This window comes from Pleurodeles waltl, chromosome 10 (genome assembly GCF_031143425.1).
Source record: "Pleurodeles waltl isolate 20211129_DDA chromosome 10, aPleWal1.hap1.20221129, whole genome shotgun sequence".
Taxonomy (NCBI): domain Eukaryota; kingdom Metazoa; phylum Chordata; class Amphibia; order Caudata; family Salamandridae; genus Pleurodeles; species Pleurodeles waltl.
Window position 1 is genome coordinate 602,897,927 of NC_090449.1, and position 576,716 is coordinate 603,474,642.

The window sequence follows — 576,716 nt, forward strand, 5'->3', positions numbered from 1 at the left end:
CGGGACCTCTCTTGGTCCGGTCTTAGCGTGGGCATGTGCCCGGGTGCATGCCGCTGGCTGTAGTAGGCCCTGGTCCCACCTCCTGAAACAGCACAGCAATATGGGCTTGGAAGCCCTGCAGAGCCCATCCACGATTCTAGCCGATGCGCCTCCGTGTGTTTCCCGTGTCATGGGTTGTTTGCAGTCAATTGGTAGGCCATGGCCCCACATCCTTGAGTAGCGAGGCAATATGGGCTTTGAAGCCCTCCAGAGTCCAGTCGCTATCCCAGACGATGTGCATTTGTGCGCGCCCCGCATTGATGTGCATTTGTGTTTCTAACATGTCATGTTATATTGCACTAGATTGTTTATGCTCACATCACTCAGTCCTCTGTCACCTGGTCTGTAGTATCTCCACTATTGCTGATGCTTTCATGTGCCGCTGTGTTACTGTGGACAGCACCTCTATTAGAACAGCTTTCTGGGCTCCAGGGATGTGTTACCACTCTGCATCACTGCATGCACCTGTGATTCTAGGCATGTAAGTGCTATGTGACCTCCCATCTCGATGTTCTCCTACACCTTCACGATATTTACTAATGGTGGGAATGTTACCATACCCTGTACCTCTCACAACCACCCTGTATCCGTGCCAGATACTGTTATATAATACAGGAGAGCTTGCAATCCTTGTATAAAAGCCAGTCTTTAATTTCCTTATTAGCGTTACGTTGTCACATGTCAAGTCACCTGTAATAAAGTGAAGTAGCTGCTCAACAGTAATAAAGTATTACAGTTGAGTTCTGACATTATAATGCCTGCTACTAGAAACCGCAGCTAACATGGAAGTAGGTAGAGGAGCATAATCACAACTGCAGTTTAAATAAGGAAAACAGGAATTGACTTTTCTTTCTTCTGATATGTTTTCTAGGGGAAAAAGCAAAAAGGTGACGTGTAGGAAATTTGGTTATTAGTTGGGCAGTGTGCAGAATGTGAGTCTTGTGCAAGAGGAAGGTCTGCAATTACCCTTTACTGGGAACCAAGCACCTATTGTAATGCTTGACTCTCTCAAGGTAACGAACTAGAGCAATCCAAGGTCTACTCAAGGGAGGTTGTGTGGGCTACTAATCACCATTCGCTGAAACACAATAATAGCACCAAATAAATGATTGCACAGTCAGTACTTTTTATTTAGAAAATTACATTTATCACACACACCCTACTAAGTACTATACATTAATTTACAAATATATGCATAAGGCAGATTGAACATACCTTAGATGACATGATGAAACCACTAAAGGTTATGACCTCCTCAACCTACTGTGGTTGACCTCCTCAACCACAGTATCCCCCATACCAGACAGCATATCACAATGTTGGGATGGGTATCACTTTAAATACTACAGGGCTATCGTCTTTGTTGGGTCAACCTAACAAGTGTCTGTGTCTGAGGTGCCATGGTCAGTTTATTGTCTAAGATGAGGCGTAGTTTTCTGGCTTGTTCTGATGCGATTGGCATGGGTCCTAGTTCCCCTGGCCCCCAGGAGGGGTTCCAGGGTGAGCTCTTGTTTCTGAAGATCAGTACTTCCATTTTGCCTGTGTTGAGCTTCCGGCAGTGCTGTTTTGTCCAGTCTGCCACCCTTCTATTGCATTTTTTGAAGTTGTTTCTGGTGGTGTTGGTATTCTGTGAGGGATACAATGTGTAGTCAGCTTAGGATATGGTGCTTAATCCATGAGATCTGATGATGCCTGTGAGGAGTGCCATGAAGATGTTGAAAAGTAATGGTCTGAGAGATGATCCTTGTGAGACTCCGTAGATGAGTTTCTTAGGTTGTGGGGTGTATTTTAGGAGCGTCTTTATTTCTGTTCTTCCTTAGGAAGATGGCTGTTCACTTTACAGATGGTCACTGTATTCCAGTGTGGTGTAGCCTTGAGTTGAGGGTATAGTGAGAGACGATGTCAAAAGCTGTGGAGAGATTGAGAAGGATAAGAGCTGTAAGTGGTCTGGATATAATTAGTGCCTGCAATGAGGATGGTTTCTGTGTTGTTGTTGCTGCAGAGACCTGATTGCATGCTGTCCAGTAGTGGTGATTTTCTAGGTGTCTAAAGAGATGTTTGTTTATTGCTTCTCCTTGACTTTGGCAGGGAAAGGTAGTAGTGAGATGGGTCAATAATTGTGGAGTTCGCTCAGATCAACCAATGGTGTTGACTTCTGCATGCTTCCAGTCGACCATGAAAGTTGCTCATTTGGTGGATCTGTTGATGCTGGATCTGAGTGTGGAGCTGATTGTGGATTCTCTTAAGTTCTAGATGTGGTGGGTTCCCTGAGTTGATTGATTGTATTACTATGGCAGTGTCCTCATTGGTGAGTGGTTTCAAGTCAGTTAGGTGATTGCCATCACTTGTGATGGTCGGTTGTTGGTCAATGATGTCTTCTGGATTGGGCTGGGGGTTTAAGGTGCTGTAGATCTTAGTTTTTTTGTTGAGGAAGAAGGTGAAGAGGAGCAGAGTTCTTGCTAAGGGGTGATGGTGCAGGTTGCTGCTTGCTTGGTTGTAGATTTTTTTGACAATGTTGAAAAGCTCTTTGCAGTTGTTGGAGCTGGTTTCTATCCTCAGCACCAGGGCTTTGATTCATATTTCTCTGATTTGGTGGTGGTACCGTCGGAGCACCGCAGTGTGTGTTTCTGCTGGTGGTGTCCCCATTTCCTTTCCAGTTGTTTGCAGTAGTGTTTAGGTTCTGTGAGGTCATTGATGTACCAGCTGGTTTGCTTGTTGGTTTTCCTCTGTTTGATGTACTTAAAGGGTGCTAGGGTGTCGGTGCAGCATGATATCAATTTGTTGAAAGTTGCTATGCAGTTTTCTAGATCTTCGGTAGGGACTGGTTGGTTGGTCCCCAGGATGTTGGTCCAGTTTGCTTTGGTTACTTTATTCCATCTTTGTCTGGTGGTTTTGGGTATAGTCGAATGGTGGCTGGTAGTGTGATATGTCAAGGTGAGTGGTGTGGTGTGTCTGAACTTGATCTTGTCCCTGGAGGTGATATGAGGTCCAGGGTGTGTCCAGCATTGTGCGTTGGACCCTGGACGAGTCGGAGCAGTTTGATGTTCAGGATTTCGAGCAGGACTGTGGAGTTGGGGTTGTCAGGGTGGAAGTTTAAGTTGCCAAGGAGAATGAGGTAATTTGAGCTGATGGGGCGAGGGCCACAAAGCCTGTAATGAGGCTACAGTAAGTGGTGTGTGGTGTTGGGGGTTGTATGCAAGGGTTCCTTTAACAGTGGTCTTTTTTGTTTGAAGTGCATGAGTTCCCTGTAGGGTGTAATTTTGTCTGGGGATGAGATGCAGTGAATCGTGTCCTTGTGGATAATGGCAAGGCCTTATCCTGGCTTGTGGAGTCTATCTTGGCGCACTATCTAGTAGCCCTTCAAAATGGCTCTGGCAATGACTGATGAAGATACTGGGTTAAACCAGGTTGGTGAAGAAGAGGATATCTGGGGCGTGTTTCTCGATGAGGTTCCAGATCTTGGTGGTTTACTGAGTGAGTGGGTGTGTTTTGAGCATGCAAGCAAGTTGGGGAGGTGGTGGGGGGGGGGGTGCATGTAGAGACCTGTGTGAGGGTGAAGCGCAGAGGAGTGTTGTCACATGTGAAGTGACAGTGTAAACAGGTGAAAGGTACTATCGTAATGTGAGGCACACGACGGAAGCAGCGGTAGTAGCGGCTAGTGTTGAGAGTGAGAGAGAGTAGCTTATATAATCTATATTAACATGAAATGTTTATGAATCAATGTGTGATAATACTGCATAGAAACTATAATGATAGTAATTTTGCTTAGACGTGCACCTGAATTGTGACCACGGGGAGTGGCCACCAATATATACGTAGACTAAAAATAATGACCAAAATGTTTATATTATGGTTAAATAAGTTTATACTAATGATTGCGTTATTGAATCTGTACTGAAATTCTCACAGGCCTTTAGTTAGCATGAGCCGAAGCTTAGCTGCCTTGGCTCTCATATTAAATGCATTTTTCCATTTTTCAGTATGCTGACTCACAAAGGGACATGACCCTGCATGTTCTTTTTCTTCAAATTAGAAGACAAATGTAACCATGTTAGATCCGTTCACACAGCCTTTGCAGATAAAATGTTAAAAGGAAATTGAAACAGTGTAGATTAATGTAATGTACAAGGTCATTCAAACTGGTGAAGACAATGGAACTGCTGACAAAAGATGTGCAAAGAATTACAGAAGGATTAAATCATTCCGGACGTGCCACCTCTGAAGACGTCAATTATGAAGACCAATCAAAGACTTGTAAAATAATATGGGGTTAAGAGTTAGGTTACCTAATTTATTTTCTGATAGGTTAAAGATAGTATGGTATAACAGATGACCAATAGAATTTTGGGGGAATGTACAATGGAAAAGGGATAAAAACCCATGTCACGGGGAGTCATTTAGGTGGGTTAGGGAATGCTATTGATTTTATCCAGAAACTCTGTCACTCTGTTTGGTGACCTAGTGGTTTACTTAAAACCATTGTTGCCCTTAGATTTGTCCATTTTACACTTTACCTCCTTCTGAGGAAAGTGCCCTTTTGCCCCGGAGCTGAGTTTTGACTGATGGCGGATTGACTGATGTCCTGAAGACGAAGACTGAACCTGTGCGCTGACCTAAACTTTGGAGGGTAATTATGACAATGCAATTGTGATTTGTCTGTTTGCTTTTCTTTTCTAGGTACCAACTGCTTACTTTTGACAGAGACCATAGTTAGATGTTTTCCAAATTGGTGTTCTAAATTGTTTTGCATGAAGCCCAACATGCGAATGCTAATCAGTGGTTAGGACAGGTGTTCACCAAAACTGACGCAAATAGACAAATGACCAAGACTTTGCTTTGTTGAACTGACGCGTTATTGACACGCTGCTAAATTGATCTATGTTCACGCTGTGTTATGTTCTGATGTTTGTGATTCTCGCTTTAATGAAATCTTACCAAAGTTGCCATATCGTGACTATGCTATTATGTTTCTTGGTGTTGAGATTAACGCATCTGCTCATAGACTGTAATTAATAGGGAATAAAATTCATAAAATTCTACTAAACAAGGTGTGGTTATTCATGGCTGCAAGGTCATGGTAGAGTTTTGAATTGATTAATGACTTTGACTAAAGTGAAATGCATTGTCGTGATAAATATTGATGACATTATTGATGTATTGATTGACATATTGATTAACTATCTCGTCCTAAGGTGTCTCTCAACTGGGTCAAAGGATTCATTGGCCTAAAACGAGTCCTGATGTGTAATAAATTATCATAAAGGGACGCGTTAGCAAGAGCGCAGAGGTCATTGTAGCCATAGTGGTGGGTCGGACCAGGGTTCATGGTGCTGGGAGCAGGCCAGGCGCAGGCAGGCTTGCCTTTGGTGCACCAGCGGGTGGCCATCATTAAGTAGCACTGAAGAGGGAGGAGCACAGGGGGCAGGGCTAGGGAAGGGTGGGCAGAAGATGCAGGAAGCAGCAGGCGATGCAGAAGAGTAGGTAAGGAGCAAGGGAGGCGGGAAGTGAAACAATCGCAGGAGCAGAGAGGAAAGGGCCTTGGGGCGCAAGGGGGACAAGGACAGAGACATATGGGTAAAAAGAGGCAGAGAGAAGCAAAGTTGAGTCAAGAGTTCAAAGACGAAGGAAAGTGGCAAAAAGAGTGTAAGGTCCAGTGTGGGAGTGGAGTGTGTAGAAGAGCGAAAAAGAGATAGCCCAAATAAGAGCATAAAATGCAAAAAGAGCACACAAAAAACAAGAGGGAGCGGAAAGAGCACAGAAAGAGCAAAGAGCGTGGAAGTAGCCCATGCTGGCTCAGAGCACGAGAGTGCGCAGAGGAGCAGAGAGAGAGAAAGGGGAATCAGAAGACAGTGTGTGAAAGGAAGGGCCCAAGAAGCGGAGGAGCAGAGGGAAGATGAGAGGAACAGCAAAGCGAGGAGAGGCCTTGAGGCACTAAAGCTGGGTCCGAATAGGGCCTAGACTGGTCATAGGGCCAATCAGAGGTAAGTAAGTGAGTGTGCTGGACCTAGACACCTACTCAATGTGGTTGCACAATGGTCACCATTAAGTAGGTCCTGAGTGGGGAGGGGTGCACACGGGAGGTGGGCGTGGCAAAGCAATAGCGGGAAGAAGATGCAGGAAGTGGCAGACTACACTGGAGATTAGTAAGGAGCAGGAGGGAAAAAAGAGCACAAAGGGAATGTAAGGGCCTGGGAAGGACAGAGACAGACAAAATAATTAAAAAGAGACGAAAACAGGTAACAAGAAGCAAAGTACAGGAGAGAGTTCAAAGACGGAGGAAAGTGGCAAAAATTGTGTGAAGTCAAGTGTGACAGTGGAATGCGAAAAGGAGAGTATAAAGTAGAGCACAAAAAACGGAGAGGACAAAGATAGAGAACAAAAAGGGAAAAGAAAGAGTAAAGAGTGTGAATACAGCTGAAGATGGCACAGAGAATGAGGGAGTGCAGCGGAGAAGAAAGAAAGGGGAGTCAAGTAGAGAGTGTGAAAGTGAAGTGAGAGGACAGAGGGAAAGTGAGAGGAAAAGCAGGTGCAAGGCGGGGGCTCGAGGTGCTAAAGCCGGTCCAAAAGGGCATAGACCGGATGGAGGGCCAGTCCTAGGTAAGTGAAGATGGGAGCTGGGCCTATTAAAATCTTTTTTTCATTACGTTCAGAATTATAAAATAAAATTTGCTTCATTTGTGCGTTAATAATTGCTGACACATATTGAAGTATGTGCACAGTTCATTTACAGATATTTACATATTTTTGTGTGTTGTAGAAAATGACATTCTCTAGTCTTTTTTCACGGTTCCTGTACGCAGAACCACAGAAATTATGTGAATCTGCTTAATTTTCCATATAAATATGAATTTGCAAATAATTCATCATCTGCTGCACACTCTGAAGATTTTAATAAAAAAATGTTTCTAGATCAAACTGACAAAAAGTTACTAAAAACACTACGTCTTGTGTTGCTGCGCATTGGAATGTTCTTCACAAAGGTTGACTGGTCACCTTTCAGTTACTTACATATAGCTGTATTTGGATGCAATTTGGTAGTAATTAAGTGAAAAACATTACCCAGACAGTGCTAAAATGTGTAAAAATGACAGCAATACTCTCACAAAATATGCTGCATTGAGCCACATAATTTTTGTTTTCTTGCAGCATAATTTAGTCAACATAGGTGCACATTTTAGGCCTCCCCTGCCACATAATTCCAGTGGCCCTGTCTGTACCCTAGAGAGATTGTCTCATGGCTCATTTAACATAATCCTCACACTTTTTAGACAGAGCAACAAAGCTAAATAACATTTCCACATTAAAAGAATAAGCAGCAATTTGTCAGAAGATATAGCCTCACATTTAACCTCTGTCTTAGAGCATGTAGTGAATGTAACAAGATAAAAAGGCATTTTTATTGCTCATTCATCTTCTGAACACCGGCATGTTTTTTTCTGAATAAACTATATATATTAAAATGTAAATGCAATTTAGATAATTAAACTGAGTTTAACCTGAGATTTCCATCGGTACTCTGCCAGCTGCCTCTGTCATTTGGGAGGGCCAAGGATTATTATGGGATGGCAGCGCCCTCAAATGCCCCAATGGCTACGCCCCTGTCTGGAGTTTACTCAACCAAACCTTGAATCCCTCTCAGAGCCTTGCCCTCTGATATTTGTGCATTAATGCATAGATAATGTGTGGCAAACCTAAATGTATCACATGTTATCAATATGTACCGTAACTGGATACAATTATCCCATCACTGCCACCAATGTAGGAAATTAGGTCATTAGCTGTGCAGGATGTGAGGACTGCACAAGTGATAGATCCCAAACTTTCCCTTACTGAGAACCAAACACCCAAAGTACTCTTTCACAGTAGCGAAGGGTAGTGAAGCAGAGTAGTCCAAGGCCTACGCAGAGGAGGGGGTGTGGGCAACTAAGCATCATTCCCTGGTACGCAATAAGAGCACTCAAATGATTGAACAGTCAGTACTTTCTTTAAAAAAGGAAAAGTACATTTATTACACACACACACACTACTAAATACTATGCATTAATTTACGAAGCTATGCATAAGGCAGATTGAACACTTAGATGATATAATGGGCTCACATTTAACCTCTAAATGGACATGATCTCCTTAATTACAGTACCCCCGTCTATACCAGACAGCAAATCACAGTATAGAGGGTATGACTTAAAATAACCAGGCATATTGACTTTGTCTGGGGATATTACATTAAAAGACAAATCATCTGCATGTTAAAAACACCATAATTTCATATAATCCATGATAATTATGTCTAAATGCAATAGTCATTGTTAATAAAGAATTTCAACATTAATCATTCACTGTCAACATAAAGGGTTAATAAAACATTGAAATTAAACCTTACATATGTCTGTTTCCCTTGTACACTTTCAGACTACCTAAAATGCAGCCATATAACCAGCCCATAGAGGGTGCTGCACTCCTACCTGAAGAGCAAAAACCTCCAGACTTGCGAGTGCTTGAAATCTGTTAAAAATCCTAGGGTGATCACATGTTCTGTGGCCCCCTACAACCTAGGGCCTCTTTTGAAAAAATAAGGAAAGGAAGCCTGCTGCACTCCTGCACCTCCCACACACATTTTTGGTGGTGGTGGTGGTGCTCATTTCCTCCTTAGGCTACCAAAAGAAGGTAAACCAATCTGCAAATAAACCCCACAGGGCATTAGGGGCCCTCCAGCGAGAGTCGGTGAATGTTATGAGCTTCTCTCCAGCTGCACTAGGTAGAGCCGCTTTTCCTTTTCTTACGTGCACAGCCTTGTGTGCCCCCTTTTATGTGTGGCTATTTTCTTTTTTGAGGGGTGTCTGCTCCTACTCGGACACCCTGCACTCTTCATTGTTGGAGCAGTGCAGGGAGCCCACTCCTGCTTGGCATGACACACATCCGGCTATATCTTTGTTGGCGTAGGAGCCTGAAGTCTTCTTTTCCCTACCCGCTTCATGGTGGCAGATTTCAGCATCCTACTATGGCCATCCCGCTCCCCAGACACAGGGAGAAGGGACAAGGCCACTGCATTTGGGGGGGGAACAACAACACTCTCCCATCCCCTTTGACTGCTGGGGCCTAGAGTTGGGATCTTGGGCACCTTGCTTGCATCAGCTGGCAATGGAGAAGGGTGACCCTAGGTTTAATCCAGCCACAGGTGAAGGGTCTCCCACACAAGCTCTCTCCATTCAAATTAATGAAATAACGAGCTTGTGCAGGTCGCTGATCCCTGCCCCCACACCAGTGGTAATTTTCAAGCAGGCAGTGGAGCTCCATGTGCTCCATCGCTCGCAAAGGGCGTCAAAGGCTGCCAACTGGGTTCTTCCCACCCTGGCCAGATGTGCAGGACGGGGGAAGGGGTAGGGAAGAGGTCAATGGTGGATAGGAAAACTTTTTTAGGGACATTGGGCTGGATGCTGTTGTGAGGTGGATGGCTGTTAGGTGTATGAGGGCTTGCGTTTGTGTACCTTGGGGGGGAAACAGACACAGTCGGAGAGGAAACAGGGGCTGTGTGCATAGCTGTTGTGGAGGTGTTTGCCAGTGAGGTGTGTTCTGCTGGTGTAGTGGTGATGCTGGTAGTGGATGATGATGTAGTACATACAGGTGTGAGTGTAGACGCAACTGGGAGGGAGGTGGAGGAGGAGGGGGACACAGTGGAAATTGTGGATGTTGGTATGTCTGCATCTGCTTGGTGTTTGTCTGAGTGCCTGTGGGATGAAGTGTGGTGCTTGTGTTTGCCTGTGCCACTCTTGTGTGTTGTCTTGGGCACATGCTCGTCTGCCTGTGTGCTTGGGATAGGTTGGGGTTGAGAAGAATGGGATTGGGAAGAGGAAGTTGTAGGTGGGAGGGTGAAAACAAGGACAATGGCTGCCATCAGAGAGGAGGCCAGAGCCTGGATTGATCTCTGTTGGGCCTCCAAGCCAATGTGAATGCCCTCCAGGAATGCATTAGTCTGTTGCATCTGGGCTGCTAGCCCCCGGATGGCATTCACAATGGTTGACTGCCGTACAGAAATGGATCTCAGGAGGTCAATAGCCTCCTCACTCAGGGCAGCAGGGCTCACTGGGGCAGGGCCTGAGGTGCCTGGGGCAAAGGAGTTGCCTACACTCCTGGGTGAACAGCCACGGGCAACTCGATGAGGTGCTGCTGGGAGGGCAGTGCTGGTACCGGGGGAGGTGGCTGTACCTGTAGCTGGGGTGGTCACAGAGGTGTCCACCACCACCAGGGAGCTTCCATTGGAGGAGATATATGTGTCAGAACTGTCCACTCCAGTCTCCGCTGTGGTGCTCCCCTCGCCCTCCGTCCCACTGGTGCCCTCACCGTCAGTGGACTCTGCCTCCTGTGTCCTGTGGGATGCAGCTCCCTCCGTCGCCGGTGCCTCTGCTCCTCCACCAGATGATGCTAATGCACATAAGGACAGAGTGACAAAACAAAAAGGGGAGGGGAAGAGACAAAGGATACACTTGGTCAATGGCTGCACCAACACCACTGTTGGCGTACACAGCACCGTCACACACAGGGAACAGGCCTACGCACTATGCATTGCACTACCAGTGATATTGCTAGCCACCAAGGCATGGGGAGGGGCATGCACTGGCAAATGCAGCACACTGGGACCCACGCATCCCTGACCAGTAGTGGATGCCTACGAGCTAGGTAGCAGGATTATCCCTTCAGAACCCTAGCCACCAGGGGACCTACGCTGCAATGTCAGGCCTGGCCTAGGGGCACCCACTGACAAACATCCACCACCCGGATACCACCCCACCAGGCGTTAGTAGTAATGATGGGCACTGTACTCACCTCCTTGTGGCTGCTGTGATGCCCTCTAGCGCCCATCCAACTCTGGATAGGCCACTGCCAGTATGCAGCCCATCAGGGGGTCAGGGTTTGACGGGCACCCCTTCCTCATTGGGAGGCCATCCCCAGCTGCGCCTCTGCCGTCTTCCGTGCCCAGCGTCTCAGGTCCTCCTACTGTTTCTGATAGTGGGTGCTCTGCCTGCCGTAGACCCCCAGGGTCCGCACGTCCTTGGCGATGGTACGCCATATACCCTTCTTTTGAAGGGTGCTGACCTGCAGAGGAAATACACACAGGAAAATAGTATTAGTCAGACAGTCCTGCCTGTTACACTCATGGCCCACCATACCCCTTCACATCACCATTTGCACACACATGGCCCAGCACACAACCAATACGCCACCCAGAGGACAACCACCAAACCCCCTTACACAAGGCCTTCACACACCACTCAATGCATTCATGCCACATGCATCGTGCCCACAGTGTACTCACCTGTTGGTCTGGAGGCCGATAAAGCAGTCCGTCATGGGGTAAGACCCCATCCACCAGCCTCTCCAACTCCGCCGAAGGGAAGACAGGGGCCCTTTCCCCAGTCACTGGGGCCATGGTAGGTTCCAGACACAGGTCACAGCAGCACATGCAGTGTAGGTCCTCGGCTGTTAAAGATCAGGTAGCAAGTGAGGAATCAGATATAAAATGGTGGTCACGTCCGTGGCGGTGCATACCGTCACCGCAGGCGGAGATCACCATTGGCCACTGTAACCCAAAGGGCCCAATTAGAACCAATGAGGAGTTGCACGGCTGTTCCAGACTGCCTCCCGCAATGGCGCGAAGCATCAGCGGAATTACCTCACATCCACCTGTCCCTCCACACATGACAGGCGGACGCCATTTCAGGGGGGGCATGCACTGGATAATTACTGTGTTACTGTTGAAATTTGGACATACTGGACAATTCACACTGACCCATTACAAGTTAACAGCATGCAATGTTCTGTTGTAGCCCCATTGTTCAGTTTGTGACCGGCTCCTCACTCTTTTGCCCCATAGATTGCTACCGCTGCGGATGAATAGGAGATGGAGACATACCCCCGTGTAGAGACCCCTGGTGGACTTGGCAACAATGGAGGACAGGCACATCATCCTCACCTGTAGACTTGAGAGAGCCACAATCACAGAGCTGTGTGCCCAATTGGAGCATGACCTGATATCTGCTATCCGTCACCCCACTGGGATCCCCCCTCTTGTGCAAGTTCTATCTTTGCTACATTTCCTGGCAACTGGTTCTTTCCAAGTGGCAGTGGGCTTGGCATAAGGCATGTCACAACCAATGTTCTCATAAGTGCTGACCAGAGGGTTGTCTGCCCTGATTAAACACATGTGCAGCTACACTGTATTTGCTGAGGTTGAAGATTTCGCCACAGTGAAGGCTGACTTCTATGCAATGGGATATATCCCCAACATAATTGGGGTGATTGATGGAACACATATTACATTTGTCCCCCGTCAAAATGAACAGGTGGTCAGAGATCGTAAGAGTTTCCACTCTATGAATGTACAGATGGTGTGCTTGGCGGACCAGTACATCTCCCATGTCAGTGCTAAGTATCCTGGGTCGGTGCATGATGCCTTTGTCCTGAGGAATAGCAGCATCCCAAATGTGATGGCCCAACTACAGAGGCACAGGGTGTGGCCAATAGTTGAGCCCTTGTCCCAACCCAGTATATGTTGGTGTATGGGTATGGTGTGGGCCATATGGGATAGTGTGTGGCTAAATGTTGTCCCTCAATATTGCAGGTGAGACTGGTTACCCCAACCTATCTTGGCTGAAGAATGTTATAATGAGGCACATGGGTGAACCAGAAGGATTATAGAAAGGACCTTTGGTCTCCTGAAGGCCAGATTCGGGTGCCTCTACCTAACAGGTGGATCCCTGTGCTACTCACCCAAGAAGGTCAGCCTGATAATAATGGCATGCTGCATGTTGCACAGCCTTTCCCTGAGACGCCATGTGCCTTTACTGCAGGAGGAGGAGGCTGGAGATGACCGTGTGGCAACAGTGGACCCTGTGGACAGTGCGGATGAGAAGGCAGAGAATGAGGATGAGGACAGCAGAACATCAGTCATCAGACAATACGTCCAATGACACACAGGTAAGACAGTGTTACTTCACATTTCAATGAAATTATTTTGAATTTCTGTGGCACTGGCATGCTGTTATTTTCCACTTCTATGCCCACTTACTGTACCCTTTGGCAATTCATTTTACAGATGTTGGTGCCTCACAATTGCTCCTGGTGTGATCACTGCAGCCAGCTATAGGTCATTAACATATGCTCATTTTCTGTACAGTTGAATTGTAATGTTTGTACCTGGTAAAATGAATACATACTTGAAATATTTGACATACTCCATACTTCTTTTTTCCCAAGGGTGTTTATTGAAGTGCTAAAATATTGAGGGACAAGTGCAATGGGATGGGGGTGATGATGGAGGAAAGTCCAGGGTATTCTTCCAGTCTGTAACACAGGTGCATTGTCCAAGGGGACATAGGAAGGGGAGCAATGGCAGTTCAAGGTGGACAGGGTGACAGGTGGGACACAAGGGTGACAATCGTGAGAGTCTGATTTCCTGGCGGGGACTTGGCAAGTGTCTCCGGCTTCTGTCTGGATCGCAGGGAACATTTGCAGGGTATTTCTCCTTCTGCAGGGGGAGGGGTGCTGGTGGCCTGTTGGTCCTGTGGTGGGGCCTCCTGTCCATAAGCGGCAGCGGAGGTGGAAGGCAGTTCAGATGTCTGGCTAGAGACAGGGGCCCGCTGTTGTGTGACTTCCTCCCTCATAATATTGGCCAGGTCTGCCAGCACCCCTGTTATGGAGACCAGGGTGGTGTTCGTGGCCTCCAAGTCCTCCTTGATCCCCTGGTACTGTCCCTCCTGCAGCTGCCTGTTCTCCTGCACATTGTCCAGGATCTGGCCCATCGTGTCCTGGGAATGTTGATATGCTCCCAGGATCTCTGCAAGTGCCTCCTGGAGATTCGGTTCCCTGGGCCTGTCCTCCCCCGGCATACAGCAGGCCTCCCAGTTTCTCTGGGTGGGTGCTTAGGTGGTGTTTTGTGATGGGGGAGGCGCAGTGGTGGTGTGTGTTTGGGCTTGGGTAACCGACTGTCCAGAGGTCCCAGATGGGCCAGGTTGGTCATCCAGATCCAGAAGACCAGAGTTGCTGTCATCGCTTTGGTTGTATGTGCCCTGACAGCTTTCACTTGTGTAAGTTGGTATGTGGTGGGCTAGCTGATTCTCTCCAGTGTTGCATGCTTTAGTGATAGGTGTCCATGCAATGCTGTGAGTGGTATCCATGCATTGGTATGGCATGCAGGGCTTTGCATTGGGATGAGTGAGATGTGATGGTGGGGTGTGTGGGATGTGGTGGAGTGAGGGTGAAGGTGCGGGTATGTGATGGCATTCAGGTAGGGGGGTGATAGTAGTAAAGAGTTGACTTACCAGAGTCCAGTCCTCCTCTTACTCCGGCCAGTCCCTCAGGATGCATGATTGCCAAGATTTGCTCCTCCTATGCTGTTAGTTGTGGGGAAGGAGGTGGGGGTCCACCACCAGTCCTCTGTACAGGCAGCTGGTGTCTTGCTGCAATGGAACGTACCTTCCCCCGTAGGTCGTTCGACCGCTTCCTGATGTCATCCCTCGTTCTTGAGTGCTGTCCCACGGCGTTGACCCTGTCCATGATTCTCCGCCATAGCTGCATCTTCCTAGCTATTGATATCTGCTGCACCTGTGCTCCAAAGAGCTGTGGCTCTATCCTGATGATTTCCTCCACCATGACCCTTCGCTCCTCCTCTGTGAATCTTGGTTGTCATTGTGGTGCCATGGATGTTGTGTGAGATGTGTAGGTCAGGGTGTGTAGGGTAATGTGTTGGGGTGTGTGATGTGGGGTGCGTGGGTGGTGTATAGGTGTAGGTGGTGTGTGGCTCTGGTTCTGTCTGTGGTCTTGATGTCTCTGTGCTGGCAATGGTTTGTAATCGTAGAGGGTTGTGGGTAATGTGGGTGGGTGTTTTATAGTGGTGTGGTGTGTGTATGGGTGTCAGGTGTGTGTTGTTTAAATTGACCAATGTGGTGTTGTTTCGTTTGTGGGTGTCAATTTTGAGAGCAGCGGTATGTACCGCCAATGGTTTACAGCCATTGAATGTACGTCGTGGTGGTTCGTGGGTCATAATGTGATGGACGTTGTTCTGTTGGTGTAACAGTGTGGGTTTTGATACCGCCAGTTTATCACTGACCTTTGGTGTGGCGGATTTGTGTATGTGGCTGCATAGTGACAGATTGGTGTGTGTCATAATATGGTGAACGGATATCCGCCGTGGCAGCGGTAAGTTGGTGGCGGTAAGCGGGATTTACTGCCAATGTCATATTGAGGGCCTTTATGTCTATTTTCTCCTAAGTGATTTAAGAGAGCTATGTTATCTCTCCTGGAAGCTTCTCGAGTATCAGACACAACAAAAAGACCATCAATATGCTGCACTAAGACTGAATGGTAGGGCATTTTAAGGGAATCCAAGTTCTTCTTCAAAATCTGATTAAAGATTGATGGTGTTTCCGTATACCCCTTTGGAGTAAGACGCCATGTTAAAATATGACTGTCAAATTTAAAAGCAAAAAGGAATTGACTTTCCTCATGCAAGAGAATGGAGAAGAAGGCCTGACCAAATCAATGACTGACTGTAAACATCTCTGTTTCACACGGGATATGAAATTAAAACACTGCTGATTCAGTACCACTGGACAACATGGAAACTGCAATCTTGTTCACTTTTCTCAAATCCTGAACCTCTAAGGATGCAGCTAACATGCAATCCTCATCATCAGAAATATCACTGTGGAATGTTTATAAGAAATGCCCATCACTCAAATCAGTTAAGGGAAATTATGATGCTATCTGGTTCATGTTTGCATTTGCCAATTGATTCAGGTTTGCATTTGCCATCTGATTCATGTTTGGCCGAGGACCAATCACCTGCTGCTGTGTCATCAGGGCTTATGGTACCTACGTCTGTTGTACTGAGGGCACTTGTACATTGGGAATTCGGGGTATTTGGACAATCAGAATTTGAATCTGATTATTACCTTGTGCCTGAGCAACTCCAGCATTCTATGCCAAATTATTCACATTATTAAAGGGACATTCCCTCTGCCAATGACCAAAACATCTGCAAGCATGGCAAGGATTCATTTTCATCAATGACTGATAGTCAACAAATTTCCACTCTGATCTACCTGAACACCACATCCTCTACCTCTAGACTGGACAACACTGCTAACCTGCTGTTGCACACCTTGCATTCCACTTGCATTCACCGTTATCGGTGGGCTCTGACTTCCTTTATGTGCAGCCTTCAATTACAACACCATCAACTTTTCCCTCACCTTTTTCTGCGCTAGTGACTAGGAGGAGAGAGAAGGGATGAATGCTTTGGGTATCAGAAAGAGTGGATGGTGGTGAGAAAAAGGGTCACACCTCTGACAGGATGGAATTTCTGCATGATGAGTTTGGTAGCAGGTGGTCTTGGAGAGGAGTTTAGATGGTAGAAATGGCAAGAGAGTCAAGTTGGGATGAGGATGTGACTTTGGGTTAGAGGAGATGATAGGAGGTGGATTTGCAGATGTGAGGTTTTAAGACCGGTTGGCAGGGGTTGTGTGAATGAGAGAAAGAGGGATTGCTGTTAAAGTGGAGGGAATAATGCCTGGGGGTCATTTAGGCGGATGAGATGTGTTTGAAAGGTTGATTGGGACATCAGATGTCAGGAAGACGGGAATGCAGTGAGCAGGAGAGTACAGGACTGTGTTATTTTAAGGATTTTTAGGGTCCCTGGCAAGATATATGTTGGGGCCTCCCCTTTTGCAATGACTTTGAATTTTATTACCCATTTCCTGCTCATTAAAGATTGCAAAATGCCAAACAACATTGAATTATGGGTTAAATTGTTTGAAACAGCTGAAATATGTCTTCGCTAGTATTCTAAAATCCTCAAGATGACACTGTGATAGAGAGACAGAATATGAGGTAGAAGTGGTCAAGGTTAAGCTAGAGACATAGATTAGATATAAAGAATAAAATCACTTTCCTGTATATCCTTTGGAAGTGGATGCCCTGGGCAATTGCCTACTTTGCCCATTCCTTAAAACTTCTCTGGGACCGGATAGAATTGGAGGGGGTGGACTAGCAAGAGGGGGAGGCAGGGAGGTAAAGGAGAAGGTGGGGGGATTAGAATAGGAAGCTTAGACATTGAAAGTTGGGTGCAGGAGAGAGCAAGTTAAGGGGTGCTGTGAGATGGGGCAGGGACTGAGGAAGTTTGGCATGGGGACACATTGGAGGAGGCGGTGTAGAAATGAGTTTATGAATAAAACTAGAAGGATCAGATTTCTCAGGGAAGTGTGAGCACATGCAAAAGTGTTGTGAAAAGTCCCATCTGCTCTGGGCCATTGTGAGGAGAAGGCTGTCTGAGGAGATTGCAGAGTTTGGGGATAGGCAGAGTAGCAATTGATGGAGGACTCCACTTGCTCAATGGGCAGTTTTAAGGGTTAGTAGTTAAAAAAACACAGGAGGTGCCACCCATGGAAGAGACAGTTTTCTAAATCAGCTGAAATTACAGGTTCTACATGGTCTAATGTGGATTGATGGAGGTCCAACAAGGTAAAGATGAAGTGTCTTAAAAAATAATTGCGGACATTACAGAGGCTCGAGTGTCAGTTATGAGTGCCCAAGAAAATACTGCTTTGTGCACATAGCTGTGTGAAATGGCCATGTTTTCAGTGTGCATAGGTGCTGCATTTCATTTGCTTAGGTGTTACACTTAATCACTAGTAGAAGTAGTGATAGATGGATTGAGAGATAGACAGACTGGCATGTAGGCATGCATGCAGAAGGCATCAAAGCTACCAGACACTTATGCAAAGCAGTGGTGGATAGCAGCTGCTAACATTTTTAACAAACAACCGTCATATATGAGTGGAATTAATACATTTGCATTACTAAATACTAATAATTGATTTTTCTTTTTGCAAATTTAGTAACCAACTTTTTGGATTCATTCGGATTATATACCATTTATAATTTGGTTGGGTTTAAAATAGAGAATAAAGAATCATGAGAAATTTACATGGTTAATAAACATGGTTTACAAGGTTAAACAGATCATTCATTTTTTTGTTTTTAATTTTCTGCTGGAACACTATTACACACGTAATTGACACTGGATTTGAGTCACACAATTAGAACGAACCCTCTCCCCCGTTCAACTGGACTTCAAAACTAAATGAAACCCATTCCTATTGAATCGACCTTCTCTTCACTAACACAAACACTTCTAAAGGTAAAGAGAAATGGAAGGTGGGTGAAGTAATAACATTTCCAGGTGGTGCTCCACTGACAGTCTGAGTGCTTCCATTAAAGTACACTATAAGTGATAGCCGGTCTATAGGATAACATGGGACTTGTACCCAGGCAGACCAGGGTTGCTAGCTCCATTATGGTGCTGCCTAGATCAGTGGCAGCTCCTTCACTAAGGCAGAGAAGCATCGCCCCACTGGATTGTAGAAAAAGGAATAATAAAATGATAAAAACGCTATGTTATTATCATTTTAATTTTCCTTGGAGTCAGGGGTGGGGTGGGGCTGGGCTGGAGCAGGGTGGAGGAAGGCTGGAGGAGGGGTATGTGCACCACAAAGTGCACATGTCTGTTTGTTGGGCCGGCCAAACAGACATGAGCACTTTGCATGGTCTCTGCCCGGCTACCCGGAGAATGTGCACAGGCTCCCACTCCAAGTCTGAGCGGCAGAGCAGGCCGCTCAGACCAATCACAACGCTGCTGTCATGCTGGTGACAGCAGCGTCGTGATTGGATGTGGGATCCTGTGTGCAGCCCGGAAGAGGATGAGGGCAGATGAACGCATCTCCCCAAAAAGGTGGGTGGTTTTTTAAAATGTTTTTTTTAACCTCCCCCTTACCCTTTCCCGCCACCCCAGTTCAGTGGCAGCCTCCACCGGCCCAGATATGTCAAGTTTAGTGTCAAACAACGTGCCTTCTTTACCATGACATGAATCTGATGTCAAGGGACAGCTGGCATGTACCCAGGTGATCCCTTAGAAGTTACTCGCCTGTTTGCCTCAACTTCTTTGTGCTCTGGATGGTCAGCCCACTCTTTCCAGTGTCAGCTGCCGCCAAGACAGGGTTCTGACTTCCTGCCAGGTAGTGTGGACACTCCCAGGAGTCAGAGACAAAGGCTGAGGTAGGAAGGAGGTCACACCTCCTGCCCCTCAGTCGGGCTAGTGAATTGGCACTTCAGAGCGGTGAGCTTGAAAGGCTTCACTACCCCTGCTAGCTATTTGTGCTGTCCCCCAGAGGAGGAAACAGCCCTTTCTCTGCCCCAGGCACATTTGCTCATGGACAAACAGGAAATTAGGTATGCAGGGTGCTGAACATCCCCCAGCAGGCTGACCACATCTCTAGGCTGAGCAGCCAAGTCTGTACTCTAAATTTCGATTTCTGCCATCTTAGAAGTGGCAGAATAGACGGTTATTGATAGAAAAAGGTGTCCCACCCCACCGGATGTGGTCACCTTAGGGGTGGATTAGCTGAAGGAGCTAGCTGCCCATTAGCCACTAGCCTCCAAACCCCTTACTCTCCTAAATGCAGGATTTAAGGGACACCCCTGAAACCAGAACCTCAGATTTGAACAACTGACTCCAAGAGGAGCCCTGTGTCACCAGCAAACTGACTTTGCCTGCTGCAACAAAGCAAAAGAGGGATACTCTGTCCCTGAGGCAACAGACTGGGAACTGCATGAATGACCCTTGTCCATGGCTCAAACTTGGCACTCCCGACCAGAGGGACCCTTACGGATGCCAGAAGCACCCTCAGACTCCTCTGGACTAGTGCCACTAGTCCCTTGCAAACTGCAGGTAAAAAAAAAAAACAGGACCTGAAGAATCACCGGTCATCGGGCCCTCCGTGGGATTGTCCAAATTTGGGTGGTCCAGTGTCTTCTGGGAGTTGTAGTCTCATCTGTCCCAAAGTCTCTGGCCGCTATGTCGCTTCTTTGGACCCCGTGAAGGTGCCAAAGCTTTTTGTTATCTTTACTGCTGCCAAGATGTGTTGGTTGCCAGCCCAGTAACTAACCCCCACACTTGACGCTGCAACTGCATAGCACACCGTGCAGCCTGCATCCAACATCAACAATGCAGCCCCTGCTGAGTTTTTGCATCTTCTTTTCTGAAATGTCGTATGAGTGGTAAAATCAGCACCAGTGCAAGTCCTGCTCAACACCACGACAGCCATGACAACTCTGAACCCAGATGCCGCAAGCCAGGTAAAACTGAACTGACTGTCGTGGCCTAGCCCTAGGACCCGCACAACCTTAACCCTGCAAGGGTTCCATGTAACTTGGCTTCTAACTGGTCGTTAGTCACTAGTGTTTTTTCTCCATTGACTTCAACATGATGTTTAAATGGCATTTTTTGCTGTCATTTCATTTTGCTTCTAAAATCTATAACTCGAGTTGTACTGATGAAATTCTGTTCATTTTGGTGTCTAAATTAATATATAAATAAGCTAAATTTTTATAAATTGGAGTTGACTTTCTTTAAAATTGTATCAACTAATTATTGTCTCTGTTCATGCTCTGAAACGTTTAACACATGCTCCTCTAGTAAAGCCTGACTACTTTTAGACACACTACCAGGACTGAGCTAAGGATTTATCAGTGTGAATCCAAGGAACATCTTTGGGATATTGTGAGAGTATTACAAGGTGAGGAATAACCCCTACAAAAGCCTCCACTTTCCTACTTTTGCCTTTTAACATAAGGCCACTGCAATTCAGCAAATGTAAGGGGCAGTTAGCTGGTTTCACGTGAACATGTGTGCACACGTGTGAGGGCTACGCATGGGAGACTTCTGTTGTGCGCAGCCTGGTAACTGTGCACAGGTAACCTGGAGCAGAGTGGGCTCTACATTATTGAATATGGACCTGGGTTAGGCCTCATAATGTTAGTTTACACTCTTTGGGATTGTCAGTGTGACTTACTGTCTTGTCTGCAGTGACACTCAATTATACACCTATGGTTAAGACTGCCTTAAAGTGCAGTTTCACTTGCATTTGGCCTACAGAGATCAGTGATGTATAAAACTGGGGTGGAATCTGTGTTGCAAACCCAAATATGAGAGTTCCAAGATATCATCAATACAGCTTATGGGCCATCCAGACTGTCATTTTTCTCTGGCTCAGCTCAGGATCAGAGCCCAGGCCTTTTGTCACCCTGCTGTACCAAGTTAGCTACATTTCTCTCTCACAGTAGTCACAAAGGCCTCTCCATACAAAGGGAATAATTAACAGTGCTTCACTCAGCTCTTGAGGAAGTAAGCAGTGAGACTGCAGGATCTGCATCCATCAATTAGCTGTTTTACTCTACCACTGAACAAAGGAGTGAGCTCTGACCTCTGAAGCCAACACAGGAGGGGTCTCTCCTGACAATGGCCCTGGCAATGATGTCAGCAACAGGTAGAGCTGAGCCCCCAGAGGTGATGTGACTAGTGACCCCTGGCTGAAGCCATTTTGAATTGTGGTGTGAGAGGGTTTGGAGAAGAGAGGTGATATGTCACCCAAGGATAGACCATAGGCATAGAACTATCCCCTCCCACTTACAATGTCTTTCACAAGGTGGGAAAGCTCTCTCTTGGTTGTCTTTTTCTGCTGGACACTGGACCTGGAAGTGGCAGCCATGGACACTGGATAGAGGAACCCCCAAAAGCCATCTGGACTAAAGACTCCAGTTGCCCCCAGGACCAGTGGGCTTTCTACAGGACCAGGGAAGCCAGCCTTCTTATGCCTCCTGAGGACTAGTTGGGAGAAGAACTGAACTGCGCCATGGAGGAGAGAAGCCCGAGAGTATAAAAAGGCGGCTGCCTGGAGGCAGTGCAACCAGCTCTCCGTAAAGCTTGTCACCTTAGAGGCCAGGAGGCTTGGTGAGAGTGCTCCAGGTGGTGAGGGCTCACCATGGGAACAAAGTGAGCCATAGATGGAGGAAAATGGTCCAACATGGCCCGAGATATGGACAGCTGAAGACTTTGACCTTGACCTCCCCCTTCCCCGCCCACCTTAGCGAGGAGCTCCACTGCTGAGTCTTGGATATAACCTCTGTGGTTGGCCAGAGTCTGGAGGTCAGCGCGTTGACAATCTTCCCTTTTGTTAATCCTAGGAGGGGGCGTGCCTGGGGCCCCCTCCACAGAACTCCAAGGGCCTTGGGATCCCAACTCCCCAGGCCTGTTTAGGAACTCCAGGCCCCTGATGTTGTAATGGATGGGGGAGTGCGGTTGTACTCCAACAAAGACAAATGAGGAAAGTGGGGCCTGGGATCCCAATTCCAGCCCCAGGGAAGAGATGGAGGACAGGGGAGTGCTGGCACATTTGCCACAACTATGGTGGGCCTGCCCAACTTTCCATGCTCATGTCTGGATCGAGCGGGCAGCCACCGCAACAATATGCACCTGCCCGCAGAAGCAGGCAGGGAGAGAGAGAAGCACTGCTGGCTGCTGTGGGCAGCTTTGGAAATGCTGCCCATGCAGGGAGCCAAAGGGTCAGCCAGGGGTGGGCTCCCTGGGCTGCCCAAATGATTGGAGCATGCATGAGTGCCTGGGTGGGATGGGGCATCCCAAACTGAAAAACGCAGACAGCATAAAGAAAACACCAAGCAGCACATCGAAACAAGAGGCTGGAGCCATCTTATATAACATCAACACTCCCGAGGGAGCTCCCCATAATGGTGGGGCTGAAATCGACCAAAGCACCAGTTCTCTGCGTGTGGTGGCCCTAGGATGGTGGTGCTACCATCAAGAAAGGAGAGTAAGGCAGCTACAGGAGCACCACAGCTCCTCCCAAGAAAGCCCCAGACCTGTTTTCAAAGTGTTGTGATCCCAAGTTTAGAGGGTCTTGAAAACAACAACCAACCCAGGATTTCCTTTGGTCCCTCAAGCACTCCTCAGGCTGGAGCAGAAGCTCCACAGCTGTGTGTGCGGTGCTGTGCCCTCCTGCATCTGACTTTATGGCTGCAGGGTCTGTGGCCTAAAAATGGTTAACAGAGGCACAGACGCATGATGTATTGTAAAATACTTTATTTAAAAGTGTTATTCAAAATATTGATGACAAAGCTTTAGTTAAAGAGCGGTTAACCCTTTTGCTGCAAGGCCTCTCTCTGCCAATGTTGAACCCTTTTTTGGCTATTTGGGGTAGTTCGCACTTAGGCCCCCGTAACTTTTTGTCCACATAAGGTACTCATGCCTAATTCATGTCTTTTTTGTTTTAACACATCATGAGGATTCTAAAGTTGCCTAGGGATTGTGGATTCACCTGGAGATGGACCGAGAAAATGGGCAAAACATATAGCCCATACAGTTTTTTGAGAAAAATAGGGGGAAAGTGCTGCAGAAGAAAGTATCTGTTTTTTTCCCTGCAAATGGCATCAACAAAGGGGTTTCAGAGCTAAAATCACCATCTTCCCAGCTTTCAGGAACAGACAAACATGAATCAGAAAACCACATTTTTCAACACAGTTTTGGCATTTTATTGGTGCATAGCCCATTTTTCCTATTTTTGTGCTTTCAGCCTCCTTCCAGTTGGTGGTAGAAATAGGTATGAAACAGCTGGTGGATCCCGGAAAGCTATAGATTTCTGAAAAGTAGACAAATTCTGAATTCAGCACGGGGACATTTGTGTGGATCCTTCAAGGTTTTCCTATAGAAAGTAACAGTTGAAATATAAAAATATTGAAATTGAGTTGAAAAAAATCCCCAGCCATTTGTGTCTATGTTTTAATCTGTACCTTCTTCTAACTATAGCAAATTTTCAAAAGCAATACACTGTTAGGTTTGTCAGACCAATCTGGTTTCTGGGATACATAGGGCTTGTAGGTTCACCAGGAACCCTAGGCACCAAAGGCCAATAACTGACCTTGCATTGATTTTTCATTGTATACTGGGCATACAGAAAGTAATTTGGTAAAAAATAGAGAGTGAAAAATAGATATCAAGGAAACCTATGTATTTCTGAAACGGGCACTGAATATGGAGTTTAGAGGCAGTGGTTATTTGCACATCTCTGAATTTGTGGGTACCCATATCAGCATGTGAATTTGACGGCATTTCTCAAAATTACTTCTTTCTTACCAGTGTCTTACATTTAAAAGGCGCAAATGCAGAGAAAGACAATTGGTAATAACACTTGTTATCTACTATTCTTTGTTTCCCTAAGTCTCCTGATAAAAATGGTACCTTACGTCTTTGGCTCAGCCTAGTGACTGTGATAAGGAAAGGTCCAAACGCAACATGGACATTTCACATTTTTCCACCCAAAACTGACCCTTTTTTTTTGCAATATGCATTGCTGTGGATTTTGGGGCCTAGCTCAGCCCGGCACCTAGAAAAACCTAGCAAACCTGTACATTTTTAAACACTAGACATCTAGGGAAATCCAGGATTAAGTGACTTGTGTGGTTCTCACCAGTGTCTGTTACACAGAATCCATTACAAACCTCAAAATGTGCCTAAAAACACATTTACCTCAAATTTCAGTAATGGAAAGCTCTGGAATTCAAGGGCAGCCACAAACTTCCTTCCACCAAGCATTCCTTTAAGCGTCCCGATAAAAATAGTGCCTCACTTGTGTTGGTAGGCCTACTGCCGAGTACAGGAAGCCGCCCAAAATGCAATGTGGTCATATCACATTTTTCCAACAAAAACTGATTCTTTCTTTGAAGTGTGCCTAGCTGTGGATTTTAGGCCCCGGCTCAGCAGGCACCTAGGGAAACCTAGCAAACCTGTACATTTTTGAAAACTAGATATTCAGGGAAATCCAGGATGGGGTGATTTGGGCATCTCTCATCTGGTTCTGTTACCCAGAATATCTTGCAAATCTCATACTTTGTCTAAAGACACATTTTCCTCATATTTCTGTGATGAAAAGTCCTGGAGTGTGAGGGGAGCCACAAATTTCCTACCACCCAGCATTCCCCCAGGTCTCCCGAAATGCTATGTCACTTGTGTGGGTGGGCCAAGTGCCCAGGACAGGGAAGGGCCCAAACATACTGTGGACACATCATATCACAAAACAACCTGTTTTCGCAAGGGAGTTGCGGGAGTTTTCGCAAGGACTGAGTTTTGGGTCCTGTGCTCGGCGGCCATCTAGGGAATCCTACCAAACCCAAACATTTCTTAAACCTAGACACCGGGGGGGAGGTGTGGCTTGTGCAGATCCACCAATATCTTCTTACCCAGAATCCCCTACAAACCTAATATTTAGCTAAAAAATCACATTCTCCTCACATTTTTGTATGGGATCACTGTGCCGGCACACATTTTTTACCTCCTAGTGTTTCGCTCGGTCTACCAATAAAAGTGATCCCTCACTTGTGTAGGTGGGCCAAGTGCCTGAGACAGGGAAGGGTCAAATATGTGTAGAAATTGAGGGGGAACCAAAGCTGGTCCAAAAGGGCAGTTTTATTCCATATATTTTTAGGCTGACTCTGCTTTTGGCACCCACACAAGTGGGGCAGAGTTTTTATCAGTATAGATGGGGCAATGCTGGATGGTAGGAACTTTGTAGATTCCTGCAGATTCCTGAAAGTGTAGGAAGCTAGTGTGTGGTAGACACCTATGGTGTTATCACCCTATACCTGGTCCAGGTATTCCCTATTAGTGACCTGTAGGCAGTGACTAGGAAGCCAGAGCTCTCTAGAGGTAGCTGTGGATGAGCAGCCAAGACTTATCTAGGAGACATGCAATGCTTATGCTATACCCCTATAGCCACACAGCACTCACACACATGAAAGAACCACACAGTGTTACAAAAATAAAGGTACTTTGTTAGAGTAAGACAAATACTACAATAATGAATAGGCAATCCCCCAACTGGAGGTAAGTAAACACACTATTGTATACACATTAACAATCAGTAAAGAGCGTAGAAAGCAATAAGCATTGGCAATACTTAGTAAAAATAACAAGGGCCATGGGGAGGGCCAAACCATATACTAAAAAAGTGGAATATGAAAGGCAGTCCGCCACCCAAGGAAGTGTAATCAGTAGAAGGGAGCTGGAGGAACTACGAACCCCAAGAGGTGAGTACCAGAGTGACACAGAAAGACCAGGGGAGCAGAGGTAAGTACCCGGTTTTCCCAAAAACCAACAGGAGGACTTTGGAAAATGATTATGCAAGACCCAAACAGGACTGGAACCCAAAGGTGGATCCTGACAGAAAAGGACCTGCAATGCAAGGGGACCAGCTTCACTTTGCGTTGTTGTGTCCGGTGTTGGCAGGAGCCACTACCCACCCTTCTGTGGATGCAGGACCAGGACGACGGTGGACAAATAAAGTCAGAAAAGCAGCACAGGAGACGAAGAGAAGTCCCAGAAGTGACGCAAGTGAAGTCCCATGACAGCAGTCAAGATGTAATCAGTAAGTGGTGCTGGAAAACCACTAACACGCATTGGCAAATGCAAGAGACGGAGAAAAAGGTTTGCAAGGCAGAAGAGGACCAGGAAGGTCCAGGGGACTCGACCCAAGGAGGGGAGTCCGGGGTGACTCTCAGCAGCTGAGAGAGTCATAAGGAGAGGAGGCATCCCCCACAAGCAACCCACTGGCAGCAGGCACAGCAGTCGCAGTGAGGCCCACACAGCACACCTCAAGAAGAGTCCTGGAGAAGCAGACAGGTGACTGTGCTTTGCAGGAAGGAGTGCTGGGGGCTGGGGCTACAAGGAGTCTGAAGATCCCTTGGAGAAGGAGCAAGAAAGCCTTGGTAGCTGCAAGAGTTGCAGTGCACAGGAGTACTGTCCTGCAAGGAAAAACATGGGCTTACCATCTCCCAAGTTGGGCAGCTGGTAGAGCGGACCAAAGGAACTACTCCAGACATCATCTGTGATGCATGATCCACACAGTTTCGGAGGAGAGCAGATCCACGCAGCCAGTCGTCATTGCAGTTGGTGCCTGCAGATGACAGGGAGTGATTCCTTCACTTCAAGGGAGATTCCTTCTTACTTCTTGTGCAGTCTGAAGACTCGCAGTCATCAAAGGATTCACAGCTTGGGAAATGTTGAAGTTGCTTAAAGGAGCCGAAGAAACAATGTTGCAGAGCAAAGTAGTCACTGAAGTTGCAGATTGTCGGTTCCTGGAGGGTACAGTTGCAGTCCCAGTGGCCAGAAGATGAAGTACAGATGCAGAGGAGTCATGCTGGAATCTTGCACATCAATTCTAATGACCAACCTAAGAGGGAGACCTTTAATAGCCCAGGAAGGGGGTTTTGTCACCTGCAAGGTGACCACCTATCTGGAGGGGGCTGTGACGTCACCTGCCTGACGTGGTCACTCAGATGCTCCCAGGGGCTTCTGCACATCTTGGATTCAAGATGGCAGAACCAAGTGGCCACCTGGAGGAGCTCTGAGCACCACCCTTGGCGTGGTGATGGACAGGGGGGTGGTCACTCCCCTTTCCTTTGTCCAGTTTTGTGCCAGAGCAGGGACCGGGGTCCCTGGACTGGTGAAAACTGGTTTATGCAAGGAGGGCACCAAATGTGCCCTTCAAAGAAAACCAGTGGCTTGGGGAGGCTACCCCTCCTAATCCTTGTAACGCCTATTTCCCACAGGAAATTCTTTGTTCTGCCTTCCTCTGCCTGAGCTAGTCAAGCAGTAGGAGGGAAGAAACCTGTCTGAGGGGTGGCAGCAGCGCAGGCTGCCCGGAAAACCCCAGAAGACTGGTAGGAACAATACTGGGGGGGTCCACTAAGGGGACCCCAGAGTGAATGGGATCATACAACCAATACTGGCAACAGTATTGGAGTATGATCCCGACATGTGTGATACCAAACATGCCCAGGTTCGGAGTTACCATTATGTAGTGACCTGTGTCCAGTACACGGTTAAAATGGCTTCCTTGCACTTTCGAAGTCCAGTGCAATGGAGCTGGAGTTTGTAGGGACACCTCTGCTCATTCAGGTGTGCCCTCACACACAGGAACTGGCACCCTGCCCTCTGGGCTAAGAGGGCATACCATAGGGGTGACTTACAGTGACCTGGTGCAGTGACCACCATGTCACTGCATGTAAAAGGGTGCATGCACCTTTCCACGCAGGCTGCAATGGCAGGCCTGCAGACACATTTTGTATGGGCTGCCATGGGCAGCACAATACATGCTGCAGCCCATGGAGAATCCCTGGTGCCCCAATGCCCTGGGTACCTAAGTACCATATACCAGGGACTTATATGGGGGCACCAGTTTGCCAATTGTAGGGTGTGCAAAAGTCCTAAGCAACCAAATTTAGAGGGAGAAAGCACAACCACTGGGGTCATTGGTTAGCAGGATCCCAGTGAAACAGTCAAAACATATCGATAGCAGGAAAAATGTGGGAGTAACCATTTTAAAAAGAGTGACTTTCCTACAGGAAGTTTCTATCACAGAAATGTAGGGAAATGTGTGACTTCAGGCAAAGTTGGAGGTTTGCAGTGCATTGTGGGTAAGAAAATGGTGGAGAGTGCACACCACCATGGACTTCCCCAGTTGTCTACTTTTCATAAGTGACTGGGTCTGGTAGGTTTTTCCAGGATGCAGCCTACCCAAGCCCAAAAAATGCATCCACTCAACTTTGCAAGGGGGACGATTTTGCGAGTTAGCAAATTTCTGCTGGCCCATATGTGAAATCAACACCCAAAAGAGTCAAATCTCCTTTTGCTTGCCATTGGGGTGTAGATACTTTAGTCAGCGGAAGACGGAGCAGCAATACTGTGCCCTGGGGTGGTGGGGGCATTTCTTGGCAGCCCTCACCCCTAAACTATTAAAATAAATGTCCCTGGTGCCTAGCGGGCTTTCGGGGGGGGTGGGGGGGGGGTGAGAGGGGAGGACAGGGAGCTGATTGGGGGCTGTTGCTCCCATCTGCCTCCCAATGGGAGCAGAAAAACTGTGCCCATTTTTTTAGGATGGGGATATTGCCATGCCCATACTAGGCAGCCCCACCCCTACGCTAAAAAAAGAATCCTTGGTACCTAGTGGGCTTTCTGCCCCACCAGGGGGACAGATCAGAGTCTCATTCTTTACTATCCTCAATAAGTGCAGAAAGATTATGGTTATGGAAGTAAGTGATGGAATGAAGTGCTACCATGACATGTGATTCCAGTCTCAAACTGGGACAATATTGGCCTCATGTAACCTGACACTGCCAAATGTGATTATGTGCTGTATTGTATGTGAAGGGGGTGTACTGTGAATTTGAAGGCCATGGCCCTTTTGGGATCAAATGTAATGTTGTCAAAGATGTATGTAAATTACTGTGCAGTACTTAGTAGTGTGTGTGTAATAAATGTAATTTTCCTTTTTCTAAACAAAAAGCACTGACTGGACAATTATTTACTGTGTGTTATTATTGTGTGCCAGCGAATGGATATTACTAGCCTACACCACCTGTCTTGAGTAGGCCTTGGACTGCTCTGCTCCGCTACTCTGAGGGAGTCAAGCGCTACAATTAGGTGGTTGGTTCCCATTGGAGAGTTAATGGGGGCCAATTACTTGTGCAGGCCACACAACTAATGGTCCATTTCCTCACAATGGCCAAGGAATTAATTGCACCTGTATATCCAGGGTTGAATGTGACTGGCAGCCAGTCTCGCATAGGCTTTGGGAAATCACCTATAGTTTAGATCTCTTGCTGGAAGAGTGGTAAACCTGCCCTGAAGCATGTATAAACCTATCAGCCTGCCTGCAGAGAGAAGGCAGGAGCCTTCCTACCTTGGAGGAGAAGAGACTGTCCAGGAAGAAGGGACATGCAGCGCTCCCCTAGTAGCTGTGGGTTGCTCTAAGGGTCTCGGTAGGATTGAGGCATCAGAATAACCCACCAGACTCTCTTTATGGTTCCAGGTGGGAACCTCAACACTGCAACAGTGTGATTGCTGAGGCCTGTTCAGGGCTGTAGTTGCATGTTGTTATCAGCCTGTGTCAGAACACAACACCAAAGGCAAGCACGTCTGAGCCAGACCGTCCCCAGTTGCCTGGACCCCTGCCTATTTCAATAGTGGTGAGAGACACTGGGTTAGATACTCCTGTGAGGCCTTGCTTGCTACGGCCCCAAATGGCTCAAACTTGCCTAACTGTGATAAAGGAAGGGGCATCTGGGATGCAAGTATGGTGAGCGGTAAGTGTGGCTGTTCGAGCAATAAGGCGCTAGATGTGGTATCGAAAAATCTTACGATCAGGAGGAAGGGGGCAGATAAATACCATACTGGGTTCCGAGGGAAGCGAACGTGACGTTAGGGGCTGTGGATGTTACCTATGACCCAAAAATCAGTTCTATATATTTCAACAACAGATCTCTTCTCAGACATTGTATGGAAATTCGGGATACTATTCACAGTTTCAAACCTGACTTAGCTTTTGTTACAGAAGTGTAGCCCTCTATGTCAGAGCCAACACTGATGGTGCTGGTTGGGCATAAGGTGCTAATGAGCAACCGTAACGGTAGATAGGGGGCAGCATTGCAATCATTTTTAGGGATATTTACGAATGTATGGAGGTGAGCAATCCCCATTAGGGAACTGCAAGATTATTATTTTTTTATCCGCTCTGCCTTAATTCTACGATTATCTTAGGTGGAGATTTTGTATATAGACCCCCTAATTATAACTCTCATTTGGCAGCCACCATATATACACTGTTGTCTCCATTGTTGTTTTGTTTAAGGTATGAGCATTGTTTGCTGATTGGTGATTTCAATCTTTAGTTTGAAGATGTAATGGATTTGTTGAGTAGGAATCTAGAGAATGAGATGCAAATAAAGCATCTAAATTAGTGGATAAAGGGTGCAACACATAAGGCAGGACATACTCTTGACTTGTTGTTTTCTAATTTGTGCACTATTATGATACAATCCATGGATCCCAACACCTGGTCAGATCACTTTTTGAATAAATTCTCATTCCCTGTGCTATGTAGACCCCCTGCTAAATATAAATCCACTCCTGTTTTGGGGAGACTATGGAGGAGAAATAATCTAGAGTTTTCACAAAGAATTTCAGCCCTCCTATGATGAGAATGGATCAGTTTCTAGAAACAAATGTCAAAGCATTTGAAAAAGCTATCACAAAGGTGTTAGATGCCTGTATGTCCCAGAAATTATGGAATCCCACTAGAGTATCACCATCTGAGAAGTGTTATTCCAATCAATTAGAAAAATTGAAGGGGGACTGCAAAGTCCTAGAATGCTGTTGGCAGCTCTCCAAAAGCCCAGAGGATTGATTGGCTTTTAGAACCTCACTAAAAGCCTATCACAAACATCTCAGACAAGCAAAAACACAGTATTTTGTGCGGAGACTGGAGGAAAACAGTGGCTCATCGTGAGAGCTATTCAAAATAGTTAAGGAATGGTCCCACCCTGTCCCTTTAAACCAGACAACCATAGCCTCAGTTCAGAAATGTGAGAGACTGGCTATATTTTTTAATGAGATCACCTCGATGTATTTGTTCTTTCAGACTCGACTCCCTATGGAAGATAACTTTCTTAGAGATTCCAGCCCTCACCTTGAGGCTTCAGCACATTGGGGCAGGTTTTCAGATCTTACATCTGAAACAGTGGAGAAAATCATGACAAAGGTGAAATCTGATTCACGCCTGGATCCCTGCCCTCATATGTCACATGGCTTTTCAATTATTTGCTGAAAAATGCAGAATATCCATCCATCTAGAAAGCAAGCCGTGGTTTTGCCATTGTCAACGTAATCCAGACTGAACATGTCTATCCTGTCTAATTACCACCCTATCTTGCTCTTGCCTTATATGGCTAAAGTGCTGAAAAGATTAGTTAATGCTCAACTGTTGCATTTCCTTGAGAGCAATGTTCTGCTAGATGTCACCCAAATAGGATTTAGAGCAGAGGTCTTCAAACTAGGGGACGGCCTCCCTTAGGGGGGCCTCAAATGATCCCAGGTGGGGCACCAGACACTGGCCAAAATAAGCATTATACAGATAACATGCCTTTGTTTTAAGCAGAAGCATATTATTGCATTTTTAAAAAGGTAACAGTACTTAACTGCAATGTTTAAAAAGGTCTAGACATTTAAACATTGCCATCTTTATAAAACAATTGTGAAAAATTCTGAGGGGGGCCCCAAATGTTTTTATTCTTCAACTGGGGGGCGTGGCATCAAAAAGTTTGGAGACCACTGAATTAGAGCCAATAATAGCACTGAATCAGAGCCAATAATAGCACTGAATCTACATTGCTGGAGGTACTGAACAGCATTAGATCAGGGGCTGATCAATGTAATGCATTAACCTTAACCTTATTAGATTTGTCCACAGCTTTTAACACAGTCCCTCACTCTCTATTAATGCTTAGATTACATGAAGTCGGTCTACGCTCTGCCACCTTGCAGTGATTTGGATCTGTCTTGGGTAATAGATCCCACTCCATAAGGCTGTCCCCCTTCAATTCAATTTCCTGCTTGCTCAACTGCGGGGTCCCTCAAGGGTATTCTCTTAGCAATTCCTTGTTTGACACCTATTTCTCTTCCTTGGAAGGCCTTGTTAAGACCTGGGGCTTTGAGATTCTCTTGTATGCTGATGACACCCAGCTTTTCATTTCTATTGACGAGAGACACACAAAGACACAAAGGAACTTGATAGGCTGCGTGTCTGATGTTGATAAATGAAAGCAGACATTGTCTGAAACTCAACACAGACAAAACCGAATTCCTGCTCTTCGGAGGGGCAAACCAAGTGTAGAAGGATGCATGGTGACATTCTATCCTGCGTCCTGCTCCCGAACCAAAAGGAGTAGCTAAGAATTTGGGATTCCTTCCATAGCGTGTACTATATCAGAGTTTAGTTCTATAAAATGGGGAAGGTGACAGAGGTTTACTGTCTGAGGGGATGTGGATGCCAAGGGACATTCTTACATATCCTTGGGATTGCCCAGCACTGAGTGGGCTTTGGGAGGGAGTGGCACACAGGGTTGAGGCTGCAACTGATGTGCAGATAATCATGGGAGCTCCACTGGGCATATTGGGGATTTGGAGTGAACTGAATACAACCTTCTACCAAAGCATATTATTCAATTTTATGACAAGACCGGAGGCTCCTATTATGCGTTTCTTTTCTCGCTTTATTTAATGAGCAGCAGTCAAGAAACTACAAATCCCATAAGGCTTAACATCTGTAACCAATGGGATTAGAAACGTAGTTCAAAACATACCAGAACCAATAATAATAACGCTATGCCATTGTGACATCACTTGACTGCAGACAGCCCTCTTTTCTTGCTGCTGCAGTCAAGATAAGTCGCACTTTCATTTATTCACACTCCGTTTGTGATTTATTTATGTAATGTTGTTCATTTTAAATGATATTATATTTTTCAAAGCATGCTGTGTCGACGGCAAGTTGCCGCATGTGTGTTTTAATTGACGTTTGCTCGTAAACAGCGCTCGCGCTGTTATGAGCTCAACGCTCCTAACTGTCAACGCGCAGATGTTGTTTTCATTGTAGCGCGCGGCGCGCGCGTGCTCCGAATTCCAGGCATTCCTCTGCCTCAGGCTGCAACCGTCTTTTGGATTGCTCCTGAGGAGAGGACGCCGAGTGGAGGACGCTTCGTTCACACACTAGTTCTTTTTCCTGAACAACGTTTTGTTGTTCCAACTCGACTTTTGGGATACCATTAACCCCTAGCACACCCATAGCTCTGGTTTTTCATTTTCCCTTTTTATTTAAAGGGACTCCGTTTTTTCCTGGCAAAGTTTTTCCCCCTTTTAAATTGTAACAAATTTATTTATTTCAATTTTAGATATAATTTGATTGTTCCTTGGCTTACACAGAATTTTTTATGAATTTTAGCCACCATGGAACCTGGCACTTCCACTATGGAGCAGGGTGCTTCCACTGAATTGGAAGATATCAGACATGAACTCTGTAATTTTGTTAGAAGTTCTGTCCATCAGGCAGTATCTTCCTCATTACAAAAATTATCAAAAAATCTGGAGAACAATTTTTCTAATTTAATCTCCAAATCGGCCCAGACTGCGGGGGAATGCAGTATACGTCCACCAGCAAGGCCAGGTGCGGGGACGCAAATGGAAAGTGAGACCTTCTCACACACGACAGAGGACGCGGTTCCTCACAAGGCTCCTGCCAAGGAGTATAAAAATATGGCTCCAAAATCTTCTTTGAAACGGAAATCTAAGGAACGTAATGTTCTTCCTGTTATTTCTCCCGTTATTCAGGATACAGATGAGGACATGCCTGATGTAGATTCAGATTCATATATATCTGACAAGGACGATGATGATTCTTTCTCCATGCCTCCTCCTAAAAAATCAAAAGTAGCGTCTGCTACTCCTTCTCTTTTTGATTCAGAAGGGTTCCCTATGTTTGATCCCTCTCAAATTCATCACCCCAATTCTACTGAGTGGTTTCCGGCTGATCATGTGGGCCGTTATGTGGCACAGAAACTATTTTCACCTCTAGATAAACAAACTAGGTCTAAACTAAAGTCAGAGTGCCCTCGTCCTGTACTTTCCAATAAGGCCACTATCACCCCTACCATTGACCAACAAATGCTGACTTTCTTCACCAAACAGGGTAAGGACCCTCGCAAAGGTGTGGACAAAGCATGGTCCTCTTGCCAGGACAAACTTTTAGACATTACAGGTCCACTTACTAGGATTTTTGATCTCGTCGAATCAGCCAGACTAGAGGGTGCCTTTTTAGACCCGGAAGAATTATCATTATGGGGTCAAGGTTGCTTCTGCCTTCTAGGAAATGCAAATTCCTCTCTCATACACGAGAGGCGCAAAGGCCTACTTATCAAACTAGATCCCAAACTCATTCATTTGGCATCCGTTCAACCCCAACTTCAATCAGATGGACAACTCTTTGGAGATTCCTTCATAAAAGACCTTGGCAAATACGTGGCTACTTTTACCTCATTAGACAAGGCCCAACAGTCAAGGAGGAAGATGTTTCACCAACGTGTTTTTGCCAGGGCCGGTAGAGGCAGGAGTCGCTTTACCGGCCATGGTTCCACTATTCAAGGCTCCAGAGGCTATTACAGTTCCTACCAGCAGGACTTTAGACCTCAATTCTACCCCCAACGGGGCAGAGGATATCGTTCCAGGTCCGCCAGACATTCCAGAACCTCCAACCCAGCAGGTAAGCCTCCAAGTCGGTTCTCTCCCGACAGGGGGTCGTATTTTCCATTTTCTATCAAATTGGCAATCAATAACCGCAGATGTTTGGGTGTTAAACACGGTTCTAGGTTACAAAATAGAACTTTATTCCACTCCGGTCCAAACTTTTTTCCAAGCTCCTCCCCAATTTTCCACAGAAATGGTTCATCTAATATCTCTCGAAGTAAATACACTATTGCAGAAACAGGCGATTGCACCCACTCATCCTCATCCGTCGGGATTCATCAGTCCTATTTTTCTTGTTCAAAAGAAGAACAAAAAGATGCGTCCAGTCATCAATTTAAAACATTTCAACCGGTTCGTAGTATACCGGCATTTCAAAATGGAAACAATTCTCCATCTCAGAGACATACTTCTTCAGAACGACTGGATGGTCAGACTGGATCTACAGGACGCTTATTTAGTGGTTCCTGTTCATCCGGAATGCAGAAAATTTCTTCAATTTCAATGGTCAGATCAAACGTATCACTTTACCTCTCTGCCCTTGGGTCTATCGTCAGCCCCATGGTGCTTTACCAAGCTCATGAAGCCCATAGTAGCCTTTCTAAGAGCTCAGGGGATAAGATTCTTAATTTACCTAGACGATATCCTCATCTTAAGTCAGTCACCTCAAACTCTTCTGGCCCACCTAAAAACAACCTGCACTCTGTTGGAAGACTTGGGTTTTCTTATAAACAGGGAAAAATCTCTCCTAATACCCTCCCAAATCATAGAATTCCTGGGATTTCAGATCAATTCTCTATCAGCTACCCTTCTTTTACCTTTGACAAAAATTAAATCAATAAAATCAGAGATTTTACAAATTCTCCGCAATTCTCTCATTTCCCTCCGAACTCTAGCTCGAATTGTAGGTCTTCTCTCCTCCTCTATCCAGGCAATCTTCCCAGGTCCCTTACACTATCGCTCACTTCAAAGATTGAAGATTCAGCACCTAAGAAAGGGGCTCTCTTATTCCGATCTCGTCCCTTTAGACATAGAGTCACGCACAGAGCTTCAATGGTGGATAGACCATTTGGATGCTTGGAACGGAAAAAGTATCTTTCCATCAGCCCCAGATCTTGTGTTAGAATCCGATGCAAGTCATCTGGGCTGGGGGGCCCGTTGTGGTCCCATCTCGACTGGAGGTACATGGTCATCCGAGGAGTCCAAATTGCACATCAATTGTTTAGAGATGCTTGCAGGCTCCTTTGCAATCAGAAGTCTTGCAAAACGCAAAGTACATTGTGCAATCCTTCTCAGGATGGACAATATCTCCGCAGTCAGATATATAAACCATCTTGGGGGTACAAAGTCCAAACCTTTGGCAGATCTAGCCAAGAGCCTTTGGGAATTTTGCCTCTCACACCATCTTTCGGTACATGCAGAGTATCTTCCAGGAGTTCTCAACACGGTGGCAGATTGGCACTCCCGTCACCTTCGAGACTCCAGCGATTGGAAACTTCACCCTTCAGTGTTCCACCACATACAATCCCTATGGGGTCCGTTCTCCATAGACCTATTTGCATCTCAACACACAACTCCCTCAGTTTTACACTTGGCGACCAGATCCCTTAGCCTTAGCATCAGATGCTTTCTCACAAGACTGGTCTCATTCCCTCAACTACGCCTTTCCCCCTTTTATAATGATCAACATGGTCCTGGCTCATGCCAGACGTCAACATGCCTCTCTCACCCTCATAGTCCCATTTTGGCAATCCCAAATTTGTTTTCCCGCACTTTTGGAACTGTCAATAGATTTTCCCTTGTTAATTCCATCCTTCCATGATCTACTACTAGACCCTCTTCAACATTCTCATCCACTTATTCTGAACAATATCCTAACCCCCCTATCAGACTGGAAAATCTCAGGGGTTCCCAATCTTCCCCTGTCATTTCGGCAGAAGCTTCCCAATATATCTCAAACTCCTGGGCCCTAGGCACCAAAAAAGCCTACAAGTCAGCCTGGTCTCTTTGGGACTGCTGGTGTGTGTGGGAAGACAAATTAATCCCTTTTCAGCAGATGTAATTTTTATCATAATTTTTTTTGCCTCAGAAGCCAGTAAAGGTAAAGCATTTCGCACTATCAATCTCTACAGATCTGCTATTTCTTCTAACCATATTCATGTCCATGGGAAACCGGTAGGTGAACATCCGATGGTATGCCGATTATTAAAGGGAGTAAAATTTTCCAAACCTCTGTTAGCAAAGTACAATCAATTGTGGGATGTTAATATTGTTTTAAAATATTTGATTTCATTACCAGATAATTCGAATTTATCTTTAAAACTTTTATCTGCCAAGTTGACAATGTTATTATGTTTGGTTTCTATTAAACGTTTATCAGATGTAAAGGCTTTGGACGTTTCCACCCGTCAGTTCACCCCTTCGGGGGTGTTATTTTCGGTTGTACGACGTACCAATACCAATTTATCGTCATCTTTTATCCTTATTTTCCGCTCCAACCGAAATTATGTGTGGGACAATGTCTCAAGGTTTACGAACATAGGACCGCAGATTTGAGAACATCCTCTTCCCAACTTCTTATATCCTTCAGGAAACCCTATAACCCGGTTTCTTCTGCTACATTAGCCCGTTGGGTGAGATTGATTATGTCCCTGGCTGGTATCGATGTTTCCAAATTCGGGGCTCACTCCTCCAGAGGGGCTATGGCTTCCAAAGCTTTCTGGGCAGGATCCCGTTTAGAGGATATTCTGAAATCTGCGGATTGGTCCAACGATAATACTTTTAAAGTATTTTATTGCAAACCGATTGATAATGTTTCATTGAATGTAATTAATATGCTTTAAACTCGCATAATAGGAGCCTCCGGTCTTGTCATAAAATGTAGATTTTCCTAGTCTATGACGGAAAGTCTTAATTTTATTAAAGACACGAAGGCGAGTATTATCCCACCTCTTGTATAACTTATTTCTCCCTCCCTTTCCTTAGTTCCGGTTTCGACTACTCAGACAACGTCCTAATCGGATCTCGTCAGACCATCCGACTGTTTCGCTTCCTTCAAACTTTGGATCGTCTTCTCCTGTTTGGCCGGACCATTCCTTCCTCTGCAAGATTTTAGACTTTGTCTCCGATGTGTTTGCTTTCCTTATGGCACTGTTTATTCTGTGTTTATTACTCCCGTTGTTCACTGTTAATTAACTTCATTCGCAAGAAAAGAGGGCTGTCTGCAGTCAAGTGATGTCACAATGGCATAGCGTTATTATTATCGGTTCTGGTATGTTTTGAACTACGTTTCTCGTCCCATTGGTTACAGATGTTAAGCCTTATGGGATTTGTAGTTTCTTGACTGCTGCTCATTAAATAAAGCGAGAAAAGAAACGCATAATACTCGCCTCCGTGTCTTTAATAAAATTAAGACTTTCCGTCATAGACTAGGAAAATCTACATTTAGGGTTTCTTCTCGCAAAAAGAAAAAAAGTGCAGAAAGTGCGATCCTCAGTGCTCCCAGGCATACACAACTGGGAAAGGGAAATGGACATAAACTGCATGCAAGAAAGAAAAACTATGAAGGGAGAGGGTGCCTGAAGAAATTCGAGAAGCTCTGGAAAGCTGAAGAATAAGGTATTTGTGATGCCAGTGAACTCAGCGGGTGGGAAAGGGTGGGGGAAGAAAAAGATGGGAAGTTGGGTAGGCATGTACATGTTTAAATGGTTGGAAAATCAATACAATGCTTTTAAGAAAAAATTGGGACTTCTAATAGATAATTGTCCCTCTCTGCTGGATCAAGTGAATGCACTGTGCCGTAGATGTTTTGGACTCCTAAGCATGCTGCAGAAGCTTTTTTGATGGATCCCGGCAATGTGGCTAAGGAACGTTATTCAGGTGCTAATTATAAGCAGACTAGACTATGGCAATACCCTGTATCTAGAAATGGCTGACTGTCTCTTCAATCCCCTTCCATTCAACCAAAATGAAGCAGCCAGCCTGATTGACAACAGCACTAGAAGAAGTTCGGCTCGGCTTGTCTGAATACGCTTCACTGGCTTCCAGTGAGCAAGACAGCCAAGTTTAACCTATTATGTTAAGTACATAAGGCACGCCACAACACCTCACCAGAAATTATTTCACGATCGAGTGCTTTTTACAAACCAGTTTGAGTGCTTCAATCAGGGGTGCCTCCTTCGCTATGGTGAAGGAGCGTCACCCCCTGGCCAGAAGCCAGGAGATGAAAAATGAAACGGTAGTTGCACTTTCATTTTATTTTTCATCTGGCTCAGCCAGCAATTCAGGGAGGGGAGGGGAGGGAAGGGCTTGACCTCGGGAGCTGGAAGGGGGGAGGAGGGGAGAGTGCACCTAACTGCCCATGTGAGTTTGACCACCTGTCTGAGGCCGTCCAAACACACATGCGCACTTAGGTTTCTCCAGCCCAGCTGTGTTTTAACAGCTGAGCTGGAGAAACTGCACAGGGCATTGTCTAAGTGGCAGTGACTGCCACTCAGACCAATCCTGATGTTGCTTTCATGCAATGTTTGGCATGAAAGCAGTGCCAGGATTGCTGGAGAGCCTGTGCTGGTGTCCCAGTGAATGCTGGGACACCACATGCAGGGAAGAGGAGCGCGAGGCGGCAGGAGACGGAGGTAAGGTGAGTTAAATTTTTTTTATTTTTTATTATTTCTCTTCCCCCCCCCCCCTCAGTCTGTATCCCCTCCCTCCACCCCTCCCCTTGAGATTTGCGGTGGCCGCGTCACATCAGCCTCTGGTGTGTAGCAGACGAATTAAGAAAAAATGTGTGGCACTTTTTAAATCACCTAGCAGCACCCCACTGGAATTCTCTGCCCCTGGAAATTCACCCAGTTGGACATCTCCCCACTTTTCAGAAGCGACTGAAAACCTGGTTCACCCTGTAGTGGTGTTTAGCATATGGAGTTTTTGTATCAATCAATGACACTTATAAAGCGCGCTACATACCCGTAGGGTCTCAAGGCGCTGGGGGGGGGGGTGCCGCTACTGCTCGAATAGCCAGGTCTTCAGCTTCTTCCTGAAGGAGAGGTGGTCTTGGGTCAGGCGCAGGTCGGTCGGGAGGGAGTTCCAGTTCTTGGCGGCCAGGTAGGAGAAGAACCTTCCTCCTGTAGTCGCTCTTCGGATGCGGGGGACGGCGGCGAGGGCGTGGTTGGCTGATCGGAGGTGGCGCGTGGGAGCGTAGAAGTTGACTCGGCTGTTGAGGTAGCTCGGGCCTTGGTCGTGTAGGGCTTTGTGTGCGTGGGTGAGGAGGCGGAAGGTGATTCTCTTGTTGACGGGGAGCCAGTGCAGGTCTCTCAGATGTCCGGAGATGTGGCTGGATCGTGGGATGTCGAGGATGAGTCTGGCTGAGGCGTTCTGGATCCGCTGGAGTCTCTTCTGGAGCTTGGCGGTGGTACCGGCGTAGAGGGCGTTACCGTAGTCCAGTCGGCTGGTGACGAGGGCCTGGGTGACGGTCCTCCTGGTCTCGGTGGGGATCCACCAGAAGATCTTCCGAAGTGTGCGTAGGATGTTGAAGCACGCCGAGGAGACGTTGTTGACCTGCCTGGTCATGGAGAGGGAGGAGTCCAGGATGAAGCCCAGGTTGCGTGCATGGTCTGTCGGTTTGGGTGCGGTGCCCAGGGCGGGAGGCCACCAGGAGTCGTCCCAGGCGGAGGGTGAAGAGCCCAGGATGAGAACCTCCGTCTTGTCCGAGTTCAGTTTCAGGCGGCTGGTCGTCATCCACTCGGCTACCTCTTTCATCCCTTCGTGCAGGTTGGCTCTGGCGGCGGCGGGGTCGTTGGTCAGGGAGAGGATCAGCTGGGTGTCGTCGGCGTAGGAGATTATGCTGAGGTTGTGTTTGCGTACGATGGCCGCGAGGGGGCTCATGTAGACGTTGAAGAGGGTGGGGCTCAGAGATGATCCTTGTGGGACGCCGCAGATGACTTCGGAGGCCTCTGACTTGTACGGTGGTAGGCGGACTCTCTGTGTTCTTCCGTCGAGGAAGGAGATGATCCATTCCAGCGCCTTGTCCTTGATTCCGATGTTGCTGAGGCGCCGTACTAGGGTGCGGTGGCAGACCGTGTCGAATGCCGCGGAGAGGTCTAGGAGGATGAGGGCCGCTGTTTCTCCATTGTCCATCAGGGCTCGGATGTCATCGGTGGCGGCGATGAGGGCGGTCTCGGTGCTGTGGTTGGCTCGGAAGCCGGACTGTGAGGGGTCGAGGGATCCGTTCGTCTCGAGGAAGGCGGCCATCTGCTTGTTGACGGTCTTCTCGATGACTTTGGCTGGAAACGGGAGAAGCGAGATGGGGCGGTGATTCTTGAGGTCGGTGGGGTCCGCTGTTGGTTTCTTGAGTAGAGCGCTGAGTTCGGCGTGTTTCCAGCTCTCGGGGAAGATGGTGGTGTCGAAGGATGTGTTGATGATGTCTCGCAGGTGGGGTGCGATGACAGCGTCGGCCTTGTTGAAGACGTGGTGAGGGCAGGGGTCGGTCGGTGATCCGGAGTGGATGGAGTTCATCGTGCGGATGGTGTCTTCGGTGCTGATCGGGGTCCAGGCGTGGAGGGTGGTGGTGGGGGGTGGTTGTTCGGTCATGGTGTGCGTTGGTTGGTTGTTGAAGCTGTTGTGTATGTCCGCGATCTTGTTGTGGAAGTATGAAGCGAGGGAGTTGCAGAGGTCTTGTGATGGGGTGATTTCGTTGTTTCCCGCGCTGGGGTTGGAGAGCTCATTCACGATGTTGAAGAGTTCCTTGCTGTTGTGTGCGTTGTTGTCCAACCGGTCCTTGAATGCTGTTTTCTTGGCGGCGCGGATCAGCTGGTGGTGTTTCCGGGTGGCAAGTTTGTAGGAGGTCCTGTTGTCCGGTGTTGGTTCCCTTTTCCAGACTTTCTCGAGGGCTCGGAGGTTCTTCTTGGAGCACTTGAGTTCGTCGGTGAACCATGGGGCCTTCTTGCTGCCGGGTCTGCTAGGCGGGGTCCTCAGCGGGGCGAGCTCGTCCGCGCAGTTGCTGATCCACTTCGTGAGGTTGTCGGCGGCCTGGCTGGGGTTCGCTGAGCTGGCAGGAGGGTGCTGGCTCAGGGAGGTGGCGAGCTGGTCTGCTGTGATCTTGTTCCAGCTTCTGTGGGCGGCTTGTTGCTGGTGTTGGTGGGTCGTCGTTCTCTTGAAGGTGAAGTGGACGCAGCTGTGGTCCGTCCATTGAAGCTCTGTGGCGTGGCTGAAGAGGATGTCTGTGCTGGATGAGAAGACGGCGTTGAGTGTGTGTCCGGCGAGGTGGGTGGGGGTGGACACCAGTTGCTTGAGTCCCAGGTTGGCGAGGTTGTCGAGCAGGGTGCTGGTGTTGTGGTCGTTGTTGTTCTCCAGATGGTAGTTGAGGTCTCCCAGGAGGATGTAGTCAGCGGAGGGGAGGGCATGCGGGCTGACGAAGTCGGCGATGTCCTCGCTGAATTGCGTGCGTGGACCAGGGGGTCGGTAGATCAGGGTGCCTCTGAGGGTGGTGTTCGGGTTGGTGTGGATCTGGAAGTGCAGGTGTTCGGCACTGGTCAGGGTGATGTCGGTGCTGGTCGTGATCCGGATGGTGTTTCTGTGGATGATGGCGATGCCTCCTCCCATCTGGTTGGCGTTTCGGTCCCTCCGGACGATCTTGTAGCCCTCTGGGATAGCGATGGCGATGTCGGGAGCTGAAGAGGCGTTCATCCAGGTCTCCGTGAGGAAGGCAACGTCCGGGGCGGTGGCGTCTAGGAGGTTCCAGAGTTCGATGGCGTGTCTGTGGACGGAGCGGGTGTTGAGCAGGATGCACTTGAGGTGGGTGCTGCTGGTGTTCGACTTGGCGGGTGCTGGTGTGCGTCTGGTCTGGGTGCGGGAGAACTTGCAGGCGTGGCAGCTGAAGGGTCCGTGGGTGCGTCGTGGTGTGGCTTGGTGGCAGTCTGGGAGTCGGCCGGTGTTGAGAGCGATGAGGGTGGCGGCGGAGTACGTCAGGCGGGTCGGTCTGGATCTTCTTTGGCCAGGGATCCTGGCGCTGGACGCGATCCGGTCGCGGACGGGCGCAGACGGGCTTACCTTTGGCGCGCCTTCGGCGCACCATCGGCGCGCCCGCTGCGCGTGACCGCTGCGCGTGACCGCTGCGCGTTCGCACGGTCGCCATATAAGGCGAAGTGCGCGGGTGGGCGGGGCAGCTGGGAGGCGGGAGCGGGGAGGGAACAGAAAGGAAAAAGGGGCGTGGTCAGCGGTGGTGGCGGGAAGCGGGGAGCGGGGAGGGAGGTGGGCAGACAGGCAGGAGAACGCAAAGGGCTGAAACTGACTAGAAAAAATACAGGCACAAAAGTCAGACAAACGCTGGTAACACGGGAGGAAAATGAAGAAACTGATTAGAAAAAAATACAGGCACAAAAGTCAGGCACAAGCTGCTAACACGGGAGGAAAATGCAGTTCAAACAAGCACAAATGCTAGACAAAACAAGCAAAACCGACGCCAGCGGCGTCAGCCGGCAGCGAGGCAGGCAGCGAGGCAGGGGCAAGGCGAGGGGGCACACACAGCAGCTGGTGGCCGTGCGGCGCGGGGGTGTCCCACAAGTGGGTCACACTCACCTGCGTTGCACGGTCGCCATATAAGGCCAAGTGCGCGGGTGGGCGGGGCAGCTGGGAGGCGGGAGCGGGGAGGGAACAGAAAGGAAAAAGGGGCGTGGTCAGCGGTGGTGGCGGGAAGCGGGGAGCGGGGAGGGAGGTGGGCAGACAGGCAGGAGAACGCAAAGGGCTGAAACTGACTAGAAAAAATACAGGCACAAAAGTCAGACAAACGCTGGTAACACGGGAGGAAAATGAAGAAACTGATTAGAAAAAAAATACAGGCACAAAAGTCAGGCAAAAGCTGCTAACACGGGAGGAAAATGCAGTTCAAACAAGCACAAATGCTAGACAAAACAAGCAAAACCGACGCCAGCGGCGTCAGCCGGCAGCGAGGCAGGCAGCGAGGCAGGGGCAAGGCGAGGGGGCACACACAGCAGCTGGTGGCCGTGCGGCGCGGGGTGTATCATTCGTTTAGCGCCGGGATAGCCCCTAGGGGCTGATAGGGTGCTTAATAAATATTTGAATAATACTATTCATCACTGTCAACAATGTTCCCACGTTGTGATTGCAGTCTTGCAACCTGAAACAAACTAAAACAAAAAGAAGAATGAATTGGGGTGCAAAGAGGAGCAGTGAGAGGACAAATGTGCACGTTTTCTGAAGGCGCCGTAACCAACAACAAATGACATGAAAAGCGTCTGCACACTAATTATGCATTTCTTGCTTTAATGCAGGTGTTAACTTTGACCGCCACATATCCTTGCTGATAATCTTCCTCAAGAGGGTTTAAATATTAATTTAACACAATATAAAACAGAGCACCTTTGCACCAGCCCTCTTCTGCCCTGGCTCTCGATGGCAGACTTTGGAGAGGTCTTGAAAGCTGCTGATGACTTTGGGCGCTTTCAGATAGGGCTGGTGGTGATTCTGTGCATTCCAAGCCTTCTAAATGCCTTTCACATGTTTGGGCAGGTGTTCATGGGTATCACCGTGCCACACCATTGCAACACAAGCTGGATCCTCGCCATTAACCCAAACTTGACCACTGAACAGCAGCTGAACCTTACTATTCCCAGAAATGCACGTGGATCTTACGAGCAATGCTCCATGTACACTCCCGTCAACTGGGATATTGACTCCATCATCAAGTACGGCCTTAACACCACTGAAAAGTGTCAAAATGGATGGATTTATGATAGAACAGAACAAAAATCAACACTGATCACTGAGGTTTGTGGTGCCTAAGTATATAAAATGTTCTAATGATTTGTAGACTTATTCGAGAGGGGCCAGGATGTTTTTGCTTCAACATAAGGTCATTTAAGAGAGGCTTAAGCCAACTGTGTCTCTCCTGCAGTCCCTTTGAAGTCACCTTCACCTGTGTAACTAAACGAGCACACATTGAGCCTATTTGTGGGAAGTGAAGCGTACACTGAGCGCTTCGCAGCGTTCACTAGCAATTAATCCCTTGTGAGCGCATGACAGGGTGTTAGGACCTGAATAAGGCACATGATTCTCTTGCCCACAAATCTGAAACACATTGACTTCGTGGAAGAGAAACGTGTACCTCTATTTTAAATCTTGTACCAGACACTCAGGAAGAATCTTAAAATGTTTGTAGGTGCATGTGTTAAAGCTTTTTTCTAAATGCACAATTTTGGGTGACAAATTAGTTTTGAATACTGATGATTTTTATGATGAATTTAGTCGTAACAGATGAATTATTACAGTTACACTTAAGGCGATTTTTATTAGACATTTAGAAGTTGTATCATTTAGCTCTCTCTCTCTTCTACCCCTCACAAGATCCTAAAATGTTCGTTGAACAGTCAAGTCAATAGCTTTCACTTGCAACCTTGGTAGAGTGTTAGTTTGAAGTGTGAACCATGAGTAAGGCATTTGCTGCGGTGCATGAAGTGAGGAGGTGATCCCCAATGGTTGGGCAGCGTTTATCCATCGAGGTGAATGCAAGTGTGCGTGAGAGACATCCATCAGTGGAATTGTTTTCTTAGTTTTTGATTTATTTTTACTCTGTCACTGTAGCTTAATTTCCATTTTTATTTCTGGGTGGGTATTTATTTTGGGGGATTAGAGAGACCCCTGAGTCAAACATAACCCTCAAGGTTTGGTTTTGCACTACCTCTGAGGGGGGTGAAGTGTTTTCCTCTGTATCCTGTAACAGAGTTCTACTGTATGGTAGAACCTTTGGCACGCAGGATGTCCGTTTTAGATGTATTACATTTTATACAATTTGATTTCAACCAGCTACACGCCAAATCGCGACCGAGTGCAAAAACTGCTGGCAGAAAGTCATTCCCACCCCAGATTTATTAGCATTTGAAAATCATCTGCAAAGGTGTAGAATGGCAAGCCTTCCACATGCAGCAGATGTGCAAGAGGGACACCGATTAAACAGCAGGGGTTAGCGCATCCAATTTATCTGTTGCATTTCCTCTAAAATGCACATTTCCTTATTTACCTAGGTGTTACAATCCTTACTGGTCTGTGAACAACGTTCTCAGTATGAGGCAGCACAACCATCAGGGCAAGAAGATGTGATGAGCATAAAACTTGGAATGAAAAAGAGAAATATTTGAATGTAAGAATCCGGAACTTGGTGATACTGGCACTAGGGATGTTTTTCTTCCTTCTGCTTATAACTCTGATGCAAAAGGTAAACATAAATTAGGAAATACTGTAAATTGAAGTGTGTGGTATGTGCACGATATGCGCTACACACTAACTTCTCTGTAGTGAAAAAGAATGTGGGGCCAGATGTAGCAAATAAAAAATTTGCGCGTTGCAAAGTGCGAGTCCATGCGACTCGCAATTTGCAACTCGCAAATTGGTATGCAGTATGGTGTCTCAAACACCGACTGCGACTCGCTATGGGGTCGCAATGACCCACTCATCAATATTCATGAGGTGGGTCGCAAATTGCGGCCCCATAGCTAGTATAGGCACTCGCAAACATGGAGGCCTTCTGTCGTCAGCAGACCTCCATGTTCGTGACTGCTTTCAATAAAGCAGTTTTTTTTTTTTAAGTGTAGCCCGTTTTCCTTAAAGGAAAACGAGCTGCACTTTAAAAAAAAAACGAAACCTTTATTTTCGGTTTTTTTTCAGGGCAGGTAGTGGTCCCTTGGACCACTACCTACCCTGAAAAAATAGTTTTGGGTCCATTCACAAAGTGGAAGGGGTCCCATGGGGACCCCTTCCAATTTGCGAGTGGGTTACCATCCACTTGAAGTGGATGGTAACTGCGACACCATTTGCGACCGCGTAGGCGGTCGCAAATGGTATTGCATACCACTCAGAATCGCAAATAGGAAGGGAACACCCCTTCCTATTTGCGATTCTGAAATGCATATTGCGAGTCGGTCCCGACTCGCAATATGCATTTCTGCATAGCAAAGAGGCATTTGCGCCTCGCAAACGGCGATTTTCGCCGTTTGCGAGGCGCAAATCCTTTGCTACATCTGGCCCGTGGTGTGTAGTGTGCATGTGGTGCATAAGAAGGGGCTGATACAAAGTTGGGTATTATTGGTAAATCCTCAAATTTCCAAAGGAAAGACCACCAGTCGAACTTCTTCCACCGTGTGGTTAAAACTTGGAGCAAATTCTGTTAGTAGATTCTTCACAGAATAGGGCTCGTACTCCATGTATCAGGGCATTTTCCATTTCCATCCTTTATAAATGAAGCACTGTTTCAGGTACAATGTAAAAGTGACCCCTTGATTCACTTTATCATCAAACATGTACATCACCACAGTATTGACCTTTTTATGGTTCAAATTGTTTAAATAACGAAATTCCAAACCAAACAAAGTAAATGAAGACATACAGCATCCTTTATAAAGAAATGAACATTTTGCATAAAGCCCAACGTTTCGATCTTTACTTTATGTTACCCTACAGGTTCTATAATTGAAACATTACCAGTTTGTGTTAGCCTAGTAAAATACATAAACCTTCAGAAAAGCAAATTCTCCAAACAATCCATCTGGATGGAGGTGGGATGGGCCATAAGAATAGAAGCAAAACTCCTACAATTAGTATACACTGTATGAAGAAGTCCTACAAAGAAATTAAAACAAGAGCTCAGCGGGGCAGTCAATTCAAGTCATATATCAAACAAGGCAGCAATAATTGCATGATCAACTGGAGTGTTCAGGGCAGTTCTCCACCCCTCCTGCCAACATAAAGTCTCTTTACTGAATTTAGGTATTGTTTTGCAGCACCTGGGTTCGAAAACGTATATTTTTTCTTTGCCATTGACAGGCACCCGTGCAGGAAACCAAAGGACGGCCTCTTAACCTAAGGTCAAGATGTCCCTTTCAGAGGTTGCAAATGGTGCCTTCTAATTAAGGTTAATTGACTCAAATCTTATAAGATGTGGTCCCTGAAACCCCCTAACAGACCTCACATTTGTTATTGCTATTTTTGTAAATCCTCTACCTTGTTGTTTATTTACCAAATCTACCAGCACAGTAAGGCCCATATTTATACTTTTTGACGCTAAACTGCGCTAACGCAGTTTAGCGTCAAAAAATTTAGCGCCGTCTAACGCCATTCTGAAGCGCCATGCGGGCGCCGTATTTATGGAATGGCGTTAGCCGGCGCTAGCAGACCGGCGCTGCCTGGTGTGCGTGGAAAAAAAACACGTAGACCAGGCAGCGCCGGCGTAGGGGGAAAATGGCGTTAGGGCGTCTTAAAATGGGGCAAGTCAGGTTGAGGCAAAAAAATCGCCTCAACCCGATTTGCGCCATTATTTTCGACGCCCAGACGCCATTTAAATGACTCCTGTCTTAGTAAAGACAGGAGTCATGCCCCCTTGCCCAATGGCCATGCCCAGGGGACTTATGGCATGGTCATTGGGCATAGTGGCATGTAGGGGGCCACAAATAAGGCCCCCCTATGCCACCCCAAAAAAATTAAAAAATATAAAAAATTATACTTACCTGAACTTACCTGAATGTCCCTGGGGTGGGTCCCTCCATCCTTGGGTGTCCTCCTGGGGTGGGCAGGGGTCGCAGGGGGGGTCCCTGGGGGCAGGGGAGGGCACCTGTGGGTTCATTTTGAGCCCACAGGCCCCTTAACGCCTACCCTGACCCAGGCGTTAAATAGTGGCGCAAATGCGGGGTTTTTTGACCCGCCACCTCCCAGGCGTGATTTTTGCCCGGGAGTATAAATACGACGCATTTGCGTCGCCGTCATTTTTTTAGACGGGAACGCCTTCCTTGCATCTCATTAACGCAAGGAAGGCGTTCACGCAAAAAAATGACGCTATTTGCCCATACTTTGGCGCTAGACGCGTCTAACGCCAAAGTATAAATATGGCGTTAGTTTTGCGCCGAATTTGCGTCGAAAAAACCGACGCTAATTCGGCGCAAACGGAGTATAAATACGGGCCCAAATGTCGCTTATACCCTTCACTACCTTGATCACTCTGACAATATTTACGAGGAGCTCTCAAAGTAAGTCAGCAATTCTTCATTGGTGGCATGCCTAGAAATCTTTTACATCCTCTAAGTGGTCCTCTCCATCCCGACAGCATGCCGATGGGGAAATGGTGACCTTGGAGCAAAAGAAAACACCTTTGTTTTTCTCGACCTTGTTCTTTGTGTGGTGACAAGGTGAGTGCTGCCTCAATAAGTACATTGTGGTCCTTGACTCTCATCAAGTGGGGGAGCAGAGATCAATAGGACCAACTCACTCTGTCTTACCAGACGTCTTGCACTGCTTGTTCTCTCTCCACGTCCTGGCCACAAGAAGCTAGTTTCACCCATGTCCCTATGCCCCAACCATGGCATATCAGTAGTGTGTCTGGTTGTTCAACTTACCTGGCGGTCAGATTGGTCCCTCGAGAATGAACACTATAGGTGTCGCTAGTTCATCTGCTTTGGCAGGACCAATATTGGCCATTGTTATAGCACATAACACAAATTAAGATGCCTTTTGCTGCTTGAATAAACAGAATTATTATTACACAACTCAAATATAAGACAAAATAGGTGTGCACCTTATTTAAATTGATTTATTTTATTAACATGCTTGCAGAACCGCAAGCTCCATGGCTTTTCCACAATAGACCACAACCATCATCCGAAGTCAATCAGAGAGTTTAATCCAGGGAAAGAAAAATATCAGCGAAGCAGCCTAGTGCTAAGCTTTTTTCTAAAGGCAACTAAGGATTGCCCCTGCAGAGGTACAGCGAAACAGACATCTAGAGGTCCATTGCTTGAACCTTGAAGATGCTGCCTCTGGTTTGGACCTTCTTTAACATTCCCCTTTGCCCTGCACAGTGTGGATTACATATCGGGTAATAAGGGCAGAGCCTCCTGACGTGAGACACTGGTCCTTCACCCAACAAGCTTTAAAAACATGGCCAGTGGAGTTATGCAGCAGGGATGGACCAAATGATGTGGAAAGAAGTACAAATTGTGCATAAATTATGTTGCACATGTTTCCATCAAAACAGCTACAGGTCCAAAACCATATAGTATGTATTATATCCACGTCTTCAAGTCTAGGGGGTACATTAAGATTCACGATACAAGACCTTGAAAAAAGATTCTACGTGTTTTTGATGTTTCTAATCCTGAGTGTCTTGTATTAATGACTGCAGCTTTGAGAAAAGTGCGTGTTGCGTGCACATTAAGTTGTGTTAGTAAAACAATCATGACAAAAAAGGAATTATTCTATCCATCCCACGTGAATGAGAGTTAATTATTATTTGAGCACTGAATGGTATATTCTGCTACATCCACAGCCAACGCCAACAAAGATGTAATATGGTCAAGCCACTGGGTATTGGTGATTAGCCCAGCATTGCTCAAATTAGAGCCTGCCACCTACATGGGATTCAAAGATCTTTAAAGTAGGCGCTTAACATATGAGTGTGCTGTCCCAGTTGAGCATATTACCTCTTTATCTTTTAAACCAGCTTTCAGCCATGCCAATAAGGGCCTAAGTGACACACGAACAGTTGAATTAATATATGTGCCATGACTTAGGACTACATTTATCACTGGGAAATTGAAAAGGCCAGTGTAAAGGAACGTCATTCTTCAATGCGTTCTGGCGATCTAACGACTGCAAAATGCGCATGTTTCCTTAACTGCAACAGACTACTTTTAACTTCTGGTTCAATTGTGTGTACTCTGTTGGGACGCTGCAGTCCACCCACTCATCCGGCAGGCCCCACCCCTGGACCGGGGGTTGTATCTTAGGAGCTAACAACCTTTGGCACATGCCTAAGATACCAAATGAAATATCTGGACAGGTGTATAACAATAAAAGCTTAACATTGTATATGTCGCAGTACTGATAACTTAAAAAGCCACACTGTTTTTATAATACCTTACTGACGTCCAAGTAACATTTGAATTGTTTTTTTAAGATTTTCTGAGGAGTAGCATATAATGCAATTGTTTAGCACATTTGAAGGACCTGCTGCAGCGCCACCAAGTGTACAGGTGGGGGAAAACGCCCAGAAAGTGCAGATGCAAAATCCTTTTCTCTTCTCTCTATATACATGCTAAAGCTTAACTTATATCTTATTTTGTCAGTCCCCACATTCACTCCATATTCCCACATTCCACATCTCCACATTCACAAAATTACATTATACACCTGGAAATGCTTCGAAAGTCATTCCAAGTCTTTAGCTCTTGACCAATTATAAATATTTGTCTATTAATACTTTAAAGGCCGTTTTAGTCTTCCGCCTATTAATTTTGCCCAATTATCTGTACATGTTTCTGCACGTGCTCTCTTGGATAGAGATTCAACATTGCTGTTAGTCATAACAGGGCAATGCTACATCTAGAAATTGTACAAGGATAAACTAATAAGGCATCTATGCCCAGTTGCTTCCAACTAAGCTTTTACCTGCACATACACAGTCAGCTCTAAATGAGGCTTTCGAGGTGGTCATGAAACTTCTTACTTAAGGTTTGCTTGGGCGTTAAAAATTCTATTTTATGAATTGGGTAGTTTTCAGAGGCATACAAGACCCTGCTTGGGAAGGCATACAGGTCTCCTTGAGCTTAAGGCACAAAGTCCATCTTTAATAGTGTCATTGATGTAACAATCCATCAGCATAAGCCAACACGAGGGCTCTTGTAGCTTCCAGATCAAAAGATTGAGAGCTTGTTGACACGATACAGTCCATCTACAGGGAAACGTTTCACTTATTTTGTACTAAGGTGTTTCAGATTTCTTATAATATTCCACATTCTTTCTGGTGCTATTCTGTAAATGGGTGGAATACTTTGGAAAAGCAGGGTTCAAATCTTCTGTAGTACTCACAAAACTAAGAGAATTCAGAACTTCTTTAAAGAAGATGGCCTTTAATAAGTTTTTATGTCTTCCGCATTGGTGGGGTCAACGTCGTTGTCTTTTGCTACGAAAATGTGTCCAATGGTTTTGAGACTGCTTCTTTAAAGCTGGCACTCAGCTCAGAGTAACGTTAGACTTGTGTCTGAGTCATACTAGCACTCTCAACAATCTATGGTTGTGGTATTCCTGAGTCCTACCACACACTATGATGTCACCAAGACGCACCACCATTTCCAAAACATTCCTGTCTCCAACAGACTTTGCACCTATTGGTGGAAAATGTCTGCGCTATAGCGCTTGAGAGAAAAATTAAATAAATACATACATTATATATTGGAAGTCATTTGTAATTAATGTTGTTCTAATAGCGACTCAACTTCACCCAAAATTAATTTACACGTAGGAGGAATTCTTAAGCTGTACACGTGCTAAAATGAAAATAGTTTCATGCAATGTATGCTAGGTGTAAGCATTCTATAAAATTAATTTGAATTAACTACTTAACTCTTAATATCTCTTGATATGACGTTCATTTCTTAATCCTTTCACATGAAACTTTCCTTTCAAACCATTGAACATCCCTCACATGACAGCACTTAGATTAAAAATTGTATTTTCTTACCAGATGGCTTCCCGTGCCATATGGTGATCTCTAGTAATTCTGTTCAGTATTGTCTTTGGTACTTGCAACTTTCTCACAATGAACCAGAACAATCTACTTTAACAAAATACATTTCCTAAATGACTGCTCCTGAAAGTGGTCAACATTCGTATTACCTCTCATAGGCGTTAATTTTAACACATTTCAATACTTAACTATAAAATAACTTTAATTTGTTTTTTTTCCTGTGATTTTTTTTTTTTTTGTAAAGAAAGGGAAAATCATATTACCATACCTAACTACAATGTCTCCCCTCGGGCATGCAGTCCCTTTCTCCCTCTGCGAGCCCCTGTCCCCTCCTGCCTCCTCTCCGAGATCAGCTTGTCACCCCATGCATGCTGGCTTGCCCTCCATGATCAGCTTACTACACTTGACCTCTTCTCACCTGCCCAATCTTCTCTTTGAGAATGTCCCTCCCTCCAGCCCTCCTTGGTCTATTATGCGGGCCCTGCTGATGCCAACATCCCCTTCCTATTTAGCTTGCTGCCCTTCCTTCCATTATGCCTCACTGGTCCATTATGCTTCCTTGGCCTACCCTCCATGTTCAGCATGCTGCTCTGCTCCTGCCTTCCCCTCCCTGGCTCTCTGTTCTCCATCTATGTGCTCCTGCCTCCTCCAGCCTGCTCTGCATGGTCAGCTTGCTGCCCTTCTCCATACTGGCCTCCCCCATGCGGTCAGTTTTTTGCCCCTGCACCTGCCCAAGGTCCTCACCCTTCTACTCTCTATTTTGTATGTGAGTGTCCCTTCCTCCTCCTCCCATTCTTGTGTGGTCTGTTGTGCTGCCATGACAGACCTGCCCTGAATGGTCAGTTTGCTGCCCCTGCCGCCTCACTCCTGGCCTCTTTGTTCAGCATGCTGCCCCTGCCCCCACTCCCTTCCCACCCACCATTCTCCATCTGCCTGCACTGTCCCCCTCCTCCTGTCTGCCCTGGTCCGTTAAGCTGCCCGGTCAATGCTAGCATGACCTCTGTGGTCACCTTGCTCCTCCATCTCCGGTCAGTTGTTATCTATGTGCATGCTCATGCCTCCTCTCTCCTGCCCTTCGTGGTCTGTTGTACTTCCTTGCTCATGCCGGCCTTCCCTCTGTTGTCGACTTCTTGCCCCTGCGTCCCTCCCCCCTGCCATCCATTCTCTGTGTGCATGACTTTAGCCTCACCCTCCTGCCCTTTGTTGTCTGGTGTGCTGCCACTGCGCATTCCAGCCTGTCCTCCATGGCCAGCTTGCTGCCACTGTCCCCTTCCACCTGCCCTCCTCTGTTCATGAGCGTGCCCCTTTACCCTTCCCCCTGTTCTACATGGTGTGTTGTGCTGCCACTGCCCCTGTCACCTACTTGGCTTCATTTTAGCTTTCTAGAGCACTAACTATAATTTCTATGATAATAGTACCACCTTCATTTTGTTCATTTCTAAATTAAATGCTTTAGGGTTTACAGTTTTGAATCCATCAAGATAGCTTTAGGTTTGCCACACTTCTATCATAAATACAGAGTATTAGGACTCTAGTTGTTAATTGGAGCACTTTAGGACGCCTCAGTAGAATACTGGGAAAACCCCCATTGTACCAACTGGGAGAGTAAACTTGAGGCCTGTCCCTGTCACCAGACCTCTTCACAAAGCACTTTACATATCATCTTTTTCTGTAGTTTTTACTCTAAACATAGATCACGTACTAATAAAGTACTTTTGAATAATTTCTTCTTAAGACATTGCATGCAGGTACTTTACTGCTTTCAATATTCAGCTGCAGATAAAATCATAACAACTGTTTATACCTACCTTAGATCTATGACAAAGATTAGGAGGAATAAGGGATTGAGCACGAACAATATTTCTGGGCCTTTGAATAACCAATGACCCTTAATAATATGATGTTGTAGCCCTGTGTCTGTCAACAGGGTGGATCTCCCTCCCCTTGGCCATGTTCAAAGTATCGTACCTGCGTGCAGGGCCTCTTGTCGAGGCGGGTTTTCATTTTGATCCTGCATTGTTTTTTACAATTTTGTTCATGTGTTTTCAGCCTTGAGGTCTGATAAGTGATGGTCCTTTTCAAGTTTTACCTAATTTTCTGTACCTTCTGTACTTTAGTCAACCCCTCTAATTCCACCTCATAGCAAAGGGTTGTGGGCCAGTTTCTTTTTGATATCTTGAGGTGTGAGAGTATGATTTTGGGCCCCAGTGAAGTGATCCACATACTAAGCCTGCTAAGCTGGTTCAAACTTTGATTATGTCCTGCTCGTATTTCTGGTTGAGTTAACATCTACTTAGAGCTGGCATATTGGCGCTCCTCTTGATGAATTTACAGATATTTCGAAGTGACATTCATGTTGGTAGGAGCCCATAGTGGACCCTTAGTGGAAGTTTTTGTTCCCTTTTCTATTTCTCCGCACTGAATTTGAACATATATTCTCTTTATTTTGGACGCCACCAATTTGGGAACGCGAAAGCATCATAGTGCTCTTACATAAACTCTTTTCACCATGTACTGTTTTAGATACATTTGAATATCAACTGCACTTTAATGTATTTTTCTTTTACTGTACTTTTATGGTCTATTAATCGACTAAAGTGTATTCTGATTCACAGGATAATTAACTGACAGGCTGCTGTTGGAAGTACATGTTTCACTTACAATATCAGACTTTATGCTCACATGGCTGAGGAAGATAGTGTAAATTTATAGAAATTGTGCTCTCATTTTAACTTCTGGAGCACTTTTTCATAACTTCTCAAAGAATATCATAATTGAACATAGTTTCCTCTCAGACATGGTTCATCACATCACAACAGATGACCAGCATTTTCCAGTGGGCAGAATTATCTTAGAAGACCTCTCAATTGCTTAAATAGCATGGTACTACCAACAATTGATTTCATTGCGACAATCATCTGTTTTTACTCTTTGTATGTCCCCTACACTGTAATGGACCTGTGCCCCTGCCCTGATAGCCCAACTGTACTGTTGTCTGTATCCCTAATGCTGATATTGGTTGCTATAGGTAAACAAGGATCATGCAGGTGCACTAAGACTTCAGCCTGTCAGATAGATTGTGACCTTGTTGGACTGGGAGGGGTGCCCAAAGAGTTACCCTCATAGTGGTGGAAGGCTATTGCCTTCACCTTTACCAGGAGGTAAGCAGCACAAGCACAGAGGTGGTAGCATTCTGTGTAGTGATCAGTAGGAGTGAATAGGTCCTTTTTTAACCTGTCACTGGGTTGAGGCCTACAGACTCTCACATCTTTCTAATGTTCTGCTGCTGTGTGCTTAACTCACCCTTGGCCTACACCAGTTAGATGTGAAGTGCTGCGCATTGCACTTGTGCTGACTGAACTGGTTGCATGTGCAGGGGTGTAACTTGGTCAGTAGGATTGAGGTGGTGTGACCCTCAGATTTTCCAACAATCAGGCTGGCATATAATGTTAAAATACATTTTATGACAAGCAGAGTGCATGACTGGGGCCTAAGAGGTTAAGTGGAAAGGGGGAAGAATGCAAATTGGTAGGAGTACTGAGTAAGAAAACAAAATTATTGTAAAAGAAAAAGCATTTTTGAGGACTTTCAAAACAGAGAGGCAGAGAATGTGTGTGCGTTTTTGTCTCTGTCAGTGTAAAGATTCCTGGTTTCAAAATGACAGACATCACACCATGCCCGACTGTACCCAACTATTTATCAGAAAATACATTTATTAGGGGGGTGTAGCATCCCAAACACCCCTCCTGTGGCTATACCCCTGTGTTTGTGTGCCTGAGAAGGGTACAGTACATGGTTAGAGAAGTAATGTGCAATGAGTGCATGTTTAGTGTATTACTGGGTGTATGTGTATCTGAAAGAAGTATGTACCTTACATGAGAGATGTAGTATTGTGCAGTGCATGCATAGATAGTGCCTGTACTTGGGTGTATGTGTATACCTGTGAGAAGTACAACACATAAAGGGTGTGGTGTTGTGCAGTGTGTGCAAGGCGAATGTGTGTACTAGCTGTATGTATACCTGCAATTGACACAATACCAGCAAGCTACAGTATTGAACAGTGTGCCTGTAAAAGAACATTACTTGAAGGACCCTGTGTACCATTTTGGGGTACCTAGGCCTGCCTGGTGAAGATATGAGGAGGCAGAAGAATCCCCCCAGACAGATTTGTGTATTGCTGTATTTCTGTGAGCTGGGTGGGACACACTGGGGAAGGAAGAGAGAGACTCCTCCCCGTACACTTCAAAGGAGTGCTCTTTGATTCAGTGAGAGATCACAAGGAAGTATCATGCCGAAGGTCTCAGCACGACCCGCAGCTCTCCATGATCTCCTCCCTCGCTTCCTGCCTGGTGTCCTGCATTATGTAGTAGGACACCCATCACCCTTGCCTGTACCAGGAGGGGTCCAGCAGAGTACTGTGGGGTCCATTCTGAGCCTTGCTTGAGGGGTGGGCTTGAGGCATTCCTCTCCTTGGGGGCCATTTCTTGTCCTCGGTAGTTTCTCCTTCCCAGATTTCCTGATGAAGGGTTTTTATTAACCTAGTCCATCATGGAGGGTCTATCATGCATTGCCTGCCAGCATTTCCCAATCCATCATGGCGGCTTCTCTTCTTCCTTGAAGTCACTTCCTGATTTTGGGTATATAAGAAGTTGAACTGTCTTTCTCTTTGCATTGCAACACTCCTCGCTTCTGCAGGTGTGTCTTTGCTCCTGCTGGTGTTTCCTCACTCATGATGGTATTTTCTCACTCCTGCTGGGGTCTCCTTCCTTCTGCTGGTGACTTTTGCCTGTGTTGCTCCTTTTCCTGGGCTTCCCATTTCTCCTGGTTTGGCTCTCCACTTACCTTCTTCGCAGTCCTTTGCTTTGCAGCAGCCCTTGTCTTCAACCTTCAGTGCCAGCCATTGTTCGATCTCATGGAAGTCTCCTATCAAATCAGAGGTTTTTCCCTTCAGATTTTTTACTCTTGGGCGCTCCTTCTGGAGGGAACTATCTGCTTAGACATTCCTATGTCAGCAGCATTGTGGTTTCCATAAGGGGTCGCCCAAACCTTTGGCAGACAAGGACAGCCAAAACCTAGACCGATGGATTTTCTCATTGCTCCAAGGTTGCAAGAAGAAGCCCGTCTGCCCGAGAACCTGACAGGAAGGGGCCTGGACACTTCTCAGGAAGGAGATGTGGCTGATAAGGGATTCATAAAGAGTTGTGCTTGAAGCTGGGAATTAACCTTTTGATGCACATATCAATGTGGCTGACATCCAGGTGTAAACTCTGCACATTCCCATGTCCTTTGTTCTGGGACTATCAGATCTGCTATGAAACAGAGCATTTCAAGAGGAGAAGGAGAGAAGAAGTGCGCACTTCAAAAGAAGCAAAACCCCAACATACAACTTCAAAGACCCAGACCCTAAATCACATTTGGTATCTGGAAATGGGCTATATGAATGGGAGGTTGCTCTAAAAACTGTCATCTGTCAAGCAGCCAGATGGCCTGTGTGAGGAGGGGAAGCTGTGCAAGTCTTTTGCTTGTGACCAGGGCTCGGGCAAAAGCCTACTAGTCTTCCTGCTGGGTGACAGGATATCATCCAGGGAAACCAGGACCACCTTCTCTGGAGCTTGTAGCACCAGCGACTTCCTGCTTGCCAAGACCAGTGTGCCCTGTGAGGAAGCATAGAGCGTGGGATGCAGTAAGGTCCAGAAGGGAGCCCTGTTGAGAGGACTCCCAGTGTGAGGTTAGAGAAGAAAGCTGCTGCACTGATTGGGAAAATCCCCATGTGCAAATCTAAGTCAGTGACCCCTTTATGCCAGGAAAGGACTACCATGAAAAAAACTGTGAGCTGAGGGCTGTGCGGGGAGAACGGGCTGTGTATTGCACCGTTGCAGTGACCCCGTTAGCCAGGAGGGTCCACCATAGAAGTTATTGCTACCAACGAGGGCTGAAGCCTGTGCAGGGCCTTAGTGGTGACCCCATCTGGCAGGAGGGACTATTGTAGAGGTTATTACTGCCAGTGAAGGCCAAAGCATATATGGGACTTAGCGGGACCCCTTAAGCGAGGAGGCAGCGTTTGGAAGTGTTGCGGCACTCCCCTATACCAGAAGGGGCCTCTGGTATTTACTGTGCTTTGAGGATTGGACTGCTGTCTGAGAATTGTAAACCTGTGTGACCTGTGGGTCAAAGGAAGCATTGAGGAGTGCTCACGACCTGCCCTGTGGATGGCGGCAGACAACGTGGGTGCATTGCCACATTGGTGGGGCACAGCATCGGAAACAACCACCTACCCCGTTAGGGAACGCAGAACTTACAGTGAAATAGGAGCACCCATACACCTCCGATCACTGCTGGAGCTGGCTGTGAATGCTCAAGGAGAGCCTGCACTTGGTGGGTGCTGAACTTGAGCCATGTGGGTGCCCGCGGACAAGGCACCCACTGAGTCACTACACACTTCCTCGCTGATGGAGCAGATAAGACTGGTTAAGGGCCTACTAGGCCCTGGGAGGTCACGCTGCTAAGGGTGCTGTGGCACCAAAGGCAACTTTGACTATTTTCTAACAGTCGGGAGTGGGTTCTTGAGTTAAGACCTATAAGTGGGCATGCCCTTGATGCAGCCACCAGTGAATGGGAAATATCCACAGTCACATTGCGAGTAGCAGGTTGAACAGGGATTTGCCAGTGAAACAATAGAGTCCCAACCTCAAGGGGAATAGTGTAAGGCTTATAAATGTCATAATCTTTCTTTGAATGCATAGAGGTAAAAAGAAAATACTCATTTTTATTATAAAAATATGTATTTGACTGGCTAGTGATGTATTGATACTGCTTTGCTCTCTGTGTAGTGAGGTGCGTTCACAGTTACCACTGAGAGTCAAGGGCAGAAGAGGTACCAGGACCTGGGGCATCAGGTGTAAAAGGCCTCAACCACCACCCTTGGGCCAGTAACCCTTGCATGCCTGTGGCCCTCTGACAGTGGTTCTTACAGCTGCCCCAACATCTAGGATGTTTTGGCCAGCCACATCCTGGCTCACCTTGTGCAGTGCCTAATCTGTAAAAAAAAAAAACCAATAGTGCTGAATTCCAATGTTTTGCTCAGAAACTTGCAGCCGATGGCATTTAAGGGTGGGATGCCAAATATCAAGACTATGGGCCTGATTCTAACTTTGGAGGACGGTGTTAAACCGTCCCAAAAGTGGCGGATATACCACCTACCGTATTACGAGTCCATTATATCCTATGGAACTCATAATACGGTAGGTGGTATATCCGCCACTTTTGGGACGGTTTAACACCGTCCTCCAAAGTTAGAATCAGGCCCTATGTTGTCTTGATTCCACCTCATGCATCTTTAATACACAGACATGCATTCCATGCCTCTTTATTTCACACTTGTAGGTTCTTTTTCATCCCTGCTTTCTCTCCGTGTCACTGTTTTTTACGCCTTTCTTTTACTCTTTCTTAACCCACCCACCCTTGTTTTTCTCTGTCTTGCTCTGGATTAAACTGTGCGAAAAATAAATAAGTGCGCCCCCAGCATCTGCCGATCAAATTAAGCACTACCAGTACATCCCACTGCACCAAGGCCACAAAATGGTCAAAGTAGCAAGGCTAATCTCAGCAAGCATGATCGACAGAGTTCATTTTACACGGAAAACACATCCGGAACCTGGAAGAGCACGCAGAACGCATTCAATAAACAAACACATCTCAGCAATTATTCTGTCGGTCCTGCAAGAGAAGGGCTTGGGAGTCGACAGATAGTATCAAAGGAGGACATAGCAGGTCTGGGAAGAGAAAACGATCAGGAACCTAAAGTACCTTTGGTGGTGCCCCTTTAGCTGCAAAATCACTTGGGGTGCCGATATAGGGGAAAAGCAGGTGCCTAACTGGCCGTTCACCAACCTGTGCTCATCGGGGAGGCCTCGTTTAGTACATTTGAGAAACTGGAAAGACGTGATTTGCACAACTTTACTAATGGAATTTTTTTTAGAAGCTTCCAGACAAAGCGGAAATGTCCTGTTGGTTTAAATAGTGGTAAACGTTAGAGTTTAACCTGTTTCTGAGAGACTTCAATAGCGTCCGATAACGAAAGGGAAGGAGACGGACAGCGAGTTCCACCAGATCACACAATTTAGGGAAACTGGGATTCTGAACCCGTACTCCCTATGCCAGTCTCCGACAGACCACCCCTTTGTAAAGCTAATTGTTCTTTTGAATGCATGCTTCGCCAATTCAAGTTCACTTCACAGTCAGTGTCCTCGGCGTTTCCATGCTGCGCCTGCGGTTTTGGCACATCAGAAACCCCCAAAAAAAGAAAGGATGGGGATTTTAAGGTCCTTTCTTGCTCCAGTACAGATGACGATTACGAAAACCACTTATCTTTGCTAATAATCTTCACTGAACTGGTTTAAACATTAATTAGTCACCACCTAAAAAAGGCCACCTTTGCACCAACCTTCTCAGACCAGAATCACGATGGCAGACTTTGGAAAGATATTGAAAGCTGCTGATGACTTTGGGCGCTTTCAGAAGCAGGTGGTCGGGATCCTTTGCATCCCATATGGTCTCCTTGCCTTTCCCGTCTTTGGGCAGGTGTTCATGGGAATCTCTGTGTCACACCGCTGTAACACAGACTGGATCCTCACCATTAACCCCAACTTGACCACTGAACAGCAGCTGAACATTACTATTCCCAGAAATGATCGCGGATCTTATGAGGAATGCTTCATGTACACTCCCGTCGACTGGGATATTGACTCAATCATCAAGTACGGCCTTAACACCACTCAAAAGTGTCAAAATGGATGGGTGTATGATAGAACGGAACATAAATCAACACTGATCACTGAGGTTTGTAATTTGATTATATACACTGTCTTTATGATTTTTTAATTGATCAAGCACGTGGCTAGATATACAGGTGTCTTCGAGTAAAGGCCAGAGAACAGTTCAAGAGCATCCAAAAAGTGTCTCTCCTGATACATATCTGACCGGTCCTTACATCCCTTTCAGTAACTGGTTAGAAAGAGATAAAATTCATTTCTTTTTAAGCAGAATCGGAGTCCACTCTTTTGGTGACATCCTTAACTGAAGGTGTACAAAACGACCAATGACGTTATGCGCACAGGGGTTTAGGAGTAGAAGAGGACTTTCGCCAATTCCTCTCGGTTTATTTAGCTGACCCACTAAACTCTGGAAGCCGCAGAATTAATTGAGCCTGTACAGCTGCATCTTAAATATTCTGCTTATAGTACGTGAAAAACCGCAGAAAACCTGGGTCTAATCCTATTACAGCCTAGGTGCGCCATTACTTCTTGCCTGTAATAGAGAAAGAAATGCTGCCGCTAATGTACTAATGTATTGAGTTGTGTCGTCACAGTGCCTCTGTGAAGCCAGCAGAAAGTGCGAAAGGCAAATCACTGAGCAGGACTAAACAGCTGGTTAACCACCAAGCATTGATAAAGTCAATACGTCTCACCTTTGCAAGAGCATTTACTTTGCCAATGTGTTTATTCATATTGTACACTAGCGTGGCTGCTGTTCAACATGGTTAAAAGTTAGGGGCGTAGGGGAGAGTGGCGTAGAGTGGAGCATTGTAGAATAGAGTGTTGAAGAGTGGAGAAGAGTGTCATATAGTGGAGTGTTGTAGTGTGAAAAATAGTCGTAGAGCTGAGTTTCATAGAGTTGACATAGTGTGGTGGAGAAGCGGACAGTAGAGTGGAGGGTTTTGGAGTGCTGTGGAAAGGAGGGTTGTGCAGTGTCATAGAGTGGAGTGTCATGGAGTAGAGTGGTGTAGAGTGAAGTGGCATAGAGTGGAGTGATATGGATCGGTGTGGAGTCGAGTGGCACAGAATGGCGTAGAGTGTTGTAGACTGGGGTGGCACAGAGTGGAGTAGCGTGTTGTATAACAGAGTGCAGTAAAGTGGTATTTAGTGGCATAGAAGGTTTTGGGTAGAGTGGAGTGTCATAGAGTGGAGTGTCGTAGAGTGGAGTGTCGTAGAGTGGAAGGTCGTAGGGTAGAGGGTCCTAGAGTGTCGTAGAGTTAGGTAGTGTGTCTCAAAGCATCTTAGAGTGGAGGGATGTACAGTGGTGTGGAGTGGAGGAGCGTGCTGTAGAGTGGAGTGTCATATAGTGGAGTGGAATGGGAAAGAGTGGAGTGGCATGGAGTGTTGTGTAGTGTCATAGAGTGGTGTGGGGCAGATTGGAGTGAATTGGAGTGGTGTAGAGTGGAGTAAATGGTTGTAGAGTGGAGTAAAGTATTGTGGAGTGGAGTAGAGTGGCATAGAGTGTTGTGGAATGAAGTAGAATGGACTGGCATAGAGTGTCATAGAGTGGAGTTTCATTGACTGATGCATCGTAGAGTGGAGTGCCGTAGAGTGGCATAGAGTGGAGAAAGCAGAGTGGTATAGGGTGTAGTAGAGTGGCGTAGAGTGTTGTGGAGTGGCGCAGAGAGGTGTAGAGTGGAATAGGGTAGAGTAGCACAGAGTGGAGTAAGTAGAGTAGTGTAAAGTGGCACAGAGTGGAGCAGAGTCACGTAGCATGGAATAGCGTGGCATAGAGTGTCTTGGAATGTTGCAGAGTGGCTCAAAGTGGCATAGAGTGTAGTAGAGTGCACATGCATAGAGTGTTGTGGAGTGTCATAGTGTCATGTGGAGTGTTGTAGAGGGGCCTAGAGTGTAGTAGAGTGGAGTGGCACAGTGTCAGTGAGTGTTGTAGAGTTGTGTGGAGTGTCTTAGAGTAGCATAGAGTGGAGGGTCGTAGAGTGGAGGGGCATAGATTGTCATAGATCGGAGGGGTGTAAAGTCAAGAGTGGAGGGGTTTAGAGAGGAGTAAAATGTTGTAGAATGGAGTGGTGTAGCATAAGGTGGAATAAAGTGTCATAGAGTGGAGTAGATTAGAGTATAATGGCGCAGAGTGGAGTGGCTTGGAGAGGTGTGGACTGGTGTACAGTAGCCCAGATTGTCATAGAGTGGGGTGTCATGGATTGGAGTATTGTAAAGTGGAGTGCTGTAGAGTGGAGTGCCATGGAGAGGAATAGAATTGTAGAGTGGAGTACAGTGGCCTAGAATTAAGTGGAGTAGTGTAGAGTGGACTCGAGTGTCATAGAGTGAAGGGGCAGAGAGTGGAGTGGCATACAGTGGCGTGGCACAGAGTGGAGCAAAGTGTTGTAGAGAAGAGTAAAGTTCTGTAGAGTGGAATAGAGTACAGTGATATAGTGTGGAGTGTCACAGAATGGAGTAAATTAGCATCAAGTGTAGTACAGTTGGGTACCATAGAGTGGCATGGGGTATTGTAGATTGGAGTATCACAGAATTGCACAAGTGGAGTGTCGTAGAGAGCAGTGAAGTGGTGTAGAGTGTTGTGAAGTAGAGCAGCGTAGAGTGGAGTGATGTAGAATGGCTGAGTGTTGTAGAGTGGAGTAGAGAGCCTTAGTGCATTAGAATGGGGTGTTGTAAACTGGAGTCACATAGAGTAGAGTAGAGTGTTGTAGAGTAGAGTGTCTTGGATTGGAGTAGAGTGGAGTAGAGTAGTGTGTCTCGGAGTGGAGTAGAGTGATGTACAGTGGAGTGGAATAGCATGTCAGAGTGACATAGAGTAGAGTGGTGTAGAAAGGAGGGGCATAGCATGGTGTAGATGAGAGTGAAGTGGCGTAGAGTACAGTACACATGGTGTGGTAGTGCATTGCCATTACAAACAACACTTTTTCAATTAAAATGACCATTACATGTGCACAGACATACAGTTTTACTGATAAAACTATACAGCACAAAAACGATAATATGTGGAAATGGCATGACCTAGTGTATTTATTTGTTTTGATCATATTCAAATATTTGTTTCCAGCACACTTCTGAATTGCAAAAAATGTGCTTAATTTGTGCTGTACTAATTCTCATATATTCTAAAATATTTGCACCATTCACTTACAGACATTTATTTTTTGTCGTGCTATTAAAAAAAGGCTTTAGTAAGTCAAATAAATATGTTGAACGCTCAGTACACTAAGGTGTCATAGTGCTAGCAGAACCTAGAACCTGTGACAGAAACAGGAAAAGCAAATGAAAAAGATGAGAAAACCCTAAACAGAATCAAAACAAATAAAGCCAGCAAATAGAAATCTAGAAAATGTGAATTACAAACCACAAAGCCAATAGTAAGCAGTGGGAGGAATGCTTTTCCAGGGAACCTTTTTGAATGTCCTCAAGGTGTCTTTAACATACCGAACGGCTGCGCTGTCTGGTAGGCTTCTAACTAACTAGTAAAGTGGAGCTAGATTCTCATTTCCCGTTTTTCCTCACATGTTTCACTATATAGACTCAATTTACTTTCATAAGTCAAAAAGAGAAACTTATGGCAATATGTGTTTTTTTACTGCGCTGCAGGTTACTACACAAACTACCCCAAAACGCCCTTTTTTAGTGACTATGACAGGCGTGTCTGCACCAGTTTACATACTGCATGCTGCATACGGTATGTTCACAGTATTAAATTCATATTTATTCTAAACTCTATGCGCTAATAGATATATTTCATAAAAAGCGCCAAAAAAACAAACAAAAAAAGGGATCATGTGCAATCTGGCCAGGGCAGCAGAAGCTCCGCCCTCAGTTCTCTAGGCAGATCCCCATGTTTTCAGCGCATCTGTCAGTGCAGTGGATAAACTGAAGGCAAAGCAGCTTGCCGAGTGGGCTCCATTTGAATTTTTAGCTTTGCTAGACATTTGTTTTTTGCTTTACTGAAACGAACTTGCAAAGCCAGAGTACGGCATTAATACAGAAAAAGGCAATGGCCCCGATGGGACAGGAGTTTTCTCCATTCTTTGGTTTCCTCGCCCTTGACTGACGTGTCATGCTGGGAAATGTACGTAGAAGTGGTTGTCAGCTTATCTGATCCTATGCCACTTTTTGTGGCTCAACGCCACCTTGTAAATACGGCCCCTTCACACACAGCACTTTGCGTGGAAAGGGCGTGCAATGGGTGTTGCTGTGGCATGCCACAACAACACCCATCGCATATTGACGCAGCCTCAGATTTATGAGTTTTTGTAAACCTGAGGCAGTGCCAAAATCTAACGCCACCCCACGGGTGGCATTAGAGTGGCACAACAAAAAGAAATGCTTCCATTTCTCCTTGTTTTTTTCTCTTTCTATGTGTGCTGCATTTTGCAGAGTTGAAGTCTTCCTTGAAGCTCACAGGAACACTATTGGTTAGTCTTTGAGTCTGACAGGATTTTGTGTGTTTGCACTGTCTAAGCTTTGAATCTATGTAGTCTTAAGGTTGTGCGAGTATTCCTTTCATGCTCATATGTCACTAGTTCAGAGTTGGTGTGGTTATCCCGCTGGTGGTGTAGTAGCTTTTAGCTACACGTCATTGGTGTTTAAATTTAAGCTGAACAGGTCTGGCTAAATATTGTTGTCAATATATCAGATGCACATACCTTGATCATGTGAACATGTTATGTGCACGCCTGTGAATCCTCTTTCTTGTGGTGCCTATACAGTGGTCTTGGAACACTTTTCTGAGTGGGGTCGTGCTGCCATCAATGTTGCATCACTGATGTCATAGGGGCTGTGAAAATTCCAAGCGTCATTGAAAGAACAAGTGTAGCAAATGAGCCATGCCAATTCAGCAGTAGAGTAATAACGGATTTTAGCTAATATTTACCATTTGCGCATGACTAAAATACAGTGTTTTGATAGACATTTTTCTGTGTTGAAAACTTTGTTTCCATCATGTGCCCAATTTTTCCTTACATTGCTGCTGATATATTTTCACATATTTGTACCGTTCATTTACAGGTATTTACATGTATTTGTGTGTTAGAAAAAATAATGACATCCTATTGCTTTTTTTTGGCTCTCAGAACCCCAAGCAAGGTTGTCACATAGTTTACTTTACGAAATTCTCTCACTTTCTGATTACGAAAAACAAACATCAATATCCATTTTAAAAGAATAAGCAGCAATTTGGCAGCAGATGTAGCTTGCATTTGACCCTGTCTTTGAACCATTGCAAATATGATAAGCAGCATTGGTGCCTCCATGAGGGCAAAGGAGCGTTATCCTGCCCATGAAAGTGGAGGGAATCATGAAAAATAAAATGGTAATAAAACAATTTTATACCATATTGTTTTTCATTCTGGCAGACAAGTCTGAGAGTGTGGAGCTGGCAGCAGGGAGGAATAGTGGACACAGTGAACTTCAGTTAAAAGTGCGCATGTCACTTTGGCCGGCTGTCATGGAAGGCCAGCCTGACATGCACACTTTAAATACTGCAAACAGAGCTGTCTTAGACAACTGGGCGGAGAGAATACATAGGCCTCCAGAGCCTGAAGGAGCATCAAATCAGGAAGCGACAGCCAATCCTGGCACTGCTCTGATGCTGCATGAGCAGCACTAGGATTGGTAGAGGGGATTCGGACAAGGCTTTTGGAGCTTTTTGCCTGTGCTGGAGAAGCCGCTGAGTGCTGAGGCGGGTAAGTAAATCTTTATTTCTGTATTTTAATTTAAATTACTCACTGACAGGCACTGTGAGAAACTCACTGTGCCTTTAGCCTCAACTCCAGAGCTCTCAATCATGGCTGGTTATAAACACTGTTTAAAATAGACCATAATTGAGAGCTTTGGCGCTGAGCCTAAGGGCACTGCTGAGTTTTTTTTAGCAGTGCCTACCAGTAGGTTACATATTCGCCCCATCAGTTTTTTTTTGCTGCTGGCCGCCACTGATGACAAGACAAAAAGAAATCTTAAAGGCCTCTTTATAACTCATTTACTTTTTGAACTTCAGCATGATTATTTTGGGGGCAATGCAGCACCCACAGCACCCTGTGTCCTAGTGCCTATGGAGCTATACATATTTGTGATTAATCCTTGAGACAGTTTCTCAGCACTTTGGTTATCACCAAGAGTTACACGAATTCAAGTTCTAATTTAACCTTTATTTATATCATGACAATTAATTAAAACCATACATAAAAATATTTTAAAAGCACACAACTATCTATCTGAAACACAGATAAAAGAGTTATCATACAAAGAGTGCAAGCACTAACTGTCAATACAATAAGGTACAGAAAAGACTTTGTGAAACCGCATTAGATAAAAAGTGACCGACTCTATGGAATTTTAACCATGTAACAGTGGTTCGTGGGTATTTGGCAGTAATGACACGTTGAAGACACATTTTTACAACAAGATAACTAAAAAACATTAAAAACAGAAAGATCCTGCCTATTAGAAATTCGATTAATAAAGCACATTGGTTGTTCCCAAGCTTAAGTAAAATACTAGAAACTACATAAAGGTTCTGACATCATTGTGAAGTGCCAGGTGGAATTGTTAGTGTCGCCTAAAATTAAAGATGAATACCTGCTTGTAGTTCATCTCTGAATGTTTCTTGGCGGGTCAGTGGGTTCAGCAGCTCTCGTGCCACTGCCATCCTAAGGAAGAGTCCCAACCCCTTTAAAGGTTCAAGCTTCCATTTATAGGAGGAACTCCTTTAACTTTCTTTCTGGAAAACTCATGAATTTTGCAAACTGCGCAGCCATAGAAAGATGCGTCGCCTGCGTAGGCCTTCAAATTTTTTATGAATACTTAAAGGGGCATGGAAGAAAGCAGAGGGCTTTGCTTTGATCCAATGTTTCTGTGGCAGGAAATGTCCTCAGATGGCAATCACCAAATCAAGAATATATATTCTGTTACTGTTTTGACTGGTAAATTGTTTATGTTCCCAGGCATCTTGAATTTTCTTCCCATACCAAGGTACCAAATTTATGGTTAACCCATTGAGTTGAACATATTTGTGACGTTTGTTTGGAAGCTGTTCCGACCCAATCCTGGTTCGTGGTATCATCAAGGCGTCATCTGCATGGAAAAGACATGAGATTAAGTTGCTGCCCAGCTTCGGTGCATGTGCATTTAAGTTCTCCAAATGTATGGCTCGATCTGTGATATATGTTAACAAGTATTGGTGCCAGAACACAGCCCTGCTTCCAACCAACTGTTGTGTAGATTTTACCTGTGACTCTGCTACCGTCCCGAATTTTTACCTAGAGCTAAGTTATAATGTAAGCATAGGATTCCCCTATGAGCTAGTTTCTGCCATAAAAAGTCTCTGGGCAGAGTCAAAAGCAGCTTTGAAGTCCTCAAAGCAAATGTAGAGCATAGATTTGGCTGAGATTGCTGTGTCCATGAGTATGGCCCGTGTCAGGATATTTGCCGGCTTCCGATCCTCTCTCTGAAACCAGTTTGTTAAGGAGGAACAATCTGCAGCACATGTGCCCATTTCTTTAGGTTTTTCAAGACCAGTCCTGTAAAATATTTTGCTGCATTGTCTAAACTTGGATTAGACAACAATTGTCGGAGTGTGCATGTTTTTCGTCTTTATAACTGGGATGGATTATTGCCCCCTGCCAAGACTCTGGAATTTGTTGAAGGCTGCACCGTGATTGAAAACTGGAGTTAGTGCATCTCCCAAACTTCTGCACTGAATTTGAAAAATGAGTATGGCAAGTCGTTTGATCCCGGGGCACCATCATTGCACATCTTCTTAACGACTCTGTGTGTTTTTTTTTTATAAAGATGGGCTTGCCTCCGTTACATGCTTACAGGGGTACCAGTTGATTTTCCTGCTCATTGTGGTGGTTTGTGGGGGCATTTTTCTACTCCCTCTGATTAAGGCTCAGGAACGCAATCCATTCCTGGTTGCTTACAATACCCCAGGAAAGCTTTGGGTTTCTGACTTTGCTGGCATGGAGCAGATGAGCCTAGAAATTGTAGTTTTCCACTTGTCTTACAACCCAAATCTGTTTGGTAAATATTTTTTTCTTTACATTTTTAATTACACCACAGAAAGTAGGGTCCTTTGATGAGCGTTTCAGAAGTCTGAACTGCCTATTAAGTGCCCTTTTCATTGTTCTTAATTCTTTTGTGAACTAACTATGACGGTTGCACTTAGCAATCAAGGCTTCAGGACTCTTTGATGAGACAAATTAATGTACCAATCTTTCTGTTGCCTCCTCTTACACCTTCATTGGGCAGTCTAAGGTTTCGACTAGGCTATCAAGTAGCCTTTGGTTGCTCTCCATAATGCTATCAGCAAACTGTCCATTCTCCACAGGAGCTCCTGCTGTGTATAGGGTGTTTCATTGCTTATCTGACTTCTAATGCTGTTGGAAATGATCTCTGTCTAGGCGCTGGTCAATTTTGAACACTTTTATATAAACAAATGAGGAAAGGCTGTGTAGCGTGTAATCTATAATAGATTCTGATTTCGTTGAGATATGTGTACCGACTGGCAGCTAATCCTCTTTGGCCCTTCCATTGACACGCAGGCCTCCTGGACTACATAAGCTTAGGGCCCTTTGCCTAGTAAGTCCCTTTGTTTTAGGGTTGGCTTCTTTTTTTCTGGGATGTTCCATTGGTCGTCCTGTAGTTTCGCCAACACATCTTTGTGGGGGGCATGGGATAGGTTCATATTAAAATCTCCAGTTAGCAGTTTTGGATTGCTGATGTATTTTTGAGCTAAGTTTGGGTTAAATTCTTCCAGCTTCAGGGTGAGCTTTCGCTTTTATGCTGGACGAGGGTTAATATAGATATTCACTATAATAGCGGTACCTGGTGTGCCTGTGACCAATTTTAAAATTTTATCCTGATTTGGTTTGCTTTGGTGGCTTCGCCCGATGCAATATAAATTGAGAGGCTGCCTCTTGGCTTTCTTTTTGACTTCACTTTCTGTGCCAGGGCAATACATTCAGTATCGCTGATTAATCGATTAATAGAATCTGAACCAAGCTCCAGGTTTTTTGCAGGATAATGATGTTAACGTCACACCACTAGCTTATTATGTGTGGATTTTTATTAGGTTTCTTAAGCCATTCACATTCCAAGAGCTTTCTTTCAGTCCCATTGTGTATGCTTCCAGGTTTTGTTCGTTTGTGAGTCAATTTCCGTACCTAGTTGCTAATATAGCTGGCAGCCCCAGTCAGGCCTAAAATCTTTTGTTTGCTTTTTGCCCTGTTAGACCACTTCATGTTCCCCATACTTAATTTGTGCTCCCAAAATGGTAAACGCATGGTCACATATTTCCTTGGGATGGATTTCCTCCGAAGGGATTTTTCGAAATTGATTCGTCTCTTTTGGTAACATGTTTGTGATTTCGTTCTGCAAAGAGGTATCCGAGTAGCTGCAGTAGCTATACATCATGCCTATACCTTGCGATCTTGATTTCTAAATATTTCCCTTTCTTGGAGGTTTTGGGTTGCCTGCTAAACCTTGTGCCATTCAGTGTTGGTTGGTTTGTTTGCGTGCCCCTTGGGGGAAGGGACTCCATTGCTTCTAAGTACATGTTTATCAGATGCGCCAATAGCAGGTTACTCCTCAGAAGCTTTCATACATCGTCCCTGGTAAAGTAGTCATGCGGACCTTCAAAGGCGTATTCTGGATAAAGTAACAACGTGTCCTGAGGTCAGTTCAGTTTGTCCTAATAAGTTTAACTGATATCCTGGATTAGACCTATAATCATCAGGATTTTTGTTCCATCGTTCTCAATTGTCTGGTATTTTGATGTAAAGCAAGGTCTATACATCGAGAGATAAACAGATACCAGTAAAACCCTGGGGCAGATTTACATAGAATTAACACAACATAGCAAGGCAAGTTACTGTGCTGCATTGCGTGAATGGAGAGAGCTGAGGAGCTCCATATTTACAAAGATAGGGTGTTCTGATTTCACGCAATTCCAGCTTTACAAACCTTGGTAAGTCTGGAACTGTGTGAAATCCCGGGGCGGATGAACGAGAACACCCATGCCCCACCCACGGAACGCCTACCATTAATAAATGTAACACGGCGCAAGCAGCTGCACTATGTTGCATTTCTTTACAAAGCAGCACAAGGCCACATAAACATAAATCAAGCCTTGTGTGGCTTTGTAAATTCCAAATAAGACTTTGGGTTGCCCTGTGTTGCCTTTTGAGATACAAGGGAGTCGCAAACGCTTAATAATTATGGACCAATGTGCTTGTGGCAACGCGTCCTGCCTTAAATAATTAATTAGTCTGGGACTAGTTTTAGGCCAATTAATCTTTTGACCCTGATTGAAGACACCTTAGGACGAGACAATTAATCAACATAACAATCAACAGATCAATAACATCATCAATACTCACTATAACAAATCGATTCAATTTGGATAATGGCATAAGTAAGAATCAAACCACACCAAGACCTCTCTGTCATGAAAAACCACACAATATTTTGTAAGATTTATGACATTTATTCCCTATTGATTACACTCTACTAGCAAGTTTATTAGTCTCAAAACCAGAAAACACATCAACACTGTTATAAAATGACAACTCGAATAAGACTTCATCAAAGCAAAAATTATAAACATTAGAACAAAGCACGACGTCAACATGGGTTATTCTTAGCAAAGTATCATTAGCGCATTATTCAACAAAGCGTAGATTCAGACATTTGTCTACTTGCGTCAGTTTAGTGAGTTCCTCAACTAACCTCGAATCAGGATTAGCATGTTGGGCTTCATGCAAAACAATTTAACAACACAAATTTAGAAAACAGCTAACTATGGTCTCTATCAAAAGAGCAGTTGGTACCTAGAAAGAAAAGGCAAACAGACAATTACAATTTCATCATCATATAGTTACCCTCCGTAATGGATCAGCATACAGAGTCAGTCTTTGTCCTCAGGACATGAGTTGATTCGCCATCAGCCAGGAAGCACAGCAAGTTCAGCCAGACAGGGCAATAAGGGACACTTCCCTCATAAGGAGGAAAGTATGAATCGGGCAAGGCAGAATAAGGATGGTTTGAAGAGATAAACCGCAAAGTCCTTAAAACAGAGTGACAAAGTGTCTAGGCAATAGCAAAGGCACATAGTAGTTATGGCAAAGGAATGGCATATATTGGCTGATGACTCCTGGTGTCAAAAGATTATTTTAAACTTGTTGTACAGTCCCCTAATTTCCAATTGGGCAAGTTTTGGTGCGCCATTATCTACATCCAATGATTTACTTGTCATCTCATTAAGATTGCCACCTCATAACAGTTCTCAAGTAGTTTATTGGCTTCTGTAATTGACGTCTCCAATGGGTAGAATGTCAGGTACAATTTCATATTCTCGTGGTCCTCTCACAGACCCAGTCAGTAGTTCCATTGTCTATACCAGTTCAGGCGACCTTGTACCTGTTGCACGTTTACACTGTTGCATTCGGCAAGAATGACTCCTTGAGCAAGTCGAGTCCCATGAGAAAGAATTTACTACGGTCACACACATCTTCTAGTCATCTGGAAAAGTACAGCTACATGTCCTTCAGCAAGTCAGCACATTGCACGTTAGAAAAACACATTTAATATGAAACCGGCAGCGAGGCCCCGACTCAGGCTAACTAAGGCCTAGTGATTAATTAGCAAAACCTTAACATATAACTCTTAATACTAATACAAAATCATACATTAGTACAATAATATTTCATTATTAGTCAATTTCAATTATCATCGAATATGTTGGTGGCCACTCCCCGTGGGCACATTTCAAACACACGTTTAGTAAAAGCACATTAATACATTTTCTATGCGGCACCATTATGTATTATTCGTAACCATTTCATGTTAATTCTGATTATAAAACTACACTCCAACACTTGTGAGTGGACTGCTGCATCACGGTCTGTTTGCAGACCTTGGCTTAGCTCTCCTGGACGTGCCACTACAACCCCACAAAGTGCATGAACACAGGCTGCCAGGAAGTGCTGAACTTGAAGGACAGACGATGGCACATGTATACGAACTGTGATCGCCAGCATCTGCACCCTATGCTATAGTTTGGTACTGCACCGGGAGGACGTGCTGGAGATGGACATTCACTACATGCCTATGGGCTGTTCAACACCATTCCCGCACCTCGGCTGCCCAAGAAGGCAGATGATCTTGCTGTGGCTTGCAACAGAACGGCTGTCTCTCCTTCTTGCCCCATGGTCAGGATGAGCAATGGCGCAACACTGTGGGTGTGGTGCAGTAGATCCGCAGGGGATGTTCACCTGACATGGCACCTTACAGAGATCACTGATGCTTTTGCTGCGGTGAGAAGTGGACTCATTCAGTCTCAATACCAGGCAGAACGCTGTGTAGTAAATGGAAGCAGTGAAGAGGTTTTGAGAAGTGTCAAAGACCAAAATGGTTGACCTTGACCTGGAATTAGGTGGATGCCACTTTGGACTGTTTACCTCCTCTTTCACAGTATTTCAATCAGTTGCCAACCTTATTATGGTTCTGGTTACTGCTGCATGAGCTAATTTAGACACAGACTTTCAATGCACAAGTTTAGAAACTGTTTTCTAATATTTTTATTCGATAATCAGGTTAGCAAAATAATGATCCAAAGCAAATCTCACTGTTGTCTTCAGACAAAATAAATACTTAAATCAGAAAAGCCATAAATGAGGATAATCCCTACATTCATTCCATCCCCAAAAATATAGTTAATTCATTTGTGTTACATCGTCTACCAATTCACCTTCTTCAATATATTTCCAAATACCCTGAGCTTTGCGCTTGGCACCCACCCATAGTGCATTTGCTTCCTCTAATGTCTGAACCTGGCGCAGCTGAGCAATCCAGGTCTCATATGGAAGGGCAATTGGGGATGTCTCACTTCGGCTTTAGCCACACGTGAGCCAATAAAAAAGAACTGTTGCTCACGTAGACCCAATTGACAGTTTGCTGGGGGAATCCTGATCAAGGTCCCCCATACATCTGGTTTAATCTCAACCTGAATTCTATTACTCAGAAAACCATAGATTTTCTCCCAACAATTGAACAGTTTGGGAAAAAGGAACCTCATATGGGCCCAATCCCCACAGGACTGGTTACATCTTGGGCATGTCACTGATGCTGCTGAATACATCTGTTGTATACGTTGTGGGGTATAGTGTACATCCCATTTTGAGAAGAATGCCATATACTTGAAATTGGCTCCACAAAGAGCTTTATACAACACGTTGTTGAATCTAATCCAGCCCGCTATATCTAGTTTTCTTTCAATATACAGAGAGATAGAATCAAACGCTGTGTGTGCAACGGTATCATGCGTATGCACATAGAGTTGCCAGTGCCAGTTCCTCAGCACTTTAAGATTCTTAACAAAGTGGGCCTTACTGATAATTTAATTCCACTGGTCCTTGCCTTATATCTAAGAAGATGGATGTTACATAGTCTGTAGGTATGAACACCTAAGCTCTAAAGGGATGCCAACCTGTGCTAAACTTATCTGTTGCCATGTTTTAATTTGTCCTGGAAGAAGGGAATTTTCCAGCTTGTGATACCCGAGCTGGCCCATTTCCTAATGATATTTGGAGATAGATTCAATTTGACTATCCTGGTATATTTCAGGGAGATTTGGGGGTGGGTTAGAAAAAAATTAAAACTCTCTTGTATTTGCGTAAATTTTTCAAGTTTACAAACTCATGAAAAGTTTTACAGAGTTGTGTTTAACTACCCTGGCACGAGTTGGGCAACCAAATCTGTCAGGGAGAAGGTCAAGAGTTGGGAGTGCCAATAAGGAGTATTTGGACCCTTATCTTGTCACCAAAACAGTGTCAAGTCCAGTTCCACACTTTACATCAAGACTGCCATTTATTTCAATGGAGTGGTGCTGGGAATGCAGGATGCTGAAAGATGCTTTGGGTGCTGTGCGGTCAATGGAGGTGTTCTTCCAGTTATTCATTGGTCCACAGGTGAGGTGTGACTAGTTTAGCCACAAGGGTCTGTAGTCCTTGAAGTCCTGTTTGAGCCAGATGAAGGCCAGTTGTGGCTGGGCTACCAATCTCTGTAGGCAGGGGCTCCAGCAGTATGCTTTGGTGAAGGCTGGTGTCCCTCTTGGGTGACCAATTTGGCCTCAGATGACACTCCAGTGTCTAGCAGACTCAGGGGTAACTTTTGGTCATTGAGAATCAGTCTCTTGGGGGGCCCAGGGGCAGTCAGAGGCATTTCACAGACAGTGGCTACTGACGTGCCGGAATGGGTTTCATCAACTTTGATGGCACTAATACTGTTTTTGGAGGGTCAACTGATGGACCTTAGAGTCACTACTTCGCTCTGGGGCTTGGTTGGCTTTCATGAGCCAGGACCACAGGCACGGGCCTTCCTTTGCTAGCCCATTGTGTGGCAGGTGCAGTACAGCAGATGGTGCAGCCTCTCTAGCCAGGTCCAGGAGTCAGCAGGACAGTCATTTGTCAGTCCTTTCTCCAGTTCTGGTGTGATCTGAGGTTCAGGGTGCCAGGGGCGTCATATTTATAACCAGAAAGCGCTCTGAGTGGATGATGTGGTCACTAGCCAATGGGCCACCACAATCCCTCCCACCCTGAGACTACTTCCTGCTATATGTGGCATCTAGCTATCCTAAGGTGTACTGTTCTTCCCACTGCTAAGATGTAGGAGCCCTTTCTTGGATGCTAGGAGCTGGTAGCCCACCCTAGAGGCATGGCTACCTGGGTGCTACATGCCCAACGGAAAACCAGTGTGGCCACTAGTCTCCCCTCTCTGTTCCTGCCACTAGCCTGTTTAAGTGACCAAAGGAGCAACTATTCAAGAGTGTTATCATCATTTGCCCACCAAAGGCAGCTTCGCCTTTTGGGCCACACCCTGAGTGGCATCTTGCAAGTAGGAAACAACATCTCTCCCTGTAGCAGGTTTCTATTGCTTCAGAGCCTGGGAGTCGTTCACATGACTCCCCAGGAGGGCAGAAGGCTGTCTGGTGGCCAGCAAATTTGTGAGGCCACTGAACAAACTAGGCAACAGAGTGGCAATTTTCCAAAAGTCACCTTTCTGTAAAAGTGACATTAAATTCGACTTGGGCATCAAGTCAGGTTTATTTACACAATTAATTTGATACCTTGAAGTACCCATTTTAGTAGTCCTATTAAGAAGGTAGCCAGGCTGAGTCTCAGCCGGTGACTTTGTCCAATGGGACTGCTAATTTTTCCACAGCAAAAACAACAATTTGGAGGTTTTGCTATCAAGACATATTGAAACTATATATACTCCTGTATAATATACGGCTCCATGCCTCAGTGATCCGTAGGCCTTTCTTAGGGGGACATACATATATTTTTAAGGGAAGTGGGAGCTATGCTATGGGTTTAAATGGCAAAGTCTCACTAGCAGCTTAAAACTGCTGTTCAAGGCTGCAGTGGTAGGCTTGGAGATATTTTTTACTTTGTCACAAGTAGAGTGTCACAACCAGTGCCTCAGCTCATTCTGTTTTACGTGCTCTGGGTACCATTGATACCATATAACAGTGACTTTTAAGTAAGTCAGCTAATGCCAATTGGGGGTAGCCAATTAAACATACATTTTAAAAGGGGTTAGAACACTGGCACTGAGGTCTGGTTAGCAGGCCTCAGTGCACTCTCAGAGTGGAAAAGCCAGCAGCATCTGCCAAAACTTTGTGGATTGTCATCTAAAATAAGATATTTCCTACCACACTACATACAGGATCAGATCACATGTATAAAGTGGGATGAAATGTGTTTTCCATCAATCACTGATGATGCTTGCAAAAGTGGTCCTCTGCAGATTATGCTAGCAAACGCTTCCATTGCAATAGCGAAAATTATTGGGATAGGGGCCAACCCTACCTGATTTTCCTCCTCACTCAGCATACAGCAGATATCAGTTTGTCAGTTCTGACACAAGCGGCAGATTCATGACATAAAAGTGTGGCACCTTTTAGAAATTCAATGCCCAATCCCATTCCTTTCATTTTCAAGACACTGTCAGTTAAAGGATTAAAAAGCTTTTTCAGTGTCAACAGCTATAGCTGTACGGGGCTAGAGGCCATTCGAGGTCCCCAAAATTTCAATGAGAAGTCTGGTATTAATGGCTGTATTTCAAGTGGGACTGAACCTGCACTGGTCTAAGTGAATTAATTGAGATATGATTGGTACCAGTTAGCTAGTGCCTTACTAAGAATTTGATAATCCACGGTCAGCATGGACAGGGCCAGTATGATGTCAGGTCCAGGGGATCCCTCCTCTGTTTGTATAGTGCCCCCACTGTCACCTCACATGGGGCAGAATATCATTAAACAGAGAATATAACTCCAGTGAGAGCCCTTCAGATCCTGGGGTTTTCCCAGGAGCCATTTCTTTCACCACCTTCCTAATTTCGGCTGCATTAATCTTCTTACCCAGAGATTCCTTGATCTCAAAGAAGACACTGGGAAGGGTTGTGTTAAGCAAGTAATTGTTAAATTCATGTTCTATGGTGCTCTATCCCCCTTATAGAGCTTCACAAAACACTCCTTGATTGTATCCTCAATCCCGGGCAAGGAGAACAAGATGGTTCCTTGCACCATTTTATTAGACAGAATTGGATCCTCACATGTCTGGCCTAAGTACCCATGCTACTAGTTGTCCAGCTTTGTCACTCTCATTACACATCTTAGTCCTATATGTCCTATAGTCAAAACATCACAATTTCTCATTTAGCTGCCCCCACTTCGAAGAACAATGTATCACCCCTCTCCATCTATTGAAGTGTTCATGGGCCTCAGGTCTAACCCAAACCAGCTCTCCTCTGGCAATCGGTGAGTAGGGTGTGTAAAAGAGCTGTCCTCTCAATCTCTTCAGCCTCAACTTGCCCTCCAAATGAGTTGGAAGCAATTCCCGTGAAAACACGATTTAGGATCCCCTTCCTGTAATTTAAGATTGCACTTTGTATCTTTTACTCAAAATATTTAGGCCTTTAACATTTCAGGTTCCCTTTTGTCCTAAAGGCATGCCCAATCATATGAGTTTAACTATCTTGGGACTTACTCTGTCCTGCTGGATGAAAGAAGATACAAATCAGTCCACAATCTCCTGTCCCACCTACCACCCCCCAGTGACAACCTCTTGTGCACTTGGCATTCTTCTCCAACACAAACTTACCAACTTGAAAATGAAGAACAAATTCAAGTCTATAAGCATGATGATAGAAAAATGGGAGCTGCCCATATTTTTCCGAGGAGACCTGAACCAGCAGAGCCTTTGAGTCCCAGCCCTCCTGCGTACAAGGAAGTCAACAGCTTATATGCCCACTCTAGGTGGGTTCCCCTCTTTCTATCACACCAAGCTAATCTACTCCTACTGGTACAGCCCTTTTAAACTACTAACCCTTTAAAGCAGTTCATCTACAGCCTATGGTGTTGCTGTTGATGCAGCTGGCCCATTTTGTGCAGGTGTCTGAATCTGATTCTGAGTCTTCACCTGAAGCCTCTAAACTCCATTCTTTTCTTGCAGTTCCTCCAATATCTGTTGCAGTAGACATTGTACTTTCACAGTTATGTTGGATTTGGATTTGCATCACAATGGTTCAAAGCCATTCTGATTGGTTCAGTTGGTTTATGCTTCCTACATTGTCTTTTGGGGGGACTGCAACTCTTCTGGTCACCCACTGTGAGTCCCAATCCATTCCCAGGCCTCCTGGGAGCCCATGAAGAAAAAAGGTTTGTTGTCGGAAAAAAAACTCAAATTTTGCATGGAACAGTAAGGCATATTTCAATTATATTTCTGATAGTCTGAGTTTTACCTCCTGAAATGATGCCTGTTGATGTTCAACCACAGACAAGTAGTCCGGGAAATCCATCACTCTGGCATTATTAATTACAATCCCCATATTTTTCTCTGATAAAATGGAGAAATGCTTCCCAGTCCTTAAATTTTAACACCTGGACCACAGCTGGTCTTGGGAAGTACAGGGAGAAGGGGCTGTAACTTGATGGAGTTTCTATAGGGCATAAAAGGGGAGAGGTCTTCCATGCCCAGCCCGCCCTTGTTGAAGCCAGTTATTGAGAGATGACACAACATCCTTCCCCTCTGACTTTTCTGGTAAGCTCACAATGCAAATCATATTTCTCCTGATCCCTCCCTCAGCATTTTCAGCCCTATGTTCCAATTAGGAGTTCCTCAGACAAGTCTTGTAGCTCTTTGTTATGGGGCAAAGGGTTTGGCTGCAAATCATTAAGAGTCGATTTTGTTTTTGATACTTGTTCAGTGATCCTGTGTTGGTTGTCTAGTAGGAGGCTCAAGTCTACTACAATTGGGTCAATGTTTTGTTCTAAGTGTTCTTTAATGGAGTTAATGGCTGGAATGATTAAACACAGTTTGTCCCCTTCATCCAAGTCAGGAGGCTCCTGCCACTGTGTATGCAGGGGTTTCTCTTGTATTTGGTTATCTCCTACTTGCACCAGAACAATTCCAGGCTCCCTTGTCTTGATGTTTTTGCCCCTGGTGCTCAGGGCAGAGTCACTGAAGAACCTTCAATGAAAAACAACAGTAGTTCAAAACCACCTTGGTCCAACAGAAATCAATAAATACCATTTATATTGCCTTGACAGGGCATTGGCCACTAGTCTTCATTATCCATAGTCATATGGTAGGCCTTAAGAGTGGACAATGCCACCTCTCCCTGGGAGCACCCAGCAGACAGGTCACTAATAATCTTCTGAGTCAGTTCAAACCTCTGACACTTTCAAGAGGAGGATACTACCCCCAAAAGACAATGGGGGTTATTCTAAATTTGGAGGAGTGTTAATCCGTCCCAAAAGTGACGTAAAGTGACGGATATACCACCAGCCGTATTACGAGTTCCATAGGATATAATGGACTCGTAATACGGCTGGTGGTAAATCCGTCACTTTTCCGTCACTTTTGGGACGGATTAACACCTCCTCCAAAGTTAGAATAACCCCCAATATGTCAACATTCAGCAAAAGGTGTACAGCAAACACTGCTTCCTTACCAAATCAGTGAAAAAAAACTCTTTGCATAGGTATGTTAAGTTGAATTCTAGTGACTCAGATATCAGTTATTAAAGTATTCAGCAAGCATCAACTTTCCCTATCTCTTTACCAAATTATTCATCTTATTGCATAATGTTTTTGGTGGAATACTGTCATTAGGTGCTGTCATAACTCTGAATCAAGCTAGTAGGATTGATTTTATTGGCATGATAGCAGTAGATCTAATTCCAATTTCAATGCTAAGGCCCTGATTTAGTTTGGCGAATGGTTACTCGATCACAATGTGACAGTGTATCCTGTTCACCTTATCACAAATTCCATAAACTCCAATATTGGAATTGATTTCCAGAGCTCAAATTACTTCTTTTCAAACTTGACCTTGGATCAGATCGAAGTAAAAAGCCCAAGAAGGCCACCACCCTTAGGTACAACACATCTTGGCTAGAAACAATTGAAAAAAGTAAGCTAATTTAAAAGACCGAATCAATAGTCTATCATACTTCTTTTTGAAGGAGTTCAATCCTCTCGATACACTCTTACCTTTAGTTTTTAGGCCACTAAAATGATATTTTCAAGCCAATTGGTTAGCAATAGTGGTTATTGGATATTTGTAGTGCCTACTACTTCAATCCTGTTTTTTCGGACTTTACCGGTGTAATTCATATTTCCAGGACAAATCATACACATTGTTTTGGTCAAACTTATCACCACATTTTTTTTTTTTTTTTTTACCTTGAACAGATCCACACTTTACTTTATACTCAACTGTGTTGTAACAGAACCACAATGCCCGCATAATATAGTGTCAGTGCAATCAATGTTTCAACTTCTGAGAGATGAGTCACTAAATGCAGAGTTTGACTTCCTGATCTATTCAGCACACTTCAAAGATCACAAGGGTTAATATGTGAGCCTTTCTTCTTGAGTCAATGTTATTCTGGGCAAACGTTTTCTAGCGCTGGGATTCTATGCTGTCATCAAAGTAGTTTTGTTAAGCAATTGGGTTGCTTTTAGAAGCGCAGTAGTGGCTAAAAGTATCAGCTGGTTCCATATTCAGTCTCTAGCATTAGAAGCAGATGTACAATCGGCATACATAGAATACTGTGCATGCATCTTTCCTACATGCAGACACTTACAATCATACATCATTACATCATACAATGTTGTAAAAGGCGAGAAGCAAGGATTAACAACACACTTTTCCTGATGATAAAATTAACCACTTGACCCCAACACCTCCTTGTAAAGCTGTTGGTGTTTGCAACTCTCATTTTTCAATCAGTGTTTACAGTGATATGATGCTGTGCCCATGGTCATGTCACACGTAAAAACAAAAAACAAAAAAAGGAGAGGCATCTAGCTGAAAAGCGTTCATATTTTTCAAAAACATTGATCACACAACAAAGCATGCAAATGTCACCTGGGCACATCTTTCAGGAATTGTATGGTCTACTACAGATGACTACTGCCAAGGGCGTGGTTTAAGTTGGTGAAGCAGGTCCCCTGACACTAGGATAGGATAGTGGGAATGGGTCCACTCAGATGCAGCTCGCCCAGATTGCAGAGGGCAGGGTGGCGTACGTGGGGGGCATTGGTGAGGGTAGGGGTGGTTGAATATTAATTAAATTAAACTTAAATACAATTGTAAAAGATTTTCCTCCACTCTGCTCCGCGCCACACCGCTGCTCCTTCTTCCTCACAGGAAGCGCAGGCTCCCAGCCTCCCCTGTGGCCAATCCTGACGCTGCTCAGAGCAGCGTTAGGATTGGCTGGGAGCGCCCAGCCAGGGAGCTCCCAGGCGGACTGGGAGCCTGTGCCTGGTTTTTCCAGCCCGCCAACACAGTGCTGCGCTGGAGAGAGCCCTGTGCGCATGTGTGTTTGGCTGGCCCGAGACGGCCGACCAAACATAAATGCGCACTGAGGGGAGTGCTCTGTGCACTCCCCTCCATGGCTGTCATCCCCAATGCCCAGCCCCTTTTACTACAAAACAATAGTAGACGTCATTTATTATCGTTTTGTAGTAAAAGGTTAGCAGCTGCTGCTGCTGGCAGGGGACGACGCTCCTCCTCCATAGCAGAAGAGCCGCCACTGGGTCTACTGTCCCGCATTGATAGCGTCCTTTAGTGCTATATCAGGTGGGGTGCATCCCATTTTGTGTGTTCATGGGAATATCTGTGCTCCATCTCTGCAACACAAGCCAGATCACTGCCCTTGACTCGACTCTGACCAGTGAACAGCAGCTGAACCTCACTAGGTTGAAGAATGCACATGGATCTTATGAAAATATCTCCCTGTACACACCAGTTCACTGAGCTATTGAATCACAGCGATGTACAGGCGTCACACTGCTTCAAAGCACCAGAATGCACGGTTCTGTGCTGCACCAAAGCACAAATTAACGTTCATCACTGAGGTTTGTGGTGTTTGAGTAGATATATTGCCCTGGTGATTCATAGCCCTGTAACCTTGTGCCTGTTTTTTTCAGTGCAGCTGTTTAAAGGACACAGAAAATCTCAGAAACCACCAAAATGTGTGTCCGGCGAATCATTTGGGACTTCCCCTTATGTCTCTTTCATTAACTGGTTAGAAAAGGTGTATACGAGAGGGAAGTAACAAAGACTCCCTGTACCACCTATGATGCAGGGCCCTACTGCTATCCACTGGACCCGATATCTGAGATGCCAGGGTTTCTTTGAAATGAGCAAGACTCAGTTTAGGAGTTGAGCCTGCAGGAAGAGACGAGATGGGTCTGGCTCACCGGTATGGCCTCTGGGAAGGTGTGAGACTTCTGTGAAATGTGGGTGGGGCTCCCGACTTGCATTGAGTGTGCAGTTCAGGTTTGTGTGCCACTACTAACGCCATGTGCCAGTTCAGGTACTGGCGGCTGGCTCGTATTAACAATGGGGGAGGGATGGGAGATAAAATAAGAATATATTTTTTTTTAAAGGCACTTATCTGACAATGATCTTCTCTCCTCTTGCTGTCTCTCCCAGCTCCGACGTGGTCACAGGACCCAGGAAAAGCCAATCCTGACCTTGGTTTCAGGCTGCTAACCAGCATGAAACAAGTGTCAAGATTGGTGGGAGCGGCCTCTCTCAGTGCTCACCAGAGCGCTGGAGGCCTGTGCTTCCTCTAACTCAGCTGTTTTAAGACAGCTGGGTTAGAGATGTTTAAAGTGCGCATGTCAGGCTAGCCGTCGCAAGAGGGCCGACCAAAGGGACATGCACATTTTAAACAAGTGCACAGTTTCCTGCTGCTACTCGGCAGCAATTGCCACGCCCTGATGACACTCCGTTCAGGACGGGGTACTGAAAAATAAAATGGTAATAAACAAAGTTTATTACTATTTTATTTTTCTCTTCAGGCGGTTTTTTGGCAGGGTGACGCACCTCCGCCCACATGGTGGGGCTGCCCCTGAGTTAAGGGCCTCTTTCTGGCATTGGTAGTGGAGAAGAAACACAAAGCCAGTAGTCCATGTGGTCTCTCAGTGTGCAGCCTGTCTCACACCCAGGGCATGGGGTGCAGTGAACCCAGTCCTTGAGCAGGGTGTGCTTGAGGTCCCCTTGGCTGACTCTTACCCCACAACACATTGCCTCCTGCTAACTATACCTTTCTCAGTTCCTTCAGATGCGGAAACTGGCCAGGCAGGTGCCACTGGAATAAATTAATTCATTCCATAGCTCTAGCTTCTATTGATGTGCATCATACAGTTTGGCACAATAAATGATCTTTGAACTGCGTTTTTCAGCCCCATGAGATGTTAATGTCACAGCTCTCAGAGCTGAACTGCTGGCTCAGACAGACATTTGTTACCCATTTACCCAATTCCATGCATGAGTACCTCATTTAGTCCAGGTATCTTGTTGCAAGCTTGGATTTGTAGTCCTATTTAACCCATTATAAAACTAAGACTATGATTCCCAGATTTCAGAGCAAATTCCTGGCCTGGATAAGCTACTCATGCATGGAATAAGAAACTTGAGAGCTCTGATTTTAAAGATCAAAAAGAAACTGCACTTGCTACTACAATCAGTGTGGTTGTATAACGCTGGTATCCGGACAGATCACATTATTGCTGTACATACACGTATATCTCCTGAGAGGTCCCATGTCACATATGATTCCTTCAGCCATCCCAAGCTTTCTTAGCCACCATCAATTTGAATTCTGGGACATATAGTTTACTTTCTGCCAATATAAGCCTGCAATAAAAGTCACAGTCGGCAATGCGCAATTGGATAAAACGCTACTACTGGCTGAAGCTGTTACACTTCATCTGCTGCCATTTGATTCCGTGCACACCAAACCCTATATGGCTGTCCATGGTGTACCTGCATCTGGAAGAAGCTTTGCAACTCTACTGCTCATGATGTACCGGCTTTGTGAGGAAGGCACAACTAGCTGCGTATTTATGTATTTTGTGGAGCAGAGTTTGCCTCTTCTCTGGCTGTGACAATTTTGTTTGAGTGAGCCTTGCATAGCTGCTCCCCTCCTGTATCTTTTCTGGCAAAGAAGCTTGCACTGCTGCTTGCTACCTGGCCTCTACCTTGTTTGGTACCTTGTTTGGTACCTTGTTTGTGATGAGGTGCCACAAATTCTGCAAATTCTCTCACTGCTCCAAAGTTACATGTTATTTTTTGGTTCAAAACATTTTGTTAGTTTTCTGGGGATACGAAAAGGAAACAGTAAAGGGGAGTATCAAGTACGATATATACGGAGTATTTAAAGTAAGACCTACAATCATGAGTGGCACAGAAATATGATAAAATTTAATTAGTTATGTTTTGAATACATTTTTATTAGATTGGTAAAAAATATTACATGTCATAAGGCTTAAAGTAAGAGGTACAAACGTATTAACAACAAACTGTGTACAGTCATATAACGTTGTTGGTTCTTTTATACACACTGTGACATGATAGAAACGTTCATGTCAATGCTTGCTGAATTTTGGATTATGGAAAATGATCATTAAGGCAATATTGTAGCCTGAGGGATAGAACTACTGCATGGGTAACCTGTACGATTTTTGTGAATTTACTTTTTGAAGTTTTTATAAAGGATAAATTTGGCCCATGACAAATTACATGAGCACCAGATTGCATTACACAGTTCATTTTGAACACAGGAGACTAAGGGCCTGATTTAGATTTTGGCAAACAGGTTACTCTGTCACAAACGTGGCAGTAATTTTGTCCGCCGTATTACAATTTCCATAGGGTATAATGGAATCATAATACTGCATATGGGATATCCGTCACATTTGTGACAGAGCAACACCCCCGTCCGCCAAGATCTAAATCAGGCCCTAAGTGGTTCGCTTAAGTCCACAGCATTGTGGTCATTTTGTCGGAACTGCTCCCTCACTTGAAGCACACAAGAGTCAAGTTGCCAGAGAAGCCTTTGCAGAATAGCTTCACAGCCTCCGGAGGTCAAGGGGTATGTTGACACTGAAGGAGAGAGCGGTAACCAGGCAAGGCAACAGAGGCCAATGCGGGAGAATGCGGTTGTCCACAGTAGGACCACAGCGTCAACACTCACCACAGCAGAGGCCAGAAGCAGCTGCAAAGTGGCAGAGGAGCTAGGAGCAGTTCCAAGGAGGGGTAGTGCCCCACAAGGCAAGCCCGGTTACAGTAGGACTGCCCCAGAAGCTCGAACCTCGGAGGAACCAAAGCCTAGAAGCAGAAGACAGTGGGCAGCAGAGAAGAGCAGAAGGACAGGCACTGGGAAAAAAACTAAAGAGCAGCCTGTAGCAAAGCACACACAGTAATGGGTGCAGGAAAAGCAGAAAGTAGGAGGTGTGTCACCACCGAAGCAAGCAGGCTGATGGGCAGTAGCAGTCGACCAAAAGCTCCCAGAACAAGCACTAGCATACCGAAGGGAAACAGTCAAGCAACCGCAGTGGTGAAAGATGGAGGCAGCAGCAAGGGCCCAACCTGAGTGATGAACCTGGCTCAGGCATTACAACCTGCAGGGTAGAAAACCACAACAAGAGCAGGACAGGAGACCACAACAGGATGTGGCCATCAATAGTAAAGGGGCAGCAGCAAGGGCAACAGGGCCAGGATGCAGTGCAAAGCAACCAAGGAATTGAGGAGATACTGGATATTACCTGGGAGACCAGAGCGAAAATGGGGGGAAGAGGTTCTTGCAGAAGCTTTGTGTTGATGAGAGCAACAAGCCACTAGGGCCCCCAAAAGAAGTGGTCGCAAACAACTTCACTGTCACAAAGGAAACGGAGCAGAAGAACAGGCGGTGCCTAGTAAACAAAAGTCAGAAAGAATTAAGGCAGCCACAGCAGAAGAAAGCAAAGCAGAAAGGATAAGGGGATTAGGCCAAACAGAAAATCCAAGAGCAAGCAAGTGGTGGCCTGACATCTGCAGCCAGAACAGTGACTGCAGAAACCATTTTATCTGTGCACCGCCCAGCTTGCAATGCCAGTACCACCACTGATGAGAGCATTTCCAGGGAAGCCACCCATCGTGGCCAGGAAAAGAGGGCTAGCAAGCTTGATACCAATGTCTGTTAGAGAAAGGATCTTGAGAAAGTAGTTCATTGACATTTTCTCACTTCTGATGGTACAATTGGAAGCTTTTATTTACTCAATAATCACAAAAAGAGGCAGAAAGGAAAGAAAGGAAGTGAGTGAGGACACAAAAAATATTGGGAGTTGGCTGGATGCCTTCCAGGTACAGGCTTGCATAGTAATGGAGAAACTGATGCACTATGCAGCTGATCTATGGTTGTACGGAGACAAGATACAAAAGGCTGAAATAATGTATGGTGGAAATGCATGGTTGCAGTATGACCCAGGATTCAGGGTAAAAATGCGGAAATGGCCTAAACTACAGTGGGATCATGAGGATGTCTCAGGTTACATACACAAGAAATTTGCCTTTTATAACAGGCAAAATCCCCAAGGGGATAAAGTGACCCAGCTACACAAAGGACCCCAGCGCAAAATGTTGGAAATACAAGAAAGACGACTGCCCCTGGGGTATGTCAGACAAGAATGCATGAATGCAACATCTGTGGAGGAGGTCACTCAAGCACAGAATGCAAAAGAGACAAAGCAAGTTTGGGGAAGAAAGAACAGAACATGAAGTGAAGGGAGATACATCATCATGGGGCCAGGCAACAAAGAACAATGACACAAGCGAAATCCCTACAAAGCATTGGATATTCCTCTAGCACAGACACCAGTAGACAATACCATGCTTACACATTACCAAATACTTACCATAGGCAGAAGGCGGCCAGTACTCTCATGCCAGGATTTCGAAGAGGGATTCAGATTCCCCTTAGTGACCCAGAGAGGAACATGGACTGCAGGAGCCTTAAATGTCATTGAACACCCGGAAGTGGTCAAACAAAAATCACGAAGGAACTAAAGCCCATAATTATACTTTTTGACTCAAAACTGCGCAAACGCAGTTTTTACGTCAAAAAGTATAGTGCCGGTTTGTGTCATTCCAGAGCACCAACTGGGTGGCAAATTTATGGAATCCCACAAGCCAGCGCAAAGGGTGGGCTAACATTTGGGAAAATGACGTTAGCTGGGTGGGGGTGGTGGTATGTGGGAAGGGGGTTTTGCACCAAAAAATGACGCTAGGCTGGTTAGAGTCAAAATAATGCCTTTAACCAGCCTATCATCATTTCCTGATGTAAAACCATCCATACCACATGACTCCTGTCTTATAAAAGACAGGAGTCATGCCAACCACCCCAATGGCCATCACAGGGGGCAGTGGTCCCCTGGGCATGGCCATTTCACCCAGTGCCATGTAGGGGGGCCCATTTCAGGACCCCAATGGCACTTTACATTTTTATTTTAAATACTTACCTCTACTTACCTGGAATGGGGTCCCCTCATCCTCTAGTGTCCCTCTGGTGTGGGTGGGAGTGTTCCTGGAGTTTGGGGTGGGAACCTGTGGGCTCTTTCCATGGTGTTTGACCATGGAAATGGGTTCACAGGTCCCCTAACGCCTGCCCTAACCCAGGTGTTCAATAATTGGGCTAAGCAGGCTTAGCTCCATTATTTAGGCCCGCCTCCCCCCCATGCACCTTTTTTGCACAGGAGGATAAATAAGGCGCTATATGCTTTGAGTCATTTTGTGGACAGCAACGCCTATCCTGGCATCTCATTGACGCAAGGTGGTTTCATGCATCCAAAAAATAACTTTAACTCTAATATTTTGATGCTAGATGGGTCTAGCGTCAAAACATAAATATGGAGTTAGGTTTGCGCTGAATTATCATTAAAAAATTATGCTAATTCAAAGCAAAGAAAGTATAAATATGTCCCTGAATATGGGCAGGATAGGTCTCTCCACGAACATCTCCCTCCATCCCTCCTGCTGCTGCCAAACCTCATAGTATCCCCAAAGGGAGCTGTTCCTAAAACGGAACCAGGGTAGTTCAGGCTCATTCATCATGGCTCCAGCAAACAACACTATTCATGAGAGGCACACTTCGAAAGTAACTGTCAATGGGTTTCTTTAAGAGGAAAAAAATAAAGGAATACATCAGTAACAAGGTCTCACATTTGATTGAGTTAGAGCTATTGGTGTTGTAAATGCATAACTGGACTTTTCTTCCCACATAAATTGGTTAACCCTGCCGTGTTATTTGTTCCTCTCTGCCACATAATTCCAGTGGTGCTGCATATAACTAAAACTCTTTCATTTCCCTTCTTCCTCTATCTGCAGCAAAAAATGAAGAAATATTGCCTTTTTTTTTTGTGTTATAATTTTGGGGTCCTCTCCAACGTAGTGTGGGGACCCAGAGACGACCTAGACAGAAAGAGCACGTCCTGCGGTGAGTTATGGGTAAAAATGTTTTGTAAAAGTAATGCTCGCAAAGCATTACAGGGCGAGTTTCCGAGTGCAGCGAATATTCTAGTTTCTTGACAGTAATGCTGAGAACAGCCCAGAGGATGCCATAATAAAAATAGCATTTGGAAGAAACATGGTTATGTAACCATATAGTGAGAGCCTATCAACATAAAAACAGAATGGCAGAAAATAATGCAGTGCAACCATATAGGTAGCCCTTAGTAGGCCTGCTGCAAACAAGGCCCTTAAAACACAAACTACTCCCAGCTGTGAAACAAAAGTTCCAGCCATGAGAGAGCTTTAAAAGAAATTGAATGGAGAGAGAGGTTACTATTTTGCCCCCCCCCCCAACCTAACGTGGGGACCCAGAAATTACCTAGACAGAAAGAGTGTGTTGTGCTGGACTGTTTGGTGGTGATCCCATTGTCATAAGACCACCACAGGCACCACTAAGTTATATGGCTGATCGTGCAATAATCCATGTAACAGGGTCAGTCTCCAAGGCGGTAACAAAGCAGCCTCAAGGTTGGACAAACGTAAAGCCTTTATCTATGAAATCAAGGGAATTTTGAAAGGCAGACCCAAGAACAAATTAAAGTGATGGGCGTGAGATGACCGTGGTGTAAGCCCACAGATGTAGTTGACAACATATCGACAGACAGACAGCGTATGCCCGCTGCCCAGACTCGACCTAAAGAGCAATTGGACTAAGTTAGAGACCCTCGCTCAACCATCACGAAGGTTAACTAAGCAGGCTTTTGCTGTTTTTTTAAACTCAGCACGGAAAGATCGTTTTGCTCTTTCTTTCAACACGTGTAGCCTTGGAGACGCATAAGTCTCTGGTGGCATGTCGAGGGTGAATGCTTTAAATATAAAAAAAATACCTCCACATGTTGCAATAGAGTCCGCACTTGCCCCCGACATGTTGATGGTTCGGCCTTAAGTTCAATTTTCAACAGCACACATAACGGATGTCACATATACCACAATTATGGTCAGGGCATGGTTTGGCACCTTTTAAGAAGTTGAACACCACCAGCTCGACTCTAATACTGCCATTTTGGATTGACTACTGCTCACTGAGGCAAGGCTACACATTGCAAGATCTGAGAATTCAACTACTTAGAAACAATGTAATGCTAGCGAGGCGTTGGGCCAACACATTCTCGGTTCCATCCACGCAGCTGTCCGTTTCTGCAGAGTTCACCCAGAGGCCTGAACAAGGATTGCTAAACCTGAACTCGGAAAAAGAACACGAGTAACTAGCACCAAAGTTCGTGAATTTTAAATAAGCAGGAAGAACCACCATCATGACAATACTACTGAATGTAGTTTGTTTAGACATGCCCGCACTGCAGGCCAGGCTAGAGCGATTGGCAGATGATGGTCTCTGAATGAAGGCCCGCAGAACTCCATAAGTTTAAATGTGCCCCTGGCATGAATCCGCAGAATGGTTACACACCAGATATTGTGGATAGTCACACTTCTCAAGGCTTTTCAATAGTGAGAACTTATACTTTTAGATTGTCCTAGTCGCTTGTCACTGACCCTTGTGAGGGAATCATGCTGACCCTATGCCTTGCAGGTGCAACAACCTAGGCCATTCTTGGTGGCTCAAATACATACTTAAATAATTAAATAAATTAAATAAATACCTTGGCTCATCAATGGCATGCTCTTGAATGTTTTAAATAAAAGGTCTAGGGAGGCCTTTGATGACGAGCGAGGTGACAGTGTCAGTATAGTGGTGCAACAAATAAACTACAAGTAATGGACTGTTTCACCTGTTAATCTGACTGGCTTGCCCTTGCATGCATTACCATACCGCTCCGTTAATATGTATATGCTGACAGAATGCCACCTTGAGCTAAGACAAGTAGATTCCAGTGAAACTGGCCTTAGCCCCTTCTCACATTGTCAACCCTTCAGTCATGGTGTTTATTCTCAACTACCACCTGTCATTTTAACAAAGCGAATTTTCATGTGGCTAGACTTAAGTGCAAGGCCGCAATACAACTTTTCTAACTGACCTCTTGGTCTGATTTTTAACAGTCTCCAGATAGCTATCACTTTAGGCTTCTGATGTGCTGCCATCCCTTAGTCGAGCAGAAAACAAAGGAACCCTTGAGGAAGTTGAACACCTCACTCTATCTGTGCATGCACGAAAGATTTCACCTGTCTGTGTTAATGTCTGCCCGCTTGTGGTAAGGTTGATGCTCCAACCCAGACCAGTGTTGGTCAGAGTCCCTTCGAGCACCTTTGTTGCACCTACCTAAGGGTAGATGTTGCAGTGGAGACTATAACTTCCATCACCCTTTACCATGCTTATGCTGTTGAGAAGGTGCATCTATGACATATCACAGCTATAGCATGGCAATTATATTCACTGGGGAGGCCGGGTGGCACTAGACAACTGACTTACTAATTTATTGTGTCTATGTTTAAACCAAGTGAAGCAATTAAATAAACCCATTATCTGTTCTTCAAAATGCAGATAAGGCTGTTGCTGTCAAAGCCCCTGCAAGTCCCAACCATGCATACAGGCACCGAAATATGTGACTCGTTGTGTACCCCATGGCGTGTGTGGTCATTATACTGTTATAGCTAGCTTATTTTCCAGAATACACTCTAGATCACATTGTCGGAATGGTGCTAAAGAGGTTAATCCCTTATTTTGGTTGTGTTCTGGAGTGCTCTCTTTTTTTTGCTGTCCTCTGGAACCTTTTAGGGGCCTATTTCATTCTGTTGCTTCTGAACCAGGGGCACTGTGACCCTGGCTGTAGTGAATGCCACTTCCACCAGCTTAACCTTGTTATCATGTACTTGGAGACATACACTTTCAATGCAGGCTGTGCGAAGCTAGAGCGGCCACCACATGTGGCCAATCTATGATGTATACCTGTAGAATTCAGCGTTGGTCAATGATCAGTAAGCTGCCCACTATCTTGTGTGACTATGTGATCTCATGTGTAACTAATTTATGTCTCATTATAAGCTGAACCACTTGGCTCCTTCCAGCTGATACTCTAAACAGAAGACGTGGTTCAGTTCTGCATCTGTGACTAGGTCCCATTATCCCAGAGCCGGCCCGCCTTTGTCCAGTCCTTCCTCTATGAGAAGGCGAGCGTCCCTGACTTGTAAGGTAGTAAGTGTTTCTACTGTATTTATTATGGAACAAACCCCCTGGAACTGATAACGCCCCACCCCCGCCTTCCTGACAGTGTCTTTTTCTTCATGTCCCGGACATTTTGGGGGGTAATGAGAAATTTCCTAGCTATTGAGAAGGAAAGTTTCAATTCTATTAAGGACACAGAGGTGAGGGTTATGCATTTCTTTCTTTACTTTAATTAATCAGCAATTTCAAAGTTCAACATAAGGAAAAAAAGCACAATACTACATATCCTGTGGTTCACAACAACAGTATTCATGGTAACCAATGTTCAATCCTGTATCAGTCTGGTTGTACATATATATCCCCCGATCTTTGACTCCTTCCTCGAACTCCCTGTGGTTGGTTACGTTCAAGCGCCATCAGTTTGCTGTGGTATCAGCTCCTATGAAGAACAACGTAATTTGTTAAAACCAGGCTCATTCTTATTTTCTACCCAAGACTACTTGAACTCATAACTTCATGCAACAACCTTCGTAATATAAGATCAGTTTACAGTCTTGATATGATTTATGCGAAAAACTTGTAACAGTCTGTTTAAAATAGGAACAGTATACAATAATGAGTACATCATAGAAGTATATTGAAGCACAATACCACCTCTTAAAACTTGTCCTTACTATGTTCTCCATTTGGGAGGGGGGGACACACCTCAATGTGTCGGGTGGGATAATCCTCGCCTCAGTGTCCTTAATAGAATTAAAACTTTCCTTCTCAATAGCTAGGAAATTTCTCATTCTATGTTAGGACTGGAGATGAGGATTGTGCATGTTCAAAGCTCACTTACCACCAAAGCAACTGCTTTGTGGATTGGTTTAAAGTAAAACCGTTTGAAAGTAGATTTGGATGACCAGTCATCTGCATTCATAAAGTCCTCCAATCTGCCACCCACCTGTATGGCCTTGGAAGCCATGGTTCCTCTTGTGGAGTGTGCCCCAAATAACTGTACATTGATTCCTGCCTCTGCCATAATCCACCTAACCCACCTTGCAATAGAAGGGAAGGATACTGCATTAAACAGCTTTTTGATGGAAATTAACAGTTGTCTCTCCCCTGGTGGTCGGCATTCTGCTGTCATTTCCTCATGAGCCTTAAGGCATCTGACCACACACAGCTTAGACGAACTGTCAAAAGCCAGGTACGTTACTGACCTAGTATTGTATTTGGTTCTCCTAGATACTGTAAAAGTAACTCCTTCCGGTATAAACACTCTAGCAGAAATGTCTGGAGCCCTAACATCAGATACCCTTTTACAGGATATGAGGCATAGCAGCATAGTTAGCTTTGCCGATATCTCCTTTCTTGAGAGGTATTGGTTATATGCCACGAAGACAAAAAATGTAAGACTCTGTTAACATCCCAGATACCAGAGTATCTAGGTTCAGAGGGTCTACACATCCTGATGCCCTTAAGCAGCTTGCAAACCCAAGGATGCTCTCCCACAGGTGTGTGAAAAGGAGGGTGACCTGCCAAAATCGCCAACCTAAAAGAGTTTACTGTGCAGTATGATAAGCCAGACTTAAGCAATTCTGCCAAGAAATTTAAGATATTTGTAACGTTGGCCCCCATGGGATCCAGGTGTTTCTCCACACACCAACAAACCCAACGATTCCAGGTGAACCTAAATTTTTTACTAGTCCCCGGCGCCCATGCCTGTTGGATGAATCTTTCAGCCCTTCCAAAATGCCATGTCTTTTTGGGGCAAGAAATTTGTTTTTGGTGGTGTCTCCTGCATCAGAGTTCCCTAGAACTCTATGTGGAAACCCTCCACCATCTGTAGTACCCAATCGTCAGAGGTGATCAACACCCATCTGTGTGCAAACCTCCTCAACCTCCCCCGTCCCCCCTGGTGTTTGAGGGAAAGAAGAAGTAATGCTTACCGCCTGGGCCTCTGGAAGCATTCGCCCCACCATGGGCAACTCAACTAGGTTGGTTATTCCCTGCCGGCCACTACACCAACTGTTGTTTCTTTTGGCTGAACCTCCACTGGGGCCTTAAAAGTTGGGGCGGCCAGAGGAGTGACTCCTATCTCTTCTGGCCTCACCAAAAACCTTTCCTGGGAAAAAGAAAATTGATTGAGGTCTGCGCCTTGTCAAGCGCTGAGAATGTTGCCACAGATTTCCCCAACTCCTTCACAAAGGGGTCGCCAAACAGGTGTACCTGCGTAACCGCTCCTGCTTCTGAGTTGGAGATCTCTCCAGGTTTCAGGTTGATTTTGATTAGTAGGGGGCGGCACCTCTCGGCAGAGATGGCTCAATTAGCAGTGCCCAGGAGGCACCCTGCCCTCTGGGCCCATCCTGCCACTATGTCCATGAGACGTGGTATGCCCATGTGCTTCGCCTGTTCAGCCAACTGTATGACCTTTGTAAGGGGGTCCAGTACGTCTAAAAGATTATCTTTACATGCCCACCAGGAGCAGCAAATGCCCTTCTTAGGGTCCCTAGTATATTTTCCAAAGAAAGTGCACAAGTTTGGATCAATTTCAGGCTTAGCCACCACTTTGCCCTCTATCGTAGGGCAAGGGCCTCCCGCCATTAGTCAGGCCTGTACCTCCTTGTCCAGAGGTTGGCAAATCTTGCTGGCCACATATTAGGTGACTTTCTGGTCCGGGTGCCACACGGTTGACCTAGAGTAAGAAATACCCTTCGGGTCAAAAATCTCCGAACTGGAAGTGTCTATTTGTTGGGGTCTGGCATGGCCAAAGCCGGGCACCAGGGGCAAACGGAGTTGTGTTCCTCGTCTAAGGATGCATCCTTGTCTGTAACACCCTCTCCCTGAATGGGCAACTCTGCATCAGGGTTTGTTTTAAGAGTGACCTTGTCACCAATCTCCCTGGGCCATTCATCCCCCCAGTAGGGTGCATGCTTTAACATGCGCGCACTTTTATGGAAGGCTTCAGTGAAACGCTCAAAGCCTTCTAGGTGCCCCACATCATGTTTGAATGATTTCTTGAGAGCTGCTGAGATGCTGCCGCTAGGGCCAGCTCGCATATACCCAAACATGCCCGCCCACATCAAGACCTGGGCCGTCAACTTGGCCACACTCTTCTGTAAAGGGGCCAGCACTTTAGCTAGGGCCTGGGAAAAGAGGGCGCCCAGTTCAGCCGGAATATGGCGTTGAGAGGAGCCCTCCTCCATAGACGTAGTGGGGGAATATTCATGGTCCTGTAGGACTGCATAGTCTAGAAGGTGTGAGCACACACAGACGCATGTCACGTACCTAGGCAACTTGATCCGCTTCATTCTAAGCATTACGGACTCAGAGGTGGCGCGAAAGAGTGCCTTCTGGTGGACCCGACAGAGATCAAAAAATGAACCTGTGCTCGGGCCGAAGCCTGCTGCGCTGCCGCTACCTGTGACACAAAGGCACAAAGTAAATTTCCTGATGTAAGCAAGCAATGATATAATGCATACACTATCACCAAAATCCCACGAACTGCACTTTAAAAAAAAAGAAGATAGTGAGGAACTTAACTGACTCTCCAAGCAGTGAAGAAAGAGGAAGGACTCGGAGAGAAGGGGATATATATGGACAATCGGACTGATATAGGATTGAACATTAGTTACCATGGATACTGTTGTTATGAACCATGGGATATGTAGTGCTCTGTTTTTTTTCCTTATGTTGAACTTTGAACTTGCAGATGAATTAAAGTGAAGAAAGAAATGCATAATCCCCTGGTCCTGATTTAGAATTGATGACGTTTATTCCTAATTTTGTTTTGTGATAATGAGCTAGAGCCAGAACCTCTGTGTGGATTTAAACATTCTAATTTAAGAATATTTAGAGCATGCTCTGCAGAAGACCTCGGCATTTTTCGAGCAGTTTAATGTTTGTTCAACACACTCAAGTGACTGGCTGCCTCAGGGCACAGAGGTCAAGATTGTTAACTAAGGCGACGAGCGTCAAACAGAAGGCTGCCTGATAACATGTCTCGGGTTATTTATTGAGTGTTTCATTAACCTTTACTCCCTGACTAAAGGACAAGAAGTGCAGACATGCTTTCCAGTCCCCATGTACATCTGTTGAGCTGGGTCATGAGGTTGTCATGCCGGGTTGTTTTATTTTTGCCCTTCTCTCCTTTCGCAGTGGGGGAAATGAGCCCTTAAAAGTATTGCCTCTGTGGAGTACAGAGTATGGGGAGGAGAAGCACTGCAAAGGAGGGCGTTTTAAAGTGACAAAATCTAATGGGGTGAGTTTTTCTCCTGAATGGGGCCGCAAAATTGGTGTCTTCGGGTCATAGAGAGCCCTAAGAAGAAAGCAACAGAACCACTTAATCACCTAAAGGCCGGTTGGTATCCTGACAACAGGGGGTTGTTTTTTTAATTGCTGCATGTCTCACGGATACAGCTAAAACATTATGAGGGGAAGGGTTGCTAGAGCCCCACTTGTGAACAACGAACACCGGGTATCGATGTATTGCGGAAAATATACATTTCCTGATTACTCTGGCTTGGTACTCGGGATGGGGTGTCAGCTATTAGATTTTAACATGGTGCTTACCACTCGAATCGCCCTTAAATGAACGCTACGTGTGTGTCAATAAGATTAATAAACTTGCAACAGTTTTTCCAAACTAAAAACAATGTAGTCTACTTTTATGATGCATATAGAACCATCAACAATGTGGATTGCAATAATGAACTGAGCTTGGTGAGGAAATGTTAGGCGACAGGCCACATCGCTTGCAGTCTGAGAATAGAGCGGAACGCCTTTAAGAGTTTCCCATCAGATGGAGAAAGCAAAGTATTTCTTCTATGGCCACCACCGGGAAATCCTGACCGGCATGGGAACTGTTACCCCTAGGAACAGTGCATACGTCACACTTGGGTTCCTCCACGAGGTTTGGGCGGGGGCTACTAAAGAGGGCTCACAGCTGGTGCTCACACTCCTTCCTCCTGCACGGCCACAGCACTAACCACCCACCGACCCATCTATAATAGAAAGAAGTTATTATGTACTACTTTTTTTTCAGCATCAAGTGGAGTGAGAGAGCCATTCCAAAGCAAGAAGTACCATAAGCCCCAAGAAGGGAGATAGGGCTCAAACCTGAAGTCCTTGCTCCTTAAGGGCCCTGAGAAGGTGCATAAGCATATAGGAATATCCACAATCCCTGAGTGGTATTTACAGTGAAGGCAGAGATGTTAGCACGTGTAAAACGGTTTAGCGTATCTGAAATCCCCCTGTAAATTCCTGGCAATTGTAACTGAAGTGAATGTGGTTGTAAACCTATATTTACAGTCAATTTTACCTTTGTGAAAAGCTTCCCCTTTGGTTTTCATCTGCTCTGCTGGAACAGTAGTAGGTGTGTGCATGTGTGTAAAAGGAGTATGGTCAGGCAAAGGTCAGATGAATGCTACACTTCAAAATGTAAAGCGGTAGGTGTATACCTGGAGAGTATCCTGGCTGCTGGATCTCAACTGCTGTGATCCATCTGAAGCAATGGCACAACAGCCACCTCTTTGAGCCTTGCCTGATGTGTGTTGTCCACTGGTACACGTCTGTGTTAGGGAGAAATTACTGCTTTACTGCTACTGCTACTCTAATTAGTAAAAATGAAGGGGCATATTTAAGGGCCCCTAGCACCATTCTAATGACACATTAACATCATTTTTTTATGCTAATGTGGCATTAGAAGGCCGAAAACGCCACACCATATGACACTTTGTGACACTTTGCACTATATTATGCCTGCGCCAGGCATAATGTATGCAAAGGGGCATCCCCCCATTAAGGGGGCTGATAAAATGATGCTATGAAATCTAAGAGATTTCTATGCGTCATTTATTTCTGCACTTTTAAAGCCTGCTCAGTGCAGGCGTTAAAAGGAGGCACACCATTGATTACAATGGGCCTTAAAGAGCTTTGCAGGATTGGAGCCAACATTTTTTACGCTAATCCTGCAACGCTCTGGAATAGCGGCAAAAGTTTTGACTCTGGTTCCCTAACTACTGCCATGGTGCGGAGTAGTTTAATACGGCGCACCCATGGTAGCCTTAGGGGGCGCTAAGGGGCGCAAGAAAAGTGGCGCTGCACTGTGTGGAGCACCACTTTTCTTAAATAAGCCCCGAAAGGTCTACATTTTTTACTTTTGCCTATTTTGGCTTTTTGAGGGCTGGTCATTGCCTCACAACTAAAAGCATCTCCTGGAACAGAACAGTAAAGTCTGATTAGAGAAATAAAATAACTCTACTCTATGGTGGACGTTAAAATGGACAAGCTGCCTAGATATTGTGTGTGTGTTTTTTTTTTAAACAGTGCTGAATTACTTTGCTTGGTTGAGCTAGGTTGTGTGATGCAGCCCTGCATGACCCCTTGGCCCTGACTTTCTGTGACCTCCCTCCCTATCTGGTCGTTTGCTAAAAGATCAACCAATGCCTCCGAGAAACCCAGCTATAGTAAGGCCAACCGGTAGGTGGTCCCTTGTTGAGAGGCTTTCACACAGGCGCTGCCTACACCATAATGCCAAAGGCCTAATCATTCCAGAACTTCAGGTTTTCATTACTTTTACCTTATGTAACCAGCATGGGAGGAAACGTTTCTAATTTGTTCATGAACATTGATGAAAATTCAGTGCAATTTTGTGAAATTCACTTGCCGGTATCTGACATGAAAAATGAAACTGATAGCACTGTGGCACACCTGCTTTCGCCAGTCATGCAAAATATGAACAGGGTTTGGTTTGGAAAAAAACATACGCAGGACATTTTCTGCAGGAACGAGTGTCTCGCCGACAAAACGTGCAGGATTGTACATTGGTGAAATTCATAAAATTGCAGGAAGCTTGCATCATCTGAAATTCACGAATAGTGGAAATTTTGTGGGGGTAAAAAAAACGTGGCCGATACAGCGTTTTGGGGATTTCAGCATCCTTTGTCTAAGGCAGGCCAACCTGATGCAGTGAAAAACATTCGCAGTAACTCCAAAGCGAGTGAGTTGAGGACACTGGTAATCATCCTCGGGACTTTGCCATAGAGTGCATATCGCATCTATACACAGTCCTTGTAAGTAATATATGCATTTTCAATTCTGCAAAGTATCTTATTCGCCAAACGTGGGACCAGTTTAAAAGTATTTAAATACGTCAGCTCCTCCGTATTCCCACCGTTTTTCATGAACTGTGCAATGCTGGAGAGGATTTACATTATGTGGGTTTTCCTTTCACAAAAAGGAGCGCTTCTTTACGACTCTGTCTAAAAAGGGCACACGATGGATATTTCTTTGTTTAAAAAAAAGAATGGAGTTTATTAATTTGTGAAGTAGATAAAAAGTCTGAATTAGAAACATTCTGCAAACAAGTACATTACACTGTAGCTAAGAAGAAAGAAATTGATAGGAGTAGGAACATTGCAGTATAAGTTAATCAGTGCCATGTCTAAATATCATATCACATAGAATGAAAAATGCAGTATTACTTAACTGTTCAGAGAATTGTTAAACGGTGTGGTTGTCTGCACTATGCGCTGACTGCGAGCAAGGCATGCTTGTGAAATGCTGGTAGGTAACTTTGCGACCAGATAGCAAAGTCAGTGCTTCATTTACAAATGTCATAATTATTTGTAACTTTCTGGATATGTTTTATAATTTGTCAGGGCTTAATTTGTAATAGAATAAATGCCAGCGCCCCAGTCGTTTCTCAGAAGCCCACAGCTGGACCAATTGAATGTCGGCTTGCAGAGTGCCTAGACTCTGCTCTTGATTCCACCTCGTGCCACTTGATGTCACCGCAAAGAACCTCCCGCCGCTTTGTTTCACTTTTGCAGGTTCCTAGAATCCTACTTTATTCCTCTGTGAAGGTTTCTTCGTCTTTGTCCTTCGTCTTGTTCCCCCTCCTCCTATGGCTGCGAGGCAAAATATTAAAACACTGAAATACAGTACGATTTGTGACATCACGTGGGAGGAAATGAGAAGGACATACAGTGAGTTGTGGTTCTGGTTATCATAACTGGTAAATTTCAATTCTTTATACTTTACATCATGAAAATACCAGTACAGTTGAAGATGTTTAAGCAGATTTCAATGGCTTCTTATGACAAATGTTATTGTCGCTTAAAAACTTGAACGCTTAGAACAATAATTTATCTTTAAAAAAGTTTGGTTCAGTGAAAGCAGTGTGTTTGTTAGTGAGTGGACAAAGCGACTGAGCACTTATGTTAAAGACTCGGGGGCAAATTTATGGGAATTTGGCGTATGGAGGCGCAGAACCTCATCTAGCTGCGCTGCCCTACTCCAAAGTGAAAGGGCAGAAATGCACCGTATTTATACAATACAGTATATTTGTGTCCTTCCCCCCTGTGCTGGTGCTATTTTGACAGCCTTGCACCAATGTAGGCATCTTTGCACCACAGTACAAGTGCCGCCATTGCATGCAGGATTGTTTTTGTACAGGAAGGGGCATCTTCCTTCACAAAAACAATCCTGAGAGGTGTTTTCCTCTTTGCATGTGTGCTGCAGAATGCAGCACACATGTAAGTAAGGAGGAAAAACAAGGAGAACTGTTTGTCCTCGTAACACCTAATGTAAGGAGAATTAAGGTTTTGGTGCTTCCCCAGATTTACGTGATTTTGAAAATCTGGGGCAGCATCAAAATTCATGGGTGTTGCGTGGAACAACCCATCACAACCACCATGGAACGCCTCTCGGGGGCAGAGTAAGGCAATTCAGCAACTAGCGCAGCCTTGCCTTACTCCATATCTAGGAGTGGCTTTGCATGGCCTCACAGATATGAGAATGTAGTCTGCGCCGCCGGAGTGTCAAAAAAAGGGACGCTTCGGGGGGGCAATGGGCTCATAAATATGCCCCTTAGTATCCATTGTAGAGGCCTTTTCGGAAATGTTTGGCAAATTAATTTCCACAAAACCTTTCAATCAGACACACTATATAAATAAGTGTTTTGGATGGTGTGGGGCAACTGGGCTGATTACAAAAGCCACTCACTTTTTGCCCCTATTTTTAGCTGATACAGGTGTTTTCTGACTGTGAGTGTGCCCTAGGCAGTGTTAACCAGCCCCAGGGCCAGTGCTCTGTGTAAAATGGTATATGCAAATTAGGCATAAACATAATTGGCCCTGGTACCCTACCTTTAAGTCCCTAGTATGTGGGAGGGCATGTAGGTTTAAAAACCTCAGTATATTTAGTGCTCCCACAGGTGCATTGCTGTGGTGTCCAGGGTCATTGTAAAGGCAGACCAGCCTTGCTGGCTGCTTTTAAGTTAAAATTAACTCCATATTCAACTTTGGAATTAAAAGTTCTTCCAAAGTCTCAAACTACCTTATTGTTTAATAAAAGTCACACCAATGGACTTCCCTAGGTGTCCCTATGGTTGGGTGTAGTGTAAGAAGGGACCTCATAGAAGATGTATTGTAAGCCCAGTGAGGGAAAACAGCCACATTTGTTTATCCCCATTGTGGTTGGCTCCATAGGCTAACAGTGGGAGAATTTATTTTAAAATAATACAATCCTATTTCCCATAGAGTGAGGTAAATCTAGCAAGTTTGGTACCCCATTAATGTTATGATAAGTCCATCAACTTGCCAGTGTTGAATTTAATATAACTAGCCCAGGGAAAGAGTTTTAAAACTCTTTCCGAAAGTTACCAAATTCAGCCCTGTAGTGCCCTTTCCTGAGTGGTCAGCCTCTGGCAGCCTGAGCCAGGATACCTTAATGAGGTGTGAAGTGTCCTGGGCTGAGACAAATGAAGCATGTGGTGGGTGGAGACCTGCTGCAGCAATGGCATACAGACCACCCGGAGACCCAGAGAAGCTCTATAATGGGCAGCGTAGTACTAAGCTGGGAAGGGAATGATGAATGAGTTTTATTGCTGTCAGCGCAAGAACTTCTTTCATATACAGAAAAAATACAATAGTTACACATAACCAACTTTATTGTACATGCATACTAAAATCGATTAACACTACACAGCTACTGATAAAGAGATCCGGGGAAATAGCTAATATGTTTATGGCACAAACTAAGTTTCCATCTTTACATTCACAGTTATATTTTTTAAAGGTTACTTTTTGTTTAAATATTGCTCAATAGCGTTTTCAATTTTCTGTTTTGTGGGTCACTTGTATGTAAACTTAAGACCTAGTTTGTATCGGAAAGCAGCTGGTGTCGTTGCCCTTGATGTCTAGAAGCAGACGTGTCCATACGAAGGAACAGTCTACCACCACCCACATTCGTCGCCCCCCAGCTGTCTCCAATTGGCTTCCTCATTATAATGAACACTATAGCTACTGATTATCAGTGAACAGAAAGTTATTTTTTCAAAAGTATTTCAAAGAAACTACAAAGCCCGAGACCATGCACAAACATTCAGTATGTGTAATTCACTCAATCCCGTTTTTTCAGTGCATTCTGATCCTCGTAGTCAAAGAGAAAAGGAAACTCCAGGTACCACAAAGTGAAGATTTCATTAAGCAAGAATAATCTCTCTCACACTCAAACTCCTTAATGCAACAGCAGATGTGGGGAGGCACACAAGTAGCAAACACATGCCACCAGTTTTAAAATTTCCCTTGGCAATGGCTATAAATATTAGATAGCTTGACCCGAGCCCCGTAAATATACCATTACAACTGTGTTTGCCCCAGCGGCACTATTAAGTAAAATCTAAACAGTGGTGGTTTCGGCAAAGCATCTGAACCAGAAACAGGATGTTGTGCTTAACACAAATATGACGTTTTGCAGTGACAGGAGCTACAGGGAGATTCACATATTCCTTCACAGTTTGAGGTATAATGGCGGCCAAAGCCCGAGGCTGAAGACAGCTGCTGGCTGGGTGCACAGAGCTGTGTAACAGCCACAGCCTGCCATTAGAAGGCAAGAATGTAGACAAGGTAAACAAGGCAAGGAAGGGGACAGTGTTTGAACAAAGGTCCCTGCAGTCCCTCCTGTGCAGGGTGTCGGAGCTCCTGATGGACCCCCCTCAGTGCAGTTCTCTGGCCCCCCGAGCACCTGCATGAGTCTGGAGGAGGCCTCCATATAATGTGCAGGGGCGCCTCAAGTTTTGTTATGCCACTGGGAGGGGCTGTGACTGAGTCGTGGAGGTGAAATCGAGAAGCAGTCTTTAACAAGTGCTTGTGTTAAGTGGTGAAAATAAACAAAACTAATGCTCATCGGAGCAAGGTGCAGCTCAAAACACAAGCACTTGTATTAAGTGCTGAAACCAAACCAACTGTTGCGTTGTGAGCTAGGCCGCTCCGAAATGCAGTTAATGTAAATGGCGCAGCGATGCATATAAACTCGGACACCAGTTTGTGAGTCACTGGACGCGCGGGAACCTTCCTGGGTCCTTTTTATTTAATCCAGTTACGTCACCGGCATAAACCATTAGCTGACATTACAGCAGGGGAGATTGGCTGACTCGCACAGTTATGCACTTCAGGGCTCTGCATACCACCAGATAAAAAACTGTCAGCCGACAACCTTTGACTTTGAGATGTGGATTCACCTTCACCATGGCCTACAATGCTTCCATCGTCTGAACCAGGTGTTGACATCTCTCCAGCCCTTGTCATCTCATAGTCCGGAACACTCACCACTTTGAAAAACAAAATGTTTCTCGTGACTGTTTCCTGGCCTCTCCGGGCAGTGATCATGGTACCTTTTATTGCACTCACCACCCACGGATCCTTCTCAGAAGGTAGTACAAATTTGCTTCCTCCTCAAATGCTTCTTACAAGAACCAGATCTCCTACGTGGACAACTCGTTTCTTGGCTCTCCTTTTTCTTGACATCTTGTCATTCCTGTCCTTTCTCTCTGACAGCGCCTTTCCCACACGACTATGGAGTTCAGACGGTTCCTGAATCTGAGGAATGGTATCCCGTACCTTTCGGTTTATGCATAAAGAACTGGGGCCCGTATTTATACTTTTTTTGCACCGCATTTGTGTCGTTTTTTGACGCAAAAACGGCGCAAACTTGCAAAATACCATTGTATTTTGTAGGTTTGCGCCGTTTTGCGTCAAAAAGCGGCGCAAATGCGGCGCTAAAAAAAGTATAAATACGGGCCTAGGTGTCTCTCATGTGTTGGCATGAGGAGTAAGTTGTTACTCCCACAAGAAAGCATAAACAGCACAGTCCACATTGTGACCACCAGCCACGGCGATTCGTAGCACTTTGTTGAGAGTCCTCATGAAACGTTCCACCTCTCCATTAGCCTGAGGCCAACGAGGGGTGATGATTTTTTTATGGAAAATTCCTTGAGACCACAGGTATTCAGCAAACTCTTGGCTTGAGAACAGGGGCCCATTGTCAGTGCGAATCTCATACAATAGACCATGGGTGGCCATAATATTTGTGAGGCGTGGAACGATCTGAGATGCTGTAGTGGATTCCACAATCTCAGCCTCCGGATACTTTGAGAAGTCGTATATCACTATAAACATGTGATGTCCATCGGGCAGACTCCCAAAATCAGCACTGGTTCGAAACCACAGGACAGGATGGATAGGCTCGGTCAGAACTGGTGAGGGATGTTCGGCTGGCCCAACCGCTTGACACATCAGACACTGACGTACCGCTTGTTCAATGTGGTCATCAAGTCCTGGAAACCACACCTTACTTCTCAACCTGGACTTTTTCTTAATCATCCCTTGATGGGAGGTGTGGGCCAGTTCCACTACAGACTGTTGCAACGACAATGGAATCACCAGCCGGTGTCCTCTTAGCAGACATCCTTCAGGAGACATAGCCAGCTCCTGTCTGACCTTTTGCAATGATGACAGCATGGTTCAGGCCTCTGTCGTTCTGAGAGTCACATTTTTAAGTATAGAATGCCATTTTCGGGATCCTACAGCCGCCATCACCAACTGCAGACACTCATCACCATCTGTGGCTACCTTAATTTCCTCAAGTGAAAGAGGCAGTGGCCGGGATCTCTCTGCAACCAGTCTTACGTACTCCTCTGCTTCATCTGCATCTGCGACCCCTCGAGGGGTAGCAGACCGGGCATGTCGTGAGAGGTAATCAGCAGGATTCAATGAGCCGGGTCGATATACCACTTGAAAACGATAGTCTTGCAATTGCAAAATCCACTTTTCTATTTGTGGCGGAGGTTTGGAAGAGGATTCATTAAATAAAGGTATCAGGGGTTCGTGATCAGTGTGCACTATAAACGGCTGGCCATAGAGATAGAGATGAAAATGCCTGCAGCCCCAGTACACTGCGATGGCCTCCTTTTCAATTTCGGAATAACGTTGCTCAGTCTCTGCCTCTGCCACAGGAGCCCATTCCCCATTCAGTTGTTTTTGTGCCAACACTGCCCCCAACCCAGTGGGGCTAGCATCCACGGATAGCTCAGACTCCTTCTGAGGATCAAAATAGACCAGAGCAGTGTGTTCAGATAACGCTAACTTGGTTGCTTGAAAGGCAGCATCTTGATCAGGTCCCCACTTGTCAATGTGCAGACGTAGCATGCGGTCCTTCAGGCAGCCTATACCTTCGAATAATGCCCCAAATTCAGTTAAAAGACTCTCTACAGTTTTGAGGTAAACACTGAAGGCAAACAAAATGAGATTCAGCTGCTCCGCCATCCGGCAGCTTAGTAGCCAATCAGATCCAGTCTTTGTGACAAATACTCTGGTGTGCACTTCATTCTCCTCATGAGACAGTGTCGTGGTGAAAACACCTGCTGAAGGCTGTGGCTGCGATGATTCAAATGCATACACCTGAGTCGTTGTAGGTCACAACTTGCGTTGAATAGGAATACTTTTCAATAAAGATTGGGCTAGTATGTTGATGGAGGCCTCAGTGTCAATCAGCGCATCAATCTTTTGTCCTGCCAGAAAAACAGGGCACCTTGGTACCCGCTTCCGAGGGCACCCACTAGGCTGCAAAGTGTGTATCACGTGGACGGTTCCTTCATCTTCCTCATCGTCGTCCAGATCATCATCTTCTCCTGTTACCATAGGTGGTTGCACAAGGTTGATGGCTTTGAACTTCTGTGACTTTGAATGAGCAGTTGACTGGCGTACTTAGGCAAAATGATTCAATTTATTACAACTCAAGCATTTCTTGCCTTGCGCAGGACACACTCCTTGATGAGGGAATGGACTGCCACAGGAAAAACAGGTTTGTGATTACGTAGTAATCTTTGCCCGGGTTTTCTTTCTGTCCACAGCAGCCGCAGTGATGTCATTCACTGGTTCCACTTTGACTTGAGTTTGCAACGCTGCCTCCATATGAGCCACACGTACTTTAGACAGTTCTTTGGATCTTCCCAACGTGAGGATGTTTGCCATGGACATGCCAGGTACCTGCAATATGTTCTCCCTCAATTTCACTGAGGCACATCCCTGTATGAATTGCGCACGGACCTCATCTTGCACATCCAACAACGTACAGGTGCTCGCTAGTTCTTTTCATCTGGCATAAAAAGTGTCAACTGATTCGTTTGGGAGTTGTCTGGCCTGTCGAAACAAGAAACGCTCATAGTCAGGATTCGCCAAAGGTTCGAAATGAGCTGTTAGGGCCTGTTTTAGTGATTGGTAGGTGAAAGGCGGACCCTCTTCTGCCACTGAGCGTCCAAGTTTATGAATGGCTGCACCTCCCAAGTGTAGGAGCATGGGACGGCGCCTCTCATTATCCAATGCCGTTGCCGCAAAATAGGTTTCCAACCTGTCCACCCACTCTTTCCACCGAGCTGCTTGAGTGGAAGGAGGACCTTCAATGACAAAAGGTTCCAACGCTGGGACTGACGACATGACTGCAATACAAACTTGCGATGCTTTACCGCACCTCCACCTATGATGTGCACGTGACCAGATGGCTTAGGCATGCGTGACTCAGGGACAATATCCGCATAGACACACTGTAAGTTCAAATATGGAACACCTTGTTAATCTCTTGTCCACAGTTTTCTTTGTTCCTCACAGTGGAAGCGCCACCTAGCACAGTTCCTCCGAAGCTGGAGACACCACAGGGGAATCACGATCAGCCTGCAGTGAGCAGGGAAGAAGAAATGAAACTGCACGCTTTCCTCAGCCAGGAATGGGAGGGGTGAAGACAGGAAAAGGCATGACCCATGCATGCCATTACAAATGAGGAGAAATATTAGGAGAGCGACCATGAAGCCTGCAAATTAGGAGCTTATTGATGGGCTGAAGCCCCTGAAGTAATAACACTATGGCCCTTGGTGGAGTTGGCGGGCGCATCGCTGCGGGTCTGGCGGTGAAGACCGCCATATTACAAGTCCTGGAAAGGTACCTGCAGAACAAAGCCAAGCCACTGTTCATCCCCCCACAGCAGAAGTGCTGGGGTGCAAGGCAGCAGCCATATCCAGCCTGGCGGACAGGCGGCATCTCATGACCATATTACAAGGTTAAACACCACCAGAATTTCCAGGGCGGAACCACTGCCACCAAAAGCCTGGCGGAAACGAACAATATAAAGAGAACACCCACCTTCAGGAGCACAGCCATGTCCGTAGGCACCGTTGCATGCAAATTGCGACTCCTTTCAATCCTCTACCCGGCCCTGCAACTCCCAGACTAGCAAGAGCGACCAAGACACCAACCGTAAGTACACCAGCCTAGCACACACTGGAGGGAACAACGTTAGTACACACACACACACACACACACACACACACACTACACGGGAAGCCATGCCCACACACACGCAGACACCGGTACTAACACACATACCCACCAATACCCACCACCACCACACATACATGGTAAATGAAAGCCAGGACTAGGTAGGTAAAAATGACACCAACGGTGTAGTGTCGCATGAGAACCATATATTGCAACAACAAATGTACATATAGGCCCAAGGGCCAGTCCAAAATCAATAGTGCCCCGAGCACTCTGGGCACAAGATGACACCCAACTTGACTACTGACAGCAAAGTGCAGACCTCCACAGGGCACGGGGCATCATTTAGGAATGCAGGCACCTCAGGGGGGAGGGTGGTGGGGGTGGGGGCTGGGGGGTGTTCCTTGGGCTTAGAGGGGGGGTCCTTCCACCTGGGCCTGGAAGGGGGCCCCTTACGTGTGCCTTAGATGGGGGGTCACTGGGCTTGCCCTTAGATGGGGGGCTTAGCAAGGGGGAGGTTTGGGCTTGGCCTTGGAAGTGGAGGGAGTGGGCGTGGCCTGGGAAGAGGAGGGAGTGGGCCAGGCCTGGGATGAGGAAGAAGTGGGCTTGGGTTTGGTAGCAGGAGCACTGGATGTGACAGGGGCGGTAGTAGCAGGTGGTGGAGGGCATGGGCATGTGCAGCAGCAGACTGGGATTGCGGATGGCAGGGGCATAGGAAGGGTAGCAGGGTTCTTGGGGGATGCATGTTGGTCAGTAGGTGTGCCTTGGATGGGTGAGGGGAGAGGGATGTGGGATTGGGAACAGGTAGCTGGAGGGGGGAGGGAAGAAGAAGGGACACTGGCTGCCGTCATTGAGGAGGCCAGAGCTTGAAACAATCTCTGTAAGCTAGATAAGGCACCGTGAATGCCTTCTAGGAACACATTGCACTGTTGATGGGATGCCAGTCCCTAGATGAAATTCACAATAGTTGTCTGCCCCACAGAGTTGGACCTCAGAAGGTCAATAGCCTCCTCATTGAGGGCAGCAGGGCTGACAGGGGCAGGGACAGAGGTGCCTGCAGCGAAGGAGATACCCACCCTCTTGGGTGAGCAGGCACAGGCAACTGGTTGGGGAGCTACAGGGAGGGTGGCGCTGATATGGGGGTGGCAGACAAGGATGGTGTTGGGTTGGTCCGGGATGGGTCCACCACCGCCAGGGAGCCACCATCAGAGGAGGATTCCAAAGATGTAGTGGTCAATCCTGTCTCCCGTGTGGCACTTCCCTCGCCCTCTGTCCCACTGGTCCCCTCATCTCCGCTGGTGTCAGCCTCCTGGATCCCATGGGCTGCAGCTTCCCCACTCACTGGTGCCCCTTCTCCTTCGCCACATGATGCTGATGCACACAAAGACAGTGGAGGACAGAGAGAGAGAGAAAGAGAGTCAGGGTGCAATCACTCAATGCCAGCACAACCGTCACTTAGGGTAGAACTTCATCAGTCAAGGCCAGCACAACCATCACACAGGGTAGAACATCAGCATTCGATGCGATGACATTATACATAATGCCCACCTCTGAACATCCTACTACTTGGTGACACCATGGGGGAAACTGCAACAGTGCACATGTCAACCCCTGATGGTCTGACTGAGGCAAATCTCTACATGAGGAGTGTCATACCCGCCACACCTCACCACTCCCTGCCCACACCCATGGCCTTTGAAAGAAGCATGCAAAGGACTGGACACCCAAGAGGATCCTGCATGGCTAGTTGGCAGGCTCCCTTGGCTAATGTCAAGAAGCATTGTCACCACTTTGTGCACATACCTCACCATACATATAGTGCATGTCAGCTGATTGAGGTCATGGATACACCCCTGGCACAGTGGTTGAGAAGGACCAATCACAATGCCCTTACACCCCAGCTCTGAAGATCCAGTTGCCATGTGCTGGGAAGCAGGTCTAGCAAGTACGTGGCCAGACAGTTTTAACTGAAGGAGCCTGGCCCACTACCACTGACTGCTGGTATTACTTACACCTGTGATGTCAATCCTGCCCAGATGGACACCACCCATGGTGAACATCAGTGTACCTAGCATCCATGCCACAGCTATCCAATGGTGCCCACCCAGAGCCACCATGTCAACACATGTCACAAGTGAGAGTGAGTACTCACCCCCATGTGGCTGCTGTGCTGCCCTCAAGCACTCATCCACCTCAGGGTAGGCCACTGCCAATATGTGGGCCATTAGGGGAGTCAGGGTCAGACGGGCATCTCTCCCTCATTGGGAGGACATCCCCAGCTGGGCCTCCGCGGTCTTCCGGGCCCGCCTCTCAGGTCCTCCCACCGCTTTCTGCAGTGGGTGCTCTGCTGGGCATAGACCCCCAGGGTCTGCACTTGCTTGGCGAAGGCACACCAAATCCCCTTCTTTTGATGGGTGCTAACCTGCATGGGTGACATGCTGCACATCCTCAACCGGTACTATGCACAGTTGAGGATAAGGAATGCACCGGTGTACAGGTCCCTAGTAGACCTTGCCACCCTAGAGGAGCGTCACATCATGCAGACCTATCGCCTGAACCATGTGACCATAATGGAACTAATGGAACTAGTGGCCATGTTGTAGCCGAATCTGTTGCCTGCCTTATGCAATCCAATGCCATCCCTCCCACAGTGCAGGTGTTGTCAATCCTCCACTACCTTGCCTCAGGCTCCTTCCAGGTCACAGTGGGCCTCGCGAGTGGAATGTTGCAGCCCATGTTCAGCAACATCCTGAGGGATGTACTGTGTGCCCTGATTAAATATATGTCCAGCTACATCCGATTCCCCTGACGTGCAGATTTGCCCACTGTCAAGGCTGCGTTATATGCTGTGGCACATGTCCCATAAGTGCCACCCAGAAGAAATGAACAGGTGTACAGAAACCGCAAAAATGTTCATTCCGTCAATGTGCAGGTGGTTTGTCTCATGGACCAGTACATCTCCCAGGTGACGGCCAAGTACCCAGGCTCGGCGCATGATTCCTACATCCTGCGGAACAGCATCGTCCCACACATGATGGCACCACTGCAGAGTGACCGGGGCCTGGCTCATCGGTTTGCACCCCTGCATATGTGTGCCCCTCAGCTCACTGCACCTTTGTGTCCCTACCCTATTGCACTCCCGGTCCTGATAAGCCTCTTCTCTCTGTGCACACAGGTGGCTCTGGCTATAATAACCTGCCCTGGCTCCTGACACACGTGAGGTGTACAACCTCAGCTGCAGAGGACCATCACAATGAGGCCCACGGTCATACCAGATGGGTCATTGAGAGATGCTTTGGTCTGCTGAAGAACAGGTTCCGGTGTTTGCATGTCTCTGGGGGTGCCCTGCTCTACAACCCACAGGTGTACCAGATCATTGTGGCCTGCTGCATGCTGCACAATCTGGCCCTGAGGCATCACATACCACTGCTGGATGCAGGGAAGGGTGGCTGTGCCAGTGGCTGATGAAGGGGACATGGGGAGTGATGAAGAGGAGGATGATGAGGGTGCACCAGACTCCAGGGTAGAGCTGATTCAACATTACTTCAGCTGAGACGCAGGTATATTCAAACTGTGTGGTATGTGTCCTCTGCAACTGTTGGTCTTGTCCCTGATGCCACTTGTTGTCTGTGACCGCTGACGGTGATGGTTGCAGATCTGACTCTTGGTCGGTTGGGGGGGGGGTAGTCACATGTGCCCATTACTGGGCTAGTCACAGTTTACAGGTCAGGCCTATTAAGTCAGGCAGGTGTTGTGCTTGTGCACTAGTGTCATCAATGTGTAAGTGGAATGTTCCCTGAGTTGTCACTGCAGGCGCTATGTGTGTGCCACACAGGGTTGTTGCATGTATGCAGCATCCATCCTGGGAGTCAACATTTGGTGAACGTAATATTGTTGTTGGTGGCAGTGGGTATGGGGCAAGTCTGGCGCTGGGCGATGTGAGGGTGGGACCATTGGGTTGGTATGTGTTGTGTATGTATGTTGGTACTGGCCATATGGTTGTGGACCTGCCCGGCACATCTGACCTAGATACCTGTTCCTACAGTGCATTTGCGTGGATTTGGAATCTGTGACTCCTACAGTTATTCATGTCCCTGTCTTGCTCTCCTTTCAGGACAATGTTGTGGTGTTCTGTGCTCTCTGCCTGGGCTGTTGCCTCCATTGACACATATGTCAAGCCACTGCCTGCTCCACAGTCGACCTCCTGCCATTTTTCTCCCCCCGCTGTCACCCTCCCATGAATGTGCTGGGCGATGGGTTGCCACTTGTACGTGTATTGGCAGTTCCATACACACTAATGGCAAATAACCACGTAGATTTGGACTGTGCTCAGCTGTAGTTTATTTGTGATGTGCAAGTGTGAGGGGTAATGATTGAGGTCATGGCGGTGGTGATCATCACAATTTTAAAGCCAGCTGTAGGTAGTCCAGGTCCAGTTTGCTGGCCTTGGGTAGACGGAGATACGGGAGTGAACAGTTGACAGAGTGTCACACACAAGGGAGAATGTTGGGGAGAGGGTCACTTCCTGGCAGTGATCTTGGTCTGGGCATAATGTCCGACTGGATGTCTACTTGGATGAACACGCTTGTGTGGGGGTTCTTCATCTACAGGGGTAGGGATGCTGGTGTCCTGTGAGACCTGTGGCAGGGCCTCCATGCCACTGGCTGCCGCTGACGTAGAGCGCTCTGATGGGATGTGGCCAGTGGTAGGGGCCTACTGGTGGGTGGTGGACTCACGCATGACAGTGGTCAGGTCCTTGAGCACCCCTACAGTGGAGGCCATGGTGGCATTATGGGCCTGCCACTGTTGCATGGCATCCTGATGGTATTGCCCCTGCAGCCGCTGGGTCTCCTGCACGGTGGTGAGGATCTGGGCCACTGTATCCTGGGTGTGCTGGTACACACCCAGGACTTGGCTGAGGCCCTCCTGAGCAGTCAGTTGGTGTGGCTGTCCTGACCCTTGGGTCACGGTTTCCCTCCCACTAACCCGGGTCCTCTGTGCCTGTGCCCCTGGCACAGTGTGCCCACTCCCAGTAGCATCAGGGCCATCATTGTCTGGGGTGGGTGACCTTGATTCTGTCCGCTGTACAATGGGGCAAATTGATGAGACCCTGGGGCACAGGTTTGGGGTTCTGGGTCTGGCTGTGGTGTTGTTGCCACATGGGTAGGAACTTCCGGTGTGTCCAGGGCGGGTGTGCTGTTGGTGGACTGCCCAGTGGCCCCAGATGGCCAAGACAAGTCGTCCTCATCCAGTGGGGCCTTTATCCTGGGGAGGGGTGATTGAGCCTGGAATCCTCTGCAGGGTGTCAGTGGCAGGGGTACCGGTAGATGTTAGTTGTGTGACTGTTGTTGTTGTGTCCCTGTTGTGAACGCATGCAGTGGCTCGACTTGTTTCCCAGTGTTAGCAATAACATCTGCTGCACTGCAGACATTGGTTTGGATTGGATTGTGGGAGCTGTGGTTCTTCACATTGTAGTTGGCATCCGTGCATTCGGGGTGTGTGAGTAGGGATGGTGGGAGTGGGGTGGTGTGGCATGCAGAGATAGGGCATGGGGTGTTTGGGACTGGGTCGGTGGGGTGCAGTGGGTTGGTGAGTGGTGGGGTGGCATGCTGGGCATGGGTGGTTGGTGCTTGGGGGGTATTGCTGACTTACCAGTGTCGAGCCCTGCGCTAATACCTTCTCCTCCCAGGTTGTCAGCTGGAGGGGAGGTGGTGGGGACCCACCGCCGGTCTTGTTACTGGCTATCCTCTGCCTGGAGGCCATGGAATGGGCCTTCCCCTGAGGTCATTCCACCTCTTTCTGATGTCCTCCCTTGTGGTGGGTATGTGCCGACTGCATTGACGCTGTCGACGATCCTCTGCCATAATTCCATCTTTTTGGCTATTGATGTTTGTTGTACCTGGACACCCATGAGCTTTGGCTCGACTCTGATTATCTCATCCACCATGACCTGCAACTCCTTGTCAGTGAACCTTGGGTGCTTTGGGCGTGACATGTTGTAGGGTGGGAATGTGTTGTGTGTGTTGGGTGGATTATGATGCGTGTGGTGATGTGGGGGTGTATGGCTGTGTGTGCTGGTGAGCTGCGGTGTTGCTTTGTGCAATGTGTGCTGTGTGATCTTTGTTTGCTGTGTTTCGTGTGTGCTTGGTCTCAGGTGTGGCTGTGGGTGCTCGTATTTGTCGTAATAGCTTGTTGGGGGAAAGGAGGTTAGATGGTGGTGTGGTCAGGTGTGTGTGGTGTTTGCATAGTTATCAGGTGTGTGATATTTAAACTAGCCAATGTGGTATTAACCACTTTCTGTGGTGCCTTTTTATTCCGCCGCGGTGCGAACTGCCTACGGTGTCCGCAGTGCATGTTTCACTGTGCTGGAGGTTGATTCATAATATGATGGTCAGAATGGTGATGGTGTGGAGGGCCCGGTGATTGATCACTTACTCATTCGCCGTGGGTTGGCCTTGCGGTGTTGGTTTTGTACCAGTATTTTGGAGGTTTGTGTTTTGTAACTCGTAATCCGGCGGTCGCTATTCCGCCACCACTGATGGTAAAGTGGTGCCATTTTGAACGGAGGTCTTGCCCGAATACCACCAAACTTATAATGTGGGCCAACGCCTCTCAATCGAGACTGCGTATGCGCACCATCTGAAGCCAAGACCTAAAAAGTGAGTTTTCTATTTTAACTACTGTCGTACATTTTGTTCTCCCCTGCCGCAAAAAAAAACTCTACGGAATGGAATTATATCAAACTTGACAGAAAACGTTTAGGAGAGTGCTATTACTTAGTGTGGATAAATCCTATTAGAAGTTTGCATATATTTACATTACAAAAATTTGAGCAGGCTTTGTAGGGTAAAATATAGAGATATATCAACTGTTATTTCATTCGCCGGCATGAACATAAGACTGTGAAACTGAGAGCTCTAAGTGACTGGCTGTGACAGGACCATTTTTGTTGAGGGTACCAATGCACTTTAAACATCTTTAAAGGATGTGGACAGCAAAAGGATATACTCAGCCCGAGGCCACCAAGGTAAAATATTTTTTTTAACTTTTTCCTTACAAGGTTTGCAATTCCAGGTTCTCAGGCTTGAGGCCTACTTGAGAGTAAATGAGTCCCAGCTGGTCCCTTAGTTCTGTGGACCTGGTAGCAGGAGCTACAAACCCAAAGGTTTGCCCAGGACCTATTGCACTTTGGTTTTCCTTGACTCTGCCAGTGCAGCCAGAGTGTACCAGAACATTAAAAAAATAAAAATGCACCATACATCTTTATAGGCCAAGCTTTCCATCTTTATGATCGGTTCGCATGCAGCCAACCTTCACTGTCTCTCGCTGGTCAGAGCAGGATTGATTGCTCACACTGTCATGGGTGCAGACCTGGCTAAAGGCCATTCCTTTTAGCAAACTCTGATATACCTAATGTCTATGGCGTCAGTTATGGCTGCTTCAGAGGTTGGCTTTAGGGCCTTGCCAACTACTCCTGTTCAGTGAAGTGTCTTCTCTGGAGAGCAATGCCGATGTGTGGGCGGTGCCTTTTATGTCCTGGTTGGCCCAGGATATTTACCATTTCCCAAAAAAGATTTTGAGCTCTTGCAGGACAAAGTCATTCACAGGAACTGAAGTGGGAGGAGAAACATATGTAGCTACTTAATATATGACTCTAAGTCTTGCTGCCTTGCTGCCCTAACATTCTAGGACCTTGTGTTAATTGTTTCTTTGCATCAAGTTAGGCTTCTCTGGATCATGTGAAACTTTGGTTGTGCTGGCAGATGGGCCCAACTTCCTCTGTGTGGTTAAATGGCATACAGTTAGCTACTGCTATTCTGTGCAAATGTGTGTGCTTTCTATTGTTACTTGATCTGCCTCTACTACCTCATTATCCACTACACCCATTTTCCCTGAAAGAAGGAAAAGGCCAAAAAGGTGTTTCAGAATAAAGAGAAAATATCCTCAACCACATCCATGAGAGAATACTGACTCTCCAAATGAAAAGTGTGAGAAATTCAGCACCTACTTTGAAGATAAGGTGAAAAAGATTGAACTCTTTCCTGTGCTCCCAGAGAATCAAAGAGTTCTGTGGAAAAGTCCGGAAAGCTAAGATACATTGGTCATTGTTTAATGAATTCACACATACTGAAGTAGTCACCAACATTACCAAGAGTATATTCTCACTTCCTGAAACCCATATCCTCTGAATTTTGTAAATAAATTAGTTCTTCTGTTATACCTTAATGTGCAAACCACTTTTCTGTTACAAAAGACAGTCCTGAACATTTCTGAAAAAAACCCTGAGCAGATCATGTAGTTCTGAATAATTCCATCAGGCTTCAGACTTGCTCACACTTGTGAAAGTCCAGGAAAGCTAAATGCAGATTCAGCTCAGGTTTTTCATAATTTGTGTGGGAGCTGAACTCCAATAGTCATCGGAACCCCAATAATTTATCACCCTGATATTTGCCAAATTATTTCAGCTCTCGAAATACTTGACTAATCTTGGGGTTAGACACTGCAATCCTCATCAGGGAAAACTATATTTTAGCAAAGTTAAATGGAATTAAATATTAGACACATAAAGAGCTGAGTTCAACATCAAAAATAGGCAAAAGAGATTTTTATTACAGAGAAGAATTCAAAGACATTACAATAGAGAATAAGTAGATATCGCCTTTACATGGGCAGGGCAGAAGTACAGAGAAATAATGCAGAATCATAAAACGTAGGCATTATTTTAAACAAAAATGTCTAAGAGCCTGATTACGACCTTGGGAGATAGGATATTCTTTCACAAATGTGACAGATATCTGGCCCGCTGTTTTACAAGTTCCATAGGATATAATGGAACTTGTAATACGGCGGACGGGATATCTGTCATGTTTGTGACAGAGTCTCCCATCCGTCAAGGTTGTAATCAGGCCCTAAGTGTGTAGCTCATTAAGAGTACTGACAACTCAATAGAACACCTGAAAATGGCAAAGTATCCTTGTCTATGACAAAATGCACATGGGCCAAAATAATGATGGTATCTCCCACAATACAATAACTCAGAAGGTTTTATAGCAAAACCACACATTCAGTTAATAGATTCAGCAAATTCAGCATTCAGCACAGCATAATCATGGCTAGGGTCAACAATGTAATAATTCAAGCTATGCAATAAATCAAACACTGACCTATTTCCTAAGGTAAGAGAAATCTTCCATTGCTTCCTCAGCAACTGCACTCCGGAGATGTATAACATAAATAAAACATTTCTTGAACAATAGCTAATAGAACTCACCCTTCGTCTGCAGAACTTCCAGTGGCAGTCCTTGAAAATGATCATACCTGGAGTAAAGAATCTCCCTACTTTTAGGAATTCATAAACTACATCTTACTCCTTTAAAAATGGCATCACATGCAGCAGTCACATTTGATCAAGAAAGTTTGACCGTAGTTCTCTCGTTACAATCATATTGGAATATTTCCCTTGTGAGGCACAAAACTGTTCATCTGGTGGTGCCAGTGGCAACCCTGAATATCGACATCATTCTTCTTGAAATCCTATGCTTCTTGAAGACAAAGACATCAAAGCAACCCTTCGTAGGGAGTGCTCTCAGGGTCTGGAGAGCCATTTCACCATCTATCAAGAAAATCTGTTTGTTTAACACCTTCCCAAAAAATAATTGAAAGTTCTTTCGTCCCAGTAACACGTATTTATTTATTGATTTGGAAGTTTTATTTTGTGCCAAGTGTTGTCTTATGGCTACATCAGAGCACTGTGCTGATTGAATTAAAGTCTAGATTTGTGGAGTAGCAGGAGTTCAATCAATCAAGACATGACCTCTATTCAGTAGTTCTCACTCACTCTACCATCAAGTCTTTGGCCTAGTCAAAGGCTTTTCTGAATATTTCAGTTCTGCTCTCAAGGTTGGATGCAGAGCATTTTACAGTCTGGAGCCCAGAACGCTCCTGGGTCTCGTGGCATGTTTTTTCTTCTTGAATGTTTCTTGATGATCCAGTGTGTGGTGTAGTTGGGATATAACATAGGACACGATTCCGCATATACCCTGGGATGTTCTTCTGGTATGTTTATGTGCCATCCAGAGAATCTTAATCTTATGCTATATTCTGTTACCCTGTTTTTCATTGTTGTTTTGCATGTAGCGATCAATTGTATAACCTGAAATTTGATATCTGTTAATATCTAGCCCGTTACTTAAGGTCCGCAGTACATAATAAAATAAAATAAATATATATCGACTGACTTCTTCATCAAACAGTTTTTTAGTGAATATGCATATATATAGTTATGCATGTGTCTCATGGTATTCCTAAACACCGAGAGTTTAAAAAAAACATAAAATATATATAGTTTTCCCATCAGTTTGTAAGCCCTTACTGCTCTGTGAGGGAGAACTAGAGTCGCTGAGGCACTAATACAGTTGACCTCTATTTTTAAAAACAACATTGTGGGATGATCATCATGGCGAGGCAGCGCAGTTTCAGGAATTTGTGTCTGAATGGACGAAGGATACGTTGAACTGGACTAATGCAGGCCCAATTTTTGTCAATTCTTGATGTCACCTTCAAGCCCCAAATATGCATCATATCTTCTTCCTAACAGGCATATAAAGAATATAGAGAGTTATTGGAGAGTAAGAGCTGGTGTCCAAACTTATTAGCCTCAACCATCAAAACTTCCAGCAGGCCAAGCTTCAGCACACGCACTTGGATGACAACCAGACTGTAATAGTAGTGCAAGCTTAAGGAGGAGTTCCTGTTACCACACCCAAGCCTTGATATCTTCACACTAGGATGGATGGCTATTTATTCCTTGCAATTTGGCCAGCACTTATTTAGTTAAGGTAGAGAATGATTCTGACCTCTAGGTTCTAGATGTTCTGCAGCCTCCTATGAGGTGCTTGTTGACCCCAGCACACAAGGTGTTCTTGTAGTCTAGTTTGCTGGTGACACGAGTATGGGTGATGGTGTTCCAGGAGATGACTAGAAGCCATTTGAAAATCTTCCTTTAGCATCTTCAGGCTGTGGAGGCATGAGTCAGTGATGGTATTGTCTTAGGCTGTGCTATTAAGTTTGCAGTCGATGGTGATTCTGAAGTTCTGGGCGGAGATTAGGTCCTAGCTCTGTCACTCACCAGGTAGAGTCACATGGAGAGGAGCTTTCTCCAAAAATCACAACTCCAGTCTTGTTGGTGTTTAGTTTCAGACAATTGGACTTCATCCATCATTCATATATCGTTGTGATATATGTATTCTAGGTAGATTCAGCTAAGGGAAAAGAAGTACTGAGACCGTGTGGGGCTTGCACTTTTAGAGACTCTAGGCCTGATTTAAGAAAAGTGGTGCTGCACCCAGTGCAGCGTCGCTTTTCTTGCACCTCTTAGCACCCCCCTAACGCCACTGTGTGTGCTCCATATCTAAGATATGGTGCACCGTGGCGGTAGTCAGGGAACTAGCGGCAACATTTTTTATGCTAGTCCCAGCTTTGCAGGATTATCATTAAAAATGTTGACGCTAATATGGCAAAGCCCATTGAGGTCCATTGTAAACAATGGTTTGCCTCCTTTTAACGCCTGCTCTGAGCAGGCGTGAAAAGTGTTGAAAAAAATTACACAAAGAAATCTCTTAGCTTGGGCATAAACATGGTGTTTCTGCATTTGATAGGTGCTTGCATGTGGTGTGTTTTGTGTTCCTTAAACACCAGATGGGTTTACAATTTTATATTGATAAAATGACACAATAAAGTATTTAAGACAAGCAAACAGCATGTATTTTCTGAATGTGTGTGTGTGATGCAGCTTTGGCTCCTGAAGGCGGAGGAAACCACAAACTCTGCAGCTTCTTTGCAAGAATCATCAACTCTGTGTCCGCACACTGTAACAGCGAGCCTATCAAACCTAGTCCTATGCAGTGAAATGTAAAAAGTACACAAGAGCTATTGAAGAAATATGAAAAAATAGAATAGATTAAATTTTGTCCTGAAAATTGTATATATTTGGTTTTGATATAGCTGTATAAATATATGCCATGATGTATGCCGCGACTATCCATTTCTCTGAAATATATATATATATATATATATATATATATATATATATATATATGTGTGTGTGTGTGTGTATACATATATACAATAAAATATATCTGTGGAATGAGTTATTTAGTTTGGAAGGAAATTGGGATCATTAGCATTAATGCCACCATGTGTACATCATGCCAGGTTGCATAACCCATGGAAGTTTAACACTCAAGTATAGCAATAAACAACAGAACGCTGACCAGTCAACCTTTACGATGGGCCTTCAATTGCATCCCAACACATGCTGCAGCATTTGTTTGTAACTGTTGATCCGTTTGAGCTAGAAACATTTTTTTTAAATCTGCAGATTATGCAGTAGATGATGAATTATATGACAAATTTGAGAAGTTCATGATTATGTAGAAATCACCAAAGCCACAAAATTACATAATTTCAGTGGCCTTGCCTATGACCTGGGAATGTGCTAGAACAATATATCAGAATATGAAATGCTCATATTTGTCACTCTGCCCTACTGGTGAGAATAAATTCAGCCAAGCACAATATTTTATTTGAGATAACATGGTTATTTACTTTACGAATGCATCTGGAAGAGAACAGACACACACATACTTTAGTAGGCATTGTAACTCCACATTAAGGGCCAGATTTAGAGTTTGCCGGACTGATTACTGCTTCACAAACGTGACCGATATTCAATCCACCGTAGTGCATTATATACAATGGCACTTGTAATGGCACTTGTGATACAGCAGGCAGGATATTGGTCACGTTTGTGATAGAGCAACCCATCTGCTGAACTCTAAATCAGGCCTTAATTCTTAAGTAATGGGCATACATTTAAAAATTCCATCATGGCTGCTCATCCATTGAAGTATGCGCTACTGCTATCTGAATAGTATAATACATGCACCATCCTACAGTATATTCCTGGGCGCTACATACACAGACTAAAACACATAAACCCCTCTCAGTGTAAAATCTGAACCTAACTATAATGTCCCTGAACCTTTGTTTTTTTAGTTAAATATATTTATATATATATATATGTATATATATATATATATATATATATATATATATATATACACACATATATATATACATTTCTCTCTCTCTCTCTATATATATATATATATATATTTATTTATATATATATATATATATATATATATATATATATATATATATATATATATATATATATATATATATATATATGTAATTGAAGAGCAATCCTGTGTTCCTTCCAGCGCTCGGCTGTCGAGGTTGGTGCTCAGTAAATGGGCACAGGACCCATTTTCAATCCACTCCAAAAACAAATCAAAATCTGGCACTCCTTGCAAATCACTGGCCTTCGTTTATTAAAAAAATTCCATTAGACAAAACATAGGGCAACGCGTTTCAACCATCACAGTCTTCTTCCTTGGCCCTTCTTACAAAAAATACAACAAAGAAAATGTGGCCCCTCCGACTTGCTATATATACCCTCATCCATAGACATAGAAGAAGTTTTTTTCCTTTTTTAAATGTTTTTTTTTATATATATATAGATAGGAATACATCAAATTCTGATATTATTTCTAAATGTCCATGTTCATATAACCTTCCCATTTTGGTATAATACTCATATATAATCAACAATGATGCAAATAATTGGATGAGCCACTCTATAAAACAATAAATCATCAAATTAATATTCATGTAGGCCTTTCAAAAAATAATAAAGGAAAACCTAACCTGACATTATTACAATTAGCCCCTGCCTTTTCACCATCAAACTAACCAATATGAACAGACAGTTCCTCGTCCTTATTCAGTCCCCAAGGATAACGACTATTTAGCTGGATAATATATTCAGACTCCAATCTCCTTAATTGTTTTTCTCTATCCCCTCCTCTCGGAGTGGCTAGGACCCTGTCAATGCCAAAAAATTTCATATTCTCAACTTTCCCCTCATGTTTAAGATTGCAATGTCGCGCTACTGGATAAGCAGCATCCTTATTCAATATTGCTCTCCAGTGCTCAAGAATGTGTTTTTTCAGAGGAAAAATTGTGCTGCCGACATATTGCAACCCACATGGGCATTCTATTACATAGATAACGAAATCTGAATTGCAATTAATATATTTCTTAATGTTCGCTCGCCTACCCGTGGGTAACTCATATTGCTTCCGATTTGAACTATATCTACATGCTTTACACTTGGCACATTTGTAGAAACATTGATGTTTATCTAGAAAAGTTTCTTTTTTCCTCTTCCTTGTGTAACTATGTACGAGAATGTCCCTTAGAGAACTACTTCTTTTATAGGTTATCATAGGGGTACGGCTTACTAGCTGCCCAATTATTCTGTCAGCCTTAATAAGATGCCAATATTTTATGAGGATCTTTTTGACTTCTGAAGAATATGCATTGAAAACTGTCACAAATCTCGGGGTATTGATACCTTTCCCTCTCTTTTTGGGAATCAATAATTCCGCTCTTTAAACTTCTTCTGTCTTTCGACATGCCTTCTTCTCTATTCTATGTGGATATCCCCTAGATCTAAATCTCTGTGTCATTATTAATTGTTCCCTCTCAAAACTTTGTGAGGTACTACAATTTCTCTTAGCTCTTAATAATTCCCCATAGGGTATACTCCATTTTACATTCGGTGGGTGGTGACTCGTGGCGTGTAGAATGCTGTTCCCAGATGTACTTTTTCTGAACAGTTTTGTATGTAACGTACCTTCTTCTACACTGACCTCTATATCTAAAAATTCCATCACCTGTTTGTGTATTTTATAAGAAAAATGTAAATTCAGATCCCTGTTTGGTAACGAATTCAAGAAATCATATAACATTGATTCTGGACCTTCCAATATCATAAATATATCATCGATATATTGTGTCCAAAATATGATATGTTGGAACCATTCCATATTTTCATCTGACATCACCAATTGTGTTTCCCACCATCCCATAAATAAACAGGCATAACTGGTAGCAAAGCAACTTCCCATTGCAGTCCCAGTTGTTTGTCTATACCATTGATCCTCATACATGAAAAAATTGTTTTCCAAACAAAATTTTAACATATTCAGAAGTAGTTCCGAGTGTTCCAAAAGTCTGATTGGTTTATCCCTAAAGAAGTGTCTACAAGCCTGAATTCCCTTCTCATGTGGGATACAGGTGTATAGTGATACTACATCTAACGTTACCATAATATAGTTGGTTTGCCAAGGAATGTCCTGTATTTTTGTTAAAAAATCTGTAGAGTCTGTAGCGAACATTAAGAAATATATTAATTGCAATTCAGATTTCGCTATCTATGTAATAGAATGCCCATGTGGGTTGCAATATGTCGGCAGCACAATTTTTCCTCTGAAAAAACGCATTCTTGAGCACTGGAGAGCAATATTGAATAAGGATGCTGCTTATCCAGTAGCGCGACATTGCAATCTTAAACATGAGGGGAAAGTTGAGAAGATTAAATTTTTTGGCATTGACAGGGTCCTAGCCACTCCGAGAGGAGGGGATAGAGAAAAACAATTAAGGAGATTGGAATCTGAATATATTATCCAGCTAAATAGTCGTTATCCTTGGGGACTGAATAAGGACGAGGAACTGTCTGTTCATATTGGTTAGTTTGATAGTGAAAAGGCAGGGGCTAATTGTAATAATGTCAGGTTAGGTTTTCCTTTATTATTTTTTGAAAGGCCTACATGAATATTAATTTGATGATTTATTGTTTTATAGAGTGGCTCATCCAATTATTTGCATCATTGTTGATTATACATGAGTATTATACCAAAATGGGAAGGTTATATGAACATGGACATTTAGAAATAATATCAGAATTTGATGTATTCCTATGTATATATATATATAAAAAATATAAAAAAAAGGAAAAAAACTTCTTCTATGTCTATGGATGAGGGTATATATAGCAAGTCGGAGGGGCCACATTTTCTTTGTTGTATTTTTTGTAAGAAGGGCCAAGGAAGAAGACCGTGATGGTTGAAACGCGTTGCCCTATGTTTTGTCTAATGGAATTTTTTTAATAAACAAAGGCCAGTGATTTGCAAGGAGTGCCAGATTTTGATTTGTTTTTGGAGTGGATATATATATATGTATATATATCTATTACCTAGTGACAGTTGCCACTAGGTAGTTAAAGTTAGGACCTAGTTTTGATAATAATTTTGGATCTGTTTGATGAAACTTAATGAAATTTTCCAAAAATATATGTCCCTCACTTCAGTGTCTGTCTGGAAAGTTTCAGGGTAATTTGTCAAACAGGGTCAGAGAAAAAGGGTGGGTTCCAAAACGCTTTTTCCCCATGTATTTTTCCACAGGGATTTTAAACAGGAATAGTGCCCGAACCACTAGACGTAATTACACCAAATTTGGCAGAAAGGTAGCTCTTGGTCCAGAATGCAACCTTTTTGTTATTTGGTGTAAACCTATTAAGTAGTTTTTAAGAAATAATGAAAAATCTAAATTTGTATATCTAGGGAAGTGAAGACTCAGTGAACTCTCCTGATCTCATGCTGATATCTGATTGGCTGCCAACACTTCAACAAGTTAGTGTTGGCAGCCATGTTGGGATTCGACTTCAGTTGAGTCCCAGAAAAAAAAGATTAAAAAAAGAAAAGGGACTGGGGTAGGGACATCCTCACCCCTTAGCTCTGGTGCTAGGGTCCCAGAGGGACCACCAGAGCAAAAGAGCATTTTTTAAAAACCTTTTGGTGGGAGTTGCGACGGATCTGCACGAGTCTCGCCAAAAATAATTTTTAAAAAAGCACAGGATTACGATCTTGTTTTAAAGAAGCCCTGGGTGGGCCAGGTCCCGGGGCATTGACATTTTAAGTGTGGGAGGGGCCTCCGCAGTTCTGGGGACTGCCACCTCCCCGGGCTAGTATCTTAATGAAATATGGGTGGCCGCCCAGCCCTATCACAACCCTGGGAACCACAACCTCCCCGGGGCTTTTTTCTTAATTAAATGAGGGGGGCTGCCCGCCCCCGGCAGACCCATGGACTACCACCTCTCCGATGCTAGTATTTTGATGAAACGCGGGGGCTGTCAGCCTCCCTCAGCCCCAGGGACCACCACCTCCCCGGGGCTAGTATCTTAATGAAATGCGGGGGTAGGGCACCTCCCCAGGGCACACTTTTTAATGAAATGCATGGGGGTTGTCTGTCCCCCCAGCGGACCCAGGGACCACCACCTTTCCGGGGCTAAATGTAATTAAGATTGGGGGTCTGTTTCAGACCCCAGGGACCACCACAACCCTGGGGCTGTATAAGTTGGAGGGGGGTCACACGGCCCCCTTGTGGAGCTGATATTGGCCCTGGTGACCTACACTCCCCACGGCCAGCTCCTGCTATGTCCCGGAATGCCCACCTGTTTGCTCTGACTCAGTGGTAGCTTTGACAGCTCCTTTCAAGTCAGAGCAAACCCTTTGGTTCCAGCAAGTAAAAGCTGTCAAACAGCTCTCACTTGCTGGAAGTGGAGGTTTCCTCTGTTTCCCTCCATGCATCAGGAAACTATTCCTCTCACTGACAGGGAGCTGCATGTTAAGTAGCTCCCTGTCTGTGACAGCAATGCCTGCTTCCCCAGGAGATGGGGTGTCAGCTGGGACCTTCAAGTTCCCCCGCGGTCCTCAGCGGTGGTGACTGGGTGCCCTGGGGAGCACCCATGTAACATGGCTGGGCTCCGGGAGGTGGGGTCCCTGAGGCCGAGATTGGCCTTCCTCTTCCCACAAAATTAAATGTTTTAGCTGGGCCCAGGGGGATGGGGTCCCCGGGCCAAGATCGGCCCAGGAACGTGCAGCCAACTCCTTCTGCACATGGCAAAACGCCCTCACCATGCACAGTTTTTTCATTAAAAAATGTACTGCAAATATTACATTGATATTATGAATGATGTTATAACAGATGTCATAACTTGTGGGGTAATTAGCAGTGCATGGCGAGGGCGTGAGTTATAGTTACCTTAGGGCACGAGTTATAGTTGCCGGAGGTAACTCCAACTATAACTAGTGAATTTCTATGGTTTGGTACGTTTAAAATGTGAGTCTAATTATAACATCCCTGTAACCTTTGTTTTTTTAAGTAAATTTCTATGATTTTTAAAATTCTATTTCCTAACTATAACGTCTCTGTAACCTTTGTTTTTTCCAATGAATTTCTATGGCTTTTCAACATATTGTAATTTTAATTACTATAAGTTAATTCAACCACTGCCGTGCACGGCCTTTGGCTGTGCGCCGCAGCGTTTGGCCAAAGGGCCTGGCCTCCGGTCAACCACATATAAGCATCTCACCATGCATGTCCTTCATCCTTGCGCAGGGGAGGTTGTCAAAAAGACCTGGCCTGCAGTTAGACCCTAAGGCCAATACCCCATGGGTACCCAAACCCATGCTGTGCACAGCCCTTTCGTCGTGTGCAGTGGGAGTTAGCCGCAACTTCTCTGGGTGTGGGAATAGGTGTGAGAGGGTGTATCGGGGGGTGAGTGTGGCTGTCAGATTGCCTGTCTGTGTGTGAAAGTGCGTATATCAGTGTTTTAGTGGGTGCATCAGTGTGTGCACAGGTCTGTGAGTGGGTGCATGACAGTGTCAGAGGATCTGTGAGTGAGTGCTTGAGTGTCTGAGTGGGTCTGTGATTGGGTACGTGAGTGTCTTAGTGGATCTGTGAGTGGGTGCGCAAGTGTCTAAGTGGGTGTGTGAGTGGGAGAAATTGACTGAAAGAAAGACAGAAAGAAAGTGAGAGAGAAAGAGAGAGTATTTTTAGGCTTTAATATCTCATATACCTAGAATGAGAATTTTTTGTTGAATTTAACAAAAATAAAAAAAAATCTTTTGATAAAAAGTATAATCATTTATGGAAAAACAAATGGGGAAAGCATGTTTTTCCCCAGCCCCTCCGGACGGATCGCTCTGAAACTCCCCAGACAGCAGCTGATGGGACTGACAAATTTGGTGACATTCCGTCCAGCAGGTCAGGCTGTAGTCGTGTATAAATTCCCTATAGGAATTTGCATGGGAAAAACATGTTTTGAGCCCTCCTCTTTTTCTCAGACACCACGTGATGAATCACCCCAAAACGTTATAGACAGCAGCTAAAGTGAGAGGCAGAAATTATTTTTAAAAATGTTTTAAATTATTAGCAAAAATGCTTTCCCTATGGAAACCAGGTCTTAACTATAACTACCTACTTGAGCCCGCCAATAGGTAAAATATATATATGCATGTATTATTATATATATATATGTATATATACCTGCTCTGAGAAAACTAAAGTTTACAGGGACGGTATAGTAAGGTTAACGTTTTACCCACACACAACCATAGAAATTCAGAAGTTATAGGTATGCTTATGTTCAGAAACTATAACTTGTGGCCTAAAGTTAGTTTGCGGCACGAGTCATAATTTCTTCAGATACGTATCACTGCTGAATTTCTATGGTTTTTGATTGGGTAACAACATCAACCTAACTATAACATCCTTTTAAACTTTGGTTTTCTCAGTGAATTTCTATGTTTTTTTAATGTAAAGTAATGTTCAATTACCGTATGTTACTGCGACCACTGCTTCATAAGTGGTAGGGGTTGGCCGCAAGCCCTGCAGCCAAACCCTCTGCATGCACCCAACCCCACAATGCACACAGCATTTGGCTGTGCGAGCCAATGGTTTTGTTTGTGAATGTGTATTTTTTTAAGTCTGCTTTGGACCTATGGATCCATTGTGGATTTACACTTGGGGATTGGGCGCGGGGAGTCACGCTGAGCCCCACAGTGGATCCGCATTTCAACCGAAAGAAAAAATTTAGCAATTTTTTTCCCATGAGGACCCACTTCATGTGTAAGGTCAGTATACCTGTCCCCTGACCCCTTATTTGTCTTCCCCTTTTTCTTGCCTCCCCTGGCCCAAGCGAGAAAGAAAATGGCAGCCACAACTTTCCTGTCAGGTTGCAGCCAGCCAATTAGAGCCTTGGTTTTTCCCAGGATCCGTGGATCCCCTGTGATTGGATCCGTAAAGGATCTGCACCCCTAGATATCTATATTTTTACTTCTTTAATAACTCCCAATCTACTGAACACATTTACACAAAATTACTAAAAGGACTCTTTCTATACCAAGATCTACCTTTTCTGCCAAATTTGGTGTACATGCGTTTAGCGGTTCAGGCTGTAATTGTGTTAAAAAATGCTAAATCCCCAGAGACATTGCATGGGAAAAAGCATTTTGGATCTACTCTCTTTTCCGGCCCTGCTTGATGGATCACCCCTAAACTTTCCCTGCAGAACTAGGCAAAGTAGAGCATTTTTTAAAAACATTTTGTGAAGTAATGTCAAACAGCGCCAAAGTTATTAGCAAAACAAAAAACGCTTTGTCAATGGGAAAAGTTGGTACTACCTATAACTACCTCCTGGTTATCTCCAGTGGGGACAGAAAAATATAGTCAAGTTCTATTTATGTGTTGTTACGTATGTTAAACTTAAACTAACCTACACATATTTACCTTTAGGATATCTAGGTAGAAAATATGTTGGCAGTTGATATTTCTCCTACGATATGTTTAGGACACTGGTTAATCCACCATATGCTAGCAGCAAATACTGATTTCCATGGTAAAATTGTTGAGAAGAAAACGTTGAAAGCTTGTTAGCAAAGTTATTTTCAGTTTTTTATAAAGTGATTACAACATTTAATGGAGTAGGAATGATTACATGAGAGAAGTTGAACATTTACGGACTGATATTACATATATAATAATGAAATGAGAATGTACGCATTATATCGGTATTGCAGACATTGCACATTTTGCTTTAGGATTAAAGAGCAATAATGAAAAGTGATGCCTTTTTGGATGACTTGTGTTTTTTATATGGTTTTCGTATTGTTTTGAAATTTAGAAATGATTAGAATGACGGCTTACCTGTAAATGAAGGCCCATAAATCATGAACTTGACATCATTCCCATAAATTGGTGGGTTTTATATACAGAGGTTTAGCATCAAACATCAGATATATGAAATGACAGGAAGTGAGTTATATTTACAGTTATTTTCTCTTATTTTCTTCAGTTTGACCTGGTCTGTGACAAAAAGGAACTGAATGACATCTCGCAATCTATTTTCATGCTGGGACTTCTTCTTGGTGCCCTGATATGTGGTCCACTAGCTGACAGGTATGGAAAGCAATAATACACTTATAGCGTGCGGCTAACTTAAAAGAGTCATAATGGAGGCTAGAATTTAATTATGATTAGTACCTGAAACTGCGTGTTGGGGACTAGGTAGTCAATCAGATTGCTCAATTTGCAAGTTATAACTGCCCTTGTGAGCCTGCTCGGGGAGAATTCGGCAGATGCTCCTTCATGTGGGATAGAGTAGAGTAAATGTTGCTCCACTATGCAGAGAATTAAAGAAATAGGCATGGTCAGCCTTACACTTGAGACATTGGTGGGATCGTGTAGGGTCCAGCTGGGAGAGAGCAGACGGAGTGGTGTATGCACGGTGTATAAATTTAAAATGCAAAAGTTTGTGCTGGTAATTGTTTGATACTAATCTGACCTGTGTGCAGCAGTAATACCACATTACATCCGTTAGGAAGTGACCGAGGTCTCTCTCCCAAGCGACTCTTGACTTTTCAGGTCCGATTGGTCTAAATTGCAAAGACGTACGGTATAGGAGAGAGATGAAATGAGCATTGTAAGGCACTGTTATCGTAATGGATAGGGGGCAAAATTACCTTGGTTTAGTTAGGTAAGCAAGCAACACAGCCCGTAATGCTCCATGCAGTCTCTGCAGAATGAATTTGTCAAGTGCAGAGGCATGATGTCCCTTGGTCACACCTGTGGCGGAAGGGAGCATTGAGTCTGAGAACAAGCCGCTGACAGGGTGCAGGTGGAAGGCAGCAAGGGTATGTTGCGTCAGTCATTCACATGTAGGTGGTAGCCACAGGTTGTTGGATAAGGGAATGTGAGGTGAGTAGAGAGCATCAAAACCTAGATAATGAAGCAGTTTTATCCACGCCCAGCACGTTGTCAGGAGTGTCAGTATTTCTGAAGGGGTTCTGGGCAGGTCCTTGGGAAGCAGTGCAGTAAGCGGAGTAGATGGGGACTGTGCCCCTTATGGTTTGAGATATTGAATTGTACTGTCTGGATGGTACCAGTAGTAGGCAAAATGAGCCTGAACAATCAGGTAATAAAGATAGAAGTCTGGAACCCCAAAGCCCCCCTGCTCAAACTGTAGTGTCAATCTCGACCAGCGTATCTGTGGATGCCTACCTTCCCAAACCAGTCATGTGAGAATACCTTGTAGCGTGTTAAAAAAGTGTCTGGGCAGAGCAATGAGAATATTCAGAAACAAGTACAGGAGGCGAGGAAGAACCACCAACTTTATAATGGCCGACCTACTAGCGAGGGACAAAGGCAATCCAATGCTCCACTTGTGTAATAAGTCTGTAGACCGCTGGGCCAAGTGCCGAAGAATGACCTCAGAGCTGCACCTATGCAGATGTATGCCAAGATATCTAGTCGATTCATCCCTCCAGATCAAGGGACATGCCATGTGCCAGGGCCTAGTGGCATCTGTGAGGGGGAACAATTCTGACTTGTTCCAATGAGTGGACAAGCTGGAAAAAAAAAAGAAACATATCACATCTTCAATGTGGGGGGTTAGATTATCAATCTGTCCCTGACAAACAGCATAAAGTCATCCGCTTATAAGGAAGCAAGTAGAGGGCCATGGTGATACTGGAGCCCAAACAGTGACCAAAAGAATAGAGGTGCCCGCTAGGGACCCACGTACCACCACATAGCGTCCACCAGAGTCAGCAAATTACACATGACATACAGAAGGTAGGCTCATATGTACTAGACTACACCCACCCTGGAATAGGAACTGTAATTGGCAAAATACTGATTTCCCTACCCTACTGTGTGGCAAAGGTGCATGTAGTTGAGGGTGAAAGATGAGTTTCCTGCAGGAAAGCAATTATAACGCAGTACCTATTTAAATAAGAGATAACCAACTTGTCTTTCCTGGGATTGTTAAGTCCTCTAATGTTCCACGTGGCACAGACCAGACTATGAGCAAGGTCTCCCATGTGTTAGTGTGGCATCTTTATGGGAATGAACCAGTGAGTGCATAGCAGGGGCTGTGGAGTGCTTCATCCCATGTGTACATGACAAAAAAAAAAGAAAGTCTACAAAATAAAAAACAGAACAAATCGCAATCCCCCCCACCCACACCAGAGGAACCAAAACCCTCCAGTGAAAGCACCAACCCCAGGAATAACATAACAAACCAAGGAGAGGTTTACATCTGGAGGCGTTACCAACGCTCCAGTTAGGGACAATTGAACCGCCATACGTAAAAGTAATAAGCTAACAATGTTCAGTGCAGATCCATTGATTAGAACAATGAATAAGGGTGTGGCTAGTCCCGAAAAAAAGTCATTTGTTCAAGTGAGCAGCCTTTGACCTGGCCAATATGCTAAGTGTCACCAACGAAGTCCAGCAGCTAGCACCTTACTCCGGCTAAACATCCCGTGTCTCCATGGGTGAAGATCTCGAGGGGCTCTGCGAGGGGCCGCAGGCAGAAGGGACATTGTCAAGTTTCTGCTGTTGAAGAAAAATTGAGGTCTCAGCCGGGGTGCTGAAAAAATGAGATTTGCCATTCACTTAAATGCGCAAGCGGGTAGCGTAGAGTATCCCACAGAGCAGACCGGCTCATTGCAATAGACCCTTCACCTCAGAATATTTTTGACAAGCTTCCTGGATGAGTGGAGTGAAGTCTGGGTACAGCAAGAGTGACATACCCTGAAACTCTGATGCAGTTGGGAGGCATCAGAGGCTCAGCGGAGCACTGTATCACGATCTTCGTAGTTCAAAACCCTCGCAATAATTGGGTGTGGGGGTGCCCCTGGAAAACGCTGAGGCCCCAGTTAGCGGTGCGCCCATTCACCGCAAATGAGGGAGTAACTGCCAAACAGTTCTACCAGGAGTTGCTCAACAAAAAGACTTGTTGGCCTGTGTTAGTGGACTCTGCGACTCCTGTGATCTGAATATTATTGCGGCATGAGCAGGCCTCTAAGTCTTCATTCTTCACTGCGACGATCTTCAGTAGGCGCTTGATCCTCTTGACGCACCTGGTCAGTGCCGTCGCACCATCCTTGATGTCCGACACCTGCTACTCAGCGACGCCCAGCCTGGATGAGTGGTCATCAGGGAGCTCATGCATGCCATCTGGTATCCTAGCATGTGTCTATAGCCTTGAAGCCCTTTCAACTCCACCATCATTGCTGCAGTTCCCTCCAGCGGGGAGCAGAGTGGGCGACCTCTGATGTGTCCATGTTAACTGAGTGGCCAGTCCCTCAGTGTTTGGGGGTCCTGGTCGAATGAAATGAAATTTAGTATTGTTTGGGGTCACCACGCCCCATGTTAAAGTGTTGAATAAGAAGTGGGGCGAGTAACAGCTGCCGGAATAGCAAGGAATAATGTTCAAATTTATAAGTGGGTAAGGGTAGAATTAAGGCTTATAATCACTGCATGATCAATCCGCATTTGCATCCCCTTGGTCAGTTAATAGCTGCCCAGTAGAGTCAGATCAGCGGGCGCAAGTCACCAGCGGCCTCCAGAGTAGCCACAGGTCAAACACAGCAGGTTAAATAGGGCTGCAGGCACAATGAGCATTATTAATGCAACCAGCTTATGGCTGAATTCACATCATGGCTCAGGCCCTGGGCTGCTAGGATTTAACTCACTGGATCGTACCACGTCCGCTCACCAGTGGGATGCGGTGCCTGGCCTGCAGCTCAGCAGCCCAGGGACTGTCAGAGGGCCACCTCCGGCTGCAGCAACCAGGCCCAGGCTCCAGGAGGTCAGGGCAGGTCCCACGCCCCACCACACACTTGGCCCAAACCAGGCCCAAGGCCCATCCAGGGCAAAGTTCACAGGCCGGGCGGTCAGCACTCCGCACAAGCCCAACGGCGGGCGGCAAACTGTCCACCAACACGCGGCTCAGCAGACCCCTAGAGCAGCAGACTCACACAGCAACGCTGAGGCGAGCCGCAGAGCACACACCAGCCCTGACCCCAGGCTCACCTGCGGCCCCTGTCACTGCGGGGCCTCTGGGGACCGTGTAAGGCTGTGGTGCTCAGCGCTGCGAGTCTACACGCCCCAGCGCTGCCACAACTGGGTTCCGGGCATCCTCCCGCGGATCAGGGACTGCTGTGTGGAGCGGCAGGGCTATGGATGGCAGCGGACTGCACAGGGTGGCTGACAATGCCCTGGGAGCTTCACAGCCATATGGCCATTGTTAGAAATGGGGTCTTTGGTTGACAGTCAGGTTACCCCCTGTTCAAGCAAGGACCCTCACTCTAGTCAGGGTAAAAGAGAATCACCCTCAGTTAACCCCTGCTTACCCCCTTGGTAGCTTGGCAGAGCAGTAGGCTTAACTTCAGAGTGCTAGGTGTAAAGTATTTGTACCAACACACACAGTAACTTAATGAAAACACTACAAAATGACACAACACAGGTTTAGAAAAATAGGAAATATTTATCTAAACAAAACAAGACCAAAACGACAAAAATCCACCATACACAAGTCAAGTTATCAATAAAAAATCAAAAAGAGGGACATATGTGCTTAGGTAAAGCAGCTTCTAAATGATTTTCAATTATAGTTAAGAGTGTACAGTTTTTCACTGGTGTATTTTTGGGAGCTCTCAATATTTACGTTTTGAAAAGGTTTCAGTGCTTCTGCTCAGGTGCCCTCAGTATCCTGGGATGGGCGCCCTTAGTTGCACCACAGGCAGGACCCCCCCAGCTTCCATCGTGAACAGCAGGCAGGTGTAAGGTAACATTCTGCCGGGGCTGCATCACCCGGAGGCGCGGAGGAGGAGGTGTCGAAGGTGCCTTTAAGCCGGCGTTCCCCCTCTTTCAATCCTCTTTGCCCTCTTCCAGGTGCTCAGGTCTTCCCGTCGTGTTCAAGAGTTCTTCTCCCACCCACCCAGCCCTCTGTTGGCGGGGCCCATGGCAACAAAATAGCATGGTATACAGTGAATGTTGACTCTTGAATAGACTGATCCCTCAGCGGGCGTAATTGTGGGGGCACTGGGCTGGAGGAAGAAGGGGCTGGACTATCTTGCCCTACCCACGATGCCTGGTTGGAACTCTGGGGGCTGCGCCTGTGCTCAGGTTCCTCGGCAGGGCCGGAGCGCTATGCGGTGCCCAGGGATGTTTTGGTAGCACCCTTCTGGATTGGAAGGATGTACAAGGTTGGTGAGCCAACGGTGTTCTGACGATGCCTCATATTGCTTTGCTTAGGTGCCCGGGTGGTGGTGCATGTTGGGGCTTGCTGGCACGATGCGCACTGCAGCCTTAGTGGCAAGAGACTATTGATTATCTCATCTTGTTTGTTCACAATGTTTGTCTCCACTACTAATATGTAAACGTCTGCTGCCTGCTGTCTTTGTAAATGCTTGAAGTTTTCCCTTAAGTGAATGTCTATTTTGAATTCTGCTGTTCCTTTGCCTTTGGGGGAATTTGGGTTGATTTATAACTATTATGTGACGTATGATGTTGAAATGTGATTACTCGAATAAAAAGGCTACGCGGGTGATCCACGTGACACCTGTTATGATTCTTTGCAGGGAGGGGCGAGTTCCACATTATGTGCACTCTGATGATTACTGTTTGTTTTAGTCTGAAGTGAAGTTTTTCTGCACCGTGAGATAATTTTCATGCAGAGCAAGCAAATTTTCACTCTAAACTAACCCATCTAAATTGGAAACTGAATGTACATTTTTTCTCTGTGCAGTTTACATTCTTATACGTTTTTGTATGCACAGTGGCAAATGTTTTTAGTATTAGATTCAACATGTTTGCCATTTCTGAGTCCTGTTTGTGCTTAATGATATTGTGCCAGATAAGTACACTAACTGCTTCCCTCTGAATGCTGTGGTACTTGTAAATTAAGCTTCAAGCAGTAGAAGTCTTCGGGTTTGCACTCACAATTTCATCCAGGGCTAACCTACAGCAAGTGTGTCTGAAGCTTTGTGGGACTTTGATCTAAGAAGGAAAAACGTTCTCTGAAAGATAAATACCCCGGGCACAAGTCCTGCGTGGGGGAGGTCTAATTAGCATAACCAATGCGCAGTGGTGCCACATCACATGAAGTGATGTCACCACCCTGTGAGATCCTCCCTTTTAAAGGGAATGTGCTACATTTCTCTTTCTTGCTTGCCATAGCCACCTTCTTTGACAGCCACGTTTAATAAAGACAAAGCCTTCAATCACATCGGTAACGCTCAACAATTTAAAACAACATGGCTGGGACTGAATGATGCATGTCTATTAAAAACGTTTATGAAGGGGTTGGCAAGTATTTGCTGGCTGGAGGGTTATTACTTAGGAGGTAGCTAGGCTGCTCCAGATAACAATGTCCCCATATGGCTTCAACTGCATAAGCAAAACCCTTTAACACCTAAAATGGAAGAATGGGGCAAGTCTAGGAATTTCAAAATGACATTGATCTTTTTTTGCAAGTAAACAGCCATTGTCACCTTGATGTCATCACTGCATTGGCTGAATTCCTCAGCCAAGTGCTTGGTTGCTCGACTGACATCAAACGTAAGGCCAATAGTTCAGTTTTACCCAATTGCGAAACACAGACTTTTCACTTGTGTGAGTTTGTAAGCTTATCATTTAAAACATTCGTAGTGATAGACAACGTATGTAATAGAGCTATTGTTAGACTGTATGAGTCTGATAAACTGAGGGAGTAATATGAGATGCAGAAAAGAAACAGAGGATACATGAAAGAGAGAAGGCAGTGTTTGAGGGAGGTTATGACCTTAGAGAGTCAGAAGGAAGAGGGTGTATGAGACGGATATATTAAGGAAAGTTGGTTTGTAGAGAAAGTAGGATTTGTGATGGAGAAAGTCATTGTACGAGGGTGTGTGAGACAGACTGCAAGTTGATAAGAGAACATGTGGTTATAGGAGCATTGTTGAATGGAATGACAAGTAGTAATAGAAGATGTTGAAAATTCATTTAAAAAAGTTTTGAGATAGGGCTGAAGGTGATAAGAGTGAAAAAGAGTGTGAGGTGTGTGTGTATGCAGTGAAGTGGAGGACGGAAAATCAGGGGTGTCAAAAAATGGAGAAAGATAGGGTGTGTGAGAAACAATTATAAATAAGGGTAAGTGGAGAATGTGCGATAGAGAAAGGGGATGAGGAGGGTAAGAAAGGTGAGAGTGTGATGAGCCCACTCATACTCCTCGACCTCTCAGCAGCTTTCGACACCGTCTCCCACAGTATTCTGCGCACCAGACTCCACAACATAGGAATCTGCGGAAGAGCCCCTCAGGAGTCAACTGCGGAGTCCCCCAAAGATCCTCACTGAGTCCCACACTGTTCAACGTATTCATGGCCCCTCTTGCTGCCATCGTCAGAAGCCACGGTATTAACATTGTGTCATATGCCGATGACACACAACTTATCATTTCTCTCACCGAAGACCCGGACACGTCCAAAAGGAATTTTCACGCAGGAATGGAAGCCGTTGCCACTTGGATGAGAGAAAGCTGCCTCAAGCTCAACTCCGACAAGACGGAGCTCATCACCTTCGGAAACACCACCTCAGCTTGGGATGACTCCTGGTGGCCCACATGCCTCAGCGCCCCCCCTGCACCGACTGAGCACACCCGCAACTTAGGAATCATCCTTGACTCCTCCCTATCCATGAACCGCTAGGTAAACTCTGTTGCCTCATTCTGCTGACACACACTCCTCAAACTTCGGAAGGTATTCAGATGGATCCCAGCATACTGTCTCAGGACAGTCACAAACGCCTTAGTCATGAGTAAGCTTGACTACGGCAACACCCTCTACGCCAGAAACTCAACTAGATACATCTAAAACGTCAACTGATCCGTAATGCCACCGCCAGATCATTCTGGACCTCCCACGCCGAGAACACATCTCCCAACACCTGAGGACCCTCCACTGGCTACCTGTCGAGAAGCGAATCACCTTCAAGCTTCTCACCCACATGTACAAGGCCATACACAACGAAGGACCAGCCTACCTCAACTACTGCGTCTCCTTCCACGCCACCGCCAGATCCCTCTGCTCCTCCCAGATGATCCTGGCCACTGTCCCTCGCATCCACAAAACCACCACCGTAGGACGACCTTTCACCTACACTACAGCAAAGAGCTGGAACAACCTCCCCCTAAACCTCAGACAAAGCCCGTTGCTCACCATCTTCTGGAAGAACCTCAAGATGTGGGTCTTCGGATGAGCCCCGTCGCCCCAGCACCTTGAAACCCTTACGGGTGAGTAGCCGTGCTTTACAAATATTGATTGATTGATTGATTGATAAGTAGGAGGGTGAATCCATACTGGTTTCTCTCTCCAGCCCATTTCACACACTAAGCATGGGATGTCTCTATAAAGTATGGCAAAGTCTCCATCATGTCTAACGTTTACCGGAAAATGTACATTTGTGTGCAATCTCAATCACCAGAATAGTTCAAGCACAGTAATCTTGACTGATGGTGTCACTGTAGACCGGGGCTGACGTACCAGGCAAATCTGCCTGTAAAATTTGATTTGGTTTTGGCATTCCAGATGAGGGGTGTACCTTAGTCAACATACCTCTTTTCTAATCTTCAAAATGAACTGCTACCCCTAAGGTGAGACATCAACAGGCATGACCTGCACCCCAGTGGTGCTGTGAATCCCACCAATCTAAGAGCTAAAGTTGGGTTTGCCACTGGGCCTGGTGTGCTGTTAATCTGAATCACCCCAAAATGTTGACTAGCTTTTATGACCCACTTCTGTCTGCATGACTGCTAATAAAATCCCATGCATAACGGAAAGTGTTAGAGCTCAAGGTGGGAGGCCAAGAGCCTTTAAGTGCAGTACCAGCAACAGGATAAATACGGAGAACAAGGGTCATAGGGAGAGAGGCAATCGGAATGAACAGTTGGGTTAGGAAGAAGAAAATAAGAAATGTGCAGAACTGTGAAAAAGAAGGAGGAGAAATAAGGAAAAACTAAAGGGTGAGAAGAAAAGAAGAAGGGAGGAAGGAAGGTATGGTAGAGGGCAGAAGAAAGGGTGCAAGGAAGGCATGGTTTAGAGAGGAAAGAAGGAAGGGTGGAAGGGTGGAAGAAAGGTATGGGGGAGAGAGAAAAGAAGGAAGGGTGGTTGAAAGGTATGTGGAGAGAGGAAAGATGGAAGGGTGGAAGGAAGGCGGAAAGGATGGAATGGTGGAGAGAGAAACAAAGGAGGGGAATGAATGGATGGCAGAGAGGGGGAAATAAGAAAGAGTCGAAGGAAGGCGTGGTGAAAAGAGAAAATAAGGAAGGGTGGAAGGAAGGCAAGTGAGAAAAGAAGGAAAGAAGGTAAGGTTGAGATAGGAAATTGGAGAGAAAAAAGAGGACGGAAGGAAGGCATGGCTGAGAGAGTTAAAAAGAGAGAGGAATGAAGGTACAGAGGTGAGAGGAAAGAAGGAATGGTGGAAGGAAGGATGGTATTATTGGAGAGCGGAAAGAAGATCGGATGAAAAGCACCAGATGGAATTGGCCGCAGCACTCACGCATTCACTCACTCATCCACATACATGCTCATAAATCACCAGCTTTATGCATCTGTTTGTAATCTTAATAGCACAGATGCCTGAGCTGGACATCTGTGATGAGTGGAAGCTTGGACTACCGCATCTGTTCAAGATCGCTTCTGCAGTGTAGTGAACCATGCACTGTGGATGCTTTCTGTGAGAGAGAAACGAGTTTTGCTGCTGCCATGCAGTACCTTTCCGGTGAGGAAGGGAAAGTTTGTACACATACTACCCTATTTGTTGCTACTCGGTGAGGGAGGGAATCTTGCACTTGCTGCCATGTTGGCTATGCTCTAGAGGTAGGGAATCCTGCACTACTACTATACCAGTGTGCGTTTTCTGTGGGGGAGGGGATCTTGATCTGTTGCTGCTCTGTTTTACCTATTTTACTGAAAAGAAAACATAGGCTTAAAAAATCCAATTGTTTCCTCTCTTTTTTTCTTTGAATGACCCTCTCCTTACCATCCATTCTGTGCATGCTTCCTCTCTCTGATTACAGTCTATTCTAAGTCATATGCATTTTTGCATTAATCTACATTTTTGCATTTCTGCAAATTTCCCACATGTCATCTTAAAGGACATGACATGTCCTTCTTTGATATTCAAACCCTGCAACCCAGCAGTACAATACCTAATCTCCTCCAGCTCATCTACTAATCCACCTCCCATCCTCATGAACTCACACACCTCCCATCTAATTATCACACCTGTTGGACCTGGCCCTTTTTGCAGGGTTATCCTCAAACTTTTGCCTTCTTCCTCCTTTTTTTCTGACCTGTTTTTGTTGGCTTTAGGACTCTGGGCACTTTACCACTGCTAACGGGTGCTAAAGTGCATATGCTGTCTGTCTAAAATGTATTGGTGATCGGTTTCTCCATGATTAGCGTATTTGATATACTAGTAAGTCTGTAGTACAGTGCCCAGTGTGTACTCAGGGCCTACAAATCAAATGCACCTAGTGGGCCTCCAGCACTGATTGTGCTACCCATATGGGTAGCCCTGCAAGCATGTCTCAGGACTGCCAGTGCAGTGCCTGTGTGTGCACTTTTAAATTGCCATTTCGACCTGGCAAATGCATCCACTTGCCAGGCCCAAATCTTCCCTTTTACTACCTGTAAGCCACCCTAAGGCAGCCCCATGGGCAGGGTGCAGTGTATTAAAAAGGTAAGACATGTAGTGGTATGTGTTTTACATGTCCTCATAGTGATATACTGCTAATTTTGTTTTTCACTATTGCAATGCCTTTCTCTCACATACAGTAACAGGGGGATTGCCTTGAAATAACTTCCCATTGGGAGCAGATGGAGGTGTGGAGTTTGGGGTCTCTGAACTTACAATCTAAAAATACATATTTTGGTGAAGTTGTTTTTTGAACTATGAGTTTGAAAATGCCACTTTTAGAGAGTGGACATATACTTGCTTAACCATACTGTGCCTCTGCCTGTCTACTGAATACACGTTGGGGTCAGGATGACAACTGGGCTGCTTGTGCATTCACTCTAGAAAGTCACACACAGGTAGCTGAGGTGTGCCCTGCATATCCTGATGGGGCTTCCTGTGCAAGAGTGGTGGGAGCAGCTGACACTTGCCCCCGATTATGGCTGTGCCTGCCCTCACACAAACCAGTCTCCAACCCCTGGAGTGTGTCTGGGGCCAGGGCAGGTAAAGGCAGGGTCTTATGCAATACAAAAGACCTCTCTTTGAAGTTTGCCTACTTCAAAGACAGAAATGGTAATAAGTACTCTGACACCACATAGTTAGAAGCCTTCTAAACTGAGGAAAGTATGCCAGGAAGAAGAGCTGAATGTTGAAGGAGGGACTGCCACTCTCCCTGTTGCTTTGTTGTGCTGGCCTGCTGCTTGCTGCTTTTGTCCTGGGAGTGAAAGGACTGGACTTGGCTTTCGACATCCTGCTTCCAAAGGCAGTCCAAGGGCTTGGACTGAGCTTGCCTCCTGTTAAGAAGTCTCAGGGAAATCAAAGACTTAATCTGCCAGTGCCTGGGCTCTTCTGCTGAGAGTCCTGACTTTCCAAGTGGTGCCAACTCCATGCCCTGGGACCTTGGAAGTGCAAGCTGGTGATCTGAGGGAGAAAATCCATGCACCACGCCAGATTAATCAATGCAGCGCCTGTCTCATGGCTGAAGAACTGACGCAGTGCCTGCTCTGTGACTGGAGAATCAATGCGGCACCTGTCTTGTGGCTGCAGAATGACACAGTGCCTGTTTTACTATGGTCCCATCAACACAGCGCATCTGGATTTTTTACGCATTGTCACCGGGGCGCCGATTTTTCATCGACCCTGCACCGCAATAAGGAACCGAGGCTGCGTGTTTCGGAAATCGCCTGTCCTAGGAGCAAAGAATCGACGCATCACCTCCCCTGCCAGTAAGGAACCGACGCATTGTCTCACCTGTGAGGAAAGAATTGATGCATCACCTCCACTGTGCAGTAAGGATCTGATGCATCGCTTTGCTTTTCTGGCACCTCAACTCCCTTGTGGCCCACATTGTCTTTGTTTTTGACACATCCCAGGTACTTGGTGCTAAAGACGTACATACATTGAATCCTATACATTAAGACTTGCTTAAACTTTTAAAAAGATATTTTGACTTGTGTATGTTGGATTTTTTGTTGTTTTGGTCTTGATTTACTCGGATAAATATTGGCTATTTTTCTAAACTGATGTGGAGTCTTTTTTTAGTGTTTTCACTATTTCTCTGTGTGTGTAGAAATACTTTACACATTGCTCTGAGATAAGACAGGCTGCTCGTGCCAATATACCACGGGGTGAGCAGGCATTATCTTACCATGACAAGAGTGAGGGTCCCTACTTGGACAAGGTGCAAACCACTGCCAACTAGGGACCCCATTTGTAGCAACACTTAACTCTTACTAAGTTAATACCCCACAAAGGCACTAAAATAAATGCAATTAGTGGTATCATTGAGAGCACAAGACTTATCCCAATAACCAAATATAACCACGGGCATAACCTCTAACCTTGGGTTCTGTAGCAGCATGCTGCCCAGTGTAAAGCACTGTTATGCCTCATTAGGGCGTTAGGGTAGGGATAGTAGGCACTATATAAATGCAATTACAATTACAATATAATTAACTGTTGCTGCTCAATATGTACCTGTTTTGTGGGAGGGGGTGAAGCTTGCACCACTAATTATTAAATTGCACGTCTGTGAAGGAAACAATCCTGTACTCTTGCTATGGTGTTCCTGTTCTGTCTCTGATGGAAGTTTGTACTACTACTATTGCAGCTGACACCTGCTGTGTGAGTTATAGCAGCTTGCACTGCTGCATGTCATGCAGTTTCTATGCTTTGTGTTGATGAAGTTTGTTATAACCTTTCCATTTCAAAGGCAACATCACTGGCGTTGTGAATGCTTGTTTTAATGCATGATAAAAAAAACACTGAACGCTCATAAAATGTGAACAAAGTTTGCTTTTGATTTTGTATCTCAAACGAACCAAAACAGCTTTCAAACTGGAACTGAACAGTTTGCAAAATGTTTTGCCAAGGGGCTGCCTGCCATTTGTGACGCTTTCAATAGACTTTTTAGCTAGCATCATCCTGCATGGCGAAATGATGAGACCATGGCAGCTTTAAAATCCAAAATGCAAGCCCTAGAACGCAACAGATTGATGTGTGAAAAGTTAAGAGAAGCTGATTTAGAGCACTTGGCCTCAGCATGGAAAGCAAAATAAAACTGAACTGATAAATGTGCGCCTTTTTATTTTCCCTCCCATCTACTGTAATTCATACAATTTAGTTGGTAAACCCTTATTTTTTTGCTATAATATTTGAAAGTAGTTATGATAACATTAAGTGACTGCCCCACATGTACCCACTACTCTAAAAGGACAATCTGGCCCTGTCCTACAGAAGACAGATGGTTTTGAAAAGTGTAAATGTTTTTCGGGAAAAAAGGAACAGGGCGGATTTGGCTTTTCAAATGCGGCCCGACCATCTCACTGCTCTGAGCGCACATTAACAGTTGCCTAAAACAGAGGGCGATATTTAGAAAGTCATCTTTCCCCAGACAACGTGAGTGTGGGGGTTTGGGCGGTGGAAATAGCACCACCTTCAAACCCAAACCCTCCTGTGATACCGCTGTGTCTGAAAGGACACGAGAAATTAAAAACGAAAATAAATGTTCGCTGTTTTCCTTTATTAGGCAACTCCACCACCTGCAACCACCTAATGGTGCAGTCATTGTCAGCTGTCGCCTTTTAAATTAACTGGCCAGACCAATTTTTATTAAATCAACATTTTTAATTGGGTCTCGTGCTCACTCCACTACTGAATTCAAGCTATCTGGGCTGATATGGGGTGGTACCCCGAAACCTGTTGCAGGATGCTTGTTTCCAGTCCAGGGAGGACCTGGCTTGGCAGTTCTGGCTGGACTATTCCCCTGGGAAGCAGGGCCAAGACTGTTTCGCCTGTGGGTGGGTCCAAACTGGGTTGGTGGTGGGCAAAAAAAGATGGATTAAACCCAGATGTTTGTGACTGGGAGTGAATGGTTGCATTGCTCAGCATTTCATCCATCATCTGTTCTTTTTGCTTGTATCTTGTAGATAACGGCACATTTCTGCCCTTTCTTGGTGGCGCAGGGAAGCACAGCAAGACACTTACTCTTACTGCGTCGCCATGTACCGTGGACATTGTAAATATGGCCCTTAGTTTGTAAAAGAAACAGGAGCTGCCAATACCCTTCTCAGTACACCACTGCAGCTTGCATCACCCATTGCCCCTGCTAGTGCTGCCAATGCTAGTACCAACAGACCTACTATGACACTTCTATAAGGGTGGCAATTCAGACTATTCCGGGACACCCAAGGTATAACAATGGCCTGAGTGGCAGGTATTTTTAATTTTAATGTACATTGCATTATTAAACACATTGTTTTTGTACTCACCTTAAAATCGGACAAACAGTGCCTCATTGCAATGGACAGCAGTATGTGCTGGTGTTGAGAATTAACAGCCACTACCGGACTCCTCCGCCAACTCAAGCACAAATTACTGGTGGCTGGACATATTAATTATTTCATGCAGCGCAATGCAGCAAGACAACTTGTTGCACAGCATGAAATTAAAAGGCCAGGAATGCGCCATATCTATCTCCTTGTGCTGGTGCACTTGTGGCTGTCTAGCACCCACGCAGGCACCTTTGCGCTATGGTGCAAGGGTGCCTGTGTTGCAGGCAAGATTGTTTTTGTGCAGGAATGGGCACCTTCTCGCACAAAAACAATCCTTGGAGGTGTTTTTTCTTTGTCTAAGTGTGTTGTAAGATGAAGGACACTTAGAAAGAGGAATCAATGTGGAGAAATAAAGATATTTCTCCTCGCTGTGCCTCTGTCGGGTAGGCATACATTTTTGACACATTTCCAGGTTTACCAGTCTTGGTCAACCTGATAATGCACAAAAACACATGGATGGATGTGTGAGAACACCCATGAGCCACCATATAATGCCTTCCGGCACAGAGTAACCAAGGCAGCAACTTGCATTGCCTTGAGTTACTCCAGATTAGTTTTGTGTGGCTTGGTAAATCTGACTTAAGTATTGCGTTGTCCTTGCGTTGTCCCTGCATCACCTTGTGTGAGGCAAGGGCAACACAATTTTATGATAAATCTCAGCCTCAGTATCTCCTCTGCAGAACGTGCAGACTAAAGGCCAAAAGTTTGTGCTGCAAAAGTTAAACAAACTTCTTTAAACCTGGAGGCTGGCCATGCTGCTCAATGAATCCCCCAACACCTAGTAAGCTACACCTTTGCTGTGGCTGCAGATACATTTACACCCTGTTTACCTTTTCATATGTTTTCAGGCAAGATAATGTTCAAAGTTGAGTTGAGAATTTACATGGACAAGCAACATTCCATACATCCACCTTTTAAGTCAGTTTCACTCTCAACTGTGAGGGGCTGTATTTAATCACAAATGGTGCTAAGGATCAACTAGCTATAGATGATCTGATGGATAAATTTGACTTAGATATCCTAATATTACGAGATGTGTTTTTTGGATGAGCTAGGAGATATCTTAAATAATTTGGTCCCCTAAGATTACTCCACTAGGTTTGCTCAGAGGCAAGAAAAATAGGGTGAAGATTTGATTATTATTTATAGAAAGCAAAGGAAATGCCTAAATTTAGCTGGTGGGAGAACCTTCACAGTAAAACTTTAAACCTCTCCAAACTCATCATGTTTTTCCTATTACATTCCAGAAATCCCCATGGAGGGCCTGAAGTACAGGATCTACTGACAACAACATTACTAGAGGGTGATGTTGAGTCATCATGGTTAACTATGTTAGGAGATTCTAAGGTCTATTTTTAAAACTGTTCTCATCTCCACACTTATTTCCTTAAAGTGCTATGGGATTCAGTCAAATTAACTACGAGGTCTTCATGGCCCTTACACATTAATGCTCATTCTTTAGATATCACAGGCCTACTCACAAACTGCATTTTGTAGTACATTTAGTAGTACAACAGGAGCAGTATAAAATGCTATTCACAACCCTGTGTGTCCAGGGTCACACCTCCGCCTATCCAATCTTTTCTGAGTCGAGATCTTGGCCCAAGTACGGAGATCTCCACACATGTACACCAACATTTTACTAGTAAATTTTGGAGGGTACGTGGAGTGGCTGGAAAATGGGGAAACCTTTCTAGTAAATGGGAGGGGTTTAGGGGGAGTAAGGAGAAGATATGGAAGGGCTATGTAGGTTTTTTGGAGAGACATGAACCCACCCTCAAAAGAGTAAGCCTATTGCTATTTACAAACTGCAGTTCTATAGTTACTACAGCCAAAAATGAACGAAACAGTAATAACTATGCTACAGCTCAGGCCTGGAGTAAGTCCAGCACCACATATGGCCAACTACTGGTACTGCAACATCCTCACATAGAAAATAATGAAAGCAGGGTCTCAAAATAAAACCTCCTAGGAAATTATGTTAAAATAAATTAAATTATTTACACTTTTACAAAAACAATGTTTGAAACATGAATACAAATAAATGATTCATATTATTTTAGTATAACAGTTTTAATTACATTTCTGAATTGTTAAATAAATGTAACTTTTAAAAAAAGGTGAATTAAGTTCTGATAACTCTATACATAATGTTTAGTAAATTTTATTACATATTAAATATAACAATTTTACTGAAGGTTGTATTTTTTAAAATAAATCTTTACACAATAATTTGTATTGAATACTTAACATAATGAAATTTATAATTCAAAATCAAGTTATTAGTGTTGTAGCATTTTTTAAATTGTGTTCCACATTTATTATAAATATATAACTTTAAAGTTCATTTACATTCAACATAGAAATATCTTTATTATTTTACTTTAAAGTTCTGTAAACTTGTATAAGCTTCCCAGTGCCTTACCAGAGGGAGTTCTCCACCCCTTTTGTGGAGGTGCCAGCTAATCAATCAATCAATCAAAACAATTTATAGAGTCCGCTACTCACCCGTGAGGGTCTCAAGGCACTTGTGGGTGGGGTGAGGGGGGGTTACTGTTTGAACAGCCATGTCTTGAGGTTTTTTCTGAAGAGTAGGAGGTCTTTGGTTTTGCGGAGGTTGGTGGGGAGGGAGTTCCAGGTTGTGTGGGCGAGGTAGCAGAAGACCCTGACTCCTGTGGTGGTTCGTTGGATGCGGGGGACTGTAGCTAGTGCGAGGTCGGCTGTTCGGAGGTTGCGGGTGGGAGTGTGGAAGTTTACTCTTTCGTTGAGGTAGGTCGGGCCGGTCTTGTGGAGGGATTTGTGTGCGTGGATGAGGATCTTGAAAGTGATTCTCTTGTCTATGGAGAGCCAGTGAAGGGATTTGAGGTGTGGTGAGATTTGTTTGTGGTGGGGAGGCCAAGGACGAGGTGTGCGGCTGTGTTATGGATTCTCTGGAGTTTGCGTTTGAGTTTGAGTGTGGTGCCGGCGTAGAGGGCGTTACCGTAGTCTAGTCTGCTGCTGATGAGTGCATGGGTGACTGTCTTCCTGGTGTCTGGGGGAATCCATTTGAAGGATTTTTTTAGAGTGCGGAGTGTGTGGAAGCAGGAGGAGGTTAGTGCATTGATTTTCAGTGTCATGGAGAGGGAGGGGTCCAGGATGATGCCGAGGTTGCGTGCATGGTTGGCGGGGCCTAGAGCGGTGGACCACCAGGAGTCGTCACATATGGTTTTGTTGGGGCCAAAGATGATGATCTCGGTTTTGTTGGAGTTAAGCTTGAGGTGGTTAGTTGTCATCCAGTTGGCGGTGTCGAGGAGAGCAGCGTGTAGGTTGGTTTTGGCGGTGGTGGGGTTGCGGGTGAGGGAGAAGACGAGTTGGGTGTCATCTGCGTAGGAGAGGATAGTGATTCTGTGTGGTCGGAGGATGTTGGCTAGGGGGATCATGTAAATGTTGAAGAGTGTGGGGCTGAGGGAGGACCCTTGGGGGACTCCACAGATGACCTTGGTAGCGGTGGAGTGGAAAGGTGGAAGACGGACTCTCTGGGACCGGTCGGTGAGGAAGGAGGTGAGCCAGTCTAAGGCTTTGTGGCGAATTCCTATGTTGTGGAGGCGCGTGCGGAGTGTGTGGTGGCAGACAGTGTCAAAGGCTGTGGAGAGGTCTAGGAGGATGAGTGCGACGGTCTCGCCTTTGTCGACTTTGGTCCTGATGTCGTCAGTGCATGCGATGAGGGGGGTTTCCGTACTGTGGTTCTTGCGGAACCCGGATTGTGAGGGGTCAAGAGTGTTGTTTTCTTCGAGGAAGTGGGATAGGCGGGCGTTGACTAGTTTCTCGGCAACCTTGGTGGGGAAAGGGAGGAGGGAGATGGGGCGATAGTTGGAGAGGATCTCCAGGTCGGCTTTTGTTGTTTTTTAGGAGAGCGGTGATTTCCCGTGCTTCCAGTGGTCTGGGTAGGTGGCGGAGTTGAAAGAGGAGTTGATTATGTTACGGAGTATTGGGGCGATGGTTGGGCTGGCTTTGTTGTAGATGCGATGTGGACAGGGGTGAGAGGGGGATCCGGAGTGGATGGAGTTCATGTTTTTTTTCGGTTTCTTCGTGTGTGGTGGGGGCCCAGGTGGTGAGTGTGGTGGGGGGGTCGTAATTGGGGGTTGAGTTGGGTGAGTGAGGGGTGTGTGTGGTGGGTGTGTGTGGTATGAAGCTGTTGTGGATGTCCAGGATTTTGTGGTGGAAGTGGTTGGAGAGGGCGTCACATAGGGGCTGTGTGTGTGTGGGGTCTATGTTGCTGGCTCTGGCTAGCTCTTTAATGATGGTGAAGAGTTCTTTGCTGTTTTGAGAGTTGTTGTCAAGGCGTGTCTTGTAGTGATCTCTTTTGGCGGTGCATATGAGGTGGTGATGGGTGCGAATAGTGGCTTTGAGGGTGGAGAAGTTGGTTGTAGAGGGTTCTTGTCGCCATATTTTCTCCACTTGGCGGCATTTGCGCTTGGAGTTCGGGGGTGAACCATGGGGCGTTCTTGATGTTGCGGGTGGCGATGTGTTTTCTGAGGGGGGGCTAGTGTGGCTGCGCAGGTAGTGATCCATTTAGAGAGGTTGTGTGTTCCTGTGTTGGGGTCGTTGGTGTGGGCGAAACATAAAATACAGTTGTAAAGTTACAAATAGTAGTAACTTTAGGGTTGTATTTGATATTTTTTTAGACTCACCCCTGTTTCTGGGGGTGGGGACATGGAAATATACCCTTTAATATTGACTTTACACTCTTAAATGTTGAATAACCTAAAGTACTAAAGTTTCTACAAAACATAAGATTAAACTTTTGCATGTACTCACCTATAAGGTTTGAAGTTACATTTCTGAATAGGCCCCCAAGTGTTCTACTTACCCCTATTTAATTTCTTGTCTACCGGCACTGCTTCCTTGCACAGATTTCCTTATTCCATTCTTATGTCAGTCCTCTAAAAAACAACGCATGACCATGAGTTATACTCAGTTAACACAGACACAAAATTGGAAGTCATTTTCAGCTGACGAGATAGCACACCCGGTGCAATGAGAACTCTTCGCTAGAAATCCACAATCTAAACAGAGTGCACGTTATAGCTAGCTGAACACAATTTTGGATGCATTAGTGCCTTGTGGGGCACTCAGTGCTAAAATGGTCTGATAATCATGTAGCAGGTACAGAAATAAACTGGTGACATTTTCTGATGATACAGGTGCTTTGGAATGCTGCTGCTGTCGAAATTATGATCCAGATATTAAAGCAGCGTGGTAGAAATTAAGTTATGTGTAAGCTGACTATTCGCAAACCTAAAGCAAGTTTTTACGCTATCCACATGTTTCCGCTCCATATGTGGTAGCTGCAATCTTTTCTTCAATTAGAAGACCCACCTCCCACATCTAACTTCAAGGCATCTGAGGAAAAATGCAGTTTATAAGCAACATATTTTTTATTAAGATCTCTGGTATCACTGATGCTATGCCACCATCTGAGTCTTCCTCTTAATGTTTTCCATGTGTGGGTCTAACATAAATGAGAGTGACCAGCTGAGATAGTTTGATCTGTTATCTGATGCTGACATCCAGAATCTGCTAAACAGCAGTAGATCAACTGAGTTACCTACAAATCCTTTGCCTGGTAGAATTTTCAAGGTGTTGCTTTAGAGAGTTTTCATATTTCCCCATCAGGGATCTAGAAGATTTCACATGTGCTGTTATGAGGACTTTGTTAAAGAAATAATTTTTAGATCCTGAGGATCTGAAAATTGCTACCCAATTTCTCACTTACCATTTCTGGAGGCACTGCTGGAGAGAACAGTTTTCCAACAGTTATTCGTTTGTCTTGACTCCAACAATTTATTGCACCATTTGCAAATTGGGTTTAGACTGAGTGGTATTATTGAGGCAGTAACGCTTGCAGTTCTCGATGATTTGTCCTGAAGTGTAGACGATAATGTACTTGTAGCACTGATTCTGATGAACCTTTTAGCGGCCTTTATTGCCGTAAATTATCAAATTCTCATAGACTATCTGGGGAATATTGCTAATGAGGGCCTTGCATGGGATTGATTTCGCACTTCTTTCAAACAAGTCCTTTGTGGTAAGCCTTGGTGAACATTCATTATTAACGCAGTCAAAACATTGTTATTTTTATTTTTATTAGTAACCCCACTGCTATTCAATCTATACATGGCCCTTCTGGCTGGGCTGATTTGATTCCATGACTTTAACTTGTATATGCATGCAGATGATACACAGATCATATTAAAAGTCTCAAAGGACCTAAATGATAGACCACTTTAATTTTTGATTTGCACATCTCAAGTTGAACAATAGATATATTACCATCATATGAAACTGAATGATAACAAAAGTAGTGGCCATATTTACAAGGCCCGTGGCACAGGGTTGCACAGCAGGAGCCTTGCTGCACCTTGCTGCACCATCCTGCGCCACCGGGAAAGGGCAGAAATGCGCCATATCTACAAGATACAACATATTTCTGTCCTCTCCCCCTGTGCTGGTGCACAAATTGCTGCCATGCTCCAAAGCAGGCACCCTTGCACCGTAGACATGTCTTCCTATTGTATCACTTTTACACCTCCCCTAGTGTGGCATAGGCTTTTGATGCATTCCCAGTTTTATAAAGCCTTGTAAAACGTGGGAATGTGTCAAAATCCATGGATGTTGGGTGTGAACACCCTTGCAACACCCATGGAAACGCCTCCCAGATGCAAAGGAAGGCAACGCAGTGACTTGCGCTGCATTGCTTTACTCCATAATCTACAAGGCCATGAAAAGCCACACAAAGTGGCTTTGTGTGGCCTTGTAGATATGTGTCATCAGCCTGCTCTGCTGGTGCATCACAAAAAGTGACGCACCGGTGGCACAAGCCGCTTGTAAATATGGGCCAGAGATCCTCAACTACTAGAGAAGAGAATAAGTATTACTTCGTCCCCACGAGGTATGTCCCTGAAAAATAACAGAAGCGAATCATCTTCTGATAAGCTAAAATCTTAGGCTTCCAATAAAAGTTCTTTTTTTTGCACTGCACTCAGGTTCCAAAGACTATCACTTTTCAGCTTCTTGACTTCCTTCTATAATCCTCAGTTTGGCTTCTCCATTAGCCTGCAGAGTATTTCTGTGATTATCTTCCACCCTGAAGGCCAAATTTTGTGAATTCTCATTCAACGTAGCGCAGCAATAAAAAATGCTGAGCTGCTTTGGAAGAAAAGGAGAGAGAGAGAGCAGGAGATGTGGCTCCCTCCTCCTTTCTCCCTAGGGCCGGAGCAGAATTTTGCTGACCAGTGTCATGAACACACCTTTGGGCCATAGTGCAAGGTTATGTGCATGAGTCTAGCATAGGTTGACAACTTTTTAAACTTTTCTGACTTTGTGTGCTACGCAGGGCAGCACACATGCAAAGTTGGAAATGAAAGGAGAAAATGAAAACATGAAAATTTTATTTCTGTACTATATTGTACTTAACTCACTTATGCACTTCATGCCCTGTCCTGGAATACTATGTTTCAGGCTAGCAATACAATTATTGTATTTCCCTAGGTTTTAACACTGTTTATAAAATGTATATATATTTACATGTATTATTTGTGATTGTTTTTTTCTATCCATGCTATTTGTGGATCTTGACTATGTAGCTATTTGTGGAGTTTCATTACATATTGCTATTGTTTTAATATACTTTGATGGTTTTGGAAACCGAATATAGTATTGATTGATTGATTGAAAACATTTATCTTTTGAACACCTGCTTTCAACTGGCATTATTTTTGATGCAAAACCCTTTCTCCAATTTTTGTTAGCTAGGATTTTGTGACAAAAAGCATGGGTGGGTGCACAAAAATGCCCGGGTTCAACCCATGTAGCGCCCCCTTAATGCTACGTAATGCAAAGCAGTTCTTTGCACTGCTTTGCTTTCCTCTAGGCAACTTTCCAGCTCAAGACAAGTTCTGTGCTGGAAAAAAAAACATCTTATGCTGGTTTCCATCATTTTTATGATGAAACACAGTGCAAAATGTTTGTAAATCTGGCCCCAAGAGTCTTGTGAAGAAAGTGAAGGACGGCTATCAGTATACTGATTGTGATGATTCTGATAGTTCTATTTTATTTTATCATGCTCCTTCAAGTTAAAGCCGTTCCCCCTTGAATCCTGCGAATTCTAGACTTTTTTTTTCTGTTTACCCTTCTGTTTCTTTTTAATATCAAGAGCTTTATCTCTCTGCATTACCACTACCTCACTCTTGTGCTTGAGTTGCAGCTTTGAAGGGTGAATACCTAAAATCTTTTGACCCATGGAGGTATAGGTTTCCAAAATGATTTTAGGCAATTCACATTCCTGTGCATGGCAGCAAGATGGTGGTGTAGGGCCAATAAAAGCGTCGCCATGAACGTTGCCAAGAACTGTTTAGACTTGCAACAAAATTACCTAACAATTTCCTGCTGAAATTAACATACTCATCTGTTATTTGTTTCAGAACATCTCGTAATACTGCATAGGTGATCCCATTCTCAGAGGAATACATAGGGCCAGTTTTCCCTAATTGTTTTGGGGCATTCTATAAGGATAGGCCACTTCTAGTTGATTACTTTTGCAAGTAATCCAAAACCATATTTCATCTTGTTTTGTGAGCACCTTGCCCCTTATAAACTGCAGATGTATTGTTCCTATAGGAGGTCTAGTGAGACAACTGGAGTCTCAAAATTTGCCCTACTGTCCCCAGTACATACTGTCTAGGGCATCTATATACTTTCAGTAATTCTAACAATAACTGTCTTAAGTGGTATGCAGTCAAATTGGGCCTGGAAGGCTTAAAGTTCCAATATTAACTGGAACTCCCCATCGTAATGCACGTTCTGGATGACTTACTGGGATCTCCTGACGCTCATATGGTATATATTGTCACATAAGTGTTGCTGGCTATGTGACAAAGTGTTCAGAGCAAGCATCAACCAGTGCAACTCTACCCAGAAGTAACATATTTCCAAAGTATATGCAGGACTCACTCTAATAACCAGTATTAGTACGAACTAGTAGTGGGAAACCCTTGTGATGTCTCGTAATTAGTTGCTGGACCGCTGACATTTATTTATTCATATTTGTCAGTTTCCATTCACTAGATTAACATAAAAGCATATTGCGATAAAAAGCTCAATCAAATAACAGGGACTTATTTAACTAGTTTAGAGCTTAAAAATACATTCAACAGAATAGGGGATTGGTGTCTGGGTTACCGGATAAAATAACCTCACACATACTTCTGTACATTAGCAACTATTGACATATACATGTCTGTGGCACCTAAGGATACTTAGATTTCCATCCCCACTTTGGGTACCATGTTCTGTTGTTATGATCTTTCGTGATCAGGACCTAGTAGCTCCTTCTTGGCCCTCCGGGAAGCACAGGTATATTAGCCTACCAGCTTGAGGAGGCAGAATGTACCAGGTATGGTCCACATACCTCTGTCCTCTCTATTAGTGGTAATATATATGCCTAAGTATCGAAATCCCTCCTGGTCTACGCGTAGGTGCCCAGGTAAAGCAATTGCATTAAAGGGACCACCTCCAGGTACACGCTGGATTTGTCTCAATTGATCTTACAGTCTGCATATTCCCCGTATCGTTGGAAGAACTGGAACACTTTGGGGAGAATGGTGGTTGGGAATGTGATGTACATGAGGCTATCGTCTGCATTTAGTGCAATCCTTTCAACCTCTGTCGTTCCCTCCCACCCTCTGAAACCTGTGATGTCTATATGCAATCCAATTATGCAGACCAAGGGTTCCAGTACTAGGGCGAACAGGACAGGGGAGAGCTGTGTCCCTCCTAATTAGGAACTGTACTGATTGTAATCCATTCACACTGGCTGCCAGCTTTGTGTAGAGCAGGTGTTGGGCCTGGCCCTTTTTGTAGGGACATCCCCAAACTTTTTGCCTTTGTCTTTCTGTTTTTCTGAGATCTTTTTGTTGGCTCTAGGACTGTGGGCACTTTATCACTGCTGACCAGCGCTAAAGTGCCTGTGCTCTCCCTTTGACAACTTGGTATGATCGGTGTACACATGATTGGCACATTTAATTTACGTCCCTAGTATAGTGGTATCCCTTAGAACTAGAGCCTTTAAATTAAAAAATTAAATGCCGCTAGTGAGCCTGCAGCGCAGCTTCCACCACCCACAGAAGTAGCCTTTTAAACCTGTCTCAGGCATGCCACTGCAGGGCCTGTGTGCACAGTTTACTGCCACATTGGCTTGGTATCTACATTTACTTCCCAGACCTGGAACTCCCCTTTTACTACATAAAGGTTACCCCTATGGTGGGACATATGTAGCTTATGGGCATGGTCCTGTGTAGGTAAACGGTTGGACATGTGCCTTATTGTGTGGAATGTCGTGGTAGTGACAAACAGCCTATTTGGTTTCTCACTGCTGTGAGTGCTGCCTCTCTCATAAGTGTGCATTAGTAATGCCCTAGCATATATCTACATGGTATTTTCTGATCTCTGAGGAGCAGTGTGGCCATGTTTGGAATAGTAGTGAGAAATAATGCTTATTGGTGTAAGTGGATGTTTTATTACCATTGTGGAAATGCCACTTTTAGAAAGTGGGTATTTCACTGTGCTTATGACTCTTGTGCTTTGCAGCATGACTCCAATCCACGTCTGGGGTAGAGTGACAGCTGGGTTATGTGCTTACTTTCCAGACAGTCATTACACAGGGAGGGTGGAGGTGTAACAGGATTACATCTACAAACTGAATGGTCTTCCTGGGCTTGGAGAGGGGGTGCACTCACATTTGTAAAGGCTGCGCCCTGCCCTCACACAAAAGGCTTGTTTACCCCTTTCTGATGTATGGAGCCATGGCTGGAGTTTAAGGGGGTCTTGTGCACTTCTAAAGGTCCTTTGAAGTGCACCCTGAGATGAAAGACAGAATGAGTATAAGTACAGGGGTTGTTCCCCATGTTGTCAGACACTGTGTGGACTGGACACCATATGCTGCTAGAAAGACTTGCCAGGAACCCCAATGGGACTGCCTTGCTGATGTGCAGACGCATGGCCTGCTAGGTCAACACAAGGACTGCCAATTTTGTTCACCAGGACATTTGCCTTGGCTTACCTTCACCCTGCTTTGGTGCCCCCAGTGTTCTACAGGGGTTTGGTGGTGTGCCTCCTTTTCCCCTGTTTTCTACTTTTCTTCAGCACTTGGAGAGTGCAGTACGTTTTATTGGAAGCACGTGAGGAGTGCTTTTCTTTTCTTGGGAAGACCCCGAGCCCCTTAGCAAGGTGGATGGCTTTTTCTGGGCCAGAGCGGGTGGACCTGTGAGTAGAATATGCAGAGCACTGTACCCTGGTGGCCTCAGAGCTGGAGCAGTGATGCAGCCCTCTGAGGTCCTACCCCTTCAGAAAGAACGGGACCTCCCATGAACCGGCTGTTCCTCTCCCATGCCACCTCTCCAGAATGAGAGAAAGAGAGAGAGTTGCAGTGGCAGGCAAGGGGAACCCCCAGAGGGGAAGACCGGCACAGAGAATGCTTTGCCGGGTTTCCGAGTCCTGTGTCTGCAGGAGTCACCTGGGGGTGCTGTGAGGGCCAAGGCTGCTGTCCTGACCAGAGGCAAAAGAAAAGCTTGCCCTTGTGTCAGCCAGGATCCTATAGCCAGGAGGCTCAACATGCAGGACCATATTGTTGCTAGTAGGAAAGCCCGCAATGGCCTGTCAACCTTTTTCACCCATTTTTCTATCTGCAGGGGTCCTGGCGAGGTCGGGCCGCTGGCGCAGCTGGTGCCCTCCCATATTGGCGGCATACTTTTTATAGGGCCATTAACTACAGGGCTTGCAGGACGGGAGGGAACCCTTGACGGAGGACCCGGCCCGGCTGAGCGTATTCCATGCCACATTTTCTTTGGATAAAGAGCTTTTATTTATTTTGCAAGAGAAAAACATATAAAGGAAAGATACAAACAACATGATACCACTTGGTATTTTGGGTCGGTCGCAACACTGGCCCCGGAGGGCTCCACAGACAATGAATACATGAGTTTAATAAACCATGACTTGGTAAACTTAACGATACGTTGAATAAAAGTAATGCAAACTATGAAATGTGCAGCCTAAACCTCATTCAATTATTCAACATGGTAGAGGTAGGTGATGAACAGAGGATCACTCCCCCAGACGTTCGTGCCCGGGGGGGGCACCCCCAACCGGCCCAGGTGTCCCGGATACGCTAACTGGCCAGCACAGTCTCCCATTTCCCCCACACTCTGCTGTATTTATTCGGGCACCCCCTTGATTCATATACAGGTTTTTCGCACTGTGCGCACCAGTCCACGCCTTGCCTCCATTTGGCCAGAGCCGGTGCAGCTCCAGTTTTCCAGTCCACCATGATATCTCTCTTGGCCACTAGGCACACCACTCCCAGAAAGATGTGATTCGCTCTACCCAGTCCCGTCCCCTCCATGGCCCCCAGCAAGAGTGGTATGGGCGCCACTTCCACTTCGGATTGCATGACCTCCGAAACCTCCCTCATGATCGCTCTCCAATACGTCATTATGACTGGGCAGGCCCAAACCATGTGGAAAAAATCAGCGTCAGGATTTGAGCATCGGGGGCAGTCGGCAGTAGGCCGGAGGCCTGCTTTAAAGAGTCTTTTGGGGGGTAAGTTATGCTGCGTGCAAGTAGAGGGTCTGTAGCACTTGAAATCAGGATGTCAGGGTCCGGGGGGCCATTAATGCCTCCCTCCAATCCTCCTCTTCTATGAGGCCCACCCACCCCTCCCATTTCCGATGAAGTCCCTCGAGAGAGGGGCCGGTGTTTGCGAGTAGGGAGCGGTAAATTTGGGAGATTCCCCTCTTGCCCAGATTTCCCATCAAGACTTTCGCCTCCAAGGGACTGTATTCTGGAATATTATCTCCTGGTCGGACATGTACCTGCAAGGTGTGTCTAAGTTGTAAATATTTGTGAAATTGGGTCTTATTTAGTGAGTAGAGTCCCTGGAGCTACTCGAAGGACCGCATGTGCGACCCTCCCCAGACGTCGCTGAGGGTGGATATCCCGATGATATCACATTTCTGGAAACCTTCCAGTGCGGAAACCTCTGCCAACCGCTTCCCCTGCCAAAGAGGGGTTTGCCGGGTGAGGTGGCTCCACCCGCCCGACACCTTCTGAGCTGCTCGCCAACCCATCAGAACCACTCTAGTCACTTCCGGGGCCTCCCGTGGGACCGGGCCACCGTACAGCGTGTCGAAGATCCCGGGGTAGCCCATTGTTTGGAGTTCCAGTCTGTATGCAGGGTCCGTCCAGCCCCCTCCCAGCCAGTCGTTAACCACCAGCAGGTGCATTGCGAGATGGTAGAAGTAGATATTGGACATTCCCAACCCACCGTCATAAATATCTCTTTGGCAGGTACTAAGGGCTAATTTAGGGTGGGAGCCGTGCCATAAGAACTGACGCGCCACTGTCTCCAATTCTCTAAACCACTTACGGGGAACTGGGTGTGGGAAGTTCTGTAGTAGGCATAGGAACCTAGGGAGTATCATCATTTTGTACAGTGCTATTCTGCCAAGCAGGTTGAGGGGCAAGCTCCGCCATCGCTGGAGGTTGTGTTTGATTTTCCTAGTAATTTGGAGTAATATTTAGCTCCCATGTTAACTCGGGTAACAAGGCTATGTGCACACCTAGTTACTTAAAGCTGTTACGTCGGATTGAGATGTTTTGTTGCCAGTCAATGCATTCTCTGGAGGGGTGTAGGGGGACCAGCAGAGATTTGCCCGGATTCAAGGTCAGGCCATAGGCCTGTGAGAAGAGGTCTAGGAGTTGTAGGATTCGTGGGCCGCTTATGGCTGGGTTAGAGAGGTAAATAAGGACGTCGTCTGCGTATAGTGCCACCCGATCTTCCGGGCTCGCAGGCCATGACCAGTCCTCCATCACGGGGTCCTCCCACAACAATCTCGCCAAGGGTTCTTCCGTGAGTGCGAAAAGCAACGGGGACAGGAGGAATCCCTGACGAGTGCCACGACGGATGGGGAACGGCCCAGAGACTACTCCGTTCATTTGGATTCGTGCGGTCGGGTTGGAGTAGAGTAGTCTCACGAGACCCCGAAATTTAGGTCCGATTCCGTTACTTAGTAGGACATGCTCCAAATAGGACCAGTCTACGGTGTTGAAGGCTTTCTCAAAGTCGAGTAGTGGGAGCGCCAAAGGAGACCGGGCCAGGGCCCTGCGGTGAGCCAGGGCAACGTGTAGGCGTCTAATGCAATGTCTGGTGCTGCGTGCAGGCATAAATCCACATTGGTCCGGGTGTATCAACGAGGGGAGTACACTCCTCAACCTGGTAGCGAGCACGGTCGACAGCACCTTAATTTCGTTGCTCAGGGTCTGTACACCGAGCAGTTGCGCGACGGAGGCTGGGCCTTGGGGATCACCACAATTGTGGCTTGATCAATTCCGGAGGGAAAGCAACCTTCTCTCTCTGCCCCATCGTACATATTAAGCAGATGAGGGGTCAGGATATCACCACATCTGCTGTAGAGCTCCGCTGGGAAGCCGTCCGGGCCGGCGTCTTGCCCGATGACAAGCTAGATATTGCCACTGTGATCTCCGCAAGTGTTATGGCTCCATCCAGGCTTTCCCTGGCTACCTGCAAGATCTTGGGAAGGACGATGTCATCCAAGAGAGGAGACTCCCTTTCAGCCAGAGGCCGGGGACGCTCCGCATATAACTGTGTGTAGTAAGAGGCACAGCTCTGTGCGATATCACTGGGCGTCCTAGCGAGTGTTCCTGACTCATCCGTGATTTCGGAAATGACTCTGTCAGCTAGTGGTCATGTGGCCAACCAGTGTAGGAGTTTTCCGTTTTTATCTCCCCAGCCATAGACTCGGGCTACCGACGCACTCCAGGCGTGTTTCGCGGATTCCAGCACCAGCTGCCTAATCTCCTCCCTGACCATAGTAAGTTGCCTCAGAGAGGAGGCTGAAGTGGTGAGCGTGTCCTGTTGCTCAAGGCGAAGCGCCTTGGCCTCTAGCTCCGCCACCCGTGAGTCACGAGCATGCTCCCAGATGCGTACGAGATGCTTGGCGTATCCCCTAATGGTGGCTTTACATGCAGCCCAGACCATGCCCGGAGATCGGGCTGATCCTAAGTTCTGTTCAAAGTATTGGGTGAGATGGTCTCTGATCTCGAGGGTGTACTCTCCCTCCTGCAGGAGCCATGCGTTTAGGGGCCACATGGACGCTGGGTCAGGTCAACGCTCCCCAGCCGGATCTGTAACGGTGAGTGGTCTGAGACCCTGCGGGGCAATATCTCCGCACCCGTGACCCCAGAAATATCCAGTGCAGGCATAAACACGAGATCAATCCTAGCCTGTGACTGGTGGGCAGCCGAGGTGTGCGTATATTGTCGTGTCTTGGGGTGCCAGGTCCTCCATACCTCGCAGAGACCCAGTCCCTCTGCCCAACCATTCAAGCTCGACACCCTTCCGGACCGACTGGCGGATATATTCCCGGAGACATCCAATCTGGGGTCCAGGACGGAGTTAAAGTTGCCTCCTATCAGCGTAGTTCCCTGGGTGAGGCCCACCAATACTTGACGGAGTGTAAGTAGGAAAGTGTCGAACCCAGCTGGGGGGGCATAGGCGCACACGAGGTTAAACTGCAACCCGTGAAGTAATCCGGTCACCACCACAAACCTACCCTGCAGATCGGACCGCGTGGTACTAACCACCAAGAGTAGCGAGCGGTGGAGTAGGATAGCCACCCCTCTAGAGCCCCTTGAGAACCCCGAATGGTAAACTTGATCCTATCCCCCTTGTGACAGCATGGGACATTTTGTGCCAAGCAGGTGGGTCTTATGTAGCAAAACCACTGAGGGGGCATATCTGCGAAGGGTACTGAACACTGCGGACCATTTAATTTTGTCCAGTGGGCCGTTTACATTCCATGAAAGAACCTGCATCAGTGAGGGCCATGCGTGCATTGTGCTAGTGTGTTGAAGAGTCGGGATCCCACCTTGGGACCCAGGAGCGACCATACCAAGCAAAGAAGAGGAAAATAACAAATGCAACAAAGGAAACTTATTAAAACAACATTTCTAAACCCTAATGAAAACTTCATACCCCCTAACGCCCCCCACCCCATACTTCTACCCAGGAAGCATCTGTCGCCCAACTACCCAACCAAGGTGTCACAGTCAGATGGACTGTCACTGGGGTGGAGTGGTGGACTCCTCCATTTATGCGGATTAAATGCAATCAATTGATGGAAGCTGTGCCCTGTGTACTAAACAATAGGCACAACGGTAGGTAGTGTATATGGCTCTGTTCCAGTCTGCCCATGCCAATGCTGGGTGAGATAACTCATTCCCAACGTGTCTCAGCCCATTTCATGAGCCTGATGTTAGCCGAGTGTAGGGGACTGGCTCAGGCGGTCTCCAAGACGGTCTCCATCCAACTCCCGCGTCAGAGCCTGGGACCCCGGGGACCTCTCGTGGTCTATACCCGCTTGGGAGCTGGTTCTAGGTTTAGTGTCTCCATCTGACAGGTTATTGGTGCCCCTCCGCCTCCCGCATCGGGACCTAGTACGCTTCCGGCCTCTTCGTGTGTCCAACCGAGGACTGAGACTACTCCCCGGGGGGCCCCCTGTTGGGCCGTGAGGGCCCCTCCGGTTCCCAATGCCTTCTTCTGTAAGCCAGTCCCATGCTTCTTCAGGTGACTCAAAAAAGTGTGCTTTACCGGCCATGATAACTTTTAAGCGTGCGGGAAAGAGGAGCATGTAGGAGAGTTGCATCGCCCTAAGTTTTTGTTTAACTTGCTCATACGACCGACGTCGGGTTTGGACCACACGGGTGTAGTCAGGAAAAATTTGGATTTTGTGGTTATCCCAGAGGAGGTCAGTGGAATGCCTTGCTTCTTTGAAGATACTGTCTCGGTCCCTAAAGTTGAAAAAACGTGCAATCATAGGTCTTTTGGGCCCACCCGGAGGGGGCTGCGGAGCCAGGGCCCTATGCGCCCGTTCGATTGCGAACCAGGGTGAGAGAGTTTGTTCTGGCATCCAGGACTTGATCCAGGTCTCCAGGAACTCAGGGGTTTTGCTGTCCTCTACTTCCTCCGGGAAGCCAATGAAGCGTAAGTTGTTACGCCTGGAGCGGTTTTCGGCATCTTCGGCACAGCGATGTAGTTCACCGGTTCAGGTTTGCAGTTGGACTACTTTGGTCCTGAGATCGGCCAGGTCGTCTTCAGTCTGGGAGACACGGCCCTCCACCTCGGTGATCCGGCCCACCGCGTTTCTGAGATCTTATCTTCTGAGGCCCATGTCTTCTTCCATTTCCCCAATTTTAGTTTCCACCGCCAGCTGCGATGTTTGGATTGCCTGAAGGATAGCGTTTACTCCGCCTGGGGGAGGGTCACCGGATGGTGCGCTTCCGTCGCTCCGAGAGGCCGCTGGTGTGGTAAATTGGTCGATTTTCTGCTGGGATGCAGATGGCTGCTTGGTCATTCTGTCTTTCCCCATGTTTCCTCCGTGGGCCAAGCAGGGTAGTTGCTGTGTCTCATGGCCCGTGCAGTCGGGTCCCGGCTACACCATGGGTTTCAATGCTCTCTGGATCTCTCGGGGAGTCCTTCCGGGGAGGGCCCCGCATCCACCGGGTGGCCACAAGGGGCTAGGACGCTAGCTGGTTATGTTGTGTGGTGGGCCAACAGCCGTCGGAGCCACCCCCTGTCCAGCCAGGCATTGCCTCCAGACAAGATGCCAAGGCTCCAGGCAGTCCACGGGGTCAGGGGGCAGCTGAGTCAGCCTCACTTAGGCCGCAGCAGGGTCCTCTGGTCAGTCTGGGTAGGGGACCCCAACGGGCGGGATCTGTGACCAAAGGTTTGTTCGATCGATAAGGGGTCCGCTGGTAGGGCCTGTTCATTTGCTGCCACACGCAACCTCCAAATCTAGGCAGCTGGTATGCAATCACCTCACTTCCACGGCCTTCTGGGGCCTCAGCACTCTCTTCTGTCCCGGGGGACGTGATCGCTCGCTCAGGCAGGAGGAGGGGGACTGGTAAGTCGTCACTTTCCCCACTCCGTCGGGTCAAGACAGTCCGGTCCCTCCTCGACCACAGGGGGGGCCCCCGGGGTCATCCGCAGCCCATCAGTCCTGGTCGCGTGGTGCTCAAGGGGTCCGGACTCACCCCAGAGGCCCACACCCACGCGGACCGGGCAGTCGCCGTCCAGCTCCGTGGTGGGCAGGCCGGTTTATTTCACTCTTTTTTCTTGTGTGCCGCAGGGGGTTGCTGTTTCCAGTCCCTCTCCGCCTAGGGCCCGACCCCAGGGGCAAGTAGCATCTTCAGCCCCGTTCCGAGGCCCCAATCCAGGCTGGAACCAGGGGGCGAGCCCGGTCCCAAAAAGTCCGCCCTCCAGCACCGCCCAGTGGCAAGGGGGAGACCCCCAGTGTTCCGCGGCCCAGCGCCACACCGAGGTATCCTCTCAGCCGTCCTCGCCCGGCCCCTCTGCGTTCGTCTGCCGGGTCGGGGCGTGGTCACGTGAACGAGGCCTGTGCGGAGCCCAGTCCACTCCTCACCTCTTTCTTGGGTCTTGGGCTCGGCGGCCCGTGTTCCACGCCCGGGGAGGTCATCAGTCTCGGTGGGGGGCGCTTTCAGATTTTCATCCGGGACTCGGCTCCGGCTGGTCGCGGAACATCAAAGGGCAGGACCCGACCGGGACGGTCAGGGGTCCAGCGATCGGCCGGTTCTCCTTACGTCGCACCGGCTCAGTGTGAGGGCCCTTGCCCAGCCGCGTCAAAGGCTCCGGCATGTCTCCCCAGTGCTCCCACTTAACGGTGTATTTAGGCAGGGGCCCGCACCAGGGCGCTGAACACGCTGGGCGGCCCTGGCCTAGATTGCCATATTGGCCGCAAGTCGGCTCAAAGTTTAGGAGGTGCGCGGACACCCCAGCGTGGCGATCTGCAGCTCGTCGGGGGCGCCGTCGGACAGGGAATCTACAGGGCACCTACACACGAAGGGGCAGAACCAGGGATGGCAGCTTTCTCGGGTGGATGACGGAGGAGTCCAGAGCACTCTCAGAGTGTGACCGCCATCTTGACGCCCGAAGCCACGCCCCCTCCATGCCGCATTTAACATAATTATTGCAATAGAAGCTCAGGAGCTCCTGTGTTGGACGATGTGCGTCTTATTCACTGCCCAACTGGTAGAAAGAGCGCTGATGTGGAAGGAGCTTTGGGACTATCACTGGCTATTCTCTAGTCCCAATGATCATTCATGCCCTCAGTACTTGTGTTGTGATTCACGCCCTGGTATCATGTTTACTTGGTTATAGTAACAAGCACATTTTCAGAAACTGCATTACATGCACTGGGAGTATATTGTTTATGACATGCGTCATATGGGAATGTTTTTTATAGTTGCATTCATGATGCTACTGGTCTGACAAGTGCCTGTATGGTACAATATTTCTGATTTATTTTGTTTTGGTCTACAGTGCAATACAGTTTATTTTTATATAATCTTGTGTGAAGTCTTTTTTGTAGTGTATTTATTGCCTCACTGGGTTGTGTGTGTTATGCAAACACTTTACACATTGCCTTTGGGGTAAGCCTGACTGCTCTGGCCAAGGGTTATCTGAGATGTGTAACTCCCATGTCATGACAAGAGTGGTGGTTACCGCTTGGCTTTGGTGCCTACCCTACCCAACCAGGAACCCCATTCTAACAGCAGGTCAATTCAAGCACAAAACCTTGGGCCAAATCCAAATCTCAGCAGGGCCTGCTTCAGGAAGGGATGGTGAATTGTGTCAAAGGCATTTTGGGCATCTAGGGGTAGTAGCATGTGGGGATCCTCTCTGTGGCGTACCAGTTCTAGCCAGTTTAATAACCTACAAAGGTTATATCTAGTTGATCTCTTCGGCATGAAGCCCGATTAGTTGGTGTGGATCAAGGAAGTGACTACTGTCAAGAGTCTACTGGCAAGTATCTTGGCCAATATTTTGGTCTCTGTGTTCAGGAGAGAGATCGGGCGATAGGCGCTACATTGTATCTCAGGCTTCACAGGTTTGTGAATCCTGGTAAGGCTTTATTTAAAGACAATTTCAAAGCAGAGTATAAGTAAAAATATAAATGCAGATATAATAATAAAAGTATTAAACATAATAGAACAGAACATAAAAACTATAACAGCAGGCAACATGTTACATTGTAAAGGATTCCCTTTGTATTTTTCCCTACAAAGCAACATATTACATTGTAAATGCCCCCCCCTTTAATTTATTCCTAGCTAATAAAAGTAAAAGCACCGAAAATCTGCCATTTATGAGGGTAAATTATTTGGATATTAATTTTAGCATTTCTGATGGACTTGAAACATTTACACAAAGCACTGCTTTGCTCCGTCTGGAGTCCAAAGCTCCCCCCTTGCTGAGAGAGCGGTGGATGAGCATTATATGTAATTTCTCAGCATTATTTTAAGAAAAATACCATTGCACTCTGCATGATGTAAGGTGGAAAAAAGGATGGGAATTCACATCCATATTCACATCAGAGCAATTAATCCTTTCTCTAAATGTCACATATCACATGAGTTATGAGTATATGAAGTAGAAGCATACTATCAAAATACGCATTACAAGTAACACATATTATTATGATTATAAGCATAAATGCATATGAACTAATCAATGATTGCAAATGAGTAACAACGATTTGGGCTTAAAGTATGTTAGACCTGACAGCTGTAGGATGGTCTTCCCATAAATGTTTGCCTACCTCCCCCACTTTTCTGACCTTGTTTTTGTTGGCTTTAGGACTCTGTGAACTTTACCACTGTTAACCAGTACTAAGGTGTTTGTGCTCTCTCTTTAAAACATGGTAACATTGGCTTATCCCCAATTGGCATAGTTAAATTATAAGTCCCAAGTACAGTGGTACTACATGTACCTAGGCCCGTAGGTTATATGCTACTAGTAGGCCTGCAGCACTGATTGTGCCACCCACTTAAGTAACCCTGTAACCTGTCTCAGGCTTGCCATTGCAGAGACTATGGAGGTCATTCTGACCGCGGCGGTCGCCACCCACCAAGCGGTTCCCGCCGAAAGACCGCACCGCGGTCAAAAGACCGCAGCAGCCATTCCGGCTTTCCCGCTGGGCCGGCGGGCGACCGCCGGAAGACCGCCGGCCGGCCCAGCGGGACAGCCCCTTCAACAATGAAGCCGGATCGGAATGGAGCCGGCGGAGTTGAAGGGGTGCAACGGGTGCAGTGGCACCCGTCGCGGTTTTCACTGTCTGCACAGCAGACAGTGAAAATGTTTGTGGGGCCCTGTTTGGGGGCCCCTGCACTGCCCATGCCAGTGGCCCCACAGCACCCGTTCCCGCCATCCTGGTTCTGGCGGTGGACACCGCCAGAAACAGGCTGGCGGTAAGGGGGTCGGAATCCCCATGGCGGTGCTGCAAGCAGCGCCGCCATGGCGGGTTCTGCAAGCAGCGCCGCCATGGCGGGTTCCCTGGGCCAGCGGGAAACCGGCGGGAAACCGCCGGCTCCCCTTTTCCGACCGCGGCTTTACCGCCGCGGTCAGAATCGCCAAGGAAGCACCGCCAGCCTGTTGGCGGTACTTCCGCCGCACTCCGCCATGGCGGTCATGGACCGCCAAGGTCAGAATGACCCCCTATGAGCGCAGGTTTACACTGCCATGTCAACTGGGCAAAATAACCCTTTTGCCAGACCCAAATCTTCCCTTTTTATACATATGTCACACCTAACATCGGCCGTGGACATCCCAGAGGGCAGGGTACAATGTATCTAAAAGGTAGTACTTTTAAGGTTTACGAGTCCCGGTAGTGAAAAACTCCCAAGGTCGTTTTTCACCACATCAAGCCCTATGTCTCCCATAGGGTAAGATTGTGATTACTTTATTATATCTTATAAGTGTACTGCACAATTTCCAAGAGATACACTTTTCGAGTGTGCTGTCTCTGGAATCACATTTTAAAATAAAAAATTATGGTAAAGTCAGATTTTAAAGTGCAATTCTGAAAATGCCACGTTTAGAAAGTTACACAAAAGAAACAAAAGGCAACACTGTAAAGTACTTGAAAATAATTATTATTCACCATGAGAAGGCAAAACCAATTACCTCTCACTTACATCAATTCTGAACATGTATCAAGAAAAAACGATTTTAATATGATTTGAAAAATATTTGTCGCACACAGAAAGAAAAAAACAGACATGAGCAATAACTTAATGTAAAGAACTGGCACAACCCAAACATTGCTTACATTAACCCCTTCGGTACCAGGCCTTTTCCCCCTCAGGTGCCAGGTATTTGTTTGGCTATTTGGGGAAGTTTGCGCTTAGGCCCTCATAACCTTTTGTCCAAATAAGCTACCCACACCAAACTTGAGTCCTTTTTTCCAACATCCTAGGGATTCTAGAGGTACCCAGGGTTTGTGGGTTTCCCTGAAGGAGACCAAGAAATTAGCCAAAATACAGCAAAAAAAAGTTTTGTTTTAAATGGGAAAAAGGGACTGCAGAAGAAGGCTTGTGTTTTTTTCCCTGAAACAAAGAGTTTGCGGTGCTAAAATCACCATCTTCCCAGCTTTCAGGAAAAGATAGACGTGGATCAGAAAACCACATTTTCAACACAATTTTGGCATTTTACTGGGACACACCCCATTTTAACTATTGTTTGTGCCTTCAGCCTCCTTACAGTTAGTGACAGAAATGGGTATGAAACCAATGCTGGATCCCAGACAGCTAAACATTTCTGAAAATTAGACAAAATTCTACATTCAGCAAGGGGTCATTTGTGTATATCCTACAAGGTTTTCTTACAGGAAATAACAGCTGAAATAAAAAATAATTGAAATTGAGGTGAAAAAACTGCCATTTTTCTGCACGTTTTACTCTGTAACTTTTTCCTGCGAAGTCAGATTTTCAAAAACAATATACCGTTACGTCTGCTGGACTCTCTTGGTTGCGAGGATATATAGGGCTTGTAGGTTCATCAAGAACTCTAGGTACCCAGAGCCAATAAAGGAGCTGCACCTTGCAATGGGTTTTCATTGTATAACGACTATACAGCAATTCATTTGGGGAAATATAAAGAGTGAATAATAGGTTTCAAGGAAACCTTTGTATTTCCAAAATGGGCACAAAATAAGGTGTTGAGAAGCAGTGTTATTTGCACATCTCTCAATTTCGGGGTCCCCATACTAGCATGTGAATTACAGGGCATTTCTCAAATAGACGTCTTTTTTCCACACTGTCTTACATTTGGAAGGAAAAAATGTAGAGAAAGACAAGGGCCAATAAGATTTGTTCTTCTATTCTGTGTTCCCCCAAGTCTCCCGATAAAAACTGTACCTCACTTGCGTAGGTAGGCCTAATGCCCGTGACAGGAAACGCAACATGGACGCATCACCTTTTTATATTGATATCTGACGTGTTTTTTGGAAAACGCCTCTCTGTGGATTTTGGCCTCTAGCTCAGCCAGCACCTAGGGAAACCTATCAAACCTGTGCATTTTTCAAAACTAAACACCTAGGGGAAACCAAGATGGGGTGACTTGTGGGGCTCTCCCCAGGTTCGATTACCCAGAATCCTTTCCAAACCTCAAAAACACTTTTTCCTCACATTTCGGTGATGGAAAGTTCTGGAATCTAAGAGGACCAGCAAATTTCCTTCCACCCAGTGTTTCCCCAAGTCTCCTGACAAAAATGGTACCTAACTTGTGTGGGTAGACCCAGTGCCCGAGTCAGGAAATGCCCCAAAACATATCAGGGAAACATTACATTTTCCGAGAGAAAACTGACCTGTTTTTTGCAAAGTGCCTAGCTGTGGATTTTGGTCTCTAGCTCAGCCGGCGCCTAGGGAAACCTATCAAACCTGAACATTTCTGAAAACTAGACACCTAGGGGAATTCAGAATGGGTGACTTGTGGGGCTCTCACCAGGTTCTGTTACCCAGAATTCTTTGCAAACCTCACAGTTTGGCAAAAACACTTTTTCCTCACATTTCGGTGATGGAAAGTTCTGGAATCTAAGAGGAGCCGCAAATTTCATTTCATCCAGCATTTCCCCAAGTCTCCAGATAAAAATGGTACCTCACTTGTGCGGGTAGACCCAGTGCCCGCGTTAGGAAATGCCCCAAAACCCAATGTGGACACATCAAAATGCTCTATTACAAAACGACCTGTGGGACCCTGGGGCACCTACGTTTTTGGTCACGGGTGCGGCGGTGATCTAGGGAAACCTACCAAACCCAGACATTTTTTAAAACTAGACACCCGGTGGAGTCCAGGGAGGTGTGGCTTGCATGGATCCTCTAACATTTGTCTTGCCCAGACTCGTTGCAAACCTCAAACATAGCTGAAAAAAAATCAAATTTTCCACACTTTTGTTTGTAGGATCGCTGTGCCAGTACACATTTCCTACCACCCAATGTTCACCTCAATCTGCCAATAAAAATGATACCTCACTTGTTTGGGTGGCCCAGGTGCCTGCAACAGGAAAAGGCTAAAAGCGTGTAGAGATTGAGGGGACAGCACAGCAAGTTGATAAGCACAATTTTTTAAAATACGTTTTTGGTCTGACTCTGCTTTGGATACCCACACAAGTGAGGTATCATTTTTCTTGGGAGACTGAGGGGAATGCTGGGTGGTAGGAATATTTTGCCAGCGCAGTGATCCTACAAAGAAAAGTGAGGAAAATATGCTTTTTTAAGCACATTTTGAGGTTTGCAGGGAGTATGGCTAAGAAAATGTTGGGGGATCCACGCAAGCCACACCTCCCTGGACTCCACCAGGTGTCTAGTTTTAAAAAAAGTCTGGGTTTGGTAGGTTTCCCTAGATGACCGCCGCACCTGGGACCAAAAACCTAGGTGCCCCCCCCCCCCCCACCAGAAAAACAGGTCGTTTTGTAACCGATCATTTTGATGTATCCACATCCTTCTGTGATGTTCCAAACACTAAAATTGTGAAAAGAAAAACACTTAGGTTATATTAAAAAGACAACTCACCCACCAAACAAGTTGGTGGCATGCTTCATCATCAGGGTTCCACCCTGTTCCAGATGTGCTGCAAAGCCTGATTACAGCAGAGCAGGTTTTGTCATTTTTACCAAACATACTGGTTGGATTTGGCATGAGGGTGAGTGATGGTTCAGTAGATCAAATTTTATTAACAAGAGATTTCACAAAAATGAAATGCACTTTTAATAACTAAAAAAGCCAAAGAACTGAACCAGTGACTCACAGCTCGTGAGCTGTGAAGCTGCAACAAGGCACCAACCGCTTTACAGTCCATTCACACACCTTTCATACATGACATACACAAGACCATTTACGTCGCCAGCCGCGGACCCAGCACATTACAACACTCGCATCAACAGACAGCACCATTCAAGGGCCCATCACTTTCATACGCCCACATGCCTGATACAGCAATCCCACCAGCTGATGGGAGTGTGTGGACTGGCGTGTGGCTAGCAGTGTGTTGCAGTGGCCAACAACAAGTCACTATTTACACCGCCAGCCAAGTGCCACTCCAAGCACACCGGCAGCCAAGCGCCACTCATGCACACTGCCAGCAAAGCGCCACTCTACACACACAGCCAGCTTTGCGCCACTCTATGCACACCGCCAGCCAAGCACCACTCCATGCACACCACCATCACTTTTTTTTTAAACAACAAAGAAACCACTAACTAATTATAAGTACAAAACTACAAACACAAAAGCTCTAACTAAGTACATGACAGTACTGCCAACCGTGAAACTGAACATATGAAAATATGAAATGGGCAGTTTACACTCAAAGTATTTCCCAAAGTCTTTTTTGGGTGTGGTAACTCCTGAAACAGTCGGCCACACACAGCCCAGGCTTTGAAGGGCAATCGGGGCAGTACATCCGAGTCTCCCTCCGAACCCCTTTGGGCACAGACTCTACATTTCTTAGTGGGAAAGTCTTTTTTGGGATTGGGATAAATCTGATCAGGAAAGTGGCGATCTTTCAATCTAGCCACGTCCTCCACCACTGCTACTCTAGGAACTCTTGAATGATCCACCACAACAAGGCTCTCTATCACTGACTCCTGAAATTTAACAAATTTCATCTTTGACTCAGGAGAACAATCCTTGAACACACTAAAAGCATTAACAGTTGCTAGATTAAACAAATGAATCACCAACTTTTTATACCAAACATAAGACTTACTAGGGTTCCTACGTCTGATCTATTTTATTAACACCACCCACGTGCTTATTGTAGTCTAAAATGCACACAGGTTTGCACACTTCAGCAACTTGACCACAAACAGCCAAAGGTTAAGTACTCTCACCATGGATGGTAGTTAGCATGTAGACATACCTTCTGTCTGCAAATTTCAGAGCTAGCAGCTCATCATTCCGCAAGGCACTGCCCTGTCTCTATCAAGGTTTTACTGACCAGCTCCCTTGGATAGCCTTTCTGGTTAGAGCAGATTGTGCCACAAGCAACAGTGTCCACTCTGAACAATTCCTTGAACAACTGCACTCAATTGTAGAAGTTATCTACATACAAATGGTGATCTTTGTTAAACAGTCGTCTACCAAGTTCCAACACAATTTTCTCACTAACTCCAACAGTGGGCGGACAACTTGGGGGGTCAATGCTGGAAACCCTACGAGTGTAGACCTGGAAATTATAAACATATCCTGTACTACTTTCAGACAGCATATACAATTTAATCCCATACAGTTCCCTCTTGCTAAGAATGTACTGCCTAAAAACCAAATTACCCTTGAACAGGGCCAAAGACTTGTCTACACTTATTTCTTTGCCTGGAACATAGACCTCTGAAAACTGATCTACAAAGTGATCAAAGACAGGCCTAATCTTAAAAATATGGTCATAATCAAGGTGATCTCGTGGCAAGGCTAAAGCATTGTCAACAAAATGCAGCATCCGAAGAAGAAGTAAATACCGATTACGAGCCATGGTTGCAGGAAATATAGCCGTTGCCATCAAGGTACTAGTAGCCCACTAAGAAGCCAGTGACTGCTTCTTTATCAACCTCATAAAAAAAAAAAACTAATAACTTTTTCATCTCTTCCAGATTTGTGGAAATCCACTGGGTAGCTCTAGACTGTGGCCTTAGTCTGGCCGCGTGGTCCCTCAAATACTGCTCCACTTACAAATTAGTCTGCTCAACAATCTCTTCCAAAAATACATCATCCATAAACAACTTATAGAAATTGACAGGCAAAAAGTGTTCTGTATTAACTCTACACTCTGGGAGACCAGTAAAGGCAGGCAACTGTGGCTGCTCCATGTTTAGGGCAACCTAGCGTTCAGGTCTCCCAATGGGAAACCTTTCAGCCCCAGGCTGCTGCACTATTGGCACATCAATGCCCTCCTCTAAAACAGGCCCTTCATCTGCGCTGAGAGTGGTTTCCTTATCAAAAGATTCCTCTTGGACAGAAAATTCACTGCCAGAATCTCTCTCTTCCTCCTCTGCCTCAGATGCAGAGTCAGTCTCATAATCATGATCAGAAGAGGACTCAAAAAGCATACCAACATACCAACAACCTGCTGAGCAGTCACTCTGCAGCTAGCCATGATCCTTCCTAAGAAGTGTAACTTGACAAATGCATCAACAACAACCAGCACTGTCTAAAATAAGTAATAAACAAAGTGTGGCTTTATCACAGTTATGTACTCAAAAACTATACCACTCACTTGTCTGAAAATGCTAGACTCACTAGCAACTACTCTGCACAGACACAGCAATCACCAATGATATCCCACTAAAAAGAAAAAAGAACAGAAAATTAAACATAAAACAAAAAAAATATCACTGTGCACAAATCTAAGGTCAATTTCACACACAATCCTGCATTTAGTACACCAGCTACAAACATGTCATTCATGCATTGCAACAATACTCTTTTGGAGTAAATTGTTTTTTCTTACCTAAAACATGCAACTACGCAAACTGCAGGTCAACCACTGCCAAAACCGCAAGGAGCCACAGCAAAGGAAGCAAAAGCTTTGAACTAAAGCAAAAAGAAGAAATAAACTGTTATAATCACAAATTCACAAATGCAAATACTTCGCCAGTTGACAAACACCCGTCACCAAACATTTAGAAATGTTCCCTGTGTCTAGTGGTTTCTGCCTCCCTTGGGGGCAGATGGGCTTACAGTTGTGTGCCCCTCTGGGAGGCCACCCTTGGCCAAGGGGCCGCCCTCACACCAAAAAAAAAAACGAAACAAAAAAAAGTCTCTGGCGCCTTAGTGGCTTCTGCCCCGCAGATGGGCCTATAAATAATAGGCCAATCTGCCCCCAAGGAGGGGGCAGAAATGGCGTAAATAATATTGGCCCTGCTTGGGGAGCGACCCTTGCCCAAGGGACCAACCCCCCCACACAAAACACACACACACAAGATCCCTGGTGCTAGGTGGTTTCTGCCCCCCCCCCCGGGGGTAGATGGGCCTAAAAAAAATAGTGGGGCAGAAAAGGCCAACAGTTATGTGCCCCTTTTGGAGGGTAACCCTTTCCCAAGGGGCCACCCCCTCATGAAAAAACAAACATAAAAAATCCCTGGCGCCTTAGTGGCTTCTGCCTCGCAGATGGGCCTATAAATAATAGGGCGATCTGTCCCCAAGAAGAAATGGTGTAAAATATATTGCCCCCTTTGCGGGGTGACCCTTGCCCAAGGCGCTGCCCCCCCCACACAAAAAACAAAGAGCAAAAATGCCTTGCGTCGTTGTGGCTTCTTCCCCCCAGGGGCAAATCGACCTAAAAATCAGCACCCTCCAAGGGGGGCAGAAATGGTGATCAACATTATGCCCCCCTAAGGGGAGCGACCCATGCCTAAGGGGCCGTTCCCCGCAGCATAAAACATCACAAACCACACCATAAAGGAAAATTCCTGGTGTCTAGTGGGCATTCCTGTTGCCCGATCGCACCGCGATCGCTCAGCAGGAATGCTGAAAGAGACATTGAGGGAAAGGAAAACACGTTCCTTCCCCTGATGCCTCTTTTAGAGGAATGCCCCCCGACCGAGACACCCTGTAAACAAATGGCTTCCAGCGCGTCGGGCGGCCTCTAATGATGTCAGCGAGCAATCGTGCGCTGACATCATTAGATGGAGGTGTGGGGGCAGAAGTGGAAACAATTCCCCTTCCATCCCTGCCCATGCCGGGTGCAGGACGTAACGGTTACGTCTTTGGCACCGAGCGGTGCTGCTGAGGATGTAACCGTTACGTCAATGGCACCTAAGGGCTTAAAAACACATGACAATAATACAAATTCAAAAACAAACAATAACACATCTACTTGAAAGAAAAAAATCAGGTTCTGCACCAATTTAAAAAAGAAAGAAAGAGCGGACTTGGAGCTAACTCATTCGCAAATGTTTTAGGCTCCACCTTAGAGAGCAATATTGCACGGAGGCGCTGATTATAAGTCTTTTGTAATAGCCAAGTCAGGGATGATGTACATTACAAGACAATACATCATCCCTGACAAAACAATACAATACTTTGAATTCTCCCTGAAGGCCTAATCTTCTTTGACAGGGCTCACCGTCGCTCCCTATAGTCAATGCATATACTGGACATAAACAGTACGAATAATCCAGACTGGAATGCAAAAAGAACATTTCAAAATGCACATCTGCTGCTGATAAAAATGTAACCTCAATCTTTACCAAGTAGAGAGAAGAAAGGCTCCTCGACTTGCAGCACTGAAGAGTAAATCACTTTAATTGCTTAAGTGCTTTCCTCAATTTAAACCAAAAATTCACTAAACCAATTAGGTAGTTGTGGGAACTGTAGTCCAATTACCCAACGTTCCTCTTTGCTACAAAGATGAACTGCATGGAAGTACAGAAAACAACAAAATGAACATTGTTAAAGCCTTCACTTCACTATACCAGTAAACCCTGTACAACATCCAAGCTCATCTAAAACATTCCTTCAATGGTAAATCAGCTGCAGAGGTGACCAAATTAATAACCCCAATATAAATAAACAGTATAAATAAAATGGGAATTGTTACTGCCTTCAGTTGAATTGAAAGTCTGAAATGCAGGATTATGGGAACAAGAGTCCATTTATGCAACATTTGCCCAGGCCACACACACCTATCCATTACTAAGCTGGCCAACCTCTATAGTTGACTACAAATAGACCCTGGTGCCTATGTTTTCCAACACTATTATGCCACACTGACCACAAATGATTGCAAAGTGGGGATCCATAATACTATACCATGGATGGCAAATTCTTTACAAACACTATGGTTGGCAAATGGTTTCACGTCAACCCCACCTACTGGAGAGTCTGGTCCGCAGTGATCCGAATAGGTACTGTTGAAGTGGAACAAATACTGTCCAAACCAGAACTTGAACGCAGTTCACAATAAATTCTGTAATTCATTGAATTCATTCAACCACCCTGTAGTAGTATTACAATTCAAAACCGAATTGGCTTCTCTTCTCATCAATAGGGAGTCTAAATCACCACCTCTTTGTCCAATCTTAATCACAGCCGGCACTGTCCATACCACATCATTCTCTAAGGAAGAGTTATCTAAAAAATGGCTCACAATTGGTGCAGTAGTAACCCTGCGTCTGATTTGGGAACTTACGTTGAATAATACATTGCCTTACTTCTTGGTTGGTCTTTCCAATATACAGTTTATTACAAGGACATACAATACCATATATAACAATTTTCGTTTTGCAATTGGAAAGTTTGAAATTACTCCATTTAATTATTTTATGCTCAAACTCCTTCCCTTCAATAGTGGAATAGCAACACATGCAAGAATCACATTTGTGGTACCCCTCTACGGGAGCTAAATTACATGCATGATGCAAATCTCTTCTCACAATGGCTGGTGCCACACAAGCTCGTACTATTTGACTCCCAATTCTCTGGTCCTTCTTAAAAGCAAACAGCTATCTTGCAAATGATTTGTCTTTTTTTTTTAATTAAATGCCAACAGAAAGTTAGCATTTTCTTCCTTTAGCAATTTGGCGCTGTGGACCTGGCTTCTTTTGCAGGTTCATCCCCAGACTTTTTGCCTCCTTCCTCGTATTTTTTCTGACCTCTTGCTGTTGGCTCTAGGACTCTGAGCACATTATCAGCTGATCAGTGCTAAAGTGCAGGTGCTCTCCCTTCTAAAGTTGGTATGATTGGCTTATACCTAATTGGCGTATTTAATTTACCTGTAAGTCCCTGATACAGTGGTATCCCTATACCCAGGGCCTGTACATTAAAGGCTACAAGCTGGCCCACAGAAGTCGCCTTTCAAACCTGTCTCAGGCCTGTACACGCAGTTTTCTGCCCCAGGGACCTGGCATCTAAATTTACTTGCCAGGCCCAAAACTTCCTTTTTACTACATGTAAGTCACCCCTAAGGAAGGCCCTACGTAGCCCTATGGGCAAGGTGCTATGTATGTAGCAGGCAGGACATGTGCCTGGTTGTGTGGCCTGTCCTGGTAGTGACTAACAGCCTATTTAGTTTCTCACTGCTGTGAGTGCTGCCTTCTCATGGGATTGCATTGGTTATGCCCTGCCTCATGTGTAGGGGTATTGTCTGATTTATGAGGGGTAGCGTAGGCATGTTTGGTATGGTTGTAATCATAGTGAAAAATGCTGCTACTAGGGCAAGTGGGACTTTTATTATCATACAAAAATGTCACTTCTAGAAAGTGAGCGTTTCTCTGTGCTTATGACTCTGTTGTTTTGCAGCTTGACTCCAATCCACGCCTGGGCACAGTTACATTTGGGCTTTGTGCATACCTTTCAGACAGCCTGTACACAGGGAGGGTGGAGGTGTCACAGAGGTGCAGCTGCGTTTTGAATTGTCTTCCTGGGCTGAGAGAAGGGGGAGGCGGGGCACACATGCATCTGTAAAGGCTGTGCCCTGGCCTCACACAAAGGGCTTGCTTATCCCCAACTGATGTTTGGAGCCTGTGCTGGAGGAGAGAGGGGGCACTCCCAAAACCAGTTGTTAGTGGTTGGAACCTCCACCACCCTTTGTTAAACCATTGCAAAACTGAGTATGAGAGTACAAGGGATTTTTCCCCACAATTTGGAGACACTCTGGTCTGGTAACATACCTGGAACTGGACACAGAATGCTGCTGGAGGGACTCACCAGGAACTGCCTTGGACTGCTGCTGCTGTGGTGACCTGTGACCTGCTAGGTCACTTGGAGGAACTGCCACTGTCTGCATCCTCTTTATGCTGGCCTGCTGCTGGGCCCTGCTACCCTGTGGTCCATCTTTTTGTGTCCCCCAGGGGCTGGGTGCTGTGGCCCCTGCTCCCCTGCCATTTTTATTGCTTTAGGTGCTGTTGTCCTGCTGCCGGCCACGAGTGGAGTGCTCTGGCCATCGTGAAGCTTGAGGAATGTGCTTTATGGGGGCTCAGCGAGTGAAGAGTGCCTTTTCTTTTAATTAACTAGTGCCTCGAGAACAGCTTCCATGTTATGGCCCTCATGCGCTTGTAAAATGTTCCGTGAAGGAAATCACCGCTGCGCCCCGGACAATCGTTTTGGCTGAGCGTGTTTGGAGCATGTTGCGTTTTTCTTTGTTTTGTGTCCCCAGGGCACAAGGAGAACCGAAGCTTGGTGCGAGTGCGCTCCTAGTAGTGCCCGCGGTGCAAGGCGCACGGAGGTGAGCGCCCCTTGGGGCACCAGCAGACGTCTCTTTCTGCAGGGATTGACTGCTGCAGCCCCAGAGGGCTGCAGGAAGGCTTGCGCACCAAATTGGTTGCGGGCGAGCAGAGAGAAGTGGCCCCAAGAGGGAGGGTGACCTCATCCGAGGTCCCTCTGGCTCCCAAGGCCACCCCTAGAGCAGGATGCAGGGGAGACTAGGGTAATTCCCCCTCCCCCTGGTGCTGCGTGAAGAGCACAAACTCTCAGTGATTGTTACTTGGCCTCTCCTGCAAGGGCCAGTCGAGGTCCCCAAGAGCCCCTGGGGCAGCTAAACCCCATTGAAAATATTGCGCTAGTTGGGGGGAAGGAAGCCTCCCAGAGGATCGGAGCAGGTGCGTGCCACCCCTCCTTCACTCATCAACATGCGGCCCCTGTTTTGGTGCATGGAGAGTACTGGGGGCCCCCTTTTTCTTTGAACTGGCCAGGAAGGGTTCCTGGTCATGAGCACACCTGGTGTGTTGGGGGGACATTTTGTGCAAGGAGGATCTTGTGACATGTGCATGCTATGCTGATATGTTTCCTTGACTGGCCATATGCATCTGCTAATGTTCCTTTTATGGTCATTCTATGATAAGAAGTTTTTATGGCTTGCCACGTGTTTACCAATGTTCCTTTTATGGGCATTATGGGCATTGTATGCTAATATGTTTTCATGACTTGCTATATGTTTTCTAAGGTTCCTGGTATGGGCATTTATGATACTGTTATGACAAGTGCATTTCCATAGTAATGTTCCCTGACTACTGCTTATGTTGCAGGATAATGACTAACCTGTGTGTTGTAGGTGACTACTGCTGGTTTCTGCAGGGTAATAGTATTGTGTACTGTTCTGACAACTGCTTAGGTAGCAGGGTATTACTGACATGCTGTGTTGGTTCTAATAATGTGTACAGTACAGCTTATTTGTATTTAACTTGGTGTTGTGTTTCCTTTGTGGTGGGGATAGTTCGTCACGTGTGTTGTATGTGTTGTGCAAATGCTTTACACATTACCTCAGGGACAGGCCTGACTGATCATGCCAAGCTACCAAGGGGGTGAGCAGGAGTTATCTTGGACATGTAACTTTCTTACCCTGACTAGATTGTGTGGGTTCTGCCTGGCTTAGGAGCATACCTTAGTCAACCAGAAAACCCCTTTCTAACAGGTGCCTGCTGCCTTTCTCTGATCACATGTCTGGTGTGGGTGAGAGCTATGCATTTTGTATTCCCCCTTGACAGCCACACACAATGGAAGTTTAAGTATGACTTGGTGGGCTATCCTGACAGGATGGGATTGAGGAGCTCAACCAAGACTCACTTACACGAATAGGCTGAGCCCTGTCCCCACACAAAGAGCTGCATACCCCTGTAGTGAGTGTGGAGCCAGAGAAGGAAGAACAGGACCTTTGTGCACTTCAAAGGCCTAGCTTTGAAGTTTCCCCCACTTCAAAAGGGGTCTAAGAACTGGATCACTGACACCACCACTTCACTATACCTTAGAATCTGTGAATACTCTACCAGAAAGAAGGACTGCTGTGCTGCTGAAGGACTGCCACTCTGCTGGACCGCTACTTTTCTGGACTCCAACTCTGCTGCTCCACTGCCTGCTGTTCCCCTGCCAGGGTGAGAAGGAATGGACCTGTATCATGTGAACCCAGAGTGTCTCAGAGGGCTAGCTGGCTGGCCTCCTGATCTAAAGTCTCAGGGACATAAAAGACTTCAACCACTCTACTTCTGCACCTAGACTCTGCCACCTGTGAGCCAACCCTGCCAAGTGGTGCCACCCCAGTCCTGGACCCTTGGAAGTGGGCCTAAGGTGCTTTCTCAGAGGAACTGATGCATCCCAGAGCAGACCCAACACATCTCTTCGGCTAACGGGCACATCCTTGAGCAAAACAGACACATCTCTGTTGTTTTGTGGATTGGACTTGACGCAACAGACTCCCATCACTACTGCATCCCGCATCTTAGGCTCGACGCATCGCCTTCTGAACCGCCGCTGCAAGAACCATTCACAATTACAAGCTCTTCACATCTTCTATTGATGGCAGCCTTGGGGATGCCGCCGAAACTGCACTTCTCAGCTTCACCGTTCATCATAACTCATGTATTCTGTCGACTGCACAACACATCCTTGACACTAGCCTTCACATCCTAAGCCCCATCATCAAGATCCTCAACATTGATGTGACAGAGCCTGACACTGCAGCCTTGCCGCATCTCAGAACTGACACACCGTCTTGACTGCACAACCCATCTTTGAGGCTGCTCCATGCAGTGCCCCATAGTCAGGATTCAAAGCAATTTGGTTCAGGGGGCCAAATTGGGTCTTTGTAGCTAGCCCATGCTCCATCGCTGTTGTCCTGAACTTTTAACTTTGTCCCACTCTGGCGCGACCAGAGTTCCCAATCAGCGATTCTTGCTTCTTGGCTCTATTTTTGCTTAAAACTTTGAAATTCAGTATCTCCAGTTCTACTTAATGGATTTTTGTCTTGGTTTATTTATTGAATTCAAATATATTTTTCTAACAAGTTGTGAAATTATTTTGTGTGGTGTTTTTACTGTTCTACTGTTTGAGGTGTTGCACAAATACTTTACACATTGCCTCTAAGTTAAGACTTACTACTCTGTGCCAAGCTACAGGAGGTTTAGCACAGGTTAATTTAGGTAACAATGAGCAAATGCAAATAATGGGCTCTTGATAGCAGGGCAGGCAAAACATATGACAGAAGTTTCTAAATGTCTGTTTTACTACTAGACCTTTTTGAAAAGCATTGCTTTTATAGAATCAACTTACTTTCTGTGTTTGGTTGGGGGTTTATAGAACTTTGATGACGAGAGTGAGACGCTCATGTAGTTCTGTTTTTTTCTGCCATTTTGGGACTCGTAGTTCTGAATGCAAATCCGAGTGTACCAGAATGCAAAGAATAAAAAAAGAAAAATAAATAAATAAAAGGCATGTTTGACACCCTCAATATATGACATATTTGGAATTGTCTATCATAGTATCACATCCACAAAACATTGCATTCTAGGAAGCTGTCCCTTAAACAATAGGGGGCCTATTTACAAGGAGCTTGCGCAGCCAATGCGTCAAAATGTATGATGCAGTGGAGGCGCAGCCAGTTCACCATATTTACAAGGTGACGCATCTAGGCTGATGTGCCACTTTTAGTCATCCTGCGCCAAAATGTTCCTGCGTCACGTAGGTGTTAATGTATGCAAGGTAGGCATTCCCGTGTAAGTTTTACCACATAACTGACGCATGGATATTTCCAAGGAAACAGAAAAGTGATGCATTTGATGGGAGTTTACTACAAGTGTAGAAATGCTTCGAAATTCCTGTACATTGGTAATCCACTCGTAGGAAATAACACATTGGCAGTGAAACATAAAGAGAACACAGACAGAACAGTCTGGTAAGCTCAACGACAACACGGAGCTCCTCATCCTGCAGCTGGGAGTGGCATGGAGGAGGCCATAGCTCCCACCACCCCAACCAACGCACCTCCACCCACCCCCTCACCACAAAGGCAGTGCAGGAGAAGGGAGCACGTATCTTGGCAGTAGGTTAGGCTCCTGGATCCAAGGGAGAATTATGTCATCACCCGCTACTGGCTGCGGAGGCAATCAGTTGTCCAAATGCAACATCAAATAGCACCTAGGCTCCAAACAAGAATTGGCCGGGTCACCAAAATCCTGCCACAGGTGAAGCTCATGGCTGTGCTCCATATGTTGGTGTTGGGGTCATTCCAAATCACCACAATGGGAGTAGCTGGTATCTCCCAGCCATCATTCTCGGCTTTCCTCAAAACTGACCTGGATGCCATCATATCCTTAACACCACAGTACATCCTCGCCTGCAACTCACAACAAATGCATTTGCAGACAAAACAAGGATTCTATACCATACCACTATACCACGTCCAGCCATTGTGGATAATTGCAGCCTGTTTACCAACACCCTGGCAAAATATCCTGGGAGTGTGCATGATGCATACTTCTTTCACCACTCCTTCATCAATGAGAGATTCCAAAATGGCCAACATGGGAATGGCCTACAGGTTGCTAAGTACATATGAAGTACAGGAGGGAGCCAACAGCTGCAAATGTTAAATGATCCAATGTACACATCTGTGTGTGGTAACTCACACAGTACCTCATTTCCAACATGTTGGTGCAAGGCAGCATTGCAAGACTTCTTGCTGCTCTAACCTGTGTCCAAATAAAGATCAGGAATGTGCCATGTCAATGACACATGGTGTATTCCTGTCTTTTCTTCATGTGTCGGCATAGTTGAAAGGACATTTGACTTGCTGAAGTCACGTTTCAGGTGCATTGATATGTACTGAGGCTGGCTGCTGTACTCCTCACAAATAGTATGTGAAATAATACTGTTGTGCTGTATTCGCACAGTATTTATGTACGGACAAATGTACCATGGGACCGGAACCAGGATGTGCGGGAACCAGTGGAGGAGGATGACACAGATGAGGAGGACAGGGATGAAAATGTCGGAACTGTAGCTGGAACACAGAGAAGGAAAGACATAGTCCACAATTTATTTTCAGACTAGTCATGTGGGATGGGAACACATGCCTTTAGCAAAATAATTGGCAACATAGTTTGTAAATGTGTAAATAAATCAATGTTGAGAACACAGATGTACGGAGTGTCATTTCACAGTTACTGTAAATATCCCATACATTGATATCTCACCTATGTGAACCTAGCCAACCCAAAATCATTTTTCCTAAGACATGTGCATATCAATTATGTGTGCCAAATGCATTTTCTGTGGAAGAATCACAACAAGCAAAGGTGGTAAGGCACAATTAAATTTGCATGCACTGAGTATGTGTGGTTCAAATGTGCACTGAGTGTCAGACACCCCATTACAATCCAGAGGAAGTGAAAATAGCAACAGTGTGTTAAGACAGTGGGGCTTATTTACAAGCCCCGTGTGCCACATGAATGCTGCTTTTAGTGACAGTCTGGCGGCGACCACTGCAGGACCATATCCACAAGGCCACGTAAACCCACCCTTCATGGCTTTTCATGGCCTTGTAGATATGGGCTGAGGCAATGTATTGCAAGTCACTGGGTTGCCTCACCCTGCGATAGGGAGTCATGCCATGAGCATTACGCTGGATGTTCCCACGTAACACCAATGTCATTTGACACATTCCCATATTTATGAGATTAGAAGACCTGAAAATGTGTCAAAAGCCTATGTCAGACCAGAGGAGGTGTAAGGGAGGTGCAACAAGGATGAATACCATAATTCCTCTTTGTTTTACTTTTCGCTATGTGTGCTGCATTTTTCTGCACACAATGGAAAGAAGAATATGTTTCCTTTGATTGATTATGTGCAGTAAGTTGTCTCTTCCTGCACAATAAAAAGCATCCATGCAACGCAGACAGCCTTGCATCATGGTGCAAGCGTGTCTGCATAGGTGCTTTGCAGACCATTGTGTGCCAGTGCAGGTGAAAAGGACAGGAATGCACCATAAATCATAGATACTGCCCATTCCTGCCTTTTTATTTTGATGCAGTGCCAGGCTGCAAACATCCATTTGGTGTTGCCCTGTGCCAAAACCTTATAAATGTGGTCCTTTGTAATGCAGACAGAAAGTAAAATCTTCTATTATGGCAGCATTCATGAAGGACAATATGGAGACCATTTTTATAGGTGTACTACATACGTGAACCGGTAAATGCATTACATGCAGAGACCTCCATCAAGGCAAGCATAATACATTCAGAAAATATACAATACATAGTCATTATTTTTTAAGAATGCAACAAATCTGTGTATGTCACGGCAATGTATTGCCTGTCCTAGTATCCGCACCCTGAATGCAAGGAGTCACACATACGTGCAAAGTTAACATACACATGTAACACCGGCCAAGTCAAAAAGCTTGTCAGTAAAGAGTTATTGTGCAAAAATGCCAAAATAAAAGTGTAACTAACTTTATTCCCATGCAATGTGCCAGAAAATCAATGCTTTAGTAGGAAAAGTAACGCCTTTTCTGAGAGGAAGCAATGCTTTTGTTGCCTGAGTTGGAAATGTGAGGCTTCACCAGGAAACATGACACCCTTGATGTTTGAGTTGGAAAGTGGCGATTTTGGTCCTAAAAATTAGATGCTTGCATTAGAAAAAGTGACTCTTTTTTTTTAAAAACATGACGCTTCTGATGCTTGTGAAAGAAAAAGTGATGCTGCTTTATTAAAATGTGATGCTACAGTAGGAAAAGTAATTCCTCCATAGAAAATGTGTCACATCCACCCAGGAAGTGATGCAATGGCTCAGCCATGCTTCAAACCAGGAAGTGTGAAGCTTCGTTCTCTTTCATTTTAGAATCTTTGTCTTTGTGGTGGGTTGTGGAGGTGTATGGTGTGAGCTATGCTAAAGTGGTGTGGTTTTTGGTCCTCTTGTGCCTTCTGCGGTCCTTGTCTAGATTTACTGTCATTTGTGTCTTGCAATTGTAAATTGCCAAGTGTTGTCTATTGTATTATTGAGTGTCTTTCCATTTAGGGGTTTTGTAGTTTTTAGTAGTCGGGAAGGGCCAGAGCTAAAAACATATGAGAAGCGGAGTTTAGGGGCCTGCTGTGGTTGCTGGTCCACTGCTTACCTAACATGATAGGCACTTGAGGACTAGTCAGCAAAGGATATCCAACTCAGGAGAGCTGTGAGGGTTGAGCCAAAGTCCAGTTCCAGATGGCAAGGATTTTCAACCTACAGTGCTCAACATATAGAGCGTCCACCAACTTAAACATCTTTGAGAAGACGTTGTTAGCCGAGAGGGGGATCTCCTTGATCATTTGGGGATCGAAGTTGGTTGACCTACTGGTAAGTTCCTAAATCACTTGAGTTTGTAGCTGTGTGTATGTTTGAAAGATTGAATGGTTAAAGGGTATATATGCAGTTTTTGCTGCAGCTTTTTTGACGCAGCCCTGCGCCAAAAGAAAATATCAGGTGACTCATTTACAAGGTTTTGGCTGCATGAAAAGAAAAGGGCAGGATTGCATTGTCTGTTGTTTTTTACCTTGTGTTGGCACCCAAAAAGCTGTCATGAACCAATGCAGGAACCCTTGCACTGTGGTGCAAGGTGTCTCCGTTGTAGGGATGATTGTTTTTGTGCAGGAAGGGACACCTTCCCTCAGAAAAACAATCACGAGAAATGTTTTTCCTCTTTCTATATGTGCTGCAGAATGCAGCAAACATAGAAAAAGAAAAAAGAGAGGAGAAATTAAGGTATTTCTCCTCGTTGCATGTCCCTCACACCTCCCCTGGGTGGTGTATGCTTTTGACGCATTCCTAAGTTTACGAAATCTCGTAAATCTGGGAATTGGTCAAATGCCATGGGTGTTATGTGAGAACACCCATCGTAATGCCAATGTACAGATACCTATTGCAGTGTGAGGCAATGCTGCCACCTTCGCTGCATTGCCTTATTTCTTATCTACAAGGCCATGAAAAGCTGCACTGGGTGGGTTGAAGTGGCATTGTAGCTATGGCTCTGCAGTGTGCTCCACCGGACCTTCTTTAAAAGTGTCATCCTCCATCACACAGGGGCTTGGAAATAAGCCACTAAATTTGTATCAGGAAGGTTCAGATACATATTTTGGTTAGGATGCCATGATACAGTGTATGACTGATAAATGAGCATAACATTCAGTTCATAGTGGCATTACATTTGTAAAAACTCACCATGTTGTGAAGGCTAGGCCCATAGGTGCCAAGTGAGACATCCGGCACTGCTTAGGGTGTCTTGTCACCCAGTCTCTTGCACCTGATACGTGAGGTGCCAGGTACTGCCTAAATACCCTGCAACATGGGAAACATGACACCGTTACCTTGACCTTCACACTTAGCCCTATGCTACATGTCCAATGCACTGGTATTACCAGGCGTTAGTGACGTCAAAGTTCTGTGCTACATATATACACATTGTAGATGTTCAGCATTCACAGAGCATTGTACCTTTTCTTGTCTTTTAGGTGGACCTGATCACTACACTTGTGTGAGGTGGACATATTCTGTGATTCTAATGCTACTAGTGAGGGCCTCCTGATGGTTTATGTGCACTGTAATGAATGTCTGAGTTCAGTTAACTTGTTTTTCATGCAATGTGTAAGGTGTATCGTAAGTCAGCTGAAATAAGCTTTTGCTGGCATGTTGATACACAGCAGTATCAGGACAGAGTGGCATGTACAATAGAAAAGGTCATGTTGCATTGTAGTACAATTTCCTATGTAGGCAGGCACACATGATGGATGTATCAGAACCTGATGTACTAGTGTTGTGCCAACTATGTTGTTGCTGCTAATGGCACATGTACCATCACCTGCTGTAGATATCAACAGGTGTGCTTTATTTCAAAAGTATGTGATGAGCAAGAAATCAATTGATTAAACCCAGATCTGCAACTGGGGGTGAATGTTTGCATTGTTCAGCATTCTGTCTATCGTCTGTTCTTTTTCTTTTTGTCACCCTAAGTGGGAAGGGTATGCTCAGACATGGGTCCTGTGCTCACTGTGCCACTGGATTCAAGTTAGCCTGGCTGATGAGTTGTGATACCCCAAAACTGGTCACATGATGCTTGTTTGTGGCCCAAGGAGGACCTGACCTGACAATTCAGGCTGGACTGTTCCCATGGGGAGCAGGGTCAAGACTGATTTGCATATGGCTGGGTCCAAATTGGTGTGGTGTGGTGAGCAAAGAAATGATGGAGGTGGGGGTGAATGTTTGTATTGTTCAGCATTTTGTCCATCATCTCTTCTTTTTTGCTTTTGTATCCCTAAGTGGGAGGGTATACCCAGACATAGGTCCCATGCTCACTGCACCGCTGGATTCAAGCTAGCATGACTAATGAGGGGTGATATCCCGAAACCGGTCCCAGGATGCTCTTTCTGGTCTAAGGGGGACCTGGCCTGGCAGTTTGGGCTGGGCTGTTCCCATGGGAACAGGGTCAAGACTGATTTGCATATGGCTGGTTCCAAACAGGGGTGGCTTGGTGAGCAAAAAACGATGGATTAATCCCAGATCTGTGACTGGGGGTGAATGTTTGCATTGTTCAGCATTCCGTTCATCATCTGTTCTTTTTGCTTTTGTCACCCTAAGGGGAAATGCTATGCCCAACATGGGTCCCATGCTCACTGTAGGAAAGTACCATCTTGCCTGGCATGTTACCCCCATTGTTTACTTATATGTATGTTTGTTTTTGCCTGTGTCACTGGGATCCTGCGAGCCAGGACCCCAGTGCTCATAAGTTGTGCCCTGTATGTGGTCCCTGTGTGGTGCCTAACTGTATCACTGAGGCTCTGCTAACCAGAACCTCAGTGTTTATGCTCTCTCTGCTTTTAAAATTGTCACTGCAGGCTAGTGACTAATTTTACCAATTCTGATTGGTACACTGGAACACCCTTACAATTCCCTAGTATATGGTACCTAGGTACCGAGGGTATTGGGGTTCCAGGAGATTCCTATGGGCTGCAGTATTTCTTTTGCCACCCATAGGGAGCTCAGACAATTCTTACACAGGACTGCCACTGCAGCCTGAGTGAAATAACGTCCACATTATTTCACAGCCATTTTACACTGCACTTAAGTAACTTATCAGTCACCTATATGTCCAACCCTCACTTAGTGAAGGTTAGGTGCAAAGTTACTAAGTGTGAGGGCACCCTGGCACTAGCCAAGGTGCCCCCACATTGTTCAGGGCAATTTCCCCGGACTCTGTGAGTACGGGGACACCATTACACGCATGTCACATACCTATGTGTAGATTCATAATGGTAACTCCGAACATGGCCATGCAACATGTCTAGGATCATGGAACTGTCACCCCAATACCATTCTAGTATTTGGGGGATAATTCCATGCATCCCCGGGGCTCCAGCATGGACCCCGGGTACTGCCAAACTAGCCCTCTTGGGTTTTCTCTGCAGCTACCGCTGCTGACAACCCTCAGACAGGTTTCTGCCCTCCTGGGGACTGGGCAGCCCAGTCCCAGGAAGGCAGAACAAATGATTTCCGCTGAGAGAGGGTGTTACACCCTCTCCCTTTGGAAATAGGTGTTAAGGGCTGGGGAGAAGTAGCCTCCCCCTGCCTCTGGAAATGCTTTGAAGGTCACAGATGGTGCCCTCCTTGCATAAGCCAGTCTACACCGGTTCAGGGAGCCCCCAACCCCTGCTCTGGCGTGAAATTGGACTAAGTAAAGGGGAGTGACCACTCCCCTGTCAATCGCCACCCCAGGGGTGGTGCAGAGCTCCTCCAGTGTGTCTCAGACCTCTGCCATCTTGAATACAGAGGTGTGAAGGCACAATGGAGACCTCTCAGTGTCCAGTGCCAGCAGGTGATGTCAGAGACCCCTCCTGATGGGCTCTTACCTGGTTAGGTAGCCAATCCTCCTCTGAGGGCTATTTGGGGTATCTCCTGTGGGTTTCTCACCAGATAACGCATGCAAGAGCTCACCAGAGTTCCTCTGCACTTCTCTCTTTGACTTCTGCCAAGGATCGACCGCTAACTGCTCCAGGACACCTGCAAAACTGCAACAAAGTAGCAAGAAGACTACCAGCAACATTGTAGTGCCTCATCCTGCCGGCTTTCTCGACTGTTTCCTGGTGGTGCATGCTCTGAGGGCTGTCTGCCTTCATCCTGCACTGGAAGCCAAGAAGAAATCTCTTGTGGGTCGACGGAATCTTCCCCCTGCCAACGCAGGCACCAAATTTCAGCATCACTGGTCCTCTGGGTCCCCTCTCATCTTGACGAGCATGGCCCCTGGAACACAGGAGCTGGATCCAAGTGTCCCCAACAGTCCAGTGGCCCTTCTGTCCAAATTTGGTGGAGGTAAGTCCTTGCCTCCCCACGCCAGACAGTAATCCTGTGTACTGGGTGAACTGCAGCTGCTAGGGCTTCTGTGCACTTTTGCAAGACTTCCTTCGTGCGCAGCACATCCCAGGTCCCCAGCAGTCTGTCCTGTATTGCCCAACTCACTGAGTTGACCTCCGACTACGTGGGACCCTATTTTGTTGTGCTGAGATGACCGCCATGCTCAGATCTTCTGAATACCTGTTCAGGTACTTTTGCGGGTGCTGCCTGCTTCTGCCTGGACTCTCTCTGTTGCTGAGTGCCCCCTCTGTCTCCTCCTCCAAGGGGCGACCTCCTGGTCCTTCCTGGGCCCTGGCAGCACCAAAAATCCTCAACTGCAACTCTTGCAGGTAGCAAGGCTTGTCTGTGGTCTTTCTGCATGAAAATAAATGTGCGTCCTCCAGCATACCGTGGGACATCTTCTGACCAAAGGAGAAGTTCCTGGCACCTTCCGTTGTTGCAGAATCTTTGGCTTCTTCCACCCGGAGGCAGCCCTTTTGCAGCTTCATCCGGTGTTTAGTGGGCTCCTGCCTCCCCTGGACACTTGCGTGACTCTTGGACTTGGTCCCCATCCTTTGCAGGTCCTCAGGTCCAGGAATCCGTCTTCAGTGCTTTGCTGTCAGTTGTTGTCCTTGCAGATTCCCCTATCTTGACTTTACTGTCTTTCTGGCGTGGTAGGGTAACTTTACTCCTACTTTTCAGGGTCTTGGGCTGGGGTATCTTGGACACCCTTAGTGCTTTCTTACACCCCCAGTGACCCTCTACACACTATTCTAGGTCTAGGCTCCATTCGTGGTTCGCATTCCACTTTTGGAGTATATGGTTTGTGTTGCCCCTAGGCCTATTGTCTCCTATTGCATTCTATTGTGTTCCACAGTGTTTGCACTACTTTTCTAACTGTTTACTTACCTGATTTTGGTTTGTGTGTATATTTTGGGCCTCATTCTGACTTTGGCGGGCGGCGGAGGCCAGAAGGCCGCCCGACAGCCCAGCGGGAAACCCCCTTTCATGAGGATGCCGGCTCCGAATGGAGCCGGCGGAGTGGAAGGGGTGCGACGGGTGCAGTTGCACCCGTCGCGATTTTCAGTGTCTGCTTGGCAGACACTGAAAATCTTGGTGGGGCCCTGTTAGGGGGCCCCACGACACCCGTTACCGCCAGCCAGGTTCTGGCGGTCAAAACCGCCAGAACCAGGCTGGCGGTAAGGGGGTCGGAATCCCCATGGCGGCGCTGCCTGCAGCGCCGCCATGGAGGATTCTCTAGGGCGGCGGGAAACCGGCGGGACACCGCCGGTTTCCCGTTTCTGACCGCGGCTGTACCGCTGCGGTCAGAATGCCCATGGATGCACCACCAGCCTGTTGGCGGTGCATCCGCGGTCGTTGGCCTGGCGGTAGTCTACCGCCAGGGTCAGAATTACCCCCTTTGTGTGTATTACTTACCGCCTAAGGGAGTATATCCTCTAAGATAGTTTTGGCATATTGTCACTAAAATAAAGCACCATTATTTTTAGTAACTCTGAGTATTGTGTTTCTTATGATATAGTGCTAAGTGATACAAGTGGTATAGTAGGAGCTTTGCATGTCTCCTAGTTCAGCCTAAGCTGCTCTGCTATAGCTACCTCTATCAGCCTAATCTGCTAGAACACTTCTAATCTACTAATAAGGGATAACTGGACCTGGCACACGGTGTAAGTACCACTAGGTACCCACTATAAGCCAGGCCAGCCTCCTACACTTACTAAGCCACTGGATTCAAGCTAGCCTGGCTGATGAGGATTAATACCATGAAACTGATCCTAGGATGCTTGTTTCCGGTCCAGGAAGGACCTGGCGTGGCAGTTCGGGCTGAACTGGGGAGCAGGATCAAGACTGATTTTCATATGGCTGGGTCCAAACTGGGGTGGCGTGGTGAGCAAAAAACACAATGGATTAAAAACAGATCTGTGACTGTGGGTGAATGTTTCCATTGTTCAGCATTCCATCCATCATCTGTCACTGTGGTAGTTCAAACTACTCAGCCAGCACTTACAATACACTGCACACCCAAGCACCCACCAGGGCCATCTTTGGTTTCAACACACATGGTCCTCTGATGTGCATCACTAGCATTGCCCCTGACCCAATCAGATTTAGTACATGACATGGATTCTGGTGGCCCCTACCATTTCATATTACACCTGTGTGGTTCACCATGCATGTCAGGGCAGCTTAGTGGTATGTATTGTTATGGCAATTAAGCTACACGTGACTCTTGGCATATTTCTGTGTTTATACTTCATGTAGCACCCACCTGATCCCCCACTCAGGTGAGCTGTTTCTCGTTTGACAGGCACATGCTCTTGGCTTCTGCTATAGTGCATGTTTATGGGCCCATGTCAGACACAGGGTCCTCATGGTACAAGGGGGTCTGCATTGTTCCCATCTGGTTGTATACGGTTCTGGTGTCCACACATGATGTGTAGTTGCAGTCCATAGGGCATATGTTCATGCAGCTTCTGCCGCTGGGACTTTACTATTTGTGATACACCAGTGGGGCAAGCTGCAGACCCATTCTTACATGGCCAGAATGGGCAACTTTGCATTGCTTTTTACTGTCTTGGAGATATGGAGACAAGGCAGGACAAGTGGCTACATTGCTTTACTATGTGTCAAGGGGCAATACCATGGCCTTTACATTGTGTTTCGAATGCCAAAGCTGCGGTTTGTGTTGTATTCCCTGATTTGCATTGTTGGCTGAACTGGGGAATGTGTCAGTTTTTTACACCTCCACAAGGGAGCTGTAACAAGGAGTGTTATCTTTTATTCTTTTTGCTTAATCATTTTTCTTTGTGTGCTGCTTTCTGCATCACACAAAGGAAGTGTACAAAGATAGACGTGATTGTTTTTGTGCTTGAGTGTGCCCCTTCCTGCACAGGGACATTTCCGTCTGCAATGCAGACATCTTTGCTAAATGGTGCAAGGGTGCTGGCAATTTGGCACTCTCTTGCCCAGTGTGCATCAGCGCAAGGGCAGTGGACAGGAATGCATGTATTCTAGTCAATACAGGCCGTTCCTCCCCTTTACATGTGGTACATGGCAGCACAGCAAGGTGTATTAGCTTGTGACTGGGCTTCCATGTTTTTGACTTATGGTTCTGGTGGCCAATGTTGTGTACTGCACTATACATGCCAGTATACCCAGGTTGACCTGGACTGGTGCTGCACTTCACACATGTAATGGTTAAACGTGTCAGAGCCTGAAAGAGCTGTGCGACATATTACTAGGCAGTGTGAGTGCCATTTCAATATTATTTAATGGGACATGGTCCATATTCCTGCCATCAGTAATGCAGACAGCGCAGTGCAGCACTGGGACATGGCTAGCTGCACTGCACAACATGACTTTGTTGCCCCCATTGCCCCTTGTTGATATTTCCCCTGTGTCTATGGTTATTCATCAAGTGCTGCATTGTCTTGTCTGGGGACTCCAGCCACCAACTCATCTAGGATGACAGCTGCTATCCCCTCCTCCAAAGCATACAGCTCCTCCTGGGGCCCAGGGCTCCCTCCTTCAGTCTGCATTGCTAGCTTTAGGTTATTTGCCAGTTTCTCCTTTGTCTGGCGCATATATTCGTGTCACCAGTTCTTGCAGTCAGTGACAGTCCTTTTTGCTTGTCCCACGCTGTTGACTTTCTCCACAATGGGCTACCAAATGAACTCTTTCCTACCAAGTGGCAATTTTGAGGAGACGATGAGCTGATGTTGAAGCTCTGCTACCTCAGAGATCAAGATATTATTCTCCTCCTCACTAAAGTTGGACTTCCTTTTCCTCTTCCCCTGTGAGTCTGTCTGGACATCCTGGCTCGTGCTGAGGCTCTTGTCCTTGCATCTGCTGCCTGCTCCATGGCTGTCTTCTGTGAAGTGTGCCATGTTTTTCTCCATGATGCGTAATTTTTGAAGTTTTTTTACACATTCCGCACACAAAAGTGACACAGGGCCGATTTGTGTCCCTTTACTTGCCGCAAGTCAGCCCTGAGTCACTTTTGCAGCATTAGCATCAGAATTCCCTGCAACAAGACACACACAAATGCATCATTTTTTCAAACGCATCCAGGATATTTACGTAATGGTGCGCCCTATTGTAAATACAGCGCTTCCATGGCGTAGGATTCTGGCATACCGTAGCGCAAGTATTTTTGATACATTGTTGACGAAACAATGCTTCATTTCTTATATGATCATGCTTCAAAACGGTAAGCTTACACTTTGTGTAATTTTAAGATTGTTTGCTTTCACAAAGTTATTTTATTAATAGTATCTTATCGACTGTGGAGTCTCCTCATATAAAAAGATAGGGCGGTTGGTCAAAAATTTGTTTTTTTCCAATTTCTATGCTGCTTCTCCCATGAATGTATTACTTAAGCAGCATGCTTAATCGCCTGTTCAAGCAAGCAGGCCAATACACTGTTAAAATGTCAGCATGTTTGTGTTTTTTTTTTCTTTAAGAGCAAAACATTCGCAAATATGCACACTTTTTCTTGGGTTTGAGCCAGATAACAAATATTGTCTATACGCCGTCGTTTGCTATTGTTCATGCTGTTTGCTCCCCTATACAACTGATGACTTCCTGCCCCCTTTCTGAGACCTCCATAAAATTTGAGAAATTACTACATGCAGATATGTGACACAACTGGAATCAATATTTAAGATGAAAACGTTCAAATATAAACTCTATTTATTGCTGGTGCATCACCTTTTGTCTAAGGCGGAGGACAGGAGCTATTTACCGCAGTAATAAAAATAAGATTTTTTTAATTTTTAATATGGTGTTTCAGGCCGCCCTTATGTTGCTTTTAAAGGCCCATAACTATTACCCAGCTGAACATTGCTCAGTTTATCAACATCAGGAGAAGCCTGAATTCTTCTTGAAGATATTTTATCTCGTGACCAACAGGTCACTGTGGATAGCACAAGTGAGGGTTAAACTAACTGTAATTTTTTAGTGTAATTTCAATTCAGCCCACAGTTCATTTCCATTCTTTGCTTTGACTGTACCAAGAAAGCCTCAGGCAACCTCAACGGTTATATGGTAGGCAGAGGCTGCATCTTAGGCACTGAACAACCATTTCTTGCATGCACTTGTCATGCATGATTAGAGCCCAAATATGATCTGATATTTGCTGTACCATAATATTGTAACATATTTTTCAGCTTTCAAGTAAAACTCGAGCAGTATACCTTTTTCAAATTGAACCACAGTAACTCCTAGTATATACATTTGATTTTTCCATTGTTCCAGAACTCTTCCTAGACACTTTAAATTACTCTCTGTGGTCCAACCACTAAAGCAAACTGATATTTCCAGCACAGTAGTGTAGCCCACAGGAGCATCTTACGTTGACTGCAGACGTAGAAATGTGTATTTGTTTGTTACAAAAATGAATATGTAACCGGTCTAGCAAAGATAAGTGAAAAATCGTAATTTAAGCAGTATCATTGCTCAGCGATAATATGCACACGGCCTGGTGAATTCTCACCACCTCAACGAATATTAAAACCATTTTCACCACTATGCAGTATCATTAGTAAGCCAGTCACTATAAGCAGGGTAGCATAACCTAAATTATGTTGTGGTGTTGACTTCATAGAGTGTTGTTGGGGAATAAAGTTTTGTCTTTCTTTTGTGTGTTGAACAAGGAAACTCCTCTTAAGCGATTTAGCAACAATGCACGTTCAGCAAGCATGAGTGGGCCCACTTTCACAAAGATTTTGAAATCAGTGCACGTGGATTTCTCTTGTAATACCCCTGGCTTACTCGTGAAATATAGGAGTAAGTCAGGAGTAATACAAGACTGCTATTGGTCCTGCGGGTTTGCAATCATTAGGTGTGACGTATTCGTGTACTACTCCTGGTTTGCTTTTGAAATACAAGAATGTGTCATGTGTACAACAAGATTAATGAGTAATGCAGTTTTACTATGAGTATGTGTGACTTACTCTTGTGGTACTCATGTGCTTACTCCTGGAATTCTGGAGTAAACTAGTAGTATCACAAGTTAGGTCACCCCTCCTCACAGCTCACACAAGTCGAGACAATGGTGATGCTTAACTTGGCAATTACACAGTGCGCTGAAGAATTTCCTTTTTAGTAGATGTCGACAGAAAAGTGTGGCTGTAATACCCCATGTCACTATAATCACACTTAAATAGGACCTCTCTTTAGTGAGCACTTTCTAGGTTTAACCACTCTGCCCTGACTAAGGAGTATTACGTTTCAAAGATGGAGGTTTTTCATCACCACCTGAAATCTTTTTCAAGACATTTTATAGTACAATAAACAGCCTAATTATGAAACCCGGAACTATTAGAAATGTTTTTACATGATTCTATTTCTTTAGTACTCATATTGCAACCAAAAGCATGATTTGTTATCTTTGTTTTCTAGGATTGGCCGTCGTCCCGTCATTATGATTTCTCTGCTCCTGGAGCTGGCTTTTGGTTTGGGAGCCGCCTTTGTGCAAGATTTCTACATTTACACTGCATTAAGATGTGTAGTGGGCATCGGCGTATCAGGATTTTTGATCAATAACCTTGTTTTAGGTAAAGGAGGAAGTTCATGTTGTTTCTTTACATACTGTACATTTATTTCCTTTTTAAGGGTTTTGTGTTCAGTGAATATAGTAGAGTTAACGCCTTCTTCTCGTTTTTCCTTGATCGTGTTGAATTAAAACGTTTATCAGGGATGTTAGAAACGGGGTCTCTATTTGGCAGTGGTTTGCACACTGTCCAAGTAGGGACCTCCACTCTTGCCGGGGTATGGGAGTCACACACCTAAGTTAACTTCTGTTCACCCCCTTGGTAGCTTGGCTCAAGCAGTCAGGCTTATCTCTGAGGCAATGTGTAAAGTATTTGTACACATACACACAGTAACGCCATGAAAACACCATGAAAGTACTCTACACAAGTTTAGACAAGTAGTCAATATTTATCTGAGTAAAACATAACAGAAACAACAAAAATCCAACATACACAAGTAAAGATATCACTTTTTAAAAGTTTAAATGAGTCTTAATCCATAGGAATTAATGGTTGCATCTTTTTAGCACAAAGTACCTGAATGTGTCAAAAACAAAGATGATGCGTGCCACAGGGGAGGTGAGGTGGCGAAAAGCAAAGCGATGCATCGGTTCCTTACTGCGCAGGGGATGTGATGTGTTGATTCTTTCCTCCTGGAAAGACGATGCTTTGCTTTCTGGACATGCAGCCTCGGTTCCTTACTGTGGGGTGGGGTCGATGAGAAATTGACGTCATAGGAGTGGTGTGTGGAAAATCCAGACACACTATGCTGATGGAGTCGCGGTGAGACAGGCACTGCGTTGAATCTGCAGCTGCCAGATGGGCACTGAATCGATTCTCCGGGACAGGTGCTGCGCCGATTTTTCCACTGCAGCGTGTCGGTGCATGGATTTTCACCTTCAGGTCACCATCTTACACTTCCAAGGGCCCAATGACTGGAGTTGGCACCACTTGGCAAGTCAGGACTTTCATTAGAAGAGCCCAGCCACTGGCAGATGAAGTCTTTGATGTCCATGAGACTTCTTAAAAGGAGGCAATCTCAGTTCAAGCCCATGGAGGACATTGGAAAGCAGGATGTAGAAAGCAAAGTCCAGTCCTTTCACTTTGAGGACAGAAGCAGCAAGCAGTGGGCCAGCACAAGAAAGCAACAGGCAGAGTGGCAGTCCCTCCTACAGCAGACTTGCATTCCACAGATAAAGAGAGGCACAGAATGGTTAATCAAGAAAATTCCCACTTTCTAAAAATGGCATTTTTAAACTTACAATTCAAAAACCAACTCCACCAAAATATGTATTTTTTAATTGTGAGTTCAGAGACCCCAAACTCCACATCTCTGTCTGCTCCCAAAAGGAAATTACACTTAAAGTAAGCATGTGTCCTACCTTTTAAATACACTGCACCCTGCCCATTGGCCTGCCTTGGGCCTACTTTAGAGGTGACTTACATGTAGTAAAAGGGAAGCTTTAAGCCTTGTAAGTGGGTACACTTGCCACATTGAAAGGGCAGTTTACACCTGCATACACAGACACCGCAGTGGCAGGTCTGAGACATGTTTACAAGGCTGCTCATGTGGGTAGCAAAAGCAGTGCTGCAGGACTACTAGTAGCATTTAATTTACAGGCCACTGGCACACATAATGCAGTTTACTAGGGACTTACTAGTAAATCAAATATGCCAATCATGGATAAACCAATCACTAATAGAATTTAGACAGGGGGCACTTGCACTTTGGCACTGGTCACCAGTGGTAAAGTGCCCAGAGTCCTAAAGCCAACTAAAAATATCAGCACAGGATAAAAAACAGGAGGTCAGAAGCAGAAAGACAGGGGAAACCATGCCAAGAACTGGCAAATCTAACAAGGGATATCAGGTTACACTGAGTAATTCAGTTCAGGACATTGAACATTTATAAACTAGGGAGGGACCGAAGGGTTAATAACACCCGGGGCACATCCTCCCAAACAATACTTGAATTCAAGAAATACCCAGGGTATATATTAAAAAATCTCAAGATATCTGATACAAGTTTAGCAAAATATGGTAGATGCTCTGCAAACTCATGTTTATAGGACAAAAGTGCTATGCTTTATCACTATGCTAACACATGACACCAACAACCAATAACAGTGTCCTTGGTAGCATAAAGTGGGATTCCTTCAGCCCCTCATTCTCTTTCTTCGTGAGGAGGATAGCCATAAATTCACCTTGCTGATCTTTTTTGCTTGGGAAATACTATTAAATACTATTAATCATCATAACTGTGAAAATAAATCAACAGTTAGACCTCTTAATCTTATGCCTGTCGATGAGAATCACATTTTCCTAAAATGCAACTTTATTCTTGTTAACAAAATTCATATGCAGTACCATTCCACTGCTTGTCACATTGTAAAAACTATCCAAAAATGTGTGTATTTATACCCAAAATATTTTTCAATACAGTCAAATTTCTGGGTGGACCTTCTCAGATAGGCTTTGGAGCATAACCCTCGCCTCTGTTCCATTAATAGAACTGAAACTTTCTTTCATGATAGCTAGGAAATGTTTTAATTTGTGTCTGGGTGGGAGGCTCCGATTATGTATTTTCAAAGCTTACTTACCATCCACAAAGCTAATTGTGCCACTGGTATGAAATAGAACTTTTTGAAGATGGAGTCTGATGACCTGCCAGCTGTATTTAATATATTGTCCAATCTAGTGCCTTGAAGGAAGGTCTCAAACAAAACGGAATTTCTGGACGAATCAGCACTAAACAAAGAAACGTCAACTCCTGCTTCCTGCATCACCTATCTAACCCATCTAACCATTGGGGGTGAAGAGACCACCTTATGGGGTTCTTTGACTGAACCAACAATTGATTGACCCCTCTGGATCAGAGTTCATATCTTCCTACACACAATTTGGGATTGTCCCGAAAATCTGGGTAAAGTACTTTCTGTGTGTTATATTTGTTGCAACTGGCAACATACCCCATCTGGGGTACATGATCTTCTGGACAAGTCCAGTACCTGCACGTCTGAAACCCTTTTACAGGAAATGAGGCAAAGAAGCATGGCTGAATTAACAAAGAGTTGTTTCTTAGAAAGGTCATAGTTGTCTGGCCACCTGACAAACAGGTACAACACTTCTTTTATGTCTTTTAGTGGGAAGCATAACTGGAAGATCATAGGACATCTAAAGAAGCAAAGAGAGCCATGGCTGAGATCTCCAGATTGGAGTCACTAGGGCCATCTCCGTTAGTTGACACTGGGCCTGAGCTGCTACCCTTATTATGAAGATGAATGGTGAGAAGGTGTAATTCAACCCATAGCTCCAATCCTGTAGCAGCGCATCCACCTGAGTGGTCTAGTTTCCAACTGTGGAACCTGCATGTTCAGTCTTGATGCAAATAAATCTCTGATCAAGGTACCCCCTCGATGGCACAGAAATTGGAACATCTGTAGGTGTGACTGCCAGTCACAGAAGTTATGTCTGGAATTGAGAATTCCAGGTGCCTTGGTGTTGGGACATCCCAATAGATGCATTGCAGAAACAAATTAGTCTTTGGCTATGTCCATAAGCCTCTTAGGCCTTGTAACTCCCAACTTGTTGACATACTTTACTGAAGATACATTGTCCATCTTCAACAGTTTGTCATATCTGACTTTGCTTGAATGCAGATGAGTGAAGGGCCCTGCTAGTAGTTCCACACATGCGGTTCAAACAGGTCATCTCCATTCTTGCATCCATTGCCATTGTAACCTCTTCTGAATAAGACAATCCCTTCTGTAGATGTTTGATCTGCATTCTTGGCAGGACCCTGTGATGTAGGGGACTCAGAGTTATCATCTGTATAGACCATTATAGCAGTCCCACTATTCTGGAGAGAGTCCAGACACAAATCTGTGCTACATCTGTCGTCTTCCTCACTTCCTTCTTGATCAAGTTGATCTTGGTAAGGTGCAGTCCCAAGGTTGCTCTCTGAGAGTTCATAGTGAAAACTAGAATTTCCATTCTGTACTTCGGTTCTATATAGGACAAGATCTGATTGATAATAAATCCCAGCATCTCCAGAAGCGATATGGCCAACTGAGCTTGATTCAGCAGTGACTGTCTGTCCTGTGAAATGAGGATCATGTGTATTCAAGCTATATTATTGGTCTGCAACCATGTGTATGCAAGCATACCAAAACTGGATTTAGGAGTTCTGAAAAACACCATAGGGTGGAAAAGAGTCTGAAAAGAAATACCTTGAACCCCCTTATCGGCTCCCACTACAGAAACCGAGGGAAAACTCCAAGAGGTGGAAAAATAGGGATAATGGGGAGGATGTCCTTTATGTCTGGTCACATAATCCAGTTTCCCTTTACTGAAAAGCTCTCTCATGAGATGGATTTCTTCTGTATTAAAGAGTCTGTAAAATAGCCATCCATAGAACTTCCTCAGGTTTATCAATGGACATACTCCTTTGTCCTTCCTTTGTACTATGAAAATATTGCTTAAGAATCCTCTTGAATGGAGAAATGATCTTTCGAATACCCCTTTGCTCTCTAAGGGCCAGATGTAGGAAACAATTTGCGACTCGCAAACGGCAAAAATTGCCGTTTGCGAGTCGCAAATCGGAGTTTCCTATGCAGAAATGCATTTGCATTTCCGACTCGCAAATAGGAAGGGGTGTTCCCTTCCTATTTGCGACTCGCAGTGGTATGCAATTCCATTTGCGACCGCGTATGCGGTCGCAAATGGAGTCGCAGTTACCATCCACTTGAAGTGGATGGTAACCCACTCGCAAATTGGAAGGGGCCCCCATGGGACCCCTTCCCCTTTGTGAATGGACCACAAAATATTTTTTCAGGGCAGGTAGTGGTCCAAGGGACCACTACCTGCCCTGAAAAAATACAGAAACAAAAGGTTTCGTTTTTTTTTTTAAGTGCAGCTCGTTTTCCTTTAAGGAAAACGGGCTACACTTGAAAAAAAAAACTGCTTTATTTAGAAGCAGTCACCGACATGGAGGTCTGCTGACTACAGCAGGCCTCCATATCTGCGAGTGCCCATAGTCGCTATGGGGCCGCAATCTGCGACCCACCTCATTACTATTAATGAGGTGGGTCTTTGCGACCCCATAGCGACTCGCAGACGGTGTCTGAGACACCGTTCTGCATTGCAAATTGCGAGTTGCAATGTTCGAGTCGCTCGGACTCGCAAATTGCAACTCGCAATTTGCAATATTGCTACATCTGGCCCTAAGTTTGCATTTCCCAGTCTGTAATAGAACAGACCTCTTTCGAAATGGTAAGTGAAGGAGACCTTATAGTTGTCTCAGGTTCCCTAAAATTCTATCCGAAACCAGTGCAATGTTTGTAGAACTCATGCATCTAAGGCGATCTTCACCCACTTGTGCAGTTGCTCTGTGTCCTGCCCCAGGACCCTGCTTTACTACGGAAGAATACTTTATTCTTACATATGATATTGAAGGGCTCTACAGATAATAACAGTCAATGTCTTTTATTTGCTGAATTCTAAATGCTGCCAACTCTTTCAGAATGTCTCCTGTTAATTTATTTCTTGAGGGGAAGAAGAGTGACTATCCATTTTTAATCAGTCTAGTCCAATTGCTTTGTTCCTTGGTTTCCTCTGGAACCTTGGTTGACAAATCTTCCGGCTAAGTGTCCCTGTCTACTCCCATGCCCAACCCACCCATAAACACTGAGGATCAAAACCCAATTTAGGGAGGATTGTGTCTTATTCAAAGCGTTAAAGGCTTGAGCAGATTCGGAGAGGTCTTTACGAACTTGTCTCAGAATAGGTTCCCTTTCGCCTTCAGGCCTGACTCTGAAGAGGCCAACTCACCCAGTTTGGGGTCTAAATTCAGAAGAAGAGAACATCTGTGATTCATAGACAGGGCGCATTTGGTGTTGCCCAAAATGTCTACTGTATGTTTGGACCAGTCTGAAAGAATCACCAGGTCAATCACATTACCCAACCACTTGGCCTCATCTTCCATCACCATTATTTTCATTAGGGATCCAGTTATGTGCATGAATCTGTCCTGACATGGGCGCTGGGATCTATTAATACCATGCTTGGGGTCTTTTACAGCTTTCCCAGGAAGATTTACATTGAGGAGTCGAGTTTGGGATAGGCTGCAACTTTGCCCTCAGTGGAAGGTCATGTGCATTTTGCTCTAATCTCTTTCAGACCTCTGTCAATGGGTTTCCTGATCCTCTACTTTAGATAATAAGTCACTCTGGATGTAGACTTCCACTCTGACAAGTGGGGTTGCTTGATGTGCTTGGGGATTGAATAGGTCCTTCTGGAAATCCCAGTCCTTGGAGATGTTTGCCATCTCAAACTTGAGGTTTTTTTTGGCCTCCACTTCCTGAGGGATGCCAATCCCTTAATCTTTTCCACTCCTTTTCTGAGTCTTCGGTGTGAGGGAATCTTTGTCACCTTGGTTGTGATCAGATCAGATGACCATATTCAGGGCATCAGTTACGAGGCCCTAGAACCACACAACGCCACCGGAACATCATTTGTTTATGCTCCAATGCAACAGTGGGCCGGACCATATTCACCTTTTGTGGCTTTTCATGGCCTTGTAAATATGGGCTCCTTTCACGCATAACACTGTGTGAAAGAGGCGTCCCAGGGGTGTTGCTGTGGGTGTTTCCACAGCAACACCCATGGAATCCGACAAAATTTGATGTATTCCCAGATTTACAAGTCTGGGATGTGTCAGATTCCTATGCCATCTCAGGGGTGGCGTAAGGGTGGCGCAACGGGGAGAAATATCTTTATTTCTCCCCTTTCTATATGTGCTGCATTTTACAGCACATATAGAAGGATGAAAATGCCTCTCATGATTGTTTTTGTGCAGTAAGGGGTCCTTTCCTGCACAAAAACAATCATCCCCGCACAAGTGCAGTGGAAAAGGACAGGAATGTGCTGTATCTTGTAGACCTGGCACATTCCTGCCCTTTTGTTTTGACGCAGGGCAGGGCAGTAAAATGGCTTGCAACACTGCCCTGTGCCAAAACTTTGTAAATGAGGCCCTCAGTCTCCTATTACGACCTGTTTCATCCTGTGAGAGGTCTACTTGAAGTGTCCACAGGATATGTTGTAGTTTTCCAAATGAGTCTGCCAACTTATTGGGCACTTTAAAGCCTGGCTTCCCACTCAGGGCCCCACTTGCATCTAGCTGATGTGTCTGTGCAGGATCACGTAAGGAGCCTTTTGGGGGGTCCAAGCACGGATGCTTGTCATCTCAACAATGCCATAGACATTGCCATCTCAATAAAATTGGAAACTGCCAAATCAGTTATAGAGATTAACTCCAGTTCTGTCTTGTAGGACTCAGACACCTCACCCCCCCGACATACCTATGGCTGATAGCCATGTTTTTCTGATGTATTGCCATGCAGGCAGTATAAACCTAAACTATCTACCTACTCCCGAATAGTAAATTGGGAAAATCACCACCCAACGAGCTAGATAACCCTAGGTAAAACAGGTGAAATTTGCGAAAAATGTAGTAAATCAGCAGGACAACCTCTGGGTTTGTAACCCCTTAATATGGTAAAATGTGCACCAGCTGATTCACAAAATTGCAGATGCAAACTTTCTAGGCAGAAGCAATTGCTCCCAGAGAAGAATGAGTTACTGGATCCCTCACGCAGGCAGGCACTCAGGCTAAGAGCAAAGCTCTGCGCTCTCCTCTCCACAAACGGTTGATGCGAGGCTTTCCCTGTCCCTTCCCAGCAAACAGTGCCTCTCCTAGCGATTGCAGCACTGTGAGAGACACAGGCTTAGAGAATCTGCTGGCATGAAGAAAAGGAAAATGTCAAAAAAAAATACAGGGTGCAACCCCAGTGTGTAAAAGTTAGAATTAAAAAAACTGTTACATTCTGCAAATATATTTGAAGATAAAACAGTCACAATCAGCATTAAGTAACAAGGATAAACCACTTAACTATGGCTGCACAAGCAGCAAAGAAAGAGGATGAGGGGCTGAGGTAATGCTTATATACTGTAATGGACACCATTATTGGTTGTTGGTGTCACATGCTAAAATGTCATACTTATTGGATTGATGATCATTGTAGTATTTTTCTTGGCTGCTGTGAAAACAGTAAAGAAAGTTAAGAATAATTGGAGTCTCTGGTCCTGACAAATTAAAGTGGGATATAACCCTGAGACCAGGGAGGCTCTTGAGGTGGAATAATCCTTAGGATGGAGGGGTAATTGTTAGCACGTCGGACCTTAATAAGTAAACTTACAAGGAGACGCGAATAGGTCGATGAACCTTTTGACTCGCTTCAAGGTTTTCCCACCATATATCCCCAACATGCACAGATCAATAACCAATAACAATCAATAACATTAGTGATCAGTAGGAGTCAGTAATATCACACATCATGACCTTGCAGTCACGAATAACCACACCTTTGTGTAAAAGTTAGAATGTTTGTTTCTCTATATTAACAAGTCTAATGTTACGTAACTCATTCTCAAAATAAAATGATAAACATACAGCAACAACACTGGCTGACCAAAGCGGCGAAAGAATCGCAATCTAATCAAAGCTAGAGCTACTACACATTCCAAGGTTACAGTACAAATTAATAGCAAGAATAACTGCGCAAACGATATAACATACATTTAGAATTCAGCAAATAAAAGACATTGATATTATCTGTAGAGACCTTCATTAGTGAGAACTCTAACTAATATCAGATTAGAATAGCACGTTTGGCCTTCCTGCAAAACAATTCAGTTAACATGAATTTGGAAAACAACTAAGTATGGCTGTATCAAAAATAGCGGTTGGTACCTAGAAAGCAAATTGATATAGCAATCATTCACATTGACAGTATACCTCTCCTCAAGTGGATCAGCAACCTAAGACAGTCTTCATCATCAGGACATCAGTCTGGTCAGTGGGGCATCAGGATTCAGCATCAAAGTTCAGAAAAAAAGCAAAGTCTCTTTAAGCAATAAAGTTAAGTATGTCTTCTCAAGACGGAAAAATAGGCAAAAATGAGGTGCATATTCTCAGTGCAGTTCGGCTAAGTTAGATTTCCTAAAACTACTTCCCATGTCCCTATTGTTTCAAGAATCGCATGTTTCCCGTTAATCCAATGAAAATAAAACTCCATATCTAAAGTCTCTGCTAGTACATGGTTCACATGTCGATGATTAGCTCACATTCTTCTGTTCTAGTCATTGTCCTCATCAGGTAACAATATTGTTTCAGCTTATTCTCCAGTCAGTAAACTTATTGTCTTCTCCTGGGAAAGTCAGTCTTACACACATTACATTAAACATTGTTGCACTCGCAAGTACATCATCTCTTAGCAAGCAGTTCTCATGAGAACGGATATAAGCTACAAGCATTTGGTCAGCACAGTGGAAAATCACAATTTAATTCTCTAAGCATCCATTTTGGAAGTCGGTTAAGAAATGCAGCTTGACATGAGGCTATGCAACTAGGCCAGGACCTCGCTAAGTTAAGGCCTACGGTTAATAAGACTTACACATAATACATAACCCTCAGTATGACATATTACTACAGTAATACAACATAAGTTCAACATTTCATATTAATAAGCCATTTATAAGTACCCTTTGTGAACATTGGCAGCCATTCTGGTGTGCACGCCTTCAAATGTGTGCATTATTTTTCTCTACATTATTACATTGTCTATGCAAATTCAACACTCGGAATACATGAATAATCTAGTGTCAGGGTATCTTGATGAAATGCAGAAGGGGAAAACGTAATAAAAATACTTCGGGTACATTAGAACATTTTTTGTTGGTGCCTCCAGTGTGTAGAGTTATAAAAGAAGGGGAGGGGGTTGGACCCTCAATAGAGGTCAAAATGTATTTACCTTTGGGAGATATCTGTGCTTTTCTAGGTTCCCTTCCCCTTTGCCGCCATGCAAGAGTTGAAGCATTACTAACCCGAAGATGGAGTTGGGAATATAATAGAGGCTTATTGCTGACCTTTATTAGAGTAGGTTGTGTAATATGTGCTCATCATTTTATAGTTATTTTCCCTATTAGGTATCAATGAGATGGAGCACTTTAACCCACAGAAGGATTTTTTGATTCTGTATAAACTTCTAATCCCATCTATTTGAGTGAATATTCCAGAGAAGCTGTGTCCTGAAGAAAGCTCAATGCACCCATTATGGGCGATTAAATGGGCAGAAACAGGTTGACCTCTCTATAAGGGTGAAATTATTCCTCTTTCATTTGAACTCTATGTACTGGGACAGCGATAAACATCTTTCTAGTCTACCAGAAGGTAGTTTTATTGTTTTCCTCTCTGCATTGCATCAAGATAAGCCCACACCCTTAACCTGGCTAGGTTACCCCAGAACCCTCTGGTTGTTTCCACCTCAAGAGTTCCTGTTTCTGCAAACAACATGTATTAGGCCTCATGAGATTATTTTCCTTTTAACATGGGATCTTCTTGTATTCACATATCACATTAGCAAAACAAGACTTTTAACATGCTTTTGATGTTCTTGAAGTATTATATATATAGATGAAGGGGCAAAATCACTATTTTTTAAAGAAGCAGGGCAACCAAAGTTGCTGCCCTTCACTACGTGAAGGTGAGAAAACAGCACAGCACCGTATCTACTGAGATATAACACTGCTGGTCTCTTTCCAAGTGCTGGAAAACTTGATGGCTACTTAGCGTAATGCACATAATCTGCATCATAATACAAAGGGGTCTGCATTTGTTTAGCACAGGTTTTGTAAAGGAAGGGTATCTTTCCAGTGTAAAATACTATGCTTAGACCTACATTTTTCCCACTTGGTTTCTGTGCTGTACAGTGCCGCACACATGCAGAGTTAGAAACGTGGAAAAAAAAGTGTTCGCTACTTTCTGCCTACCTCAATGAAGCCTGAGTTTTGGCACAAAGCTCTGTTTACAGATGTTGGTGATTAGGGCTTTGTGTGAAAAACCTTAAGTGGTTTCATGGCAACACTTGCCTCTTCATGAACCCTTAAATGGGAGAAATACATCTGATCAAAAAATAAAATAGCAAAAAATAATATGTCATGGTCCGATTGCACTTTATTAATTTTTTTTTAACACTCGACCTATTTTGCTAGCAGAAATTCTCAAAGATATTTCTGTGACATAAGGTAGCACAGTTGGCAAAATAGCTCACTGAATAAGTGCTCTCCAACCATATCATTTGTCAATTTATGACAGCAAATATGAATCTCAACAGGCTTCTCTCGACTGATCTTTCTGAGGACAGTAACGTGAGCACCATTACATTTGGTAATAGTAAGACGTGTTATTTGAAGTGACAGAGAGAGAAGTGCAGTTTGAACAACTATATCAAAAAATATTATTGTTTCAGTATTTTTCTAAAACCAATGGCATGTTCCACATGGTGCATTAACCTGATTACCTTGTAATTCTATAATTTCCTTGGAAATGTAAATGTAGCATTAACTGTGTTAGAGCATAGAATGTTGGCCTGGAGTCCACACCTGAATACTTATACTTTTAATTACTTATTGCAGAAGTGTAGAATACTTTTTAAAGTTATTTCCCTGGATCAAGCCCAGTCGACTTGAGCGACGATAATTGTCTGGGGTGCAGAATATGGGCATCCTTTGCAGCTGACTCAAGCAGTATAAATGTTGGTTTCTTGTTTGTCCTGAACAAATACTTAATCTCAATCTTAGATACTGTTGTGCAGGTTGACCTTTTAGGAGGTCTGGGCGAGGAAGGCTGTCTCTTAAGCATTCCTGCTATAGCTTTGAATATCATTCCAAACACCATTAATGTCAAGCCACCATGGTTGTGTCTTTTTTAAGTAGTTTTGGAATACTGCCAGCTTTTCCTCTGATGAAACTGTTCTAAGTCCCGTCTTTAAAGAATTCTTCTGTATAAAAAACACAAGTCTCCAAATCTCCACACCCTGTTTTGCAAACAAGTTTCCAGAGGAGGGACCAGGCTAGTACTCCTATTCTGGTCCACATTAAAATGTTCATTTCCAATGGTTCCATAGGATATCTCTCTAGCAGCAACAGCATCCATTGTCCACAGGACATTCTGAACTCCCCTGCCACAAGAGATGTTCCAAATGGGCAAACAAGAAAATGTCCTGTTGGAACTGGTCTTCTGGTTTTCTTGTAGCTAATATTCTAGAAGGCTAACAGTTGCCTCTTTGCCAATACCTTCTGCAACCTTGGGATACAGGAGGGAAGTTCTACAGGGGCAAGCAGGCTCTCAGGCAGGTAATTGAACCCAAGAGCACTGTGGGGTCAGCTTGATGCAACTGCCATACATGGAAGGCAGTATTGGACCTTAGAGATTCAAGCTACAAGCTAGACATCTCCACTCTTCAATGCTCAGGGTGGCAGGTGGTAATTATTCAGTGCAGCAAGGAGTGAGGCTCCCTTCTCTTAATCTTTTCCTTGCATTTCTCTCCTGAGAATGGCAGCTGGCTGATCTGGCTGGGGAGCGGCTCTATGTCTAGGCTCCCGGAGGTCTGAGAACACTTGGATTTGAGCTAGAAGGGGTGTTTCCCAGACTACTATGTTGGTTGTCAGTGTGGTGGGGCTTCTTCAAGCACTACAAAGAAGCCTTCCGGGCACTGGTAACCACGCTTCATTTACTGCTGGAGAAAGTTATTCTGTGCTTGGGAACGGCTGACAGCTGCAGTTTTTAAAACTTCTGGACTTTGTCGGGCCATTTTTGGCATTCAGATGACCGGTCCAATGGGCCCTAAGACTGTGGGCGGCAGTCCTCCTAAATGGTCTGCCTTAAGAATGGCTAAAAAAACTGCAGACTCAGAGCCTGATGGATCCGGAGCAAGAGTGGGGCAGGTGAGCAGACGGCGCCCACCATTAGGAGCTTTAAACTGAGGCATCAGAGAATAGAGGGAGGGGGGACCCTCCCCCTTTCCCTGGAGTCTAGTCCCTCAATTATGGCCCTCCTGCATGGGCCTTCACCCTGGCAAGACACAGAGATTGAAGAGCTGGTGACTGACTCTGAGAAGGGGCAGAAATCCTTTTCAGGCTCCCAGCAAGACACCAGTTAGCCGGCAGCTTTGAACTCAGTCGAGGCCACGGAGACAGCTATAGCTATAGTGGCGGCTGCTGTCAATGAGAAAACACACCTACATCATCAGCTGGGGGACCCACTGAAAGCCACCCCTCTTCTCAAAATGCAGAACAAAAAATAGAGGGCTCTCATGGACTTAAAGAGAATGCTGTGAGATAGGGGGCACGGGCAGGCTGGTAATCAAGGATGGGTTATTCAATTTAGGTGGCTGCAAAGAAGTCGGTCCCTCCCCCAATCTTAGTAAGGCACATGGACCTCTTAGAAGTCCCCATAACAGTAGGAGGGGGAAAGCGTGGTCTGTGATAGATGGTAATTCATGTTTATTTTCCTTATCAGAAGGCATGGAATGGTCAGACGAGGACTCTGATGCAACTTCTGACTCTAGTTATTAACATGTAAGTGACATGGATCAAGATATTGTGCTTACCGCCTGTAAGACTAGCAAAAAGAGTGCAGGAATGGGCAACACTGGGAAAGGTCTGTAGTGGGACTATTCGCCAACTGAGCAGCTAGTTGGTGGTTTGACGATGGGTCTTGAGGAAATACAAAACTCTAGTCCCCCCATTGTTGAAGGCATTTTATCAATGCATTATGTCACACAGAGAAGAGACTAGGCTTGACAGCCACAGGACTCAAGCGGCAACACATAAATTACAAGGAGTGGTTCGTAAAATGGCTAAGTCTTGTGCTGCCATTGTGGACTGACTGCCCAACCTAGAAACTAGAACATCAGCTCTGGAGGTTGATCTGGCGGGGGCTCAGGGTCAGGCAAATGCATATGAGGCCCAATTGACGGATGTTTGATAGAAGCTAGAGGATCAAGAAAAACGCCAGTGCCGGAACTGCCTATAGAAATAAGGGGTACCAGAAGGCAGAGAAGGCTCCGATATTAGGTTGTTTGTTGTGAAGTTATTTTAGAAGGCCCTCCTTGAATTGGTGGGCTGGAGATGGTCCCAGGAGGTGCAATGTGCACACAGAGTACCCCAGCTGCAGAAACAGTCTAAAATAAATATGGAAAGACCCAGGGTGATACTAGTGTATGGTGCAGGCCTCAAAAAATCTAGTCACCCATTTGCTATGGCGAGTCATATTTTATCAGGTCAAGCTATTTTTAGAACCTACTCACCCCTTCTGGTGAGTTGACAAAGAACAGGTCATCTGTTCCGTAAGAAAGTGAGGCAGCAATAAAGACGTCTTTAAATCTTGTTCTTGTCACATTTACTCTGTGTTTAGAGACATAAGTCAAAAGTCAGTTTGTCTTCTTGCAATTACTTTTCCTTCTTACTACAGAGTTCCAGGATTTTGTAAGGTCAACTGTCTGACATGCTGTACAAAGTGTGAAATGAAAGACTGTACAGTGTCAGGTTTTTCCTGACACATAACATTTAAATAACTATGTAAACTATACAAACATTAAAAAATATATTTCAATAGTTGTGAAAGACCATTTTTTGTACTTCTGTTTGATGAATAAAATATTTTTATAGGATGAAAACAACTCAGAAACTTAACTTGGTGATACTTATGGGAAAAAACACAGGTATTTAAAGCTCTGGTTTCTTTAGACTATAGTCATGGGTTGGTAGACATATGGAATTATTTTTAAAAAACGAACCCTGACTTCTCCTATTTTTCTTGTCCACATAGAAAGTTTTGTCGGTTAAACTACTTCTGGGTTTCTGCCGTTTTAGCGGGTATGGCAGACATACAGAAGCTTCCTATGCTTTTTTCAGATCATAATCCACCTATTTTTGAAGTAGGAGAGTTGAGTGGTGTTAGACCTCCAGGTCAAATGGACGTTTGACAGGGAATATTTGCAAAGCACTTGCTATATTGAATATATGAGGAACTGAGTAACAGAGTTTTTTTTACTTAAATACATATAGCGTCTCACGAAAGATGGTGTGGGACGCTTTTACAGCAGGGGTAAGAGTTGAGACTATCTATTATGTTGCCAGCCAGAAGAAGCATCCAGAAGCAGAGATCAAGGGATTTTGCAGACAGTTGGCTGTTTTGGAAGAGAGTCACACCCATGGGATTATTTCAGGACAGGATGTCACACAAATCTAACAAGAAATTGCAATAGTAAAGGCAAAGTTTAATAGTCAATATGTCAAGGTGTTGGCAGAAAAATATCAATCACACAAAACTGAATGCTATGAATACAATGAAACTATAGGTAGACACCTCACCTTGAGCAATAGGCAAAAGGAAGTGAATAGTAATATTGATTGTATCAAAAGGGGTGATGTGACCTCTGCCACAGACCTTTTAGACATTGTTACAACTTTTAAGGCTTATTATACCAAACACACTCCGCAAACACCCTTTCCACTGGTGGTAAGCCAGGGGAGACATCAGGTGCTTTATGAAGAAGTCAGTGCAAGAACCTAGAAGCAGATATTCCATCAGAATAAGTTGTCAGTGTGTTAAAGTCCCTGGCTTCAGGGAAAACAGCAGGCCCCGATAGAATTCCTCTTGAATTTCATAAAATGTTTTATCCTGAGTTAGCTCTGTTTATATTAGATCTTTTTTTAGGAGGACTCCCCAATCATGGCAGGGCACAAATATTGTGATTTTTCTAAAAAAGAACAACCCCCTGATAATCCTGGCTCATTAAGTCATATTGATTAATGCTGATCCTAAATTATATGCTAGGATTTTAGCAACTCAGCTGGGGGGGGGTCATAGCCCATTTAGTCTCGCCGTGGCAACACAGGTTCATACCAGTCAGAGATGTGTTGGATCACATCTGTTGAGCTATCACTCTGTTTGATATAGTGGAGGCCATGGAAGCTCGAATGGCTATTATTCTCCTAGACCCGGAAAAAGCATTTGATTGAGTATCATGGTGTTATTTAAGGTCAGTGCTGAAGCTAAAATGGTTTGGCCCACAGCTGGTTCAGAAAATTAAGGGCATTGTATTATGCACCTTCTGCAGGTTACATTTTATGGGCCAAGAATCTCAGAAGATTACTATTACGGAGGCACATTACAGGGATGTCCCTGCTCTCCAATTTTGTTTGCCCTCTATATAGATGTATTCATTGAGGAGCTCACCCAAAGCCAGACTATCAAACCAGTCTGGGTAAATCAGTTTGACACTAAGGTGTTAGCTTTTGCTGGTCACATTGCAATAATAACTCCAGATCGGCATACCGCTATGCTGGAGGTTGAGAAAATAGCTGTGGAATTTGGGAGAAACTCTGGGTAGCCAATATTAATCTGAATGACACCCGTAAGGTGGATGCCACTTCATATGTAGGCATTAAGATAACATCCAAGGTAAACTCTCCATAACAGATTAACCTTGATCCTTTAATAAACAATATAAACTCCGATTTAAAGCATATTCATAGCCTTCTTTATCTCTTATAGGAAGATGTAATGTGTTTAAAATGCTGGTTCTGCCTAAGGTGTTGTATCTATTTTGAACCATACCCCTTGAACTGGATTAGTCTCTGCTTTGGAAAATCAATTTAATGTGTATTCATGTCGTGTGGCAGTACAAGAAGATCCGGCGGGCCCCACGAGAGCGGGGGGCTGGTCGATTCCCAGTTTGTTATTTTACTATTGGTCTGCCCTTCAGCAGATGGTAGTTTTGTTTTCGGTAGAAAGGTGTAGCTCATTGGGGACCGAAGAAGATGTGAGACTTCCTAAAATTTCTGAGCTAGCGCCCAGATAGATAGAGCCTAGTTACTATTAAAAAAAAAGTGAGGTTCAAGGCTCTGGCTGCAGCCTGGAGGGTCTGGCAGAAGGTTAGTAAACTAATGGGTATTAAATAATTTAATCGGTATACTCCCCTCTTGTTGTCTCTGCTTTTTCCAACAATATCCTATGATCTCTTTGGGTAGCAATGGGAGCTTTCTAGTCTCAATAAATTAGGTGATCTCTATCTAACTGACCAGCTATCTGCATTTTCTGATATCAGCATGAATATGAGTTAGGTAACAGGACCTTCTTTATGTACTTTACAGATAAGAGATTTTATTTGAAAAAATTGGACAGACCACTTTGTCACTGGAAAGAGTTCCCCTTTTAGACATCATTCCGCATTCAGGATGTAAAATAGAGCAACTGTATACTGTTCTGATCAATCCGGTTCCCGACAACCTAAATCATCAGGAAGAGTATTGGGCTAAAAAGGCTAGGTGAGGAGGCTGTGGATATTTTGATGTTGAATAGTGTAGGGATGAAAATGCTTCTCTCTTCTAATTTGAGGGCCCAATATTATAAAACGATGTTTAGATTGTACTTTACTCTGGCCAAGCTGTTTGTCTGGGGTAAGAGGGTGGATGATAAGTGCCCTAGATGTGGCGAAGGACCAGCTTACACACTGCATATGTTTTATAGTTGTGAGAATTTGCAGGCCCTTAAAGAAGGGATAGAATCCTTCTGGTGAAAGCTTTTTGGAGAAAAGATCTGTATCATTCCCATTATAATCGATTGAATATGTGATATGTATTGTAAAATGAATGTTGTTGTAATGTCCACATGTATGGAATGGAGTTTTGTATTGTCAAGTCAATATATGTCTATTTGGGATTTAATAAAATAAAGTTTTAAAAAACATAGGATATTTTAAAGGCTAAAACTATTCAGTGATTGGTGGTGTCCCTCAGCGAATACAACAATATCTAGGTTTACCCTCCTACATTTCTTTTCAGTGTGATCCTATTTTCTTCTAATTGATAGGTATTTTGTCACAACGCTATGCCACACTCCTTTGCACCACAATCCCAACGTCTTGATTCCTTTATTCAGCTGTGCCGAGCTCCATCAATGTACAATTTACAGCCTTGGTGTGTCCACTTACATACACAATACGTCAAAGAAAATGTCCACCCCTATGTCCCTATCTGCTAAAGGCCTCCTGTGGGCTGGGCTCCAGAGTTTGGTCCCTGCACCACAACCTAAAAAGAGAAGGGTGTAGGAAGGACTATTCGGAGGCAGATGTGACTTGAAATGGGAGGGGCTCATCTTTACTCACCATCCTGGTTTTTATGTGTGTTCTGTTGGTTCTGCCAGCTGCTGGTTGTGGATGAGCAGAGGAGTGAACTAAGGTACAAAGTTACACAGGATTGTGTTGCTTTGGCAGCACACAATGGGGTGCAAAATCAACTCAGCCCTTAAAATTCAATTTATCAAGCCCTGCAAGGCCACCTTGTGTGGCCCTGTGTGGCTTGATAAATCCAGAGTTATGCAAAGCATAGCAAATCACTGCATTGTGTTACTCTGTCCCAGGGAGGCATTCCATGGGTGGTGTGTGTGTTCCCACGCAACACCCATGGATTTTGATGTATTCACAGATTTGCCAGAAGTGGTAGACCTGGGAATACGCCAAAGCTGCTACACTTCCACAGGTGAGTTATATGTTTATTTCTCCTCAGTTTTTCTTTGTTCCATGTGTGCTGCATTGTGCAGCACACATAGAAAGAGACAAATGCACAGAGGGTTGTTTTTGTGGAGGGAGGAAACACTTCATGCGCAAAATCAATCCTGCGTACAATGCAGGCACTCTTGCAACATGGTGCATAAGTGCCTGCGTTGGGGTGAGGCAGCATATTGTGCACCAGCGCTGTCAATAGGCAGGAAAGCATCATATAACGTTGGATACGGCACATTGCTGCTATTTCCATGTCATGCAGTGCAGCGCAGCAAGCTGACTTGCTGCGCTGCATGACTTGTTAATGAATGTACTCCATGGTGTAAAGTGGCAGGCATCCCATCCAATCTTCCTTCTGTTTTTTCCCAGTGTGCGCCAGCGTAAGGTCTCTGTGCATTGCAGCCAAGGCTATGTGCACCAAGAACTTGCAGCTACAAAAATTAGTGGCAAATACCACTCCAAACCTTTGTTTACAACAAGGATGAAGAAGGTGCATTTCCACACATAGAACTCCATGTAATAGTTTTGCAATGTGGATACATATGCCATTACGTGGTTTTGTTACACAGGCAAACACACTGTAGGTTTAGAAAATGACAGTATTGCAAAGGTTGTACTATTATATGATTTACTGAATATTCTCAATTGGAGCACTGTTCATTGAGTGGGTAAACGTCTGGAGCCTGTACAAGAAGACAAATGTACAGTAATTTGCGCAATTACCTAACACATTTACAATTTTGTGCGCAATTTACTGGGTAATAGCATGATCTCCTTGCTGAGAGGTAGTTTTTGAAATCTGTGACATGGAGGAAAACATGGACTGTGTGGGGACAAGGGAATCAGAAAAATCAAGTGCCATCACTAGATGTGTGACATGCTTGCTTCCCTTGTTAGTCCTTGAAATTTTTCCAGTGCAGATAAACTCTACCAAGGTCAACTTTCCCATTCAAGAGGTATGCCTTTGTCCTCATCGGCATATCCAAATGTTTCTCCTTAAGTCTGTTTCTCAATTAAGACTTGATAGTGTTCATGAGTCTGAATCCTCATTCAGAACTTTCACACAACACTTAAAATGTTGTACAGACATAAACAAGCTGAGACATCATATTATATTGAGCAGCATTGTGCATTGTGTAATTCACCACGGTTTTTAAAAATGGTTAACAACCCATCCATTGCATGTTCTTCCATCACATATATTCTCTGTATTGTCAAAAAACATCGTCTGGTATTTCACAATAACCCAAAACTAAGACTCTCTTATACTTTTCAACAGGTCTTTGTACATTCTCACACCCAAAGTCAAAAAGCAATTGCGTTACTGTACTGTTACCTGAAATGCAAAACTTGCCCATTCCTTAGCTTCATCTTTAGGGAACCTTTTTTGCATGTGCTCCCAAAGGAAGGAAGCAAAAGACAAAAGTGGCTGATTGTTGAACTCTTGGTCTTCCTTGTGCAAAGCACTCAGATCTCTTTCTGTGCTTCTCCAAAAGATAGTGCCACCTGAGCACTGTTCCTTAATTTGGCCAATTATTGCTTGTGCATACTGTACAGCTTCAACAGTGGTCAAAGAGCTTTTTTGGAATAGTTTGCACAAAGATGCAAATTAATGCACAATATCATTAAGTACTCCACAGGAAATATGGTATTCTGATTCAGATAACTTTTGTAGCAATATTTAGCACCTGTGCAATTCTCTTCAACTTTCTCATGCTCAAAGTACTCAAGAACAACCTCATAATTATGCACTAGTGTTCCAAGTGCAAAATGCCTTGAAAGCCACAGCACAACATTCAGTGGCTAAAAGGAGGCCACTTCATATTCAGTGACTGATGCAACTTAATTTGCTTGGATTTCCTTACAAGAAATCTGGAGAACACACTCTAGGCAGTCTTCAATAGTGTCTCCATCTCTTTTATCATTTGTACCTTCTTCCATCAGTCTAACTCGGTGGGTGACACAATGCTGTTCAACTAGATGTGGAATTGATTGTTTAAGGTGAGAAGCTATACTATTGTTTGTGCCGAGCATCACAGATGCTGCATTGATGTCCATATGACCATTTACATAAGGTCCATCTCATTGGCAATTTAGAGGTCTTTCACAGCTGTAATGATAGCCTTAGCATTGCAAGTAGTCTATGCCTTCAAGCAGTGTGTTCTGCTGTTTTGATGTTACAGATCGAAACTTGAAGTACAGATGGTCATTTTTGCAACAGAAATATCTGTGCTGTCATCAACTATCAATATGTGATATTGTGTGTTACAAAGTTCTGCCTTAGCTTCAGAGCATATCATGCTGTTGATGGCCTCAAGGAACTCAAAGGCATAGGCTTTCTTCTACAGCTTTCTGGCATTTACACATACAACTCTAGGTGTTCAGGGTGGTCATAAACAGACTACGTTAAAGCGTTCATTCTGACTGTCAGCAGCACATTGTTAATACGGATCTTTATCTCCTCATCTTTGCTGTTCAAACAGTTCTAGTATCTTTGTTCGGTCAGTGGCAGTTTCTGTCAGCTTTGTGTGCATTCCAAAACCATATCGGACACCAGCACTTCTGTTTCTCAGTAGCACCAGAGCAAATTTATGAATGTTGCTACTTAAAGACATTTCAGGTAATCGAGTTTCCAGCCATCACTCCATTTCTTGCCTGTAGAAAAGTCCCCAAAAATGTTCCGTTCAGCACATGTTGTACAAATCAGGCCCACACTAAACTCTTTTGAAACAGTTCCCCAACTTGTATGCAAACAATGCTTCGTAGTTTCTGGGTCTCAGCCTCCACAATTTCCTTCATCCATTCTTCTTTGGTACCAGGCAACATTTCTTTCTTTGTGGTAAAGAACCACCCTCCAGAGAAGTTACAGCTTTGTGCTTGAACATTTCAATAACTGGTCTTAGCCTGCTAAGCCACAAACCCTGGAAAAAAGGTTTATCTTGGTGCCTTTGCTCATGAATACAGTCTGTCACACAATAGTAAGGCATCTCAGGAAACATGTAGCAGGTAATTACCTCAATTATTCCTGCTTGTTCTCACTGCTGTCCATCCAAACCTATATGTAGTACAGTCTGTAAAGCCAAGCAATAAAACAAGAATTGGCTAAAGCACAGTGTTATATTACAGTGTGCCAAGTGCACCACAATGAACTGCCAAGTAATTACCATTTTTTTCTGCTTACTGTTAGTAAAGTTTACAATAGAAGAAAAGATGGTTAAAGCACATTAGTATTTTGCAGCGTACCAGGTGCACCATAAAAGAACTCTACGAAACAGGTGGCCGTTATTGTGCTAGTACTCATGTATGCTCATTCAAATGTATGGTACTGTCTGCAAAACCTACAATAAAAAAAATGATTTTCAGCACATAGTTATATTACAATGCACCAGGTGAACCACAAGGGAACTCTACAAACAATTATCTGTTGCTGTACAAGTACTCATGTATGCCTGTTCAAATGTGTGTGTGTGTGGCCCTGTTTGCAAGCCTGCAATGGAAGAAAAGATGATTAAAGCACATTGTTATATTGCAATGTACCCAGTGCACTACAAGGGAAATCTACCAAACAGGTACCTGCTGTTGTGCTGGGACTCACATATGCCCACTGAAATGTGTGGTAGCGTCTGAAAAACCTTCAATAGATGAAAGGATGGTTACATGATGTTGTTACATTGCAATGTACCAGGTGCACCACAAGAGACCTCTTGCAAAAATACCTATTTTATCTGCTTGTACTCACTCAACTGTATGTGTACTGGCCCAGAAACCTTCAATAGAAGAAGAGGTGTAGATGGTAAAGGCTGTTTACAAAGTGGACCCTACATCCTTCTAGGGACATGTACAGAATTACCTTGTCTTTATAGGTACTCACTTCTGCCTGTTCACATCCAAATACCTTAGAGTCAGGCAAACCTGTAATCAAACATAAAATATTTAGTAAAGGCTGTAAGAAATACAAATACAATGTACAAAATGATTCCTGAGACCCCAATAGAAAAAGCAAATAAAAGTTAACTGGGGATCCACTTTAAGCAAAAAAGGCATGTGCTTGTATGTTTATTTTTTAAAAGCCATTACACTAAACAGGTTTATAAACCTGCATCGTGTGTTACGCCTTCTGTGATGCAGTTTTCCCTGGTATTCATACTGCACAAGTGGTAAAACTGTGAGAGCTAGGAAGTTTAGATGGAGGGCTGAGCCAGTTATGATCCTTTAGAAGATCCCATATGAAATGATGCAGCAAGTGGCTTGTTAAAACTATGATAAAGAGCCTTTCTAATTTAAACTAACCTATTTCCCTAACACCTGTATTTCAATTGATTTGTAGTACAATAGATTATAGCACTGTAAAATGAGGGTGATGGACTTTGGCAACACCATAATAAATGGGCAGCAAACTGCCACAACTCTAAAACCTGATAACTGACTGTGACATTACACCAAAGACGCAGTAACAGATTGCAACCCGACGAGCCACTCTTCAGACTAAAACATCACTCTAGACTCCTGGGAAACTGAAATCACACTAGATTCCAGAGACCATATTATATTAATACGCCAGACTACTAATACAAATGGAACATCACTTCACTAATTAAACATCACATTGTGTTTATTCTTTGCACTGTTAGTTTTATATGTCAGACTATGTTACATTCCTTTAGCTATTAAGGTCAGACTATGATATCAAAAAATAAAGTTGGCATAACTTTACATCATATCAAAACTACCTCAGAGAGATGGAATATATGTGTAGGCTCCTTTCCTGAACAGATTGCATTAGCAGAGTTTATGGGCATTTCAAAGAAGAAAGTCATAAACCAACAATTATTATGTCATCTTGCCAGTAAAGCAAATACTTAAAAGAACATACACTGAGTCTTACCTACAACTTGCACTTCATTTTGCATCTTCTGTCTAATAAAAGGATTGCTCGAACCTATCATCCAAACCCAGTGGGAGCAAAATGGGACAATATAACCACACACAAAATGCTATGGTCTTGACTGAAAATCAATCTAAGCAATTGCAAACCATGAAAACTCACAAAACCCAGTAGTTGAAGTAAGCTGACCCAAAGCCCACGCTGACTAAATGCCCAAGTACCACTTCTGAGAGGTACTTTTTTGTGTCCTGGCACCAAAGATATTGATTTGCTAAAACTGCTCTCCACCCAACCCAGACCAGAAGAACATGCTTCCCACCTATCTGAAAATGAAAATACCGTATTTGTGATGGAGAATGTACAATGTCCTAAAATATCACAGAAACTATGTAACTACTAGCTCTTATTTAGGTGGATAGAGCTCATGTTATTGACCTCAAACGGATGACTGATTTACTTAGCACAATGCGGATTCAACCTTGTAAAATGCAGGTAATGTGCACACCTGCTGGTGAAGAATATGAGTAATCAAAATACACCATGAAACACTAGGCGGTGTTACACAAGTCTGCTTACCAACCATTAGTATGTAGAATGAGTGTTTTAACCTGTCTCCCTCATTCTACATGCATGTGTGGAGGAGTTGAAAAATCATGCACACACTCTGATCTTGGCCCTTTTGTGAGGCTACAGACGACATGGCATACCATTCCCTGCAGTGACAGTTTGCAGGGAGTCCTTACAGTATTGCACATATGCAGCAGTGCTTCAAGGGGACTGAAGTTGGTGAAGGATCTCTAAAAGGTTCATGGCCAGGAAAGTGTAACTGTGAATTCTTTCTGAGAGGTATGTCTGTAAACATGTGAACCACAATCAAGTGCTTCACATAGCAGCAAACCTAACCAGTATCTTGGGTGTCTGAGTTTTTGGTTACTACAACCAAACATAACACAAGGAGCCTACACTTAAACCATGCAGACCCATTGGCTTTTCCAATCTTTGCTAGCTGTATCAAATAGATGAGTAACAATGATTTTGTTGTGATATTGAGAACTGAAACTTTCTGCCCTTCACACCAGTTTTCTCTACAGTCTCTCACTATTTTAGACACTTAGGCCCCCTTTCTCTCCACATCCTTCCGAAATCCTACATCTGCATATCTCACACATCATCTCTTTCCTCTTCAGCACCATCTTTTAACTCTCTCCTGCACATACTTCCTTTCATCACCTCTACTTCATCGTCCCCCACACACACCACACACTCACTCACTCACTCACCTGGTGTAAGCACTGCATTTGTTTCCCTTTGGAAATCCATTATTTTGAAAGTTGTGCTACTCATCTACACATTTTTCCAGGTAATATTTCCACATGTGTGACCATTGCTGTCTGTGGTCTGTAGAGAGGCCAAAGATTTGAGGTGGATGGCATCTGAATACCTTTAGGACCCACTGACAAGAACTTCCAACATCTTGCTTTGTCTCTTACATTGCCTCTTGCAACCTGTCTCTCAACGCCTCTTTGAATGCCTCCTGAGATGTTTTCCTTAATGTCACTACCAAATTTTCACCCAATGACTCCTCTATACTGTATTCCATTTTCTCATCAAAGACCTCATTCAGTGCCTTTGACAGCATCTCTTCCAGAACCTCTTCAAATTTCCATGCTGGTGTCACTCTCCGGGGACTTACCAATGTCTCTTCTCTGTCTTTTCTTATGCTTCAGTTGCTGAATGGGTTGGAGTCTCCCAACGAGCGTATGCCACAATTATTTCCCATATCTGCTTTGCCGTTGGCCTGATGGTTTTGGCTGGACTAGCGTATGGCATTCGCAACTGGAGGTTGTTGCAGTTGGTGGGATCAGTGCCTATGGCTCTGCTTTTCTTCTACATTTGGTAAGTCAAGAAATGTTGATGCAATCTAATTCAGTAAACAATTCCTTTTAGAACTATGCTTTAAATCTTGAGTATATAAGTGTATAGTAATTACATTTGAGACCTTTTGCTTTTTTTAAATAAACTGAAGAATACTCAGAGGCATAATTATTCTAGAGATAAACAGTATTGAATCATGACAAAATTACACTAGGAAGTTGGCTGTGAGTATGTAGATTGCTATGGCTTTCAAGCAGCAACATTGAAAATGGAAATTATATCCGATTGTCTTTATCTTGACCATTGATATAAAATTCCCTGGCTAAAATATATTAAGGGTGTTTAACATTGTTTATCTAATAGACCTGATCAAAAATGTAATCAGATAAGAAATGGGTTGTAAATGCACTTTTAGCCTGGAGATCAATAGGGTGAGTCTTATCAGGTGTGGGCTTGCACCAGAGGTGGTTACCCCATTTAAGAGGTCGCACCACAACCAGTCCAGAGATTGCACCCCAGGCCACAGGTTTTTATCCAAGATCTTCAAAAGAAGTGCATTGCCCCATTATCTCACTTGCTGCTGGTGGCCTGCTTGCCTCAATTTCCGACAAGTGCTTTGTAGATTACTTGTTCCCTAGCAACTGTATTGTCAAAGGAAACCTTTGTAATGTAGTTTGGAAAGAAACCTCTTAACTTGATAATGGCATTAGCTGGCTGCAGCAAGCACATTGGTCATAATAATAGTAATTGTTGCTTAATATCTTTGTGGATTACATGAGCCCTTAGAAAAAAAAACCAATATTAAAAAAATCAATACAAACATTAACTTATGACACAGTACTTAATTGCAGTAATGTGCATGATCTCCCTGAATGGAATGGAGAGCACTACCCAACCAATGAGAATGCTTCCTTTGCAGGCTAGAGCTAAAGTTACAGGCTGACAAAGTGAGTATTCTGTGGCTGGCAGCTCCCTATTCCTGTAATGTCCCATGTACTGGTGGGTCACATCCCATCCACCAACTTAACGGTGCCCCTTATATTGCTTCTTTGGAACATTTCAGCATCAGCTCTCTCTTTTGAAACATTGCATCCTTCTACTCCACACTTGCCAATTGTGGTGTTGTGAGACTATGTGCGCTAGAACCCCTACAGTTGTAGGCAGGGTCAATAGAACAATTACATAGCTTGCGGGGAGGTGTTAAGATGTGGTTACTAGCAGTTATGAAGTTATGACATGATCAGAGTGCAGTGTGTGATTGCCTGCTGAGGAATAAAGATGACTGTTACAGAGCTCTGTGTGTGGCGTGGTCCTTTGCATGCTCCCAGGCTGGGGAAGACGCTACAACTGGCGACAAGTAGGGGATACGTGCCCCAAAGAAATAAGACTGCTCTCCCTCAGAGTTTGCAATGACACAGTAAGCTGCCCATGCATGCCACATGTGCCCAAATCTATGAGAAGCAATTCCAAGTTCTCATTGTGTGGAGTCAAAGCCCTGCTCCATCCCACCTACAGTTCTTGAAGAAGTGAAAGGCCCTGCAGAGGAGTGTTTTCAAAAAGCCCACCAGAATTCATTGGTAAGTTGAAGGAAGAAATATAATATTGCATCACGCCATCACAGAGAGCCATCATCCATGCAAAGCAAACACTAAAGGCAGTGATAACTAGGTACAAAAGTACAAATGTACTTACCAGCAAGAGCAAAGGAAGTGCCACACAACCTTGAACCAGGTGTGATGACCCAATCCCGGATGAGAACCTGATGCGTGCAGAGCAGCGAGTGGCATCCAGTGCACCAAAAGTAATCGGAATAGCAGATGTTTTCAATGGCTGCGAAAAACATCGCAATGTGAGATGCAGTAGTGTTTCTGTAAACACCACAGGCATTGAACTTTGTCAAAAAGCAAAATATTGGCACCAGATCGAATGCAAGGATTTGAGATGTTCGATGATTTCATAGATGCCCTAAAAGAAGTATTTAAAAAAACCATGCCAATGATGGAGTAAAAGAAGTGGTGATGAAAATATTGCAGACTGATGCAGCATTGTACAATTAGATCAAGGAAGCATTGAGTACCAAGTTCAATCTGATGCCGAATGTTGAGTATGAAAAGTACATTTTCAATAAAGCGTGACAGCAAGCTGGTGAAACAATGGACTTGATGTCCACATCAAACACTGCAAGTTTAGTGAAGAAGCCATATGCCTGAGTCATCAAGGGCTGTCTTTCAGACTCTTTCAGAAGACGCATTTTGAGAGAGACGCTCAGTCTAGAGAAAATATTAATTAAAACAGGAGCCGATGAAAGAGCAGATCGACAAGATGCTGATATGGAAGCTGGAACAATGAAACATGAATTAGTGTTAGTTGTGAAAACAAAGCATAAGTACAAGATAGATGCACACAAGTCGACGGTTCAAAGAAGAAAAAAATGTGTTTCCGATATGGGTTTTAATTTCCCCATGAAGGTAAATGTCCAGCAGTAGGACAGATATGCAGAGGTTGTGGGAAAGAAAACCACTTCATAACTGTTTGCAAAGTGAAAGAAAAACTAAATACGTCACAGTGAGAAGAGAAAATGGATGCCAGAAGGTTCCAGAAGCATTCTAGCCACGCCCAGAGAGCCAAAAAACACCATCAGTTACGACAAGTACAAACCAGACAAATCTGATCGCTGTGAAGTTCATCCTACAAAGATTCTTCAACATCATTATCAAGCGCCAGTGAAGAAGGTGGATGTGCGATGATGATGTCGACCAAGGAAGAACAGGTGCATGTTGGTTTGGATGCTTGCAAGGAAGAAAAAGACAAATGCAAACCATCAAACAAAACAACTGAATTCATTTTGACACTGCCCCAAGATTATAATAAAAGTCAACAGTTGCCCCATAACCCTTTATCATAGTCAGTGGTAGACAGTGGTACATCATGCCAGTGGAGAAATTCAATAATTTGCCTCCTGTGCCTCACCCCAGCCGTCAAGCATGAAAGTATACATGTGGCTGCTTCTACACCATTGCAGAGTCAAGGGTCATTCATAGTGACAATGCTACATAAAGCAGTATCAGTGTAAGCACCAATCCAAGTTCTTGAAGGAACTTCGTCCAGTGCATGCCTACATAGTTTTGCCACTGCTGCTGACATGGGACTGACATCTCTCAATTATAACCGTCACATTCAATCTGAAATTATAAGTCAGTTTCCATCTTTGTTTCATGGCCTAGGAAGGCTCAAGACAGTGGAAGTGTAATTTTACATTGATAAGGACATTCGCACTTCTTATCCAGCTGCACCACCGAGTCGCTTTTCACTTACAAGAAGCTGTTGAGAAAGAACTAGAACATGGTTGCAGCATGGCATCATTGATCGGTCCTTTGCCATGACAAGGCTCTTACACATGTGAGCCAGTTACTTGCTGATCAAAAAAAATCAAAATCAAAAATCAAAAAACATTTATAAAGCGCGCTACTCACCCGTGAGGGTCTCAAGGCACTAGGGGGAGGGGGTTACTGCTGCTCAAAGAGCCAGGTCTTGAGTTGCCTCCGGAATGCGAGGTGGTCCTGGGTGGTCCTGAGGTTGGTGGGGAGGGAATTCCATGTCTTGGCTGCCAGGTAGGAGAAGGATTTCCCACCTGCCGTGGTGCGGCGGATGCGAGGGACGGCGGCGAGTGCGAGGTTGGCGGAGCGAAGTTGACGGGTGGGCGTGTAGTAACTGAGGCGACGGTTGAGGTATTCGCATTGAGAGGTGGGCGTTGCGACTGCAGAGTATGACTATGCAACTGTGCACAAGCTGGGTAAAGATCTGAACCCTGCTGATTACTTTTTACAAATACCACTACATAATCACATTGTGACATCTAAAATGGCTGAGAAGTACATTGACTTCATTGTCAAGTCCAGTACACCAGCAGCTCTATCCATTGAACAAATTGTTGCTGCTACTGATGCCAATAAGAGCATGCTTATCCTCAAAGACATAATTTCAACTGAATTGTGGAAGAAGACAGACATTTTTTCAACTCAATTGTGGAAAAAGACCACTGGGCCTTTTGCTGACGATGTTTAATTTTAAAAATTCTAAAATGTACAGGATGAACTATCTGTGACCAGGGAAGGTGTTATATTTAGAGGCACGAGAATTGTGATACCTGTGAGCCTAAGACAGTAAGTCATAGTACTAGCCCATGAAGGAAATTGTGGCATTGCAGCCAATAAAAGAGCCCCAAGATACTGAATGTGGTTCCCGCAGCTAGGCGAGCGAGTTGAGAGGGAACTAAAAGAGTGCCATCTTTGCAAGCGCCTTTCCCCAAAAGAGATGCAGCATCCATTGTCGATGTCTGACCATCTTGCACAGATTTGGGAAAGAGTTACAGTTGATTTCTTTGGGCCCTTAGAATATGGGCATCATCTCATGGTAGTCATTGATGAGTAGTCATGCTTTCCTTTAGTAGAGGAACTATCATCGACAACCTATGACAAGGTCATCAAGCGGCTGGATGACATTTTTGCAGCATGGGGTATCCCCGCCATGCTCAAATCTGGCAATGGTCCACCACTCAACAGCAAAGAATTCCAGGAGATGCTGGTCAGACTAAATGTCAAGCATCAAAAGAGTACACCTCTGTGGCCCCATGTCAATGGTGATGTGGAACTATTCATGGATACCCTCAAAAGGGTAGTTCGACGAGCATCGATGGAGGGAATCAAATAGAGCCAGGCCCTGTGTCAAGCCCTCTGTGCTTCTCGTTCAATTCCTCACTCCACAACTGGTTAGAGTCCTACCACATTAATATTTGGGAGAGGCATCGGAAGCAAACTGCCACAGTGGACAGTGGACCTTCTCCTAAGTGCAAAACAAAAACTTGCTGACCAGAAAGTTTGGTTCCTGGTCAAACAGAAATGAAAGTATAAAACAGACACTTCATTTGAAGTCGATGTTCTGAGGATGGTGATGTGAAAAGGATACATGGTGATGGTGCATCATCCTGGATAGTCCATCATACAGGACTCGTCACATTTTAAGCACTTTCTATGAAGTTCATCGGCTCATACAATTATGAATGAGGCAATCCTGCCTAACAGCCTTGATCAAGCATCAGAACCAATGCCATTGGTGTACAACCAGAGTGTATCTCAACTACTTTATACAACTTTTCTCTGGCTGACTACTGCAAGTGCTTCCATAACATATTGAAGACATGTAACGTGACTGTTGTTTATACTTTCTATTTAACAAGGGGGGAGATGTAGTGTCATGAGATTGAGTGTTCTAGGACCCTTGCTGTTCTAAGCAGACGCAATAGAGGAATTACATAATTGCTGAAAGGTGTTAAGGTATGGTTATTAATGGTTATGACATGATCAGAGTGCAGTGTGTGATTGTATGCTGAGAAATAAAGACGTCTTTTATAGAACTCTGTATGTGGCATGGTCCGTTTCATGCTTTTGGTCTGGGGAGGACGCCACACCCTTCCCCACACAAGTCAGCAGGGCAATGTAAGTCCAAATACCCAAGTACCTTAAAAACATACACAAACAGACATGCTTGTTTTTTGTATCATTCTGCCACCTTTGGGATTACATTTCCCCTTTGACAAGGACTGCACATAGTGGCAGAAAAAGCAGTTTCACAAGAGAGACCTGCTGCTGCAATGGTCCAGAAGAGCAGTTCTACTCTGCTCACCTGGTGTGGTGAATTCATTGGGATGGAAGGGAGGTGCTAATAGCCTTATTTCTCTTACCTGCAGCTCAGTAATGACTCGATATAGGCCTTGCCTGTGGCTCAGGCACACAATTACCAGAAAGGTATTTAACAGCCACTTAAATATATCATCTCGGCAATAGGCAATGAGCAAGTGTTCAGTTACATCATTGCAGGGTTCACTGTAAAAATGTATTAACTGCACGTATAAAACTGGAGCCTAAAGGGGTATTTCCGATTCTACAAAATGGCTACTACTTTAGGGAAGCTGTGGGCATAGTCAGGGAAAGTGACATGAAAAGGGGCTGGAAATGAAGTGTGAAAGTTGAAATGGAAACTAACACAAGTAGAAGTAAGTCTGTACGGGAAATTGACAGGAGGTCAGCATCATTGAAAGGCCTGGAGAAAAATAGGACCTGGCCTATGAAGGACCAAACACAGGCTGTCACAAGGAAAACTCACAAAGAGATGAGGGTAAACTAATACCAGAACTTAAGGTAATCCGCCAAAGACAATGTACAATGAAGTGAATGAAGGACAAAACAAATAGAAAATATGGCATGCAGCGGTTGTAGGAAAATGGCTCCCTGTTGCAGTTACCCCCCACTTTTTGCCTGATACTGATGCTGACTTGACTGAGAGTGTGCTGGGACCCTGCTAACAAGGCCCCAGCACCAGTGTTCAATCACTAAAAATGTACCATTGTTTCCACAATTGGCACACCCCTGGCACACAGATAAGTCCCTTGTAAAACGTACTAGTGGTACCAAGGGCCCTGTGACCAGGGAAGGTCTGTAAGGGCTGCAGCATGTGTTGTGCCACCCTTAAAGACCCCTCACCTAACACATGTACACTGCCATTGCAGATTGTCTGTGTTGGTGGGGAGAAAAAAGCAAAGTCGACATGGCATCCCCCTCAGGGTGCCATGCACACAAAATACCGCCTGTGGCATAGGTAAGTCACCCCTTTAGCAGGCCTTACAGCCCTAGGGCAGGGCGCAATATACCACAGGTGAGGGCATAGCTGCATGGGCAATATGCCCCTACAGTGTCTAAGTCTATTCTTAGACATTGTAAGTACAGTGTGGCCATATTAAGTATACGGTCTGGGAATTTGTCAAAAAACGAACTCCACAGTTCCATAATGGCTACACTGAATACTGGGAAGTTTGGTATCAAACTTCTCAGAATAATAAACCCACACTGATGCCAGTGGTGGATTTATTAAAAAATGCACACAGAGGGCATCTTAGAGATGCCCCCTGTATTTTACCCAATCCTTCAGTGCAGGACTGACTGGTCTGTGCCAGCCTGCTGCTGAGAGACGAGTTTCTGACCCCCTGGGGTGAGAGCCTTTGTGCTCTCTGAGGCCAGAAAAAAAGCCTGCACTGGGTGGAGATGCTTAACACCCCCCCTGCAGGAACTGTAACACCTAGCAGTGAGCCTCAAAGGCTCAAGCTTAGTGTCACAATGCCCCAGGGCACTCCAGCTAGTGGAGATGCCCGCCCCCTGGACAGAGCCCCCACTTTTGGTGGCAAGTCCAGGGGAGATAATGAGAAAAACAAGGAGGAGTCACCCACCAGTCAGGACAGCCCCTAAGGTGTCCTGAGCTGAGGTGACCCCTGCCTTTAGAAATCCTCCATCTTGATTTTGGAAGATTCCCCCAATAGGAATAGGGATGTGCTCCCCTTCCTTCAGGGAGGAGGCACAAAGAGGGTGTAGACACCCTCAAGGACAGTAGTCATTGGCTACTGCCCTCCCAGACCTAAACACCCCCCTAAATTCAGTAGTTAGGGGCACCCCAGAACCTAGGAAACCAAATTCCTGCAACCTGAAGAAACAAGAAGGACTGCAGACCTACAAGCCTGCTGAGAAGGCGGAAGACAACAACTGCTTTGGCCTCAGCCCTACCGGCCTGTCTCCAAGTTCGAAAACCTGCAACCAGCGACGTATCCAACAGGGACCAGCAACCTCTGAAGCCTCAGAGGACTGCCCTGAACTAAAGGACCAAGAAACCCCTGTGAACAGCGGCCCTGTTCAAAACCAGCTACATCTTTGCAACAAAGAAGCAACTTTCAAAGACTGCACGTTTCCCGCCCGAAGCGTGAGACTTCTCACTCTGCACCCAACGCCCCCGGCTCGAGATTCAGAGAACCAACACCTCAGGGAGGACTCCCCAGCGACTGCGAGCCCGTGAGTAACCAGAGACAACCCCCCCCTGAGCACCCACAGCGACGCCTGCAGAGAGAATCCAGAGGCTCCCCCTGACCGCGACTGCCTGTAACAAGGGACCGGATGCCTGGAACCAACACTGCACCCGCAGCCCCCAGGACCTGAAGGAACTGAACCTCAGCGCAGGAATGACCCCCAGGTGACCCTCTGCCTTGCCCAGGTGGTGGCTGTCCCGAGAAGCCCCCCTGTGCCTGCCTGCACCGCTAGAGTGACCCTGGGGTCCCTCCATTGTTTCCTACCTGAAGCCTGATGGCTGTTTTGCACACTCTATCCGGCTGCCCCTGTGCCACTGAGGGCGTGTCTTGCGTGCCTACTTGTGTCCCCCCCCCAGTGCGCTACAAAACCCCCCTGGTCTGCCTCCCGAGGACGCAGGTACTTACCTGCTGGCAGACTGGAACCGGAGCACCCCAGTTCTCCATAGGCGCCTATGTGTTTTAGGCACTTTTTTGACCTCTGCACCTGACCAGCCCTGAGCTGCTGGTATGGTAACTTTGGGGTTGCCTTAAACCCCCAACGGTGGGCTGCCTATGCCCCAGAACTGAGACTTGTAAATGTTTTACTTACCTCCTAATCTAACCTTTATTTACCTCCCACAGGAACTATTGATTTTTGCAGTGTCCACTTTGAAAATAGCTTATTGCAATTTTTACAAAGACTGTATATGATATTGCTTTTATTCAAAGTTCCTAAAGTATCTAAGTGAAGTACCTCACATTTAAAGTGTTTAACTTAAATCTTGAACCTGTGGTTCTTAAAATAAACTAAGAAAATATATTTTTCAATATAAAAACCTCTTGGCCTGGAGTAAGTCTTTGAGTGTGTGTTCCTAATTTATTGCCTGTGTGTGTACAACAAATGCTTAACACTACCCTCGGATAAGCCTATTGCTCGACCACACTACCACAAAACAGAGCATTAGAATTATCTACTTTTGCCACTATCTTACTTCCAGGGGGAACCCTTGGACTCTGTGCACACTATTTCTTATTTTGAAATAGTATATACAGAGCCAACTTCCTACAGCGGTTAATAGTTCACTGTCGCTGGGCTCTGGATAGATTCTGGTCCACAGAGGATGGATGAGGTGAGCAGAGGCTGCAGACAATAGAGAACACTCTCAAGAGGCATGTACATGAGATTTGAGCAGTGACGCCCCTAAAAGGATTATCACTGAGGTCTGTCAAGAAGACAATGGAGCTCCCCTGTTGTAGATTTATACAATAAAAGATGTCATGCATTTAAAACTAGCATTGGTAAATGCATTAACTTTCGCCTATGAGATTAATAATTATTTTGTTATTGTTGTAAGTTTTAGCTTGGTGAGCCGACATCAATGTATTTAGACCAAATGAAATGTCCCGAAGACAGTTCCAGATAGCACAAACTTGACCCGAAGTTAGATCACATAAGTCAGTCAGATCACATAAGGACACATTCAATTTAGGTTTATTTTTAAGGGTGGGGTGAGTGAGGTCTACAAGTACTTAAAACAGCATAGTATATACAAGTTAATTTATCCACCCACCCACAGCGTGGCAAAATTGTACCTCTGGCGTTTTTTGGCAGAGCACATGGCGCAGTCTTCACTGTGCAATATAACACCTCCGCATCCAACCACCTCGGATTAGCTGTACAGCCCATGCCTCGGACACGATACTGTTGCTATATATAGAACGTAAACGGTGAGTATGCCCAATGATAAGAGATGAGAAGGAAATGGCCAGGTGTAACACAAGCGGTCTCCGGCCGTTTTTACAACTGGCAGCGAGCACCACGCAGCCTGTGAATACCTGCAAAGTCCCATAATACATGTCACAGAGAAATGGGACGACAGCATCCAACCAAACAAGTTTTAAGACTTCAGTGAAAACAAATCTGCTCTGCTGGGAAATGCCAGGGATTTAAGTGATGTGAAGTGGTCTAACGGTGTCTAGTTGGAGCTGTACAAAGCAAGCAATGAAAGGGTGGGGCGAAGGAGACAGCAAACAAAAAAACAAAGGCTTGACCACCATTAAAGAATTGCGCACTTTTACATCCCACTGTACACGTAGACATGCATGCAGGTCTCAGGGAATCCCTCAGCACACGTGGGATTCCGCACCACAAAGGCACACAATTGTGGAAGCCTGCTTTGGCCTCAGGGGCACCAGAAAGTGCACAAAGAACCCGGGAGCCTGCAAGAAGGTCCCTGCTTGGACCCTAGGGGAACAGTGGAGTGCGTGCTTAATATTGGAGTGTGAAACTGACCCAGGCACACCTGGTCTGAGCATCGGCTGAGCGCTTCGGTAATAAGGCAGCGCTGCAGAGGCAAAACATTCATTTGGAAGTAGTAAACAAGCGGTACTTGCAGATCTTAGAGACAGCAGAGCGCTGCCTAGGCTTCATCTAAAAAAAGTTGCATAAAGCGGATGAAAACAGTACTTTGACACCAGGAAACTGATAAGAGAAGCTCACTTAGAAAAAGCATTGGCAAATGCAAGAAAATAGTGTGCCAGCCAATAGAAACGGAGGAAAAGTAAGTGGCAAGCACCGGAACCAATAAAAGCAAGGAAAGCAAGGGGGGCAGGATGTAAACCCCTTTTAAGATTTATATTAAACACAATAGATTTCACAAGCACAGCACAAGCGCTGTGCAGGCGAAACCTAAAAAGGAGTAGAACGTAAAGTAAAACATGATGGAAACTTCTTACCGTTAGTTTACCTAGAATCATCTAAATCATAAACACTGGTCTAATCATTTAACACTCGCACAGTAATTTAGCTCCTCATTAGTTTAGATTACATCCCAACATAAGACCAGGTGCTACGGAGCAATTCCCATTTGGACATTGTATTAGGTTTTTGCTAGTTGCTTTAATGGAGGTCACATGGTTTTTCTTCAAACTTTCAAAAAGCCTCCAGATATTGTTTGACGCCGCAAAATAGTAATATGTAATCTGCATAGCTTTGGTCAATTGTTTCAAATCTGACACATCTGTGTACCTCTAATTACTGGGTATTTGCTTAATCCGTTTAACTCTTAAGGGGGTGGGGTAGTTACTTTAGTCACATTCAGCCTGTTTATTAGCTTTCTTGCTTTCTAAATATCAATAGCGAACATCATGCCTTTTATCCAACTCTTAGCCAGTTCGTATCACTGATCATTCTTCGTTGTTGAGCAGGATACCACACACACATCAAGAACATCACCCAAATCCTGTCCTTTGCCCTGTTGGAGGCCTTGGATGGAATGTGCTGGAGGGTTATAAGGGCTGGAGGAGGTGGAAAGAGCAATGGAGAGTAGACATTTAGCACAGTCATGTGTTAAAAGGATTATTAACTGTGCAGCTACTCAATAAGATTAGTTATTGGCTCATACTCTTTACAATCTCTCTCACATTTGGCCTGGACCTATAAACACAGCTGTTTGGCAATACTAGAGTTATTGACTAGCTCCACAGACTTTAGCTCTTCCAAATAATTTTCATCAACAGACTCAATTCAAAATTTGAATATGCAGTCTTTTACTTATTTATTTTCACTTCCAAAGTATTTTGCTTCTCAAGTGCTGGATTTAAAGTAAAAAAATGTTCTTTGCTCTATTTGTTATCTCTAATAGGGTTCTTCCAGAGTCACCACGCTGGCTATTAATACAAGGGAAAAGCCAGGATGCTAAAAAACTTCTTCAGAAGGCAGCCAAAATGAATAAGAGAAAAATACCAGAAGAATTACTTGCACAGGTAGTGAACACATGTATAATTACTTTCAATTTCAGAAATCTCAGAGTGCAATGAACACACCCAGTGGACTTTTCTTTGTGTGCAATAGGGGTGAGCACACAACCCCATGCCGCTAATTTATTGAAAGTCTGAGGTAGTGCTTTGTGGCATTCACAGATTCAAACCCATAGCTTGCAGACTGCTTGCACATCTTTTCAAGCGTGATGCTCAACTCACTTAGGGCTAGATGTACAAAGATTGGTAATAGTGATTACCAAATAGCATTTAGTTTTGCGGTTTTCTATTTGGTAATCACTATTACCAATATACAAAAGTGATATCTGGCACATTAGAGATTCATAGTGGGTTGCAACTAGACCTACCTCATCAATATTAATAAGGTAGGTCACTATTTGTGATCTACTAGGATTCACTGCCATCACAGGTATGGTGGTGGCCTGTTGGGATCAGCAGCCACCATGTCTGTGCTTTTAAATAAAACAATCACTTTTTTAAATGCAGCCCATTTTGCTTAAAGGAAAGCAGGATGCTTTAAAAAATATTGTGGTCCCTGACTTGGCCTTACTTTTAATAGACTTTAAAAAGCATCTGATACGGTGGACTGAGGCTACCTCCGATCAGTGTTGTTGCATGCCTGGGTGGGGCCTCACTTCCAGGGAATGGTCCAAGCCCTTTACCCCAACCCCTTTGCCCATGTTCAAATTAATGGTGTTCTCTCTCAGGCCTTCCATATCAGTTGTGGGACTAGACAGAGTTGCCCTCTGCCCCCACTTCTATTTGCCTTAGCAATTGAGCCGTTGGCATGCCTCATCTGCAGAGATGAACAGCTGCAGGGCTGGACATGGAGCAAAGGGCACAAGGACTGCACAGCTTTATATGCGGCTGATGTCCTAATATACCTTGTTAATCCTGAAAAGAGTGGTCCTCATTGTTTCCACCTTCTTCAACACTTTGGGGAGGCCTCAGGACTTAGGATAAACCCCTCTAACTGTACTGGTTCCCCTGGCCCCATCCCTTGACTGTTTTGACTGGAAAAATAACATTCCCATCCATCGGCTCAGTTTTAAATATTTAGGCATTTGAGTGGCGCACCACCCTGAACTTACCTGATCCCTCAACTCCAAGCATCTGACATGAAAAGCCAAGGCTGACCTCACTATATGACAGACCCTCCCTCTCAACGTTATGGGATGCATAGCATTATATAAAATGATGCTCCAGTCATGGTTTATATACCAATTCCAAAACCTGCCTCTCCCCATACCATGACCATGGTTTAAAGCGCTAGATAAGATTGCCACCTCTTTCCTATGGCATTGATCCAGGCCATACCTAGCACTTACTCACTTTCAACGTTCCCCATATGATGGTGGATTGGGCATGGCCAACCTCTTTCTTTATTATCAGGCATACCACCTTCTAGTGATCCACGATTGGGTCAATGGGGTATGGTAGGACCCCGCCTAAAAGCTAGAACTATCCTTTCTAGGGTTCCCTTAAGCATTGGCTATGCTCTATGATTCCCTAATCCCCCAAAATACATCCACTGTGACCAAAACGGTACTCATGGCTTGGAGCTCTGCCTTTCACCACGTTCACTTCACTGGAACACAACACTCACACAACAAACCCTCTCTGGCATGGCACCTGGCTGCAAGAGACTGTGTCACTGCAGGGCTTTGGGAAATAGGGCTTTATAGGCCTCTCACAGTTAGGCAATGTCTGGTCAGGGACACATATATGGTCCTTCCAAGAACTTTAGAAGACCTACTCCTGTTTCTAACATGCATTTCAACAAATATCTTCAACTGAGGCACACCCTGTACTCCTCCGTTCCCCAGACCAACCCCGTCTCAGACTTTAGCCCCTGGAAGCCAAACTCCTCATGGGTGCACTGGGCAAGGATGGGGTCTCTAAGATCTACTGTACCTTGATCATTAATGCCCCGGGCTGACTAGACCACCTTAGAGCTCGATGGGAGAACTGAATAGGTCCTCTGTAGGATGATGACTGGAGGGACGCTCTTATGGCGCTCAGAATCATCACCATATCTTCTAAGCTGGGCCTGATCCAAACATACTACTTGTACAGTGCCTACCTTTCCCCAGCTAGACTACACCGTGCAGGCTTCCTCTCCGAGCCCACTTGCCCTCGCTGTGGCGACTCCCCTGCTGATTTCTATCATGTGGTTTGGGGGGTCCTGAAGTCCAGAAGCTTTGGTTGGTGGTGGTAGGGCAGCTATCCACAGTGATGGGGTGGGAACTCTACCTCCCTTGATGATTTTGTTTGGAGTCCTTAAGGGCTCTGGGGAACAATGGCACAACTGTCAACAGGACATTTTTGGAAACGGCACTGATGGTTGCCATATGTGACATAGCTGTTCGCTGGAGAATTTTCATTCCTCCTGCCATATGCCAGTGGCAATAGGGGGTGGACTGATGTTCACAACAAGAGAAACCGATCTACAAAGCCAGAGGCTGTCCTCGCAAACACAGCTGGTTCTGGGGAAATGGCTGGGCAGCTGGCTTAAGATCTCGCAAGAGGTAGAAATATTGTTGCTGCCTAACTATTGCTATGTGTCATTTCAATGTGCATTTTGTGCTCGACCGCTGTCAGTATCCCCGATATATCATATGTGTTTCTTGTTTTACTTACTGTGAAAACTCAATAAAATTTAGTTATCAAAAAAATCTTTTACTGTGGGGATGCCACATATTACAGCTCCTGCATCACTGCAATATTTGGTATCCCCTACTTTTCAAGGGTCACCTTTTAGACACTGTACACTTCAAGTTGCTTTTTATTTGATAGCAGATTGCAGTCAAATTTTTTGCATTTTTCATTTCATTCTTTAAGCTTACATTCCAGATCCTTTGGGGCAAACCAAATATAGACCCTCATTATGACATTGGCGTAATAACCCCCCTACTGCCGTGGCGATGGCCGCGGAAGACCATCGCCGAGGCTACCAGCCGTCATCTGGATTCAGACCATAGCCGGATTTCCACCATAAGGATGGTGGAAATCTGACTGTGGTCATGCCGGTGGACGGCAGTAAGGTGGCGCTGGTGCGGTTCTGCTGATGGACGCTGCTGCTGGCAGCAGCGCCCCGAAACCGTCTCCTGCTGGAGGACCCCCCTCACAAAAGGTAAGTCGGGTGCTCCGACAGGGGAGGGGGGTGTTTTGTGTGTGGGTGGGGGTGTGTGTGTGTATGTCTGCGTGTGTGAATGAGGGTGAGTCTTGCGTGTTGTCCGTGTGTGCGTGGATGCGTGGATGGATGTGTGAGTGCGTGTATGTTGTGGTGTGTGCAAGCGTGTGTGCATGTATGCATATCACTGTGTGTGGATGTGGATGTGAATGGATGTATGCATGCATGGATGAATGAGGGTATGAATGTGTGGATGCGTGTATATGTTGGTGAGTGAAGGTGCGTGTATGTCGTGGGGGGTCTGGAGAGCTAGGGGGGTTAGGCGGGGAACCTGGGAAGGGGGAGGGGGCAGGGAAGACCCCATCAGTGACAGGGAAGGAATTCCCTGGCACTGATGGTGCCTACCGCCATGGTTTTCATGGCGGTAAGGATGCCACGAAAACCTTGGCAGTAGGCGGGGTCATAATCCTGCGGGTGGGCTAGTGACGGCCGCATGGCTGGAGACTGAAGGCATCGTTACTGCCATGGCAGACGGTGTGGTACATTTGCGGTTTGGCTTGGGCCAAACCGCCAATGTCATAAGATGGGGAAAAGCCTGTTGGCAGTACTTTTCTCCATTTTACCGCTGTCCGTCTGGGTCATAATGACCCCCATAATGTGTAATATAGGCTGTAATATTTGGCCTATCTTGTTTCTCAGGTTAGAGTTTACCATGATTCTCTTTGACCTTGCTGTCTGTTGAACCCAGTTTTTTCCCTGCCAAATAGCACCCATCCCAGTGCTTTCCAACATCTTTTGCAATGGGGATACCACAGATTACAGCTCCTGATTTACTGTAATAACTGGTATCCCCTACTTTTCAAATGTTACATTCTAGCCACTGACCAATTCAGGTTGCTTTTTATTTCATAGCAGATTACAGTATTTTTTTTGCATTTTTCATTTCATTCCACAAGCGTACACTTCTGATTCCTTTCAAGAATACCAAATATAGGGGGTCATTCCGACCCTCCGGGGACCACGGAAGCACCGCCAACAGGCTGGAGGTGCTTCCAGGGCCATTCTGACCTCGGCGGTAAAGCTGCGGTCAGAAAAGGGGAACCGGCGGTTTCCCGCCGGTTTTCCCCTGGCCCAGGGAATCCTCCATGGCGGCGCTGCTTGCAGCGCCGCCATGGGGATTCCGACCCCCTTCCCGCCACCCTGTTTCTGGCAGTTCTTACCGCCAGGAACAGGATGGCGGGAACGGGTGTCGTGGGGCCCCTGGGGGCCCCTGCACTGCCCATGCCACTGGCATGGGCAGTGCAGGGGCCCCCTAACAGGGCCCCATGAAGATTTTCACTGTCTGCTTTGCAGACAGTGAAAATCGCGACGGGTGCAACTGCACCCGTCGCACCCCTGCAACTCCGCCGGCTCCATTCGGAGCCGGCTTCCTCGTTGCAGGGCCTTTCCCGCTGGGCCGGCGGGCGCCCTTTTGGCGTCGCCCGCCGGCCCAGCGGGAAAGCCAGAATGGCATCCGCGGTCTCCTGACCGCGGAGCGGGCATTTGGCGGTGACCGCATGGCGGGCGGCGACCGCCGCCCGCTGCGGTCAGAATGACCGCCATAATGTCTCATATGTAGACTTTAATATTTGGTATCCACTATGTTTCTCTGGTTAGAGTTTACCAGGATTCAAGTTGATGTGGCCTTCGGTTGGCATGGTGAACAAAGTATTTTTTTGTCTAAAAGCACCTGTCCCTCTGTTTTTCAACATGTTTTACTATGGGGATACCACATATTACGGCTTCTGCATTGATGTAATATCTGGTATCCTCTACTTTTCAGGGGTTACCTTTTATTCACTGACCAATTCAAGTTGCATTTTTTTTTAAAGGAGACTACAGTATCTTTTCACATTTTTTATTTCACTCCACAAGCTTTCACATTGGGTTCCTTTGGGGGATACCTAATATAATGTCTCATAAGGGCTAAAACATTTGGTATCCCCTATGTTTCTCAGGTTAGAGTTTACCAGGATTCAGTTTGACATGGCATTGTGTTGGCTACGTGGACAAAGTATTTTCCTGTCAAAGAGCACCCTTCCCTGCATTTTTCAACATTTTTTACTGCGAGGATACCACATATTACTTTCCTGCATTGCTGTACTATTTAGTATCTTCTACTTTTCTAGGGTTATCTTTTAGCCACTGACCAACTGAAGTTGCCTTTTATTTTATAGCAGACTGCAGTATCTTTTCACATTTTTGATTTCATTCCACAAGTTTTCACATTGCGTTACTTTAGGGGATACCAAAATGAATGTCTCAAATGGGCTTTAATATATGGTAATCACTGTGTTTCTCGGGTTAGAGCTTACCAGGATTCAGTTTGACACGGCCTTCTCTTGGCTCTGTGAACAAAGTACTTTCCTTGCATATAGCACCTTTCCCTGTGTTTTCCAACATGTTTTAGTCTTTCATTACTGTAATATCTGGTGCTCCCTACTTTCAGGGGCTAGTTTTTAGCCACTGACCAATTCAAGTTGCCTTTTATTTGTTAGTCCACTACAGTATCTTTTCAGATTTTTGATTTAATTCCACAAACTTTCACATCTGGTTCCTTTAGCGTATACTAAATTAAACGCCTCATGTAGGCTATTATATTTGTTATCCCCTATGTTTATCAGGTTAGAGCTTACTAGGATTTCTCATAGCCTTCTGTTGGCTGGGTAATCGCAGTATCATGCTATTGGGATACCACATATTATGGTTCCTGCATTTGTGTACTATCAGGTATTCCCTATTTTTCAGAAGTTAAGGTGCCTTTTATTTGATAGCCAACAATAGTATATTTTCACATTTTTGGTTTCATTCCACAAGCTTTCACATCTGGTACCGTTGAGGGATACCAAACACAATGCTTCAAATGGGCTATATTATTTGGTATGCAGGGGTGTGAAATTTATTAAAATATCTACATGTCTGTGGGACAGGTTGCTTTACAAATCAGCTTGTTCTGTTGAAAAATCCACCTGTCCCTTTGGTGCCACGTAATGCAGCGACAAATTATGCCACCAATCCCATTATATAAGAGCTCTGATAACAACCTTTTTTGTTTACACCAGGACTCATAATATAGTAGGGTTTGAATACTAGCAATTCCTTTAGGGGCATATTTATTGAGAAAACATGGAGTGCAGCACAGCAAGTCACCTTGCTGCACTGCATGATAGGGAACGGGCAGGGATGCGCTATATTTGAAACTGTACAGTGCATTCCTATCTTTTCCCTGCCCTGGTGCACATTGTGCAGCCTAGTGCCAATGCAGACACTCTTGCACCAGGTGTTGTAAGCAGGCTTTTTTGTGCAGGAAAGAGCATCTTCTTGCATTAAAACAATCGTGAGAGGCATTTTCCTCTTTCTATGCAGCACACATAAAAAGAGTAAGTAATGAGGAGAAAGATAGATGTTTCTCCATGTTACATCTCACCTGAGGAAGCATAGGATTTTGATGCATTCCCAGGTCTCCCAGTAATGGTAAATCTAGGGATGCCCCAAAATCCATGGGTGAATGCATGGGAACACCCATGTTCCGCCCACGGAATGCCTCCCAAGGGAAGAGTAATGAGAAGATTTGTGCTGCGCTGCCTTACTCTTGATTTATCAAGCCACGCAAGGCCACGCAAAGTGGCCTTGCATGACTTCATAAATCTACCTTAACAGTTTTGTTGCTCTTGTGCCCCAATGCGTGGCACAAGGGCACGCAACTCTTTCATAAATAAGCCCCTTATTTTGCCACCTTTCTGCAGATCTACACATTGGGGCTGGAAGTAGTTGATAACCAAGACCTTTTGTTTTCATAAAACCTTCTGCTCTTCCACAAGGATCCTTTAAGCACAAAAACTAGTTTTGTTCAGTGCCAGGGTCAGCTGTGGGAATGTGTGTTTTTTTACGACCAAAATATATTTTTGCTTTTGCCAATGTTATAATGGTGCGGGCTCAACAGCTGATACAACAATAAAGTTAGACAAAAACCATGTCAAAACGAGACACTCAAAACAAGACACACAAAACCAAAAGTTGACTACCAATATCAGACCTATTGGCTTTACCAATGCTTGTTTATTTTCATGTTTCCCCTAATCTTTGTGAAACTGATTGCACTGATTTTTTTATTGTGAATATTTTTGGAAATACTAGCAGCAACACACTTTTCTAGAAATGGTATCTAAAATTTCACAGGTGGTTAGTGGCATTTTTTTGTAAACATTTTCTTTTGGAAGCAAACACTCATCAATCTTACTTTCAAGCTTCTACAAATATTTGCTTCCTACCAGAGAGCATTTGGTGAGCATTATACTTAGCCTCATAGTGGTAAACTTTGCAAATGTGTGTACACGATTTTCTGCTGAAACTTCTGTCGGTAGTGCAGTCCGTGTTTACAACATTGCCATAGTGCGCTTACCCTAATAGTAAAAGCTTTGTGTTAAGGAATCATAAAACTAGTTTGAACAGCATTACCAGATAGCCACAAAATATATAAACTGTAGACAATGTCCTTCCCTGATTCATAATGTGGTACTGTAAACTGACAGCGAAAGGGTTTGTGCTGCAGAGGGTTGGACTTACGTGTCCCAAGGACAAAATAACATTAAAACTTGTCTTGACCCCGAACAATATGTCCTGGGTGTCAGGCTATAGGAATTCCATGCCCCTGGTATGCTCTCTGTTTCTCGGGTTAGAGCTTACCAGGATTCTAATTAACATGGCTTTCTGTTGGCTGGGTGAACACAGTATTTTCCTGCCTAAGGCACCCATCCCTGTGTTTTCCAGCATCTTTTACTATGGGGATACTATGTATTACAGCTCCTGCTGTAATATTCGGTATCCCTTACTTTTCAGGGGTTACCTTTTAGCCACTGACCAAATCAAGTCACATTTTATTCAATAGCAGACTAAAGTATCTTTTCATAGTTTTGATCTAATTTCACAAGCTTTCACATCTGGTTCCTTTAGGAGATACCAAATATAATGCCTCATATGGGATATAATATTTGGTATTCCCTATGTTTCTAGGGTTAGGACTTCAGGATTCAATTTGACATGGCCTTTTGTTGGCTAGGTGAACACAGGATTGTCCTGCCAAATAGTGACCTTCCCTGTTTTTTCTGACATTGTTTACTATGAAAATACCAAATATGAAGGGTGATATACTGCTATAATATCCCCTATACCATGCATTTCAAGTGGTTCCCCTTTCTGGACGGACCAGTTGAAATTGTCCTTTTTACTTCACAGCCAATTAGGCCAATCAGGAATTTAATTCATTCACAATTCAATATGATTGGACCTGCCATATAAAAAACATCACTTATTGTAACATCACTCCCTAAGTAAATTATTACTTTTCTCCCAACCAACTTTGAGGCACTAGATTCAATACTGTGAACACAACAATACAGGATATGTAGTACTGCAATCACAGATCATAGCAATGTGGAAGCGTGAAACCGTATTGTGATAAAACTTTATAACAGTAAGTAAGAAGTAAACTAGGACCCTGTATCCCTGCAGTATTCACTGACAAATTGAGTGTGGTGTGGCAAACCATGTATGGCGAGCGGTGGGGGGACAAAAATGCAGAGTTCTTGGTACTTGGCAAAATGGCAGCAGCATTGAAGGCTTGATAACATTTCACAAGAGGACTATGAGGGTGCAAACGTGCAATGGGAAAGGAAGACGGGGCTACGGCTGTGCACTGCTGTTCATGATGACGTGTTTTCAGAGCCCCCTTGCATGGTAAAGAGCAAGTCATCCCATCCTGCCCTGAATGGATATTTTCTCAATCCTATTGCCTCTTCTTGGGGAAGTGTGGCACATTTCGCTATTGCCCATCGAATAAGTATGCTTTGCCATCTTTCAGTGCTTGGTAATACCTACGCTTTCCAATGCATTGGAGTGGCACACTGGGCAATCAGCAAAGCCACGTAGATGGAGCAGTTAAATGTCCCACCAGCTCTGCAGTGCTTGCAAAGGCCTAGAGGGCTGCAAGCCATGCAGTCCAGGTCTTGTTAGCCACTAGTGTGTGTGAGGGTCAAGCGAACCCCTGTCCTGAATGTGTGGAACACCGGGCAGTCAAAGAACATGTGTATTTTGTCTGCGGTGGGAGCACAACATCGGAGCAGTCAGGCGATGTGGTAAGATACATTCTATGCAATTTGGTCAGTGTTAGATATGCTCTATGTAGTATATTATGTTGTATGTATTGGAGTAGTTCATTGGAGGAGACGTTCTGTGAGTAGATAAGGGCCCTACTACATTCTTTAGGGGTTAGTGAATGGCCAAGGTTGCATTCCCATGACTGCCGAAGGTGTGTCAGTGGGTCGTCTATTTTGTGCGCAGTGCCTTTGGCAAGCTAAGAAATGGTCTTTCCATCTGCACCCATTGTGTAAAGTGTCTGGTCAGTGGGTGATGAGCCAGTTTCAAGGGCATCAATCCCCAAATGTTCCAGTGTTGTGAGAAGTCACCTATACACCAGGAGTCCCGTCTGCTCAGTAAGTATGTCAAATGGGACGGGTACTCCCCCATAAAATGTCTTGTAGAGTCCCTACTCCTAGGGATTCCCTAAGTTCAATGCAGTTGTTGCCTACTGCCAGTAGAAAAGTGCCCATGGAGCACAGGTAGACCCCAGCGCATATGGCGAGGCATCAGGAGAGGCTTGCAGCACTCTATGATAACTTTCATACACCTCTTAGAGCTGACTGTACACTGTAGCAGTTAGTGACCTTGGGAGGAACAGGTCTCTTTCAAGGCTCAAGGCCCCAACCTTACCATCTCCTCGCACCTCCTGTAGGTTGCGTCAGGCCGGCCCGCAGGTTGGCTATGGAAGCTGTGCCACCAGGTAATATTGCTAAAACACTGGGGCCCCTAATCCTCCTTGATCAGTTGTAAGCTTCAGCTTGGCCAGGACTACTCTGCATCGTCCCTTATTCTAGATAAAGTTGCCTAACATTGTGTCCAGTGAACAAAATGGGCCATGGGTGGTAATGACCGTCAGATTAGTGAAATGGTATAAAAGTCTTGGAGAGCATCACCATTTTTTAGAGGGTGATGCGACCCTCTATGGTGAAGAAGAGTTGGGAACATCAGAAGGCAACCTGCAGTAGAAGAGAAGACATCTTCTTTGCAAGGTTATTGACTGGCAAATGTTCATGCCTAAGTATCAATATGCACGACTCCCATGATATAGTGTGAGCATATAGTGTGCAGGGGGCCGGCAATATTAAGTGGAAACAGCCAGGTCTTAGTCCGGTTTACCCCCAAACCTGAGGCTATGCAGGAGTCGTCTAAAATATTGGCTATCCCTCCTATATCTCTTTTATATACACAAGGATAGCATCAGCATAGAGGGAGACAACATGTGTCTTGCCATTGAGTGGTATTCCCATAGTGACTGATGTGCTCCATAAAAGGCTCCATTGCCAGCGTGAAAAGTAGTGGAGATGAGGGACACCCTTAAGTTGTGCCTCTGCCTCTTAGGAGTGGGTTGAGATGAGTTTGCCTATCTTTACTCTTACTCTGTGCTCTGTTTAGTGTAGTTTGACAATCTTCAACATCCTGCCACTAATACCTGTTTTTTTGTAAGACCATGAAGATGCATTCCCAATGTAGGGAGTCAAATGCTTTTTGAGGTCTAGAACCATGCAGGCAAAGCAAGGAGAGTGAACTGGAGCTTCCTCGAGTATTTGATGTAGGCACTGATGTTAAGAGAGCTAGATCTGCCTTGTATAATAGCCTTTTGGTCTGAATGAACCAACTTGGGCATGTGTTCAAGTAATCATGTTGCCGATATTTTGTTAAGTATTCTCTAGTCGCTTCCCTTCATGTTTATCATTCTATAGGAGGCAATCTCTCAAGAGTCCCTACTCATAAGTGGCAGTGACACATGTAATGCCTCCTCTATAGAAGGAGGCAGGTGGTTGATAGTGAGGGCAATGGAATACAATTCGCCTGATTTTGTAGCTCTTGTAAAATTCTGTTGGTAGTCCATCCAGACCCAGTGCCTTAATGGTGGGAGAATCGCTTATGGCACTGCAGATTTCTAGCTCTATGATAGGGCCATTCAGACCATCGCTCTTTTCCGCTGTCACCGCTCGATATGTCACAGCAAGAATAAATTCTGCTGCTTGGAGCCATTGCTATAGAAGTACTGAGTTGTATAACGCCTTATAATTCTTGCAGAATACTTCACGGATTTCCTCTTGGGTATAGACGATGGAGTCAGGAGTTATACGGATGGCAGTTATTGTTTCAATATCTGTGTCTCGTCGGAGTGACCATGCCAGGAGGTGACACAAATTTTTGCCCTCAGCATGAAAAGCCCTGTAGTAGACACATCCATTAGAGTGGGGGGCATCTCAGAAGGTATGCCAACAGGCCCTGTGGGCAAGTGAACCATAAGGGAGTCCTGATGGTTCCACAGTGTCCCATTGGTGAAGTGCCCGGTTTCAAGCTACAGAAGCTTAGGGAGATGCTCCCTTTAGGCAGAGTAGTAGGAGAGTCTATGATGGCACTGTGGGTGGGGGGGGCACCATCCCCTTCAGTCAGCAGGTGGTGGTAACTGGCCAAGGGAGGCACATGCAGTCCTCATAGTCAACATAGGTTTCTGCATGGATGATTTCATCCAATCCTCAGGACCACCATGCACACAGCGATTAGTCTTGATGCTGCAGGATTCCGATTCAGCAGACCTGCCTTAACCCAAGAGGGATGCAGTGAGGCAAGTCTGGTTAGCAGCAGCATGAGTTATCAGTAGGGGCAATCGGTGGAAAAGGTAATTCCAGTGCTTTACATGGGCAGCAACAGCATTTAGTGGAAGGGGCCTGCATGTTTATGAGAAAAGGGTAGACTCCGCATCGCATCTTAGTTGGTGGTGTGCTCTCTGCCCATTGCGAATGGTCTTAGTTGTCCCCTACCCCCCACAGTCTGCAGGTGGTCCAGACAGAACTTATGGTGGATGAGGAAAGGGGGGAAAATGCCATCCGGTCCACCGGATGCGTTAAACTCTCCAACCGATGGGGGAAGGACACATTTGATTTCCCCTGTACCCAGCTGTAGGCATTCACCCTCAATGGCAGAAGCCAAAAACCACTCCACAGGTGACAGCCTGGCCTTTTATAGTGCTGTCGCACCCACCGCAAGTATCTGAGGCTCTGCAGTCTCTGGCATGCCACCATGAGTTCCCCTCAGTAGACGCCTCATTGGAGGGTTGTTGGCTCATGCCTCTGCCAGCCACAGGTTGATTGCTGCCAGTGGGACGGTGAGGATCCACCCCAAGAAGGCTGTGAGTGGCCACCGCCAGTCTCACCCTCTACCTCCATGGGCTGCCCGGTGCAGGGATCAGAGGCTGCAACTCATCTGACTGGCTGCATGCTCCACTCTGCAGCCAATAGTCGCCCCACGGGCTTCCCCAGACTTCCAACAATCCGCACCATCATCCAGTTTAGCCTGGAGGTTCTGGACCTCCCCGGTTTGACCCAGATGATGTTGGATCCTCAGGTCCCCTGTGTGAGAGGATTCAACAAAGGTCTCCCATCTTGCCACACCCCATTCTCTAAGTAGAACATAATCACGTGATTCAGACAGGTAATAAGCTGAAATGTCTGGAAGACTGGGCAATGTCATCTGTAAAAAACATTAGATCGTCAAATTCAGCATGGTTTGGGCCTTCCTAGCCACAATTCCACTTTTGTGTCAGTAAAGCAATTTGAAAATGCCTTTCTTTGGTTCTTTGTTGCAATGGTTATCCGTTTAGTTGACCTTGGGTACCAGTACCTTTCCTGTTTTTATCCTTCCTGATTTTCTTTTGTAAGTTCAACTCTTCTCCAGTGCCTTCAGGGCTCTTTGTGTGTTTGTTTACCTCCTGGATGCTGCTGCTCAGAGTGTTTCCTATTCTTTCATTCTTGGGATCATCAGTGAAGTCTTGTTCAGCATCTGTTCTCAAAACTGTTCACCCTAGATCAATTTAAGGTACTCAACCCAATCGTGTGTGATGCTGCACTGTGTAGTATCTTCGTGTGTATTACATCTTCAAAGCCTTTGTAATCCTTAGCTTCTCTCCCCAAAACTCACTTCACCTCCTGGCTGAGAGTCAGTCAGCCTACTACTATGCTAAGAAACAAAAATGCATACTGAGTATTCCCTATGTCGCACAACACAAGTGCTACTGCATTTTTTCTCTTTCCCCTTTTTCGAGTGCTTGAGACCTTCAGATATCTTTACGAACTCTGCTTCAATTTAGAGAAGGGCAGAAGAAGCACCTCTTTACATAGCACTACATCACAACAAAAATGTACCCCCTTGTTCAGAACCTAGTTCCCTTCATTTGCTGATTGTATTTTCCCTCTGATCCTATACTCTGCACTACTGCATTTCAGCTATGTTTATGCTACATAATTACTACATGCATACACACAATACAGACAAAAATCACAGAATACAAAATCAAGTATGTATTTATTATTACTTATAACATATACACACTCACACTTTCTTGAATCTTGAACAGCTGTTTGAAAACGTAAAAGTATATAATTATTATTCTCTTAAATGCAGAGTCACACATTGTGGTATCAGTAGTACAAATTAATATACATACATAAATATAATTGTATAGCATACACAAATTCACACTGGTATATTTTCTACAAAGCAAAATATGTATTTCTTATTCTTTACAAGTTGTACAACTTCACATATTCTGTTGTCTGTTTTTCAAAATAAAACATATTTAAAATTCTCTTGTTATAAAGCATCTGGGCTTCGTTGTAACATCCATAGCACACAGGAAAGTTACATTATTTTCATCTACTGACACTTGATGTTTATCAATGCAGCCCAAGTAGAACCACAGATTGCAAACATCACAAGCTATATGAAATAACAAAATAATTTAGAATGACACCTGTAGTAGTTTTACTGATACCACTTATATTTTAATAGGGTTCACTGACTTTTAAAATGGGAATTCAAGAAATGAAGCAGGCACACACACACACACACACACTCTCTGTGGCACTGCAATAAATGTTGCACAGAAGATGAACTACTTGGAAAAATAATGCTCCTTCTATTGTTAATCTGCAACATATAATTGGATGGTCTAAGATTAGGCTATCCAACATAGAACTATTAATTATGTACATTAAAAAAGGTTTGCATTGCAAGGATCACTACAGTTTACTAACTCCAAAGCTTAATTGTCTTGAAAAATAATTACTAATGGGCAGAAGACATGCAGTCAGCCATTCCATGCCTCCTGTTGCCATCCTCATAAGACGCTGCTGTGACATAGCATCCCTTAACTCACTTCGAATTTTTTATTCTTAGATATCCAGAGCTGAAACAGGCATGATAGCAACAGGTTGGTAATCAAATGTAGTCTGTCTGTTAAGAGAATTCATGTTTAAGTTAGTAGTACACTCTGGGTCCACGGGGTAGCTTTTCTTCAGACTAGCCTGTGTAAGACTTTGACACAAAGATAGGTTTGAACTCGGATGCAATGGATACATAAAAAGGCTTCAAAAAGACAGACCCTGAAAAAGACCTGGATCAAAGGTTAACCTGTCTTAATATCTAGAACAGGGCTAACCTTGTTTGTGGGAAGCATGATGACTAACCTATGAACATACTCGATAATGCTGTGTAAAACGAGTGGGGTTTTATAAACCACATATATTGATTTTACCTCTGAAGTAATATACTATAGAAGGGTTTTCACAAAATGCATAGCAAACAGCAATACAAGATAAACTGGAATGCCGAACCTTGTTCAAGAGGCCACGAGGCACGCAGCGGTTATTGGGCACTACAGAGGAGGTTGAGGCCTTTTATCCTGATGTCCCAGGGCCTACCCTGCTACGGAGCCTGCTCAACTGAGTTAAGCACTCCTTTATGCACATGACTCTCCATTAATAGCGCGTAACGACCAGTCAAGGTTCCTTCAGAGGGAAGTTTAGATACAGGTCAGTGAACATGACTCTTAACTCAAGGTGCAAACAGCACACACAATAAATCTACGTCGGGTCATATACTTATTTTTTATAAAAGAAGTATTTGAATTCTAAGTCTACCCATGTAATAGGTAAGGGACTTTCCAAAAGCAATTGCACAGTTCACAGTTCCCCCCTGTGAGGTAGCCTCTCCAGTAGTTGTACAGCCACGCCCTGGACATTTCAATGCCCGTATAACGAGTGTTGTTATTTCCCTTTCACATATGGTGACATCTAAGGAGGGTGAACTATTAAGCCCTATCACAGAGTAACCCCTCCTCGAATTCAGTTCATAAAATGGAGTCACTTAAAAGTCAAGTAAGGTTGTCAAACACCCAAACGGTATATCCCCTTGGGCCCTGTAGGCCTAGTTCTCAGCTTACCCACTCCGGCAGTCCAAAAAATGACATCGGTGCAGTGCAGTCCTGGCTTGGATCGGTAAAGTCGGGCTGCACGTGTTCACGTGAACAACTTCTGGCAGGTGCCATCTCTCTCTCCTGAGCCGTGGTGGTAATGCCTGTATAACGAGTGTTGTTATTCCCCTTTCACATACGGTGACATCTAAGGAGGGTAAACTATTAAGCCCTATCACAGATGAACCCCTCCTCGGATTCAGTTCATAAAATGGAGTCACTTAGGAGTCAAGTAAGGTTGTCAAACACCCAAACGGTATATCCCCTTGGACCCTGTAGGCCTAGTTCTCAGCTTACCCACTCCGGCAGTCCAAAAAATGACATTGATGAACAAAGTTGCTCCAGCCACATGCAGTAAGTCCTCCCTCTTCCTTGCTTAGGGACAGGGTAGCCTTGTTTCTCTGCTGGGCCTCCAGTGGTGTCTTCTTTATCCTCAGGCTTCCTCTAATGCAAGATCCCCTGTGTCTTGGTTGTAGCAGCAGTTTGGGGTCACGGGCCTCAACCCAGGCCTCCTGCTTCAGCAATTTGAGTGCCCCCAGGATAGGGGGTTGCTCCAACAAACCTTGCAGTCCAGTCGCTTGGCTTCAATTTGCTTCTTCCGCAGCCTGTCCTGGCATATGGGCCACAATAACTTTCCTGCACATGGGCAATTGTCTGATTCATGCATTTCAGCTCCTTGGTACAGGGCAGCCCCACCTGGCATTAGGAGCACTACTTCACGGTGTGACACACGGGCAATGCCCTGATCAGTGCAGCACAGCCTCTTGTACACGGTGGCCCCTCCTGGCATGTAGGGTTACCACTTTGTGGTGCTGCACACTGGCAACTGCCCGATCAATGCAACATGGCCCTTGGTGCACAAATGCCTCTCCTGGCATACAGGGTTACCCTTTCACAGTGCGACACACTGGCAACAACCTTATCTATGCAACACAGGTCTTCACACCTCGCTCAGGAGCCACACATGTCTGGGAACCCCATTGGATCTCACTCCCCTCAACAAGCTCCTCTCCCTCAGGGGCACACTGTTCTTGGTGAGCGGGTAGCTACTGGTGCTTCAGACTCAAGGGCAGCTGAACTTTGTTTCCCTGGTTTCCCTGAGAGATGGTCCCTCACCCAGCAGGGAGATTAGGAGGCTGGGGCCCTAGTCCTGGTCACAGGCAGAAGTCTAGCAGAGCTTCCCACCCTGATGCAGCCCAGCTGGCTGCTCAGCAGATGAAAAGTCGGGGGTCTCAAACTCCCCTACTTATAGTTCTTTTCCAGACATAAAATGTAATTTAGTGTCTGAGTTTTTGTGTGGTGGGGTTCTGTTCCTTTGAAATATACATCTTGTCTCTTTATTATATTGAAGGATGTCTGTCACAGCAGACAGGGCTCTGAAGCTGTTTAACACACACCAAGTTTCATGGGAGCGACTAGAGTTCACACCTGGATGTCAGGCACAGTGTTATGTGCAGGTAAAGGCTAATCCTTGGCCCACAGTACTATTCTTTATGATTCCCTTATTAGCCCCATCTCTCCCTTCCTGAGATACATCTTGACCATTTCCTTGTGATTTATGACTGAATCAAAGAACCGTCTGCAATGTACATGGAGAGCCGGGCTCTCCCATTTCCATTGTTTTGTTCTACCCAGCTTACTGGAGTGCAGCAATACACAAACTCTGTCTGGGGGTATGCCTCTGCTCCTCATGGTTTGACCAGGCAGCCCTGGACTTCCCCAAATGGAACCCAATGTCCTCCATGGAATGTACTAATGTATGCACTTATGCTCACTGTGTATATTCACAGTACTCTCACTGTCCAGCACTGCTGTCTTCATGCATTATGCTACCACCAGCATACTTACATGTAGCACACACACAGTTTGTGAACACTGTCCAATACTGCAGTCCCCCTGTAATTGTCCCAGAGCGCACACACACTTATCCAGTACATATTGCACCACACGTCACTTTATTTAGTGTGTGTCCTGCATGCTCACATGCATTCAGTACGTTTTCATCATGCACACACGTCTACATAAACCAGATGCAGGTCAGGTGTTCTGCTGACTGAAGAGGAGAAAATAATCACATTATATCTGGAAGCAACTTTACAGATATGATGTGTCATAGATTGACACCCCCCTGGTTGTTCTCTACTCCTCTAAAGTATCACACTTTAACATTTATGTGATGATTCTGTGTTGATAATATTGTTATCCATTTGTATTAGTATGTCACTTGAAAATCCTGTGGGGTGATTCCAAGCTTAGCATTGAAGCACCACACATCCTAACTTCCCTACCCAAAAAGTAGGTGGTATCCATGGGCGAGCGGATGGCTCATTTCACTGCGTCTTAACCATCATGTATAATTCCCAGTAGGTTTGTCCCAAGGTCATGTGGGGCTGCTGGCAGGATTTGATCCTCTATGCCCCACAATACATGTGAATATCGTTCAAGAAGGCAACTGAATGTAGTGGCCCTGTAGGTGAGGCTGGGCAGAGGACAACATATCCTTGTTTGTTCCTTTAGCAATGTACTTCACTGACAGCACACTGCTAACTGTACCCTCCAGATTTTGCTCCACTACATGCACACATCCATTCTCCATTCTGTATATTGTACTGCTACATCTATTGAACTAGTCTCCTCTTCCAAGTCCACATGAAAAGTGTGAAAGAACATCAATGCTATCTCTCTCACAAAATTCTCAACAGTTACCATTTATTGGGATCTGTGTCTTTTCACAGTGCCTTGACCTGGAGGTGCCATACAGCACCAGACAGGGTGGCACTTGAAGAATAAATTGCCAAACAGGCCGTAGTGAGATCCAGTCTCTAATCCCACCCTGCTCCACACTGAAAACACATCTTTAGCTCACCTGCAAAATAATCGTGGTCCTCGTAACACAATACCAAATGCCATATAGGGCATCCTTCCCCCTCTCAATAAAGGATTACAAAATAAGTGCTATGGCACTTACCGCCACACAACAGGGGCATCAGTGCCAGAGCATTATCATCACACCAGATTCCTGCACTTCAAGCACAGCTCAGTGGACATGATACGAGTGATCTGAGAGGTGCTGGAGCTTTGACATTAGCAGCAGGCTGAAGGCCAGAGGCACTAACAGGAGCTGTGATATGTCACAGCCATATTGGAACTGCACTGGCTAGGCTGTCTCAGGAAGTATGGTTTAAAATGTGAATGCACGGACTGTTATTTGAAGCTACCTCACCCATCATAGTCTGCTGTTTCCCGTAAGCTAGATGTTTGACCAGCTTGAATGTCACAGTGTCCATGTGTGGGTGAGACAGAAGGATGATTTTTTGAGGACTTCTAAAAACAGTTTACTAGACAGTAAACTCTGGAAAGTTTTACTTATACTGGGTGACCTTGGTCTATGCTCTAAATGTTCAAAAACATTTTGATCCAGGGATTTTCTCAAAAGTAGAAGCCAATCCAACATTTCTGACATCATGGCTATTCATTCTGACTACATAGTTAGCACAAAGTTTTATCTATACTGCTGTGTCCTTTCACCACCATCACGCCTTCATGCATCTCTTTGGTTTAGTTCTATAAATAACCTTAAGGAATTCTTTACTATACCAAACCAGGCTTCAAAGGACATCTTATATGTACGATGTACTCCATGCTGAGAGTGTTTCTCAGTGCACTATCAACGTGACTTCTATGTTACACATCACGCAAGTGCATAGATTAACTTACTTTTGAATGGTACCATTCATTTTTTCAACTAGTCTGTTTGTTTGTGGATGATATAGTAATACAATACTTCTTTTAGTGCAAAGCAAACTACACAGTGCTTTGTTGAACTGCAAAATAATAAAGTATTACATAACAATACTTGCCTGAGAACCCTGTCCCTTCACTTATGCTCAGCTTTGACTTAGAACTAATACCTTATTTAGAGTTTGGAGGACACAATACTTTGTCAAAACATGGCAGATGTTAATTGCACTGTATTACAAAACCCATAAACTATTGTGCACTTGTAAAACAGGAGAAAAGACATCCGCCACATTTGTGATGGGGTATCTCTTCCACTAAACTCTCAGTAAGACCCTTAATCTTTTGCCTGACAGGGGGAAAAAATATCAATCTCAGTCTGGTTGCGCTATGTGAAACACGTTGCCAGGCAATGACTTGGAGAATATGACCTGTAGCTAAAGACAGTAGGGTAAATTGCATATAAATATGGTCAAATAGTTAAAGGACATCATGCCAACTCTTCTATAATGTAATCCTTTCAATCACATAGGGTGATGGATGCTGTCACCTTAGGTGGTGCATTTGTTTAATAATTAGACCCTCACTACTATTGGGGCTCTAATGTGCAGCGTAGAATAAATACTGTACTTTCAGTTTGAAAAAAGAATCATAAGCCCTCCCCAAGTCATGTTTCCTTACAACCTGTTGTAATGTCATTAGTTCATAGGCTTATCCCTTTCCCTTTGTGTCCCTCCAACAGGACAGAATAGAGACTGTAGTACACTTTTCTGTGTTAATAACACAGATTTTGAAAGTCTTACGTGAAGGAATGCCAAACAAATGTGCAGTTGAACTATTCAGGGACTGACATGAAAACTCTTCAATATATACATGAATGGGAAAGATGGAGACGAACATGTTGAATTGAGAAACGAAGCCATTGGTGAGGAGTGTTTATTGCCATGAGCTTTTTTAGAGCCAGAGCTCCTGCTGCCAAGTACATAGCAAACTGGTGGCATGCCCCCAAAAGACAAATTGCAGATCTCCCACTCTATGTAAAGTTCACAGCTTTAAGCAACTAATTTTCTTCTAAAAGTTCCCTGTAAGGCAAAACGCTGAGAAAAAAAAAAAAAATGGCCAGACTGCTCAGCAATTTTTAAGCAACAGAGCAATATCACTGACCCCATGGAAGTTTCTTTCCATCTGATAAGGGTTATAGGTTTCTTATTAATTACCATAATTACCATGGTGAGCATGAGGGCCCCATATATCAAAGATTATGTGAAAGACAAAAGGGAAGCCGAAATAGGGAGACCCAACTGACAACATTCTTGCTGTTCCAGGGGTGGGAGCAGGGAGGTTTCTTTTTTCTTTTTGTTTTACATAGGCACAGGTTGAATCTCTGCCGTTAGAAACACAATTTTTGTTTCACCTCTAAATGAGTTCGGAGAACTTATTATAGGGATGTTCTGTTACTAACCTCCTTTACATGAGACCTGAGCTTTATTTCAGTGTTTAAACAGGTTTTGCATACGGGTGTAATTCATTGCTTTCTAGGGTCTCTCTATAATGCATTACACATGTATTTAGTGATACTACTGAAAATGTACACAATATTGTGAAAGGAAGGTGTAGGAAGTTAACGAATAATTAGTCAAAGGGAAAGAAGAAAACAACAAGTAAGATAATTTTTTACCTCATTGCAGAATTCTCTTCACTGGTCTGTCAATAAACGTTTTGGGGCTCAATAATCGTAATATAGCCTCACCATACAGTCTGCCACTTCTTCTGCCGACTTGTTTTTTAATGGAAAAACTTCTGCCAATTTAGTGAAGTAATCCTTTATTCTATATATCTATTTATTACCGCTTGCGGTTTTGAGTAGTTTCCTAATAAGGTCCATACCTACTAGCTCCCCTGGTTCATTGACCTGGATGAAAAACGATAATAGTAATAGCAAGCATTTTAGAAAAAATCCAGAATTCCTGATATATTACCACATTATTTTTATTAGAAAGCATAAACAAGATATTCTTAAGTTTGGGTATGTGTTTTACAACAGTTGAAATGTTTTATGATTTGATTTTGCTTGCCTTGAAAACAGCTAAAGAGGGGTTGGTGAGGAAAGGACATAGCGGTGGGATTAGGAGGGCTGTGGAGATTCTGGTGATTATGGTTGTGTATGATATCACTAAAAAACAATCATTGTAACACATCCAACAAATCCAACACATTTAGGGGGTCATTACCACCTTGGCAGGCGGCTGAAGCCGACCGCCAAGGTTTGACCGCTGGGAGGCCGCCAATGCGGCCGCACTCACGCCACGGCCATTATGAGATCCCCGCTGGGCCGGCGGGCGGAAAGCTGGTTTCCGCCCGCCGGCCCAGTGGGGATCTCGACCGCAACACAGGAGCCGGCTCCAAATGGAGCCGGCGGTGTTGCGGCTGTGCGACGGGTACAGTTGCACCCAACGCGCTTTTCACTGTCAGCATAGCAGACAGTGAAAAGCTGCACGGGGCTGTGGCAGGGGGCCCTGTGACTCCCCTTTCCGCCAGCCTTTTCATGGCAGTGCAAACCATCATGAAAAGGCTTACGGGAGGGGGACTCGTAATCCCCTGGGCAGCCTGGAGGATTATTCCCGCCGGGACTAAAGTGGTGGGAAACCAAAAATCCCCAGGATTTCACGCCAGCCTGCTGGTGGTGAAATCCGCCAGGGTTGTAATGATGTACACTTGAACTCAAAACCAATAATAGACCAAAGGACATTTTTTAAAACCAATCTGTATGTGGCACGTAGTGGTCTGCGATATGGTAGTAGTATACACCAAGCACTGTGGGTCAAGTACAAATGCAAGTCTTATCCTCACCCCTGACAACCAAGTTTAGAAATTGGGTCTCTAGTTGGCAGTCGGTTTGCACCCTGCCCAACTTGGGACCCTCACTCTAGTCAGGGTGAGGGAGATACCCACTTAGATAACCCCTGCTCATCCCCTTGGTGGCTTGGCAGGAGCAGTCAGGCTTATCTCAGGAGCAATGTGTAAAGCATGTGCATATAACACACAGTAATAAGTGACAACACTACAAAAGGACACCACACTGTTTTTAGAAATATAGCCAAAATGTATCTATACAAAACAAGGACAAACACGATAAAAATCCAACATACAATAAATAAGATACAAATGTTTCAAGAATTACTTAAAAAGACAGTTCCTTAAAGTCGATAGCTCCACCTGGGACTATCATGGCGTTGTGATCAACAAAACGAACAGTTCAGGCCGGCCAAGGAGTCATGGGCCAACTACGTGTCAGGAAGACCCGCAAACAGTACATTGGAAATGCAGGGTGTTGTGATCCTCGCGATGAGATCCGGAGAGCGGCATTGCTGGCATCGCAGGCATCAGTTCTTCAGGTCAGTGCGGGGGTCGCTGGGCCCTTGAAGTCACACGCATTGTGGATTGAACTCGGGCTGATGAAGTCAGGAGCGCGGGTGTGGATGGCGTCGGGGGGACGATGCGATGTGCGACGCCCCCAGGTCATGTGCAGGCAGCAGGCTCAGCGGTGGCATCCAGCAGCGTCAGTGAGACCAGGGCTGCGGTGTGAAGTGGGGCGGTGCGACGTGCAGTGTCACCAGATCACGGTGCAGGCAGCGGCTTCATCGTTGCTGAACCGCTGTCATCAGTAGTCCCAAATCGGCTGTGCAGCACGGGACGGGCTCCGTGTGGCATCCACGGGTCTTGGTGTTGGCAGGAATGCCTGGTGACGACACTGGAGTCGATGGTGCTAGCGTCAGAGGACCTGGGCTGCGGTGCGGGATGGGACGGTGCTTCGTGTACCTCATGAGCGGTGTCCACAGGCCACGGTGCAGGCAGTGGCGCTGGTGTCAGCAGGAGAGTCATTGTTGGGGATGCCCAGGCTGTGGTGTGAGCATGGCGATGCTGGCGTGTGGGTCCCACAGGTCATGGTGCAAGCAGTGACTCACACTTTCATGAGGTTTAAATTGCAACTCCTTTTTTCCATTGGAACACCCACCTAGTGCAACTGAGTTCATAAATATCAGTGCATGCTCACACAATTGATTAGACAGTGGAAGAGTCTTTAACATGGAGTAACTTATATATGAAACTCTGTAATTAAAGCTAAATTTCACTGTAGTAAGTAAAATATTTCCCAGATGTAGGACATGCATATACTTGGATAATTCCGTTATGAGACTCTTGACTCCATCTTGATTTCTAGTAGACAGCACTAACAAACAGGAACCATACTACAAAGAATAAAATAAAACAACTGTAGGAAGACTGCATTTTCCACTCTATTATTCTTTATTATTGTTTTTGTAACTTGTTAGGAAGCCTTGTGGAGAACACAAGCTGCTGTATTCAAAGACATGCCTTGTTTGATTGTATCACTCATACACTAGGTTGGGACAGTTTGAATAACGCATACCAAATTCACTTTCAATTTTCCAGCATTTTACTTTTCTAGGAGTTGCAGAAAGATACAGTTTTAAGCTTGCTGATAGGATAGCTTTGGCATTTCTTAGCCCAATGTAAAAAGTAATACATCAGTGTGGATTGATCGATGGAGCTGCTAAAACTCTGCATGGCAAAGCATCAAAAGAACAGTGCTATTGAATGTTATAAGGAATATTCCACTCAGTACAAATAATGTACTTATGCCTTACAAAATGAAGAACCACCCCATTTACAGCATAATTAAATATCTATTGTTACTTAGACCTTCGAGAGCTGTACCCAAGAAAGTCCTTTGGCAATAACTGTCAAAGCCCATATTTCCTTAAAGAAGTGTAGATTAGGCTACTTTTCTTTACTACTCCACATGTAACAATCTTATCAGGTACCTCCTGTGTCATATAAACATCATTGTACATCTTATTTTCCTGTTCCCTGTTTCCTTCTCCAAACTACACATGATAAACGAGTGGGAAAAGAGTTAGCAAGACAGATAGTGGAAACATTTTATTTGCTTAAGGTACATCAGGCATGGGTGCGATCAGTCATTTTCAGACAATCATTCTGAACATAGTCAAGATATGAAAATTCGTGTAATAATAACATAAATTTACCACTACTGGGCACTAAATAGGAGGTACTTCAAAAAAAATGTTCGCTGTTTGGCATTCTGGGCACTGTCACACCTAAGGAAACGAGGCAAAAAAACAATCAGTTGGAATTTTAAATTTGAAGAAAAGAAATAATTACACACACTAAAATATATTTCTACTCTTCCAATCCTTACAAATTTAAAAGAGCCACTACATTTGTTGTTTCATTATATATGACAATTTTTTGCACCTACTGTCAAAAAAAGAATTAAAAGCAGTTGAATTAAATCACAAAATGACGTACAGGAGACAAACATTGCTCCTCCCAGATAAGATTTCGATGTTTATGTGTGTTGTGAAGGAGGCTATTTCATATAACTATAAGATTTTAAAAGGCTTGCAGGTTTGAATAGTATGTTAGCAGGAGCATGAAATTATTATGTGTGAGGGATCTTACAGATATCGGTTCTGTGGTACTATATGCTGCAATGGAACTACACACCCGTTGCTTAACACACTAAATACACATTACAGCAGTACAGTTGGACTGATAATGGGTTAAAGATTCAATGTAATATTATGAATAACTAAGCTCACAGTTCTACTCCAACAACCCTGTCATTAACCAGTCAGTGAACACCCCAGATTGATAAGCACTTCATAAAAGTGCATGATGTTGATTTAAAGTTACCTACCAAAGGAACAATTACCCTAGACCACATAACTCAACAGCCCCGGAGTTCCTCACATAAACATACAAGACACTGAGGCAGGACACTATATCAAAGCTGTATAGTTAGATTAAAATGAAAATTAATGTATGATCAAAAGGTATTTTTCAAATGGCCATGAACAATTGATTTTGTTATGTTTTTCACTGTTGTTTTTTAATTTCGAAAAACTATACTCGTCCCCTCTCGGCAAAAGACACTTTTACCAACCTCTCCAGATACCCGTGCAGATCACCTCAGGTGAGCTCTTCCCATCACCCCACAATCTGTGTTCATGGTTTGTTTTCTTTGTATTGTTTTATCTGTGTTTTGTAGGGAAGAGCTGAGAGGGCTTCATTGTCCTCTTTTTGTATTTTCACTAGTTTTATTAATAATTGTAAATGCACAATTTGGTGTTTAAATTATGTTTTAGTTGGCTGCTTGCCAGTTTCTAGCATTACCTCCACGTAGTTTTCTTTTAACAGTGAACACAACATGAAGAAACATCAGCACCTGCATCACAGGCAGCAAGGCTACAGTTTGAACTTTAACTTTGTCCACCATCTTTGTTGCATCTTCTTCCTTTCTACAGAATAGCTGAAATGGCAATGCCACAGCACACTGCCTTGCTTACCCATAATGGCAACATGATTTAGGGGCACTAAATGTGCAGCCATACAGCAGGCGAGATGCTGGTTAATCAAAATGCCTATGTAAGCCATGCTACTATTTAGCAGTGTCAATATTCCTATTAGCATCAACTTTGATACTCATTTGAAGAGTTGCAATATTTCTCATCAGGTTAGAGCCCTAGCAATCTTGCTATCAGTTGAAGGATCCATCATCATCATCTCATAGTTTCAGTCAGCAAAACATTTGACCTCCACAAATATCTAACACACTTAAATGTACTCTGTCGATAAATATTACTCAGAAGCCTGCAATTATAGCATACCAGTGGCCTGATAATAGAGACAAACACATCACATTCCAGTGGCAAACCACAGGCCAAACATTCATCACTCAATTCCACTTACTTAATTAAACAGTTCAGCTGGAAGTAAAGGGGACATGCACTCTCAGAATATTTGTATGATACTACACTGTAAAAGTAATGGACATCATGGGGACAGTTTGACTATGGGGGTAGGAAACTCACATCCAGCCATGTTACCTCTACAACAATGTGGGGTGTGAACTGGCAGATATTGGTGGGTAACTAAATGTCAATTTACATAATCCCCTATTGGAACACCCTCCTTTTCGGCTAACCCACAAAGCTAAGGTCACGGTACATAACAGGTAGTGTTACACCTATCCGCCTCCTAAGATCTCTATCCAAAACACAATAAAACAACCACTATCAAAGCCAATATATATGGCTTGCGATTTGAGTCTGTCTTAAACACCAACCACACTTTCTGCAGTGAAAAACAAACCATATTGTTTTTTCTATGCTTTTAGAAATTGGGTTTCTGGTTGGCAGAAGTATACACCCTGGCTGATGAGAGGTGATACCCTGAAACTGGCACCAGAATGCTTGTTTCCGGTTCAGGGAGGACCTGGCCTTTCAGTTCAGGCTGGACTGTTCCCCTGGGCAACAGGGTCAAGACTGATTTTCATATGGCTGGGTCCAAACTGGAGTGGCATTGTGAGCAAAAGAACAATGGATTTAACCCAGATCTGGGACTGGGGGTGAGTGTTTGAAAAGATTAAGCACTCCGTCCATCATCTTGTTGTGTTGCTATGTTCACCCTAAGTGGCAAGGACATGCCCAGATGTGGGCCTCTTGCTCACTGTGCCACTGGATTCAAGCTAGCCTGGCTGATGAGGGGTGATACCCCGAAACCGGTCCCAAGTTGCTTGTTTTCGGTCCAGGGAGGAGCTGACCTGGCAGTTCAGGCTGGACTGTTTCCATGGATAACAGGGTCAAGACTGATTTGCATGTGGCTGGGTCTAAACTGGGGTGGCGTGGTGAGCAAAAGAACAATGGATTTAACCCAGATCTGTGACTGGGGGTGACTGTTTGAAAAGTTTCAGTACTCTGTCCATCATCTTGTTGTGTTGCTATGTCTGCCCTCAGGGGCTAGGGTATGCCCAGACGTGGGTCTCTTGCTCACTGTGCCACTGGATTCAAGCTAGCCTGGCTGATGAGGGGTCCCAGGATGCTTGTTTCTGGTCCAGGGAGGGCCTGGCCATGCAGTTCAGGCTGGAATGTTCCCATGGGGAACAGGATCAAGACTGATGTGAATATGCCTGCGTCTAAACTGGGAGGGAGGCATGGTGAACAAAAGAACAATGGTTTTAACCCAGACCTTTGACTGGGAGGTGAGTGTTTGTAACGTTTCAGCACTCCGTCAATCATCTTGTTGTGTTAATACACCCTGTCCCTACCACCACAATCCTAGTCAGGGCAAGCCATGTACACACTAAGGGCCAGATGTAGCAAATTCAGATTTTGTGAATCGGAAATTGCGAGTCGGTGCGACTCGCAATTTACGAATCGCAAAATCGGATGCAGAACAGTGTCTCAGACACCGTCTGCAAATCTCAATGGGGTCGCAAAGACCCTCCTCATTAATATTAATGAGGTGGGTCGCATTTTGCGACCCCATTGAGATTCCCTGCATTCACAGGGATGGTGGCCTGCTGCAGACAGCAGACCTCCATGTCTGTGACTGCTTTTTAAATAAAGCAGTTTTTTCTTTTTGTATTGCAGCCCGTCTTCCTTTAAGGAAAACGAGTTGCAATGCAAAAAAATAACGAAACCATTTGGTTTCAGTTTTTCAGAGTAGGCAGTGGTCCATTGGACCACTGTCTGCTCTGAAAAAACATTAATGGCAACATTCACAAAGGGGAAGGGGCCCCATGGGGACCCCTTCCCTTTTGCGAATGCGTTACCACCAGTGTGACACTGGTGGTAACTGCGAATTACTTTGCGACCGCGTTCGCTGTCACAAAGCAATTCTGCATTGCGGTGCAAGTCGCAAATAGGAAGGGAACACCCCTTCCTATTTGCGAGTCGCATTAAAATGAGAATGTGCATCGCGATGCGCGTTTTGCATGGCGCAAACTGCTATTTTCGCAGCTTGCGCCATGCAAAACGCTTACTACATCTGGCCCTTAATGTTAACCTGTGCTCACCCTCTGGTAGCTTAGAACAGAGCAGTTAGACCAAACTACAGAGACAATATATAAAGCATTTGTGCAACACTTAAAACAGTAACACAGTGAAAGCACCACACAAAAAGACACCACACCTAGTTAGAAAAAAACTGGCAGTTCATTTTATGAGTAAAACAAGACCAAAATGCCAAAAATCCAATAAGTAGAAGTCGAGATATGAATTTCTGAAGAATAAAATGCTTTATAGTGCTTAGAAACATAAAGCGTCAACCGGGGCCATCTGGTCGTGCTAGACCGGATGCTATGCAAAAGTTCAGGCCAACTGCAATGGAGTGCGGGTCGGATTTAGTCCCAAGTTGGTCCCGCTGATGTTTTACCTTCTGAAGTTGAGCCAAGAGTCCAGCTTGTGGGGAAGAAGTTCTCCAAGAAAAAGGAGAGTGACACTGGTGGTGGTCCGCGGGTGTGAGGAGTCAGCCGGGCATCATAGGCGGGCGGACTGGAACCTCACGGTCTCAAGCAGTGATTCTTCCTGTGCAAAGAGACAAACTTGCGCCAGCTTATGCTGATCCTTTTTACGAGCGGCGCAGTTCTGGATCGAGAGGACTATTCCCAGTTGCTAAAAACCCATTTCTTGATTTCAAAAGCCGAAAACAACTTTCAAGGGCCCAGGACTGATAGGAGCTTCATGGGGGTCAGGAGCTGTTTGAAGACAGGTCCCGGAGCTGTAACAGATGTGTTGGAAGTCTTTTGTGTCATGGGACTTAAGAACAACATGAGGCAAGCCAGCAAACCCTTGGAGTTTCTTTGTTTCTGGGATGTAGAGATGCAGGTCCAGTCCTTCTCACTTCGAGGCAGGAGGGCAGTAGGTCAGCTCAACAGAGCAGGAGTCCAGCAGAGTCCAGCAGAGTGTTTGTCCTTGTAATAGTACATCAGCTCTTCTTTCTGGCAGAGTATTCATATGTCGAGAGATGTACTGATTTGGTAGGGTCAGAAGTCCAGTTCTTATATCCAGTGGTGCCTTTGAAGTGGAGGTGACTTTTATCCTCTGAGAGGGGTAGGCCTTGCAGCAGTGTAAAATGAACTTGGGGGTTTTCACTACTAGGACACGTAAAACTAAAACTTATATCTCTTGCCTTTTACTTACACTACTGTAGGAAAGTACCATCTTGTCTGGCATGTTACCCCCATATTTCACTGTATATATGTTGTTTTAGTCTATGTGTCACTGGGACCCTGCCAGGCAGGGCCCCAGTGCTCATAAGTATGTGCCCTGTATGTGTTCCCTGTGTGATGCCTAACTGTCTCACTGAGGCTCTGCTAACCAGAACCTCAGTGGTTATGCTCTCTCTGCTTTCCAAATTTGTCACTAACAGGCTAGTGACTAAATTTACCAATTCACATTGGCATACTGGTACACCCATATAATTCCCTAGTATATGGTACTGAGGTACCCACGGTATTGGGGTTCCAGGAGATCCCTATGGCTGCAGCATTTCTTTTGCCACCCACAGGGAGCTCTGACAATTCTTACACAGGCCTGCCAGTGCAGCCTGCGTGAAATAACGTTGACATTATTTCACAGCCATTTACCACTGCACTTAAGTAACTTATAAGTCACCTATATGTCTAACCTTCACCTGGTGAAGGTTGGGTGCAAAGTTACTTAGTGTGTGGGCACCCTGGCACTAGCCAAGGTGCCCCCACATCATTCAGGGCAACTTCCCCGGACTTTGTGAGTGCGGGGACACCATTACACGCGTGCACTATACATAGGTCCCTACCTATGTATAGCGTCACAATGGTAACTCCGAACATGGCCATGTAACATGTCTAAGATCATGGAACTGTCACCCCAATACCATTCTGGTATTGGGGGGCCAATTCCATGATCCTCCGGGTCTCTAGCACAGAACCCGGGAACTGCCAAACTGCCTTTCCGGGGTCTCCACTGCAGCTGCTGCTGCTGCCAGCCCCTCAGACAGGTTTCTGCCCTCCTGGGGTCCAGGCAACCCTGGCCCAGGAAGGCAGAACAAAGGACTTCCTCTGAGAGAGGGTGTAACACCCTCTCCCTTTGGAAATAGGTGTGAGGGCTGGGGAGGAGTAGCCTCCCCCAGCCTCTGGAAATGCTTTGATGGGCACAGATGGTGCCCATCTCTGCATAAGCCAGTCTACACCACTTCAGGGATCCCCCAGCCCTGCTCTGGTGCGAAACTGGACAAAGGAAAGGGGAGTGACCACTCCCCTGACCTGCACCTCCCAGGGGAGGTGCCCAAAGCTCCTCCAGTGTGTCCAAGACCTCTGCCATCTTGGAAACAGAGGTGTTGGGGGCACACTGAACTGCTCTAAGTGGCCTGTGCCAGCAGGTGACATCAGAGGCTCCTTCTGATAGGCTCTTACCTCTCTTGGTAGCCAATCCTCCTTCCTAGGTAGCCAAACCTCCTTTTCTGGCTATTTAGGGTCTCTGCTTTGGGGATTTCACTAGATAACGAATGCAAGAGCTCATCAGAGTTCCTCTGCATCTCACTCTTCACCTTCTGCCAAAGGATCGACCGCTGACTGCTCAGGACGCCTTCAAAACCGCAACAAAGTAGCAAGACGACTACTAGCAACCTTGTATCGCCTCATCCTGCCGGCTTTCTCGGCTGTTTCCAGGTGGTGCATGCTCTGGGGGTAGCCTGCCTCCTCCCTGCACCAGGAGCTCTGAAGAAATCACCAGGTGGGTCGACGGTATCTTCCCCTTGCTAACGCAGGCACCAAAAGACTGCATCACTGGTCCTCTGGGTCCCCTCTCATCCTGAAGAGCGTGGTCCCTGGAACTCAGCAACTTTGTCCAAGTGACTCCCACAGTCCAGTGACTCTTCAGTCCCAGTTTGGTGGAGGTAAGTCCTTGCCTACCCACGCTAGACTGTATTGCTGGGTAACGCGTGATTTGCAGCTGCTCCGGCTCTTGTGCACTCTTCCAGGATTTCCTTCATGCACAGCCAAGCCTGGGTCCCCGGCACTCCTTCCTGCAGTGCACAACCTTCTGAGTTGTCCTCCGGCGTCGTGGGACTCCATTTTGTTACTTCGCATGGACTCCAGTTCACTCTTCTTCCAAGTGCCTGTTCAGGTACTTCTGTGGGTGCTGCCTGCTTCTGTGAGGGCTCCCTGAGTTGCTGGGCGCCCCCTCTGTCTCCTCCTCCAAGTGGCGACATCCTGGTCCCTCCTGTGCCACAGCAGCACCCAAAACCTCTACTGCGACCCTTGCAGCTAGCAAGGCTTGTTTGCGGTCTTTCTGTTTGGGAAAACCTCTGCAAGCTTCATCACAACGTGGGACATCTGTCTTCCAAAGGAGAAGTCCCTAGCTCTCTTCTTTCTTGCAAAACATCAAGCTTCTTACATCCGGTGGCAGCTTCCTTGCACCCTCAGCTGGCATTTCCTGGGTTCCTGCCCACTCTCGACACTGTCGCGACTTTTGGACTTGGTTCCCTTGTCTTACAGGTACTCAGGTCTGGAAATCCACTGTTGTTGCATTGCTGGTGTTTGTTCTTCTGCAGAAACCCCCTATCACAACTTCTGTGCTCTCTGGGGGTAGTAGGTGCACTTTACACCTACCTTTCAGGGTCTTGGGGTGGGCTATTTTTCTAACCCTCACTGTTTTCTTACAGTCCCAGCGACCCTCTACAAGCTCACATAGGTTTGGGGTCCATTCGTGGTTCGCATTCCACTTTTGGAGTATATAGTTTGTGTTGCCCCTATACCTATGTGCTCCTATTGCAATCTACTGTAATTCTACACTGCTTGCATTACTTTTCTTGCTATTACTTACCTAATTTTAGTTTGTGTACATACATCTTGTGTATATAACTTATCCTCATACTTAGGGTACTCACTGATATACTTTTGGCATATTGTCATAAATATAAAGTACCTTTATTTTTAGTAATTCTGTGTATTGTGTTTTCTTATGATATTGTGCATATGACACCAGTGGTATAGTAGGAGCTTTACATGTCTTCTAGTTCAGCCTCAGCTGCTTTGCCATAGCTACCTTTTATCAGTCTAAGCTGCTAGAAACACCTTTTCTACACTAATAAGGGATAACTGGACCTGGCACAAGGTGTAAGTACCTCTGGTACCCACTACAAGCCTGGCCAGCCTCCTACATTGGTTGTGCAGCGGTGGGATAAGTACTTGTAACTACTCACCACTTTGTCATTGTGTACTTTTCATAAGAGAATAATATACAAAACAGTTCAGTGTATGTACACCTAACCAAAAAGTTTTGCTTTTCTCCTCTTAAACTTTTTACAAAGTTTTGAAAAGTTTCTCTAAACTTCTAAAAGTTTCCTAAAAGTTAGAAAAAGTTTTTTTCTCTGTTCTTTAAAAAGTTCTGAAACTTTTTCTTCCTTCTCACTATCTCTAAACCTTTTGCTATCATGTCTGTGGTAGATTCTACTCTTAAAATGGTCAATACTACTTATGACAATTTGAATTATACGAGCCTAAGGAGTCTCTGCTTAGATAGAGGTTTAGTGATAGGAAAGAACAAAAGAGTTTCTATTTAACATGCCTATTGTGAATGATGAGTCCCAAGCAGGCACTTCAAATGAGAGGTTAATAGAAGGTTCCCATTCTGACTCAGGGGATCTCCATGAGGGAGGTGGGGAGGGGTTCTGAACCTGATCTGCCCCCTAGCAGGACACCCAGTAATGTTCGTAGTAATGGGGGTTCCCATCACAGTAGGGAAGTCTTTATTCCTAGAGGCAAAGTTGCTAGGGTCCAGTCAGTTAGGGACAGATCCCCCTCTGTTGTTTCAAACGTGTCTTCTGTGTCCAAGCATTCCCAACCCACCCACCCTGAGGATAACTTGTTTGAAAGGGAACTCAAAAAGTTGAGGGTTGAAGAGACCAGACTGAAGCTTAAACAGCAATAGCTGGCCTTAGATAGGGAATCCCCAGACCTGGAGAAGGAAAGACAGAGATTGGGGTTTGGACCCCATGGTGGCAGCAGCAGTATTCCTGATAGTAATCCTGTTAGAGAGCATGATTCCAGGAATCTGCACAAGATAGTCCCCCCTGACAAGGAGGGGGATGACATCAACAAGTGGTCTGCTGCACTTGAGAGGGCCTGTATGGTACAGGGGGTCCCTCAAAGGCAGTGGGCTGCTATTTTGTGGCTATCTTTCACTGGAAAGGGTAGGGATAGACTCCTTACTGTTAGAGAAAGTGATACTAACATTTTTGCAGTTTTGAAAGATGCACTCTTTGATGGATTTGGCTTAACCACTGAACAATACAGGATTAAGTTCAGAGACACCAGAAAAGAGTCCTCACAAGACTGGACAGACTTTGTAGACTGTTCAGTGAAGGCCTTGGAGGGGTGGTTACATGGCAATAGAGATTCTGACTATGAAAGCCTGTATAATCTTATTCTGAGAGAGCATATTCTAAATAAATGTGTGTCTGACTTGTTACACCAATATCTAGTGGACTCAGATCTGACCTCTCCCCAGGAATTGGGAAAGAAGGCAGAGAAATGGTTCAGAATAAGAGTGGACAGAAAAGTTCATACAGGGGGTGACAAGGATGGCAAGAAGAAGAATGGTATGTCTTCTGACAAGGGTGGGGACAAAAGTAAAACTGAGTCTTCATCAGGCCCACAAAAACCCTCTGGTGGGGGTGGTGGGTCCAAATCCTCTTCAAATCAACCTAAAAAGCCTTGGTATTATTTGTGTAAAGTCAAAGGCCATTGGACAACTGATGCCAGTTGTCCAAAGAAAAACACCAAACCTCCCAATACCACAACCCCTGCTACAAATTCTAGTGCCCCTAGTAATAGCAGTGGTGGTGGGAGCAAACCTACAAATAGCCAATCCAAGGGAGTAGCTAGGCTCACTATTGGTAATGTAGTTGGGGTTGGTCTTGTTAGGGAGACCACAGAGGCTGTGTTAGTCTCTGAAGGTGCCATTGATTTGGCCACCTTGGTTGCTTGTCCCCTTAATATGGATAAGTACAAGCAACTTCCCCTAATAAATGGTGTTGAGGTTCAGGCCTACAGGGACACAGGTGTTACCATGGTGATAGAGAAACTAGTGCACCCTGAACAACACCTACTTGGTCAGCAGTACCAAATGACAGACGCTCATAACAACACTCTTAGCCACCCCATGGCTGTTGTGAATCTCAACGGGGGGGGGAGGGGGGTTACTGGTCCAAAGAAAGTTGTGGTGGCTTCAGATTTACCTGTAGACTGTCTACTAGGAAATGATTTAGAGACATCAGCTTGGGCAGAAGTGTAGTTAGAGGCTCATTCAGCAATGCTGGGCATTCCTGGGCATATTTTTGCTTTGACAAGGGCTCAGGCCAAAAAGCAAAGAGGACAGGGTAACTTGGATCCTAGAACATGGACCAAGTGCTCCCCAAAGCTAGGGGTAGCAAGGGTAAATCCCTACCCACTATCCCTCCCTCAACAGATGATTCTCCTTCTGAGGAAGAAGAATTTCCTCCCTGTCCAGAACCTTCACCAGATGAGCTGGCAGCAGACACTGCTGAGCGTTTTGGTGGAGGGGGGCCTGCCAGGGAAGCTCTGAGTGTGGCACAGCAAACCTGTCCCACATTAGAGGGTCTCAGACAGCAAGCTGTCAAACAGCAAAATGGGGATGTCAGTGACTTACATAGAGTTTACTGGGAGGACAACCTCTTGTACACCGAGGCAAGGGACCCAAAACCTGGAGCAGCCAGGAGATTGGTCATTCCCCTGCAGTACAGAGAGTTCCTCCTAACTCTTGCACATGACATTCCTTTGGCTGGGCATTTGTGCCAGATCAAAACATGGGAAAGGCTTGTCCCCCTGTTTCACTGGCCTAGGATGTCAGAGGACACTAAAGATTTTTGCAAGTCTTGTGTGACCTGCCAAGCCAGTGGCAAGACTGGTGGCACCCCAAAGGCTCCCCTTATTCCACTACCTGTGGTTGGGGTCCCCTTTGAAAGGGTAGGGTATGACATAGTTGGCCCCCTTGACCCTCCTACTGCTTCAGGCAATAGGTTTATCTTGGTGGTTGTGGACCATGCCACAAGATATCCTGAAGCAATTCCTCTAAGAACCACTACAGCTCCTGCAGTGGCAAAAGCCCTCCTGGGAATCTTTTCCAGGGTGGGTTTCCCAAAAGAGGTTGTATAAGACAAGGGTAGCAACTTCATGTCTGAATACTTGAAAGCAATGTGGAAGGAATGTGGTGTAACCTACACATTCTCCACTCCTTATCATCCACAGACTAATGGACTGGTAGAGAGGTTTAATAAAACTCTTAAAGGTATGATAATGGGACTCCCTGAAAAACTCAGGAGGAGATGGGATATCCTGTTACCTTGCCTCCTTTTTGCTTACAGGGAGGTACCCCAGAAAGGAGTGGGCTTCAGCCCCTTTGAACTCCTCTTTGGACACCCTGTAAGAGGTCCACTAACCATTGTGAAAGAGGGCTGGGAACAATCTTTAAAAGCTCCCAAACATGACATAGTGGACTATGTACTTGGCCTAAGATCCAGAATGGCCTAGTACATGAAAAAGGCCAGTAAAAACCTTCAGGCCAGCCAAGAGCTCCAGAAGCAATGGCATGACCAGAAGGCTGTTATGATTCAGTAACAACCAGGACAGAAGGTGTGGGTATTGGAGCCTGTGGCACCAAGAGCACTCCAGGACAAATGGAGTGGACCCCACCTCATTGTTGAAAAGAAGGGTGAGGTTACCTATCTGGTAGACTTGGGCACTGCCAGAAGTCCCCTTAGGGTGATTCATGTCAACCGCCTAAAACCCTACTATGACAGGGCTGATCTCACCCTGCTCATGGCAACAGATGAGGGACAGGAAGAAGAGAGTGACCCTCTCCCTGATATCTTTTCCACCACTGAAAATAATGCTTTAGTGGAGGGAGTAGTTTTGGCAGATTGTCTGACTGCAGAACAGAAAGACGACTGCATAAATCTCCTTGGACAATTTTCTGAACTCTTTTCAATTGTGCCAGGTACCACATCCTGGTATGAACACACAATTGATACTGGAGACAGCTTGCCTGTCAAAAGTAAAATCTATAGGTAGCCTGACCATGTCAGGGACTGCATAAAACAAGAGGTTCAGAAAATGCTTGATCTAGGAGTGGTTGAACCTTCTGAAAGCCCATGGGCGAGTCCTGTGGTGCTTGTACCAAAGCCTCACTCTGAAGATGGAAAAAGGGAGATGAGGTTTTGTGTAGACTACAGAGGTCTCAATCAGGTAACAAAAACTGATGCTCACCCTATACCCAGGGCAGATGAGCTCATAGATACACTGGTATCTGCCAAGTATCTTAGCACCTTTGATTTGACTGCAGGGTATTGGCATATCAAATTGGCTGAGGATGCTAAACCAAAAACTGCATTTTCAACTATAGGAGGGCACTACCAATTTACAGTGATGCCCTTTGGGTTGAAAAATGCACCTGCCACTTTTCAGAGGTTGGTGAACACAGTCCTGCAAGGGTTGGAGGCTTTTAGTGCCGCATATCTAGATGATATTGCTGTCTTTAGCTCCACCTGGGATGAGCACCTGGTCCACCTTTGGAAAGTTTTGGAGGCCCTGCAAAAGGCAGGCCTCACTATCAAGGCCTCAAAGTGCCAGATAGGGCAGGGAAAGGTGGTTTATCTGGGATACCTGGTAGGTGGAGAACAGATTGCACCACTTTAGGGGAAAATCAAGACAATCATGGATTGGGTTCCCCCGACAACACAGACCCAGGTGAGAGCCTTCTTAGACCTCACTGGGTATTACAGGAGATTCATTAAAAACTATGGCTCCATAGCAGCCCCTCTTAAAGATCTCACTAGTAAGAAGATGCCTAAAAAGGTATTGTGGACAGCCAGCTGTCAGAAAGCTTTTAAGGAGCTCAAACATGCCATGTGCTCTGCACCTGTCCTAAAAAGCCTGTGTTACTCCAAGAAATTCATTGTTCAAACTGATGCATCTGAATTAAGGGTAGGGGCAGTCTTCTCACAACTGAATTCTGAGGGCCAGGATCAACCAGTTGCTTTTATCAGCAGAAGGTTGACCCCTAGAGAAAAGCGTTGGTGTGCCATAGAGAGGGAGGCCTTTGCTGTGGTCTGGGCACTGAAAAAGTTGAGGCCATACCTGTTTGGCACTCACTTTATTGTTCAGACAGACCACAAACCTCTACTTTGGCTAAAACAAATGAAAGGTGAAAACCCTAAATTGTTGAGGTGGTCCATATCTCTACAGGGAATGGACTATACAGTGGAACATAGACCTGGGAGTACCCACTCCAATGCAGATGGACTCTCCAGTTATTTCCACTTAGACAATGAAGACTCATCAGGTCATGGCTAGTCTTATTGTCCTTCGTTTGGGGGGGGAGTTGTGTAGGAAAGTACCATCTTGCCTGGCATGTTACCCCCATATTTCACTGTATATATGTTGTTTTAGTCTATGTGTCACTGGGACCCTGCCAGGCAGGGCCCCAGTGCTCATAAGTATGTGCCCTGTATGTGTTCCCTGTGTGATGCCTAACTGTCTCACTGAGGCTCTGCTAACCAGGACCTCAGTGGTTATGCTCTCTGTGCTTTCCAAATTTGTCACTAACAGGCTAGTGACTAAATTTACCAATTCACATTGGCATACTGGTACACCCATATAATTCCCTCGTATGTGGTACTGAGGTACCCAGGGTATTGGGGTTCCAGGAGATCCCTATGGGCTGCAGCATTTCTTTTGCCACCCATAGGGAGCTCTGACAATTCTTACACAGGCCTGCCAGTGCAGCCTCCGTGAAATAACGTCCACGTTATTTCACAGCCATTTACCACTGCACTTAAGTAACTTATAACTCACCTATATGTCTAACCTTCACCTGGTGAAGGTTGGGTGCAAAGTTACTTAGTGTGTGGGCACCCTGGCACTAGCCAAGGTGGCCCCACATCGTTCAGTGCAAATTCCCCGGACTTTGTGAGTGTGGGGACACCATTACACGCGTGCACTATACATAGGTCACTACCTATGTATAGCGTCACAATGGTAACTCCGAACATGGCCACGTAACATGTCTAAGATCATGGAATTGTCACCCCAATACCATTCTGGTATTGGGGGGACAAATCCATGATAACCCGGGTCTCTAGCACAGAACCCGGGTACTGCCAAACTGCCTTTCCGGGGTCTCCACTGCAGCTGCTGCTGCTGCCAACCCCTCAGACAGGTTTCTGCCCTCCTGGGGTCCAGGCAACCCTGGCCCAGGAAGGCAGAACAAAGGACTTCCTCTGAGAGAGGGTGTAACACCCTCTCCCTTTGGAAATAGGTGTGAGAGCTGAGGAGGAGTAGCCTCCCCCAGCCTCTGGAAATGCTTTGATGGGCACAGATGGTGCCCATCTCTGCATAAGCCAGTCTACTCCTGTTCAGGGACCCCCCAGCCCTGCTCTGGCGCGAAACTGGACAAAGGAAAGGGGAGTGACCACTCCCCTGACCTGCACCTCCCAGAGAGGTGCCCAGAGCTCCTCCAGTGTGTCCCAGACCTCTGCCATCTTGTAAATAGAGGTGTTGGGGGCACACTGGACTGCTCTGAGTGGCCAGTGCCAGCAGGTGACGTCAGAGGCTCCTTCTGATAGGCTCTTACCTCTCTTGGTAGCCAATCCTCCTTCCTAGGTAGCCAAACCTCCTTTTCTGGCTATTTAGGGTCTCTGCTTTGGGGATTTCTCTAGATAACGAATGCAAGAGCTCATCAGAGTTCCTCTCCATCTCCCTCTTCACCTTCTGCCAAAGGATCGACCGCTGACTGCTCAGGACGCCTGCAAAACCGCAACAAAGTAGCAAGGCGACTACTAGCAACCTTGTATCGCCTCATCCTGCCGGCTTTCTCGACTGTTTCCAGGTGGTGCATGCTCTGGGGGTAGCCTGCCTCCTCCCTGCACCAGGAGCTCTGAAGAAATCTCCCGTGGGTCGATGGAATCTTCCCACTGCTAACGCAGGCACCAAAAGACTGCATCACTGGTCCTCTGGGTCCCCTCTCATCCTGATGAGCTTGGTCCCTGGAACTCAGCAACTCTGTCCAAATGACTCCCACAGTCCAGTGACTCTTCAGTCCAGGTTTGGTGGAGGTAAGTCCTTGCCTCCCCACCCTAGACTGCATTGCTGGGTACCGCGTGCTTTGCAGCTGCTCCGGCTTCTGTGCACTCTTCCAGGATTTCCTTCATGCACAGCCAAGCCTGGGTCCCCGGCACTCCTTCCTGCAGTGCACAACCTTATGAGTTGTCCTCCGGCGTCGTGTGACTCCCTTTTGTGACTTCGTGTGGACTCCTGTTCACTCTTCTTCCAAGTGCCTGTTCAGGTACTTCTGTGGGTGCTGCCTGCTTCTGTGAGGGCTCCCTGAGTTGCTGGGCGCCCCCTCTGTCTCCTCCTCCAAGTGGCGACATCCTGGTCCCTCATGGGCCACAGCAGCGCCCAAAAACCTCTACCGCAACCCTTGCAGCTAGCAAGGCTTGTTGGCGGTCTTTCTGCATGGGAACGCCTCTGCAAGCTTCATCGCGACGTGGGACATCCGTCTTCCAAAGGAGAAGTCCCTAGCTCTCTTCTTTCTTGCAGAACTCCAAGCTTCTTCCATCTGGTGGCAGCTTCCATGCACCCCCAGCTGGCATTTCCTGGGCTCCTGCCCACTCTCGACACTGTCACGACTATTGGACTTGGTCCCCTTGTCTTACAGGTACTCAGGTCCGGAAATCCACTGTTGTTGCATTGCTGGTGTTTGTTCTTCCTGCAGAAACCCCCTATCACGACTTCTGTGCTCTCTGGGGTAGTAGGTGCACTTTACACCTACCTTTCAGGGTCTTGGGGTGAGCTATTTTTCTAACCCTCACTGTTTTCTTACAGTCCCAGCGACCCTCTACAAGCTCACATAGGGTTGGGGTCCATTTGTGGTTCGCATTCCACTTTTGGAGTATATGGTTTGTGTTGCCCCTATACCTATGTGCTCCTATTGCAATCTACTGTAATTCTACACTGCTTGCAGTACTTTTCTTGCTATTACTTACCTAATTTTGGTTTGTGTACATTTATCTTGTGTATATAACTTATCCTCATACTGAGGGTACTCACTGATATACTTTTGGCATATTGTCATAAAAAGAAAGTACCTTTATTTTTAGTAATTCTGTGTATTGTGTTTTCTTATGATATTGTGCATGTGACACCAGTGGTATAGTAGGAGCTTTACATGTCTCCTAGTTCAGCCTAAGCTGCTTTGCCATAGCTACCTTCTATCAGTCTAAGTTGCTAGAAACACCTCTTCTACACTAATAAGGGATAACTGGACCTGGCACAAGGTGTAGGTACCTCTAGTACCCACTACAAGCCTGGCCAGCCTCCTACAACTGCACCCTGCCCTATGGGCAACCTAGGGCCTGCCATATGGGTGCTTATGTGTAATAAAAGGGGAGTTTATGGCTTGGCAAGGGGTTTTAAATGCAAAGTCGACCTGGCATTGAAGCTGCACATACAGGCTCTGCAGTTGGCAGACCTGAGACATGTTTAAAGGGCTACTTAAGTGGATGGCACAATCAATGCTGCAGGCCCACTAGAAGCATTTAATTTATAGGCCCTGGTCACATATAGTGCACTTTGCTAGGGACATATAAGTAAATTAAATGTGCCAATTGTGAATACAGCAAGGTTATCATACTTTAGGGGGAGTGAGCACATGCACTTTAGAACTGGTTAGCAGTGGTAAAGTGCCCAGAGTCCTAAGGCCAACAAAAACAGATCAGCAGAACGTGGAGAGAAAAGGCAAAAAGTTTTGGAGTGACCCTCCTGATAGGGCATTTCAATCATATGCAATACATCAGTGATAAAAAGTGTGAAGAGTTATGATTCTGTGTAATTTTGAGTGTAAAACACACCATAATGAAATGTAATGCAAGCACTTCATGGGAAGCAGACTGATACACAAAACAACCAAATAAAGAGGTGAGAGACAAATACTCCATAGGACAGTGCAAAAGCCTACTATGGGCTTCTTTCGCATCTCCCCTAACTCCATTGGGAGATGACAGTCCCAGAAATAATGATTCTGGTTGTTATTTCCCCTGTTGATTTAACATGAATTGTGAGTTATTTCTGCCACAATGTGAAGTAATTCATGGACCCATGAAAAGTGGATCCAAATAGGATTTTTTAAAATTTCCTTTTAGGGGAAAATGATGCTTAAGTGCAGAAATATTAACCATATTCTTGGAGGCAGTAAGTGTATGCAGGTTTTTTTTTCTTTACCATGGAAGGGACAGTCAGGGTTTGAAAGAGGGCAGATTTTCTTCCTGTGGTGGGATGGTGGTGGGTGTGCTTTTTCTGTTCTACCTATAATAGAGGTGTAGGTTGAGTGCAGCAGTTGACAACAGTTCCTGTACCTTCCTGAAAAGATTGTGGTCTGGTGTCTCAAAGCCTGGAATTATTAAGCATAAAGTTTGCTGTCCAAAGATTTCATGGCCCAGAGACATTGGGAAATCCGGAATGGCTATGTTAGTAATTAGAGGGACTGTTTAACTGCTATCACATGGTGGAAAAACACATGCCTTAGCGGAAGGATACAGAAGGCAAACGTGAGCAGACAAGATGGACCACAAGTCCCATACACACTTAGGGCCTCATTATGACTTTGGCAGTCTTTTAGGAAGACTGCCGCGGTGGTGGCGGCAGAAAGACCGCCATGTTGGCGTTAATCTGACCGCCGTATTAAGAGTCACAATGTGAAGTCTGCCAAAAAAACAACAAATTTCTGAAACCACCAGGACACTGGAGAACAGAAAGGAGACAGTTCCATCACCAGCACCGCCAGGCTGACACAATTCCACCCACCAAATTACGATCCACAAATCGCCACAACGATTCTTCCATGGTGGAAAACCATTGGCAGTCCGAAACACAGTGGTCACAACCAATGTTCCCTGTAAGGCGCGCGAGCGCGCGCACCTTTCCTTCCCCCATCGCGCAGGCCCCTTTGGCAAGCGCGCATGTTGTGCTGTTATCAAATGTTCCACCATTCCTATACTTTGTGGTAGTTTATATGCGTTATCACTTTCTAAGCCTAAATAAGCCTTTTAGAGCGATATACGTGCTCCCCTAAGGCAGATAATGCTCATATTTGAATCTGGATTGAAGTCAATGAAAACAGCGTTTAAGTGCCGCGGGGAGTGTTTTAAACATCATTTGGCGAACTTTAGCATACAAGCGAGCAAGTGATATTTGTCTTGGAAATTAATGGTTAATGAGCTAGGAAATGCTTCAGAACAGTAGAAAATGTGCTGTTATCAAATGTTCCACCATTCCTATACACTGTGGTAGTTTATATGCGTTATCACTTTCTAAGCCTAAATAAGCCTTTTAGAGCAATATACGTGCTCCCCTAACAGGTCATGTCCTTGGGGTGTGCAACCAGGTCACAAAACTGCCTTGATGCCCTATTGCATGGAGCAATGATATCCCTTTTTTGCTTTAGTGGTATGGAGAGGCTAATGCCAAAGATCTTGGCTAGTTATGCGCTGCGCGTGCATGAATGGTCAATTTCTTGGCGCACTTATCCTTGGCTGCAGCGCACAGAGACCGCACACTGCCGCACACAGTGGAAAAAAATTAGATGGAACATTGGTCATAACTCACTACTGTCAGAACACATCACCACATTGGATAGTTTGAATACCCCAAACCTGACACACACCCACACACCAGACACACCTACTCACAGCACCATATAACGCATCCCTACACAACCCACAATCCTTTGCATCCAGAACACCATTTACATACCCCGAGAAGCTTAAAAGAGAAGATTTCATACTTGTACAATATAGGCACATATACACATATCACTCAGCACACAGCCCAGATCAGCACAACTATCACAATGCACGCATCACTAGCACACACAATTTGCTACGGCCATCTTCAACTCACAGCGCAGCACCTACACAATACCAATTACCCAACACTGCACCATTACTCTCACAACACCCCCACACACCGTCTCCACAACCACAACCATGTCCCCACAAAAAGACCCACGTTTCACAGATGATGAGTTGAAGATCATGGAGGATGAAATTGTCAGGGTAGAGCCACACCTGTTTTATCACAGGTCCAACAAACTTCTATTGCCAGGAAAATTGAGTTGTAGCAAAGGATAGTTGACAGGGTTGATTCTGTAGGCAGTCAGATTCTGTAGGCAGTCATCCTCGCAGAAGGGAGGACATCAGGAAGAGGTGGAACGGCCTGGGGGGAAGGTGCATTCCATGGCATCCAGGCACCAGACAGCCGTACAGAAGACTGGTGGTGGACTCCCACCTCATGGGAGGAGAAGGTCTTGGACATACTACACCCAGAGGGCCTCTCAGGCATTTCGGGGGGACTTGAGTCTGGTAATTACCCACAATGTTTATGTCACACAATTGTCTTGTCTTCCATGCTCCCACACCACCCAATCCCACCCAGTTTCACAATTTAAGCCACTACACCTCTCACCAAATCACCTAATGCCCTTTCTGGCATGCCACCTCTCCACTGAGCCCAACTGCCTTCACAGCCCTTGGAAATGGCACGTGAACTACAAGCCAATGATATCACTACGACTTCCAGAATGTACTAGCCCATAATTGTGAAAACCAGGAATATGCACAATACACCACATGTAATGCATGTACAACTAAATCACAATCAATGCCATTTAGATTGTTCCAGTGAGGTCCAGTACATGGCAATGACAGCAATGTAATGGCACACTCACAATAGCAACAAAAGGCTGACTTGAAGCACATGCACAACATTTACATACAGGACAATTTATCTTGCATACCTACATACTGTGTTTCCACGAGGACACCTTTGTCCATTGTGCATCTCTTATGTGTGACATCTAGCAATCCTGGCTAATCACCAGGTAACAGAGGTGAACAGTAATGTTGAAACTGAAATTAACATATCCCATCTGCAGTGCAACATAAATCATCCTAGTATAACAACTTAAAACATGGAAATCTAGCCACAGAGTTGTATGTGAAACCAAGGTATGCTGTGCAGCAGTTGTCAATGTCATTGCAGGACATCATGTTAGGCCACTGTCTGCATCTCAGTAAAAATGCAAGTAAACACATTATGAACTCAACTCTGTGTCTCACTCCCTCCACAGGTACCATTGCTATTCCACCATGGAAAGGATACCTGAGACTGTCAGTCCCCCTCAGGATGAGGGCCCCAGTGAGGACAACAGCTTAGCATGTCTGGACACTGACGGACAACCTGGCCTATCCGGGAAACCTGGTCAGTCGATGACTCTCAGCCACACCCTGCCCACAGCACCCCTACCAACCCTGTTACATCATCATCACAGGCAACCATTCGCCCTCAAAACTGTGTACCAAAGGCAGTGTCTTCCATCCTATGCCCCTGTACGGTACCTGAGTCTCCTGTTGTACCCTCAGACAATGATGGACCTGTAACCACTGGGAGTGGGCACACTGTTCCAGGGGCACAGGCACGTGGGAGTAGGGTGTGTGGGAGGCATGCTGTGGGCCAGAAGATGGGGCCACAAAGGGACACCACTGACCAAGAAACCATCTCCCAACTCTGAGAAGCATACCAAAGTTCTCAAGACAGGGTGGGCCAAATCATCACATTGTTGGGGGAAAATTAAAGGCTGCAGAGGGACTACCACCGGGAAGTCATGCAGCACTGGCAGGCACAAAATGCCCACATGGCTACGATTGCAGGGTTGCTTAGGGACATCAATACCACCATGATTTGTTTCTCCACACAATATCAGGCACCTTCCACTAGCAATGTAACTTCTGACCCTTCAACATCTAAGGCTGCTAGTGGAATGGAGGCCCTGCCAGGGGAACCTCATGCCTCAGACACCCCTTCCTCTGTAGCTGAAACCCCCTCGCAAACGTGAACGTCCATCTAGACATCCAGCAGGAACAGATGCCAAAAACAAACCTACTGCCAGGAAGTGACCTTCTGCTGGTTTGGTCCCCCTTGTGTGGTATAGATACACCCTGTTGACTGTTCTGAAACCTAACTCCATTTTCCCAAGGTACAAGGACACTGGACTTGCATTACCAACTAGTGTAGCAGGTGCCCTGATAAAATCATCCATCATGACTTCACCCATCACTGTTAAGTACATATTTGTCAATATTATGTTTACACTTTACTCTTTATATGCACAATAAAACACACTTAACCACAGGAACTGTGTATGTGTCCTTTATAATCCATTCACAATAGTAATGCATGCCAATTTGTATGTGGTAATCCCCTAGTTTAGAACTGACATTGTAATGGATATCAAATGGAGACACCTTCAGCAGGAGACTCTTAACAACAGAAATGTCACAAGACAGACGTCAAAAAGGACGAAATCCAGGTCAATAAAAATGTATAGTCAATATTGCAATCAACACATACAGCATGACAGAGAGTATCATCAGGATGTATGCAATGTTGTCATAAAATCCATAGACACAGGATGCAGACGTCAGGTTCATGGTAATCTAACTACATAGCAGGGCCTAATTGATAGCTCTTCTCTATGACCTGGTATAGGCTCTGCACCTATCCATACCATAGTTCATAATTCACATATCCCATGGAACATACAAAGATCAGAACAGAGGAACCCAGGACTGAAAGCATACACAAACATTACTCCCATACCTGCAAGTTAGTCACTCACCTATGTCAGTCTACAGCAACATGCACCTTGGACAGCAAAGTCAGAACAATATGAAACTATGCACAATGGAGATCACAATTTACTCCACCTATAGTGAAGTGAGAAGCCATGATCCAACCTCCACACATGTGCCAGACACTCCTACAGGCACATGATACACTATGTGACATCCTCCCCCACCCCACAGGTGAAAGAAGAGGAAAAACATTCACCACACCAGTCTTATGACGGTTGAACCATTTACCTGACACCCCACTTACACTAAACCCATATCACCAGGTATCTGTTGTGTAAACCTCTCATGTCTGTCAGCAATTCCCAGCTGCTTCTGACACAGTATTCCTCAAGCCAAGGTTGTGGAGCCAAATAGGTCCCAGGCATATCTGTGAGTGAAAAGGAAAGAGGATAGGACATTGCACACCTCAGATCTGTAAGTTCAGTACCAGAAGTATAACTTAGCATCTGCTACAACAAGAAATGTGAACCCAGAAGAATCTTTCCTGAACACAATACAAACTTTTCAATCTGCATTCAAAACTCACACCTAGGCATTGGAGCCAATTACACCCCCACGGAAGAAGCAAGTAAGTAGGTCTGATGCCATTAATAAACATCTGGTTGCACACAAACAATTGTACAATAGGTCTATTTCGCATACCTGTGTGTCAGTTGAAGTACTGAGTGAAGAGATCGGCCCTAGAGTCACCTGCTCCGCCTTCCTCTGGCTCGTCATCACTTGGCATTTCAGCATTACCAGCCACAGCTTCAACAGCATCCCCCTCATCAGCCATAAATGGTATCTGACATCTCAGGACTAGATTGTGGAGCTTGCAGCAGGCAACTTTTATCTGACACACCTTGTGGGTTGAGTAGAGGAGGGCACTGCCAGATAAGTCCAGGGACATAAATCTTGCCTTTAGGAGGCCAAATGTCCACTCAACTACATGCTGTGTCCTCCAGTGGGCCTTATTGTAGCGGACTTCCCCACGCATGGTTGGGTACCTCACTGGTGTCAACAGCCAAGGCAGGTTTGAATAGCTAGAGTCACCTGTTAACACATTGTGAAAATAACACAAACAAGTATGTCTGACATGCTATAATGTGATGGCAGGAGACATAAATTGGGAATACACAGTTCCATAGTAACTTACCAACCAGCCAGGCCCTCTCTTTGTAGAGTTGTGTCATTAGCAGCAGGACATTGCTGTTTCTTATGATGAACGAATCATGCACAGATCTGGGATACTTGGCTGTGACGTGTGAGATGTTTGCCAAACACACCACCTGAATGTTGATTGAGTGGTAGTTCTTCCTGTTCCTATATGCCTGTTCATTTGCACTGGGAGGGACCAAAACTACATGGGTGCCATCAATGGCTCCTACCACATTTGGAACGTGTCCCAGCTCATAAACATCTGCCTTCACATAGGCCAAATATGCTCTGTGGGGAAACCTGATGTAGCTGTCCAGGTGTTTCAATAATGCACACAGTACATCCTTCTAAACCAGACTGAACATGGGCTGACACATCCCTGCTGTAAGAGCCATTGTATTCTGAAAGGGCCCTCTGTCCAAAAAGTGTAGAACTGACAAAACCTGAATGATGGGAGGTATGTTATAGGGATTGCGAATGGTAGGCATCAGATCTGCCTCCAACTGATCAAATATATCCATGATGGTATGTCTGTATGACATAGCAAAAACAACAAGTGATGGACGGAATGCTGAACATTGTCAAACATTCACCCCCAGTACAGTGATCTGGGCCTAAATCCATCGTTTTTTTGCTGCCCATGCCATTCCAGTTTGGACCCAGCCATATGCAAATCAGTCTTGACCCTGTTCCCCATGGGAACAGTCCAGCCCGAACTGCTAGGCCAGGTCTTCCCTGGACTGAAAACAAGCATCCTGGGACCGGTTTCGGGGTTTCACCCCTCATCAGCCAGGCTAGCTTGAATCCAGTGGCATGGGAAGCACGGGACCCACGTCTGGGCATACCCTTCCCACTTAGGGCGACAAAGCAAAAACAACAAGTGATGGACGGAATGCTGAACATTGTCAAACATTCACCCCCAGTACAGTGATCTGGGCCTAAATCCATCGTTTTTTTGCTGCCCATGCCATTCCAGTTTGGACCCAGCCATATGCAAATCAGTCTTGACCCTGTTCCCCATGGGAACAGTCCAGCCCGAACTGCTAGGCCAGGTCTTCCCTGGACTGAAAACAAGCATCCTGGGACCGGTTTCGGGGTTTCACCCCTCATCAGCCAGGCTAGCTTGAATCCAGTGGCATGGGAAGCACGGGACCCACGTCTGGGCATACCCTTCCCACTTAGGGCGACAAAGCAAAAACAACAAGTGATTGACGGAATGCTGAACATTGTCAAACATTCACCCCCAGTACAGTGATCTGGGCCTAAATCCATCGTTTTTTTGCTGCCCATGCCATTCCAGTTTGGACCCAGCCATATGCAAATCAGTCTTGACCCTGTTCCCCATGGGAACAGTCCAGCCCGAACTGCTAGGCCAGGTCTTCCCTGGACTGAAAACAAGCATCCTGGGACCGGTTTCGGGGTTTCACCCCTCATCAGCCAGGCTAGCTTGAATCCAGTGGCATGGGAAGCACGGGACCCACGTCTGGGAATACCCTTCCCACTTAGGGTGACAAAGCAAAAACAACAAGTGATGGACGGAATGCTGAACATTGTCAAACATTCACCCCCAGTACAGTGATCTGGGCCTAAATCCATCGTTTTTTTGCTGCCCATGCCATTCCAGTTTGGACCCAGCCATATGCAAATCAGTCTTGACCCTGTTCCCCATGGGAACAGTCCAGCCCGAACTGCTAGGCCAGGTCTTCCCTGGACTGAAAACAAGCATCCTGGGACCGGTTTCGGGGTTTCACCCCTCATCAGCCAGGCTAGCTTGAATCCAGTGGCATGGGAAGCACGGGACCCACGTCTGGGCATACCCTTCCCACTTAGGGCAACAAAGCAAAAACAACAAGTGATGGACGGAATGCTGAACATTGTCAAACATTCACCCCCAGTACAGTGATCTGGGCCTAAATCCATCGTTTTTTTGCTGCCCATGCCATTCCAGTTTGGACCCAGCCATATGCAAATCAGTCTTGACCCTGTTCCCCATGAGAACAGTCCAGCCCGAACTGCTAGGCCAGGTCTTCCCTGGACTGAAAACAAGCATCCTGGGACCGGTTTCGGGGTTTCACCCCTCATCAGCCAGGCTAGCTTGAATCCAGTGGCATGGGAAGCACGGGACCCACGTCTGGGCATACCCTTCCCACTTAGGGCGACAAAGCAAAAACAACAAGTGATGGACGGAATGCTGAACATTGTCAAACATTCACCCCCAGTACAGTGATCTGGGCCTAAATCCATCGTTTTTTTGCTGCCCATGCCATTCCAGTTTGGACCCAGCCATATGCAAATCAGTCTTGACCCTGTTCCCCATGGGAACAGTCCAGCCCGAACTGCTAGGCCAGGTCTTCCCTGTTCTTGTTCACTTGTTTTTGCTTTGTCGCCCTAAGTGGGAAGGGTATGCCCAGACGTGGGTCCCGTGCTTCCCATGCCACTGGATTCAAGCTAGCCTGGCTGATGAGGGGTGAAACCCCGAAACCGGTCCCAGGATGCTTGTTTCCGGTCCAGCGAGGACCTGGCTTGGCAGTTCGGTCTGGACTGTTCCCATGAGGAACAGGGTCAAGACTGATTTGCATATGGCTGGGTCCAAACTGGGGTGGCATGGTGAGCAAAAGAACGATGGATTAAACCCAGATCTATGACTGGGGGTGAATGTTTGACAATGTTCAGCATTCCGTCCATCACTTGTTTTTGCTTTGTCGCCCTAAGTGGGAAGGGTATGCCCAGACGTGGGTCCCGTGCTTCCCATGCCGCTGGATTCAAGCTAGCCTGGCTGATGAGGGGTGAAACCCCGAAACCGGTCCCAGGATGCTTGTTTCCGGTCCAGTGAGGACCTGGCTTGGCAGTTCGGTCTGGACTGTTCCCATGAGGAACAGGGTCAAGACTGATTTGCATATGGCTGGGTCCAAACTGGGGTGGCATGGTGAGCAAAAGAACGATGGATTAAACCCAGATCTATGACTGGGGGTGAATGTTTGACAATGTTCAGCATTCCGTCCATCACTTGTTTTTGCTTTGTCGCCCTAAGTGGGAAGGGTATGCCCAGACGTGGGTCCCGTGCTTCCCATGCCACTGGATTCAAGCTAGCCTGGCTGATGAGGGGTGAAACCCCGAAACCGGTCCCAGGATGCTTGTTTCCGGTCCAGTGAGGACCTGGCTTGGCAGTTCGGTCTGGACTGTTCCCATGAGGAACAGGGTCAAGACTGATTTGCATATGGCTGGGTCCAAACTGGGGTGGCATGGTGAGCAAAAGAACGATGGATTAAACCCAGATCTATGACTGGGGGTGAATGTTTGACAATGTTCAGCATTCCGTCCATCACTTGTAGGGTATGCCCAGACGTGGGTCCCGTGCCACTGGATTCAAGCTAGCCTGGCTGATGAGGGGTGAAACCCCGAAACCGGTCCCAGGATGCTTGTTTCCGGTCCAGTGAGGACCTGGCTTGGCAGTTCGGTCTGGACTGTTCCCATGAGGAACAGGGTCAAGACTGATTTGCATATGGCTGGGTCCAAACTGGGGTGGCATGGTGAGCAAAAGAACGATGGATTAAACCCAGATCTATGACTGGGGGTGAATGTTTGACAATGTTCAGCATTCCGTCCATCACTTGTTTTTGCTTTGTCGCCCTAAGTGGGAAGGGTATGCCCAGACGTGGGTCCCGTGCTTCCCATGCCACTGGATTCAAGCTAGCCTGGCTGATGAGGGGTGAAACCCCGAAACCGGTCCCAGGATGCTTGTTTCCGGTCCAGTGAGGACCTGGCTTGGCAGTTCGGTCTGGACTGTTCCCATGAGGAACAGGGTCAAGACTGATTTGCATATGGCTGGGTCCAAACTGGGGTGGCATGGTGAGCAAAAGAACGATGGATTAAACCCAGATCTATGACTGGGGGTGAATGTTTGACAATGTTCAGCATTCCGTCCATCACTTGTTTTTGCTATGTCTGTATGACATGCCTTTCCTCTATGGTGTGCAGGTCTACCAGTGGTCTGTACACTGGTGGTTGCCTTACTCTCCTCATGGCAGTATAACTAGGTGAAAAAAAGTAAAAACAGCATGAGAAACTCAGAATGCATGCATCTAATACGGATATTTACATTCCTCACACCTAACGGCTACTACATTTGACATATACAATACCGCACATGGCTATGTATCCTATTAGACCCTCCTTGTTGCATATAGCCAGATAGTAAAATGGTATAATACTGTTGTAACTACTGTAACTGTCAATGTGTGAAAGACATAGCACTTATACATATATCGCACATATATAAGGATATATTCGTTACATTCTGACAAATGGTAACATCTGAGTAGCTGTACAGAGCTATCACCACATGCCCCCACACAGCATAGCTTATCTTGCACATTTGCACAATAGGTTACCCAAACTGTAGGGCAATACGTACAGATGTACAGCCCTAAAGGGGTTGAAGTATATGACGCAGATTTGGGAACAGCACCATACATGACGTGCTCAAAATGGCAGGCACCCTACCTACTGTACTGGACAGGTGGAAGTGACCTAAGTCTGCCGGTGGAAGTTGTCATGGCGGTAGGTGGACACAACCACGGTGTAACTTGCCATTGGAAGACATTCGTGCCTTTGGCGGCATAGGGCCAATGGAGATGTCCACCAGCTGTGATGGTAATGTACATGGCGGCTGTGACCGCCGTCTTCTGCAGGTTTTCTCACTTGACTCCTGACACTGCTGCCAGCAAGACCTCCACTACCTGAGCTGCTGTATACTGCCTCTAGAAGCTACCATGGCACGTCCTGCAGGTGATAGGGCCCTCGCCTTCACCCCCAAAGAGCTAGACAAGCTAATGGTGGAGGCCATACCCCTGTATGGACAACCATATGCAACACAAGAGGAGCAGGTGAGTCCTATCTCATAGCAATGTGTGATAGGTGTTGTGTCATACGGAGTACCGTTGATGTGAACTTGTCAAGATGTTGATGCATGCAGATGGTAAATTGTGGAGGCATGTGAACTGAGGAGATGGTTATGTGTGCCCTCATGATGAGACTGATGTGTCCTGTCCACTCCTATTGGTATGGTGCATATGGATATGACTTTTTCCTTTAGTCTGTGTCATCCATGCAGGTCAATGCCCATCAGAAGAAGGGGATTTGGTGTGCCATCGCCAAGCAAGTGTGAACCCGGGGGGTTCACAGCCCGCAGAACAACCATTGTAGAAAGTGGTGGGAAGACCTGTGATGCTGGGCCCCGAAGACCGCTGAAGCCCAACTGGGGATGTCTTCCCAATGAGGGAGGGGGTGCCAGTTGGACCTTGACCCCCCTAATGGTGCACATTTTGGCAGTGGTCTACCCTGAGGTCGAAGGGCATTTGAGGGCAGCAAGGCAGCCACAATGGGGTAAGTACTGACTGGATCCATGTACTTTACTCTGCTAGTTTGGTGTATGCTGTCTCAGTACAGCAGCAGTGACAATGTAGTAGGTGCGAAAGGTATGTTGACTGATGGAAATACATAGTTGTCCGGTTACCATTTTACAAAATTTTGATCTTGCCTTTGGGTTGTGCATGGTAACATGTTGATCATTTGTGTCCAGCAATATGTACGATTGCATGTGGGGATGCACATGTGACTGTGCCAAATGTGTTACTCTACTCAGCCATATATATGTCAGTAAGGTGCAGTATCATCCTTTCCATATAGTGTTACCAAGTCCAATAACCCTATTGCTGTTTAATGTACCTCTGTGGTGTTATACCACTCCCATTACAATTGAGCAGCTCTATTTGCAACATTGGCCCTGAACTATAAGTTACAGGATCAATATAGTACTACCCATATGTGATTTGAGGAGGTGTCCCCATAGTCAACTCAAGATCGTACAGTGGGGTATGTGGAGTTTGTAATGGATGGAGATCCAATAATGGGGGATCCATGATGTGTTTTAGTCCTCTACATTTCTTGGTATTACAACGAACCTATAAATTGTACCCCAGGTTCTTTGTTGTAGATGAGGTAAGTGGCTAGGCAGTATTACCTTTGTACAATGTGCTTTGTCCATGCTAGATATCCCAATGCTATACCTATAAGAGTGTTACATATGGTACATCATGTCTCAAAGATACTTAGTGGCTGATACTGCATAGTGGGCTAATCATTACTACACTTTCTTTAGCTGATGTGCCCTGTTTGGACAGGTTTTGGTCTTGGCTCACCTCCATTGAGCCACATATATAAGTTTAGCTGTACTTCCATGTCACTAAAACATGTTGCAGTGGAATATGTAGTCAGTTGTATAGCAGTCATGTAGGTGCATGTGTCAGTTATGTGTACATTGCTTTTCAGTGGGGTAAGTGTTGTGTCAGTACTTTTCTCATGGGTAGCACATCAGGCCAGCTGTAAGTGAAGTATGTGTACACATGTTGTGAATTTGTGGCTCAGGTTCAGCATGTCAGGTAAAATGGTATGAGCCCTCATAAGATATGGTGGAATTTCCATGGTTGGTTGTTGTAACTATGCTATCTGTGATTGTCTGTCGATGTATGATGGGGGCTAGGTAGCACACAGTTCTATTTGGCATTTGGCAATGTCTGTGAATAGGACTGCAACATGTTGTGTATGCATCAGTGTATGTAGCCATTGTGTCAGGAATGTGCACAAAGATCAGCTAAGAATGTGAATTGAAGGCTAGGTAATGTCTTGTATGTAATGAGAAATGACATTCCTTGCATGGAACATAACTTTTGGTGATGGACTAGGCTGATGTGCATTCTGAGTAGGCATGCTATGGAATTATCTGCCAACTGCATTATATTTGACTGATAACATAAAATATAGTGATGTGCTGTAAGGTGATGAAATATGTGCTTTGGCTAGGCCATGATGACCATGCTGTCTTTGAGTTACAGGTGTTTTGATGGAAATGGTATAGTGGTGTTCAAATACTTGGCTTGTGATTTCAGAGGCTAGTTGACAAATGGGGTAGTTTGATTTATCATATTTGGACACGATGTGGGATCTGAGGGTTTTAAATTGCAACTTCCTTGTCAAGAGATGTATACTTCAAGTTGTACATGTTGTAATGTGTGTATGTGAAGGATGGGATGACTCTCTCTCTCCCATCCTCTCTCTCTCTCTGTGCATCAGCATTGGTAGGTGAAGGAGATGGGGCATAGGTGAATGGGGATGCAGCTGGCCACGGGACCTGGAGTGCTGAGACCATCGACAGCGAGGGACCTGTTGCCTGGAGGGCGATGGGAGGGCCATGGGGGAGACAGGATTGACATTATCATCCTCGGAATCATCCTCCTGTGGCCACTCCCTGGCGGTGGCGGACCCATCTTGGACCACCCCAGCACCATCTCTGTCTTCCACCCCCTTTCTACCACTTCCCTCCTTGTAGCTCCCCACCCAGTTGTCCGTGCCCACTCACCCAAGAGGGTTGGCGTCTCCTTTGCCACAGGCACCTCTGCCCCTGCCCTGGTCAGTCCTGCTACCTACAGTGAGGAGGCTATTGACCTCCTGAGGTCGATATCTATGGGTCAGTCAACCATTGTGAATGCCATCCAGGTACTTGCAACTCAAGCGCAACAGAATAATACATTCCTGGAGGGCATTCACTGTGCTGACTGCCCTACAGAGATCCTTTCAGGTTCGCGCCTCCACACTGATGACAGACAGTAACCCTTTGTCTTCCATCCCCTCTCCACCTTCCTCTTTCACTTCCCAATCCCAAATTCCTCTTCCCTGGCCACACCCAAAGCACTGAGACAGACAAGCATGTACCCACCTCAACATCCAAGGGTAGCTCAGACAAACACAAGCACCACAGGCCACACCACTGGCATGCATACAAGCAATATACACCTGCAGACACTTCAGCAGTCACTACCTGCCCTGATAGCCCCACCACCCCCAGCATCACAGACAAAACACCAGACACACCTGCAGACACCACAGCAACATCCACAGTTCCAGCCACTACATCTATCTTACCCACAGACATCACAAGAGCAGACTCTCAGACATCAGCCCAAGTCCGCACATCCGCAGACACCACAACCACATACACAACTACATGTAGCACATCCACCATACCTGCAGTCCCCACCCCAACAGACAGTCACTCATCCACCAAGGCATCTCCCAGCACCTCCATCCCCCTCCTTCCAAGACACATAAACACCCACACTCACCCACCCAACACATACCCAGCACCCACAAGCATACCACGCGCACACATGCACCCAAGACATCCATAACTGCACCTCTTACAACCACTCCCTCTACATCCAAACCCTTTTGCCATGACCATTCCCATATGTCAAAGAAAGCTTTCAGTTCGCAGTTGTCCCTTTTCCCTACTCCTCTCCCACCCGTCAAGCCTCTAAACAGTCTGTGTCTCTCCCAAAGCCCAGCCCTTCCACCTCTCAGATCTCCCCTGCCCGCCCCTGCTAGTGCCCATGCCCTTCCCCTGCCAAGAAATCAACCCCTCCCAAATGCACCTATGCCTCTCCAAAGCCTCGAGCTAAGTCCCCCCTCACCTAAACCCAAAGGTCCCCATCGAAAATCTTAAGCCCAAACCCCCACCCCTCCTGCCCCCCCCACAATCCCTGAGGTGCCCGTCTGCCTCCTTGAAGCACCTACCTGTGGAGGTTACATGTCAGTCAGGAGTCAAGTTGGGGGCTCAAACATGTGCTTTGAGTGAATGTTGCAAGCACTCTTGTTGGACTGGCCTCTGGTCTTGGGCATATATATTTTTTATAATATTTTAGTATATATTGAGGACAAACCTGTTGTTGATTTCTACCTCATATCTTTGTCCTGTATTTCTTAGCTTAGGGCAGATTTGGTATTGGCTCACACTGTGTGTGTGCATTTGTTTGTCTGTGGTGGTTTTGCTCCCTATTATGTTTAGGCAGCGTGTGTGGTTGTGTGCATTGCATTTGTCCACCAGTGCTGTGTGTGTTGTGTGATGGACATGTGTATGTTGTGGACATGCTGTACTGCTAGTATTGTGTGGTGTTTGTGTTGACATGTGTTAGTTGCAGTGTTGTGTGCCTTTGTGTGCATGGAGTATGTGTGTGAATGTGTGAGGAGAATGGTATGTCAGGTACGTTGTGTAGTGTGTTTGCAGGGTATGTTGTGTATTGCCTATTTTTGGATTTGGGTTGTGTGTGTTCATTCCCAGGTGGTGGTACTGGGTGTTGTATGTATGATTTGTCAAGGGTTATTGTCTATTGTGTGCCCTTGACAATGTTTTGATGATGTAGCAATTGTGGTGTAGTTGGGTCTTTTGGTGGTGTTGTGTATTGTTGTGTGTGACTGTGCCAGTGCTGTGTACCTGGGGGTTGGTGTGTGTTTTAGACGTGTGTGTGTGTGTGATGGCCATAGGGTGTGTACCATCTATGTGTGGAGGTGCATGTGGCTGTGTGTGAGTGTGTATGTAGGTATGGGGTTATGTGTGAATGGCGCTGTTGCACCTGTTCCCGATTGTTATGTTGTGTGTGCGGTGGTACTTTGACAATTTACAACAGTGACAGGTAAGTGTGTGTACTCACTGTTGCTGTTGTCGTCATTGGTTCCGGAGTCGTTGGCAGGCAGGAGCAGCGGGAGGATGTGTAGTTCTGGTTTCATGGCAGCTCCGGACGAGTATGGCTTCCTGAAGGTGAGTGTCTCCTTTTATACAGTTGGTTTCTGCCAGGATTTCTGTGGTGGTGCGACTGCGGCGGAAACCTTGGCGGAGTGCAACCTCCTAATCTGTCCGGCAGAAACATGGTCTCTGCCAGCCTGCAGGTGGCTACCATCGGCCTTGGCGGCATGACCGCTGTGGTGGTACTGGCAGTTGTTTGACTGTATTCTGTTGGTAGTACCGCAGTGGTCATAATTTAGCGGTCTTCTCTGCCAGCCGATTGGCGATTCAACTGCCACCATCGACATGGCAGTCCTGCTACAGTCAAACTTGTAATGACCCTCTTGGACGTAAGAGTAATTGGAGTTGTAGGGTGCAATGGAAGTTATAGAGATCTGGGCAATGGAAACTGAGGCCATAAACTGGACCAGTACATGTAACCTGCTTCCTGTTTAGAAAATCTGTTTCTGGAGCAATCTGACCAGTGGCAGTATTTGAGTCTGCCTAAAGTATTCAGTAGCTGCCCAGCAACTTTCAATTGTGATATATGGTTCTGTTCCTAGTTCAACACAAGATTTCAAATCTCTGCTACATCGTAGCTCCTCTGCTCAAAGCTTGTCATTCTGGCCAATTGCATGGCGGGTGCGAGTTATAGTTACTTTAGGGCATGAGTTGTAGTTACTTGAGGTAACTCTAACTATAACAGGTTAATTTCTATGGTTTTGTATGTTCAAAATGTTAGCCTAACCATAGCGCCCATGTAACCTTTGTTTTTAAAGTGAATATATGTGTGTGTATATATATATATATATACATACACACACACATATATGTATTTTATATATATATCACCTACTTTTTATAGTTAGGACTTAGTTCCAATAGGAAGAGCATTTTTTTGTTTTGCAAACAACTTTGGCGTCGCTTAACAAATTTTCTCAACATTTTCATAGCTTATACTTCATTAGGTTTGGTTGCTATCCTGAAAGTTCCTGGATGATCTGTCTAGTGGGGGTAAAAAAAAAGAGGAGTCTCAAAATGCTCTATCCCCAAGCATTTTCCCATAGGGAATTTGAACACAACTACAGTCTGAACCGCTGGACGAAATTACACCAAATTTGGCAGAAAGCTAGCTCTTGGTCCAGAAAGTGTGCTTTTTGTGATTTGGTGTAAATCCATTCAGTTTTTGAGGTATTAGAGTTTAAAAAATGTAGATATCAATGGACGCAAATCTCTCCTTGGATTCAATTGTCCCAGTGGTGTCATCTGATTGACTGCCAACACTTCAACAAGGAAGTCTTGGCAGCTATTTTCGGCTTCAGCTGAGACCTGCAAAAAAAAAAGTTTTAAAAAAGTTTTAAAAAAATAAGATAAGGGGCCAGGATAGGGTCACCCTGAGCCCCTAGCCTTGATCCTGGGGTCCCTCAAGACCCCACCAGGGCTAAAAAGCATTTTTTTTAAAGATAATTGGTAAAATCTGCATTTGTGGCTCTGTGGAGTTTTCTGAGATTTTTTTTTTAAAGAAAAGGGCAATCTAACACCCTTTTCTTTTATTTTGCCCTGGGGTGGTCTAGGTCCCAGGAGCATTGGGGACTTAGAAAGGAGGAGGGCGCATGGGGTTCTCCTCCTAGGGATTATATTAGCCCCTGGGACCACCACCTCTCCGGGGTGATGATCTAAAAATATGCAGGGGGTCCCATAGCGCCCTGCGTCCCGGAGCCACCACCCCTCTGGGACAAAATGTTTGTTTGTAATGGGAGAGGCCCTTACGGCCTCACCAACAGCCCCAGGGATGGCCACCTCCCTGGGGCTAAATATGAAATTTATACGGGCTGCCCATGCGGCACCTGCCAGCCCTGAGGGCCGCCACCTCCCTGGAGCAATTTATTGCTATTAAGGGGGTGCCTCATGCCCCCGCATTCCCAGGGACCACACCTTCTCAGGGCTGATCAAAAATAATGAACTGGGTCTGTCGCTGACCCCCGGCCCCGGGGACCACCGCCTTCCAGGGGCTAATTTAAACATCAGTGGGGGGGGGCAGGTGACTCCCCTTGTGGGGCCAATAATGGCCCTAGGGATCACCACTACTAAAGGCCCACTCCTGCTATGTCCCGGGGTGTCCATCCCACTGACATGGCTGTTTGCTCTGACTTGGTGGGACCTTTGATAGCTCCTGTCAAGTCAGACCAAACACTCTGCTTCCCTGGGGCGAGAGCTGTCAAAGTGCTCTCGCCTGCTGGAAGCAGAGGTTTCATCTCTTTCCTTGCCCACAGAGATGTGGACAGGGAAAGAGATGAAATGATTGCTCTTGCACACAGGGAACTGAACGTTTAGTAGCTTCCTGTGTGCAAGAGCAATGCCGGCTCCCGCAGGAGGCAGGGAGGTGGCTGAGATGCGGGGACCTTGATGCTCCACGTGGTCCCATTGCACACTTGGTGCCCTGGGGGGGCCCACAGGAGACATGGCTGGGCCCCCAGAGATGGGGTCCCTGGCCAAAATCAGCTGGGGGAGGGGGGGCAGGTGTCCCCCCTCCTTCATTTATTTATGGTAGGGCCCCAGGGACACCATCCCCAAAATCAGCCCAGGGCAGGTGGTGACACGGTCCACCTCCACTAGAGTCCATGGTTCTCCCTATAAATTGTTACAAGTATGCAAATGTGCAAATCACCTGGAAACTGCTCCCGCTTGGCCCCACACTGTCCGCCTTAGTAGTATGCAAAGGTCTTCCTGCATTTTGCTAGGATGATGTACAGCTTACCAAGAGGCCCCCAATGATTTTGGTGGCCCGTTCTTGATGCCGAGGAATCTGAGGACTTCTCCACAAAACAAAGAAGCACTTACATCAAAAAGATAAGAGGAAGGACTCTGATTTAGTGTAAATTTACATCTTTGTATTCTTGTTGGCCTCTCTGTTGGAGGATGCATGTTATCACCGAATTTCTAGAGAAAGAGGCAACAGGAACAATCATGTTGCTAAAACTGACACAAAGTCACTGGTGACATTTCCTTGTGCTACATTACACAGCTGTAGTGTAGGATATATATGGGACATTTATCAAAGAAGGCAGAAAGAACTTCACTTGGGTAGATATTTTGTGCAAATATATGGACTCTTGTTGAATAAAAGGGCAGGTGAGGTTCCTTTGTGGCCAAGTCACTCACACAGCTACTGACACACCTACACAGACACACCACTCACGCTCAGACACTCATGCACCCACTCACAGACCCAGAGATTTACAAACTACTCACAGACCCACTCAGATACTCATGCACCCACTCACAGACTCACTTAGACACTCATGCACCCACTCACAGATCCACTCAGACACACACAGACCCTCTCCAACATTCATGCACCCACTCACAGACCCACTCAAGCTCACTTACCCACTCACAGACCCACTTAGACATTCACACACCCATTCACAGACCCACTCGGAGACTCACACATTCACTCACAGACCTACTCACAAACCCACTCAGACACTCAAGCATCCACTCGCAGACCCACTCACACACTCACTCACAGATCCACTTAGACACTCATGCACCCACTCACAGACCCACTCAGACATTCACACACCCACTCACAGACCCACTCAGACTCTCATATATCCACTCACAAACCAACACAGACACTCACACATCCACTCACATAGACACTCACATCCACTCTCACACCCACTCTCATACTAAGACAGACACTGTCACACCCACTCTCACACCCAGAGACACCCTCTCACACCTATTCTCACAACCAAAGAGACAGGCCCTGGACCTCAACCACGCCATGCATGGCCAAAGGACGTGCACTGCGCTGGGTTAGGTGGTTACCAGGCTCTGCAGCCAACTCCCGCCATGCGCTGCCTCTGGTGGTTGGATTAACGTAAAGTAATTAAAATGACTTTATGTTAAAAAAAAGCATAGACATTCACTGAAAAGAACAAAGGTTACAGGAATGTTATAGTTGGCACAGAATTTAAAAAACATTGAGATTCACTGAAAAAAACAAAGGTTACAGAGACGTTATAGTTAGGTTCTGAATTTACTTGTACAAAACAATAGAAATTCAACAGTTATAGTTAGAGTTATTTCAAAGAACTATAACTCGTGCCCTAAGGTAACTATATCTTGCGCTCTCGCCAAGCACTGCTAATTACTCCAGATATTACCGCACTCATGACAACTTCTATAACGTTATTAAAAATATAAATGAAGCATTAGCAGTAAAATTAATTAAGAAAACACTCTGCATTGCAGGGGTGCAAGTTGTAGTTACCTTAAGACGCAGGTTATAGTTTTTGTAAAGCACAATATCCTTTCAGCATTGAAAAAGTTTTTTTTTTTGCAACATGGACCCCTTTCTAATCATAATCCATTTTATGCTCAACAATGAGCCTTCATTAACTTGTGCTTTAAATTCACAATATTTAACGAAAAATGTAAACAAGAACTATGGTACTCATTTGAAAACTAGAACTTACTAAAGCACCAGAGTAACAATTGTTTGGTGAAACAGATGTAGAGCAACAACTTCACAAACTCACCAAATTTTATAAAAGGAACGGTGTTCAGTATTTTATTAAGTTACTTTTTACTCTATTTTCTTTATGATCTTGATACATGTTCTGATTACCATAAGGTCTATTCTAAAACTAGTACATTGTTTACTATTTGCTCTTCAGGATAAATCTTGGAAAAAACACTAAATGATACCACACAGAACAACGTGTTTTGTTATGTTAAGTTTGTTTGTATGATACACTTTTCACTCAAAAGGGGAGGTGCAGCCCTATCTGGAGCCTAATAAAGTACTATGGTTTCCGTCACTTTAGGTATTTTAAGATGGAGCAGGCAGGTCTGATGTAGTAGAGGAAGTTATTGCAAGCTTTGGGGTCCAAGCAGCAAAAGCCATGGCCTTCGTCTCTGACTTGGATACATAGGACATGGGCGAGAAGGCTGGCAGGTCAGAGGAGCGTGGTTAATGTTTGGAACTTGATGCTAAAGAACATTTGCTCTCTCCCCTAAAACTTGGTATAATTGGCATATTTAATTTACCTGTAAGTCCCTTGTAAAGTGGAATGCCATATACCCAGGGCCTGTAAATTAAATGCTACTAGTGGACCTGCAGTGGTGATTGTGCCACCCACAGAAGTAGCCTTTCAAACTTGTCTCAGGCCTGTCACTGCAGTGCCTGCATGCACAGTTTACTGCCACATCGATTTGGCAAGTCAAACTACTTGCCAAGGCCTAAATTCCCTTTTTACTACACATAAGGCACTAAGGCAGACCCTAGATAGCCGGGTACTGTGTATGTAAATGGTAGGACATATATTTTTATGTTTTACATGGCCTAATAGTGACAAAGAACCTATTTTATTTTTCACGAATGGGAATGCTGCTCCTCTCATAGGCTTGCATTGGGAATTCCTTATATGTGTCTAGTGGTAATTTCTGTAGTGTGAGCATGTTTGGTATGTTTGAAATGGCATTGAGAAATCCTGCTTACTGATGTGGGTGAATTTTACACTACTATTGTAGTAATACCACTTTTAGAAAGTGGACATTTCTCTGTGCTCATAATTCTAGCGATTTGTGGGCTGATTCCAATCCACATCTCAGCCATAGTGACATCTTCACGTGGTGCATACTTTCCACACAGCCATAACACAGGAGGGGTTGAGTGTGACAGAAGAGGTATATGCATACTGATAGTCATCCTGGGCTAGGGAGAAAGAGAGTCGATCACACCTTACATGTCAATAGGCTATGTCCTGCCCTCACAAATTGGGCTTATCACCACCAGCTGATGTCTGGAGTCAGGGCTGGATTGAAAGGGGGGTTGTGTTGCACTTGAAATGGCTTTATTTGAAGTCACCACCTGCAGAAAGGTATTTTTGGAGTATAAGTACAGGGGCTCTCACTCCATGATTGTAGAGCACTTTTGGGAACTGGGGCAGATCCTCTGCCTGAAATACTGCTGAGCTGCCAAAGGACTCATCTGGACTGATCTTCTGTTGTTCCCTGCTACTTTCTGCTGCTGGGTAGCTTAAAGGACTCACTGGATTGCCTTTCTGAGTGTTGCGCTGTTGCCAGCCGTCTCCCTGACTCTGGATGGCCAAGACACTGTGGCTCAGTAAGGGGAGATCCCTCTTGATACTGGAAGTCTGGGTATACCTGGCACTGCTACCTGCCTTGTGTCCACCCTGAGTGTCCTCCCAGAGTCCCAGTGTGGGATGAGCTTTGGTTACTGCCTCTGAACCTGTAACTATAGTACACGGTGAATCACCTCATCTCTCCACATAGAGCACAGTGAGCGCTTTATCCTTCTCCACCATTGTGTTTTATTAGCGCTTAGTGAGTACTGTGTACTTTCCCCCGCCATCATCTAGTGAAGTCAGTATGTGGCTGACCAATGTGAAGCTCTCCCTCAGGCTTGCGGGCTGTCAGAAGGAGAGGAGGGCTGAAGCTGCATTTGCTGACACCAGGCAGCTGACGTGCTAACACCCCCCCCCCCAGCTGACTACATGGGTGACAGGAGTTCCTTGCAACATTCTGCTGCCCTAGCTCACTGGACCAACACCTCAACTGAAGGACCATAGAGTAGTGCGGGCCACCACCGTGCTGCAATGGGTACCGCATCTCGAAACCCCTTCATCTGGAACTCAGTGTGCTGTGCATTCCTGGATCCAGGCAACAGCCGCCCTGCAGGAATCCTCCTCAAGGGGGTCCCACCGGACATACCTGGATCCCGGAGGACTGCAACCCTAACAGCCCTGACACCAGTAACTCACCTCTCCCTTGTTTGGTAGACATACCAAAGGTACTGTTCCTGACACGTGCACCATTCCCAGATCCCTCTGGCAAACTCTCTATGCTTAGATTGTCCTGGGCCCGGTGGATTACCTGCCACCCACAGGACCCAAGGTACTGTGCTTTCCCACCGAAGGCCGCATGGTATTTCCGCAACCTGCCAACAGAGACCCTGGGCGGTCTTACAGTTTGGCAGTTTATCCCTACTTGCCGTAACTTTGGTGACGGCCTGGCCCGCTCACGGGTAGATGCTCAGGGATACCCTGCACGGGGGAGACTTACAAGGTGTGTGCTCCATTGTGTTTGGCCCACAGCTTTGTGGTGCTTACTTTGTGGCCTCTTATTCGGGGGTAGATCTTCCACAGAGTGTTCGCAGTGTATCATTCCCCAGATTCTACAAGAATTACCATAGTACCATGTGTAGGAAGGCAGGAGACCCTGTACATATGTGGTCACACTGTTACTGGTATACAGATGAGGGTGCCTGGGGATTTGGGTACTTATGATGGCCCTTGGTGATTTCATGACCTGAGAGAATGATATGTGATGTTTTGCCTTGCATTATCAGGATAACAAGTACTAGTCTAGGAATGGCATAATATGCACAGAACTTACGATTTACGTCATTTTTGGTCTTGTAATGTTTATATAATGTAAAACATATTTTTTATATTATTCTGTGTGAGTGTGTTGCGAAAACGATTTACACATGACCTCTGGCGATAAGCCTGACTGTTCTGTGCCAAGCTACCAAGGGGTGAGCACAGGTTATCTTTGGTGTGTAACTCACTTGCCTTGACTGGAGTGGTGGGTTCTACCTGGTTTAGGTACTGGTCCTGGCTCTGAGGGCCAACAGTCTAAGTACAAGAGTCAGTTATAATTTCAGACAGTTATCCTTTCTGAATATTATCACTTCAGTTTTATTGGTGTTGAGTTTTAGGTAGTTGGTTTTTATAGTATTAGCGACCTCAGACATGCAGTTGATGCAGTTTGATTTGGTGCTTAAAATGTCCTCTGAGACAAAGGGATGATGCACTGGTATTATCAGCATAGGAAATGATGCTCAACCTCTGTGAGCACAGATGATGTTGGTGAGAGGGGTCATGTAGATGTTGAAAAGTGTTGGACTGAGACAGGAACCTTGAAATACGGTGCAGATTAGGTTGGAGGTAGTGGATGAATACAGGGCTAGGGTGACCTTTTGGATGCATCCTGAAAGGAAGGAGCTGATCCATCAACGTGCTGGTCCATGGATTCTGGTCTTGTGGAGGCTTTGGATGACGATGGGGTGGAAAACGATGTTGAAAGCAACTTAGGGGTTGAGAAGGATGAGTGCTGCTGGGTCCCCATTGTCCATGATGAGGAGGATGCCGTTGGTGGCAGTGATGAGGCCAACCTGAATCCAGATAGGAAGGGGTCCAGAAGGAGGCTGGCACTGAGGTGCTTAGCTAAACGCTTGGTGATGATCTTTTCTAGTAATTTGTCCGGGTAAGGAGGAGGGAGATGGGTCTGTCGATAGCCAGTGTCTTAGGGTCTGCCATAGGTTTTTTCAGGAGCCAGTTCCAGGAATACAGAATGGTGATGGTTATGAGAGAGTCATTAAAGATAAGAGTAAGAGTTGTGCAGATCGGATATCGTTCATTGGTGAGGATGAAATGTGAGAAACGATCCGATAGGGCTTCGAAGTGGATCAAGTGCATCATGTTAGTAGTTTCCAGTGGGGTGGATATTTGCCAGCAGGTCGGGGTGGTTTCTGGGGATTTCCTGTCATGACAGTACAGGATAGCGGGAATAGAATGGTCCGGTTGAGGTATGGTGTTCATTTTGCTGGCGAAGCAGTGGGGAAGAAATTCATAGAGCCTGTGAGGAGGTAATGATCTAAGACCTGGTGGAATGAGATGTGAATGTGATGAAGATTTCTTTCAAGCTATTGGAGCTGTTTTGGATCCATACCATGGGGGCTTAGTGATTCAAAGTCACTGGTGAAAAATCCAGAGGAATCACATGGTTTATCTATAGGTGTCCCTGTCCCTGTGTTTTTGATGCCACCAGCATTCCAGCTGTTTACAGCAGCGCTTGGTGAGTCAGAGGGCTTTGATGTAGATGCTTGCTTGTGGCTTAAAGATAGAGGTGGAGGTTGTTTTTAGTGGAGCGTGGGAGTCTGTGCAGGAGGTGATCAATGTGCTTAAGTTCTAGATGGAGCATGTAAGGTGATCGTGGTGGAGTGGGAGTTGTGACTGGAGCTCAGAGTTCCAGATTACGTCAGGGATATTTTTCCAGCTATGCCAGGAAGTCTGGCCTAAGTAGTTTTGGAAACGAAAAAGCAAGAATGGACAAGTGATTGGTTGCTCAAGGAGAGCAGGGTGGGCTTATCCACCTTGACGTTGGAGAGGTTGGTGGATATGGGTTCAAGAAGTGGTCCGGAAGTGTGGGTGCAGTTGGTGAGTCCTAGTCTCCTTTCATATCTGCAGAATTGATCAAATAAATGTACAAAAACTGCAACAAAAAAGAATACAGGTGCTTACCTTCTAATCACATCTCTTCTTTGTTTGTACTCTGATTGACAGAACAGAAAGCTTAGCTGTCAAATGGCCCGATTTGATGTTAAACACCTTCAAACCGTCCTAGCATTTTAGACAACAGTGCTTTCACCAAAGGGATTTTTGAAGCCATACTTCCAGTATTAACATTTTAATTTCAAGTCCTTTAATGCAACATGGTGACTAAAAAGCCAGGAGAGGCTGAAAACATCTTAAACACAAAACAATGACCACTTCATACCATCTTAAAAGTAGTTTTCAAGCATAAAAGCTGTATAAAGAGAACATAAATCTAGCTAATATCTGATAAATAAATAACTAATCCTTTTGGAAGGTGATTTTGGGTGGTTCGTAAGCTGGTCCTATTTAAATAAACGGAATCAGCATTTTAGAGGGTGAAAATTGTCCATGACAGGTCATTACAATAAAGTAATTTGATGACTTTTGGAGAGTGACAAAGCTTATAAAATTATCCTGTTATGATATCTATCGTAATCAATAAATATAAAGTGCGCAGTTAGAAAAGGAGAGCACACCTTTGCAATTGTTACTACGCTCAACATTCTTATTTTGTGCCCATAACCATTGAAAATACCCAACCTAATGAATAAAAAAAAAAAATAGTAGTCTTTTCAAAAGAGATCCTTTCCAGTCTGTTTCTATACTTTGTTTCCTAACAACACTCAGTAAGCACAAATAGATGGAGTCTCAAAGTTTTAAAAACCTCAGTTAGCATATTTTTGACATCACTTAAAATTATAGCACACGCTTTTCAGCTTAATGAATATAACATTAGAACACAGGAACTCAATGAGATTTCGTACTAAAATAAAGGTTTGAAACCTGCACTTTACAGCAGTGTTCTAAACTAAATGCATTATACTCTACAGTAATATGCGACTGGTTTTACACAAACACATTTATTTTACAAATGTATTAGCACCCTCTTATAACGTACCAATATTATACCCAGCGGCGTCTTATATCTTGTAGCAGGTGCCCTAACCTTATAATATAATGCGCTAACGACTCTGATACTGACACGCCTCTCCTTTTTCCCCTTTCTGAATCCACTCTTGCCACATCTTTGATGGATGCCAGAGTCATTTTTATATATCTACCACTTTTAAGTTCTTCTATTTACATCTTATCAAAGATAAATTGCTCTATAATGACAGTGACAGTGACTGGTCAATGCAAGCTCTTGAGTAACTTGTTCATGCCTGAAATTATGCTTCTAGGTATGTAGTGAAGATAAGTCCTATCAGAGATTAATATTTGCACATCTTCTATAGTGAGCTACCAATTTATCTATCTTTTCTGTGGAAATCAATATGTGAATGTTGAGAAGAAATCCATGGTAGGTTGTTGCTGTGAACTCTAGGGCGAGTTCTCAGTAGTGAGATTCACATTTGCATAAATGTCACATTTGAATGTCTTGCACATTTTAATTGATGTGTGTGGGAATAATAAAAAGTATTGTTCATCGCATTTCACGGCATGCTTTTAGTAAATCAACCCGCAAAAGGCCGTCACTCCTGCTTAGTGTGCTTTCTTTCACCTTATTGTGTTTGTCCAGCCCCTGGAGCAAGGCGTTATTACTTGTGGCCTTCCACTTCTTTTCAGGCACACATTTTTTTCTTTTTGTTTGCTTAAGCAGTGCATAAGTGCACCTCTTTTCCAGCTACCTTCCTCATGCCCTTCTCTTCACCATGATCCAAGTTGCTCTCACCAAAGTACTTCTCCCCCACCCAGCTGCGTGTTATGTTTGCACTTGTGTGCTTCTCCCCAACCATGTTTTCTTGCCCATGTGCTTCTTCTAGTTTCACGTTCCGCTCCCCCTCACCTGAGTGCCTCATTTCCCCATTCTCAATGTTGCCCTCTATCGCCTGTTGTGTATACTTATCCTTCTGCCCTCTGTGTTGTTTCTGACTCCACCCATTGTGATGTCTCCCACGCCATCTGTGTTGCCTCAACCCCCACTTTCCTTGTTACATTCTCCACTCACTTTAAAAAAAATGATTTCACACTAACTTTCTTTTTATTTACCAATCCAACTTGGATCAGTGAATAAAAAGGAAAAAAGCACCTGCGCATTTTGTAGGTGCATGTACGTGTGGGACATGCACCAACAAAATGACATGGCTGCAGTGCCACTTCAAAGCACATTTTTTTTGGTTTCCACCTTAATCATGCTAAACAGCATTGTTAAAAGACATTGGCAAAGTCAATAGGTTCCAAAGGCGAGACCTATCAACTTTGTCCTGGCTTGTTTTATTGGCTGAGCACTAGTGCTTTTAATGAGCCAAGAAAAAGGTGTGGCTGTAGGACTCTAAGAGGGGCTGGCCAAAGAAGAGCAACTAGAATTCCTTTCCAAGAGAAGTAGCATCCTCTGTCCCTGAATTCACTGGTCAGGTACAAGCCCGCATCAACCCCCTCCTGATAACATAAGTACCCTTGAAAACGCCAAATCGCATGCTTGTCTGGAAACCTCGATCCTCTTGAAATGTTTATTGTGGGGGCCAAAGATGGCAGAGTAGGCTCCTGTGGTCTTCCAAGAGTCTAGAGGGCTCCTCCATTTGTGCAGTTCTTATTCGCTTGAAGTATCTCTTGGTGGTGGTGCTGCCTTACCCAGGCAGCAGCTGCTGGGGTCTGGCAAGTTCTTGTGTTGAGGGTCTGGCAGCGCTCGGGCATTGCAAGGCACCAGAGGTACAAGACAGAACCCTTTCAGAAGCACTGACAGGCACTGTGAAAAATGCACATTGGCTTCAGCTACACAGTTCTTAATCTCAATGCCCAACATAAACATCCACCCACAATCTGAATGCATCCAGACACCTAAAAGCAACTTAACACACAGTAGGCACTACATACAGGGCCACTGAAAATATGCGATTCTACGGTTGCAGCTTTATTAATGTAATTATGGATTTGCCACATAATCCATTTTCTGCTGCATAATCAACAGGTATTACTAAAATAAGAGTTTGCAGCTTAAAACGGAATCAAAGTTACTAAAACATGGCAATATGTTCATGGGCAGTGGAAGGCACTCCGCAAAGGTTAACTGGTCGTCTTTCAGTTGCCTATTTCTGTATTTGTTTGTTAAATTGGTACTAGTGATGTGAAATCATTGCCCAGACAGTACTAACAAGTAAAGTATGTAACAATTACAAAATAATGGAGTAAACTATGCAACAATGTGCAGCATTATGCCCCATAATTTGCATTTTCTTTCAGGATAATGGATCACACCTTTGCAGTTGGTGCTATTCCAAACCGTTTAATTTCTTTGCCATAATTATTTACATTAATTGCACATTAAACCAAAAGATCCCTTTTCCAAAGGAATCTCAGTCAGCTGCAGCCAGTGCCATGCTGACCTGATCCGTGTTATTTTTCCCAGATAGTATTTTACTTTGATGATTTAATAGTTAAAAGTATTGATATTGTTCCGTTTTGTAAAAATCATAGCAGTACCATTATTGCCTACATTTTTTGGTCCACTGCTACAATAAATTACTCTAAAAAGAAAAGAAGCACTGTTATGATGATATATAGACGCATCTTAAATTGATCCCCAGCATGTCAATTGTGGCACTGATGGGCAAGGACTAGAGTAAAGCGTGCCTGGTGCAAGAGGGTTGAGAGGAACACGCAGCCAATGTGTGCTAGTTGGGAGGAGTCCTGTGAAGAGCCAAAGAGCAGGGGATACAGAATACGATGGGGATACCAGATATTACACAACACCGGTGTAGCCCAGTTAGGGATGGCTGTAAGGCTATTAGAACACTCTGCTACTAGAGGACAGAATGTTCTAATAAATAAAACAAAGGCCTCACAGAGCCGGAAGGGATTGAACTCTGGGCTTCTTGAGGCCTTTGTTCTCTGCAACAGTGCCCGAGCACTCCATTGTTTTCAAAAGAGCTCCCAAAATTCCAATGTTCTAATTAATTGTAGCTGTCTCTGGCATGAAAAGATCCTCATTCAGTACATTGAGAGCACTGTATGATCTGGCTTTTTTAAATCTCGTCCTTGAAGGGTTTCATGTAGTGGCCTTGCGAAGCCTGATCAGTCAACTACACAGCAGAATCAATTACTAGTTCTGAAAACCATCAAAGGCCATGTGCTGCTACTTTGGGGTGGATGGCATGGCCTCTTCCCAAACCTGGTTAACAGAGCCCTCATGGGTTCAGGCAGCACTGTAAATGGATACAGGACAGGGAATGAAGGTACACCCTTTATACAAAGCTTGCTGCGCACAGTCAAAGGCTATATGCAGTGTGTTTTGGGACATAGTTGGTGGGGGCCATGGCACTGACCACGCCCTTTTCCCAAAGCCAGTGGTTGTGTTGTAGCATTTACATCCTTTGCAGGAATCAATGCTCTTCGAGGTGGATCAATCTTTGGACCCACTGAGGAGTGCGGTAGGATCATAAACAGAATTTCAACAACACCCCAAACAATTTAAATACCATGTCCCATGTGGCCACAGAAAGGAACCTCAAAATCAGGAACAAAGATAAGGATTTATTACAAACACATGCTGAAAGTCATGTAGACAATGCACAAAACCAAGTTAAAAAGATAAATATTCACTAAGGGCCCAAGGTGTGGAAATAGACTTAGATGAACTAACAATAATAAAACTAAGCATTTAAGAAGAAGAATCCACACCATCAATAAGAATATCTGAGATACTGAAATAATGTGATAATGTGTTGTTCAGAGTTAACAATCATTGGTCAATTAAAATTTAACAAAGTGAAAAATCCAAGCTGGGCACAGGTTGCTCCTACAACTAACCAATTCAGGGAAATACATGTGTGGGGAGAAACCTAACTGAGCAAAATACAACAAGCATAAAAAGGCAAACATAATCTGGAAAAAGATAATCTTGAACTGCAGGCCACTAAGGTAAGCAAAAATAAGAAAAAGAGAAAGTATCAGCATCTCAGAAGCTCGATCAAGAGTCTTCAGATGGGATTTCCAAATCTGAAAGGACACTTCAAAGGGCAAAGGCAGAGATGGAAGTACCTATCCAAGGGATACAGCAGTCAGAGAATCTTCATCAACAAAACATCAGGATCAGCAGGCATCAGGACAGCATTGGGGGCTGCAAAGATCTGCAAGGAACTGCCTCAAAGTTCAAATGTCCATCGATATGTTAGAATTTTCAAAGCATTCTGATTCATCAAAGGTATCAGTTCATGTCACATTGAATGGGCATCATCCAATAGTGGTTGATCACCAGACTTCAAGTTGAAACAGTCCAATTTCTTTGCAGGCGTGTCACAGGATTATCTTCTATCTGTGTGACTCCATGCACATTTGAAACAATTGTATATAAAACCAGTCCTTGTTTCACACTATTCTTCCATCAAGGACACTACGCTGCATTCTCTCTATCCTTAAACAATAGAATCCATTACAACCTATCTAAGCTTCTCATGAGACTATAGCCTAAAAGAAAGTTCACGTTAGGAAATTAATCAGCATTTCTAGCACTGTCACAAACTAAAAGCTTCAACAGGCCTCATTCATAATAACACAAGAGAAATACAGTACTGTATTTAATTAATACATTTTAGTAAAACACATGTAATATGCAAACAAATGAATTTGGCATTAATAACAATTAATTAATAATAGTAATACATTTCATTTCAACTGAAAAGTTTTGTTACTGCATTCCATTAGGTGAACTGCATTTCTCTTACATTGCACATATTTTCAAACTTATTAATCATTTATTATTCAAGAGAAATTCAATATTATTTCTATATGCGCTGTTAGTCTAAAGTCTAAATTACTTTATAACATTAATTTTGTCCCTCTAACATGATTTTATCCAAATGCCACCTAAATCGAACTCTGAAATACAAGCAAGTGCACATTTAAAATGTGTGTCAGTGCAGCTTTCTACGGTTAACCATTAAAGTACGATGAACATAAAACATAAACTGTCACATTTAGCATGCTTAGCGACATTATTTAATGCCTGGTCTGACCAGGTGTTAGGGGACCTGTGAACCCATTTCCATGGCTAAACACCATGGAATGTGCCCACAGATGCCCACCCCAAGCCACAGCAACAACCCCACCCACACCAGAGGGACAGCGTAGGATGGGGACCCCAACCTGGGTAAGTACAGGTAAATATGAATATATTTTTTTGCTGTGCCATTGTGGGACCCTTACATAGGGACCTCTGCCTGGCACTGAGTATTATGGCCTTGCCCAGGGGACACTGGTCCCCTGGGCTGGCCATTGGGGTGATGGGCATGACTCCTGTCTTTAGTAAGACAGGAGTCATTTGTGGGTGCTAGTGAGTCAGTAAATGATGCTAGGCTGGTTAGCGGCATATTTATTGCCATTAACCCACCTAGCATCATTTCTAAACCATTAGCGCATTCTCCCCTACCGCCAGTCTCCCCCAACTAGTGTCTTTTTCTTAGATGCCTGCCTGTCCTTAGCGACAGCATGCACTGTTCCATAAATATGGGGCCTGGCTGGCGCTATGGATTTTGACGCAAAACTGCATTTGAGCAGATTTGCGTCAAAATCCATAAATATGGGCCATGGTATGGTGGGGACTAGACCATTTAGCATACACGTCCATACATTTTTAAACAAAAATAAATGTTTGCACTTGCCTTCGTACCTACAAAGAGTGTATCATTCTTTGATTTTGGCCTATATACATAGCTTTCCTACATGTTGCCAATCAGTAGGCAGGAGTCCTTGATTTCCAGCCACTAAATGTGTTATATTTCTTTCCCAAATCTGCAAAACTATTTATTTTTCTATTTTGGCTTTCATTACTTGCCTTCTTTCCACAACTTGTCCAATGAATTCCTTTTCTACAGGACTAAGAATGCAAATAATTATTGTGTGCATATACTATTCCACATGTCAATTTGAAAACAATTGTGGGTACAATCTGCTTGGAATCCTTTGCTATGGGCAAACTCAAACCTAGCAATAATATAATCATGAGAACTGTCACTACAGCTAGACCTGTACATATATATTTAAATTTACTACTTCTATTACGATTTGACTCCATGAGTTCTCTAATCCCAGACCAAAAATCCGAATTCAGAATCAAAAATCAAAGCAGCTTTTGTTTATCAATGTCTTTTTTTCAGTCCTTTTTAATTTGAGCAAACAATCAAGAATAGTCTCTTTCAAAAATGAAATTTTCCACAAAGCTTCTTGATCTTCCAGAAAGTCCATGAAGGTTTTTTCTCTACATGCAAATGTTCAAAAGCTTCTACTAAAACGTTCAAATGTCTCTATTAAAGGCACAGTTCGCAATCACTGATAATCACTTCCAAAATGTAATGTCTCTCTTTATCGACTGTCAATGAGATTTAAAAGTTTAGTTCCAAAGCAATTTCAATCTCAAGTATATTGAACTGGATTTGAATTATTAGCACAAAAGGCAACAAACTCCTGTTCCCAGTCATGGGCTGGATAATGTGTCTATTCAGATGTTGAGTACTTTCTGCTTTGCACTCATTTTCTTTTTGAATTTCTGTTTAGTTGACTCTCAGCATCACTTTCACTTTGACTCAGCTCTTCAGTTTTTTCAGCAATAGTTGATGGCACTTGTACAGTAGGCACAGTTTTCTCTTTTGGCCAATTATCTCTTGGCACAACTCTTTTATCTAGCATGACTGATACTTCGTCAGCATCCGAGCTTTCATGAGTCAACTGATTCTGCCTCAACCCTTCTGTACTATTCATTGTTGTCACTGGTGTTGACTCACTCAGAACCCTAACAGATACAGTCTGTGCTGCAGTCACTTTTCCAGCCCCATCGGTTTAGCTAACCTGATTCCTAACACTACCTTTAGGAACAGGTGCTCCTTCACAAAGGGGACCTGGAACTTTGTGAGTGTGGCTAGCATGTCCCCAGTTCGGGAGACCAGCGCACTTCACAGCTGTTGTTGTAACCAAGACCACTTGATAAGGTCCTTTACAATGAGACTCCAAGCACGTCTTCCTTCCAGGCTTTTTAAGCATGACCCAATTGCCAGGAAATAGGTCATGACACAGTTCCTGCTGCAGCTGTACAGTAGCCTCTCCAACCTGATTAGACAAAGAACGCATGACATCAGCTAGTCCTTTGCATTAACCTAGCACCAAGTCATCTGTAATGTTCACAAGTGCATCAGCAGGCACGCCTGGCAATCTCATAGTGCCCATGATGATTTCATGAGGTGACAATCCTGTTTTCCTGTCAGGTATGCGCGCATACTCATCAAAACAAGAGGCAATGCATCTGGCCATTCCAGTGTTGTGGATGCACATATTTTTGCCAGTCTGGAATTCAGTGTTCCATTTATCTGTTCTACCAGACCTGAAGCTTCTGGACGATAACTGAAATGCAATCTTTGCTCATCTTGTAATGCCACACACAACAATTTAAGGACCTCAGTGATGAAATGAGTTCCTCAGTCTGTTTCTAGAGACGTTTGAAATCCAAACCTAGGTGTCAACTCTACAAGTAACAGCTTTGTTACTGTGAGACTATCAATTCTCCTAGTGGGATAAGCCTCAACCTTGTGTGAGAAAATAAATACAGTAACTAGAACATATCTCTGTCCATTGCATACAGGCAGCTCAATCCAATCCAACTGCATTCTGTTAAACAGTCCTCCTGACCTGTCTATGTAATTCAGCATATCACCTGTACGTTTCCCTACATTCATTGTTAACAGGTGACACATCGATGACATGTGGCTTCAGCAATCACTCTAAATCTTGGATTAAACCATGTTTGTCTGAATGTTCTGATCAATGCGTCTATACCTATGTGTGCCTGTCCATGGTAACGTCTTGCCATTGGGGACAGTAAAGTATTTGGCAACCCTACTCTTTCATCACTTGATATCCAAATGTCATCTTCATTCCTTTTGACACATCCTGTTCTAATCCAAAGTTGCTATTCTTCTGTCACTTTTTCCTGCAACCTTTTCACTTCCTCTCATGTGTCAACAGCAGTCATCAAGAAATGTTGGCTTGTCTCACTTTGTGTCTCTCTGTTCCTATCTCCATTAGAGGAGGTACAACTAAGGGCAAAATACCCGGCAACTTCATTGGCACAGGCATTACCCAGGGTAACATAATCAGTTGATTTCCTATGGGCTAGAGATATCCCAACAACAATGTTTGCTGGTAACCGTAATGCATTTAACAAATGGTAGATTTTGTCACCCTTTTGGATTGGGGAACCAGAAGAAGTCATAAAACCTTTCTGGGACCATAACTGTTCAAAATAGTGAACAACATGAAGCCCATGTTGACTATCAGTGAACCATGTCACTTTAGGCTGTTCAGAAACACAGGATACTCTAGTAAGGGCAACCTACTTGGGCTAAAAAGAGTCCTAGAAGCCAGGAGGCGTTTTTTTCTCCTGAATACTGCATAACCAACTCACAGGGTTCCATGTTTATCTCTCAAACACGAGCCATCAATGAACATGACTTAGGGGGTCATTACAACATTGTCGGTAAAAGCCGCTTACCTCCGTGCAGAAGACCACCAACACACCGCCGTGGCCGCGGAAATCCACCACAGCTATTATGACCCACATCCCGAAATTCGACAAAATTCAGACACCCACACAAGTCCGCCGCACCAAAGGTCAGTGATAAACTGGCGAAAACAAAACCTCCACAGTCACGCCAACAGAAATACGCCCATGCTATCACGACCCACGAATCCACGCGGCGGTCTTTCAACCACGGTATTCCATTGGCGGTACACACCGCCGCGCTCAAAATACACACACATCTCCAAAACACAGCCACATTGGACAATTCGAAAGACACCCACCTGAGACACATACACACACCACTCCCGCACACTCAATACTCTATAAGACACACACCCACATCACCCACAAATCCCTACGACAACAATTGAGAACGAAGCACACAGAGAGACACCACCATCCACTAACTAGCAGCCACAGACACTCAACACCATCACCCACATTACTTCCATGCACAAAACACCACACACCACTACATGTCACCACACTTATCACCACATACACCACCCCATGGCACGGCAAAGACACCCCAGGATCTCTGAGGAGGAGCTCAGGGTCATGGTGGAGGAAATCGTACGGGTAGAGCCACAGCTATTTGGCTCACAGGTGCAGCACACCTCCATAGCTAGGAAGATGGAGCTATGCTGAAGAATAGTCGACAGGGTCAACGCAGTGGGACAGCACCCAAGAAATATGGACGACATCAGGAAGAGGTGGAATGACCTACGGGGGAAGGTGCGTTCCGTGGTCTCCAGACACAACATCGCGGTACAGCGGACTGGCGGCGGACCCCCACCTCCTCCCCCACAACTAACAACTTGGGAGGAGCAGGTCTTGACTATTCTGCATCCTGAGGGCCTTGCAGGAGTCGGTGGAGGAATGGACTCTGGTAAGTCAAATCTTAACTATCATATCCCCCACCCTACCTGCATGCTATCACATACCCCCACCCTCGCCCCACCCCTATCACTCCAACTCCTCACAAATGTACCAATATCACAAACCACCCATCCCAACACCAAGCCCTGCATGCAAAAACAAAGCATGGACACCCATCACTAAAGCATGCCCAATGCACATACCCATAACACCCCCCTCAACCATCATCACACAAGCCCACACACAGGAATGTTAGCACTGGGGTACACGGTCACCCACCCATTGCACACCATGAAACACACAGATGCAATAATCATGCCTTTCCACCCCTGCAGGACCACTACCCAACGTCACCAGACAGGAGGGTCCAGACATCTCCACCCCACCCACAGAAGAGGCCCACAGTGATGACAGCAGCTCTGTCCACCTGGATCTAGATGACCAGCCTGGACCATCGTGGGCCTCGGGACAGTCGGTTCCCCTCACACAGGCACAGGCACCACAGATCTTCCACCCTCTGGTAACACCAGCACAGCACCCACCCAGCGCGCCCATACCTCCGTCCCCAGGACACGTCAATCAGCTGTGTGTCCACCACTACAGGGAACCCAGGATAACCCACCACCCCAACAACAACAGGGACCTGGGGGCAGTGGTAGTGGGCACACGGTCCAGGGGACGGAGGCACAGGAACACAGGGGAACTGGGAGGGCTGCTGTGCGACAGGGGGCGGACAGGCCTACGGAACCCACTCTCCACGAGGCCCTCTCCTCCATCATAGGAGCATACCACCACTCCCAGGAGATGAAGGCTACGGTCCTGGCCAAGTTTCAGGAGACCCAGCGCCTGCAGGAGGAACAGTATTTGGGCTTTAGAGAGGAACTCAGAACCATCAGCTCCACCCTGGGCACCATTGTTGGGGTGCTGAAGGACATACAGAACACCATGAGAGACACCGTGGCACTCCAATGGGCCCCTGACACTAGCCTGGACGATGAACTGCCCACCACCTCCGTCGGCGCTAGAGGACAGGACGCCCCACCACAGGACCACTACACCAGCACCCCACCCCCTGCAGATGGAGAAGCACCCTGCAAGCGGTCCCTGAGAACCAGGAACAAGACAGAGCACGATGCCAAGACCCCCGCAAAGAAATAAGACCACCCTGATTGTCAGCCTACTGTCCCACTTTGTAACCCTGCCCATATTGGAACTGCCCCAGCTCCACTTCCTATGCCCATATGGGCAATGCACCTGTGAGACTAATAGACTGGACTCTGCCATGGACATTCCTCCACCATCACCCCTCACCATTTTACAACCCCCCTCCAATATTTAGCACTGCAATAAACACCCTTGAAGCACAAAACAACCTGGAGTCAGTCTGTGATTTTGAAAATGTGTATTAGCAATGACAGTGACAAAATGCGTTCTCAAATGTAATGTCAACATACCTATGTCACACATCTCAAGTCCATGAGGAATCTAAGCAGATGACACACGTTGGAAACCACACCTGTGAAACTGTAATGGAAATGTACAACTCAGTTACCATATACTGGTTGAAATCGACAGACAGGATAGAGGTAGAAGTGTGAAAGTACTTGTAGTAGGCAGGAATGTATTCTCACCTGTGTGTCACTGGAAATATTGCTGGATAACTGAGTCCCTGTTGTCAATGTCTTCTTCCTCTGCTTCCTCCTCATCACTGTCCACAGGCTCCACAGCTGCCACAACACCGTCATCTGGGCCATCCTCCTGCAGACAAGGCACCTATCGTCGCAAAGCCAAATTGTGAAGCATACAGCAGGCCACGATGATCTGGCACACTTTCCTTGGTGAGTAGAATAGGGAACCACCTGTCATATGGAGGCACCTGAACCTGGCCTTCAGGAGGCCGAAGGTGCGTTCGATCACCCTCCTAGTCTGCCCATGGGCCTCATTGTAGCGTTCCTCTTCCCTGGTCCTGGGATTCCTCACTGGGGTCAGTAGCCATGACAGGTTGGGGTAACCAGAGTCCCCTAATAGCCACATCCGGTGCCTCTGAAGTTGACCCATCACATAAGGGATGCTGCTATTCCGCAGGATGTAGGCGTCATGCACAGAGCCAGGGAACATAGCATTTACCTGGGAGATGTACTGGTCTGCCAAACATACCATCTGTACATTCATGGAATGATAACTCTTCCGGTTCTTGTACACCTGTTCACTCCTGTGGGGGGGGGACCAGAGCTACATGGGGCCCATCAATGGCACCTATGATGTTGGGGATATGTCATATGTAAGGGCATAGAAGTCACCTTTCACTGTAGGCAAATCCTCCACCTGAGGGAAAACGATGCAGCTCCGCATGTGTTTCAGCAGGGCAGACAACACTCTGGACAACACGTAGGAAAACATAGGCTGGGACATCCCTGATGCCATGGCCACTGTTGTTTGAAATGACCCACTTGCAAGGAAATGGAGCACTGATAGCACCTGCACTTAAGGGGGGATTCCTGTGGGATGGCGGATTGCTGACATCAGGTCAGGCTCCAACTGGGCACACAGTTCCTGGATTGTGGCACGGTCAAACCCGTAGGTGATGATTAAATGTCGCTCCTCCATTGTCAACAGGTCCACCAGCGGTCGGTACACCAGAGGATTCCACCATCTCCTCACATGTCCCAGCGGACGGTGCCTAGGAAGGACAACAGCGACCACAGAGTCAAACAACTCAGAGGTATGTACCCACAGTCTACACAGAACACGAATCATAATCCAAAAAGTTGCCTGTATGTGTGTTGAGTCTAGGCCTAGGTATGTGTGACGCACTTAAAAATGAACCCATGTGGGCCCCTGAAATGGCGGCTGCCTGACCTCTAAACTGGGACAATGGGATGTGAGGTAACTGCGCTGGCGTTGTACACCGTCGCGGTAGGCGGTCAAAGACCGCGGCGCAATGCTGCATTGGTTAACATTGGACCCTATGGGTCCCAGGAGCCAATGACAAAGTGCGCCGGCGGTGATGGTACGCACTGCCGCGGACGTGACTGCCGCGGACGTGACCGCCATTTTCTATCTGTTCAATCACTCGATACCTGATCTTCGACAGGAGAGGACCTACACTGCAAGTGCTGCTGTGACCTCGGTCTGGAAGAGACAATGGCTCGTGCGTCTGGGGAAAGGGCCCCTGCCTTCACTGCAGAGGAGTTGGAGAAGCTCGTGGACGGGGTCCTCCCCCAGTACACGCTACTCTACGGTCCTCCAGACCAATAGGTAAGTACACAGGGAGCACGTTGTATGGGCTATGCCTGAGTGGAGAGGGCTGGTTGTAAGAATGAAGGGGGCACAATTCTGCATGCATGAAGGACTGTGAATGCATGTGCCACATGGCAAGGGTAGGGATGTGGGCCAAAAGGATATTTGGCGTGCCATCGCCAAGGACGTCCGGACCCTGGGGGTCCACCACAGATGGAGCACCCACTGCTGTAAAAGATGGGAGGACATTCGCAGCTGGAGCAAGAAGACGGTGGAGGCTCAGCTGGGGATGGCCTCCCAACGTGGGAGGGGTGCCCGTCGCACCATGACCCCCCTGATGTTCTGGATCCTGGCGGTGGCCTACCCTGAGTTGGATGTGCGCTTGAGGGCATCACAGCAGACACAAGGGGGTGAGTACAACATCATTCTGCGGACTTTGCGTGCAGTGAAGATGTCTGGGTGGGGGAGGAGGGCTGTGGGTTCCCCTAGGCCAGGGCGAGTTCCGTAGGCTAAGCCCCTCCGTAATGCAGGCCATGTGGCCAATGTTCCCTGTAAGGTGCGCGCGCGCACCTTTCCTTCCCCCATTGCGCAGGCCCCTTTGGCAAGCGCGCACGTTCTTGCAACGTCGCTTCCTGCATCGTGCGGCAGAGAAGACGTCAACGCTGCGTCTTTTAAACAGACACAGCGCAAGGACAGGGTCACTCTTTGCCGCCGAGCAGGAAGGACTTCTTCAGGACGCAGGTTTGCTTCAGAACAGTAGAAAATGTGCTGTTATCAACTTTTCCATCATTGTCATACTTCATAGTTGTTTATATGCATTATCACTTTCTCAGCTCAAATAAGCCTTTTAGAGCGATAGTTGTGCTCTCCTATTGCAGAAAATGCTCATATTTGAATCTGGATTGAAGTCAATGAAAACAGCGTTTAAAGGCCGCGGGGAGTGTTTTAAACATAATTTGGCGTACTTTAGCATACAAGCGAGCAAGTGATATTTGTCTTGGAAATTAATGGTTAATGAGCTAGGAAATGCTTCAGAACAGTAGAAAATGTGCTGTTATCAAATGTTCCACCATTCCTATACTTTGTGGTAGTTTATATGCTTTATCGCTTTCTAAGCTTAAATAAGCCTTTTTGAGCGATATACGTGCTCCCCTAAGGCAGATAATGCTTATATTTGAATCTGGATTAAAGTCAATGAAAACAGCTTTTAAATGCCGCGGGGAGTGTTTTAAACATCAGTTGGCGTACTTTAGCATACAAGCGAGCAAGTGATATTTGTCTTGGAAATTAATGGTTAATGAGCTAGGAAATGCTTCAGAACAGTAGAAAATGTGCTGTTATCAAATGTTCCACCATTCCTATACTTTGTTGTAGTTTATATGCGTTATCACTTTCTAAGCCTAAATAAGCCTTTTAGAGCAATATACGTGCCCCCCAACAGGTAATGTCCTTGGGGTGTGCAACCAGGTCACAAAACTGCCTTGATGCCCTATTGCATGGAGCAATGATATCCCTTTTTTGCTTTAGTGGTATGGAGAGGCTAATGCCAAAGATCTTGGCTAGTTATGCGCTGCACGCGCGTGAATGGTCAATTTCTTGGCGCACGTATCCTTGGCTGCAACGCACAGAGACCGCACACTGCCGCACACAGTGGAAAAAAATTAGAGGGAACATTGCATGTGGCACTTCACCCCACATCTGTAGAGTGCCAAGTACAGGTATACATGCCCCTGTGTCATCTATGTGTGCAGATGTCGACCATAGCCATGTAGGCCATATCCCAGGTACTGCATCTGTAGAGCCCAACAGCGCCGCGTAGTGCAGGGGGCTGCTGTGTCTGTATTGTCCGCCAACGGTAGCGGTAAGCCATGCACTCAACCTGTCTTTCTTCTGTCGCCCCCCCCCTTTTTGTGGTCTCCCTGTTCTTGTGTGCATCAGCACCATCAGGTGGAGGTACAGTGGCACCGGAGCACGAGGGAGCTGCATCCCACATGGCCATGGAGGGCCACACCACGGACTCTGAATACACCAGTGGAACGGAGGGTGAGGGGAGCTTCACGGCGGTCACAGGATCTGCATCCAGCGACACGGACTCGTCCTCCGATGGGAGCTCCCTTGTGGTGGCGGCAAAATCTGTGCCCCCCACTTCTTCAGGTACAGCCGCCACCCCCCCCTACCAGCACCGCCCTCCCAGCAGCCCGATAGCCTTCGCCCCGTGCCTGCTCACCCAGGAGGGTGGGCATCACCTTCGCCCCAGGCACTTCAGCCCCTGTCACCTCTGCTGCCCTCAGTGAGGAGGCCATTGACCTACTCAGGTCCCTCACTGTTGGGCAGTCTACCATTTTGAATGTCATCCAGGGTGTAGAAAGGGAATTGCAACACACAAATGCATACCTGGAGGGCACTCATTCTGGTCAGGCTGCCCTTCATCGAACCCTGCAAACTCTGGCCTCAGCACTGATGGCAGCCATTGTCCCTGTGTCTAGCCCCCCCCCCCCAACTTCCTCCACCCAGACCCAATCCCCTGTACCCCAGCCTATCCCAAGCACACCATCAGACCAGCATGCACACACCTCACCACACAAGGGAAGCTCAGGCAAACATAAGCACCACACGTCCCACAGACACTCACGCAAGCATCACACACATACAGACACACCAACATCCACTGCCTCCACTGTGTCCCCCTCCTCGTCATCTCCCTCCTCCCTCCCAGTCTCGTCTACACTCTCACCTGCATGCACTACCACTACAGCCACTACGTCTCGCACCAGCACACCCACCACCACACCCCGCTCAGGTACACTCACCACCCCCACTACCATTTACACAAACCCCTGTGTCCTCTCCCAGTGTGTCTGTGACGCCCCCTTCCAAAGTACACAAACGCAGGCACACACCCACCCAACATACATCCACATCACAACAGCCTCCAGCGCATGCACCTGCACCCAAAGCCACAAAAGTTACACCTCCTGCAACCACCTCCTCTTCCTCCACTCCCAGACCCCCTCCAGCTACCCGTCCCAGTGTTCCTAAGAAACTTTTCCAGACCAAGCTTGACCTCTTTCCCACCCCCCCCCTCCAATTCATAGGTCCCGTACTAGCACCTCAGCCAAAAAATCTCCGGGACCAGTAGTGCCTGTTGTTACAGGTATGTGCAGTGCACCGGGCACCAGGGCAGTCAGTGTGACACGGAGCCACAGCACAGCCAATCCCCCCCCCCTGTGAAGCACCAGAAGTTGGACAGTGCCCGGCGGGAGAGGGGGAAGACTCCAGCCAGCAAAGCCGCTCACAAGGGTCCAGGGGGGAGTGTCGACTCAGCTGTGACTCCTCCCAAGGTGGGTAAGGGGGCAGAAGAAATCGCCAAAGTTTGGGAGGAGCAGTACGGCGGAGAAGACCGCCATCATCCCCGTTGCCCAGGAGGCCACCGCCAGCCCAATCGTCAGTGGCTAGGAGGCCACCGCCAGAGTCAGTGCCCAGGAGGGCAGCCCGATCGTCAGTGGCCAGGAGGCCACCGCCAGAGTCAGTGCCCAGGAGGGCAGCCCGATCGTTAGTGGCCAGGAGGCCACCGCCAGCCACAGCCCAGCTGCCCAGGAGGGCCCCGGCAGCCCCAACCCAGCTGCCCAATGAAGGACCGCCAGCCTCAGCCCAGCTGGGCAATGAAGGACCGCCATGGCAAGCACCGCTGAACAGGGCAAGCACAGCTGAACTGGTCAGAAACTGCAAACTCAAGCACCGCTGAACAGGGCAAAGACTGCCACGGCAAGCACCGCTAAACAGGGCAAGCAGCGCTGAACAGGTCAGAAACTGCAAACTCAAGCACCGCTGAACAGGGCAAAGACCGCCATGGCAAGCACCGCTGAACAGGGCAAGCAGCGCTGAACAGGTCAGAAACTGCAAACTCAAGCACCGCTGAACAGGGCAAAGTCAGCCATGGCAAGCACTACTGAACAGGGCAAGCAGCGCTGAACAGGTCAGAAACTGCAAACTCAAGCACAGCTGAACAGGGCAAGCACCGCTGAACAGGGCAAGCACTGCCGAACAGGGCAAGGACCGCCAACTCAAGCACCGCTAGCCCATGAGCGGCAGGGACAGTGACGCAACTGGGACCGTCACGGGGTGAGTGATGCACTCTGGGCACCAGTCCCCCTCCAGAACCAGTGGAGACATGCATCCACTCCATCTGTCCTGCACAGGATGAAGCACTCTGGGCACCAGTCCCCCTCCAGAACCAGTGGAGACTGTTATCCACTTGAGAGACTGTGGCTTTGCACTCCCCAGGATGGTACAGTGGGCAAAGCACCCACGGTAGAGACTTGAGAGACTGTGGCTTTGCACTCCCCAGGATGGTACCGTGGGCAACCCACCCACTGTAGAGACTTGAGAGACTGTGGCTTTGCACTCCCCAGGATGGTCCAGTGGGCAACCCACCCACTGTAGAGACTTGAGAGACTGTGGCTTTGCACTCCCCTGGATACATCAATGGGCATGCACTCATCCGCCTGAGGTGCCCCCCCTTCCTTTCCCCCTGAGGTGCCTGTTGTATTTGTATCTGATGCCCTAGCTGTGTTCTCTCCGTTTTGATCAGGTATCTAGTGTGGGCCTCGCCCATGCATTTTGGGCCCAGTGGTCCACGGACAATGACTTGTGCATTACCTGCACTACTAATCGTGGTGTATATTTTGTTTAATGTGTATATATATATATATATATATATATGTAGATATTTGGTTACTGTATTTCGATATATTACAATGGTTCCACTAATTTCCTTTTGTCTTTGCATTCTTCCGGGGGGCCTTGGGGGTTGTTACTGTAATGTTTGAATATGCATTGGTGTGTGTGTTGTAGTGGGTGAGGGTCGGGGTGGGGGTGGGGGTGTTGCGTGTCCCTGTCTTTTGCCTCCCCCTCCCCTATGTCGTAGGTGCAGTACTCACCGTTGTCTTCGCCGCCGGCGTTGATGATCGTCGTATAGGTGCAGGAAGACTAGTGCCGGAAGAATATGGAGTTTAGGCTCCATGGTGCCCTCCTTCCTCGTGGGATGTGTAGAGGTGAGCGTTTTCCCTTTGAAATGGCTGTTTCCGCCGTGTTTTTTCCCGCGGTGAATCCTCCCCGGAAAAGGTGGCGGATTGGTAGGTTGTGATACTGTGGGCGGTACTTTGTCTCCCGCCTGTCTGCTGGTGGTGACCGCCGCGCTGTTTGTCTGTACCGCCGTGGCGGTCGGAGTGTTAAAGTGGCTGTCTTTGTTGGCGGTTTCCGCCACGGTCATAATTCCCATTTTTTTACCGCCGGCCTGTTGGCGGTCTTACCGCCGCTTTAACACCGTCCGCCAGGGTTGTAATGACCACCTTATTTTGGTGTAGGATTCAGTCACATCAAAACAGTCATGCTCAACCTCATCTTCATGGTCACAAGCATTTTCAACAGGAAAAGGCCTCAGGGCTGTGGGGTTTAGCACTGTGCATCCCTGATATTTACGTTTGGAGAGGCAAGGATCACTTGCTCATAATGGGTTAACCGGGTACTTGTCAAGTATTGGGTGTTTGCTCGAGTAAACAAAATTGCGATAAAAGCGCTCAGTGGATATCCTATCACAATGCTTTCACACTGTTCTATGCCCACGCTGATGGCAGCCTCAGGCTTTAAACAACAAGGCCACGCTGCAGCTACAGTGTCAAGTGTGGCTGAAAAATATGCCTCAGGCTTGTTTTCATTTCCATGCATCTGTGTAAAAACTGAGACTGCACATCATCTCTCTTGCAACAGAACAAATAAAATCATTTATTATAATCAGGTATTTCCAGAGTTGAGTCTCAGCATAGGCTTTCTCTGTGAAGGCATGTATGCAATTTTCATCCAATGGTACTGGATCAGTCACATCCTTGCGTAATAGATCCTATAAAGGCTTGGCCAAAAGGGACAAATTTGGAATTCACTGAAAACAGTAGCCAACCATTCCCCAAAATATTCAGCCTTCTTTCTGTGTTACTGGATGATTTAATTTCATGATTACTGAGATTCTTTCTTGTGACACTTCCCTTACACCTTTCTCAATGTGGTAACCTAAATACAGGACTTCTTTATTACTATTCTGTAATTTAGCAGGGGAAACTTTATGTCCATTCTCTCCTAAATGATTTAAAAGGGCAATGGTATCGCTTCTGCTTGCTTCTCTGGTGTTTGACACAACTAACAGGTCTTCACTGTATTACACCAAGACTGAATGATAGAGCATTTTAAGGGACTCCAAATTCTTTTTCAAGATCTGTTTGAAAATGGATGGTGACTCCCTATACCCCTGAAGAGTTTGGCACCAAGCCAAAACACGAATGTCAGATTTGAATGCGAATAAATACTGGCTTTCGTCATGCAATGGTACAGAAAAAAATGATTGACAAAGATTAATGACTGTAAACCACTCAGCTTCATTGGAAATTTAGAATACAATCATTGCAGGATTCAGTTCCATGGGCTAACATGAAACAACAATCTTGGTCATGTTAGAAACGGGGTCTTTAGTTGGCCGTCATGTTGCCCCCTGTCCAAGCAAGGGCCCTCATGCTAGTCAGCGCAAAGGAGAAACACACCCGGTTAACCCCTGCTCATCCCCTTGGTAGCTTGGCACGAGCAGAAAGGCTTAACCCAGACACAATGTGTAAAGTATTTGTACTAACACACAGAGTAATACAGTGAAAACATTACAAAATTACTCAACACCACGTTAGAAAAATGGCCAATATTTATCTGAGCAAAACAAGACGACAACGACAAAAATCCAACACACAGAGGCAGAGTTATGTCTTTTTAAAAGATTAACCTTCAATATAGAGCTTTGAAACACAAATGCTTCGACCTGGTGATATGATGTGTCATGACGGAGTCATTCCCAACAATCCAACACTAATGGTGCCGGTCACTGAGTCACACTGACCCCCAGCTACAGTACCTTGTGAAAATGAGGAAACAAGCCAGTGCACAGAGTCATGGATCAGGGTGTTGCTGGATCCGGTGCGGCGTTGGTTCTGGTGCTGTGGAGCGGAGGAGTGGCGGAGCAGAGACGTCATGAAGAGGCAATGGGTCCTTGCTGCGGAGCGGTGGAGGTGATATGGCTTTGGTGTGAAGCATTGGATCCGCGCAATTCTGGTGGTGTCGATATCTGGCAATCACGGTGTGGTGCGGCGAAGTCGGGTGTCATGGACGTTGGAGACACAACACTTCAGGACTCATGGAGTTGTGGACATCAGGGGGGCTGCTCCGGCGTCGGGCCTGCAGTCTCGTCACACTTCAGTGAGGACTACAGCTTCAGTTGCAGGTGGCGGCACGGAATCCCACAGCGGCGTCAGTCCGTGGTTGTACCAAGTCGGTGTAATTGGTTCTTCTTGGTTTTCCACCAGCTTCTCCTTTCAAGGGCCCAGGGATAGGGCACCACATGGCAGGAGTCTCAGCAGAGAGTCCAGGTGCTGGCAGAGGAAGTATTTGATGGCCCCTAGACTTCAGAACAGGGGGCAATCTCAGTCCAAGCCCTTGGAGATACCTCTCAAGCAGGAATATACCACAAAGTCCAGTCTTTGTCCCCTTTCTCAGGCAGAAGCAGCAACCGCAGGATAGCCCAACAAAGCACAGTCACATGCAGGGCCAGGACTTCTTCTTCAGCTCTTCTCCAGGAAGAGGTTCCTCTTGAATTCTTGAAGTGATCTGAAATCTGGGGTTTTGGGCCCAATACTTATACCCCATTCTGCCTTTGAAGTTGCCCAACTTCAAAGGGGAGTCTCTGTTGTTTACAGAATCCTGCCTTGCCCAGGCCTGGCTCCAGACGCACACCAGGGGGTTGGAGACTGCTTTGTGCGAGGACAGGCACAGCCAACTCCTCCCTCCAGCCTAGCCCAGATGGCCAATCAGGATATGCAGGCTACACCCCAGCACCCTTTGTGTCACTGTCTAGTGGAGATGCACAAACATACCAACTGTTAGTCTGGCCCAGACAAGGAATCCACAAACAGGCGGAGTCACAGAATGGTTTAAGCAATCTTCCTCATTTGGTTGAATCACTATTCCATTTGATGTGCAGCTGATGGAACAGTTCAGCTTACACAATAGATCATGTCCTAGCAAACTAACGGGACTTGAATCACAGACCACAAATTGGTGTTCATCTTCAAATTAGCCTATTTTAACAGAGACATGCTTTGTCAATTGTTTTTAGGTGACTCCTACCACCTGAACTCTCTTTCCTGAAAAGGGCAAATTGCCATTTCAGCAGTTCTGACGGTGGAACTTGTAGCTTCAGTGTCAACCAAGAACGACACATCACAGCACATAACATTTACGTTTACAACAGGACCACATTGATCTACCTCTAGGGATGCACCTATCATGCAATCCTCATCATCAGAGCTATCACTATGAAACCTTTCCGTGAATTCCTCATCATTCAAATCAGTGAAGGGAAATTGCAATGCTATCTAATTAATGTTTGCATTTGCCATTTGATTCATGTTTTGCTGAAGAACAATCACCTGTTGCTGTGTCAATGGGGTCTGTGGTACCTACATCTATTGTCTTAGGGACACAAGTAATTCTGATTTCGGGGTCTTTGAACTCTTTGAATTTGAATCTTATTATTATCTTGAGTCTGAGCAACTCCAGCATTCTGCACTTGAACATTCACACTATTGTATAGATACTCCTATTTCTAATGGCCCAAATTTCCCCACACATGACACGGATTTGTCTTCTTCAAAGACTGGACATCAAGAACACCTCCACTTTGATCAATCCGAACACCACATCCTCTACTTCTAGATTGAACAACATTTGTCACCTGCTGCGGTACTCCTTGCATCACACTAGTGTTCCCCATCATCTGCTGATTCACCTCTTGCTTTCTGTGCAGTTTTCAATTGCAAAACCATGACTTTTTCTTTCAGCTTTTTCTGTTTCAGCTCTATCTCATCACTGCAGTATTTCGCATAGTGCAGAATCTCATCAATTGGTTTATTCTGCCAACAAATCAGGTGCTGCTGAATCATCTCGCTTATGTCTGGCTTCAATCCCTATACAAATCTGAACACACTAATACTCATATCTTTAGCTTGTATAGTCTCAGTAACTGTGATGCTTGAAAGTTTGGAAAGTTTTATGAGAGACACAATTCATGCGCCGCTCATAAAACGCATGAATCAATTCTCTCGTCTCCTGGGCTGTTCTGTCAATATTCTGCCAATCAGTGTCTTTTGGGGACACTTTACTTTTCAGGAACTCAGTCACCTTGTTGTACTTATTTATTACCCCTTCAGCTGGTGCTCTTGTTACTGAATCTCTTATAGGTTTATTTTCAGGCCAACCGACATTCACTTTACAAGCGGTCCACAAATCAGTTGGAACCACAATGTCAAACAACATATTCTAATCTTCCCACTGGCATTTTCAAAGTTTCACAAATCTCTCTGCTTATACCATTCCAGAGGCTTTTCGCTCTACATCGGGTAATCATTGGTGAATGATAGTATACCATTCCTACTCCAAGGTACGTGAACATGACCTCCACCTGGTATTTCTCTCATAGGCATAATTTTCACATTGTCCTCGGCTTTAGTTGCTACTGCCAGAGGCACATTTGGCTTTGATTTCTTCTGATCTCTTTTCTTAGCCCATCAGCCTTCCCGCTTATCTAACGCTCACCATGTCCTCATGTCTGAATGTGTGTAATCAATTCCTTAATGTGCAATTTCATTCCAGGCGATCTCATGTTAACTATATCTGTATCTTCTGCTCAAAGATTTTGATTTTTCTAAACCCACTTCATATTTCTTGGCTAATTCAGCTAATCTCTCATATGCCTGTCCTGTACGTTGAGTAACACCCACACACACAAGAACCACAGTTTGTCTTCTGTGTCAGTTTCCAGTTGAGCTATGTCCAACATTCCTAGAATCAATTCATTCAATTCTATTTTAAATATGGGCATATTCACTGATCTGTCTCTTTCTGGTATCTCTCCTGTTCTAGCATTGACATTTGTGTGGACGTATAGTAACTGGAAATGTCAGTGCACCAGGACCCATAAGATTTGTCTGATTTTGCTGAATTTGAATTCCTGAATTCTGTCCTGTTATGACAGCACTTCAAGTCTGTCCTGTTTGACTTGGAGTAACATTTGATATTGTCTGCACTTGGGTAAACATTGGCTTGGGCTGATTCCGCACAGACTTAGTCACATTAGATGTTAGCACTGTCTCATTCACATTAGGATCTGGAACAATTTGATTTACAACTGGACTTGAAACTGAAACGGGCTGAACTGTATTAACAGTCGGAACTGGTGGATAAACCATAGACACTTGTGTCTCTGCACTTACTGGTGTAAATGGAACAACCTGATTCGGATTTGTGCAACTGGAGCGGTTGCCACAATCAGGACCACATTCTGTACTGCTTCAATTCTCATTCCTATATCAACTGAATGATACGGTGGTGGACAATGCATTAATAACTGATTTTTAAACTACTCATCTGAATCACTGTCATATGTTACTGTCTTTTTACTCTCAGCTTCTATTGTCTGGCCTGCTTTTTGTTCCTGCTTTTTGAGGTTTAGGTTTTGCACTCCCATCACCTTCCTCTGAAATAGCTGGAAACATTCTAACTCCTTTTTATATATATGCTCTCCACATCTTCTGTTCAGCATCCCATCTAGCTTCTGAAACTGTATTAATTGCTTTCTGCATTCTATTCTCATATTTAGCTGACATCCTTTCACAGGCAACAAGTTCCAAAATACTGAGGGCTTCAAATTGTACAGGTCTTTGAGGCAGTCTCATTTCATACATTATTCGCCTCAAATTGTCTAAAATTCTCAAATGAAATGTTCCATATTGGGGAAAAGCTAATGCACCTTCTTGTCAGTAATTTTGCACCATTGTTCAAGCCAATTACATGCATGCAACCCTTTAGCGGATGACACAATATAACCTGGAGTTCCTTCTTGTGGTGTTTCTATACCTTCTCTAACTGGAATAAAAACATCTCCTCCTAAACCGCTTTTTAATGCTTTGAAAAATGTCATTTTCCATCAAATTCAATTAATTCCACAACTTGCAATTGAATGAGGAAGTAATTTTAATCAAACAATCCTTTGCTCTCATTCTTCTCAACCAATAGCAACATGGCACTATCCACCAGTACCAGAGCAGCTTCACACTAACCAACCTGGACCAGCACGGCACAATATGACATCACGCACACTTCGTTCAACACCTGCAATCGCTTCGCAATTGCCTCTCATAAAAACTCACTCTCACCTAATGCAAAATATTGCGAGCAAAAAATAAAAACCTGTCTGCTCACTACGGGTAGGAATTCAAACACGTCAAAGTTGTCTGGGCTTACACTTCTCCGATTGTAGCTCTCACAATCACACAATGAGTGAAACTTGACCAGCAATTCTCACTCCGGTTGATATAGATCTTCTATGTGCACTCAGGATTCACTAAATACCAACCAACAACTCACACTCATTCAAGGAAAACTACTGGCACTGTCAACAATGTCTCATGACAAGTACCTCACTGCAGGCAGCAAATTAACCAAGTGTCTTCAACACTTTTGCGCTATCCACAACGGACCCATCAACAACAACAACAACCGCAGACATATTTAAGCAAAAAGCACCACAATCACTTTGAGTATGATGACTCCGCAAAACACTTCACAACATCACACTTCACCGCAATCTTCAAGCCAAAAGCATTGCAAGCGCAAAACCCTATTTATACTCATAAAACTGTCACCTGTAGACAGAACGCTGGAACTTCATCAATCTTCGGACCAAAACATCGGACAAGGATTGCGGTGAGCAATCTTTAAACTGGGCAATCGCCTGGCGGGTCAATCCTATCTTCCTAACACAAAACAAAAATGGTTCTCCCCCTTTATGGGACAAAACTATCATACTGCAACCAGAATGTTGTAGCATTTACATTCTTCACAGGAATCAATGCTCTTCGAGGTGGATGAATCTTTACACCCAGTAGGTAGTGTGGTAGAACCATCAACAGAATTTCAACAACACCCCAAACAATTTAAACACCATGACCAACGTGGCCAAGGAAGGAAAACTCCAATGAGGAATAAAGTTAAGGATTTATTGCAAACACAAGCTCAAAGTCATGTAGGCAATGCTCAAAACCAGGTTATTATGATACATATTCATTAAGTGTTGCCCAAGGCATTGGAATAGATTTAGGCAAACTAACATTAATAAAACTAAGCATTCAAGGAGAATAATGCAGAACATCAATAAGAATATCTGAGACACTGAAATTATGCGTTGCTCAGTTTAAAATCATTGGTCAATTCAAATTTAGCAGAGTCAGAAATCTTTAGCTGGGCACAGGTTGATCCTACAACTAACCAAATTAGGGATGTGTGGCGAGAAACACATGTGGGCAAAATACAAAACGCAAAAATAATTAAAGACAATTTCGGGCTGCAGGTCACTAACTATGTTAAGTAAAATTAAGAAAAAGGGAAAGCGTCAGCATCTCAGAAGCTCGGTGAAGAGCCTTCCGATGAGGAAAATAAAAGGATTGTTAAATCTGAAAGGACATTTCAAAGGGCAATGGCAGAGAGGGAAATACCGCTCCAAGGTATGCAGCATTCAGGGAATCTTCATCAGCAAAACATCAGGATCAGCAAGCATCAGGACAGCATCTGGGGACTGCAAAAGCCTGCAAGGGACTGTTTCAAAGTTCAAACGTCCATAGATATTTTAGAGTTCACAAAGCATTCTGATTCATCAAAGGTATGAATGGGCATCATCCAATAGTGGTCGATCACCAGACTCCAGGTTGAAACAGTCCAATTTCTTCCCAGGTCTATCATGGGAACATCTTCCATCTGTGTGACTCCATGCATGTTTGAAACAATTGTATACAAAACCTGTCCATGTTTCACATTGTTCTTCTGTCAAGGACACTACTCTATATTCTCTCTATCCTACAACAATAAAATAAATTACCAACTAGCCATGCTTCTCATGAGAACATAGCCTAAAAGAAAGTTCACTTTAGGAAATTAATCAGCATTTCTAGCACAGTCACAAATTATAGGCCTCAACAGGCCTCATTCATGCTAACACAAGATAATTACACTACTGCATTTAATTAATACGCTTTAATACAACACATGCAATATGCAAACCTATGAACTCAGCATTAAATATAATTCATTAACAGGAATAATACATTTCAGTTCAAGCAAAAAGCTTTGTTACTGTATTCCATTAACCCCTCCGGTGTGCATGACGGAATGGCTTGTGTGCGTAGGACAAAACCATTCCGTCCTCATCACACTAGCACCAACAGCAGAGGGATTTGTTTTATGTAAAAATAGCCTCAGGACCTGGAAAAGAGCTTTCCCAGATCCCAAGTCTATTTTTAGTTTTCAGTGGAATGAAGAGTGGCGCACACGGTGAGCTGATGTCATTTCACTGAAAAAGAAAGTGAAATGTGCCAATCGGCTCATTTAACTTTCACTGCCTAGGTGCTCGTGGGACTACCTCAGCCTCCAAGCACCTAGGCAGACAAAGGAAGGTATATTTGAAAAGATCCCTAGTGGATCCCTGCTTCGGGAACGCTCAGGAGGGCGATCCTCAAGCAGGGAAACATCCACTAGACACCAGGGAGAGGGAGCAGCACCTTGGCCAAGGGCTGTTACCCCCCTTTAATTTTGTGCCATAATCAGTCCTTCTGTCCTTCCTGGGGTCCAGATGGGGGCAAAAGCCCCAGACCTGCCCCCCCTCGGGAGGAGGCAGAAAGCCCTCCAGACCCAGGGATTATTTTTTTTTTTACTTTTAGGAGTGGGGGAGCCTAAAATGGGCATGCCAATTCCCCCATCCTTTCCCAGACACAAACAGTCTTTCTGTCCCCCCTGGGGGCAGATGGTGGCAGTTATTCCCAACTGCCATGCCCACAGGAGTAGAAAGACCATTGGATACTAGGGATTACTTTTTTTATTTGTAGCTATGTGAGCTGACCAGCATGGGCATGGCCACCCCTCCCCCAAAATAGGGAGACAGTCTTTCTGCCCCCCCACCCGGTGGCAGATTGAGGCAATTACCCCACCTGCCCCCTCCCCCTGGTGGGGCAGAAAGCCCACTAGACATAAGGGATTACTTTTTTATGTAGGGGTGGGGGCTGCCCAGCAGGGTCATGGCCATGCCCCTCCCCCTCACAAATGGGGAAACATTTTTCTACACCCCTGCAGACTAAAGCATTTTATCCCAATGGCAAGCAAGAGAATATTTTATTTTGCTGGGTCATGTTTTTTAAATATTAGGCTAGGAGGGTTTGGCTGACTCCCAGTATCATCCCACTTATAATGGTGAACAGCTGCACTTTTTAGGTTTGGACAAGCTATCACCTGGATAAACCAACCAGGCCTAGACAATTCTGAAAACTAAACATCTGGGAGAGTCTAGGGTGGTGTGTTTTCCATCCATTTCACACCATTTCCCTACCCACAATGCCCTGCAAACTTCAAAATGTGACATAAATCACACATTTTCCTCGTATTTCTGTGCCATGTTCTTCTGGAACCAAAAATAAACCACAAATATCATACCACCCAGCATTTTCCTCAGTCTCCTGATACAAATTATACCTCACTTCTGTGGGTGCCAAAAGCAGAGTCAGCCTAAAAATGTATGTAAAAAAATGACCTTTTGGACCTGCTTTGTCTCCCCCTCAAACTGTACACGTTTTTGGCCCTTCCCTGTCACAGGCACTTGGCCCACCCACACAAGTGAAGTATCATTTTTACTGGGAGACCGGGACAATGCTGAGTTTACGAAATGTGTGCTCCCCTCAGATTCCAGAACTTTCCATCACATAAATATGAGGAAATGTTTTTTAAGACAATTATTGAGGTTTGAAAGGGATTCTGGGTAACAAAATGTGGTGTGAGCCACACAAGTCACCCCTCCCTGGATTTCCCTGGGTGTCTAGGTTTAAAAAATGTGCAGGTTTGCTAGGTTTCCCTAGGTGTTGGCTGAGCTAGGGCCTAAAAACCACAGCTACCCACTTTACAAAAAAACTGGTCGGTTTTGCATTGAAAAAATCAATGTATTCATATTGGGTTTTGGGCCATTTACTGCTGTGGGGACTAGGCCTACCCACACAAGTGATGTCTCATTTTCATCAGAAGATGTTGGAGAATGCTGGGTTGAAGGAAGTTTGAGTCTCTGTGCAGATTCCAGACCTTTCCATCACAGAAATATGAGAAAAATGTGTTTTTAAGTCACGGTATGAGGTTTGCAAGGGACTTTGGGTAAAACAAACTGTTGAGAGCCACTCAAGTCATCCCAACCTGGATTCCCTGAGGGGTCTACCTTTTAAAAATGTACAGGTTTTCTAGGTTTCCCTACATGCCAGCTGAGTTTGGGCCCAAAAACCACAGCTACCAACTTTGCAAAAAACAGGTTAGTTATGTGTGGAAAAAATCCATGTTGTGTTCTGGGCCGTTTCCTGTTGCGGGCACCAGGCCTACCCACAGAATGGAAGGTACCATTTTTATTGGAAGACTTAAGGAAACACATAATAGTAGAACAAGTGTTATTATCAATTGTAGTTCTCTGCATTTGCACGTTACAAATGTAAGACAATGTGTAAGGAAGAAGTAATTTTGGGAAATACCCTCTAACTCACATGCTAGTATGGGTACCCACTTGATTCAGAGATGTACAAACAACCCCTGTATCTAAACTCCATATCTTGTGCACATTTCAGAAATATATTAGGTTCCTTAATACTTACTTTTCACTGTCTATATTTTACCATTTGTATTGCTGTATACCCAGTACACAATGAAAAACCATTTCAAGATGCAGTTCAGTTATTGGCTATGGGTACCTCAGGTTCTTGGTGAACTTACAAGCCCTATATATCCCTTAGTCAGAAGGGTCCAGTGGACGTAACAGTATATTGCTTTCGAAAATCTGCCATAGTTATAAAAAGTTACAGTTCAAAACGTAAACAAAAAAGGCTGTTCTTTTCAACTCAATTACAGTTTTGTTTTTATTTCAACTGTTACTTTCTATAGGAAAAGCTTGAAGGATCTACACACATGACCCTTTGCAGGTTTTAGAACTGTATCTACTCTTTAGAAATGTATAGCTTTCTGAGATACACTATTGGTTTCAACCCATTTCTGCCACTAACTGGAAGGAGGTTGAAAGCAGAAACAATAGGAAACATGGAGTATGTCGCTGTAAAATGCCTAAACTGTTGAAAAATGTGTTTTTCTGATTCAAGTCTGCCCGTTCCTGAAAGCTAAGAAGATGATGATTTTAGCACTGCATCCCCTTTGTTGATGATATTTTCAGGGAAATAACCAGAGGTTTTCTTCTGACGCAACTTTTTCCCATTTTTCCCCAAAAACTCAAAATGTAGCTATATTTTGTCCATTTTCTTGGTCCCTTCCAGGGGATTTCACAAGCTCTGGGTACCTTTAGAATCTATGGGATGTTGCTAAAAAGGACACAAATTTGGCATAGATACCTTATGCGGACAAAATGTTATGGGGTCTAATAGTGAACTATGCCAAAAAGCCACAAAAAAGCTTAGCATGGGGAGGCCTAGCAGCAAAGGGGTTAAGTACAACAGAGAATTGCATTCTCTCACTTTGCACATATTTTTAAACTCATTAATCATTTATTAATCATGAGAAATTCAATATCGTTTCTAGTCTGTCTGTCTGTCTGAAGTCTAAATTACATTGTAACATCAATTTTATCCCTCTAACGTGATTTAATTCAAATGTCACTTAAGTCGAACTCTGAAATACAAGCAAGTGCAGACGCCTGAAATACAAGCAAGTGCACATGCTTGTCAGTGCAGCTTTCTACCTTTGTCCATTAGGTTGCGATTAACATAAAACATAAACTGTCACATTTTGATGGCCTTTGTGGCATGCAGGGCTCTACTAAGGGTTAGACTGCGTCAGTTGCGTATATTGGTTCTAAGCACACATACTCTGTATCCATGGCATCATTAGGGATCATGAGCAGTGCGTTGGAGGTCCTTATGAATAAATTGATCACTATAACTTGCAAATTTCAGTCTTAAGTTTCCGTCATAACTTTGAGGTCCCTTCAACCAAAATTCTTAGACTAATTGCTAAATTCCCATGGTTGCCAAAGAGTTCTCAGTAGTAAATAAAGAGAATGGGAAGCGCACACAGCTGGGGGGAGTGGGGGCAGCATGCAGAGCAGGTGGTGGGGGGGGGAATAAATATACCTGCTGCCTCCGTATTCCACCGCTCTAGCCGCCTCAGTGCCTCTCGTCTTTTTCTTCCCTAACTACACAATCCTGGCGCTTCTCTCATGGTGCTACCAGCATGAGAAGGCCCGGGATTGGCCTGAGTGGTCAAAAAAGCTGCTCATGGAGGGAGTGAGACACTGCCCTTGGTCTCAAGCATGCTGTGCAATACAGCTGGATGGAGAGTTCTAAGTGCACGTCAGTTTAGCCAGCCTCTGCTGGCCGGACAAACTGACATCTGCACTTGGAAGCGCACCACCACTCCTCCTCCATCTGCTGACATGGAGGATGCTGGCCCTGCCCTGCCCTAAGAAAGCAGAAAAATAAAGTGATAGTAAAATACTTTTATTATCACTTTATTTTTCTGCTTTTTCCAGCAAGGCAAAGCTCCTCTGCCATAGCGGAGAGGCCGCCCCTGACAAGGGGTACATTTTATTGGGAGACCCCAAAATGTATATTTACCATTCATATTACCAGGGGAGTATTTTGTTGAAAAATATCATAGCAAACTTCTTGTGGGCACGGCTTGTAATTTGGTATATCTTGTCTAGGGAAGTCTGAAATGTGGCACCATCGTCGCTAAATAAAACGAGGCAACAGAGGTCCCCTTTTGTGTAGTAAATACATCAGCGACTGGCCTCGGAACACAAACACCTTCATTCCCTCGCCTCCAACTCACCTGAATCACCCGCAGAATAGCTCCATCATGCTGATGCCTCCTTGTTTGCTGGGGATGGGGAGGGCTGTTGATGTGTGGGGGCAGGAGCTGAAAGGGAGATGGGGCTGAGTGTTACAGCAGCGCATGCACATTGTTAGAAATGACTACAAGTACTTTAGACTAACTGGAGCCATGTGAGGGGGCGCTGCTATTTGCATGACCCTAATGCCGGCAGTCCCTCTGAAGACCTGGGCACAGCTCGCACACTCCACAAGCCAGCACCGGCTGGCAACGCAGTACGAACAGGGCAAATAGCTTTCAGCAAGTCACACTAATTGCAAGGCCAGAGAATGAGCAGGCGCCTGTGACCCACCCTACCACTACTCCCGCACTTGCTTAGGAGTGTTATTAACGTTAATGTATGTGATGATATATATTGCTATTGGCGGAGGCTTCGTTTACTATATACTTTCTCAAGTGGCATCAGCGATAACATCATTGATAACATTACGTATCACACAAAGTGGGACACCAAGGCAACACAGAAATGTAATAAAGTATTGTGTGTACTGCCTGAGGTCATCATAGCATATGCTGTACTCCCAAATACAACTGGTAGTCTGATGTAATAACCAAGCTGTCCTTCCCCACTCCGTTTTAGGTTATTACACCGCTGCCATGTTCTAGTGCCTTTCACTGACATACCTTTGTAGAGAATTAAGGATTAACACATGCACTCGCACCCCCTGTACACACAGCTACAAGTAGCACAAACAGACACACACTCACACAAAGACGCACACATCCACACTCGCACACTCTCAGATACTGTGCAAGCCTCTACCCCTCTAGAAATCCTACTGTCCAGCACGTGTCAAGGCGCCTTGGCGACATCACCATGGATCATCCGATGAGACATATGAATGTTTGTGCCAAAGCAAATAAATCAATCATGTCCCATTCTGTGGGCCTAAAGTTCGATATGCCTGTTTGCTTATTTCCATCGTTTTGGCAGTAAACTCTTCAATTTTACTTTGTTGAAGCTATCTGAAGAAAAGAAAAATGCATCAGGAAACATACTCGACCTCTTCAGGAAACCACGCCTAAGGAAAATAACGGTAATCACTTGTTTTTTATGGTAAGTACAACATTTGTATCAGAATGCTTGATTTAAACTGTTTGTACAGTGCACTTGATGACATCATCCCTCATACTCCCCACTGCTTGTCACTTTTCAGTTTATGAGTGGAGAGGTTGAAGAATCTATTACTAGATAAGTGCACAAGACAGCAAAGACACCTAAACAGAAGGCAGTGCTTTTTTCAGTACAAAAATATAATGTAAATATAAACTTGAAGTTTGCTTATTGATTTGACTGTTAGTAAAATATAGCATTTGCCTTTATTAACCACTGTACTAAATGACAAAAACTAATAGAAGGGGGCAGGTATAATTTTCTGAAGGCGGTACTATACGTAGATACACCGATCAGGGGCATAGCTTGGTCAGTATGATTAGGTGGGGTATGGTGGTATGAGCTTCAGATTTCCCAACAATCATGCTGGGATATCTTGTTAAAACACTTTGGTCCATATTTATACTTTTTTAGCGCTGCGTTTGCATAATTTTTTGACGCAAAAGCTGTGCAAACTTCCAAAATACTATTGTATCTTGTAAGTTTGTGCCGATTTTGCATCAAAAAATTACGCAAATGCGGCGCTAAAAAAGTATAAATATGGGCTTTATGTGAGTAGCAAGACATGAGGGAGGATTAAGAGGCAATAGAAAGAGAATGGAAGGCAGATTGTCAGGGGGACCTGAAACAAACTAATCAAAATTTTTGAGGGTCTTCAAAGCAGAAACGAGAGAAAGTGTGTTATCGTCATGGTGGGCATGTACAAATCCCAGATGAAATCCGACAGACACTTCACCATACCAGACTGAATTCACCTGTACCCAACTATTTACTACAGAATACATTTGTTCAGTGAGAGGGGGGTGTAACACCCCAAACACCCCCCCTGAATCTACACCCCTGAGACCAATAGACCAAGAATATGAAGCCTACGCCGAGGTTGAGGTACTCACACAGCTGCATGCTCATGTATAACTGTTCTGACAATAAGAATACATTCTTAATGAAACCATTGACTTGTAATACCAGAGACCCTGGTTACAAATTAGAAAGAGGTGCTTTTGGTTTGATGTGTATTTAAATGTTGAGCTTGGTGGAATTAAATATTGAACCTGTGTACACATTAATGGTGTAAGATTAGTTCTGCTACGTTTGGCCAAACTGAACAAACACTTCCCAGAAAAAGCCAGAAATTTGATTCCACAATACTCTTAGGAGGAGCAAGGATGCAACATTTTCGGAAGTCACTAGTAATTTCAGGAGAAGTCTAGGAGATCTGTGACAGTTACATGTTCCCAGGAGTGCCCAAGTGTGTAAGTGTTTCTGCATTCAGAATTGTAATCATGAAGTTGGTTGAGGTCTAAGTGCAGATAGTATCTGGTTGGGAAGTTTGGGCTCTTGGTCAGACTCTCTTTTGGTTTCTCCCAGCCCTCGTATCCTTTCAGCAGATTGTTTTGATTTTTAATTCCTTGACAAGCACTCTCTGAACCTCCCTCATTTCTAGCTCCTATAATTTCCCACTGCTTCATAACTGTTGGGCCTCGTATTTGCCATACTGTCCAGCCTTATGTCTTCTTCTATCTTTCTTTCCAATCATCTATATGTCTAAGACCTGCCACACATTATGCACTATCACTGTGCCAGGCAGTGTGCTACGACAGTTTTGAAGCAGCTTATTGTATTCAGTGGGTTCCTCCCTCATTTTCTCTCCCTTGACCCCACCGTTCCTCTTCTACACCAAGTGCTTTGCGATTTCTTCATTGATGCTTCAACCACTTTACAAACAACAAATATAACAACTGTCAGAGTCACCAGTTCCTCGGGGTCTGCGCACGTTCCCAACATGTCCACCACAAGACAGCTCCAATACTCTGATTAGAATGTCACAGAGTCTAAGAGAGTCCAAGTGGGGAAAAGGGGATTAGGTAGGGAACAGCTGGGAAGGAGACCTGTAGGAAGCAAAAGGTTAAACAACACAACATCAGAATAAAATCACATTGACTGTCACTAGATTATGATTCTTAGTATTGTCTTACTGTTACCATGGATACTCTAAGGAGTGATTTTAACTAGGCCTCAAGAACTTTGGATACCTGGCATAAAATCATGGATGATTAATGCAATGTTTCATAAAAGCTGTTCATAACATGTCACGTAATGTCTAGAAATACAAGCACCTTCTAGAATATAGCTTCAGAACAAACACTGCCTTATTTAACAAGAGGACTAAAAGGCTGTCTGAAAACCATCCCTGGAAAACAATTAGAATTATGCTAGGAACTTAATATGCACAAGAACGTCACATTTAGGATTTGTCATCTTCACAAAAGAAATGTGTGCAAATGAAATAACATTACACTTCAGAGTTTTTTGTATGGCCATGAAATGATTGCACACACTGTTTCCGATCTGGGAATTAAGTCTTACATGAGGGAAATGAATCGTGCACTCTGCCGATTCCAACAGGAATATGTAAATGTCTTGAAATGATTGTGCAAGCCTTTGCCGATCTGAACACCAAGTCTAACATGTGGGAAATGAATCACACAAACTCTCAATTCCAAAAGGAATATGTAAATGCCATGAAATTATCGCGCAAACCTTTGCCGGTCTGAACACCAAGTTTGTCATGCAGGAAATGAATCGCGCACACCGCCGATTCCAACAGGAATATGTAAATGCCATGGAATGATCGCGCAAGCCTTTGCCGATCTGAACACCAAGTTTGTCATGCAAGAAATGAATCGTGCACACAGCCAATTCTAACCAGAATATGTAAATGCCATGAAATGATCGCGCAAGCCTTTGCCGATCCGAACACCAAGGTTGTCATGCAAGAAATGAATCGCGCACACAGCCGATTCTAACCAGAATATGTAAATGCCATGAAATGATCGCGCAAACCTTTGCCGATCCGAACACCAGGGTTGTCATGCAAGAAATGAATTGCGTGCACAGCCGATTCTAACAAAGTATACAAATGCCATGAAACAATCGTGCAAACATTTGCCGATCCGAACACCAGAGTTGCCATGCAAGAAATGAATCGCGCGCACAGCCAATTCTAACAAAGTATGCAAATACCATGAAACAATCGCGCAAACCTTTGTCGATCCGAACACCAGCGTTGTCATGCAAGAAATGAATCGCGCTCACAGCCGATTCTAACAAAGTATGCAAATGCCATGAAACGATCGCGCAAACCTTTGCTGATCCGAACACCAGGGTTGTCATGCAAGAAATGAATCGTGTGCACAGCCGATTCTAGCAAAGTATGCAAATACCATGAAACGATTGCGCAATCCTTTGTTGATCTGAACACCAAGATTAACAACAAAGCAATGCTTTCCGTACTCTGAAAGTTTTCAAGAATAGGCCCGAAAATTCAAGAGTCTTTTTAGGGCGGGGTCGGGGGCCCAGCCCGACCACCGTCTTCCCACCCTGCTCTAGTATCACCAAGATAATGCCATGCAGGCCTGGAACTTCAAGGTAGGCCTCCGGAACAGGAGCTCAGGAAATTGCTGCTGCTCTGTACCGGGACCTCTGAATAGTGAGTATATGGAGCTGGGCTGGCTCCCTTATATAGAGTCTGGCCCAGCCCACAGACCACACCCAGTCATACTGCAGAGAAAACTTCTAGAAGGTCCTAGAAAGGGACCACACCCTAACACACTTAATAAGTCTGCAGCAATACCTTGCAATTGAATAGTTATTGCAAACATCATTAATAGTGTTTTTCAAGGTTAAAGTCTGCAATGCAAAAGGTTGACAAACTGCATATAAACACAATGCATGAATTATGCTCTTGCATAAAGGCTGAGTTTTTGCATTTTTGTCACCCGTAGAGCGCGCACTTGGATAGGCACACTCAAGAACACTTGGAAACCAGGCATACGTTATCAATATTTATTAAAATTAAAATTCAGCTGGCCCAACCAATTAAAATGTGTGTTATGAAGTTTTGTCCTGCTTCCTGCAGCAACAGATACATATACATTTTGAACCTTAATTTCCTGAAAAGATCTAAACAGAAATACACCAAATCACAGAAAGAACTCTTTCTGAGTAGAGAGCTATCTTTCTTCCAAATTTGATATAACTTTGTGTAGCCGCTTTACTTGTATCATTGTTTAATTTTCCATTTAAAAAAATCATGGGGAAAAGTGTTTTCCACCTTTTTCTCTGCCCCTGCTTGACTGGTCATCCCGAAACTTTCCAGGAAAGAGATGTAGCGGGTTAACCTTTCTAAAAAATCTTCACTAAGATTCGTCAAACTGCACCAAAGTTATTAGCAAAATAAAAAAAAGCTCTTCCTATGGTATGGGAACTCTAAATCACATATAACTTCATAGTGGCAATTGTCACTGTGTAATATATTTATTGGGTTCAAATATATTATATATATTTATATATAAATGTGTGAATGTGTGTGTGTTTTTATATATATATATATATATATATATATATATATATATATATATATATATATATACACACAAACATTCGGTCTTCATCAGCGACGTGCCTATCTGCCGGTGCTGCGTTAGGGTAAAAGACCAAACCCTTCATATATGCACAAAAAGAAAGATGCTGCACTCCCGGAGGCTGAAATAAACCTTTAATTTATTCCTCTTGGTTACAAAATGAGGCTTCCATCCAACACCACAACGCGTTTTGACTTGTTTGTCTTCTTCCTGGTGGTTTTAGTCCGATGTTTCTCTGTTCTTTCCTGCCATCATGATCGACAGGCAGCATTCTGGTATTTATAGTCCTCAAATTGCTTCACCTGCAAACAATAGAAGCACTTCTCCTGCCTGCCACACGGGACGATGGAACTTGGTATTTTTTACATCATGCTCAATGGGAAGGATGTGGTTACAACTATATAAGAAGAGATGTTTTATTTTATACAAGTATGACTATTACAAGCATGAGGAAATCCTGAAAACTGAAGAAATATACATAGCTTTTAATTAGTCAGAAACGAAAAAAAAATGTTAAAAGAAAAACTCAGACTTGTTGGTCTTATTTTTTTTTAAAAACGACATGCCTGAGTTATACTTTTAAAGATCCAGATGCAATCATAAAAACAAAATAAAATACTCACAGCCATGTTTAAGATTGTATATCTACTTTATATATATATATATATATATATACTTGTATGCTCACCCTTTGATTAAAGCCAATAGGCCCACTTTTTATGTTTTGGTGTTAAAGGCTGTGTGTTGTGTGGAGTTGGCTGCTTGCAAGAGGTTGGTTGCAGGGCTTAGCTGCGACCAGTCCCTGTGGCCAACTCCATGCTGCAAAGACATTACATATGATAATGATATATTACTTTACGTTAACAAAACCCCTAGAAATTCACTGGGAAAAAGGTGAATGTGACAGTATTGTTAGGTATGGTAATAATATAATACTTTGTATTATTGCAAATTCACTGAAAGGATTGCGTTTATAGATAGGTTAATAAATGCATTACAATAAAAAAAATGTAAAAAGTGCTGCAATAAGTTTTACCCTCCCCATCTAAAACAACAAATGTTGTCATTCAGTGCTTAAAGTATCTTTCTCAGGGTGATCAATACAATAATGAAAAGATATGTTCAGAAGCTGAGTCATTTCAATAAAAACAAAAATATATACATAAAATACAGTGCAATAGGTTCTGCCCTCCCCATGTAAAACAGACGTTTGTCAATGAGTACTGAAAGTGACTTATGGTTGGGCTGAGTAATGCAATATAAATGCAATAGTGAGATGATACGTTCAGAAGCTTAGTCAATATGTGAAGTGTCTTGTGCTTAAGTACTCTGGTGAAGTATATTACTAAAGCTTTGTGAATGTAAACATGATAAATGTACCTCTTTAAACTCCCTAATGTGAAGTGACTTATGCTGGAGCAGCTCAATAAAGTTATACTGTAGCAAGTTCAATGAGAGATATATTAAAAGAACATTTAAAGACTCCCATGCAGATTCAATGAAGATCGGTCTAGACGAGCAACAAGATTTGTTAATCAATTGGAATTACAGATCATCCATTCTAAAGAGAGTTATACTAGGGACAGTCAGGTGGGAGGTTGCCCAATACTTTATAGTCTGGTGTTCAATTATTCTTGAGACATGCCTGGGTATGCAGAGTTGCATTTGCTTTCTCTAGTTGGACGACTGCTGGATCTAAAAATGTCAGTAGTCACATCAAAACCTGCATTTCTGTTCCACGCAGGCATTCACCAAGGGCTTCCTTGATTGTTCTCTCAAACAAATGAAGCATGGATGTAAACTGTTTCCTTCTAACATCTACTAGAGCTGGAGAAAAGGCCTATTACATGCAATATCTATTCGGAACTGCTTTTGCAACCTCTACAGCAGGCACAGACAACTGTAAACTTCTAGATTGAGTGTACTCTAAAGGAAGACGCAGAAAATTCTATCTTATGAATTTGAGACATTGTGAGTGTTTTAAATTGGTGGGCAGGAAGGGTTGTGGAAAAGGTGATGTAAAAGATGCCAAAAGTAGCTGTGCTTATAATAACTTTGTAAATGTCTTTAAGTTGTTCCTGAAGGAGAGAGTCTTAGCTGCTTTTTTAGCCATTGTTTTGAATTGGTTGTAACCTATTTTACTCTCCCACAGATCCCTCAGCTGCAGGTCTTTCAAAATGTTATACATATGCCAGGTGCCATTATTGTGTTGGATTTTGGGAAAAATCAACCTGCTCTTTCCATATCAAGCATTTTAGAGTCTCTTCAGATGCTATTATCAGCCTCCCACAGTCTATTGTGAAGTAAAGATGGACTAATATGGCCAAGTTCATGAAGCCGAACTCAAGCCTTAGCTGACAAGCAGTCTTGCTCTTCAGCATTATGAATAAAGCCCTGATTGCTCCTGAATATAGTCTCTCAAGTCTGCATAGGGGCCCTGATTGGAGACTCATATAAGATTGCGGGGACCTCTTTACCTTTGAATATTTACAAAATATAGGATCCTTTGGACTCTTTAGTTGGTTGGAAATTTGCCTCCATTGTTTTTTTTTCTAAAGGTGCAGTTGGTGGTCAACGCTCTGAGCTGATAGTTGAACGTTAATTTTGAGTCAAGCCAAACCACCAGCATCCTTTGGTTGTAAATGCATCTGTTATATTTAGGCCTTTAGGTGCCAAATAACACTTTAGTTTTAATTCATTCTTTTGGTTATTATTATGGAGATGTTTAGGGCCCTTTGTTGGCCAACTGGCATTTGATTGAACAATATTGCACCATCAGTATACTGTAGCTGGGGCACATGCTGGCCATCTAGTTTGAGAGGATAGGTCCTCAGATTGGCCAAAGATGGTTATAGATCAGCAGGGTAGAAGTTGAAAAGCACTGGGGACAATACATAGCCTTGTTTTAGACCGGATTAGTGGGGTATTTCTTTGAAATTGCTGAATTAGTGCCCAGTTTCATCCAAACCCATGTTTTTGTGTGTAGAAGTCGGATTACTTACAAATACCTTCTTAGGAATATGCCAAATGTTTTGTTTCCCCACAGAATGTTGTGTTTCACCTTATCCGACGCCACGCTCTAGACCAGCAGGCATGCATATGGAGATGCATTCTGATTTGATTCTTTGTTTGCTAATAGGCTTATGGCAGAGGTGTTGTCTAAGGTATCCTAGCCTTTCCTAAAGCCTGGAATTTAGAAAGGATGTTCAGGATAGCAGCCCAGTCCTCTAGTTTGCCTAATAGTATCCTGGCGAAAGCCTTTGCCTCCACATCCAATGGTTCTGTACTTTTACGGGCCATTTTACAGCCCCCCTATTATGAATGGCCAAAGTATCGAGCCTCCAGTTGTAGGAAATGGTGTTGTTTGATAATATCCCATGTAAGAAGTTATCAGCAGAGTTTTTTATCATGCCAGATCTTGCTAGAATACTAAGAGGAGGACTCTGTTCTGACTGGTGGCTTAATTGTTTTTGATGCATTTACCGCAGTGACCATTTTATCACTGGTGATAACTAATGAAAACTTGTGAGTGTTCAGCTGCTCATCTATTGTCAAATGGCTATTAGTGGTGTTGATTCCTGAAATTAGGTCTTTGAAGGAAGAATTATGCTCACTATGATGAGGGTTATCGTGTGGCAAAGGAGCCAAAAGAAAGAAAACGTCCCTGAAAGTCAAATAAAACCCATGGTAGTCCAACCCAAACAACAGTAGTTGTGATCAAAAGAGAAGAATAAATGTGCGATAAAATGAACCAAGATGAAAAAATATGATAGACAAAAACCCAATGTGCATCAATATTGGAAAAATCAATTTCCATAGCATTTGAAACCAGACAGAGGTCGATGCCACACATCCGTGCATAGGAGTAAATAAGTTCATACATACATATTCTTAACCATGTCAGGGGCCCAATGGTAATCACAGGGACATGATATCATCAAAAGGTGGCAAAAAGTGGAAAAGGGGGGAGGATAAGGAACAAGCCGAAATATTGCATCAGTATCCTCCTTCAATGTGCTAGAGGTAAGATATCACATCATTCAAAAGGAAAAAGATATGTGTAACTGTCGTAAGGACCCTTTTATCTGCATGAGACTGCTGGATTAGGGGTGGCGGCAACTCTGATTGTAGGTGACTTAGGGCCAGATGTAGGTAGCCGTTTGCATGGTGCAAACTGCGAAAATCGCAGTTTGCGCCATGCAAACAGCCTAACGCGATGCTCATTCCCAAATTGCGAGTCGGTACCGACTTGCAATTTGGGAATGCGACTCGCAAATAGGAAGGGGTGTTCCCTTCCTATTTGCGACTCGCATCGCAATTCACAATTGCTTTGTTACCGTGAATGCGGTCGCAAAGTAACTCGCAGTTACCACCAGTGTCACACTGGTGGTAACTCATTCGCAAAAGGGAAAGGGTCCCCATGGGACCCCTTGCCCTTTGTGAATGTCGACAAAAATATTTTTTCAGAGCAGGCAGTGGTCCTATGGACCACTGCCTGCTCTGAAAAAACGAAACCAAATGGTTTCGGTATTTTTTCATTTTGCAACTCGTTTTCCTTTAAGGAAAACGGGCTGCAAAATGGAAAAAAAAAACTGCTTTATTTAAAAAGCGGTCACAGACATGGAGGTCTGCTGACTTCAGCAGGCCACCATCCCTGTGAGTGCAGGGACTCGCTATGGGGTCGCAAAATGCGACCCACCTCATGAATTTTGATGAGGTGGGTCTTTTGCGACCCCATAGCGAGTCGCAGACGGTGTCTGAGACATCGTTCTGCATCCGAGATTGCGACTCGGAAATTGCGAGTCAGACAGACTTGCAATTTCCGAGTCACAATCTCGGACCTACCTACATCTGGCCCTAAGTTTTTCCCGCTACAGTTGGTAACTGTCGGGCCAACCCTCCTGGCTGTCTAGCAGCACCTCACCCAAAAACATGAACAGTAAAGGTCATTTCTGGCAGCTTAGCGCATGGACCCTGATATCCTCTCAGGGATTTGTTATGCAACAAGTCTTACCCTTTTCTCTTGTTAGAAATTAGTCTCTTACACACACACACAGGCAAAGAAGAAGATGCACGAACGTTTTCAATATATTTATTGAAAAGACTGCAATCTACTGTAAAATACATGAGCTGCAATGATTAGGATAATGGCAAGAGACAAAATCAGGATTGTGAAAATGAGCAATGTGAATATGGACAATCCTAACAGTTTGCAATAAAAATGAATACAGCACTCCTCCCTAAAAGCGTATTGTCTACCCTAAAGAGAGCAAGGTCTGATAAACCTAATCTGCCCAAACCATGTCTATGAGAAGCGCCCCCATTACTTTGGAACAAGGTCAGCCTCCAGTCCTCAACTCAAGTGATGTAGAGACGCAAAGGCTGAGGTCTGCTGCAAAATGACTCACAATGTAGATGGAAGATCCTGGGTGGAATCCCCTCCAATGACCTTGGTCTGACAGAGTGTTTATATAAGGCCCATGTTATTGTTTGTGCAGATATCCTGATGTGGGAATGTACCTAAGTGTTAGATTGTGTGCGCAAACTTGGATCATCAATACCATAACAAAAATGCCTGACATGTTCATATTCTGTGAAGCAGAGGGACATGATGACAATTCAATACGTGCATCAATGATAATGATGCTTTCGAGGAATGGCAACTGATTATAACATAAAAACATTTCTTATAAAATGCAGGAACTGCAAGTACTGTTAAAATGAATAAAAGATTAATAATAGAACAGATCATGTGTATCTAGGTAAGAAAGGCACAGGCCTGCAAGCCGAGGTTAAGCTAAACTCCTGTACTCAAGCAAACTAAAATGGATCTACAACATAACAATGGTGTCATTGGGTCCTGTACCGAGTATATAATGCAAGTAAAAAAAGTAAGAGTTGTATATATGGTCAGAACTCCCAGAGATGTAAAGAGGTTACTTGAGCTCAAAATTTGACAAAGGCCAGACAGCGAATATCCTTTATCCAAAGAGTAGACTAAATCATGCAGTAGGGTTAAGTGCAGTAAAGCAACGCATATCGAGTTGTGATGCGCAGAAGCATGCATCTCATTCAAGGTAACAATTTGGTTCAGCTGACCGAGTCTTACCATAAGATAAATCATTATTATAATTATTATAATTTTTTTAATGATAATATTAACGTGTGTGACCATTTAAATGCATGAATGAAATATAACTGTTACAAAGACTAAAGACTTCTACAAGTGTATACTAATGGTCATTAAAAATGCTTACATGTATTCATTTTTCACGTTTCATGTTTACACTTTAAGTTATATTTGCAGGAGTAAAAATGCACATTTACACTTGTTTTAGAAGTTACATGTGCCCATGTATTTTTTTTAAATCTGTTTTTATTAAGTTTGCAATAACAACCAAAGGTGAAGCCAGATACGTAACATTTTGTGTGGCACCGTACATAGCAATTACGATTATCACCAATACAATACTTAAATCAATATAAAGCCACATGACAAGAGGTTTAGCATCAATGACACAGTGCCATCATGGGAGGGGACAAGTGATGCTTGGATAGTGTCCAGTAGCCGGTAGTGTTTAGTGGTGTCAGTGATCACAAGGTGGAAACGCAGGTGTGCGTTACTGATGACTTGTCATGGGTGATTGCAGCCAAGTAGCGGGTATGTATGAGCCACACGTGCCCATCTATGATAGAGCATACATACATCTGTGGGCCTGAATCAGCCATTTCAGGGCAGGCACATATTGTTTTTGGCTTCAGTGTTTGTAATACATACATCCCAAATCCCACCTCCTACTCCCACCTGTGGCATTTAGAGAGTGCAACACGCTTGATTCCTCTTGTGCCCAATGTAGTAACGTGGTCAGCCATTTGCTAGCATCTGGAACCACAGGGCTTTCCATTGCATCGCAATCTGTCTTTTGAAGAGGACAAATGCTAAATCAATAAAGCGGTGCAGGTGTTTGTCACCCTTGAATCTCAACCCACATGTGTTGTAGACAGTCATACACCATATGCTAGAACCCAGTCTCTGCCAGTCTACACCTCACACATTCTAGCACAGAGGCGGGGTACATTCTCTTGATATGTTGGGGGAGAGATCTGCTTGGTGCAGATAATTAAGTTGTAAGAAGTCGAATTGGGGGTTATGAGAGACTTCTTTAAGTCTTTGGAGCACTCGTGTCCTGACCTGGTCAGACAGGTGGTTGGGAATCACTTTGTTCCATTACGTTCTGCGCTTTGCTGTCATCAGCCAGACAGTCAGATGGCAGGGACCCATATAGAAGTGAAATGACCCAGTGCACACCACCATATGTGAGGAGGACTCGAAGGGGAAGTGAGTGGGGTGGCTCCGTCTCTCCAGCCCCCCATGTAGTTCACATAACATGTTTAATGGTTTGGTATGTCAGGAAATGCCCTACTGTCATATTGTATGTATTCATTATGTCCTCAAAGGATATCGAAATGCTGTATTGGAAAAAAACGCTCACTGAATCAATCCCCTCAGTCCTCCATGGCGTCAGGTCATGTTGACCAGCTAGGCCCTGTATGCCTGGCAATTGAGTCAGTGAAATAGAGGTCGAATAAGGTATAGCGGATGCTCTGCTGTGTTTGAACCGCCTCCAACACGCCCTTGCCTCTGCATCAAGCTAGAATCTCTTTAAGGCAGGCAAGTGTGGTCTGATAGCCTGGTATAGATGCTCACCATGCCAACCCTTGAGAGGATAGCAATACACTCAGCAGTGGGATGAACGTCCAACCAGTGAAGAGGCCACTGTAGAGAGCCTGCCGCTTAGTATAATTTGAAATTAGGGGCGCCTATACCCCCCACGGGGAACAGGCATTCTGCAATAGATAGCGCCACCCATTGATGTCCTGTGCCCCATATTAAGTGCAAGAGAAGGTCATTCAGCTCCTAGAAGAAACTTCTGGGGAGTACTATCGGCAAGGCAGAGAAAAAATACAATAAACAGGGGAGGACTAACATTTTGGCAATCGCCACACGTCCCATCGGGGACAGAGGGAATAAGCACCAGAAGGGAAGGGAGCCATTCATTGATCTCACTGCCCTCCCCACACTGCCCTCCTCCAGGGCCCGGATGGTATCATAAATCTGGACACCGAGATGTTTTAATGTATCAGAACAGCACTACAGGCGATGTTCTGGGGAGGTGTCCCTATAAGGGTCCAGATTGGGCATCAGAGAAAAAAACAAGATTTGGGCCAGTTGACCCTGAGGCCAGATACTGCCCTGAATTTGTTCAACAGGCACATCAGATCCGGCAGCGAGATCGCAACATCATCTAGATAGATCAGATAATAGTCTGCATACAAAGAGATAATGTGGTAGATTTCAAGTTCTGGTATTCACAAGTCCCGTTCCTGTATTTGCAAATGGCAAGCCAAAGGCTCCATCGCAACCGTTAAGAGCAACAGTGGGCATCCCTGCCTCGTGCCTCGCAGAAACGGAAAGCTATCCAATATTAGTTGCCCCGTTCTCTCTTTGGCCACTGGGTCTGAATACAGAGTACGTACCCACCCCATTACCCCTCACCAAAGCCCATGCGGTGTAGCGTGGCCATCAAGAAGTCCCAGCACAGGGTATCGAAGGTTTTTTTATGTTAAGAGACACCGCTATCCTACTGTATGCCTCCAAGAGTGTCATGAATAATCCGTAATATATGGTGAATATTGAGGAAGGTGCTGCAACCTGGTATAAAACCTAATTACTCCTTAGGGACCAGGGCCCCAATCACAGGAAGCAACCTTTTGACTACCACCTTACTGAAAACCTTGCAATCAAGATTTAAGAGGGATAATGGGCAGTATGATCGTACATCCAGGGGGCCTCTCCTCGGTTTAGGTAGAACAACTATCAATGCTTCACGTTTTGAATCCGGTAGCCAGCCACGAGAGCGGGCCTCACTGAGCACCTCTAAGAGGGGCTGAGCTAAATGTGCCAAAAATGTGGTGTAGTATTCAATGGCCAGCCCGTCTATGCCTGGGATTTTGTTCCTGGCTATTTGGGTAATAGTCGTTTTGACTTCCCCCATTTGAAGTGGTTCATCTGGAACTGCCTTTTGGAGGGGGGACAAACAGGGAGCGTGATGCCAGATAAAAATCTCTGTAGCAAATCAGGTTTAGGGGTGTAACATCCCCATATAGTGTGCAGTAATAGTCACAAAACACATCATTGATGTACGTCTGTGTCGTGGCCAATGAGCCATTGTTGTGCCAGATTGCACAGATCAGAGTGTGTTGTTGAGTTTCCCTAAGTAGCTACGCTAGCAATCTACCTGAGCCATCGCCTTCTGCATGTTGTCTAGTAAGCTGATATTTGTAGTCATGCCTACTAAGTCTCGTCTTCGCCTCCCTGTGTTGTGCACACAAATGCCAGAGGTGCTCAGTCCCCATACCCTGTGCAGCTACCTCCCTCTCCAAGGGCATCAGTTCCACTTCCACTTTCAATAAGTCATCACATAGTGTGCGTCGAACCACCACAGTAGCAGTAATGCAGTGATAAATTAACACCACCTTGTGAGCATCCTATTCTGTAGCTCAGTGTGGGGTGGATACTTTGTTCATTCAAAGTATTGAAGTATTCAGGAGGAAAGATACTCCACAAAGGGGGCGTTTAACAAAGGTTCCATTTGTAGGTGCCACGTGGGGATGTGTATGCATGGCCCACCCTAGTGCAAGCCTACATGCAGTGGGAGGTGGTCCGAATTCATGCGGGCCAGGTATTCCGTCCTAGTGATCATAGGCATCAGCAAATAGGTGCAAAGGATCGGATTAAGTGAAGTGTGGAGATTGTGGACTGGTGAATAAAAGGAGTATTCACAGACTGTTGGATGACCTAAGCACCACACATCATATGCTCGCTATTGCATCAGCCATTGATGAAAGTATTGTGTTACCCTATTCCACGCTGTGCCCGGGAGTGGGGCTATAGATCTGTCCAAAGCAACGTCAGGCACACAATTAAAGACCCCACCCCAAAGACTCGGTGCCGCTGGGCTGTGGAAGAGTGCAGGTGTAATCCTGTAGAACAAATGTGTCTGATCAGTGTTGGGATGGTAGATTCCTACAAGTATGAGCTGCACCCTGCCCAGGTGGCCCTCTAAAATCACATATCTCCCTCCGGCATCTGTGTTATGACACTCCATTACATATGGGACCCCCGGTGCAATCCAAATTAGCATAATTCGAGCATATGCGGAAGCTGACGGGCCATACACCTGTTCCCCCATTTAGTACAGACCTTTTTTTAGTTCTACCACTGTTAAATGTGTCTTTTGTAAGATAGCTATGTGCGTTGCACTGGCGTTTGAGGTAGTCTTGGATACAGTAGTGCTTGGATTGGGTCACCATACCTTGGACTTTCCACCTCACCACATTGTATAGTGGTGGAAGCATTTCAGTGTGTGTACCCACAAGGAAGTGTAATCAGAGATGTACACGTTAACGGATCGTAATGGACAAATCAAACACAACCAGCATGCACAATTGTTCAGTAACAGAAGCCTGGCCGCCCTCATCCCCGTAACGCCTTTCATGATTCTCTGTATATGTATACTGGCTTCATGTAAACAAATATAAAGCAATGTAACATAACAAAACAGATGTATTCTACCCCCGATCAGATGACGTGAAAGTTCCCGGCCAGGTGTGCCAGAATAACAACCAGAAAGGAACAAGAAAATAAAACAGGCAAAACTTGGCCATCCTAGAGTCACTGTGTGGAGCACGAGAATGTCAATGTTCACCTTTTACTGTGGTGTGGGTCCATATCAGAGCATGTGGTATCTAGCCCCCCCAGACAGTGTGGCTTACCTTTGGAAGGAATCAAACCTAATAGTAGTTAGACCTCACTGTGCCACCTCCCCCATGTGCTGGAAAATCCACTTCACAGGTCATCTGCTGACCGCGGGGTGAACTTCGGGCTCTGGAGAACCCCAGTAGTCAATTAAAGTGAGCCACCAAGTCCAATCCTGACTCTGATAGGTGTTAAGTATGTAGAAGAGCAAAGGAGTTTGTGTTGTGGAGCAAAACTTCAGATACCGCTCGGGCTTGCTCCACCGCCACTTTATCTGTGGTTGGTTTCACTTTAATTGATCTACATTTACATCCTCATGTCTTGGTCACTAGCCAGCTTCCATCACTTGACCCTTCAGGTGGGTCATGCACAAGTCCCTTAGCATAAAGCCAAGTCCAGACATCTTCCGGTGAGTGGAATATGTGGGTAATTTCACCATTGATCACTTTAAGGCTTGCAGGAAATAAAAGGGCATATTTAATTTCCAGCTCTCTGAGCCATTGTTTGACTTTGGCGTAGGAGCACCAGCGGTGCTGCACGTCAACTGTGAATTCCGGATATGCTGTGATTGTTGCATTTTCATATTGCCAAGAGCCCTTAGTGTGAAACCTTTTCAGGAGTAGATCTCAATCCCCTTAACTGAGGGTGAGAGCTATGATGGAGTGAGGCGGTGTGCCTTGCAGAGGGGGCCTGTCCGGTGTTTGATAGGCTCATTCTCTGGAAAATAATTGAGGTATTCTACCCTCAAGGACTGTCTTCACCAGCCATTTCTCCAGGAACAATTCCACGCAAGGCCCCTTTGGGGAAGGTGGGTGACCTCCTCCTCCACCGTTTGCAGTTTCTCCTGTAAGTCTTGCACTGTCAGTCGCACAGTGGCTAGTGTGGACTCTGTATCATTCACTTTATCCTTTATTGGCGGTGGTCAACTCGTAGCAAGTACACATCTGGTGAGACAGTGTCAACCCAGGTTTTCAGAGAGGTTTTTGTGTCCAAGATGGCCTGTAGCACCTTTTCTAATTGAGTGAAGTGAGTTTGGAGAGTTGCCGTTGTCTCCCCAGCACTACTGGGCAATGATTTGATGGTTTTAGGCTTCCCCATCATTGTAGGCCAGGACGGTCAGTTCCGGGGACATCCGATGGACCTCAAATGCAGCTAACACCAGGGGGCTGCACCAAAGGTATCTGTTCCCAAGTCCACCGGTTGAATCAGGTATGTACGCTCACCAGTGAGCAGGCACATGCTGCACAAGGAGGCCAGGGACAAGTCAGGTCAGTTTGTCTTCCTTTCGGGGGAGGCAGGTTACAGATTCTTGTAAATCTGTGAATGTGTCAAAGCCCATGAGTGGTGTGTGGGAACACCCATCACAATGCTCTTGGTACACATCCCTGATGCAGTGTAAGGCAACACAGCGACTTGTGCTGCGTTGCCTTGCAAAATATCTTCAAAACCATGAAAGGCCATGCAAAGTGGCTTTGTGTGGTCTTGTAGATATGGGTCTGCACTATACATCGCCACTGCATCACAAAAAGTGACACACTGACGCTGCACCGGGCTTGTAAATATGCTGCTTAATCTATTGTCCAAGCAGACAATGTTATCTTGATTTGTATTATTAGAAGCTTGAAAAGAGACTGCTGAGCCAGGCTATTGGGCCATGAGCTGTAAGTAGCAATTTCTGACTCACCCTTTGCTGCAACATTTGTAAGCTGAGAAGTAACGTCCACATTTAACTGCAATAGATCAAATTGTGTTTCCACATCCAATTTCTGCTTTGCCAGTAGATGAAGACATTTGCTGGTCAGATTAACTTGGGGGCTGTCAGCCTTCCCAAGGCCATTATATTCTGTTTTTGTCGCTTTGTCAGTAATAATTCTATCTTCCCTCAGTTCCTTCTTCACTCTTCTGACTGGTTACAGATAGTCTTACCTCTAGTGGCAGATCTGCCTGCAGTATCACTGCTTTTGAAGAAAACTGTGGTGTTGTTTGACTCTTCAATTTTCTTTCTGCCCTGGTTGCATGGTTTGAGTATTGTGCTTCACATCCTAGGCCATTATTTTTGTTTCCAAGTGTTTTGTTACTGTGACAGCAAACCATCTAAGTGTTTGTGGAAATAAGGTTGCAATATTACTATAAGCTTTGTTGTGTCCTTTTCGAACAGTTTTTAAAGCTTTTTTTACTCTTCCTTGATAAATGTTCTGTGCAATTCTGACGTGTAACACTCTCAGGCATGGAGGAATTATTGCCTGAATTTTCCTTTCCAAGCTGGGACCTTCCTCAGTACCACTCAATGCCCTGGTCACTAATTTGTTGCTTGTTGGTTGATGTAGCAAGGATAGACAGTCTACAGGAGTATTGAATGTTGTTCTGGTAGCCTTTCATGTTAATTTAGTGACTTTTGAAACTGCAGATTTTTCTGAGTGTTTGTGGTCAGTAGGGTGTGGTCTGGGTTCAGTGTTATCAATAACCTTGTCAGATAGAGGATGTAACCTGATTTCCTTTTAATTCTGCATCCAGACAGCTATCATTGCATGCAAAATGCTGAATAACGTCCCTAGTTTCTCTATTATTCAAATGCATTGATAGGAACCGCTCTCATGGTGGTTCCTGTCCATGCTGGAAATGTCTGCTGGGCCAGAAGACATTTCTAAATTAGGCGGGCGGCCCCTCCATCAAGGCAATGAAACATTAAATCAGGCCACTAATCATGAAATAGGATAAGGACATTTGGTTTCCAGCTGTGCAACCTTTCCAGGGGAAATCATGATTGTCACACGATTGGTACTCCAAAGAGTAATTCGTATGTGATGTGACCACCTAATCCTCATTTAGGAAAATTATTTAGTGCTTTCTGAACCCCATAATGGCTAATATCCCATTCAATTCTGGGTGAAAAGGGTGTGAATATAGCAGTCATACTCCTAGAGCAGACATAGCATCCATAAACGCAAGACTGTTGTCTGAATGAAAGATATGAAAAGCTCCTATTGCTTCTAGGCACTGCAAGTCTTTTATGAACTACCTTTCCCCACAGTTGTTCACTTTATATTGACTTCCCCTTTAAATCTCTGAATCCGTTTAAACGCCAGTGCAGTAACTGTACATTGCAGACCTTGTACACTGAATGCTGAGATCAGCACAGTAAGTGTAGAGACCAGAGGTAGCTCCTCCATTAGGGTGAAGGAGCACCACCCCATTAACTAAAATGCCCCCAGATGAAAAATAAAATGATAATAAGTATTATTGTCATTTTATTTTTCATGAAATCAGCCAACCCAAATTCGTAGCCGAGTGTCTGGATGGGACAGGCCGCTGCTGTGTAGCAGCAGCAGAGAGTGGTGGGCTGAGCACTTTAAGTTTAAAGCGTGCATGTCTCTTTAGCCGGCTGTCTTGGGACGCCCAGCCAGAGGTGCACTTGAAACCTCTTGACCCAGCTGTCTTAGACAGCTGGGTTCTTAGCAAGCACAGGTCTCCAGTGCACTTTGAATCTATGCGAGAGCCTGCTCCATCTAATCCTAGTGCTTCTCTCATGATGGTTAACAGCATGAGAGCAGTGCCAGGATTGGTTAGGGGAGTTAGCTATGCCTGCACCGAGACTGGAGCGAGGACGTGCAGCAAGTTAAGTGACTTTTATTTTCTTTTTTATGTATTTTATGTGTGTTTGTATGCCCTAGATCACCAACATGCATTAAATTACTGTTTTGAAGTTAAACATTTTGGCCCTCATTATGACCCTGGAGGTTGGCGGTAATATGGTGGAAAGTTCTGCTAACGGGCTGGCGGTACTTTCCACCATATTATGACATTGGCAGTTTGGCTGCAGCCAAACCGCCAATGTACCACACTGACCGCCACAGCGGTATCAATCTCCAGCCTGGCGGCCATCACTGTACCGCCTGCGGAATAATGACCCTGCCTACTGCCATGGTTTCCTTGGCTTCCTTACCGCCACGAAAACCATACCAGTGGGCATTATCAGTGACAGGGAATCCCTTCCCTGTCACTGATAGAGGTCTTCCCCGCCCCCACCCCCTCTCCATATACCCCCAACCCCCTCCCTCTCCAACCCCCCTACAATCACGCCCCCTTCATACACACACACACATGCATACACACGCCCATTCCCACATGCATCCACGCATGCATACATCATTCACACACACATCTGCACACACTTTCATACATACACGTAGACACGCATTCACAGAACACAACATACACACACTCACATCTCCATACATGCACACACATTCAAAATGAAACACACACCCGCTTACACGCATGCACAAACATTCACACACCCCCACACACACACACACAACACCCCCAACCCCCTCCCCTGTCGGTGCACCCACTTACCTGTGTTCAGGGGGTCCTCCGGCAGGAGATGGGACAGGGCGCTGCTGCCAGCAGCAGCGTCCGCCAGCAGAACACCGCCAGGCCGTACTATGGGTCATAATACGATTGGCAGTGGTCTACTGGCGTGGCACTGCTGGTGGCAGCAGCGCCACCTTACCGCCATCCGCCGGCATGGCCACAGCCAGATTTCCGCCATTCTTCTGGCAGAAATCCGGCTGAGGTCATAATACGGCGGAAAGCTGGTAGCCGCAGCGATGGTCTTTTGGTGGCCGTCACCGCGGCTGTAGGTGGTTTTTACCACCAATATCATAATGAGGTCCATTACCTTTAAAATGATAATGAAATGCACGTAAGCATTAATTTAGTTATGATAATTTTGTCCACCCCACAACTCTTCATATTTGGCAGCCACCACTGGTGGGGGCTGATGGATCAGTCTTCTGAAGAGCCAGTAGTAGAGTGTGTATTTCTGTTAGCAGTGAACTGGACTCATCAAGAACATTTGTGTGTGTGCATTGTGCTTTGAAGTCATCATCTTCAAAAACTCACTGCACTGCAGCACAAGCAGTCACAATCACAGGCTGTGCCAAGCTGTCTATGTAGAACTCTCTTTTATACTCATGTATGGGTAAAAAATGTGGAGTTTTTGGAATGTTTCATGTTTATTGCAAGAATTTCTGAGTACAAAGTGTTGGTTCATATTTAAATTTTACATCAGTGGTATTTAAGGACACTGCCAAATGTCGAGCATGCACATTACGAATACTAGCTTTTTTGCTGCTCCCAATGTGGGCATAGGAAAAACTATAATTATTTGTTTCCTCAATGCCAGAGGACACTCCTTCATTATAGCTGTTTGTACCGTAGTGAGAATATTCTCAGTAGAAAGCAATACATTGTTTCCTCTGCAGAGAGATACAAGTGTGATCTTTATGCAATGGGAGTCATTTGTCTCTCATTTTAAACTTCTTATGTGTATCCTGAAGTGCTTATGACAATTCCAATTACTAGGTGTGTCTTAGGTTCCTCTGTAAAGATTTAGGCAGATTTACAAAGGTGTCACGGAATGCAGCAAAGCAACTAAGGTTGCTGTGTTATGTTGCATGACAGGCATAGAGCAGGAAAGCACTATATCTACAGAGACATGGCACTATCCTGCTCTCTCCTTATTGGCGGCTCACAATCAGGCAGCTGAGTGCCACGCTCCCACCTTTGCACACCAGTTCAAAAGTGTCTGCATGAGTATTGCATACATTTTGTGCTGGAAGGGTGCCCATCCAGTACGAAACACCATGACTATCTTTCCAACTTTTCCAATTTCCGATGTGTGTTGTGCATTGCAGCATACATGAAAGTGGGAACAGTTTGAGGAAATAAAATAATTTCTCATTTAATACCTGTTTCAAAGAAGCATTATTTGTTAGTGCAAACTCCTGACTAATTATTGTTAGTAGATACGGTTTTGCATTAAAAACAAAGGATGGTTGCATGGGAATGCCCAAATACCACCCATGGAATGCCCCCATGAAGCGGAGAAACTCGAAGCAGTTCGTTGTGCTACTTTGCTTTACTTTTAGGCAGTTTTCCAGCTCAAAACAATTGTATTGGCTTGCTTCATATTTGTGATGCAACCGGCGCAAATTGTCTGTAAATATAGGCACTGGTCTCTAACTTCTACTTGCAGTCCACGTAAAATTGTTGTGCGCATTTTTGTCCACTTTTTTACAGGAAAAAGTCGGACTAACCAACTCGTATAATGGCTTTATACTGCTCAGCATAGTGTGGCAAACAAACTATTCCAAGGTTAAGAAACCACATCAGGGCTTATAACTTTCGTGATGTGTTTGGAGATTGTAAAGTAGCATGCTTCTGCAAGACATCAGGTGCAAATCCTTTACCCTCTTATCCAAGAATCACCTTAAGATATGTGATTTTTGATTTCTTAAAATTGAATTTATACCAGACAGGTTTTGAGCTAAGTTACTATCTGTAATGTAGCTGTTGTCAATATATGATAACACCTCAGTAACCTTTGTGGGATTCAGACACTGTGGCGGTCATTCTGACCCTGGCGGTCGGTGATAAAGCGGCGGCCAACCCGCAAACAGGCCGGCGGTCTAAAAAATGGTATTCTAACTCTGGCGGGAACCGCCAACACAGGCCGCCACATTAACACTCCGACCGCCATGGCGGGACCGACAAACAGCGCGGCGGTCACCGCCAACAGGCAGGCGGCAGACAATGTACCGCCCACCCTATCACAACTCACCAATCCGCCACCTTTTCCGGGGTGGGAGCCCCGCCGATAAAAACACGGCGGAAACAGACTACGAACGGGAAAACGCTCACCTATACACAGTCCACGAGGACGGAGGACAGCATGGAGCCCGAATTACACATCCTACCAGCTATTGTCTACCTGCTCATCTACCAGGAGTACGAACGCCGGCGCAGACGACAACGGTGAGTACTGCACCTACGACACAGGGGAGGGGGGAGGAGAAAAGCTTACGGGCACACACATGCGCCATACACCCCCCCCCCACCACAAATACCTACACCCCAATGCCGACCAACAAGTCAGAGTGACACCATACAAACCCCCCGGAACAATGCAAAAACACAATTGAAATGTTCGATAAAATATATGTATAAATAGCTCCATTGAAGGAATGGCAAATATGCCATATAAAAGATACAAAAATAAGGAATGAACATATCCATAGGCAAAAAGTCCGGCACATTCCGTCAAAGTTCCATAGTCCGTGGGCCAATGTGCACAAACACATGGGCAACGCCCACACAGGAGACCAGATACCATTGGAGAGAACACTGCAGGGGCATCAGATGATAAAACTACAGGCACCTCAGGGGGAAGGGAAGGGGGGGCACCTCAGCCACATGAGTCCACGACGCCAGATCCACGAGGGGCCTCCATGCCCACTGTCCCATCCTGGGGGGTGCAAAGCCACAGTCCATCAGATGGATTACCGACTCCACTGTTATTGGAGGAGGCATGGTGCCCCGAGTGCTTCCTGAAGCCCTGCTCGACAGAACCGGCACTGTCAATGGGCCAGCGGTGCTTGAGATGAAGGGCCCAGCGGAGCGGTGCTTGAGATGAAGAGCCCAGTGGAGCGGTGCTTGAGATGAAGGGCCCAGCGGAGCGGTGCTTGAGATGAAGGGCCCAGTGGAGCGGTGCTCGAGATGAAGGGCCCAGCGGATCGGTGCTTGAGATGAAGGGCCCAGTGGAGCGGTGCTTGACAGGAAGGGCCCAGCGGAGCGGTGCTTGAGATGAAGGGCCCAGCGGAGCGGTGCTCGAGATGAAGGGCCCAGCGGAGCGGTGCTTGACAGGAAGGGCCCAGCGGAGCGGTGCTTGAGATGAAGGGCCCAGCGGAGCGGTGCTTGACAGGAAGGGCCCAGCGGAGCGGTGCTTGAGATGAAGGGCCCAGCGGAGCGGTGCTTGAGATGAAGGGCCCAGCGGAGTGGTGCTTGAGATGAAGGGCCCAGCGGAGCGGTGCTTGACAGGAAGGGCCCAGCGGAGAGGTGCTTGACAGGAAGGGCCCAGCGGAGCGGTGCTTGAGATGAAGGGCCCAGCGGAGCGGTGCTCGAGATGAAGGGCCCAGCGGAGCGGTGTTTGACAGGAAGGGCCCAGCGGAGCGGTGCTTGAGATGAAGGGCCCAGCGGAGCGGTGCTTGACAGGAAGGGCCCAGCGGAGCGGTGCTCGAGATGAAGGGCCCAGCGGAGCGGTGCTCGAGATGAAGGGCCCAGCGGAGCGGTGCTTGAGATGAAGGGCCCAGCGGAGCGGTGCTTGAGATGAAGGGCCCAGCGGAGCGGTGCTCGACAGGAAGGGCCCAGCGGAGCGGTGCTCGACAGGAAGGGCCCAGCGGAGCAGTGCTCGAGATGAAGGGCCCAGCGGAGCGGTGCTTGAGATGAAGGGCCCAGCGGAGCGGTGCTTGAGATGAAGGGCCCAGCGGAGCGGTGCTTGACAGGAAGGGCCCAGCGGAGCGGTGCTTGAGATGAAGGGCCCAGTGGAGCGGTTCTTGTCCCGGCGGGGCCCGTTCAGCGGTTCTTGTTCCGGCGGGGTCCGTTCAGCGGTTCTTGTTCCGGCGGGGCCCGTTCAGCGGTGCTCCTCCCGGCGAGGCCCTGTTCAGCGGTGCTCCTCCCGGCGGGACCCTGTTCAGCGGTGCTCCTCCCGGCGGGCCCGTTCAGCGGTTCTTGTCCCGGCGGGGCCCGTTCAGCGGTTCTTGTCCCAGCGGGGCCTGTTCAGCGGTTCTTGTCCCAGCGGGGCCCGTTCAGCGGTTCTTGCCCCGGCGGGGCCCTGTTCAGCGGTGCTCCTCCCGGCGGGGCCCTGTTCAGCGGTTCTTGTCCCGGCGGGGCCCTGTTCAGCGGTGCTCCTCCCGGCGGGGCCCTGTTCAGCGGTGCTCCTCCCGGCGGGGCCTGTTCAGCGGTTCTTGTCCCGGCAGGGCCCGTTCAGCGGTTCTTGCCCAGGCGGGGCCCTGTTCAGCGGTGCTCCTCCCGGCGGGGCCCTGTTCAGCGGTTCTCGTCCCGCCGGGGCCCGTTCAGCGGTGCTTGTCCTGTGTGTCTAGGGAGCCAGACCTGGGCAAGACTTCCCGCTCATTCACCATCCGAACTTGCGGTCGCGGCGCCCTCCTGTGATGGAGTCCTGGGCCCGTGGGTGTCGTCCGTCACACCCGGTATGGGGCTGGTGGGGCCCTCCTGGGCAGCTCGCCTGCTGCCTGACTTCTCCGCCCTGCTGCCCTTGCCCTCCTTCGCTGGAGCTCTGTGGCCCTTGCTGGTGACGGGGCAAGGCTACTGTCCTTGGTGGCAGCCGTCTCAGGCTTGTCGCGCTGGGCCTTTTTCTTCTTTGTCCTCTTCCCAGGGGGGGGGGGCTGGCTGTCCCCTTGCTGCTGGCCGATGTTCCTGCCCTAGGATCTGGTGGACTCCAATAGCCCTGCACTATGGTCACAGTAGATGCAGGGCTGGTGGTGGCTGAGGTGCTTTTTTTGGTCTTACCAGATGGAGGGGGTGGGTCAGTGACTGGAACGAGTTCAAGGTTGGAAAGGAAAAGGACTTGGGGAGGACAGGGACGGGTAGGTGTAGTGGGTTTGGGAGTGGAGGAAGAGGATGTGGTTGTAGGAGAGTCAAGTGTGCTGTCTTTGGGTGCAGGTGCTTGTGACGGAGGCTGTCGTGAGGTGGATGGCTGTTGGGTGGGTGGCTGCCTGCGTTTGTGTGCTTTGGAAGAGGGGGTGACAGACACACTGGGAGAGGACACAGGGGACGTGTAAATGGCAGTGGGGGTGGTGACTGCACATGTGCGTACTGTAATGGAGGGTGTGCTGGTGATGGAAGTACTGGCTGATGGGGGTGTGCATGCAGGTGTGAGTGGAGACGTCACAGGGAGGGAGGAGGGAGATGAGGAGGTGGGGGACACAGAGGTGGTAGTGACTGTTGGCATGTCTGCATCTGGATGTTGCTTGGGTGAATGCTTGTGGGATCTGTGGTGCTTATGTCAGGATGAGCTGCCCTTGGGTGTAGAGGTGTGTGCAGGCTGGTCTGATGGTGTGGATGGGATAGGCAGAGGAACAGGAGACTGGGACTGGGTGGAGGGAGTCAGAAGGGGGAGGCTGGAGACAGGGACAATGGCTGCCGTCAGTGCTGAGGCCAGAGCGTTGAACGATCGTTGATGGGCAGCCTGACCCGAATGAATGCCCTCCAGGTATGCATTGCTCCGATGCACCTCCCTCTCTACACCCTGGATGGCATTCAAAAGGGTAGACTGCCCAACAATGAGTGTCCTGAGGAGGTCAATGACCTCCTCACTGAGGGCAGCAGGGGTAACTGGGGCAGGGCCTGAGGTGCCTGGGGCGAAGGAGATGCCCGCCTTCCTGGGCGAGCGGGCACGGAGCGAAGGCTGAGGGGCTGCTGGGAGGGCGGGGCTGGTGCGCTGGGTGGCGGCTGTACCTGTTGTGGCGATGGGCACGGATGTTGCCGCCACCGCTAGGGAGCTCCCTTCCGAGGACGTGTCGGTGTCGCTGACGTCTCCACGGGTCCCCGTTGTGGAGCTCCACTCGCCCTCCGTCTCACTGGTGTACTCGGAGTCTGTCGTATGGCCCTCCGGGGCCATGTGAGATGCAGATCCCTCGTGCTCCAATGCCACTTCTCCTCCGCCAGATGATGCTAATGCACACATGAACAGGAAGACAAAGGAAATGGGGGGGGGGGTGGAGAAATGAAGACAGGTTGAGTGCATGCATTGGCAACACCGTTGTCGGAGAGGACAGACACAGAAGCCCCCTGAACTAGGCCGCGCAATGGGGGTACACTACTGAGTTATTGTGACTAGTCCTACGGGTCTGTGGACGACAAATCCACACATGGGTGAGGCCGGACCATGGATAGCTGTACTTGGCACCCTACAGAGGTGGTGGGCGGGGGCACAGGGCCGTGTCTAACAGAAGGGCCTAGCCTACAGAATGCGCCCTGGCCTGGAGATAGCCACAGCCCTCCTCCCCCACCCAGACACCTTGCCTGCGCGCAAAGATAGCAGAATGTGCTGATACTCACCCCCTTGTGTCTGCTGTGATGTCCTCACGCGCCCATCCAAATCGGGGTAGGCCACCGCCAGGATCCGGGACATCAGGGGGGTCAATTGGCAGCTGGCACCCCTCCTACGTTGGGAGGCCATCCCCAGCAGAGACTCGGCGGTCTTTCTGGTCCCGCGGCGGATGTCCTCCCACCTCTTTCGGCAGTGGGTGCCCCGTCTGTTGTGGACCCCCAGGGCCCGGACGTCCTTGGCGATGGCACGCCAAATGTCGATCTTCTGATGGGCGCTGACCTATGTGACATGTACAGGGTGGTAAAAGAAATCGCATCAGTTTTCTGCCTGGTCAATGTGAGTGGCCCCCCCCTCCCCAACCTTGCCATGTGGCACATGCTCTCATCTTTCGTGCGTTGCAGTCCTCATTCGCTCCCCTCCCCACCATCTTACATACACCCCACTCAACACAGGCATAGCCCATTCAACGTGCACCCTGTGTACTAACCTGTTGGTCTGGAGGACCGTAGAGTAGCGCATACTGGGGGAGGACCCCATCAACAAGTTCCTCCAATTCTTCGGCAGTGAAGGCAGGGGCCCTTTCCCCAGTCGCAGCAGCCATTGTATCTCCCAGACCGAGGTCACAGCAGCACTTGCAGTATAGGTCCTCTCCTGTGGATGATCAGGTCTCGAGTGATTAATCAGATAGAAAATGGCGGTCACGCCCGCGGCGGTGCGTACCGCGGCGGTGCGTACTGCGACCGCCGGCACACATCGTCATTGGCTCCTGAGACCCATAGGGTTCAATGTTAACCAATGCTGCTTTGCGCCGCGGTCTTCGACCGCCTACCGCCACGGTGTGCCACGCCAGCGCAGTGACCTCACATCCCACTGTCACACTTCACAGGTCAGGCAGCCGCCATTTCAAGGGCCCACATGCCATGATTTCTACTGCGTCACACAGGCCTAGGCCTTGCATAGCCACTCATACAAGCCGTTCCATGCATAGCGATTCGTGTACTGTGCAAGCTGTGTGAATTGACCTGTGGGTTGCTTGACTCTGTGCTCCATGTTGTCCTTCCTAGGCACAGTCCGCTGGGACTTGCGAGGAGAAGGATGAATCCTCCTGTGTACGGACTGCTGGTGGACCTGTCGACAATGGAAGAACGACATATCATACTTACACACCGGCTTGACAGACCAACTATACATGAACTATGTGCCCAGCTGGAGCCAGACCTGATGTCCCCCATCCGCCAACCCACGGGGATTCCCCCTCTGGTGCAGGTTATGTCAGTACTCCATTTTTTGGCAAGTGGGTCTTTTCAGACAACAGTGGCCATGTCATCTGGGATGTCTCAGCCTATGTTTTCTAAGGTTTTGTCCAGAGTGTTGTCTGCCCTGATGAAATACATGCGGAGCTACATTATTTTCCCTGAGGTGGGCGAATTGGCTACAGTGAAGGGTGATTTCTATGCCCTTGGACATATCCCCAACATCATTGGTGCCATTGATGGGACCCATGTGGCTTTGGTTCCCCCCAAAGACAGTGAGCATGTGTACAGAAACAGAAAAAGTTATCATTCGATGAATGTCCAGGTGGTCTGTTTGGCTGACCAGTACATCTCCCATGTAAATGCCAAGTTCCCTGGGTCAGTGCATGACGCGTATGTCATGCGAAATAGCAGCATCCCTTATGTGATGGAACAGCTACAGAGACACCGTGTGTGGCTAATTGGTGACTCTGGTTACCCCAACCTGTCGTGGCTACTGACCCCAGTGAGGAATCCCCGGACCAGGGCAGAGGAACGGTACAATGAGGCCCATGGGCGATCTAGGAGGATCATAGAAAGGACCTTTGGGGTCCTGAAGGCCAGGTTTAGGTGCCTGCATATGACAGGGGGATCCCTCATGTACTCACCAAAGAAGGTGTGCCAGATCATCGTGGCCTGCTGTATGCTTCACAATCTTGCATTGCGACGCCAGGTGCCTTTTCTGCAGGAGGATGGTCCAGATGGTGGTGTTGTTGCAGCTGTGGAGCCTGTGGAGAGTGAAGAGGAGGAAGACGACGGGGACGACACGGACAACAGGGATACAGTCATACAACAATACTTTCAGTAGCACACAGGTAAGAAACAGCCACCCCAATTTACTTTTACTTGAGGCCTCATGCGTCTCCACTGTCTGTGTTTCCCCCCAGTTCCTGTTAACTGATTTGTGACTTTCCCTTCCCTTTTCAGAGCTGTATGACCCACTGCCTGACTTCTGGTTTCTTTGCCCATGGACTAAAGCTTATTGAAATTGGTATGTTGTCATCACAAAGTAACTGGCCATTATTGCACCGTTATGTGTAATACATTTGTTAAGAATACAAGCAGACTCCTGTTTTTTGAAGTGGAATAAGTGATTTATTTTAAGTGCTACATATAGGTATATGATTGGGAAGCGGGGATGGGTGGGGGTGGAGTAATGTCCATGGCAGAGTCCAGTTCTCAGTCGCACAGGTGCATTGTCCATATGCCTGTGGAAGGATGGAGCAAGGGCAGTTCAAGGTTGGACAGGGTGACAATGTGGGACAGTGGGATGACATCAGGGGGTATCTTAGGCTGGCGGGGGTCTTGCAATCCTACTCTGTCTTCTTGTGAGATCTCAGGTTCCGCTTGCGGGGTGGTTCATCTTCTGCAGGAGGTGGGGTTCTGGTGGCCTGTCGTTGTGTGGGGGCCTCCTGTCCACTAGTGCCGGCGGAGGTGGTAGGCTGTTCCTGGCCTGGGCTAGTGACAGGGGCCCTTTGGGGTGCCACATGGTCCCGCAATGTGGTGACGATCTGGGTAAGGGCCAGGACGATGGTCCCCATTGCGGAACCTATGTTCCTCAGTTCCTCCCTGAACCCCATGTACCGTTCCTCCTGCAGTTCCTGGATCTCCTGGAACCGGGCCAGTACCGTCGCCATCGTCTCCTGGGAGCGGTGGTATGCTCCCATGATGGTGGAGAGGGCCTCTTGGAGAGTCGGTTCCCCGGGCCTGTCCCCCCCCCGTCGCACAGCAGCCCTCCCAGTTCCCCTGTGTTCCTGGGCCTCTGTCCCCTGGACGGTGTGCCCACTACCACTGCCCCCAGGTCCCTGTTGCTGTTGGGGTGGTGGGTCAACCTGGGTGCCCTGTAGTGGTGGACACACCGCTGATTTACGTGCCCTGGAGACAGAGGCATGGGCCCGCTGGGTGGGAGCTGTGCTGGTGTTCCCAGAGGGGGTTGGGTCTGGTGTAGCCTGTGGCTGTCTGTGGGGAACCGACTGTCCAGAGGTCCCCGATGGGCCGGGCTGGTCGTCTGGCTCCAGGGAGACAGAGCTGCTGTCATCGCTGGGGGCCTCTTCTGGGGGTGGGATGGACATCTCTGGACCCTCCGTGGCGGTGTGGTGGCGTTCGGGTCCTGCAGGGGTATAAAGGTATGGTTATTGCTTCTGTGTGTGGCATTTCGTGTGATGGGTGGGTGTCCGTGTACCCATGTGCAGGCATTTCCTTGTGGGGGCTTTTGTGAGGGTGGCTTGTGGGGGTGATGTGTGTGTGCAGTGGGCATGCTTTGGTGATGGGTGGCCATGCTTTGTGGTCGCATGCAGGGCTTGGTGTTGGGATGGGTGGGTTGTGATGGTGAGACTTTTGCTAGGAGATGGTGTGATGGGGGAGGGGGTGAGGGTGGGGGTATGATTTGGCATGCAGGTGGGTTGGGGGTGGGAAGCAGTAGTGAAGATTTGCCTTACCAGAGTCCATTCCTCCACCTACTCCTGCAAGGCCCTCAGGATGCAGGATGTGCAAGACTTCCTCCTCCCACGTGGTAAATTCTGGGGGAGTAGGTGGGGGTCCGCCGCCAGTCTTCTGCACCGCAATGTTGTGCCTTGATACCATGGAACGCACCTTCCCCCGTAGGTCGTTCCATCTCTTCCTGATGTCCTCCCGATTGCGTGGATGCTGTCCCACCGCGTTAACCCTGTCCACTATCCTTTGCCATAGCTCCATCTTCCTGGCAATTGTGGTGTGCTGCACCTGTGCCCCGAAGAGCTGGGGCTCTACACGGACTATTTCCTCCACCATGACCCTGAGTTCAGCGTCACTGAACCTGGGGTGTCTTTGGGGTGCCATGGGGTGGTGTGGTTGAGGTGTGGGGTGGCGTTTGTGGTGCTGGGTGTGGTGCGGCGTTTGTGTTGCTGGGTGTGGTGCGTGTGGTGGTGTGTGGTGTTTGGTGCGTGGATTCTGTGTGGGTGATGGTGTTGTGTGCCTGTGTGTTGTGGGATTCTCTATTCTGTGCTCTGTCTCTCGCCTTCATCAATGATTTCGGGTCGTAGGGGCTTGTGGGTGATGTGGGCGTGTGCTTTATATTGTGTTGGGTGTGTGGGAGTGGTATTAGTATGTGTATTAGGTGTGCGTATTTCGAACTGACCAATGTTGCTGGATTTCTATGTGTGTGTGTATTTTGACCGCGGCGTGTACCGCCAATGGAATACCGCGTTTGAAAGACCACCGCGTGGATTTTTGGGTCGGAATGGTATGGGCGTTTTTCTGTTGGCGTGACGGTGGAGGTTTGGTCAGCGCCATTTTTTCACTGTCCTTTGGTGTGGCGGATTTTTGTGGATGTCGGGTTTTTGGCGGTTTGCCAGTTGCGGGTCAGAATGACCGTGGCGGTTTACCGCGGCCGCGGCGGTGTTATGGCGGCCTTCTGGCCGGCGGTAAGCGACTTTTACCGCCGAGGTCAGAATGACCCCCTATATGTCGACTGGAAAATCCACTAGCTATAGCTAACATTGATTTATAGTTATTCTCACAAAATTTGGTATTAGTCGAGTGCTGTGAGTATTTTGTACAGAATGGCCTGTGTGTAGGTGCATTCAATTTTCATAATCTAAAAGTGTATTGTATATGAATTGCCATGTCTTAATACCAGAAAAAGAGGAGAGTTTATGTTGAAGTGAGAATGTAATTGATCTAAATAGGTTTTACATCATGCTGAGACTCCTTCTTTAGAGGATCTTGAATCTGGACTTGGGGCTCACTTCTCAAGTGAATCATGTGTGGAACAGATTATTTGTCCCACTCCAATTGTTTTTTATAGAATTCGGGAGCCTGCTCCAAGGCTCATTTTCCCTGAGAACTTTAGGTACTAAGGAGAGAAACGATATACAGTACCTCCTCAGCTTGAAGTGCATCCCTTATAAAAGCCAGAGGCCAACCATCCTCTGTGAGGATGGTATCATAAGTATCTGAAGAGTAAGACCAGAACATGGCTTTAATTATGTGCGATATATCACCCTAAATCTGTATTTCCACATCGTAAATGGAGATTTAATGGGCCCACCAATCTGTAAATGCTTCTTGAGAGTCGGGTGAAGTACTGCCATTTCTGCTGTGGTGCCCAGAAGTGCTATTGCCTAATCCTGTTCAGCAGAAGTATCCTTTGTACCTCTGTCTGTGTTGAAGAGTACCCCGGAGTGATAGCCACCCAGTCACAGAGTGATGCTCCATTGCTGGTATGAATAAGTAATCTATTCAAGAGTGTGTGCTATGTACCAGGTAATGGTATGTAAATTGTTTTGTCTAACACTGTATTAAAGTCTCCTCCCACTATTGTCATTCCTGCACAGGTATCTGCCAAAAGTAGGGCCAAGTCTGACAATGTAGTCTTGGTAAAAACAGGGGGGCCATACACACTTAAGATTGACCATGGGTACCCCTCCAGTTGACCAGTAATCATGACATAGCCTAAGTCGTCCATGTAGACTTGCTGCACTGAGATGGGAAATGTCTTGCGTAGCAGAATTGACACACCCCTGGGTTCCCTAGTGAACCTGCATAATATACTTGGGTGTCACCATGTCCGCCCAAGAACCCACAATTCGTGTTCAACAGGTGGGTTTCTTAGAGAAGTAGGGTTTTAGGGGTGTGATGTCTCACAAATAACATAACCAACTCCTTTTAATTTTAATATTCAATCCATTTACGTTCATTATATGATATCCCGCCTCCTCCCACTCCTACCAGCCCTTCAGCCATCTTGGTCTCTATTAACTCGAAAACTTGTAAGAACATATGTCTGGTGTGGTGCAAAAAAGAAGCAGAAATAACAATATCTCCACCCTGCCACCCCCCCACAGTATACTTCTAACCAAAAAGCATCCGTTGCCCTGATGCAACACAATCATTCCCCTAGATAAAACAACAAAGGAGAATGATAGAGGTAGCCTACACATCTAAAGACACCTGCTTAACAACTCTTAATATCCGATATCCTAAGTACCCGAAGTAGATAGCCTAAATATGAGTACAACCCACTTCTGGCCGTTGCCTGCATACCTGTGGTCTGGATTTCAACTCTCTTATGGATAGATGTTGTTTATGCCCATTTCTTGGTCCGCACTTGGTCTACAGGCTGTTAGTTCAAAGCGTTGGCGCCAGATGGAGAATTATTGTGACTGTATCACTCCATCTGTGGTATTCATCTGGTCCAGCCAGAGGCAGTTTAAAGTCATATCTCATTGCAGGGCCCGCGTCATCCGGTATCCAATCTCCTCCAGAGTCTGATGTAGCTCCCCGGGGCTCATGACTCTACGCTCCTTTTGCATGTCAATCTGTTTTCCTGAATGTTCTCTGGCACGATCTTTGTTGCATTTGTCTCTGTTGCTCCTTTGGGTTAGCCAGTGGCCAAGTGGTTTGGGTTGTGGTCAATGATCTTCCATCAAACATCAGACATTCCTTCACCAATGCCCATGCCTGCATTGGAGAAACAAAGAAATGAGCATTCTCTTTAAAGAATACCTCACTGGGAGCAATATCATGTATTGCAGGCCCAAGGCCCGGAGCTATTGTTTCACCTGGTCAGAGAAATGCTGTTGCCTCTGCACTATTTGAGTATAACCAGGAAGTGTATTAGGGAGAATGCTTCAAGGATTTTTAACTCACAAACTGATGCCTGCCCCTTACACACCAACGCTTGCATCATTTGCTTGTCACAGCAATGTAGTTTGTAAGTTACTATCTATGGTTAGACCAGCCACCTGTAGTGTGACTTAAATCACCTTTAACATTGACTGCATACCTGTTGCATTTCATGCTTGTGAGCTTGAGTAATTGCTTGATAGTCAACATACATATTGTGTTAACCAAATATGTTTCACTCTGTCTGTGCAGCTTTGTCCCACGCTCTAATCCACACATGTCCCTTTGGCAAGTAGTTGGTGTATTTGCCTCACACAATGCACCGTGTTCAACTTAGTAAAAACAACATCCCTCCAATGCATGTTACATGACATACCCACACAGAGCAACTGTATGTGAATACCTGTGTTGGGTTGTGTGTCCATTCACATCCAGGTTGCCACGTACACTGCTCTACAATGTTTGTAGATAGCTCATGTGATTCCATGGCCAACCTGACAGGTACCTGCCCGTAGGTAAATCACCTAGTCACACATGTCGCCAATCACTGCTAGGAAAGCCAAAGGCATGTACTCCACATTACCTGTGCAGACAAGCTAACTTCCACACAGTAAATCATGATGTAGACTTGTATGTAGCAAACAATGATATTTAGTGAAACCTTAAAACTATTTATGACTAAAACTAAAACTAAAACTAAAACTAAAATTCTAACCTAACCTACACTACCTATCCTAAATACTAACTACAACTACCTTACGTTAACCTACCTTACTCTATACATTTGACACCACATGATAAACATCAACCCCCTTCCCCCCCAAATCACATCTTCAGACAAAGACAACAGAAGCTACATCTGTACATCAACTATCTACACATTTAGGCATAAACAAATATATATTTTTGTAAGATTGTTTGAAAATGTTATATTCTATTGTATTTTTTATAAACACATCTATAACATATTCCCCCACCCACAAAAAACCTAAATATCCCAACCCCCACCCCTACTAAAACCTATAAATTACTACACCTACCCTATTCTACAACAACTAACCTATACAAGGAGAATGGAAGAAAGGGTTCTGTGGCTCATTTCCTGCGTGATGGTCTCTGCACAGCCTGCTTGATTTTTGTCCGTAACAAGAAAATATTGTTCATTTTGTGCTCTAGCCCTGCCACTCTGAATTTCAAATCAGAAATTTTTTTTCACATGTCCTGCTCAAAGGTGGCTGTGGGTCCTGTTGGTGGAGCATGATGAACATTCAATCAGAAAGGAGGGTGGCTATACTGAGTGTTCGCATGTCCCAACAGCAAAGTATATGGGCATAACAGTAGTCCACTCAATGGGTAAATGAGTACACAACCCAGCCACCTAGAGTGTGAAATTCTGTTCTGTAAGACATGTATGAAGAGCCAAAACATACATCAAGTGGGCACATTGCAGAACTAGTTAAACAACTCACTACTACAAAATGTCACAAGGGTAGCAGACTTTCATAGCTCTCTGCACCTAAATAACTCACAGATCACATTCAGAAAGGTATAGCAATATCCATGCCTTACTCTTTTCTTTGCATGTACATGACTATCCTCCATACATCACACATTAGCCATCCTTATTCCTTCATTTAAAGGAGATCAGTCAGTGTTGCATAGTTCAAGACATTGACCATACATGTCCTGTGCATCTCCAAAAGGTTAAATTCTGGAAATTGAACACCAGCATGTATGATATATGTTCAGATGTGTAAAATTCTGCATGTCAGACCTATGGATAAAGTAACATACATCAGGCCTCATGTACATGAGACATGAACAACTGGAGTGTTACAAATAAGAACAGCTCCAGGAAGAGCACGTACCCTAAGGCAGCGCAAGTTAGCAGATGTCCAGGGGGCAGGCCATGAAAAGAAAAGGTGCACACTTTCTCAGTTTGCGCACAGCACACCTGTTTACATGTGCACCTTGCTGCAAACAGAAAAAGTGTTAACTAGGCATGATAGGGCCACTGGTCAGTGTAGGCGCATGACAGCCCAGTGTTTCAATGCCTCTGTGGCAAGCTTCATCTTTAGAAAAACTTTTTATGGGAGCATGGCATTTTTGTGCTAATACATACGTGAGCCAGAGACACTATGAGCAAACGATGCAAACCATCAGTCATGTTCCTGGCCGATGACATCTACCCAGCGATGCTTAAGTTGATGGGTTGTCCGCTCAACGTCAAACAGCCTCTGCATATGGTAGAGGACCTTCTCCAACCTTAGCTCCGCGCATCCATCTTGTACACCTGGATTACCATTCCTCCATTGGCTACCATGTTGGACAGGTAGTGGGTGATTAGCCACAGAAACCCACCAAACACCAGGGCATTCGTGTTTCGTGCTCTTCCCTTCCCCGACATTTCCCTCCACAAACACAATATGAAGCAAAAAAAAAAAAAAACAACTACCCACAACTACCCCTAACAACAGCAATACCCCTAAAGGCGTACACCTGACAAAACACAGCACAAAACAATACAATTACAAAGGCCAATGTACACGTTAAGGACGCTAGAGGGACAGGAGACAGTACAACAAATTTAAAACACCACTCCTCTTTCCAGCACAACCAAAACACACCCTCTCTCAAGCACAAATGGACTGTGAGTTAAAAAGAAAATGAAAGTAACTTTACAGTTCCTAGTTTGCAGCATGGCTGATCCATTGCATCACTTCCTTTGCAGATGTGTCACATTTTAAGCAGATGTGTTGATTTTTTTACGCTTCCAGCCAATGCGTGAATCTGACAAAAGGCCTGACAAAGCACCATGCAGTAATTCAGACATGTCAGGTGGGATGCATCATATTTGGCTGATGTTGTGGCTGTAAAAAATACACATTAGGCTACTGCGTCTATTTTTGACGCTATGGTATAAATGTGTGTTCTTCTGTGTTGTTTGAAGTGTAATGCACGTAAACATTTACAGGGATTGCTGTGTTCCCTGTTAATCTTTGAGGTAGCCCGCTTAGTGTCTTTCCATGTGTATAATGTGTGTGTTGACAGTGTAAATATGTGAGAGTACATGCGTTACTGGGATCATGCTATGGGTAGGGCCCAAATCCTCTGTTAGCTCATCGGCACACCTTACAAGAGGTGCCCTTTGTGCCAAATAAGAATTGTACCCGATTACATTCCTCTAGATACCACCAGGGATGCCACAAAGTTGCACTGGCATGGGACCAGCACACCCATACCTAAGACAATGCAGCCTTCTGCCAATCTGTGCCATTGTACCACCATGCAGGCAGTCAGGCAAATAGGGGGAGAGGGTACAGTTTCACTTGCAGGCAAGTGCTGTGCTTGTTCGGCCCCACCTGGAAGGGGATGTATGGATGGGGCCACATGCCCTCATTGCCCCCTCCAGGAGGCTCCCATCAGGGGATGCACTGTCAGTGCACCTCAGGAGATTGACTTTGCCTCTGGCCTTACTTCTTGCATATGGCGTACAGTCCAAATATGAGTGATTTTCACATTAACATGGGCCCACACACCCATGCACAAGAGGGTGCACCCTCTGTCGATGCCACAGCCAGTATAAGTGTCCCTATGCCACAGCTTTGTCATGAATGTCAGCACAAGCATTTGCAGCATCTCCAGGCATTTCCAGGGACCCAGGGGGGCAACAAAGTGTGTGCAAAAGCCCATTGTGCACCTGCAGCATTTATACTAAACACAACCTGTTGTGAATACTGTGGCACTTAAAGTGCCAAATTGGCTAGCATGTGAAGGTGACCAGGATTGTGAAATTTTCATAATTTAGGGAGCACATGATTCTCACTCGTGCTGAGAGTGCAATGCTAAACCACCATGCATGCTTTGGAGTGACCTTAAAAATATTGAGGACTGCAGGGCAATGTACATCAGACCATTACTACACTCTGCATCAAGGCCGTGTTGCTTATGTGTAGCAGTGGGTGTTCACATGCAACACCCATGTAGTTTGACACTGTGACAAGTGAGACTCACGTATACCTGGCACAGTCCCAAACCTGTCAGACATCACTACTAGAGCTTGAACAAGGACGTATAAATTGATGTGACCTTGGCTCATGTGTTCCCATGTGTTCTCCATTCTATTGCTCGCATTGGCTGTGTAGGACTATTCCATGAATGGTTTATGTACAGAAAAGTGTTGAGAGAACTGTAATGCAACTTGGCAGCAGCTTGGGTGGAGGTATTGGCCTTTTCTACAGCACCATGTTGGCATCCATAAGTTTACATAAGTCATCCTGATTTTCCATGGGGGTTGTCCAGCAATAATGCACCTACAAGGTCCCTACAATATACCCATCAAACAGAGTAACACTAGGGAGCCTCTTGGGGTACCTTCATGTACTCCATAGCTATGAGTCCAGGATGAGCTAAATGGCTAGACTTCGCATGGCCTTATGGATATTTTTGAGAGGCTTGTGCCACCAGATGGGCCAAGAGTGGCGTAACACCAGCGTCACTGGCCTCAGGTACCTAGGCTCATATCTGTATAACTTGCTATCCTAGGATGCCTTGTGGTTGCAGTATATCCACTCAGGGAGTGACCGACATTGTGTGCTTCAGCCACTCTACAGTGTAAGTGGCATGCAGGGGACAAACTGGCTCTCTACATTTACTATTTATGTGTGGTGGCATTAATAACCCATGTTGATATGTGCATACCAATGGTTAACAGAGAGCTTTCAGAAACATACACCATGACATGTACTACATGAACATCAGCTGTATGGCCTTGTGTTTTGGAAGATATGTGTTGCACGTTCACACTGCAACAACTTCTTCTCCTTCTCCTTGCCCACAGGATTACTCTATGATTTATGAATCACAAGGCCAGCTTGTCTAGCCACAACTAGTCAGGTGTAGTGGAATCATATACATGTTTGCCATTGACCCCATCACAATATGTATCTATTGTGGGTGATTACTTGGAATTGGGTGATGGGTATGCATTCAGACACGCTATTCACCTGCGAATGTCCAGCCACATTCAAACACCATATCTTGGAATGCATTAGTGCCTGGCACCTTGTGTGGATGAACCTTCCTTTTTGTGATTTCTAATGGACAATTGTTTCATACTCAGATTCTTGGTGTTGTGTCTTCACATTTGCACTAAAACTGTACTCATGGGAGTGAACCCACTGTTTGTATCTGAGTGCAACCCACCAACATGGTAGGCTACATCACTGATTTTTTCCACTGGCATCTTGGCCTAGTGGGGCAAATATGGGCACATTGTTACTAGGTAGACACTCTTGCACTGGCAAAGTTTAGTATTTATCATTTGTATGTGTGATATGAGGGATATGATATGTGGTTGCAGACTTGTATGTTCCATAGGTAGACTGTAGGGGTTGGACTGGGGTGGATCATTTCACAGTCATCATAGTAGGAGTACACTCTACTATCCTCCACAAGAATGAGGCCATTCAAATGGCTAGCTGTACAAGAGACACACACAGTAATTGCACACTATCTATGTTAGCACAACATGTTCATTGTGGTTGGCAATCGAGGACTGTTTCGTACAGGTTGTTGCCATGCACACTATTTTGGATGTACCAGATATTGTTCAGCGGCAAAAACTAGCAGATTTGTTGTGAGTGTTCAGATGTTTACTGTGACTATGAGGTTAACTTGCTTATACACTTTATTTTCATTTAGGGACAACCTTTAATTTTGTCATAATTTGGTGACATTGTGAAAGTCATTCATACATTTGTGAAAAAAGTTTGTACTATATGTCCCCTCTGTCGTGGGAGTAGTAGTGTTGCTGCTACTGATGGGACATTTTGAGCTTGATCCTAATCATCCTCATCCTCATCGTCCAGAACTTCCTGCTCCTCGTTGTCATTGGGCTATGGTACATTTGTCCGTACACAAACATTATGCAATATGCAGCACACTAGTATTATTTAGCAAACCATTGGTGGCAAGAAGTGTAATGGACCCCCAGACATATCCAAACTCCTGAGGTGGGACTTGAGGACTCCGAAAGTCCTCTCTTATATGGACCGGGTCCTGCTTATGGCATGATTGAAGCTCCGCCGGGCTTCCGTATGGAGGTGTTTATAAGGAATAATCACCCACGACTGAAAACAAGATCCTTGGTCAGATGCACAGAAAAGAGGGGTAAAATTATTAAGTAATCATGACAGATAATGGCCCCCCATTCAAATACATTCTGTTATGTGTCGTGATTGACTCAGACACTTTGCCAGCAGTATGAGACGTGCTATGACATTGCTTGGCATACACTCAAGTTGATTTCAGATTTGACTGACACTGTGCTACACTTACAGGTATACTGTTCTCTGTGATACACTTACTATTTGTCAAAATTGGTGCAAATGCCATGAAGGTGATTTGTCACTAATAAGACGAATCAGTTAGCCATTGAGGAGTTAAATCTCTCACATTAATCAATTGTTTCTGTTTATGGCTACTATTTTCATACAAAAGCATCACATTTGGGCCTAAAGCATCCGGTTGACATTTTAAGTTGTCTGATTTGATGATGATCCAACACATATTTTGCTGATATATGTGTTTTCAGTATGACATGATTGTTCAACGGGCAATGTGCACATTACACACAACACTTTACAAAGATCAGTGCATTGTGTCTAGCACTTTGAGGATGATGACAGCATTCAAACCTGATTGACAACTGTTGTGGCCTACTTATATATAGTTTCCAAGATGTGGGTAAGTTGTTGTTTTCTGGAACTCTAACATAAATTCAAAGACAAATTATGCTTTTGATTATTTATTACCATGTGAAAGCACTGTTATAAATGCGTTGGTGATACATTCACAGACTTGTGATTTAGTTGATGAAATTTTGCACAATGTGTGAGCATCTGCAAGTCTACCATGCTCAGCTGCCTCATCCTCCACCTCCTCCATCGGGTCTTCCTGTGCTTGATCTCTATTCCAGGGGACATTTGTGCGTACACATATCTTTTGCAGAATAGAACACACTAAGATTATTTTGCGAACCCGGTGGAGGGGAATAGAGCAATCTACTCCCAGATACTTCGAAGCAGTGGAACATGCCCTTGCACTAGAAAAAGGTCCGCTCCACAACATTATAGGGGTCATTACGACCCCGGTGGTCAGTGCTATAGTGGAGGTATTACCGCCAACAGGCTGGCGGTACCTACCTCCACTATTATGACATTGGTGGTTTGGCCAAAGCCAAACCGCCCAGTCAACACAGCGACTGCCACGGTGGTAATGACCGCCGGGCTGGAGACTTCAGTCTCCAGCCCGGCGGCCGTCACTAGGCCGCCCATGGCATTTTGACCCCGCCCACCGCCATGGTTTCTGTGGTTTCTGTACCGCCATGGAAACCATGGCGGTAGGCACTATGAGTGCCAGGGAATTCTTTCCCTGGCACTGATAGGGGTCTGCCCCTCCCCCGTCCCCCACCACAGAGTCCTCCCCCACCCTCCCCTCCTGACCCCCATATACACACTTACACGCACATACATACACACCCATACACACAAGCATACACACATTCACCCACGCATGCAGATATGCATACATACTCAAGGCAACACGCACAAACACACATCTAGGCACACATGCACTCACACGACACAACATGCACGTACACACACACACACACTCATGCACACATGCAGTACACACGCATGCATGCATTCACACACAGTCACACACATCCCCACACATGCACACAACACCCCCCACCCCTCTCTCCTGTCGGAGAACCCAACTTACCTGCTTGCAGGGGGTCCTCCGGCAGGAAATGAGACGCGGCGCTGCTGCCAGCTGCAGCATCCGCCAGCGAAACACGCCAGGCCGTATCATGGAACATGATACGGTAGGTGGTGTTTTTCTGGCATGGTGCTGCTGCTGGCAGCAGTGCCATCTTACCGCCGTCCGCCGCCATGATCGCAGCCGGAATTCTGCCAGCCTTTTGGTGGAATTCCGGCTACAGTCATAATGGCATGGACGGTCGGTAGCCACGGCGATGGTATGTTGGCGGCTGTTGCCGTGGCGGTAGGTGGCATTTGCCGGCAAGTTCCTAATGAGGGCCTATGTGTCCTGATGTGCACCTGGTTGTGTGCCTTCTCTGGAGCTGTCTAAAGGTTTTCATATGGCGTCATTACCCATTGCTGTATCCCATATCCGTGATCAGCTGAAATTGAAAAAAAAAGATATACAGTGTTTAGGATAACTATTTAGGGTACATTCCTGCTCATTTGTTTTATGTGTAGTGGTATTGTCATGCACTTCTTCAAGTTGTGATCACATGATGTGTCACTCATACCGGTGCCCTGGCTTTTGAAGGGGACTCCTCAATCAATCTATGTGATGTCAAATGCAGTGAATTGGCAGATACATCATACAATTCTATATCCTGACTGTCCTGTTAATGCTATTTGCTGCTGCTCTAGTCCACTCAATGTTAGGTGTTCACACTACATGTGTGAAGAGACAGAGGTGGTCATTCCAACCGCAGCGGGCGGCGGTAGCCGCCCGCCTGGCGGGAACCGCCGAATGACCGCACCGCGGTCAAAAGACCGCGGAGGCCATTCTGGCTTTCCCGCTGGGCTGGCGGGCGACCGCCAAAAGGCCGCCCGCCGGCCCAGCGGGAAAGACCCAGCAACGATGAAGCCGGCTCCGAATGGAGCCGGCGGAGTTGCTGGGGTGCGACGGGTGCAGTGGCACCCGTCGCGATTTTCAGTGTCTGCAAAGCAGACACTGAAAATCATTATAGGGCCCTGTTAGGGGGGCCCTGCACTGCCCATGCCAGTGGCATGGGCAGTGCAGGGGCCCCCAGGGGCCCCACGACACCCGTTCCCGCCATCCTGTTCCTGGCGGTAAAAACCGCCAGGAACGGGATGGCGGGAAGGGAGTCGGAATCCCCATGGCGGCGCTGCAAGCAGCGCCGCCATGGAGGATTCCCTGGGCCAGGGGAAAACCGTCGGGAAACCGCCGGTTCCCCTTTTCTGACCGCGGCTTTACCGCCGCGGTCAGAATGGCCCAGGAAGCACTGCCAGCCTGTTGGCGGTGCTTCCGCGGTCCCCGGCCCTGGCGGTCATGGACCGCCAGGGTCGGAATGACCCCCAGAGTGTGGATAAGATTTTTTTCTTGGAGGTCCTCCCTAGGTAGGTGATAGCATACCAGACATGGTTTACACAGACACATACATGGGTCCATGGTCACCCACAGATGTTGGAGGTGGCCTACATTACAGTGGCACAGACCTTTGAGTGTAAAATATTAATCTGGGCTGTTGGCGTGATACCGTCCGCTCGGTATGCACTCACACATACTCACTGAGTGACATGGTGTCACAATTACCATTGCCAGATCCATGAGTGCATGTCACGGTGGGGGAACATTGTGTACATGTATGACAGCATTGTACCCAACATGTGCACATAACACATGGATCCTGAAGATTTGGGAGTGGTCCTCTGCAGTCCAGCTACACAACTTGCTGCAATGCATGAAATCTCTTGGAAGTGAAACTAGTACACAATATTTGGGGCATCCTGCTCTTTAAAGTTCCTGCTGAATACACTTGCACACAAGTTGCATGATAGGTACACATTCACACTTGCATCAGGGGTTGTAAGGTGTTCTTCATTGCCCGTAGGATTGTATATGTGTGTGCTGGAGCACTTTCCAGTGAAGTCTGCTGCCTCAGAGGCACGGTGAGTGATGGATGTGTGCCATGTTATGCAGCACACATAGGACATGGGAATGATCTTGAAGATTACTAGCCCTATGATTAGTAGGCGTTGATCCCAGGTCCCATGCACTACAGCCCCTGTGCTTCTGCCCAGCTGTACAAACAAGGACATCACCCCCAGCCCCCAAGGCCTCCTGTGCAGTCCTGCTGTCGGTTGACCGCTTGCCATTAAGATTCCTCGGGCTCCAGTCTCTTTACCCACTAGTGCAGTAACAGACTATTGTTTAGTGTTTTTTGGTATTTTTGTAACTTTTACAAAAAATGTGTGTCTTTTACTTTATTTCCCTGATCATTCTGCTTGGTTGGCCTACTTATACTGCCCCCACCCTCCATTTTTCCCACTCATGCCGTTTCCCGTCCTCTCACCTCCCGAACAGCCCCTCCCACTTGCCAGGACTACTTATGGAGAATGCTGAACAGCTGCACAATAGGCATGCTACCAGTGCACCAAAGGCAAGCACGTCTGTATCCGTTCATGCCTGGACCACACCCAGCGCCAGGAACACTGGCCCCCCACTCCGACAGATACTCTGCCGCAGATCTCTGTGCCCTGAACCCATACACAACAACTGCTGCAGCGTATCGCTACGCTCCACAGCTGGACCCTTCACCTGCATCTCCTGCTGATACTCCTCCACCCCAGGACCGCCCGCCACCACAGTTACCAATGTTTTGCCATCCCCGACAACTGAGAACCTTCCAAACCCCCCTGGAACAGCTCAGATGCCTCCTGTTCAACACGAGATCGCTATGCAAACACGCAACCGAAGTCTTGGACACCATCTCCACCCTCACCCCCGATGTAACCTTGATCACTGAGACGCGGCTCACCCCCATATCGGGCCCTGACATTACCACGTCAACACCCACTTGCTACAAGATGAAATACTTCAACCGCACCAACAAACACGGAGGAGGCATCACCATAATACACAAGGAATCTGTCACCTGCACCATCACAAACGACAAAACTACGACGATTTAGGAACTTATGAACTTCCAGCTCCAAACCGACAACAACATCACCATCAAAGGCACCCTTGCATACAGACTGCCAGGGCAATGAACTGGCCTTGGCGACACCATCCCAGACCTCATCACCTCACTCACCACTGAATCCGAGCATTACCTCTTCCTGGGAGACCTCAGCTTCCACCTGGATGACCCCACTGACACCAACTCCACGACCTCTTGGAAAGATTAGACAACATCGGCCTCAAGCAGCTAGTAACAGACCCCATGCACAAAGTAGGACACACACTGGACCCCATTTTCTTGTCCAGAAACAGAATCAGATAGTCGCACCTTGGAATTCACTTGGTCGGACCACTCCATCATACACTTCACCCTGGCCGGACCTCCCCGCACTGTCCCTAACTGTCACATCGCTCCAACCAAACCAGCCAAAACCTATAGACCCTCTAAACAAGCCATTTGGTACATCCCGAAACTTAGTGTGTCAAAACACAGGTGCAAACAACTAAGAAGAAGATGGTGCACCAGCAGAAGCCACATCGATTAAGCCACCTTCAAATCAGTCTTCAACGTCTATCACCGCCAGATCAAAGCCGCTAAAAAGAAGGCCTTGACCCACCAAACCAAGACCATTGCCTACCAAACCAAGGAACTCTTCACCATCGTCAGAGAAACCCTACCCCTTCCTCACAGGATGTCTGTAATGCCCTCGCCAACCACTTCCACAACAAAATAGAAACCATTCATAGAAACTTCAATCCCCAACCCTCCAAGCTCCTCAGCCTCCAACCAACCACCACCACTGACCACCCACTCACTGCATGAGAACAATTCAGCACCCCGAACACAACCAAACTTACTAACTCCATCCACTTGGAAGTACCCACTGACCCCTGCCCCCATAGGCTCTTTCAACCTCAGAAGGGGCAAGATCTGCACCAGCTCACCGTCACCCTCAATGCCTTGTTACCCACATCCTCCTTTCCCACAGCCTGGAACGAAGCATAGATCAGACCCCTACTCAAGAAACCCTCTGCAGACCCCAGCTGTCTCCAGAACTACCGCCCAATTTCTCTGCTGTCCTTCCCTGCCAAAGTCCTGCATAAGCCAATCAGCCTCCAACTCATCAAACACCTGGAGAGAAACAGGTTACTGGACCCGTCCCAACCTGGCTTCAGGGCCAAACACAGCACCGAGACAGCTCTAATCATTGCAACAGACAACATCTGCACCCTACTTGACACAGGAGAATCAGCCACCTTGATCATGCTCAACATCTCAGCAGCGTTTGAAACCGTCTCCCCTACACTCTCATCAATCGACTCCACCAGATGGGAATTGCAGACGATGCATTCAGATGGATGACATCCTTTCTCACAGGGCGTACCCAGAGAGACTGCCTCCCCATTCTTCTCACAAGCCAAGCACACCATCCCCCAAGACTCTTTCCTCAGACCAACCCTCTTCAACATCTACATGACACCATTCGCAGACATCATCAGATCACACAATATCAACATCATCTTCTATACTGACAACATGTAGCTCGTTCTCTAGCTCTCAGCAGTCCCCACCTTAATTGAAGAACGTATCCACCTGGATGAGGGACGACTTCCCAGAGCTTAACATGTAGAAGACTGAAGTACCAAACTTCGGCAGACACACGGCCCTCTGGAACGACTCCTGGTGGCTTTCGGAACATGGGTCCACCCCCACACTGAAAGATCACGCCTTCAACCTCGGCATCGTCCTCAACAGTGAACTCTCCACAAAATGTCAGGTCAAAGCAGTCTACTCATCCTGCTTCCACATGTTCCACATGCTCTGCAAAGTTTTCAAGTGGCTCTTCATCTGCACCAGGAAAACAGTGATGCAGACCCTCATCACCAGCCGACTGGAATACAGCAATGCACTCTATGGAGGCAACACCACCAACCTCATGCTAGGACTCCAGACATTCCAGAGCGCAGCCAACAGATTAGTCCTCAACCTGCACAAGTGTATCCACATCACCCAGCACTTGAAGAACCTCCACTGGCTCCTGATTCAGATTAGATGTCATTTCAAACTCCTGACCCACACTTACAAAGCCCTCCACGGCCAGGAACCCACCTACCTGAACCACAGCCTGCACTTCCACCAACCTCCCTGGAACCTTCGCTCTGCACACCAGGCTCCTGCACAGATACCTCGCATGCACCACAGCCATACCAGAGGGTGCTCTTTCTCCCATGTTGCTGCCAAAGGCTGTAATGCCCTCCATCTTGCACCTCTCCCTTGCAGTCCCACTTCAGGAATGGGCTCAAGATCTGGCGTTTCTACTGATACCTGCAGCAAGCAACTGGATACCCTCGTGGGTGACAAGCCGCGCTCTACAAGTCTGACCTGACTGATTTGGATAGTTACACGTCACTTGCTCATGAGCCGTGGATTGTCATCTTGTACCTGGTATGGATCCATGACATGCCTGATGAACTGTGGGAGTCGCATGGGAACACCCTCACAATGGACATGGAATACCTCCCTTGCACACAGTGATGGTATTCATAATTTCTGCCTGTCATGCATTGCTCTGTGCCTTTACACCATGCAACAGTTGCAAAACTGGCTTTAGATGTAGCCACTTGTATGGCTGGAGGATTTGCATTGCATATGTAACATGATGCAGGGTGCATGCATGTGGAACAGCCCTCATACTGAAGTCCCTATCTGTGTAGGCACACACTGAGTTGTGTATTGTGTTACCCATTTGTAATTGTTAGTGGGTCTGTTAGGTACTTGAGTTTTGCTTACCTAGGCCATCCTGGAATCGGTCATTTATGATTGAGTGCCAGAATATGTGTCCATCATGCACACTGCCGGGATATTTTGCCAGCAGATTTGTGAATAACCCACAATGTCTGACAATGGCCTGGACATTGATGGAGTGGATGTATTTCCTGTTGCAGTAGAGCTGGGCAGTTGCAGCAGGAGGAACCAATTGCACATCCGTACAGTCCATGGCACCCAGCACATATGGAAACCCAGCGATGGCATAAAGTCCTTGTTTGATCTCCTACTGCAGTTGCTGGCTGTTGCCTAAGAGGATGTAGCGGGGTGTTAGATGGATGATGGTATCCAGGACGGAGGGTAGGAATGAGGAGAAGGATGGCAGGGAGATTCCAGCCACTCGGGCTGCAGTTATCTGGAAGGACCCCGAGATCAGCATGTGAAGTACCACCATAAGCTTTATATGTGGAGGGATGTTGGTAACCCTGTCCACTGCTGCCTGAAGTCTTGGCGCCAACAGATGTAGCAGTGGTACAAATGACTCCCTCCTCACATGGTAATGGGTAATTACCTCTCCCTCCCTGAGTCGCTGGACTCCTCATCTCCTTTTGCAGGTCGCAGACTCCTGCCAGGCTGGGCCTTCTGGCAGACACTGCCTCCTTTTGTTGGCTATCCTCGCTTTCTGGGGGCCATCACCAGTGTTTGTCATGGGCTCTGTACTTCACCAACTGCTGCTAGTAGGGCCAGGGACTCACAGAGCCTTTGGGAGCAGTGCAGGAGCTGGCACCCTCCACTGCCAGGCCCTGCAGGCCCTATCACACTGCTCTCACCTCTCACCTGCAGGTTCGCGAGAGTGACACCACTGCCTACTGGAACCAGTTGGAAACCCCTGGTTCCCAGGGTGCTGTCTCTGTGGTATATGTACATCCACTGCATGCCTCATCCCGGCACTAGATTTGCTTGCAGTTCTCTGAGCACCACCGAGGACCAGGCTACACCACTGCCTTAGGTGCTTTAGGTCTTGCCTCAGGTACAGTTGGTAAACTGGACCATACCTGCCGGAGCCCAGTCACTTGGGCCAATTGTGAGAGTAAAATCAATTCAATTTGGAGTGCCTATGAAGGATTATGTTGGATTTTTGCCTGCTGGTCGAGAGCTCGGGAAGCTAAGTCATCCGTATTGTGAACTCTGGCCACGAACCCTTAGAATTCTCTTAATTCTTTATACTAACTGCAGCTTTACGCATCAAGTCACTTTAATCTTTGACATATTCATCCTTTCTGCAATAATCAGCCCATCCACTCCTTTCTGTCCTTTTAGTGCCCCTAGAGTCCAGTAAAGAATGGGAAGAAGACTGATCCCGCTTTCTAATTTTGGCACTGTCCATGAAATAATATCCACCCCAGTTGGAGTCCTGTGATTGGCAAGATCCAGCCATTGCTTTCTGCTTTTTCTTATCCTTCTGTGCAGCCTTTTCCATATGCAAGTCTTCATTCTTGTTCTTTGCTTTGAGTTGCAGTTTCGTGACTTGAGAGCCTAAAGTGTCAAGGCCCACTGAAGTGTAAACGTCTGAAATAATTCTAGAAAGCACCCACTCACGATCCTTAATAGGAACTGATCCCAAACAAAGGTGCATTGTCAGAACTATCGCTTTTCCTCAAATGTTACTCAAAAACTATCAAGGATACCGTTTCAAAATTTCCTATTGATTTCCATTCCTAAATCAAGAACAGCTGCAGCTCCACACTCATTCTGTATTTGTTTTAACATCTCTGGTAACATTGCTAAGGAGGGTGCCCCATACTTAGTAGTATATATAATTGTTACCCAAGAAGTACACTCTTGTAAGTTTTGATTGATCTAAAATTGAATCTCACCTTGCTTTGTGGTTGCTTTGCCTATGACAACATTCAGTCTGTGGACTAATTGCCTGCACCACAATATTAGCTTGCTGTGCAGGGCCAGGAACAGATGCTCCTGCTGCAGTTCATTGTAAAACAAACTGTCAAAGTTGCATGCAAATGGCCACCAGCTGGTTTAGTAGGTGTCTTTTTTCTGCAGCTGTCAGATTTATTATGTCGGGATATAGTCTATAAACAGCCAGTCTACACAGGTAAAACCCTTTCTGAACTACATGGAGTAGCTGTCTACTAAACCATGTTTGATGGTCTTGATATCCTGATGTGACATCTAAGTTGTGATAGGTTAATAGTAAAAATTACAGCTGCTCTGTATGGATTAATATTTCCTGTATTGAGATCAGCAACAAAATCAAAATCGACCTATGAGTAAAATATTTCAGAAGGGTATGCAGCATGTGTGTAGTAGCAATAGGGTCCACTCATTTAGTTCACAAGGATGTTTTGCTTTTAACTGCCTGATTTTTTGCACTTTTACTGTGAGTGAGTCTTACTACCTAAGTGTCACTCACAGTAAATTCACAGTAATTGGACTGAGCATGTTAAATGCCAGTGTCCACCTTTTAAGGTAATGTTGCTGCTGTCCTGCCATGGTAAGAAGCACCGGGGTGGTTGCACATGAACACATAAGTACATGCATGTGTGCACATGTGCAGGCTGCACATATGAGACCACCATCTTGCACAGCCCAGTATCACCATGGTAGCCTATAGCAGAAGGAGTTGTGTAAGTACTGCTGCGGATCTTGGGTATTCCTTTTAATATGAGTGGGCATTCATAGTGTAAGTCTGTTATGCAAGAGTCCAAGAAGCCAGCAGATTTTCTGCAAGGATGGACTCAGGAATTCGACTCCAAGTGACCCCCAGGACTAGGACAGGTCTCCCTGGTGCCATTGGCACTGGTCTTCTTATGTCTCATGAAGACCAGTTGGTGGAGAGACCCGGACTCCACTCCCTGCCACAGGTTTCTTGCAAGATGGCCAGTAGGCAATGGGGCTGGGGAGTGCAGGCAAGAGGGTGTTTGTTTGTTTGTTTGTGTGGGGCTGCCCTAAATGCCACCACCAGCAGGAGAAGGTCACAAGGAGCCAGACACAGGAGAAGGCTGGCGCAGGGAGCCAGAAAATCCAGCCCACTGCACACTTTGCCCATTTAGAGGGCAGAAGGCCTGGTAGAATTACTCCAGTTGGCTAGGTCTGGCCATCAGAAGCAAAACTAGCCAAAGATGAAGAAAATCAGTGCAACAGGGGACAGAGGTATGCATCTTTAAAGATTTGTCTTTTTTACAAGCCAAGAAACAAGAAAAGTGCATTGGCCACTCTGCCACTATCCCAAATCTTTTCACCATGGAGGACCTAGCCCCCGGGGGCTGCTGCAATGTTGGTTGTTACCTTATGAGGAGAGGGACATGGGTAGGACACGCCTACATGCTCCGAACTCTTGGCCTGGGGTCAATGTACATCAAAACGTCCACTGGGACCTCATACCCTCGGGACAGAAGGGGTCCACTAACACCAATGCACTCCTTTCTGAGGCGGTATGCCTCCCCCGCTCCCAGTGCCTATGACTGGAGGAAGTGCAAGCACACTGCCACCATCTCTCCTTACTGACAGTGGGCATGAGATACTAGAAATGAACTGGCTCCTGCACTCCAAGTGTGCAACACACATGTGGAGCTGGTAGTTCCGTGGGGCCTTTGGATTTCCCCCGTGGCCCCAACCATTAAAAATGGGTCAGGCGCCCCAGGTAGCACTGCATGCTGAAAGACAGAAAAGAGAAGAAACCAAAAAGGAAAAAATATCCCACCACAAGACTGCATGCTGACAGCAGCTACTTGCTCCTAAAATATTCCTCAATAGAGGCGAGGAGCTCCCCATAATGCCTGTGGTGGCCTACAACTGGGCAAGGGCATCACCAATATAATTTCAGAGTTTTGTGGGTGTGCACATAGTGCAGCATCCCCATGAAAGCTCTTTAAGTAAACTAACCGTGTGTCCTCTGGGCCTTGCACCTCTGACCCTAGGAGATGTTTATCATTATTTTAGGCACTGCGTAGGCTGGAGCTCTTACTTTGGGCACTGGAGTTGGGGGGACTCCTAGTGGTTGATCCTATGGCTACATTATGTGGCCTGTAGCAAGTGAAGAAAGGGCCAGACATATGAAGTTTTGAAATCAAATGCTCTATTAAATTCCTGAATCTTAAACAATGAATGCTTACCATTATAACTAATATTTTTGACTGTTTTCATTTATTTTGATTGTATTATAGAGTTTGAACATGGCATGTGGTTGGCTTTATTAATGTGGTGGCACCCTGACAAAGACAGTTTGATTGCCTTATGTATGCTGATACACTACATATTAGGTTTTCATTGGGTGACACCCTGATAAAGCCAGCAGGCCTGCCTCATTTACAGTGACACTCCGTATACTGTTATGTGGCATCTGGTATAAGTGGGTGGATGGCGGTATTGAGATTATGGAGTTCAGGACCCATCAGTATTGAAATGTGATATGCTGGTGTCAACAAAAATGTTTCCATCTACCAGATGTATATATTTGTAATTAAATGTGTAATGTTCAGTAGTGTGTGTAATAAAAGTACTTTTCCTTTTAAAAAGAAAAAAACACTGAGTGGAATATACTTTATTTCTGTTTTTTTTTGCCTGCTGGCTATTTAGGATTGGTAGCCCACACCATCTACCCTGAGTAAGTCTTGGACTGCTTTGCTTCAGTACCCTGAGAGAGTTAAATACTACATTGGGTACTCGGTCTCAGTAATAAGACAATTGTGGGTCTATCACGTGTGAAGGGCTTACATTGTTGGCAACTAATAACCCAGTTTCTTACTTTGTGCATTCACAATTAAAGTGTCCCCACTCCTTGTATTAGAAAAACCCCTATCCAAGAGAAGTTGTACAACTGGTGCCCTAAAATTGAACCTTCACAAAACAGACTCAACACATAAGATTTAAAACTGAAATAAAAGTGGAGAAACACCTTTACTAAGTCAAGCACCTGACAGAGCTACAGCAACTGAGCACATTTCTGAACTGAAGGAAGTAACCAATTTTACTTTGGATGTTTCCGCTAATAGTAGAAATTGGTGTCATCAGTGTGTCACCAAAAATTACTTCATGGTTGAGAAGATCCACTGATAGATTTTTGTTTCTTTCTTTCCAGAATACAGCCCGGAAATGGGGTTTCTGAACCCTGTGGCACTGCATACTTAGGGCCTGATTTAGATTTCGGTGGACAGGTTCCTCCATCACTACGGTGGCGGATAGCCCGTCTGCCAAAATATAACTTCCAAAGGATATCATGGTATTTATATTGTGGCAGACGGGCTATCGTTCAAAGATGTGATGGAGTAGCCGGTCGGCCGAAATCTAAAGCAGGCCCTTAGTCAGTATGCCAACCTGAGACAGAAAACCAGCTGACTGCAATCACCCTGCAACCCACTGAAAGTTAGTTAAGTGAAGTGTGTTCTAGGTAGTGATGAGTTCTGTGAGATTTCACTGGGATAGTTAGTGGAACCCAAACCATCTTTCATCATGGGTAGGCACACTCACCAATACTAGGAAACCAAGGATACATTAATAATATTTATTAAAAACAAAACCATTTCCTATTGACTGACAAAGATAACTTTCACTTTGCATTATTTGAACTGTTAACGCGTCCGTCTATGTCAGTTTATACACATCAGGACTCGTTTTAGGCCAATGAATCTTTGGGCCCAGTGGTGAGACACCGTAGGACGAGATAACTGATCAAAATATCAATCAATATGTCAATAACATTGTCAATGTTTAACACCAAAATATCTCTTACTTTAGACATTAATAAACATTCGGCGCAACCATGACCTTTCAGTCATGAATAACCACACCTTAATGGAGTTAATAAGTTTTATTCCCTATTGATTACAATCTAGTAGCAAAGGCATTAATCTCAAAGTCAATAAACATATAAGCACGATTATAAGATGACACCCACAATAAGCTTTCGATAATGCAAAGATCACTAGCATAGACAATCAGATAGATATAAGCGGATTAATTCACATGAAACTTTCTAAGATACTAGTTCAGCATAGCACCACGTCAGTCACGTCAGTTTGTCAGTCAGAATGAATACCTCGTCTAACCTCTAATTAGCATTAGCATGTTGGGCGTCATGCAAAACAATTTTGAACACCAATTTGGAAAACTTCTAGCTAAGGTCTCTATCAAAACATACAGCAGTTGGTACCTAGAAAGAAAGGCAAAATGAATTTCCATTAGCAATTTTATAATTACCCTCCTCTGATTAAGTCAGAATTCAGGATCAGTCTTCGTCTTCAGGACATCAGTTAGATCGCCGTCAGTCTATCTAAGTTAGAGGCAAGACACTCTCCTCGTAAGGAGAAAAGTGTAAGGGGCAGCAGTATGGGCAAGGATGGTTTGTCTAAGTCTCAAGTCACAGAATAGTGTGACAGAGTTTCGGGATGTAATCAATATCATTCCCTACCTAATGGATGATTATTTCCTGTGTAATGGGTTTTTATCCCTTTCTAGTAATTCATTCCGCCAAAATTCTATTGGTTAGTCAATACACCCCATCATTGTTAACCTATCAAATTATACATTAAGTAATGCATTTGTCATCTCTCGATAATGTTCGGTCTTCTGATTGGTCTTCATAATCGGCTTTCCGTAGGTGGCATATCCGGGGTTACTTCATCAGCTTGGCACACGTCTCAGGTTAAAAGTTCTCTTTCCCTCGTCTCATTGTCCTTGGAAGTATCTACAAATGTTTCGAAGCACAATCATTTTATACTAAAAGATGCTAGCATGCGGATGGGAAATTGTCCCCATGTTTCAAACTAATACAGAAAGAACAATAGCTGGGTCATGGTCGTTTGCAAGTCGGCACACTGAAGAGACAGGAAAAAATACGCTTTTAATATGAGAGCTACACAGCTCCTGCTTGGCTCATGCTAACTTAAGATATACGAGTTTTAATGAATGCAGTTTTATACGTTTTAATGCGCTCAGTTAGGCAAACTATAAACGATTATTCCTTACAGTTGACATTAGTTTATACATATGAACGATTCTCCATTTTTATGAATACACTTTTAACGAATGTTTTATTAATACAGCATTGTTAGACATAAGCATTTCACGTCTATAATATGTAATATTAAAATACGCTCTCTCAGTCCCTCCTCTGATGACGCTCGTCATCACAAATCTTCCAGGTTTTAATTTTTGACTTTACGCATAATGTGCATTTCAACACCTTTTCCCTTATGTGAGCTTTCCCATATTTCATTAAACATTTTCTCTCTTTCACTTTCTTCGTTTCTTTTGGTTCTGTTAGCCAAATTTATTTTCACCTTTTCATTAATTTTGCATATTCCCCAAAATCCCAATAAACAAATCAGAACAATTAATAATCCCATCATGATTTTTGCAAGTACCCCATTCCAAATGTTGGTAAACCAGCTTCCCACTCGGGCAATTCCCTTTCCAAATTTCTCCCAAACACCAAGTTCTTTTAGATCCTTCAAATCTGTACTATCTCTAGTCAGGTTAGTAAGCATGCTTCTAATTTTCTTACTATTGTCAGGTATATACGAGCAACAATGTCGCTCATTAAGCATTTTGCACACACCTCCACTCTTTGCTAAAAGAATGTCTAAAGCAAGCCGGTTTTGAAGAGTCATAGCTCTTTCTGCAGCAAGTTCTGTATCCATCAGAAGTATAGCTCCTGTAAAATTTGTCAGCATGTTATCCACAATAGTAGACAACTTTTGAATTTTCATAGAATTTAGGACAACCCCCACTGAAGGGATTATAGCTCCAAATATATCACCAATGACAGCCGCCACTGATTCTCGTTTTTGTCTGGTATGTTGTAATTCAGACGTTTTAGGTAGTTGTTTTAAGTCATCAATCTGGTAAATCTTTGGGAATATTATTCCCAAATAACATGTCCCATACCATCCCTTAGGGAGACGGTAATACGCATTTAACCCACAGATGTAATAGATTCCAGGAATCGCTGGGTCTTGTCCATTTAACATAAAAGTCCATTTGCTCTGAAACAAAAACACATGCCTACATTCACTCGTTCCCACAAACAAATTATCTTGATCAGATTTTGGTCTATATATACAGAGTCTACCTACGTGTAATGCATCTATAGCTAACTTGCCTTGTGTTTTAATTTCAGTATAAGCATAATCATTTGCATAAGTGCGTTTTTCTAAACCTTTTTCCAATCTTTCTTTTAATGCTTTGCGTCTATCATCTGTGTGATCTAAAAAGCTTTTCTCTACAGGAGACAGTAAGCATGTCAAGTTATTGCGATGTGCATAAGCAGTTCCAAATGTTAGTGTTGGCTCAAAGAATCCTCTAACTAATTTTATATCATGTTCTTTAGCTAACTTATTTAAGAATTCAATAACAGGCACAAAAGAAAACACAACATCCAAATTTGAATAAAAATATTGCACATGCTCTTGATCATAAAATCTTGTTAGTAGCAGGCTACAACTAATCCCATACGTAAGAGGGAGGCTATGATAAGTAACTCCCTCCTGCACAGATGAAGGAATTTTAGTGCATACATAACAGTCTTTCGCATTCATAGTTTCCACATACTCATTTAGTAGGCGATAGAAAACATTAGTAGAAAGCTCCCCTTTTGGATTAGTTCCCTCATGCAGATGTTTTGTGTCTTGCTCAAATTTCTCCCATGGTGATAGTTTATTAGTTGTAGTAGTAGTCTCAGGTTTTGAAGTTGCATTAATAGTTTCACTCTCTTTCCATGGCATTCCTACAATCACTCCCACAATCATTATTGCACATACAGCACCTATCATAAGTCCTAACCAGCCACACACTTTACTTCCCTTGTTACTATAAGCCATGTTTGTATAGAATCAAACAGCAGATTAACAATCAACTCTGAGTAGCAAACTCTTTCTGCGTAATTTACAGCATCTTCACTCAATCCAGGACCCTTTTCGTCAATTCAGGTTAGCAGCTTGTCGTAATCAGGTTTCTATAAGTCAAATCCAGGTTTAATGTCACTTTCCGGTAGTTTTATTTCTTCTCTAAGATTCTTGTTTATTATTTTTAGCTTTCACAATTTTCAATGTCTTTCTCTTCAATTTTCTTGTTGTATTTTCTTCAGGTTCCGTAGTACTGGCCTGGTATTTCTCGATCAAAACAGAACGCTAAGAATTCTTGTTGCCATTCAGAGGTTGTAGCGTATGCCCATTCAGGACCGGTATATCTTCTGTTTGCTATTCTTTTTCTTTTTATTCTTCGTTCACCTTGCTGTTCTCCTTCACTCAGATCGTCTGCCCGTGAGGTATCGCTTTCCTCTATTATTGTTTCGTTTGCTATTTCTCTTATTCTAAAGTGTGAATTGTCTGGCCAATTGTCACCTCTGTTCGTCTTACTTCGGCGTTTTCCTTCAGTACCTTGGACAGCACCCTCCTCTGATAATATGGTGTTTTCTCCTGATAGGCTTGGAACTCGTTCGGCAGATCTTGATTCGTTCTGATTTAAATTTGCCACTTCTTCGTCTCTCTCTCTTTGTTCGATACTGTATTCAGATTCTGAATTGTATTTGTCTGCTTCTGGGAGAACCTCTCCTTGACTTTGTTCTCCTGCTGCCTCCACTGAGATTGGCACTTCGTCACCTCTCTCGAACTCACTAATAGTTTGAGGGACACGGCTGTTCTCAGCGGGATCTCCTGTAGTCTCAGATCCTTCTTGACTGATCTCTGATTCTGAGACTTCTCCTCTTGAGGTTGCTGTACCGGAATTTTCAAGTTCCTCTTCAACAGGACACGCTACCCTTTTTGTATGACTGGCATGTATCCAGTTGGGAACCCCGGCACACTTCACAGCAGTAGTTGTCGTCAATATCACTTGATATGGCCCTTTCCAACGCGGCTCAAGACACGATTTTCTTACGTGCTTCTTGACAACCACCCAATCTCCAGCTTGCAGAGAGTGTCCTGGTTCGCCGATTGGTGGTAACGTGTTAGCTTCCACCTGGTGAGAGAAAGAGCGAATCACGTCAGCCAAACTTTTGCAGTAATCCAACACCATATCATCTGTAATATTCACTAGTGCATTTGCAGGTACCGCTGGTAACCTCATTGCTCTGCCCATGAGGATTTCATGTGGGGACAATCCTATTTTCTTATCTGGCGTGTTTCTCATAGACATCAGCACTAGAGGTAATGCATCTGGCCACTTCATGTTTGTTGCTGCACACATTTTTGCTATTCTTGATTTCAAAGTACCATTCATCTGTTCGACTAGTCCTGAAGCTTCAGGGCGATAGCTACAATGCAGCTTTTGTTCAATGTTGAGTGCGGCACACAGAAGTTTAATCACCTCATTGTTGAAGTGTCTTCCCCTATCTGATTCTATAGAAACCGGAAACCCGAACCTGGGTATTAATTCTCTGAGTAGTAGTTTTGCAACTGTAAGACTGTCATTCCTACGTGTGGGATATGCCTCAATCCAATGGCTAAAAACACACACAATCACCAGCACGTATCTCAGACCTCCACAAACAGGCATTTCAATGAAATCCATTTGTATCTTATTAAATGGACCACCAGCTCTCCCAATGTGGCTCAAAGTTACCACAGTTCCTTTTCCAGCGTCCATCTGTTGACAAATGACGCATCTGTGACAAGTAATCTCTGCGGCATGTCTGAATTTTGGATTGAACCAATCAATCTTAAATGATCTGATCATAGCATCTCTTCCCAAATGGGCCTGCCCATGATACAATCGGGCAAATTGTGACAGAAGACTGTTTGGCAACACTAGTTTTCCCTCTCCTGATACCCAAATATCGTCTGCTCTCTGTACACACTGCATTTTCTGCCAAGAACGTTTTTCTTCCTTACCAACGTGGCTTTGTAGTGTCTTTAATTCGTCTAAAGTATCAACCACTCGTAATGCTAGACTTAAGGTTGTGTCATTCTCAGGTTGTGGTAACAGTTCCCATTGCTCTTTAAAAGATATACAGTTCAATGCACAAAATCTGGCAACCTGGTCTGCATAACCATTCCCCATTGACACAAAATCTTGGGATCTGGTGTGAGCACTGCATTTCACCACAGCAATTTCAAGAGGCAACTGAATCGCATGTAAAAAAACTCTTATCTGTTCTCCATTTTTCACTGGTGAACCAGAGGATGTCATAAACCCTCTTTGTGACCAGAGTTGACCAAAATCATGTACAATTCCAAATCCGTATCTGCTGTCTGTATAGATTGTGACCTTTAGATTTACAGCAGCATGGCAGGCTTTTGTGAGAGCTATCAATTCTGCCACCTGTGCAGAAAACACCTTCTCGAGCCAGGAGGCTTCGACTATACCGGATATGGTACATACTGCATAACCAGCTCTCAAGGTTCCTGATGAATCTCTTAGACAGGACCCATCAACGAACATAATGTAATCGTTTTCCTTTAACTGGGTATCTTTTATATCTGAGCGAGGTTTGGTACTGAGCTCAGTTACCTCCAGACAATCATGCTCAAACTCTTCCCCATCTTTTATTTCTGTATTCTCAATGGGAAGTAGAGTTGCCGGGTTCAGTACAGTGTACCTTTTCAATGTGACATTTGGCGACCCCAGAATAATTGTCTCATATTTGGTAAGTCGGGCATTTGTCATGTGTTGTGTCTTAGTTCGTGTCAGCAGAATTTCAACAGAATGTGGAACCAATACTGTCAGGGAATATCCCATGACTATGCCCTCGCATTGTGAAAGGCTTTGACCAACTGCTGCGACTGCTCGCAAACAACCCGGTAAGGCTGCTGCGACAGGGTCCAAAGTAGCCGAAAAATATGCTACAGGGCGATTTGCATCTCCATGGACCTGTGTTAAAACAGACAAAGAACAAGCATCACGTTCATGACAAAACAACAAAAATGGTTTCTCATAATCAGGCATTCCTAATGCTGGAGCCCTGCACATGCATTCTTTCAGCTCTAGAAATGACTCAAGCTCTTCTTTTGTCAATGTGATTGTGAATGGTTCATCCTTAACTTCCTTTCCTGTCAGTTTTGTTAATGGTTTTGAAATGATCGAGAAGTTGGGTATCCACTGGCGACAGTAGCCTACCATTCCCAAGAACATTCTGACATCTCTCTTTGTTGTTGGGGGATTCATTTGTAAAACAACTGTTATTCTCTCTTTTGATATTCTTCGAGACCCTTTCTCAATCAGATGCCCCAAATATTTTACTTCTTTTTGGCAGTACTGCAGCTTTTTAGGTGACACCTTATGTCCGTTTTTTCCCAAATGATTCAATAAGGCAATGGTATCATATTTGCAGCTGTCTTTGCTTTTGGATGCAATCAACAAATCATCAATGTACTGCACAAGAGTCGAATTGTAAGGTAGCACAAGAGGTTCCAAATCCTTCTTCAATATCTGATTGAAGATGGATGGTGACTCAGAGAACCCCTGAGGAATTCTGCACCAACTGTATACCTTATCCAGGAACTTGAAACTGAACAAAAACTGGCTGTCCTCGTGAAGTGGAATCGAGAAAAACGCTTGTGATAGGTCTACTACGGTAAACCACTCAGCATCACAAGGAACCTGGGACATTATTACTGCTGGGTTGGGAACCACAGGGCAGCATTTTACCACGATTTCGTTTATTTTTCTCAAATCCTGCACAATTCGAACTTTCCCACAGGGCTTTCTCAAACCCATAATTGGAGAGTTACACGGACTACTCAGGACTTCTTTCAAAACTCCCTGTCTGAGAAAATCTGCAATTATCTGTGTCACTTCAATAAGGACATCCTGAGTCATGTGATATTGTGACACTTGTGGGAACACTGCGTTCGGTTTTATCTGCACCTTGACTGGTTTCACTCCCTTTATTAATCCAACCTCCTTTCCAGTCAAATCCCACACCTTCTCTATCACCGATCCTTGCAGATCAGCAGGTAGATCGATCAAGGTGAACACTGGAAAAAGGGTAATTAGAGGGTAATCTTCATTCATCTCTCCTCCTTCTTCCATGAGCTGACCCTCATCTGCCTCGTCATCACTGTTTGTCTGAACCTCTATTCCACCATTGGAACAGGTAATTGAACATTTGGTTTTGCACAATAAGTCTCTTCCTAACAAGGATACTGGACTTGAATCGCATACAACAAATCTATGCAGGCCCTGGAAATTTCCAATTTCAACCTGCACTGGGTCAGTGATTGGAATAGTCAGGTACTGGTTAGCCACACCAACCACTCGTATGGTGCGCCCTGAGAGAGGTAATCTTGGTACCTCTGCACTGCGAACAGTAGAGCGTGTAGCTCCTGTATCGACTAAAAATGAGACTTTGTAGCCCATTACTTTTCCCTCCACATATGGGCCTCTCTGGTCTACCTCTAAGGATGCGGCGAGTCTGCACTCTTCACTGTCTGAACTATCATCTGACCAATCCTCATTCATCTCATTTTCACCTCGTAATGGGAATTGTTGTACAGTGTTGTTTTGATTTGTTACTTGTCCTGTGACCTGTTGAGGAAGCATCACCTGTTGCTGTCCCATCGGAGCTAGGGGTAACTGCATTTGCTGTCTAGGCACCATAGGGATCTGCTGTTGCATCGGTTGTACTGATACTGTTTGGAAACCCGGCATTTGCATTTGCTGCATAGGTTGCACCCCTGTCATTTGTACCAAATTATTTTGATAGTTCTGATTCGGGTGTCTCATTCTTGAACCTCGTGAATTTTGCAATGTACCGGCATTGATACTCTGCTGAACTGTACCATCCTGCATTATATTTGGACAATCCCGTTTCCAATGTCCCACGCCCCCGCACGCATGGCATGGTGACATCTTTTTCACTCCTTGACCATCACCTTGAACAACAACATTATTCATGTCCGCACCACGGTTCACAAACCCTCGACCTCTACCTCTCGGCTGTGCCTGAAACACACCATTCAATAGCGGTTGTTGCTGTATCATTTGCTGAACACCATTTCCCTGTATTCCAGCCTGTGCAGCTCTTATCTGCATCACCATCACCTTTTCCTTCAACTTTTTCTGCTTTAACTCAATTTCGTTACTACAGTATTTCGCGTACTGTAATACTTCATCAATCGGTTTAGCTTGCCAACAAATTAAATGATTTTTTATCATTTGACTAACCTCCGGTCTCAGCCCTTCGACAAATCTGAACACAAGATGATTCATGTCCTTCGGCTCAATTGTTTCAGTACCACTGTAATGTTTGAATGCCTTTAACAATCTTTCATAATATGCATGTATTGACTCTTTAACCTCTTGAGAGGTCCGGTCAATTTTCTGCCAATCAGTCACCTTCGGCGACACCTTTTGTTTCAAAAACTCAATTACTTTATGATAATATTTCATCACCTCTTCAGAAGGCGCTCCAGTCACTTTATCCCTTGCCGGTTCCTTTGTGGGCCAATCTATCCCTCTCTTGCATTCAAGCCACAAGTCTGGCGGAACAATAATCTCAAACAAGGTATTTAAGTCTTCCCAGAGACACTTCGCAAGCTTTACGAATCTATCTGTCTGTTGATACCACTCGATCGGTTTTTCTCTTAACCTGGGATAATCATTCGTAAAGGACAAAATGTCTCCCCTGGACCAAGGCACATGCACCAAAACACCACCAGCTGTTTCTCTCATAGGTAGGATTTTCACTGTCTCTAAGTTTGGTGTGACTGTTGTTTCATTAGATACTGGACTATCTCTTTTCCCCTTATCTCTTTTCTTCATCCATCGGCCTTCCCATTTCTCTAGTGCTCCCAAAATTTGTGCGCTTTGCAGCAGCTCTTTCAAATGTGTCTTCATGCCTGCAGATCTCATGTGCTCAAAATCTTTTGAGTCAAAATCTAATCTGTAACTCCGTTTCAAATGTTTTGTGTTCCCAATGTCGATATTGTATTTGTCTGCCAAATTCGTTAATTTCTGGTGTACTTTGCCTACCTCTTTGGTGATTTTAGGGCATAAATACCTTAATTCTGCCTCAGTGTAAGACTCCAACCTATTTACTCCCATTGTTCCATCCACCAATTCAGCAGCTTCTGCTCCTAGTCGTACTAGATTTAGGTATTCATCGTGTTTCTCTTTCTCAGGTTCGATTGCAGCTGCTGTAGCCCTTTGTGATGTGCAGGTTTTCTCTAACCACTCATTTAGCTGTTGTACTGTAAAACCCTGCAGTGAAATGTTCCCTGCATGTATCATTGGAGTGTATGAGGTATTTGTACTCATAGTTTGGGGAGTCAAGACTCCCAATCCTGCTTGTCGCATTGCCTCAAGAGGTGCCCCTATTGGACTAAGATCCATTAAGGGTCTTGATTGTTCACAAGCCTGTCCTCTCTGTGTCATTATTTGTGGAGTTATAATAGGCCCTCCTCTTATCGTTTCATGAGTTAGGACTCCCTGTTCACACATCCTTGTTTTCTCCTGTGCATATAACGGCACCGGGGGACCAACTGTAATGGGTAGTGATATAGCGGCAGGTGTCTGGCCTGCTCCCAAGCTTCTTGGAGCTTCAACACCATAGGTCTGATCTAATAATCCTGGTGCAGGTTCTTTTAAAGGACCCGCTACTGGGTTATACCCAGGTATCAGTTTTGGCGGTTGTGACACTAACTGCGGAGTTGACTCAATCTGCATTAACCTTGGCTTTGTATATATCGGGTCTGGCTGCACCACCAAGTTCGTAGTAGTCTCAAGCACTGGAACATCGGGATAAATTCTTTTTATCTGTGGTGGAGGCTGTAACTGTATCGGCGGGTCTGGAGCAGTGGGTACACTGACACCGTTCTGTATCAAAGCTGTATCTCTATTCTGCACTGTATCAGTAACACCCTTCTCTTTCGTCTGGTTCCCAGGATCCAAGCTAGTACTTGGAGCACTGTCGTTCACCGCGTAAGGTGGTGGACGATCATGTAACAGCCTATCCATAAACGCCTCATCATCTGATTCGTCCTCTTCTTCCCAAGATCTTTTATTCTCTTTGTGTTTGTCTGGTTCTTTGTCAGTTTTGCAAGAAGCTTTCTTTCCCTGTGTTTCCTCTCCCTGGGTTATTGCCGGAAACAGCTTCAACCCATCCACTATTCCTCGTCTCCACATTTTGTTCTCATTATCCCACCTAGCCTCTGCATAGGATTTTTCGGCTCTTGTCAATCTCCTGTGAAATCTTTCTTGTCTATGTTTAAGAGCCATCAGGTCCCAAATTGCCAAAGCCTCATATTGTGCTGGTCGAGGAGGTGGTTGCTGCGTACTTAACATCCACCTCAGATTTTCTAAAACCTTTTGATTAAACGTTCCATGTTCGGGAAACGCTAGACACCCTTCTTTCTCTGTTAGTTTGCGCCATTGTTTTATCCATAAACACGGTGCAACACCCTTTTCCTCCATAACCGTGTAAGCTGGTGTACCCTCAGGTGGTGTAGGTTCCCCATCAGTTGCAACGATATACACATTTCCTTTCAATGCGCTGTTAAATGCCTTAACAAAATTCATTTTATTTTATTTTTACTCAGAAACGGCTTTGTTCCCAGGACACTCTTCACCTACCCTTTGCTCAACCTATTGCCTCTCACGGACGGCAGCCAATCCGTGCGCGACCCCTCTCGACATCTGACCTATCCCAGCGCAGCACCACTGACGTCACACTCACACACACTGCAGCTGACAAAGTCTTGCGGCTTGTCCACACCTCACTAACTCCTTACAACTCATACAAACTAATGCAAATTATTGCTAGCACTTTGAATGACAACACAAATCTGCCGGTTCACTACAGGAAGGGTAACACATTCGCTTCAGAACTTTACAGAGATTTCACTTGAAGCCTCGGCCGCTACTCTCTCCTTCTCAGTTTCCTCATACGCAAGCAGAATTCGTCCTGCAAATCCTACTCTCGACTTGTCAATGACTCCTTCTAGTGCACTTTAGAACTTGTCAAATCTCCATCGAAGGTTACACACATGCATTATAACTCGAAACTCGATCTGTCAACCACGCCCGATTGACCTATTAAACCACACAGATTAGAACATAAACCATTTTAACATCATACTCCGGAGTCTTAGACCTCAATAGGCCCGTATACAACAACCAACCACGTGGATAATTTTGAGCAACAAGCGCTGCATTCACATGAAGTACGCCGACTTCCCTACTCTCATGCTGTGGAGTACGCCCAATCCTTCTAAACAACACTTAATTAGGCCTAATCACACTCAAGTATTCACAATCACCTGCAAAGAGCATAAGATTTAATAAGCGCAAAAGACCCTAACCACACATACTATGGCGCCGAGAACATTCCCAACTCATTTAGGCAGGCTCCGAGATCCCAGGAAAGCCCATGGCAGATCTAGCAACTCATCATCTTTCCAATTTGCATTATCACAAGAAAACAATTGAACAGTGAAAACTCCGTCCTAGGGCCCCCAAGGGCCAAACCGTACTCTGCTACCAGAACTGTTAACGCGTCCGTCTATTCCAATTTATACACATCAGGACTCGTTTTAGGCCAATGAATCTTTGGGCCCAGTGGTGAGACACCGTAGGGCGAGATAACTGATCAAAATATCAATCAATATGTCAATAACATTGTCAATGTTTAACACCAAAATATCTCTTACTTTAGACATTAATAAACATTCGGCGCAACCATGACCTTTCAGTCATGAATAACCACACCTTAATGGAGTTAATAAGTTTTATTCCCTATTGATTACAATCTAGTAGCAAAGGCATTAATCTCAAAGTCAATAAACATATAAGCACGATTACAAGATGACACCCACAATAAGCTTTCGATAATGCAAAGATCACTAGCATAGACAATCAGATAGATATAAGCGGATTAATACACATGAAACTTTCAAAGATACTAGTTCAGCATAGCACCACGTCAGTCACGTCAGTTTGTCAGTCAGAATGAATACCTCGTCTAACCTCTAATTAGCATTAGCATGTTGGGCGTCATGCAAAACAATTTTGAACACCAATTTGGAAAACTTCTAGCTAAGGTCTCTATCAAAACATACAGCAGTTGGTACCTAGAAAGAAAGGCAAAATGAATTTCCATTAGCAATTTTATAATTACCCTCCTCTGATTAAGTCAGCATTCAGGATCAGTCTTCGTCTTCAGGACATCAGTTAGATCGCCGTCAGTCTATCTAAGTTAGAGGCAAGACACTCTCCTCGTAAGGAGAAAAGTGTAAGGGGCAGCAGTATGGGCAAGGATGGTTTGTCTAAGTCTCAAGTCACAGAATAGTGTGATAGAGTTTCGGGATGTAATCAATATCATTCCCTACCTAATGGATGATTATTTCCTGTGTCATGGGTTTTTATCCCTTTCTAGTAATTCATTCCACCAAAATTCTATTGGTTAGTCAATACACCCCATCATTGTTAACCTATCAAATTATACATTAAGTAATGCATTTGTCATCTCTCGATAATGTTCGGTCTTCTGATTGGTCTTCATAATCTGCTTTCCGTAGGTGGCATATCCGGGGTTACTTCATCAGCTTGGCACACGTCTCAGGTTAAAAGTTCTCTTTCCCTCATCTCATTGTCCTTGGAAGTATCTACAAATGTTTCGAAGCACAATCATTTTATACTAAAAGATGCTAGCATGCGGATGGGAAATTGTCCTCATGTTTCAAACTAATACAGAAAGAACAATAGCTGGGTCATGGTCGTTTGCAAGTCCGCACACTGAAGAGACAGGAAAAAATACGCTTTTAATATGAGAGCTACACAGCTCCTGCTTGGCTCATGCTAACTTAAGATATACGAGTTTTAATTAATGCAGTTTTATATGTTTTAATGCGCTCAGTTAGGCAAACTATAAACGATTATTCCTTACAGTTGACATTAGTTTATACATATGAACGATTCTCCATTTTTATGAATACGCTTTTAATGAATGTTTTATTAATACAGCATTGTTAGACATAAGCATTTCACGTCTATAATATGTAATATTAAAATACGCTCTCTCAATACTATTGAGAAAGCTTAGTAATGTTTGGTTACTCACAAATCTTAGTGCACATTTTCTCTAGTGTATCTTGCATGTCTCCACTAAATTTAACAGTCTGTGGGCTTGGATTTTGTGCATAGCCAAAGTACTAAAGATACTATAAGTGTAAGAATAACTTATAATGCTATTCTAAAATGCGAGTTAATCAGCAAGTTGCTTAGTTCACCTCACTAGTTCAAGTGCATGCAATGTTCAACACCTCACACGTTTCTCTGTAAAATGTTATGAATTCGGTGCATTTACCCAGTGACTTGTTTTCATTTGATTTCAGGTTTGTAAGTTCCCTTACGTATTATGGCCTGAGCCTCAACGTAGGAAGCTTTGGTTTAGACATCTACTTGACGCAGCTTATTTTCGGCATCGTGGAAATACCATCTCGCGTGGGATGCATCTTCCTACTGGAGCTGGTAGGAAGGAGGACCTGCCTGGCCACGTGTTTCCTGTTAGGTGGCGCTTCCTGTCTGATAATTATTGCCATTCCAAATGGTAATGTATTTATTAGAAGCATCACAAAGTATTATCTTGAGACAGCAACAAATTAAAGTTCATTATTATTCTGTTATTATGGCAAACTGCAAGCAAATATGGAACTAATTACAAACTTATTAATGGCTTAAAGATGTTTCCACCTCTAGGGCCGCATTATGAGTACCCTGGAGGAGGTTCCAACATTTGACTCACCCAGTAAAATCCTACACCACCTGATTCGATATTTACTCTCTGCAATAAATTGCGCCTATAATCTGTTTTCCCAAGAAATTGGGGAAATAAAGGTGGATATGGTGCTCATGTTCTATTTTCTTATTTTCTTTTCCTCCATTACATTTCGACATGTTTGATCTCAAATTTATCTGGAGTTGTGGACTTTATCATTGCCTGTAAAATATATCTATCCATCTATATCTGTATATCTATATACATCTATGCATATCTATATATATATTTATCAATACATATATATATATGTACCCAGTGGCGATTATCTCTGGGTAGTTATAGCTAAGTCAGCTTTTCCATATACCAGGCGTTTTTGGTCTGCTAATAACTTTGGCTCTGTTTGATCAATCGTCACAAAATTGACCAAAAAAAAAACAAATTCACTTCAGCTTCTTCGTGAAAAGCTTCCCAGTGATCTGTCAAGCGGGGGCTGATAAAAAAGGGGGGGGGGTCCCAAAAGCAAATTTCCCCATAGACTTCTTTAAGCAACGCTTTTGCAAAATCTGCTGATCAGAATTACAGCAAACTTGCCAGGAAACCAGATCTTGGTACGAAGATTGTGCCTTTTGTGGTTTGGTGTAAATCGGTTCAGGAGTTTTTGAAAAATAAAGGTACAAAAAATATTTCTATATCTAGACGATTGGGTCCGAGGAACTCCTGTGAGAGTCTTGCAGGAGCGCCAATTAAAATATTCAGTGTTTTGATATGGTCAGGAAGCGTTTTTCTTTGGGACAAATTCAGTGCTTTAGGAGTAAGACTTTGATTGGCTGCCAGAAATATGAGAAAGATATTGCTGGTAGCCATTACAGGACTCAGGGACTAAGACCGTCACACTCGCGATGGCGGTCGGACCGCCACAGACAGGGTGGTCCGACTGCCCTATTATGACTGTGGCAGATGTGCCACAGTCTGACCGCCGGCACCACCTGGTTGCTGCCTGTTGACAGCCTGGCGGTCTCGGCGGTCACAATTCGCCAGGGCAGCAGCACTGCCCTGGGGATTACGAGTCCCCTTTCCGCCAGCCTTTGCATGGCGGTCTCACTGCCATGAAAAGGCTGGCAGAAAGAGGGTGTCATGGGCCCAATGGGGGCCCCGGCACTGCCCATGCGCTTGGCATGGGCAGTGCAGGGGCTCCCATGGACAGCTCCATCGCACATTTCACTGCCCGAATTATGATCAGTGAAATGCGTGATGGGTGCTGTCGTACCCGACACACCACAACATTGCCGCTGGTTCGATTACGAGCCGGCGTCAATGTTGTGGTGAGTTTTCCACTAGGCCAGTAGGCGGGAACGCTGCTTTCGCCTGCTGGCCCAGAAGAAAACTCCTAATAGGGTGGGCAAAAGACCCCCATTACTGGCGGTCTTTTGTCTGCATCGGCTTCTGCGGTCCTGTGAAAGGACCGCCAAAGTCGTAATGAGGTCCTAAGTCCCCCGTCCTGAAGTTAAAAGAAAAATTATGTAAGGGGGCAGGATAGGGATACTCTGTGTCCTTAGGCTCTCTGGGAGTGATCCAGAGGGATCCTCCTGTGCCAAAATAAACAAAATAATTGTCAGTTTTTGCCACAATCCCGCAGGACTCCATGGGATTGCAGCAAAAACAAAACAATGAAATGGTGGCCACCATTTTTAAAAATCATATGGCAAGGGATTGTGAGTAGGGTCCCCCTCCTTGAGCCTTTATAGACCCTGACTCCGGGGCTGTGAGACTTTTTAAAAAAGGGGTGGTCCATGTGGCCCCCCGTTCCTGAGCCTTTATAGACCCCAGGGACCCCATCTTCTGGTGCCGGCTCAAGTCCCTGTCTGCGGAGCCCAACCCTGGGACAGAGTAGTTTCCCTGCCCGCACCAGCACGGGCAGGGAAACATGTGTTTGCTGTAGTCTGGCTGGAGCATTTTTAATTCTCCTGTCAAACAGTAACAAACTACTAAGTCCGCTACTAGCCAGCAGGAGATTTAAAAAATGCTCCTACCAGCTGCGAGCAAACTTTTTGTTCTGATTCCCAGTCCACACTGTTGCAGGCAGGGAAACAGAACACATATTGCTCCTGCCCAAAACAAGAAAGCATAGATAGTTGCTCCCTCAAGTGGGAGCAATGCTGGCTCCTGCACCATATGGGGAGCTGGCTAGGGCAGTGGGCCTGCTGGAGCTCTCCCCACAGCCCCTAGTGTGTGCTCTGTGGGAGCCCCAGGTAGGCACCAGGGGCCCACCTCTCGCCACAGGGGATGCTGTCCCTGGACTGAGAAGGGTCTGGGATGCGGACCGCATGGCTTCCTCCCCTCTTCTTGTTAAATCTAGCCTTGGGAGATAGAGTCCTCAGGCCTTTGAAGGCTCCAAGGGGGGGCCACGTGCCACCCTTCTCTTTTTTATTGGATTGGCCATGGGAATGGGATCCCTGGGGCCTATAAAGGCTTGTGGATGGAGGCCACTCAGCCCCCCCCCTAACATTTTTTATTATATTTTGCCCTGGGGTTGGGGTTCCTGGGGACTATAAGGCTCAGGAAGGGGACCATGTGACCCATTCCACTTAGAATTTTGCCCTGGGGATGGAGTCCCAAGGGCCCAGGAAGGCTTGGGGAGGGGGGTGCATGCCCCCCTTTCACTGTTTCTTTGTATTTTGCCCCAGGGGATGGGATCCCTGGGGCCTACTGAGGTTCAGAGAAGGGGCCCCATGGACCCTCACCTTTTTTAAATGATTTTGGCCTGGGAATTGGGGTCCCTAGGGCCTAATGGTGCTTGGACAACGGGGCCTGAACTCCTTCCCCCTTTTTTTTGGCTCTGGCCCTAGTGGATAGGGTTGATGGGACCTGCTAATGCTGGGTTAGGGGAGCCACATGTCCCTCTTCCCTTAGGATTTGGCCCTGGGAGTTGGGGTCCCAGGAGCCTATTAAGGCTCAGGAACTGGTGCAGGATGCCCCCTCTCCTTTTTTGTTGGTTTGGCCCTGGGGGATGGGGTCCCCAGAGCATATTAAGGTTGGGGAGTGATCCTCCAGCCCCCTCCCATATGTATATATGTTTTGTTCCCAGGGGATGGAGTCCCGGGGCCCAAATGCAACCTTACCTGCAGCACTAAAGGCTGTATTTGTAGAATGGGGTTGTCAGTCTGTGGGTGATTGGCTGCCTGCCAGTCCAGGCTCTGTGGCCAACTCCCCGCTGCACATGGCCAACTCCCCACTGCACAGCATGGGGTTGGATGGCTGGGGCATGTGGGCCACGGGCCCTTTGGCCATCCCCTCCATGGTGCACAGCCAAAGGCTATGCGCATTGTAGAGTTAGCTGCCTGTGGAGACTTGCCATGGCTACAGAACCACCAACTCACTTCTGCGCACAACGAAAGGCCATGCAGGGTGGAGGGGTTGGCTTTGTGTTTAGTAACAAAAGATTACTTTATGTTAAACAAACAAAATCACTGAAAAAAACAAGGGTTCAAGTAATGTTATAGGTAGGTGAAATGTTCAGTAATAACGTAGTGTTTTGCGTCACCAAAGTCTGTGCGTGGCATGGGTTAGTAGGCTGTGTGTGGTTGTCTGCCTTTGATTGGGCTGGCTTCCGGGCCTGGTTCCAGGCTCTGTGGCCAACCTCCTGCTGGCTGCCTGGGGGTTGTGGTCCAGAGGCACTATGGCCACCCCCCATTGCCCACAGCCAAAGGCCATGCACATTGTGGGATTAGCTGCCCTGTGGCCAACCTGCAGCCATCCTCGCAGTGTGTGGTTGGCTACCTGTGGGGCGGTTGGAAGAAGGGCCTGGCCATAGGCCAGGTCCTGCGGCCAACTACCCTCCATGCACAACCAAAGGCCATGCTTGACGGGCAGGTTGACTTCATGTTTGGTAACAAAATATTACTTTACGTAAAAATAAAATAAAAAACACAAATTCACTGAAAAAAAAAAACAGAGGCTAAAGTAAAGTTATAGTTAGGTGAAATGTTCAGTGATAACGTAAAGTTTTAATCTAAAAAGAACACAAAAGTTTGCCAGTTATATTTATATTGATCTGAAGTAAATATAATTTATTCCCTAAAATAGCTATAACTTGCGCTCTCACCATGCACTGCTAATTACCCCACAGATTACATCACTCTTGACATCTTCTATGACTTCATTGATAATATCACTGCAACATCTCCAATGAAATTATTGATGACAAAACTGTGCATGGTGAGGGGCGAGGTATTGTTTCTGTAGGGCAAGTATGTCTTGAATTTTCAGGTGGAACACTGTCCCTGGGTGTTATAGATGATTGTCATGCAGAGATGAGTACTTCTGTGCCATCACACTGCCACTCTACTCTTGAAATGCATGTAGGATGCACTGACTTCATGTGTTTCCACATTCCTGATGTCCTGTAAGAATACTTTTTTGTGGTGCTGCAAAAGAAATCCTTACATATATACGTCAGTGAAGATTTTAGTAGTGACCTTGTTCTCCTGGTACGGATGCTAAAGAACTGCCAAACTAAGGATTCCTTCACAGGTGGTAAACATTGTTCCCGCTCTTTCTGAAGTCCTTTTCCTCGTTCATGCCATTTGAGAAGAATTCCCTCAGAAAAATGACAAATGACAAAAGAAGCAGGAGGGCCTAGCACAGGATGTCTTAGGAGAAAAGTGCTAATCCCAAATGAAAATGAAAGGGTCGGATCTTTAAGTAAGTTATGCTAGGCAGTGATTTCAATCATTGAGAGATCGTATAGCGTGTGTTATAGGTACAGCAGTATCGCAACATCAACAAAGAAGTCACATTCACAAAAAGACTTAAGGGATCCTCATCAATCCAGTTAGAAAAGCTCTAGGCTGAAACTGTAATAAAAACTTTATTTCATCCGAAACATAACTTTCAATATTTTTGTTGGTCTCTTGTTACTCCTGAGGCACTGGAACAGGACGTAAAACCCATATGGAACTCAGAATTAGTTTGGTGAAAAAAATAATACAGTTCATAACACACATTTATCTATTATTAACATTATAGCATACTATTGGAAATTCCCTATACAAACTAAGGGCAAAATTATGATTATAGTTTGAAAATTAGTTTTTGCCTTATGTTAAAAAACTCTAGGAATTCCCTGCCAAAAAAACAAATTTTAAAGTGATGTTACACTTAGATATTGTAAAAATATCTTACTTTATTTTTTTTTAAAACACTGAAATTCACTGAAAGAAATGTTTGGTAAATGGATGTTATTGTTAGAAGACAATGTTGGTCATAATAATGTCTTAAGCCCAAAAAAATACCTGTTAGAGTCCAGCAAGCCAACGTGCACTCCACCATGCACTACTTGTGACCCCACACATCACATCACACATGACAATCAATTAATCAAAGCATTTGTAAAGTGCACTACTCACCCGTGAGGGTCTCAATGCGCTGAGTGGGGGGGCGCTGCTACTGCTCGAACAGCCAAGTCTTGAGTGTCTCCTGAAGGTAAGTAGGTCCAGTCTGCCGCAGGTGGGTGGGAAGAGTGTTCCACATCTTGGCGGCGAGGTGGGAGAACGATCTACCACCGGCGGTCATTCTGAGGATGCGTGGGACGGTGGAAAGGGTAAGGTCAATGGAGAGAAGCTGTCGGGTCAGGGTGTAGAAGGAGAGCCGTCTGTTGAGGTATTCTGGTCCAGTGTTGTGCAGTGCCATGTTCAATGACATCGATTACACTATTAATGACATCATTGATAACATCACTTATGATGTCACTCAATGTACTGGGTTCAATTTACTCTACAAACCAGTACAGTATTTGGAATACGTAAATAAGTACTAAATGACACAGAATCATGCAAATAATTAATAATTACATAATCATATATTCTTCTATAAAATAATTATAATGGAGACTATTTTCTGTAGACGAAGAAGCTCCATTAGGTGGATAAGCCTCTACTCCCACAGCATTTTTTGTCATGTGCACAAGCTTTCACAGAGAGTTCTCTTCCTTCAGAAAACCAATACCCATTATGTGCCTAATCCCCTGCTATGCTCTGCTTTCAGGCTGTACACACCTCAGCACGGAGAGGCCACTTCCTCCAGACAGCAACACCCATTAGGTGGCCAAGCACCTACTGCCAACAGCCTAAACCCTTTGCACAAGTGTACACAGAAGGTTTGCTTCCCTGAAACACCCAAGCCCCATTAGGTGGCTGTAAGAAATTGGGCTATTAGTTAGGTAGAATTTGAGGCCTGCACAAGTAATAGGTCAACAATTTCTCCTTACTAGAAATGAAGCTCCCCATTATAGCACTTAACTCTCTCAGGGTAACAAAGTAGAGGAGTCCAAGGCCTACTCAGGGGATGTGGTGTGGGCTAGTTTTTGCTGGCACACAAAAATAACATTCAATAAAGGATTGTCCAGTCAGTGCTTTTTCTTTGTAAAAGGAAATGTACATTTATGGCACACACACATAGACATACACCCACACACACACTACTAAATACTACTGCATTTATTTACAAATACACACCTCAGGTAGATGGAAATATATTTGGTTATATCCTGAAATCACGTTTGACTCTTACCAGGTCATATCCCCCCACAATTACAATACTCATCCATCCAAACCATAAGGAACAACACAATATAGGAGTTGTCATGTTAAATTAAAACAGGTCTATTGGCTTTGTCAGGGGGTTGGTACATTATAATATAAGGCAAGCCTATTAGTTTTGTCAAGGGGTCACCACAGTAAAAAAAACAATGAGCACATAGGAAGGTTCACCATTATATAACTGAATTCAAAAACTATGTTTAAAATGCAGTGATTTTTGTAAATGAAACATTTGCAACATTTATGAAAAATGGCAGTCATTAATGTGATATTAAAAAGCATATAAAATCAACGTAACTTGGGTATGAGTCTTTCTTGTACAGTTTTAGGCCACATAAAATTCAGCCACAGAGCCAACTACCCGAGGTCTCTGCCCTCTCAGGCTGTAGAACAAACGTTCTAGCTGTGGAAGGCTTTAGGCATAATGTAAAAACTCCCAAATTAGGTTTCCTAAAACCTGGAGACATAAGGTTAAGTTTCAAAAGTTAGAGGGGGGCTTACTGAACCACCTGCAACTCCCATGTCACTTGCAAGACACAGTGGTGCCCCTGCTATCCTACCATTCACAACAAAGCACAATTCTTTATTCAAAATAAACCCCGCAGGGCACTAAGGGATGCTCCCAGGCCAGGAGCAGTGAATATGTAATTAGTGTGCCCTTCTGCTTTGTTTATGTACATCTGGTCTTTCTTTGTGTTTCCTGTGAGAGATGCCCTGGTTCGATTGAGGTCTCCCCAAACCTTCTGCCATGCTGAGGCAGCACGGGGAGCCCACTCCGGCAGTTGTATTCTCCAGCCTTTGTCCTACTGGGCGGGTTGGTCCCCTTCAGTCTTCTTTCACTGGGTGGGATTCTGCTTTTGGGGCCTGAGGATGGGGTCCCCGGCCCCTGCTCTTATCTTTGGGGCTGATGAATGGGTTCCCGGGCACCTTTCAAGCTAGCACAGGCCTGGGCGATTGGGTCTCTGGGGAGAGGGACCCACGGATTACCCTTCCAGGCAATTGGACACGAGGCCCTCACTACGAACCTGCTCACGGCACTATAAAACAACCCCCCACACACACCACAATCTCCTGCGAATCCTACGAACAGCATTCATAGCGATGATCCATTCACACAGATCCCATACACCACAGGCACTTCCACACTGCACACTCAGCACACACCACACACCTGCACATTTTTCACTAGGCACAAACCACACTCAAACACCAACCCCTCAACCCAACTGCACCCACATCCAAACACCTCCACCCCACCAACCACCCCATACTGCACCCTACACACACTACACTCCTCCCCACACACAACATGGCACATCTAAAGCACCCATGTTTCACTGACAATGAGTTGAGGGTCATGGTAGATGAAATCGTCAGAGTATAGCCATACCTTTTCGGAGCCCAGGTACAGCAAACATTGTTGGCAAGGAAACTGAGTTATGGCAGATGATCATTGACAGGGTCAACTCAGTGGGTACACACCCACGCACAAGGGAGAACATCAGGAAGAGGTGGAACTACCTATGGGAGGAAGGTACGTTCCATGGTGTCCAGGCACCAGATCGCCCTGAACAAGACTGGCAGTGGGCCCCCACCTTCACCCATTGAGTTAACATCCTTGTAGGGGAAGGTCTTGGACATCATGCATCCTGAGGGCCTGACTGGAATCATCGGAGGGCTTGACTCTGGTAAGTCAACAACACCCCCAGACACCAACCACTCCTGCCCAGTATGCGTCCCCACCACCCATCACTCCCCAATCCACCCCATCTCACACTTCTGCACCCCCCCAGGCACCCCACACCCCTCCCCTGCAATCCACACCACCCCACTGCCACCATCCCCACACAGTCACACCCTACTGCTCGGATACCAAGCACAATGCCAAGAACTAAAACTCCCACAATGCAACTCTCCCTACACATCAGAGAATCACAGTCCCACTTCACAGTGGAACACCTGCATGGAAAACCATAGCACATGCCACACCAACTGGGAGCCTCAATTGCGTTCCAACACATGGCAGTGACAGCAATGTTATCCACAATCCTCAACCCTTGAATGCACGTGGAAACAATGGCACAATCCGCATCCCCCAAACAATGTCTGGATTACTGCGGCTGTCATTGCCATCAATGGGAAGCAAGTTAGACTACACGATGCATCACATAATGGCCAATAAAGACATCTCCAAAATGGAACTCACTCCCTTTCCATCCACAGGTCCTGCTGCCACCCACCAGCAGATACCAGGATCAGACAGCCCTCCCCAGGATGAAGGCCCCAGCGGATGTCTGGACAGTGACGACTTGCCTGGCCCATCAGGGATGACTGGTCAGTCCATACCTAGCAGCCCCACCATGGACACACCGGACTCCCCCTCCATGTGGAAACTACACCACTGCCAGCCTTTCGTTCCAAAAGCAGTGCCCCAGGGATGGGTCAATCAGAAGTGTGCCCTACAGTACAGGGGTAAGAGTCAAGGGCACACACTCAAGACAATGAAGGTCCTGATGCTACTGGGATTGGGCACACTGGGTCAGGGGCACAGGGGGCCAGAGGTAGTGGTAGGGGACCTATGGTCCAAGGGTCGGGGCTGCCACAACAACAGACTGCCCAGGCGGTCCTTTCCCAAGTCCTGGGTGCATACCACCAATCTCAGGACACAATGAGCCACATACTCACAACCGTGCAGGAGAACCAGAGGCTGCAGAGGGAACACCATCAGGAGGCCATGCAGCAGTGGCAGGCCCTCAATCCCACAATGGCCTCCATTGCAGGGGTGCTCAAGGAACTAACCACCATCCTGCGTGAGTCCTCCACCCACCAGCAAAGCCCTTCTACTAGCCACAACCCAACAGAGACCTCCACTACAGCGGCAGCTAGTGGAATGGAGGCCCTGCCTAAGGACCTGCAGACCACCAGCACACCTCCCCCTGTAGATGCGGGACTCCCACACAAGCAAGAGCATCCAACCAGACATCCTGCAAGAACTGATGCCAAGACCTACACCACCGCCAGAAAGTGACCCTCTCCTTAACATTCTCCCTTGTGTGCCACGGAAACACCCTGTTGGCTGTCCACTGTCATCTCTCCATTCCCCCATGGCCCCCTATACTGGACCCGGACCAGGACTACACACAGCTGGCCTGACTACACTAATGAGTTCACCCACCATGAACCCACTCATAACCCCTTGAATGTGTCAGTCACAAATAAACACTATTAAGCACAGCTACTGTCATCCCATTGTCCTGCCAAAGTTTGTGAGAGTGACAGAAGGGGGAGCAATATGCAGCATGGATGATAGTGGACCAGGAAGAGGCTGGAGACATGTGTCAAGGGAGGCAACAGGTGATGCAGGAACCAGAGTGCACCACACAAATGTCCTGCAAGTAGAACAATACATATACACTACAATTACAAAGTCCCAAGAGTGAGTTGGCAAGTGTCACATGCCCATGTCAGGCCGACATACCCAAGACAACCATCCCCAATGGTCCTCCGATCACAGCAGCCAAAACTAAACTTAAGGCGTGTTCCACAGTTAATACAGTAATGTTGCACTGCCTCCCAATGAGGACTCTTAGAAGAGGTAGCAATACTGTTGACACCACAATGTATAGCACACATATTGCAGTTGATGTGGCAGTACAGAGAACAATGGAAAGCAGGGTGATAATTGAACTGAAATGTGCACAGTAACAACTCTATTGATGGGGAAATGTGACCTCCCCAAACCCACCCAGAGGTAGAGCTGCACCCAATTCCACTAGTGCTAACAGACACCTGGAGGATCTATGTCATAAGGCAGCCATGAATACAGGTCACACAACATACATCTGACACATGCCTGTAGCTCGTGGAAGTATTGTTGCGTCAACCCTGCTCTGGAGTTAGCTGCATCCTCATCATTTTCATCCTCTTCACTCCTTATCTCCCCTTCATAAACCACTGGTCCAGCTGCCATCTCCTCTGCATCCAGCAATGGGATCTGATATATCAGGGCCAGATTGTGCAGCATGCAGCAGGCAACCATGATCTGGCACACTTTCAGGGGTTTATAGAGCAGGGCACCTCCAGAGACGTGTAGATAGCAGAATCTGGCCTTCAGTAGCCCAAAGGTCCTTTTGTTCACACGCCTTGTCCTACCGTGGGCCTCATTGAAATGGTTTTCAGCATCTGTAGTTGGATGTCTCACAGGTGTCAGTAGCCAGGAAAGATTGGGATAGCCAGAGTCACCTGTGTGCACAGAGGTAGGACCCATGTCAAGACCAAGAGGGAGTTAGGGCAGAGCGTGAAGAGAGTTGAGTGTACAGGGGCACACATACAGTTGTATGCATACTGATGAGCCAGGTCGGGTCCCTCTGTAGGGGTGCCATTGTGTGTGGGACGTTGCTGTTCCGCAGAATGTAGGAGTCATGCACAGAACCAGGGAATTTGGCTGTCACTTGTGAGATACTTTGGTCAGCGAGACACACCACCTGCACATTGATAGAATAAAGGTTTTTTCTGTTCCTGAACACTTGTTTATTTCTCCTGGGTGGCACCAAGGCAATGTGTGTACCATCTATGGCCCCTATCACATGAGGGACATGTGCCAAATCGTAGAAGGCACCTTTGACAGTGGTTAAATCAGCATGTTGGTGGAACCTGCTATAGCAGGGCAGATGTCTTAGCATGGCATACAGTACATCCCTCAAAACGTTACTGAACATCGGCTGTGACATTACTATTGTGAAGCCCACTGTCATCTGGAAAAAACCCTTTTGCAAGAAAGTGGAGGACTGACAACACCTGTACTGTAGGAGGGACAGCATTAGGATGACGGATGGCAGGCAACAGATCAGGCTCCAACTGGGTCACCAGCTCCATGATGGTGTGATGGTTCAGGCAATATGTCTGAATGACTTGTCGCTCTTCCAGGGTGGCAAGGTCGACTAGGTGCCGGTACACAGGAACATGTCTCATCCTCAACATTGCACCATATCTGAGAATAGGAGCAGGAATAGGAGCGGGAGAAGTCAGAATAAGCTGCATTGACTGTGTGAACACAGTAAAGCTGTGCAATAGTTACAAAATATCAGCCATGACGCCGCTAACATTCAGCCACTATCCAGTAAATACACGTAAAATGGCAGCCACCTGTCCTGCATGCACAGGACAGATGGAAGTGACCTCATACCGCTGATGTTAGACGCTGTGGCGGTAGGCGGTCTCAACCGCCATGCAACTCCTCATTGGATAACATGTTTGTCTATGGGAGACTGGAGCCAATGGTGATCGTCGTCGGCATTGAGAGTGATATCTGTGGGAGACGTGACCGCCATTTCATGTGGCAATGCTCACTTGACTCCTGACATTCCTGCAAACAAGACCTCCACTGCGTGTGCTGCTGTGTTCTGACTCTGGTAGCCAAGATGCCACGTCCTGCAGGTGATAGGGCCCCAGCCTCCTCTCAGGAGGAACTTGAGAAGCTTGTGGAAGGGGTCCTACCCCTGTATGGACAGTTGTATGGGGCACCAGAGCAGCAGGTGGGTCTAATGTCACCGTCCTATCTGATAGTGATGTGGATGTGGATCTAATGCATTGGGACATGGCAGATAGAGTGGATGCCTGAAGTTGGGTGAGGAGTCTGAATGTTAATGGTGTGAAGACATGTGAGTGTGGGCATGAGATGTGTGTTGTCCAATGCTGTCCCTGTGATGCCACTCTACATGACTTTCTCATTCTGTCTATGTCACCCATGCAGGTCAGCGCCCATCAGAAGAAGAGGATTTGGCGGGCCATCGCCAAGCAAGTGCGGACCCTCGGGTCCATGCCCAGTGGAGCACCCACTGCAGAAAGAGGTGGGAGGACCTGAGCTGCTGGGCCTGGAAGACCGCAGAGGCCCAGCTGGGGATGTCCTCCCAATGAGGGAGGGGTGTCTGTCAGACCCTGACCCCCCTAATGGCCTGCATTTTAGCGGTTGCCTACCCTGAGGTGGATGGGTGCTTGAGGGTAGCACAGATGCCACAAGGGGGTAAGTACACACTCTGACCTCGTTAATGTGTTGCTTAGGTGGGTGTGGGTTGAAAACTAGTGGGAAGCTGTAGCGTAGGTACTAGCTAGATGCCTGTCCACTATGGGTATCAGTCACCCTGGCAGGATTAGCATTACAGATGTGTGCCCACACCATGCAGACAGTGACTCATGAGGGTAAGTACTTTCAATGTGCAATTTGTGTGGTCACCCTCAACCAAGTTTTGGAACCCACTCCCTGCCAACATCATCAGTACACCTGAGGTGTCAGGGCATTTTCATCTATATTTTCCGACCACTGTGCCAGGGGAAATAGGTGAGTCCTCACTCTGCTGCCATGTACTGTATGTGTAGTGAGGCAGAGTGGGGCAAGAAGTCAGTGTTCTAATTGTCAGTGGCTTAGTAGGCATGCTACCTACCCTTGCAGGATTCAGTTTATACAGGAGTATAGGAATTGCTTGCAAGTGTGACTAGTGTCGCTCACATTAAGTACATGGGTACAATTGTACCACCATCAGCAGTACACATCAGCATAGCTGAAGTTTATCCCATGGTCTCCTACTGTTGTACCATGTATAGGGGAGGAAATGGCACAGAGGATGATGTTGTAAATCTGTGTGACTGTTGTACTAGCATTGACCCATTGCACCCTGTCTCTCTCCCCCTCCCTTTCCTTCTCTGTCTTTGCGTGCATCAACATCACCTGGTGAAGGAGAAGGGGCACCTGTGAGTGGGGAACCAGGAGGCTGAATTCAGTGGAGATGAGGGGACCAGTGGGATGGAGGGTGAGGGGAGTGCCACAGGGGAGACAAGATCAACCACATCATCTTTCCTCCTTTGATGGTGGCTACCTGGCGGTGGAGGACCCATCTTGGACCACTCCAGTTACATCCTTGTCTGCCACCCCACATTCCAGCACTGTCCTCCCTGTAGCTCCCCACCTAGTTGCCCGTGCCTGATCACCCCGGAGGGTGGGCATCTCCTTCGCCGCAGGCACCTCTGCCCCCACCCCAGTCAACCCTGCAGCCCTCCATGAGGAGGCTATTGACGTCCTGAGGTCCATCTCTGTGGGACAGTCAACCATCATGAATGCCATCCAGGGACTGACATCGCAGATGCAGCAGACCAATACATTCCTGGAAGGCATTCACTGTGCCCTGGATGGCCTGCAGAGATTGTTTCAGGCTCTGGCCTCCTCATTGACGGCAGCCGGTGTCCCTTCTTCTTCTGTCCACCCTCCAGCTACCTGTTCCCAATCCCACATTCCTCTCCTCCTCTATCCAAGGCACATTTTCTGACCCACATACATCCACCTCGACAGACACGGTACGCAAGGACAAACATAAGTACCACAAACGCTACCACTGCCATGCACATACACACAACATTCAGGTGCAGACTTGACAACATCCACTCCCCACACCGACTCACCCACCACAACCCCCTCACAGCCACTAAACTACTCACACCTGCAGTCACCACCTCATCAGTCCCAGATCCTGCCACAAGTGCACTCACTGTCACCATCACAACATCCGACCCGCATACATTCACCTCATACACCACATGCGCACTCAGCAAGATTGTCAACACCCCCACATGCAGCACACCCACCCTACCTGCAGACACCACCACAACATTCACTCACACATACCCCTCCATCTCCCTGCATCTCCTCCCCCCTGCTCCCACTACATCTAAACGCCCACAGTCACCCACCCAACAGTCATGCAGCACACACATGGCATCCAAGCACGTACCTGCACCCAAATCACCTCCACATACTCACCTCTCAACCACTCTCTCTTCCTCCTCTCCCATACCTTTCTGCCATGACCGTCCCTGTGCCCCCACAAAACATTTTCTTCGTGAATTTTTCCTGTTCCGCACCAGTAAACTAGTCCCTGCCCTCCCAGGTGCCCTGTCACCCTCCCTACACCTCTGCCTTCCACCTCCCATTCCTCCCCTGGTCGCCCCCATGCCACTCCCCTACCTAAGAGTTCCACCCCCACCAAGTCCACAATCACCCCTCCCAAGCCCAAACCCAAGACCACTCCCCCAAAATCTAAGTCTAAGCCCAAGCCCAACCCCCCATCCAAGCCTAAGGACCCCCCTCCAAACCCAAACCTAAGGACCTCCCCTTCAAACCCAAACCCCAACCCCTACCCCCTAACCACTGAGGTGTCTACCTGTCCCATTGATGCCCCTGCCCAGTGAAGGCAAGCAGTTTGCAAACAGGAGTAAAGTTGGGCCCTCATTCTGTGCCCAGTCTGCAAGGGGGCACTATGGACATTATGGACTGGGCCCCTTTGTACATAGTTATTTATATTAGATTTTAATTTTTAATATATCGCACCACTGCACCATTGGTGTAGATGGTAACAACCTTGTCCTGGCTTTCCTTCCACTCAATTTACGTGCCACGGCTTCTGTGGACATACCTGTGTTCCTGAAGGTGAGGGTTCCCTTTTGAGTGATTTGTTTCCGCCAGGCTTTCTGTGGCGGTGCGACTGCCTCGGAAATCCTGGCAGTGTGCAGCCTTGTAATAGGGTCGTGGGAAACAGCCTCACCGCCAGCCTGGATATGCTTGCTGCCGACTGCAGTGGTCCCTCCAAAATGGTGGTTTGGGCGGCGACTTGGGTGTGTTCTGTTGGGTATATCCCCGTGCTCATAATATGCCGGTCCGCTCTGCCGCAGCAGTGCGACCGCCACCTCCACCGTTGCGGTCCACGGACTGCCAGACTCGTAATGACCACCCGAGTGTTGAGTCATCCTCCGGGGCTTTGGCCTTCACATCAGAAATTTAAAATGGAGTTGTGATGGAGACAAAAGAGGAACTTTAACTGAGCATAACTCAACCAGGATGGGGCCAATTTAAAAAATATCGGGCTCATTGTACTCCTGGTGGCATCTAGCCACCAGGAGCATTTTCAGCAGGCATTCTGGCCTCAAAGAGTGTACACTATGCGGGGGCTGGTTTCACTGGCTCCCTGAACAGGCTTCCTCCTGAATCTGTCCGTTGGTCCTCCTTCCTCCTGCTGAGCAAAGAAGTACAAGTCTTCCCCCTACTGGCCCTTGGGAGGTTTAAGGGGGCCAGCTGGCCCTGGAGAGACCCACTAGTTCTGGTATCTGCCACAGACAGCTTCCTTAGTCCATTAGGGCATCAGGGGCCTTGCCCTTCCAGCTGTCCATGGTGTTGACACTGTCAAAATCTAGATCCAAAGTCTTGCACTCCTTTGTGTTCTGGGAATGACACTGTTATAGCCAGTCCAGCCTGTGGGTGGGGAACAACCTTTTGTCTGACCCTAAAACTGGTTTGTCAGTTCTCCCCTTAACCTTGGGTTTGGTTCTAACCTGGCTATTGAGAAAAAAGGATGGTGTCAGGTCTCCTTGTATGTGGTGGGGATAGTCCCTTTGAAGGTTATCAGGGAGGGGCACAACTCCTCCCCAGCCATCCTGCCACAAAGACCCACTCGCTCTAAACCCAGGTCTCTTTCTGCACTATCTAGTTCCAATATGCAACACCAGTGGTAGAGCCATAATCAGCCCAGGCAGTTGGAAACTTCCAGAGAGTTTTGGCAGGAAGCGGCAAACTTTCAAAAAGTAGTATTTCTAAAGTAATGTAAAATCCAACCTCACCAATAAAGAGGATTTTAAATTCCAATTTGAAAACATGCAATAATTACTTTTTTAGCTGCTACGAATTTGAATGTATCAATTAATAAATGTAACTATGTAGCCCATTGTTTCCCTTGAGCAGCAGCAAGCCTTGTGACAGTGAAAATTGTTTTTGGGGATATTCCACAATAGGGACACGTTCAACATTATTTTTCTAGGTGACCTACTTTTGAATATCTGTATCCTACTTTTATGGGCAATAAGGACTACACATGGGTAACCTAAATATTTAAAAGAAATGTTTAGGCCTTTCAAAAAGGGTATTTTAACAGGTCGAATCTGAAGTTTAAAACTGTCACAGGCAGGTTACCAGTGTGCAGTTACCAGACTGTGCATGACTGCAGTCTCTCACGTGCATCCTGTACCCAAGTGCACACGGGTGTGAACACGTGTTCATGTATGCCCAATCTAGTGCACCTTAAACTAAGTGTGTCACAGTGGCCTTATCTTAAAAGACGGACACTGGTGATAAACATGCACGCCCAATTTAACATTGAATTACTGGGAATGAAACAGGGAGAATCACCCACAATGCATTTCCAAAATCGTGTAATTAAAAAGCAAAATGTCTAGGTGTACTAAATGGACATTAACCAATTGCAACATAGAAGGTGGCTTTCAGAGCTAAGAGCTGGTCGAACTTCGTGGACAGTTGTAGCTGTTGCATGAAGATCAAGTCATTGCTGGTGCTTCACGCTGGTGGTCACTGTGGCAGGCGTTGCTGAAGTGTGAAGTGCAGATCTTGCGTTGCTGGTCATTGCAGATGGTGGCTGTTGGTGCAATCAGAACTCTTTGCACCAGACTTGTGATAGTAACTCTTTGGCTCAACTACCTGCTCTCTGTATCTGACCTGCACTCCATCTTGGTCTGCCTAAACTTATTAATTTCTCCTGGTCTAGCATGACCAGATAACCGGGTGTGGCGCTCTCTGCTTCTTGGGCTATTTTCACTTAAAACTATAAAACTGAATACTCTGTTCTACTGATTGGATTTTTGTCATCCGGAATGATTTTATTTAAATGTACTCTTTTTTTCTAAACTGGTTTGGGATTTTTCTTGTGTGATGTTTTCACTTTATTTCTGTTTGTGTGCTGCATAAATAGTTCACACATTGCCTCTAAGTTAAGCCTGATTGGTTTTTACCAAGATACACGAGGGTTAAGTTCTGGTTAATTTGGTGACTTTTGTGGATCACCCTGACAAGGACTCTGGGTGTTGCTTTAGTGGAGCTTCCCCCCCTCTCAACCAATAACCCACTTTCTCACAGTGGTCAAGTCCCTACTGACACAGACTTCACACTGTGAACAACACTTCACTGAGAGCTCACTCCCTCTAGAGATGCAGGCCACTTTATGTGCCCACGACCCTACTAGGCACAATCTCAACCATGTGCCACAACTCTTCACAAAGATCCCACTTCATCCAGACACCCAAACCCCATTAGGCCACAAGGCCCCTACTACACATAACTGTTGCCATGTGCACAATGTTTCACAGAGAGCCAACTACCTCCAGGATCTCAAAACATGGATGGTAGTCAAAATCCCACTGTGCACAGCTTTTGTCCCATGGATGCCATAACACCCTTTCATGATTTACTATCTATCAATAAGAGAATGCATTCCAGCAGGATCATATAATGGCACTAAGACTTGCCACTTTGGATACAAAGGACTGCTAAAAATAGGGTAAGGTATAGTGTCTAGAGCATAAAACAAGACCTCCTACCCCACCACTGAGACAGTGAGCAATAATTGGGCTATTTTTGTCAAAATTTTGCACCGCACTTGAGCTACGCAAAGCAACGTAAGGGTGATGCAAAATCTAGATGATATTTACCAAGCCACGCAAGGTCACCTTACGTGCTCCTGAGGTGCTTAGTAAATCTGGAGTAACGCAAGGCAGTGCAAGTCACTGCCTTGTAACTCTGTCGCAGGGAGGTGTTCCATGGGTGGAGGTGTTCCCATGACTCCACCCACAGATTTTGTCATATTCCCAGATTAACCATGAATGGTAGACCTGGGAATGCATCAAAATGTTAGCCCTATCAAGGGGAGGCGTAACAAGGAGAAATATTTTTATTTCTCCTTGTGTTTTCCTTTTTCTACTTGTGCTGCAGTCTGCAACGCACATAAAAAGCGGACAAAGCCTTAAAGAATTTTTTTTGTCCTAGAAGGTGCCCCTTCCTACACAACAACAATCCTGCCTGTAATGCAGGCACCATTGCGCCATGGTGCAACGGTGCCTGCATTAGCACAAGGCAGGACATAGTGTGCCTGTGCTAGGAGAGGTCAGAAATGCACCATATAATGTAAAATATGGCATATTCCTGCTCTCTTGTTGCTTGACATTTTGATAAATATACCCCATTATGTCTTACATATAAATGGCCACCAGGATAAGTTACACTCTGTAAGTACCTAACCTGCACTGGTGTCCATAAGGCTCCACAGACCTATCATACTACAATGACTTAGCACATCTGCATCTAAAGACGTTATCGTAGGAGACAGGTGATTTTCTATTGGAGAAAAGTACTTTTTAAATTGGGTCTTGTGCACCCTTTGATTTTGCAAATTAAGATGATGAGTTTTCAGGACGTGTCTGCATTAGATTAGCTGTACCACACTCAGACTGTGTAGAGTACCACTAGGTGATTAGTTTGTAGAAATGCTGATGTTAGATGTCTATGTGCTTCAGCATGCATTTGGCTTGGTGTATAAGGATAGATCAAATTGTAATGTGGCACACATATTGTTTAGTGACATTGCTGTGGCTGTGGCAGTACCAAGGTTTGTCCACCATACAAATTATAAGACCTTGTCCACTGTGTATCCAGAACCAGATCTCTGATTTGTTGGCATTTAATAGGAAGCTTTCCCACAACTTTAGTAGTTATGGCTACTGTAGTTTGTTATGTTGGGTTGGCTTCATGACTCATTTTTTAGGTTGAGATGGATCTTGTTGTTATCTGTGTATACAAGTAATTCTAGGTAGTAATGTTTGAATGGCTGTAAATGTGGGAATGAATAGATCCTGAAAAGAGAACAAGCTGGCTGTATTCTGATGTTGGCCATAGTTTTGGAGTACTGATCAGATTCTATTGAGAGTCTTGCCATAGGTTATTATCCAGTCTCCCAGCCATTTAAGCAAAATGTCACAGGGTGTTCCGACAAAATATTGTATCAAAAATATTATGAGACCCAAATATTGTGTAAAAATCCTGTGACGTATGTAAAGGGTAAGAATATAGTTCTTAAAGTCTTTTAAATGTTTAAAAAATAGTTGTACATAAAAATGTTTTTCAATATTTATTTGAGTTTTATCAATTTTTGTGTTATAAATTGTAAGTATTTTAATGTTAAGCATGTCTAATTATTTGTATTGCTTTTAATTTCATAAATAATCTTAAGGTTTTTTTAATTTGTAATTTTTTGGTGGGTTATTGGGTTTGTAGGGGAATAAAGTAATATATTTTTTAAAGTTCTATTTCTTAATTGCTTTTAGCATTTTAAATAAGTTTTAATGTATTTGTTAATTAGAAATGACAGAATTATGTAATTTCTTTAGTTATTTACATGATAATTTTAACAATGTGGTAATAATTTACAATATTATATTTAAAATTGGTCTTTAATAATTAATTTTATGCTTATACATATTTGTAAATGATGTGTATTGTTATTTTTTCTGTAATTCTTTACTTTGTTTTATGATTGTTGGAATATTAAGGTGCTAAGGAGGGAAGTATTTTAAATCTATGTTTTAAATATTTTAATTGATTTAGTTTTAAAATAATATTTTATGTAAAACTTTATATTTTCAATTAATATATTTTGTTTTAATAATGTTTACAAATTATATAATGTTAGAAAAGTATTTTGTATTTGTTTGTGGAACTATTTTTATGTTTTTATTATATATATATTGATCAAATAGAAGATGTAAAAGTTTGTTATGATCTAATGAACAACTTAGAAGATGATGAGATGACGTCAACCCAGACATTGGAAACAATTGGAATACCAACCAATGTTCATGAATATAGCCAGTGCAAACCAGTTTCAAAATTTTGTCCTGTTTTAAGTCCAGGAAATAAAGTGGATCTATTTTATGAATTGGTTATTAATGATTTGGAAAAATTAGAATATGCTGAATCTTCAAAAAGAGGAGAAAATCTAACCATTTCTGAACGGGAAGCTTTAAAACAATTGTCGGATAACCAAAATATCATTATCAAACCCGCCGATAAGGGAGGTAATATTGTGATTCTTAATCAAAAGGACTATGTCATAGAAGCAATGAGACAAATAAATGACAAGGAGAGCTATGAAAAATTGAAAAATTATCCCACGAACTATATACAGGCAATGATCGTAAAGAAATTGGAAAAATGGCGCAATGAATGTCTGATTAATGAGGAAGAATTATAATATCTAAATCCAAGATATCCAATATTGTCTACCATTTATTTTCTTCCAAAGATCCACAAGACATTAATTAACCCTCCAGCAAGTCCCATCATCTCTGGGTGTGGATCGTTGTTCGAAAATATATCTAAATATGTTGATCAATACGTTGCTCCTTTAGTCTCCTCTCTCAGTTCGTATATCAAAGATACAGGAGACTTTTTACGAACAATAGACAATCGACATTCAATGGCAATCGGGATACAAATTAGTGAGAGTGGATGCAGTGTCACTATATACATCAATCAGACATGAAGTTGGACTAAATGCATTAAAATTCTTTTTACGACAAAGAAAAGTTGAAGAAAAAAGTCATTCGGAAATGTTAGTGGAGATGGTGGGGTTATGCTTTACTAACAATATCTTTCTATTCAATAAAAACATCTACAAACAAGTGCGCGGTACGGCCATGGGAATCTCCCTCTCTCCAAGTTATGCCAATCTAACCTTGGGGTGGTGGGAGAGAGAAATAGCATGGCAGGATGGATATTCCGGACATCTGGATAAAGTAGTATTATGGCTACGCTATATAGACGATCTATTTCTGATTTGGAATGGTACCAAGGAGGAGTTTGCAATGTATTTTAAAATCTTGAATGAAAATGAATATGGTTTGAGCTTTACTTATGACATCAATGAAAAACAAATTGATTTTTTGGATATAAGAGTATATATAGATAATGATCAAATCAATACAACTGTATTCAGGAAAGCGACTTCCACTAACAGTGTTTTACATGGGAGTAGCTTTCATCCTAAATCCTTGATAAAGAGTATTCCATTTGGCGTATTCCTAAGAATGAGACGTAACTGTTCTAATGATAAAGAAATGGAGAATCAATTCAATATGGTACGGAAACGCTTCTTGCGCCGCGGATATTTAAGAACCAACATTGACCTGAGTGAGAAGAGTACTAAGAGGATGCCTCGACAGGAAACACTGATGGACAAGGGTGTAAAAAGAGGAAGTGATAAGTGAGGAAACCTGTCCGCGCCTAATTCTCACTTTCAGTAAAGAGAGCAAAGCAATAGAATCAATTTTTAGAAAACATTGGAAGATATTGAAGAGTGATCGAGATCTGGCAAAAAGAATAGGTGGAATTCCACAAATATCCTATAGGAAATCACGCTCATTACAGGACATATTGGTAAAAAGCCATTATGAAGCACCAACTACAAGGAACTGGCTGAAGAATGAAACAACTGGCTTTTATAAATGCAATAAATGCAAAGTGTGTCAAATTGCAAGAAATACCAAAACTTAAATTGATTACAATGGAAAGGCCATGAATATCTTACAAAGAATCACCTGTGACAGCCAATATGTAGTTTACATGCTTGAATGTGAGTGTGGATTGAGATACATTGGTAGTACAATCTGTCCATTAAAGAAAAGGATCTTAGAACACACTAGAGCGAATACCAACAAAGACATGAGCTACACAATGGCAAAACACTTTGCGAATTTCCATACCAATGATTGGAGATCATTACGATTTATACGTATAGCACAAATGAAAAGAAACAAGAGAGGAGGAGATAGAATTCGGAAACTTAGACAAATGGAGAGCAAATTTATTATTCAGCTCCGCACGAAGATGCCTTATAGATTGAACATGGGCGAAGAATTACATGTACATTTGTGATTCTGATAAATGGTTAAATATATGACAACAATGGCATTCATGCGGGTAGGCCACTGACAAAATACTATGAAAAAAGCACATGACATCCTAGTCGGATAATGATAGGTATTACATTGGAGAAAATTGATATGTGTTCACCTAGGATCGAGAGAGTAGAACTTAACAGATAATTTAATAAATCTCTCAAGGTCATCAACAACATATTGGTATGTTTTAGTTAGAAATGCTGGAACACTATAGTGACACTAGCTCTGAATATATATATGAAAAATGGAATAGATGTCATAAGGAAATTTGTGTCACTTATGTACAGCATCTTTGTTTAATACAATATAGTAAATGATCAGTGGTACATATAAATAGTATTAAGTTATGAATTAGAAACTGAATGAAATGGCACACTAGAGGAGAGCACACCCAACAAGTATTATATTATGAGGCAGGCGGTTTTTTATCAGCACTACCTTATGTAATTGTTATGTTTATTCGTATTTTTATTGGTACTTATTTTTAGTAATTGTATTTAAAATTAGGAAAATTATAAAAATGTTTTTTAATTGGTAACTACACTATCCAGGATGCATTGCAAATAATGTAGTACTATGGGGTATAAATAGCAAAAGGGAAAAGGGACTCATTCACTGTGAACAAGACTCCTTGGGGAGTTGAAACGCGTTGGTGGTTGTTATTTTGGCATTAATAAATAGGCACTATTGAAACTTCATGGAGTGTAGTGAATACTTTTGGTGAATTGTATTCTTCGAGATTGGTCCTCTCTGTCACTGGCACCGGCAGTGGAGTGCACCACCCAGCAACCTTTAGACCTTCCTTGTTTGAAGATATATATATATATATATATATATATATACACAACATTTATTTTGGGATAATTTAGGATAGGGAAAATACATTTGAGCTCTATAATGTGTAATATGTTCTCTTCTGTTGCTTATGCTGGAGTGGAAATAGAGGTTCTCACTCCCTTAAAATCTAACACTTTCCTTACTGTTTTTTGTGTTGGAGTGGGGATAGGAAATCTGACACCTGAAAAGTCCAACATGTTCCCTGCTGTTGCTCATGCTGGAGTGGGAATAGTATATGTAGCCTCTTCCGTAGTCCAACACTTACCCCACCATTGCTTGGGTTAGAGTGGGGATATATTCTGACCCCTCCAAATCTGACCCCTCAAAAAGTCCAGCATTTTCCCAGCTGTTGCTTATGTTGGAGTGTTAAAAGCAAATCTGACCGCTCCAGAGTCCAAAAAGTTCTCTGCTGTTGCTTATATTGGAGTGGAAATAGTAAATCTGACCACTCCATAGTCCACAACATTCGCTACTGATGCTCGGGATGTGATTTTACTCTTCCAAGTCAATTTTTTCAGATTTTTTAAAAAGTTGTTTTAATTTAAGTTTTCTCTTTTAATTTAAAGCTATCTTTAAGTAATAGTTTTAATTATTTTGTAGGAATTTGGTATTTACTTCTAATGTTGTTGTTTTATATATATGTAAATATTTCATTTCCAATGTTTGCTATTATAAATACTTGAATTCGTTTTTTATAGTTATGTTTGAATAATATTTTTGAAATATTGTTTAGTATTTTCTGCAATTACTTAAGTATATATTTTTATTTTATATTTGCAAGTCATATGTTTTTTATATTTTTCTTTTATAAGTATATTTTTTACAAATGCAAGATCATTTTTAAAGTTGACATGTTTTAAAGTTAATGTAATCCATAATAGTAAATGACATACATACCCATTTTTGACAATATTTTTGCCACCTACATTATTGTTGGCAGTAGTTTTGACTTTATGTACTAAGGGCCTCATTACTAGTGTGGCGGTCCGAGGACCGCCAGATTCGAGTTCACGATTGAACCACTGCACTCCGGGCGATCTGACCGGTCAATTACAACCCTGGCGGTGGACCTGCTAGAGGACCCTTGTCCCCGCCGGGAACATGGTTCCCGACGTGGTGAGGGTGATATGAGTTGTACTCAGACAGGGTGGTGCTGAACTCAGCGCCGTGTGGCTGATTACAACTCCCCTCACTGCCAGTCTTTCCATGGCAGTTTCACCAGCTTGGAAAGGCTTGTGGTGAGGTTGTGCTGGGGACCACCGGGGGACCCCTGCACTGCCCATGCCATAGGTCTATGGCATGGCATGGTTGGTGCAGGGGCCCCCCTGCCCAGCAGCATTGGAATGCGCACTATTTGCTTTGCAGACAGTGCGTGTTCGGAGGGTGCTGACTGGCTCCCTCTGTTTTACGAGATAGGATTCTACTCCTTTGAGGGAGCCGAGTGCTATCTCGTAGTACTGTTCCCGCCTGTTTGACCTGCGGGAACATTGTAATAGGGAAGGGGGGTAATGCGGTGGCATCCTCCCCACAAGTTTGGCGGTCACGTGTTGGGACTGTCAAACTCATAATGAGACCAAAAATATGTCAGGTCAAATTTTTGGCAACATTTTTGTTGCTGATATTTTTGTCTGTGATGTTTCCTTAGCCAACCTGTCACTGTCAACAACATTATAGTTTGCCTTGGAGTTAAGCAGTATAAGTGGTCCACACTATTGTTTCCCCAAGTAATGTAAATATTCTCATTTTATTTTCAACTATTTTTGTTGATTTTTCCCATGTACAATTATTATTCTCTTTTTATTTTTACCACTTTGTATTGATTTTCCTTAAAGTGGCACAACAATAAATAACACATTTGCATAATTCATGGTTATGAAGTACAGGAGTTGGCTATGAAAATTGAGCTCTGCAGATTATAATTAGTTTACTATCTTCTACCATAAGGCATGGCATATAATAAATGGAAACATCAAAGTAGATGTAAGGTGAATCCAATATCCATTACACCCTGTCCTTGAAATCCTTGTAGAAAGAAAGAAAGAGTAAGAAGAAAGAAACACGAAGAAAGAAAGAGTAAAAAAGGGAGTAAGAAAGACAGGGAAAGGAAATTAAAGTGGTGTGGGAGAGTCATTATAATTTAATTCCAGTATACCTAACAATTTTAAAAGGGTGTTTTATATGTGGATCCTTTACTTTGTAATGGTTAATAGCTGATGTCTCAGGCCACTATGGCAAGTTTATGATCAGGTTGGGGGGATCTATGTATGAATTAACCCATTTTCTCCCTGAGTCATTTTGGTGAGGGTGTTATGCAGGAAATGGTGCATGCCGAACATCGTCATCATAATGAACTTGGGCTCTTCATATGTGCACTCTTTGTGCAGCATAACCACTCTCACGAAAAGCATTTCTCCATTTGGATAATATTGTTTTATCTCTCATTGTCACAGCCAAGTCCAGAAGAGGTAGATAAAGTTGACTTAGCTGTGGTGAGGACGGTGTTGCATGTATGCCTAAATTAAATCCTTTCTGATAGTTTGTAATACAAATGTTGCACCCACTGTGCATCAGAAAGCAAATTAGTGACCGTGTAGTATGTATATTTGGGATACTACTCATAGACAACTGCATTTCAATAGTCATAATTGTGCTATGGTGCATATTTGTATTATATGGAACACTGACTGCCTGATTATGACTTGGGTGGTATTTTGGGAAGACTACCGCGGTGGTGGCCACCAAAAGACCGCCATGTTGGCAGTCATCTGACTGCCGTATTAAGAGTCACACTGTGAAAACCGCCATGAAACAGCCGAATATCCGACACCGCCAAGACACAGGAGGGCTGAAAAGAGGCAGTTCCACCGCCAGCACCACCAGGCCAACACAAATCCACCCACCAGATTACGTGCCACAAATCAGCACATCGGTTCTACCATGGCGTTAAACCATTGGCGGTGTTCACTGCTGCGGCCAAAACCCTCTACTGTCAGAACACAACACCACATTGGAGAGTTTGAATACCCCACATATGACACACATCCACACACCAGACACACCTACTCACAGCACTATATAACACACCCCCACACAACCCACAATCCTTTGCAACTAAAATTACATTCAAATACACCAAGAGCAGGCAACAAGAGAGAGAGAGCACCCTAACACCATAGTCATTTAGCAGTCAGAAGTCATATAGTGGCACAATTGTGCACATTGTTGTTTGGACTGGCCTATGGCCTTTTATACTGTACATAGTATCACTTTATTTGCATATTTATATCTGCAGTATATCTGGGCCAACCAGTTGGTTTCATTGTCACATATTTGTCCTGTCTTTCTTTCCACATGGCTGTTTTGGTCTTGCCTGTTTTGGTTTGTGTGTGAGTGACTTTTGTGTGTGTGTGTTGGTTGTGCTGGCAGTTGTGTCTGGGTAGCATGTGTGGGTGTGGCCCTGGCATCTGCCCTGTTGTAATTGCTGTGTATGGTGTATTGGACTTGTTTGTGAATGGTAAATGCATTTATGTTGCTATTTTGTGTATTTTTGTGTTCACATGTGTTATTGGTAGTATTGTGTGCCTTTGTGTGGCTGTACTGTATGCATGCATGTGTGTGGTGATTGGTATATCAGGCCCTTTGTGTGGTGTATTTGCATGGTATGGTGTATGCTTTGTTGTATGGTTGTGTGATTGTGTGTATTGGTTGTCAGGTGTAGTTATGTGTTTTTGTATGTAGTGTCAGGTGGAGTTGTGTATTGTGTTTGCTTGGAGATGTTCAGTTGTTTGATTTTGTGGTGTTGTGTTGCTGTGTATTTTTGTGTTCCACGGTGCCGGTGTTGTGTGTCTGCAGGTTGTTGCGCATTTTGTAAGTGTGTGGTGGCCGTGGTGTGTGTAGTATGTGTGTGCATGTGTGTATGTGGCTGTGTGTGAATGTGTTTATCAGTGTGAGGTAATGTGTGTGTGTGGTGCTCACCACCCATCCCGGATGTGTATGTTGTGTGTGCTTGGATACTTTGCCTTTTCCATACAGTGTCAGGTAGGTGTTTGTCGTTGTCGCTTTTTCTGGAGTCGTTGGACGAGCAGGGGCAGCGGGAAGACGTGTAGTTCTTGTTCCATGGCGGATCCGGATGAGTATGGCTTCCTGGAGGTGAGTGTCTCCTTTGATTGAATTGGGTTCTGACAGGGTTTCTTTGGTGGTGCGACTGCGGCAGAAACCTTGGCTGTGTGCAACCTGGTAATGTGTCCGGCGGGAACATGGGGGTCTGACAGCCTGAAGGTGGCTACCATCGTCCGTGGCGAGCTGACCGCATTTGCGGTTCTGGCGGTTGTTTGGCTGAGTTATGTAGTGAATACCGCCATGGTCATAATTTGGCAGTCTTCTCTGCCGATGTGTTGGCGGTATGACTGCTGCTGCCAACATGACGGTCCTGAGACCTCCAGACTCGTAATGACCACCTAAATGTGGCTATGAATGCCTAAATGTTCAATGCACAGTGGTGTTTCTGTAGAAACTGTATGCTGAGAGTCATGAATACATAAAAAAAGAAAATTCCTTTTAAACGCTTCTATGGATGTAACTGGAATTGAGACTGCACATTACAACTATTAGTATTCAATTTAATTGGGATATGGGAGTCCTCAGACCTGTCCAGGTACCAGAAGTTGTAAATGAATCAAGGGTAAGCAACATGAAATGTTCCTTAAAAGATTATCTACAAAAACCAAGGCTGTCCCAACAAATTCAACAGCATTTGGGAAAACTTGGTGGAATGCAACGGTATTGATTGACTTAGGAAATGGAAGAAAATGTGGCTAAAACTTTCAAACTGTATATAAATGAGAATAGGACCATTATAACATTATTGAAATGGACTATATACCCCTAATCCTGCATGTCTGCACTTGATGCACCAGGAGAAGCATTGATCAGATATGGATACGATAAACTGTATATCATGCTACTCATAGGGATGGTTTTGCTACCTTGTACTGAAGAGGTATCTATACATGGCTCCTTAATGAGAAATGTTTTTTTGTATGTGATTATGTACTAAACAACTTTCTACATGACACTTTTAATTCGACTGTGCTTGTTCATAAATAGGAATTGCATTTGAATGGTCTAATTTATCGATTGAATGATGCCAAAGATCTTGATGAGTTTGCTTTCTTGTCTTCATGTGCCACTCCAAAGCTATTTTTAATTATGTAATTTTTGCAAGATTTGTATTGTTTTGTTTAAAGAGGCAGTACTTAAAAATTAATGGTATAATTAACTGTGGGTCTAAATGTATTGTAAAGTTAAGTAATCTGAACAACAAAATGATGTGTAATAGCTATCATCCATTTCAGCATTTCCTGTAAGTAATGCATGTGTCCTTTGTAATCTGTGTTCTAGATTTGCCCATTGTGATCACGGTCCTTGCTGTATTTGGAAAAATGCTAATATCATGCTCCTTTTCTGCTTGCTATGTCTACGCTGCAGAATTATTCCCAACAGTCATCAGGTATGTGTTTATCATTCCTTGAAAATGTATACAGGTGGTTGGATCAAGTGCTATGGTCAATAATTTAGAGGTGGTCACTGTTCAGTACACAGTGGTCACTGCCACTAGTGGCTTCATTCCACTGGCACCCAGCATCTTGCCAGAGGTATGCCACAACATTGCACTGGCATTTCAAAAGAACTGCAGGTCTCATTGTTTACACAGTATGGACTCATAGGCCAGTAATAATCTGCAGGGAATAATTATAAATACACACTTTAAATACATACACTTCAATTGAAAGACTTGTTTATTTCATATCCTGTTTTTAATAAATTGGATAGAAAGCAGGCTAAATGAATTAAACTGGTGAATTGATTGAAAAAAAGTATTTCAATTTGAAAAAAAACACATCGACTTTCATAGCCTTAAATCCCGTGGCTGGCATTATCACTAATCCCTTACAATTCCTAGACTAAGCTGCACTGTGAGATATAAAAAAATCTTGCTCAAACTACTTATTTCTTTTCTTAGTTGTGTGCTTTTAAGGGTGTACAATGAAGGTGTACATGTGTGGGGAGTTTGAGAGGTGATCTCCATTTAGCCAAACTTTGATACAAGGGAAGTAGACCTGTACCTTCCCTTCACTTCCTGTTTTTTATCACTTGTGTGTCTATTGAAAGTCCATTAGAGCCTGATCCACTCCAGCTTTTCAGGATATCTACATCATGTTTATTTACATGCAGTTAATGTAAAAAGTAATAATTTGCATAGGCATGGTGTAATGCTGAGGAAACGGCTCTATAGACTTGAAGATTTAAAAGACTTAAAGAGGTACACCACTAACACCTAAAACAGGGAGCTTCAGACTAACTGACTTGTGTCAGAACTCGAACAACTCCAAAACAAGATTTACATCCCAAGCAACCTACTAGCAATAACCTTCTTAACTCACCTCCCAGTTTTCCCCCGAAGATTAAAAAGAAAAAACAAACACAATTAATACAATTTGACAAACTAGAACAACAAAGAAGAATGTTTAACTAGAATACATTTTATACAGTAACATGCATATTCATCCACACTGCACTGTAGAAGAAACATATCCGATATAACAGCTACAAGGAAGATCATAAACATATAACACAAATGATAAAACAAACAATCAAGAGTGGATTGAGATAATAAAATCCTTGTGTTCCTATAATTCTGACAATAGTCAGTTGGGCTTCTGAAGCTCTCTGTATCAGGTGTGGATCGTGTACCTCTTTTCATCAAATGTATCTTTAAGTGTATTGCCTGTTTCCTCACCATTACATTGGCGATGAGGATAGAATAAGAACCCACTTGTAAACATTGATGAACAAATGTCCAGAGTCCTCAATACAACCGGGCAGATTTGCCTCCTTTTATAGATACATTTACGAATGATGCAGAATTTGGAGAAAAGATGCTGACTTATGTGGCAGCAGACAATGTAGGGAAGAAAATGTGCATTGATATTCGTTGATGTGTTGTAGCCTGCCCCTCCACTAGCAATGTCTCAGGACATTACCATTTCCGTCTACATAAAATGAATGTTCAAAGTTGAATACTGCTCGTGCATATGCATTAGATTTAAAGAGTGTACTGCTTATGGCTAAAGTACTTATACATATTTTTCATGCTGGGTTAATCTAGAGATATTGTATGGGCCTAGACTTGAGCTCTGAAAGGTACCAGAACATTTTGCAAATTACACCACCATGTTGTATCCCATTGTCTTTTTATTTCCATCCGTCAAGTAATGTTTAAATCCTGTGAGGTTTCAACAACCGTTCAGATCTATCCAGGGGTGGCTCCTCCAAAATGGCGAAGGAGCATTGGCCCACTGGCTGCGAGCTAGCAGCAGAAAAATAGAACAATATTTTATCATTGTTTTATTTTTCAGCTGCTGGCTGAGCCAAAATGTGCAGGGAGGGGCGGGCAGGGCCATGGGAGGGGGGAGGAGGAGTGGAGTGAGTGCACTTAAGTGCACATGTCGGTTTGGCCAGCCTTATTAGGCTGGCCAAACAACATGTGCATTTAGTGTTCTCCAACCCGGCTGTGTTGCACAGCTGGGTTGGAGAAACAGCACAGACTCCAATGCACTGTCTGAGCAGCACACAGAGCCACTCAGACCAATCCTGGTACTCCTCTCAGGTCGGCCAAATACGCATGCGTACTTAGGTTTCTCCAGCCCAGCTGTGTTGAACAGCCGGGCTGGGAAAACTGCACAGACCCAAGGCTTGTGTCTGAACTACAGTGACTGCTGCTTAGGCCAAACCTGACGCTGCTTACATGCAAGCTTTTGCATGTAAGCAGTGCCAGGGTTGCTGGGGAACCTGTGCTGGTTTCCCAGTGAATGCTGGGACAGCACATGGAAGGAAGAGGAGCGAGAGGCGGCAGGCGACAGAGACAGCGGTAAGGTAAGTTTTTTAATTTTTTTTATTTCCCACCCCCTCTGTCTCCGTCCCCTTTACCCCGCTGCTTCCTCCCCCTCTCCCTTTGAGAGCAGGGTTCAAACCCAATGTTTCTACATTAATTGTGATATTTGTGTTATTGGTCTCACATGGTTTGGGGCATATTTTTAATTTCCCCTTCACCCACTCATTTTGAACACCACCACAGCTTTGCTGGACACGTTCTTACATTTCTTCATTTAGACAGTATTTTTTTACTTTAACTGGTGTTTGGCTATGATATGTTATATCCCTACATATCTTTCGCAACTAAACCAGTCTCAGCTTCTCTTTGACTTTTTTTCTAGTAAAATTGCTGCACACTTGCTACTGCTCTTGACAGTTCTATAAAAGAGGTCACATAGATTTTCTCTGGCTTTTTTCAAATTTTAGCCATTGTAAAGCTCAGCAGTGTTCATAAAAATGCTATTAAAATTCCAAAATGAGCTGAGACATTCAAATATATACATTTATATACCAGTTCACCTTAAAAATGGATCCTAAAAATAAAGGAAATACAAATGCCGAGCACCCCACCACAGCAACAAAGTAGTTACAAGTTGGGAAGTTCGTGCCACATCCTTATCAATCTACCCATTCCTGAAAACCTTACACTATCTGGGTCTACCATTAACAAGAGAAATTGGATTAATATTTTTTACTATTCCATTTACTTTATCAGAAACATGGCTTTGCTACTGGAGCACCCCACATACACTCCGGAGAATTGGTTACTTTTTTCGTAATTTGATGCCACTTAGTTGGTTTCATAAGGCAGCAAACCTGAACTTGACATCTTAAACCACCAACAATTAAAATAGCATTCCCTTGCATAACTCCTTTTTATTTGTCTCCTACCTGTCCCTAAAGGTTATACATTCTATTCCCAACAAATTTCTCAGGAGGCCACTGCAGCTTGCATCACCCATTGTCCCGTGTCCCGGTCAGCATTGTTAAACACCTTTAACAACGTTACCTACTAACCAACACACTTCTAAGTATTTGATAATTTGGACTCTTTCTGTCACATAAAGCAGTAGGATTGACCTGGACGTAGTGGTATCAAATGTAAAAACATTCTGCTTATTTCTTCTGTTGCCAAAAAAGAAAACAGATCGCGCCACCATGTGGTGGACTGTTATAAATATGTGTCAGTATTAAGAAATTAGTGCTGGTGCCCTACACTACAAACATGGATATAAAATAAATTCTAGGTTTTATAACATACTAAATCTAATTATCAAGAATAAACACATAGCAGTGAAATGAGGTGCCATTTTGCAATATTACCATTTGGTTAAATGACCAAAGTTAATAAAGCAGTGCTCAAAGTAACAGCTGCAGGGAAGCAGTACCATAGGGCATGGGAATATGCAATGCACACGATTCAGGCCCTCATTGCGAGTTTGGCGGTCACTGGAACGCCACGCCGGCAGTCGCACTGCCACCAGGCCGGTGGTGCAGACCGCCATATTGTGACCACGGAAGTGATCCAACCCCAACACAGCCAAGTCACCCCCAGTTCCGTCAGTGCAGGCAGACTGCCGCCGATGGCGGTGGCCATCTCCAGGGGACCAATACACTGCCCACTATATTACAAGTCGGCACACCGCCAGGATTTCTGGGGCAATGCGACTGCCATGAAAAGCCTGGCGGAAACTGGTAGCATAAAAGGAGACACTCACCTCCAGGTACACTGACGCGTCTGGGGTCGCAATGGGACTCAAACTGGAAGTCTTCGCAACTGCTGTATCTCGTCATACACCACCAGGACCAGCGATGACGATGAAGACGACAACCGTAGGTACCCCAAACTAGCACACACCAGAGGGAAGGGCAGTATTACACACCCACACATAACACTCACACCCGGCACGGACAGCGCTGGCCACACATATGCAAACAAATGCCTGTATCAACACACACAGCTACAGACACACACGCACCCACTACACAAATGCATATGCAAACTACACACCCCACGGCAACCAGACACGTGCCACTCACACAGCACACACATCACCGCCACTGTCAAACTCAGCCATACACAACACCCCACAATTCCACAACAACAGCAACATCACCAACATTAAACACATAGGGGGTCATTCTGACCCTGGCGGTAATTACCGCCAGGGCGGAGGTTGGCGGTAGCACCGCCAACAGGCTGGCGGTGCACCGCCGGGCATTCTGACCGCGGCGGTACAGCCGCGGCCAGAAGCGGAAAGCCGGCGGTGTACCGCCGACTTTCCGCTGCCCATGGGAATCCGCCATGGCGGCGCAGCTTGCTGCGCCGCCATGGGGATTCTGACACCGCATACCGCCATCCTGTTCCTGGCGGTTCGCCCGCCGGGAACAGGATGGTGGTATGGGGTGCCGTGGGGCCCCTGGGGGCCCCTGCAGTGCCCATGCCAATGGCATGGGCACTGCAGGGGCCCCCGTAAGAGGGCCCCACAAAGAATTTCAGTGTCTGCTTTGCAGACACTGAAATTCGCGACGGGTGCAACTGCACCCGTCGCACCTTCCCACTCCGCCGGCTCCATTCTGAGCCGGCGTCCTCGTGGGAAGGGTGTTTCCCACTGGGCTGGCGGGCGGACTTTCGGCGGTCGCCCGCCAGCCCAGTGGGAAACCCAGAATGACCGCCGCGGTCTTTTGACCGCGGTACGGTCTTCTGGCGGTTCCCGCTTGGCGGGCGGCTACGGCCGCCCGCCAAGCTTAGAATCACCCCCATACTGTCAGCAATACGTAGCAACAACACACAATCATAGAAATAGTTCAGACATCCAAACAAGGCCTCAGGTCCAACCAACATTCAAAGGACATCACAGATGCATCACTATACACATGGACAAACAATACCACACACAACCATAACAACTCATACAACAAGCACATGGCACAAGTCATCAACCCAGCACATGCAGCAACAAAGTAACATCCCATACACATACAACACACACATCAAGGTACACAGCTATGGCACAACCATGTTGAAGGAAACAAGGACAATTGCTCAATCTTGACAGCTGTGTGGAAGACGTATTAAAATGTTACAAACTAATACAACTATATACAGATGAGGCCTACTGGCCAGTCCAAATGTCTGATGTGCTCCAGGCACATTGGGCAAAGTCACATACCCCAACTTGACTCCTGACTGCAAATTGGCCTCCACATGGCAAGGGCATCAATGTGGCAAGCAGGTATCTCAGGGGTGAGGAGGCGGTGGTGGGGGCTTGGGCTTGGAACCGGGTCTTTGGGCTTAGGTTTGGGGGGGTTAGGTTTTGATTTTGATTGTGGGGGAGGGGGTTTGGATTTTGGGGTAGGAGCAGGGACCTTTGGCTTTGGATGGGGTGGTATCTTAGCAGGGGAGGAGCAAGGGAGGACTGGGGATGGAAGGTCTGGGTTGAGGCAGGGGGACATGGCGCTTAGGGGCATCAGGGGGTGGGACAGGAGCAGGGAACAGGTCAAGACTGGCAAGGAAAACTTTTTTAGGTACATAGGGCAGTCATGGGTAAAAGGTTTAGGAGTGGAGGTCGAGGGAGTGGCTGTAGGAGGTGTAGGTGTGCTGGACGTGGATGCAGATGTTTGCAATGTGTGCTTGTGTGTGGTGAGTGTATGTTGGGTGGGTGAGTGAGGATGTTTATGTTTTTTGGGAGGAGGGGGAAGAGATGCAGGGAGCAGTTATGCAAGATGTGTGAGTGTATGTTGGGGTAGTGGCTGCAAGTAAGATGGATGTGCTGCATGTGGACGTGATGGTTGTCGTGGTGAGTGCGGATGTGGTGTGTGGGGTGGATGTCTGCACGTCTACTCTTGTGGTGTCTGTGGGTATGACAGGACTGGTGGCAGGATCAGGGAGTTTTGGTATAGTGATTGTAGGTGTGAGTGGGGATGTGACGTTGAAGGAGGAGGTGGAGACAGTGCTGGGAGTGGCTGTTGTCGTGTCTGCAGGTGTTTGTTGACTGTGTGCATGCTTGTGGTGTGTCCTGTGATGCCTGTGTTTGTCTTTGAGTACCTTGTTTGTTGTAGTGGGTAAATGCTGGTCTGTATGTGTGCTCTGGATAGGTGAGGGGAGAGGTGTGGTGGATTGGGCTCAAGTAGCTGGAGAGGGTACGGAAGATGAAGGGACACTGGCTGCCATCAAAGAGGAGGCCAAAGTCTGAAACTATTTCTGCAGGCCAGCCAAGACACGGTGAATGCCTTCCAGGTAGGCATTACTTTCCGGCATCTGGAATGCCGGTCCCTGGGTGGCATTCATGATGGATGACTCCCCCACAGAGATGGACCTCAGGAGTTCAATAGACTCCTCATTGAGGGCAGCAGGGCTGACGGGGCAGAGGTGCCTGCGGTGAAGTAGAGGCCCATCCTCCTGGGTGAGCGGGCAAAGGCAACTGGGTGGGGAGCTACAGGGAGGGAAGTGGTGGTAAGGGGGGTGGCAGACAAAGATGGTGCTGGTATGGTCCCAGATAGGTCCACCAACGCCAAGAAGCTTCCATCGGAGGAGGAATCTGAAGATGATGTTGTTGGACCAGTGTCACCCATTGACCTCCACTCGCCCTCCGTCCCACTAGTCCCTTCGGGGTTGGTGGACTCTGCCTCCTTCATCCCGTGGGCTGCAGCTTCCCCACTCGCCGGGGCCCCTTCTCCTTCGCCTGATGATGGTGATGCACACAAGAATAGAAGAGGACAGGGAGAGAGGGTGGGAGAGAAAGAAAGGGAGGAAAGAGTCAATACCTACCTATCTAATACACAATCCAACAAGTAAACTAGTCCTCCTCTGGCATGGCAAGGAATGGCTATTAGCAATTGGCCTCAAACACTGGTCATGAAGACAAAACCAAATATGCAAGCTATTACCTCCTAATTCCAACAAAATGACTAGGTTGGACATGCTGCAGTCTGTCATCAGTCGTTCTACAATGCTAAAAACTACCAACTACCCACATATACTTACCAAGCTGAAACTTTTGACACATTGTTTTTCATATGTCCTGGATAGGTTAATTGCTCACAGATTATTGGACAGGTTGGAGAAGGACTCATGATGGCCATTGAGAATGTAATGATTGCACAGTGGAAGTTCCTTGCCCACTGAATTCATTAGCCAATATCAGCCCTGACTACATGACATTGGATATCTAACGCAGACTCAGGGATAGGGAAATAAGGTTTGGAAATCATTCAACATAGGCATGTGTCGAAATGTTACTGGACAAGGAGGTATAGCACCAACATATTACTGCAAGCATGGTGTTCAAAAGCTAACTCACGCTACTTCTAAACAGTATAAGTAATAGCCAGGGCTACGATCTTATCCAGTGTACGCACACCTCATTAGTACCTCTGTAATACAACTGACACAATGGAAGCCCATACAACTGATATGAAACAGTCAGTACTTACCCCTTTGTGGCTGCTGTGCTGCCCTCAAGCACCCATCTAACTCTGGGTAGGCCACGGACAATATGCGGGCCAGTAGAGGGGTCGGGGTCTGACGGGCACCCCTCCTTCATTTGGAGGACATCCCCAGCTGGGCGTCCGCAATCTTCCGGGCCCAGCGTCTCAGGTCCTCCCATCGCTTTCTGCAGTGGTTTCTCCGCCGGCTATAGACCCCTGGGATCCACACTTGCTTGGTGATGGCTCTCCATAAACCCTTCTTCTGATGGGCGCTGACCTGCAGGGGAGACCCAGACAAAAGGAGAGATTCATGTAGAGTTAGAGTACACCTACAGCAGTGGCACATGCACATACAGAGTCCCCAATATGCCATTATCATTCAAACAACACAACCTCAGCAGTCAAAAATGCAATGCCTGGATTCAAACACTTTCACCGTCAAAAAACGCCCTAGCTGATAAGCATACAGCATTGTGCTGACCTGTTTATCTGAAGCCCCATACAACTGTCCATACAGAGGTAGGACCCCTTCCACCAGTTTCTCCAGTTCCTCAGGAGTGAAAGCAGGGGCCCTATCACCTGCATGACTTGCTATTGTGGCTTACAGATACAGAACACAGCAGCTCACACAGCGGAGGTATTGCTTGCTCGAGTGTTAGGAGTCAAGTGAGCTGGGTTATAGAAAATGGCGGTCATGGCCGCCGCGGTCATGACCGTCACCGCCGGCAGTTATCATCATTGGCCTCAATTTCCCATAGACATCAAAGTTAACGAATGAGGAGTTACACAGCAGTTCCGACCACCTATCGCCATGGCGATTAACACCGGCGGAATGAGGTCACTTCCATCTGTCCTCTGCATGCAGGGCTGGCGGCTGCCATTTCACATATTCTAAAGATTTCTATGTCATCCTAGCGTCTCATAGCATGAAGTTAAACACTATTTGCTTGATTCACGATGTCAATTCATGTGAACACACTAGTGAAGTGAGTGTCACCTGCCAACATGTCTGATGTACAATCTTTTCAATGTGTGGACGTATTATAACTGGATCCGACTTAGGGTCAAGTTTACTATGTCTGACATCCATCTCTGTACAGACCCCTTGTGACAAGTAGATCAATGGAATTGACAGCCATGATGTCGCAGTTCTGTAGTTTGTGTAAAATTGTTTTGCTGTGTCAGATTTCAAATACCTTACATGATGTGTCCCGGTCACCACTTCTATGGTGTACTTTAGCAATGACAGTGTAACAGATGTCCTGAAATGTGTTTTGTCCTATGCCTAGATACCGTCCAATGGGAAGATTGAGAAATGCACCTGTCTACCAGCCACTAGTCAACCTTGCTACCATGGAAGAAAGTCACATAATACAGAAAAGTTAGACCATCAGGGAACTGTGTACCCAGTTGGAGCCAGATCTCCTGCCAGCCATACGTAATCCACATGCCATCCCACCAACAGTACAGGTGTTGTCTGTCCTTCATTGCCTCACACCAGGATCTTTTCAGGTGACAGTGGGACTGTCTGCAGGAAAGTCACCGCCGATGTTCAGTTTTGTGTTACAGGATGTACTGGATGCCCTACTCAAGCACTTGAACAACTATATCAGGTTCCCACAATGTGCTGATCTGTACACTGTGAAGTCTGCCTTTTATGACATAGCACACATTCCACGTGTCATAGAGGCCATTTATGGCACCCACATCACTTTAGTTCCTCCCAGGGCCAATGAGCAAGTCTACTGGAACAGGAAGAATCATTATTCGCTCAATGTGCAGGTGGTGTGTCTTGCTGACCAATACATGTCCCATGGACAGCAAAGTTTCATGGATCTGTACATGATTCTTACGTCTTGAGAACAGCAGTGTTCCACAGATGATGTTGCGACTACAGAGAGAGAGAAGGCCTGGCTCATTGGTAAATGTACCACTGTCTATGTCTAATGTCTATGCTACTTCACAGTCAGCTCTGTGCCTCTCAGGGTTCCCTAATGATCCATGCCTTTGTGCACACAGGTGACTCCAGCTACCCCAACCTGCCCTGGCTCCTGACACCAGTGAGGCACCCTACAACTGATGGGCGAGGACAGTTACAATGAGGCTCACGGCCGATCGAGGCGAGTAATCAAGAGGACATTTGAGCTACTGAAAGCAAGATTCAGATGCCCACATGTGTCCGGCGGTGCCCTACAGTTCAGACCACAGAAAGTGTGCCAAATCATTTTAGCATGTTGCATGCTACACAATCTTGCCCTGAGAGGACACATTCCACTGTTGGATGAGAAGGAGGTGGCAGCTGGACCAGTGGCTCAGGTGGATGACCATGGAAGTGATGAGGAGGCAGATGAGGAGGATGCAGCTGACTCTAGGACTGAATTGATTCTGCAATTCTTCCAATAAATGCCAGATATGTGTGGTCTGAAGTTTATGGGACCTCTAACCCTGTCTGCCTAGTGACATTGTCCCTCCTTGAGTTTTGCATCAGGGGATGTGAGTGTACTACATCCATCTGTCTGTGTAATGCATTTTGATGGTATGCTGGGTTACCATCAGTGTAGGTGTAACTACTATACTGCCAAAGGCAAGTGGTACTTGCTGTTGGCTTGGCATGACTTCAGCATAAGGTTCCCCATGTTGCATGGTTTCAAGACTGCAGATTGGATGTGTATGGTCTGCCCTAAATCTATCACATAACATTCCAGCTACCCATTCACACTGCTCCCAAACCTGATGTCAGGTAACTACATGTTTTAGACATTGCAAGATAATTTTTCTATTGGTGATGTTAGCCATGAGAAATAGTTCTTTTACTCTTCATGTGTGCGACATACAGACCTACCTTGCTGATTTGTGGTGACCTACTCACAAGAACATGATTCCAGAGGATTACAATGTGTCCGGTATTTGTATTGGATGTGCAACATTGAAGACATCATTGAAGCTTTACCCTATCTTGTTCTATCTTCAGGTCAGATGTGTCGTCCCACTCTGCTTTCTGACACAACTGTTGGCACCCTTGATATAGGATTACAGTACAGGAAGGATGTCATGACAAACCTGCTGGACATTCCTGCCACATCTGCCCATCATTCAGACTTATTGATACATAAATGTGCATTTCAGGATATGGCTTTCACATTAAATGGTGCTGGTAACAATGATGACACGTAAGCCATTACTGTGCTGAAATGTGTTTATTGTGATTCAAAATGCATTTGCTGAGGAGTGGGGTCATTGGAATTGGAAGCATCAGAGTAGATGTGTCACGACTTACACGCTGCTTTAACCTGGAGTCCGCAGAACGAGTGGTGAGGATCTTGTTCCTGAATGTTCGGCCTTGGCCCAGGTAGGGGCGACTCTTTCTGGTAGCCACGGTGCTGCAGGCAATGGAAACGCCAAGGGCAGGCCGCGTCCTTCAGAAGTAGTGCCAGAGGGAAAATACCCCTGAAAGGGAAAAAACCTCCAGAAAGGAAAGGTTCCTGAAACAGGAGCAAATTGAATAGGTAAATACAAGAGCAACAGTACAGAAAAAAACCCTGGAACAGACGTGAACCAGTATCGGATACGAGGAAGCAGGAGCGAAGAAACCATCCAAACAGAAAGTGTTGCAGCGCAAGGAGAGAAAGAATCACAGCCCTTAAATACCAGAAAACAGGAAGCGACCAACAGGAAGTGTAAGGACACCATCTTAGATAGGGAAAAACACATAGAACATAATGGACTAGGAGCTATAGGGAGTAGGGAAACTAAGGCATGCTGGGAAGAGAGGGGTAATATGGGAAAAAAGAAAAAACATAAAGGGAGGCACAATGAAAAGGAAGAAAAAAGAAGAAGATAATAAGAACAGGTGAGTGGGGGAGGTTAGGCCTGCATGTAAGCGCATCGTGCTATGAAAGAAAGAGGCCCCATGCCCAATTTGGGGCCTCGTAGTGTGCACAGCAGGCTGGGGACGCGGCGCGTCTTCATGCCGCGCGCCGCGGCCCAAGCTGAATGTTTGGCTTGTGCCGCGCGCAGCGGTGCGACAAGATGGCTCATCTGTCGGTTTCACAGGTCCAGTCTCCAAGGACCAAGGGGGAAGGGAGTTTTGGCAGTGGGCAGTCAACTCAGTGTCTCAATGGCACACAAGGGAGAATGTTCTGGAGAGAGATCACTTCCTGGCGGTGTGTTTGGTCTTGGCCTCAGGTCTGGCAGAATGCCTGGATGTATGACCTAGTTTGTGTGGGGGATCCTGAGATGCAGGGGCAGGGGTGCTCATATCCTGTGTGTCCTCTGTCTGTGCCTCCATTGCAGTGGGTGTGGCAGATATATATGGCACAGGTGTTGCTTGGCTACTGGTAGGGGCCTGCTGGTGGGTGGAAGACGCATGCAGAATGCTGGTGAGTTCAGTGGGCACCCCACAAATGGAGGCCATGGTGGCATTGTGTGTCTGCAACTGATACATGGCCTCCTGGTGGTATTTCCCCTGGAGCCTCTGATTCTGCAAGGTTGTCAGTACTTGACCCATCCTGTCCTAGGGTTGCTGGTATGCTCTCATGGCTCTGGAGATGGCCTCCTGGCCAGTTGTATTCTGTTGGTACCTCATCCCTTGACCCACAGTTGCCCTCCCACTGTCCCTTGCCTCCTGTGCCTGTGACCCTGTCAAAGTGTGCCCACTCCACTGACACTAGGACCTTCATCGTCTTGGATGTTAGAGGTCAAATCAGGTCCCTGTACTGTGGGGCACACTATAAATTGATCTGTCCTTGGGACACAGGTTTGGGGAGGTGGGGTTTCCTGTGCTATGGGAGCCACAGAGGCTGGTGAGGCTGGTGGTGGTGGACTGACTAGTGATCCTGGATGGGCTAGGTGAGGCGTCCCCTTCCAGGGATCCATAGTTGTAGTCCTCAATTGGGCCTACTTCCAGGGGCTGACTGTCTAACTCTAGCATCCTCTGCTGGGTGGCAGTAGTAGGGATACCTGTGGATGGAGAGTAGGTGTGTACATTGATGAAATGTACTTGTTGTTCACATGGTTGTTTGCAACCATATCCTTGACTTGCTTTCCAGTGATGGCAATGACAGCTGCTTGACCACTGGCAATGTTTAAGGGCTGATGGATAGTGCTGTTGTGTGCTTGTAGTATAGAAGGTTGGGGTCATCAATGCTGTCATTGCCATGTACTGGTGAGCAGTCCAAGTTTCCTGTAGGAGAAGGAGGTGACATGGTTATACGTGCTTGTGTCCTAATATGGAGTGGAATTAGCAGTTATACAAGGGTGGGGAGTGTTGCCTTGTGTTAGTTGTAGTACTTGCTAAGGTGGGGGATATCTGTGCACTTGGTGGGCATTTGTGGGATTAGTGGTAGAGGGGAGGTATGGCATGCAAGGGAGGGTATTGGGTTCAGGGTGGATTGGCAAAGGTAAGAGTGCTGTGAGGGAGTGTTAGGGTGGTGGGGGTACATGCTGTGCAAGAGTGCATGGCGCCCGGGGAATGTTGTTGACTTACCATAGTCCAGTCCTCCTGGTATTCTAGTCAGGCCCTCTGGGCGCAGGATGGCCAAAACCTTCTCCTCCCACGATGTTTATTCTGGGGGAGGAGGTGGGGGTCCACCGTCAGTCTTGTTGATGGCTATCTGGTGTCTTGCCGCCATGGACTGGACCTGCCCCCGTAGGTTGTTCCACCTCTTCCTGAGGTCCTCACTTGTGCGTGGATTGTTTTCCACTGAATTCTCCCTGTTGACGATTCTCTGTCATAACTCTGTTTTCCTGGCTATGAATGTCTGCTGGACCTGTGCTCCAAACAGTTGTGGCTCAACTCTGAGGATTGCGTCTACCATTGTTGTGTAGCCATTTTAGCTATAATTTTATGTAAAGTTATTTTAGCAAACTAGGCCTGCCGCTGTGCCCTTTAACCTAGATATATTTTATTTAGTTTTGTTATATTATATTAACATTAGCCACATTTGTGGTGTTGTTTTATTTTCTTTATCTATCTGTTTTTCGCCTAGGTCAGCACTGCGTTCTTAAACAATACATGTCTTTCACTCTGTGCCTTTCTCAAGGCTGCAGTAAGAGAGGTTGCCGGCAAAAGTGGTACTCTTTGTCTCCAATGTTCACAGAAATATACACACTCTTGGAACATCAGATGTTTTATTATAAAAACACTACTTTGGCCCATGTACGTTAGAGGGAGATTCCAGCCAGATCACTATGACTGAGTGTTGATTGCTGATCGCCTCGCTACCGCTGCTTATGTAGACTACAGGCCTCTTGCTCAGGTATGAGGAATGATGACTTCCCAGCGGGAACCTGAAAGGCAGAATTAGAGCTTAACATGCTGTGCTCTAACATAGCTTAGGTAGGAACTATCCCTACACAACGTAGTGACAGTGTGGTAGCATTATTCTTGTGTTTTACTCTCCTTGTCACAATTTTAATCTTATTGTGCTTCATTGTCCTAGTTATTGCAATACATGCTTTGTTATCTATGATGCAGTTGCTTCAATAAAACCTTATTGAACTTTACTCTGCCTCTGATTGTCCTTGCACACATGAGACTAATGTAACTGATAGAAACAGATGGGATCTGAGTGACCACGATTCCTCTGAGGAGTCATTTATGTCATGTGCCCGGTTACCCCAATCATCCCTGCTCTTGAGTTGAGGTGCTGCTAGTTAGCCAGAACGAACCCGGATTTGTCCGACAGGTGTCACATGGTGCGAAATCAGACTCAGTCCCCGCAGTACAAGTGATTCTGCCGCCCAAATCCAGTAGTCTCATTAGGATAATGAGAACCTATGCGATGCCATGACCCTCAACTCCTCGTCTGTGAATCATGGGTGTTTCTGTCATGACATGGTGGATGTGTTGTGGATGGTGGGGTGTGAAATGTGCAGAGGTGTGGGGTGTGCTGTTCGGTGTGGTGGGGTTGTGTGGTTCAATGTGCTTGTGGTATGTGGTGTTTGTATGCAGTGGCGATGTGTTTGTTGTGTATAGGGGTGCTCTTGTGTAGTGTGTGCTACGTGTTAGGTGTGGTGGTGCCTATGGTATCCAGGTGCAGTGTATCCTATTTGTCTGTTCTTCCATTTCTCAGTAAAGAAATCAGAATGCAAGGGGTTGTGGGCATGTGTGGGGGGGTGTTTTAAAGTGCACTGATTAGGTGTGTGTGGTGTGTGTGTATATGTGTCAGGTGTGGGATATTTGTACTGTCCAATGTGGCGGTGTGTTCTGGTGGAGTTGATTTTTTTACAGCGACGGTTCCGACAACCAATGGATTGCCGCCGTGCAAAGACCGCTGTGCTGATTTGTGGATCATAATTTGGAGGCTGGGATGTTGGCGTGGCGGTGCTGGCGGTGGTACTGCCTCTCTCCCGCCCTCGTCAGGCCAATGGTGTCAGATTTTTGGCTGATTTTGGCCGGTCTGCAGTTTGTGACTTGTAATATGGCGGTCGTGAGACCATCGACACTGGCGGTCTATTGGCCCATGCACAGATGGCGGTCTTCTGCTTAGAACACCAAAGTTGTCATGAGGATCTCAGTCTAGCTTTCTTACGTCCATAAACACTGATGTATCCCCTCCATCAGTAGATGTATTTTGTCCCATTAACCAAATGGTAGTTGATGGTTATGATTCCCGCAGCATGGCAAAGCATAGCACACAAAAACAAAATTATTTATGTCCAGGTATTAGGAAGTGTGCAGTGAAGATCCTGCAAAGATATGCAAAATACCATGTTGGCTAAGCACTCACTTCTACCTTTTTAGTCAACCGTATCTGTATTCTAGAACTTTTCAATTCACTGTTAACATCGTAAGTAGTATGCAAACTTCTGTTGTCTACTAAATTCAGGACTGTCTGAAGGTGTCACTTATGGAATTTGGCCACTTGGTGAGTAGGCTTGTGGGCCATAAACAATTATTTTCCATTTGCTTTTTTTGATGGATCAACAGCTACTGCATACAAAAAAGGTGTTGTATAAAATGCATTCATCTCAGCAACTGGTTATTACTGGGCCATCATCCAAATCCATTGTTATTTTGCACACCATGTCACCTGAGTTTGGACTCAGCAATATGCACATTAGTCTTGACCCTGCTCCATTGGGGAAAATGGAGCCAGAATTACCAGGCCAGGTCCTCACTGAGCCAGAATGCAAGCTACCCAGGACTAGTTTTGCATTCGTTAGGGCTCATCAGCCAGGAATTGGTTGGTTACAGTGATGGGACAAATGTGTGGGCACACCTGTCCCACATAGGATGATGCATTGGAGTTTACTAAAAAGTGATGGATGAAATTCTTGAATTAATCTCCAACACTGGTAATTACTGATGCCGCTTCCCAGTCCATTGTTATTTTGCCCACCATGCCAGTTTCGACCCAGCCATATGCAAATCAGTCTTGCCCCTGCTCCATTGGGAAGAGTCCAACCTGAACTTCCTTTCAGGTCCTCCCTGAACAGGATACAAGCAACCCAGGACCAGGTTTTCGCTATTTAGGGCTCATCAGCCAGGTATAGCTTGGTTTGAGTAACACAGTGTGTGCAGGACTCACGTCTGGGCATACCTGTCCCACTTAGTGCAACACACTTAAGTATAATAAAAGTGATGAAAGGAATGCTTGAATTAATCTCAGAAACCTAAAGCTCCCCCAGCCCTGCCAGCTGGTCCTTGCTCTACTATATCTGACCAGCAAGACCCTCAGTTGATTCAGAGTCACTTCTAGGAGGCCCCCAAAAACCATCTGAATGTCTCAAAGACCTTCCACTGGCCCTCAGGCACCCCCTGCAGACTATCAGTGATCATCAGGTCACCTTCATCTAGCAACAGTTGGTCTTCAGACACCCTCAGGCCCATATTTATACTTTTTTAGCGCCGCATTTGTGCCGCTATTTTACCCAAAACTGGTGTAAACTTACAAAATACAATTGCATTTTGTAAGTTTGCGCTGCTTTTGCATCAAACAATTATGCAAATGCGGCTCTAAAAAAGTATAAATATGGGCCTCAATGTTTTCTCAAAAAGGTTCAAAGAACCTTAAAAGACACTCTGCCACCTGCTCTCTATATGTGTAATTTCACCCATGGTGGCCCACTGATTTTAATGAGACAGTTCTAAATGGTCTTCAGAGACCCATCACATGACCTCAGACACCACCAGGAGTGCATCAGAAACCTTGAACCAGGCTGTGGAAATCTTCAGTCCTTCTTGGGACATTCAAAACTGACTTTTAGATAAGTTAGGCTCATCCTCAAATTCCCTGTACCAACCTCCAGTGATACTCAGCATACTCTCAGAGAACATAAGGCTATACCATCATTCAAGCACTCTTTTTTAGTAGCTACCTATCTCTACCAGAACTTACAGTTTGACTCCAAACAAAACTGACTTCAGACAGCCTCATGCGGCCTCCAACAACCCACATTTTGGCCTTAGACTGCAACTGACCCTCATGCATAAATTCTGAAACAGCTGACCCTCAACTGGCAAACAATGTTATTGTCCTCATTGACAGAGAGAGGGATAGGTTGCCCCATGCCCTATCTGGCTACTTCCCTGCTCCAAAATATTATATCATATTTTTGAAAGCTGTTGTGTTCAGGGGGAACATCTAGAACTAAGGCGTTCATTTAGATCCTTGTGGGCTGTTCAATCAGGGCACTTGGGGGTCGTACTCTACTACTATGGGGGACATACATATTAGAGATCTCTACCACTGCAGGTTCTCTGAAGGATTTGAAAGTTTGCTGAGGGGCTACAATGTTTAATGTGGCCGCCCAGAAAATGTTTTTGTTCTACAGTGCCAAACTCCAATAGTGGGAGTGTGTTTTTGTAATACAATAAAACACAACGACATTTACACACTGGGAGTTTTCTCCCAGGGTGTGGTGGGATATTTCTATTGGGGACCGGAAGGCTTTTCTTGGAGCTCCTGGATAGACAGAAAAGTGCATCAAAATGCCTGCCCTAAATTGGGTGTTGGTCTGATGCAATTTCACGGATTGCTCCAAGTTTATTGACAAATTCATGTAACATTTGTGCTGGAAAAGCCAGCGTTGGCACCACTTGTGGGTACATGACTGTCTGCCCAACTCTAAATAGAGAAGCTATACTGGCAGTTTGTTACAAAGTAGTCTTCCCACCAAACTCCAGATGAGGCACCAAGACTAATTATTTTGCAGACACAACACAGTGCACATCCATAACATGTTTTTTCAGTGGCAGTTTTTTAGCAGGGCTTTCAAATATCCTCAATTCATGTATGAATTGCTCATCCAGTCCATATTTTTCTATGAATTGTGGTACTTGTGGTCCTAAATTGCTAATGGATAAAAAGGACTACAAATACCAAGAATCATAGGAAAAAAACTAGACTTTATGTCGAACTTGCATGGGAAATCTGGAACTTTTAGAGGTTTGCTGTAGTATGAATGATTTCTGCTTGTCATACAATACGTACCTTTAGTTTACAGCGACCCACATCAGTGTGAAAATGATCTAGGAGCTAGATCTTCTTATGGTCTGTCCTCTGAGCTCAATGATCCAATGGGCTAGTGACATTAATAAAAAAACGAACTGGTACAAGTCGGAAAAAGCTCTATGAATGCCCGCTTTCCTGCTCAACGTTGACTACTTCTTCAGTATCGTGGATCGGCTATTTTATTTATTACTTTTGTTAAACCATAATCATTTTACGGTTAACATTTATTTTACTCGTTTAATGGATCTTGGGTACTCACGCTTTCAATGCAAATTTCGCAAAGTTTGCTTAATCAGCATTGAGGAAGTAGAGCTGGTATTGTTTCAAGATCCTGAAAAATGTTCACTGTGTCTACAAAAAATACATACAGGTCAGTTTACACTTCATGCATTTCAATGCAGATTATTATTGCATGATTTCTATTCTGAAAACCACATTGGAGTTTACAGATTATTGACTTGACTAGCCCGCCCCTTTCAAGTGGAGATTCATGCACGCTAAGGATGGTAGACTTTTCGATCACACTTGTATAATCGGGAAATTAGGGGAATTGTGTATTTTATGAAGAGGCATAATGCTCCTTGAAGTTTCCTGAGGCTGGTATTGTTAAACTACCCACTGCAGTGAGCGCCCTCTCTACAAGCGTCGGAACATCAGGCTGAAGAATTTTACATTTCTTTTCTGCCATCTTAGTTGCACTGGGTACAAACCATGTCTGCCGTCTGGCTAAGATATCTCTTTAGTTCCCCCGGAGGTCCTTCTGTGGTTCTACTATGAATGGAGAGAGGAGATAGACGCGTGGACGCTCTATAGGCCGTGAAACTAGTCGACAGATTCATTGAGAAACTGACCAGACTTTTAGAACTCCTTTTCAAAAAGTAAACAGGACATCTAGATTTATGATTGATTTATATATTTAGCATTGCTTTAATTATTTGTATATCTCAGCTCGTATTCCTAATTATTATAATGGATATTAGATTATTTCTGTGCAATAAAAAACAATCTCGCTGTAGTCGACAGATAAAAAAGTCAGCAAAGAGATAGGTGATGCCTAACTTCTGAGCAGAGTTGTTTTAATTGTGCCATTCATTGAAAGATAAAATCCAGACACCTGTATTGATGATATTGTATAAGACTGCATTTACACCCAGTAGTTTTAATGTTTAGTCGTATACCTTTCAAATGGAGCAGAAGTACACAGCCACCAGTCTAGAAACATATTGACATCAGATAGGAGAATCCCAGATTAATAGAACACTTGGTTCATCACACATATTCAGCAAAAACGTGCTGAGGAGATGGATAATGAAATAACACTTTAATCATATTTCATCCGACAGGAATATAGTGACTTGTAAACTCATTGGTGCCAAGTAGAATGCAAGTTGGAAAGCGTTTGCGGCTTCTTTCAAGCACCCATAGAAGAGATTTGAGGTAACTTGAGTTGACTCTCCTTTGTTGATCTCTTTTCACCTCTTGGGATGGGAGATAAAGCAAAACAAAATATAGGAAACAATAATATTGAAGGAAGTTATAGGACCACAAAAGAAGTGTCCAGTTTTCTACACATTAGCCCGCATTAACTCAACATTCAAACAATGCAGCGCAGCACCTAAAGTTGCTGTTCAATGTTACAAGAAGGGGAGAAAGTGGGAAAGTGCCATTTCTACAAGGATATGGCACTACCTGCTCTCCCCCTTGGGTCAGTGCACCATCAGGTTGCTAAGTGCCATGTACACATCTGATCTTGCATCTTGCACACTTACTAGTTTACTAGAGCCAATGAATCTCCTGAATGTTCCTAGGGTTGAGGAGAAACACATTAAACCATTCTAATCAATTCACAGTGCAACTATTTGGTCACACATCGATACTCCTAGGCAAAATCAAGGTTCCCAAGATTTATTACAAGTTTAAATACAGACTTATGTAAATGAGTCTCAAAAACATACAATATAAATACAGAATTACCAAAAGTGAGTTAACCTATTCTGTGCCGGGGACGTAATGGTTACATCTGCCGGCACAGTGCTCCTATGCTGAGGACGTAACCATTACGCAAAAACAATAAGTCATATGCAAATCAGTCTTGAATCCAGGCGCATGGGGAAGCACTGGACCCATGTCTGGGAATACCCTTCGCACTTAGGGCGACAAATGCAAAAACAATAAGTGATGGACGGAATGCTGAACATTGTCAAACATTCACCCCCAGTAGAGTGATCTGGGCCTAAATCCATTGTTTTTTTGCTGCCCATGCCATTCTAGTTTGGACCCAGCCATATGCAAATCAGTCTTGACCCTGTTCCCCATGGGAACAGTCCAGCCTGAACTGCTAGACTAGGTCTTCCCTGGACTGGAAACAAGCATCCTGGGACTAGTTTCAGGGTTTCACCCCTCATCAGCCAGGCTAGCTTGAATCCAGTGGCATGGGAAGCATGGGACCCACGTCTGGGCATACGCTTCCCACTTAGGGCGACAAATGCAAAAACAATAAGTGATGGACGGAATGCTGAGCATTGTCAAACATTCACCCCCAGTACAGTGATCTGGGCCTAAATCCATCATTTTTTTGCTGCCCATGCCATTCCAGTTTGGACCCAGCCATATGCAAATCAGTCCTGACCCTGTTCCCCATGGGAACAGTCCAGCCCGAACTGCTAGGCCAGGTCTTCCCTGGACTGGAAACAAGCATCCTGGGACCGGTTTCGGGGTTTCACCCCTCATCAGCCAGGCTAGCTTGAATCCAGACATGGGTCCCTTGCTCACTGTGCCACTGGAATCAAGCTAGCCTGGCTGAAGAAGGGTGATACCCTGAAACCGGTCACAGGATGCTTGTCTCCGGTCCGGGGAGGACCTGGCCTGGCAGTTCGGGCTGGACTGTTCCCATGAGGAACAGGGTCAAGACTGATTTGCATATGGCTGGGTCCAAACTGGGGTGGCATGGTGAGCAAAAGAACGATGGATTAAACCCAGATCTGTGACTGGGGGTGAGTGTTTGCATTTTTAGCAGTCCGTCCACCATCCTTTTGTGTTGCTGACCTAACCATTACGTCCTGGCTCCCTCAGTGGGCTTCCCTCCCACCCCCCCAGGGCAGGGATGGAAGGGAAAGCCATTCCCCTTCCACACCTGACCCCCCTGACCACCTCCAGTGACGTCTGATGACATGCAGAGCATTTCTCTTCTGATCATGTGATCGGGGCCTGAGAGGAATTTCCTTCCCTTTGAAGTCTCTCAGAGCATTTTAGCAGCCAGATCGTGAAGCGATCTGGCTGCTGAATTGCCCACTAGACATCAGGGAATAATTTCAAAAACAAAATTGGCATAAAGGGAGTGACCCCTTGGGCAAGGGTCAGTCCCCAGGGGGGCAATTTCTTTCAAGGCCTTTTCTGCTCCCTCTTGGGGCATATCGGCCTATTGTTATTAGACCGATCTGCCCCTGGGGGGGCAGAAACCTCTAGGCGCCAGGGATTTTTTTTTCTTCCCGTTTTTTAGAGGTGGGGAGCGACCCCTTAGGCAACGGTCGCTCCCCTAGGGGGCAAATTATATTTAGCCCATTTCTGCCCCCCTTGGGGGCAGATCGGCCTATTTTTGGTAGGCCAATCTGCCCCCAAGGGAGGCAAAAACCATTAGACACCAGGGATCTTTATTTATTTGCGTCAATTTCACGCAAGGGGAGCGACCCCTTAGGCAAGGGTCATTCCCCTGAGGGGGAAAATTTATTTTAGGCCATTTCCTATTTTTACTAGGCCGATCTGCCCCCAAGTGGGGCAGAAACCACTAGACACCAGGGATTTATTTTTTGCACCAATTTCATGCAAGGGGAGCAACTCATTAGGCAAGGGTTGCTGCCCGGGGGGGCAAATTTATTTTAGGCCATTTCTGGTTCCCTTTTGTGGCAGATCGGCCTATTTCTATTAGGCCGATCTGCCCCCGCGGGGGGCAGAAACCACTTAGGCATCAGGGATTGGTGTGTGTTTTGTTTGGGGGGCAGACCCCATGGGGGCACATTACTGTTGGCCATATCTGCCCCCCTTGGGGGCAGATTGGCCTATTTTTGGAAGGCCCATCTGCCCCCAAGTGGGGCAGAAAGCCCACCAGAGACCAGGGAAGATTTGTTTTCAAAATAAGAGGGTGGGGGTATGGCCATACCCCCACCCCAAATAAATGGGGCCAAAGTTGTTCTGCCCACCAGTGGGCAGATGGGGGCAATTACCCCCGATCCACACCAGGTGGGCCAGAAAGTCTACTAGAGGCCAGGGAATTAAAAAAAAAAAAAAATTGTGGGGTGGTGGCTACCAACCTGTATGGGCCTGGTTATGCCCCCCCCCCCAACTGAAGCGGTTAACAGTCTTTCAGCTCTCCCGCACACTAAAACATCTTAACCCATGGCAAGAAAGAGGACATTTCATTATTCTGGGTTTTGGTTTTACATTTGGGCCATGAGAGCTTGGCTAACTCTCAAAATCGTCCCAGTTGGGATGGTGAGGGCTGCACTTTTTTTACTTTGGGACACTGCCATGTAGAAAAATCCACAAGACCTACACACATCTGAAAACTAAACATCTGGGTTATTCCAGGATGGTGTGCTTCACATGCACCCCGCACCATTTTCTTACCCACAATGCCCTGCAAACCTCCAACTTTGCAGGAAATCACACATTTTTCCTACATTTTTGTGATGGAACATTTCGGAATCTACAGGAATCCACAAAATTCCTACCACCCAGCATTGTCTCATCTATACTGATACAAAATTCTGCTGCACTTGTCAGCATAAAAATGTTTTTTTTCAAACTGCCCTTTTGGACCCGCTTTGGTTCCCCCTCAATTTTGACACGTTTTTGGCTCTTCCCTTTCAAAAGCACTTGGCCCACCTACACAAGTGAGGTATCCTTTTTACCAGGAGACTGAGGGGAATGTTGGGTGGAAGGAAATTCATCCTGGTGCGGTGATCCCACACAGAAATGTGGGAAAAATGTGATTTTTGTAGCTAAATTTGAGGTTTGCTGAGGATTCTGGGTCAGAAAACATTGGGGGATCCACGCAAGTCACACCTCCCTGGACTGCATCGGGTGTCTAGTTTTCAGAAATGTCTGGGTTTGGTAGGTTTCCCTAGATGGCTGCTGAGCCCAGGACCAAAAACGCAGGTGCCCCCCGCAAAAACAGGTAGTTTTGTGTTTGATCATTTTGATGTGTCCAGATAGTGTTTTGGGGCATTTCCTTTCACGGGCAGTAGGCCTACCCACAAAAGTGAGGTACCATTTTTATCAGGAGACTTGGGGGAACACTGGGTGGAAGGAAATTTGTGGCTCCTCTCAGATTCCAGAGCTTTCTATCACCGAAAGTGAGGAAAAAGCGTTTTTTTAGCCAAATGATGAGGTTTGCAAAGGATTCTGGGTAACAGAACCTGGTGAGAGCCCCACAAGTCACCCCATGTTGGATTCTCCTAGGTGTCTAGTTTTAAAAAATTTGCAGGTTTGGTAGGTTTCCCTAGGTGCCAGCTGAGCCAGAGGCCAAAATCCACAGCTAGGCACTTTGCAAAAAACAGCTCTGTTTTCTTTGGGAAAATGTGATGTGTCCACCTTGTGTTTTGGGGCATTTTCTGATGCGGGTGCTAGGCCTACCTACACAAGTGAGGTACCATTTTTAGCGGGAGACTTGGGTAAATGCTGGGTGGAAGGAACTTTTTTGGATTCTCTCAGATTCCAGAACTTTCTGTCACTGAAATGTGAGGAAAAAGTTTTTTTGCCCACATTTTTAGGTTTGCAAAGGATTCTGGGTAAGAGAACCTGGTGAGAGCCCCCCAAGTCACCCCATCTTGGATACCCCTAGGTGTCTAGTTTTTAAAAATGTGAAGGTTTGGTAGGTTTCCCTAAGTGCCGGCTTAGCTAGAGTCCAAAATCTACAGCTAGGCACTTTGCAAGAAACACGTCAGATTTCAATGTAAAAATGTGATGTGTCCATAATGCATTTCCTGTCACAAGCATTAGGCCTACCCACGCAAGTGAGGTACCATTTTTATCGGGAGCCTTGGGGGAACACAGAATAGCAAAACAAGTGTTATTGCCCCTTGTCTTTATCTACATTTTTTCCTTCCAAATGTAAGACAGTGTGTAAAAAAGACGTCTATTTGACGCCTGGAATTCAGAGATGTGCAAATAGCTACTGATTCTCAACACCTTATCTTGTGCCCATTTTGGAAATACAAAGGTTTTCTTGATACCTATTTCTCACTTTTTTATATTTCACCAAATTAAGTGCTGTATGCCCAGTATACAATGAAAACCTGTTGCAAGGTGCAGCTCCTTTATTGGCTCTGGGTCCCTATAGTTCTTGATGAACCTACAAGCCCTATATATCCCCACAACCAGAAAAGTCTATCAGACGTAACAGTATATTGCTTTTGAAAATATGACATTGCAGGAAAAAGTTACAAGGTAAAACATGGAGGAAAATGGCTGGTTTTTTACCTCAATGTCAATATTTTTTTATTTCTGCTTTACTTTCTGTAGGAAACGCTTGTAGGATATACACAAATTACCCCTTGCTAAATTTTGAATGTTGTCCACTTTTCAGAAATGTTTAGCTTTCTGGGATCCAGCATTGGTTTCACACTCATTTCTGTCACTAACTGGAAGGAGGCTCAAAGCACAAAAAATAGTAAAAATGGGCTATGTTCCAGTAAAATGTCAACATTTTGGGTTTCTGATTCAAGTCTGCCTGTTCCTGAAAGCTGGGAAGATGGTGATTTCAGCACCTCAACCCCTTTGTTGATGCCATTTTCAGGGGGGGGAACACAAGTCTTCTTCTGCAGCCATTGTTTCCTTTCCTTTTTTTTTTTATACTTAATTTTTGCTGTATTTTGGCTAATTTCTTGGTCTCCTTCAGGGGAACCCACAAACTCTGGGTACCCCTAGAATCCCTAGGATGTTGGAAAAAAGGACGCAAATTTGGTGTGAATGGCTTATGTGGACAAAAAGTTATGAGGGCCAAAGTGCGAACTGCCCCAAATAGCCAAAAAAAGGCTCGGCACAGGAGGGGAAAAGGCCTGCCAGCAAAGGGGTTAAAGTGTAGAATAAAGTTAAAGTACTAACTAACATCAGACATACAAAAACCTCAGTAGCAGCAATACAGAAAATAAGTAACAATATTTGGTGCTCAGAATCCAGGCTTTGATTCTCCTGCCTAACCGTTGCATCTACAGAAGTACTAACTACTCTAATAGGTCCAAGAGTTCTCTAGTTTAAGGCAATAGAGAATGAATTAAAAGTGTCAGCACTACAGAGACCGTAGTAGAACTTTCTGTAAGAGAGATCCATAGCATAAAGCCACATCAGCCAAAGCAAAGTAAACAGAGGTCTGTACCTCTCTAAGGGCCTGATTTAGATTTCTGCAGATGTGTTACTCTTTCACAATGGTGACAGATTTCCCATCCGCCGAAATATAAATCCCATTATTTTCTATGGGATTAATATTTCGGCAGACTGGATATAGGTCACCGTTGTGACGGACTAACTCGTTGCTGAAATCTAAATCAGGTCCCATGCCTCTACGAGTTCTCTCTAGTCAAAGGGCTAAAGGAATCTGAATCTCCAGCTGGCTAGAACACTTCTATCCTGCTGAAACTCAGATAGTTGTCATCACGTCCAGTAACTTTTCATGGTCTGTACATGATTGCGAAGGGTTTCTTCTCATTAGATTTTCATCTCTTGGTCCAAGCATCAGGACAACCTTGGATCAGCCTCATAGCCAGGAATCTGGAGGAAAGTTCTTCTTCACAACTCCAAGTTGACACTCCCCATCCTTGGCAACCTGTCCTCTCATACCCTTTATTTACAACTAACAATATGCTTTTCATTAACTGGAGGCTTGTGAAGATGTACCTGCAAATAAAGAAATATGCAGAAAGAGCAAATCTTCCACATTAAAGGTTTACAACAAAAAAACATTTCAGGCCTTAACTCCAGCCAACTTAACATAGACCCCAATGCACACTCAAGTACATGGTTATGTGTGCATTTCACATAAGTACTATAAATTTGGAATAACTGTTGAGATGTCAATTAACTAGATTATCATAATATTCATACATTGAATAATACTGCACACGTGATTTGCATATGATCATTCTACATTTCTACTTATAGGTATACTTCAGCTCATGACTTTCAGCTCTCTTTGTTTGCATGAATACATTTAACCACACATTATACATTTCATCGAGTGCATTTCATTTCCCCTTCTGGAAGGCATAATGCCACAGCCAAGTTATGCTCTCTCACAGATTTGCACTATGGTACTAAGATGTTTTCATTAGTCTAGCATCTGTTTTGTTCTGGAAGGGTGCCCTCAGTACAAAATACAATGGCTAGACAAACTTTAAAACTTTTCCCCCTTTGGATGTACAGGGCAGCACATATGCAAACTGGGTAAAGCTAGGAAAAATAAAAGCATTTTTCCTTTTGAATGCTTGCCTTTAAGTGGTGTTATTTTTTGGCACAAAACGCTGTCCACATTGTTAGTTAGGGTTTTGTGACGGACACCATGAGTGGATGCATGGGGATGCCTATGTCCCACTCATGGAATGTCCCCTTGACGCAGAGTAACAACATGTATCACAAAGAAGCACTTTGTACTACTTTGAGTTACTTTCAGGCAACTTTCCAGTGCATAAAATAAATATCATGTGCAGGTTTGCCTCACTTCTGTAATGCAAACACGATGCAAAATGTTTGTTAACCTGGGACAGAGAGTTTAAGCTCATACCATTAGCTGATGAAGTATACTCCTGAAAATATATTTTTCACCAATCTCTTTTGAGTAGTGATATGTCACTGATGCTGTCATAGCCCATGTAAGCCATTAAGAGTCAACAGTTTCTTGTTTCTTTGTTGCCTAATCAGCACAAACCATGTAAATATATATATGTGTTTGTAATGTAACGATTCATGGTTGTTTTTGAAACTACAGTGGTGGCTCCTTTCGAATAATTAAAATAGTAATAAGAAAAATAAAAAAGGTTATGGGTGAAATGTTTGACTGAAACTCAGGCGCTGGGAAATTGTACTGGCCGCATGCCACTGTGTCATGTTTTTGCCCACTAGGCCACTCCAGATAAGAACTACCCTCATGCAAATCAGGTTTGGTCCTGCTCCAGTAGGAACAGTCGAACCCAACTGCCTGGATACCTCTCATCCCAAATGGAAAACAAGCAATCCCAGACCATTTTCGGCCTATTTGGGCCTCACCACTGAGGTGCCGTTTTTCAGTGAGAGCGTGAAAAACGATGGACTGGAATGAGGTGAATGCCAGTGGCTGCGATTAGTTCAAGCATTCCTTTCCACATTTTGTTTTTTATTGCTTTAGTTAAAATTGTGAAACGTGACATATGTGCCCTATTTTTTAACAAAATATTCAGTTGTCATTAATAGTATTAAAAATCTATTTGGACACACAGTAGGGTGGAGTTTACACTGCAGTTACATTTAAAGCTCTGTTTAATTTCCAGGCAGAATGGCGTGGGCCTTGCTTCAACATCCGCCCGTGTTGGTGGCATTATTGCCCCATTGGTTTCGCTCTTAAATAAGTACCATGAGGCCATCCCCATGGCAATCTATGGCAGCTTACCCATCGTTGGCGGGATCCTCTGCTTCCTGCTGCCAGAAACGCGCAACCAAGAACTTCAAGATCGTACAGATGAAGACAGCGATGATCAGAGGTGGGTGGGCTCTAACCACAGAACTACTTCAGCTCTAGCGTGTGCCACAATGTCCTGTACCATAAATATAGAAAATGAGTACATACCATGCCGAATTATACATTCTCACAGTTGCGCCAGAAACCTTTACTACCAGGGAATGGCTCTGAGGAGTAACTATTTGTCGATTCTCAAGTGTTTCCTAAAACAAAGTTTTGTCTATAAATGATGTCAACAGAAAACATCGCAAACAGCTAAATACAAGACACAATATGTAAAATGAATTAACAGACCAAAATGAATTGACTGATAAATATGGCCACAACATATAACAACCGAATCACTTTTACTTTAGATAAAATACTCCCCACGGCACCCAACCACAAACAGAAAAACAACACCATGACTCAATTATAAGAACATTGTAATTACTGACGAGCCAGGACTACTCATAATGAACAATTGAACTATATTTAATAAATGTTTCGTTGCTAGAGATGTTTTTCCGAAAATTAAGCTTATGCTGACTGCGTCAAATTAAACTTATTGGTATATTTCAGGTCCTTACCTAGGTGGAAAACACGCCTTCTAATATCAGACTCCATTAAAGGGCCAGTGAACTATACAATCCACAACCATACTCTTTCTTGTTCTATAGTAAAATGTTTTTTGACTACATATCATCTAATTAGTCATTAGCCTTCGATACTCAAATGGGATTATAACATGAGAAAATATAAATTAAAACAAAAAGAAAAAGTTTGTTCAGCAGAATTTTTTACCTTCTGAAGTTACTGATGCCCTGCTTAGCTGGGCATCATGGGAAAACACCAGACCATAGCTTGTATTAATCCTTTAGAGAAAGGAAGCACAGAAGATATAAGAGTAACTAAAATTTCTAAAGAGAGTCAATGCCCAAATACGAAACAAAATTAAAGATACTCAGAAGTGCAAAGACTAGATCATATGATGCTTCAGAAGCAGGCGTAGTAGAGTTCTCTGACAGTGGAAAAGTTTCATTATTAAAGATTGTCAGTGCACAGTGGTTTTCAGTACTATATGACATTTTAGGAAAATCGTACTATGACCAGGGACGATCAACGCTATTTTCAACCCAGTTTAGATTCGTACTAGTGACCACATACAATAATATGATCAAGTGTTTTCTAGAGTCATTTTTCACTTTTTTCGACGCTGTGAGATGAGTACAAAAAGTAGGTAACAGAAAATTGATTTTGAGTGAGTCAATGAAAACCCATTAATCTGAGACAGATGTCTTTTTTTGTATCACTTAGGTCTGGGAAAACTGGGAAAGGATGCCTGGAAAATGGATTTGAAAAACAGAAAGTGCCCATGAAGATCACTCGCTTTTAACACAGCAATCACTATTTATTGCGACTGGACAGTCAACAATGACGACATAGCCCCTTGCAGAGAACTGGTGATAGGACTGGGTGAGACAAGGTTCACCTGTTACATTCCTGAGTCTGCAGATCTCTCTCTCTTGCAACGACCTTGAGAACTGGTTGGTCCTGACGAAAGGAAGACTTACAGAGTATATTGCACAGCATTCTTACTTGCTTGCTTCACTCACGTTCCTCATGCCATGATGCTGCCAGATTAATGGATGGTGGAAGCTGTTTGGGTTGAGCCAAAACTTGCCACACATGCCAAACATTCAGCAGGTGCCAGAACAGCAAAAGCTAATTAGGGGGCATATTTTTCTGTCCATTCTGAGACAACAGAGTCAGATATTTTGAGTGAGAATGTCAATGTAGGTAGCCTGCTTATTGTACTTGTTCTTTCAAAGGTCCTCTTTTTTAGGCTTTAAAACTCATTAAGAAGTCAAGGTTGACTTATCAACCTAATTCATGTTCGGATGGTAAATGTGAGGGTCTAGAATGATCAAGATTTATTTTTTCTATTGAGGCACTTTCCCTCTTCAAATCAATGACTAGAAAGTGAGGAATATCATAAGAACCAGGTACTCAACGCCTCGTAAATGAGCCTAGTAGCTATTCGGCATTAAACAGCCTTTTTTTGTTGTTTTGTAGTGTATGATTTTGTGACCAAATACTATAAAATAATACAGAATCCTGACAGCATTTTTTAGGAGAAGATGCAAAATGCAAGCAAGAATGTAGACAATCTTATAGCCCAACACAGTCGCGTAATACAAAACGACGGGACCCCCGCTGCAAAATATGAAGAGGTGCAGCTTAGTCACATATCTCACAGATATCCATTCCTCTTGGGCTAAATGCTCATCAACACCCTCCTCCATAAGGGTTGAGTGGCAGCTGAAGGTTTACCTTTCTCCGCATTACGCCCCATGGCCCAACATTCATGTTTGAGTGTTCTTTTAAAGACTTGTGCAAAAACCCTTAGCCAGAAACTTTCTTTGGAAGAAAATGCAGGCTTGGATATTCAGTTAGGTCTTTGTATTCTTACAATGGGGATACTTAAAGATGTCTGAACACATATCAAATTAGGTGAAAGTGATGTATAGTCAGAGAAAATAGCAGCTCCAAATGAGCTAAGCCTGGGCTGCATTTTAGTACTGCTTCAACTTTCAATATGTATTGTGCATATCCCATAGACACTGCAAAAACTCACTGTTTTTCTCTGAAATTAGGCCAAGAACGTGTTCATTGTCCTTTGTATGCAGATGATACTGTATTGTTTGATTTCTCTCCTAATTGAATGAAATTGATAGTTAGAAGGCTTATATATTTGTTGTGTTGAATTGTTTTGTTTTAAGATCTGTGGACGCAATTTTCATCCTTTGAGGGGATTAAATGCTCAAAGAGGTCAACGGACCTTTGGACCAAGATGAATGTGTGGTGAACTATCAACAATATTTTAACACCACTCCTACAATTTAGACACCATGACCAAAGTGGCCATGGAAGGAAAACTCCAGTAAGGAATAAAGTTAAAAGATTTATTAACAGCACTAGCTCAAAGTCATGTAGACAATGCGCAAAACCAAATATAAAGATACAGTGATGAAATAGATTCAGGTGAACTAACATTTACAAAACAGAGCATTCAAGAAGGATAATACATGAAGTCAAAAAGAATGTGTGAGATACAGATATAACACTTCGTTCAGAATTTACAATCATGAGTCAATTCAAATTTAGCAGAGTCAATAATCTTTGGCGGGGCAGAGGTCAACCCTACAGCTAACCAAATTTGGGAAATACGTGTGTGAGGAGGAATGCATGCACGCAAAACACAAAAAGTGCAAAAATAATTTGGGCTACAGGTCACTAACTGAAAAGAAAAAAAAGAAAAGTGTTAGCATAGTGGAGTTTCTAACTTAAAAGGGCATTTCAAGGGGCAATGGCAAATGGCAGAAAGGAAGATACCTCTCCAAGGGATACAGCAGTCAGGTAATATTTATCAGCAAAGCATCAGGAAAGCGTCTGAGGCTGACCAAGACTAGACCAAAACTCAGACTAGGCAGAATTTGAAAGTCCATGGTATATCAATTCAGAAAAAGTGTTCTGATTTGTCAAAGGTGTCAGTTCATATGACGTTGAATAGACATCATCCAATCACAAATTATTGCCAGACTTCAGGTTGCAACAGTTTGACAATTTCCCATGTCTGTCATGGGAACATCTCATTTCTGTGTGACTCCAAACAGGTTTGAAACAAATGTAAACAATCTCAGTCCACGTTCTTCCTGTGCTATAACGGACAAATGAGTACAACTTTCCACAGTTAAACAATAGATTTATTTCAAGTGGACTTCTCCTAGGAACTAAATCTGAAAGAAGACTTCACGTTATAAAAAAAAAATTCAACACTATTACTTTTTGACTGCAAAATGCAAGCTCTGTGCACCACAATTGTGCTAACACAAGGAAAATAAAAAAATGTAATCAATGAATACTTTTTGGTAAAATACATATTATATTCAACATTAATAATATTTAATCAGTATAAGTAAAACATATAATTTTAAACTAAAATAATTTGTTATTGCATTATATTAAGTATAACAGAGAACTGCATTTTTGTCACTGGCACATATTTTCAAAGTCATTCATCTTTCATTAATCAAAAGAAATTCAATATAATTTCTACAGGTGCTATTAGTTTAGAGTCTATATTACATTTTAACATCAGTTTTAAGTTATTAGCATGTGATTTAATTTAAAAGGCACCTATGTTGAACTTTGGAAAACAAATAAATGCCCATTTAAAATGTGTCAATGCAGCTTTCTATGTTAACTTTTCCACTCTTTACTTTCAAAACTTAAACTTGTCACAGTATGATGACTTTAGTGGCACGAGGGACAGCACTAAAATGTATGCTCTATCAGTGAAATACACCATCATAAAAGGCCAAATTTTCATTTCAATGAGAAAATTCAGAATTTTGATGTCTTATTCTGGCAAGGTCTGCTGTAATCCTCCATTCTCTTGCAATAATAAATGCTTCTCATATTCTCCATTTCTGTCTCGGCTTTCATCTGCCTAGTCTTTGCTCTTTTCTCTGTCAGTATCTTGTATAACTTGTATAAAATCAAAGTGTACCTATGACACACAAAGCCACAATCAACAAGGGTCTCAAGACTGCTCCTACTATTTCTTTTCCCATGTTCCCAAACACTTTTCAATGTCTGAAAAACACACTTCCCACAGCTTTCCATGCACCGGTGGCTGTCAGGCTTTTCAAATCTCTTTTCAAGTCAGTCATGTTTGCAATGTACTTTCTTATCCCCTTACTATTCTCAGGCACGTAGGTACAACAATGTTGTGCATGTAACTTTTTAGAGACTTCGCCCTCCCTTGTGAGTAAGATGTCTTACGCAAGGCGATTTTGCAAAACCATTGATCTCACAGCAACCACGTTCATATCTATTAACAACACAGCTCCTGCGGTGTCAGTAGATAGTTTGTCTACCATTGTTGATAACATCCTAATCTTACAATATTTCAAGATAATTCCCACTGACGGAATTACGGCACCCAATATATCTCCTACTATCTCTGAGGCACTTGCTCCTCTTTTAACTCTGCAGTTTGAATTCTCATCCCAGACTGAATCATTGATGTTGTCCACATGATATATTTTTAGAAAGTCTACTCCAAAATAACACGTTCCATACTATCCTTTCAGCAGCTTGTAATAACCCTTTTCCCCACATAAAATAAACACCTGGGATTGCTGGATCCTGTCATTTTGACATAAATATCCATGTGCCTTTATATACAAAAACATGTCTACACTCACTAGTGCCCACAAAATGTGTCTGTTCTTGACTTCGGTCTACATACACATAATTTCCCTACATGTTGACAATATAAAGCTAAGAATCCTTGACTCTCACACACTGAATTTGCTGCAACTTTTTCCCAATTTTGCAAAACTACTCCCTTTTCTATTTTGACTTTTATTGCCCTCCTTTTGTCATCTATTTGACCAGTGAAATGTACATTTTTCTACTGAACTAAGTATGCAGGTCAAATTATTCTTATGGGCACATGCTGTTCCAAAAGTCGAGGTAGGCTCAAAGAATCCTCCCATGATGTCAATGTTTTTCGCTATAGCAATACTACTCAGGTGCTTCATGATAGGTATGAAAGAAAACACTAGACCATAGTCTGAATAGAAGCATTGGTAATCCTCCTGCTCATACAATATTGATAGTAATAGACTAGAATAAATTCCATACGTTAGTGGCAAGCTATGATGTGATTTCTTCCTGCACTGATAAAGTTATTAGTGTGCAAATGTAACAATCTTGGACTTCCATGGTTTGAATGTATTCATATAACAATTTATAATACCCATTTGATGTCAAGTCTCCCTTAGAACTGTCAGTATGTAAACGCTTCTCATCGTCATACAAGTGATCTTGATCTATGAATGAATCCGCTAAATTTGGGGCACTTGTTGCTGAAATTTTCTCACTCTCATTCTTAACAGACAAACTCAGTCCTATAATCATCAACATTTTCACAATCACACATGGTACTGCTAACCCTACACACATACATGCTTACATTTACTGCCCTTACTTTCCTACCCCATTAGGATTCCTGGCTTTTCTAGATTCAGACCACAGTATGGGCCTGATGACGAGTCTGGCAGTCAACAGGCCGCCAGGGTCACAGTGGCGGTCCTGACCGCCGCCAGTTTGGTGGTCTGACTGCCTAATTAAGAGTTTGGCGGTCAGACCGCCAAACCACCACCATCTCTGCCAGGAACGATGTTCCAGATGGGCTGACGGCAAACCAGGTTAGAATCAGCCAGGGCGGTGTTGATCTCAGCACCGCCTTATTGATTACAACCTGGTTTTCTGCCAGCCTTTTAATTGCGGTTTCACTACCATGAAAGAGCTGGCAGAGAACAGGTGCATGCGGCCACGGGGGGCCCCTGCACTGCCATGCACTTGGCCTGGGTAGTACAGGGGTCCCCCTGCCCAGCACCCTCGCAATGCTCACCGTCTGCTGTGCAGACAATTAGCATTATGAGGGTGCTGGTGCACTCGGGTGCCGGCAGCATTGCCGCTGGGTTGATTATGAGATGGCGACAATGCTGCCGCCACTTTCCTTCTGTCATAACAGGCAGAAACCTTGGTTTCTGCCCGTCCGCCCAGCGGGAAAGTCATAATGGGCCCAGCAAGGAAGTAGCCAGTAAGGGGGAACCTCCCTATTGGAAGTTCGTAATCAGGCCCTATATTTCCAAATAAAAATAAAAATAAAAACTGTAAAAGCCGCTTTCAATTATTTCACTGTTGCTTCAGTCTTTTCTTTGTTTGAGCAAAGCAAACTTAAAAGCATTTTCTTCCAAAACAAAAATATAAAAAGTTCATCAAAAGTTTCTCTTACTTACAAAAATGTCAAGGCTCCAACTAAAAGTTCAAATGTCTTCCCAAAATAAACCATCTGATAATCTCTAAATAGCACTTACAGCAAATAGTGTCTCTGTTCATCCAGCGGCAATGACATTTCAAAATTCAATTCTAAAGCAAGTTTAAGTTATAAAATGTTCAGCTGGAGACAAACTGTTATCACAAAGGGCAACAAACTCCTTCTCACAGTCATCTGTTGTGAAATAAGTCCATTCAGGAGCAGGGTATCTTTGACTTGGCACTCTTTGACCTCCTTGCTACACGACCCTTAGTTTTACTGTCACTTTGATCTGATTCTTCAGTTACTTCAGCTATGGTAGAAGGCACTTTTATCACTGACTCTGAGCTTTACTCATGCCACTGATCTCGGTAACAACTCTTTTTTCTGGCACAACTGGGGTTTCACCAGGGTTCTGAGCTAGCAAGAGTGACCTGACTTTGTCTCGACCCTTCTGTACCTTCAACTGCTGTTAACGTGCTCAGATTTTCACAAGACTGTGCATGCTCTGCGTTAGCTACTTGTTCAGTTCCCCACAGCTTAGCTAACCTGGACCCTTCTCTCACTATAACTGACTCTTCGGGAACAGGTGCTGTTTCATCAAGAGGACTAGGAACTTTGCGTGTGTGGCTCACATGGATCCAGTTTGGAAGACTGGCACACATCACAGCTGTTATCACTAGAACAACCTGATATGGCCCACTCCAACGTGGCTCCAGGCATGTCTTTCTTACATGCTTTTTCACTAACACCCAGATACCAGGAGTCAGGCCATGGCAAAGTTCTTGTTGCGGTTGTGCAGTTGCCTCTCCAACCTGGTAAGACAAAGAACCAACCACATCAGCTAGTCCTTTGCAATAATCCAGAACAAAGCCATCTGTAATGTTCACAAGAGCGTTTGCAGGCTCTGCTGGCAATCTCATAGCTCGCTTCATTATGATTTCATGTGGCAACAAGCCTGTCTCTATGTCAGATGTGCTGTGCATACTCATCAGGACTACAGGCAATGCATGTGGGCATTTCAGTGTTGTAGATGCACATACTTTCACCAATCAAGAGTTTAGCATTCCCTTTATCTGCTCTACCAGTCCTGAAGCTTCTGGTCTGTAACTGCAATGCAATCCTTGTTCAACTTGTAATGCTGCACACAATAATTTAAGAATCTCACTTTTGAAATGAGCTCTTCGGTCGGATTCCAGAGAAGTCGGAAAACCAAATTGAGTATCAATTCCCTCAATAGCAGTTTTGCAATTGTGACTCTATCATTTATTTGAGTTGGGTAAGCTTCTACCCAAAGGGAGAACACACACACACCACCAAAATATACCTCAGCCCATTACACACTGGCAACTCAATAAATTCAAGTTGCATTATGTTAAATGGTCGTCCTGATCTGCCTATGCGGCTCAGTGTAACAACTGTGCTTTTTCCTACATTCATCTGCTGACATGTTACACATCTGTGACACACTGCTTCTGCAACCAATCTGTATCAGGGGATGTTCCATGTTTGTCTGAATATTCTAATCAGTGCACCAATGTGAACTTGCCCATAATGGTACCTTGCTATCGGGGACAATAAGTTATTTGAGTTGGGTAAGCTTCTACCCAAAGGGAGAACACACACACACCACCAAAATATACCTCAGCCCATTACACACTGGGAACTCAATAAATTCAAGTTGCATTATGTTAAATGGTCGTCCTGATCTGCCTATGCGGCTCAGAGTAACAACTGTGCTTTTTCCCTCATTCATCTGCTGACATGTTACACATCTGTGACACACTGCTTCTGCAACCAATCTGTATCAGGGGATGTTCCATGTTTGTCTGAATATTCTAATCAGTGCACCAATGTGAACTTGCCCATAATGGTACCTTGCTATCGGGTACAATAAGTTATTTGGCAACACTGTTTTACCATCACTCGACACCCAATCATCATCCTTGTTCCTCTGGACACATCCTGCTGCAATCCATCCTTGCTTCTCTCCCTCTGGAACTTGATCCTGCAATCTTTTAACTTCTTCTCAAATATCAGTAGCTGTCATAAAGAAATTTTGACTTGTCTCATCATCCTTTCCATAACTCAATTCCTCATTAAAGGAAGTACAATGCAACACACAATACCTCACAACTTCGCCGGCATAGGTATTGCCAAAAGATATATAATCACTTGATTTTTGGTGAGCTGCATATTTCACAACTGTAATTTTCATAGGTAAGTGTAATGTTTTCAGCAATTGATGAACTTTGTCACCGTTTTGGATAGGTGATCCAGGAGAGGTCATGAAGCCCCTCTGGGACCATAACTATCCAAAGTGGTGAATGACACCAAACCCATATTGGCTGTCAGTGAAAATGGTCACTTTGAGCTGTTCAGAAACACAGCATGCACTACAAAGAGCAATCAATTAGAATACTTGGGCACAAAAGACTCCTTGAAGCCAAGAGATTTCTATCACACCCGAGACTCTGCAAACTGCATACCCAGCTCTCAGGGCACCATCAGAATCTTGTAAACAGGAGCCATCAACAAAAATGACATAGTAATATTCGTCCAAAGGGACATCTTGCATTTCGGGTCTTCGTTTGGTGAGCAATTCAGTCACATTGAGACAGTCATGCTTAACCTCATCTTCGCAGTCACTTGCATTTTCAACTGGAATTGCCAAAAGAGTAGTCACATTTAGAACATTGCATCTCTTTATATTATCATTAAAAGAACCCAAAACTATCGGTTCATAGTGGGTCAAGTGTGCATTTGTCAAATATTGAGTCGTTGGACAGGTTAGCAAAATCTTAAATGAATGGGGGATAAAAACATTCAGTGGGTGGCCCATAACAATGTTTTTACACTGTTCTATACTGACGCTTTATGCAGCCACAGCTCTTTGCCAGCCAGGCAATGCCACAGCTAAAGGATCAAGGCCCATATTTATACTTTTTGACGCTAAACTGCGCTAACGCAGTTTAGCGTCAAAAAATTTAGCGCCGTCTAACGCCATTCTGAAGCGCCATGCGGGCGCCGTATTTATGGAATGGCGTTAGCCGGCGCAAGCAGACCGGCGCTGCCTGGTGTGCGTGGAAAAAAACCACGTAGACCAGGCAGCGCCGGCGTTGGGAAAAAATGACGTTAGGGCGTCTTAAAATGGGGCAAGTCAGGTTGAGGCAAAAAAATCGCCTCAACCCGATTTGCGCCATTTTTTTACGACGCCCAGACGCCATTTCATGACTCCTGTCTTAGTAAAGACAGGAGTCATGCCCCCTTGCCCAATGGCCATGCCCAGGGGACTTGTGTCCCCTGGGCATGGTCATTGGGCATAGTGGCATGTAGGGGGGCACAAATAAGGCCCCCCTATGCCACAAAAAAAAATAAAAAATATAAAAAATAATACTTACCTGAACTTACCTGAATGTCCCTGGGGTGGGTCCCTCCATCCTTGGGTGTCCTCCTGGGGTGGGCAGGGGTGGCAGGGGGGGGTCCCTGGGGGCAGGGGAGGGCACCTGTGGGCTCATTTTGAGCCCACAGGCCCCTTAACGCCTACCCTGACCCAGGCGTTAAATTGTGGCGCAAATGCAGGGTTTTTTGACCCGCCACCTCCCGGGCGTGATTTTTGCCCGGGAGTATAAATACGACGCATTTGCGTCGCCGTCATTTTTTTAGACGGGAACGCCTTCCTTGCATCTCATTAACGCAAGGAAGGCGTTCACGCAAAAAAATGACGCTATTTGGCCATACTTTGGCGCTAGACGCGTCTAACGCCAAAGTATAAATATGGCGTTAGTTTTGCGCCGAATTTGCGTCGAAAAAAACGACGCTAATTCGGCGCAAACGGAGTATAAATACGGGCCCAAGTGTGGCTGAAAAATATGCCACAGGCTTGTTTTCATTTCAGTGTAAATGTGTCAAAACAGAGGGAGCATATCCATCCCTCTCGCAGCAAAACAATGAATCTTTTTGTGTGTAATTGGGCATTTCCAGAGCTGGGTCTCAGCAGAAGCTTTCTCTCAGCTCAGTGAAGGCATGCATGCATTAGTCATCAAATGGTAATGGATCAGACACAACCTTGTGTGTAAATCTCTGGAAAAAGGCTTGAACAAAAGGAAGAAATTAAGAATCCATTGGTGGCAGTTGCCAACCATTCCCAGAAACAATCAGACTTGCCTTTGAGAAACTACCGGGATTCATCTGCATGACTGCTGAAATTCTCTCTTGGGACACCATCCTTACACCTTTCTGTATATGGTGATTTAAGTACTGGATTTCTTTTTTACAGTGCTGCAACTGTGCTGGGGAAACTTTATGTCCATTTTCTCCTAAATGATTCAAGAGAGCTATGGTATCTCTTCGGCAGGAATCTCAAGTATTTGCCACAACTAAAAGGTTGTCAATATACTGCACTAAGACTGAATGGTAGGGCATTTTAAGGGAGTCCAAGTTTTTCAAAATCTGATGATAGATTGATAGTGATTGTGTATACCCCTGTGGAGTACAACTCCATGTTAAAATACGACTGCTGAATCTAAAAGCAAATAGGAATTGACTTTCCTCAGGCAAGGAATGGAGAAGAAGGCCTGGCACAAATCAATGACAGTAAACTACTCTGCTTCACATGGGATCCAGGATAAAATCACTTCTGGATTTGGTAGCACAGGAGAACATGGAACGACAATTTTGCTCACTTTTCTCAAATCTTGAACTATGTGGCATTTTCCATTGGGCTTCGGCAATCCTAAAACAGAGGAATTACAAGGTATTCACAAAATTTCCTTCAGAACATCTTGCTCAATCCAACTCTCAATCAAGGGTGTTATTCTTGCAACTGTCTTGAGTTTCCTGTTATAAGATGGTATCCTCGAATACACCGCATTTGGCTTCACTTATCCTTTCCTGAAAAATCCCAAACCTCAGGATAAACTGTCTCTCACAATTCTTCGGGCAAGACAAGTGGGTACTGTTCTACAATTTTACAAGGGACATCTTCTTTCTCATTTGTCTGAATTTCTATTCCTTTGTGTGTGCAGCTAATAGAACAGTTTAGCTTACACAACAGGTCACGTCTTAACAGATTTACTGGACTTGAATCGCAAAACACAAATTGGTGCTTATCTTAAAATTAACCTATTTTTACTGGAATTTGTTCCAGTGTATGATTTATCAACTGCTTATGTGCTACTCCTACAATCTGAATTCTCCTTTCTGAGAGGGACAAGTCTGGCATTTCTGCAGTTCTGAAAGTTGAACGTGCAGCTCCTGTGTCAACTAGGAATGGCACGTCGTGCCCCATACTGTTGGCATTTATATAGGGATCACGCTGATCTTCTGCTAAAGATGCAGCTAACATGCAGTCCTCTTCATCAGGACTATCACTGTGAAATGTTTCTAAGAATTCCTCATCACTCAAATGAATTAAGGGAAATTGTGAAGCTTACTGGTTCACCTTTGCATTTGTCAATTGATTTGGGTTTGCATTTGCCGTCTGATTCCTATTTTGCTGAGGAACAATCTGACTGCTGCTGAGTCATTGGGGCTTGTGATACCTGTATCTGCTGTACTGGGGACACTTGTACATTTGGAAGTCAGGGTCTTTGGACTCTCTGAATTTGAACCTGATTATTACCTTGAGTCTGAGCAACTCCTGCAATCTGAACCAAATTATTCACATTATTATAAGGACATTACCTCCACCAGTGACCACAACTTCCGCAAGCATGACATGGAATTGTGTTCTTCAATGACTGAAAGTAAACCAAATCTCCACTGTGATCTACCTGAACATCCCCTCCTCTAACTTTAGGCTGAACTACATTGCTAAGCTGCTGTTGCCTACCTTGCATTCCACTTGTATTCACCATCCTCAGAAGGCTCTGACTTCCTCTATGTCCAGCCTTCAATTGCATCACCATCAACGTTTCCCTCACCTTTTTATGCTTCAATTCAATTTCATTGCTATAGTGCCTTGCATGACACAGGATCTCATCAATGGGTTTGTTCTGCCAACAAATCAAATGCTGCTGAATCATTGCACTAATGTCTGTTTTCAGTCCTTGCACAAACCTAAACACAAAAGGACACATACCTTTCGGCTGTATATTCTCTGTACTGCTATACTGATAAAAAGCTTGCAGCAATCTCTAATAATAAGCCTGGATAAACTTATTAGTTTCCCGTGCTGTCATGTCAATTTTCTGCCAATCAGTATCTTTCGTGGACACTTTGGGGCATATTTATACTCCGTTTGCGCCAAATGTGCGTCAAAATTTTTGAGGCACAATCAGCGCAAACGTTGCCCCATATTTAAACACTGACGCCCGAGCCGGCGCAAGGGCAAATTCCACTATGTGCGTCAGTTTCTGGATGCGGCAACCCGCCCTGCGTTAATGACATGCAGGGTAGGCGTTCCCGTCCAAAAAACGACGCACACAGCCGGGCGTCGTATTTATGCTTCCGGGCAAAAATGAGTCCCGGCCGGGAGGCGGCGCAAAAAAATGACGCAAAGCACGAATAGCGTCAAAATTTAACGCCTGGGTCAGGGCAGGCGTTAAAATGGGGCAAACACACCTGTATTTAATCAGAACACACAGAACAAACAACAGAGCAGCAGAGCAGCAGAGCAGCAACAGAGAGACATGGAGGTGATTTTCATTCAGCGTGCACGTAGACGCAGAGCCCTGCAGCAACAACGGCAGCTACAACAACACCAGCAGGGACCCCAAAGGCAGCGCAGAAGGCAGGAGAGGATATTCCGCCCCAGAACAACCCTGCATGGCCTCAGGGAACTGGACATCATCCAGAGGTACCGGTTGAACTGGCAGGCCATCCAGCAGCTGCTGAGAAATATTGAACAGCAGTTGGCCCCCACTTTAGTGACACCCCGCACTATCCCAACAGAAACAAAGCTGCTTGCTGTACTTCACCTGCTGGCAAGTGGCTCGTTTCAGACAACTGGTGCCCTGGTTGGTGGAATATCCCAACCATCATTCTCTGCATTCCTGCCAAAAGTACTGGATGCCATCATTCGCCTGAGACCCGCCACATCTGCTTCCCTAACACACTGCAGAAGCAGCAGGAAACTAAACAGGGGTTCTACGCCATCAGTGGCTTCCCGCACGCCCTTGGTGCAATCGACTGCACACACATACGCCTTGTGCCACCTGCTGCGAGTGAACACCTCTACCGCAACAGGAAGCACACACATTCAATCAACGTGCAGGCCATAGTCGATCACCAAGGATTGATCAGCAACATTATGGCTAAATATCCTGGGAGTGTACATGACGCATTCATCTTCCGTCACTCTACCATCAACCAACACTTCCAGGATGGACTGTATGGCAATGGACTACTTGTTGGTAAGTACAAAAATCCTACTTATATACACACTGCACAGCAACCCTCTAGGACAAACAACACATACACCACAATAGCAACACCTAGCCAGGAACACACTGAGGTACTCACATCACTAGCCATGTTTCAGAAGTCACCATTGAACCTGTCACACATTGGAATTTACTCTTCAGCTTAATGTGAAGACCTTAATGAGTGTGGTAGCCTAAATGTCACCTTGCAAATTGGAAGTGTCACAATAACCTGTACACTAATACATTGCATAAGTTTTAAGATATGGGATGTCCTGGGTACTTTCACATGAACGTGTTAACTACACTTTCATGTTTCAACTCTGCATGGAACTATCATCTCACCCCCAGTGAAGACACACGGACACCTGTATGACAAGTCACAATGCTAGGGAGGGTACTCAAAAAACAAATACATACTGCTGACAAACGGTTAGCCAACAAACACTTGCTCAGCCAAGGAAAAAAACTCCATGCAAAAGTTTACACCAACAACTATAGGTTGTCACATTAGTACACAAAAGAGTCACAGACAACACAAGACAACTACTGCCATCAAAGATCTGTACAACAGTGCCTCCTACATCTAATTGATCCCATTCTGTGTTTTTCTTTCAGCTGATCAGGGGTATGGCATCCAGCCTTGGATGATGACACCATTTGGGAACCCAAATACTGCTGCAGAGCGGGCATACAATGACGCCCACAAGAGGACACGCTGCATTGTTGAGCGGACCTTTGGGATCCTAAAGTCAAGGTTCCGCTGCCTTGACATAACTGGCAGTAGCCTACTCTATTCCCCAGAGATGGTCTGTAAGATCATACTCACTTGTGCCATATTGCACAATATTTGTGTAAAAAGGAACATTCCCCTCCTTGAACCGGACCCAGACATGCCTGAGGATGACGAAGAGGAGGATGCTGGCCTGCAACAGGAGGGGGAACAACCTAACACGGCAGCAGGAGTGCGTAGGCGCCAACAGCTTGTCAATACTTTTTTTTCATAATTTCTTATTACAACACTGATTGCACAATTGTAAATAAACACAGATAAAAAACACCACATCATGCTTTGGCCTATGCATTTCTGACCACCTTTAGTTTGAAATTGCTGAAGAAGAATGTCGTCTCATTGAGCAAGAATGCTATAACAATCATCACACCAAAAAAAAACATCACAAATGTATGCACAGAGGGTAGGATGTTACATGATACATTACTATCCACAGAGGCCAACAGGAGTACAAATGTGGCAATGACACATGCCTGATCCAGACACCTGAGACAGTCTCTCACCCAGCCCAAAAATGTAGATCATTTGAAAGTCTCATCACACGTGTTCAGAGACAGGGTGGGACCATCCATGTGTACGTGACCATGCCCTCAATGGCTTCTCTCAAGTGTTTGATATGAGCAATACCCAATTGGAACAACATTAGCTGCCACTAACTCATGAGGAGACCTAGAAGTTACAGTGACAACATACACCCAGACAGGTGATAGTGGATCCACATTCCCACACACATATACACATATGTCATCCAATCAAAGCAGCCCATCACAGTAGTGTCCCAGTTTGAACCTAGCAGGAAGAATGTAACATGCCACTAAACCAGGTAATGCAGAAAGGGCCACAGACATCAACAAAATATTTGTCATCAGCACATGAGGAACGCTGAGATTTTGCAAACATAGTCATTGGAAAATGGTATGCCAGATTACTCCAAATCATCAATAGTGCAAACGTCAAATGGGCCAATGAGATGAATGAATGGTTAACAGTGATTCATACCATATGGCCTTACATTAGCCTGCTGCTGCAGGTTTTGCATAACAGAATAAATAAAAGCCATGAATAAATTAGCACATCTGGATGGGCAAACCCTAGGGTGCTGGGGGCCGAAGTCCACCTCTACCGCCCCCCAAATATAGAAGAATCTTGTACTTGTGAACTAAACACATGCATAAGGCACATGTGTGGGCTACATGTCAAAAGTAAAACAAAAATCAGAAACTCCAATTCATAATAGGACATGGTTAGCCCCATAAAAACTGTAAGTGACTATTGCACTCCCTGTTCGGACTATAGATAAAAGCATCACCATCATAATTGTGGACACATTTTTGAGAATGAATACATCATGGTATCCCATCCATCATTTCAAAATAGCCATCAGCAATTACCCAAAATATGTGTACAAATATGGTTAATACATTATTTAGCGTATCATAAATATTACAGTGTGAATGCCTTCTATACATACAATAATGGACATGTGTCATAGCTAACCACAAATGTGTATCACATAGCACCGTTTGGCCATGACAAATCTCCTTCCCCAAGTTTAATAAATGAAGACATAATTTTTTTTAAATTGCTCAAATTTCCACGCATACAGCATGGGCGTCCTAATTTTTTCACGTACAGGAGTGCACAGAATGCAGAGTCAAATATAAATTTTCATAAATGTTTCTCATATTTAGCCATGAAATTATAATTGACATTTCACATTTTTTGACTCTGCATTCTGTGCACTCCTGTACGTGGCAAAAATATGACGCCCATGCTGTATGCGTGGTAATTTTGACGCAACATGGACAATATGTTGGACATGTCATGTACCTTATTAATTTATTAATATTCATATCATATTTTTTGACTCTGCATTCTGTGCACTCCTGTACGTGGAAAAAAGATGACGCCCATGCTGTATGCGTGGTAATTTTGACGCAACATGGACAATATGTTGGACATGTCATGTACCTTAATAATTTATTAATATTCATATCATATTTTTTGACTCTGCATTCTGTGCACTCCTGTACGTGGAAAAAATATGACGCCAATGCTGTATGCGTGGTAATTTTGACGCAACATGGACAATATGTTGGACATGTCATGTACCTTAATAATTTATTAATATTCATTTCATATTTTTTGACTCTGCATTCTGTGCACTCCTGTACGTGGAAAAAATATGACGCCCATGCTGTATGCGTGGTAATTTTGACGCAACACGGACAATATGTTGGACATGTCATGTACCTTATTAATTTATTAATATTCATATCATATTTTTTGACTCTGCATTCTGTGCACTCCTGTACGTGGAAAAAATATGACGCCCATGCTGTATGCGTGGTAATTTTGACGCAACATGGACAATATGTTGGACATGTCATGTACCTTATTAATTTATTAATATTCATATCATATTTTTTGACTCTGCATTCTGTGCACTCCTGTACGTGGGAAAAATATGACGCCCATGCTGTATGCGTGGTAATTTTGACGCAACATGGACAATATGTTGGACATGTCATGTACCTTATTGTTATTAATATTCATAACATATTTTTTGACTCTGCATTCTGTGCAATGTTATGCGTAAAAAAAAATGACGCACATTGTGTATGCGTGAAAATATGACGCATAACGGGAAAAGAAAAACGGCGGCCATTTTATGCAGGAATTGATGTAATAGGATATCCTGTTTACTAAATCTGTACTGGGAGTTAACTTTCACTTTCACTTTGCAGTCTCAGATTTATCTAGACTGTGTGGTTGTGTGAAAGGTGTTGTCCTGTGTTTAACTGCTTTTGTGTCCTGTGTACCTTGTATTTTGTCTTTTTGTGATCCTAGTCTTGTTGCCTAATATTGTCTCAGTCTGTTTAGTCTAGTTTTGTCAAATCTTGTTTTTGTTTGTATTGTCTGTGGGAGTCTGTTCTGGGTAGTATAACTTTGGGGTTAGTTGGGCTATTTTTTTCTTATTTTTCTTTTTACTTCACTACTCTACCTTTCCCCATTTCCCACTTTTACTTGTTTATTTAATTTTGCTTAGTTTATTCTATTAATATGTCAGGTAGGCCTCGCCTTTCCAGGATGGGTGAGGATGAATTGGGGGGATTCATTTGGCTAGTTTGCCATTTCCTCCCACTCATGCTGGAGGCTGGGGGCCGTGTGATACAGGGGTATCACACGGAGGCACGGAAAGTCCGGTGGGGGAAGGTGCGCCATCACCTGGTCCGGGTGTATGGGAGCATGCGGAATGACCATCAATTAAAACACCGCTGGGCAGATCTGATATCCAGGGAACAGGACCTGCTGGACCACCTGGGAATCAGGATTGGTGGCCATGTTGGTGAGTACAAATCAATTACATGTGAATAATTGAAAGCTGTGTGGGGACATGTGATGATTGTTACCCAATCTGCTAGATAAGTAGCTGACTGTGTGTAATGCTAGGGAAACCTAGGCCCATATTTATACATTTCTATCCCCAATTTTGCACCACATTTTCACGCAAAAACAGCGCCTACTTACAAAATAGAATTGTATTTTGCTAGTTTGCGCCGTCTCTGCGTCCAAAAATGATGCAAATGCGGCGCTACAAAAGTATACATTTGTGCCCTAATTTGTATTTGTTGCACAATGTGTAGGAAGACCAATGCTAGCAGTCAGATGGCTCATGTTTTCAACACATACCAGATGCCTGTAGCTGTATGTAATGTAGTGTTGCATTTGTGTCAGACAAGCAACACGTTAATGCCTCTATTTGAACTCTACAGGTCATATTGGCCAGTGAGTAAGTCATGTAGAAACAACATACCTACATATGTTGACGCCACAGCTAGACAGAAAATTTGAAAGCCATGATGATGCTACAAATGTGTGTTGCCTTCACGTCACATGAAGTTAGATATGTTGTCCACACATATGTCACATGTGTGTCTGGTTGCTGTGTGTTGAACATGTCCACCTAGCCTGTTTGATTGTGAGGGGTCATGCAGTCCTCAAGTAACCAGCTTTTGGATGTATCTCTGGGATGCACATGCTGAGATGTATGGAAGACATTATTGTTTGGGCATACTAATGGAGGGGTATCTTTGACAACACCTGACTGTCCTGGCCACTGCATGTGTGTAGTAGGGTGTGTAACTGTAGCAGGAGACTCATCCAATGTTAATGTTGGATAAAAATTCATCCATGCAGTATGAGCATGTGGGAAAGTGTATCATTACCATGTCATATTCACACAGTGTCATAGTAACTGCAATTATTTGTCAGTGCACCGAGTCTGAGTATATTCTTCCTTTCATGCTTTACAGGTGGACCAGCACCGTACACCGTGGAAGAGGTGGCACATTTTGAGGACCCCGATACCTACAGTGAGTGTGGCCTGAGTGCTATTTTAATTGCTTGCTAGTGATGCATGATGGACTACTGTGTGTTCAACAGAATTCATGATTTGATGCGCTGGCCGTTCATTGGCATTGTTGCTTTAGTGGGATATCAAATAGCACTTCTGTTTCTGTAAACCAATACTTAGCCATCTCTCAGATTTAGGGGTTGTAGGTCATTCCAGTTGGGCCGCAATGGGGAATGGGATGAGTCATTTGGAATACACTGGTTAATGTAAGACTTGCTTGGGGACTTGGCATGAACTGAGTCTGCATATCAGACTGACATTCTCCCATATAGCTTTGGCAAATGGCTTTGATGAAATGTGCATCTTCCTAGTTGAGGATGGACTGTGTACACTGTAGGTTGGATCTTCTGGGGGCATGTACTTCCACAAGGTGAACTAGAAGTGTGTGTGACTTGAGTGCAATGGCCTAGGTGTTCTGTCGACCCATGATGATGGGTGTTCTTGCTCCTCTGTGTGTGTTGTAAAACATGCCTCACTGATAGTATGTGATGTTGGCCAAAGTCATAGCATTTTGACATGTGTGGACCTTGGATGTGACAATGTTTGGCTGACTCCAACGTGTTGCTAGCCCTTCATAGGTGTTGTGTGTGAAGGCACATACTTGTTGAACTTTCGATACACTCCTGGGTGTGCATTGAACATGGGATTGTTGGTTGTTCTTCCCACACCACCCTCAAAGACTGCCATGTTAATGTGAAACAGGGTACCTAGGACTGTAGCAACCAGTATGTTACACGTACTTGTGACCTTTTGCGACTTGATTTAGAACCTAGGGCCAGATGTAGCAAACTGTTTACAAGTTGCAAATGGCATAAATTGCTCTTTGTGAGTTGCAAACGTCTGTTTGCTATGCAGAAATGTATTTTGTGATTCTGAACATACTTGCAAAATGCATTTCCAACTCGCAAATAGGAAGGGGTTTTCCCGTCCTATTTGCGACTCGCAGTGGTATGCAATTCCATTTGCAACCGAGTACGTGGTCGCAAAGGGAGTCGCAGTTACCATCCACTTGTGATTTGCGTCGCGTTAACGTTGGTTTCCTTTACGACGTGACGCCGCTGTGTGCGTCACGAAATAATGACTCCCACCTGTTGGTTGCGCCGCCGTTCGTCAAAGTATAAATTTGACGCCCGCACGGCGCTTCGAAATGGCGTTAGCCGGCGCTAATTTTTTTGACGCAAAACTGCGTTAGCGCAGTTTTGCGTCAAAAAGTATAAATATGGCCCTTTGTTCTTCAGGAATTCAATTCTCTTAAAATACTTTTTCATCACCTGTTCAGACAGCGGACCTGTTACGTTTTTTGCATCCAGTCCACAAGTCAGCTGGACCCACCATGTCAAGCAAAGTATTCAAATCTTCCCACAGACATTTTAAAAGCTTCACAAAGCACTGTCTGCTTGTACCACTCCACTGGCTCCTCTTTCAATCTCAGATGATCATTTGTGAATGACAGTATATCACTCCTTCCCCACGGTACATGCATATAACCTCCACCTGGTATTTCTCTCATAGGCATCATTTTTACATTGCCTTTAGCTTGATTTGCTCCAGCCGGAGATAAATTCTGCTTTGCTTTCTTCTGATCTCTTTTCCTTGCCCATCTGCCTTCCCTTTTATCCAATGCTCACCATGTTTGAATGTATATGATTAATTATTTGATTTGCATTCTCTTTCCGGGTGATCTCATGTTAAAAATATCTTTGTTACTGAACTCTAATCTGTAACTTCTCTTTAATTGAAAGGTTTAGATTTTTCTAAGTCCACTTCATATTTCTCTGCCAATTCTGCTAACTTCTCATAAGTCTGTCCTGCACGATGGGGAAAATGAATAGCAATTCATCTTCTGTGTACGTTTCCAATAGCTCCATGTCTAACGTACCCATAAAATAATTCATTTAATTTTAATTTCAATCTGGGCACATTTACTGTCTTGTCTCTCTCTGGTGTCTCATTTGATGTAACATTATGTTGTAATCAAAGATGGATGCTCGTAGATTATAAAAGAAGTAGGTTTATTAACTTAGTTGAAGGTTACAGATAAAGCCCCACCAGGGCAAAACAATGAAATATTCAACAGAACGGAAAACAGCAAAACACCCTTCATCAACCTTCCTCCAAAACTGAGTACCACCCCATCGAAATAAACAGTACAGGTTAACAAACGCTCACTCTGCATAACTTCAATACTCCAATGGGATGTAAGAAGGTAAAAAACTGTTAATCAATACGTTCCACAAATTTACAATACAAGTGTACAAATAACACAAAACTTCCCTGCTCACCCAACAGAGAACACTAACTACCTGTTCCCCTCCACATCATGCACACTATAACAGGACCAACCTGTTGCCTTCCACAACTCAACACTCAACAGGACTAGAGTTTATTTCACCTCTACTGCATTGGGGTGTAACCACCTACCCTATCACCATTCACTTAAAGAGACCTGTTCCCCTCCACATCATGCACACTATAACAGGACCAACCTGTTGCCTTCCACAACTCAACACTCAACAGGACTAGAGTTTATTTCACCTCTACTGCATTGGGGTGTAACCACCTACCCCATCACCATTCACTTAAAGAGAACCAGGGTCTCACCTACCCTCCACTGCATTGGGGTGTAAACATGTACCCCTTTCACCATTCACTTAAACAGAACCATGGTTTCACCTACCCTCTACTGCACTGGGGTGTAATCACATACTCCCATCACCCTATACTCGAACAGGACCAGGGTTTCACCTACCCTCTACTGGTTTCACCTGCCCTCTACTGCACTGGGGTGTAATCACATACTCCCATCAACCTATACTCGAACAGGACCAGGGTTTCACCTACCCTCTACTGCATTGGGATGTAACTACCTACCGCCTTAACATTGGGCCTAAAACACTGCCCCACATCCTTAACCCCATAGGAAGGATTGACAACTATCACTGGGGTGTACCGCCCCTTGACATTGGGCTTAACACACTGCCCCCACATCCTTAATCCTATAGGAAGGATTGACACATATCACTGGGGTGTACCACCCACCCACCTTGACATTGGGCTTAACACACTGCCCCCACATCCTTAACCCCATAGGAAGGATTGACACATATCACTGGGGTGTACCCCCCACCCACCTTGACATTGGGCTTAACACACTGCCCCCACATCCTTAACCCCATAGGAAGGATTGACACATATCACTGGGGTGTATCCCCCTTAACATTGGGCTTAACACACTGCCCCCACATCCTTAACCCCTTAGGAAGGGTGGTCAAAAACACAATCCCAAATATGGATCAAAATACTAATATCACAACATAAGAATGTCACTCTGCACGTGACTCTAGCATCCAACCTCAAATTATACATCTCTAAAATCAAGCATGGCTTTAAAACTTCAGGCCAATAGGCACACGCAAAATATGGTAAGCAAAATTTCATGCTAAAATAGCATTAGGGTGCACCTCCCATGCGTAACATACATGCCACGACTCAGCAACTTTAAAACATGTCAGTAACGGCATAACATTTCTCAATTCAATACAGCAATAAAAATTTATTTCAGCAGCAGCAAACAATGTCTGCATAAAAATAACATTACTCAATTCAACCCAATGCATCTTTAAAATAGAGGGTAGCAGTATTGAAAAATACACTCAAGCATTGTATGGTATTGAGTAAAATGCACATGACAGTAAACCTAAAGTTAAATTATTCCAGGAAAATATTCAAATACTCCACGCCGGTGAGCGACTTCTCACCCGAATACATTGCCACTGTACAGTTTATCCCATTTAAATGAACGCACAGTTCTTTATCCTCATACGAAAAACTGGCACACATGTTCTTCACTGCACATGAGCTGTTCCCATGTGCCAGGTCGGCGCTGTAGTCTTCCTCTCAGAAAGCTTCCTGGAAACAGATCAGGTACCCAATGATCTCTCTTGTAGAATAGGAGATGGGGAAACTCAGCAACCCAGTCAACAGGTAGATTGTAAATGTTACTCACAATGTGTGCACTAAGGACAGTGCTTCAAGCGGCTGCTGCGCAGGTTCACTGATCACTCTTCAGATAGTGTTTAAATGCTGACACCAGTTGTTCCTCCATCTGACTTTCTACTAGGTTACCAAATGTTTAGTGCCATACATTTTTAACTCTGTACACAGGCAGTTCAGCAGACCATTCCCGCAATATGCCCAGTCCATACAAGCAGGTACAACAGGTCTGGCTCCATGCACAGCTGAGCAGCCCACCTTCTCAATCTTCAGGCCATTGCACTCCCTGTTTGCTGCATACCTAGTAGACTAAACAGCTTGCCTTGAAGTTAAACAGGTCACTCGCCCTCTAACTTCTGTTGAGTACAGGCTGTCTGGTAGAAAAGACACTGGTGGGGCTTCCAGGGCATTCTTCGTCACTTCAGTCTCTTTTGTTTTCCATTTTTCTCTTAGGTTTTCAATCTCTCTTCTCTTGGTTTTCCTCTGTAATCTAGTTCCTCCTTAGATTTTCTGTAGGTTCAGTTTCTTTCTTTTTTTCACGCGTTGGTTCTTCCTTAAATCGTCGCCAGTGTTGTAATCAAAGATGGATGCTCGTAGATTATAAAAGCAGTAGGTTTATTAACTTAGTTGAAGGTCACAGATAAAGCCCCACCAGGAGCAGCATCCTGCAGCTCAGCCCTTCTCACTCCAACTGACCACTCATCCAAGCGCAAACACTGTCAACATTCCAACCATACTATGACCTCACTCACTGGCTGAGTAGCAGGGAACATTAAGGTAGTAGGGAGAATGCATAAGATAGATAGAGGCCACAACACATTACCATTTGTTGCACCTTGCATGCTCAGATTTTTTAACCAATCTGTTAACTGTTGTATTGAAAACCCTTGTAAACTAATACTTTTTCTCTGGGGCACATCTTGCAGGGTACTAAAACGTGCGCTCGTAACCTGGTCTGGTGTGGGCATGTAAGGAAGTGGGGTTCCCTGAGGTAATCTCTCATCAAGAACTGCTCCTGCCTGATTTAACATCTGGTTAAGTTCTGCAATACTTGTAACAGTCAATTGTGGACCAAAAGAAGCTGATCTCTCCATCTCTGAATTGTGTGAATGAACAGATCTCTGCATAGTCACTGGTGATATCCCAGCAGATGCTGCTGGCGTTTCAGGAACTGCTGAAACATTCATTGAATGGGCTCTACTTCCAGGGTTACCTGAAGCATACCAGGGAACAAGTGTGCCTATATTCATGGAAACTGTCAGTGCATCAGGGACAATCAAATTAATGTGACTCTGAAGAACTGTCATTCCAGTACTTTGACATGTTAAAACAGTACTGAAGGTCTGTCCTATTTGATTCAGGGTAACATTTGACATTGTCTGCACTTCAGTATACATAGGCTGATTCCAGTTAAATTCTGCACAGGCATAGTCACATGCGTTGTCTGCACTGTTTGATTCACTCTAGTACTTGGCATTACCTGTTTCATAACTTGGCTTGATACTGCTTGATTTACAACTGGACTTGAAATGGGCTGTGCTGTATTAATAGGTGTAACGGGTGGATTAATCATTGGCACTTGTGTCACTGAGTTTTCAGATGTACCTGTAATTGCCTGATTTGGGATCTGTACAACTGGAGCAGTTAGCACATTGGGGCTACATTTTGTACTGCTTCACTGCTCATTTCTGCCTCAACTGCATGATACGGTCGGAGACGATTCATCATAAGCTGATTTATGAACTCGTCTTCCCAATCATTTAAATTTGTAACCGTTGTTGTTTTATCTTCATCTTCTGTTGTCTGCTCTGCTTTTGATGCCTGTTTCTTTCAAGTCTTAGGTTTTGTGCTTCTATCACCTTCTCCTGTAATAAGAGGAAACATTCTCACTCTATCTAATATCGCTGCTCTCCACATTTTTTGTTCTTCATCCCATCTAGCTTCCGCTAATGTCTCAATTGCTTTCTGCATTCCATTCTCACATTTTGTCATTGATCTCTGCCTGCAATATGTTCCCAAATACTAAGGACTTCATATTGTGTGGGTCGTGGAGCAGGACACAAAACTCTATTTATACTCACTCAACATGTCACTTGTACTCACAGCGTTAGAACTTCATCCATCTCTGGAATGGACCATGGGAGGAATTACGGGGTTGGAAATTTTTGGGCTGAGCAATGACATGAGGTCAATCCTATCTCCCTAACACTAGTTAAAAATACGGTTCTCCCTCTTATGGGACTAAACCATCAGTCTGCTACGAGATCTGTGGACGCATTTTTCATTGTTCACAGAAATCAAATGCACAATTGACCTTGGGACCCAAAAAGATGTGTGGTGAACCATCAATAATATTTCAACACCACCCCAACAATTTAGACACCATAACCAATGTGACGACAGAAGGTTGCCCAAGGTGATGAAATAGATTCAGGTGAACTAACATTAACAAAACTAAGCAGTCAAGAAAAATAACACATAAAGTCAATAAGAATATCTGAGATACAGATATAAGAGGTTGTTCAGAATTTGCAATAATTAGTCAATTCAAATTTAGCAGAGTCAATAATATCTGATTGATTACAGGTCAACCCTACAGCTAACCAAAGTTGGGAAATACATCTGTGGGAAGGAACACATGCAGGCAAAATACAAAAAGCGCAAAAAGGACAAAAATAATTTGCAAGAGAATAACTCGGTCTACAGGTCACTGACTGAAAAGAAAAAAGAAGAATCAGCAGAGTGCAATTTCTGACCTCAAGTGCGTTGCAGGGGGCAACGGCAGAGGGAAAGGTACCTCTCCAAGGAATGCAGCATTCAGGAAATCATCGGCAAAGCATCTGGTCAGCAAGGCATCTCCTAGCATCACGAAAATGTCTGGGGCAGACCAAGACTAGACCAAGACTCAGGCTGAGGCTCAGACTGAGCAAAGTTTGAATGGCCATTGGTATATCAATTCACAAAAAGTGTTCTGATTTGTCAAAAGTGTCAGTTCCGTTGCAATAGTTCAACAATTTCCCAAGTCTGTCATGGGAAGATCTCATGTCCTGAGAGTTTTCAAGGAGAAATGGGTACAACTTTCCACAATTAGACAATAGACTCATTACACTTTACTTCTCATGGGAACGAAATCTGAAAGAAAATGTCAGGTTATGAAAAAAGAATTCAAACGTTTACATGACTGCAAAATGCAAGCTCTGTATGCCACAATTATGCTAACACAAGGACAAATATAAAATGCAATTAACTTATTAAAATACATATAATATGCAACCTTATAAACTCAACATTAATAATATTTCATCAAGTATAAGTAAAACATTTCATTTTAAACCAAAATAATTGATTGCATTGTATTAAGTATAACAGAAATCTTCATTTTTCTCACTTGCACATATTTGCAGTCATTATTCTTTCATTAATCACAAGAAATTCAATAGTTTCTACAGACCCTGTTAATTTAAAGTCTATATTACCTTTTAACATCAGTATTAACTTTTTAGCATGTAATTTTATTAAAAAGGCACCTGTATTAAACTCAGAGATACAAATAAATGCACATTTAAAATGCGTGCCAGTGCAGCTTTCTACCTTAATTTTCCCACTCTTCACTTTCAAAACATATACTTGTCACAGTCTGATGACTTTAGTGGTACAAGGGAGAGGACTAAAACGTATGCTCTATCACAACTGATTACATTTTTCATTCTATTTTGAAGCATCAACTTGAAACTAGTAAAGATTCTAAGGAGAGATTCTAAGTCGTGTAACAATATGCAGACAAAGACGAGTCATTTAAAGTTTTTCTTAAGAGAAAGTAAAAATACACAGTATCATAATATTCGGAGAAAGAAGATACAAGCCACCATAAAGGTGAACTCTTTGAATTCTGATTTTGCAGTATGCAAGTGGCATACACACGAACACGTCTTTCCGGAAAAAGAAAGAACTCCACGCCACTGTGCCATGAACGTACAATCTAAATAAGTAAGAAGGTGAATGTTAAAAGTGCAACTGGGACAATTGGAACAAAAGAATTATATGAAGTGTTGCTCCAAAGGGCAAAAAGGATGATAAAATATGTCTAATATGTTTATCGGCTATGTAGTCTCTAACACTTAAAATTCAATTTTGTACGTTATTGAAGGATGTTTGTGAATTCCCATTGCTTCCTATTTATTATAAGTATTCGCAGAAACGGCGTGTTGCTGAGGTGTTGTCCTATATAATAAATTGCGAAAATATTGCTATAACTTTTTAAACGAATTTGAAACTGCAAAATTAAATAACTATTAAAAGATAGGTATTGTAAAGTCATCAATAGCGGCTTATATGTAATGTATTTTCCGTTATTCTAACTGTTTTTATTGTTTTATATGTCTGTGTGACCTAAATTGGCAAACATAACAAAAAATAAAACAAAATGGATAACATATCAACTATTTTTGCTAGGAGACTTATTATTGCTAGCATACTATGCATAGTACACATAGAAGAGGAGAGAGCGCCATACTAATCTGGATATTGAAATCTTCAAATCCCTAACTGGAATGAATCTTTCCCATCCCTGCGTACCTTTCAATGCTGGCGGCAAGAATAGAGCTTTCAACTTAATTATGGAACACTCATGGACCAAGACATTATTCAACTGCTCCTCACACTCAAACCCCCCCATCCAAGTGGCCCAGCAGTAATATTGCACAACTGTGAAAGGCACACTGGATAAACATCAGATAGTGTAGAACCATATATTTTTGTCACTTTTTAGATCAAAGTAATTCCCATGTACGTTGAGAAATGTTGTTCAAAAGACATTAGGGCCCCGATTATATGTGCCTCTTTATATTTCGGCCCTTGCACATATACAACTTTGAGCAGCAGTGTTAATTACAAGTGGTGCTATAAACTTGGCACCCTCTGGATTTGTTGCCCATTAAATTTCGACAGATAAAAAATGCTAAAATTTAATAGTGGGACAAGTCTGGTAAATACTGTGGCATGCAGATTTGTTTGGTGTGGAAAGCACCAAAATCTGAATGTATGCAAGGACATAAATGGTGGTATTTATTGTGCGTGAAACATTCCAAAACCCTCTTAAGCAGTGCATCTGCTTTAAGTGACACCATCTTGGCATCTTTCTCTGTAGAATGAGCCTGTTGAAGCAGATTGCATGCAGCGGGGATTAGTGGGGTCAATGGACAGTATAACATTAAAAGTTTTCTTCTCCTTTCAAGTCTCCAGTCTCATTCAGCCTCAATGAAAAATGTTGACAGGGTTTCTCTTTTTGGGCGCCTGGTGGATAAACTAAAGACCATCTGTGCAAATATACTTGGGGGCATATTTATTAAGAGTTGCGTCAGCCCTGCGCCACACAAAAGGGTGCAAGAGTGATGCAACTCTTTAGTTTGATTTATCAAACCACGCAGGGCCACCTTGTGAGGTCTTAGTGGTTTGATAAATCTAGAGTAACTCAATGTAACTTAAATCGCTGCATTGCTTTACTTTCCCCTGGGAAGGCGTTCCATGGGTGGAGTGTAGGTGTTCTTACCCATCAACCCATGGATTTTGTGCATTCCCAGATTTACCATTACTGGTGGACCTGGGAATGCCTCAAAATGCCACGCCTCTCCAAGTGAGTTGTAACTAGGAGAAATATCTTTATTTCTCGTCGTTCTTCTTTCTATGTGTGCTGTTTTCAGCAACACACTTAGAAAGAGGAAAATGCCCTAGATAATTGTTTTTGAGCAGAAAGCTGTTCCTTCCAGCACAAAACAATCCTGCTCACAATGCATACACCCTTTCACCATGGTGCAAGTGTGCCTGTGTTGACACTAGGCAGCTCATTGTGCACCAGCGCAGAGAAAAGAAAGAAATGTGCAGTATTATGTTAAACATGGCCTTTCCCTATCATTCCTTGCAGCGGCAAGATGATTTGCGGAGCTGTATGATTTTTTTATAAATATGCCTCTTGAATTCTTCCAACTCTGCTCCTTTAAATATATAGGAAGCAAGTGTGACTATTTCTAACTAGCAGCCTACCAGACAGGGATCCTGCGAATGTTCTAGAGCAATAGACTGTCAAGTAGTAAATAAAAATCTGATTATTTTGGTGTTCCCCGCAAGTCTAAAAATTGGGAATGTGCCAAGTTTTTTAACAATACTTCTTAGGTGTTTCTAGAGCACTTAAACGTGTGATGCTTCAAACAGCTAAAGCATGCAAGTGTAGCCAAAGAAAAACTAATGTCAATCTTTACAGATACTCAGTGAACATCAAGGATAAAGTTACTCTCTGTGGCCCACCAGGGTTTGCCAAAGATAAGATTAGCCCCTCAGGGTTTTCACAGTTTCTGCTTTCAATGTCATAATCGTGTTCAGCAATATGGCAATGTCTCCACACATATGTACCTTTACAATATATATATATCTTCAAGGTATATGGATGTGAATTTAAGAATAGTAAATCTACACTTACCTATTTGCACTTACCTTCTCGACATTTTGGTCATCAATATTTTTGACACAATATTCCGTCCACATGATATTTTTGTTTCAGATATTCTGTCAGTGATCCTTCTGGGTGGTATGAAGTCTGTATTACTGGTCAGTATTAATACAGGATGTAACAGCCTTCCCAAAACAGACCTGCTTTGGAATAACTCGGACTGCTACGCAAAAGCCTTTCACTCCCCTCAACATTTACTTAGCCTCTTAGTAGCTCCTTAGTACATCCTTGGAGACTTTGTCACAAAGTGCACTAGTTCACAACTTCTTGCTGCAATGAGCCACCTACGAGCCACTCACTCAGTCGCTGTCAAGGCACACTCTGTTCCCCAGCTCACCTTAAAAAAATGAGGACACCACAATAAAGAGAAGCAGCAACAAGTGTATGTGTAGATGCAGGGAGGGGGCTTGGTCACAGCCCTCTGCTTCAGCCGAAAGTGGTACAAGGGCATTCAAAATTGTTTAGCAGCATTTCATAATATGGAGAACCTCACAGTCAGCTGAACAAGTGAGAAATCTTTTCTCAATATGGTCAAATTGAAGAAGATAAGTTGATCTGTGTCTTAAGAATATAAATCGCATCATATTTATAGAATATAAACGTATACTATCATGCATCTGAACAGGAAGTGACATCGCTGGATTTCCCATCATCCATCTGCACAGGAAGTGACATCACCAGATTTCCCATCATCCACCTGCACAGGAAATTACACCGCTTGTTTCCCCCCATCAGCACCCTTCACTCCCCATCCCTCCTAGGATCTACATAATGGCAGCTACAGCAGAGGCTCTCACCTGCAACCATCTGCACCTTGCCCTGCCCAAGTACCGGGAACCCTGGTTCTCCCCTAACCACTGCTACTCTGCAGCACTCATCCATGCTTTCAGCCCTGGCTGCTGCTCACCACACTGCTGCCACACCACATAACATAGGATGACTATTAACATGCACTTTCTGAAAGTTCTCATGCACTCTCACACAACCACTCCTGCACCAAAAGCACCCAGCAGCCCATTTATTCACACTTACACAAACCAGCCAACCCCTCATGCTCACACAGACCAAACACAACCCACACAACAGTCCACATTCGCATGGATGCTTCTCAACACCCACTCGCTCACGAAATGCCACTGAGATATGGGACTTACTTTACGGCCATTTCCCAAAACTGCTCTTCCTCACTGAAATGTGGCTAAACTCAACCTCTGCACCAGACATCTCAATAGCAATCCTTGTTAGCTACAAGATCTCCAGGCAAGACCATCAGCACAAGCCCAGAGGTGGAGTTGCCATTGTATTAAAAGATACTATCACCTGCACCACCTACACAGGCACCCCCCCACAGCTACATGAAACACTTCACATTCAAGATAAGCATCAGAAACAACGTCTCCCTGGGTGGAACCACCAGGATCTTGCATCAATTTTGCCAGCAAAATCTCAGACTTCGTTATACCCCTCAGTATCAATGCCAGCATTTTCATCCTCCCTGGAGACCATAGCTTTCACATAGAAGACTGCACCGACAACAAAATGTATGACCTGTCTAGGAAACCTTAGCCTCACCCAGCACGTTATCCATCACACCCATACCGCCGAACACCTATTGAACTAGATTTTCCCCTCAATTAGCAACCTCATAGTCAACAATCCAGCCATTATGACCTGTACAGACTACACCCATGTCAGTTTCAGCATTACCATCCCTCCCACCACTAGGACTGCCTGCAGCAGATGGGAAAGCATCAGGGAAAAGGAGTGTGCTTCTGCCCTCTCATTGCACCAACCCAAGCAGACCAGCAACCTGCAAAAAGCCATCAAGAACCTCAACAGCTGGATCACTCTATTCACCAACACCGTGGCTCCCCTCAAGCGCATCCCAACAGCAAGAGTCCAACCACAGATTAGTTTATACACAGAGTAATTCAGACTGATGAAACACTAGAGTCTGTTGCCCTCCCCAGGTCCACCTGCTGCTGCCGTTGCTGCTGCTGTCTCTGCCACCAGATCGAACAGAGAGCCTGCTGACTCTCAGTTCGAGACCCTCCTCCACCCACAGACTCTTGCCTGCCCCTCATCCCTGGTGGCCCAGTGGCCAGCTACAAGTAGGCTCTCCGCTCTCTCACTCTCTCTCTCCTCCTTTTACTCCTCTGTACTTTTTACTCCTTTTCTCCTTTTAGTCCTCTGTACTCCTTTTGACTTCTTTTCTCATTTTACTCCTCTGTACTCTTTTTTACTCCATTTCCTCTTTTGCTCCTTTTTACTCCTTTTCTCTTTTTCTCCCTTTCTCTTACACATTCTCCTCCTGCTCAGCCCTCTCATTCCTGCACCACTGCTGCCTCTGTGGTCCCACCCCCCTCACCCACGTGAAGTGCCTTTCCCGCCCTCCTGCGTCCTAACTGGCCGGACCCCTCTCTCCCTCCCCTTATTAATGGTGGCCACAGCGATGCGAGAGGGCAACCCCTCCGACCTTTGGTCTAAGTCTGTTGCCGTCCCCAGCTCCTCCTGCTGCTGTCATTGCTGCTGCTGTCTCTGCCACCGGATCAAACTGAGCGCCTGCTGTCTCTCAGTTTGAGGCCCTCCTCCACCCGCAGACTCCTGCCTGTGCCTCAACACTTGTGGCCCAGTGGCCATCTACAAGTAAGTATCTCTGCTCCCTCACTCTTTCTCTCCCCTTTTTACTCCTTTTTTACTTCTTTTTAACTCCTGTTTACTCCTTTTCTCCATTTACTCCTTTGTTCTCCTTTTTACTTGTTTTCTCCTTTTACCCATTTCTACTCCTTTTCTCCTACTCTCCTACACTTGCTCCTCCCACTCGGCCCTCTCCTTCCTGGCCCGCTACTGACCCTGCAGACCCGTCCCTCTCCCCGCAAAGCGCCTTTCCCACCCTCCCGCCTCCCAGCTAACCAGATCCACCACCTCCGTCCCCTTCTTAATGGCAGCCGCCTTCTTTGACCTTTGGTCAGAGTCTGTTGCCCTCCCCAGCTCCTCCTGCTCCTTTTTACTCCTTTACTCCTTTTACTCTTTTGTACTCCTTTTTACTCCTTTTCTCCTTTTACTACTTTGTACTCCTTTTCTCCTTTTCTCCTACCCTTTCTCTTCCCACTTGGCCCTCTCACGCCCGTGAAGCACCTTTACCGCTCTCTCGCCTCCCAGGTGACTAGACTCCCCGCCTCCCTCCCCTTATTAAAGGCAGACACGTGCAGCGAGCGTGCTTCTGGGGCGCCAAAGGCGCACCAATAGCAAGGCCGTCTGCGCCCATCAGGGTCTGGACCGCACCCAGCGCCAGATACCCTGGATCCCCGACGAGCTGTCACCAAGCAACCCTCTAACCAACACCCAGCAGGCACTGCCCACCATCCGACACTCACAGAAAACCACGCCCGGAGGAAGGTCCTTCACCCACCTCGCAACAAAGAGCTGGAATTACCTACCCATGCACCTCAGACATAGCCCATCATCGCTCACCATCTTCAGGAATAAGCCTCAGACGTGGCTCTTTAGATGAGGCTCTTTCCACCCCCTTCCCCCACCCCTCCGCCAGCGCATTGAGACTCTCACGGGTGAGTAGTTGTGCTCTACAAAAACTGATTGATTGATTGAACACCACTGCAAACAACCGGAGCGCAAATGGAGATAAAGTTAAGACATCACAGTTAAAGTCATAATCAGCCCTAAGATGCTCCTACCAGCAGATTTGGAATAACAGGTGCACAGCTCTCGCAGGCTGCACTAACAGCAGCAAGGACATCTTTACCATCATTGAAGATTTCACTGTGCCTCCTGCCACCTCCAGCAGGGTCACCCCAAGAAAAGACCTTTGTAACAAGATCTCATAATTCTTATGTAACAAAATGACCTCCATTTACCCAAACTTCATCCCTCAATGGAATCCCATCACAGTTGACTTCTCAGCACGGCTGAAGATGAACTCTGATCTTGTGGCCCACCATCACTACTGTAGAAATTGCTGCTACCATTAAGACCATCCACTAAGGAGCCCCATTTGACTCTTGCCCCTATCAAACCTTCATCAAAGGACCCCTTCTGACCTGCAACCCATCCTCAATGCTTCTATTGACTCAGCTACATTCCCAGACACCTGGAACCAGGCCACTCCCATGCCCTTGCCAAGAAACCATCCTGTGACCCACCTATGCTTTCCATTACAGACCCATCTCTCTCCTACCATAACTAGTGAAGGTTTTAGAGAAACTATTTAACCATCTCTCATGGATTGCCTCAGCAAGCACCAGCTCCTTGACACCAAGTAGTCTGTATTCAGGCCAACCACAGGGCTGAAACAGCACTCATCGCCGCCACATATGGCATCCGCATGATCCTTGACAGAGGAGACACAACTGTCTTCATTCTCCTGGATCTCACTGCAGCATTTGACATGGCCTCACACCCCATCCTCATCAGGCACCTGCACAAGGTGTGCATCCAAGGATCCCATCTCTGCTGAATCTGCTTCTTCTTAATGGCTAGAACACACTCTGTCAGCATGGCACCATGCTCCTTTGAAGCTCACAAACTCATCTGGAGCGTGCCTCAAGCCCGACCCTCTTCAACCCGTACATGATCCCTCTGGCCAATGTCATCAGCACACACATCAACATCCTCTCCTACGCCAATGACATACAACTCATAGTCTCCCTCACAGACAAGACCCCCAATGTCAGAAAGATATTTACCACTGTTTTGCTTTACTACTGACCGAGCCGAAATAAACACACTGAAAAGAGTCAAAAAGAATCTCTGGAATGCGCTTCTTAGTCTAAAGAAGACATTTATTAAGTCACTTCCCAAGCCTCATGAAGGAAGGTCAGTACAACCGAAAGTGCACCTTTAAAATGTGCAACAATAAAGTGAGAACATGTACAAGGAATCTTCAATCTATAAGCGGCCATTATATACATGCAAAGATAAAAATAGCTATATTGGCATATATATTCATACACAATGCAAAGCAAATAATTAGTAAAAATGAATCACCATGTCGCCTATCTGGTGCTTCATCATTCTCTCCGTAACTTCAAGCCATAGACTCCAAAGATCGGCTGTGAGAGAGAGAGAGAGAGAGAGAGAGAGCAAGATCTCTACTCTCATGGGGTGTCAGGCATTGGATGTCAAAATTCTGACCGAATCTCCCCACTGTCAATCTTGGGTCCCTTATATACCTTAAACAAGCCAGAGAAGAGAGTTCTAGAATCCTCCCCCACTTTCTTTTATTCAAGGCTACTTCAGGTCAGCTTTGAAAGAAACACATTGGAAATGGCCAAGTTCCCAAGGTGTCCCTCCCAAAACTAAACTGTTCCCTGCCGTACCATCCTTATCTTGCTGACTGACTGACTCTTCCACGTTATGTCCCAGCCCTTTGGTGAGAAAGAACACGCAGACACGCAGAATAAAAACATGAATGAGAAAACAGGTTGCATAACGTGTTTTGTATGGAAAAATACTTGCACCTTTAATGTGGCGGTGAAGCTAAGGCTAAGATGAATACAAAATGGAGTCTGTAACTGACTGCTAATGTGCCAGTGGACAGCTAAGCCAAGTGCAAAGTGGCACGACATGGAGTTAGTGGTCAAAACACAACTATCACTACAACCACCTGCATGACCAAAGCTGCTAAGTGGATGAAAGTCAGCTGTCTCAAGCTCAGCACCAACAAGGCAGAAGTAGTGATCTTTAGCAAGAACACCTCACCATGGAACTCCAACAGGTGGCCAGCTGAATTCGCAGCCACACCTTGGAATAATCATCAACAACAAACTGGACATGAGAGCACAGGTCAGCACTGTCATTGCATCTTGCTTCCACACCCTGAAGATGCTGAGAAAAATCTACAAATAGCTCCTAAGCACTACTTGAAAAGCTATTACACCCTACTCATCAGCAAGTTGGGCTACGGAAACACCCTCTATGCCAGGATCATGAAGCAACTCATTAGCAGCTCACTACAAAACATCCATATTGATCCTCACCCTCCCACACAGAACTCACATTGCACCATGCCTTAGGGAGCTTTACTGGCTCTGATATATAAACACACTCATTTCAAACTCTTTACACACATTCTTTGCAGTATATAGTAATACTTTCTTGTATTAATCCCAAGATTACAATAAAAACATGATAATAAAATACATCCTCTAAAATGCTAAAAACATGATTTACTGCCTCATGAAATGTCCATATTGTGACTCCCTGAGTACTGGCTATAATATTTCTTCCAGAGATTATAGATTTTAGTGACTCAGATAATAATAGTCATGATCTAAAAGTTTCATAAATTTACTCATAAAAGCATTAGGGTGTGATTTGAAACAAAATCACTGCCTCGTGAATTGTCTGTAGTTTAGCCTCTCTGAAAGCTGAATGTAGGTATTTCTTCTGAAGGTCTAGTAACTTAGGGCAGAGGCGGACAATATGATAAGTTGTTTCAGATTTATATTTGCATAGTCTACATCTCTTTATGGCCATTAAGCGCATATGCCATGATCTTTCAAAATGTGTAGAGGACTATACAACAGTCTAACATGTTAAGTATTTACTCCTTCTTTCAGCTTCAAGTTTGGAATCAAAGTATGGTCCCTGTGGAATAGATTAGGAGTCAATGAACTAATCAGCATGCTTGCACAACAAAAATGAAGACAGGTCTTCTTCACAGCTGTTCCTTTGTTAGAGTCTTCAGATCAGAGTCTTGCACTGATTTTATTGGATTACCGCTAATTCATCCAGCTGTGGTCATTTTTGCAATGTAATTGTTTTATTTACAATTGAGAAATCCAGGCTCATTCTCCTGAAAGGTCTGGATCTCAGCTACCCTCATAAAACTCTTGAGTGGTTTCAAGTTTGCATGGTAACACTTGGAAATATAGTTGATATGAGATGACAGGTGGTAAATAAATAATTACACCAAACTGAGTTCCAACAATAATTTGCATTGAGGAGTTGAGCCTTGTGGGTCGAGCAGAGAGTAAATATTTTGCATATAAATTGTATTCAATTCTGATATTACTTTACTGTTTAACATTGATGATGCATACAGAAGTGAGGAGATAGTTTTGATGTTTAATACATTTAATGATTGGCGTATCGCGCTTTCGCCGTAGGTCTTAGTGAACCTTTCAAAGGCTTTGGTGACCATAACTGCTTTTGCCTTCTTTGTGGCAATATGATGACCAGGTTAGAGATTTATAAGTGTTTACTCCGAGATACTCAGTTGCCTTCCCAATTACTTAGCTCTCAGTCATCCATGTACTTTGTCTATTGCGCTTTCCAAAGCGCATCACTTTAGTTTATGAACAATTCATTGAAAGACCATTCTGAAAGTTATAGTTATGTAATCTCCTTAATTGATGTTGTAAGCCTGTGGAGCTCATTAAGAATATGACGTCCACGCACATTTAATGCACTACACACTGAGACCCCACCTAACTGAACAGTTGCATATCCTTCCACTAACCATAAAGCCACCTCCAAAGGACTCCTACTGGTACACATCCCACGCATACACCCAACAAGATAAGGAGGATGGGTGCTCTCTTATATCGCTCCTAAATCATAGAACTGCCTTGCACTCCACAATATAGCCTCCTTCTCTGTTGTTGAATTCTGCAAGAAACAGTAGACCTGGCTATCGAATTAACCAGCGTACTATAGGCAAGGCTAGGCACACACACCTGCTCAGTGTCAGGATATCCTAGTGGGTGACAGTGTGTTTTACAAATACACATAAAATAACATGACATCACACCTCCAGACACATTTGATTCTTCTTGGTTTGAGTAAAGGTGGCTGACAAAATCTTGTGAGCCTTCCAAAAATGCTTGGCAAGCAAATTCCTCTTTTAGCTTCAGAACAAGTTCATGACATTCCTCACAGGCATTTATTATTAGTCATAAACGTCTTAGTATAGCTGCTTACAGATTCCTCCTATGTGGGGCAATTTCCTGTGTAGTTGTCCCAAAGCATTGAAATCATATCTCTATCAATATCAGATCCTTGACCTCAGAAATGGCCTTCAGAAAGTATGTGAAACCATTTCTTCTCACTTAATATGTTCTCAAAAATCTAGTCACACCTTCCTCCACTTCTCTTGTTAGCTGTTTTTGTTTCCTCTTATAGGTGCACCTAGAATCAATGTGGAGCATTCTATGTACATTATATGTTCTTGAAATAAACAAAATGGCGTCATGATTCTTAACCTTTCAAGAAGCAAACGTCCTCATTCTTGTACCATTGAGGATTCCACGGCCTCCTTCGGCACCAAGCCCTTTTTAGGTTTGGGGTTAGCCATGACCCTTCAGTTTTACTAAAATTATGCCTATAATATACACATTTAAAGGGCCTTTAAGCCACATCTCATCATTATTTGGTCTCTTGTTGTGTTATTCCCATTTACCTCAGCCCACTACCGAATACAGCACGGGGCAATAAATCAGTCTACTAAAGCCTTTGATTACCAATTTCAGTTACTGCATTTTGTTCTTTCACAAGAAGCATAGCTGCAGACAAGGTAGTTCCATTCAGTGCCACTGTTGTTGTTTTCACTTTATAATTACATTAGTGTTGTCTTTGTGTTTAGAGCCTGAACTTTTGATTTGAACAGTGGGCACATTCCAGCTTTATCAGATTCCAAATCCTGCTAATGCTGCTGTAAACTGCTTTCGGAGTGACCTTGTTTATCTTATAGCTGCTATTTCACATCACCTCACATGAACTCTGAATTTAAGCTAATCAGTGTGCTCTGTCAGACATGTCTTTCTTTATTTTTTATTTATTTTTTCCTGATTCCTTCCTGGCCTTCTTTCTCTCGCTTTCTCTCTTTTGATCTCTCTCACTTTCCCTCCTCTTTTCTCTCTGGTGAAATAATGTCTTTCTTTCTTTCTTTCACTCTTTCTTTCTTTTTCCTTCCCAACTTCCTTCCTTTCTTCTTTCTTTCACTCCTTCCTTCCATCCTTCCTTCCTTTCTTCCCTTCTTTCACTTTCCTTCCTTACCTCTTTCTTCCTTTGCCTCCTACTTTCTTTCTGGCCATCTTTCTCAAAGGCAAGAGGCTATCAGCCAATGTCAGACCAATTGGTTTGATTTTGGTATGTGTTAGCCAAGACCTTTAGATTTTACTAAAATGATTTGTATAACATACTTATAAGGGTTTTCAGCCAGATCATCTATTAGAGTGTGGTTACGTCATTCACATTTTTCTTCCACCCACTACAACATCCACAATATTTCTGTGAGGGAACTCTTGAAATATGTGGGAACTAGCACATTTCCCCAAGGCCCATATCCCGGCAATTCTCCTGATAAAAATAGTACCTCACTTTTGTGGGGCGACCTTGACCCAGGAAAGGAAATGCCCAGGAAAAGCACTATGGAAACATCATATTTTTGTTTTAAATTTACATCAACAGTTGGGAAGTGCATAGTTGTGATATCTGGGTCTGATGTCAACTGACAGCCACGAGCCCTGGGTTTTTCTGGAAAGAAGAGACCCAGGGGAAATCAGAATGGTGTGACTTGTCTGGATCCTAGTAAGTATATGTACACGGAATGCCATTTATAGGTTTTATGTGACTAAAAACCCCAATTGAATGGCATGACACAGAAGCTAACATTATGCAGTATCCTTTTGCTGCCTGCTCACAGCAGCAAAATTGAAAGAACTTAAAACACTTCAAACATTCGAATAAAGTATAAGATCAAGCTACACGCAGCCATCTTCCCTCTTTTGTTGCAGCTGCTCACAAGATAAGTATTCTTCTTTTGCTGACCTTTGACTGAAAGTAGTACAAATGGGCATGTTTAATGACACCAGTCATCAAACAAACGTGCTAATCATATCACCAAATATCAATCAAATAACGCAAATCATAACACACGGGTGAGACCTTATTTTAAATTGAATGAGAGACTTTGCGTGGTGAAAAGTTTGGAAGAGTTTGAGAGGAGAGCTGAAAGGTTGAGAAACTATGTTGCACAATTACTGATTACCTACATATAGCCTCATAAAGCAGTATCGCCCTGATTTTGACAACCACTTCCAACCACTTCCTCCACAAAATCCTGGACATCCACAACAGCTTCATATCACACACACCCACCACACATACCCCTCACTCACCCAACTCAACCCCCACCCAAGACCACCCCACCACACTATCCACATGGACCCCTACCACACACGTAGAAACCTAAAAAAACATGAACTCTATCCACTCCGGTTCCCCCTCCGACCCCTGTCCACACCGCATCTACAACAAAGCTAGCCCTAACATCACCCCCATACTCTACAACATAATCAACTCCTCTTTTGACTCCGCCACCTACCCAGACCCCTGGAGGCACGCGGAAATCACTGCTCTCCTAAAAAAAAAAAAAGCCGACCCCGAGATCCTCTCCAACTACCGCCCCATCTCCCTCCTCCCTTTCCCTGCCAAGGTTGCAGAGAAATTAGTCAACACCCGCCTATCCCACTTCCTCGAAGCAACCAACACCCTTGACCCCTCACAATCTGGGTTCCGCAAGAACCACAGCACAGAAACCGCCCTCATCGCATGCACTGACGACATCAGGACCAAAGTCGACAAAGGCAAGACCGTCGCACTCATACTCCTAGACCTCTCTGCACCGTCTGCCACCACACACTCCGCGCACGCCTCCACAACATAGGAATCCGCCACAAAGCCTTAGACTGGCTCACCTCATTCCTCACCGACCGAACCCAGAGAGTCCGCCTTCCACCCTTCCACTCCAACACTACCAAGATCACCTGCGCAGTCCCCCAAGGGTCCTCCCTCAGCCCCACACTCTTCAACATCTACATGATCCCCCTAGCCAACATTCTCCGAGCACACGAAATCACTATCCTCTCCTATGCAGATGACACCCAACTCATCCTCTCCCTCACCCGCAACTCCACCAACGCCAAAACCAACCGACACGCCGCTCTCCTAGACACCGCCAACTGGTTGACCACTAACCACCTCAAGCTCAACTCAAACAAAACCGAAATCATCATCTTCGGCCCCAACAAAACCACATGGGACGACTCCTGGTGGCCCATCGCCCTAGGTCCCGCACCCACCCCCGCAACCCACGCACGCAACCTCGGCATCATCCTCGACTCCTCCCTCTCCATTACACAGCAAATCAATGCTCTAACCTCCTCCTGCTTCCACACACTCCACACTCTAAAAAAATCCTTCAAATGGATCCCCCCAGAAACCAGATAGACAGTCACCCACGCACTCATCAGCAGCAGACTGGACTACGGCAATGCCCTCTACGCCGGCACCACACTCAAACTCAAACGCAAACTCCAAAGAATCCAGAACACAGCTGCACGCCTCGTCCTTGGCCTCCCCCGCCACAAACGAATCTCACCACACCTCAAATCCCTTCACTGGCTCCCCATAGACAAGAGAATCACATTCAAGATCCTCATCCACGCACACAAATCCCTTCACAACACCGGCCCAACCTACCTCAATGAAAGGGTAAACTTCCACACGCAACCTCCGATCAGCTGACCTCGCCCTAGCCACAGTCCCCCGCATCCAGCACACCACCACAGGAGGCAGGTCTTTCTCCTACCTCGCCCCCAAAACCTGGAACTCCCTCCCCACGACCTTCGCAAAACCAAAGACCTACTGGTCTTCAAAAAGAACCTCAAGACTTGGCTGTTCGACCAGTGACCCTCCCTGCCCCCCCCCCACAGTTTCCCCCGCCCCCAACCCAGCGCCTTGAGACCCTCACGGGTGAGTAGCGCGCTCTACAAATTTCTTTGATTGATTGATTGATTGATTGACAAGATGGGTGAAAGCGGTCATGAGAGAAGGACATGTGGATGTTAGTAAGTTTGGAGCTCACTCAGTTAGGGGTGCATCAGCTTCTAAAGCTTTTGTCCTGGTTGGAAGCCTCCAAGATTTCCTAAGAGCTGCAGATTGGTCAAATGAGAACATGTTCAAAGTGTGCTATTTTAGGCCTTTTATGAATGCAATTGATAAGGCCCCATTAGAAAATTAGAAAATTAAGAATCACAATACTAATCACTAACATGAGAATGACTTGGTAGGTCTAAAACTGCTATTGCTTAAACATTTAAAAGCATGCTCTGAACTTTGTCTAAGTCGTGCTGCGTGAAACTTGCTAGGCTGGCACATTTGTCTTTTTAAATGTTTCTTCTATTACCTCTTCTTGACTTGTAAAATGACACAACTTTCTTTAAAAGAATAGAACCGGTATAACTTACAACCTTGCTCACCTACTATACTGCGCTGAAATGCGCTGACTTATATTTAGAAAATAACATGTGCATGAGTTTGAACCATTAATATTACATGAATGATGGGAATCGAGTGAGAGTTATACTTATGTATGTAAAATTGTTCTTACAGAAGTGAAGAGCGAATGTGAAAGGAAGCACATGTATCCGGGCTTTGCCATCTAAGATGATGCTTTGTCTACTGTTGCAACATCTCAAGAATTTCATAATGTTGTTAACATCTGTATCAATCAAATTAATTATAAAAGGTGTCCTAGGGAAAGAGAAGAGGAACAGATATTCTAGAGAGGTGATCAGAGAGACCCCTGATTGACTGATTGAGAGAGGCTCAGAGACCTTTAGAGAAAGAAAAGAAAGCCCAGGCTGCAGCACTCCTATGTGTCTTGTCAGCTCTGACCTACTGGCTGCCGAAGGTGAGAGTTCACAGTGCAGGAAATTCACAACCAAACACCATTGCAGATTTTGCAGCAATGGCCTCATAATGCATCATTGGGAGCAATGGTATAGCAAATCTGTCTTTTCTTTAATTGAACATATTTCTCCCCCTATTTACTTCAATAAGGAGGTCTCCCTTCTGCATGCAGAGGTCTCTGCCTTGGTTTCAGAGGTCTCTGCTCCAGATGAAGAACATGAAATATGTTTGTAAAATTACCAGCAGTAGCTTTATGGCTGTAAATAATGTTTATGCAGACTCTACAACCTCAACTGAGGGGGTGTACACATGTAAGTCTACATTTTATGGTAAATTCCTGAATTAAAATAAATACAATAATTAAAGGTCTGCAGACCACAAGCAAGTAAATGATCAAATTCAGAACAGAGACATAGATTAGTCGATAATCTTAAGAGTGTGTGAGTCTGAGATTACACAACAAGCAACTGGGTGAATTAAAAAAGGACAGTGGGAGGACTGGGGAAGCGACAGGGCAGGACAGAGGTTGTAATGGGTGGTGTTGAAACTTTAGTTTACAGTTAATTGAAAGCGTTCTTGGTTGCATGAATAAGCACTTTAAGGCATATTCACAAAGGTAAATGGTTTGTAAAAGTCTATGCAAATGGGCTTTTTGGACACTTTGAGTCCTTAAAAATGGTTTATGCGCTATGGGGTGTGATATGAACACCATTTTGAGTCATTTTCTGTTCAAGCACAAACGTCTGAATATTGGTGAAAATCACTGACTATGAACCTTATGAAATTCCTCAAAAGAGTCAAAAATGGAATGTTTTCAAATGTATCTTTCAACTATATATGACTTTTGAATGTAGATCATCATTGTTGGCGCTAAAGTAAGCATGCCTAGACCCAATTTCATACTCTTAATTGGTCACAAATAAAAGATTTTGAGTATGAGTTAAAGTCTATGAAAATTGCCTGTTTGGCCAACGTGAGGTCTTAAATGTGTGATATCTTAAACATGTGATATAAACTACCTCCGGAGTCACTTTCTGTTCAACACAAACGTCTGGGTTTTTGGTGAAAATAATTGACTGTGGACCTTAAGAAATGCCTCAAAAAGGTCAAAATGGTTAGTTTTCAAGTGTTGCATCATTGGACTACTTATGACTTTTGGATGTGGTTCAACATTGATGAAGTTTTAATAAGTTTAGAGTCATTCTCATGCTCTCAATAGGGCAAAACACAAGATTTTCAGTACGGGTAAAGGTCAATTAAAATGGCCTTTTTGTTTATTTTGAGGCCTTAAAAATATTTAGTCTCCATGGGGTGTGATATAAACAACATTTGGAGTAATTTTCTGTTCAAGTGAAAATGTCCAATTTTTAATGAAAATTCCTGACAGCGGAACTGAGAAATTCTTTAAAAAGACCAATAATGGGTAGTTTTCAAATGTTGCATTGTTTGAGTATTCATGCCATTAGGATTTTGACAATCACTGTAGGAGCTAAAATAACTATGCTTAGAGTAACGTCAACAAATCAAGTCATAAATACTTTATTCGATTAAAAATATAATCATAAAAACAAAACATACAAACACATACACAATAAGCTAGAAAGGTTAAAATGCAGTAACATACTAAAGCTAAAAATGTAAAAAGGCAGGGACCAACAGCATTTCATAACATGTTGTAAAAAAGAGCTCACTACAAAACAAATGTAATTCCCCTTTAATAACTGTAAAACACACAAAGCTGATCTACATTGTTTACAACTATATTTTTTAAGAAGAGGAATGAAATAAAATTTTAATGTAATCAATACAATTAACAAAATAATAAGAAGTGTAGAATTGACAGGATGGAAAGCTCATAACAAGAACAAACATTAATTTCAGAATAAACGTATTGGCAGATTTAGGATCGAATGATCCCGACCCGGTAGTGGGTAAGGAGTGATCTATTCCAGCTCCCATCCACTTTTAATAAATATGGTTCAGTTCCCAGGCAGGTCTGAGTAATATTGTAGGACCTGAATGAGGATTTTAACAGTTTTACCTTCCCTTTTCATGTGTCTTTTGTTCAAAAATAGTATCATTTCATTTTATCTGTCTGACTTATATATTGTCTGGGTTGTCATGAGGACCTCTTGGACCCCAGTTGGTGCCCCTGTTTCTTTAGCTTTATTTTATATTTTATATTTAACACTTTTAGCAGTATCCTTTTTAGCAATTACATTTTGTACACAATATTTCCTTTTGCTTGCATGTTATTCTTCTAAGAATATATTGTACAAGTTGCTTGTTTTAGTTAGCCTTTCCTCAACATGTAATCAGTATGTTCTGTCCAAGGCTAAGAACACAGTACATGATATCCTACTGCTTGTGTTGCCTGTTCAAGAGATAGCTGCTAACATCTAGACAAAGCATTGTATCAGAGTTGTGCTTCTAACAGAGTGTGGTTTTAATAAATAAATGATGCATGGACCTGGAAGGAGCATGGGGCATTCCAGCTGCAACTATCCTGGAATGAATTGTGTATTCGACATGTAGCTTTGTTGGCGTTAATCTACCAGCTTCCCAAGAGGATTGCCGTCCATCTTGCAGGCTGACTCCTGACACCATTTTCAGGCATTGCACTAAGGCTAATCCCTTAGACCCGCTATGCTCCTAGTATAGTCTTAGGGTTAGGTAAGAACCTCTAGAGCCTCTAGAACTTATTTACCAATGTTGGATTGTTCATTATCTTTACCATGTTTGTCATGCTAGTTCTTTGCTTTGTTTTATCTGCCTAATTATTGCAGCTCATTCCCTCTATGCAAGACTACGTCTCAAATACGCAGTCCTATTGTCATAGTAGGAACTTTATAACATGCTGCCACCAGCATTCATAGGTCAGGTACTTATTTAACAGGTCTGGTGTGTAGTATTCTCTTGTGTGCTCAAGGTGCTCTATTTCACTTTACTACAGAGATGTCTGTGGTGTTAAGGATCAAATCCTCCTCCGCAATATAGGAAGCACCTATATTTGTCTGTAGGTTGTTCAAGCTTGGACTGTTTAAAAGGATAGACAACTTTAGTACTTCCCTTCTCTGAATATCATTATTAAAATGGCGAATCCAATAAATATTCTTGGTAATTGTGAACATGATGTTACACATCATTTACGCCAACATATGCTAGCTAATGGCGGTGAAGATATTACATTCATGATTAAGGCACACAATGCGTAAAAAACTGAGTTTTTTCTTCTAGGGTCACTTTTCCTGCAGTCAATGCAAATAGAAATATATTTCATACATAAATAGCAGCCAATATGCGAAACCAATTCAGATTTTATCAACACTTAGAGATGCCATTAGCATTTTAGGAACATCAAGTCTAAGGCACCCTACCACACATTGTCGACAATGATAGATTAGGTCCCCTCAGCAATGATGGGGCCACATGGCCAGTTTTAGCTGGCTACATACCATATCCAAACATACAAAACTTACCAGTGGGCAATTTGTGCCATTTATATAATAATCTAATTAGATTATACAGGCATTTAACACAATTTGTTATGCACAAATTAGCAATTGCCCCAGTGAGGGCTGTTCAATCTATCCAACCACAATAGGTGATGCCTGGGATTAACCCAGTGCCTAATCATGCTATTATGTGTAAATTACCCACCCGACAGGAGAAAATTCCATTCTGGATTGATCAAAAACAAATCAGCCTGAATCAGAGTTTTCCAATATGGACCCAAAGATAAACATAGAATTTTCACAATGTGCATGCAACTTAGAATGGTTCCCTCAATTGGGGACTGTGCCACAGGAGTACAATTTTTGCTGCAATCTCTACCATAACTCATGGTACACCATGCTGTTTTACCAGTGTTTTGCTTCACTAATGACCAAGCTGAAGCACTCATGCACTGATGAAAATCTCTGGAATGCGCTTCTTGGTCTAAAGAAGACATTTATTATTTAACTTCGCAAGCTTCGTAAATGGAGATTAGCATGCTGAAAGCACACGTTTAAAAATGGTCACAGCAATGAAATGAAAACATGTACAAATGATTCTCCACTGCAATATACACAACAAATATACGTATTTATATTATAACGCAAAGCAAATAATGAAATAAAAAACATGCATCACCTTGAGGCAAGGGCACAACTGCTTCATCTCCCTCCTATTGAGCATCAGATCGCCAGATCCCAGAATCGATCGAGGAGAGAGATCAATTATCCTCACGGGAAGGATGACAAACTCCAGAGTCCTGGGTATGCCTGAGATCTGAAAATACACTCTGTCCCCGGTCCATCTGGTCTCGGCCTCTTATACTTTGAACAAACAAGAGAGGAAAATTCTAGAACATCCCTCTCACTGCAGAAGTTTATTTATTACAAAAATGCTGATTAGGTTAGGTTAGCTTTGAAAATAGCACGTAGGGACTTGGCCACAATCCCACGGTGCCACTTCAAAACAAGACTGTTCCCTGCCGACTTAGTACATTCTTATCAGCTTAAGCCCTTGGTGGGAAAGAACATGAAAAATAAAAACATGTGCACATTGGACAATGTGGAAAACTACTTGCAGCTTTTAACATGGCAGTGGCTAATGCTAAAATAAAGTCAATAAGAAAAATGAATCTGGTGGTCACTAATGTGACGGTGTGCTCCTAGGCTAAGTGCAACGTGGAGTCAGTGGTCAAAACATAAATATCATAACAACCAGATGTGTTAAAAAAGATACAAAATGAATACGGGGCTGCCTCGGCCCTAGATGTGGGCGTGAAATTAATTAGCAACTTTGCCACAGTCACCTCAATTATTTTAGGAAATATTAAGGGGGAAGCAGCAGCACTGGCAGTTCACCAATTTCTTGTGCAAGTGCCATTAATAGATGACAAGCGCAAGTTACCAAAAATTATTGCTGAGACCTATACATCTGTAGGTCCTGATAACTTAAGGGCCAGACCAAATAAGCCACAGCTTAAAGATAATCACGAAAAGCACAATACCAATCAAGCACCAGAGTCTTCTAAGAAACACTGGGACAAAGAAATAATAAAGAAACAACTATATCACTGGGAGAATCTCTGCAGCTGGAGAGCTCTGAGAAATGTTATAATTTACATAACCGTGATAATATAAAACAAACTGACAGGTATCAGAACACTGGTACACGCCTTTCTTGTTCCTTTCAGGACTCACAGACAAATGGTCTGAAAGAAGAGGCAGTCAGAACACAGACAAAAGAGTATGTGAAACCGAAAAAGGAATCCCAATACTCATTTGACATAATAATAAAAAAGGAAGAGAAACTTCCACAACAAAAACCTATTTTTAAAAAAAGAAAATTGTGGGATTTCTGCAAAATTTGCTGCACATACTGAGAACACTGCTTTAGAACAGCAAATGGGCAGTGACTCTACTAGACCGCGTGGCAGAGGTTCGTCAGAATCCTCAAGAGTTTATGGATGCGAAAACAACTCAAGACTATTATCAAAACACCAAATCGGTGAGTAGTCCATGCAGACACACTATAAAAATTGAAGCAATGGTGGTTTCTTCATTGGGTTGTGGGGGAGTTGCCCCGGGTTTGTTTAGTGGCCATCGGGCCCCATATTAAATGTTTTGATTCTATTTTTTTTTCTTAGCCACTGCAGTGCAATGCATTTCTGCATGGGCAAGTTTGCCTTTCTGCAGGAGTCAGGGCGGACATAGGTGGGCCATCTTAACTCACACAGGTTCAGATGCAGCTGGACCTTCAAGTTGGAGTGTACACATGTCGGGTTGGACGGGTGCCTTGTTGTGACCAGCCCAAAATGCACATTAACCCACTCCTACATGCAATGTTAGGATCCTGGGGTGTTACAGGCACAGCCTCCAAGTCTCCTAGGGAGCGCTGGGTTCTCCTGACCAAGCCAATCCTTGCACTGCTCTCATGCAGTTAACTGCAAGGGACCAGTGTCTAGATTAGCTTAGGAGACACAGGGGTGGGACTGGGCAGAGCTGCAAAACAAAGCATGGTCAGAAGGGTCCCATTATACACACCTGGAGGCAGCTCATGAGCTCTGAGCAAATGTTTGAGATGCCATCTCCTAAGGAAACAGGTTCAAATAAATTGTATTAGTTTTCTGAGTAATGCCTTCTATTACACACTCTTTGTTTACAAGTGTTCTTTGAGGTATACCACTTGTGTTATTCCTAATTAGTGTTATTTTAATTCTACGTTTGCTGCTCGGCAATGGATGTCCAATTGTGAAGCCAAATGTTTATGGAAGTACCACATGCCTAGCTGTGTCGTCAACGCATGATACAGTACTTTGGTGTTTCTTCATTGGAGGAATTAAATGGCGATTGGTCTTTATCTTTCTGGCCAGTAGGCTCTACTGTGTGCACCCTGTGTTCTGCTGTCTGTTATGCCCTTTCGAGTGTGCACTCAACATTTGTCTAGCTATGCAATTGGTGCTATCTACAGACATCAATTCGCTAATGACCCCTTTAAGGGTTCATTTTCTGAGTTGTCCTGTAAGCCTAGGATTATTTCAGGATACATTTTATGAGCCAATTTACATGGATATGGATGCTGTGGTTCCAGGAGTCCTTCCTTCTGGCTAACCCACTGCGGTCACTGCACAGGATGCTGCTACCTCGGTGGCAGCTGAAGCCTCCGGCCATGTTTGTTCCTTTGACTAACTCACCAAGACTCTTGAGGTTTTGTCGTCTGAGGAAGCTGGATCCAACCTGGATTCAATTGACATTGTCAACATAGATGACATCTTGAAATCTCCACAAATGTTTAAACTTGGGTCTTGTTTTTTAAATAAATTGCTTATTTTTTAATTGGCTCATTTTTTAATTTAGTGTGTATGCTTTGCTTCTTAGAGTGAACATCTTATTTTTGATTCTTTATTATATACGTTTTTATAATCTGTCTTTTTCATAAAACCTCTTGGTCTCAAGTTGGTTCCCCAGTTTCTTTAGCTTTAATTTATATTTTATATTTCACATGTTTTTGCTGCATCATTTTTAGCAATGAACTTTTATATGCTTTATTTAATTTTGCTTGCATGATATTCTTCTAGGAATATATTGTACGAGTTGCTTGTTTTCGTTAGACTTTTCTTAACATGTAATCAGCACGTTCTGTTCAAGGTTAAGAACACAGTATATGATATCCTAGTGCTTGTGTTGTCCATTTACCCCTTAGCTCTCTGGGCCATCACCCCCGGCCCCCAGCGCTGAGCCCTTTTTTGGCTATTTGGGTTAGTTCACGCTTAGGCCATCATAACTTTTTGTGTACATAAGCTATCCACGCCAAATTTACGTCCTTTTTTTCCAACATCCTAGGAATTCAAAAGGTACCCAGAGTTTGTGGGTTCCCCTGGAGGAGACCAAGAAATTAGCCAAAATACAGCTAATTTTTTTTTTTTTTCAGAAAAATGGGAAAAAAGAGCTGCAGAAGAAAGCATGTGTTTTTTTTCTCTGAAAACGGTATCAACAAAGGGTTTGCAGTGCTAAAATCACCATCTTCCCAGATTTTAGGAACAGGCAGATTTGAACAGGAAACCAATTTTTTCAACACAATTTTGGCATTTTACTGGGACATACCCCATTTTTACTATTTTTTGTGCTTTCGGCCTCCTAGTTAGTGACAGAAATTGGTGTAAAACCAATGCTGGATACCGGACAGCTAAACCTTTCTGAAATGTAGACACAATTCTGAATTCAGCAAAGGGTCATTTGTGTCGATCCTTCAAGGTTTCCCTATCGAAAGTAACAGCTAAAATAAAAATAAATATTGTAATTGAGGTGAAAAAAAGAGCCATTTCTGTCCACGTTTTCTTCTATAACTTATTCCAGCTATGGCAGATTTTTTAAAGCAATATATCGTTACGTCTGCTGGACTCTTCTAGTTGCGGGGATATATATGAGTTGTAAGTTCACAAAAACCCTAGGTACCCAGAGCCAATAAATGAGCTTCACCTAGCAATGTTTTTTTATTACATACCAGGTATACAGAAATTCATTTGGTGAAATATAAAGAGGCAAAAAAACCTAGGTATCAAGGAAACCTTTGTATTTACAAAATGGGTACAAGATAAGGAGTTGAAAAACCGTGGTTATTTGCACATCTCTGAATTCCGGGGTCCCCATACCAGCATTTGAATTACAGGGCATTTCACAAATAGACTTCTTTTTTACACACTGTCTTACATTTGGAAGGTAAAAGTGTAGAGAAAGACAAGAGGCAATAACACGTGTTCTGCTATTCTGTGTTCACCCAAGTCTCCCAATAAAAATGGTACCTCACTTGTGTGGGTAGGCCTACTGCCCGCCACAGGAAATGCAACATGGACACATCACATTTTTACATTGAAATCTGACGTGTTTTTTGGAAAGTGCTTAGCTGGGGATTTTGGCCTCTAGCTCAGCTGGTACCTATGAAAACCTACCAAACCTGTGCATTTTTTAAAACTAGACACCTAGGGGAACCCAGGATGGGATAACTTGTGGTGCTCTCACTAGGTTCTGTTACCCAGAATCCTTTGCAAACCTCAACATTTGGCAAAAAAACACGTTTCCCTCAGATTTAGGTGCTTAAAAGTTCTGGAATCTGAGAGAAGCCACAAACTTCCTTCCACCCAGCATTTCCCCAAGTGTCCCGATAAAAATGGTACCTCACTTGTGTGGGTAGGCCTAGTGCCCATGTAAGGAATAGATCACACAACGGTCAATGGTGGTCCTTACATGAGGACAACGGTTGACCATGGGGTGATCCATTTCTGACGCAGGCACCAGTTACAGGCACTCAGGTTGGGTAGGGTTTTTATCAGGCTAGGTGGGGAAACACTCGGTGGTAGGAATTTTGTGGATCCCAGCATATTCCTGTGGTTTGTGTGACAGAACTGCAAGAAAAAATAGAGTTTTTATTCAACATTTCACCTTTGCAGGGTATTCTGGGTAAGAAAACTTTGGGGAATCCACACAAGTCACACCTTTGTGGACTCCCCTGGGTGTCTAGTTTCCAGAAATGTCTGGATTTGGTAGATTTCCCTAAATGGCCGCATTACAAAACCAGGTTGTTTTGAGATAGATAATTTTGATGTCTCCACAATACGATTTGGGCGGTGGAATTTGGGGCTGACCTAAATTGGGGAGCTCCCAAGAGAGCACTCTCTCTGTGCTTGCTGCTACATGCACCTGCTCTCTGGGTTGGGCTAACCCACTATTGTCCTGCTGCTCAGACTATACTTGCGAAGGGACATCAGGACCGTCCTCATCACCTTCCTCAGAATAACTGGAAGAGGAGTTATTGAATGGGTCTCCTCCGACTAAAAAATCACTCCCAGATCCTGAGCAATTGTTCTATCCCTCAGATGCTTTCTCAGTATCTGCTGTCTCAGTCTCTGATCCTATGTCAGAGCTGTCCTCTATAGCCCAAGTTAGGGCTTGAGCAGCAGTCATCCAACGAAAGGCCATCTCTACTACTGGCTAGACTGCCACTCTGAAACACTAGCCTATATAGACAGTCACAAAATTGCTGGTGGGTGTGTGTGTGTGATACACGCAATAGTAGAGGTCACCTTACCTTCGCTTCTTCCCTCAATCAGCACGTTCCCTCAAGGCACTCAAAAAAAGACACACTATTACTTCACTTTGTCACTTACCAATTGTCACAGTCTTTAGCGCCTGTAGAGCCCAGTCCAACAATCATTGTTGTTTCTCCCACTCCCATGACCTCCTCCTCCAATTCCCTCACTGCCACCCAGTAAAAGTGCCCTTCATCTCTCCATATCCCCCCTTGCACATACATTTCATTTGTATTATAGCGCAGGTAATGGCTGGCTTTACTAATCCACTCAGCTATTTACATAAAATACAGATTTGATCTTTGCAGTAGGCATATAAACCTTCTGCGCTACTTTATGGGATCAAAACTGCCACTAGACAAAAGTCAGATCCTTTTGTAGCAGAATCATAATCACAAGAGTTACTTGACTTTTTTATTGCTGCCTAAAAGCTACAGCTGAAACGCGTCAGTTGAAGTATGTGCATTGCTTTGAAGACACAAGCTGCAACTGCAAGAGAACTGGTGGCGAAAATATATATATATAACCTATATATATATATATTATATATACATATATATATGTATACGTAACAAGATCACTTTTATATATATATATTCACATAAATACATATATACATATCTACATATATATACACATATATCTATATATAGATATATCCATCTATACAGATAGATATATCTATATATAGATGTCTATATATAGATCTATATAAATATATAGATCTATGGCGGTCATTATGAACACAGTGGTAAACACCGCTGACCGCCGTGGCGACGGTGAACAGAAGACCACCATTGGCGGTGAACAAAAACCCACCATATAATGAACCAAAAATCTGATTCAGACAAAAATCACCAGTCCACCAGTCACCGCCAGGACCTTGTCGGAGGAAATGCTGGACCTCCCACCCCGCCACCACCGAGCACACCCACATCCCGCCCTCCAAATAATGATGCACACATCACCGTGGCGGTCAGTGGAAGCCACACGACCATTGGCGGTGCACACCGCCATGGTCGGCAAGTGGGACCAACAGTAAGAAGTACACACATTGGATAAGTTAGAAACCCACACACCTGACACACATCCTCAACACTATAAAACACTCACAGACACACCCCACAATCCTTTGCAACGAAAGTAGGCCAACGAAGACAGAGGTCACCAGACGCAGACACCGAACGCCACAATCCACAAGACTTACACCCAACCACAGAAGAGCACCCTCACTGAGATTCCACCCCAGACATCATTCACGACCCTCACCATGGCACCTCCCAAACACCCACGCTTCACAGAAAGGTAGCTAAGGACCATGGTGGATGAGGTCCTGCAGGTTGAGCCACAACTATTTGGGGCTCAGGTGCAGCACACACCCATCATCAGGAAGATGGAGCTATGGCTGACCACTGTCAACAGGGTCAATACAGTGGGACACCATCCACGTACCAGAGACGACATCCGCAAGAGATGGAACGACCTGCGGGGGAAGGTCAGGGCCATGACACCCAGGCACCACATTTCAGTCCAGAAGACTGGGGGAAGACCTCCACCAACACCACCCGACTACACTGACTGGGAGGAAAAGGTACTGGCCATCCTGCACCCTGAGGGACTCACTGGACTCACTAGAGGAATGGACTCGGTTAAGTCGTCTACAATTACCCCATATCCATCACACCTGGAATGCATGCACCACCCCATCCCTCCAACACCGACCAGGACCAACACCCCACCCAGCCAAAGGCACTGAATCCACCACCCCTGCATGCTCACAAACCCACTAACAGGCCCACATCCCTCCCCCTGTGCACAGCCACCCACCCCTTCTTGGAAACACAATGGCCTATAACAGTCACAATGCACCTCAACATACTAAGCTAAAAGCAATGCTAACCCCACTAAAGCATCCTGCATGGCCCCAAAGTTAGCAAGCTGCACAAACCCGCCCAGGCCTCTGCACCCCATCCGACCATGCTAATGTAACCGACGTGTCTATTTCCCCCAACAGGCACCACCACCCATGCCACCCTGACGTACAGGACAAGGAGTGGCAGTGCCCCCCCAGGGAGATAGAGGCACCTCACAGGACACTGGGGGTGGAACCCTGGACACTGATGAGCAGGCTGGCCCCTTACACAGTCCTGGACTGTCACCATCCAGCAGCCCCACCCAGGATACCACTGACACCCCTATCACCCAGGCAATAACAGAAGCCCAGGGCAACCGTCCCCAAACCTGTGTATCCAGGCCACAGACTGGTGGAACACAGGTACAGAGGCCACAGTCACCCCCTACCAACAGGCAGGAAGACGATGGCCCCAGTACAAGTGGCACCGCCAGACCTGTGCAGGGGACATAGGCACAGGGGGATAGGCCTAGTGGGAGGGCAACACTGGCCCAGGGAGGAGGCCACAGGATGGATGCTGCAGCCCAGGGCGTGATCTCTGAGGTCCTGGGGGCCTACCACCAAACCCATGACAAAATGGCCCAGATAGTATCCACCCTGGAGCAGAGTCAGAGGATGCAGCAAGCACACCACCAAGAGGCCATGGAGCAGTGGAAACATCACGACGCCACAATGGCCAGCATAGCAGGTGCACTGCAGCAGCTTTTCCAAACACAGCCTGAGGCCCACACAGTACAGGAAGCCCCCACTGCAGCACAGGACAGAGCCTGGATAATAAGAGCATCAGCAGCAACTTCACACAAACTACCTTCTGAGGAAACACAGGGGACCTCCCTCTCATCCCCTACAGCCCAACAACAGGCACCCCAACGGACCCTCAGGCCAAGATATGGGACTGGAACACCTGCCAAGAACAAGGCCCCCTCAAAGAAGTGACTCTGCTAAAAACTGTCCACCAACTATCCCACTCAATCAACCACCAAACAGTGATAACAATAATTAAGAACTCATGTAAGCATTGATGGACCTACCAATACTGACAGCAATGCTGCCACCATGTTGGCATTTTGGATAACCACCATTGACCCACTGCCATCACTGTAATTTTCACCATTTAATCCCTGCACCAAATAAAACACATATCACACCTGTAACAATGTCCCCTGTCATAATGTGTGAACAAAGTGAATTATGGATGCAACTGGTTGATAAGTACTTTAATTGTGTCCTATGCAGACCTGGACACAGTGGCAATTAGTACATTCCAACCCCCCCAGATGACAAGGCACACTGACAGTATGATGCACAGACACCAATCTCAGCCCTTAGTCCCACATAGTTACTGGAAGTAGAGTTGTATCAGTTGGGCCCTGGAATTTACATCTTCCTCATCATCACCATCACTCTCGTCCCCTCTCTGAGGAAGCTGGTCTGGATATACAGCACCCTCCTCCTCCAAGAGGGAGATAGAATTTCTCACAGCCACGTTATGCAGCATGCAGCAGGCCACCAATATTCTACACACCTTTTCAGGCCCATAGGCCAGGGAACCTCCAGAGATATGTAGACAACAAAATTTAGCCTTCAGGAGACCTATTGTGCGCTCTATCACCCTCCTAGTACGTCCATGGGCCTCATTGTAATTCCTCTCTGCATCTGTCCCAGGATTCCTCACTGGTGTCAGGAGCCAACGCAGGTTGGGATAGCCAGAATCACCTATAAAATGGTGCAAAACAGAACTTTCATTGACAAGCCTCCAAGGCAGACTGTCTGCTAGGTGGCAATAAGTGACAGAAACACCTACCTATGATCCATCCTCTGTCCTCTTGTAGTTGTTCCACACTACTGTTCCTCAGCACAAATTAATCATGGACTGAACCAGGGAACATGGCATTCACATGTGTGATGTACTGGTCTGCAGTACACACCAATTGAATGTTCATGGAGTGAAAGTTTTTCTGGTTTCTGTACACCTATTCATTTACTCTTGGGGGGATTATAGGTATGTGGGTGCCATCTATGGCACCTATAATATAGGGTATGTTCGCAAAGGCATAGAAGTCCGACTTGATGCTAGGGAGGTCAGTACTTTGGGGAAACCTCACATAGGACTGCAGGTGTTGTACAAATGCACTCAGGAATCTTGTCAGTATAATGCTAAACATTGGCTGTGAAAAACCAGCACCCATGCCCACTGTCACTTGAAATGAGCCCGTGGCCAGGAAATGGAGTGCAGAGAGCACCTGCACTTCAGTAGGGATGGCATGCTGATTACAATTTTCCGGAGACAGTGCAGGATCCAGTAATGCACAAAGTTCAAGAATATTTGCACGGGTGAGTCGGTAATTGATAATAATGTGACGCTCCACCATGGTCCGCAAATCCACAAGTGGTCTGTACACTGATGGGGCCCTTCCTCGCCACAAGGGTCGGTACCTAGGAGGAGTTGGAAACACATGTGAGATACATACATACATGGGCACATATTGTCAGTCATTGAGCACTGCTGACTTGATTGTAGTGACACAAATGCATAATGTGTATGACATTACATCAACTTGACCACAATTATAGATCAGGGCTTGTCAGATGAGGTAATGTTATTAGTCACATGCCTATGTGTGTTTGGGGAACTGTAAGGCCTGCATTGTGCAGATGGCAGGTTTATAAATGTGTAGTTATTGCCAAAATGTCTGCCCCCTGTAATCCTGAACTGTCTTTGTGGAAGTGACCTCATACCGCTAGCGGTTGACATAACAGCGTAAGCCGGTGTTTACCACAGTGCGCAAAATCATTGGTTAACATGGATGTCAATGGGGAATCCTAGCATATTATGATCGCCGCCGGCGGTGACGGTGCACACCGCCGTGGTGCATAAGCGAAGTCGTCACCCCAACTTCACTTGACTCCCTGATCTCGTGCAAGCAGGTACTCCACTGAGTGTACTGCTGTGTTCTGCCTCTGGTCATGGAAGTGGCACGTGTTGCAGGGGAAAGGCCCCCGGCCTTCACCCAAGAGGAATTGGAGAGGCTCGTGGACGGGGTCCTGCCCCTGTACGCCAAGCTTTACGGACGGCCAGAAGTACAGGTGAGTAGGGGGATTGTGGGCCATGGGAGTGTGTAATGGATGGTGTTAGCAGCATATATGTGTGCACCTCTGACCCTGGATGGGCCAGGGTTCCTGACATGCTGCGTGTGTATGTGCTGTTAGTCCGTTTGTACTGTCCGTCCCATAGTGGACATATAGCCAGCTGTATATGTTTGCCAAGTGCCTGACCTCTGTGTTACATTTCTGTGTGTCCCTTTTAGGTAAGCGCCCACCAGAGGAGGGCACTTTGGCATGCCATCGCCAAGGAGGTGCGGACCCTGGGGTCTACACCTGGCAGAGCACCCACTGCAGGAAGAGTTGGGAGGACCTTCGGCGCTGGGAGTGAAAAATATGTGAGGCCCAGCTGGGGAAGTCCTCCCAACGGGGAAGGGGTGCCCATCGGGCACTGACCCCCCATATGCAATGCATCCTGGCGGTGGTGTACCCAGACCTGGATGGGCGCTTGAAGGCTGCACAGCAGTCACAAGGGGGTGAGTACACATGCCATATATTTGACCATTGATGGATGTCTGTGTGTGCATTCGGGTATGTGCTGCTTAGTTGCAGGGACTCGGACTGATGTCCATCTACATAATGGCCCCCTGTGGGGAGTAGAGGTGTTTCGGTCAGGTCTCCTACACGTCGGGTCCTTAAGTTGTTTAGGGAATGGCAGTAGAGCAGGGTTCTGGGCACTAGTCAGGGGCATAGCCATGGGTATAGTGGAAGGTGCTGGCTGTTGGGGGGTATCTGGGTGGGTGTATGTATGAACCCCTATGTACACTCCATTCAGCTATTTACAAGTGTCTCTCCTGTTTTGTCTCCCCATCCCTGTTCTCTTGTGTTGTCTGTGTATATCAGCATCATCTGGCGAGGGAGCTGAGGCACCGGCGAGTGGGGATGCAGCGGCCCACGGATCCTCAGAGGCAGAGTTGCCCGACACCAAGGGGACCAGTGGGTTGGAGGGCGAGGGGAGTACCACGGGGAGGCAACTACCACTGGAAGTAGTGACTCCGATACCTCCTCCGATGGGGGATCCCTGGCGGTGGTGGACCCTCGTGGGCCCACACCTACTGTGTCATCTTCCACCACCCCCATGCCATCACCACCCTCCCATTTGCTCCCCACCGAGTTGCCAGTGCCCACTCACTCAGAAGGGTGGGCGTCTCCTTCACCCCAGGCACCTCCTCCCCTGCCCCAGTCAGCCCTGCTGCCCTCATGGAGGAGGCTATTGACCTCCAGAGAACCATCTCTGTAGTGCAGACAACCATTGTCAATGCCATCAAGGGGCTAGCATCAGAGATGCAGCAGACCAATGCCTATCTGGATGGCATTCACGGTGCTGTGTCTGGCCTACAGAGATCTTTTCAGGCTCTGGCCTCCTCTTGGACGGCAGCCAGTGTCCCTGGTCATTCCGTCCCCCCTCCAACCTCCTCTACCCCTTCCAGCACCCCACTCCCTTCACCCGTCCAAAACACACATTCTGACACGCAGGCACACACCTCAGCACACATCGAAACACAAGCACCACACCTTCCACCACAAGCATTCACACAGCCAACATACACATGCACACACAGCAACATCCACTTCCCCCAGTGTGCCCACCTCTTCTGCCTCCCTGTCTGTTCCCTGTACATGCACACCACCAGGCACTGCACCTTCATTCACTGTTGCTGTCACTATTCCTGCAGTCACCACAATAGCACACATCCATACATGCACCCCAGACACCACACCTGCACTCACCACAACTACTTTAGTTGACACATGCCGCACACTCACCAGACTTGCAGACACCCACACTACATACATTCACACTGGCAGCCTGTCTTCTCCCACTGTGTCCACTCCCCACTCCAAAAACACACAAACGCACCAAAACACCCACCCATCACACATCCACCACACCTCAGCATACTGTCCAGTCACCTGCACCCACAACACCCACACCTACACCAGTTACGACCACACCCTCTACCTTCAATCCCACGCCCTCCTCCAGGTCCAACCCAATCGCACCGAAAAAACTTTTCCTCTCCCGTGCTGACCTATTACAACCCACTCGCCCACCCCGTCTCGTCCCTAAATGTGCACACCTCCTTGCCCTTTCCACTCCTTCCACCTCACAGCCCGCCCCTGTCCGCCCTTCACATTCCCATGCCCCTTCCCTGAGGAGGAAGAAGCCCCGTGCTGAGCCAATTCCATCTGGCTCCACCCGGTCCAAGCACACTCCCTCACCTTCCAAGGCCAAACCCAAACCCCCTCCACTTTTCGAATGCAAATCCAAGGCCCATCCCCGTCGTAAGTCCCCACCGCCCACTGCCCCTGTTCCCTGAGGTGCCTGGATGCCCCACTGTTGCCCCTATAAGGTGGAGTACCGTAGCACTTGTGGGAGTCTGGTTGGGGCCATTGTAGCCCATGGGACTCATGAGACTATGGACTAGCCATTGGCCTTATTTGCAAATCGTTTGCTCAGAGAGCTGTATTAAACGTTAATGTGTGGCCTGTGTTTTGGTGGCACACTCTGGATCCCTGGTCTCTCGTTTCATTGTTTGTGGGTGTGGGGCACATGTATGTACTATGGTCAGGTTGGATTTGCCTTGTGTCGGGTAAGTACCTCTTGCTGTGGGGTGTGTGGCTTGTGCTACTAAGAAGGGTTGGGGTGTGTTGTGGGGTGGGTGGAGTGGGTGGGTATGTAACTGTGCCCTTTCTTGCCTTGTTTCATAGGTTGCAGTACTTACCATCATCGTCTTCGTCGGCGGTCTCGGTCGTGGAGGTATATAGCAAGGAGCAGGGCTGGCATGATCTGCATCTCTCTATCCATGTCTGCTTCAGCGTGTTGTGTTAGCCTCCAGTGAGTGTTTCCTCATATTTGGTTTGTTTCCGCCTGGCTTTGCGTGGCGGTGGTTCCCGCCCCAGAACTGACGGCGGTCTAGTGGTTCATTATTTGATGGGCGGGTTGGGCCTTTCCATCGGCTAGTGGGTGGACTCTGCCATCGTTGTCGACACTCCTCTGCTGGCGGTGGGTGGTTTTCAGGATGCTTGTTTTTCAGTTAGTTCATTATTTGGCAGTCCAGACTGCTCCTCTGTTGGCGTTTTTTACCGCCGTGTTCATAATGAGGGCCTATATTTTTTTTAAAGCTATATGGTTTCCCTCGGGGCCATAGTGACCCCCAAGTTAACCATACAACTATTAAAAAAAAATATTGCCCCCACTGGGGTAGTCCTGCCCACGGGCAACCCCCTGTCAATTTAATTTTAGAGCCCCAGGGTAAACGTAATTTTTTTTTTCAAAAGGCCCCCGGTGGAGGCTGGCCCGTTTTTAGAGATGGCCGACTCCCCCAGGTGAATTCCCCGGTGTCTAGTGGGGTTTGCTGTGCTGCGGTCAAGGGGCCACGAATCTCCCCTTTCAAACGAGGTCTTCCTGAATGGTGGGGAGGCCTGTTTGGGCCTGTTTTCCCCAACAGAGCAGGAAGCGGCCTGACAGCAGCTTCCTGCTCCGGTAGGTAAAACAGATGGTGACGTCACAAAGGGGCAGGTGGGGAGACGGGGGCAGACACGGAAGATCTTCTGGGTCTCCCGATCGGGGGATAGTTGAAAAAAAATTCTCTGGTGCAATGCGCCGGAAGATTTTTTAACCCCCTCCCTGGTATCAGCCACTGGTCGTGACCCACACCAGGGAGACCAAAACACTAGCAACCAGGAAGAAAGAACATAGAGCTTGGGCGCTCACAGTGAATCCACATAGTGACAGAATTACATAGCAGGTAAGGCACGGTGCTCCTGGCAAGAGGATCTTCCCTTGTCCTCTAGAGTTCCCGAAGAAACTGAACAAAGATAAGTCGAAAGTCAGGGCACTCATGAGTCAGAGTTAATTTCGTTAGAGGTGTTTAGAGTCCATACTGTACTTGTAAAGAATTACGTTGTAAGACCGGGATTCATGAAAGCAGGAACCTTCAATTTATTCTTGAAAGATAAATTACATCACAGTGATAGGAAACAATTCTTAAGGTCAGCAAATATGTGACCATAACAGCTGATAAGTAGTCATGTAGCAACAAACGCCATAAATTACATCACAGTGATAGGAAACAATTCTTAAGGTCAGCAAATATGTGACCATAACAGCTGATAAGTAGTCATGTAGCAACAAACGCCAACACGTGTTTCGTCTTATGAGAGATCAATCTCAAAGACTTCATCAGGGCTATTCAATACGAAGTAGAAGAAACATGGTAAGCCGCGTTCAAATAATTGCGCGGCGTTCTGTAGTGTCCGGACAATATGCAATCAGGGAGGTAGTGTGGGCATCAACCAGTGGCCGACACCCGCACCAATAGGGTTTAGGAGACAGCTTCTAACATTTAGACAAAGCATTGCATCAGAGCTGTGCTTCTAACAAAGTGTGGTTTTATTAAATAAATGATGCACTGACCAAAAAGTGGTAGGGAGGCATTCCAGCTCCGACCATCCTGGGGCAAATGCTTTATTTGACATGCAGCTTTGCTGGAACTAATCTACCAGCTTCTCAAAAGGATTGCCATCCATCTTGCAGGCTGACTTCTGACACCATTTCCACTTATGCAACTAAGGCCAATCCCTTTTCTGTACACGCAAACGTCTGATTTCTGATGAAAGTCTCTGACTGTGACCTTCAAGAATGCCTCAAAAAGCTCAAAAGTACTTTGTTTTCAAATGATACATCTTTCGACTATTTATGACATTTGGCTGTGGATCATCACTGTTGGAGCTATAATCAGCATGTTTAGAGTCAATTTTAGAAATCCGGAATTAATCTGGAGGACAGGAGTCAAAGCTGAGTAGATGGTTGGTTGAAAACAAATCACTGTGCACATTATTCTTTTTTGCATGCAATTTTAAACACCTGCAATTGAATGTGTTAGTGGCAACCACCTACATCAGTTCAGTTCATTTCGAATGAGCGCAGCCTGAGAGATTACCAGTTTTCTGTCGCAACTGCCAACTTCTCACCGCAAGCGTGTAGGCGCTACACTGCAGGAAGTTGTTCGTAGTTTTCCCTTCCTGTAACTGACTTACCTGAGTTCTTGATCGGCGTTCTGGATCTTCTGCGGTCTGCTGTGGTGTCTTTGGATCTTTGATTCATGCTGCTGCTGTTTCTTCGGTTTCCTGGTCTTGTCGCGTTTTTTTCCGTAGTTGTGTCGGGTCTCTTCGAGCTTTGTCATCCGATCCTGCGTTCCTTAGAGAGAATCCTCCTGATATTCTGCAAGTACTCCACAATAGACATGTATTATCACGGTAACTCGCAATGGTGCCAAATGAACTCTATTTGACTTATATGATGTTTCTCCGTTTTATTTTGGTTTTTGAAGGCTCGCTATTATTGCATCCTGAAAAGAAAATGCAACTTTTAAATTGAATGTGAATTTACTGATTTGAACCATAAACAGATGTGCAAGAGTTTAATGCACATCTACTGATTTAAAACACACAGATATGCATGATATTTAACTGAAATATATTTAATAATAAATTATTTGTCCTTTGTTGTTATGTTATGTTTGGAAATGAAACTTTAAGTTGAATGCCTTCTAAAATTTTACTAAACTCGTACACCTAGTGCACATAGAAGATACAGATAAAAACATTAAGTGAATGTTTTCTTTCTTGTTTGAGATACCCGCAAGTTTCCTTTAACCTTTAAGAAAAGTTGTTTTCCCTCACATTTCAAGGGTATATAGGTGGATGATTCATCTCTACTCAAAATGTACTTCTCAGGCTAATAGAACACCTGGGTTACTTGTCTTTTGCCCTTATTCTAGATTCTTCCACTATGTAATGCAAACCACTGATGCACTCCAGGTGCAAGGAGGGGAAGACTCAAGGTACCTTGGAGTGCATTCTATACATTATCAATAGATTACCGACTACAGTATATAAGGACTTCTACAACAGAGTTTAGTTGTGTTCTTCTTGAGTTCTAGAGAGAGAAAAGCACGAGGTAGCCAGATGACCAGAGTGACAAACTGGTGACATTACCCAGCTCCTTCGTCCTCTCTTCCCAGATATTCAATTTTGACTTAGACTGTGTTTGGGTCTCTTTGGGGTTACGGGAAGTTAGGAACTTACATCGTAGTCCATATCACTCCTGTGAAGAAATCCAGGTGAGAACCCTGACACTTGACACTTGCACTATAGCTATACTCTTGATCATGTTTTGCTCTAGTAACTTCCCTGTTTTAGAACATTGTGGCTCATGTTTACATGAACTGTTTTGTGAGTGAAAATGTTGGTTTGAATGATGTTTGCATGATGTTCCAAGCAGCAGGTATGCCTAGGACTAAAGGCTTTCCATGCTTTCCGGTTAGACAACAGCATTATTAATCTTTCTAAGGGAACAGGTATAAAAGGAGTGGGGAGCTGGGTACAACCTGGGTGTGTTTGTTTGTCAGTATGGTGGTGCGTGTCCTGTGCTTGGAAAGGTGAATGAGCCGAATGCCTGAAATGTTTGCTAATATAAAATGTGTCTGCTTAAAATAATATAATGCCCACTTGGGCTCAATAGTAACCTGCCATGCAGCAGAACATGATACATTTGTCAATCAATCAATCTGGAATTGTATTTCGTGGCTAATCACCCATGAGGGTGTTCAGGTGCTGTGAGCACTACTGCAGGGAGCTCAGTTGAACATCCAAGTTTTGACTCCTTTTCTGAATTCCAGTAGAGATGGTGAGTTCTGAAGGTGAAGTGGGAGGTCATTCCAGAACTTCGCTGCACAGTAGGAGAGGGACTGTCCCTAAGTGTTGCTGCAGTAGATGTGGGGGAGGTGGGCAAGGCAGTGGGAGGGAAGCACAGGTGTCCGGTGGGGGGATACAAGTTCAGTTGGTGGTTGATGTACTCCGGACCCTGGTTGTGAAGGGCTTTCAAGGTGCGGATCAACATCCTGAACAGTCATCTCTTCTGAATGGGGATCCAGTGGAGCTTCTTGAGGTGAGAGGTGATGTGGGTTTGTGTAGGGAGATCTAGGTTGAGTCTGGCTGCTGAGTTCTGTATTGTTTGCTTACTGTTCAGGAGGTGCGAGGTGATCCCCATGTAGAGTGTGTTGTCGTAGTCCAGTCGGCTGGTGATCAGGACTTGTGTTACAGTACATCTGGTATTTATGGGGAGCCACTTGAAAATCTTGCAGAATATGAGAAGGGTGAGGAAGCAGGTGGTTGAGGCTGCGTTGATATATCTTGATCTGTCAGCTGGGACCACAAGGTCATTGATCTGTCAGCTGCTAGCTCATAATACACACATTGTAAAAAGGGAATTTAAAATGATTATGGACATAAATGGTAAATAATGCAGGTGTGTTTTAATTTATGTGCACTTTTCAAAAGTAGAGATTTACCTAACAGGAGTATTTCTTTTATGTTGAGTGGGTAAAGAATGTGATTACCTAAACAGCACTACCAATATGGTTACTCGCTGTGTGATCAAGGCTGTTGTGCCGGATGCAATGTATTATGGTGGTAGCAGCGAATGATAAATGACTCACGTACAGGCAAAGCAGTGTAGGACCCTTGTGTAGAGTGGCATTTGATTAATAATCAAACAGGATTCCTGGTACCATACTTCAAATGCTTCCCCTCGGTCTGGAGCACCATGGCAGACAGTGATAGCATGTGGGAGGTATTTGGAGGTATGCTGCTTCCAACATGTAGTACTCTCCCACCTAGTATCACTTGGCAGCATGGCTGGGATTGGCGTAGTGGGAAAACACAAGGTTTAGCATAGGTGACAGCTAACCCCAATACCTCTCTAAAGTCGTGGAGAACCTCATTGATCACTGTGAAATTCACTCTGATATCCCACACATATAGCAGTATGCCATCTGCGTAGAGATAGACAAAATTGGCCCTGCCGTTTAGTGGAATTCACACATCACCCTAGTCCCTCAGCTTCGTTACACATGGTTCCATTACAGAGCAAACAATAATGTTGAGAATGGGCATACCTTTCTATTACCTTTTGCAATAGCTTGCTGTGGGTGTAGCATATATTATTGATCCAGGCAATCAAACTAGCGTTTATCCCAAAAATAGTTAATATGTCAAACATTTAAGCCCAGAGTAGTGTATTGAAAACGTATTCTATGTCACATACTTCATGCATCATTGACTATCTTCCTCCAGGCCCAGACAGTGGCCAAGGCCACTGAAGAGCTTGACTTATAAGGCATGGATTATCGGTCCCGCGCCAGACCAAGACCAATAGCTGTCCAGGATGAAGTTTCATCTGGATGACAGAGCAGAAGATGCAGAGGGGAGGGCATGGCATAACTATTCAAACGTTATTGGGCTGCCGGGCTTCCAACAGGGAGGTTGCCACCATGCTGGCTACCTCCCTGCCGGACCCATTACAACTTTACCGCTGAGCTGATGTGTGGAAACCAAAGTTTCCACCCATCAACCCAGTGGGAAAGTGGTGTCAGCATTGCAGTCGGCTTATAATCGAGCCAGCAGCAATTCTGCCGCCACAGGGGTCACCATCACTCTCACAATGCTAACTGTCAGCACAGCAGACAGTGAGTATTGTGACGGTGCTGAGCAGGGGGACCCCTTCATTGCTCATGCCAAGTGTTCGGACCCCCCATGGTCCCCTGCAGCTGTTCTCCACCAGCCTTTTCATGACAGTGATACCGGCATGGAAAGGCTAGAGGAGAACCAGGTTGTAATCAACAGGGCAGTGCTGCATGGAGCCCCGCCCTGGCTGAATCCAACCTCCGCCAGCCCGTCAGGATCATCGATCCCGGTGGAGACGGTGGCACCCTGGCAGTCTGACTGTCAGAGTCATAATGTGGCAGTCAGACTACCACAGCAGCGGCAGTACTTACCTCCACCGCAAGGCTGGTGGTCTCAAGACCTCCAACCTCGTAATGAAGCCCAATATGTTTTGATACCCCTATAGTGGTGTGGGATTAGCTGGAAACCTACTACCCCAATGCTCGTTGACCTGAAGTTGCTGGAGTGGCGCATTGCCCCTCTGGTCACATCCCTGGTGCCGGAAAAGTGATAACGCTAGACGTTTCCCCCTAGGGGTGGCCCCAACACCTTTGCAAGCTTTAGCGGAATGACTGGAGGTACTTGCTACAATGTTTACTTCTAAGCAGTGCCGGTCTCCACATTCTTCATCCAGCTCCTTGAACAATGTTACATCAGATTCTGATTCAAATGCGAGTGTGCCCCTGTTTCCGATAGTAACACCTTCAACATCTGACATAGTTATGTGATACCCACCACCTTTTCTTCCCCTGTACAGGTTGCATTATTGAAGCGCAGTATCCTTTAACTGCATATTTGAAAAATATCTTGATCCTCTGGGCCCAAGACACAGAATAAACTACTGATGTCTTGTATGTCTGACACTGCGGCTGGGCTCAGCCTTCACAAAGTCTTGCAGTATGATGCCTGTTCCTGGTTTGCCCTAGTAAGCCACTCCCATTTTGCTGTAACTGTTTAATTAGTGAATTATATGCCTAAGTACTATCTTTGACAATGTTAGCATATCACTATAGCAAATGCTACACACTATGGTGGTCATTACAACCCTGGTGGTCGGTGTTAAAGCGGCGGTAAGACCGCCAACAGGCCAGCGGTAAACATTTTGTAATTACGACCGTGGCGGAAACCGCCAACAAGGACAGCCACTTTAACACTCCGACCGCCACGGCAGTAAAAATAAACAGCGCGGCGGTCACCGCCAATAGATAGGCGGAAGACAAAGTACCGCCCACAGTCTCACAACCTACCAATCCGCAACCTTTTCCGGGGCGGATTCACCGCGGATAAAAACACGGCAGAAACAGGATTTCGAAGGGAAAACGCTCACCTCTACACACCCCATGAGGAACGAGGACACCATGGACCCGGAACTCGAAATTCTCCCTGCAATTGTCTTCCTGCTCCTCTACCAGGAGCACGAACGCCGGCGGCGAAGACCACGGTGAGTACTGCACCTACGACACAGGGGAGGGAGGAGGGAAAAAACAGGGACACACACACACAACAACCCCACCCCCACCCACTACAACACACACACTAATACAGCATGATACATCACAGTTACACCCCCCAACCCCCCGGAAGAATGCAAAGACAATAGAAAATGAGTGTAACCATTGTAATATTTTAAAATCAAGTAGGCAAAAAAAATAAAAATATATATATATATACAGCATGTACAAAATATATACCAAGCATAGTAGTCCAGGTAGTGCTCCAAATAAGTCAGTGGAACACTGGGCCCACAAGGTATGGTCGAGGCCCACACAAGATCCCCGACCATGACGGAGAGAACACTGCAGGGGCATCAGAGAGCAAGAAAACAGGCACCTCAGGTGGAGGGAAAGGGGGGGCACCTCAGTCGGTTGAGTGCACAACGCCAAATCCACGAGGGGGCCACATGCCCACTGTTCAATCCTGGGGAGTGCAAAGCCACAGTCTCTCAAGTCTCTACAGTGGGTCGGTTGCCCACTGTTTAATCTTGGGGAGTGCAAAGCCACAGTCTCTCAAGTCTCTACAGTGGGTGGTTTGCCCACTGTTCAATCCTGGGGAGTGCAAAGCCACAGTCTCTCAAGTCTCTACAGTGGGTGGGTTGCCCACTGTTCAATCCTAGGGAGTGCAAAGCCACAGTCTCTCAAGTCTCTACAGTGGGTGGTTTGCCCACTGTTCAATCCTGGGGAGTGCAAAGCCACAGTCTCTCAAGTCTCTACAGTGGGTGGGTTGCACACTGTTCAATCCTGGGGAGTGCAAAGACACAGTCTCTCAAGTGGATAACGGTCTCCACTGGTTCTGGGGGGGGCATGGTGCCCAGATTGCTTCATCCTGCCAAGGACAGAGGTAGTGGATGGATTTCTCCACTGGTTCTGGAGGGGGCATGGTGCCCAGAGTGCTTCATCCTGCTAAGGACAGAAGTAGTGGATGGATCTCTCCACTGGTTCTGGAGGGGGCATGGTGCCCAGAGTGCTTCATCCTGCGTGGCGGACTCAGTAGCGTCAGTGCCCTTGGCGCTCATGGGCCAGCGTTGCTTGAGACGGCGGTGTCCTGTTCAGCGGTGCTTGAGAAGGCGGTGCCCTGTTCAGCGGTGCTTGAGACGGCGGTGCCCTGTTCAGCGGTGCTTGAGATGGCGGTGCCCTGTTCAGCGGTGCTTGGAGCGGCGGTCTCCTTTGCAGTGACTCAGCTGCTGGTGGTCCTTCATGGCCCAGCGGGGCTTTTGCTGGCGGTCCTTCATGGCCCAGCGGGGCTTTTGCTGGCGGTCCTTCATGGCCCAGCGGGGCTCTTGCTGGCGGTACTTCATGACCCAGAAGGGCTTTTGCTGGCGGTCCTTCATGGCCCAGTGGGGCTTTTGCTGGCAGTCCTTCATGACCCAGCGGGGCTTTTGCTGGTGGTCATTCATGGCCCAGCGAGGCTTGTGCTGGTGGTCCTCTCTGTCCCAGCTGGGCTGGTGCTGGCGGTGGCCTCCTGGGCAGCTGGGCTGGTGCTGGCGGTGGCCTCCTGGGCAGCTGGGCTGGTGCTGGCAGTGGCCTCCTGGGCAGCTGGTCTGGCGCTGGCGGTGGCCCCCTGGGCAGCGGGGATGATGGCAGTGGACTCCTGGGCAGCTGGGCTGGTGCTGACGGTGGCCTCCTGGGCAGCGGGGATGATGGCGGTGGCCTCCTGGGCAGTGGGGATGATGGCGGTGGCCTCCTGGACAGCGGGGATGATGGCGGCAGTGGCCTCCTGGGCAGCGGGGATGATGGCGGTGGCCTCCTGGGCAGCGGGGATGATGGCGGTCTTCTCCGCCGTGCTGCTCTTCCCAGACTTGCTGACTTTCTTCTGCCCCTTCCCCACCTTGGAAGGTGTTGCAGCTGACTCTACACTCCCACCTGTACCCCTAGGAGCGGCTTTGGTGGCTGGAGTCTTCCCCCTCTCCTGCCGGGCACTGGCCAACTTCTGATGCTTCACAGGTGGGGGACTGTCTCTGCTGTGGCTCCGTGCCACACTGGCTGCCCTGGTGGTCGGTGCACTCCAGATTCCGGTGACTACAGGCACCACTGGTCCCGGAGATGTTGTGGCTGAGGTGCTAGTTCGGGACATAGGAGATGGACGCGGTGGGGGAGGTGTGGGAAAGAGGTCAAGGTTGGACAGGAAAAGTTTTTTGGAGACACTGGGATGGGTAGCTGGAGGGGGTTTGGGAGTGGAGGAAGAGGTTGTGGTTGTAGGAGGTGTCCGGTAGCTGACTTTAGGTGAAGGTGCATGCGCTGGAGGCTGTCGTGAGGTGGATGGCTGTTGGGTGGGTGTGTGCCTGCGTTTGTGTATCTTGGGAGGGGGCGTCACAGACACACTGGGAGAGGACACGTGGGACGTGTGAATGGTAGTTGGGGTGGTGACTGCACATGAGCGGGGTGTGGTGGTGGGTGTGCTGGTGATGGTTGTAGTGGCTGTAGAGGTAGTGCATGCAGGTGTGAGTGTAGACGAGACTGGGAGGGAGGAGGGAGATGAGGAGGAGGGGGACACAGTGGAGGCAGTGGATGTTGGTGTGTCTGCATGTGTGTGATGCTTGCGGGATGTGTGGTGCTTATGTTTGCCTGAGCTTCCCTTGTGTGTTGACATGTGTGCATGCTGGTCTAGAGGTGTACTTGGGATAGGCTGGGGTACAGGGGATTGGGTCTGGGTGGAGGAAGGTGGAGGGGGAGGCTAGAGACCGGGACAATGGCTGCCATCAGTGCTGAGGCCAGAGTCTGAAAAGCTTGCTGAAGGGCCGCCTGACCAGAGTGAATGTTCTCCAGGAATGCATTTGTTTGTTGCAACTGCCTTTCTACACCCTGGATGGCATTCAAAATGGTAGACTGCCCAACAGTGAGGGAGCTGTAGAGGTCAATGACCTCCTCACTGAGGGCAGCAGGGGTGACTGGGGCAGGCCCTGAGGTGCCGGGGGCGAAGGTGATGTCCACCCTTCTGGTTGAGCGGGCACGGGGTGAAGGCTGAGGGGCTGCTGGGAGGGCGGTGCTGGAGGGGGGGTGGCGGCTGTACCTGTAGATGGGGGGGCACAGATGTTGCCGCCACCACAAGGGAGCTCCCATCAGAGGACGAGTCCGTGTCACTGGTCTCAGCTCCTTTCCCTGCCGTGGAGCTCCCCTCGCCCTCCGTCCCACCGGTGAAGTCCGATTCCGTAGTGTGGCCCTCCATTGCCATGTGGGATGCAGCCCCCTCGTGCTCCGGTGCCACTGCTCCTCCTCCTGATGATGCTAATGCACACAAGAACAGGGAGACCACAAAAAGGGGGGGGGACAGAAGAAAGACATGTTGAGTGCATGCATTACCGCTACAGTTGGCGGACACGACAGACACAGAAGCCCCCTGCAGTACGCCGCGCTCTTGGGCTCCACTGTTCAATTCCTGGGAATTGACCTACTAGGCTATGGATGACATCTGCACACATGGATGACACAGGGGCATGAATAGGTGTAGTTGGCACTCTACAGAGGTGCGGTGGGGTGCCACATGGCCTGCCTTACGGAGGGACCTTGCCTACGGAACTCGCCCTGGCCTAGGGAAACCCACAGCCCACCTCCACTGCGCGCAAAATCTGCAGGATGAGAGTGTACTCACCCCCTTGTGGCTGCTGTGATGCCCTCAAGCACCCATCCAACTCCGGGTACGCCACCGCCAGGATCCTGAACATCAGGGGGGTCATGGTGCAACGGGCACCCCTCCCACGTTGGGAGGCCATCCCCAGCTGAGCCTCCGCCATCTTCTTGCTCCAGCGGCGAAAGTCCTCCCATCTTTTCCAGCAGTGGGTGCTCCGTCTGTGGTAGACCCCCATGGTCCGGACGTCCTTGGAGATGGCACGCCAAATATATTTTTTCTGGTGGGCGCTGACCTACATGATTTGTACAGGGGGAAGAGAAAGTTATTACCAACTGCACCATCAAAGTGATTGGCCCCCATCCCTACCCTTGCCATGTGGCACATGCACTCACCGTCGTTTCATGCACGCCGCACTCTCCCCCCTTCCTTCTTACATCCACCCCTCTCCACACAGGCATAGCCTACACAGCATGCTCCCAGTGCACTTACCTATTTGTCTGGAGGACCGTAGAGTAGCGTGTACTGGGGGAGGACCCCATCCACGAGTTTCTCCAACTCCTCTGATGTGAAGGCAGGGGCCCTTTCCCCAGACACTCGAGCCATTGTCTCTTCCAGACCGAGGTCACAGCAGCACTTGCAGTGCAGGTCCTCTCCTGTCGAAGATCAGGTATCGAGTGATTGAACAGATAGTAAATGGTGGTCACGTCCGCTGCGGTGCGTACCGTCACCGCCGGCGTACATCGTCATTGGCTCCTGGGACCTCTAGGGTCCAATGTTAACCAATGCAACATTGCGATGCAGTCTTCGACCGCCTACCGCAACGGTGTACAACGTCAGCGTTGTTACCTCACATCCCATTGTCCCACTTTACAGTTCAGGCAGCCGCCATTTCAGGGGCCCACATGGCTACATTTTCAACTGCGTCACACATACCTAGGCCTAGACTCAACAAACATACAGGCCACTTTTTAGATTATGAATGGTGTTCTGTGTAAGCTGTGGGTACGTACCTCTGAGTTGTTTGACTCTGTGCTCGCTGTTGTCCTTCATAGGCACCGTCCGCTGGGAAATGTGAGGAGATGGCGGCATCCTCCGGTGTACGGACCCCTGGTGGACCTGTCGACAATGGAGGAAAGACATGTGATAATCACATACAGGCTTGACCGTGCCACAATCCAGGAACTGTGTACCCAGTTGGATCCAGACCTGATGTCAGCTATCCGCCATCCCACAGGAATCCCCCCTCAAGTGCAGGTGCTGTCAGTGCTCCATTTCCTTGCAAGTGGGTCATTTCAAACAACAGTGGCCATAGCACCAGGGATGTCCCAGCCTATGTTTTCCAACGTGTTGTCCAGAGTGTTGTCTGCCCTGCTGAAACACATGCAGAGCTACATCGTTTTCCCTCAGGTGGAGGATTTGCCTACAGTGAAAGGTGATTTCTATGCCCTGGGACATATCCCCAACATCATAGGTGCCATTGATGGGACACATGTGGCTTTGGTACCCCCCCCCCCCACACAGGAGTGAACAGGTGTACAGAAACCGGAAGAGTTATCATTCGATGAATGTACAGATGGTATGTTTGGCAGACCAGTACATCTCCCAAAAGAATGCCATGTTCCCTGGCTCTGTGCATGATGCCTACATCCTGCGGAGTAGCAGCATCCTTTATGTGATGGGTCAACTCCAGAGGTACTGTGTGTGTGTGGCTATTAGGTGAGCACCTGGAAGCTAGTCAGTGGGAATTGTTGTGTGGGTCTGGGGATATCTCTCCAGGTTAGTGTGTGTCTAACAGTTGTCCCTCGCCATTTGCAGGTGACTCTGGTTACCCCAACCTGTTATGGCTACTGACCCCAGTGAGGAATCCCAGGACAAGGGCAGAGGAAAGCTACAATGAGGCTCATGGGCGAACTAGGAGGGTGATCGAGCGGACCTTCGGCCTCCTGAAGGCCAGGTTCAGGTGCCTCCATATGACAGGTGGATCCCTATTCTACCCACCAAAGAAGGTGTGCCAGATCATTGTGGCCTGCTGTATGCTTCACAACTTGGCTTTGCGATGACAGGTGCCTTTTCTGCAGGAGGATGGTCCAGATGGCGATGTTGTTGCAGCTGTGGAGCCTGTGGACAGTGAAGACGAGGAAGCAGAGGAAGAAGACATGGACAACAGGGACTCAGTGATCCAGCAATATTTCCAGTGAAACACAGGTAAGAATACAGAGCTGCCTACTACATGTACTTAAACACTACTGCCTCTCTACTGTCTGTCGTTTTCACCCAGTGTATGGTCACTGAGTTGTCACTTTCCCTTACGATTTCACAGATCTGTGTCCCACAGTGTGTCATCTGCTTTGATTCCTCATGGACTAGAGCTGTGTGACATAGGTATGTTGATATCACAAATGAAAGAGCTTTTTGCAACAGTTATTGCTAATACAGTATTCCGAAATCACAGACTGACTCCAGATTGTTTTGTGCTTTAAGGGTGTTTACTTAAGTGCTCAATTTTGGAGGGTGTTGTAAAATGGTGAGGGGTTATGGTGGAGGAATGTCCATGGCAGAGTCCAGTATATTAGTCTCACAGGTGCATTGCCCAAATGGGCATAGGAAGTGGAGCTGAGGCAGTTTAAGGATGGACAGGGTGACAAAGTGGGACAGTAGGATGGCAATCAGGGTGGTCTCATTTCTTGGCGGGGGTCTTGGCATCGTTCTCTGTCTTGTTCCTGGATCTCAGGGACCGTTGGCGAGGTGGTTCTGGTGTGGTGGTCCTGTGGTGGTGCCTCCTGTCCACTAGTGCCGGCGGAGGTGGTGGGCAGTTCATCGTCCATGCTAGTGTCAGGGGATCTTGTTGTGCCACAGTGTCCCTCCTGGTGTTAAGTACTTCCTTCAACACCCCTACGATGGTGCCCAGGGTGGAATTGATGGTTCTGACTTCCTCCCTGAAGCCCATATACTGTTCCTCCTGCAGGCGCTGGGTCTCCTGAAACTTGGCCAGTACCGTTGCCATCGTCTCCTGGGAGTGGTGGTAGGCTCCCATGATGGAGGAGAGGGCCTTGTGGAGAGTGGGTTCCATGGGCCTGACCGCCCCCTGTCGCACAGCAGCCCTCCCAGTTCCCCTGTGTTCCTGGGCCTCCGTCCCCTGGACCGTGTGCCCACTACCACTGCCCCCAGGTCCCTGTTGTTGTTGGGGTGGTGGGTTAGCCTGGGTTCCCTGTAGTGATGGACACACTGCTGATTGACGTGTCCTGGGGACGGAGGTTTGGCCCGCTGGGTGGGTGCTGTGCTGGTGTTTCCAGAGGGGGGTAGCTCTGTGGTGGCCTGTGACTGGGTGTGGGGAACCGACTGTCCAGAGGTCCCCGATGGGCCTGGCTGGTCATCTAGATCCAGTTGGACAGAGGTGCTGTCATCACTGTGGGCCTCTTCTGTTGGTGGTGTGGACATGTGTGGACCCTCCTGTCCGGTGACGTTGGGTAGGGGTCCTGCAGGGGTATAAAAGGATGTTTATTACATCTGTGTGTGGCATGGTGTGCAATGGGTGGGTGACCGTGTATCCCAGTGCTTGCATTCCTATGTGGGACCTTGTGTGAGGATGGTTTAGGGGGGTGTATGGGTATGTGCAGTGGCCATGCTTTAGTGATGTGTGTCCATTCGTTGTTGTTGCATGCAGGGCTTGGTGTTGGGATGGGTGGGTAGTGATGTTGGGACATTTGTGAGGTGTTAGAGTGATGGGGGTGAGGGTGGGTTATGTTTTGGCATTCAGGTAGGGTGGGGGATGTAATAGTTAAGATTTGACTTACCAGAGTCCATTCCTCCACCTACTCCACCGGCTCTGGGTGCTACATTATTGTGCTCACACTAACAAAATACATACAGAGGGTGATAAAGCAGGTGCCTTGTTGGTCTGTTTGATTTGACTACAGTCGTCCCCCACGACAAGACTATCAATAAGCCCACCAGAGGGGATCACACTCAAGACACAAGAATCCATTAATGCAGTATTTCCTGAATATTACACACACTTGTATGCCCCCCCCCCACCCAGTCTTTGGCTGGCCTGCATAACTTTCTGGATGATGTGTCATTACCACAAGTCCCTAGGACACATACTGTGGCACTGAGTGCCCCCTTAATGCAGAAGGAAATCTGTTGCATGATTAATGATCTCCCACTAAACAAGACACCAGGACTAAACGGTCTACCCCAGCCGCTGCGTCCCCTGTGGCCCCTCCCACCTCCCCCTCCTCCTCCTCTTCACTGTCTGTTCCTTTCTGTGATCCCCAGCCACTGCGTCCCCTGTGGCTCCTCCCGCCTCCCCCCTCCTCCTCCTCTTCACCGTCTGTTCCTTTCTGTGATCCCCAGCCGCTGCGTCCCCTTCGGCCCCTCCTGCCTCCTCCTCCTCTTCACTGTCCGTTACTTTCTGTGATACCCAGACGCTGCGTCCCCTGCGGCCCCACCCCCGCCTTCCAATTCGTCCAGCCCTCCCTCCTCCCAGCTGCCACTCCCTGCCCTCCATTTATGGCAGCCGCGGCGCGGAAACAAGGTGCAACCCTCGACCCTGCTTCAGCAGGCAGGTCGCTCCCCGCTCTGCTGCCCTGTGCCACCTCCTCACCTTCTGTTCCTTTTTGTGATCCCCAGCAGCTGCGTCCCATGAGGCCCCTCCCGCCTCCCCCCTCCTCCTCCTCTTCACCGTCCGTTCCTTTCTGTGATCCCCATCCGCTGCATCCCCTAAGGCCCCTCCCGCCTCCCCTCTCCTCCTCCTCCTCTTCACCGTCTGTTCCTTTCTGTGATCCCCAGCCGCTGCATCCCCTGCGGCCCCTCCCGCCTCCCCCTCCTCCTTCTCTTCACCGTCCGTTCCTTTCTTTGATCCCCAGCCGCTGCATCCCCTGCGGCCCCTCCCGCCTCCCCCCTCCTCCTCCTCTTCACCGTCCGTTCCTTTCTGTGATCCCCAGCCGCTGCTTCCCCTGCGGCCCCACCCCCCAACCAGCCCCGCAGCACACCACCCCACAACCACAACATCCTTATGCACCACACCAACACCACCCACCACAACCACCTCAACTGCCTGTCCCTCAACACCCGCTCCCTTCACAAACATGCCATAGAACTCTGGGACCTCATCACATCACACTCACCTGACATCATCTTCCTCACGGAAACCTGGACCAACTCCTCCTCGGAACCCGACATATCCATCGCCACCCCCAAGGGATACAAACTCCAACGCAAAGACCGCATCAACAGGCCAGGTGGTGGCATCGCCATCCTACACAGGGACACCATCAAAGTCACCACCAGCTCCCAAGACTCTATTGACAACACAGAACACATGCACTTCCTAATACACATTAACAACAACTCCACCCTCAGAGGTACACTAATCTACAGACCACCAGGACCATGCCCCGCCTTCTGCGACACCATCGCTGACACCATCAGCTCGCAAGCCCTCACCTCCACAGACTACATCCCCCTCGGTGATTTCAACTTTCACCTGGAGAATCTACAAGACCACAACTCTACCTCCCTCATAGACAACTTCACCAACCTCGGGCTCACACAACTGGTCACTGCACCCACCCACTCAGCAGGACACACGCTTGACGCAATTTTCACCTCAAGCTAACACATAGCCTACACCCACACCACCAAACTCCTCTGGACTGACCACCACTGCGTCCACTTCTCCTTTACCAAACCCCCCACACACCACCATCAACACACCACGCCCTACCGCATGTGGGACAAGATCCCCACTGAACGCCTGAACTCCCAACTGGCTCACAACCCCCCCCACACCAATGACCCCAACACAGGAGCACACAACCTCTCGAAATGGATCACTACATGCGCAGACACACTAGCCCCCTCAGAAAACACATCGCCACCCGCAACATCAAGAACGCCCCATGGTTCACCCCTGAACTCCAAGACTCCAAGCACAAATACCGCCAAGCGGAGAAAATATGGCAACAAGAACCCTCTACATCCAACTGCTCCAACCTCAAAGTCACCATTCGCACCCATCACCAACTCATACGCACCGCCAAAAGAGATCACTACAAGACACGCCTTGACAACAACTCTCAAAACAGCAATGAACTCTTCACCATCATTAATGAACTAGCCAAACCAAAAGCCAGCAACATAGACCCCTCACACACACAGCCCCTATGTGACACCCTCTTCAATCACTTCCACCACAAAATCCTGGACATCCACAACAGCTTCATACCACACACCCACCACACACACCCCTCACTCAACCAACTCAACCCCCACTCATGACCCCCCACCACACTCACCACCTGGGCCCCCACCACACACGAAGAAACTGAAAAAAACATGAACTCCATCCACTCCGGATCCCCCTCTGACCCCTGCCCACATCGCATCTACAACAAAGCCAGCCCAACCATCGCCCCCATACTCTGCGACATAATCAACTCCTCTTTTGACTCCGCCACCTACCCAGACCCCTGGAAGCACGCTGAAATCACTGCTCTCCTGTAAAAAAAAAACAAAGCCGAGCCAGAGACCCTCTCCAACTATTGCCCATCTCCCTCCTCCCTTTTCCCGCCAAGGTTGCCGAGAAACTAGTCAACGCCCGCCTATCCCACTTCCTCAAAGAAAACAACACTCTCGACCCCTCACAATCCGGGTTCCGCAAGAACCACAGCACGGAAACCGCCCTCATTGCATGCACTGACGATATCGGGACCAAAGGCGACAAAGGCGAGACCGTCGCACTCATCCTCCTTGACCTCTCCGCAGCCTTTGACACTGTCCGCCACCACACACTCCGCACACACCTCCACAACATAGGAATTCGCCACAAAGCCTTAGACTGGCTCACCTCCTTCCTCACGACTGGACCCAGAGAGTCTGCCTTCCACCTTTCCACTCCACCGCTACCAAGATCATCTGCGGAGTCCCCCAGGGATCCTCCCTCAGCCCCACACTCTTCAACATTTACATCCTCCGATCACACGGAATCACTATCCTCTCCTACGCAGATGACACCCAACTCATCCTCTCCCTCACCCGCAACCCCACCACCGCCAAAACCAACCTACACGCTGCTCTCCTCGACACCGCCAACTGGATGACAACTAACCACCTGAAGCTTAACTCCAACAAAACCAAGATCATCATCATCGGCCCCAACAAAACCATATGGGTCGACTCCTGGTGGTCCAACTCGGCATCATCCTGGACCCCTCCCTCTCCATGACACAGCAAATCAATGCTCTAACCTCCTCCTGCATCCACACACTCCGCACTCTAAAAAAATCCTTCAAATGGAATCCCCCAGAAACCAGGAAGACAGTCACCCATGCACTCATCAGCAGCAGACTAGACTACGGTAACTCCCTCTACGCCGGCACCACACTCAAACTCAAAAGGAAACTCCAGAGAATCCAGAACACAGCCACACGCATCATCCTTGGCCTCCCCCGCCACGAACAAATCTCACCACACCTCAAATCCCTTCACTGGCTCCCCAAAGACAAGAGAATCACATTCAAGATTCTCATCCATGCACACAAATCCCTCCACAACACCGGCCCAACCTACCTCAACGACAGAGTGAACTTCCACACTCCCACCTGCAACCTCCGATCAGCAGACCTCGCCCTAGCCACAGTCCCCCGCATCCAACGCACCGCCACCAGAGGCAGGTCCTTCTCCTACCTCGCCCCCAAAACCTGGAACTCCCTCCCCACCAACCTCCGCAAAACCAAAGACCTCCTGCTCTTCAGAAAGAACCTCAAGACATGGTTGTTCGAACAGTGACCCTCCTTGCCCCCACCCTTGACCCCCCCCCCCCACAAGTACCTTGAGACCCTCACGGGTGGGTAGCGCGCTCTATAATTTTTTTTGATTGATTGATTGATTGAATGATTGATCTACGGGTCAAATTTTACGCTACATATGCCACTTGACTACTCCCACACTTAGAAAAATTATACAATACATCACTTTAAAACAGGTCCCTCACACCCACTAATTCCCAGGCCCTAGTGACCTCTCTGCTCCAGCCTGGCAGGTACCCAGCAGACATGTCACCCTACAGGCAATTATCCCTGCTCTCTACTGAATATAAAATATTGAGTAAAATCCTAGCTACGAGGTTACTCCTTCCATTACCAGATCGAATACATACGGACCAAAACAGGTGTGTACCACGATGCAGTACACCGTTAAACATTAGACGGTTATCTCAAGTGCTGAGCTCACTCATGCAAACTGTCAGAATGCTGGTTGTCTTTCCCTTGACCTTCAACAAGCATTCAACACTTTACGCTGGGATTACAACGCTGCAGAAACTTGGAATCCCTGCATTTTATATTAATTGGGTGAAATTATTATATACAAATCCAACGGACTGAGCATAAAGAGGCTAATATATATCCTCTGCTTATCTCATTTTCAGTTGAACTGGACATGGATGCCCTCTGTCACCACTTCTTTTTGTACTGACAATGGAGCCTCTGGCACAGAGAGTCCGACAGAGAGCGGGCGCCTGGGGTTTTTCACAGGGACAATGCCAACATGCCATCTCTCTGTATGCAGATGACCTTATAATATATCTCCGTGACCTAACAATGTTCATGTTCCCCCTAAATGCCATTCTTAAACAACTTGAAGAACTCTGCGGGCTCTGGATAAACTATAATAAATCTTGTGCTTTCACTTTCCGAGAGGGTACTCTAGTTAGCAGTATAGAAATGGGGACAAATATTATCCCATTGGCCCCAAGCACCTTCTGTTACCTAGTAGTCCAAATTTACAACAATGCTACCGATCTTTTGGAAAGTAACGTAAACAAAATGATTGCCTTCCTCCACTCCCAAAGTCGGTTTTGGATAATGTTGCCTCTGTCAGTGGCAGGACAGATAGCATTGTCGAAAATGGAAAGGCTGCCACGTGTATTATACTGTTTCGTAAATCTGCCAGTGGTAGTACCAATAGCATATTTTCGATAGCTCAACACACTGCTTATTTATCTGTTTTGGGGTACTGGCAGACGCAAGGTGAGCCTTGGTAAATTACAACTCCCCTCAGCCGAGAGTGGACTGGGTGCCCTGGACTTCAGAGCGTATTGTTATGTGTGCCAGTTGCAATGATTAGCGTGCTGGTTGCTAGGCTTCCACCTGACAGAAATCAATCACACATCCCGACACTTACGGCGGGGTAGGCTACAGACACTACTATTACCCAAAGTGCATCGTCTCCCCCCCAAGCTACTTCTTCTTGTACAAAAGGCAGTTATATACCGCAAACAAGCCCTAAAATACACAAAAGTTCAATCACTCTATGCACCTAATATGCCTCTACTTGGAATACCGACACTCCTGTGCCCACTCATATCCGCTAATATCTGTCCTTGGAACGCAGTCGGTGATTTAGTCAATCAATTTAATCAATTTAATAGCACACCAAGGGCCAGATGTAGAAAAGGGTTTTACCCATTCTATGTCTATGGGAAATGTGTTCGTACATATGGCCCCAAGACTTTATCCAATTGCATGGATTACCAGAATCCCTCTTCTATTGCACGCAGGAATATCCCGCTATGTTTGCAATACTTGGGCACAAGAAGAAATTGAACAACAAACAAATTCACTGGTTCAGGCAATATATGAGATGGGAACAGGTAGACACCTGGTCAAATGGCTGTACAGAGGCATACGAGTTCATACATATATATCACTGGCGCCCCTTAGAACACACTGTTAGACAGCCATAGATCAGGCCTTAAATGACAGAGAATGGCCTTTTATGTTAGAATATCCCAGCAAGATATTACGCAAATCCCATTTTCAATGTATACAGTTCTCCCTATTACATAGGGTATATTTAACACTACATAAATTCCACACTATATTTCTTGCAACATCCCCAGACTGTCCCAGATGTCGTACTTGTCCTGCTGAATTACATATGCTCTGGTCATGCCCCTCCCTTGGGACCTTCTGGACGTGTGCCCATACCGCCTTGGCTGCCTTAGCAGACGCTCCACCCTGGAACACTGCATAATAGGCACCTATCCTTGCCCCAAATCCTCTAAAACTCTTTCTCACCTTGCAGATGTGGTTTTACTGTTAGTCAAGAGACAAATAATGAGGCAGTGGAAATCCCCGTAGCCCCTACTGTAGATAGTTGGCGTCAAGAGGTAGAGCACAGGGGACTGGCAGAAAGTACTGCTCTGGAGAGAAGAATATTGTGGCCTCTGTTAAAAACGTATTTCATTGCAATGGAATGCCCTACATGAATCATTTAAATCACAAACTGTTGAACAGTAACACAGAGGAATGATAGACTGTTCCCTCGTGGAGCAGCGACCCCCAACACCTGGGCTTCTTATTTGACAGCTCATTGGGGATTGTAGGACACAACCAGACAGCTCACATCTTCCCCTGAGATAGAAAATTCGAGAATGTAAGATATCCAGATGGGTACCCCTTGTCCCCCACCATTCCCCTGACTGCCCACTGACAGAGTCTCACTACTGTTAGCGCGTCTGACCTTAATAAGTAAACTTACAAGGGGACGCAAATAGGTCGATGAACCTTTTGACTTGCAATTAAGATGTTCTTACCATAGCTCCAGTACATAATCAATACACAATAACCAATAATCATTAGCAATCAGTAACATCAATAATCAATGGAGTCAGTAATTATCACGCACCAGGACCTTTCAGTCATGAATAACCACACCTTCTAGTAAAAGTTAGAACATTTATTTCCCTATATTAACAATACTAAGGTCATGTAAATTAATCTCAAAATCAAATGAAACACATACAGAAACACTACTGGCTGTCTAAAGCGGCGGAAGAAATGCAATCTAATCAAAGCTTGAACTACAACACATTTTAAGGTTATGGTGCAAAACAGTAACAAAGTCAACTGCGTCAATGTAATTATATACATGAAGTTTAGCAGAGAAATTCATCAAGCATTAGTTCCTGTTTAACATATTTTCATTAGTGAGGATCCTTAACTAACATCAGATTAGCATCAGCATGTTGGGCTTCATGCAAAACAATTTAGTAACACAAATTTGGAAAAACATCTAACTATGGCTCTATCAAAACAGCACAGTTGGTACTTAGAAAGAAAAAAGCAAATATGCATAACAATCAACGGAATGTTACATTATATCTATCCTCAGTGTGGATCAGCAAGCAGAGTCAGTCTTCATCCTCAGGACATCAGTCGATCAACAAGGCATCAGGATTCAGCATCAAAGTTCAGAAAACACAAAGGGGGTTATTACAACTTTGGAGGAGGTGCTAATCCGTCCCAAAAGTGACGGTAAAGTGACGGATATACCACCAGCCGTATTACGAGTCCATTATATCCTATGGAACTCGTAATACGGCTAGTGGTATATCCGTCACATTTGGGACGGATTAACATCTCCTCCAAAGTTGTAATAACCCCCAAAGTCTCTAAGCATTAAGTTAAGCACGTCTCTTGTCAAGACGCAATATGGGCAAAATGTAAGAGCAGAATGTCTGGTGAAAAATGTCTGCTCTCTTCCCAGTGTAAACCCGTTAAGTAAAAACTGCTAAAACTACCCCCCAAATCCCTATTGGTCAGTTAATCATATGTTCACACTTTGTCAAATAAAGCTAAAATCCCAAATCTTTGAACTCTAATATTACTCCGTTCACATGTCGTTGATTGGTTTGTCTTGCAATGTCCTCATCATTCGGCTTGTCGGGTAGCAATATTGTTGCAGCTTCTACCCTAGCCAGTATCTTCATTGTTCTTGTCCTTGGAAAGTCGGTCTCACACACATTACATATAAAATGTTGCATTAGCAGGAACATCATCTTCTAGCAGTCGATTCTCATGAGAAAGCTTTCATTATGAGCACATTTAAACAACACAATAGAAATCACAGTTTACCTCTCTAGGACAGACATTTTATTAAATGCTAAGAAATATAGCTTTTACATGAGGCCTGGCAACTAGGCCAAGACACTCGCTAAGTTAAGGCCTATAATTAACAAAGCTAAAGCTTACTGCATAACTCTTAATATGACATATTACTACATTAATCTAAAATATGTTCAATATTTCATAGGTATTAAATCATTGATTAGTACAATTCGTTAACATTGGTGGCCATTCTTCGTAATCACATTTTCAAATGCGTGCATTATTTTTCTACGTTATTTTATTTTCTACACAAACCTATTATTCAGAATACATAAAGACTCATTAATCATTTTTATTAAAACACCTGCGCTAGCACTACTCCTTCTCATTTTATTTTACACTGGAAGCAGAACAGATGGGTTAGGGAGGGGGAAAGTTGAAAGACAGAATTCCTTGATTTTTTTAATGGGATTGTTGATCAAGATCAATACCATGTACATTTTAATTATTAAGTATTACAAGAATGAAATATAGTTATATTTTAGTATGTACAAACCAGCTTGACTCTCCCAATATCGACTGTCGTCCTGGTAACCTGAACATGTGGTTTCTTTTCAAGATTGCTATCCACATATACTATAAAAAACCAATAACATATGTTTTAAAAAAACGAATTCACCAAAAATATAAACATTATAATATAAAAATTATACACAAAAGTGTAGACAAGATTTACATATTTTGCTTAACATATTATGTTTTAAAAAATTAATATCAACTAATCAAAAGTTATTAATTGAATATTTAATTCAGTTCCTACACTACGGGACTCATTACGAGTCTGGCGTTTAACAGACCACCAGACTCGCGGTGGCGGTCATGAATGCCGCTAGTTTGGCGGCCCAACCACCAAATTAAGAGCTTGGTGGTCGGAACGCCAAACGACTGCCGTCTCCGCAGGGAACAATTTTCCCAATGGGCTGATGGCTGTGCAGGTTAGAGTCAGCCAGGGCAGCGGAGAAGTATGGAAAGGCTGGTGGGGAACAGGTAAAGGGAGCCACAGGGGGCTTCTGCACTACCTATGCATTTGGCATTGGCAGTGCAGGGGTCCCTCTGCCCAGCACCCTCGCAATGCTTACTGTCTGCTATGCGGGTGGCAGCATTGCCGCTGACTTGATTACAAGCCAGCGACAATGCTGCCACCACTTTCTAGCTGGGCTGACAAGCGGACACCTCGGTTTCCACCCGTCAGCCCAGCGGGAAAGTTGCCATGGGGCCAGCGGGGAGGTCGCCAGCAAAGCGGCAACCTCCCCGTTGGAAGTTCGGTGAACGCGTCTTCCCGTCCACCAAACTCGTAATCGGCCCACTATATTCCCACAGACCTAACAACCCAGGTTAAAATATAATTAAAATAAATAAAGTCTAACAAAATTAACATATTAATCAATAAAAAATATGTATTAATGAATAAATATGTGATAATTATTACTTAAACAGCGTTCTACGATCCTAGAAACACAACAACCTACATCTAATATATTATGTTAAAAATATAAATATTAAAAAATTTACATGATTATAGTTCAATTAAATATTTTAATGAAAATTAATAATTAGTAATTATTTATTACCCAATTAACAGGTAATTAATACTTAATTAACTTCCTTTCACTATAACCCTACAATGCCAAAAACCTACAACTAATATAGAGCATAAAAAATACAAATATTAAAGATTTTGCATATTTATAATTCAATTAAATATGTTATTAAAAATTAATAATTAATTCTGAACTTCCCACCCTATACCCAATCAAACCTCACAACCAGCTACTAATATGTAACATACAAAATATAATTATTAAACAATTTGCATAGTTATAATTCCATTAAATAGTTTAAGAAATATTCATGATTAATTAATTAATACTTAATTAACTTCCCTTCCCGTACTTCTACAAACACAACCTGCAACTAATATACAATTTTGAAAATATAATTATTATGCAATGTGCATAATTATAATCCAACTAAATATTTTATTTAAAAATGATAATTAATTAATACTTAAATAACTTCCCACCCTATACCCCTGCGGACCCCAGAACCCGCTAACAATATAAAAAATAAAAAATATAATTATCAAGCAATTTGCACAAGTATAATTCAGTTAAATATTTTAAAAACATATAGTAATAGTTAATTAATAGTTAATTAACTTCCCGTCCTATACCACTGCAAACCTCACAACCCGCTACAACACTATAAATTACTATTAACGATACTAGTTTAAAAAAATTAACTTAAAATTCCAAACTATATTTAAAAATATCAACAACAATTATACCAGCAATATACAACATATATAATTAAAATATAACTACAACACATAACAATGGTTAAAAAATGATTTTTTTTACAACTATGTTATTGAAAACAATATTACTTTCCTAAAAATCGATATTAATGTCAACAATATTTCTGTATCACACTATTTCTCTGTCACAATATAAAAAACTTGATATTTGTGCAACTCAATGTTTTTTATCCAATATTTTGTCCAAACACCAACGTAGACACTGCTGGTGGTCTCTTCTGGATTTAATCTTGGCTCTCAAGTGCTGTTCCTGAAGTCTGGGGAACCTTGGTTACACCTAACTTCTGAGGAAATTCCTCTTTTTTGCATGTTCAACCCCACGTTTTGGGACTGATGCTGCTGGTTTTTCAACTCTGAGAGTGCGCTGAGGCCTGCCAACCAGATCTCAGTGCCAGTGCTTTAACCTATACTAAAGTTATTGAATTGGATACACCAAATTGGCAAGGCCTGACTTACCTATAAGTCTCTAGTATATGGCACCCAGGGTACCCATGGCATGTAAGGCAGAGTGACCAACTCAGGGTTGCAACAGGGTTTGTGCCAGCATTCATGTGACAAAGTACAAATTGGCACCCAGCCTGCCACTGCAGACTGGAAGGACAGTGTTTTCACTGCCAGTTCAAATTTTCCATTTAAACTAATGGCACAGTAAGCCTAACCCTTAACATTACATGTAAGTCTCCCCTAAGGAAGGCCTGTAGAGCCATATGGCACGTAGCTGTATTGTGTCAAGTAAAACATATATTTTGGATATGTTTTAACAGCAACACTTTCAAATGGTTGCTTTGCTGTGCATGAAGTTAATATCCCCATTATCTAGTTTATGGTTACCGGTTGGCATCTCAACCCAGCTAACTCCCTAATAGGACAACCTAACTGTGTCATTTAAGGCATCAAATTAATCGTGGCATTAAACCCGACCTGATGCCCAGGTCGAATGTAATACAACTATTAAAGGTAAGCAACTTTTAGAAAGCTGCCACTCTGTGCTCCAGTTTAGTCCAGTTGCCTCACAAAGGGTCTGGCACACAGATGGATTTCTCATCATCTGGGGAGATGTCTGAATGACTCCCCAGCCCAGGAACAAAGGCAGATGCCATGGAGAGAGGTGTCAAATCCACCCACAGGATGGCCGCTCAGGGTGTTAGCCCAAAGGAAAGCTTCAAATGTAAAGCCACCTTTGTGAGAGAAGTAGCACCAACGCCCCCGACCAGCATGCCTTTTGTACCTACAAAGTGGAGACAGGGTCAAGGATGAAAAATTCACCCCCAAAGCAGTTGTACCGTGGGCTGGTAGCCCTCTGGTAGCCACACCCCAAGGGTGGGCTACCAAGCTATTGACAAATAAGGATGGATGGTGCCATCTGAAAGGGGCAAGAATATGGCACTCTGGGATAGTCAGATGCCACACATCACAGGAACTTCATCACTAGTTAGGAGCTGACCCAGTAGCTACTGGCTAGTGTCCACATTGTCTCCTCAGGGCACTTGCCTAGGATAAATATGGCACCCCTGGCACTCTGACTCTCAGATCACACTGGAATCAGAGAGAGGACCAAATAAGGACTGCCCAGCTCCCCTTGGACCTGCACAAAGAGAGGCTGCACCATCAGAAGGACCGCACCTGCAGCACTTTGGACTAGTGAAGTTTGAACTGGTCCTACAGCTCCTGGCTCGGGGAAAATTAGTTTCTGAGTCCCAACCTGCAGCAGTAACTCCAAGGATCAGTCGGCTGATCTCCTGGAACCAGCTCAAGGCACACAAGAGCTGAAGTTACCCAAACTGACAAGTTGATAGCCACCGCAGAAGTTTTGCCTCTATGTCTCCTGGGACTGCAAATTACATATCCAAGACAGCCAAAGTCTGCACCTGAGTCTGCCTGACGTGGGAGTGCTATTCAAGTCTGGATTCATCGTACCCATGCCCCCAACCAAGGATCCTGCTCCAACCGCGGGTCAAGCTGACCAGTAGACCAGCATTAGCTGGCCTGCAACTGCAATATAGACGATTTTGAGGGACCCCGATCTCTGTGGCCAAACTCTCAAAAGATTCTTAAAATATCATCTATTTTTATAAATTGGTGTCATCTTTCTTTCGGGGGTCATGACTTTGCTACTCCGCTGTTTGGTGTTGTTAAATGCTTTGGACATTGTTCCTTTGCTAAGCCTTACTACTCACAGCCACAGCGGCCCAAGGCTGACCTAAGATAAAGTATACATACCTGACTGGACCCAAGGTGGTATTTCTGAGTGTACTGCACAATAAGGCCCCACAGCCATATCATACAGTACATCAAAATCCCCACATTGGTGCCTAGTAGTGGGATCCAGAACTTGTGTTTAGCTATACCATGAGTTAGTAACCATTGAAAGAAATATCAAAGTCAACATATGGAAAATGTTTGTTAGACTGTCAAGTACTGCTACAAGGCACCTGCTCTCCAAGAGAAAAGTTTCAAAGTTTTTCACAAAGGTTTTGCTTAAAGTTTTCAAGGATGGAGAGCAGGAAGTCGACTTGTCCACCTTGACCACACGGAGGATCAGTAAGCTAAGAAAACTGTGTAAGGAGAGAAAAATTTTTCCAGTTCTTTCTGCCAAGAAAGAATAGCTGGAAACAGCCTTTAGAGCCTGGGAAGAAGCCAGAAGGAACCAGGTTCAACTTGAGGAAATTGTCATCCCTGAGTTTGGGGATGAAGAAGATAGAAGTATCCAATCTGACCCAGAGGTGGACCCTGAGAGTGTGCCCCCCTCAAGAAACAACTCCCTGTCTGGGAGTGAAATGATCTCAACAGTAGTATGAGACAAAGAAACCTAGAGGGCCAGCTAAGTCTTTTTGAGATCAAAGAAAGGAAGCTGGCCATGGATTTCCATTTAGGTATCAGAACTGGGTCTGCAAAACTATTCACATGATTTTTTAACACTGCCACGAAGGTGCATGATTGCCATTTATTAAAGAGGCCTTCCTCCTTTATAATAGTTCACAATTGAACATGGCTATTTCATTTAGATGTAAGAGATACTATATTGGTAAGCGACAGGCCACAAGAACTACGTTTGATCAGCCAGTTTTATTCCATTAGGTTGCAGCATCGGAAAATTTGAGAGCCATGTTAAGATGGCCTCTATAGAAGTGCATTATATCCTGATTCCATTGGGGACATGATGACACCATCGTCATGCACGTCCTCACTTTTAAAGGGTGAAGCTGAGGCGGGTTGGCCTCTTAGTAAACCTGCATCAATCCATCTTGGGAGGAGGGCCTTTGAAAGAGGAGGTGAGAGGACATGTTGGGCCTCAGTGAAAGCGGGCCACATTAGTTTGTGGTCTATGTATTGCGGGCAGACAACATAAGTTGAATATTTCGATGTAGGAGGTTTTAAGTTTTCCTTTTGGCCTCCACTTGGATTTTCTCTTTTATGATTCAGGATCAGTACATACTGATGGTATTGGGCGCACATTGCTCAAAGACAGTATGGAGTGGTGTTCTGAACAAGAGTAGAGTAATATATAAAGTACTTTAGCTGTATATTGTAGGGGAATACCACAAGATAGGGGATGTTTATTACCTTTGTACCTTATGCGGTTCCCCTGTTATTGATTTTTTGGCACTAAAGGTAAAAGGGAACAAATTAGTAGAGAGCAAGCCTTTCAAGTGGAGTCAGAGTTTTTCCAATGATTTTTTCCAGTAGGTCCATTGTTGTGCCGGACTTAAGATTGCGTGGATTGGAGAGGTGGAGTGTTCAGTAAATGAGCTTCTGTGAGCTTTTCATGACAGGATAGATATGTAGTACCAGCTACGGGAAGCAGGGGATCTTTTTGAGTTATAGAGCATTGCCTCTTTGGCCGTAAATCATCACAGTAATGTTAAGCAGTTTTCAGCAATAGTAGGAATTTAGCGCACATGTACACCTATGGAGTGTATTCATGTAAATGTTGGTTGAATAAATGTGGGGCTCAGAGGGTGAGATTATGTTTTGTTATGTTGTTGCAAGTTTTGGTTTATCCTGGAAACATGTATGATGTGGCAATCCTGATGAAGGCATTTGGCCAAAACTCACATAGATATATAATGAATCAGCCACAGTTGGTCAACTAGACTACTGGAGGGCAATCATCATAAGTTAATGGACATTGAGAAGATTATTTTTGGGATTGAATCATAGAGTACCTTGAGAACTAATTGGTGCAATTATTGGAAGGATTCATAGAATAATGAGAGATTAACCCTTAAATTAACAGCTCTATTTGTGTTGAAAAATTGGTAGTGCTTTAGATCATTAAGTGGTTCAGGGGATGAGATTGTTAGCATGTTGGTTGATTGATATTCAATGAATATAGTAGTTAAAGAATGATGAAGGGTGTGAGTCTGGAATGCGAGAGTATGAGTGTAGTGTGGGAAGTGAGGATGAGGTGATGGATGGGATTAGAAGTTTTTGGTGAACATGAGTTTTGAAATATTTGATAATAATGTGCAATAAAATCATAGTGAATACTTTTTTGAACCATTGAGCCTTGGGGGAATTAAGCTAATATACATATTTTGAGGTTGCACAGGGTCTTTTCTTTTTCCATTGAGTATTATTCCCTGCCCGCGGCCTTTAGGAATTCAGGTAGTCCCTTTTCATGTGTTTGGGAAAGTATTTTTACACACACTTACAATAACAAAGTGAAACTACCACAAACGTACTCCACACCAGTTTAGAAAAATAGCTAATATTTATTTAAAACAAGACCAAAACAACACAAATCCATCATACACAAGCAAAGATACAAATTTTCAAACATTAAATCTTAGTATAGTGCTTAGAAACACAATAGCTCCAACTGGGGCTATCATGATTTCTTGACAGAGTCATTCCCAACAATCTGATGCTACTCGTGAGGGAGTGCGACACGGTCATGGAGTCACATGGAGACCAGGTACAATACCTTGACAAACAAGGAAAAAAAGATGTTGTAGGGGAGGTGAGGCGTTGCTGGAGTGGTGTTGGTTCCTTACTGCTACCAGGAGGTGAGGCTTCGGTTCCTTACTGCTAGGCAGGGGAGGTGAGGCGTTGGTTACTTATGGTTGCAGGGGAGGTGATGCGGCATTCCATGTTGGTTCCTCACAACAAGGCGGGGTCGATGAATCCAGCAGGTCAAGATGTGAAGTGTCGACACTGCAGTGTCGCGATCACACCACGGGGCCACAGATTTGGAGTCTCGTGTCATGGATGACGGTGAAACGGCATTCAGGACTCACTCTGTGGCAGGACTTTGGAGGTACTGTGGCAGCGGCTGGCCTGCTGTGTTGGTCATGGTCATTGCACTCAGCGGGGACCACAGCTCCGGTACAGGCAGTGGCGTTGGGCCAGATGGCGGCACAGGTTCCAAAGTCGCCCTGGAGTTGGTATGCTTGTTTCTTCTTGGTTACACTAGAACTCACTCCCAGGGGCCCAGGAACTGGGTTTGGCACCACTTGGCAAGTCAGGACTCTCGACAAGCGAACTCAGGTGCCTGCAGATGAAGTCTTTGATGTCCTTGAGACTGCTTAGCAGAAGGCAAGCCCAGCCCAAGCACTAGGAGAACCTTTGGAAGCAGGATGTAGAAAGCAAAGTCCAGTCCTTTCACTTCCAGGACAGAAGCAGCAAGCAGTAGGCCAGCAAAGCAAAGTAACTGGCAGAGTGGCAGTCCCTCCTACAGCATCAAGCTCTTCTTCCTGGCAGAATGTCCTCCATCCAGAAGGATTCTAACTTTGTGGAGGTCAGAGGTCCAATACTTATACCCATTTCGGTATTTCAAAAAGGCAAACTTCAAAGAGAAGTCTTTGTAGTGCACAAGACCCTGCTGTTCCCTGTCCTGGCCTCAGACACAATCCAGGGGATTGGAGACTGCTCTGTGTGAGAACAGGCACAGCCCTATTGAGGTAAAAGTGTCAGCTTCTCTCACCACTCTACCTCAGGAAGACCCATCAGCCTAGTGATGGGCCATCAGGATAAGCAGGACACACCCCAGCTCCCTTTGTGTGACTGTCTAGAGTGAATACACATCAGTCAAACTGTCAACCTGACCCAGAGGTGTATTCAACAGACAGGCAGAGGCACAGAATGGCTGAGCAAGAAAAATTCCCACTTTCTAAAAGTGGCATTTTCAAACTTACAATTCAAAATCCAAATTCACCAAAATATGTATTTTTAAATTATGAATTCAGAGACCCCAAGCTCCAAACCGCTATCTGCTCCCAGTGGGAAATTACACTAAGAAGATATTTCAAGGCAATCCTCATGATACCCAATGGGAGAGATAGGCCTTGCACTAATGAAAGCCGAATTTAGCAATATTTCACTATCACGACATTTAAAACACACCAGTACATATCCTACCTTTTAAATACACTGCACCTTGCCCATGGGGCTCTCTTGGGCATACCTAAGAGGTGACTTACATGTAGCAAAAGGGAAGGTTTGGACCTAGCCAACTGCACACACAGACAGTGCAGTGACAGGTCTGAGCCATATTTACAGGGCTACTCATGTGCATGTGAGTGGCACAACCAGTGCTGCAGGTCCACTGGTAGCATTTGATTTACAGGCCCTGGGCACCTCTAGTGCAATATACTAGGGACTTACTAGTAAATCAAATATGCCAATCATGAAGAGCCAATTACACATACATTTTACAAAGGAGCACTTGCACTTTAGCACTGGATAGCAGTGGTAAAGTGCCCAGAGTATCAAAAACAGCATCAACAGAGTCCAGCACAACTCAACAACCTGGAAAACAGAGGCAAAAGGTTAGGGGAGACCCCGCCAAGGATGCCAAGTCTAACAGTGCCTTATTCACAAAGGCAAAGTTAGACAAAAAGTCTAACTTTACTACTTTTCGATTTTCACAAAGGGACTTATGAGTAGTATCTTTATGCCTGTGGAACCTCCACACTCGAGGCAGAACCTCCACACTCAGGGCAGCCGCCTGGTCTGCAGCCTGCTGCCACAAACCCTCAAGGGTGGGGCATACCTTCTGTGCCTCACAGAATGCCTCCTTCTTCCTGCTGCCACTGTGACAGCTCAGGGACCTCCCCCAGCTCAGCCACCTGTTCCTCTGTAGGCTCCGGGGCGTCACCCTCAGGCTCAGCCTCCTCCCTGACCGTGGGAACTTCTGGGACCAGTTTCCCACGCCCCTTTCCCTTCCTGTTTTTGGTGGTCCTCTGGGCCACTGTTTCAGGCTTTCTGGGGCTTCTGACCACCCTGAAGGAGTGCAATTGACCAGGTGGATTCGCATACCCACCCAGGCAGACCCAACATCTCCAAGTGTGACGTGTGTTCCACCTCCTTCCAAGGGGAATCCTCCAGGTCATTGCCAAGCAAACAATCCACAGGCATTGTTGGACTCACAACTGCCTTCTAGGAACCTGAGAACCCCCTCCATCAAAGGGGGATCTATCTGCACTTCAGACAGCAGGTGACTCTTCACTGTAGTCACACTGGCTCCTGTGTCTCTAATGGTCACCCACTTCCTGTACTTTTTAGTGTTCTCAGGCACTAGGGTTCTCCGGACCATCTCACTTTCCCTTAGTGAGACAAGGGTCATCTCAACTGGCTCTCACCCACCTGGAACCAACTCCTCCCCAAGCGCTATGCTGCCAAACTCTGTGACTGAGCACCAGTGGGTACCGGTGTACCCTTGGGAATTTGGATCCCCTCTCACATGACCCACTTGGTCACATGCATAACACTTACGGGGGATCCCCCCCACAGGTCTCCCTTTGGAGAACCATGGTTTCCTTTCACTGGGCGGCTGAGAATCCTTACTCTAGGAACTTGGTCCCTTTAGAGAACTCCCCCTGTTTACCCTTACCCCCCTTTCTTCTGAGAGGCACCCGGCCCACCCTTGGCGTGGTCTCCCCCATACCTCTTGTGGACCCTGGTGGTCTCCCAGCGGTCCGCTTCCTGCACAAGCTTCCTGGAATCAGTCAGCTTGCTGTTAATCAGGTGCTGGTGCATCTCTGGAAAACATAAAATGAACAAGCGCTCCCAAGCAATTAAATTGTAAAGCCCCTCATAGGTTGTCACCTTACCGTCCTTCACCCAACCATCCAGTGACCTGCAAAAGAATCAACACATTCCAAACATGTTTGGGATTCCTTCTTCTTATAGGACCTAAACGTGTCCTTATACTGCTCAGCGGTGAGACCATACCTTGTGAGTAGGGCATCCTTCATGCTAGAGTAAGTGAGCCACTGAGGATCCCTTAAGGATGTCAGACTATCCCTCCTCTCTACCTCAAAGTGCTTCCACAGACCCACCCTGCCCAATGAGCTTCAGGGACCAGATTCATATGGAGAGCAGACACATACCTCTTGAACCACAAGAATATGTCATAATCATTTACAAGGTCTTTAGGAATGTGCACCACTCTCAGGCTACACTGTTATATTGCTGCCACCATCCCTGCTGGACTGGCTCCTCTGATCCATCCTCCTCAAGCTGAGTTCATGAGACAGCAGTATCATCTTCTTCTCTATGGCCATCCTCCTTTCTTTCATCTCCCTTTTTATCCTAAACGTCTCCAACTCCAACAGGTGAGCCCTTTTTGTCTGTCTCTCCTGTAACTCTTCAGGGATCAGACCCTTGGATGACACACTGCTCCCTGCCCTGGAGACTCTCTCCCTGAGCATAACAGGCCCACACACTATACCACTGTGTTTGGATTGCATCTCCTGATCCTCATCCTCCTCCTCCCCCTCTGTGCGCTCATCAGCTTCCTTGGGTGTCACCCACGCCCTCAGTGCCTTCCACAGCTCCTCCTTCCAGATGGAGCCCTTAATGGGACAGGCAAGGTTCTTGCATAACTGTTTCAACTGAGCAACTGTATAGCTCTCCAGTTTCCCTAAGTCAAAAGCAGCTCCAACTAATGCATCTCCAGATTGAGACATTCTGAAGAATCAACAAAAGTGCAAAGTTCCAAGGCAGAAGACGAGTTCCCAATGAAGTTCAAAAGTCAATCAAGGATCACAAAAAATATGGAAATAGCTAAAAAAATCCAAAAGAGAAAAATCAAAAACAAGTTGTAATGTGGTCCCGTAATGGTCTGCACTGATAACAGTAGTGTACACTTAATCACTGTATGTCAGGTGCAAATACAAGTTCAAATCCTCACCACTGATCACCAATGTTAGAAATGGGGTCTTTGGTTGGCAGACAGGTTACCCCCTGTCCAAGCGAGGATCCAGAAGTGATCTAATTTTCAGGGGTTTTGGGCCCACAACTTATACCCCTTTCTGCCTTTAAAGTAGGCAAACTTCAAAGGAAAGCCTCTCTTGCTTGTAAGATCCTGCCTTGCCCAGGCCAGGCCCCAGACACACATCAGAGGGTTGGAGACTGCATTGTGTGAGTCAGAGAATGGTTTAAGCAAGAAAATGCTTCTAAAAGTGGCCTTTTCAAACACACAATCTGAAAACAACCTTTATCAAAAGATGTCTTTTTAAATTGTGAGTTCAGAGACCCTAAACTCCATATTTCTATCTGCTCCCAAAGAGAATCTGCACTTTAATAAAATTTAAACGCAGCCCCCATGTTAACCTATGAGGGAGATAGGCCTTGCACAGTGAACACTGAATTTGGCAGTATTTCACTGTTAGGACAAATAAAACACATTAGTACATATCCAACCTTAACCATTCACTGCACCCTGCCCATGGTGCTACCTAGGGCCTACCTTAGGGGTGCCTTACATGTATGAAAATGGATGATTTAGGCCTGGCAAGTGGGTACACTTGCCAAGTTGAATTGGCAGTTTAAAACTGCACACACAGACACTGCAGTGGCAGGTCTGAGCCATGTTTACATGGCTACTCATGTGGGTGGCACAACCAGTGCTGCAGGCCCACTAGTAGCATTTGATTTACAGGCCCTGGGCATCTGTAGTGCAGTGTACTAGGGACATACTAGTAAATCAAATATCATGGAAAGCCAAATACACATACATTTTACATAGGAACACTTGTACTTCAGCACTGGATAGCAGTGGTAAAGTGCCCAGAGTATCAAAGACAGCAACAACACAGTCCAGCACACATCAAGAACCTGGGAAACAGAGGCAAAAAGTTAGGGGAGACCACACCAAGGATACCAAGTCTAACAGTGCCTTATTCACAAAGGTAAAGTTAGACCAAAAGTCTAACTTTACTACTTTTCGATTTTCACAAAGGGACTTATGAGTAGTATCTTTATGCCTGTGGAACCTCCACACTCGAGGCAGAACCTCCACACTCAGGGCAGACAACAACACTGTGGAATAAAAAGGAAAACATTGGTGTTTGCCGCAACACATATGGCTAGATTCACAATACATGAGACATTCGACTTCTAGTTGTACAATCAACCTATTGAAATGCCTCACTTAAAATGAAAACATCTGTTTGTAGGCATTAGATTTAATTACACAATGAGTGAGGGACACTTGTTATTTGGAGGTGAAAAAACAAACATTGTTGAACAAATGTGATGGGAGTAGGACCAGTTAGCTAAAACGGAGTGTATTGGAGGTGGTAATTGTGATAATTAACACACAACTCTACAACAGTGTAGATATATCAAATAAAATACAATACCATAAACATATTTCTATGACAAGAACATCGTAAGTATATTTGTGGCAACATCACTGCTTTAATTGTAAATTTAACAATTACTTATCGGTCATGTAATAGCTTCCAGAATCAGTTAAAACATGAATGTTATTCACAAGTCAAAATCTTAATCAAACCTCAGATTTCAAAGTTTCACCCAAAAACTACACACACCTGTGTCTGTGCTTACCTTTCCCCCAGTCAGCTCCATCAGAATGTTGTTAGCCCAACAGCCTGGCTGCACACATTAAATATGAGCAGCCACAAATAAACAGCCACAAACAAACCCTTTCAGACCTTACAACGTGTTGTGTTTGGTGGTTTGCCCATTGTAATGAGAGAGAATGGTTTGAGGAGGAGGAAGGAAGCGGAGATGATCTTCCAATAAAGGATCAACATCTTTGGGATGTCCTCCCAAGATATTACCTCCAGATTCCATTTTCCACCCAATGTTATCTCGGACATGGTTTATGAATGGGAGCCAGATCTTGATTCTGCTACATGTCACTCCTATGTCACCCCATTCTGTGTCAGGATCATAGCAGCTCTAAATTTCTTTGCTTCTGGGTCACTCCAGAGCACTCCAGGGGGTGTCCAGTGACACTGTGAATATTTCTCAGGTAAGCCATTCCCGGTTCTTGTGTCAGGTTCTGAGCTGCATGAATAGGAGAGTGCATCTCCACATAGGTATGCCTCATACACTGACAGAAACACAAAGGGTTGCTAGGGATCCTCTTTTCCCACTTCCCACATGTGGTAGGTGCAACTGATTGCCCTCATATGGCACTTCAGCCACCTTGTGATGATGCACACATCTTCTACAAAAGACACCGCAGGCACTCCATCAACGTGCAGTGTATATGATGCCAATGACTGCTTTATTTATGTGCATGCAGTGTTCCTAGTGAGTACATAGGACAGCTGCATATTTTGCAAGTATCCTTTTGCCCGGCGGCCAGCAGCAGGGGACTTTAGCAACATGTGGCTTCTGGGTACGTACTCAAGCATCATACAAATCCGATATGCATCAATGATGTTTGAACATCCAAAACCATTACAAATGACTAATTCACAAAGCACATACATGACCCCAACAGACACTGCATGTACCATTCCATTCATCCTGAACTCTACAGATGAAACAGGGACATTTACATATATTACCTCATTTTCTTCCTCGGGCGATGCTGCATATGCACTCTTTCCTCATCTCCTCACACTATACAGATGTGCAATCACTGTACCTCAGTGTCCTTTCAATAGGGCACACATTTGTACCCAAGCCATCATAGAGCACACATCTGGTCTACTAAAATCATGATTCAGATGTCTTGATTGCTGAACAATTAGCACCCCTTGTCAATAAACGCCATCCTGAGACAATTCTGTAAATCATACTTGAAATATATAAACAACAGATGTTATCAAGAGTCAAAAGATAGGCTGGTAGAAATTGCCCCCCTGTTTACCAGAGGTATGCACCCTGTTCAAGTAGGGGCCACAATCCTAGTCAGGGTAAGTCAGATACACACTCTAAATTAACCTGTACTCACCCTCTGTTAGCTGGTACAGTGCAGTCAGACTTAACCTAAAAGACACTGTGTAAAGTATTTGTGCAAAACTTAATCACAGTAACACAGTGAAAGACAAAAAAAAGACTCCACACCAGTTTAGAACAATAGATAATATTTAGTTGAGTAAAGTAAGGCCAGAATGACAAAAATCCAATGAGTAGAAGTTGAGGTATGAATTTTAAAAAATTAAATGAATAATAGTGCTATTGGTCAAAAGGTTACTTGAGGTCATGTGTGACCGGTGCAAATCCAAAATCCAGGTCGACCGCTATGGAGGATAGGCTGGCTACAAAACACCACACAGGGTCCGCCGAAACAGTACCCTTGATGGAGCAAAGCGTCAACATCAAGGGCTCGATGCGTTGGTATTTTCCATATAGTCGTGTCACTGCGTCGTTGACGGGCTCCACTGAACTGAATGCAATGTGTTGTCATTGAGCCGCGCAGAGCCTTGTTGTCAGACCGCGCAGGCTTTGCATCTGTCATTGTCGAACAGCCTCTGTGTCGGCGTCAAGGGAGCGATGTGTTGGGCTTTTTCCTGCACTCGAGGCGATGCATCCATTTTTGAGAAATCAGCTGCAGAACCCATTTCTGAGGCCCAGGATTGGAGAGGAACACCTCAGGCAATGCTAGGACTCACAGATGGCAGAGTCCAGCAGCACCAGGAAAGTTGCAAGCAGCCTTTGATGTCCCTAAGACTGCGCAGAACAGGGAGCAAGCCAACAAGCCCTTGGAGAATCTTGGGTTCAAGGATGTAGAGTAGAGGTCCACTTCTCACTCCAGGCATGAAGCAGCAGGCAGCAGGCCAAACCAGAAAAGCAAGTAGCAAAGTGGCAGTCCCTCCTACAACACAGCACACAGCAAGCAGTAGGCCAACACAGCAATGCAGTTGTAGGGTGGCAGTTCTTCTTCCTGGCAGAGTGTCCTTGGTTCCAGTAGAGTTCTGATTTGGTGGGGTGTGGGGTCCAGTACTTATACCCAATTGTGCCTTTGAAGTAGGGGTGAATTCAAAGAAGCCTTTGAAGATCACAAGGTCCTTACCATTCCTTCCCTGGCTCCAGAGACTCTAGTGGGGGAATGCAGCTCTTTGTGTGGGGAGAGGCACAGCCCTACTTAGGTGTAAGTGAGGCAGTGCCAAGCTTCGCCCCCATCAAGGCCCATTAAATCATGCCTAAGCTCCCATTGTGTGTGACTGTCTACAGGGAATGCATAAAGCCCAGCTGTCACCAACCCCAGACGTGGTTTCAGAGACAGCTAGAGGCACAGAAAGGTTAATGTAAGAACTTTCTAAATGTGGCATTTCCAGACCTACAATTTAAATTCTGACTTACCATAGGTTGTGATTAGAAATTGTGAGTCCAGAGACGTTAAACTCCATATTTCTATCTTATCACAATTGAAAGTTACACTTGAAGGATGCTTCAAGGTAACCTCAAGGTTAACCTATCGAACAGATAGGCCCTGCAGTGGAGTAAAACGCATTTAGCAGTTTTTCACTACCAGTACATGTTAAACTTAAAAGTTCATGTCCATCTTTTTAAATACACTGCATCCGCCCTTGGGGCTAACTAGGGCCTACCTTATGGGTGACTTATATGTAATAGAAAGGAATGGTTGGACCTGGCAAGTGGGTGGACTTGCCAAGTCAAAATGGCAATTTAAAACTGCACCCACATGATCTGTAGTGGCAGGCCTGAGATATATTTGAAAGGCTACTGTAGTGGGTGGCGCAATCAGTTCTGCAGGCCCACTAGTAGGATTTAATTTACAGGCCATGGGCACATATAGTGCACTTTTCTATGGACTTACAAATAAATTAAATATGCCAATTGTGGAGAAGAAAATGTTATTATGTTTAGAGTACAGCGCACACTTTAGCACTGGTCAGCAATGGCAACATGCCCAGAATCATTAAATACCCACAGGAACAAGGTCAGAAAACAAGATGGGGGAAGGTAAAATGTCTAGGGATGACCCTGCAGAAAGTGCCAATCGCAGCACAGGTCATGCAACATATTTCTTGAACATGGTAGTAATTAACTTGGGCAAAGTCTCAAAGGACTCCATTGACCCAGGGGAGTAAATATCACTGCATGTGTGAGAGCTCCCCAGACAGCGGAAATTTTGTCTTCACCAAGTGTCACAATGAGTCATGTCTATGCGTAGAGTGAGTAAGGTTTGGCATTGTGACAAGATGGAAAGCTGCAGGTATATGTGAAATAGATGAGATTACAAATATAGATGAGAGGGGTCATCTTTTGAATTTCGGGTTACATATACTACAAACAATCATGCCTTTAAAATGGTTTATATGTGCATGCTCTGTGGCACACTGTACTTTTCACATTGGCACTTACTAACATAGGTTACATAGGGGCGACAGGTAGTGATGACAATTTATTGGTCCACTCACTGTACATTTTGGGGGCAACTACTGATCAAAATGTAGCCAACTACATACTGTTATTCAAATTTTTAACTTAATGTCAGTGTTGCAGACACAGGCCGTCATTCCAACATCGGCGGTAAAAGCCTCTTACCGCTGTCAGAAGACCGCCACCATACCGCTGCGGCCGCGGTAAACCGCCACGGTCATTCTGACCCACAACAGGCAAACCGCCAAAATACAGACATCCACAAAAGTCCGCCACACCAAAGGTCAGCGAGAAACTGGCGATGACCAAACCTCCACCGTCGCGGCAACAGAAATACGCCCACACTATCATGACACACAAATCCACGCGGCGGTCTTTCAACCGCGGTATTCCATTGGCGGTACACACCGCCGCGCTCAAAATACACACACTCTTACTAAACACAGCAACATTGGACAATTTGAAATACACACACCTGAGACACACACACCACACCCACACACCCAATTAAATATAAAACACACACCCACATCACCCACAAACCTCCACTCCTAGAGAATCGGTACCACGCACTGAGAAATAGATATCCGAGCACCCAGACGCGCATATTACATTCACCCAGCAATATTACCACGCACTTCACACAACACACCAATACACATCACCACACTTAGCACCACACAATCCACCCCACACATCACCCACACCACCCCATGGCACCGCAAAGACACCCCAGGTTTTCTGAGGATGAACTCAGAGTCATGGTGGAGGAAATCGTACGGGTAGAGCCACAGCTCTTCGGAACACAGGTGCAGCACACCTCCATTGCCAGGAAGATGGAGCTATGGAGCAGAATAGTCGACAGGGTCAACGCTGTGGGACAGCACCCAAGAAATAGGGACGACATCAGGAAGCGGTGGAACGACCTACGGGGGAAGGTGCGTTCAATGGTATCCAGGCACAACATCGCGGTTCAGCGGACTGGCGGCGGTCCACCACCTCCTCCCCCAGAATTTACAACATGGGAGGAGCAGGTCTTGGCGATCCTGCACCCTGAGGGCCTCGCAGGAGTATCTGGAAGAATGGACTCTGGTAAGTCTCATCTTCACTACTTCATCCCCCCCACCCCACCAGCATGCCAACTCATACCCCCATCACACCTACCCCTTGCAAATGTCTCACCATCACAACCCACCCATCCCAACCGCAAGCCCTGCATGCGACCACAAAGCATGGACACCCATCACCAAAGCATGCCCACTGCACATCCCCATCCCCCCCCAAACCACCGTCACAAAAGCCCCCACACAGGAATGCAAGCACTGGGGTACACGGGCACCCACCCATTGCACGCTATGGCACACACAGATGCAATAACCATCCCTTTATACCCCTGCAGGACCCGAACGCCACGTCACCGCGCAGGAGGGTCCACAAATGTCCACTTCACCCCCAGAAGAGGCCCACAGTGATGACAGCTGTCGACCTGGATCTAGATGACCAGCCCGGCCCATCGGGGACCTCGGGACAGTCGGTTCCCCTCAGACAGCCACAGGCCACAGCAGACCTTCCCCCCTCTGGGAACACCAGCACAGCACCCCCCCAGCGGGCCCATACCTCTGTCCCCAGGACACGTCAATCAGCGGTGTGTCCACCACTACAGGGCACCCAGGTTAACCCACCACCCCAACAACAACAGGGACCTGGGGGCAGTGGTAGTGGGAACACGGTCCAGGGGACAGAGGCCCAGGGAAACAGGGGAACTGGGAGGGCTGCTGTGCGATAGGGGGGGGACAGGCCCAGGGAACCCACTCTCCACGAGGCCCTCTCCTCCATCATGGGAGCCTACCATCATTCCCAGGAGACGATGGCGACGGTACTGGCCAGGTTTCAGGAGATCCAGCTCCTGCAGGAGGAACAGTATTTGGGGTTCAGGGAGGAACTACGAACCATCAGTTCCGCCCTGGGCACCATTGTAGGGGCTCTGAATCTGATAGTCACCACATTGCGGCACACTGTGGCACCACAAAGGGCCCCTGACACTAGCATGGACCAAGAACTGCCTACCACCTCTGCCGGCGCTAGTGGACAGGAGGCCCCGCCACAGGACCAACAGGCCACCAGCACCCCACCCCCTGCAGAAGGAGAACCACCCCGCAAGCGGGCCCTGAGATCCAGGAAGAAGTCAGAGTAAGATGCCAAGACCCCCTCCAGGAAAGGATACCTCCCTGATTGTCATCCCACTGTCCCACATTGTCACCCTGTCCATCCTTAAACTGCCCCTGCTCCACTTTCCACAGGCATTTGGACAATGCACCTGTGATACAAATAGTCTGGACTCTGCCATGGCAAATCCTCCACCATCACCCCTCACCGATGTGCAACCACCCACCAATATAGAGCACTGTAATAAACACAGTTATTGCACAAAACAATCAGGAGTCTGGCTGTGATTTTGAACAAATGTATTAGACATTAACGTGCCAAAATGCTTATTTACATTGTGATGCCAACATACCAATGTCACACAGCTGTAGTTCATGGGGAAACAAAGCAGATGTCACGCAGTGGGGCCCACATCTCTGAAATCGGAAGGGAAAGTCACAACTCAGTTACCATACACTGGGGGAAAAGGACAGACAGTAGAGAGGTAGTAGTGTTTAAGTATATGTAATATGCCGGTGTGTATTCTTACCTGTGTGTCATTGGAAATACTGCTGTATTACTGTGTTCCTGTTGTCTATGTCGTCTTCTTCGGCTTCCTCGTCTTCACTCTCCACAGGCTCCACAGCTGCTACAACACCACCATCTGGACCATCCTCCTGCAGAAAAGGCACCTGTTGTCGCAAAGCCAGGTTGTGAAGCATACAGCAGGCCACGATGATCTGACACACCTTCTTTGGTGAGTAGAATAGGGATCCACCTGTCATATGGAGGCACCTGAACCTGGCCTTCAGGAGCCCGATGGTCCGCTCGATCACCCTCCTAGTTCTCCCATGGGCCTCATTGTAGCGTTCCTTTGCCCTTGTCCTGGGATTCCTCACTGGGGTCAGTAGCCATGACAGGTTGGGGTAACCAGAGTCACCAATTAGCCACACACGTTGCCTCTTGAGTTGACCCATCACGTAAGGGATGCTGCTATTCCGCATGATGTACGCGTCATGCACTGAGCCAGAGAACTTGGCATTAACATGGGAGATGTACTAGTCTGCCAAACATACTATCTGCACATTCATCGAATAATAACTCTTCCAGTTTCTGTACACCTGTTCACTCCTGTGGGGGGAACCAAAGCCACATGGGTCCCATCAATGGCACCTATGATGTTGGGGATATGTCCAAGGGCATAGAAATCACCCTTCACTGTAGCCAAATCCCCCACCTCAGGGAAAACGATGTAGCTGCGCATGTGTTTCAGCAGGGAAGACAACACTCTGGACAACACCTTGGAAAACATAGGCTGGGACATCCCTGATGCTATGGCCACTGTTGTTTGAAATGACCCACTTGCAAGGAAATGGAGCAGTGACAGCACCTGCACTAGAGGGGGGATCCCTGTGGGTTGGCGGATTGGTGACATGAGGTCTGGCTCCAGCTGGGCACACAGTTCATGAATAGTGGCACGGTCAAGCCTGTATGTCAGTATGACATGTCTTTCCTCCATTGTCGACAGGTCCACCAGCGGTCTGTACACAGGAAGATTCCGCCATCTCCTCGCATGTCCCAGCAGACGGTGCCTATGAAGGACAACAGTGAGCACAGAGTCAATCAACCCACAGGTACGTAACCACAGCTTGCACATAACACGATTCTCACTCCAATGAATGCTTTGTATGAGTGTTGATGCAAGGCCTATGTATGTGTGACGCAGTAAAAAGTAAGCCATGTGGGCCCCTGAAATGGCAGCTGCCTGACCTGTGAAGTGCGACAATGGGATGTGAGGTAAATTCGCTGGCGTGGCACACCGTGGCGGTAGGCGGTCGAAGACCACGGCGCAAAGCAGCATTGGATAACATTGAACCCTATGGGTCTCATGAGCCAATGACGATGTGCGCCGGCGGTCGCGGTACGCACCGTCGCGGTACGCACCGCCGCGGTATGCACCGCCGCGGGCGTGACCGCCATTTTCTATCTGCTTAATCACTCGATACCTTATCTTCGACAGGAGAGGACCTACACTGCAAGTGCTGCTGTGACCTCGGTCTGGAAGAGACAATGGCTCATGCGACTGGGGAAAGGGCCCCTGCCTTCACAGCTCAGGAGTTGGAGAAACTTGTGGATGGGGTCCTCCCCCAGTACGCCCTACTCTACTGTCCTCCAGACCAACAGGTTAGTACTGAGGGAGCATGCTTTATGGGCAATGCCTGTGTTGAGTGGGGTGGATGAAAGATGGTGGGGAGGGGAGCGATTGAGGCATGCATGAAACGACGGTGAGAGCATGTGCCACATGGCAAGGTTAGGGATGGGGAACCACTCACATTGAATATGCAGAAGGTGATGACTATTTTTCTCCCCCTGTACATTTCACATAGGTCAGCGCCCACCAGAAGACCGATATTTGGCGTGCCAAGGACGTCCGGACCCTGGGGGTCCACCGCAGACGGGGCACCCGCTGCCGGAAGAGATGGGAGGACATCCGCCGCTGGAGCAGGAAGACGCGGAGGCTCAGCTGGAGATGGCCTCCCAACGTGGGAGGGGTGCCAGTCGGACTTTGACCCCCCTGATGTCCCGGATCCTGGCGGTGGCCTACCCCGATTTGGATGGGCGCGTGAGGACATCACAGCAGACACAAGGGGGTGAGTACACTCTCATTCTGTTGACTTTGTGTGCAGTGGAGGTGTCTGGGTGGGGGAGGAGGGCTGTGGGTATCCCTAGGCCAGGGCGATTTCTGTAGGCTAGGCCCCTCCGTAAGGCATGGCCCTGTGCCCCCGCACCCCACCTCTGTAGGGTGCCTAGTACAGCTATTCATGGCCCTGTGTCATCTATGTGTGCAGATGTCGTCCATAGGCTTGTAGGCCATGTCCCACAGATTGAATAGTCGACCCCAAGTGCGCGGCGTAGTGCAGGGGGCTTCTGTGTCTGTCCTGTCCACCAATGGTGTCGCCAATGCATGCACTCAACATGTCTTTGTTTTCTCCCCCCCCCTTTTTTGTGGTCTTCCTGTTCATGTGTGCATTAGCATCATCAGGCGGAGGAGAAGTGGCATCGGAGCACGAGGGAGCTGCATCCCACATGGCCATGGAGGGCCATGCAACGGACTCCGAATTCACCTGTGGGACAGAGGGCGAGGGGAGCTCCACAGCGGGGACTCGGGCAGACATCAGTGACACCGACTCGTCCTCTGAAGGGAGCTCCCTTGTGGTGGCGGCAACATCTGTGCCCCCCGCAACAACAGGTACAGCCGCCACCCACCGCACCAGCGCCGCCCTCCCAGCAGCCCCTCAGCGTTTGGCCCGTGCCCGCTCACCCAGGAAGGTGGGCATCTCCCTCGCCCCAGGCACCTCAGGCCCTGCCCCAGTCACCCCTGCTGCCCTCAGTGAGGAGGTCATTGACCTCCTGAGGACGCTCACTGTTGGGCAGTCTACCATTTTGAATGCCATCCAGGGTGTAGAAAGGGAGGTGCACCAGAGTAATGCATACCTGGAGGGCATTCATTCTGGTCAGGCTACCTTTCAGCGATCGTTCCAGACTCTGGCCTCAGCACTGATGGCAGCCATTGTCCCTGTCTCTAGTCTCCCCCTCCAACTTCCTCCGCCCATACCCTATCATCTGTACCTCTGCCTATCCCAGACACACCATCAGACCAGCCTGCACACACCTCAACACCCAAGGGAAGCTCAGGCAAACATAAGCACCACACATCACACAGGCATTCACCCAAGCAACATCCACATACAGACATACCAACACCTACTGCCTCCACTGTGTCCCCCTCCTCCTCGTCTCCCTCCTCCCTCCCTGTCACGTCTCCACTCACACCTGCATGCACAACATCTTCAGCCACTACGTCCCTCAGCAGCACACACACCAAAACACCCCGCACATGTGCAGTCACCACCCCCACTGCCATTTACACGTCCCCTGTGTCCTCTCCCAGTGTGTCTGTGACCCCCTCTTCCAAGATACACAAATGCAGGCAGCCACCCACCCAACAGCCATCCACCTCACAACAGCCTCCAGCCCAAGCACCTGCACCCAAAGACACCAAACTTACAACTCCTACAACCACAACCTCTTCCTCCACTCCCATACCCACTACACCTACCCGTCCCACTGCTCCTAAAAAGTTTTTCTTGTCCGAACTCAACCTCTTTCCCCCAACTCCCCCACCCCGTCCATGTCATAGGACTACAGTCTGCACCTCAGCCACGACAAAACCGGCCCCTGTCATCACAGTCTGCCATGGACTGTGGAGTGCCCCACCCTCCAGGGCAGCTAGTTCGGTACGAAGCCAAGGCAAGGACAGCCCACCCCCAGAGAAACATCCAAAGATAGGCAGTGGCCGGCGCGAGAGGGGGAAAACACCAGGGACTAAAACCCCTACCATGGCTCCGGCAGGAAGTGTGGAGACAGCTGCCACACCGCCCAAGGTGGGGAAGGGCCACAGGCGATCAGGGAAGGCTAGGAAGGGCAGCACGCCCGACAACACCGCCATCAGCCCAGCTGGCCAGGAGGGCCCCGCCAGCCCCATCCCAGGTGGGCAGGAGGCCACCAACAGGCCCGGCACAGCTGCCCAGGAGGGCCCCGCCAGCCGTAGGACAGCTGCCCAGGAGGGCCCCGCCAGCCGTAGGACAGATGGGCAGGAGGGCCCCGCCAGCCACAGGACAGGTGGCAAATGACCTCCCCGCCATGGCCGCATCCGCTGCACTGGGCCCTTCATCTCAAGCACCGCTGAACTGGGCCCTTCATCTCAAGCACCGCTGCACTGGGCCCTTCATCTCAAGCACCGCTGAACTGGGCACCGCCGTCTCAAGCACCGCTGCACTGGGCCCTTCATCTCAAGCACCGCTGAACTGGGCCCTTCATCTCAAGCACCGCTGCACTGGGCCCTTCATCTCAAGCACTGCTGAACTGGGCCCTTCATCTCAAGCACCGCTGCACTGGGCCCTTCATCTCAAGCACCGCTGGACTGGGCCCTTCATCTCAAGCACCGCTGCACTGGGCCCTTCATCTCAAGCACCGCTGAACTGGGCCCTTCATCTCAAGCACCGCTGAACTGGGCCCTTCATCTCAAGCACCGCTGAACTGGGCACCGCCGTCTCAAGCACCGCTGCACTGGGCCCTTCATCTCAAGCACCGCTGAACTGGGCACCGCCGTCTCAAGCACCGCTGCACTGGGCCCTTCATCTCAAGCACCGCTGAACTGGGTCCTTCATCTCAAGCACCGCTGAACTGGGCACCGCTGTCTCAAGCACCGCTGCACTGGGCCCTTCATCTCAAGCACCGCTGAACTGGGCACCGCCGTCTCAAGCACCGCTGCACTGGGCCCTTCATCTCAAGCACCGCTGAACTGGGCCCTTCATCTCAAGCACCGCTGAACTGGGCACCGCCGTCTCAAGCACCGCTGTACTGGGCCCTTCATCTCAAGCACCGCTGCACCGGGTCCTTCATCTCAAACACCGCTGAACTGGGCCCTTCATCTCAAGCACCGCTGAACTGGGCCCTTCATCTCAAGCACCGCTGCACTGGGCACTTCATCTCAAGCACCGCTGAACTGGGCCCTTCATCTCAAGCACCGCTGCACTGGGCCCTTCATCTCAAACACCGCTGAACTGGGCCCTTCATCTCAAGCACCGCTGAACTGGGCCCTTCATCTCAAGCACCGCTGAACTGGGCACCGCCGTCTCAAGCACCGCTGCACTGGGCCCTTCATCTCAAGCACCGCTGAACTGGGCCCTTCATCTCAAGCACCACTGAACTGGGCCCTTCATCTCAAGCACCGCTGAACTGGGCACCGCCGCCTCAAGCACCGCTGCACTGGGCCCTTCATCTCAAGTACCGCTGGCCCATGAGCGGCAGGGGCTGGCCTGCATCTGAGTCGGGCAGGGCTGCACGAAGCACTCTGGGCACCAGGCCCCCTCCAGAACCAGTGGAGACTGTTATCCACTTGTGAGACTGTGGCTTTGCACTGCCCAGGATGTAACAGTGGGCAGCCCACCCACTGTCTGGACTTGTGAGACTGTGGCTTTGCACTCCCCAGGATGTAACAGTGGGCAGCCCACCCACTGTCTGGACTTGTGAGACTGTGGCTTTGCACTCCCCAGGATTGAACAGTGGGCATGGAGGCCCCTCGTGGATCTGGCATCGTGCACTCATCTGGCTGAGGTGCCCCCCCTTCCCTTCCCCCTGAGGTGCCTGTAGTTTTGCTATCTGATGCCCCTGCAGTGTTCTCTCCGTTGGAGTCAGGTATCCTGTGTGGGCTTTGCCCATGTGATTTGGGCCCAGTGGTCCACGAACAATGCCTGCTACAATGCTTGGACTTGTACATTTATGTATATAAGAGTTTTTGATGTGTATATATATTTTTTTGGCAGTAATAGAATATATTCAAATGTTTAGAATCATTTCCTTTTGTCTTTGCATTCTTCCGGGGGTTTGGGGGGTGTCACTCTGATGTGTTGCTATGCATTGATGTGTGTGTTGTAGTGGGTGAGGGTGAGGGTGGGTGTGTCGCGTATGTGTGTACCCGTGATAATTTCCCCTCCCCCTCCCCCTCCCCTGTGTCGTAGCTGCAGTACTCACTGTTGTCTTCTGCGCCGGCGTTCGAGCTCCTGGTAGAGGAGCAGGTACACTATCGCTGGGAGTATGTGGAGTTCGGGTTCCATGCTGTCCTGATTCCTCGTGGGCTATATGGAGGTGAGCGTTTTCCCTTCGAAATGGCTGTTTCCGCCGTGTTTTTATCGGCGGGGCTACCGCCCCGGAAAAGGTGGTGGATTGGTAGGTTGTGATACAGTGGGCGGTACATTGTCTCCCGCCTGTCTGTTGGCGGTGACCGCCGCGCTGTTTATTTGTACCGCCGTGGCGGGCGGTGTGTTGATATGGCGGTCGCTGTTGGCGGTTTCTGCCAGGGTCGGAATTCCATTTTGTTTCCCGCCAGCCTTTTTGCGGTTTGGCCACCGCTTTAACACCGACCGCCAGGGTTGGAATGACCACCACAGTCTTTCATCGTGCAGACCTAGTGAGTCTAGGAATGTTTAAAGTTCTAGTGGGTATGGTCTGCTGTTTACCAACATTCTTTCATGAAGGGTAGCATGATGGCCTATTGACATACTATACACTACAAATCTCCAATTTGTGTATCTGATGTACTCAGACTGTGTAGAGTTCTGTTTAGGGATCAAAACATTAAATACATGTATGGACTGATTATGATACTACTCATGTGGCAATGGTGTAAGTGTACCTGTGTAATGACTTGGATTGTCTCTGCTCAGAAAGCGACTCCTTCATGAGTCCAACTAAAAAGAGAAGGCTGATTGGATACGTGTGTGTTATGCTGAAAGCATCACACATATTAACAAAGTCTAATGTGCATCTGTTATTATATGTAACTGTCTCATGGATACATCCAGGAAGCATGATACATAATTAACAAGGCGAGAATGGCACTGTTTGAGATGTAAATGATGAACATACAAATCTTGTAAGGTAAACTTAGACCAAAAGTATAAGTGCCAGATTTAAGAAAAGTGGTGGTGCACCCAGTGCAGTGCCACTTTTCTAGCGTCCCTTAGCACTCCCACATGCCACCATGTGTGCGCCGTATTTAGGATACGGCGCACCATGGAGGTACTTAGGGAACTAGCGTCAGAATTTTTTATGCTAGTTTGGAGCTTTGCAGGATTAGCATAAAAAATGTTTACGCTAATCCTGCAAAGCCTGTTGAGGCCCATTGTAAACAATGGTGTGCCTCCTTTTAATGCCTGCTCTAAGCAGGCATTAAAAGTGCCAAAAGAAATGATGCAAAGAAATGTTAGATTTCTTTGCACCATGTTTCTGCCCCCCCTAACAGGAGAATGCCCCTTTTGTATACATTATGGCCCTCATTACAACCCTGGCGGTAAAGTCCGCTGCCCGCCGTGCTGACGGCTGCCAACATACTGTGTCCGCAGCAGAAATCCACTACGGGTATTATGACCCACACTTAGAAATCCTCCACAATACAGACACCCACACAAGTCTGACACACCAAAGGTCAGTGATAAACTGGCGGTACCAAAACCCACACCGTCATGCCAACAGGAATACGCCAACAGTATCACGACCCACGAATCAACGTGGCAGTCATTCAACCGCGGTAAACTATTGGCGATATACATAGCTGCGCTCAAAACACACACACATTTACAAAACACAACCACTTTGGACAATTCAAAATACGCACTCCTGATACACATACACACACCACACCCACACACTCACACCACTATAAAATACACACCCACATTACCCACAACCCCTTACATCGAAATGTTTGGAAGAAGCAGAGAGAGAGAAAAGCAAAGACAATACCAGCATCCACAGGCACACAACACCATCACTCATACACCATCCACGCACAAAACACCACACACCCCAACACATCACCCCACACATCACATCAACCATCACCTCACACATCACTCATACCACATCATGGCACCTCAAAGACACCCCAGGTTTTCAGAGGAGGAGCTCAGGGTCATGGTGGAGGAAATCATCTGGGTAGAGCCACAGCTATTCGGATCACAGGTGCAGCAGACATCCATTGCAAGGCAGATGGAGCTATGGCAGAGAATTGTCGACAGGGTCAATGCAGTGTGACAGCATCCAAGAACACAGGATGACATCAGGAAGAGGTGGAACGGCCTACAAGGGAAGGTACGTTCAGTGGTATCCAGACACCAGGTAGCCGTATGGAGGACTGGCGGTGGACCCCCACCTCCTCCCCCACAACTAACAACATGGGAGGAGTAAGTCTTGGCAATCATGCATCCTGAGGGCCTCGCAGGAGTAGCAGGAGGACTGGACTCTGGTAAGTCATATCTCTACTATTATACCTGCATGCCATCACAAACCACAACCCCTACCCTCACACCCATCATTCCAACACCTAACATGTACCCCACTATCACAACCCACACATCCCAATACCAAGCCCTGCATGTGACAACACTGCATGGACACCCATCACAGACCTGCATGGACACCCATCACCAAAGCATGTCCAAGGGAGAGACTCACCCAGGGCACACAATCACCACTCACACAAGGGCCAAGGCGATATTGCAAGCACAGTAGTAGAGGGAAACACACCCATTGCACAAGATGGCACAGACAGATACAATAACAATGCATTTAAGCCCCAACAGGACCCCTACACAACGTCACCGGACAGGAGGTGCCAGCAATATCCAGCCCCCCCCAAAGAAGAGGCCCACAGTAATGACAGCAGCTCTGCACGCCTGGATCAAGATGACCAGCCCAGCCCATCAGGGACATCTGGACAGTCGGTTCCCCTGCCACAGTCCCAAACCACCACTGAACCTCCCCCTCAGGAAACACCACCACAGCACCCACCCAGCGGGCCCATGCCACTGTCCCCAGGACACGTCAATCACCAGTGTGTCCACCACTACAGGGTCCCCAGGCAACCCCACTAACACAGGACGATCAGGGACCTGGGGTCAGTGGCAGTGGGTACACGGTTCAGGGGACAGAGGCACAGGATAACAGGGAATTTGAGAGGACTGCTGTGCGACAGGGGGAGGACAGGCCCAGGGAACCCACTCTCCACGAGGCACTCTCAAACATCATGGGAGCATACCACCATTCCCAGGAGACCATGGGCACGGTACTGGCCAAGTTTCAGGAGACCCAGCGTCTGCAGGAGGAACAGTACCTGGGGATCAGGGAGGACTTGAAGTCCATTAACACCACCCTGGTCACGATTGCAGGGGTGCTGGCAGACATGGCCAACACCATGAGGGAGACAGTGGCATACCACCGGGCCCCTGACACCAGCCCGAACGATGAACAGCCTTCCACGTCCGCTGGCGCTATTGGACAGGAGGTCCTGCCACATGACAAACAGGCCACCAGCACCCCACCCCCTGCAGAAGGAGAACCACCCCGCAAACGGTCCCTGCGATCCAGGCACAAGACAGAGAACATTTCCAAGACCCCCACCAGGAAATAAGACTCTCCTGATTGTCACCCTTCTGTCCCACTCTGTCACCCTGTCCACCTTGAACTGCCATTGCTCCACTTCCCATGCCCCCTTGGACAATGCACCTGTGATACCAAGAGACTGGACTCTACCATGGATATTCCTCCACCATCACCCCAGCCCATTGCACATAGCCTTCTATTTATTAGCACTGAAATAAACACCCTTGAATCACAAAACAATCTGGAGTCAGTCTGTACTTTCACAAATGTATTATTACAACTTCTTCGACAAACATCAATGTTAATGTTCATTTGCACATACCAATGTATGACAGTTTTTGGGCAACAGTAAACATAGCAGAAGGCAGAATGAGGTACCCAGATCTGTGAAAGGAAAGCAAAAGTGAACTGTCAGGGTCCATACACAGAGGTTAAAAGGCTGACTTATACAATGTCATACAGTAGTCAGATATGAGATGAGCAGTGCCAGTCTCTTACCTGTGTCTCACTGGAAGTACTGCATGATGATGTTGTTTCGGTTGTCAATATCTTCTTCCTCTGCCTCCTCTTCCTCACTGTCCACAGGCTCCACAGCTGCCACAAGACCATCATCAGGCCCATCCTCATGCAGAAAGGGCACCTGGCGTTGCAAAGCCAAGTTGTGCAACATGCAACATGCTACGATTATTTGGCAAACCTTCTTCGGTGAGTAGTATAGGGAGCCACCTGTCAAATGGAGGCACCGGAATCTGGCCTTCAGGAGGCCGAAAGTCCGCTCAAAAATACACCTAGGCTGAAAGTCCGCTCAATAATACACCATGTGCCTCATTGTAGCGTTCCTCTGCCCTTGTCCTGGCATTCCTCACTGGGGTCAGTAGCCATGAGAGGCTGGGGTAACCAGAGTCACCTGCAAATGTCGATGGATATCTGTTAGACATACACTAACCCTTAGGGACTACCCCATACCCAGACACGTATTCATATTGTGTGGGGACCTTGGGCTCACCTATTAGTCACACCTGGTGCCTCTGGAGTTGCCCCATCACACAAGAGATGCTGCTATTCCTCAAAATGTAAGCGTCATGCACAGAGCCAGGACACCTGGCATTCACATGAGAGATGTACTGGTCTGCCAAACACACCATCTGCACATTCATTGAATGGTAGCTTTTTCGATTTCTGTACACCTGTTCATTACTGCGGGGGGGGACAAATGCCACATGTGTACCATCAATGGGACCAATTATGTTGGGGATATGTCCCAGGGCATAGAAGACAGCTTTCACTGTGGCCAAATCCTCCACCTGGGGGAAAACGATGTAGCTGCACATGTTTTTCAGCAGGGCAGATAACACTCTGTTCAACACATTAGAGAACATTGGCTGAGACATCCCTGATGCCATGACCACTGTTGTTTGAAAAGAACCACTTGCCAGGAAATGGAGCACTGACAGGACCTGCACTAGAGGGGGGGATACCTGTGGGATGGCGGATAGCTGACATCAGGTCAGGCTCTAATTGGGGACACAGTTCTTGGATTGTGGCATGATCAAGTCTGTAGGTGATAATGATGTGTCTGTCTTCCATTATCGACAGGTCCACCAGGGGTCTGTACACTGGAGAATGACGCCATCTCATCATCTGCCCCAGTGGATGTGCCCTATGGAGGAGAATGGTGAGCAGAGGGTTCTGTACCACAGTTTGCACAAGGGTTTTTGCTATAATCTGAGTAAATCCGTGTGTGGCGTTGTCTGTCCGTATTTCTGCCCAAATGTGATGTGACGCAGTTAGGTGCCATGCCATGTGCCACCCTGAAATGGCGGATGCTTGACCTGTAAGGAGGGACAAGGGGAAATGAGGCAACTGCGCTGGCGTTGTGCAGCATCGCGACAGGCGGTCAAAGACCGCTGCACAATTCAGCATTGGTTATCATTGGGCCCTATGGGTTTCAGGAGCCAATGACGATGTACGCCGGCGGTGACGGTACTCACTGCCGCGGACATCACCACCATTTTCTCTCTGTTCACTCACTTGATACCTGACCTTCAACAGGAGAGGACCTACACTGCAAGTGCTGCTGTGACCTGTGTCTGGAAGCGACAATGGCTCGAGTGTCTGGCGAAAGGGCCCCTGCCTTCACTTCAGAGCAGTTGGAGAGACTAGTGGATGGGGTCCTCCCACAGTACACACTACTCTACGGTCCTCCACACAAACAGGTGAGTACACTGTGAGCACGATGCATGGGACATGAATGTATGGAGTGGTGTGGATGGAAGATACATGTGGGGTTGGGGGCTGAGGCCTGCGGAGAGGATGGTGAGTGCGTGTCAGGGCATGGGTGGGAAGTCGTGGGCAATGAGTATGACGAACCGGACGGGGGAGTAAATTCCTATTATCCTATACCTTTCCTCTAGGTCAGCGCCCACCAGAAGAAGGGTATTTGGCATGCCATCGCCAAGGAAGTGCAGACCCTGGGGGCCTATCATAGACGGAGCACCCACTGCCGCAAGAGATGGGAGGACCTGCGCCGCTGGAGCAAGAAGACGGCGGAGGCCCAGCTGAGGATGGCATCCCAACGTGGAAGGGGTGCCCGTCGTACCATGACCCCTCTGATGTTCCAGATCCTGGCGGTGGCATATCCGGAGTTGGATGGGCGCTTGAGGGCATCACAGCAGCCACAAGGGGGTGAGTACAGTCTGATTTAGCTGACTCTGCGAGCTTTACGAGGTATCTGGGTGGGGGATGTGGGCTGTGGGTTCCCCTAGGCCAGGGCGAACTTGGTAGGGTAGGTCCCTTGTTAGGCAGGCTCTGTGGCACTCCAACCCCAATAGTGGTAGTGGCCATCTACAACTAGTCAGCCTCCTGTGGGTTCCAGGTGTGCAGCAAATGGGTTAGGCATAGTCCCCCATGGGAAGGTGTTTTTCTTACTAACTGCTAGTGCATGGCCTAGTACATAGCGCTGCTCCCTGTGTGTTGTGTCTGCCAACGGTAGTGGTGTTGCTGGCATTGACCATGTGTCTCCTCTGTCTTTTCCCCCATCTTGTTTTGTCACCCTTTCCTTGTGTGCATTAGCATCATCTGGCGGAGGAGCAGAGGCACTGGAGACGGAGAGAGCTGCATCCCACATGGCCCAGGAGGCTGAATCTACGCAGTCTGAAGGCACCAGTGGGACGGATGGCGAGGGGAGCTCCACGACGGGGACAGGAGGGGACACCAGCGACAGCGGCTCCTCCTCTGATGGGAGCTCCCTTGCGGTGGCGGGCACCTCTATGCCCACCACAACAACAGGTACAGCTGCCACCCCCCCTACCAGCACCGCCCTCCCAGCATCCCTTCAGCGTGTTTCCTGTGCCCGCTCACCCAGGATTGTGGGCATCTCCTTCACCCCAGGCACCTCAGGCCCTGCCCCAGTCAGCCCTGCTGCCCTCGGTGAGGAGGCTATTGACCTCCTGAGATCCCTCACAGTTGGGCAGTCAACCATTTTGAATGCCATCCAGGGTGTTGAGAGGCATTTGCAGCAAACAAATGCATACCTGGAGAGCATTCATTCTGGCGTGGCGGCCCAACAGAGAGCATTTCAGGCTCTGGCCTCAGCACTGATGGCACCCATTGTCCTTGTGTTAAGCCTCCCCCTCCAACTTCCTCTACCCAGACCCAATCCCCTCTATCTCAGCCTATCCCAAGCACAACATCAGACCAGCATGCATACACATCAACACACAAAAGTGGCTCAGACAAACATAAGCACCACACATCCCACAGGCACTCCCACAAGCACCATACCCATGCAGACACACCAACATCCACTTCCTCCACTGTGGCCCCCTCCTACATGTCCTCCACCTCTCTGCCTGTCTCGTCTCCACTCACACCTGCATGCACTACATCCTCAGCCACTGCCTCCATCACCAGCACGCCCATCACAACACACCACTCACGAGCAATCACCACCCCCACAACCATGCACATGTCCCCTGTGTCCTCTCCCAGTGTGTCTGTGAGCCCTCCTCCCAAAGTACACAAACGCAGGCACACACCCACCCAACAGCCATCCACCTCACAACAGCCTCCAGCTAATGCACCTTCACCCAAACTCAGCAGACGTACACCTCCTATAACCACTACCTCGTCCTCCACTCCCACACCCCCTCCATCTTCCCATCCCAGTGTGTCAAAGAAACTCTTCCTGGCTAACATTGACCTCTTCCCTACACCTCCCCGTCCTTCCCCTAGGGCCAGGATGTCTAGAGCCCAGACCAGCACCTCAGCCATCAAATCGTCGTCCACTGTGGTCCCTGCAAGTCCGGGAGGATCGAAGGGGGCACCCATCAGGGCTGCCAGTGTGCTACCTACTGAAGCTAAGGACCACCCGATTCCGCCACCTGCCAAGGTAAAGAAGGGGCCAGCATGCAGAAGGGAAAAGACACACCACCTGCCCAGCAAGGCCTCATCCAGAACCAAAGAGGACAGTGCCAAGGTCGCAACAGCGACTACCAAGGTGGGGAAGGGACACAAAAGCAAAGGAAAGTCACCTCAGGGCACGGAGCCTCCTGGTGAGGGACTGATGACCCCCATTTCTCATGACAGGCCAGCAACCTGTCCCTCTGTGAGCACCGCCACCTGCACCGCCACCTGCACGGCAGCTGCCACACCTACCGTCACCAGCATCATCCCCACTGGGCAGCTGTCCAAGGCTGCTGGAGACGGCCTGGTGTCTCCCTCCACTACTACAGACACCTGCACCACGGGCAGCACCAGAAGCATCTCCGCCGCAGACACCGCCGCAGCCACCTCCACCACCACCTGCCCCGCCACCTGCCCAGCCAGTGCCACTACAGCATACATCAGCAGCATCCCCAGTGGGCAGCCATCCGAGGCTGCAGGAGACGCCCTGGACCCTGCACACACTACATGAGGCACCAGCACTGGCACTACCAGTAGTTTGCAGCCTAAGTCGCCGCAGGGTGGAGTGTGGCTCTGCCTCCATGGAGTATCATGCTACCTATTCCCAGAAAATCTCGTGGCTCAGACACCCAGGTGAGGGAATGGGAACTGCCACACCCCAGGTGCAGCATCACTGGGCATCAAGCCCCCTCCAGAACCAGTGGAGAAAAGCATTCACTAACCCAGTCCTTGGCAGGATGAAGCACTCTGGGCACCAAGCCCCCTCCATAACCAGTGGAGAAAAGCATCCACTAACACAGCCCTTGGCAGGAAGTAGCACTCTGGGCACAAAGCAGAGGCACCGGAGACGGAGGGAGCTGCATCCCACATGGCCCAGGAGGGTGAATCTACGGAGTCTGAAGGCACCAGTGGGGCGAAGGGCGAGGGGAGCTCCACGACAGGGACAGGAGGGTACACCAGTGACAGCGACTCCTCCTCTGATGGTAGCTCCCTTGCGGTGGCAGACACCTCTGTGCCCACCGCAACAACAGGTGCAGCCGCCACCCCCCCTACCAGCACCGCCCTCCCAGCATCCCCTCAGCGTGTTTCCTGTGGCTCAAACACCCAGGTGAGGGAATGGGAGCTGCCACATTCCAGGTGCAGCATCACTGGACACCAAGCCCCCTCCAGAACCAGTGGCGAAAAGCATCCACTAACCCAGTCCTTGGCAGGATGAAGCACTCTGGGCACCAAGCCCCCTCCAGAACCAGTGGAGAAAAGCATCTACTAACACAGTCCTTGGCAGGAAGAAGCACTCTGGGCACAAATCCCCCTCCAGAACCAGTGGAGAAAAGCATCCACTAACCCAGTCCTTGGCAGGATGAAGCACTCTGGGCACCAAGCCCCCTCCAGAACCAGTAGAGAAAAGCATCCATCATCACAGTCCTTGGCAGGAAGAAGCACTCTGGGCACAAAGCCCCCTCCAGAACCAGTGGAGAAAAGCATCCACTAACACAGTCCTTGCAGGAAGTAGCACTCTGGGCACAAAGCCCCCTCCAGAACCAGTGGGACATGTCACCGACTTGAGAGACTGTGGCTTTGAACTCCCCAGGACCAAGCAGTGGGCAAACCACCCACTTGAGAGACTGTGGCCTTGCACTCCCCAGGACCAGGCAGTGGGCAAACCGCCCAGTTGAGAGACTGTGGCTTTGTACTCCCCAGGACCAAGCAGTGGGCCAACCGCCCACTTGAGAGACTGTGGCTTTGTACTCCCCAGGACCAAGCAGTGGGCAAACCATCCACTTGAGAGACTGTGGGCTTGCACTCCCCAGGACCAGGCAGTGGGCAAACCACCCACTTGAGAGACTGTGGCTTTGTACTCCCCAGGACCAAGCAGTGGACAAACCACCCACTTGAGAACCTGTGGCCTTGCACTCCCCAGGACCAGGCAGTGGGCAAACCACCCACTTGAGAGACTGTGGCTTTGTGTCTCCCAGGACCAAGCAGTGGGCAAACCACCCACTTGAGAGACTGTGGCCTTGCACTCCCCAGGACCAGGCAGTGGGCATGGAGCCCCCTCGAGGAGCAGCGGCATTGTCCCATCATCCAGCCTAGGTGCCCCCTCCCCTTCCCTCTGAGGTGCCTGTTTTTTTTCGACCTGATGCCCCTGCAGTGTTCTCTCCGTTTTGAGGCAGGTGTCATGTGTGGGCTTCGCCCATGCTTTTTGGGACCTCTGGTCCACGGACATTTCATGGGACAGTGTATGGACTTGTGTACTTGCTGTAAATATTTGATAGACTGATTATTTACTGTTCTCTTGGGCTATCTGATTGTTAGAATATTACACTAGTTAAACTCATTTTGTTTGGTGCTTGCGTTCTTCCATGGGTGACGGGGTGTATCTGTGATGTGATTAGATATGTGTGTATGTGTTGTTGTGGGTGGGTGGGGGTGTTGCATGTTTGTGTCACTCTCTTTTCCCTCCTCCCCTCCCCTGTGTGCTAGGTGCAGTACTCACTGTGGTCGTCGCCGCTCGTACTCCTGGTAGATGAGAAGATACACCAACATTGGTAACACCTGTAGTTCGGGCTCCATGGCATCCTGGTTCCTCGTTGGGTGTTGAGAGGTGAGTGGTTTCCCTTCCAAAGACTGTTTCCGCCGTGCTTTTGATGGGGTTGGTACCACCCTGGAAAAGCTGGCGTATTGGTGCCTTGTAATAGTGTGGGCGGTACATTGTGTTCTCCCTGTCTGTTGGCGGTTACCGCCACGGTGTTTGTTTCTACTGCCGTGGAGGTCGGTGTGTTAAAGTGGCTGTCTGTGTTGTCAGTTTCTGCCATGGTCATAATTCCATATTTTGGACCGCCGGCCTGTTAGCGGTTTTACCGCCGCTTTACCACCAACCGCCAGGGTTGTAATGAGGGCCTATGTCTGGTTCAGGCATAATGTTGCACAAAAGGTTACAAATTGGCACAATGCATGCATTGCACCACTTTGTAAATTTGGCGCCGCGATTTTGGCCTCGTTGGGCCACATTAGCGTAAGAAAAAAACGACACAGATGTGGCACAAGGAGGCGCTAGGGGCTCTTAAAGCTGCCCCTAAGCTTAGACCAAAAGTCTAACTTTCTATGAGTAAAATTAGACTTTTGGTCTAAGTTTAGACTTTTGGTGTAAGTTTAGACCAGCACCTGAAAGACAGAGATTGCAACATATTAGGGGGCATATTTATCATTGAGTTGCACATGTTAAGCAACTACAAAGTCAGATTTATCAAGACATGAAAAGCCACCTTGCATGGCCCTGCATGGCTTGACAAACCTAAAAATCTAGAGTAACGCAATGCACTTTGAATTGCTACGTTGAGTTACTCTGACCCGGGGGGTGTTCCATGGGTGAAGCATGGGTGTTCCCATGCATCCATCAATGGAATTTGGCATATTCCCAGATTTACCAGCGCTGGTAAACCTGGGACTGTGCCAAAATGCTATGCCTTCCCATGGGAGAAGCAGTGAGGAGAAATATCTTTATTTCTCCTTGTTGATTCCCCTTTCCAAGTGTGCTGCAGAGGAAAATGCCTCATAGGATTGCTTTTAAGCACAATGGTGCTCCTTCCTGCACAAAAACAATCCTGCCTACAAAGCAGGCAACCTTGCACCACTGCACAAGGGTGCCTGTGTTGGTGGTAGGTAGCCAAAAGGGCGTTGGAACAAGGAAATGACAGGAATGCACTGTATGAAGTTAAATAGGGTGCATTCCTACCCTTTCCATTTCATGCAGCGCAGCAAGGTGGTTTGCTGCGTTGTGCTATGTGAAAGTTTGATAGATATGGCCCTAAGTATTTGCCATAGTATACCATGTGCTACAAAACAACTGATTGAACAATTCCTCTTTGCATCTATCTGAAACTACACATGTGATCTGGTTTGTGTAAACCTCCATGTGACATCTCATACTGTAGCTTTGAGGTGTTCAACCAAGATGTGAAATGCAAAATCAGACTCACTAATTTCAGCCACAGATCTGTGTGGTATTGATATCCCCTGTGATGTCAGCTATTGAATCTGGCTCCTTGATTGAATGTTGGAAGCAATGATCCTTGATCCAGCAGCTTCAGAAGAAAGTGACACCTTAGTTATTGCTCAGCATGAATAATAAGTGACCATGCAAGATAAACACAGACATCACTAATTATGCAGGGAACATATCACACGCCAACATTTCGGGGCATATTTCTTATGTAGGTGTGTCACCCTTGCACCGTGCAAAGGGAGCAAGGGTGACGCAACTACTAAGTTAGATTTATCAAGCCTTGCAACGCCATGCACGGGCACTGATGCTTTGGGTTACTCTGCTCCAGGGAGGTGTTCCATGGATGGAGCATGTGTGTTCTCATGCATCCACCCATGGCTTTTGGTGGATTCCCAGTTTTACCATTACCGGTAGGACTGGGAATGCCTCAATATGCTACCCCTCCTCAGGAGAGGTGTAACAAGGAGGAATATGTTTATTTCTCCTTGTTGTTCATCTTTCTATATGTGCTGCATTCTTGCACAAAAACAATCCAATCTGCAGCACAGGGACCCTTACACCACAGCACAAGAGTGCTTCCATTGGTACAAGGCAGCAAAAAAGGGCATCAGTGCAAGGAAAGCACAGGAACCTGCAGGATTATGTTAAATATGGCACATTCCTGCCCTTTCCCTTTCACGCAGTGCAGCGAAGCAAGGTGACTTGCTGCACTGTGTGAAATATTGATAAATGTGCCCCTAGATGTTTTGAAAAAGTATCTATATCTCCAAAATTACTTTCACAATATATTGGTAATTGTGAACATAATGGGAAATAATAGTTCACAACAGCCCGAAGGTCTCCTTATTCCCTGGATGAGGTACTGATGGCACTTTTGATCACTGAGGTATTCCTGACAGCAGCTGTAATGAAACCTGTAGAAATCGCAATTTGCAATCCTCTGAATAGGAAATTGCAAGTAGGGATAACCTATTTGCGATTCCTATTTAGATGCACAAAGCATTTCTTAATGCAAATTGGGCATTTAGGAATTGCAATTACCATCGACTTCAAGTCAATGGTAACCATGTGCAATTTTTAAAAACAAAATGCAATTTTTACATTGAAATAGAGCACACCCATGCCTCTTGGGCATATGTGTGCTCTATATGTGCACCACTATTTTTGGGGTACACTTAAGGGGGCCTTTTTCCTATGGCCATCTTTGGTTGTGCATTTCCTAAATAGAAAATCACTATTTGGTAAACGCAAAACCAGCCCATTGTAACAAATGCAATGGGATTTCCTAATTGCGATTTCGTCATAGCGATAGCAATTCATACTTTGTAGGAATTGCTATTAAGAAATCGGTAATTACATATATGTCATTTTGTATTTCCTAAATAACAAATTCTACAGAGTCGCTATTTAGGAAATGCAAAATTGCATTTTGATATATTATGCCCGATGTGTATTATTTAATGTATAAGTGTCATTGGAATACACTTTCAACGCAGTCTGTGCTACTTCTCTTTAGATGAGACAATGTAAGCAAATAGGTACATAGTTTATTATTTCAATTTAAATGTTGAGTCAACCTTTGTGACTTACCTGCAGTAAACATGGTTTCCTAGATTTACAAAAATTTTGCTCTGGGTTTGCAGTAATTTTCTAACCCAAGCCTGGTTCAGATTTTTGTGCTGGTATTTACTTTATGACACAAAACTGAATTTGTGTTGGCAAGTTGGTCCAAGTAACAGGAAGTGCACTATGCACTATGCACTATGCACTATGCGTCAATGGGGCATTCCATGAGTGGTACATGGGCATTTCTATGCAACAAACCACTGGATTTGTTGCAAATCCTTACCTACTAACATTGGTAGACTGGGAGATTTGCGCAAAAACTTTTCACCTTCTCAAAGCAGGTGTAACGGAGAAGAAATGTTTTAATTTCTCCATACATTTCAAACTTTGCCTGTGTACTGCATGGTACAGCACATATACACAGTGGAAAGGGTATTAAAGCAAAGTGTTTGTACCAGAAATCTCCCTTTCCAGTACAAAATCTATGCTTCACAGAACACACACACCCTTGTGTGTGCAAGGATGTATGCTTTGGTGCATGGCAGTCTGACATGCACCAGTGCATGGAGAGAAAAATCCCTTAGTAGATATAGCACTTTTCTGCTCTCTCCTTTTCATGCTCCTTAGTACACCAATGCTGGTTGCTGCATTGCATTGTTTTAAAAGCTAGTAAATCTGCCCTAGAACTGACAATATTTACATGAAGTTTGCAAGTGAAATGTTTGCAACTTATCATACCCAAATAAACTCCAGGAGAGATGACACCTAGGTAGTATGCTAAACAACATATTCAGACAAGGCAACTGTTTTGCAAAGTTGGTGACAAAACACCTATGCAAAACCAATATAGCTCTTGTTCCCTATGTTTTACATTTTCAAAAGAGATTAATTAAGTGGTACTTTTATATTGAAGTCATTGGTTTTTGATGACACAGGCAAAAAATGCTATCATGAATATATGTTTGAAAGGATGAAAAGGAAATTGTGGGCAGGAAACGTGAAAGGAAAGGCAAAGTAAAATGACAAGTGAGGGTCTGAACACCAACCCAAAGACTCTCACACAAGCATCTCAAAAGGGGAGATGCAGAAGATCAGCATTGCAAGAGTTCCAGCATTTGTTGAGGCAAAGGGCCACTCACCTCTTTGTTGTTGGCGTCAATGGCAGAAGTGTGTGAGGAGAGGCCAGGGAGTGTGGGAGCTAGAAGAGCAGGGAGATGGAGAGTCAATTTCCTAGCTCTTTCCCAGTAGCTGCTTCTTGTGTGATCCAATTAATGATTTGTTGGTACCAACCTCTGTTGTTTAGAGAACCTTTGTAACAATGACAGGAAGCCATATGCTCCTGCTCGCCTCACAGAATTATTCTGCCCCCACCCTCAATTGTCAAAAACTCTCCACAACATTCCTACAGTGGCGCATGGGTGTCCACAAACTAATACAATAAACAGTGACAAAGTACACTCAATAAATAAGCGTACAAGCAGATATAATCTTACTAGATAAGATTATATCTAGGACACTACATCTTCTCCCCTCTTATAAAAAGATTAAAACATCACAAAGTCCTCACATTTAGTAGGCATTCTCACACTGCGAGATGGATGACATTGCACATTAGATCATACATTTTCCACTCATTCAGAATCACCCTCTCCCATGATGCCTGAACAAAGCAAATGGCTGCTAGCATTGGCTGGCCTTTGGTGTTTTGTGGGAGAATTAAATGCATTAATCCAGATCATCCAAACTACTCTCAGAACCTTCTTTACAAGTGGATCGATGGATATTTCCTGTCTCACTGGGATGAATACGTACTGCACAAGACACATTCCACTATCCCCCATTTTCTGATAGAACGTCTGATCCATTTCTCTTGGCCACACGTAAGGGTTCACTGAATTTTGTTTCACCTGTTCTGACTATCGGACGCTTGATCCTTATCATATCACCTACTACTATACTGGATCAAGCTACTGCTTTACATCGGTCATAATATTGTTTCATTTTAGACTGTTTTGTACTAACTGTTTCATGCAACCTGTCCTTTGTGTTGTCTCGAATTTTAGTAGTAAGTAGATTATTTTTAATGCAATACTTGAAGTCTATTTAGTTGTGGGTGTATGTCCTCTTAACATTTCAGATGGTGTGACACCTGTGATAGTGTGTGCTATTGTTGTGTCATATGTCCATAAACGGTTGCGTAAAGCTATTCTTACATTAATTTTTCCCTTCAATGCCAATTGAATAGTTTCTTTAATGTACTATTAGCACCTTCCACCTACCTATTATTTTGGGGATGATACAATGGTGATTTGCACATGTAGGCATTGCAGTGGCAGGCCTGGGATAGGTTTGAAAGGCTTCTGCTAAGGAGAGCCAAAATGGATCCCAGATGCTTGCACAGACCCCAGGAAGATGACAACAGACCAGGAACCAGCCAGGAGGACCCACA

General features: G+C 45.5%; 1 protein-coding gene across 1 annotated transcript; it reads left to right on the plus strand.

The window, feature by feature from the left end:
* The first annotated feature begins 61,055 nt into the window (after positions 1 to 61,055).
* On the plus strand, positions 61,056 to 455,220 carry LOC138261748 (solute carrier family 22 member 13-like). The gene is made up of 10 exons (XM_069211069.1): positions 61,056 to 61,430; positions 129,035 to 129,138; positions 193,521 to 193,675; positions 218,731 to 218,899; positions 230,408 to 230,528; positions 329,303 to 329,397; positions 395,308 to 395,522; positions 424,367 to 424,475; positions 452,304 to 452,513; positions 453,788 to 455,220. Exons 1-10 carry the CDS (start codon positions 61,056 to 61,058, stop codon positions 453,864 to 453,866), a joined length of 1,632 nt encoding a protein of 543 aa, XP_069067170.1. The 3' UTR covers positions 453,867 to 455,220.
* Positions 455,221 to 576,716: the final 121,496 nt, after the last annotated feature.

Coding starts and splice junctions, on each gene's coding strand:
- LOC138261748 (XM_069211069.1), top strand. CDS start 61,056: ATGGCAGACTTTGGAAAGATATTGAAAGCTGCTGATGACTTTGGGCGC. Junction 230,529..329,302: donor CAGAAGAATTACTTGCACAG/GTAGTGAACACA, acceptor ACTTTGTTGAAG/CTATCTGAAGAAAAGAAAAA. Junction 395,523..424,366: donor AATTATTGCCATTCCAAATG/GTAATGTATTTA, acceptor TCTGTGTTCTAG/ATTTGCCCATTGTGATCACG.